This window comes from Centruroides vittatus, unplaced genomic scaffold, assembly GCF_030686945.1.
Source record: "Centruroides vittatus isolate TY-2023 unplaced genomic scaffold, ASM3068694v2 scaffold_373, whole genome shotgun sequence".
Classification (NCBI taxonomy): Eukaryota; Metazoa; Arthropoda; class Arachnida; order Scorpiones; family Buthidae; genus Centruroides; species Centruroides vittatus.
In genome coordinates, this window is record NW_027122704.1 from 23,955 (window position 1) to 499,955 (window position 476,001).

At 31.4% G+C, this 476,001-nt stretch overlaps 18 protein-coding genes and 1 long non-coding RNA gene across 25 annotated transcripts; 10 read left to right on the forward strand and 9 right to left on the reverse strand.

Annotated features, from left to right (window-relative positions):
- Positions 1-2,174: 2,174 nt before the first annotated feature.
- Positions 2,175-3,242, reverse strand: LOC136988628 (very-long-chain 3-oxoacyl-CoA reductase-like). Its single transcript, XM_067286538.1, has one exon. It carries the CDS (start codon positions 3,204-3,206, stop codon positions 2,313-2,315), a length of 894 nt encoding a protein of 297 aa, XP_067142639.1. The 5' UTR covers positions 3,207-3,242; the 3' UTR covers positions 2,175-2,312.
- Positions 3,243-10,917: 7,675 nt separating this feature from the next.
- LOC136988642 (hydroxysteroid dehydrogenase-like protein 1) lies at positions 10,918-11,853 on the forward strand. Its single transcript, XM_067286552.1, has one exon. The coding sequence runs from the start codon at positions 10,918-10,920 to the stop codon at positions 11,851-11,853; it is 936 nt and encodes a 311-aa protein (XP_067142653.1).
- A 9,874-nt stretch (positions 11,854-21,727) lies between these two features.
- LOC136988625 (hydroxysteroid dehydrogenase-like protein 1) lies at positions 21,728-22,843 on the reverse strand. The gene has a single exon (XM_067286533.1). It carries the CDS (start codon positions 22,760-22,762, stop codon positions 21,827-21,829), a length of 936 nt encoding a protein of 311 aa, XP_067142634.1. The 5' UTR covers positions 22,763-22,843; the 3' UTR covers positions 21,728-21,826.
- Positions 22,844-35,299: 12,456 nt separating this feature from the next.
- On the forward strand, positions 35,300-37,496 carry LOC136988670 (forkhead box protein C2-like). The gene has a single exon (XM_067286590.1). The coding sequence runs from the start codon at positions 35,502-35,504 to the stop codon at positions 36,291-36,293; it is 792 nt and encodes a 263-aa protein (XP_067142691.1). The 5' UTR covers positions 35,300-35,501; the 3' UTR covers positions 36,294-37,496.
- Positions 37,497-37,563: 67 nt separating this feature from the next.
- On the reverse strand, positions 37,564-39,289 carry LOC136988671 (uncharacterized). The gene is made up of 2 exons (XR_010882796.1): positions 39,226-39,289; positions 37,564-38,122 (listed from the first exon to the last, which is right to left on the reverse strand). It is a non-coding gene; the product is annotated as an uncharacterized lncRNA (long non-coding RNA).
- Positions 39,290-60,937: 21,648 nt separating this feature from the next.
- On the forward strand, positions 60,938-113,831 carry LOC136988666 (nuclear pore complex protein Nup93-like). Of its 3 annotated transcripts, none has more exons than XM_067286585.1 (24): positions 60,938-61,015; positions 79,296-79,509; positions 85,657-85,774; positions 86,006-86,068; positions 95,357-95,476; positions 97,932-98,006; positions 100,130-100,222; positions 100,341-100,480; positions 101,676-101,808; positions 101,919-102,016; positions 102,123-102,182; positions 104,258-104,335; positions 107,841-108,031; positions 108,103-108,294; positions 108,387-108,513; positions 108,582-108,654; positions 108,765-108,809; positions 112,320-112,436; positions 112,515-112,633; positions 112,720-112,837; positions 112,907-112,990; positions 113,071-113,141; positions 113,223-113,292; positions 113,362-113,831. In XM_067286585.1, the coding sequence occupies exons 2-24, from the start codon at positions 79,331-79,333 to the stop codon at positions 113,479-113,481; spliced, it is 2,484 nt and encodes an 827-aa protein (XP_067142686.1). In that variant the 5' UTR covers positions 60,938-61,015; positions 79,296-79,330; the 3' UTR covers positions 113,482-113,831. The 3 variants fall into 3 exon arrangements, with proteins under 3 accessions (XP_067142686.1, XP_067142685.1, XP_067142687.1); XM_067286584.1 differs by lacking the exon at positions 60,938-61,015 and adding an exon at positions 78,959-79,023; XM_067286586.1 differs by lacking the exon at positions 60,938-61,015 and adding an exon at positions 78,959-79,023 and having other exon boundaries at positions 102,126-102,182.
- On the reverse strand, positions 69,167-70,844 carry LOC136988619 (forkhead box protein C2-like). Its single transcript, XM_067286523.1, has one exon. It carries the CDS (start codon positions 70,358-70,360, stop codon positions 69,458-69,460), a length of 903 nt encoding a protein of 300 aa, XP_067142624.1. The 5' UTR covers positions 70,361-70,844; the 3' UTR covers positions 69,167-69,457.
- A 1,845-nt stretch (positions 113,832-115,676) lies between the features above and the next one.
- Positions 115,677-119,620, reverse strand: LOC136988667 (ADP-ribosylation factor-like protein 2-binding protein). The gene is made up of 7 exons (XM_067286587.1): positions 119,556-119,620; positions 117,261-117,300; positions 117,130-117,191; positions 116,291-116,397; positions 116,139-116,224; positions 115,977-116,073; positions 115,677-115,907 (listed from the first exon to the last, which is right to left on the reverse strand). The coding sequence occupies exons 1-7, from the start codon at positions 119,572-119,574 to the stop codon at positions 115,821-115,823; spliced, it is 498 nt and encodes a 165-aa protein (XP_067142688.1). The 5' UTR covers positions 119,575-119,620; the 3' UTR covers positions 115,677-115,820.
- A 305-nt stretch (positions 119,621-119,925) lies between these two features.
- On the forward strand, positions 119,926-133,831 carry nesd (nessun dorma). The gene is made up of 9 exons (XM_067286593.1): positions 119,926-120,198; positions 124,385-124,608; positions 124,693-124,782; positions 125,077-125,310; positions 130,400-130,511; positions 130,809-130,962; positions 131,041-131,297; positions 131,382-131,629; positions 133,396-133,831. The coding sequence occupies exons 1-9, from the start codon at positions 119,959-119,961 to the stop codon at positions 133,598-133,600; spliced, it is 1,764 nt and encodes a 587-aa protein (XP_067142694.1). The 5' UTR covers positions 119,926-119,958; the 3' UTR covers positions 133,601-133,831.
- A 7,664-nt stretch (positions 133,832-141,495) lies between these two features.
- Positions 141,496-277,607, forward strand: LOC136988621 (uncharacterized). 3 transcript variants are annotated; one of them, XM_067286526.1, is made up of 30 exons: positions 141,496-141,561; positions 153,491-153,943; positions 176,012-177,055; positions 178,764-179,228; positions 201,552-201,905; positions 205,569-205,760; positions 238,377-238,899; positions 246,002-246,118; positions 246,205-246,319; positions 246,399-246,498; positions 246,580-246,666; positions 246,744-246,860; positions 247,348-247,595; positions 248,038-248,176; positions 253,534-253,656; positions 262,152-262,388; positions 262,469-262,672; positions 262,831-263,576; positions 266,014-266,205; positions 273,695-273,770; positions 273,846-274,019; positions 274,095-274,184; positions 274,264-274,407; positions 274,523-274,600; positions 274,673-274,852; positions 274,929-275,106; positions 275,186-275,302; positions 275,419-275,631; positions 275,737-275,915; positions 276,311-277,607. In XM_067286526.1, exons 1-30 carry the CDS (start codon positions 141,511-141,513, stop codon positions 276,329-276,331), a joined length of 6,957 nt encoding a protein of 2,318 aa, XP_067142627.1. In that variant the 5' UTR covers positions 141,496-141,510; the 3' UTR covers positions 276,332-277,607. The 3 variants fall into 3 exon arrangements, with proteins under 3 accessions (XP_067142627.1, XP_067142628.1, XP_067142629.1); XM_067286527.1 differs by lacking the exon at positions 141,496-141,561 and adding an exon at positions 146,554-146,696; XM_067286528.1 differs by lacking the exons at positions 141,496-141,561; positions 153,491-153,943 and adding an exon at positions 163,030-163,346.
- Positions 277,608-279,915: 2,308 nt separating this feature from the next.
- On the reverse strand, positions 279,916-280,518 carry LOC136988644 (uncharacterized). Its single transcript, XM_067286553.1, has 2 exons — positions 280,358-280,518; positions 279,916-280,276 (listed from the first exon to the last, which is right to left on the reverse strand). The coding sequence occupies exons 1-2, from the start codon at positions 280,516-280,518 to the stop codon at positions 279,916-279,918; spliced, it is 522 nt and encodes a 173-aa protein (XP_067142654.1).
- Positions 280,519-287,614: 7,096 nt separating this feature from the next.
- On the forward strand, positions 287,615-336,506 carry LOC136988645 (uncharacterized). The gene is made up of 29 exons (XM_067286554.1): positions 287,615-287,680; positions 294,658-294,874; positions 301,374-301,611; positions 301,707-301,897; positions 301,978-302,182; positions 302,296-302,458; positions 306,662-306,828; positions 306,937-307,015; positions 307,091-307,288; positions 307,363-307,472; positions 311,232-311,667; positions 324,008-324,224; positions 324,299-324,536; positions 325,022-325,212; positions 325,570-325,774; positions 325,871-326,033; positions 327,143-327,309; positions 327,412-327,490; positions 327,567-327,764; positions 327,857-327,961; positions 330,383-330,599; positions 330,674-330,911; positions 333,268-333,458; positions 333,766-333,970; positions 334,067-334,229; positions 335,515-335,681; positions 335,771-335,849; positions 335,926-336,123; positions 336,216-336,506. The coding sequence occupies exons 2-29, from the start codon at positions 294,673-294,675 to the stop codon at positions 336,324-336,326; spliced, it is 5,121 nt and encodes a 1,706-aa protein (XP_067142655.1). The 5' UTR covers positions 287,615-287,680; positions 294,658-294,672; the 3' UTR covers positions 336,327-336,506.
- A 2,183-nt stretch (positions 336,507-338,689) lies between these two features.
- Positions 338,690-350,629, forward strand: LOC136988622 (protein IMPACT-B-like). 3 transcript variants are annotated; one of them, XM_067286529.1, is made up of 10 exons: positions 338,690-338,775; positions 339,264-339,386; positions 339,455-339,504; positions 341,912-341,974; positions 344,527-344,672; positions 345,133-345,233; positions 345,313-345,404; positions 345,952-346,039; positions 350,362-350,496; positions 350,566-350,629. In XM_067286529.1, the coding sequence occupies exons 1-10, from the start codon at positions 338,707-338,709 to the stop codon at positions 350,587-350,589; spliced, it is 891 nt and encodes a 296-aa protein (XP_067142630.1). In that variant the 5' UTR covers positions 338,690-338,706; the 3' UTR covers positions 350,590-350,629. The 3 variants fall into 3 exon arrangements, with proteins under 3 accessions (XP_067142630.1, XP_067142631.1, XP_067142632.1); XM_067286530.1 differs by having other exon boundaries at positions 345,331-345,404; XM_067286531.1 differs by having other exon boundaries at positions 338,728-338,926.
- LOC136988623 (NAD-dependent protein deacylase sirtuin-5, mitochondrial-like) lies at positions 350,587-369,854 on the reverse strand. Its single transcript, XM_067286532.1, has 9 exons — positions 369,740-369,854; positions 366,003-366,247; positions 365,817-365,915; positions 358,837-358,963; positions 356,172-356,259; positions 351,303-351,356; positions 351,102-351,219; positions 350,908-351,023; positions 350,587-350,836 (listed from the first exon to the last, which is right to left on the reverse strand). Exons 2-9 carry the CDS (start codon positions 366,168-366,170, stop codon positions 350,779-350,781), a joined length of 828 nt encoding a protein of 275 aa, XP_067142633.1. The 5' UTR covers positions 366,171-366,247; positions 369,740-369,854; the 3' UTR covers positions 350,587-350,778.
- A 4,005-nt stretch (positions 369,855-373,859) lies between these two features.
- LOC136988646 (gastrula zinc finger protein XlCGF7.1-like) lies at positions 373,860-375,768 on the forward strand. The gene is made up of 2 exons (XM_067286555.1): positions 373,860-374,028; positions 375,482-375,768. Exons 1-2 carry the CDS (start codon positions 373,860-373,862, stop codon positions 375,766-375,768), a joined length of 456 nt encoding a protein of 151 aa, XP_067142656.1.
- A 5,264-nt stretch (positions 375,769-381,032) lies between these two features.
- LOC136988658 (uncharacterized aarF domain-containing protein kinase 5-like) lies at positions 381,033-430,821 on the forward strand. Its single transcript, XM_067286568.1, has 12 exons — positions 381,033-381,415; positions 396,387-396,450; positions 402,543-402,743; positions 403,114-403,254; positions 407,164-407,277; positions 407,808-407,939; positions 413,260-413,343; positions 421,712-421,793; positions 424,285-424,458; positions 424,548-424,725; positions 430,450-430,617; positions 430,685-430,821. Exons 1-12 carry the CDS (start codon positions 381,168-381,170, stop codon positions 430,782-430,784), a joined length of 1,686 nt encoding a protein of 561 aa, XP_067142669.1. The 5' UTR covers positions 381,033-381,167; the 3' UTR covers positions 430,785-430,821.
- A 15,752-nt stretch (positions 430,822-446,573) lies between these two features.
- Positions 446,574-456,196, reverse strand: LOC136988673 (paramyosin, short form-like). The gene is made up of 5 exons (XM_067286591.1): positions 455,171-456,196; positions 452,839-453,034; positions 452,104-452,232; positions 450,764-450,855; positions 446,574-446,765 (listed from the first exon to the last, which is right to left on the reverse strand). Exons 1-4 carry the CDS (start codon positions 455,686-455,688, stop codon positions 450,832-450,834), a joined length of 867 nt encoding a protein of 288 aa, XP_067142692.1. The 5' UTR covers positions 455,689-456,196; the 3' UTR covers positions 446,574-446,765; positions 450,764-450,831.
- A 3,248-nt stretch (positions 456,197-459,444) lies between these two features.
- Positions 459,445-460,687, forward strand: LOC136988616 (cytochrome b5-like). Its single transcript, XM_067286521.1, has 3 exons — positions 459,445-459,701; positions 460,324-460,452; positions 460,523-460,687. Exons 1-3 carry the CDS (start codon positions 459,585-459,587, stop codon positions 460,577-460,579), a joined length of 303 nt encoding a protein of 100 aa, XP_067142622.1. The 5' UTR covers positions 459,445-459,584; the 3' UTR covers positions 460,580-460,687.
- A 2,653-nt stretch (positions 460,688-463,340) lies between these two features.
- On the reverse strand, positions 463,341-464,851 carry LOC136988629 (uncharacterized). Its single transcript, XM_067286539.1, has 3 exons — positions 464,830-464,851; positions 463,693-464,006; positions 463,341-463,620 (listed from the first exon to the last, which is right to left on the reverse strand). Exons 2-3 carry the CDS (start codon positions 463,980-463,982, stop codon positions 463,395-463,397), a joined length of 516 nt encoding a protein of 171 aa, XP_067142640.1. The 5' UTR covers positions 463,983-464,006; positions 464,830-464,851; the 3' UTR covers positions 463,341-463,394.
- Between the last annotated feature and the right edge of the window lie 11,150 nt (positions 464,852-476,001).

Genomic DNA, 476,001 nt, shown 5'->3' on the forward strand with positions numbered 1-476,001 from the left:
ACCGATGATAGACGTTTATTATACGTGAATTTCGTGATACCGTTTGTCAGATCCCGTTTTTTCTTGTTTACTTTAGGATTCCTGTAAGCGGCAATCAAACGTTCAACAGTTCTTGGACCAAATCCCAACACCTTAGCCACTTGCCTGATTCTATCCAGCTCTCGCATCGTATCGAGTATGTTAGAGCAATACTGAAACGCTCTTCTAATTAAAGCTCTAAACGCTGAGAGCTTATAAGTAATAGGATCATTCGATGTTGACGGTATATACAGCGGGTCGTGTGTAGGTTTGATATACACCTTCGTATCTATTGACCCGTTCCTAAATGCAATACTAATGTCCAAAAAATGTAATTCTTCGCTACTAACTTGCTCCAAGTTCAGTCTTTAGGCCATGATCGTTGGAATTCATGGCACTTAAGAATTGGTATTCTGTGCGTGAGTTGTAAGAAAAATGCGAGCGCATCGCACTTAACAGACTTCAAGGAGGACATAATCATGTATAAAAGGTACGTGGACGATGTGCTGGTTATATGGAAGAACCACGCAAGAATACAACAATTCTTAAGTGCCATGAATTCCAACGATCATGGCCTAAAACTGAACTTGGAGCAAGTTAGTAGCGAAGAATTACATTTTTTGGACATTAGTATTGCATTTAGGAACGGGTCGATAGATACGAAGGTGTATATCAAACCTACACACGACCCGCTGTATATACCGTCAACATCGAATGATCCTATTACTTATAAGCTCTCAGCGTTTAGAGCTTTAATTAGAAGAGCGTTTCAGTATTGCTCTAACATACTCGATACGATGCGAGAGCTGGATAGAATCAGGCAAGTGGCTAAGGTGTTGGGATTTGGTCCAAGAACTGTTGAACGTTTGATTGCCGCTTACAGGAATCCTAAAGTAAACAAGAAAAAACGGGATCTGACAAACGGTATCACGAAATTCACGTATAATAAACGTCTATCATCGGTCATGGAAGGTATTGCGGGCCGCATGAACAGCACTATTGTATACAAAAGAGCTCCCTCGATATATAGGCTACTAAGGAACGACAAAGATGCAATTAGACCGAGTGAACAACCAGGTGTGTACTCGATACCGTACAGCAACGACCAGTTAAAGATTGATAAAGAATACATCGGGGTCACGACGAGAAGCCTAAGTAAAAGGATTAAGGAACACAGATATGACGTGGCGAAGGGTAAATGCACAACAACGTTAGCAAAAATGGCGCAGACTGAGGGGTCCGTGGTGAAATGGGATGAAGCCAGGATCTTAACACCGATACATTCGCCGACACTTGCGGCTACAACCGAAAAATGTGAAATTTATAAGTCCGGCTTAACCAAAAAATGCTTAAATTACAAGGATGCGGCGATTTTACCATCAGCTTGGAAGTTTTTAATTAAAAAAGTCACAGGAATACATTAGATACGGCAAAAGGATTGCCTAGAGAACTATAGACTATAGATTTTTACAATGTACACATGTAACATTGACATATTTTATTTTATTATTTTCTATGTTGTTTATATTAGTTTTAGTTTACGTTATCCAGCGTAGCGCGTGAGTTCTTTTTTGTAGTTTATTTCAATTTGAAATTGCTTGTTCGAAATTGTATTCGAATGTAGTTAGCCTGACGATGGCTCATGGAGTGGGCCGAAAACGTTTGTTTTTGATTAAATTTAAACGTTCTCAGCATGAAGGTGTTTTTTGTCTTATGATATTATATTTTTATTATTATGTAGAATGTGTCATATAAATACTTGCTGATGAGGGACGAACAAGTCCGAAACGCAATATTAAAATGTATGTGTCCAGGTAAATTAAATAAAACAATAATTTTATAATCTGTGAAACTCAGTTGCAGTATCCTTACAGCAAGTTTAATAAGTCCTGCTAATAGATTACGTACTAGTGGACGAAATAAGATTATAATAAGGACATTGAGGCATATTAAGTTATAAATGTTTTTTATAAAAATTTTATATAGAAAATATCGCATAAAACTACACTGTTTACTCTAGAAGAAAAGTAACAACAAGCTACAATTCTCACAAATACATTAAAATATTTTGAATATAAAATTTTTAAATAAAATGTACGCTAAATTTACGGTTGTAAATTACGTGGGTTTAATAATTATTATTAACAACAATCAAAAACTTGTAACATTTTATTAAGCATAATTTCAGGTTAATACGTTAATTTTTATACATAAACTAAAAATTCTTAATAATGATATATTGGATTACATGCAATTTCTTTTCTTATTTCTTGATTGCGATGTATTTCTTCGTTTTAACAATAAACATGTTTCTTTGTCATGTAAATGAGAAAAAAGCCCGGACAGAACGATAAAATATAAATCATAATTTCGTGTAACCAATAACCAGCGTAACTCTGATTCTTTCCAATACATTTTATCCAATTTTGACAGAATTTCTCACACGACGGAATTAACATATTCTTTTTCATTCTATTTATCATTCTAGTGCGAACAAAATATGGAAGGAGTGACTGTACCTTAATGCCTTTATCTATTAATTCCGCGTTGACCCCTTTGCTAAATACATCCATGAACCTTTTACAACTACTATAAATAGCAAAATAAGGTAATGGAAATATTGAAGCGGCCGACGAAACATTAATAATAATTATCTTACTTTTCTTCGCGTACAAGTTAGACATTCGATACGTGATATTGACTACAGTTTCTGCGTTTAAAGCTATCTCTACTAGGGTGTTACTTTCGGTTTCGTCCAGAAAATAACACGGTGCTCTACCGGCAATTCCAGCACAATTGACAAAGATTCCAACGTCTTTACCTTCGATTTTACTCCAAAGATAGTCGTATACCTCTTTTCCACCAGTCAAATCAGCCAAGACGTAACAACATTCCAGTCCGAAGTTTGTCTCAATGTCCTTCGCCGTCTCCTGCAGTTGTTCTAATTCGTTACTAATAAGGATAAGCTTCAAACCAAATTTTGCTAGTTCAATAGCTGTATGTTTTCCTATACCCGAGCTTCCACCAGTGATTACAGCCCATTCTCCATATTTTTTAAGGTCTTGTTTAATAAACTTTGGAAGTACATAGAGCTTTATCATCCGAAAAATCTCCTTCAAAATCCATATCGTAGAGAAGGTAACGAAAATAATACCGACAGATATCAGAAGACACTCGCTTGCACACATCGTTCATTTATTATCGTAATATGTTATGTTCTGCCAAGGTAAACTGCTTTGGTTCTGGTCATATTTTTTTACAAAATTCATATAAATTTGATTGGAAAATAAGAACATGACGTGAGAAAAGACGTTACGTTGCTAACACAGCAAATAATTTTTTTTGTAAAATAGATAAATAATTTCTTTGCATATAAATTGTGTTATTTTTCGTCAAGGAAAATCGTTTCACCTACATTATTTAGAAGATTTGTAAAATTCTTTAAAATCAATATAAAGTGTTTCATAAGTGCTTATTCATAATTCGCGACGTGAGACCCAGGCCTAGGTACAGTACCTTACAGTTTAGGGGTACAGAAATAATATAAACAATAAAGTAACGAAAAAGTAACTTTAGAAACAATTAAAAGTATAGGAACAAAATAAGATATAGTTGAGTCGAACTAATATATGAATAATAATATTTTGCACGAATAGAATGGTACCAATGCCTTTTGTCTTTTTGATATTTAAAAATGTGTGTAAAAAGTATTCTTAACGTAGATTTATGAGTATTGTCGAAAAATATGAGATGGATAGAAAACTTCATAAACTTTCAATATGAAAGCAAAAAGTAAGTTTACTATCAAGTGCAATGCTAAGACCCTTGAAATAACTTGAAAAATGTATTTATTTTAAATATACAGAAGCTTATTTTTTGATTTTTTATTCGGATTATTCAGACTGTGAGATGAATGATTACGAATTACTTTCTAAAAAAAACCCCTAATTAACCGTGATTCCGCATTACTCAAGGCGAATTTCCTTACATTGTAATTTATAAAAGAGAAAAGTTTAAAACGATAAAACACTCCGAAATGATTATTATTTAACTTCAATGTGAAAGAAACTATTCCTATTTGAATAAAATGGCGTCTAAGTAAGAACTCTTACAGGTAAGCGAAAAAGTAACAAAAAACTATGTTTAATTAAATGCCGTCGACTTAATTTGCATGCAGTAATAAATGTAGTAAAAAAAATACAAAATTTGTTATCCGAGGCCGTGAAGGATATGAAATACCGGTACAGAAAAGTTCATTTATAATCCACAATTAATACATAATGTTATATATAAATTAACAGTTTATTTACTGTACAGTGTAATATTTACATGCAGCACCTTACCTCGCATACAGTAAGTTTCAGAAATAGAGGCTTGCATACAACAAAATTCAATGCAGTACTAGCAATCAATACAGTAAAATACAATAAGTTTGACAGTTAAAAGAATGACAGATAATAGAGTTTTATTTTACCTGTGAAGGTAATGTATTTACACAAAAAATGCACACAGAGAAATTTTATAAGTCTTGAATTTATTTACATAAAATCTCTTAATATATTTGTAACAACAACTTTTTATAGCAAATATTTTGCTACGTACGACAGTAAAATAAAACTACTTTTGCGAAGGTAAACAGCCGTAATCAAGTGACCGACCGTGACAACATGATGCAGAAATACACCCAGAAATTGTTTATCATTCAATTAATATTATAGTTATGGAAACAAACACTGCATGAATAAAACAAGAACACAAATTGTATTATTAATGTAACTTACAAGTATCAAAACGGTCGTAATTATGAACAAGTGATCATCTATAAGAGAAGTTATTCGTTGAAATCAAAGAGATTTCTAGATTCCTCGTTACTTTTTTATTCATATGTATCACTGTTTCGTAATTTTATGTTGTAAGTTCGCCGAAATGGGGGGAGTTTTTTATTCCAACCGTCGGGATGGCTAAGGGCTATTCGCATGTGGGTGGCGGTTTTGAGGAGGCAGAAAAACAAGCGTTTCACATAGAAACCGTTTATTTTAGTCGAAAATGCTTACATAAATTTAGCAATGGTCCTTGAGTTCAGAGCTTTAGGTTGTTTTCGGTTTCGGTCTGGTCCTACGCTGGAGGGGCCCCGTAGCAACGTCGAGTTAAAAAGTTCGAAATTCTGAAGAGACAGTGCACAAAAGATGAACGGAAACACCACTATTGGAGGTAAATGAACACAACAGGTAGTCTAGAGGAAGCCCTTCTGTCCTTGACATCGGAGGCTTTATAATTTTCTCGGGATCGAATCATCGCTAATTGGCTAACTCTTCTCCTCCTCGCTTCCCAATTGGTATCCCACCTGTCTCCAGGTGTAAATGGAGCTTCGTTAGGTCGCAGGAAAGGTCGACAAGAGAAGGTTTACCCGACACCGTCTTTTAGACTATGATCGCGTTTAATCGTTGACTATGACACCTACGCTCATTTTGATATTTTTTTCTTTCTAGTTTCGTTTTGCTTTCTAAACTGCGTCTTAAATTTTTAATATTTTTCTTTCTAAATTTTCTTTACCTAAAATTTTGTTTTTCCCGTTACTCTTTATGAGCGTCGACATCAAAGTCCGGTGTCGCCGACTCGACACTTATAAAAGTTATAATCTTGCGGTTTGACTTAACAAACTTGTACATATCCCCTTTGGGGGGCTATTTCCGGGCCTCACAATGTATGTTAATTTTTAATAAATAAAATGAATGATAATTGGTCAAGTTTTTAATTCTGCGCTTACGTAAGGAATTGTGAATAAGCATATACGAAACCCTTTATTATAAGAATTTAAAACGTTTTAAAATCAACATAATGTAAACGGAACGATTTTCCTTAAAGCAAAATAACACAATTTATATTTCTATTTTCTATCAGTTTATATACGAAAGAAATTTATCAAATTTATATGATACATATATATTATCATTAATTCTGATTTTATACACTATAAACTATCAAAGCTTCGACCACGATTAAAATTTAAATAATAAAATATTCTATAAAAATTGATTAGGAATAATTTGTTTAATTATTATATTAATTGTTGGACTATGAATCCAAAGTTGAGCTTTAATTAAACACTTGGCTTTATTTCCATCTTTATTTAGTTGATACGTGCCATTTGCATGTTTCGGGCATAGAGCCCCTCATCAGTCAACATTATCATATTTCGAATCTGCCATGCATACAAGCGTTTAAAATTGTCGAACATAGTTCTTATTTGCTATCCAAAATATTCATTTTACAGTCAATATTTATATCTTGGGCTTCTTACCGACCCCGTGGAGCTTCCATATTTTTGACGATGGGGAAACAAAGAGGAAACCGAAAGTGAGGATATCGGAACGTTTGGCTGCAACAAGACTTAAAAATAATACATCTCCTGTGTTTTTACATTGTCACGCGAATAATTGTCAGGTTGACATTAATAATAAAAAGATATTAAATAAGGAAAAAATATAATAAAAAGAAAATTTAAAGAACATTTCGCGATCATTAAGCAAAATAATGTTATAAATTTAAATAATGGCGTGATACCTGTGGAATGCCAAAAAGAGTTGATTATACATAACAGTTGTACTTGTGTTAATAGAGTGTACTTGTCTTCTAATGGATAATCTGTATCGCATTCTGGTTGTAACAAACCCTACCGAAGAGGCCAATAAAGGCGAAATGCATTTGGGGTTAAGTATAATGTAAAATAATAAAATTTATTTTTCTCTTAAAGTTAAGCTGTTGGTCCTTTTGTTTTTATACCAATCTTCTTTCCACTTTGAGTGAATGGATTAAAGATTTGGGATTTTTTAGCCTCCAAAAGTCAGAGAAGAAAGGAGAATTATTTTTCCGTGTATTGGTGAATACAGTAGAGCGTCGTTAATCGGAACGTCGGTAATCGAAATGGCCGGAAATCGGAACGATTTTCAGTCGGACTGTGTCGTGCTGAATCGAACGTTTTTGATACTAGATTTACTTCTAAAGAATAATTTTCATGTTTTTTATATTCTTCGATATATTTATTTTGTTTGTACAAAATGCAGAAATAATTTTTTAACGATACGATAGCCTCGATTATTATTAAAAAATTTTCGTTAGGCTTAAAATCGACGAAAATTCAACACGAAGCGACACGCAACGGAGAAAAATTTGAACATCGGACAGGTTAATATATTTTTTCGTACAAAGTCGGAAATCGGAACAAATGACTAATTGGAACAACCCCAGTCCCCAATTGACTCCAATTTTCGACGCTCTACTGTAGTACAATTGGGTAATGACAGATTATCTGACTCCATTGGTTTTTTAAACATTTTTTATTAATAATAATTATTAACCAATGTGAAATTAATCGGCTCTCTCTCAAATATTCTGGGACTTGGTACTTACATAAGCATCGTTCTATCATATTGTAATCGATGGAAGAAGGATACATTGATGTTATATCCAAACCCAATAATCTATGTTCTGGCCGGATTTTTCCTTTTTCCAATTTAACTATTAATTGATCAGCGTTTTTAATACTGTATTTTGAATTTGGTATTATCTGTAATCAGAGCCGTAACTAGGGTATGGCCAATGTGGCCCCCACCATAGGTGCCGATTTAATAAAGGCGCCAACGAGAAGGTTTCGGAATAATATGTATTCAAAATTAATAACACAAAAAATTTTTTATATTTATCTTATATATAAAATTGTCGTGTCACAATTTTTGTTACCGTACTCCTCCGAAACGGCTTTACTGATTTCTACCAAATTTCATATGCATATTCAGTAGGTCTGAGAATCGGCTACTATTTATTTTTCATACCCCTACACCATTTCCCCCTTTCAAAAATATATTTATATATGGATTAAGGCTTTTATGTCCAACAGATGGCGCTAACTTCCGACGACCTAAGTTTGCTTTTCTGTGAGGCATTATGCTTTTCTGTGAGAATGGACCTAAGCAGATCATTTTCTATCTATCTATTTATATTCTATTCGTATTCTATTCGATTCTATTTATATTTATATCTATTCGTTCGTTTGTTCCTACCGATTCCTTTGAAATTTTGACACAACGTTGCATTCGAATACGCACGTGTTTTTATATAATATACATGTCGAAATTCCCCCCAGTGGGGGGAGATGGACGGGATTAAGGCTTACCGTGAAGAACTCGGCTTCTATTATACTATTTTACATGCGGTTTTTTGCGTTTTTAATTGCGTTTTAATAGGTTACGTCAACAGAATATACACTAAAAAGGGATTTTTCCATATTCCCCAGCGGGAAAAGTGACGGGATTAAGGCTTAATGTGAAGAACTCGGCTTTTATTATACTATTTTAGATGCGTTTTTGATTGCGTTTTAATAGGGTACGTCAAGAGAATGTACACTGAAAAGGGATTTTTTGAAATTCCCCCCGGGGGAAGTGTTATACATTTATAATAGATACATTTTGAGCCACAACAACGTGTGGCCGGGTCAGCTAGTATTTATATAGTATTTTGAATGTCATTAGATAATTTTTTTACAATAGCTTTTTTTAGAATAAAATAATTATATTTTTAATAATAAAAATTAAAAAGGCGCCATTTTTATTCTTGGCCATAGGCGTCCAAAACCCTAGTTACGGCTCTGTCTGTAATGACTTTTTAAGAAATGTTTCTAAATTGTACAGTAATGTATATTTGAAATCGATAATTGGCTTTCATTTATTTTGCTTGTGTGTCTTTATTGTAATATTCATCTTAAGAATTTTTACAAAATTTTTCGGGAAGATTTTTTACTTTGATGCGTTGTGATGTGTTTTTCGTTCACTAATCTTTTCAGTTTTGTAGAAAGCTTTTTGTGTATTTCCATAAACGGATCTCTTCCAATCTCTTCAAAGTTTTCCTGTAATATAATTTCCTGTTTCTTTTGTCCAGATCTTTTAAATTCGTAATTACTACAGAATATGATTTATCAGCTTTAATTAAACAAAGGTTATTTAAGAAATTTTTCAATTCTATTGTATTTACCTATATAATATTTCGCTCTATAATCCATACTAAAATCATTCTTTAAATCTTCATTAATCTTTATTTTAATTTCTTCTTTTTCTTCTTTTGTAAGTTTACTCTGAAACATCTCATATTCTGTATCTGCTATAGTATCTATCTCTGTGTTACAAAAGAGGAAATTCAAACTTACGCCGTAAGACAAACTTCTATGGTAATCTGGTATGTTTCTTCCAGACTGGTTGAGGTTTTCTTGCCATTTACTTTTTTCTTATGCTGACTAGCGATTAAATATTTTTATCAACTTAATATTTTATTCCTTATATATTTCGCATTATTAACAGTTTGTAATTCTAATTTTTTATTTAAATTTTTATTATTTAACCTATTTTTGGATATTTTTAATCTGTTTAGACATAAAACTAATCGCTTTACCTTTTTCCCAACAACAGATTTAATTGTCGATTCTTCTGTTTTTCAAACTTCTTTACGGATATTTCTTGTAATCGATTTTGGTAGCCGAAGTGTTCTCGGAGTTGCCTTCTCTCGAAGATGACTTTTTTGTGGATTAATTTATAACTTTTACAACGTTTTAAAGTTTAAAGAATTTTCTCCTCAACAAGATTGAAATTATTTTTCGTGTATTTTTTACAATACAATTAACTGGGTAAAATATAAACCGACTTTGTTGTTTTCAACAATTTTTTTGTTTTTTTTATTAATTTTCTTAATCTCTGTAAATTAGGTTTTTAATTTTATAAAAATTTTCCTAATGATAAATTTACGTTTAGAACGTCGAAAGAACGGGTATCGAGAAGATTAAAACTTTAAGACCTTGAACTATTGAAATTAGTAATAAATGTACAAACGAATTTGAGAGAAAATTTGATTCTCCTTCGAAATTATTTTAATTTTTGTTTTATGATTATTTAGAATAACGTTAAAGAACTTCTGTTGACTTTTTTCTTCTTTAAATTAGTTTTTAAGTTTTAATGATATTTAATTTAATTGTAATCGTAAAGAATTAGGAAAAAGTCATTAATTGATATACAGTAATTACAATTAACATTAACACTTTGAAAATTACACGTATTTATGGTTCTATTATTTATTTTGGTTGATAATGTTATTGTCTGAAAAATTATTTTTGATCAGAGAATTTTAAAGATAATACTGACGAAAGTTCCAGTTGTTGACAGAACAAGAAAACTGTGCAATTACGAAAAGATATAAGAGTAAAACTTTTGTTTATAACTGACTAACCCATGGGTTTATACGATTTAAAAATAATAATAATTTTATTTCTACAGGTATATTGTCTTACTATTTTAATATTTTTACTGCATTTATTTATTTACTTTTTATTAATATTAATTTTATAACTTTTTTCTGTTTTACTTATTTTATTCAAAGGTTTTAATAAATAGTTATCCTGCTGTCGCTATGATATTTTTTAGATAATTATATTTTTGAGAAAACTTTTGTAAGCGTATGTTAAATGGTTGGACTATGAACCCAAAGTTGAGTTTTAATTAAACACTTGGCTTTATTCCCATCTTTATTTAGTAGATGTTAAATATAATTTAATACATTCTTACATAATTTTTTGCCGACGTATTTAATAAAGTAGGACTGAAGAGCGGCGTTAAGCCCGAAATGCATATTATTTTAAATTATAGAAATTATAGCTTTAAATTGAACTTTAAACTTCCTGTACTCAATATGAGAGCATTAATAAATATTTTTGTTAAAGTTAATAATAATCAAGTCTGCGATCTTTAATATTTATCTTCGACACACGAATAAACTCGATAGAAAATTATATATCACAGATCAGTTACTAAACATGGAAACGGATCAAAGTCTGTTCCGATACATCAGAAAGACTAAACCATGTTCGAAGCCATAGAACAAAGTTGCATTTTGGCTTATTTTGGTATATTCTGTACAATTCTCTTTGTCTCGACGTTAATATGGAAGTTTGTCAACGTGCTAAGGATACATCTCTTCTCTCTATGCACCTCGGATTTGAAGGAATTCGGACCGTGGGCCGTGGTCACGGGAGGAAGTTCGGGAATAGGAAGAGGCTACGCTAACGAACTGGCAGAACGAGGTTTAAACATTGTAATCGTAAGCAACGAATTGCAGGCTCTGAAGGCTGCCGCCGAAGAAATTACAACACAATACGGAGTAGAATGTCGCTATATTCACGCCGATCTCAGCCAGGATAATGCCTTCAAATACGTCTTCAGTAGTCTGAAGGATACGGATGTTGGCATTGTAGTCAACTGTGCCGGTGTTCTGGGTGACGTTCCGTGTCGTTTACTAGACCTGAGTGAAAAGGATGTGAATTTATTGATAGAATTAAACATCAAAGCGGTGGTTCACATGACTCGATTGTTTTTACCTTCGATGTTATCCAGAAAAAGAGCCGCCGTCGTTACTGTTTCGTCAGCGTGCTCCGTAATACCTTTGCCATTTTTAAGCGTGTATTCGGCGTGTAAAGCGTTTTCCGATCGTTTCACTCGAGCATTGTCTTACGAATATAAATGGAAAAATGTGAGTTTTCAATCTGTTACTCCTTTTGGGGTTTGGACTAGAATGACTCAGGAACGGAGTATAGGTTTGAAACATATCGAGTTGTATAAAATATTAATCCTCGATAGAGATAAATACGTCAGAAATGCCGTAAGAACAATCAATCTTACGAATCATACAAGCGGTAATTGGTTTTGTGACATCATTTGGTATGCTGCATTCAATATTCTCAATATTTTCCGGGAACTTCTTATTTTTAAATTTGCACCTTCGTTTAAAAAGTCTTTATAAAATATTAATAGAATAATCAAACAAATTATTCCTAATCAATTTTTATAGAATATTTTATCATTTAAATTTTAATTGTGGTCGAAGCTTTGATAAGTTATAGCGTATAAAGCCATAATTAATGATAATATTGTATAGATTTTTGTAATTGTTATAAAAACATACAAATATCCTAGAATTTTATAATATAATCGAGAAAAGTTGATGGTAATAATAATAATAATAATGAGCGCAGAGCGCAAACCGTCAGGAGTTGAAAATTGAAATTGGATGAACAGAGCACGCCATGAAAATGTAAACTAAGAAGGGTTTCTCGAAATTCTCGATGCTGGAAAGAGAGCGAGTTAAGGATTACCCTGAAAAACTCGGTTTTCACTGTACTATTTTTGTGGCGTATTTTTGCGTTTTTGCGGAAAATAGAACATATTTTTAGACCTCATTTAAAGACTCTCTAATTAGTCTCGGAACATGGAAACTAATTCTTGCATCCGGAGAAATCGGATAAGATCGGCTGTATAACTATAAAGCTTATGTTACGTTAGACTTTATCACATCGAGCGCCCAATCTAACACTTTTTAACATCGTTTTTTCTTCTACCGTATACAATTTAAAGGACTTAAAACGCGTTAGTTTGGGCACTTGATATGATAAATTCTTACGTAAGATAACCTTTGTAAATATAAATGAAAAACAATAATATAATAGAAGGTTTATAAATACAAAATAATTCGATAATCTTAATTTTTGCTGTTGCTATTTCTTGTTCGAGTAACGCCTGTCTCATCTGTTAGTTGTCAATAGAATTGTTACATGAATTGCGATAAATTAAATAAATCAATTAAACTCATTTTTTAAAGTCTTTTATTTTATTGAATAAGAATAATGAAATTTAAACAATTTTTAAATTTTTGTTATAAGTTATTATTACATTATATGCCTATAAATTTGTATGTAGAAAACGAGAAATGTATCGATAACAACACTTATAAACTCAACCGAAACGTTGAAGATATAAACGGGGTATCTGCAATATTTAATGTTCAATATCGTTGAGATTTCCAGGTTTTAAAGGGTGAAAATTTTTCTTTTTCCGTAAGTGACTGAAAATATTGCATAAATTAAAAACAGTTTTCAATTTATTTAGTGTTACCAAATAAACTGAAAGTTGTAAGGCTATTCAATTTTCTTTATTGAACCGCAATCTGAGCGATGTAGAAAAGTTTAGTGTCTGCCTGTGCACCTACTTGTGTGTAAAAAGTTAAAAAAAAAAAAAAAAATTAAAGTAACTGTAATTTAAATAATACTACTTCCATCGTCATTTTCCGCTTTTTATTTTAATAATTTTGATTGTGATACAAAATAATTTCTGATTAAATTCTTTTTGGTTTATTAATAGTTTATAAGATTTATTTTAAAAATTTATACTTTTGTAACGGATTAATTAATTAATGACAAATAAAACATGTTAAAAGAAAATTTATAAATATTTGTAATGATTGACTTAATAACGATAATAAATTTGAGATTCTACAAAGATTTATTTATATTTTACAATCATTTTGGATATTTACGATTTCCATATTATACACGCAATTTTTAAACCTGTTATGGATAACCAGAGATCAGTACTCAGGCCTCGTGTGTCATATCTCGAATAGGATTTAATGACGATTTTATTCGTTATTGGTATTTACGATATTTTTAATAAAATACATCCCTGCCCTCAAAAGTAAAGTTTTTTTCATTTAATAGTAATTAAGTTTGTTAAAACAGTTTTAAAAACTCGTAACAGATGGCGCCAAATTCAGTTTTCATTGTAGCCGGGAAAAAAATGCCATGTGTTGCAACTATCAAAACACTTCGCAATTCACCCAGGCCGTGTGTTGCAGAAATGTAACATACACTATACATTGAAATCTGAGCTGTTTTACTTCGAAGCAATTTCCTATTTATATAAACGTAACTTTTTTTTTTTTTTTTTTTTTTTGATAACTTGAAACCGTGTCGTGTTTCTATTGTTGTTTGTCACACACAGTGCGGTGTAATTTAGCGATCACTTGGCTTCCTTTTATCTTTATTTTAGTTGATACGCATATACATTTCGCGTTGCGGGCCTAATACGCCCCTCTTCAGTCAACTAAAATTGTTAAAAACAAAGATTTTTACATACTATACATTAAAAAAGAGATACAAATTAATCATCTAACAGGCATACCTTTTTTATCACGGATTCTGTAAACTGTATGAGGTTTCACGCATACCTAACACGTATGTAACTTACATTCATACACTTGCATATCTGCTTTAACAATTATATAACATTAACTAATTTTTTTTATTATGACATTATAACTTCTTATATTCACCGTTGACATACCTCGAGTAATCCATTTTGTTGGTTTTCGTTTGAATCATAAAAAATGATGGAAGTATACAGTTAACACTATATTAGCACAGCATATTTCACATCCTGTTAAAATGTTTATAATGTTTCTTTTGAATTATCATTTTTATCGCGTTATAAAGATAAATTCTACATACTTAAGTAATGTCAATGTAGTCATTTAATCTTCAAATTATTGAAAGTATTTCTTCATTTCTTATCTGTTGTATTATTCTCTGTCTGCTACGTTTCTTGCACGGTGATGCTCATTAGCATATTCTTCAGTGGGGGGTCAATATAAAATCATATTCAATTTTCTGAGGTTATTGTCTAATCTATTAAAGGTTATCACTTAAGATGTATTAATTTTCATAATATTTTTAGCCAATTTTCGTTTTTTATTTATATTATAATAAACGTAACATGTATAGTTAAAGCATGTCCTGTGGGAATAGAAATTCCACTTGGTCCAGTAAATTTGGCTTTTCTAATATTTTTCTTGCAAAATGAATTTGAATAAGTACAATATCATAAAAATATAAAACACAAGAACAAATATTCCAGAAACAAACTTCATTTTCTCTCAGTGAACGTAAACCGTAAAAAATAGAAAAAAATATGTATATTATTTTAGTGATTATTCTATTTTCTCTTAGACTTATATCGGACCGTTTAGGCAACCTCGAATTTGGTAGGTTTCGTTGAGTTGAGAAGCTGATAAGTATACAAAATAGCATGAGTAAAATTGAGGGAAAAAATGCCTTCTTAACAATGCAGATAAAACTGTATTAAATAGCGATCATATCTGCGCTATTTTGTTCAAATAAAACGCATGGCCCAGGGTAATATTTTACGATTTATTTTTGTGGCGCTTAATGCGTTGACACGTCAAAAACGTGCATGAAAAAGAAGTAAATATTAGATTATGCCCATTTAGAAGTTTGTTTCGCACCTTATATTATCAGGTAAATAGTGAAAAACTCGTAAAAATTTCGAAAAATATTCATTGTAGAATAAAGTCTACAAATTTTTTTGTTGTAAGCAGATAAAAAGTTTGAGATTCTGACATACGATAATCTAGTTTATATTTCTAGGCGAGACTGTGTAAGTGTAACCAATCGAGATGGATGTTCGATAATTTCAAGGGGCAAACACGATAATTTTTTCTTGGAAGGTTGGCAACCGAAATTGGCAGTTATTTTACTTTCTTTTGGAGGTCCGATTGCCGCTGGTTTCATACTGTCCGAATAAACGGTACGTAGAATCCGTCTACACTTCAGCAATGTATACAATTTACAGTGATTGCAGGGTTTAACATGCTATAATATTGGAAACGCATTAGCAGTATCGTTTCCAATATTATAGCATGTTAAACCTGTTAATTGTAATTTAAACAGATTTCACTGTGATTTTACGTCATTTGAGTGTCACCCACGTATCGAAATTTCATTAATTGTAAATGTGAAATCTATTTACATTAACAAGTTTAACACAGTGGCGTAGCTAGGAGGGAGCGGCAGGGGCGGCCCGCACCGGGTGTCAACCGTTTAGGGATGACACCCGACCGCAAAAAAAATAAACGAGAATCAACAATAGAACGCGAGTCAACACAAAATATAAATTTTGAAGATATGATTTCCGAGTTTGCAGCTGTTAAAGCTAGAAAGAAGAGCTTTTAAGTGTTTGTACATTATATGTATATGAGAGTATATTAATTCTACTCTCATTCTTCTTTTGCCATACTCAACTGTCACTTTCGTACATCAACGTGAAAGAATGTTTAATAAAACTGTACTATTATTATCATAATATTGTAAATTGATAATTAATGACTTATTTGTATTAATTAAATAGAATCATACTTTACGTTTATCGGATTTTTATTAATTTAACAGTTTTCATTCTTGGGTGACACCACGATATCCGCACCGGGTGCCACCCATGCTAGCTACGCCGCTGGTTTAACATGCTATTATTTTTACCCTTAAAGATAGATTTCGTAAGCCCAAGAGAAATAGAATAATTACTGAAATAACATATTTACTTTTTTTTTTCTTTTTTTACGGTTTACGTTCACTGAGAGAAAATGAAATTTGTTTCTTGAATATTTGTCTTTGTGTTTTATATTTTTTACGATATTGTACTTTTTTTTAAACTCTTTCCGCCCTGTGGCCACTAAAAGGGCCTCTTATAGTAGGCCCATTATGGGTTCGGCCAGGCCCACAATGGGCCGACCGGGTGGTGAGGGACGGGGCCCGACATATCCGAACGGACCACCCCCCGAAAAATTTCTGGGGATTTTTCGACCCGTTCGGATTCGATTCCGGGTCCCCAGAGCGGTAGGCTGCCACCTTGACCGCTCGGCCATCCGGCCGCTTACGATATTGTACTTATTCATATTCACTTTGGAAGAAAAATATTAGAAAATCCAAATTTACTGGACCAAGTGGAATTTCTATTACCACAGGACATGCTTTAACTATACATGTTACGTTTATATAAATAGGAAATTGTTTCGAAGTAAAACAGCTCAGATTTCAATGTATAGTGTATGTTACATTTCTGCAACACACGGCCTGGGTGAATTGCTAAGTGGGTGATAGTTGCAACACATAGCATTTCTTTCCCAGTTACGACTTTTAAAACTAAATGTGGCGCCATCTTCTATGACGTTTTTGAAACTTATTTTTATTTAATTAATTATTATATAATGGTAAAAAGTTTAATTTTGAGGGTAGGGATGCGTTTTATAATAAATCGTAAATGATAATAACGAATAAAATCGTGATTAAGTCCGACCCGAATCGAAATACGTCACACGACCCCTTGATCTTCGCACTCCCTCGACCTTTCCTGCATTTTTTAATTGAGAAGAGACAGAATAACATAGAATGATCAAAAATTCACTAATAGTGCGTTATACCTTATGAAAAAAAAAAGAGATAATTTTGATTCCTATGGAGTAAAAGATATGTAGGACCTTTGGTACTCAATTCTAAGGAGCTCGAGTGAATTTGTATGGATTTTCTGCCTTTATAGATACAATTGCAGCTCGTTTCATAATTTAAATACATTTTAAAGTATTTATGTCTTTAGATTTTTATATTTTAAATATAATTTAAAATGTGTGTTTGATTATTATCTAATTTAATATGTTAAAAATATGTATAATTAATTTACGATCATCCCGTAAGTTTTGACTGAAATTTAAAATATACGCTATACATATAATATGTATATTATGTATACAGTATAATTCCTTTATGTGTATAAGTAAATATATATAAAGAGAAAAGAATTAATGATTAGGTAGAGATGGTAAACTTTTTTACGATTACATATTGTATTTCTGCTTATATAAATGCACATTTTCTACATACATATAACATTTAAACAGACCTCCTTACTGGAAAAAAAATCAGAATGTACATTTTACTAATTAAAAATTCATATGAATTAAGCCAATATCATTTTATATTTAATTGGACTATATTTGAATTATCAAAGGCTGCGTGTGATTTGAAGACCACACCTGGCTTAGCCCAAACTATTCAACTGGCGGGCCAAATTGTGCTTAAGTCCAAAATATGCGGACCAAAAACGTTTTATGTATATGTAAAATAGTAGGCCTATTGATATAAGTGATGTGTCAATTACATTTTTCGGCCGCATTTGGACATCGCTGACAATCAAAAGTGAAGGCCATCTATCCATTTTCGAATGCATTAAATATGTATTATATATATATATATATATATAATCAATTTAAACTATCTTTATTCATCAAGAAAAACTTCATTTAATATAATACATATTATTTACATCACTTGCTACAATACTTCATATACTTACTGTGTATATAAACACACACAAGGTTTATAAACCTAAATATCACATAAACTAAATGATTTTTGAATTTAATCCATAATAAAGAAATGCAATTTTTTATAAGGCTAAAACCATTTATTCTACTGGAAAAAAAAGAACAAGCAGGACTGAAAACTGTGTTGAAATTTGAAAGTAGTTGTTAACGACTTTGCCTATCTGAATTGTCATCTACATAGCTTATTGTTAAGAAGGATTGATGATGTATTTAATTTGAACAATCCTAGTATTTCGTGACTTAATTATTTTGTTTTCTAATTCTGAAATTTTGCCAGATATTTCAGTTGTTTAATAGACTTTTAGATTATTTCCAATATTAAAGATTAAAACACACTATTTTAAAAGATAGTGTACATAAAAACAAAATTCTATATTTAGAATTGTCTTTAAAATAAAGCCTGTACCTATTTTAGAACACAGAAGGTGCTAATTCTGTATAAAAAACAGAAAAGTTATGCAGACAATAGACAAAGGAAGACAATAAGTAAGTTATATTTTTGAAAATAAAACAGCTTAACCTTGCCTTATCTACCATTAAACGTCACATTTTATCTTATTTATCAAATAATAATATTGATATTGTAGATTTAAACATATTAAAATAGGCAAAGGCCTTTCGCCAATCAAAAAAGGCCCGTGTTACTTAACTTTCTTCAGGCCTCAAGCATTAAAGAACAGCGTTATGAAATGTATATTATATTTTTTAAAAACGTAAAATTTAACAATAATTGATGAGTTTATTTTTAATATACAATGGAAATTGAAACCCACATAAATATAAGTTCCTAGCCAAGTGGCCTTCCTAAGCCTCTGTTATAGCCTACTGTTTGCAGAAAGTAAAAATGTCCCTACTTTAATAGTAAATTATTTAGTGAATAGTGCATAAATATCATAAGTATTGCCCAATCCATTGTGTCGTGTAAGTAGGAGCACTCACAACATTAGAATGACCTATTTTGAGATCTCAGTGATAACTAATTGAATGTAGGCCTAAATGTTCTCGAAAAAAACACCCTTGACGAGATCGGTAAACGTGTTAAAATCTTCTAAATTTAGAATAAACTATGTATCTGCCCGTTTTCTCTATAAGCAGATTATAGTCTACATCATCAATCAAGCAGTTAATGAGTTAACACATGTTTACATATCTCGCAAACTTCTCTAATTTTAACATTTATGTCTTCTTTATATAGAATATGTAAGCCTACTGTGGATGAAACGGAATCGAATTAGGGCAAACTAAATGAAAATTTAATTTATCAGCTTTCATTTCTCATCTCTCCGCTTATGAATCGTTAAAACTGCAAATTAAGTATGGGATGAACCACTTGAATTTCTTCTTTAAATAATTAACATTAGAGATAATTAATAAATCGAGTTAATTAGAGGTAAATTTGCGTTTTCTTTTTATGATAAAAATTGTCATAGGAATATAGAATTGTCATTTAAAGTACGTTTATTTAGTGGCTCACTCGGGATTTAATCTTGGAGGGAGGTCACATAAGGAGGGAATTTCATTGAATTCTAAGCTTAAACCACCGTTACTTCGTAAGTAGCATAGAAATATAAGACACGTACAATGTTAATTTTAATTAAGAAAAGATTTTTGGAAGATTTTCTAGTGTTTGTTTACGTTTTTCTTTGGAGGATGCCATCAACCCTTTTCCTCTTCTGGCTGCGCCACTGTGTACAGTATATAGTACTACAACATATGTAAATATAACTTGCTTCATTAGATTAATTATTTCAGTAAATTAATATTTTTCTTCATTATCAACTTGTAACAAACTACTTTAAAATGATCACTCAGTTACAGCATTAGTATTAAAATAATTGTCGATTTTCGATACAAAATTTATAAGAATTTTTAAGTCTTTGATGTAATATTTATTGTTAAATAGGCAAAGTTGAAGTATTTCTATCCAGTTTAAATGAAAAATTGAACTTATGCATGCTGTAAGTAACCTAAATTAATATAAAAACATCTGAAAACGAATAAAACTCATTTAATGCATTTTTAAAAATTTTATATAACTTAATCACAATTTTAATTAAAATAAAACTATTTTAATCAGTTAATCCATTTAAATATATTAATTAACAGTATTTATTTCCCTACAATTTACTCTCAGACTCGAATAATTTCTATTTGAACAAAATAATTAAATAAAAATGCCACAAGACTTCACTGAGCCAATATCCAGTGGTATAATCAGTAAGGCCTATAGTCAAAACAGCATTTTTTACAAGCCGATCTCTATCGACACTAAAGAATTTCAAAACTGGAAGATCTTGAACAATTTTTTCCTCCATCTATTGCATACATTCAAAGGAATAACCGACTGAAACTCTACATTCTGGGATTTATACTCGTAAGAAAGGGATCGAATTAAGCGATCCGAAAACGTATTACACGATAAATAGAGGTTCAAAAAAGGACACGGATAAGCCGAAAATATGGATGAGATATTGATAATGATACCTTTTCGTCTAGCCAGCATAAGAGGAACAATCAAGCGCGTCATGTGCATTACAGCTCTCACGTGTAAATCTATGGTCCTGTATACACTTTCGTCAGATTCCTGTAGGAAGTGGCACGGAATTTCGCCTTCTATATTGGCACAATTTATCAAAATACCGATTTCTATACCGTACAAGCTGTTATTTAGAAATTCGAATACGGTAAAATGTAACAGCAACGTACTACGCCATATTTACTCTTGATTTCTTCGACTGTAGCCTTTAGCTCTTCTAATTCTTTGCTGATAATCACAATATCTAATCCGAAACTAGCCAGTTGGTGTGCGTAAACCTTTCCTATTACCTAACTTCCTCCCGTAATTATGGCCCACCGTCTATAGCTTCTTAAATTCCGAGTACTGCAATTAGGAAGATGTATCGCGAGTAAATTAAATAACCGCAGTAATAACAAACAAACGAAGATAAGGGTGGAGAAAACACCAAAATATGCCAAAATTTAACTGACCTGTATAACTTCTAACATCGTTAATCAAAAATTGCTAGAGACTACGATCAATTTTCTATGCATTCCACTGATATCAATTTTTAACATAAACAAACCAAGTACAAAGTTAAAAGAATATAAAATTTTTATTTATAATTTAATGTAGAAATTCCAATTTTAAATATAATTACAATAAATTGATAATTTATACAGAATTTAAATAAATAAAATAAATTTTTTAATGTAATATTAATTATAATTTAATTATAATAAAAATGTATAAATATATATGTCCTACTTTACAATTATTTTTTATTATAGCCTTTAAAATAAATTAAACTTAAACTTGATTTATCTATGTGCTTCATACCTATACAATCTATAGGTGTTGCTAACAATACATTTACATTTCTTAGATAAAAATTTATATATAAAATATAATCGATAATTAATCAGTAACTTGTTCGAATACGACTATTCTTATTTAATAAAGTAAAACACTCGACAAGGACGAGTTTAATTAATAAATAATTTAATTTATAGCAAATCGTGTAACAATTCGATTGGCAATTCTTGAATGTTTTCTACGCCTTTACTTTAATTACAATTGCAAAAATCTATTTAGTATTATCATTAAATAGACTATAAACTATCAAAGTTTGGTCCATCATTAAAATTTGAATTATAAAATATTCTATAAGAGTTAATAAAGAAATGTTTGTTTAATTATTACATTTATATTTTATAAAGACTTTTTAAACAAAGGTGCCACTATAGGTACAACACGTGCCCAGAAAATATCGACAATTTTGAATGCGGCATACCAAACGATGTCAAAAAACCAATTACCGCTGGTATGATCAGTAAGATTTATTGTTCTTACGGCATTTCTGACGAATTTATCTCTATCCAGGTTTAATATTTTAAACAACTCGATATATTTCAAACCTATACTGTGTTCCTGAACCATTCTGGTCCAAATAAAAACGGGAGTAAGAGATTGAAAACTCACATTTTTCCATTTATATTCGTAAGACAATGCTCGAGTGAAACGATCGGAAAACGCTTTACACGCCGAATACACGCTTAAAAATGGCAAAGGTATTACGGAAGCCGCTGACGAAACAGTAACGACGACGGCCCTTTTTCTAGATAACATCGAAGGTAAAAACAATCGCGTCATCTGAACCACCGCTTTGATGTGTAATTCTAACATTAAATTCACATCCCTGTCGCTCTCGTCTAATATACGACACGGAGAGTCACCCAGAACACCGGCACAGTTGATTAAAATGCCAACATCCGTATCCTTGAGTGTGCTGAAGACGTATTCGTAGGCATTATCCTGGCTGAGATCGGCGTGAATGTAACGACATTCTACTCCGTATTGTGTTGTAATTTCTTCGGCGGCAGCCTTCAGAGCCTGCAATTCGTTGCTTACGATTACAACGTGTAAACCTCGTTTGGCCAGTTCGTTAGCGTAGCCTCTTCCTATTCCCGAACTTCCTCCCGTGACCACGGCCCACGGTCCAAATTCCTTCAAATCCGAGGTGCATAGAGAGAAGAGATGTATTCTTAGCACGTTGACAAACTTGCATATTAACGTCGAGACAAAGAGAATTGTACAGAATATACCAAAATAAGCCAAAATGCAACTTTGTTCTATGGCTTCGAACATGATTTCATTCTTATATCTTTCAATACAGTAGAAAGACAAAGCATATTTAGTAATTTATCTGTATTACATAATTTTCTAACGAGTTCAAATATGTATCGAAGATAAAGACTAAATCAAGAACAATTCATTCTTGATTATTGGATTCTTTTAATCTAAAGTATTTATCGAATTTTACGATAATGAATATAAAAAGTTTAAAGTTCTCTTTATTAATTTTTAAATATCTTTAATTGTAGTTTTTAATTTATAATAATAAATTTATGTTTAGAACATCCAAAATACGGTAAAAGTGATGTTAAAAAGTTTTAAAAATCTTGTAATTAATTTCGATGTTTGTGTGTAGGCTAAAAATACAATTCAAAACTAATTATAAAAATGATAAATATATATATATATATATTTTAATTATAAAATTAAATAATTTTATAGTGAATAAGCTTTTGGCAGTAAATAAATTTAATTAAGTTCTCTCAGGTAATGTGATTTAAATATAGAAACAAATTGACACGTTCATTGTTTAATTTTAATGGTAAATAATCCATTAAGATTAAACAAAATTCATTTTTAATAAAATATTTTTAAAAATTCATAATAATTTTTCATAAATAAGGGTTTTAAAAATACTTTTTGGCATTATTAAATGGTGTTTGCTTTCAATTTTACTCTCTAGATGGCACTTTATACTTTAAAAAAAAAATTATTTATATGTTTAAATTTCTTAAATATTTTTTAATTATAATTGAATGCTTTCCTATAATATAAACGCCTTCGTATTTCCTATAGTAATTTTTTTTTTTAAATAAATTTTAAAATTTGCACACGTGTTAGAGGATAGGGAAGGAGCGAGGAGAAAGGGATATTTCGGGTTTTTTCGCTTTGATTTCGAAGGAGTTTGATACGAAATTATAATAGGTCCATTTGACGAAGAGGGGACGTAAAAAGGAAGAAGATGAAGTAAAGTCAGGTGTGGGGATTCGAAATGGATCATGTGTCCACAGACTGGATCCACAGCACAATTCATCACAGTCGTCACGAGCAGAACACAGCCACGTCTGTGGTTCCACGCTGGAATGAACGACTTTCTAGCAAGTTTCGGATGACAAATAGGAAAGGAAGAATTTTTGGACGTCAACGCTGACGCTGTCATCAATCACAGAGCAACAAGGTGACACCACGGCGCTGCCCCCTTGTATCAACTCGGGGAAGCTTCGATAGCCACAGAATGAATGTTTCCTTCTTTAATCCTCCCATCTCTATCTTCCATGGCATCTTTCTTACTTTTTACTAAAGAGACTAATCCTAATTAAGGCTCGTTTTTTATTTTTGGTTTTATTTCCTTCCCCAAACACACATTACTCGTTGCAAAAATGATCGGTAATGCTGTAAATTTTTAAAGCTACACCGGTGTGAATTCTAGTTATATTTCTTAAAGAAATGAGAAGCGAAAAGTAAACATTCCCGAAATAATACCACACCGAAACAAACTGCTTATCTCTAAAGAAATGTTTTGGCTAAGTTTTCCACGAAACAGCCAGGACACAAATACGGTCAATTAGTCTGCTGAAGAATCGTTTTGGATGTGACGTGCTGTTTTCTACAGACAGACAAATGGCTCGACTATTATTGGAAGAGAAGAGCAAGACGAACAATATTCGAACGTGCGGTGCATACGGAGCAAAGTATGGTTCGAGCAAATCAAAGTCCGGATCCATATTTAGGATTAGATATTCGACCGGATGGATGGCATAACTGCACGCTCGAATAAAAACTTCCCGTTGTAAATTAGCAATTTATAACTAGATAAATAAGGGCGATTGTAGCAAAAAAACAACATGGTTTCCAGCCTCGAATCGATCCAAAAATACAGCCAAGAATGGAGTCTGGCAATAATTTTTAAACGCTCGTTAGTTGCTGGGATATTAGAAAACAGTTCTGCATGAGAGTCACGAACTTTGCTCGTTTTAGAATAACGTGTTTAACATCTCAAATAAGTCAACACTATTCCTTAAATGCTAATCCGCTGTATGTGTCAGACTATTGATAGTTGATTAAACGGCACATTTTAACCGCTCTTTCACGCTTGCTGATAACTTGGCAAACGAGAGAGCGTATCAAATTCTCATTATAGTCTGCACTATACTATTAGAAATTCAAATACGGTTAATAAAAGCACGGACAGAATAAATCTCACTTTCGCAGGTTAATGTTATTCATCTTTATTTTTGGCTTGAACTTCTTTCTAAGTCTGGGGTGTGGAAGGTCGTAGAATGTCTTTATTTGTTGAAGAGAACTTGCCCAATTTTTCTCTAGACTCTCGCAACACCTGCATTGCTTCGACTGTTTTACCGAGAACGAGGTGTGGCACTCTTTTGGCTTCGCACGTGCACGGTTTGGTCGTGTCATGTTCTATGCCCACGTGGTCACCTTATGCTTCGGTTTAACGGACCGAGGAATGCGAACAAGTTTATTTCTTCTTCTCGGAAAATTTTTCACATTTCCGTAGTCATTTTGTAAATGATTCCTTCCTATGGTTTTCTAGCAATACAATAATAAAAATACTTCAAGCCAGGACTTTCACCCCACCCTTAGTAATCAAAAATTGGTTAATTTTATCTCTCTGCTGTATACACTCGATCGTTATTAATGACAGAATGTGTCATCGCATTCCACTTTGTGCGAGTGTCTTTTGATAGCAGAATCTTTCTCCGTTTTTTAAGGTCAATTTAGAAGAAAAATCGATATGAGTTATGGCGTCAGCGTATTTTATAGTTCATAGTTTGGCGTTAAGAAGAAAAGTTTCAAATTTTAACTCTCCACGCAGACTTTCCTCGAGGTTTTATGGCTTTCGGGAGAATCTGTTTGATGGGCAACATATCACGAGTGAGATATGAAACAATCCCAACCCTAAACAACCCTCTGGAAGGGTTAAACAACTGCAGGATGACATTCCAAACCATCGGGATCAACATTGTTTATCTGGAATGAACACGTGACTGCAGCACGTGACACGGAACCCAACCGACCCCCAGCAGAGCGAAAGTCTTTCCTTACCCCTCTTCCACTCCAGATGAGATATCTCAATCCCTCCACGGACGAAGAACAGAGAGGAGGGGGATAAGTAAACGTCATGCAGTCTGGCAAACTCATTCCCCCTCCGGGTAGACAGTTGTCAAGGTTAGAGAATTGTTAAACGGGCATTCTACAAACCGTATAACACAGCATCGAATTTCCATATCGTCCTCGGGCGCTTTAGTAGATTGTTAAGGGATTATCAGTCGATAGGGTGAATCATGGCCACGGATAATTTTAATTTGCTTTTCCAAGCTTCCTCTGGCTAGTGGGAAGAGCGCCATATTGGATTTGGATTACCTGCGACTGGTAAATTTTTCCACGCAAAACGAGTTAGAGAAAACAGTCTGGGTGTGGAAGGCACTCGTCATCCTGCTGAGGCATAAGATCCCACATCTGTCTGAGGGATGACCACCCAGCGCGTGGACAAGGCCGTAGACCACCCGGGTCCCACCCTCATCACGTGATTTGTTGGGTATCAGATGATGCTCGTTGTCGTAGCGACTATAAGAGAGTGATATGTAACAGGTGACGCGCAGAACAAACCAGATGTCGTCACACCATGTGATATTTTGGAAATTGTTCTCCATTCTTTTTTTTGTTTTACACACCGAAGATAATGTATCATCTTTGACAAGCCTTTAATCGTCGGTGAGCGAATGGAAGGGGATTGTTTAAGGTGAGGGCACTGGAAAAATTTATTTTAATTATTAAAAACACACGTGGGATGTAGTAATGGAGTAATAAATCAAGAGAAGCAAGAAAAAAACGTGAATGACAGAAGAAATTCGAAGATGTCACAAACTCGCCACGATGACGTCTCGGAGACTGTCCATCCGATGTCACTTGTGATTTGTGAGTAGACACATGTTCATGAATCACCCTGATTTACGGCAAGCGTGGGAGACTGCAGAGTAGAAAGTAGGGGTGGAATAATACCGCCCTGCAGAATTCCTAAGAGATGGGGGAAACACTCACGTGACAACATCGGTGTAAACGTCTTCCTATGATTTACCGTTCACAATAGTAAATAGTTTACACGTCGAGTTCGATCGATCTCGCCGTTAACTAAACCGTGTCCTGTGACAATTATTTAAATCTCGTGGGATGCGTAACCACTCTCGATCAAATAAACGAGAAACACGATCCTGATTTGTTGAAGAACAAACTGTAATTAACTGCTAAGATATCATTCATCTCAGCTCTTTTTATATGCAAAATCGTTAAACTCTGCTACTACTTTAGAGAATTAAAAAAACCTAATTGAATGAATCCGTGTCGTGGGTACATACGCAATTATCGCATGTTATACGAAAAATATTGCGTATTAAATTACTTAAAAATAAATTAAATTAATAGAAGAAATAATAAACTTTTTACCTATTAAATTTAAATCTTTCCATCCAAAAATGCAACCTTGCAACTGTTTCACTCGCTTAAGCTAGCTCTTAATATATATATATATATTTATTTATAACTTATACTTTATCATAATTAATTAAAATTTGTCAACATTTAGAATATTTTTCACGGTTTTTCGAGTAAAAATCTTCACTATTTCGAGAAATTAACGTTTAAAAACTTTAATTTTAACGCATGCAAGTTCGTCTTTCCATCGACATTTGTGCTAAATAACCCTATAAAGTTACATAGGAATGTCGAAAGAAATGTTATTTATATAAAAAAAGAAAGAAGAATTAAGAAAATATTGAAACAAACTAAAAATTGCCCTTCTTCCTAGAATGCTAAATCACCAAAATTTCTTCATCGTGGCTTTAAATTTACTTCGCTAATCCTCCTGTTTACCATCGACTATACTTACGAAAACAGTTTTTATAAATAATCGTGTCTAACAATATCGAGTATAATTCATCTATAATGCTTAATACGAATATTGTCAAGAGATGATGTATGAACAATTGTGATTTTAAAAATATTCGAACGAATAAAACTCGTTGTAATCTAAGTACGTGTCAATCAAAACCGAAACAATGGCTGGTTAGAAGGTGACTTTTATTCGCACCTAATGGAAATTTACCCGTTTATAAATTAATAAAATCGAAGAATATCGTATTAAAGGATTCTTTTTTTTTTAATCCTAAACTTCAATTTACTTTGTACAGAAATTGATTATATCAATTTCTGTACAAAGACTATGTTTGTTTACACACCAGATCTACTAGAAGAGGCCTATTTAACCGGCTTTTAACAATTTTTTAAAATATAATTTTGAATTTATATGAATTCTAAACTGCATAATGAGTATCATAATAGATAAATATTATAATTTTAATTAACTGATAACATCCTCGGTCATATACCAATTCTATGGAGTTTAAATTAGTGTATAAACTTTCTATTGTAAATTTATGTACGTTTGGTAATATATGTTGTGTATAATATATAAAAATGCATGATATATCACGTAACGTTGTCTGTACACACCGCTCAATCCTAAAGTTAGTTGAGTTGTATACAGATTTACGTATTCACCAGAGCTATATGGGTGCACGCATTGAAAATATATAAAATTCTCCTCGAAAGTTTAGTTATAATTCTATTCGTCTATAGATTTAGGCTAGAATAAATATTAATTTATGCTTAAATACGATATATTTTACGTTTATGCTTGGTTTTAAATTACTTTTAAGTGAGAAAAATCGAATTATAATGTCTATAAAGCGTGGTGTAATTTTAAGATAGACAATACGAATGTTATACGTGCCTGATACAGGCCTTCCATGTCAGCCTTTAGTAAGAACAGTTAAATTTTATACAATTCGTCTTGCTACTCAACTGTTTTTAAAGTGTTTCGTAGGCCTATTCTACGTTGACCCTTTACTCATTTATGCCCCATTAATCTGTGTTAGTCGTAATTTACGCTTCAACCTTTTGCCATTTTCTCTCTTTATATATTCTATATTTTAGGGTCTAATTCTAAAAGAGGGCGGAAAAAAGTAACGATACGCACCAGGGCAGTTGAACCGTGTTACTAGATATTTACAAGTTCCATTCACACAACACTGAACCTTGAAGAGAAGTAAGAGCAATTATACAAAAGGAGAAATTCTATCCGTTTCTATCAATTCGCCCACACACACCTTTTTTATACGATAATAAATCCAACATAATGCCATTTCTCTAATAATCAGAGGTGTACAAGAGTTGATAAACGCTCAAACTCCGGGTACACAGTCCATTGTACAGTTTTAATTGTCCGTGCGTGTCCTTATATCCACTTCTGCCATGCAGCAACAGTTGCTCGGTACATGACTAGCAACTTGGTCCATTTGACCTCCGTTAACGATAACATGACCACTTACCTGTTAGTTCGTGACCCGCGCTTCTCTACCTGTGATTTATGCTCCATACATTCGACTGTTTATTCGACCTTTTTTTCGACTGGAGTGGTTAAGGTCAAAGTTGACGTCGTCAGGAAATCTTTACAAAATGAAATTTCACGAAAAGAAAAAAATTAACATGTTTATTCTTACGTAAAAAATATTTATATACACCCTGACTGACGTTTTGGCTTGTCTTTTAGCATTATACAAACATTCCCATCATTGTGTAGAACGTTTACCACCCCCTTAATTTGTTAACAACTCGTCTCCGCGAATTATTCTATATTTTTTTCTCTTATTTAGCAACTTTTGACCTCGGGGGCAAAGGTTAAAAGTCTGTAACTGGTTTATGAATCGATGGAAGAAAGATTTGAATTGCGACCAAATCTAAAAAAGGTAAATTCGATTTGATTAGTTGCCAAAAAATCCCTACCAAACCGTTAGATATAGCAACCATCTTTCTTCTGTCCTGACAGGGTTGGTCTTTTTTTCCCTCTTCACTTGTTAAGACTTAGTCCCGAAACATTCCTAAGTCAGTTTGTTTTCAACACCGTGTCATGCACTCTAGTCAAAAGAGCATTCTGTTTCTGCTTCAATTATCAACGTGACTGAAATTCAATTATTATCAACTTACGAATAAACCCGAATATATAAATATAGCATTTAAAATAAATAAAAAAATACATAGCCCTATATTTTATTATACGCCTAACACTACAGAAACACAACACGACGTTGCTGACTTTTTCGAATCCAATAGGGTCGTAAGTAATGCTAATTTAGCAATTTGATCGTAATTAAAATTTAATTATATATTCCGTAATGTAATTGGATTAAATTCTTCTTTCTTTTTTACTATAATTTTAGGTCGAATACCAAAGTTCATTATTAGTAAATTATTCAAATATTATATGAATTATAATAAATGTGCTGTCTCCTTATTAAAATATCTTCAATTTAATTAAATTTTCTATTTGAAACTTGACGTTTTAACAATATATCATTCGATAACAATGCAATTTTCAGTAATTATAATTAAATGTTTACGCATTAATTGATTCAATTGTTTCATTTTCATTTCAATTAACGTTACGGATGCGAATTGTTTTCGCTTTAACAAACAAATTAAATGATCTCACTTCGAAAATTTACAATTAATTCTTCTTTAATTCGAATTTTTAATATAAAAATCTTGCTTTATTAAGTAAATTATTTAAGAAATAAACCTGTTTATACCTATTTTTTGCTTAACTTTAGTTATTAATATAATTAAACGATGATTAATTTAGTTATTAACTATTTTTAATTAAGAATTATTAAGTCGAGCCTCATCTCACCTCTTCAGAGACCGATTGAAGGGATGAATGAGGCTCGAACTACTCGCAAATGCGAGGCCTCAATCCTGTCAAAAAGCCGTAAAATATGTGAATAAAATCAATAAAACAAATAAAAAGCAGATTTTTTTTATCACTTAACAAAACAAACATTAATTTATCAGTCTTACATCATGTTATTTTTATATAAAATACTAAATTTTGGGGCCTCTTCACCACGTCTGCCACTCGAGCCAAACGGTCCAGCTGACCTTCCTCTATCCGATTTTATACTAATTATTTAATTGAATTGCTAAATTCTGATAGTAAATAGGTCCACTTAACCAGGCACAAGACTCGGAATGAGCCAAAATTTAGTCTTTTATAAGAGTGCTACCAAAATTTAGTTAAATAGTTAGGAAAGGCACGTTAGAGGAAGGTCAGAATTTAGTCACTGTAGGGAAAATATCAGGGATTTTTTATATAAATTTTGGCATTCTCTGTCTCTTGTGCCTGTCTAAAAAACCCTACTGACCTTCCTCTGCTAATTATTTAAATAAATTGGTAAATTTTGAGAGCAAATCTATATAATTGTCACTAGATTCTGATAGAGGATGGATCAATTTTTGATATTTTGCAAGGGAATATATTTAATTAATGCTCTCATAACATATTTTTTTGCTATTGATTCCTATAGAAGATAATATTATTCCTCTGTTAGGCTCAAGAATAAGGTTAAAATAGATTTAAAAAGTTGCAAACTTAATGACAATTAACATAATTCTACTTATGTAAATTAATTGAATTTTAATATAATTAACTGCTTCATTATTAGCAAATGTTTAAAAAGGTATTAATATAATTTTATATTAAAAAATTAAATAAAAATTATCCATAATTTAGAATAGAAAATCAACTTAGTTGCTGCTGTAGGTTGATAGAAGACAATTCAACTAATACTTTAAGTCAATAAAATACCCAAATAAATCAAATTAAAATTAAGTTAAGGTTAATTTAATTATAATATAGGTTTTATTAATTAAATTTATCATCAAGTTTTGAAGATAATTTAATTATTATTCGGTTTAATTTAGCCAAATTAATAAATAAATCTAATGATTTTAGAGTAACAAGCAAAAACTTAACTTGTCATTAAGATTCATTTACTAATTATTAAAATATGTATAAATTAATTTATTTAGAGATATTCTGTATATTTTATTGTACAAACTACAACAGAATTTTATTCAAATTTATTTTCTAGGAGGATGATGATGATGCAACTCTTCTCCATCTCATCATCTTCCTCATCATCATATCTTCATAGAGCATTAACTAAATCTTATTTTAATATGTTCGAACGTCGCACAATTTGACTAAATTACATTTAAAATTAATACATTATCGTCATTTAATTATTAAAGTAAGATTTAAATTTATTTATTTTACGTGTTGTATATAGAATAGCTAAGGAAGGAATTGTAAAAATAAAATAAAATAAAATAAATAATTAAATCGATATTAAATTAAAGAGGAAAAAATTTGTCATTCTGTATGAAAATAATATTAAAATTATAAAATTCAAATTATTCCACACAACATAATTCAATTTGCATTAAAATATATGACGACGTAGGCCTGTTTTTAGCTAAATTACTGTTTTTAATCTTAAATATAACATAGAAATGAATGTAAGCTGGCTAAATTGATATTTATCTACAATATATATTATAATTATTACACATACTTTAAGTATAATTGTTCCTATATCCCATTGAATCTACCAAGGTTTCGAAGAAGAAGCGCGATTTTCATTTATTCTAACTTCTCTTGTATAAATTTAAGATTTACATAAGCATTTCTGTATATTTCTTGACCTTCTTACAGTTTTAAAAATGGAATAATTCGTTAAAAATTTTACCATAACTCCCACTTACTTTGTCTCAGTTTTATTGACATTCTAAACTATAAATCCTCAAGAAAATATATTCTGTTGAACAAATTAAAAACTTAGTTATGTATGGTATAGATGGATAAATATATATTAAGTGTCCGAGATCATTCAAAGATAATCTTACTCAGAATAGAGGTTTTTTTGAAGACGAACGTGCCCGCCATGAAACTTTCGTCCGGAACATAAATAGTAGCCTACGTTCCTTGAACTGGAGGATCTCCTATCTGCTCCAGTGGGACAGGATCTCGGCATTTGACAAATTGAATACTTGGAGATTTTCGTCTCGCACGCCAAAGGTCACGAACTCTATTCGACAAACCGAAATTCTGTCACGTTTTAAGCTACACTCTACATGTCGTATCTCTCCCACATCCCGATTCTGCCCATCTTTCTATAATATCCCACTAAAAGATTTAGATAATGGCACATCACCTACTTTGGCACAGGTTGGAAAAATATACTTTTTTTTCCCCTCTTCCCCCTCTTGAAACTCTTCCAAGCACCAATCAGTGTGATAAATTCTGACTTCTCTGTAACCAACCACGCAATAAAGTGCGAAGAAAAATGGCGCTTGATGGATGACATATCCACCAACGTCGTTTGATATATTCTTTTTTTTTTCCTTCTTTTCTTTTTTGGCTTTTTACTCTCTGTTGTCAGTAGAGAAATACGTAAAACCGAAACTGGATATTCGGTGTTTCCTGTTACAGAATGACATTAGTTTTTTTTTTTCCCCGTTCCTTTCTCACTTTCTTCGCTGTCTTCCAATGGTTAAGATTGGAGGAGATTTAACGCTGGAACATTGTGTAAAATTATATTCTGGATAGTATTTTCTTTAATTTTAGAAACTCTCGTCTAAAATTATAAATGACGTAGTCGAACCCTAATCAAAATAGTCTACTATACAAGCTTTAAAAGTATCAAATTTCTCGTTACATCTTCGCTAAAATTGGTTTTTTATTATCGAGGGAATTTTTGGATAATATTCAAGGATAAAATTAACATAATATACCGAATGCCACGAACAAAGTTTAGCTGTAGAAGTTCATCGGATCGACATCACAACGAGTTAATCATTCGACAATATTTACTTTACTATTTTCTAACTAGAACCTTCACCCTTAATTCTTATTATTGTTACTGGATTGGAAATTTTTGCATAACTCGACAAATTCTTTGCATGTTGACGTGTTTAGTTTACTCAAAAATTCGGTTAGAATTCTATTATGAACGGTTTTTTTATTCGGAGATTAAACGACCGTTCGTCGTGTTTCAAAGAACAATTGTGACTTACTTATTGTTATACGGAAATTAAAATCGATTAGAAACTATGCTTAACGAGTCAGTAAACAAGATTTTAATGGTTAATTTCTAATAAACATTCGCACCTGAATAGAGTTTTTTGCACTAGTACATCATTCAGGACGTACTTGAAACTTTCAGCATCGTCACCACACCCTCCCACTCGTTACAGCCTTGAGGCTGTTCTATAAACAGCGTAGATGTGCCGTAAATCTCTGACGCAACTTGTGTCACATCAGTAAATCAGTATATAAGTCAACCGTTGGAAATTTTTACTGTAGCAAACACTAAAGTCGAAAAGAAAAAAAAATGAAGAGCATCAAAGATTTTTCTTTTAATCTCCGTTTGACGCGGTTCACTTAAGACGAAATGTGCTTTTCTCCAAAACTTGGCTGTCATAGTTCATAGTTTTGACAGCTGAAGGCGTGGACGGACATAAAGGAGTGACAGTGGTTGGATATTCGTGAGAAACACCCTGATACAGAACTTCAAAAGAGCATTTTTTCCACCTCCTTGTTTGCCTCTCATCTTCGTAGAATTTACGTTAGTATACGTATAACTGTTTTATTTTTCGGTTACTTTATACTTTCGGCCATTTAAATTTATGTGGAATTACAGACCAAGCCTTGAATTTTCTCTAAAATAATCTTACGAAAAGCGTTACGAGATCCGCATCAATGTATGATTATTCAGCTGTATATATCCAGCTGCTGTATCCAGCTGTAGCTAAATGACACGTTAAATATACAAAATATGGATATAAGGACAGGTTTAGTATATTTGAAAAGATCTCGCATCCTTTATAATATAAACTTTGTGAAAAATTAATGCGTAGAAATAATTATTCGACGATTCTCGTGGTTAAAGCTGCAACGTGGTTAACGAACGAACTAATTATCATCTAAAATAAGGAAAGTAAATGGTAATTTCCAACTCCACACAATAAAAAAACCAACCGGAGAAGCCATTTATGCACACTTAATAGAATTATCCCACTTTATAATAGGATTTTTGACAAGTTTAATGCATGGTTAACACGGCTATGGTGCCAGGTTTAATTAAAAAAAGAGCTTAAAAGTGGAACAAGTAATAAATTCTAAGCAGCTTTTAACGATGGAACGAACGTTAACGGTTATTTTTAGATATTTCTTTAATAATATATTTATATATCTGTGAAATTTCGGTTAAGATTTTCACGTAAAAATGTAAAAATTGGCATTAAAAAAAATAATAATAAATAAAAAGGATAAGAACTGTTGTTTTCGTTGCAAAAAAGGTATAAATCTACGCACTAACCTAATAATTTAGATTATTATACAAAGGCCTCCGTCACATTTATTATAAAATGATTAAAATAGGATTTATGACGTAAAATATTAAACAATTATTATAAGCAAATAAACATTTTTTTTTTAAATATTAAAATGAGTCAAACAATGCAACGCGCCCTTATTACTCTTTAAATCTTCGCAAATGGTTGGCACAGACATGTCACACTAATTAATTTGTCGCCTGTTAATTCGCTACACTAGGAATACCTTCCGTCTCGGGCAAGAGCTTCTCCCATTGGCTGACTGGAGCCAGTAGGCGGAGAACCAACCCTCCAGAACTCAGCTTGCATCTCACCGGCCGTGGAGAGGTGATTTCGTCCTTAACAAGTAGTCTAACGTCTACAAGTCTGCGACTTTCTAATATGCCAGATACGTCGAGGAAGAGTTAAATAAGTGTGATGGCGATTCGGCACCATTAGACACCCCATGCACCCATTATACGGCGAAGGACACGGTTACTACCGCTACGGCGGATATGGGGGTATGGGTGTGAACAGTATACACGCACCCAACGCGGTGTCGGGCTACAACTCGCCCAGATCTTCGACCGGTAACGGGATGGTTCGGCCCGCACCCTACGGACCTTCGTACGCCACTCAGGCCAGCCAGCAAGTAGCAGGCAAGGAGATGGTCAAGCCGCCATATTCCTACATAGCATTGATAGCCATGGCAATCCAGAATGCGCCGGACAAGAAGATAACCCTGAATGGAATCTATCAATACATTATGGATCGCTTCCCGTATTATCGGGAGAACAAACAGGGATGGCAAAACTCCATACGTCACAACCTGAGCCTGAACGAGTGCTTCGTTAAAATACCACGAGACGATAAGAAACCCGGTAAAGGATCGTTCTGGACTCTAGATCCCGATAGCGATAACATGTTCGATAATGGAAGCTACCTGAGACGAAGGAGGAGATTCAAGAAGAAGGATGCCGGCAAAGATAAAGAAGAGAAGAAAAAACAGGTAGAGAGCGCGAGTCAGAAAGTTAACGAGGACGAACTCGATAGTTTAAGCGAAGCAAGGAATAATGAAGGAGTAGGCCAAGGTTCCGTGCAGTGTACGGTAGCACCCAAAGTGGAGCCTAGAGAAACTTCTGCAATTACGTCTTGTTTAAAACAAGAATATCCTTACACAACAAGACGAGTCCGACAGCTGCATCCCTGGCTCCATCCGTCACATCGCCTGTTCCTTCCACTTCCACCACAATATTGAACGGTGACGCCATAGAGTCGAACGCGTACGCCATCGACTCTTTAATGTCCGGTAGAAGCCAATCGCCTAATCTTTCGACGGTCCTACTCGACGTCACCTCCATGGGACAGTGCGGGGTCAACAACGGTTATAACGCCAGACACTCCATGTACACTTGCCAGCCCACTTGCACCACGACCTGTACCACGTACCCCACTCCACCTTCGCCCGTGGGTTACAGCAACGGGAGGACCGTCACCCTGGACGACGTGTCTTCTTCCTATCTGGGGTGTTCCATCGTGGGGCTGACGTCTTCGTCGGGGCACAATTATGTTACGAATCGGACAGCGCAAAACTCGTCTACCGCCAATACTTGGTACACCCTTCCGGCCGAAACTGTGGGGGGCGAGGCTACCTATAGGGAAATGTACGATCCCCAACGACTTCTCAACTCGTCCCCCGTCGGTACGTCCAACCCGAACTGTCAACTAAACTATGGAGGAACGTATCAGTTCAGGACAACTACAGCATACGGTAGTTACGACTGTGCGAGATACTGATACTTAAAGACATGTTTATGTGAGTGTAAATACATTTTAAACACAGAGTTTTAGAGAAAAAAAATATATAACGTGTCTTTGTGTTCGACGTTACGTCACGAAATCCCGACAGAATTTGGACAACATGGTAAATTACTTTCACTTTTTTTTTTCCTCTTGATTGTATCGAGAATGTCTCATTATCTATTTTCAGTTAAGTGTGACAAACACCAATTTTGCCATTAAACTAAATAATTAGATTGCTTGACTCCAGTAAGAATTGTTTCAAAATCTACATATCACAGTATATTTTAAATACATAGGCCTGTATATTTAAATGGGGAGCAACCCGTGATAGTTCGGCTTTTTGTATAAGCACTAAGTTATTAAGGAGAAACTTTACGTGTTTGCAGGAATTTTAGCAACTAGATAATCTGTCACACAGTCACTGTGTTACTCATCACGTCTTTCGATCGCACTTCTGCTTAGTATATACAGTTTTTACTTCTTGGGGAGTTAGCAATATCAGCAAATGTTAATTTTGAATTGGCATTGGATGGATGCCAAACGAGGTTTGCATTCGATCTAAATTCTGTTCAACAACTATTTATCTATATTAAATCGTTGTTCTAGTTATAATATTAAGCTGTATTTTATATTCGACCATTAAATAATTATCTAGAAATTAGTTTTGTAAGTGGCAAAATTGATTATTAACGTCGCCTTTCGGTAGGCCTGTAGTTATACCCTACTTTTTACAATTAAGCGCTATTAAACCGATCAAATTTTACATTATAATTAAGTAAAAATGCCATTATTATAAGGTACTAAGTCTTAATTTTAGTATATTAAAAAAAAAAGAAAACAAAACCAAGCTGTGATACTAAAATCCATTTTTATTGGGATGAGTGAAGGAGATGGAGACAATCTACATCTTCAATTTTTAAACGTGATTAAATGTACATACGACACTCATTATAACGTTGTATATCCGACTATAAAATGCATTTTAACTCCTAATTTAGTTAAATATCGTAACTTTTTATATTTAGATAGCGATATTCTCTCGGGAGCACACTTCCTGTCTGGGAATTAGACGTGCAGATGTTGGGATTTCTTCCTTTTTTGCCATCTGTGCTAACTCACAGCTTCTGGATATATTGCTACTACGTTTAGAAGGGCAGTTCAAGTGAATTTATACACTTTTTGGAGAGTTTTACTCATTATTTACTTAATTAATCCCATCTTTGGGATGAAGGATGGAGATCATCTTGAGCTTCTCTCTTTAATTAATAAGATAACTCCTTCTTTCTGTAAAGTTTATACGTTATTTTTTTTCAAATAAACAATCATTTATTTTTATTTACAACATCCGAAATTAGTTTTAAATATATTTCATAAGTTTTTATTAATTTTATTAACAGCTCTATTATGGTCGAAAATCCTTTCAGCATCTTCATCGTTAATTACGCTGCAGAATAAACTATAAAGATGAGGCCTATATTGTTTTTAATTATTTAAAGAATGTAGACAAAATAATATTCGTGCTAAGTATATTATATATTTAAAGGATAAATATTTAAAAATCGCATCATTTTAATTATCTTTTTATATTTATTCGCATGCTATAGGCCTGTAGTAAAGAAACTAATAATTAGTAAAATTAGCTTATAAACTGATTTAACCTTATAGAAAAATATTTAAGCTGTTTTATTAATAAATTAGCTTATAAAATAAGGTAAAGACTAAATTAATATGTGGTAAAATCTACTAAATTGTTGCATTCTATAAGCACGATATAAGATTTCATTAAAAAAGAAGGAAAATATATGAAATTTAAATCGCCCGAAAGAAGAAAAATAATTAAAATTTTAAATATTTAATTCGTTTTTTAGTTAAAAAATAATAATTTACGCCTTTAAAAATGATATTATTTATTTCTTTTTTAAGTACAAAAACATTATCACGTAATATTTTTCTTTGTTTTTATTATTGCTTAAAAACTCGCATACCTATTAATAGAAGTAGCAGCTTGAGACTATTTTCTCCTTGAATAGTTCCTATTAATAAATTATCTCAGCTTAAAAATTAGCAAGAAATGGAACAAACCGTTTTGGGGAATGTGCACGGGAGCTCAAATTAATCGTTCTAATTACGTTTTATCTTGAAGTATAATCAACTTTCGTAGGAAATTACGTCTCAAACAACGAAAATCCTATGTTTATACACTCGGAGGATGAGAACTTTGACTTAAAACATCCCAATTACAAAGCGAGAAACGTCGACTTAATAAATGTTTATTCAACGTTCTCGCTATGAAAACATCTTTAAAAATCTTTACTGACTACAAGAAAAAGTCGATAGTAGAGTTGTTATAACGTCGAATATCCCCCCCCGTAACAAGGTAACATTACCATTTCGGGCGATAACATCCGTTGGACATCTTCCTCCTCCTTATCTTCTTCCTCTAACAATCCCTCACATTGGACGATTGTTGTTACTCATAAATTGCTCGTTTGTTAAAAAACAATTAGAGTTACTGAAAGGGAATTTGTCAGAGGAGATGGTTGATAATAAACATGAACCGTTTGCAACAGTTTCGAGTCGAAATTCCTGATCAGAAATTGTAGAGATGTTACGGCATCTGGTTAATGCTTCTCTTGTAACGATTCTAGTTTGTTTAACAAGGTCTCTTCTGTGAAAATTTGTGGTTAATTTAAAGTAAATTGATGTTCCTGAGAGGTAATTTGAATGCTTTTTTTTCTCTTCTTTTTCCCTCCGAGCAATTTTGCATCTTTTTAAAGTTCAAATTTCGAATTTTATGCTCATATTGTGATATTTTTAATTGTTGTTTTATTCCTCAATTTTTGAGCTTAAAAATCTTCCATTTTTCAAAGATAATTGGCAAGAATCTATTAAATTTAGGCCCTATATGTTTCTCAGTGAAAGTTTATCCCGTAGGCAATGATCTGACGGTTCTATTTAAGTGAATTAAACAAATTATCTATTATAATTAAATGTAATTATTTACATGTATACTAATTAAAGTATTAAATGATCATTAGAGTTTAGCTAAAGCCGAAAATTTATGAAATTATAGTAAAAAGTCTGGAAGATGAAGCATACTAAAAGATCCATTTTCTGTACTAGAAATTAATTATTATTATTTAAAAGTTAAAAATATATATAGATGTATATTTGCTTGATTAGGAGCAAATTTAGACATATCAATAGCACTTATAAACAAATTATCATTATTATTTTTTTATTTTCAGCATTCATTTATCGATATTTATTCTCGTTAAACAACTTCCTTGATATTTCAAGTCTAAATTAAGAAAATTCCTGTTTTATTTTTGAATTTTAAATGAATTTCATCGCTTTAAATTCAAATTTAAAACAAGTCTCAAGCCGGTTCTTAGATAAAAATTACTGACAAATTTGATCTTTAGCTCTGTGATAAATGGAAATTTTATAGAAATGTTTGCTAGTAACTATTAAAAAATGTTGATTTATCTTATTTATATTCGAAAATTTATGCGTTTTTCTTCATAAAACTATAAACCCTATCGGTATAAGCCCGTGTAAATACCTGTAAATGCAACTTAACATGCAAATTATGAACGGTTCCGAGCAAGAATTTGCATGCAAATATGGCACTAGACCGAAGATAAAACGATTTTTTTTAAATATTATTCAGGATTTATAACGTGATATGAGATTAATAATGAAAGAAATCGTTGTTAACAAACACATATTCGAAATTTATTACCCATAATAAACATTTGATAAATTTATAGACCGAAATTTATTACGTGAATATATGCAGATAAGTTTCGTAAAAACTGTTGCATAGGATTTATTATTATTATTTTAAATATTGAATAATTATTACGTGGAGACAATAATTTTGTTTTCTGGCTTCGATTCTTAAGTGAATTATAATTAAAAATCTTAATGCTTTATATCACTTCTGGAGACTTAAATTGAGCTTACTTGAAATCGAAATTAGATTAGCCTGGTTCATTAATGTAGGCCCGGTGACGAATTTACACGTAAGTAAGATATAACTTAAGGCCTTTTAAATTTACTATAGTCGAAAGGGTCTCTTATATCCCACAGTGTATATAAATCCGGTCCTGTATAGGCCTGTAACGTGGACTAGTCTTATAGGCCTCTGCTGTTGTTTATTATTCTTTACGTCCGATTTCTTCATTCTTTCATTTGTTTTACTTTTATAATTGACAAGTTTAACTAAAAAGAAGATTTTTACGATAAATCTAGCGCCAGATAATCTTTAAAACAGTAGTCATTAGCAGTTTGTTGATCTTGTATCTTTGCTCTAACCACTGCTCTTAAGATCGCTATCACTAATAGGCCTAGCTTACTGCTAAATAGGATCATCTATCACCAGAATATCTTTAGCTAAATTACTAATTGAGAATAATCATCAATATCTTTGAATTTGATGCTTCAAATTATCAATTTATATAAAAATTCCAATAATACAGCAATGGAGTACTTTCTATACGCTTATAGGATACCTTCTACACGCTCCATCTTTGAACTTAAGGGATATATTTTGATTTTATCCTGTATCCAGTATAGTAACTTATGATTTTAAACTTTATTTTGCGTATTATACTATGATTTTCTCTTTCATCCTGCAAAGTGTTTCGCGATTTGCATCCTATATCCTTCGGAGTAGATTATGATTTTATCCGCATCCTGAGAATTAAATCCCGTATCTTTCTGCTCCAGTTTTCTATATAAGTGTTGACATTAAAGTCTAAATTAAATTCTCTAAACATTCCTGAATATCCTACGACGATTTACAGTCATTTATCTACTGACAATTCAATAATTTGTTTTAAAAAATGGCCGAATTGTTGGTAGATAGATGATTCTAAAAACCACATCTCGTAGCTAGTTCGTGTTGAATTAATGCATCTGTCAAGAGCTATAATTAATAAGCTCATGATGCTAAACTTCAACCACCGAAAAAAAAAAAAACTATACTATTTTGTGGTAGATTGATGGACCAGATACGATTCTATATAGGCCTAAGCAGTAAGTGACGATGATAAATATAAGTCCTGGCAATAAGACGATCCACAAAATCATCTCGAATTATAGGACGTTGGTTAAATCAATTCTGGATCATACAAATCTTAAAATTTTCTCCGAAAAAATACCTAATATAAATACAGAAATCTTTATTATTTTGAGGTATTTTGTGATTAAATAATAATAATAGTTTTGGTGTATTTTTTCAATTATGTACCGTCTAAAGATGGCCTAAGGGGTAATCTAGGTAAACGGTTATAATTCGGCCCTATCTTTACAAAATATAAACTTAGTAAACACAGTTTTTATTTTTAAATTTAAGTCTTAGGCTATATATAAAGTTAAGGTTAGAGAATTACAGGCTTACATTTGTTGTAAGTGGAAGCAAAAACTGTCAAAGCAAAACTGTCTAAATTTTCAGACTTGTGAAGATAATTAGCACCTAGACCTTGAAAGAATGTCAAAAACAAAGACTTCTTTAAAGGCCTTAAAGAACCTGTATTTATGTGCACTCAAGTATCGGTTTGTTCTCGACGAGAGTTAAGTTTTTTTTTTTACAGGTTTTATCTGTATTTTCACTTACTCCAAACAGATTAAACCGGCTGAAAAGGCAGAAAAACTGATTTATTCATCAAAATATTGACTTTTCCCAGTGTTTATAATGCTTTTTTAACGTATAAACTCGATTAAAGTGTGTACATTTTAAGAAAATAGGCAGTAATACGGTTACGTTTTCCCCTTCTTTCTCACAACTCGATTAAAAATTGCTCCATTTCGTGTGTAAATTTTAAGAAAATAGGCAGTAGTAAGGCCGGATAAGCCTACATTTTTCATTCTTGAATATTCATATTTCGATTTGAGGTCATACAAACGAGTGTAGAGATGGTTTCTTTTTTTTTTTTCCCCCTTCCTTCTTTCTCTTTAGTGCCGTGTCAAAAATAACAGTCGCCGCTTTCCTACTCTTGGACGGATCACGGATTTAGACTAGACCTAACCCACATACCAGCACAGCATCCTGTCGCGATTAACTACATCAGTGGACGTGAAGCGATCTGAAAAGTGACATTTAGAGCATCACTACTCTGGTCGAGATGCTCGTCAAAATATAAACTCACTTCCTTCTCTTCTTTATTTACAATATATAAATTTTGTTTTTGCAAAACATTCTGCTTCGGTTTCTCTCTTGGAACTTAAATCACGCTGTAAAATTGGAGATTTACAGAATATTTTTTCTCCTATTTTTTTATTTTTATACATTCGAAACGTGTTTATTTTTCCGTTTTTACGAGACATTTTTACAAGACCGTGTGATTATAAAAGAACTGAAACGGTATAACGAGATTTTTCAAGGAAATATCGTCTTTTAAACTAAGATTTTTAACCGTTTCGGTAGTTTATCGCACGAAAAGTGATTGAAAATTGGTTTAAAATGGATAAATTTAAGTGATTTTTTAATAAAAAATAATATATATATATATATTGGTTCTATTTACAATTTTATTCTACTTTTGAGGGTTTAAAACGGGAAATCCGAGCTGTAGAATGCATCGTAAAGGTTATTTCTACAGGATTCGATTAAATATATTACTTTAAATGTGTTAGAAATTTAAAAATGTTTACATTTTATCATTAATTTAGCAATTTAATTTATAAGCAAAGTCTAGTTTGTTGTTAACTTTAAATAAGTACTGTACATAAGCTATACGATTTGTTTTAATTACAAAGGATGGCAGAAATTTGTACAAAATTAATATAGGCCCTACTATTATCGATTCTACTTAAATTAATTTATTTTATTTCATTTTCTGTCCTTTCTGTAGCTTAATTTTCTGTTAATTCTGATAGAAGCATGGAAAAAGTCTCATGAATTAGCTTTAAAATTAAACTAACTCTTCGGGAATATATTAAAGTTAATAAATTATAAAATATTTGAAAGAATTCAATGGAAATAAAATTAAAATATGGCACATGAAACCTAAATCTACATTGAAACCGAACGAAGAGCATGTCTATTTACCTGATACAGATCAAGATAGAGCATGTTTTAACGCATTCTTACAGAGAATTTTCCTTCATTTTTTCGTAAATAAGATTATTTTCTTACTTAGAAATTAAATAGAGGAAATTTCAAATATATAAAATTAATTATTTCGTCTAAATCTGATAAGATTACAACAACGCACTAGCTCTAATTAGCGATATTTATCAGCGCATAAATCTATATTTAATGCATTTTAAATGATTTTATTAGTGAAATAAACGTGTAAAATTATAATTAAACTATTGTAAATGTAATATTTTAATATATTTTAGTTTTTATCTAAGCAGAAACCTATATAAAATGGGTTCAGAGAAAGGTAAATTTCTACTCCTCTAATTTCTATCACGTTTGTTGGATTCGGAAAAGGTGTCCATTGTAGATAACAAGGCACTTAAATTAGATTTATATAACTTCGACTTTTTCCTTAATTAAAATGCTGGAAATGAATAGGAAATCTTTCGATTGTTTCGCCACTCGCCCGCAAATATTCATTAAAAACCAATCTTATCGTCGCTGAACAGGAACCTCACCAAAAAAATAAAGTAAAAATTCCAAAAACAGATTAAAATATTAACTTTCTGGAAACGTTTCTTGTACTAGATTATAGAATTTTAGAATTTCCGAACACACCTTTCAATTGTTTGCTCGGCACTGTACTGCACTGTACATAGGCCTATACATAAACAAGAATACACTAGGTATATAGCCTACACGTTTACATGTCATCACACATAGAAGTGTGGTGTGTATATATACAATATATACACAAGTTTTTAAAGATATAAAATAATTCTTCCTTCTTATCGGATCGAATTTAGTCGTCTAGTCGATTAAACATTAAGCTTATAGATAGATTATCAGGTAATCTATAAATAACTGTTGGTAAGAGTAAGGATCCAAAAGTGAGATACTTCAGCAGAAAGATCATTAAAACTGCTTAACGACAAAGCAGTGAAACCCTAGCGTTCCTTATCGCCATTGGAAGCAACGATAAGTGAGGGGCGGATGTCAGAGCCCTATGTCATATAAGAGGACAACATTTCTTGGAAAGTACATCGTTCATCACGCCTTTCTCTATCCTCTCTCTCTCTTTATTTTTTCTTTCCTTCTTTTTCCTTTTCCTGATTGATCGATGGTGTTATCAATGACCTATTGTGTCATTTCAGTTTTATACACATCATTAATCATCTTTAATATCTGAACAGACCTTCCCCGGACCAGAATAGATTTTTCTAAAAATGTCCCCCTACCAAATCTTAACAAATTCAATTGTATCGAGAGGGATAAAAATCGACTTAAATAATTGAAATTCTGCACCAAATATTCAATTTCTTTTGCTTTAAAGCTGAAATAATACAATTCTGGTTGTTTCCAACGTCCTTTTGAATTAATTTACGCTTAAAAACGAAGTCACTTTTATATATTATTATTATATGCTAAATTAATGTCATCTGGTGTTGTTTGGGTAAGGGAAACACTAGTCTTTCTTCGTCTGTAGGCTCTTATCTTACAATTTTGCATATATTTATGCCTTAAATAATAATATTCAATAGATTTACAGGAGTTATAACGAATATATTTTGTATATATTAATAATTAAAATGCTGGTGTTTTATGCTCTTCTCCTCTATCTGTCTAGATAATGTTTTTACTCTTACATATTACTGGTGTTTTTTTCTTTGTTCTCTGGTATCAAGTTGTAAAATATGATACCAATTTTATCATTTATTAAGCTCGTCTACCTGTTTGGTAGGCACACACGGAGGATCGGGTCACAGGGGAAAGGAAAATACACCAATTGGAGTATTCGTAACCAGATAAATCGTTGATTGGTGAGTCCGACGACACACTCTTATCTAGACGACGATAAATATTAAGGCCCAGACTCGGTTTATTGTGCTGTTATTGAGAGAAACGTGTTTGTATTTTCGTCAATGTTTATTATTAGCACGAAGAAAGGAGTTGTGCTGATTCATCTTTCAAAGTATCATTCGATTGATATGGAAGATTAAATAGCGGTTATAGATTAAATAAAAACAATGATATCGAGTCAGTATCATCAGTATTATGGGCTCAGTTAACGTCGATACACGCTAGGATCTGGAAAGATTACAAGAAAAACACGAAGGGGGGAAAGAGCAAAAGTGTTTTTGTTTAACTTGTCTTTTTCCTAATTTATAACTGTAAATTTTTAATGTTTAAATGTCGCAATCGTTTAGAAGAATTTAGAGAGTTTAACACGAAACAAAGATCGTTTACGACTCGAAAAATTCTCTTACTCATCTGCATGTAGTCGAAGCTCAAAGTACGTTTACCTCGTGTACAAAATAATAAATGTTATTTTTTTTCTCCCTTGTACAATACAAACTCGTGTATTGATTATATTTAAACTTATGTATATATAACGATATCACCTTTCAACTTTACTGCCTGATATCTGTCATCGTAGCAGAATATGGACATACGTTCACGTCAACGCTCGATTTACTTATCAATCGTTACGCCATTAATTAAAGATGGCGGAAGACAATTTACTTTGGATAAATATTTTACTGCTTATGATACGTTAAAAGCTCTGTTTACATCTAATTTATTATCATTACGTAATTTATAAAATAGATTTTTTTCTTTTTATAAAAAGAGAAGTAACTTGGAGGAGACTATTTTGAGATATCGAGCCACAATATCCAAAGGGGAATTCTATTGTGCATTGTCGAGCGGTTGTCTGTTACGTTGAATGACATTTAGAGTACAGAAAATTTAGATTTCCTTAGTTTACTGCCCAACAAATAACATTGTAAACTCCCACGTGTCAGCATTGACGATTCTTAAATGCCAAAGAACTGGCGTTACGATAGTGGAAGTAAGCCAGAACTTTGCGACTTGCTACAAAATGCCAACCTCCCCGTTCGAAAGCCGAGTTTATTTCTGATGAAAACATTCTTTACATATCCTTAAATATCATTTTTATCGCTAAACACGGCACAGAATTAGGCCTATTTAGGATTATTCAATATTGAGTTACGAGCGAAAAATGTTTGCAGAGGTTACTCCATTTCTTTAAGCTTTTAGATTGAGTACAGATCGATTCTGTACCTCGCTCGATACGTAAAATATAGAAATTTAAAACTGATTTTTAAGAATGGACGGAAGAAACCACTTGTGAGTTCTTCTGCCTCTCGACTTCCACCACTTTCTACAGTAATTAGAGTCTGTACTACAATGTTTCCCTTCATAAAACATCTAATATTATTCACGCCATCATATTGCTTCACAAACTACATCTGTTTGTCATTAATTTTTGCCATTTTACGATGGTTATTTTATTGCTTGTGACTCTTTATCACACTTACGAATATCTCATAAAATTCTTCTTTTTTTTTTTAAATATATATATATATAAACGCCTATCTAAAACTTGTAACCTTTCACCCAAACTGGTCAGAAACAAGGTTCATAATTAGAAAGAAACATTGTAACCGGTTAGAGAAATTTAAAAAGAAGCCACGCTGTATTTATCGACGTAACAAAGTTCAAATTGTAGTATTACACACCTGGAAAAGTTAAAAAAAAAAAATTGTATTGGACTTTGGCCTCCATGGCTTCACCTGATAGGATGTTTAGAGGGAATTTAATGATATAAATTACCCTAACAATCCTTACTTTAAGTGTGGTTAAAATTTTTCTAAAATAACAGGACATGATTGTGAATAGTGCAGCGACTAGACTACATAACTAACCTCTCGAAAACGGTGACATTTCGTCACATTGAAGTGCCTAGGACTGTACAAGATCAAGAGTATTGTCAGTCTCGAGCTACAGAAAGCCTAAGATGTCAAGAACCTCCGAAGGATATCGAACAAATTCATGGTCTAGGGCCAACCCCGAAGCAATAGAGTAGCTATAATTCACACACACACACACACACACACAAAATAATAATAAAAAAATCCAGCTTATTTAACTAAACAAACAGATAATGCACATCACGATCCCTACTAAACAAGCGCAGCAATTTATTACCATTATAAATCTCTAGTTATTATACTAATTTATTGCCACACACCCATTTCGAGAATAACCCGCAAACCTTGTTCCATATGGACCCTATCGTTTTTGCTGGCGGAAGTAAAGATCACTTTTTGACCCGGAAGTCATTCGTCAATGTGACGTCATGCCGGAAGTCTTACGTGAATACAGATCACCGTTCGGTGTATATTAGTTTAAAATTTAGCGAATTTTAATTTAATTTAATTATTATTATTATTTATTTAAAATATACATTTCTAATGAGAAATTTTTATTATTTTATTAGATATAAATCACTTAAGTGCGCTTAATTATACGCTATTCTATAGTAACTAATACTGCCGAACCTCGATATAGCGCCACCCTCATATATCGCCCCGAATATTCACGAATGTTTCTTCCTCTTAGATATTAAACAGAAAATGATTCGTTCCCTGCGATTTTCAATTGCAAATGGCATTGTTGCCACCGAATTATGCGACTTCCAACTCTCAGATCCTTCGATTTATCGCCAAATTCGATTTAGTGCCAATTTCGGAGGCAAATGATGGCGTTATATCGAGGATCGGCCGTGTATGTATAGTTTCAACTAGTGTAATTCTTAAGCATTTTAAGGAATAGGATTTAATTTAGTCATTTTCTCGCTACTATTTAATCTATACTTTCAATATAAGGCCCTTTTATACTTTCATACTAGACGTATTTTTTCAATATCAACTCACTAAACACGCTTAAATAAGAGGAGGCCTGATTATAACCCACCAAATTTGGCCAATTGCTATACTACTTTCCTCAAGAAATGTCTAAAAGTTAACACCGAGTCCAGGTGATATCTTAGTCAACAGTTCAAACTTTGTGGGCCATAATAGGGACCTCCTACCTTATTTAATACTTTAATACTGATTGCACCTTCACAATAAGATATTTTAGCAGATAAATCACGCTATATTTTCAATATAGGAGAGAGGGGAATTTCCTCTCGTCTACTTTTAAATCCCCGCATTAAGATGCGTACAGGCAATTCATTAATTCACAAGATGCTTGTGAAAAAAATAGTACAGATAATTATACAAGAAACCTATCCATTATTTCTATTTTTATACATTTAGAAGCGCTTTTTTTCCGATTATTCTACGATAAAGGAAGGCACTTTTTGATAACAACAGCGCATTGTTTAAGCGAAGAAAAATACCTTTTTTTTATTCTAAATTAATGAGAAAAATTCTCGAAAAATTCCAATTCTAGATCTGCTTCAATTCCTTTATAAGTATTTTAAAAAATCATTTATAAAAGAAGTACAGTTAGGAGCTTTCTCCCCCTCCCTTCAATAATCAATGCGAAGGTCAAAAGTATCTGCGATAACAAATCTCTAAACACAATGTGACTTTTATTCCATTTTAAATTAAGTAAAGTGAATAAAGTTAACATAACTCTGTATCAATTCTATAGAATGATAATGGAAAACGATTGTATTGTATCCTTGAACGATTCAGACAAAATGAATATAGTTTAAGGAGCCATTATACATCTTAATATAACTTTCTCTCTTCTTATTGTTGTAACCCACTCAAAATATGGGTTTACTAGGGTGATGTTTGAATTAAATTTAGCGAAAAATAAGTGAAATTACCCTATAGTAACGCTTCTTTCTCTAGTGTATCGCGTAACCAGATCCGACGTAAAGGGGGGGACCAAGTTGAAATTTAATACGAATCATCACATAATTTAATAAATTTTCGCTTATATAATAGATTATAACGAACATATATAAGTTATTTAATCGTTAGTTAACTGTAAAATTAAATTATTTTCCCTTATATTTAGCATTTTTATTAACTTCTCCACTACCTTCCTGGTTAGGCCAGCTATCTCGAACAATATTTGATACTTACAAATCTCTTTGTATAATATTTAAATTTTATTCTACGCTAATAAATGTTTATAAAATTCTCTCCATTTTAGTATTGTTAAACGAGTCAAAAATTCGTAATTTTATCGGGTCTAGAGGAGCGGTTTAGAAGCGCTCAGCGAGGTAGAAACAACAACATTTAAGAATAAGTTCCATTTTAAGAAACTTTCACGCTTAATAGAAATCGAGGATATTAGTAGAAAAGCGAAAAAGCCGTCAAGAAACAGAAAGCTTTTGCTGTTTTCTTCCTCGTTGGATGTATGAGAAATGTCTCTTCTATATTTAACATCCTCTCGTAACCTAAGCTGTGACTGACTTTCTCTCTGCCTCCGCACAAATGGCTATTGTTATACACGGTAGTTCGCTTTAATGAGAACTTTTCCATTAAGAAAAAAAAAAATATCGGTAAAACTTACCAAAATTACGATACAAACAATATTTTTCCCATCCACAAAGGAATTTTTACGTCTTCTCCCCCCTCTTAACAGTCGCAAAACAAACCCATAACCTCGTCAAGGACGTTTCTACATCAACGAAAAAAATAATAATAATTAATTATATTTTTATCTGTAAAAGAAAATATCTAAGAATTAATAAATAGTATTTTTGTGTGTATATTTATTTTTTCTTGTTTAGTATACGCTTCATACAGGACGTGTTATGTATGAATGAGTAAGAGTAGATTAATTAAAAATTAAAGAATGAATTAAAGTGTTTATTGGAAAGAGGTGCCACACAGTCTCTGTCACAACATGACTCAAAAGAGTATATTTACACTAAGCAATTCACCTGGCTGGTATCCCAACCTGGCTCTAATTCTGTCAAAACAGGAGTGCTTCCTTCACCTACCAGTGTGATGTCACATCACCTGTTCTCATACAAAGGACGATCTTACATCCTCGCTAAATAAATAATAATCTTTCTACCATCAATTTTGATCGCTTCGTTCCTAAATATTCTTAAATTTTTACTGTAATTTTGTATTCAAAATCGATTTTTTTTTAAATTGTTTGTTGGATAATTTACATATTTAATTTAAATTAAAATTTATTAAATTAAATTAAAGAAAATCAATTTTTTTTGTTTAATTTCTTCGTATAAAAATACAAAAAATTAATTAATTATGTATAATTTAATACAGTTAATCAGTCAGAATTGCATATATTACACACATAAAAATTCAGTTTCTTTACGTGATTTACTATTAAAAAAAAAATAATAATAATAAACCCATATTTTACTCATTTCCAACCGAAAATTTACCAATTAATTTTTGCTTTTATTACTTCAAATTTAATTAATTTCGTGTGAAGAATTTTATTTTGTGGCTACATTAACGGTATGTAACGTAAGAGCGGTGCATATTTGCAGAGAGAGTTATCGAAAGAAGAAAGCCATTAGACAGGGATGAAGCGTGGTAACGTGCGTGCAAGCAGAAGGGGGGGAAATCAGAAAAAGGAGCATAAAGAGTATTCATTAATTTCCAACTTTGTACGGCACATTTTCTAAGAGAATTAAGCCTAACAAGAACCTTTAAGTTGTCGAGGAATACGGATTATAAATGAGTTTTCCCGACAAGACGGCGCACGGTCTGTGAGTAACTGCAACGGAATCTGACTCTAAATTTGTGTCTCTTCACCACCCGGGGTAGTTGGCACTATTTTCGGGACGCTTTTCTACAGTCTTTTGGATCCAATAGTGCTCGCGCCTGTATTGTTGCATCATTTTTTTTTTGTTTTTCATCATCTTCTTCTTCTTTCCCCCTCCCTTACATTTTCTACTTTCTATATAACACGGGTGACGGTTCCTGTTAAGTGCGAATTCAAACTACGTTAGATATTTCCATGCAGTTTGTCACAAAAAGACGTTTGTGTGCTACCGTCTTGCGTCACAGCTAGTCGCTGTTAATGTCACCCTCTCTCTCTCTCTCTCTTCCCCCTCTTCTTCTCCTCCACGGTTTCTGCGCCGATCAAAGGGAACATTATCAAGAATAGTTTAAAGTCAAATATGCGGTGAATTTTGTGCAAAAAATATTTTTTTTTTTTTAAATAAAAAGGTGTTTAAAAGAAGCTAGGAAAAATGGCTCTCGCCTGCAATATTTGGAAGATAAATTAAGGTACTTTTGTCCCGTATAATATTTTTAATGTACAGTGTATTTAGAAGCCGAAATCTGTTTTAAAAAATTAAAAAAAAAAGGTTTTTTTGACGAGCACTTAAATAATTCTTAACCTCGGTTATGTCCATCAACACCGAGATGCTTTGCCACTTAAGTTTGCCAAATACATTTTCTCCATATTTTCAACTCGGTTTTGCAGTTTGCCTAATTACATATTATCTGATTTTGGCAAAGTATACTACATGTAAAACATCAGATAAGACGTCCTAAGCGGCCCACATAGTTATGATTCCTATATTAAGAACGTCTACTGAGTTAAAAGGCGCATTAAACATAGAAAGATTTCTCCCAGACAAACCAAGAAAGACTTAAGAAAGTTAATCAGCTTGTGGTTCCAATTTCGAAGAACCTGACAGTTACCAGATGCTAAATTACATAACTGCCTCCCGTTGCCTTTTTGGCACAACGCCTTTTTCTTCAGGAATGCTAAAAGTTAACAGGGCCTAACGGGATTGCAGTTAGATTCGACTCTAAATAGTTTCTAATCAACTGTTACCGCCGGGTAAACATCTGTAATAGATCCTTTGTAAGGTAAAGTAACGAAAGATCTACAAGCTTCTAAACATCTTGAGTCATATTTCTATTTAAAAAAAAAAAAAAAAAGGTAAAACTCTTCCTGTAACTACTATACAAATTGAGGAGTTTACTACGCAAATATCATTATTCTACAAGCAGTGGAAGGTCTACAATCTCCAGCAATGAAGAAAATCCATAGGTAAAACTCCAGTTTTCATATAGTTTATGCTAGAATACCATCAGAAATTTTTAAATTACACTTTATAAAGCTTAAAAAATATGAAAATTAAGTCTTTATCACATTATTCTTCATCTAAATAATCACATTTAAACGGTTTTAATTAGGATAAATTTTACTTCATTTCTTTTTTAATTATTTAAATTATTTTCTCTTTGGAGAATACAAAAATTGGATCCGTATCCGAATAATTAAACGGAAAATGGCGATTATTATTGTAGAAGCGGTCTAGAATCAAAAATAAACGAAGAAAACTGTGGATAAAGTGATAGGAAAATGCCGACAGTAGCATCACAGTCAATTTGTCAGATGTTCCCATGCGTGGCCAGAACGCATCCTCGCTTGTAATGACTAAGCCGAGAGGCATTTTGACTTTAAAGAAGTGTTCCGAGTGCAGGAAGCCCACCCTAAGATAAATGTCCAGTTTTGTAGTGAGTCAGGGAAGACGTTTATCAAGGAAGTAAAAAGAGTCCGGATAACGACTGACACTTGTAGTGGGCGATAAGATAAAAATCCCAATAAGACATTGATAAATAAACATCTGTACTAGTCAAAGTACCTTAATCCGGAGGGGGAGAGAATGCTGATGCCAACTGTAGACTTCTCTGTACAGTACACACGCACGTCTGTACGCGAGATACGCCCGATTCTTTTTTAAAAAATAAGGTACTGTACAGCAGGGCAGATTTAGTAACAGAGAGGAAGAAGTGAATCTTCTATGGACAGAGACAAATTGTCGGGAGTTTGGCGGAAACTATTAAGTTTTTCCCTCCTTTTTGGATGTTTTAATGGGTAACTTATTCTCATTTTAAGCGTTGCTAACGACTTTTCTTCTGGGAATAGTTTTGTGCAAGGATTAGACTTTGAGCTGCCATCTGACGAAAATAGAAAGTGGTGGGTTTTCCTAGGAAAATATATATATGCATTACTCATTGTATTTTCGTTTAATTGATTCGGCATATTTATGTTTTAACCTATATACGTGTTCTTTAATAGATTATACGTAGGAAAATTCCGTAGAAAAGTACGTTCTCCGGCCATACAAATATAAAAAATATCGACTTTTTTCATGGTAAATTAAAGATTTATATTCAGTATCTATCCTGTATTCTTAAGCTGGTAAGTGATTTAAAATCGGTTTCTATAGTCACACGTTACTATAAAAGAATCAAAATAATCGAAGCAAAGCCTTCCTTTATAACCGAATCAACAAGAAATTTTATAAGTTAAAATGACATTAAATTAATCGTTCTTACAAGAAATTAAATTGAAAAATACTTAAAAATTCTAGAGATAAATCGTCTCATTTATTATCACACGAGATGGAGAAAGTGATGATAAAGAGCTCGACTGGAGTCGGTCCTGTATCGAATTGCTTAGGAAGTCAGAAAGATTTTCGACTAATGAGGATCCTTTTTACAAAAAGGATTTTGCAAAACACGTGTTCGGGCGCAACCAAACATTTTCGGACACCCTGTCAGCGATGGTGTTAGTAGCAATTTGTAACTGTCCTTCACTGCAATATTTCTCTTCGCTTCTAGTCTACCTGTCACTCTCTGTCAAACGTTTGTTGACTCTCTTCTCTCTACCGTATGCTGTTACGTTCTAATTATTCGACTTTTTCGCCATCTTCTTCTTAAATCTGTATAATTTAAATACGAATATAAGAGCCAGAATGTTTAAATTTCGTTGCAGAAATTCGATACCGGATCTCTAACATCGAACACACAAACCACGAGATAGACACTAACGAACACGAGTTTTAGATAACCCCTGACACTGGAAAAATTATTTACGTCTTTCTAGATTGAAAATCTGTACAAAATATCACTGTTTTTCTTCGATTATTTCGCTTAAATTATTATATAATCTCACGATTGTTACGTACTCGAGATATATAATTACTCTTTCACGCATATTTAAACATTCTTAAATGAAGGGAAAAAACAGTTTACTATGGAGGTTTAGTCTCAAATTCTGGATGTGGTACAAAACTTTAAGTAGAGAAAGTGATGTGACATTCCAACATCAAGCCAGTGGCTGGGAGGAGACGTCTATTTATACGGCCGAACCCCTAGTCCAACTGTTGTATAGTGTTACAGCCTTACGAGCTTAACTTTGACAGAAACAGGGAAGCGATATGGATCTGAGCAAGCACATAAAACTCTACTTATTGCATTTACGACTTTAGTTTAAAGTCGTAGTTGGAATACCGTTGTTCGAGTCACGTGAACACAGCACGATTTTTCCTTCTCCTTCGCGTAGTTTCTCTTATTCCTAGAACTATACAAAGGCCGTAAAGTTCTAGAATTATCAGGAAATAATCGATTTTTAACAATTAAAAAAATTCATTTACAATCATTTCGTAGAAAAACTAAGGTTTTTAGTGAGTTAATCTCGTCTAAATTGATAAATTTCAACTTATATCAGAGAGTTATTGGCTCGGTAAGAGCCATTCCTATCGCTTATTTACAAACAAAGGAAGTTAATTTTAGTGTGTATTAGTTTTAAAGAAGGATATACAATCCTAGTTTTATTCTAGAATCTGATATTTCAAACTTTTTTTGGCTATTCGTCTCATCAAGAAGATTTTTAAAAAAGACCTTTTTTTCACAGTTGGCGTTGACCCAGTATTCCGCATTTTTACTGTCAAATCTGCTTACACCTAACAACTTAGTGGCGAAACATTAGTTTAAAACCATTGTTGAGAAAGAGATGGAAGAGGAAAATGTGTTGACCTATTAACTTCCATTTCTAACTTTTAACATTTATCAATGCCAAGAAATTTAACATAACTTCATCAATTTTTCCTGTAGTTAACATTAATTAATCATTATAATGTTCGAAAAAAAGTAAAAGTGATGCATCATGACGTCCAATTATGTTTTGTTTTCTATCTAAATTTAGCTCTTAAAATGGTTCCTAAAGGTTTTTAGTTACTCGAAACGTTCTAATTTATCTTCTAAGAACGAAGATTCGAACTCTTAGAGGTGAGAGGGGGGCATAAATCTTTAAAAAAAAAAAATTGAGCACCTCCAGGAGGTTGAACTCTAATAAACCAATTAACGTCATCAACCAACGAGCTCTCGTCTCAATGACAATTCTAATGAGACGATGAGCGACCAACTTAATAAGGTAAACAACACATAAACTATAAGAGGTAACAGACTTTTAGGTTAGTTGCCAGACAGTTTTGAAATTTACGAACCCTTAGGGGATTCCAATTAACTGAAAGTTATCATCCCCTACACTGTATCTAATTCTTTGCCAAAATTTTCTTTAAAAGCGCGGAACCGTACCCCACACACAACTGATAAATTTATTATACGAGAAAATGGGTCTAAGTTTCGATTTATGAGACGAAATGTTCAAAGATTAAATGGGAACAATGAACAATTTCATGCCAACTTTAACTTTTAGGTAGTGTGTGTGAGTGTGCACGATCGAATTGTTCCCATTATTAAGTTATATAAAGGGTTGTATTAATGCGTTAAGGTGACGAAATGCACCTTAATTGAGGGAAAAAATCATTTATAAATCTTCAAATTACACCATTTTTAATGGTAATTAAACAACGGATACGATTAAAATGAGCTAGAAAATTCAGTTTTTTGTGAATTAAATCGTAATATTAATTAAATTAATTATTCTATAATACGTCGTGTTAAAATATAATACAATTAATCATCATTAAAGAGTGTTAAATGTGATATTAAAGGCTTTAAAATGTATAATTTGAGCAGTTTTCAAATAGTATTAAATATTGAATGAGATTAATTTAAAGCCTGTTTTTTAATTGTAATTATATTATTAATTATAATTAATTAATTATGTTATTAAATGTATATTTTGTGTATATCGATTGAATAAATAAAAAAATTATAAATACATATTCTTCTGTTGGTTCTTTATTCAATATATTTTCTAATTTAAAAGCATTCTCTACAATTATTTATCACATAATTATATTTAAAAATTTACAATTAAGAATATTCAAATTGAGTAGGTCTAATTAAATTTAATTAATTATTTTTTTACGAATTAAAATATCTACGAATGTAGAGCCTTACATTTGTGTTAGGTCTGTGCTTCATCTCACTTAACGGGAGGCGATTCACTCAGAAATGTGAGGCCCCCCATTAAGGCCTATGTAAATTAGGCAATTGCCTACGACCTAAATCTGGCAGGCCCTAGAAAGGCCCACAAAATCGATTTGTCAAGTAACAAATAAAGAAATGAAAATCTCGTGTGTGTAAGAACATTCGCAACTTCAATATATATACAGGCTCAGCTGTAGTGAGACAGACAAGGACTCCAACACACGAGGGGCCCTAATTTATTGTTATATATAAAATAAAATGATAAAAAATTGATATAATTCTTTTAAAAATCTATTTTTATTCCTTTTATTTATATATTTTTAAGACTTTCGGAGGGAGTAGGGCCCACAGTTTTACATAATTTAAGCCCCATCTCAACAGTAATCAAAATTTAAAAATTTTATTTAATTTTCTTACTTCTAAATAAATAAATATAGGCCTATATATATTTTTTTCTTTAAAGAAGTTAAAGAACTTTTAATAATCAGATAAAAGAGGAAGTTTTTCGAATAGGAGGTTAAAAAAATAGAAGAAAATATAAGGCCTCAGTGTTAGTATGGAACTCGAAACCGATCGAAATCGCTAGTTTAATGGAGTCGTCATAACTCTGTTGAGTTTGTGCCCTCCTATCAATGATATAAGGCCACGACAGTGATAGGAGGGCACAAACTTAAACGAACAGACACGACATCAAGGCGTTGATCTTAATCTAACTTGTGAACTGCAAGTTTAACCTCCTTAAATCTTATAAATTAAGAAACCTCGCCCTCCTCCTCCCTCGGTTCAAATTTAGATCAAATATTTTTATAAATAGTAAATATATATATAAATATATAATTAGAAATCGAGTTATTCAGTGTAATTTAAGCTTTAAAGAGCATCCTTAGCAACAGAGAAGCGGCAGATAATACGCTCTAAAGGATAAATTAATGAGCCAGCTTGTAAATAAAACCGCTTCCATTGTCGGCATCGTTCACTTAGCCGCAGAGCGTGTTAAAGAAATTAAAAGTAAAAAAGAAAAAATTAACACTCAAAAAATGTAACATTAAGATCCTTTTTCCCAAATCCTTCTCGAGTTTCGTTTGTCGGCCAGACAAACGTACTCATTTAGAAGCGTTGGAAACTGGAATAGATCTTTATAGTTGAGCATTAGTTGAGGTAAAAATCCATCAGTTACTCAACAAATATGGTTAAGACGATGATTAACTCCAGTTATATGAAGTTATATACGCTTTAGAGTCTATTAATGGACGTCACAATAGCTAGAGCGCGTGCAAAACGCCTCATTCTACACCCAGATGGTGTCTTTTGTATGAGACGGTTTTCTTGAAGTTCAAATGAGGTGTAAAGTAGAAGAGGAAAAGAAAAAATTATATGTATGTATGAGAGGTTAAAGTTACCGCTCATTTAATGGTTTTGTATTGTTTTTACTGTTTGTCCATCCTAGTTTTAAAGTTAGGGGGGATGGAAACAAACCGCGTGTTTCTTCTAACAATACGGAGTTACTTATAAAGAGATTGTGTGTGTGTGTTTTTTTTTTCCCTAGATAAGCCTATATGTGACGTGTTAGGAGAAACAATGGTTGCCTGTATACTGTGACGTTTTTGTACCACGGACTAAAAAAGGTATTTTGTTGGACCGGAACACATTAAAAGTGACGAAGTGTCAAAAATGATATTCGCGCGTGTTCCCTTTCAAATATTCACCTCATTTAATATTATAACGACCTCTGACCTTACCGTTTCTAGTTCAAACGTCCGTAGGGCATAAGTAAATACATTAAACGTCCCCACTCGCATTTAAATGAGTTAATATATAAAGTAATTCAAACGGGACTAGACAGGGCGTGTGCTTTATCCGAATTTTCAACAACAAAAAAAAATGGGTTTATTATTAGGGAATTTTCGGGCGAATTTTACGAAAATAAAACGTGGAAAATCTGCAGAGAGGTACGTTTAAAAAAAAAAAAAACAACACACACACACACACAAGTAATTTGAGGGTGAGGAATCTAAACTTGGATCTAACTAAACATTGACACAGAACAAAATACGTGATTTTGTAATTTTAACTATTTTTAAAGATTGTTTATGTTACAATTTAATCTATCACGTTCAAAAAATTGCTAATTTTGCAAAAGTAGGAGCTGTTTTGTCCTGTGGACTTCGAAACCAATTTTCAGGTCGAAAGATTTTTAAAAGTACTTTCACGTTTTCCAACTTTATTTACGAAATATTTATTATTTAAATTAACACATTCTAAATTTGTATTTATTAATTTTTCTTCTCGTTAAATTAAAAAAAAAAAAAGATCAAATAGGAAATTATTTTTTTATATTTACATCGATGACAGCAACAATTCGAATTTCCTCACCTCCTCTATTTTTTTTCTTCTAATTCGCACTCGCAGTCGATGACAAAAGGTCACAAAAAAAAAGGTCGTTTCGGCTCGACCAGACCATAAATAATTTTTTTTATCATATATTATTAATGGGTACGTTATATTACTTATTGGTAAATTATTAAGGAAACTAAAATTTAGTTCTTTATTAAATTATGGTCGACATTATTTCAATTAGTCTCAGATACAGGGAGGTCAAAGGGCTGCTTGGTAAGTGAACCCGGACATAGAGGGACTGTTAAAATTTATTCTTTCGTATAAAATATATGATATGAAGTGATATAAATTAAATTTTCACTTGATAAGGGTTGAAAAATCTATTTTTATTTGTTTTTTTATTTTATTCACACACTTTAATTGCTTTTGTGGGGGAAGAGTCAGCCTCACCCTACCTCCCACAGTCAATTATAATTTATTTCGATATTTTTGACGTTCAATATGGATAATATTGTTTCTATTACATAAAGGTTTGAAGCTAAATACAGTATAGAGTGTGTTATTATAGAATTCTCAATTTATTATATGTAAAAATAATGGAATTATGAGAGATATCGACGTTTGTTGAACAAGTTTATTTAAAATTATTTTAAGTAAGAAAATCAGTTAATTGTAAAACGTTGATAATGTTTAATTGACAGAAATAATCATACAGATTCTGTTTAATTATAAATACAGAAAGAGAAGTAGATAGATCTACATATTTATGAGATAGATGGCTGTATAGTTTATTAAATTAAGGTCTAAGCCTGTATATAAAATAGAAACCAGACCTTAATGTACAATAGGAGTTACGATTCGGGATTTTTATTCTCTCCTCAGCCAACCATACGTACTGTACTTTCCCTCGAGTTATGCGAATCATAAATGCTTTATACGTTGTTCAATACAGTGAATACAATAGTGTCACTAAATGCCTATACGTTTGGTGTCTGTTTTATACACAAGCAAGTATTAAATTCTTTACAAATAAACGAAGAATATCAAGATTTTATTGAGTCTTTATCGATATTTCAAGTACAAAAATACAATTTCTTTTACATACTTTTACAATAGATCGAACTTTGTATACATTTTACAGCCTAAGAAACCATTTAATTCTTATATTAAAGTTTGCATTATTCTATGACAGTAAATAAATGAGTTATAATATATTTAAATTAAATTTAAGGCTGTAATATAAAATTGTTTTAGAATATTATAAAACATAATTATATTTACTTATTAAAAATCATTATTATAAAGGACAATTACCTTTGGTAAGGGTTACAGATTACATCCTTATTATCTTAGACAATATATATAAATTCTGACTACAAATTCAAGGAATATAGCATTTCATATTATTATATTTAACGTATTTAAGAAGAAAATAATAAATCTATAAACTATATTTAATTATTATTATTATATGAATGATACGAATTCACTTATTTGGCTTACAAAGTAATAATTTAATGAAATTATTGTAAGGTCAAGTATCGTAAAAAAGTAAAAACAAATCATGCACATGTAAAGTGCTAGAAATGCTAATTGGTCGGACACAAGTGGTGAAAGTATTTACGAAAAGTAATGTTTGTGTATCGATCATCTGTTATTCCGCAATGGTTTACAACAATATTTCTCTCTTTCCCGAAAACAAATCGTTGCTAAGAGTCGAAGATTAGCATCAGAAGCGATGGAAATATAAATAGGAATGTCCAAAATAGACCCTTCACCAAATATTAGAGGGTAAGATTTCCTAAATTCGTTTCTAGGCTAAACGTTAAGAATAACGTAGACGAGTCGGAACAATTAATATTCGAACGACAAGAGAATGTAAAGTTATGTAAACTAACGGTTGCCATTGTGACTTATGAATCTTCACATCCTGTCACATGACCTGTACGTGAAAGGGTGTCGTATTACGCACGTGCCGACTGAAATCATCCAGAAAATCACGCAACATTTCCTTGGTCCCGTAAATAGACGCTTGATTTACGTACATTATACCGACCTGGGTCCGGTGTGTGTATTCATCGCTTCTATTTTGGTCTTCAGCAAACTATCTGGATCTGGTCTCGGCCCAGATTACAGAAAACGATCGTTATTTATCGCGGAGAATTTGGGTCTGGTAATTTTCTGTTGGTTTCAAAAGGTATTAGGATCCTCTATAGCTTCGTTATTGAAAGATTTAGTAAATATACGTTCGATAATTGCAACTAATTAGCCTATATTAATTGAGGAAGTTTTCGTTTACAAGTCACTACAAGTGGCTTTGTTTCGCGTAGTTTTACCCTTCTATTTTTCACATCTATATAAGGTTAAAAACTCTAAGAAAGAATAGATAAATAGAAATGACCTTATGTCAAGCAATTTGGAAGAGTGGCCTACTTAGATCCTTCTTTTCTTTTTGTTTTTTTTATTTTCCCCTTTGGTCTATAATTAAGAAGTTTAGGAGGAAAATAATAAAACCTTGAAAAGTTGAGTTAAAAGCTAAAAATAAATTTGCGAATTCGGTTTTGTTCTTCTTTTCAAATTTACGAGGACTTTTTAAGCCGTAAAAGTACGGAGCGTGCTGAATGATATTTTAATATACCGTAACGTTAATGTAGAAAGAAATATCCTTGTTTAGATTAGATTGAAATTTTAGAATTAGAGACCGACAACAACTTCCAGACTATGATCTGTACAGTTTGCCATGCCGTTATGCATCCTTGGATAATGATCAAAGTGGATAAATTCGAAAGTCTAATCTGGCCACCGCGTGGGAGTTATCGTTAACAGAGGTTATACTATTGATAGAAAGTCGTAACCGTTCTCGTAGTGTAAATTAATTGAGTTTCAAGCGAGGTTTTCGCTTTACTCGTTCGTATAATTTCGTTTAACGTAGTAAATTTGATATTTACAGGAAGCATCGGCAATGTATCTTGTGTGTCCGTGAAATACAAATAGCTGTGACCTGCGTGCACCCCATTACAAGCTTTCTTCCCCATCCGGAGATGTCGGTGAGCAGCCAGCCAAGGGACAAGCTTTCAGCAGCCACCCGCTGTCCCTGTGATAAATAGATGTCAGACATGTTGACGAAATAATCTTTCCTTTAACCTAGGTTCATTTCCTTCCTTTAGGAAATGCAGCATTCATCTTGTTTTTGCATCACAGTTACTATTCGTTTGTCACTCTCGTGTCCAGAATAGTACGAACTTCTTGATAAATGAAATGACCGTCCTTGTACGTGTAACATTAAAAATGCACCACGAGGAATTAAAGCGCAGAAAATATTCCACACAGGTGGATGAGAACAAAGGTGTGACAACTGACCACATGTAGCGGTTCCTGATTCGAAGCCTTTGTTAATATTTCCTTTTTCTGCCATTCAAACTTCTTTTGTTACAAGTGCACGCTTTTCTCTACCAACTTTATTGTTTTTTTTTTCTTTTCTTTCTTTTCAATTACAATTATTTTCAAATTTAATTATGTAGACATAAAATAGTTAAGTTATGATGCGATATACATTTTTGTTTATAGAAACAAAAGGCTGAATAGGGCCTACGCGATTATATAACTTAGTTTTATCACGTAGAAATTAATTAGATTTTGAAAGCATGTGACACTCTTTAAAAATAAATCAATCTTTCTTTTTTTGAAATTATTTAATTATTCCATTTCAATTCATTTAATCGCATTTAATTGTTCAATTACAAAACTCAATTAGCTGAACAGCTGGAATTAACCGATCAGTTTCAAAGATAATTTTGAAATCGATTTATTTAATTTCAAACTCGATTTAATTAATCGATTTCGAAATGTATTTAAATAATCGATTCGAAAGATCGATTAATCGATTAATTTCAAAAATGAAAACTACTAAAAAATTTCAAATCGGTTTTAACGCTCGGTTTATTCATTTTTTTTCAAAATTTTCATTAAATCTGATTGAATTTGTATGTTGAATTTGTTTCTGATGTTTTTTTATAAACATCAGAAAGCTTTTCTTATAAATCTGTTATGAACATTTATAAATATTTCAACCGATGAAAATGACCATTAAATCCCATTCTCTCTTTTGTATACACGTATTTACAAACTTAGTTTTGACATTTTGACACGTGGTTAATCTTGCCTGCCCTTTTCTTCCAAACAGGAACTTCATCTCACAGTTTCTTCCACTTATATTTATAATATTTTCTTTGACTTAAATTATTATTTCGACAAAAGAAGCTAGAATAAATGAATGAAAATGGAAGATCTACGCCTTTTTTGATGTAGTTGTCAAGCATTTCCGGCGTTACGAAGTCCAAAAGGTTGTTTCTCAATTATTATCTCGGATCTTCTTCAAAACGGATGTGTATGCAGATAACCAATTATTTGTTACAGAAACATCTGTTATAAATAAGACAGACTCGAAATAACCCTTTCTTTTTTTCTTTTTTTCCTTTCCTCCTAACACTCAACCTTATCTTTATTTCCATTCCTCTCTGTTTTTTATCGATAAGCTTGTAACTCCGTCTTCATCTGAATACTAAACAAGTAATATTTTATCTCTTTATACCACTCCAAAACCTTTAAACCCATCAAGTTTAGAACAAAATCCCTTATCCGCCCGGTAAGTACGCCCTACAAATACTTACTAATTTTAAAAATTGCTATATAAATTCTCCAAAATACCGCAGAAATTTTACTGATGTATAAAGCAAATACGGCTATAAAACTGGATCCATTGTAATTTAAGCGGTTATAAATAAACTTATAGAGGAATTTCAACCACCTTTATACACGTGCAATGCAAAAGTTTGCTGGAAGACAAACCTTTCTTTTCATAGCTTCAAACATATCATGTGGAGAATCTAAACAATAAGTTCTTCCTTCTAGCACGATGCTTGTGGGTCATCTACCTACCCCCTAATGCTAGTTCTAAAACTAGAATACGCACAGCTGATGCTGCTGCTTCGCTTCTCGTCTTGTATGTACGCTGCAACCAATCACAGATGTAATCCAGGGGTTAAGCTGGTGACAGAGATGAACCTGTCTGCACACACAATGTTAACAAACTCAGAGTATTGTCTTCTCCTTTCCAGCATCTGGAATGATGGTAAACGTCATTAAACTGTCCTTTGATCCCAAATATATTAATACATGTTATGACTATGACACGCTACGTAAACATAACCTAAAGCGGTTTTTTGACTGCAAGAAGAATGGTTGAAGATGAAGGCTTTTCCCCCCTTCTGTTTAGTCTTTTTTTAAAAAATTTTTGATGGGTTAAGCTGCTTCATTCGCTAATACTTCTTACGGGATGAGTTTGATCGAGTTGACCTTTCACCCCTGTTAGTATTAGCGATATGTACATCGTGTTGTAAATTTCCAGAAGTGTCGGATTACTTCCCTTGTTTACGTAACAAGGACGGAAATAGTAGCATAACTTTCATCCTAAAATATTAAGTGATACGAAATATCTAGTCTCTTTATACTTTTGCAATTAAAACATCAAAAGCTAATTTGAATAGCTTTTTAGGAATATTTAAACAGTTACTTCCAATATTTTACTACTTACTTCTTAAAAATTTCTTAAAATTATAGAAATCTTTTTAAAAATATTAAATTAAAACACCATTCTACAAATACAGTACAGTGTTAATGTAATAAACACGATTCAAACTAGCTCCATCTGTCGACGTGTTTTAAAACTACAACAGTTTTTCGGCGGTTATAAAGGCGATTTTTGGCGTGCCTACACGAAAATATGATTGTAAATCGCTTCGAACAATTTACGGAAAATGTCCAAAGCAACAGTTTTATCACAGACATGTCCAAGTTCCGATTTTTTCTTGGCAAAACTTTCTAGTCTTATGCTACCAAACGGGGTCAACTTACTATGCTAAATAGCGTGCCTATTAACTCCCTCATTTTTTTTTTCATTTTTTGCTAACTTTAGAATGCAACAAAGCGAGTTCCACATACCAATGTCAAGCGAAAACGTCATCCCATACGCAAGAAAGACGTAGATAAAATTTAAAAAAAAAAAACAAATTTAAATAAAATAAATGCATCACCGTAATACTAAAAGAAGGAACGAAAAAAAAGAAAAAAAAGAAAAAAGAAAAGGTTTATTGTCGAGCCTGAAAGTCATTAATCATGTAGTATACAGGAGGTGAGACATGTAAATACGTGCAACATCCCAATACTGCCTTAAGAACAAGGTAGTGTTACACATGTGAAACTGTGGATGTTGTTTTCTGTCTGCAGAAGGTGTTACAACATTTCTGTCTACATTTATAGAATACTTACATCGTTAATTGCTCTTTAAAAATATACGTAAAGATAAATATTATCTTCTACTTGAGAAATTTGTTTACAATTATTTTATTGCTTACTTTGATACCTTTTCAAGTTCTTTAATGTGTTTGACACCGGTTCACTTTCTAGATATTGCTTTCGATCGAAATAAATTCAAGTTTTCAATCGTTTTCTTTCATAATTTTACACGCAATTAAATACGAAATAAAATAAGTTAAAGAATATTTTAAGTTTCGTTAAATATAAATACAACAAAATAGAATGTTTAACTGTATAAAATATACTTTAATTTATGGTCTATTATTTAAAATAAAATAATTAAGAAAGGTTTTATAAGCATTATAACTAGAAAGATTTAAAAAATCATGCGGACAGGCAGCCATACTTATCGCGTGATTTCTGTTATAGTGTAGTATCGATGCTCGTATAACTTCACAAATTTCATTCGTTTTATACGCTAATTTTACGTCATTCTTACAGTTTATTTTACGCGAAAACGTGATAATGACGTCGATTTGATGTAAAAGTGTACATTGTGTAGACAAAACAAATGCTTAATGACAGAAATGACGTAATACAATAATGATTACACAGTATGACGTAAATCACGTGACTGGATAATATGACAGCTATCACGTGATTCCTGTCATTTATTCTAATATTTATTCATCTTTATTTTACTAGTCACGTGACCTTCATTCATAAAACCTTTTTGTAAAACATTCAAAAAATATGAATGAAGCGATCACGTGATTATAGTAAAATATAACGAATCACGTGGTATTAATTCATATAAGTTTTATACCGTAATCGATTATTCATTAATAAAACGATTTTTTAATACATTTGACGTTATTTTTAAAAACATTTTTGTATTATTTATTTTTACGGAATTTTTTAAATTAATAAAAGAATTTTATAATATTAATTAAATAAATTTTACAAAATACAAACTCGTCTCGCCATCTAGTGGTGTTATATAAAAATAAAAATATTTTAGACGAATTATATAAATATCTTAAAATAATTTTATAAGAAAAATATAAAATATTATTATTAAAATATAGGATTATAATTATTAAAATATATAATTAATATTAGAAAACTTAAAATTTTATTCTCTTAACAGAGCAAAAGAGTTTTAATGTAGTGTAGTATATAAAGGATCACAATTAAATCTAATTTGTTTAACTGAGGGAAAATAAAATAAAATAAATATTCATATTATTTACAATATATAGATATAATTTGATCCGGTTGGAAGGTGATTCCTCCTTAAATTATCTTTAAATCAATATTTTTTATGTGATAAACTCTGTTAATTGATATACATGTAAATCAATTTATATTATACATATTCTGTGTTTCTTTTCCCATTTTAAAGTGAATTTTCACTTATAAAAACCTCACTTTTAGAATATTTTCTCATTATATTTTAAAATAGTAGAGATAATTTAAACATTTACAAGTTTATCTTGGAGCGAAGAGGGGGATCTTTTAATGTAATTAGAGGTTGAGGAGTTCTATTGGAAGGAAGATAATATTCAATGACTCACGTCATCCTCAACGCCAATTAATTTACCGGTCTCTTATCACCACCTTCTGGTATCTGAACCAACCTTTGGCAGGAAGTTGATTTTGGGCGTGAAATATCGCACGTGCCTAGGCTTCAAGGACGTCACATCGACAACAACGGCTCCTTTGTCGAAGTTGCGCCCGACCAGATGGAGTTGCTGATCTGGGAAGGTGTTATATAAACATCGAAACATGTGACGGTTTCGGTGGCAGACATTAAAATCAGACAAAATAAACGACAGATGGGGCATTTTGTTAAACAGATTCCTAAATCCTAAACAAATGACGCACTGGAACTTCCGTTATATCATCAGACTTGACAGCATCTCTTGTAATTTGCGGCTTTATGTTTTCATTTGATACTTTTAAAATACGACACCGAACAACAGACGTGTTTTTTATAGCATAATACTTCATTAATTTATAAGATAAATACAATTTTAACCATCCCGAACGACGAGGCTCAGCTTCAAATTCCACCAATTCTCGCAGATTTAACAAGTTTTACCCAGAAAAAAAATGACAAAATATAAATTTACGAGCTGACAAAACTAATTTTTAATTTTACTTAAAAATCTTCGAAACAACTCGATTTTCGTCTAGAACAATTAAGCGTGACGTTATTTCGAAGAAATGCGTTATATAGAAGTAAAAACAGAGATTCTTTGTTTCGGCTCGTTCGAGAAAGATGCAGAGAAACCGAAGTATAAGTGATACCCGCCATAAACAGAGGACGAACAGAGCTGTCACGAAGACCTTCCGGTAAAGCAAGGGTCGTGATTAGACGATACGGATCAGAGTTTCTAACGAGGGAAAGTAATCGAATACGGGTAACGAGAAAAGCAAACATTAAATAGAGAATCTATCGGGTCAAAGGTTGAAGGCGAAAAGTCCGTGGGAATGTTCAATCTCTTTTACTGAAGAGGTTTTGTCCTCTATAATCTCCCACTCCAGATCCAATCGTAAATAATTTTCCATCGTTTTCAAATTAATAAAAGGGTGATAAAACCGCCGTTTGTCTTTAAAATCGTGTTAATATTACACATAACCTTAGGGACCGTCTATTAATTACGTGTGCATTTTTATGCCACTTTTGACCCTCCCCCTTCTCTTGTGTGTACAGTGATGTACTTTTTCCAAACCCCCTCCTCTTTAATTTCATTTTATGCACCCCTGATATTGAATAAATGACAGTAAAAAGTTCTGCAAACATTTTCTGACATAGTTTATTCTCATAGACTTACAAAGTACAAATGCGTATACCAAAAAAAGACGATGCTCCGACCCATCGCTCCCAATCGTGTACAATGACGTACTATACGCAACCCCCTCCTCCCACTCTTAAATCGTACACGTAATTAATGGACACCCCTTAAGGCATAATCTTATATACGTACAGAGTAACGTATTGTTTATTGCCCAAAGAGTGACTGAAAAATGGGTCTAAAAACGGACAAACTAAGATTATTTAAAAAAAAGTAATTTACATATTGATTTATAAATTGGTTATACTGCATTAGAAGATATATAAAATGGTTCTGTTTAAAGTTTTATTCTATTTTTGACGGTTAAAAACAGGAGAAATCCGGGACCGTCCCGTACAAATCCGGACTTACAGTTACCCCTAATATATAACTAAGTTATAATTATAATAATTCGTATATAACTTTAAGACAGTAAACGTATTTTAGTTTAATTAATACATAATTGAGATATTTACCAACTTATTAAATTGTTAAATTAAATTCTTTACGTATGAAAGCGTAAGAACTTACCATAAAATTACGTGTTGTGATCATGATATAAAAGTTTCTTCTGTAATTGTTTTTTAAATTAAATTAATTCTGAAATGAATTTATAGTATTTTAAAGGCACGCAATGAGACATGCAATTAATTCTAAAACTCATTTACTGTACAGTAGCACGAAGGCACGCACAGAGACATGCATTAATTCGCACATCTTTAAGATTTTTAGCTTTAAAAATAAAATCCAAACATAAAACTGATAACGACATAAAAACATACATTTATTTTCACATTCATTCAATAGCATTTTAACATTATCTTCACAAAATTGCACCCAAAATTAACAAAGTGATACAACTAAGCCTGAACGACAATCCGCAACTTCTATAGTAACAAATATGTATGTATATATATATATAACTTGGCACTCTACATCACATTTAATACAACGGTAGCATATATAAGAAACTTGGAATTACTGTATATAAATTTTAAAACTGTTAATGGTGTCAGGAATAGTCTGGTTGACACGTCTTCTTTGGTCCTATGCCTATTTAAAGTTGATGAAATGTTTGTCATCTGGCCGATTCCAACGAAGGGCTGCTATTCGAGGAGCACGGTTTAACACTAGAAAGAAGAGGGTACCAATACGATACCGGTGCCAAATTGGCTTCGTGTGGTGTCCACAAATCATGGACCGAATAACAATAATTAGGTACTAATTGGGGACAAAGTGTAGGCAAGTAGGACTGGAATGGGATGGAGTAGAATACACAACTGTCTTCTGTCGACGATGCGGGTGGAGATAAACGAGAAGATCTACTTTCTCCGATGATGCTGTCGATGCTAAATGATACAGTTCTTTTCTCCTTGGCTTCTTCTCTGGAAATGGGTGGTTTTTCGGTTACAGCCACCTGTTTGAGTTTGGTATAATCCGCGCTCTTTTCGCTCCTTACCGGTTGTTGCGCCTCTAAACTAACTTCAACTTTATTGTCTTGTTTGTAAGGAGTTTTATTCCTTCTTTTTCTCCTTCGAAAGTTTCCGTTTTCGAACATTTCTTCGCTATTCGGGTCTAAAGTCCAATAGTTACCTTTACCCGGCTTACCTTTTTCTCTGGGTACCTTAATGAAGCAATCGTTTAGGCTGAGATTGTGACGGATGGAATTCTGCCAACCTTGTTTGTTGTCGTGGTAATAAGGAAAGCGATCCATGATAAATTTGTAGATGCCGTTCAGCGTGATTTTCTGGTCTGGCACGCTTCTTATGGCCATGGCTATCAGGGCAATGTAAGAATATGGCGGTTTCTGTAGATGATCGGATCTTCTATCTCCGGGTTGTTGCTGCCCGCTGCCCACGCTGACGTCATATTGCGGTATGGGGTCGGCATTTAACGAAACGGCAGTAGGTCGAACAACACCGCAAGGATAGAGCAAACGTTCGGTAAACAGTCCGTAATATCTACCTATGGGCGATGTCATAGATGCGATGCGTTATTTGTCCACTCTACTTGACCAATAACTGCGGGGACGACATGGAAAATGAGAGAAAATTCCTACCTCTCTTATATAGACGGTGTGCCGATAGAGTGCAGCTTGTGATCTGGGATGTATGCGAAAAGACCGCAAACCCGATAGGACGGTGACAGCCCCCGAAGGTGTGTTAGCAAGCTTATTTTGAGATTCAACAGCCACCACAGGCAGAGTAAAACAAACCTAGTTCAATGTTTCCATTCACTGGCCCGGACAGAACCTGGTGTTACAAAAACATTCACTCACACACCACTTTGATTAGATCTCTGGGAAGGGACGCAAACACTTGAAAACACCGCAGGCACAGGAAAACATCCACGGGACAGTTCAGCAGCAAAACAACCTCTCCTTCGATACCGTTGGATGATGTTGAATGTTATTATTACACTGGCGCACGCATACATAGTCGCTACTTAGTTAAGATGAAGCGCCTTTTTTTTCTTTTTTCCTCCTCTTCTTCTTCTAACTTCCACGTCTTCTTCTATCGAGTCGTGGCTCCTCCTCTTGATTTTTCGAAAGAGGGCGGTCCGAGCCCACCCAGATCGGTGTATATTTCTCTGCTTATTTTATACGAGTATCATAGACCCGGCTCGAAGGACAAATATTTACTTCCCCGTCTTGGGAAAAGGACCGTTAGATTTGCACGTGATGACAATACTCTGTGGGAAGATACTCAACCCGATTAACTCCCAAATTATACGAAACCTGTTAATTATTATAACTAAAAATCCACTAAACCACCCACTAAATGCTTATTTGTATAAGTAGTACAACGATAAATAAACACGGGAGAGTAAGTAAAGAAGAGCGAGAACAGAACACAAATCTCCTCTAAATAAACTTAAAAAAGTGTAAAGAAAATTAAAGCTATATTAACTTAGTCTTTGATAAATTACACGTGCCACTTTTTTAAGTTAATTCTGTAGTTTTGGAATGCGTGAAGACAGCTCAGACGGGGAGTTAGAGTGTCTGTTATGTACGTGATGGTGGTCGAACCGTTATATTGACTTAGTAGATAGTGGGAAAATATTTATTTTTTCTAGCAGTTGGGCGAAAAGTATAATAGAAACCGACGTTTCCATAATTAGATAGAATATCCAATGAGTAAAATAATCAAACAAGTTCTTCTGTTTATATTCTTGCCTGCGAACAAACAGACCATTAGTGTTGGAAGTTTTATGCAGATGATTGCCTTCTGTAACGAGATAATAATATATTAAAAGCTACCGCTCTTTACTAATTTTTAAAACAACTATTTCGCTCTTGTTTTTACAATTTTTTTAAATATCTTAATTTCATTTCTGGTTAAAAAAACACAAATTAATTATTTTAAGCATTTAATTCTTTTTAAGCAATTAAAAACATTTTAATTTGATTTTTAATTATCAAATTAATTTAATATATTAAATCATTCATTATTATTATTATATATTTTTTTACTTATTTTTATTATATTTTAAATAAATTTCAACCCGTTACACATCAAATTTTATCACTAATTAATTTTTTTATTGATTAAAATTTATTTAAAAATAAAAATAAATAAATTTCCTATAAAATAAAATTTAAAAGAGTAAAATTATCATTAAAAATCTGGAATTTTTCGGCATTAAAAGCATAAAAGAAGAGGAAGAAGAAGAAGAAGAAGAAGTAGATTTAACAGGTCGAAACAAAATGTAACAGCAGTTATCATACTCTAAAATTGCTCTTTATCCATCTAGCACTTCATCAGTTATGTCTAGATGGAGATAAAAATTAAACAACTAAAGATCATCAAAACCATAATAGGAAACGATTACATCATCTACTACACCTTGGTTATTTTAGCGGCTTGGAAAATAATTTCTATGACAGAGACGGGGATGAGAAATAACCTAAACATTGCGAGTGAAGAAAGTGGTATATCGACTAACACCCTCCCTACCCTCGATAGCCCTCGGGATTGTTATTCTTACGCTACAGACCAGTTAATTGAATGGGAAAGTAATGAAACCCATGTTTGGAGTTTATCCACCAACCTGCATTAGTTCCCATGCCCCGGGACACGCGAGGGAGTGTTTTTTCTTTCCTTCCCCCCTCTCTCCTGGGCTATTTTAGCCATGTGCCTAAGCGCCCTTGTTAGAACTGCTGGATTAACCCACGTGTATTTCATAGCTTAATCTGCATGGATAAGATGCCTTTATGTCTTTTTTTTTAACATTTATATGTATAATTAGAGTTAAATTAGAGTAAAATTTAAGGATAAATGTTTAAATTAAATGAAAAAATCTTTTTTAGTTCTTAAAATTTGAAATAAAAAATTGATTCGATCTTTCTATAGATTTTTCTATCTTTAAGCTATATCAAAGCGTTTACTTTGCATCTTCGAGTTGTAATTTAAGTCTAAAAATTGGATTTAATATTGAATAAATTAATAATTTAAATAATCTAGGTGAAGAATTGTCGCGAGTAAACTACGAGTATATGAAATTTTAACGTGAAAATACTCATAGAAAGTCAGCTTTTACCTTTGACTGCCTCTATAAGCACTTTGTAAGCCTTTGTATAGTCACTTTGTAGGCCTTTATCGATACGAAAATTAATTAATAATGTGAAAATGTGTGTGAGGAGTATATTTCTTGCAATTAAAACCTTTAAAATTTAATTAAATTCTCTCGTATTAAACTACTCCTTAAAAATATATACATATATATTATTTTTTCTATTCACTAAAGTAAACATTCTAAACATTTTCTTTAAATAAATAAATAGAAAAAATAATAATAATATTTTTAATAATGTTTCTTACTTTAAGAAGATATTATAATAATAAATTTTTTACGGTATTTTCTTGAAAAATTATATTTTATTCTTACTTTAATCCCGAGTGTTTCTGGATCAATAAATAGTGGACATCTAATACTTCTCACCCTACAACAACTAATAAAACTGCTGGTATAAAAAAAAAATTAAGTTATTTAATCTACTCTTCCATATTTATTTTGATGCCTTATATACTTTAGACTTGTAAAAACTCAAAAATTTTCTCAGTTTTCTACGTTAAATTACGATTTTTATCACTAGAAAATTAAGGGATATTCCAACACTTTTTTTTTTTTTAAATCTTATTAAAGCAAAACTAGAGAAAATTTACAAGATTTTACTTCTAAATATAACTTAATAAAACATTTTCTTACCGACTAGAAGCGTAAAAACACGTCATAATTTACTTTTTAACATACACTTTCAGCGAATAAATTATTAAAAGCGACCGTATTTATTTATTCAACTCGTAAACCGAGCCACTCCTATATAAATTAACGATGGGTTATTTACATGAACTGTAAAGTTTTTAAATTTTTTTAAAATAAAAATAAATAAAAAAAAACACACACACACAAGAAGAAGAAAATGGACTAAAGAAGTGCAACACGATCCCAGACATCATTGGGGTCGGGTGCTGACCCAAAACCCATTAATTCCAATGGTGTTTATTCAACATTGAGTTGCTGCCTTTCAACACTTGGGATCAGTTTTATCGAAATGCTTGAGAAAAACTTCCCTAAGTCCCCTAGGACGAATTACCACTCTTATGTACTCTGATTGATAAACAGTTATGACAAAAACGCCCACCAAATCTAACCAATAGCGACACGGGGGACGGTTTCAATTTTACGATCTTTCTCTAACGACCTTTCTGATTGATTCATTTTGAAATTTGAATTTATTATATATATATATTAGAAAATTAAATTATTAATTAATATTTTTAAAAAGTGTATTTTATATCTTTAGGGATTAATTTTTTGGTTTTTTTTTTTTTTTATATATAAAGATTTGATGATTCATTAAAGAAAAATATAACAAACTTACAACAGTTTATTTCTTTCTGTGATAAATAAATAGCAGTCCAGTGACGTATTAGAATCAATTAATGCAGCCGTTAAACGCTATAAATTCTTAAAAATTTAATTATTAACTCGTAATTTAAACAAGCTTCAGCCTAGGACCTCACACTTTTACACGTATACGTAAAGGGCCTTTTAAAGCTTACGGCTTTAATATATATTTTAATTATTTAAAATATAAAACAGCTTACTTTTAGATAAAGTATTTTAAAAAAATTGGAGATAAAAACCCATATATTTCAAATTAATTAAAAGTGATGCGAGTAAAAATGTGATGGAGGAGGAGGAGATAAACTCGTCACTCAGCTGATATATCAGTTCAAACTCCTCAATCATGTTGTCACTATGGAAAGTTTCGAGAGAAACTGGAGGAATTAATGTGATTTTTATTTTATTTAGTAGATAAGTTTGCTGACCGTCTTCAAATTATTCGAATGAAAAAGATTTTTATATTATAGAAACGTTTTATAAATTTACCGAAGCGTTAGATCTAATTACATCAACTTAGACAGATTTATTGCACGCGATCGTCTTTATTTCGTATTATATTAATGTTTTTTTACTTATTTATCCATTAAAAAAACAAATAAATTTAGTAAAGGATCCGTTTTACACCCACAAAAAGTAACAAAATATTAAAACGTGCCGCTGCTGCTCCTTTACAAAGTAACTTACTTCGATAGCGTTAAATTGCTTTAAAATATTGTTTTAAGTAAGGACTATTGTTGTTAATTTATTAATTACATTTCTCGATAATAAAATTCAACCGTCAGACTGACTGACGTACGTTATTTTTGTGTTGAAAGAGCGCAAAGATCTCTCAATCTCGTTTTGCACGACTTGGAGACCAGACAAATATGAGGCCTTTGCATGTTATAAAACTCGAATTCTTAATATATTTAACGTTATACTATACGAATATTACTATATATAGGCCCGAGAGACGTGAAATAGGGCCTCACACCATTAAAACAATTTTAAAAAACATATTTTTCACGACATATCAAACAGAACTTTATAACAGTTTCTTATCGTGTTTTATACACAAAAGATTAAATTTTGAAAACCCCCTCCCCCGTCTAGGGCCCGGAACTAATCACCCTGTCTATCTTGGCGTAATTACATACATTTATTATTTAAAAAATATGTATATAATTCGAGTTTTATTTACATATTTCTCACGATTTACGTATATTAACCCGAATTTTTAATTGATGAAATTGACTGATTCCCTTTATTTACACGCTTGTTTTTAAAAAAATTTTGACAGCAAAAAATCGAATAAAACTTTTAAAAGAGGTTAAGTTAACAAACTTCTTAACACCCTTTTCGTCTAGATCATTTTACCATTTTTTATAAGCTTAATTACTATAGCCCACGCGCTTAAATAAATCGATAAAATGCGACAATCAATTCATAATTTCATTTATTTACGCGTAAACAATGGTTAAAAATTCCCAATTAACAAAACGAGCTGGAGCAATTAAACTGTAATTATAATTAATCATGAATGTTTGTCAGGTTTATAAACAGTTGAATCAACTTACGAATTGGTAAAAAAAATGCCTTATTTTTTTGCCTGTAGGAGAATAAGGTCTTTCCTTTCTCGAATATTTAGCATCCTGTTTTTGTTCAAAATAAGTTTTGATAGTTTAAAAAGAGTCTTTTGTCCTCCTCCTCTCCATTCATTCTTATGGAGTTCAGTTGAAAATATGTCACACTCAAAGGCTATTTTCTTCTTCTTCTTCTTCGTCTGAATAATTGTTTGCAAGAGATTTGTTTGTGTAAAAATATAAAGAGAATTAGTGTATTTTCTTGAAAAGAATTTAATTTAATTAGTGTCGAGATCGAAATAAATGTTAAATAAAAAAAAAAAAACCTCAGATAAACGAGGGCCTTCTACTAACCCTCCTTTGACAGCTAGCGAAGGGGCCTCTTGGAGTTTATCTTGGTTAGGAGTACTAAACACAGAAAGGCCCAGTAATATAAATTAAATTTCTTTTTATAATTGCCACAACTATTTATAATTTGCCACATCTCATCCCTCTCAAGTTCGGGAGTAATCTACGATGACGATTGTTTTAATGTAATAAAATTGAAGAGAAAATATATTTTAAACTTACAAAAAAATTGAGAATTTTGATGCCTTTTTAACGGATTTTACTGTGTATAATATAACACCAATGTTATAACTAAATACAATTTACAAACAGGAATTTGACGTAAGATAAAAGCTCATTTATTGTATGATTATCGAAGATTTAATGGTATTTTTCCGTAAATCTGTTTGTCTGTATGTAGAGAAGCTTTTTTATAAGTATAATATATGGCATAATTAATAATAATAACAACAGAAAATATAAGAAGTTTGGAAGTTTAAATATCAATACAGGAAGTGACTAGACTGAAATGATTTTATTTCGAATTTAAATATTATTGTGTCTTAGGTTTGTTTCATTCGATTATACACGACACTTTAACTATAAATAGAAAATAACAAGAGAGAGAGAGAGGTGGCGTCATATTCAGTTGTGCTAACGTGGGTTCCATTCATCTCCAATATGGGATTGATGAGATAAGGCAACGCGATACACAGATCTGCCAAGGGATGGTGCCATTTAGGAGGACTTTTACGGGAAACCGGCTCTTATTTAGATGTTAGATATGTGAAGGAAACCCGGGAAACTCCACGCAGTAGGCCCACCGGTGACCGAGTGGATAAAACCACGAACACTGATAGTTGGCCGTGGGTTCGCGCCTCACCAACGGTTAGACACGTGGAATTTTCCTGGTTTACTTCATTTATCTACTAACTAAATAGGGAGCAATCTTCTATATCTCATAGAAAGTCCTTTTGGGAGGCATCTTCTTGGCATATCGCCCGTGCGTTGTCTTATTCCACTAATTCAATTCTCGTGGCTAGCTCGTTGGTGAGGCGCGAACCCACGACCAACTATAACAGTGTTTTTAATGCTGTTATCCACTGGTGAGCTCCTCTCCAAAAGCTATAAAAATAGATTTTTTGACATTTATCAATAGAAACTTTAATCTCTTTCCCGGCTGTTATATATAACAGAGGAAAAGTATGGCGATCGGTCAAAAAAATGACCACCCAAGATTTTTACATATTTGGACTTAGTAGGACACCTTGAAACTCCGAGAAATGCAAAAAAAAATTGGGGTAATTTCTATATGTATGGATGTTAGTATGTGTGGGGGTGTGGCACGATTTTGTTCACTCTCTTTAAAGCTTAATAACTCCTGTGTCTTTTGTCTGAACTTTCTGAAATTTTGTGTATTGAGGGGATCGATGCTATTAAATTTCGGTGGTTAAAGGTCGAGGGAGAGGAGAGATAGAAAGGATTGTGTGTCATATTTCGAGTGAGGTCTGACTTAGTGACTAGCATTTACTATTTTTTTTTTATTTTTTGTTATAAAACTCATCCCTAATCTCAAAATTAAGCTTTTATAACCATTTTATAACAATTAATTATATAAAAAGTTTTTAAATAAAATATCATAACAACGGCGCCAAACGCAGCTGTAAATATTGTTGCTGGAAAAGTTACGCAACTCGTTGTAGGATTTTACAGAGCATTAATTTCACAGGATCATCTATTATCATTTCGAGCAGTTCCCATCAAATTTCATAAACAATGTGATTTTACTGCACTAATTGATGAATTTTTTTAACTTTATCTGCCCTATAGGCAGGAAAAGAACTTTTTACCAGGTATATTATGAGTTAGGCCAGGCCTACAACGCGATAGCCGGATAGTAAAATAGGGATCTCACATAGTTAAGGCAAATCCGGATTATCCAAAAATGTTTTCAATAAAAAAACGAACGCGTAACGTTGTACAGTACATACCACAAAGTATAACTAATAGAAATCAAACTCTCCATGTAACTGGAAATCATACATCATCTGTCGATTGTAGCGCCTCGAAACCAGGTCATATACGTAACATTACGTTAGATTTTAAATGAATTAATTTACTTCAAATACAGTAAATTACAGTATTTATTGTTTATGGAACTTTAAATGCACAGTGCTTAAAGTACGCCAAACAAGTTTCTGGATTATCCGAAAGATTCCAGGTTTCATCTAGTTCGGATTATTGAGTTTCTATTGTAATTACTTTGGGACATTAATAGAAGCAGATTGTACTTCTGGGATCTAGACAGTCAGCCTACAGCTCTGGGGAACCCGATATCGAATCTGGGCAAACAACGCTCAAGTGGGCGGTCCCAGATACTTATCATAGGGTGTGCCCCTTCCTCATCACTCGGCAATCTCCATTGTAAACATGGTCGATCCCGGATCTCCCAGAACTGTGGATTGACATCCTAACTGCACGGCCACGTGGATTTGTTTCGAGTTTCACCGCTAAGAAGTTTCTTGACTTTAAATGACTTTTCTTAATTATTATCATTCAAAGAAAAATATTACTTTATAACGAAATTAACCGACAAGAATATTACATATCAATATAAATATAATATTAACAACAATTTTAATATTTAGAATTTATCGATAAAAAATTTAATTGATGAATTAATAATACTATTTATTAATATTATAAAATAAATTAATTATAAAATATCAAAATTGTGATCATTTTATTAATTTCAATTTTAAAATGCAACTATCATTTGGCAACACTTTCGGTAGCACAAAGGCGCTCCAGATTCGGTTGGGCATGGATTTACACGTTGTTTGAGGTGAAATTGATTATTTTTACATTAACTCGAAATTTTTCCTCTAATAAGTCGTATAAGCAATATGAACCGATAAATAAGCGATCGAGTAATATAATTCGGATTTTTAGCCCCACTGAATTAAATATTCATTGATTCTGCGAAACGTAAATACGTTAAGGTTTCGTTTTAACAACTGATGTCAATGGAAATAAATTTAATATGAGAATTGCATTTTTCGTATGCTATTTTGTAGATAACTGCTTAAATATTTAAAATTATTTATTTCTTAACAGGTATTTTGATATAGGACATAGTTGAGAGATTAAAAATGGAAAGGGATTCAGGATTCAGTGAGTTGATGCAGCAAGCTGAACAGCTTACTGCTGATATGGATGGTAATGAATTACCTAGAGTTGAGCGCAACTTGAGACAGATTTTGGATGCGGGACAACAGCTTTGGTCCAGGACTACACAGGTAGTGAGCAGAGATACATCTGATGTTAAAGCGTAAGTAAAATTTATTTTTTTAACATAAAATTTAACAAATATTGATGTCGATTAATGTAATTCATTAAATTATTTCAAGAATAAACTGCAGTTTTTAAATATAACATCATAATAGAGGTATTCACATTAAGAGTCTTTTGAAGTTTGTTGCAGATAATAATAATGTAAATTATGTGGATTATGAAAGACTTTTAGTACAGAAAATTGTCTGATATCTGTGCAATAAAGCATTACCTTATTTTTATGACTTTTGATAGGACATTTGAATTTAGTCTCCTTTCCCTTCTCCCTTCAGGCTCAGTTTACAGTGGGCCAATCATTATATGTCTAATACCGTGTTCGCACACAATCTATGATTCGCTTTTATCTCGATTTACCCGCAATCTTGTTTGTAACTGTCGCCAGTCGAATGTTGAGCCGTTCGCATGGCCAGTCCGCTTGAGAAGAACCCAGCTATTACATGTGATGATAAAACTGACATAACTACATGGTAACTCTTTAAACTCTTCACAGACTGCTTTGCATAACAAATAATAAACTACACAAATCACCTTTTTAAGTAAAAAGGTGATTTGTGTAGTTTATTACTACATGGTAAGTCAAGAGCACCAACAAACAAAATGGAAGTTTTGATTAGAAATAAATACTTTTCCTTGCCATATATATAATAATAGCCACATCTTATCATCTCTTCAAATATCTTTTTTATTTGTGTGTCGATAGCTCAACACTTGTTCCACAGCCATCTTGTTTCTTCTCATGCGCATGGGATTGTGGGAACTCTCTTATGACTGGATCTAGTTTCAAAAACTCTCGTGTTGATCACAATCGAACCTCGTTTCAGTCTAGATCGAAACAGTCGAGAGAAGTTGCATCGTGACACAGTTACCAATCTTATCACAATCTAGATTGAAATACTCAGTGCAAATGGGGTATAAGTATCATAGTTGAAACTGATTGTATTGCCCATATTGTACTAGTATTTCATGCTAACAAATCAAATCAGTTTATTTTAGAGAATATAATACTTATTTCCACAAATCTGATCATGAATTAATTTTTTTGGTGTTATTTAAATTATTACTGTACATATTATAATTGTTTTTCATATAATTTACATGCTGTTTCTATTAGTTAAGGAAACTAGTCTGTCAAGTCATATTTAATTCGCATTATTTTGATAAACTTTTTGTTTTAAAATATTTGAAATTCTTATAAATTTGCCTGTTTTCTCTAAGTTTTTCGTTTTGGAAAATTTGATTTAATATTAGAGATTAATGCAAAAGAAATATAATCGTTCAGTGGCGACAAAAGAATATGAAGAAAGAAGACTTTTTAAAAATAAACCGTCTTTTTATTATTAGAATTAAATTAACTATCAAAATCATTTATAGCGAATTGGGTTTTTAGGTATAGCTATCATTATTTTTCAAGCATTGAAATTTTTAAAAAATTTTCAACAATTGAAAACCTTAAAAGAAATTGATTTGTACATGATATTCAATTCTTATCTATTGCTTTGAATTCTTAATTATAAAAAATAAATTTTATGAACATGTCAAATTCTGGTTAATGTTACTTATGGTTGCGAACATGGCGGCTCGTTTCCGAAACAGTGGGGACGCACGTTCTAACCTAACCTAACCTATTCTAATAAATTATCCCTACTCTAATAATTTGGTTGGCAATAATTATTGTAATTAATTAGAATAGGTGCATGAATCTTGTAATAGAATTTTCATAAAATTGAATTTTTATTATTCGTGTTCTATGTTATCTAGAAACTGTATTGGTAATTTTTTAATGCAACATTGAGAGTTTGTGTGTGAATCACTATAACTGATAGAGAAAATTTGGTTTAAAGATATGGAGTTAAGGTATCTACCTTTCTGTCAGATTTTATTATTTAATTCAATAATGAGCTCAAATGCAACATGGAAGTAATATGGAAACTTAGAATTATATTTAGCTATCAATTTAGATTTTGATTATATTTTATGTATATGCAATAGAATCCTCTTATTGAATAATATTAAACAATTAAATCAGTTAGATAGTTAATTCATTACAGTTACACGACTGACGATCAGCTTTATCAGAATTAGCATGTTCTAAAATATATGTTAAAGTACAGTTAGAACAGTTTGCTTAGTGTAATCAGAGTATTGGCTTAAATTATCATTAACTTTAGGTAAATAGGCATTTTAAGCTGTCTTTTTTGTTCTATCAGCTTCAAAATTTAGGTATTATTGTTTTTATGTCTTAAACAATGCTGTAAATGTTAAATGTTTTCTGTTTTAATCATTATTTGTTCTCAGTAACTAATTTACTATTGTACTGACTGATATTTCTATTAAAGATAGAACACAAAAGCATGAATTACTGTTAATAAATAATTATAATTAATGAAATAAAAATTTTCACTAATTATAGTCTTATTTACCTACCCTGTAGTAGGCAAGTCTCAAAATGATTACAATAAGCAGATTCTGTAGTATATACAGTATGTAATTAATAGATTTATTTTCATCAGTATAGCTCATTCAAGATTTAATTTAAGAACTTACTGGAAATAAATATAAACATTTATTTTTAAAAATTGTCAGTTTTAAATCTATATTATGAAAATAATAATGTTATATTCAAAATAAAATTTATAGAAAAAGATACTTTATTAGAAATCTTTCTTTATTCTTTGTAAGCTGTTTTTGTAATGAAAATTCTGTTGTTTTTAGTTTTATTTGATAAGTAATATTAAAAATAAATATATAATTATTTTCTTTTAGCAAATTTCTAGAATTAAATACAGTACGGTCTTGTGTACATGGGGTCGAATGTTAGCAGATGCCATGTCATGAAATTCTAGATAAATTTGTACCCTGTCCCATATAGCCTAGACGAAAGGTTCCCAAATTTTTTGACATTTGAACCCTTCAAGGATTTCGTGACCATTTATCGATCTCTTCATCTTTTCTTTTTTCTAATACAGTTAATAATAATAATAATTATTATTGTAAAAGTTAACAAAATTTGATGTCATTATAAGTTACTAATAATGGTAAACAACTAATTCTGGTTACCAGAAAGATTATTTAAGCAGAAACATTTTTGACTATGTCTTTGGTTATCTTCAGTTTATAGATCAAATGTTTTTCTGTAAGCTGGATTTTAACAGGTTTTTTTTTAAATCATTATTATAGAAATAAATAAATTTGGTGAGCCAATATTAATGCACACAGTTTTTATAGAAAAGATTTACTTAGTGTGCAAATTTACAGCATCCTGAATTGTCATATACATAATTCATTGGTGTATACTATTCAACTACTAAATACACCGGGTTGTATGTAAACTTCTTACTTGAACCCAATTAACCGGAGTATATAAATTGTTATATATCAGGTAACCAAAAAAGTTCTGTCGTTTTTTGTGAAACTACAAAGTTTAAACAATGTTACACGCAATACACAATAGATGGCACTAAAATTCCAGCAATATGTTAATCAAGATTTAATGCTGACTCATCTTATATAAAGAGAAGTGGAAAGGTTATCTCTTAATATTATAAAAATTGACCTGAAGATGAGTACTCCAAACTCTACAATTCATGCTTGTATGTTGTATGAGTTTAAACTTGGAACAAATGCTGTGCAAACGGCTCAAAAAATATGCCAGGCTTTCGGACAAGGTTCTGTCAGCACTCGCACCACCCAAAGGTGGTTTAGAAAATTTTCTTCCGGCGATGAGTTGCTTAAAGATGTGCCACGAGAAGGGCGGCCATATGTCATTAATGATGATGAATTACAGGCTGCAATCGAAGAAGATTCTGCTCAAACTTGTCAGATGTTAGCACAAAGGTTCTCCGTAAATGATGAAACTGTCCGTTTACATTTGCATAGTCTTGGGAAAGTTTACAAGCTCAGCAAATGGATACCTCATCAATTGACACCTGCCAATATTGTGTGTATGGTGGACTGCAAATGGAATTGTTCACTATGAACTTATACCATCTGGCCAGACTATTACTGCTAACGTCTACAGTGACCAACTCTGTCGAGTTCACCAATCACTTTTGAAAAAACAGGCATCTTTAGTGAACCGTAAAGGCATTCTTTTCCTACACGATAATGCTATAGGCCTCAAGTCGTGTGTGTGACCTCTGACACAATTCAGACCCTTGGATGGGAACCTCTTTTGCACCCTCCTTATTCCCCTGACATTAGCCCTTCTGACTATCACCTATTTTTAAGCCTAGATAATCATCTGCGAAATTGACAGTTCAGAAATAGAGAGGCTATGGAAATGGAGTTAGAGAAGTTTTTCAACTCTAAAGATCGTGACTTTTATAAAAATGGAATTTATAAGCTTGTTTCCCGCTGGGAAAAGGTTAAAAACAAGATTTAGCTTTATTTTTTATTCAGGATTGATATACACGGATTTATATTTAGAAGACTTACTGAAATGCAGTTATCTTAGATAGTTTTGAACTTCATAGGCTTTCAATGGACCACACAATTTTTCCTAATGGAATAGCAGGCCTTAAGCGTGATGAGTACTCAAATACACTAGGTATTCTTTTTTATTTGTGGTTTTAGGTTCTTTGCTGCTCAGAGAGCATAAAAAGGACAAGATACACTAGGTACTAAAATAATATATGCTAATGTTACACAAACTAGTGATATATAATATACTAGTCAAGTTTAGTTTGAATGTACTTTATTGTTTATAAGCTTAATTAGGAATGTATAATGGCATGAGGCAGAAAACATAGATAAATATAATATAATAAATATAAAAATTCCAGGGACTGCATATCAGAGTATTGCAGGCTGTGGGGTTATACTGGTTTTAGACATATAGATACAATTCAAATGATATCTAACACTATTAATTCATAACTGATGTTAAAGCATTAGATATGAATTAATGGTGTTATATCATTATTTTTTTAATTTCTGAAGTTGGAAAAGTTCAGATTTTTACATCAGAGCTGGTTATATTTAAACAGGAATAGATTTACATATATTGCAATATACAGATTTTCAATATTCAATACATTATAATGAACTGTCGTCGATAATTATATAATCTTTGAAAACAGTTCAGATTTCTATTTAATAACATTTAAGAGAAAATTGTTAAGCTGTCATAATGGGAGAGTCTATCTAAGATGATTGCATTTTAATCAGTTTAATTGTTATTTGGTATAATTTAACAAATTAGAATCACACATATTTTAAATTTATATGTATATGTTTTCAAATAATCGTAAACTTCACATATGTCTTGCTTACAAAGTTTATTCAATGAATCTTCATTTTGCTTGATGCTTTGATTGCAATGTGAATTTTGAAAACCATTTTCCCTCTTCAGTTGCTGAAGAAGAATTTAGTTTTAATTAGAATTAATTTAGTTTAGTAGAATAAAGTTTATAAATTAAGACATGCATTATTAAAGTATATATAAAGGATTATTTAAATGATCTTAGACAAACTTCAAAAGGTAGGTCAGGAATACAAAAACAAACCTTCTTTATTTAAGAACATATAGTTTCAAATGCCACCCAGAGTTACTAGAAGTACAGGATGAATTATGCACAAAGGAATACATGTAACGTACACAACATATTTATTAGAACACTTGGATGACATTTGTAATTATATGTTCCTAAGTAAAGGTAGTTTGTTTTTGAATTCCTGACCTAACTTTAATGTTTTTCAAAGATGTTTTGAATTATCTTGTGTGTTGTTATAATAATTTCAGTCTTTACTTTATACATTGTTAGTAAAAAGCAAATTTTTATAATGACAGTTTAAAGATATTTTAATTCTTAATATATGAAATGATGAATTAAAATATTCTAAAATAAAGTTATTGCCGTATTTTCCGGCGTATAAGACGACTTTTTAACCCAGGAAAATCTCAAAAGTTGGGGGTCATCTTATATGCCGGAAAATATGGTATTTACAGTTTCTCAGACAAAAAGAAAAAGAATATTTAGCACTTAATATAGGTTTTTCATATTAAAAAGATAGTTCTAGCAATATCAATATAGAATATGCTTGTATTTAAATAATTTGTTTTACTTATTTTTTATTATATACCATTGGCAATTAATTTAAGAATAATGCTATATATTATTTTTAGATCAATTCTTCTAGGAAGCAAAGGTTATGATTTACCAAAAGTAACACAAAAACTAGAAAAATTAAGTGCAACAAAAACTTTCGAACCAATTGAACCCATCAGAATTACAGATATTGAGGTATTTATAAGAAAATTTATGATGTTAAATTGCTTATCTGTTTATATATATATATATATCCATTTAAGTTAGTATATCTATTCTATTAAAGCCAAATTATTGCTCGATTAGATCGAGCTATATTCCTGCTTAATATAGCTCGATCTAATCCAGCAATAATTTGGCTTTAATATAACTATTAGACTTATGGATGTTTATATTTGCATATAACTATTTTTACTAAACATTTAGGGATTTTTGAAAAATGAACGAGAGAATGCAATTCTTTCTGTAATAGAAGAATCAAAGAAGTCTGTAAGTATAGTTTTCATTGTATTCTTATTGGTGCTGTTAATTTAATATTATTTTTCTGTTTTAAGGTTTGAATTGAATATAAAATGGATTACAAGATTTAGAATTGAAATATACAGAGTGATCGTAATTAAAGAGTAGGTGTTCAGGTTCCTCAGTAAAAAGAACTATTAGACAAATCTCAGCCAAATTTGTTATATATACTGCTACTGCTGAGTATGTGACTTCAGTTTTTGAGTAAAAACTTTACTTTAAAATTCAGTCACTGGGATAAAATATTGCACTGCTGTTCCCTAATATATATATATATAACATACATTTTCTAACAATTACAGAAGTTAAGGAACAAAATGTATTAATTTCATTTTAATTACAGATATTGAATGTGGAATATATGATTATATTAAGGATATAGCTTTATGGGCTCTTCATCTTCATTTTCTAAAACCCACATTTATTGCACAACACACTCAATGGCAGAATGCAACTGATCTGAACACAGTTTGTACATGTAAAATTCTGTCTTAAAAGACATCTAGGTTGCGAACATTGCTTTTATAAACAAAATGCTTTAGGTAATCACATAACCCAAAGTCATGGGTTCAGCTTTGGTGATTGCGTGGCCATTACAGAAAGTGATTGGCTAATCTCTTTCTTTTGTGAAAAACGTTTCAGTAAGGCTTGTACATTTAAACTGGTATTTAGGGTGTACCATCTTGCATAAAGACGAAGTGAACATCATGACTTCCTAAGAATTGTGGATAATGTTTTGCAACTCCTTTTATATCTAAAATTCATTAGAAAATATATGCATTATGCACAATAAGGAGACAGCAGTGCCAGTTTGCCCTAGTAACTGAATTTTGAAGTCCTGAAAATCAAGACAGCATACTTAGGACAGTATGTATACTAAATTTAGTTGAGATTTGCCTGATAGTTCTTTCTACAGAGAACTCTGAACAGTTATTCTTTAATTGTGATCACCTTGTATTTGAATTATTATGATTATCATATTTTAATTGTATTAATTAAGATAATCATGGCAATGCAAATACAGGTATACCTCAGGTTATGTCGTTCTTGATTATACGTCGTTTGTCAAAAAAAAATATATGGAAAAATAAAAATCAAGTTTGAGTCATTTTATTCGATTTTATGTCTGTCTGCCACAAGTATTGAAGTCATAATATCACCAGAAAAGCTTTAAATGCACATAAAATCATATTAAAATATGTACATTTGCAGTAAATGTTAATATGATCATCATAAATCCTAGAGAACGAAATTTGAATATTTGTGAAATATAAACAAACAAACAAATGAAATATGAATACAACACAGAGTCACTGTCACATCTGTGACTCTGTGTTGTCGTCTTATTTAGCAGTCTTTAAGAGCTCAAAATTGGCGTTTTCCATGGTAGTTCCAATATCTACCATTTGGCATCATTGTCAGCACCATATTGGTAAATTTAACATAAATTAGTTTATTTTCTACTATTGCAAAATAATTTTGATAACTGTATTTGTTATTTAACCTTAAAAAATCATCTTATTTTACAATGTCTTAGAGCAAACCACATTTACAAATAGAGTCCACAATGTACTGTAAACATCGCCAAATTGTAAACATCACTTACAAGTATGTACTCATATGTACTGTACATGTATTTGTAAATTTAGATTACTTTTTTTCTGTACTATATTAAAAACTAAAATTTATTTGTTTGTAAGCTTAAAATAGATTCTTAACCATATATTATTAAAAATGCATTTATAAATAAAATACAGAACTGGGAATGGTTATTTGTGGTTTAGCCTAGTGGCAAGTAAATTCGACTTAAGTCGAAAAACGACTTAAGTTGCCTCTCCTGGAACCAGTTACTGACATAAGATGAGGTATACCTGTATTATTTTTCAATTTTGAGCATGGTATTTTATATAAGCATTTAAACAAATATATATATAATTAAGAGTTCAAATTGGAATTTTTAATAATAATACAATACAGGTTCTTAGGGGCCGTCCATAAATTACATAAGGTATTTTTGGGTGGGTGGGGTCAAGGATTTCTTAACGATTTCTTATTCGGATAAGGGGGTAATAGATCTTGTCTTATGTAACATTCTTATTTTTATTTTTTGATCTCGTTGAAAGGTGGAGTTTTGAATTTGGCTTCAATTTGACGGTTTCTTCTAAGAACTCTCATTGTACTAACGCCATCTCGTGTGACGTGTTAGAATAATAACGCTAGCAGATTCACACTCTATCATGGGAGAAAGGCCATGTGGTGGTTTCTCTCTCTTTCTTTTTTTTTTTTATTAGAATAAGTGCACCATTCTTATGGGTGTATAACACTAAGAATACATAAACCAAAATACATGATACAAAGTAAACATGAAATTAGTATTTGGCTTTTAGTGAAAACTAAAATGTAAAACTAGAAATTAAAAATTATAAATAGTTTTTTTTTTCATATTTTTTGAACATAATTGTAAAAAGCATCAAACAGTGGCTTCTGAACAAGTTTATTTAGTGGGCATGGCCACCTGAAACCTAGCGTAAAGATTTCTAATTTCAGAATAAGTCTACCTTGATCATAAATTGGGCAATAATAGATCATATGGTCGAGGGTGTCTAGGTTTTCTGTAGAGCAAAAGCAAGAGGCAGTTTCTGCCTGGTTATACATAACCAAATAGCTTCTAAAATTATCACTCTCAGTAAGTAGTTGAGAAATAGCAAACGTTAAATCTCTAAGTGGTGATGAGAATCTGCATTCAACACTAGAAAAATAAAGTCTTGTTATTCTACCAATTTTTCTGCTCAACCATTATTGATTCAACTTTTGCATAATGTTGTTGTGAATATAATTTTTAAGGTTGCTATGTGAGAGAGAGATGTGAGTGTAATTCAAGTCAGTTTCCATTGCAGCTGACATAGCCTCAAAGTCTGCTTTTTCATTTCCTAGTATGCCAGTATGGCCAGGAACGAATATAGAAGTTATCTTGTTAACAAGATTTTTAATATGGTGCTGGATATGTGTGATTTTATTGCTATTTCAATTGGGATTTAATAGAGCTTTTAAGACAGACTGAGAATCATTGTAAATGTTGATAGACAGAGTTTTGTTTCGTAGTGAAGTGGCCCACTGAACAGCTTGGTAGACAGCATCTTCTTCAGCTTGATAGATGAAGGTTTTTGGCGGGTATCTGTACCTTCTAACATATTTTGGGCAAAATATGTCAGTTTGGAAGAATATAGATACTTGGCCAACATGAAGACCCATCTGTGTAGATATTAATGTCTGCATGGTTATTCGTGGAGGAAGTAGATGACACCAAATGTACAAATGTATCTCTGATCACCACCCTGTACCTTGTTTACAGGATGGTGATCAGAGATAGTAGGGTAATTGCAATGTGGTAGTATATGAACAGCCGTAGATAGGAGTAGAGCCCATTGTTGAGCCTTTGATGTTTGTAGTTCTGATGTGGTAGTTTAGAACCTTTTCTACAATACATAGTGGCAAAGGAAGGAGCTCTGATAGAATCAGAGAGGCATTAGTAGAGGTGGTTCTGCAGCACTTTGAAATTCTGATGGCAAAGTGTCTTTTAAGAGAGAGTAATTTACTTGCTACTGAATTTTTACTAGTTACATGATTCCAGCTAGAGGCCATGTAAAGTAGCATTGGTTGTATTGCCCCATTATATAGAGCAGGCATGTCAAACTCATATGATATTGCGGGCCACATGATCTATTTTGTATAAGTCGGGGCCGCATGTTTTCAATGTTCAAAAAATTAATAAAATATGGTTTTTAGAATGATTATATTATGTATTTATTAGACTCAATGTATTGTATATTATACGTACATAGACATTTTATATTTCATATTATTTTTTAAACTTAAACTATAAATATTTTATATTTTTTATAAAAAACAAAAATAAAAGTTATAATAAAAAATAAACAAAATCACAGTTTAATATTACTTTTTAGAAGATATTTGACAACGTTTTTCACAAAGCGAGTCATCAAAATTTGGTTGAATATATTGAGCTGATGCAATTTTTAAAATTGATGATAAATGTTGATCGGTTAACCTTGATATTTCTGAATTTTTGTTATTTTTCATTAAAGAAAATAGTTGCTCGCATAAATAAGTGCTTCCGAACATAGCCAGTATACGGGTAACAAACGATAACATTTTAGGAAACCGATCTACAGATAAATATGTATAAATATCTGGAATTCCAACATCCATATATTTTTGCTTCAGCAAATTATCACATTGGATTTCAATTAATTCCACTTGTAAGTTTTCATCAACAGTTTCAATATCGATAGATAGAGGCAAAGTAAAAAGACAAAATTGTAATTCACAGCTTTTAAAATCAGAAAATCTTCGATCGAATTCCGTTTCTAACAATTTAATTTGGTCAGCGTATTCTGTAAATTTTAATTTAGGTGATTTAAGCAATAGATATTGACAGCTTTCAAAGTGAGACAGGTTTTCTTTTTCTATTTGTTTTTGCCAAAGTGATAATTTTTGTTTGAAAGCATTAATATTATCAAATAGCATTGTAACAACATGATTTTTGCCTCGAAGCTTAAGATTAAGTTGATTAAGATGACTTGTAATATCAACTGAGAAAGCCAGGTTCTTTATCCATTGTCCATCTTTTAATTCAGCACATTCATAATTTTTTGTTTCCAAGAAAATTATGATTTCGTCCAGCAATGTGAAGAATTGTTTTAGCACTTTATGACTCAAAAGCCAACAAACTTCCGTATAATATGGTAGATCGGTGTATTCACATTCTATCTTTCAGAAATGAAGCAAATTGACGATTATTAAGTCCACGTGCTCGAATATAATTTACAATTTTGGTGACTATTTTTAAAACATGTCTGATATTTAAAACTTTGGAGCGCAGTACTTGCTGGTGAATAATACAATGAAAATGTTCAAAATTATTATTACCATGCTGTTTGCATGTTTCTTTTAATCTTGCAACAACTTATTTATTAATATCAGTCATGGTAGGTGCACCATCAGTTGCAAGACAAACCAACTTTTCCAATGGTAACTTATACTACTTTAAAACTTCCATAAGTGCATCAAAAATATCAGCTCCAGTGGTTGTATTATGCATAGGAATGATTTCCAAAAGTCTTCACTTATTTTTAAATTAACATCGCATCCGCGAATAAAAACGGCCAGCTGAGCGATATTTCGAATATCTGTACTTTCATCAATTGCAATAGAGTAGGCTTGAAATGTTGATATTGTTGAATTATGCTGATTTCTCAAATTATCGGCTATTTCATCAACTCTGCTAGCTACAGTATTTCGACTTAAACTTACACTTTAAAATTTTTTTTTTTTTGTGCTGGACATAATACTTCTGCCGCTTTAATTAAGCATTCACTAATAAATTCCCCTTCGGTAAATGGTTTCGATCTGCTTGCGATTAAATGTGATAATATATAACTAACTTTTACAGCAGCTGTATTGTCTTCAACAGATTTAGTGAATACACTTTGTTGTTTTTGAAGGAGTGATTTCAATTCCGACAATTTGTCTTCACTGAAGTTTTGCAACGTATTGGTCATAGTTTCTTTTATGATTTCTGTCATAGTGCCTTTTAAGATTATATTCCTTAGGAACTGAAATAGAGTTTTTACATATCAAGCATAATATTTTATTCTTGTTTTGGACACAAAAATATTGCAATTCCCATTTTTCTTGAAAATTACGATGTTCCTCTTCAATTGACCTTTTCTTACTCATTGTTCTTGAAGTTAGTCAAATTTGAAATACCTCTTTTCAAATTAAACAAAACGTTTATGACAACTATTTGACGTTACATGAACTTACAAGGTTTACGAGATTTACAAATCACAAAAATTACGACGTTTACAAAGTAGATTCACACAAACAGTCAAAGTTCCAAAAGTCACTATTCCTGAACAGATCCGTCGAAAAGACACCTTGCGACGTATACTTCGGATACAGTTACTCGGAACACTCCTCCTGTCACTCGTCACGGCAATAGTAGACGAAACACCTTACAGCAGAGCACACAAACATTCGCCTTGAAGTTCCAGCAAAAACTTGACTTTTGTGCCAAAACCTTTCCTTTTATACAGATTGTAGCAATCACTGATGGACCAATAAGCGCGTAGCAGTCTTCCACGATGTCCGCTCTTGTACGATGTTCGCCAGCCAATCATCATTCGTAGATTCAAAGCCGCGGCTGTTATCCAACCGTCTTTCATAGCGTCAACCAATTTGAATTGGTTGGATGAAATACGGAACAAACAAACACAAAAAGGGTGGGAATCGTACAGTTTAAAAAAGTTCAAACTTTTCAACTTCAAGCGTCAAAGCTTGATATTTAAAAAATTTTAAAAAGTCTCGGCGGGCCGCAACCCATGTGTTGGGCAGGCCGCGCGCTTTTTGACATGCCTGATATAGAGTTTTACAAGCTTTATGATTTAGTCCCCAAGTGCACCTAGCACATTTTAGCAGCATGTAATTTATTTTTTGTCTTTAGCCAAGATGTAATCAATATGGCAACGGAATGTGGTTTCTCTCTATTCTCTCTTTTTTTATTTTGTATGACATTTCTGTTTACACATGCACTACCTAGTCGATCTGTCAAAATTTTTTGTGTCCTTTGTGAAAATTAAAATTAATATAGAAATGAATGTTATGACGTTGATTAATGATGATAATAATAAAAAGATTCAAGTATCGACACAAAAAAGTTTATAATACAGCCTTTTAATTTAAATTTCTAACATTTTTGGCCATTTTGAAAGGTTTTTGTGTCGATGCTTGAATAGTAATTAAGTGCGGTCAAAGAAGAAAATAAAAAGATTGTTGATAATTAAAAAATAAAGTTCTTAAAATAAATTGTTCATTCGAATTCATTAAATTTTTATATTTTTAAATTTGTTCACATAAAGTCTTTAATAAATAATAGAAGATATTAATTAACTAATTAATAATTAAATATTTTGGACCTAAGGTTTTTAGGGTTTCATAAAAAAATTATTTTTGTTAAAATCTTTCTATAAAATTATGCCTAAATATTACGTAAGATAGGGAAGGGGAGGGGAGATCAAAGAAAATATTACGGTTTCTTACACAGGGGTGGGTGGGGTCTAGAATGGCCGAAATCGCCCTTACGTAATTTATGGACGGCCCTTTAAATGTAATTAAAATAAAGATAGAACTTTGAGAAGGCAGACTTAGTTTTAATTTAATAATATAATATTTCTATTTTGATATCTAATAATTTTATATTTTTCAATAAAATATATATGTTTTCGAATATAGTTATAAATGTACAAATTTATGTTGGTCGTGCAAAATCTTATAACCTGCACAACACTGAGATAGATAATAATGCACTTTGTTAATATAAAAGAAAAGTACAATGCAATGAACTTTCATTGTTATTATTTGTTAACATCCTTGTAATAATAACGAGGTTGCAGCTGAAGTTTTCAATGCGAAAACATGTACATCGGACATTCAGTGCTGCCATCCTGCAAGCCTAGGCAGTGAGCATTTGGAGCGTCGTGGAATCATTCTTGACGTTCCAAAAGCCATTGTCAAACTTCTAGGCTTACGAGATAGTGGCGCCGAACGTCCGACATACATGTTTTCTGCATTGAAAATTTCGACCCGAACCTCGTTAATGCAACCAAGACATAAACAATTTAAACCCATCAGTGCTGTTTGTATGCATAATTATAAAATAAAGCAACTCAAATTTCTCATTAAATTGTTTGTAATGAGAAATTTCAGTTTAGTGATGAGTACAGATATCCTTAATATTTGATTATATTGCTGACAAGGCAACTTGTATTTAGAGAACATAAGAATAATATTTTATTTTTTATTTTGAATGGATACATAATTTACATGTAATAGGATTTATAAGTAAAACTCATTTATATTTTTAAAATTTTATTCCTGTTAATTATTTAATTCATAATGTTTGTTTTAATTTTTTTTATTTAAAAAGCAATAATTTTTTAAATCTTTTAAATAAAAATTCAATTTTTATTCAAAATGAATTGATATGAACAATTTTAGGACAATTAGATAGAAAATTTATATTTATATACTCACTTTCCTATCGTGTGTGTCAGCATGACCAGTATCACACTTGCAACGACTTCCCTGATTTGCTACTTCAACATGACCACATCTTGTACATGTGCAACATATACTCTGCCCTTTACACAACCCACAAAAAGAAATCTATAGGGATTATGTCAGGTGAGTGTGGGTCAAGTGGGCAGGACCATCCAGACTTATCTAGCGTTTGGGAAATGTGGTGTCCAGGAAAGTGTGTGCGATTGATGGTGCACTCTCCTGCTGGAAAATGACATCAGATTGCAAGTCTTGAACCTGTGGAGCAAGAAACTGCTCCAGTATATCCAGATAAGTGATGGCTGTCATTGTCAATTCAGCAGAAAAAACCAGTAATACAAGAAGTGAATGGGAGAGAAACTTTAAAAGTCTATCCACGTCGTGGCACGTGTGCTGTCAGTAGCTCTCACTATGTTCATGCAATAAATTTCTAAAACTGAATGTAGACTTTATGGACTCCTGTATTTTTAATATGTAAACACTGTCAGTCAATTTTAATCAAACTATTTGTTTTTTTTTTTTTTTTTAATTTTTAATATCATTGCCAGAGAATGGTTTAGCTGTTTTTGCGTATTTTCATAAAGGTATAGCTTCAAATTAAGGATCATCTCTGTGGTTGAAAATTGTTTTTGTTCCTTCTACTGTATTTGAAAGACAGATTTAAGAAGCCAATTTGTGTTTCTTCAATATATATTTTTAATATATTATGTAAATCTGTATTGAACAAAAGTCTCCTGTTTATGTATTGATTTTTTTTTTCTATGGCTTCTAACATTGTAGGTCAAGGTGTTTCATTAGTATTTAAAGTTAATAAATAATATAGTACATTCAACTCAAAAAACTGGATAAAGTAACACTAATAAAGCCGAACTGCAGTATTTCTTTCTTCGCATATTTTACCGGAGTTTGGTTTTATTAGTGTTTCTTAATAAATAACAAAATCAGTAAAGGATTTTGAGATTTATTATTATTAAAGTGTATTTTTAGCAGGTGTTCAAATTAAACTAATATGAAAAATAAATGTATTAGTTATATATACATATGGTTAAATGATATATATTTTATTCTTATTTCTAATTAATAAAAATAATTTATTGGTATTTTAATGATATTTTTTAGACATCAGAACGTGCAGATAAGCTTTTTTGGAACAATCTTGAATATGAATGGGAAGATGAAAAACAGAGAATACTTAATGCCTTAAGTGGTTCCACTCAGGAAATAATTTTGGATACAAGTGTAAGTTTAATACTTGAGTTTTATTTAAGATAGAAGTTATTTTATAAAAGTTTTAATTGTAACATATTTTTAGTTATTTTAGTTTTGGTAGGTTTCTTTTAAATTTAATTAGTATTATTTTTCATACAGTTTCTAACAAGAACTTTGTTGTTTTCTATCAGATTTTTATTTAAATTCATTTTTCCTACAGAAAATATTAAATTTTGCATTAGCGTAATGTTTTATTGTTATTTTGCCTAAACAATAAAATACCTTTAAATAATGTCTTTAGTTCGACAGTGCTTATCAAATAATACTGTTCAGCACTTTTTATGCCTTCAGGACCAATGCACAACAGAACAATTGCAATTATTAATTTATTCTGATGTAAATTATATTGCTAAATTGAAATAAGCTTATAAGTCAGGAACTAAATTCAAATTTTCTTTTATTCATTTTAATGCAAATTATTGTTTTTTTATTAGTTTGACAATTGGATTTTGTAGGTAATAATAAATATTTATTGACATATATTAAATACTAGTAGATAGACCTGGACTACCCAGGCAAAAGATAAAAACACTAAACAATAATTATCACTGTCCATGGGACCAGTAGCTATTGGAGTATGTTGCTATTTTTACCATCGTTTTCCACCCTCTCTGTCTAAGGCTCAGTGAGCCAGCTCCTGAATACTATTCTTGCATAGTTTTTATATATTTAATGGAGTATATTTATATAACTTTTATATCTAATTCACTACTTAGGGTGAATGTGATAGGAGTGACCACTCTGGTTCTTGAACATTAGTGCATACTTTTGTACATGATAATAAGAAAAGTTTAAACTTTATATCATTTCAAATTATATTATAAATTTGAGATGTTTAATTTTTTTTTCAATGTTATACTAATGACTCTTGACATTAAAGGTTTGATATCTGCATATTGAGAAACAAGTATAAAAACTTTTATTGTCTTATATAGCAAAAAATCTATAAAGAAAATAATCAAATAGCAAAGGATGGTTATTTCATTCAAAATCAATTATACCTGATATACAATTCAAATATATATTAAAAAATTAATAAAATGTATATGGAAAGATTTGACAAATTATAAAAATTGTGTGATGTTTGATTTGATACTAATTTACTTGTCACTAAATGTCTAACTGAAACAACTGAGTAAGATTATTTACTTAACACGTTTTTCCAGCGTAACATTTATTTAACTTATGTTTTTGGCATAGTTTTCAGGTTACAGTTCTAAACTTATAATTATCTTATAACTTACTAGCAAAGTATGCCCAGTGTTGCCCGAGAACTTAGAGAGAGGGTTGAGTCATTCTTGTTACAGGGTAGTGTATGTCTCCCGCAGGCTGGTAGAAAGTATTTATGCAAAATTTGATGCAAATTAGTCAAAGGATATGGCAATTTGTGGAGGATGAAATTGGGAAAGGAGTGAGGATCTGAGTTTTAAAGTAGCATATATTTTTTGAAGGATTGTAGAGACTGACTATGCAAAATTTGACCAGATTGCTCAAAAGGTTTGGTGTTAGGAGGATGAAATTAGAGAGGAGTGAAGGATCCTAGTTTTATAATAGTCCATGTTTCCCGTAGAGTACCAGAGAGTAACTTTGCGGAATTTGGCCAAAATTGGTCAAAGGGTTTCGAAGCTTATAAGGAAGATGAAATCAGTAGGAAGGAGTGACGAGTCTGAGTTTTAAGATAGCTTCAACTTACATACACTGAAAAGTAATAAGCTTTCCAATGATCCCTTGATATGGATATATTTTATGACAATTGCTACTTTCTTTTAGACATTTATCATGAATACGGTTCACTCACACGTGTACACTTTAAAAATAACTGAAAGAATTTAATAATTGTAGGTAGATATCTGTTAACATAAGTCTAATTCTTATTTTTAAACAATGGTACAGTAGGATTAATACTAAAACAACAAACACTTAAAAATATTGTAGGTCTGCTTACAAAAGTTGTTTTATATAAGTGAAGTAAATTCGCTCTTTATAGTTGTAAGTAACTTATAACATAAGACTATTATTATAAGAAACAAACCACCTAGACAATATAAACAAAGCATATATACAACTACCCAAACTGCACAAATCAAAACTGAAAACGAAAATATAAGATAATAAGTTTAAAAAAGCCGATTAGGTGGCGAAGGAGATTGACCTTGAACGGATTAGACTAATGACGGTGAAAGGCAAATACGTGGTAAAAACATCGTTCCCCTGCATTTTCATTTTTTAATATGAAAATAATACATAGCCTATGTTTATCTGGAAGGAATAACAGAAGAACTTTAAAATTCAGTTTGGTAATGTGTTTTAATTTACAATTTGGGCTATAATATTTTAGAAGAGTTTAAATATAAGTTAATTGATTAGAATTTTATTTTATTATAACAAGCTTTTTATGTTAATAAATTAAAATTTATTTTAATAGACAATCATGAGTGAAAATATTAATATGAGAATTCGAACATCAATGTCAGCAAGTGAAATGGCCTATGCAAAACAGGTGAGTCTTATAAATTATTTTTAAAATATTTTAATATTGGTGGAAAGAGAAAAGTAATCACACATTACTCTGAAATTCTTTACATTTTGATGGTTGTTATTTATTTATTACATGCAAGAAATCTTTAGCTGAACAAATATCATTTTTGAAGAAACTGACAAATAAACTGGAATATAGTTGTCCTTTAGTTTGATGCATTCAAACTTGGTAAAACGTGTGAAAAATTTTTTGACTTGTTGTTTCATTTTGTGGCTGCTATTATCTTCTAATTTTGTTTATTTTCTTAATACAATTATTTAAAATACAGTGGTGGAAAATAAAATCCTGACACCAAGAAAGAGTTGTGCTAGATGAACGAAACTTGGTAGGTGTGTTTTCTTATCTGAAAGATGACGTCTATTCAAATTTTGTGCTAGATGAAGAAGAGTAGCATGAGTAGTGCCACTATGAACATGCAAATCATGTTTGCTGTAAATATGCAATGTAAACTTGTTGAGCGTTATTTATCATCCGGATTGAACATTGTGAGTTAAGGTTTGAGTCAAGAATGCCTTTAAGGAGATGAAGAAGGCTGTATCAGCAGCTTACTGAGTTTGAATGAGGCTGTGTAATAGGGTTATGGGAAGGTGGATTTTCTTTCCACGCTATTGCAGAAAGACTTGGCAGGAATGTATCCACTGTGCATGATTGTTGGCAGCTGCGGTCACAGGAAGGTGCTGTCTCGAGAAGACCTGGATCTGGCTGCACATGGGCCACTACTGAGAGGACAGACCACCATGTTTGCCGCATGGCTGTGGCGCATCATATTGCATTTGCAGCAGAAATTAGCTTCTGTTGGCACCAGAATGACCCAGCAAATGGTAACAAATTGATTACTTGAGGGACAGCTCCGAGCCAGACGCCCTGTGGCATTCCACTAACTCCAAATCACTGCCATCTGCGACTTCAGTGGTGTCAAGCAAGAGCTCATTGGAGGGTGGAGTGGAGATCTGTTGTGTTCTCAGATGAGAGTCGTTTCTGTCTTGGTGCCAGTGATGGCCATATGTTGGTTAGAAAAAGGTCAGGTGAGCACTTGGAACCAAGCTGTCTGCAGCGTAGACACACTGGACCTACACCAGGAGTTATGGTCTGGAGAGTGACTTCCTATGACAGCAGGAGCACTCTCATCGTTATCCCAAACACTATGACAGCAAATTTGTATGTCAGACTGGCAATTGAACTGGTTGTACAGCCATTCATGAGCAATATTCAAGGGGGTGTTTTCCAGCAGGATAATGCTCGTCCTCTTACCGCTGCTGTCACCCAATGTGCTCTACAGAGTGTCGACATGTTGTCTTGGTCTGCAAGATCATCAGATCTTCCTCCCATCGATCACGTATGGGACATTATTGGATGACAAATTCAGCATCACTCACAACCAGTATTAACCGTTGCTGATTTGACTGACCAAGTGCAACAGGTATGGAACTCCATCCCACAAAATGACATACAGCACCTGTATGTCAGTTTTGAATGCAAGCATGCACGTTTGCATGCTTGCATTCAAAACTGTGGCAACTACAGCAGTTATTAATGTACCACCATTTCACATTTGAAACAGAACTTCTTGCACATACTTTAGACTGTGACCTTAAAAATTCAATCAAATAAATATGTTACCTAGACAAATGCTTTGCCTAAATTTCATTCCTCTAAACGAATTTTTTTTCTTGGTGTTGGGATTTTATTTTCTGCCAGTATATGTTCATTTTTTTCTTGGATATTCTAGGTATTTTGCATAAACGGTTAGAAGTTACACAAAATGTATGAACATAATGTTTAAAACAGCGGTTGCCAACCTTTCTCAACGGACCACTATTATAAATTTTTTTTTTTAAATGATACATCTATAGAATAATAATTATAAAAGAAATGTATTCATGTCCTTTGTTATGGAAATAAGAGTTCAGCCATTGAAAAGATTATAAAATAAAAAAGAAAAATGTCAACTTTTTTTTAACAATTGTTTTAAATACAGATTTAAACATAAGATGTATACTAATATTAATGAAATTCATGTTTTATATATATCATATGAATTTTATATATATTTGTTTAGAAATATATTTTATTTTTCATTACAGGTGTATTTATATAATGAACAAATAGTACAAGGAGGCTTGAAATTCAATTTAGCAGAAAAATTTTATGAAGTTGCAAAGGAATTAGATGAAAAGGTAAAATATTGCAATAAATCCAATTTGCAAGTATGAAATTGTATTAATTACAAGTTTTGTTTTATGTATAATTTAAGCAAAACAATTTTATTAATATTAAAAAATCTGAACGTTACAGTCAATATTGGACTTGTGGGAAATGGTTAAGATCATGACAGATATACCGTTAAGTACAGACAAGGATATATTAGCATCTCGTTGTTCGGGTCTCATCCAAACTGCCTTTATTAATCAGGCTAGAAAATATTTAGAAAAGAAGTAAGTATTAATTTAATAATGGATGTCTGTTCCAGACACCCATTATTACCCTTTTTACCAGATTCCTTTCTTCCCTGTGGTGGTAATCCATTCTCAAAACATTGGAGAATGCAATATATATTTCGTATTGAAATTTCATCATTTCAAAGTGGTTTATGGTAAACTTTTTTTGATGTTTTATTTAATATGTAAAAGTTGTATAGTGGGTACGTTCGTAAAGTCGAATGAGTTAAACGAGAATGACGTCATCGTTATTCTTATTTCATTAGACTTTTCGAACGATTCGTTTATAATTAAATGGCTGTTTCTAAAATCAAAGATATGAATGTTGCTAGTGCAGCCTTATCCGAAATATTTTTCTTAGATTGCTTCGGGTGGACAGTTATTTCAATCATTTCACCTTTTAATTCACAGTTTAAACACTCGAGTAGATTTAGAAACATTGATATTATCGGGTACCATTTTCTTAATGAAGTAAACTAACTCTTTCTTTCCTGAGCTTTGTTAGAGTTTGTTCGAAATGTCATCATCGCAGAGCATTTGCACTGAGCGAGACTACTACTTTTTGAACGATTCGTTACTAACGTGTTTAATGCATTTCACTTTACGAACGTACCCAGTCTTAGATATAAAATATCATCTTTCATTGTCATTATGAAAGGAGCAGAAAATCAAATGTAGAACAAGATTTTAGAATTTTCTATAGCATTCCACACATTTAAATTATAATACTTGCAGCATAATTAAAAATTATTGGCTGTTAGTAGAACGTGAGATATTTTGTGCAGATCTTTTTCCAGATGCCCTTTAAAATGAAAGTAATTACTGTAATTAAAGTAATATTTAATATTTTTACTAAGTCTATTAAGAATTAAAATATAATTGTTATGACGATATTCAAATTGTTTATTTTTGTTATATGTTGCAAATATAAAGATAAAAAATTTGAATAAAATGGTAGATACTAATTAATAAAAATAACACCCCAATACTGGTTAATAATAATCTGAGGTCCAGCAATAGAAAAGAACTACACAGTATGAGAAGCGAATGTTTTCATTTCTTTTTTTAAACGACATCCTCAGGCTAATGTTCTAAAATTCAAATCACGCGTGTTTGGAACAGGATTAATAATGCTTAGTTAAACGTTTTCAATTTCTTAATGAAAGTATTTCAAAACTTGTAAATTTTTCAGGTATCGTCAATATATAGAAGTAATTGTTTACGGCAATTTACAACAAGCAAATATAGGTGGAGTGCCTGGTACATATTATTTAATTCGTAGTTTTCTAAACATCAAGTTATCTATAATGCCTCCAGGTTTAGAAGTAAGTTTTTATGAATTAAATTTTACGATAGTATAGTATTTACCATATATTTATTTCATAAACATTGAAGAAGTTTTATTTACATACTGAAATGCTTTAAAAACATTTAGGATGGACTAGTAGAAGGACACCCAGTTTGGGCCATGATATATTATTGTATTAGGTGTGGAGATATTGAAGCAGCTGAAAAAGTGGCTATGAGTGCAAGGTTATATTATATAATTTCAAAAAAAAACTTAGAAATCTATTAACTATTTTGTTTTATTAACGTCTGTTTTAAAATTTAATAGTATAAGATTGTTTTTTTTTTCCAGCAGTGTTCTTGCAGAATTTGTGCCTTATTTAAAAGAATATAACCAAAGCGAAGATCATAGGTAAATACAGTCAAACCTGTTTTTTTGCGGTGGATAGGGACCGCATTAAAAAAATCTCACAAAACTTCACGAATGACTGTAAATAATAGTTTTCGCAACACAATTAAAAATATATTTTTTTTTATGCGGTCAAAAGGGCCGCATAAAAAAAGTCTCACATAGAAAATAACTCAAAACCGTACGAAATAGAATTTATTGACAACAGATGTCAGCACTTGACTGCATCGTCTGGTCTATCATCTGTTTTACATATTTTTGTCCAGGTAGTGTTTTGTTGACTTAAAAAGTAAATTATTTCATTTTTCGCATATTCATGCAATAATATTACTATAATAAGTGCATTTATGCTATAATAAGTTTATTTAGCTATAATAAGTCAACGTGAGACATGACGAATCGCGCGAGACTAGTCGCCAACTATACCGCACAAATAAAAAATCGCACAAAAAAACCGCACAAATTAAAAATTCGCATAAAAAATCACACAAATAAAAATCACACATAAAAAGACCGCATAAAAACAGGTTTGACTGTATATTAATCTTAAAATTAATTTGAAAATTTAATTGTAAATGGTAAATTTTACAACAGAGAAACATTTGTCACTTCACATATCCATCTTTTCCAAAGTATTTTTAATATACTTTATGATGAAATTTTAATAATGGGTAAAGCATGTGTGTTTATAATTGCTATTTAAAATAAGTAAAATAATATATGTTTTATGATTTAAATGCTGACAGATCACAAGTCAAATCTTGGTTTGAATTGATGAAATTTATCTTTATCAATCATAATACTTGATTAATTGAAAATAACGATAGTATTTTAATTATTTTTTAGTGTTTTGAAGATATTAAAAACATCAGGGTGTGCCAAAACACCTGATAGTTTTTAAAAATTAATTCTCAAGTCATTTACTAAGTGTCACTGTAACACTAATCACCATTTGCTTTCAACTTGAATTTAGTTGAGAGTCCTGGTATGTGCTATAATGTAGCACAGACTTTATCATTATTGCAGCAGTAGAAACATTATAAAAACAGACTCTATCATAGCTACACAATTCAGTGTATAATGTAATACTCTTAGTTGCAATACTCTGTTACTCTGGATATCAAAATGATATCAAGAAGAAAGTGGAAAAGACAGCAAACCCTCGGGATATGTTTGTTTGATATGTACATCAGTCAACATGAATTCCGTGAGAAATTTTTCCATGCCATCTTGCATAGTCTACATGGGACAACCTGACAGCTGTCATATTTGGTAAGACAGATAAAAGATTTCACAGAGTCTTGATGAATTTTTATTACCATTCATATAAGATTCTAGTTGTCTAGGAGCTTAGTAAACAGGATAAGTGACAGTAACTTCAGTTTTGTAACAAGTTTTTGGAGTTTTAAGTTGTAATAAGTTGGAAGTTGTTTTCATTAACTCTGAGTAGAAAGTTGATAAAAACATTATTAACAGGTTACTGATGCTAGATGAGGTCCACTGGGTTTATGAACAAACAATTACCATTTCTTGACTGAAAACAATTCATATAAATTTCAGCAATAACGACCTCTGTATAGGGCTAAAGTAACAGTGGGTATGCCATTTCATTAGACAGCATTATTGGCAATTTTTTTAAGATTAAAAGAGCTGTGCTATAATAATGATTCCTTGCACCTATGGTTCCAGCAAGATCTCATTACATTAGATAATCTCAGACTGTAGATCAAAAGACAAAATATAGGTTAGTATCGTGAACAATCTTGCATCTGTAACTCATATAGACTACCTCAATACTCGTTCTGATTTAGCATTATGGATTGGCTTATAATTTTTTTATTTTTAGCTGTTGTTATAGAAATTGTAAGCATTTCTTCAGAATCTATACAAAGTTTTAATTCAAAGTAAAATTATTTGTATGTATTAAACAAAATTTCCACACTTTTATTATAATGGTAAATTTATACCAATTGTTTACGAAGTTCTATATCTAAAATATACCACATTTTTTCCCTAAATATTACATATAATATAATGAATCAGTTTTGAATTAAAATAAAATTTTTTAATTATTTTAGATTGAGTCCTGCAAGTGAAAGTCAGTTACGTCTGATGTATCGTAGATCTGTCTATACAGGGAATGATCCATTTAAAAAGTACGTTTAAAATTCTATATTAAATAACTTGATTATATGTAATTTTGTGAGTTGTATGTAATATCAATATAATGATAAATTGATTATTTGGTATATATAGGAAAAATGTACAGTTAACACTGATATGCACAAAATAACATCTTTATTACTTATTCCAGCAGTGTTTATTCTGAATTACAAATATTTTCGGCCACATTTAGAGGCTTTCTTCAAGTAAAAAGCCATTCATAGAAATGGAATGGCTTTTTACTTCACTTGAAGAATGCATATCAGTGTTAATTAAAAAGTTCCTTTTTATTAATTAACTTTAAGAAAATATACAGTTCATAATATTTGATAAATTTGGATGATTTTAGCTAAATTCTAAAGTTTTCTATTTAATTATAAAAGTACAGTAGAGCATCATTTATCCGAAAACTGGTCAACCGAAATGTCGGTTAACCAAAAGCTTTCCAGTCGGACTGTGTCGTGCTGAATCGAACATTTTTGATACTAGATTAACTTCTAAAGTATAATTTTTTTGTTTTTATATTTTTCAATATATTTATTTTGTTTGTACAAAATAATCAAATAATTTTTAACAACACAATAGCCTCGATTATTATTATAAAAATTTTCCTAGGCTTAAAATTGACGAACATTCAACACGAAGCGACACGCAACGGAGAAAAATTTCAACGTCGGATAGGTTAATATATTTTTTTCGTACATAATCGGTCATCCGAACAACCCCAGTCTTCAATTGATTCGGATAAACGATTTTCTACTGTATTGATACTGTCATTTTATTATAGTAGAGAAAACTATTCAGAAATTAATGTAATAAGCGTAGAAGGAAGAAATTATCATTGACAACATTACTGTATTTAATCCTAAATACTTAAATTTATTTATAAGCATAATTTAAAAATGAAGAGAAATATTATGCAGTTAGGTTTAGAATAAAGCTATAAACACAAATTTGTTTAGATACTTTTAAATAATGCAGGTCTGCAAATTTCAACTAATACAAAACTGTTTGGACTTTGAGATGCAATTTTTACTAACAACTATCGATACAACTAAAAACGATCTCTTGAATGTATCCATCACGTAAAGTTTTGTATAAAAGCATATTATATAAATATAAATAATAGTGTTTTAATTTATTTTAATGTGGAAAAAATTACCAATTTCAGTTTATTATTAACTTGTATAGGTACAAAAATACAACATAAGTCACTAATTAGCTTTGGTGCTTATCAGTTTGCCCTAAAACTGCGTTTTGTGGACCTTCTCTAGGTTCCGTGTCTGGAATGTTCCTATGTATCATCCAACAGTAATCTGCCATCATACTGACATTCTACCGTCCCTGCTATCTCCTTTCTGTCTCTAATGTTCTGATGGAATCTTTCGTCTTGTTCTTTACTTACAGATCCTAGATTTTCAGGAAAGTAATCCAAGTGTGAGTTCAGAAAGTGTACCTTTAGGCTCATATTGCAGCCCAGTTTGTGGTACTTAATTAACAAGTTCTCTACTATTTCTTTATAATCGGGATCTTTATTGTTTCCTAGAAACTTTGAAACTATTGCCTTAAATGAAATCCAGACATTCCCATTCGTTGTAGAAGTTCCATGTCTGATATTGATTTCCTTATATCAGGTCTTGTAAATACACCTTCTTTTAGTTTTGCTTCGGACAAGACTGGAAACTTTTTGCATAAATACAAAAAGCAGTCTCCATCCTTTGGCCTTTATGAACTGTTTTATTAATCCCAGCTTAACTATGCAGGGGTGGCAGCAGCTCTTTCTCTGAGTTCACCAAGCTGCTGCTCACTATATTCTTTATGCCAGGTTGTAGTTGTTTTCTAGGTGGCCATTAATTTTTTAACAACATAATTAAATAAATTACAGCTACTGAAATGTGTCACTAATATGGGTGTGAAATATGCGAAGAAAACATCTATTTATCCAATAAAAATGGTTTTGTAGAAAAATCTTACGTGATAGAGAAAAACTAGTAACATTTTTGAATTCAGCATAAAAAAGCATATAAGAATCACACAAAAAAAGTCAGTTTTTCACTGCAGACCTGTGTAATTACTATTGTTTAAAGTATATATTAATTAATAATTGATATACATATTACTTGATGACGATTTCAATAATGTATGTATGTGCACGTGTAATATTTTTGCTGTTAGAACATTCCAAGTGTAACAAATTTTAGTTTGATATAATGGATATTTAATCTAAAAGAAATAATACAAGAACATTTTTGTAATTTATTTAAATTTTCTTCCTCTAAATGCTATCTTTTCTTTTTAATTTCATCAATAAATTTATTTTGTTTATCGGAATTGATATGTTATCAATATTTTAAGTATAAATAAAAATTGTAATTGTCATAAGTGTTTTTAATATTTGAGACATACAAAAATAAGTTTAGATTACGCTCTAAACAACAATAAAATAATAATAATGTAAAGTCTCGTAATGGACACCTCAGTAATGAAAGATTAGTCATGTTCCATGAGATTTCTTTTGATTTTCATTAATGTTTTTTTATCTAACAACAGCAGGCATTCTGAGTAATAAACATAAACATTTTAAATCTTAATATACTGGACAAACTGGAGAAAGGTTTATAATTTGACATTATCTTTTTATTTTACATAGAATAAGTTTAAAACATGGCAATAAAATTATGTTTCTTCTGGATTACATTATGAAATCTCAGAAACATAAATGTTTAACATTAAGGGGAAAAGTTAATACTAGAATACTAGTTATAATAAAATTAATTATACTTGATTTCTCAGCCAAAACGAGCATTGGAAAATCTTTAAATCTTGGATAAAAAATAGAAAATTAATGCATTAAAAATGTATTCCTTAAAACTGAGGTTTTAGTGATAGATATTGCCATAAGTGCGTGAGCATGTAAAAAATGGATGATAAATCTGGATTAGATTTTATGTAAAGTGATTACATGTGTTTATAAAAACTAATCTTCAATATTTTTTAAATTATAAATTTATTTTCTTGTTAAAAATGGACATTTCACAATTTTCCGCAAATCCGTTTTTGAGAAGTTATGCTTATTTGTATTAATGGAATAATAAAATATTTTACCATTCCTGATATTAAATACTGACCTGGTGACATAATATCAAACATTTAATTAATTTATTATAATTAATTATTTAATAAATAATTGTATTCACATAAAATTTTTTATTGAAATGCTTTTTTTCTATTGAAAAATATCTAAAAAGAGCGAAAAATAAGAAAATTCAGTTACTTGTTCTAATCTGTGACCATAATTTTTTTTGATTTTTCAATGAATTTATTTATTTTTGGATGCTTATTCTTTTAATTTGTTTCTTTGATTCCATTAATTTTCTATAGAAAAATTATTTATTTTTACTAGAAACTTTATTTCTGTAAGAATTTCAGTATAAAAAAATGATTTTGAAAGTTAAAAAACTTGATTATTTTGTTGTATATGTAATGTTTATTGTTTAGAGCTGTATATTGTATTCTTGCTTGCTGCAATATGAATGAGGATCACTCGGAAGTTGCCGAAAAGACGGACGACTATTTATGGTTAAAGCTTTGTCAGTTACGGTCAGAAGAAATAGGAGAGAGTTCCATACAAATGCAATTAGACCGAATAACTCTGTCGCAGTTACAGTCCCTTTTATTGGAAGATCACGGTAAACTATTAAATCATTATCCTACATTTTAACATAATCTAGTAAAGTTAAAAATACTAATTTTTTTTTAGGTGAAACTCATTTCAATGCTTATGAACAACCATTTTTATATTTCGAAGTTCTCTTTCTCACTGCCCAGTTCGAAGCTGCAATCGAATTTCTATCTCGCATCGAACATTTAAGGTGTCACGCGGTCCATTTGGCAATAACTTTGTATGAAATGAATTTACTAGCCTTACCCACCAATATTCATGCACCATTACGTAAGAATTCAAAATAAAAATCTTAAAAATTTTCTTAAGATAGCTCTTTCTGCTATAATAGTATACTTATTACAATCGTATTATCGTCATAGTGTCCCAAAATAAAGCCGACAAACCGCCTATGCGTCGACTCAACTTTGCCAGATTAATCATGATGTACACAAAAAAATTTGAAATCACCGATCCCAGAGAAGCCATTCAATATTTTTATTTTCTTAGGTAACTATTTCGGAAATAATAAAATAAAAAAAAGTCTTGATTTCATTTTAAAATCATTTCTATATTAGAAACATTCGAGGTATAAAAGAAGAAAATCTCTTCATATCCTGCGTGAGTGAATTAGCTCAGGAGACAAATGAAGTAAGAATTTATTAATTTGTGCTACAATATAATATTTTTGAGACAAATTGCAACATTTTAGTATTGTTATTATATTAGATTAATACTAAATATATTTTTGTGTTTATCAGTTTGAAATGCTACTTGGAAAGATGGAACCAGATGGGTGCCGAAAGGTAAGAAGTAAATTTAATATTCTTAAACAATCTTTTTATTAATGATCTAACACAAGATTAAATGCAAAAGATCATTATTTGAATACGGTAGACCCCCCTATAACACGGCAAAAAAATTGCGATCGTGTTCATATAACACGCTAAAAGAGACTCGTATAACACGGTAAAACGTCATCGCCGACTCGTGTCGCGACAGGATTGGTCGAATCTGGACCAATAGCGGATATTGTACAAACCATTGAGTTTAAACGAGCAGTGGACCTACTAAAAACCATTTATTATTTAACGGCCATAAAAATTATATTTATATTAACGATGTCTCCAAAGTTCAGCAAATTTTTCGCAGAAAAATAAGTTATCAGGAAACACGCACCCGCCGTTCAATGAGCCACTCTGCCACGAAAACAAGCTTAAGCAATGGCATCGTCGAACGGTGCACACTCGGTAAGTAATCCTACAATTTTTTGTTTATAGCATAGTTTATATGGATTATTCCCAAAAAATTATACGTGATTTGGAAATGTTGAGTCAAATTAGTCTAGAATTGGTTAATTTTATGGAAGAAAACCTTTCAAACAGCCCTGTAGCTCCTAAACTGCACACATGATGGGCTGTGATTGGCTCATGTATTTAAGTGACTCGTACACCACTGAATTCATATAACACGGAACGTATCTACCGTGTTATAGGGGGATCTACTGTACATCTAAATTTTAATCTGAATGAATTGTATAATTTTAATTGATTTTTAAAAAGGTCAAAATTGAATAATCGGTAAACAATAATTATTACCGATTATTCAAATTTAAATCAGTTAAACTTAATGCTATATTTAATAACTGTCAGAATTATTGTTGATAAAATAATAATGTAAAATGCAATGCTAAATGTAATTTCCAAATAAATTTACTTGTTAGAGATACAATTGTTTAGCTTTGAATAATCTCAAGAAATCATTGTTAATTCTTTTTTACCTTTCAATTGTTTATAATTAGAACAAATATTATTAAAATTAATTTTAATTAATAATGTATCCTGCAATATCATACATTAATTATCAATTGCGGAAAAATATATGCTTGATGTACCTTCCTATAAATTTTTATTTTGGAATACATTCTGAGTTAAACCAAAAAATTGATGACTGAAGAGTTCTTTTGCGAATTGATTTCCATATATTCCTTTTTGATGCATTGATTAACAACAGTTACTCTTCACTCATACAAACTATAATAAAATATTTGTAATTGCTTAATCGGCGCTATTCCTATATCAAAGTACTTTTAATTTCTGTTAAAACTTACAATAATTACTCATTAAAATTAGATAAACATATTCTTCGAAAAGAAAAAACAAACTAAAATTCGGCATTCGATTATTAAACAAAATTATCTTTATAGGAAAAATTTTTCAATAATTCACTTGAACTACAGCAAATACTGCTTTCATACTATTAGCAAAATTACCATATTTTACGGACTATAAGACGCACCTTAATTTCTAAGCAATTTTTTCAAAAAATACCTATAAGACGCTACGGACTATAAGACACACCCGAATTTCGAAGGCAATTTTTCGAAGAAAAAAGTACGTCTTATAGTCCGTAAAATACGGTAAATGAAAATTGAATTTTGATTTATCTCAACATATAAAAGTTATAATTATATTACTATAGCTCCTTGCTTCTATTGTAACTATTACAAATTTTGTGTACAACACAATTAAATGTGATAAACCCTAAAAGTTTAATCGCGTTGTACACAAATTTATAATAATATAAAAGTTATCGTTTCCAAAACTCACTAAATTAATGTCTGTCATTTCATCCGGATACATTAACACAGAAGATTGATTGTGAAGCTGATAATACAAATGTAATCAATTATTCTCAAAACTCTAGCAAACTCTTATCAATATATCAATTAAATATTCTAGACCAAAAATTTTTCTGGATTCTGAGAATGTAGAAAGACGATCATCCATTTGGTTATTTATTATCAATGCCATTTATAAAAAAAATCGCTAAGTCTTTCTAAAGCTTTTTATTAAATTAAGCAAGTCGACCTCTTTACTTATGATTGATTCTTTAAGTAATTCTAGAGAAAATAAAGAAAAATTTCTCCTGAACAAACCTGGATTAATAATATAGCATGATCATAAATTCATTTCGGTAGAATTCTAGTTTCATTATTATATATATGTGAAATTAATATATAACATTGCTAGTGTATTTTTAAGACAAGACCATGTGAGCAGGGAGAAAAAAGAAATCTCTTAAATCTCTAATGAAAACTTATAATGATATATTTAAATATATGGTAATAACATATAAATGATAAGATATATATATATATATAAAGGTAGAAGTAAAAAAGAATAAAAGAAGGGAACATTAAAACGACAATTACTAAATTACAAATTATATAAAAATCATTCCCAAATATGCTTATATTGTTTAAAATTATAATGTAGATAGTTTTCTACTGTGGACATATATTCTGCACACCGATTAAAAAAAAGATTTGTGTGATATAAATAGATTAAGGAAAGAAGTGAATAAGCGCTGTGTGTTCCTTGTTTTGGTGGCAACTCTTAATTTTAGCCAGTAATTGTTTATAAGTCCATTAAAAAATTTAAAATAAAGGATTCAATCAAAATATTTAATTCTTTTGTTTAGAGGGGAAGGCCAAGGCAGACTCTAGCAACGTTAAGATTATGAGTAACGGGCAGATTACTAAATTTATTTAATAAAAAGTGAACCGTGTCGATTCCTTTATTAACTCTGTTAAGTAAGGAGGGAGTAGCAATAGATCAGATTGGTAAACAGTAGTCAATTAAAGACTTTGCAAAGAAGATAGCTAATGTATGTCTGAATGATATTTTCTTAAATGGATGGCCGAGCGGTCAAAAGTTAGCAGACTGCCACCCTGGAGGACCCGGGATCGAGTCTGGACGGGTCGAAAAATCCCCAGGAATTTTTCAGGGGGTGGTCCGTCTGGATATGTCAGTCCCCGACCCTCACCACCTGGCCGAACCCATAATGGGCTTGCTGTAAGAGGCCCTCTTAGTACCCACAGGGCGGAAAGAATTACCAAAAAAAAAAAAAAATTAAATTTAACAAATCAAAATTTAATTTTAAAGACGTTTTATTAGTTTGATCAATTTTGTTCTCATTATATTTGTCATTTTACAGTTTGTTGTTTAGAATAAAAATTTGTTTCAATGAAAATTATATAAATACTATTATCATTTCCTCAACATGAATTTTATATATATATTATCCTTTTGAAAAATTCATTTTACAGTTAATTTAATAAATAATTAAAACATTTAGCCTAATATGTAAATAATAAAGAATTTTAATAGTGGTTTATTTGGTGAGTATGTTATGTTTGTTTTTGTGGATTCAGTAAGTCGTAATTGTATGTACGGTATTATAAGTCTATGTTAAATCAAATGTATTTGATAAAACTATTGCAATATTTAATTAATTTTGAGTCTATATATTAGCCAGGTCTCATAGATAAATTTCACAGCGATACTAAGGAAATTATCGAAATGGTTGCCACTAATTGCGAAAACAAAGGTTGTTACGAGGATGCAGTTAATGTTTATGATTTGGCACAGGTTAAGTTTGTTTAACAAAAGAATGTTTCGTTAAAATAAGATCTTGGTTTATCTAAAATATTTTGTAAAATTTTTTAGAAACATGATAAGGTATTGGAATTACTCAACAAACTTCTTAGTCAGGTAGTGGCTCAGTCCAGTACAGATGGATCTACAAGAGAAAGACTAGAGAGGAAAGCTTTAGAGATTGCCGAAAGGTTTGTACATCTCTTACGATATATTGTTTAAACGATTACTAAAACAAGAATGTCAAATTCGGTTTTCGATTTAATTAAACATTTAGGTACAAAACTCACGGTCACACTGCTGGAAAAGGAGTGACACAAACATTTTATCTGCTGTTGGATTTAATGACATTTTTTAATTTATTTCATACCAAACAATTTACTAAAGCATTAGCGGTAAGTTAAGAAATAATTTTGACGTCGTCTTTATCACACCGCAAGTAATTACTTTTTATTCTCCCAAAGACTATTCAACAGTTGGATCTCATACCATTATCTGAAGAGGAAATAAATGATAAAGTTAACACGTTTTCCATGCAAGCAGAAGAGGTATATTTATCAGAAATTTATGTATGCTCGTTTAATAATCGGCTAGTGTATAAGCGGTGAATATTTTTTAATAATTCCAGGTGAAACGAAACTTTCCCGACATTTTACTTGCAACAATGAATATTTTATATTCCCAGTACAAAAATGCAAAGTAAATATAAACACCTTCATAAGTTTTATATTAATGATACGAATGTTAAATATTAATCTTAAAGGTTATATATATTTCTAGAAGTTCAACCTCTCCTCATACATTATCAAGAACAATGGGAAGTCTTGGGGAAGAGAGAGATCAAGAAAAGGTTGGCTTCTTTCTTAATTTAATTACAGATTGGTAGATTACATTTAACATTAAATATTTTCTCTTATAGTTTATAAAATATTTAAGAAACAAAGGACAAGCATTGATTACTTTTGCCGGAATGATTCCATATCGTATGCCCGGAGATACAAATGCCAGACTGGTACAGATGCAGGTGTTAATGAATTAACAAAACAATTGAGAAAAAAAAAAATCAGAACTCTAAAATCACTGCCAGAAAATAAAAGGGAAATATAATTTTTCAAATGATTTTATATGTAAATTATATGGGGGAAAATAAATTTATTTCTTAGTGATTGTATCATTAACTGTTGAATTTTAAACATCGGCCAACTCTGATTTGTTTGTTTTTATTTTTGATAACATTGAATATTTCCAAACAATGCTGCTCTGTACAAATAAGAAAAGAAATATGCATATTTTTTTTGTGTAAAAAGTCTGTCAGGTGTTCTTAAATCAATTTCAGGTACAATATATTGATATATCAATACAAGAATAAAAGTGTTTTCAAACAGATAATATTGTTTCTTGAATTATTTACATTAATAATTTCAATACCGAAAAGATTATTGAAAATGCTTCTTTACTATAAAATATTTACTTAAGTCATATTTAATATTTTAGATTACTTATAACTACAGTAAGTTTATTAATTCAGCAATTACAGGACTGAAGTGGTGTCGGATTACCTGATGTTTTTGTATTTTTGATAGAGATAAGTTATATTCAATCTGAATGTTACAGACATTTGTACCTGCATATGCCAGTATGTCTCTCTCATTTTTGAATGCTTGTTAATTAGTCTGAAGATGCACAACTACACTGTTAAGATTGATTGAAAAACCTACAAAAATATTAATGAACACGTTATTGTACACAATCAACATTCATAATGTTCATTTTATAAATGTACCATATACATACCATTCACAAAGTTACACATGCTCCGAGTATGATAAACCTGTTATTAGTTGCATTATTCTTGTATTTCTCCCCCATGGGCCAATGAATCATTTGTGCATGTTACCGAACATAAAACACAATAGCTCTAACCTAAAGCAATGCTTATTGTTAATGATTCTTTATACAGGTATACTTCGCCTTACGTCGGTAATTGGTTCCAGGAGAGGCGACGTAAGTCGAATTTACTTGTGTAGTTACGACGTAAGTTGAAACTACGGTGGAAAATGCCAATAATGAGCGCTTGAAGACCGCTAAATAAGACGATACAGAAACACAGATGTTTTTGCGTTTCGTTCTCTAGGATTTATGACGATTATATTAACATTTACTGTAAATGTACATATTTTAATATGATTTTATGTGCATTTAATGCTTTTCTAGTGATATTACGACTTCGATATTTGTGGCAGACGGATGTAAAGTCGAATAAAATGACTTAAACTTGATTTTTATTTTTCCATATACTTTTTTGACAAACGATGTATAATCGAGAACGACGTAACTCTAGGTATACCTGTATTATGAACTGATTTTAAAAGTATATATAACTTCTTAACTTTATTTTCATATAACTGTTCTTCCATGGTTATGACTACTAAAAAGTAATAAAACAATGCATAATTAAAAGTTCACTTATTATTTCTAATTGGATATATCTAATAACGGGTGATGACATTTCCACAAACTTGATTCAAATGCATTCTACTCTGTTATTAGTACTAAAATGCTCGGACAGCTTTCATAAATCGCGTCTACGACGACTTGTTAACCTTATCTTTAACAATATTGTCAGTGTATGATGTCATTAGCTACAGCTATTGATAAAATCTTTAGTTTTCTGTTGTTTGCCATTCTAGCTACTTTGGAATAAAAACAGCAAATACCCTGATTAAGAAAGTTTGATTTATCAACATTCTTTTTGCTTGGGGTTTTAGAAATGTATGTAGTTTTGATTGAAAATGTGTAAAAAGAAGTCCGGCAATAGAATTTTATGTTATAAAACTTCTTATATCAATTTCCAGAGAGCTAAAAAAAGTAAAATCATAACTTTGTTACAATTGGAAAGTTTTATTTGTTTTACGGTGAATATGTTACAATGCTTAAAACATTTTCAAAATAATAAAACTATCAACTAAACAGAAAACAAAATAATTAATTTTCACAATTAATCAAAGAATTACATATAAAAGAATAAGTTGTCTGAAAGTCCAGACTGTTCTCGTTTTTACAAGTTAAAAAAAAAGAAAAAAAGATTAAAATAATATCTTGGTCCACTGTGACCAGAAATGACAAGTATTTTTTTTTTTAACTTTTATTAGTAAAAACTGGTTAAGTTTATTCTAGTTTTATGTCGGTACCGAAGCCCGACACAAAAGCATTTTATTACGATTAAATGTCGAATTGTAAATGAAAAATTCAAATTTATTAAACTGTTTTAAAACTGTATAAACATTTCAAAAGGCAGCAAAGTATCAAACATACATTTATTCGTACGATTGTACCGAAAACTTTTGGAAAAATAAAAATTCTAAATTACGACACGCATTAACTATTGTCTTTTGTTTTCAAATTCTCTGTCAAAGAAGTAATTAACAAACTCATGCTGAAATCGGTCGTCGATCCTTGTTTAGCCTTTAAAAAAAAAATACTATCTTAATTTTAAAATATTAATAATTTCCTCTCGGATTAAAAAATACTTACTGCTTTATAATCTAAGACCATTTCCTTGAAGACGAGAAAATCTGTAAAACTGAACAATATATCAAAAACTTCACCGTCTAAATCATTCTTGGAAGCCCTGGAAAAAATATTGTTATCACTTCATATATTTCAATTAAGAAATTTTTGATAAAATAACTTAACTGCATTTGTTTTAAAAATTGTGCCATATTGAAACCCGGAATTCTTTTATTTAATTCTGTTTCGATGTACGATTCTATTAAATCTGTCTGAAATGAAACGTGTTAATAAATAGTGACCGTACGATAAAAATAACGCTAAGGAACGTCGCTTACGTATTCTCGAAATATATCCATATATTCGAGTTTATTTTCTTCTTTGTCTTCGAAACACACGTAGTATTTTTCCAAAAAGTCATTTTGTAATTTCTGAAAATCTGGTTCTAAGAAAAATGATTTAGCATTAATATTTACATCTTTACACGTACAATATCAAAACAAAAATATTAGTATAGGATACACTCTACGTCGTCTTCCCGGTTAATATTTTTCCGACACGAAATCTTAGTTCTTACTACCCGAACCTCGCTAGAATGTACGTATCCCGCAATACGATGCTTTTCGAGCTGATCTTTATAAGGAAAAAATTTATATTTACATCAACTCAATTGATAGAATGCCAAAAAGAATCTGCTTTCTTGCATTCAGACATTTTGAAAAGTGCCTCTTCAACTTTCTTGTCTACAATGAATTACTATTCATTACATTTGTAGTGAATTGTTATCCACCATAGATTTTAAAAAAATAAATTTTTTGACATTGTGATAATTAATTTTCTGAATTTCCTATAAGAACTAATTAGTTCAAAATAACGCTTGCCTTATATATAATTTTAAAATTATGTATAAGAATTAAAAACAAAACTTGTTCTTCCTTAAAATTACTGAATTACATCAAAATCAAGAAATTTTAATATGTTTTTTGTTATGGAGATTATTTATGTATTATTATTAAAATTAGATATATATTTACTGTCTTCTAATACACGGCCTAATAAATTACCTAACGAATATGAGAAATCATTAATATAATACAATAAAAATGCTATTTATTTATTTGTGTGTGTCGTAGAGACGTAGTTTGTCGAAATACTAAATCAATTAAAAAAGATTTACCCATAATAATTTCTTCTATGTGACCAATTGTAGTGTCAAACATCTTACATTTGGAATTGGAACTAAAATTTAAAGAATTTATAAGAAAAACAGATTTGAAATTACACGGTTAATTAAAAATATCGACGAACCTTTTGCATAACCATTCTTCATTAGTATCCTTCTTATCAACTGAAAATTAAAAAAAAGAAATAAAATTTTAACAATATTTCAAAGCTTTTCAGTTTAAACTTCTTGTTTACTATTACATTATTAGCAAAGCAACACTCCATCTAAAACTGTCACGTTATCAAAGTAGAAAAAAATTAATTTTAGCAATTATAAAAATTCTGAAGGATGAGAATAAGTAAATTTAATTCCATATAACAAACCGCGGCTTGCGAGATGCATGCAGCTCTAGATCCTTACCCAAGGCCCCAGGTAAGTTATATACACAGGGTAAGTCTGGACCCGTAAGTTTATTCGGTGAAAATTCACATAATAAAGAATGTACTGTGCAAGTGTGTCAGTAAACGTGATCCATTGTGTGCATGAGGAGAGGAAATTTTCTCTTCATCAGTGAACATTATACAGTGGTGGTCACTTTGAGCAGATCGTGATTGTATGTTTTTTCCTTGGGTGGGTCCAGAGTTATGAGGATGCCCCGGGTTCATTTATAATGTCATCAATTGCATATATCTCCTGAAATATACATTAAATTGAAAAAGTGTCTTATATGAAAATTTATTATTTTGAAGGGGCCTTTTGAACTACATAGAAATTAAACCACCCTTTCCCCTTGTGGATGGGATAGGGTAACTTTAGATTTTCAAATGGGACCATCCAAACTTTTTTGGATTTTTGGATTCTTTGTGGAAAAATGACAAAATTTATTTGCAATATTTACAATTGACATAAATGGACTGCCATGTATAAAATACAGTTTTAATAGAGAATACGGCTCTTATATTTCTGATAGGCAATATATGTCTCCTGTTATGACAAGGTTTGGCTAGCCTTTCTATATAGTAGATTACTAACAAGATATTAACAGATAACTTTTTAAAAGCACATTATAACAATAATATCATTATAAGATATTTCATGTAACGTATATAATGAAAAGTAACAAGGTAATAAAAGATTAAATACTTGTTTAAAAGTATTCTGTTCAGATTTACCAAAATATTACAATAATTATAAATGTTATTTTATGTTGAGATTATACAGAGTGGTCCACACAAAATTTCTCATCTTTTATATTATAAAAATTCTCTTCCCTTTCTTTTAAATTTTTTATAAGCTTTTTCATTTTACAGTCATTTCATTGTATTTACACCTATTATACATTTATCGTACCTCGTCTACTGAACAGATTCTTTCGGCGATTACTGTGACATACAGTATATCAGTGAGATACGATAATTGAACTGTTTAATTTTTTTACATTTCATTATTTTTGAAATTCAATTGTAGAAAATTAACAAATTGCTATTGTATATCATATAAACTGACAAATTTTGTACAGCTATTATATATGTAAATAAATAAGCTTTGATATTTGAAATATTTTATATTATTGTATTTATGACATAAACAGCTGTCAAAATTTTCTGTTTAATTGTTCACAAAACATGTTATTTAGTAATGTTTTACGTAACAGTTTAACGAATAACATGACAACCCGTACGACAAGGTTTCCACGTTTGTGGTTACGTTTTCACGGTGTTATCATAGTAAAAATTTGGCCACAATCGCCCCGAGCGACGGCAGAGCATGCGCATCTTCACTCTCGCAGCATCATCCGAGTAAGGGTGTGACTATACAGACGCGATAGAGCAAGAACACGGACAAGATGAGGCAACGATGTTTTGCGTTCTCGTTTATTATGACCACATGGACGAGAGCATCACCTCTTGCCAAATTTTCTCGCTTGCTCGCATCTGCATAGTCGCATCCTATGATGGCTCGCAATCTTTGCACATGACGTATCCGGCAAATATCCCCGTGCATTCTTTGTCTTTATCTATTCAAAATTTTGATTCGGTATTTTCAGAAACACGTGTTTACAACGTTACTCGTTATCGTCAAACGTAATTATGGCACGGTCTTTTTGTGATTTCTGAGCGGTAAAGGGCCTAAAACCACAAATAAAAAAAAAAGTAATTATTGGCTTTCGAAGACATTCAGGCTTTTTTCTGTCGCTCGTAAGTCATAGAGTAAGTGTTTAAGGATATGTAAAAATCATGTGAGACGGTAAGGCCAAAGTACAGATATTCGCGGGAAATATTGACACGTAACTCCCGCGAATAAGAAAAACTCAGTATTTACACAATGCACAATAGATTATTTATATTTACATTCTGTAATACTACAAATCAGCGTTTATCATTAATAACGTTCAAAATGTATCGATTCGAGTTTAATTGAACACGAAACTTGTTTACCTTCCGCCGTCGGATCCATGTTTTTTGATTACAGCACACTCTACCGACAAAAACTTAAATTTGAAAAGACAAAATAAAAAAAAAAAACCTAAAATTTAAAGAAAAAACAAATCATAATCAAAATCGAATAAAAATTTAAATTTGATATAATCGATGTTTAATTTCAATTAAAAAATAAAATATCGGCTGTAATATAGAATTTTAATCTTAACACGACACTACTAAAATTAATTTAACTTACAGATATTTAAATAACTTTAACGAATTATTTTACGAAGCGATTAATTTTATATTAATTTATACAAATATACTAAAAGTTATTAATTTTTTTATAATTTTATTTTTAAATTTAAGTGTCAATTACATCTTACGTAAGAGGCGCGAGTTACGAATTTGAATTAAGATGGAGACGAGTGTTTCGTCCAAGGTTCCTTCCGTTTACAAAGTTAGATTAGAATATTCGACGTTTGACGAATTATTAACGGTTTACGACGAAGAAATACTGAAAGACGTTTATACGAGCGGCGTGGAAGCTGCTATGATCGATTACATTACTCGAACCATCGAACCGGTCGGATGGTCAGCTGTTTGGAGACCTCAAAAATATTCCGGTCTCTCGCTCGATTATGACTTTATTGTCGAGGTAAGCTCCATATTATCTAATGAATTACAGTTTTGGTAAAGCCTGATCGAGAGGCTTTTACCATAAATATGATTATTGAAGGAATTTGGCTCTTGGGAGAAATATTGACAGAATATTGTACAGTACACATTTATAATAATTTCTTCCTTTGGATTTAAGGCTGGCACACACTAACTGATATATATAAAGCACTGTAACGCTGTTCTATGTGGCAAACTCTGTGCGGCATTATACGAATGAAAACCTGCGTGCTGCAAATGGTTTTAATGTGCTATAAGCTGTGTAGGGCTTTTGTAATGTTATATGTTACAGCTGCTAGTGTATGCAATCTTTTAGTGTTGGTTGCTAAATGGTGCCTTTTTAATAACTGTGTTTTTTTCCTTTTCTTTTCAAAATGTTGTTAACGTTTCTCTGTACCTCGTTTCTTGACCGGAACGTAGCAGAGTTGGACGATTGCCCCACGGGCTTGTCCGTTCGTCGATAAAATGACCCTCGATGAAAGAGACCGTCCTCCGTCGAGTTGTTTTACGTGTTGCTCTAGTCGGCTTTGCAGTATTTGTCGTGGCCGATAGAATGGCCCGGTTTGTTTTGTTCGTTTTTATCGTGCCCGAACGTAGAGAAGTTTTAACTACTCGAGTGCGGGTGCTATATACCATCTATCAATATTTCTTATGCTATCTGATGGTATGGCATACCGGCATGTTCTGGCTGAAAAATAGTCCCAATTATAAATTCTGGTGGCATGCAGTCCATGGAAGCTGTGGAAGTGCCACTTTCCTTGTATTTTCTAAAATATAAATACATATTGTGCAATTATTTTTATAAACAAGTTCTTATATCTTTGTTTCGTGTCGATGTATCTATTTTAAAATTAAAATAAATAAACTGTTTATTTTTGTCATTTCCAGTATTTGTTTATAATTTTTATGGAAACCCAGCTTCTCTATTGTCAAATGTCACCGCACGCTACTGATAGATTCAATTATGGCACACTCTTGCTAATTTGGCTTCTCGGTTATCTTCCGGTATGATCACCCGTGCATCTCTGTTTCCGTGAAAATGTTAGTCGTGTCACATATTCTGTTTTTTTGTTTACTTAGGTCTGAAGGTCTTGTTTGTCCAGTTCAATCCGACCGGACAAACAAGTATAGTTTCGTATGTTTTCAGTTGTCACAGGAATGTCAAAACATCTTACAGTGTAATTAGATATAGTTTGTTTATTTCAGAATCATTTTCTGCATTTTTATGCTATGATTGACATGTCATAGATTTTGAAAGTTTTCATTTGGTAAAGATTCATATCTATATCATGATTTCTTTACAAATGTTTTTGTTCATACAGAGTTAGCCTACATTCTTATGTGCCAATGATTTCTGGCACATATATAGAATTACAGTAATCATTTAATATTCCTGAAATTGTCTTGCTGGATGTCTAATGAGACACTTTAGTGCACCCAGAGTCACGAAATAATAACGAACAGTGCTATCAGGTTTATTATTTAAAACAGTTTTTGATAATAATTAAAATATACCGAAATTTTATTTCTTTTAAAATTTTATGCCACACAAAATGTAGAATATATTTTGTTTGATTAAATTGTTAAATATGTTTACTTTCTAAATATGGTAGAATCTACTTATAATCACTTTACATTGATGATAACAGATTGATAATCCTGGAGCTAGTTAAATGTAATTGCAATTAAACGAAATGATGATTTCATTGACTCTGACATTAAAAGGACATTTTAAAACAATTAAAAAAATGTGTAATGTATAATTTATTAATTATGATTATAATTCAGCCAGAGTATAATTAAAGTAATTAATGTCAACACTTTAAACTACAATAATGTGATGTAAATAACAGTTTTCTGAAACAATTAACATGTGACTTTAAAGTACCGATTAAGAGCGATAATGATAATTGATAATGATTGCACATTCTCAGCCACATATTGAAATTGAGCCATAAAAGATAGCTTAAAATGTCTATTTACCTGAAGAGGATAACTATAACCAAAAGTCTGATTATAATAAGTGAAGTCTTTTGAGCATATTTTATTGTATATGTTTTGGAGGTTGGTAAATGACTGATAATATATATGATAAGCAGATTCTAATGTATTAAAATATGCTAAACTTCGATATCAAAACAAAGTGTATATGTATAACATAACCATTTAAATATTGTACATTTTAAATATTTAAATTTATATTAAATATCTTCAAATTGTGCTTTTATCAAATTTATATTATTCGTGGATAACTGATAATTTTATTTTGTAAACTTAAATAAATTAATGCATTTCAACTATATATATAGAAGTTTAAAACATGCTAAGCAAGACGTTACACTATTTACATAACAATAAACTATACAGTTCTAAAGGTTTTGATAAATGGATTTTAATCTGACAATCTATGTTAATGTACAGTTTAATTTTTTTCTTTATTCAGTTTTTTGAAATAAAATGAGTAGTAAAACTGGTTTGTTTTCTTCTTGTTCATTTTTGATTTATTAGATAAATTTGTTTTAAAATGTTTTAAATTTTTTTTAAACATAACTAATTATAGAAAATGAATAATGTATATAGCATTTAAATATTTATCATTTTAAATAATAAATTTATTAGCTAGTAATTAATTATAATAAAAGTATATCAAGATAAAAATGAACAAATGTAAAAAAGGTATTAATATAAATAGTTTGTCAAATAAATATAGTTCTAACAATAGAAAGTTGCAGATGTCTTTATTTACCGAATTTCCTTAATATGATTTTTATAAAAACTACTTAACAATGTAAACAAATTTTGTACTTTTATTTTAATAAAATAATCTTTCTTTCTCTAAATGATTTGAGAAAGGATTATTCTATTAAACATTGGTCTTTCTCTATGGTAAACTCTCAAGGGACTGAGCTAAATCATTTACTGTATCAAGAGTTCATTACGTATAAATAATAGCAAGAACTAACAAAAATTATTTGCTATTTCAATACAGTTATCTGATGTATCAGATGGTCACTATATAAGAGTCCACTGTAATGCAATTTTTTCTGCGTTAGAAATGTAAAGTTTTTAAGTTAACAATAGAACCAGCTGATGACTGAGGCAGTTAAGGCATCAATATATTGCTCTGGGGATCTGGGATCGAATCTGAGTGGGCAAAGAACCCCAGGAATTTTTCATGGGTGGTCTATACTGGAGGGCATCCAGTATAGACCACCCATGAAAAATTCCTGGGGTTCTTTGCCCATCTCCTTCCTTCACAAACCAGCTGCTCTATTTAGATCCTGGCCAAAACCATAATGGGAATGATAAAAATGCCCGCTTAATGCCCACAGGGTGAATGTTCCCTGTAAGCTGCGTGGCTGCACACTGCTAAAATTGTTGCCGCGCACGAGAATTTATGCACCACGCGGGCGAGCATGCACACGGATTTGAATTGTTGTTTACTTATTTCTCACTCTGTCTGCAACATGATTATTGCCATGTAAATTTTGATTAAATACATTAAATCATTGACAAAAGAATATTTTGTATGTTTTCTAATGTTCTATTAAGTAATGTTAGAAAATGATTAAATGAAAAGATTGTAAAAATTAGGATGAATGTTTGTTTATTTTTTTTTTACAATTAATTTAATAATTTAGTTAGAATTTAACATTTCTATGTTGTTAAATTGTTTTATTTATGTTTTTGTAATGCAGTATAGTCGAATTTTTATTATTCTGTACAAGTTAAGATTAAATTATCTTAACATAAATATTTATCATCATTTCTTATTGTTTAATTTAATCAAAAAATAGCAAATCTATAACAGATATAAATCTGATCATACTAATCCTTGAAGGTTAGAGACATTTTTATTTTAATACATTAAATCTTCGAGTGATTAATATCTTGTATCAGATGACTGGACGCTCGAGGTTAAGGCATCAGTCTACTGCTCTAGGGCATCCAGGATTGAATCAGGTTGAGCAAACTCTCCTGGAATTTCTTGAATGGTTCATCCGAGATATATCGAGTTCTGCTCCCTCTCGTGTGGCCAACCCCATTGTGGGCCTGGCCGAACCCATGATAAAACACGAGAGCCTATTAAAAACTTGTTAGTTCATTAACTGTTGCTTAAAAAGTTTATTTGCTTTATCTAAAATTAATTTTCTTAAACAAAATAGGTAAAAGATGTCAGTTTGCAAAAATTAGAAGCAGAAGTTAAAATTTTGAGTGCTTTGAATAGTTCGAAAGAAGAAGAAATTTCCAATTTAAATTGCATTTCAGAATTAGAAAATTTAATGAAATTAAAAAGCTTTAATGTCCCACTAATAGAACTTTATCCAATAAGCGAAGGAGACGACGACGAATTATACCTTAAAACTGCTGTTGCTATCGAACACGTAAGGTAATTACTTATTTAAACTTTATACTAAATAATATTTAATATAAAACATGGAGATTTTATTAAAATATCTTATTCCTCATTTAGATTTTTTTATAAATATATATGGAGACCTTGGGATGATGATGACGACGATTATAAATTCGTTGAAAAGTATTTAAAAACAAGATTGAAGTTGTAAGTTGTAAAAAGAAATTTATTATTAATAATTTTATGATGATAAACAAATATACATGATCTTTAAGATTAGATTTTTATTATTAGAAAATAAAAACTTCAAAAATATTTTATTTAAACTTTTTAAATATCATAAAAAAAATATTAAACTATTAAATTACTTTCCGTAATAAATATGAGGAAATGAATATTCAGTTAAAATAAATATGTAATAATTTAATATTCTTATAAAAATAATGCAAATTAATATGACTATTTAAAAGTAAAATTTTTTTTCCTCTTTATTTTAATTAGTTTTTTCGATGTAAAAAATAAAGTTGTAACGGAAGATGTTATCGAAAGTGCAAATGAAATTCTAACCGAAGGATTTGAGATTAAACAAGAACTAGAAAGATTAAGAAATAACATGAATGTTAGTGATTCGGAATCCGAACTTAGAGAAGAGGATGTCGTAGAAACTTTACAACTCCAAACAAAATTTGAAGAATTGCAGAAAAAAATGGAAATGCTTGAAAATCCTATAATCAGGTATTTATAATATGATGGAAAAGTTAGTTTTATAAAGCTAATAAATTAATATAAGAATAAAAATTAAAGAAAAAATTCATACCTATATTAATTTTCCAGGTAGATCTGCCAGACTTTAATATCCTAATTTCTCATTTTTGGAAACAACTTTCATATATCAGATAAAAAGTTTATGGTTTAACGTGTGTGTAATCATAAACTTTTTTCTTTAAAGATATAATTGATGATAATAGATTTCAACACAGTAGTAGAATATCTAGTAGCCTTTTTCTGAGGAACAATAAACAATACATAATGACTCCTATCCAAAATCCTCAGTAAAAGGCTACTGAGGATTTTGGATAGGAGTCATTATGTATTGTTTAATTTCGACTCATATTTAACACTTTCGTATTTAGTTTTATTCCCTGATAGATAAATTAAAAACTAGATATCAGTGTTGAAAATGAGTCAAGATTAAGCGATAAATAATGACTTTTATTTTCAATTTTCAATGAAAGGCAATGATAACTTTGGATATTCTAACATTATACAGTACTCTGCTTCTACATATAGCCTATACATATAAATCTAATCCTTGATTTACATAGTAGGTTGATCCCATGTAAATTAAGACTAGCATTTATATGGAAAATGGAGAGAGAGAGAGAGTTTTCATTTTTATTCGAATGTAAAAATTATTTTATTTATCTTCTTTGCTGTTGATAAAAGCTTTTTTTTCTATTTTTAAGTTAATCTTACATTGTGTCATATCCATTACTAACTACTCCAGTCTTAATTTGTTTACCAGAGATGTTGCTGGTTATCAAAGTTTGTTTAATTTCTATTTAATTTTCAAATTCTTTATAAATAAATAATATATGAAGAATTTATAAGGAAGTATCATTAATGTAGATGGTAAAATGTTGTAACATAGTAGTACAAAACACAGAATCCCATCTCGGAACAAGTAAATTGAGAATAATTGAGGTGCAACTGCAATGACATAATAGCATAGAGATAAGCATTTCAATTTTATCAAATACTTAATTTTAAAAGAAAATACAGAAAAATATTTTAAAGTATCGAGTTAAATTGAAATTCTATAGCATAAAAAATAATGACCATATTAAAGAGATAATGCAATTGAAGTACTGTGTAAACCAAGGATTAGATGCATATGTATATATACATATCATGATAATTCATAATATCTAACATGTAATGTAATTTTATAACATTTTAAACTATTATTATAATCTATGTTGTGAAAAAGTGTTATTTTCATATTGAAACAGCATTCGGCAGACTGTAAAATATGTTGTATATTTTTTATACGAATGGGTGAGCATTGCCAATCTAATTTTTTTTTAAATATCTGTAACAAATGTTGAATAATTGATATTCCATGATATCAATATCCAATATTCATTGCAGATACTTTTGATACTGTAGTATCTAATGTCATTTTTCATTAATTTCAGGTTTTACTTAACAATGTAAATGATTTTATTTATTAATTCCTTGGCTATTAAACTTGTTAAATAGCCAAGGAATTAATTGACGATTAACGAAACGATTAACAGTTATATAGTTATTAAACTATATAATTGTTAATCGTTAGTTAAGTAGCTAGCAATTATTTAAAATATTCTCAAAATATTTGTTATTTCTCAATATTTGTGTTTTTAAAAATGGAAACATGCTGTAGAATGGAAGCACTTCAAATTGTAAACAACCTGCCTATGAAAAAAAGAAACCACTTGCACCCATTCTAGTAACATCAGTACAATTCATCTATTTTTATAGATAAACTATACAAACTACATACAAATCTTGATATAGCATCCTGCTAAAAGCACCACCCTTGTAAAGTGCCAATGAATACCTGTGAACAAATCTTCTTTATAAATATTAAACAGAGAACCCTTCAATATCTGTGAATTACTAAATATATAATTTTACATTGCAAATGGCATTAAAAGTTTGAAATTCACTTGATTTGAGATCTACTTTGAGGTTAACAAACCTCAAAGTTGTTTGTAGATCTCATTACTATACATAGTTAATTATTTTATCTTCAGTTTAGTGCCAAATTCAGAGGCAAACATACACTTACACCAAATTGAGATTTGGGTGTATAATAGGTGAATATAATGGAATTTAAAAATGAAATGAAACCGTTTCATTTATAAATAATAAAGTAATAAGCCAATTACAGATTGGAACTGTCTCTCCTATTTTCTTCTGACAGATCGTAGCTCCCGCAGATTCTTTTAATTAAACGTGCCAAATTTATACGAACATGAATTTTAATTAAGGACAAAACAAACAGTTTTGTTTAGATCAGTCTCTTTTAAGTAGGGTCTAAGGAGTGTATCCGTGAATCTTTACTAAATTATAAAATATGTATGGTTTGTATCAGAGTCTATATATTGGATCTTATTTGTTTATTAAAAATTGACTACTACACTAATAGAACTGTTGACAAATATTTACTTTAAAATTTTACAATTAATCAATTTTAGAAATGTTCATTATAAATGAATATCTACTTACTTAATGAATGAGTCCTTTCATAGCTAATGTTACACGGCATCTTCAATTTTCATTTGATGTAAATGATCAAATGTAAATTTCTTTTTGATTTTTAAATTCTTTGATATTCTAAAGTTTAAATGCTACAAAAAATATTTTGATTGTAAATTTAAATTTGACGTTTTGATTGCAAAAAAAAAAAATTAAATTTTCATGTTTTACTGAAAACAGATCAATAAGAGTATAATTATATGTCATATATTTGATTTTAATTATCTCCAAATATTATTTGTATTGCATAATTGAGAAATTGTAGATTTATTATATAATTATTTCTGATGTTTTTCTTACAATATTAAATTTTTCTCTCTAAATTAAAGATATAAATATTTACAAATAATTGGATTTGTCTTTGCTTTTAAATTAGATTGCTATTGATTTTGAACTTTATCAATTCATTGGATGGTCTGTACATACAAATATACTGCTTTATTTTATTTTTTTTCCATTTAATTTAAGCATTTTTATCAACTTCTGTTGTTGTGTTTTTAAACAGAACTTCAAACTCTGATGTAATTAAAGTTATATTTATATATAGTAACTTAATTAAAGGGATTCCAACAATTGAAAAAAACTAGCTATAAAAAATACCACTAAATTTAATTTAGTTTTATTTTTTATTTTCACTGTATCATTTTATTATTTGTTCTTGTTTATTTTGTTCTTATATTTTATAAATTGGCAATATCAATAATTATTTATACAGTAGAATCTACTTAATGTAATCACTTTGAGACTTGTTTGAAGCTTAACAATAACCAAGTAACGTTAATATTAAACACAGGAATAAATAAACTAGACTACAATTAGTAGAAATTCTGGTTTTATTGATTCTTACATTAAAAGCACATGCTAAAATAAAAATATACAGTATAAATTGAAGATTTATATATTATAATTATTATTATTAATTAAATATGTAATTCATCAAGGTATTGTTTATCTATATCGGTGATTCTCAACCACTGTTCCACGGCACTTTAGTGTGCTGCAAGATTTTTGAAGTGTGCCGCCACTGCGAATATCCGTGCATAAGTGACGTCAGACAAGTAGTTCAATCGGTTCTACCTTCCTAAGGAGCATTTGGAAATTGTAACAGGTGTTACCGGTATCTGTCATTAGTTACCAAGGCATTTAGAAAACATGACCTAAATAACCAATGCATTTAAAAATCGGTCATGATGTCACTGGTTGTTCTGTGGTACTTACCGAAGGAACAGTGTGTGCCGCCAAATTTTTAAATTATTAAAAGACTGCCATGACGAAAAAAAGGTTGAGAATCACTGATCTATATAGTCTTTGACAACAGATATGGTATAATTGAAGTAAGGAATGCCAGCAAATGAAACTATTGTGAGAAAATAACAATTAATGTTTAAAGTACTACCATATTTTACGGACTATAAGACGCACCTGAATTTTGGAGGCAATTTTTTGGAGAAAAAAGTGCGTCTTATAGTCCATAAAATACGGTAATTAAGAGTGATAATGATTGTATTTTATCAACTGCATATTGAGCCTGATAATATGAAAAGATGGCTTAACAATACTTATTTATGCAAAGATGATAAGTGAAATTTTTATAGTGCATTTTAGCTCAAACGTTTTAAAATGTTATTAATTTTGATCGCATTAAATGACTGATGATAATATCCATAATTACAATAAGTAGAATTTATTTTAACTTCTTAATATTATAAATATTTTTTCCTTCATGTGGATACGAGTTTTATTGCACAACTTAGTACGACAACTTGATAGTTTTTAATCTACTTAATCATCGTAGTACTTAATTGACACTTTACACTTCGATATCAATGTTTTATTTATAAATTAAATACATTTTATTATCTACGAAACCGAGTTTAGTCATTTTAATGATGATTCATGTAGAAATGATCTCATATTCACAATGAATTAAAAACATAATGAAATGAATAAACTCGAATGAAATAAAAAAATTACCGTGTCCTTATATACCGTAAGACTTCAATGAACTTCAATACTATGCCAAAAAAGTATAAAAGAATATTCAAATATAAATTAAGTAGAGAAATGCATCATGAGTAAGTAAAATGTCTAAAAATTAATAATTTTATATGTATTTATTCATGTCGTATACAGTATAAATTATTCATTCATAATTATGTTACATATAGAATACAATGATAAAACAGTTCTTAAATATAGGAAAATAGAAGTTTATCATTTTATTCATCTTTTCTTTATTTTTTAACTTATTTAGAATATAAATATTATTTGCATTTTAAATAATAAAAATGCAGAACCATTATTTAATATATAATAGTTTCTTTAGTCAACTCTTTCCTAAAATAGAAATAAAAATTATTGTTTGGATAAATTAACAATTGTGTATTTACGAAAGTTTATTTTTTAATTTTTATCTACTTTTCTATTAAATTTATTTTTTTTTTTATTTCTGTTAAATACAATTAAATATTGATATTTATGTAAACGTGTGATTATTAATTAATCATAAATTATTTTTTAGGACATTAGTAATAAAAAAAGATTTATATCAAAAATCGTACATAGAAAATCAAGATCAACTCGATCCTGTTACGCACATAGTTGGCAAAAAATTTGATAAGACGTCACTTCAGGTGATTTTCTTTTTACATTTTAAAATTATACGATTATACAGTAGAGTCCCGTACGACGCGGGGGATTCGTTACGCGTTATAGGAAATCGTGTTATCTAAACCTGCATTATCACATGATTTATGAAAGTTTAAACCTTGGCCTATAAGTTGAAAAGAAAAAATGTATACCTCTGATCGACAAAATTCGAGGGTTGTCGCTTGCTTTATTTGCGCATTGTACGAGACTCGACCGTATTTCATTAGTTTATAAATATATTTATTTTAATTTGAATTATATAAATAATAAATTTTTTCTAGAATTTACCAGTTGATTCTTCTACGATATTAGAATTTCATCATTGCCTTCCTTCTGCAATTGCTAATAGTCATTCTGGAGATCATATTTTAATTTTACCTGGAAATTACAAATGCAAGGGATTAGGTTGGTTTGATGAAAGCATCACAATTGAAGGTAAAAATATATATATATATATTTTTTATTTTAAAAATTGCATTATTTATATTATTAATTTAAACTAATTTATTAAAGGTTTTGGGAAAAAAGAGGACATAGTTTTGGAAGGAGTGGATAATGGGACTATATTTATAAATGTTGCTGCTCCAGTGGTGTCTCTTTCCAATTTGACTATTCTGTCAAGAGAAGAAGTTATGAGCATCGTAGTTGTTCACAGCGGACAGTTGAAGCTATTTGATTGTATAATAGACGGAAGTAAAGCTAAAAATTGTTTAAACGTCTTATCTAAAGCTCAGACTATTGCTACAGATTGCATATTTAAAAATTCTAACGTACGAATAAAATTTCAAGTTTTTTTTTTCCTTTAAAGTGAATATATGCTATGAAAACAAACTATAAACTTTATTTTTTTTTAGGATGATGGCATACAAATTAACTGTAGTACAACTTTAATACTTCAGAAATGTACAGTAAAAGAATGTGGACAGAGTGGAATAAAAATTGATGGGGAAGATGTAACTGATTCAGCAACCAACACTATTTTCTCATTAGAAGAAACAGTTATAAGCAAAAACAGATATGGAATAACTATAAATAACTTGCTCGGAAATGCTCCTCCTAAAAATGAAGAGAATGATGATGATTATTTACCACTGTTGCAAAGGTAAATTTTAACGAGTTAAATTAATTAAATCAAAGTTTTATTCAACTGCTAAATACTGGAAATATATTAATATTTGCTGGATATTGGTTATATGTACAGTATTTACAAATATTTGTTTTGACAAATTGTGATATTTATGAAATTTTAATAAATATTTTATTATAAATGAATTATTATATTTATTAGTGGTCGTCACTCTACGTATACGGTAGTTTCAATTATATATACTAAGTGACATTCTGTCGAAATTAGAGTGAACGGTATTTAATTAAATTACAACAAAGGCAAAGTACTTTATACAAATTTAAAATATTTATTTTGCATTTTAAATAAAATAAAATTTTGCTATTGAATTTTTTAAATAAATATGCCGTAACGAAGAGAATGAAGTATCGGTAAATTTATGACCTGAAACAAATGAGCAATTCAACAAATTATACTTAAAAGGTATTCATTTCTTATTTATAATACAATAAAGGCATATTTTTGAAATGGAAGCGTAGAAAAAATTAAACTGATAGTTAAGAAATTAAATTTTAGTTGGGAGAAATAAGAGACCGAATTAATAAGGATGTATTTAACATCTATATTAAGCTAAACAGAAGATGAAGATTCTGCTTTATTAATAAATTATAATGTATTATCTGTAGCAGGATGTCAATAGATTATCACATAGATTAAATGCTTATTATCGCAATATTTTCGATAAAAATAAACACATTATGAAATGAAAGTATTTTAATGAAACTAATAATGAGGACAGAATGTCTCATAAATTTTTTCCTTTTAAATTTGATTTCTGAAATAAGTTTAATTCTAATATTCTTGTTTATAGTTAAGAAGTTGTTAGACTTTTTAAATGAATATTTCAAAACAAATTGGTCTTTGCAAAGAGCTATAAATTATTTTTTTTGATAAAACATGATCTGATTTATAAATCTAATATTAACAAAATAGGAAAATAAGATTATATAATTAGTCAAAAGCAGTAAAAATATAAATGTTATTATCATTACGCCTAATCTGGCAGACTATATATTATGAACAAGTCGCGAGCATTCCGTGGTCCATGATGCCCGCGTCTTTGCAGTGTAATTTTATTTTCTGTCGTACGCCATTATGCAACCCTAATTAAGCTGCTATTTATGACAAAGAACCTTCGGTTTAAACTTGACCAGTAAAAGAATGAGAATAAACTATGTATTACTAGTTTGCATGGGATTAGCATACATTATTTTAGTACCTAATCTACTAGTGGCTAATGAATATATGTTGGTACTGTACTAACTTGTTAGCAGGCTTAAAGCTTGCAACTCCTTCAGAAAAAATGTGTGTCCTGCATGTAGAAAAGGTTTTGCCTGGCTATTATAAACTATCAATGTTCGTTCCTCCATTATATGAAATATCTTTAAACATTCATAGCAAATCTTTTGGCATTTTTAGGTAAGAAGAAACTATCATCATGTATTATAAATATGATTATATGAAATTATGTATTATCATCAAATACTAGATGCAATACAGGCATTAAGGCCGAATAAAAATATTTTAGTTTTAAAACCATTCACAGCACCAATATATTGTTAACGGCCATGCTTTAAGAATAATGCCATTGTTAATATGTTGTTATATGGTATTCATTTCTGATTGCTAGAAACTATAGTGTTTCTCTTATTTCTTAATACAATATAATTTTATATTATTGATTATACTTTAAATATCTTTAGAATTTTTGAAGAATTGCTATATAATTTATTATTTTTCAGCATTAAATGGTTAACACCGTTAATAGAAAAAAGTGAAATAATAGAAAACAGCTTGGGTACAGTTATACTGTGTAACATGCAACATCCTACTTACGAATTAACACTGAGTGACAGAAGTCCGGGTCCCTCTTCCGACGACATCGTTTCCACTATGGCCTGGCCTCTAGATTCTTCGGGCTCCAGTGAAGAAGTATTCAATTCTTAATTATTTAATTCTTGTTTTAGTACACTTTCATGCTAAATGCTTCAAAACAGCAGAAATATTCTTATGAAATTGTTATCTAACATGTAAAATTGTTACCGGTACGTATTTTACAATTAACAGATTTCTTTATATTTGCAAAATTTACAATTTTATACAGATTATAATTTAAAAACAATATATATGTATATTTTAAACTGTGAATATTAATAAATTTATTTTTTCGTGAAAGAATTTCTGATTTTTTTTTTGTGTGTAAAATTAAACTGTAGTAACATAGTGTAACCTTCACCAACGTCCCTTTCTAAACGGTGGTCATTTTTTCAAGAATGTTTTTAAATGCATACAAAATAACCTGTAAATAACGACCGTTTTTTATGCACCTGTCAGTGGCCGTTGTTCAGAGGTTTGGCTGTATTTACAATAGTTAAAGTACTGGACAACACCAACTTTTAAGATATAAAAAGTAATGAATCCATAACCTTTTTTCTTAAGTATTTACACATCGCGTGACCTAATTAGAACCACAGTTTTCATCAAAAAATACAGCTTACATTATTAATATATGTTCTGAATAACACGGTGTTTACATTCTGTCATAATATTCTGGTTTGGATCAGTAAAGAAAAATTGTTTTCTTCGTACGTTTTTTTCTTCTTCTTTCCCTCTTTGTCGTGTAGTCAAGGTCGCATGATTGATGACAGTAACCGGACAATGACGTCAATTAATGCCATTTGGACAGAATACGGCGTCAATGCCCGTTATATGTTGACAATGTAGCATGTGGTTTCGATTAATGCGATCGCATTACTTCGATTCGCGACAGATACGTATCGAGGACAAATTACTTAATAGATCTTCGACATGAAAGATTCGAAAATGCCGATTAACGTCTGATTATTTATCAACGTCTACGTTACAATTATAATCGTCGGCTATAAAATTTAATGAGAAATTGTCGTAACAAGTTTTGATGATTAAATTGTTAGACGAGACCCCGTAGGGATGCTAAATGCTTATAGACTAGACTAAACACACTCGATTCGAGTGAAAAATCTAGGAAAGAAAGACGAAATTGTTTTCATAAAAACCGCATTTAGTAGCTGGGAGGGGGGAAGAAAGCTGTTATACGTCGAGATAAAACAGGAAATTGTTTGGGTACACCCTCTTATTCAATCCATCTTTCGTCGTTCTTAGATGATATGGAGGGGTGTTCTCCTGTCGCGCCAATTGTGACAAGCTTAGTTTATAAATGTCTTCTACATCCTGGAGTCCCACGCCCTGTACCGTCTTCTGTTGTCATACGGAATGACATTCCACGCGGGAGAATGTTCTTCGGGAGCAACGTGTGTGGTGTTTAAACAAAAGAGTATCTTCCATTGCGACAAATCGTCGATTTATCTATTCTACAAATAATTCTTTTGGGTTATTTTAGATCACCGACACACAAATAACACAATAGTAACTAAATCTGGCATTCGGTTAAGCAAAACAATGGACATAAAATATCTCAAAACGGTGCGAATTTGACACTTCTTAGACACGTTTCCAGAATTAAAATTCAGAGAAAAAATAGCTTAGTCACTAACCTTTTTTTCAGTTCGTTTTATAGTCGTAAATTAACACAAAAAAAAAGTCAAGCCAAACCGCAAACGATTAAAAAAAAATGGCGTGAATTACATCAATTAAATGCATCTCCCTACAGTTACAAAAACCTATAATTATCTCATTTGGATCTCTTTTTTTTTTCTGTTTTGCTTCTTGACAGATCTAACCGCGATACAGACTACCTTAACAATCAATTGGTAAAGTTCTTCCTTAAGCATACAACAAATTAACAAATAATAGGACAAGGTAATTAATAAAAATAAGGAAAAAATTCTACCCCCAGATAATTTAGTTATTTTAATAAATAAACATGATGCATAAATATTAATTTAAAAAAAAAAAATAATAATAATAATAAAACCTCTAAATGCAGAATGATTATTGACCTACTTGAAGATAATTATTAACAGGACAGTTTCATATTTTCCTCTTGAAACGTGAGTAATGATGATAATCAATTCTGTAGGGGTTATCTTCAACTGTTTAGCATGTTTTCGTTACTAAAATTGTGTCCTAGTCCTTGGCCAAACCCAAATTACCCCAAGAAGGAAACGTTACTTAAAACTTTCACGCTTAATTATCTTTTCAGCCTTGTTTTGTGTTTTAAAATCTGTTAATAATAATAATTTTCTTCCTTCATTTTTGTATTGTTATGTATCTGGAGCAAATTTTCATTTCTTATTAGAGTATATATATATATATATATTGTATGTAAATAAATTATTATAATCATAAGGCATTTTTGGAAGAGAACTGTTTGATCAAACTCGAGATCAGTGCGATTTTACAATGCGCCCATTGAATATAGGACGGAAAATTTAAAATTCTAATAATAATTGTTACATGATCTTTCTAGAAATCAAACTGTGGACAAACGTGCAATAAATATTTTAAAAAAGACCAAGAAGAAGATAAAAATTAAAGGGGGGAAATAGTAATAATTTCGCATAGGAGTCATTTATCCGGATTAACACAATTAATAGTCATTTTTCTTTTTAAAAAAAAACGAATTTTATAATATATATTACTTTAAATTAACTCGATAAATCAGCTTTAATCACATCTAATCCACTTAACCGAGATAAATAGAAGAGAAAAAGTCCATTCATTAGCATAAATCAACGTAACATGTGATATATTTTTAAAAACCATTTCTTTCACTTTTAAAAATAAAACTTTAGGATTATTTTCCAACAGGGATTACCAACTTCTTCTGTTCTATTTTCGGAGACAGAGAAGTCGATTCCTTAGCAAGAAATATAATGAGAAGCTATAATTTTATGAGAAAATCGATAAAGGAACGTGTTTTGCCATGTAAGTATTTTTTTTCCTTTTTCTTCCTCCTCCTCCTCTTTTTTGCAGTGGTTTAAGTAGAAAGATGATATTGCACATGCTACTAGACCCTAATAACTTTTCTAATAAAAATCTGAACTTAATGTACAATAAAGCATTATAAACTTTTCTGTTAAACTGTATTTTTTTTACAGCTTATTGATTAGGACATCTGGAGTGTGAGTTTTGTTTGTCCCTGTTTAAATGGCAAACAAAATGCTTGATTTCAATTAATAATATATAAAAAACTATGCTATTTTATTGTGATTTGACTTTATTATTTATTTTCTAAGAAAATTTTCTGTAATTCACAGGTAACTTCGCGGTCTTCAACCGTGGAGAGCCACTTATCTTCTTGAAGACTCCAATATATTAAAAAGAAAAAAAGAGTTAAACAGGTTTTTCTTCACATATAAGAAATGCAACAGAATGAATAATTTTTAACAAATGTTTTTGAGGCCCTCAAATGCGAGGCCCGGGTCATAATCACTCTCGATGATCCCCCTCTGTGTGGTAAGCCTGGCTGACTTATACATTTAGAAAATGCATTTGAAATTGTATGACTTTAATTGTAAAAGAGAAATAACATTTTAAAAATATTTCTGGAATTTATATATTATTAGATTATATATATATATATATAATTGTAGAAAATTTAAGAATTTAATTCCCACTATAAAAAGTAGAAAAGACATTTTATAAAATTCCTAGAAAGAAAAGAAGAAAACTTTCTAGGAATTGCTTCTATAATAATAATATAATTATTATTATTATTACTTTTTGCAATTTTAATTATAATTTTGTTAAAATCAAGCTGTAAAGGTTTGTTTATAAAAGAAAAAACAATTGCTGAAGTTAACAATAGCCTTGTATTGAGAGAATTTATCAATACTCTCAATACAAGGCTAATTTAAATTATATAAATAATTATATGATGTTTATTATAATAAATAAATAAAAATTAAGTCAATTTTATAGAATTTAATTCTATTTAAAATGAAATTTTCTCAGATTTTAATTCCTGTATTTATACTTCAATCATGTCAGACATCTTTCTTGAATTCATCTTAAAACATTCTTCATGAATTCTTTAGAATATTTACTTCAATTTAAATAGAATTCTATGTTTCTAAATCAAATTTAGGATTCCAGAACATGTTTTTTTTCTTTTTTCTATTAATAAATTACCTTATAAGATGAATTGGCCAGATAAAAAGTTTAATGAACATTAATTCTATACATTAAAAAAAAAATGACTTAACAATTATATTACCTTTTAATGAATAAATAGTCTAGACATATTACATTCAACTATGGTATGGTGTTAAATTATGTAAATTTAAGTTATCTATATTCCATCTAGACATCTTAGACAATAAATACAGTAAACCTGTGCAGCATAACAAATAGCCAGTTTATAATAGAGGTTGCATTCTTTAAAATCAATGTCAAAAACATGACATTAATTACTGTGATATTGTATCTAATATGTGTAACCGTTCGTTAAAGGGTTTTCTAACCTCGATTCTCCGATTAGGATTCGTAGTTAAGTATTGTTTTGGGTTACAGAATGAATTATTGTTTATGCTGTCTAGTCAAACATTGTCACACATCGTGATGGATAATGTCGTCCGTCTGTCATGCTCTATAATATATGTTGTATCACGAAACCATCCGTTTATTTTCTTACAAAGAAAGCTGACTTATTACTATATCAGAAACCGATATAACGTCGTTACTTGTCAAGTCTTTCTTTCCTTATTCCTAGGTCGGATTCTCGTTAAATTTAGCTTTAAAATATATTATTTTAAAGATTATAAATAAAAAATTGTGTTATTTTTTTCTCTTTACTATTGAGTGCATTTTTTAATAAAATGTTTTTTACAAGAAATTGCTTTTTGCATGCATAAAAATACTATTTTCGACAAGGTAAAATAAATGAAAAAAGTGAATAAAATATTTATATATAATTCTAAGAGTTTCCAAAGCTTGGATTAAATAATTTAATTTAATTTATTTTTTTTTAATTTTAAATAAAAAGAAAATTCGCGTTTTGATCTTTTAAAATTTCTCCGCATTTTTTTTTTTTTTTTACATTTTATTAAATTTTATCAAAGAATCAACAACTAAGAAGAGGTTTTAGTGTTTATTTAGATTGTTAATAAGCTTCTGAATCATTAAAGTGACGATAAATAAAAATTTTGCAGGTTTTTTGACGTGTAAAACGAAAGAAAATAATAATAATAATAAATATATCTGTACTGTAAACAGCATCTGTAGAATAAATTACATTTCTGTCGGAATGCCACGTCACTGTTGAAAAATCAGCACAACTGGGCGAGATTCTCACATATAAGACATTAAAAACCTTAAATTTTTCATTTGTTTCGGTTAGTAATTGGTTGTAAATAAGGAAGTGGTTGTTGAAATGCCAAGAATGAACCAATGATTACTGGCAGTACCACTCGTGGCGAGCGAGGACATAAGCAGGAAGGAGCACCACTCTTCTGCAATTCTCTCCAATGAGAATTTAATGAAGTAAAACGAGCTTAATACAAAGCTTCGAACATCTTTAATTTATCGCAGGACCGTTTCCCAAAGTGAAATTTGACAGCTAGATTCGTTTCATCTGTTACAAAACACTACTACTACTACTACTACTAGTCGGATACGGTTGAAACGAAAAAGGTAAGTTGAAGCTTGTTTAAAAATATATAAAAATAAGTATAATAAATAAATAAAATAAGATAAAACTCGTATAACTTCTTCTCTTTTAATAATAAATGAATATTAAATTATATATTTAGAAGATATTTCTGTAAGAAAATGTTTTTATTTTCTTGTATTGACATCGTTTATCTTCAGCATCCATTTGTCAAAGATACAATTCTGTAGCTTTGACAGACATGATCGATAAACCCATTTAGCAAAATAGAGTAAAAAAACAAAGCATTTTCACAAATATATCGATCATTTGTTTTTATATATAGCTATATTTTCCAGTCGAATCGTAACTTGAGCTGTATTTAATGCCAAAAAAGGTCTTTTTCTACACGAAAATTCGGCCAAATTTAACTCGTACACGGCCAAAAAATTGTTTTTTTTTTATTTAATTTTAAAGTACACTTCTGTGTAAAATTAGAGCAGTATTTAATAAATAAATAAATAAATGAAATTGGTGGATAAATTTATTTTTATTTATATAATCGAAGTTAATTTAAATAAACTAAAAATAAAGACAAAATATATAAATTTTATTTGTAATAAAAATTACATTAAGTGCATATTTTAATGAAGAATTTAATTATTATAATCAACTTTAAATATTTATGTTTAAATAGGAAAAATAAAAAAAAAATTTTAATTGATATTTGGAACTATATTTAAGCTTTAATGCAGCATTAAAATAGATATTAAATAAAATAACATTTTTATTTAGAAAATAACCAATTAAATTTCTTTTTTCTTTTTTTTATTATGTAGAAGATAATGAGCGGGCATTTAATTTTATTAAAATTTCTTGAATAAATAATAAATTATCGGTTCAAATTTATTCTTTTTTTTATTTATTTATTTAAAGAGAGTGGTGCATAAATTGTTTATTTGGTATGAAAATTATACATAATTTAATTAGGGCTTTTAAATGGAATTTTTAATCAGAGTGCCTGTAATGAAGACTACCTATAGCTACCTGGTTGCTGCGTGGAGAAAACAACCCTAGCAATAACATTATCTTCCTTAAAACCAGAAATCTGATCTTCCGAGATAACGCTTTAATGAGTTATTTGATGGAAGGATATAAGAGAAAATTAAAAGTAAATTCGATTCTTGTTTTTCGTTTAAATTTTATCAAATATTTTTCCACTTGTTATTGTAATTAGATATTATTATCTCTTGTATTTAAAATGATCGCGCTCGAGAAAATTAATTAAAATTTTAAATAAGAAACGTTATGCTTAATTGAAATGCATTCAAAAAACATGCGGTTTGGTTTAATACAACGGAAAATGATTTTTAAATTCATGCCGATGAAAGATATGACTCAAGTCGCGTTCGTTATTGAAGTTAGATTTATAGCAACGATAAGTTTATTATTATTACTATTATTATTAAATTATGTGTTTTTTTGTAATTTTTGAAGATTTAAAATAATTTTATAAATAAAATAATTAAATATTTAAAATTAATAATTGGTTAAAATAAATAAACAACCGATAGGTGGCGAAAATTCGCCACCTATCGGTTGTTAAAATGATGATAACGTACATTTTTTTAATTGGTCAATTTGAATTTGAATGAACTAATCACGGTTAAGCATTACCAATATAATATTTTTGAATCTTGATAACTGACCACGTGTGAAATATAAATAAAGCAAAAACTTTTATTGTTATTATTGTAGTAGAATAAAAATTTAAAGTAATTACAAGCTTTACTGTGTCTTTTTTCGGATAGTAAATCGAACGAGACCACTTCCAAGAACCTGCTTTACTATATTTGGCTCAGAGAAGAGGTTAAGGACTCATAAGTTGAGGGTCTACCACGTGATTGTGATGGATTGAATTTTTTTTTGTTCGCTACATTTTTTTTCCTTCTTTAAACTAAGAATAAAAGGGAGTTTGTTCCCCTGGGTGGAGAAACATCAGCTGTTGATATTGAAGAGGTGAAAAACAAGAAAATATTACTACAGTTACATGGTTTTTGACTTTTATAGGGATAAAAAAACAACTTAATTAAATCTGTTCAAGGTTAAATATGAATCAGCAAATTACACTGTAAATTAAAGATTTTTTTAAATGTATATATATATGTATAATAGGGTACATCACACCTTTAAAGTGTATACAATCTTAGCTTACCTAACACACCTAAGTATTTCAATTACATCATCACAATAATTAACTTATAAACAGATGAGTCATGATATTCATAAACTGTAGAAAGTTTGGCCTATTGGCTCAGATCCAACCTGAATGTCTAGTATAGACATTGTGTCCAGAGGAGTGCCATTTCTAGAAATAAAGGTGGGTTGCAGTCTGCAAATGAATGACACCAGTTTTCTTATCTTTATATATATACAATTATAACCTTTCTTCATTCATTAAATATCCTAGATGTAAGTTTGTTTTGTAACAATATCCTTCTTATCATTGTATCTTCCTGTTTGTATTCTGGAAAGTAGGTTTAGTTTTGTTTATTTTATTGTATAAAAAATGTAATATTTTATTAGTTTTCTTTTTTTAAAAAAAATATGTTTTATTTATGAATTGTTGAACTTTATATACTTTGTATTTTTATAAGACTTAAAGGATTATAAAACATTTTACTAAATATAAACAAGTGAAGATTGTTAAACAAACTTGCTTACTTCGCCATATTTTGCAATATATAGAATAAACATGACTTTTCCTTCTTACATACCAATTAATCTATCAATTTATAATAGGGAAATTGTACATATGTTTAATGCCAGACATAACATTCCTGTTTACATTATTCATGCCTTGGGCAGGACAACTGACACAACTTGGAAAATAAAGAAAAAATTCCGGATAAATATTCACATGCTTAATTCCCTCTATTTTAGCCAGGTGTTATCATTAATAAACATAAAATTATCATTTTGCCATTATATAAGATGAAAAGGTACTTATTCCATTATGAAGAGAAAAGACATTAATTAGTATTCTGATGGATGTAGATAAGATCTGATAATTTTTCATTCGTGTCAACACAATTATGTGGTGTGGGAACACCATTAGAAAAAGAGAAAAATTAAAATAAGCAGGTTTATTAGTTTTTTTTATAATATAAAATAACATCAGTTTTGTTCTTAAGTAGAAACTACATCTGAATATTTATAAATTGAAATGATACATACTAAAAGATTTATATTAAAAAAAATCTTAATACTTAGAACAATGAGTTTTAAAGCACATTATAATTTTCAATTTACTCTATTCATTATTTAGGTATGAATAGAATATAGAATATTATGGCTTATTCTTTGCTGTTTAACAATGATAAAAAAAATATAATAAAAATGAAAGGAGAAGCAATTTTATTTTCTTTATTTCTATATATTTAAGAACTGTAGCGCATGCTTCTTTAGGAGTTTCTAAAGATAGTACATTGTATTTTTCTTGAAAACCAGTGATTAAACATGTGATTCAAGACAGAATCATTCACAAGAAATTTGCTAACAATCAATATGGCATGGTTCATTTTTGCTTTAATATTAAAAAAGTTTTGGAAATTTAATAATAATCAGGTAGGAGAATTATCTTTTGTGCCATAAAAATGTTTAAAATGTTCATCTTTTAAGAAAAATAAATTCTTAAACTGAAAATTTTGCTTGAAAATTAGTCCATTGAACTAAGTACCAGAGAAAAAATTTACTTTGGATATTTGTTAGGATATAAACCAAAAGGAAATAACAATTTATTATACATCAAGAAATATATAAAGATAAAAGATTTATTGCAGATTTTTCTTTTTTTTATAAATAAAATACACCAAGGCATTAAATTATTTTTAATCCCATCTTTCGTTCGGCCGGACCGACTTAACGATATCCCGAGATTAAATTTTAATATGTAAATAAATCCATTTTTTCTTAATTTCTAAAGGATTTTTTAATATAAAATAATAATAATAATAATAAAGATATGTTATAAAAACTAAGTTGATAAATCATTAAAACTTATTATTATAGTTTATAATTGTATAATTTCAGAAATATATTATTTATTTTTAATTTTCTGAATTTTCTCCCTGGAAAAGCCTGTATTTTACAAAGTTGTTTGAAAACTTTGTAAGGAGTGACAGATCTATCCAATTTTCCTGCCTTATCCATTAATAATAATTTCTTTTTTAAAGTTAAGTACTAACTTTCCTAGTTGTGAACCTATCCAATTTATTATAAATCAACCTAAGCCATTTATTACAGCATGGGCAATCAATTCACCTGACCGACCTTGTAGAGTTGAAGGTCAAAGATCAAGTTTAGGATCTTTAACGTTTTTATATAGTCTTATATATTTTAAATTAGATTATTAATTATTGTATTGGTTTAATGATGTGATCTAAAATAGATGAATGGTTGTTGTTCCAAAGATGAATCAACTCAATTTTTGAAAGTTAGTCTAGAATATCTAAAGGCCATCTGAAGTCAACATGATGTAGGGCAAACACTGTACAACAAATTGATGGTTTGTAAAGTGGGTTGTTCTTTGCTATTATATGCTTGCTACACCTTCATTGATGTAGTGAATCAAGTTCTTGTCAACTTTACAGGATAATAATAGTGCAGTACAATAATATAATAACAGGAAGGACTGTTTATGCTGTTTTCTTATAAATTTTATTTTCTATTTTCCAAAAACTGACAAAATGTAAATAGAAAATAAACATAACATTAAATTATAACAATTATTTCCATTAAAATTATTCAGATTTTAATGCCTTTAACATCAGTAAGCTCCATTAAATACATAATTTTAAACTTAAAACTTTTATTATACTTAAATTTAAAGAAAATGATAATAATATACAATATTCTAGAAATTTATATAAATTTTATAGGAAAAAATTCACTGAAATTCCTTCCTGAATTTCTAGAATTCATTGAAAAAAAATATATATATCTGTTAGAAAGCAAGTATGATGCTTTAAATAAACATTCCAAAAATAAATTTTGTCTTCTTAATTTCTATTTTTGACTTTTAAGAAAAATAATTATGATAAATGAGAAATTTTTGCTGGATTTCAAGAAGTTTTCTTAAACATCAATACAAATTAATTAATTAAAATTTTTTAATTAATTAAGTTAATGTAAAAACGTCATTGTTTGCAGAAATTATGAAAAAAGATAGAGAATTATACTACAAACTGGATTATTTACATCATTATCATTATATAAAACTAGCTAGACTGCTTAATATGAGTACAAATAGCCTTAAGTTATCTTGTTAAAACTATCCTACATTCTACTCGTGGGAAATTAGTTATTACCGCAATGAAAAAGATCATTTTAAAGAAGATAAAACTACAGTAACTTTACAATATAGATGTTATCCTATCTTGTATTAAGGCATAACATCTTGTACTAACCTTATTTATTTAAATGTTTTGATATGCTTGAGAATAGTGGATCACTGAACTGCTTTACATTTTAAAAGGCATAAGAATTTGAGTAAAAAACATATAAGAAGTTCTTGCCAAATTTATTATGAGAAAGATTCTAATCAGTGAACATTTTTGCAATATTTTAGAGGGGGGGAAAATACTAAAAAGCTACAAGCAATAAAGATAACTAGACTGGCAGAAGATTCTGGTTTTGTCATAAGTTATAAATACCAATGTTTAATTGTTAAAACCAAAATTAGTTATTGATACATGTTTTTAGATATTTTTCAATAAGCTTAAACAAGAGGACAAATTGGTTACTTTATCTACATCTCTGGTAATAAGCTGAGAAATTTTCTCTATTCTCAAGCATCGTATTTGCTAATGAATATGAATGCAAAACAAAAAAAAAAGATCAATTGGTTTTCAGATTAAGATCACTCTAGTTAAAAACACACACACAAAAAAAAAAAAAAAAAAAAGATGTGGACATATTAAATTCTAAACACGTTAAACTTGTCTTCCTCTTTTTCTACACGAAGTGTGAGATGCTAACGTGTGTTATTATTACTGGATTATCAATACCCGTAGGCCATTATTGATGTCTTAAATATTTGTATCATCGTCTCTTAATATAATATTGACAAAATTAACCGGAAAACTTCAAATATTATTATTTTTTTTTTTTTAAGAATGAAATTTTAGCGGTTTCTCCTCTGCTTTAGTTTATAGAGAGGGAGGAGATACAACGTGATTCTCAGCAGGCGTTGTTGAATGTGTTAGTTTGCCCCAGGCTAACTTCTCCTCATTGCCGCTCCCCGATCTACTCGACCTTTCAACTTTGGGTCAATCACCCTCTTTTTATCTCTAGAGGGCTGGGTTGACGGTTCACATGTCCACGCTACTCGGAACATTCCATTTAGCTGATAGTAATTTAGCATTTCCGTGTTAAATACATCCCGTTAAGAAACATATGCTTAACTACTAAGATTTTCACAGGACGAGAATTAATTTTATTACTTAAATAGCTAAAATTTCTTGTCCAAATTAATACTGTTTATACTATTTTTAAATATATTAATATTTTTAACGTAAAAATTATAATATATGATCGTATCAATGCTTTTTAATTTCTAATATTTATACGTTTTAAAGCATTAACATAAACACTAACTCCTGTAAAACCGTCTTTGCCTCATTACACCAATTCACTTTTTTTATTATTATAACCGCCCTTATTTATTATTTTTATTAATTTTAACGTTAAATGTAACATTTTTATTAATTATATTAATGAATGTATATCATTTAAAGTACAAAAGATACGTAAAAATGAAAAGAGAGCACCATTATACTATGAAGTAGGTCGTAAGCCCTCAACGACTGTCAAATCTGACTTTAAAAATGCTTTAAAGTATGCTACGTCATAGGTATCTGAACCATTAGTGTTCCTTTTTTTCACACTGTTTGGCATATCACCCTCTAACTTTTTAAAAGTTTGTACAATTCGCTGAAGATTAATTGAGTCACCAAGTTCTTTCTAAAGTTGGCACTTTGACAAATTCTAACTGGAAATATCCTTATAAAGTCAATTTAAAAACCTAATAATTAATTAGAATTCCATTGATATTATCTATGGTTTTTTTATTGAAGATAGTATAATAAAATAGTAAACAATTCATGAACGTTTGCTTGTATTTGGTGAAAGTTAAACTAGCAATGTTTTATTTTTTTGTGTGTGTAACTGAATTGAAATAAAAGATTTGTTGATATTTTTCTTTGAAAAACAAAAAAAATTTTGTTCTTATGATTAGTTTTTCCATTTTGGTTGTAGTGAACGTTCTTTTGCGCAAACTCTTTCATCTACTGTCGACATCATCCGCATCTCAGGTTGCCTTGGAAACAGTCGAACTGCATATCTCCAGATAGAAGTGTTGCTACCTTTAGAAAATACCGTTGTGTAATATTCATATTGGATTAACTGGATCATAGGATTTTTCTTCACTTCCTTTGATATTTTTAATATTTCCAGGTATAAATATTGATACTTTAATGAAATATTTATTTTAAAAATATATATATATTCTTTTATTTATAAGTTAACAGAAAACAGGAATTTATTTATTTTCTAACTTTACAATTAGATTTGTTAACAGAATTTTTGTAGTTCTAAGTTAATTAATACAGTAGTAATTTAATTTTTACGTGTAATTTATATTTATAAACTTTTTAATTATAATTTTATAATTTATAAACTTTTAAATTTTGTTTGTGTATATTTTTCAGAAGAAAAATCATTTTTAATGTTGTAAAACAACAAATACTCTTTACATATATATATATATTTAAAATAGTTATTTGTAAGTATAATATATTTATATATCAATAAAAAGATTGTATATAAAAATAAAATAATATTTTATGTAGTTAAATAAATTAGGTTATTGATAGAGTTAACTTTATGAATTATTTATTAATAGAAATCTTGCAATTTTACAAGTAACAACCTGAGTAACTACAAAATAAATAGAAGTTTTCTATTAAACAAGACATAAGTACAGTTCTCTAGTGATACCAATAATTTAAAATTATAATTATAAACAATAGAAAGAAATTACATCATGAATAAGATGGTGTCATCAAGGAATATAAAGCAAACTAAATATTTTCAGGTTAAGAAATGTGAAAAGACTTATTTACTTTCATATTAAAATGATTTATGATCATTTTTAATTTCTTTCTCTATGTATATCTTCATTAGATATTTTGTTTCAGTAAATGGATGTTGTTTAGCACTGTAGAAACTTGATGCTAATATTTAATGATGTAGATGCTCCATCAACTTTAATGTTCTTATAGTTTATGAATACATAGTGTAAGAAATGAGGAAGTTATATACATAAAAGCTAGATTAATTGTGATTTATTGTAATATGTATGTAATAAAATACTTTAGATAGTGTTTTTGTAGAAAGCAATCTAACAGGAAGAAAATTCAAATTTAAGAAAAGTCTGGTTACATATATATATATATATATAAAGCCGAGCATTATTTAATTCTAATAATAATTAATATATTGTTAAAAATATCTATTGAATATCATAATTCTTAAACAATGACTTAAAAGATCTCTTCTACTAAACAACATATCTTGTTATTTTATGATTAGTTAATGTTGTTTAACATAAAACAGATTTAAATATTAAGTTTAACAAGTTAAAATTAAATAATTAATTTGTTAAAAATTATGACAATTATGATAATATTAATATAATTAATAAATATATTGATTTTATCATCACTTATAGTTTTTATAAATATGTTTGTATGAAATATTTATAATAATAATTTTATTTTACACAGTTTTCACTTTATCTTAAGTTTTTAAATTAGATTTTTTTTTTTTTTTTTAGCATTTACAATTCTATGAAAAATTTTGGAAGTTGTAAAAAAAGTTTTGCACTAGAGAAAATATTATTCCTGGAGGAATATTCTTACACAGTGTTAAAGAAAAATATCCATTTCCACATAAATAGTCTGTCAACGTGCTTTTTTCCATAAAATTCCGTGTTTCTGTTCGACTTATTTTAAAAAATACAAAAGAAACAATTCTTCGGCAAGGGCCGAACACGTCCAATATCTGGTAGAATTTTACTTTACGCAATTTTACAAGATTAATTTTCTATTAAATTTACTTATTGACTAATGAACAAATCTTGTAGAATAACAAAAAAATAATAATAAAATAAAATAATAATAATAATAATAATAATAATATTTAACAAAACTTCAAAGTATTTGTATAAATAACAGAATTTCTAAAGAAATTTTCATTTCTAAGCCATTCTCACTTGAATAAGTAATTTTTATTTTCTGAATAAATATTTATTCTTTCAAATATGATATACTTTAAGATAATGAGATTAGAATTTTATAATAGGAAAATATTCTATTAGTTTTTTGTGTTTACTTAAAATAATCTTTTTCATCTCTTATATAAATAAATGTAAGATTTATATTAATTTGAGAGAAAATAATGATACTTAATTTTTTTTTTCTCCCTGTTAAACTAAGAAATAAAATAATTTATTGTCCAACGTAGAAATATATTTTTAAATTGATCTGTGAATATTTTTTCTGAAAATAAATTGGTATTTCTTTTAACATTTTGACATTTGGATTTATCATTTTTACTACATTTTTATTTATTTATCTTTGACAAGAAATATTAAAGCTGTTTAATATCTTAATGGAAGTACTGTCTATTATTTGAATTTTATTGATTTTCTCTTTTATGCTGTTCACTTATATTAAATCAGATTTTTTTTTTGAGGTGTTTATAGAATTTTGATTTATAAATAGTTCTAGAAAATTTTATTTTTATTCAAGAATATTTACAAGATTGAAGAGGTGAATTGTTACATATTTGTAAAATCTATTTGTCTTCGATAGGAACTAAATTTAGGTTTCCCAAATTTGATTTTCAGGCACTGATACACGAATCTGTTTATAAATCACACAGAAATCCATGAAGGTTGTGTGACTTGTTTCGCAATCTTTTACCTATGTCTCTTTATCTACTCTAGAGATTTATAGTTTTGTATTTTAGAATATATAAATGAATTGAATTATGAAGAAAATAAAGTGAACAATATATATATATATTGTTCACTTTATTTTCTTCATAATTCAATTCATTTCAAGGAATTTAAGAATATTTTCTAAAAATACAAGTTTTATTATATTAATACATTTAAAATTTATTTTTTTTTTTATTGATTATGTTGATACAGTTGATACAATTAAAATAATAATTACTTTAACTGTGTTTTCTGTAAGGTTATATTTTTTAAAATACAGAAATATGAGTTATATTTAATATTCCCATCATCAGGTGTAATTTTCATAAAAATGATATTAGTTTTTGTAGGTTTATCAATGGTATCGTCGTACCAATTCACGCAATATAAAATGCATATGGTTAAAATACAATGAATACATTGTTTCTTATGTTATTATTCACAATACTATTACCATATTCATTATACTCAACTTATAATTTATTATAAATATAATATTTAATATATTAAACCAAAATATTCAACTTTGGATTATATTATCTTTACATTTGTCATTAAATATATTGATTGCATTTTCATTTTATTTTGTTGCACACAATACCGTAATATACTTATTATACCTTTCGTCCGTGCAGAATACGTTAAATTTACAACAATTTAAAAATTATTTCTTACATTAAATCATACTTTGAATTGAATTTTCTGTTAAATTTTTAAATGATTCTTCAATCTCTCCAAACAAATTACGTCGTTGCCATTCCAATTCAGAATACAATTTATCCGTCCAGTAAATAATAATTTATAATCTTTCTTTGATACTTACAGCCATTCTGAACAATTAATTAACTTAGTAATTTATAGACCACCCTGGGCTAAATGACTCCTCTGCTGAAAGAATATCCACTTTACTCTGCAGTATATATATATATATATATATATATTGAATAAAGAGAATAGTCAGTCTTCTTCATTAATCTCTTTTAGAAATGAGATCAAAACATCATTTTTTCTCCCCCCTTTTTTTCTAATTTATTTAACATACATGTTAATTTATTAATAAAGAATTTCACTTATTAAATATCTACAAAACTTTGTTTACTTTTCAATTTAATCTTGATGAAGATTTATCATCTTTTTTGTTTGTCTTGGCAAGAATATTTATAAAAAGTTTAATTTTATCTTGTTATAGAAAGAAGTTTTATTTATAAAATTCAATTTCTGGTTTAATTTTTCTCTTTTAAATTGAATCAATTTATTCATTTTTCTTTTTTTTTAATATTTGATTTAATCATTTAAAGTAATAAATATTGATGAAGCTATTAAAAGAAGTAATTACTTAATCTAAAAATATGTTTTAAAAGCTTAATTAATTTATTTATTTAAATTAATTTTTTCAAAATACTTAATTTTCCTACTAATAATTCTTTAGAAATGTTTTATTAAACTTAAACTAAATTAATATAATTAATGTAAAATATTATCATTAATTTTATTGATGTGGTATTAAGTTAATATATGGAAAAAGTTAATTATTTTTTAAATATTAAATCACATTATTTTTGTATTAGGTTAGATATTCGCTATCCAAATTTGTGGATAATATTTTGATTGTACATTTTCACGGCGGCACTAAATTTTCCCTAGTGGATAAATTTTAAAGTAATAGTTTTTCCAAAAATCAAGACAACGTAGGACAGTTTGTATACCAAATTTAGTCACGATTTTTTCTAGATAGAACCCTGAACACTTACTCTTTAATTATGATCACACTTTCTTAATATATAATAAAATTATTTGTGTATTAATTTTAATTTTATATAATTTATTACAGTTTGATTCATATATATCATAATCCAACCTGTTTATTTTCCAAATCTATTAAATATTTTGTAAGAAATGTTAGGATGATTTTGGAGGAATTTCTCTAGATTTAATTCAAAAATTCCCTGTAAAATTAATTTATATCTTACTTGTATTTATTACACATTATAAAAAATAAATGGAACTTGTCATTTGTTTATTGACAGATGAAGAATTCTGTATTGATCATCTAATTTATTGCAACTTGTAGATTTTTTTTTTGTTTGATTACATTTTCTGGTGTATTGAATGGATTGTATCAAAAATAAATGATTGAAAGGTCATTCATATTTTTTTCTCAATTACAAATTATCTCATTTAAAAGTATTATAAAAACAAACTGAGTAGGAAACATAAATCAAAATTGACTTTTTCTTATGAAAAAAATATAAAAAAGAAAAGGATTAAACAGCTCATTTTTCAAAATTATGATGTAGAAATTTTTGTTTTTTTTAGCGATTATTTTCTTGAAAAAAAACAAATTTTACAGGAAAATCTTTCACAAAAATAAGTCGAAAGAGGAAGTAAAAGTGAATAAAAATTTCCAGAAACATAAAATTATCAAGAAAGTAACCGGATATGTTGTTATATCTGCATACAAATCTTTCATTTTTCAATACTTCCTGTTTTAAAATCGAAAAGAAAGCACATTCCACTCAAAGTTACGATTCGAATTACCTCTTTTAGATGGGAGGACACAAAGATATATTAAGCAGAAGCTGTAATTTAAGAATTAAGTATTTCTTCAATTTAATTCTTTATTATCGTTAACGATACCTTGTTCTTTCCATATGAAAACTGAATATTATTATTATTATTTTTTTTTTCGTTGGCATCAGTTAATATATTTATGGTTCTTAACGTTGCATAATCATCATACTTTCTGCATCTCTCAGGAAACCTTGAGATGAATACAAAAGAGCTTTATGTCAACCATTGCGAAAACATAACAAATTTCAATTAAAACAGATTTATTTCTGCAATATCTATAACCACAATGCTATAATTAAATAACCATCAAAGATTTCTGACATATGTTCATTAATGTCGTGTATATGATAATTAAAAAGAATTCTGTCGTTAAAATTATAACGTGTATAATTAATTTTTTGATTATTTAATAATAAGAATTATTTTACTTCAAGAAATGAAAAAAAAATTCCCTAAGAGCTTTCAGTTATGATTAAGTAAACTCTTGCTCTGTTATTTTATTCATAAGTTAATTTAGTGATTTTAACAGTTTTGTTCCTCCAAGGAATTGTAAATTACAGAGAACACTCCCTTATATATATATAATGCTATTAAATTAATTAAAAACTCTTAACTTTGATGGGGAAAATGTTAGTTTTTCAGGATATGAAGTTTAAAAATAAATTGCAGTTTTTCCTCTTTGAACTTCTGAGTACTGAAAAATCTATTTACACAAAGCATTAAGTTTTTTTTTTTTCTTCTTTTCTCTCAACTTATTAATGGATTATTGACTGATGACAGCTTAGAAAAATCTGGGTCATGATCAAGAATTAAGGAAGTAAATGAGTTAAGTACTTGCATTCTATTTTTAGAAAGAAGCAGAACTAAATTTTGTTGTGAATGGGCAATGTGACAGGCCGGCTGAACGGAGCCCACTTCTTGTCCACTGTCACTTAACCGATGACAAATTGACTTTCTCCATTTTTATCTAAAGATTGCATTGCATTTCTCCTCCTCCACTGTGACTTAATGCGGTTGTTTTTCCCTTTACATGCGTGACTAAGATTATTAATTATGTTGTTATATGGTAAAAGTTTATAAGATTATTTAATGAAGAATCTCGATTCGAAAAATTAGTTTTTTTAAAAAAAATATTTATAAATTATATTCTATTTAAAAATGGTCGATTATAATCTTATTCGGAATATTGCTCCGGGCGTTGATAGAGTCGATAAATCAATACAATTTCGTGATACAAAAGCGAACATAATTAATTTTTATAACTAATTATATAAAGGGGTTTTTTTTCTATCGAGTTGCATAATTTAATTTTTAACGAGCTATTTTTTTAAAATTTTTAATTAATTCAGCAATGCTGCTATTAGATTTCAAAACTATCACATTTTAGTGCGGTTAATAAGTAAAATTTGACACTGAAAACGAAGATTACAGCAGTGTGTGCACGGTTTATAAAATGGAAAATGGTTGTCCTTGCTCGTTTTATAGGAAAAAAAAAATGGTAGGCATTACTTAGCTAAGATGGTTTTTTAAGCGTTAATTAACACCTGCTTCATTTTTTTCGGCGTTAAGTAAGTTTAACTATAATGGAGCTTGAACATTATTCTAACCTTACTTACACTTCCTGAACTGATATAATGTATAATATTGCATTGTATTCTTTTTTCTCTAAGTCTAGATGGATGCAGAAAGTGATGTAACAACGGCACAGCTCTCTATAGTTCGTATGAAAATAGAGGAAGAGACAGAAGGCGTGAAGAAATATGAAGGGAAGTCAAGAGAACGATCGGAAGAGAGGTTAGATGATGATCATCAAGGACAGCAAATCAAAAACTCATCACACGAAGAAAGTTCTTATGAAAATTTAAAGGAAAATGTGAGCCTTTCATCCCAGATATTTGAGAAAGCAGACTCTTGTCATCACGTGATTGACGTTTGTAATATGGGTATAGAGAGAGTGCAGTCGGCTATAGAAATGGGAGAGATTCAGTGTCAAGATCACTCTCATTTACAACTCGCTTGTTGTTACACAATGGAACAATCGTCTCCTTTAAATGTTGCCTGTTCAAAATCTGTTAGCTTACACGACGATGCCGTTACTGTAAAATATGCTCAAATTCAAGAAACCCAAGTAAGTGATTTTTTCCCCCTTTTAATCTATAATAATTATAAAAATATGTGTCAGTTTTAATTACACAAACACTTAACTTTAATCTCTATAACTTTAACTGGCTTTTATAAGTTTAAGTGTGGTACATGAGATAGGAATGCCGCAAATGTTGACAGGTTTTTGTTTCTTGTTGGCTTCTGTCTGTTCATCCTTCTTAAACCTCTTAAGACGTGTTTTATCAACCTCTGTTCTTAATCAACTGTCCGCCCACTCGGTTTGTTTCTCCAAGAATTAGAGAATAAATATCTGGAAGTGAAAAAAAAAAAAAAAAATAAATGGCGTACCTAAATGCGGGAATTCAACTTTGTCAAACTTTCCTCCCTCTTTACTCGTGTCTTCAGCTGTATAATTCTTCTGTGTTATTGTTTAAAGCATTATATTATTTTCCATTAATTAAATTTTAATCCTCTTAGGTTATGTTACACAAATTTTGCTTTTGTTTGCAGATTTATTTGAAGACATTTTTTTTTTTTTTTAATGGAGCATGCATTGTCCTTGACTCTTTCCCATTGTATTCAATAATTGCAGTAAAGATTAATTACCGATTTTAATAACTCGAACATAATGATACCGAATAAAATAAGGATATCATTTATTAGATAATATGCTTTTCTTTTCTTTTTTTTAAAAATATTTTAGGAGTAACAGCCCTTTATTCATAAAGTATTATTTGAATAATGTACGAGTGAGAGATATATTTTTTATTTCCAAGGTTTGTCTGAATTAAAAGAGCAGGAAGTCAGCACTTCTTATCGACCCTGACATCATTTTGTTGAAAGAAGTTCTTCACTCTAAAGTTTTGACTGTTTCTAATTAATTTTTGAAATATTTTATTACCGTCATAAAGTATTTATTCCTCTGGTTTCGGCGTGTGTCTCCACGCTCGCTGTTCTTTAAATTATTTCTAATCAGATAAGCTTAAGCACTTTTTGCTGTCACTAGTTTATAAAATAAAAATTTTGATGTTTTATTTAAATTTTTCTAAAATATAATTCATCTTAGTACACGAAAAATGTATTTTTCATTCGTGTACTCGAAGAGACACTTGAGAGAATAATAATAATAATAATACACTCCAACCTTTTATTATTATTCAAATTTATGATTTAGTATCCTTATAACTTAATTTTTGTAATTATTTCTCGGAATTCCGTTGTAATTTATTAAATTTCGAGAACTTAACTACGTTTGAATTATCAAAATCACGATTTTGATAAGACCTGTAAAACACAATTCTTTAAGTTTTTTTTATTTATTTATTTATAATTCTATCAAATCTTGTTTGGCATCGTTTATATAATCTAGTTGATCTACTTTTACTATGAAAAATATTCGTATTGAATGCCGTTATTCATTCCTAATTTATATTACAATGTTCTGCTCTGAAATTTCAACATGCAAATTGTCTGTAAATCATTAGAAACCTAAATATTTCGGTCCGGATTTTTTTTTTTTTTCCATTTAAGTTGATCTGATCTTAGTTTAGATCAGAATAAAACTCGTTGATCCAATTTTCAACACTCTTAATGAGAGATTTCAGCACTCCCACTGTGGAATTCTAACGTTTCCATTAACACTCCCCTTTTCGTTCTCCGAACATTAACTGGAATCTGGAGCTTCTAGTTTAAACTCGCTTAAACTCGTTTAAATCTAGAAGCTCCAGATTCCAGTTAGTTAAACTGCTGGAACCTAAATAATCTTGCCCCCCCCCCTTTTTTTCCTATTTCATCTTCACTATTTGAATTTCTGCTCCGAATAAATTTTAATTTTCATAAATTGGATTGGATTAGCTTGACGGAATGAGGCAACACGCGCGATCAAACGAAAGAAAGCCCTTATTTAGGTTGTTAGACTGGCGAAGAAAACACGGAAATCTCCACCTGACCAACCCGCGATGAGGCTCGAACCCGGGACCAACTTCCATTAGTGGCACATTATTATAACTTCGCGGGGTTTGGGCAATGTAGGATCTTCAGACGTGGTGCCAAATTTAAATTTCCTTATTCTTACTACAGTAATGAGTTTATAAAAGATTGGTTGCCATTATTACCCATAGGATAACGCGCCACTGTCTTCTATTGTTCGGTATTTCCACTGTGGCCTCCATAAATTGCATTAATATAAGGAATATCATAAAGAATTGATTGACTTTGCATGAAATTTAAGCCTCACTTTTTTGATAATTGGATGAAGATTTAGTATTGCAACTCGCATATCTTCAGATAAGAAATTTATATAAAGTAAACGTGTTCATCACTGATTTAAGACCTAACAACTTGCCTTACTATGCGCTCTACCTGTTATACTTTTAAAGATTTATCCGGAAATTGCTCTATCCGATAACAAAAAAGAAGAAGAAGAAAAAAAATGTCTCCATCTTTAAGGCAATTTGTTCTACTCCATTGGCCAGTAAACGCTTTAATTGGATTATTTGTACAATTACGGCGTGACAAACAGTAAATCTACTTCTCCTGTACAACATACAATTCGCACGTCGTTAGATCAAAGAGAAAATAATAGTTTTAAGGGTGAAAAAATGATGCTGTGTTGCTCCACGATAGAATGTGTACATGATAAATTAATAAAAATTAAAGAGTGCTTTTTATTTTTTATTTTTTTCTTGTTTTTCCTCTTCTCCCCGGTGTCTAAATTTAGAAAATGGATCTAACACTGCCTGGAATTGTTATTGTTTGAATCTAATTGAGAGCGATTTTCTTCACTTACAAGGACATCGGCAATTGTCGAAATTATCCAGACAGACACACGGAAAGACATCAATGATGAACAGTCTTGCGAAGGGCAATGTCCTTTATTACCTAAGAAAAAGAAATGAATAAAATAAAATAACTTGGTTGCACAAGTTAAACTTATTAAGGGGTTTGTTATACGATTTTTGTTACGTTGTCATTTATTATTATTACTTTTTTTAAAGGATAATTGCTTAGTTAAACTTTATCTTTTAGGAACAACTTATGGTGGATTGGATTATTTACAAAAATAAACTGTAGATGGCGGCACTTTAATAATGGTGTGGGTTTGACATTTTTATTCTCGATACCCATTAATTAATGAAATTGAACGTCGATTTTCAGTAAAACGTTAGAAAATCTCGTATTATATTACGCGGCGGTGAAGTTTTAGTAAAATATAAATTCCTTTTTTAAAAATTCGAATCTTTAATAACGGCCATTTTTTTTTCTCGTCAGTGGCCGTTTGCAAGGAGCAATATCATTAAATTTATCCACTAAAATGTGTGAAAATGGTTGTTTGCAGCGAGATTCTTTAATTAAAAAGAATTGTAAACAAAAATATTAACACGAAATTCGAATTTACAACGAAAATATTGCATAAATTACAACGTATGCTCGAGCGATTAAATTAACCATTCTCTTAACACATGAAAATTTATGAATGACCTCTGTTAACAAGTAAAGATTCTCTTAAATTAGAAAGGGTTGCTTAATATTTAACTTCCTTAATTTGTTAAATCTCATTAACCGGAAGAGTCTTCTTAATTAAAAGTAAGTATTCGTGAAATTCTCGATCATTATTAGATCAAGAATTTCACGAATATCGAGAAATCTTTTAATACGGAAGATTTAAGACGAGTTAAACGAGAGATTTCTGAAGATTCTCTTGTTAGATTTACTGGAAAATTCTTAGAAAGACTTTTATTTTTTAAGGATTTTATTGACCAGAAATTCTGTTGGGGAGTTTCCGTGTTAGGACCATTGTAATCCGAGATTTTCTGTGGGTACTTTCGGAATCTTTAAATAAATATTGGGATTAAATTTTCCGAATTAAGGTTTTAGATATCTTAAAGAAATTCTAGAAGCCTTCTGAGAAGAATTGTTATTAAAAATATTCAAGAAAATCCTAGTTGCAAAGGGCAAATTCTCAGAGCCGGCTCTCTCTCACACAATATTTTTATTTCTGGTTGGACTAGACGGAGGGGAATTTCGAATGCACTTGTAACAATTGTACAGAGATGTACAACGAAGTGGGTCAGAACGTGAAATCCGGCATTTATCAGACGTAGAGAAGACAGATAAATATTTTCTGTCGGCGGCGTGACTGGTGTGCGGGGGTTTTTGACTCTCCCACATCATCTACTCGCTACCGCTTTATCAGTAGTATTAAAAACATCAAGCAAAAGTAATCCTCCTGTTTTACAACAGCAAACTAAACCGAAATTCATAATGGGACAATAATGATGCGGAAAAAAATGGCCCGGAATGATATTTTTCCGGGTTTCGTTTGCATAATAACTAACAAGGCTAACTGTACTGTACATAAGGTGATTATCTCGGTGTAACGATAAACAATAACAATAATGCACCTAGTTGCTAAGTTCGTTGTACCAATGCCAGTGTGGGTTTTTTTTTTCTTTAACTAAAATTCAGCTCGTGTTTGAGTCTCTTACTACTTTAAAGATAGTCTGGGTCAAGTTGGATGTGTGTAAGAGGGGGCTTGGCATCTGTTTGAAGTCTTGTGTGTCCCAGAAGTATTAACAGGGCCATTTCCTTGTCAAATATACAAGACTTAGGGGAAAATTTTACAGTTTACTTAAGAGTCAAATCCACTATATTTGTCTACCAATACACAGATGTTGCCTTTGTTTATACACAGAAAAAAAAAAATTCTTTTTTAAGGAGTAGAACGTCTCCATTTTTATCCTCTTATTTTTTTTTTCTCTGCAAATAATTTTTGTAGAACGGATCCTAATGTAAATTCCCCGTCTTGTGTGGAAAAATAATAACGTTATCTTGCCAAAAATTACCGGTTAAAGTCGAAATTTTGTGTTATTCTATCGCCTGATATTATCGATCTTCTTCAATATCGAGTCTTTGTTCTGTAAACGGTTCCTATTTATTTATTTTTTATTATTATTTGTTTGTCCTAATTGTAACACTGTGAATCACCGAGGGGTATTAAACTGTTAAACAAACTTATAGCCTAGAATTGTAAAACTGCTTCGATCATCAGAACCAGTTTATAAGCAATGACAATATAAAAATTAAATTTAAAAAAAAAGAAAAAAAAAATGAATATAAGGACTAACGTGGCTACTAATATTATTAATTCCTGGAAAATTTAAGGTAAAAATTAACGTGTTTATTCGTCTAGACTACGAATTACTATATTTAATTTAACGTACTAGAATTATTATTTATTTAAATTGGAAATATTTTTCCCGAATAGAAACGATATTAGGAATTTATTATCTTGTATTTTCTATAATCTTTGTTCTTTGAGCTTAGAAAAATATGAAAGAAATGGCACGTTTACATAAATTAGAACGGGTGTCGGATGTTAAATGATTGATTTTGTAGTCGGGCAGCCATAAAACGAGCAAAAAAAAAAAGGAAGAAAATATAATGGTTAGAGCAATATGGATTTGTAAAATTGAATGGAATTTTTGATTTATTCTCGTAGAAGAAAGGGCGACCGTTTGAAAAATGATGCTATTTTCTTTCACGTTTCTTTAATGTCTGGTTATAGAGGTTGAACTTTAAATCTCATTTCCCTTATAATTTAAAGAGGGTCGGTAAGCAAGAAAATGCAAATGATCCGCGAAACACGGAGATACCGAAGATTGAATAGCGCTTTCTTTCCTTCCTCTATATATATATATATCTTTCCTTCCTCTATATATATATATATTTTATTTTTTTTAATACTTTTTATGGTAAACACAAACATAAAATGCAAATTTATTACTAGATTAGGAGATTTATTTTGCTAGATTAAAATTTATTCGTCCGCCAACGTGTAATTCGAATGATATAAGTGGTGTTAATCGCTTATCGACGTTCGTTTCGCCACTTTGCACCGAGTTAAACTTGATTTTAATCATGTATATATATATATAATATATATATATGGGGACATTATGCCTTATGAATGATAGATTCGGTCTAAAATTGGAAGAGGTTTGCCGATTCGCATGGGAGCCATAAATCTCGTAAAGTCTTCCAATTAGAGAGGAGAGACGGACAAAGGAAACTCGTAAATAAAATGGCAAGAAAAGTCAGGGGGGAAAAAATTACTGTAGGCCTACACGAGAAATTGGAAACGTTAAGAAGTAAACGTACAATTTTGTAATTTCCAATTGTGGAATTTTAATAGGTTAATAGCGTGCTAAAGTTAATATAACACGCGTAGTATATATTTATTAAATTATTTATTTTACTAGGAAAATCGTACGGTCGAAAGGAAATTACGAAGCTACATTCACGTATACAAAAGATAGGTTAACGTGGCAGCCGGAGGATAGGCGTATCGATCTTATTGTTTTCCTACAAGATAAGGGAGTAGATAGGGGGGTTCGAGGAAGTATAGATGACAGAATAGGCAAGAAATTGTCAGGAAAAACTTATATCCGAGAAAGCATTAGATCAACGGTTTTAATGATTGATAAAACGTTGTATTGGGTCAACAATACGCCTACTTAATAACCACACTCCATTGTAGAAAATTATCTTTGTACATCTTTAACTTCGTGAGTTTGTAGTTGTAAACTCTATAAATAATCATTTTTTTTATTTTTATTTTATCCCTCTCTTTCTATATTCTTTTCTTTTCTGTGAAAGTTCATTTGAGTTGAAATGTCTTTCTGATTGTTATGTATACGTTAATAACATATAGATTAATGATTTCGTATGTGTTTTTGTCTATATTTTTAGGTTTACTCGTTAAGATAAATCTTGGTGGAGTTGCTATTTATTCTCCAATGATTAACTATAGAATGAAGTTATTTATGGTTATTTTTGTTTTTGTACTAGAAAACTTTGTTTATATCTTCGTGGGATAATTATACATCGATCGAAATTCTCAAACTGATAATTTTCTGTAGATATGTGTAAGGGTGGAGGTATCTCGTTCAGTAAATAGAAGGCTTATTTATTTTTAATAGTTTTGTAGTAAGCATTAGGAGAGACATTCTTGACATTAAAGTTTGATTGAACAATTATGTATCTGTCGCTTAGGTTAGACAGAGAAAACGGTTGTAAATTATTCACCATATTTATAATGTATAGAGAGATAACAGTAGTAAGCATCGTTGTTTTCTGGAGAAACAAAATTCCAATTCATCTCGGTGTTCCTTAGATTTTAACCTTGAAATCAGTACATATTTTTTATCTAGAAATCTTCGAAAAGCTCTGTAATGCTTAGAGAATTTAAAAATTTTAGAAAAATCTTTCATTTATACTTTAACGAGAACTTATTGTTGTTAAAGATGCAAGACTATATTCAATTAAATATCATTTCCACGATTGTAAAACGAGATATAAGATGAAATCAATTGTTTATCGACTTCCTTTCGATGATAATCTGAATGCCATTCACCTTCATTCTCGACTTTCTTTAATATATTGATACGATAATTGATAGTTGGAAAAAAATTCTGACATCTCACACGACCGGTCATTCTCGATTTTGATTAATAAACAGCGCTACATATTAATTAAAAATATCCTTTTTGTCATTCTGTAACTCGATCGAGGAAGTTCTTTTTCTACTCCTCTCGCTTCTGTCACAATATTTTTTTAAATCGATCAATCACCATTCGTGTTACAGAAAAAATCTCGTGTTTATTGACAGTATGGGTGACGTTCGTTTACAACAAACTTTCCTTTGTTTTTGGCTTAAAATTTTAGAGAAAAAAAATTTAAAATTTAGGTCGTTATAATCTCGTAGTGATAATGAATGGATATATATTTTTTTCTTTTTTAAATAAAAATAATGGTGTATTTTTATGATATTTTGTGTATTAGGCCTATGATCTGACCTCGATAGATAATGCTATCGCGTACTATTCTTATTGGGAAAAGTATATTTTAAATGTAATATTTATAGATATTTTTCGATCGTTGATATAATTTTATTTGTTTTTCGCTGGATTACAAAAGTTTGTATACGTTCTTGATAGTGACGAGTGTCTATTAAGGGGTAAGAAATTCAACAGGAAAATTTACGATCCATTATAACTCGAATTCACTTATTAAACTGTCGTTGATATTAATAACTTTAATGGAAATCAGAGGAGGGAGTGTCGAGTTTTTATGGTATTCCACCATAAAAAATTTGGTGCAAATCGGTTTATAAGTGAATTACAGACAGACAGACAGATTATATTGTATATATTGATTACGACTCTCTTATTTTATAACATTTTAAACTAGAAATTTCTTTTTGAATGATTTATAAAGTACGTATTGAAACATTTATACGTAAAATTGATAAGCTCTGATGCATCAGAGCTTATCAGTTCTATATGTGAATATTTGAGTGTGTTTAATCTATACAGCGCGTTATAAATCATACAAAAAAGTAATTTTTTTAAATCTATAATTTATCTAATTTCTATTAATAATTAATTTTAGTTATACTTTAATGTTTTAACGCATAAATAAGAGAATTTTTCAAGCCTCGATCGATACATATCTGGCATTCTTATCTCGAAATTTCACAGAATCTTTAATCGCTTTTCCTTTTACAGATGAAAGAAGATGAATAAATGATAAATTTAAAAATTATTAACAGATTATTATTATATTATTTATTCATTTCGTCGTATCTTTGCAATTAAAGAATGCACTTTTAAGTTTATTAAATTAATTTTTTTTTTGTATAAAAATTAGAAAAATAAAATGTTTAATTTTAAAATTTAAAAAAAATATATATATATATTAAATTTCGTTGAATATTCCTTTAGAATATTATTTTATCGATCTTAAGTTGCGCTAAAAATATCGCAAAAATTCGATTTATGGATTACAACTTGTATTCTGTCTTCAGGAATAATGTGTATTAAGCATTATATATAATATACGTAGTATTTTCTATCAAATTTCTTTTAATTGTCATTATCGACACGTTATAAATGGACATCTCTTTAAAAAAAAAAGAAATTCCCGTCTGTAGACACCATTAAACAATACTCATTCATAATACAGACGAGTGGAGTAATTTAACATAAATCACAAGAACAGAATTTTAAGATAATAAATAAAAATCCCCCCGTTTGAATTACGACATTTGTTCGTCTTTCGATTGTAAAAAAGGAAATGCCAGACGTGACGAGCTTGAATTTGCGAAAATATGCCATTCTGTCTGAGTAGAAGGGCCTCGGACCTCTCTAGACGACGGCCATATTGGTTAGAACTGCCGACTTGTACCACTACAAAAAATCAATACAGACAGAGAAGGTGGAGGAAGACAAGCAACGCTTTCTGACCATCTGAGCCTTACTGCAAGCATGGTAGTGACATCAGATATCATACGATTCTTTTTAGCTATGTTTACTTTTATGTGGCATGCCTTTATCAAGATGATGTACGGACATGTGACCAACCAAAAGGTGAGACCTTTCTTTGCTCGTTGTAATTCGCTTAGAGCTTTTTAGTCTTGTCCCGCTTTCTAGATATACACTCTACTTAAATCGTCTTGACAGGATATATAACGAGTAAACTGGGTAGTTTTAGATTGAATTAAGGAGAGGATATCTTCCTCAAATCCCTACTTGACAGGTAATTGCTTGTTAAGCAGCAATAAAACAATATTCTCGGTGTTTGCTAGTTTAGATCTTTGTCTCGAATTCTACACTTAATACAGCAAAGAGAATGTTATTTTTTTTCTTATACTCGAAGTTTTATTCTCGTTTTTCTTTTAATTCTGAATTTTACGTGATGTAAGAGAATAAAGTATGGAAGGAATAAATCCTATCACGTGTCGATGAGTTCACCCAACGTGTTTTTTTATCTAGTTTCTGGTGAAAATAAATCTTAGAGAATTCTCTAGCCGATACAAACTCAATTTTTACGTTAAAGTTTCTACTCTATCCGAATTACTTTAGTGTCAGTGCCAGTTGTGTGCTGTATTAGGGGTTAGTAGGTTGCTGTGCAACCGCCATCGACCCATCGTTTCCACTTTGTACATGATACCGTTGCCAAGGTAACGCTCCTTTACTCTATCGTAAATCAGTCTGGAGTAAATAATGGAAATTACCATAAAATGCTATAGTTCTGGGTGTGTCGCTATGCCGACCTTCATTAACGTTCCAAAAAAACAAAGACCCTGCAGCTTAACGTCATTCGAGTATCTTTAAAAATAGCTTAAAAATTCGATAACCCCTACAGGGTGGCTTTTCCTGCAGACGAAAATGCTTTCCAGCAAAATCGACAGTTCTTTTACGTAAAAATGAATTTTTCATGACGTACGAAATTATTTTAAGTATTATCGATACATTTCTTATAACCATTATTTTATTCATTAATCAAAATTTAATAGAAGAGCCATAAATTATAATGTTAATAAGCAGGTAACTATGACCCGTATCCTCCCATTCTGCTTCAGTTTATTAGTTCAATATAACAGTTATGTATATAAAAACTGCCGAAATGTATGACATTAATTGCTTATCTAATTTGCTTTAATATGGATCCGATAATCATCAATTAATCGGATAACCTCCATTGTTCATTGCACGTAAATCTCAATTTAAACATTCCGAAAACATTCTAAATTTTACTTAAATACAAGAAATTTATAACAAATTCCTTTTGTCGTTTTATATAATTGATTATAAGCTTAGACTTGACAACCAGCCGGATAATTATTTAGAAATAGGATTGATTTCTATAACATGTACTGACTCCATGACTGCATCAATGTTACAAAGAAGGATTCGAGATGTTCTAGATGACATATAACCATGTCAACATACAAAAAAAAAGCTATAAAAAATGACCCTCCTCGATAAATATAAGCTCTAAACTTATATATTACACAATACGTACACAGAATTTCACGCAACGAGCATGCAGACAATTAATCTCTTAGTTTATATGCTTAATAACATTACAAGATGGCGTACTTGCGTATGTATATATTTATATTCATGTATTAAGTTAAATAATTTATCTGTTGTAACGTAAATTTAATATATAATTCAGTTTAAAATATTAATTGAGCCGAAAATAGCCGAACTTCATATATTTTACTGTATTATAATAATAATTTAAACATAAAAATTACATATTTTGCATATTATTTTTGGATATTGCTTTACAAATTTCTTCTTATCTATAATCTCTCCTCATAAATCATCACAGGATATTTTAAAGAACTTCCTTCATGTCAAGCATTAACTAAATTTAAACTCGTCCCAGTACAATAAAGAAGAAAAAACAGCAAAGGAACCTTCATCGATTTAAAATAAATGTATGCAAAATATTTCTTAATCAGAACGGAACTAATCCATGCTAACTAATGTAATTTATCAAAAGGGTTTAATTATCATAGCGCTTGTTTTCATGTCTAGAACGTCTTGTTAATTAACTATGATTAGATAGTGCGAACTAGATTTGAGAAAGTAAAAAAGGATCTTTCCTGTGTGAACATCTATAAAAATTATCAGCATCTTCATCTTCCTTGCGTGTCTTGTATCAGTCGATAATGACTGAGAGATACGACTTGGGGTGATGCAACATGCCACCGTTACATACCAAGTGTGCAATGTCACAGCATTTATTAATTAAACGGCTAGCTTCTCGGTTGTATATCATCTTTAGAGTTATATATACACGTGAATACGTTTTGGTGTCTTTATTTGTACGGATGAAACTGTCCGATTCATCTGACAAATATACGCTTCAAAGGCTTTATAGTGTATAATCGGCTGAACATCTGTTCGTGACACACGAGTGCCATTATTCCAGATCGCTCTTCTGTACTGTTGCAATATGGTTGAAGCTCTTCTGTTCTGGATTTTATTGTTCGTCCTGCGGCACGTATGTATTACGTTAACCCATAAGTTTGACTTCTAATCTTTTATAGTTTACTTATTCCATTGTTATTCTTATCGCTCTACGACTGGGCTGGTTGATTAAGGGTCGTTGCTGCAGCTACCTGAAGGCAAGGTGGATCCATTGTGTATTCGGGGGTGATTTATAGCACATTTAGGGGAAACGAGGAGAAGAAATGTTGAACTTAAAGCTAATTCCTAATTAATGAAGAATGTCATCATTAGCAAGTTCTAAAAACCTATTTGCTTATATACCAAGAGGTCTTAATGAGAAGGGAACAGCTACAGGTACTATAATGTTGTGTGTGTGCTTTCCCTAAAGTGGGACTCTACAGATGAAAATTTACACCTTTTCTACATTAAACAACTTAGTAGTGTAGTTTGTTAATGAACAATCATCGAGTGTAAATTATTCTAAGCACGTTGCTTTTAATATTATCTGAAGAATTACATTAAAAGCATTGAAGTGAATCGTGACCTTAAAAGCTGGGTGTGAACCTATTTTTTTCTTCACACTAGGTCAGTTATTGCACACTACGTGAATGGAATGTATACTCTTCTATCGATATCTGATAAAGTCCTATATTAAAAGGTTTAAAATGAATGATTTTTAAGTCAACAAAGTATGGCTTTGTTGAAAATCTATATCTTACTTTTTGCTAAATTGATAATCGACTGCAAAAAAATGGCTATGTTTGTTTTCAAAGACTAAAAATGTATTTATATTCTATGGAGATAAGATTTAGATTAAAAAGCAATTGGCCAAGTCTACTACATCATCAAGAACATCCATCAAGTAGATTTGGGTGAAACAACAGACATTATCTAAATGTTGAAATATTAGAGGAAAAAATAACCGAATGCACTTGCTTAATAGGACATTTTATCTAAGGGACTGCAGATAGGAAGCGTGGAATTATATATAATTCGGCGGATTTCATCTTTTTTTTCTTACTCCAAACAAGAAAATTCAATTATGACTTTTGGGGATATTTCCTGAATTTATACAAATTTAAAATATCCTTCGGCCGGGACCGTTAAAAGGTGTTCGAGGTTAATTTGTAAGTCATGTAGCATCCTAAATGCAACTTTACCGACTTTCTCAGACTTCATACTCGCATCTAACGCGATATTAAAACCTAGAAAAAGGTTTATTAGCAACACGAAGTGGCACAAAATGTGAGAAAAGGTCATTCTCGTTAATTTTATCACAGCTTACATTATCTATTCGGGCGAAAGCTTAGCTCTTAAGCATTAACCAAACCGTTATAGAGGCACCCCTTAGATAAGGAGTCGGCTGGCTTTAATGCGATTTCTTTCAAACTAAATTAACCATTGCAAAGGGTAGAAAGACCAGTTTCCTATCGTGTCGCTCCGAATCTATGTTCTACGAGGGGCAGTGAACCGTGTTGAAGGCCCTCTAACCTCTCCCATTTTCTCAACATCACCTTTCACGACACATCGACTAAATAAACACATCTGAACTCTCGTAGAACACAAAGCATACACCGAACTTAGTGTCAACTCGTGTCGTGCTCTATTCCTCTGCATTGTTTCAGTCACACCTCGTATTAAGGATACTTAATATGTATCGGGTATCGCCATAGATTATCATATACAATATGTAATTGACAATGTTTATAGTTATAAACCTATAATAATGTATTGAGTAGAGACACTCGAGACTTAAAAATCATCGTATTTTATGCCGAAGTGGATCTATGAGCTTCCTTCCTGCTTTCGAAGGTAAACCGGATATTTTACCACTACTATATGATTATTATTTTCTTTATCTGGAATACCAAGTAGATAGGTGCTGAGAAATAGAATCACAGGTTTATCTTCAGATGTTGAAACGCTGTTTTTTGTGTATTTTCTTCTATAATTGCTATACAGCAACACTATTGTTAGCTTTGGGAATTATCCGAAACGTTTGTTTTTCTAGGTTATCAATTCACTGCCATGAATTTTATCACGTTTGGGCCCCTCGTTAACCGAGAGGCATTTAGAATATAAATTGAAATTCTCACACGAGATAATCTGAAGGACAATTCATCTTTGGCAAAGCTAATTAATGCGGATTTGAAAAATTTCCCATTTAAAACATTACGATAGTATAATTACCTTATCAACGACTCTCGTTCTTTTATTTATTACCGACATTACTTCAATAAAAGCATATTAAATTATAGTTATTATTCGGGTGGGTTTAACTGTAATTCATGGTCAGGAAAGTAAATGTCATCGAAAACAATCCTAATCACGTGACTGCTCCACCCTCAAATGGGCAGACAGTAAGAGAAACAAGATCGGCAGACCCACAATTGTTATATGTGATGTGCCAGTTCCACTTTCATTGACGTGAACGTGTGTACGCGACTATCTGCTCCGGCTGTGTGATCCGCTGTTGACAACTAGACTCCACCCCTTTAAAGAAGTTTGGCCTAATTTTAGTAAATAGGGTGTCGAGTTGCAATCTGTATCATTGTTTTGTCAGAGGTACGAAAGCCTAACCTTGGAATTAATAGATTTAAATGCATTCAGACGTGCGCTGGTGTTTTAAGAGAAGACCGAGGAAACGAACGATTTATATTCGAAGGCTGCGCAATGTAGAATGTATTAAAGTATAAATAAAATGCCCCTCTCTCTCTCTCTCTAAGGAATCGTATGGCCAAGAGATGGAGACAAGTGCGACTTTCCCATAGACCTTGGGGAGTGCCAGACCATTACCCTCCTCCATCTTTGCTGGCGGTTCGTTGACCCGGCAAGCCACACGGATCTGGGAGTGGTGCGACACCGGTGGCTCCCCCTTCCTGCTCTTGTTGACACTATACACACAACCTTACCTCAAACTATTCACATTATTCGTAAAATTACTATAATTTACCCCTTACATTAATTAGTAAGCGCTGCTTCAATTTACTTAAGCCATTCGTTAACAATGCGGCGAAACCTTTGAAATTCGTGTGTGGAATATTATTATAGAATTAATGGAAGAGTTCATCTTTCTTGCAGAAGGACAAAGAGGAGGTCGGTAAAGGGTATAGGAGACAAAAACGGTTTTTCCCCCTCTCCCCTCTCTCTCTTAAATATAAATAAAGCGCGTATTTAATTCGTGCATTTAAATGAACCGTGTAAAATGTAACAAATTCAGTTGGGGATTGAATATCTGTTTTGTAATCTACCAAAGTGTTAAAGGGATACTTTACTACACTGCCAAGTTGATTGATGTTGCATTCTGTAGTGGAATTCATTTCTTCAATCGTCTAACTTCTTGACAGCTTCATCAGATGGTTCACAATACAATTGAGATGCAAGAGTCCTCAATCTGTAAACTCATATCCCAAAGTTTTAGTTTCGGGTGTTACCAGAAGATATTAAAGATTTTTCTCAATAAAATTCCTCTAATGTGCTCATTTTATCCAGTTTAAACTTCATAAAATATGAAAATATTGACCGGTTTTAAGTCTACTGTAATGAATTTTTTTTTTCAATTTGTAAACATTGTAATTTATATAAACCGGTATTTACACTAAATAAAACACTTTAAAATTAATTTATTGGGTGTAATATTAGTTCACATCGCTTACAATTAATAATAATAATAATAATAATAATAATTTGTTTTTGATACGTGATGTAGTTATACAGTTACATTGTATCTTAGTTTACACCTTGCTTATTTGAGTTGTTTAGACTTTTTGTACGTTAAAAAGGGAGGAAATAGACTAACTTTACAGTTATTCAGAGCACGAAAATTTATATTATTTAATTTACTAAAGTTATAGAAAGTTTTATAATGTTTAACACATTATAAGATTGCTGACAGCGCATACTATATAAGTAAAACACTCGATATTGCAGATGGATAAGCTTAATGTTAGCATCTGTGTTTGACTTCTGAAAGCCTTGCATTGGCTTCAATGGCCACAATAGCTTCTGTACAGTAAATTTCTATGGGCATTCCAGAAAGGGTAGTGGAGTAAACCGGTGGAACTATAAGTAATAGCGAGGTTGAGGCCGAAGTTTTAAACGCGAAAACGTGTACGTCGGACGTTCGGCGCCGCTTTCCTGTAAGCCTAGAAGTTTGACAATGGCGTTTGGAACGTCGAGCACGATTCCACTGACTTTCCAAACGCCATAAGTCGATAAGACCCACTTTATTACATTTATTTAGTTATATAAGCATTATTGTTTCTTTCTTTTCAAAAAATTACTAAGAAACATTTATTGTTCCCTAGAAAATTTTATCTTTACTCAATTTATTACTTTATTTGATCGATTTTAAATGATTTTTTATAACTTTTTCTATTATATAAATTTAATTTTAAAGGTTTCTTTTTGTTGTTAAATTCCTCTTGTTCATTGTTAATTCCGTAAAATTTTAGAATTATTGCTTGTTTTTTTTTGTTTAATTATAATTAAATTAAACGTATAAAAACTCTAATTAAACGATACAACGAATTGAACTTTAAGCCACGTGAAACATGCTCCAGAAACTTATTACTAATCTTATAATTGTAAGCAATGTTAACTAAAAAGATGTAAACTGATATTAAAATCGAACAAAATTAAATGAAATTTAAATTAATTCTTCAAATTTAATTATGTATATATATTTATTCATTTTTCTCAAGCACAATCAAACCTCTAAACAACTGCCACTGTAATTAATATCGATTGTTTTAAGAAAGAAAAAGCAAAATATTTTGTAAAAAAACGAAGCAATTTTAGTATTTATAGGATTTAAAATATATATACTGTATATAGAAGATTGTTAATTTATTCTAGCGATAGTCGAATAGAGAAAAATAGGATTTATTGTACTTTACATCAATTTACTTGCATCGAACGGTCGATTCATTTACATCAGTTAAATGTGTAGATAGTGGCTTTTTCCCCCTACTAATTTGTCATTACCGTTTACAAAATTTTCGATAGTATACCGACAAATGTAATTTGCATATGAAAGAAATTCCAGTTGTATCCACATAAAATCTCCTCATGCAAATAAGGGATTCTTCCTCTTTGATCCATGCAATCTTTCTATATATATATATAAATATTTCTTCATCAATTTCCCATTTAAATTTACATTTTCTAAATTTGTCGACATTATAAAAATACATTTATCTTTCATATTTCGTAACTGTAACAATGTAGAGAAATCTGTACAACTTAGAGATTTAGCAACAGATTTTTCCTTTGATAAGAGAGTTTAGGCTTATACGTAAGACATTTATAGTGAGAAATTAAAGGAAAAATTCTGCGCTTAGATGTTTTATAATAATTATAATAATAATACTTTTTATAGATTTGTATGTATATGCCCTAATTTTATATCAAATTTAAATCTTAATAGTATATTGTATATTGTCGAGAAGGAATTGCCAGTGTTGTGGTTTCACTATTAAGCGAAAGAAGAAACTTAGGTAATAAAGGATGGTTTCTTTTACTATAAATTGAACAATTTTTGTAATTTTTACGCTTTTAACTTCGCAAATTATCGTAATGTTTGAATGTTTTAAGCATATCCACACGTTAAGATGCTTCAACCGTGAGAATTTTCAAGCTTGCAACGTTATAAAAGCGTTAGTAAGGATGGTTTCATCACCGTCTGAGCATCATTATAAATCATTTTAAGATTGATTCAAATTGCTCTTACCTTATTTTAAATGCATATTTTATAGAAATTTCATAAATTATCTCGTAGATTTTCACATAATTTCATTTTCGTTTTTTCCAGTTACTCCGAATTCCCAATTTAGTTTCCAATTTTATCCCAGTTACGTATTTCTTTCCTTCTTTTACTCAGAAAATTATGAAGGAAAATCAATATACTGAAGACACGAAACTGTTTCTTCCCTCCCCCCTCTGAAGATTATTTTACAGAAAAAAATATTAAAAATTTCAAGAGATTTTTCAAGAAAAGTAATAAACTTTTGATGATAATCTCCGCTGAAAAATTTTTTAAGAAACGTTAAAGTAGTGCCTAAAATCTGAAGTGTTTTCAGATTAAACATTTCGAGAACGAAATTTTTTATTAAAATAAAACAATAACAACAATAAAAAGTGAGAAAGCATTAAGGAAAAGTCTTGTTATCTGTCATATATTCAGGTTAATTTTCCTTAATAAAATATCCTAATGATAATAACAGAGTAACACTCTTTTGCAGATAATTTCGTGATAATGCAATTTATTACTCTAAAATTTATTATATTAATCTCTCTTTTTTTTCATATATATAATTACATTTTATACTCGTTTCTTCTATGACATTTCATGATCTTACTTGAAGTTTTTTGTTGTTTATAGTTATGAATTCTAAATGAGTTGAACAGAGAACACGATTAAAGAAATAAATAAATAAAAAGTTATTATAAATATTAAAATTTTCAACGTTCTATTATGAAAAAAAAAGAATGAATATAGAAAAAATATATAGAAAACTCATCAAAATATCATTAAGATTGAAAGAGAAACGTAACGTATCGGTTCCATTTTGTGTATTAGTAATGGATTTTTTGTGAAAAAATCTTCTATTTTCTATGAGTTTTTTCATAAAAGAATTGCCAGACTATTTTTTAAATAAATACAACCATTAATACATAATTTCTGTGTTTAATATCTCAAAATTATTGTGAACTTCGAAGCTTTCTCCTCTTACAATAAACGGAATTTCTCTTATAAATCTGCAAAATTTGACACATTTTACAATATTTTTTTGGGAGGGAGGTAAAAAAGATTATTTTAAGCACAACCCAATGCAGATTTTAATATAATTATGAGTTGTAAATTGGAATTTATGATTGGAGGCAAGAATTTTAACTTTAATTTCATAATCAAGAATTACGATCAAATAATTAAATAAAGTCATCATCGTTATAAAGTTTCTAACTTTATAATTACTCCTTTACGAAACAATAATTGAGTAGTAGAAAATTATGGTAGAAATGCTCAAAAATTCTTACTGTCACACACACAACACACACAAGTCTTCATTTTCTGGTAGTCTACCTTCCTGGGTGATCTTGGAGGAAAATAAAAAAATAAAATTTGGAAGGTTCCCTTTCGCATGATGGTTACAGACCTATTTTTATCGGGCATGAGTCATCTTTTCAAGTCACGATCTTTACACGGGAGAGTAAGTTAAAGTCACGCGGGTAAGGATTACACGAAGCGTGACTGAGAGACACAAGAGAAGCCATTTAGCAGGAAATATATATATATTTGTCATTTTTTTTTCATGTTTTCTACACCATAGAACTTTAAAAATATTTTTTATTTAAAGTTTTTCTCGTAAATTACGCATTAACAATATGTAAATTCACGTTTTTAAACACGTTTCGTAGTGTTTGACGTAACAGTAGTTGAGGATATTATACAAGTGTTAAAAGACGTCACGAGTGTAAAATAGTGTCACGTTTATTAAAATCGATGGTATGAACGAATGATTTAGAAAACCTAACATTGTAAAAAGCAGTTAATCTGGTTATAGTTTATCTTCGAACACGTTAATTATTATTTTTTTTTAAAAAAAAAAAAAAGAATTGCTCTTGTAAACCTGATTGATTAACTCGTACATTACGTAATTAGTTTGGTTTAATGTTCCGTGTCGTGAACAGTTCTATAATTAAAGTAAAAAGTAAAGGCTTGGAGACAAAGAAACAGTTTCTACAAACAAAGAATAGAAACACATAATTTTCCTACCCTTTAGAAAAAGGTTAAATATGGCATTTAAACGTGGTAATGATTGATAAAAATCAAAATAAATAAACTAATTATAAAAATAAATCAAGAAAATTATCAAAAGTAATCTTTTTAATCCGGTTTTTACACATAAATCTGCGAGCGTAAGATTATGCAAAGTAGTGTTAATACAAAGATGTGTTAATACAGAGTAGTGTTAATACAAAGATGTGTTAATACAGAGTAGTGTTAATACAAAGATGTGTTAATACAGAGTAGTATTAATACAAAGATGTTAATACAAAGTAGTGTAAATACAAAGATTTTTTTAAATTACATAAAAAAATATTAATTAACACCGTAAACGTACAATTTAACATTATGATTTACTTAGAAAACGAAGCGATGCATTCTTGCATGAACATTAAGCGTACGTTTAGCATGCAAAGTGAGGCATTAAAGCCGTTAAAGTAAATATATAACCGTGCAACGTGGAATGCAACCTTCACAATAAATATGTACAGTACAGTAAGGTATTAATTTTTCATGTACATTGTGTAGAATTAATGCCCTAGTTTTGCTAGCTTATACGGCAAACCAGTATCGTATCCTGCGTGCTCACTCGGATTTAAGTTAGCGAGCAGGCGAAGTACCGTATTAACATTAAAAAATGGGCACAAATAAAATCGTAAGTTATCAACTTACACACGGAGACCGATGAGTAAGATATTATTTTACATGGTAAGAATGTGAAGTAATTGTTAACTTACATAATTGAGCATAAGTAGGTTGTAAGTTTGAGCAGGAAAAGTTCATGGTGTGCGTGAAACAATATACTCTGCAATGCCTTATGAATTCATAATAAAGCGAGGAAAATCTTACGTAAAAATATGTAATTTTTGATACGAGAATTTACGAATTTAATTCTATATTTAGAATGATTAAATTGCGTAAAAACTGTACATAAAACAGCAGACGTTATAATGAGTGTGCGAAATGTATAATGATTAACGTTAAAATACAACTACGTTAATTAAAATCTTAAAAAAATATATATATATCGAATTAAATGTATATATTTTATTTTATTTCTTTTTATATATAATTATTAAATTTACAGTATTTTTACGCTCACTTTCTCGGTCGGAATTCCGGAAATGTCGAACAATCCGCAAGGAAAAACGGAAAGAAAAAAACTATAATATATTGGCTTACCATTATTTGTTCATATTACTATTTTTAAGTTACCTCTCTACTCGATTGATTGCACAACCGTATATAGCAAAAATTTTGTACCGGTTAAACTGTATACTTCACTCCTGTACTGAGGTTGTGCATGCGAGAAATTATTCCAAATATTCCCTTCCTGGTTCAAAATTTCTTTTTTTTTTTTCCAATTTTTCCAATTGATTTTAAAATCAAAATTAGATGATATTTAATCTATATATATAACATATTTAACCTTTTTTTTTTTATGTGTGTATTATATACTACGTAACGTCTGCAGAATCAGCGTAAAACGTCGAAGAATCAGCAAATCATTGTGTACGAGTGTTTTCACAAGTCTGTACTGTGCCTGTACTGGTTTGTAATTTGCTGTGTGTGTTTTTTTGCTTTTGAGTTTTCGTCACCTTCCATTCTCGCATCTCGTCACCGGAAAAACGCGATATCGCCTTACGTGCACCCGATACGAAGAGGGAACATGGCCTAGTTTTTCTGTTACACTCACGTATCTCAGATCACACACATACACACACACAGTGCAAGGTTGCAAGACGGTGCTTAATCAGCAAGGGAGACGGGACGGTTCATTGTTTACCCCCTCGACTAGCTCTATGTGGGTCCTGTCTCGTAATTCCTGCACGTGAATGGGCATCAAATTCGATATATCCTTCGACGTGGATGTTGTAAAGATGCTTACTCGACAAAACGAGTCTCGAGCTGCTTCTTGTAAGTAGGAAAAATCACTTGGTTGACGTATATTTACTTTACTTAAAACGTTTCTAAATGGCTGTAAGTAGTACGAGGTGATCAATTAAAGTCGCATTAAGACGAAAATCTAATTATGATCCTCGTTAGATGTGCATTAATTCTTTCTCGTGTTATGCCTAATTGATTCTTTACAGGAAAGTTTCGGATTTCTGCCGAATTTTCTTTATTTTTTTTAAAGATTTTTAACGTATAATTTGTTACTTGAATAATTTATATATTTAAAAATTTGTTAACTCGTTAAATAAGTAGGTTTTATTAAAGTTTTCTGGACACACTCGATCAGTTTCGAAAATTTAGGCCGATTACGAAATTCATTTTCCAATTAATAATCATTGTAGGTTATAATTAATTGCATATTTCTTACGAATCTTACAGAGATTAATGTTTTATAAAGAATAAATTAAGTTATGTAACTGTTCTATAGTTTAAAATATTATATATATTTTTCCATAGAAATGTAACATTTGTATTTTAACTGTCAGTTAATAAGAACATCTGCTAGTAATTAACAGATGTTTTTTTATTATTATTATTGCAGAGAACAATGCAGAGGGAACCGACTTCTAAAGGTGAACTCATACACGATGATCGAAGCACATGTCCTAAAATCGAAGGGGAGTTGGAATCAGTAAAGATAACAGAACGGGAGATTTACAACCAGGCTCCTATCGTTCTCTACGTAGACGAAAAGTCAATCACTAAAAGTAACTCTTCGGGGAGCCTACAAGAATCTCCAACCTTGGATGAATCATCGAAAAGTATAGAACAGACTAAAATGATTGAGCATAAAGTTAATGATCAATCTAAACTCGATATCGATTCGATCTTTAGCACCGACGATGACGAATCCGATAAGAGTTTAAGTATTTTTCCTGAAAAACTTTACTGTGACTCGCCTACGTCGTGCCATAATTATTCTTGCGCTTCCGATGATTTAGAAGAAGACGTTTTCTTATCCATTCCTTGTGATGATGATGGCAAGAGTAACGATCGATCCGAATCACCATCGTCAATTAATTTAAACGCATTCATGTCCAATCATTCCGTTAGTGATGTCCAAGATGATTATATGTCGGAACCACATAAGAATCCTTCACTTATTCCAGAAGATAAATCTGTAAGACAAGAAATAACCAAGTTTAGTGTTAAAGTAGAAAATTTAGTTACAGAACAATCGGAAATTGGCTCCAGGTCTTATAAATGTGACAGTATCCAGACCGGTACGGATGAAGAGGAAGATGATTTATCTTCAAACCAAGATATTTCTACCGAAAATGATGCAATAATTAACAAAAAAGTACACTTAGACGATTCTTTTTTGTATACATCTAATGATAAGTGCTCTTTAGACATATCAACAAAGGAGAACCGTCCAATGATAGAATCAATTCTTAGGAGTGACGATGACTGTGATATGTCGAAAGAAATATTGGTCAAACAAACAAATAACCGTACTAATTCGAATAATTCTGTTCACAATTTGACAAGAATTGTGGAATTAAAAAACAGAGTTGAAGCAGAGGAAGAGACGACATCTTCATTATCATCGTGCAAAAATTCAGAACACCGAGTTGAAATTCAGGTACGTTCGATCGTAGTATCGATTAGAGATTTGTTTTGCTAATTTGTACTAATTTTTCTATAATTAAATAAAAATAAATTATGTCACGTCTCCATCTGTTTTTAATTTAAATATTTCTGTTGGAAATTAATTGTCTATGATGAAAATTTTAATCGCTTTCGATCGAATATTAATTTAAATTGAAATTTAAAGACGTTTAGACAAATACGGATGCAAACAATTGGATAATCGAAAGTGAAAATTAAACTTGTCGCCTACACAAATTCGTGTTGGGTTCTTTTCTTTTTTTATGTTAAAGAACCCTCAACCCCAATAGATCTTGGGATAAAATAAACAAGATATCCAATAGCAGGTTTGACACATTGGCTTGAATAGGGTCACAGTTATAATTCTCTTATTATTATTTTACGATAATTCTTTCTTATTCGATTTTGAAAATGTTATATACAATTTCTATCATGTTTTTTAAAATTTATTCTTCTAAAATCATATATAGTTTTTAAATTTAATATTTAAAAGACTTCTTCTGTGTTCCTATATAAGGCTAAGATAGTCTGACCTTGCTGGTGTCTCCTTTACTGAATTAATTAGTCTAATGGGTTATGCATATGTTCGAGATGTTAGTACTGGCTCACCAGATTCATTTCATTTATTTAATTAACTATATTATTTTTAAAAAAAAGGGGGTGGATAGAAGGTAGGGGAACTCGTAACAGCCGAAAAAACTGAGGACTCTTGGAGTATATACCATAATATATTGTAATGGAGATAGTTTCCTATTGTTATAATATATTGTATTAATTTCTATGGTGTCAAAAAGACTTTTTCTATATTTATATAATTTTCATGACAGAGTAGTTCCAAATAATTACATTATATTATCTTCTTTAGTATGAGAAGTATTATAAAAGTATCACTTATTGACATTTTTTAGGTGTTGAAGAGTTTCTTAAATATTCAACAGGTATTGTTTGAGTACTAAAACATATTCTTGAATATTCAGTAAGAGAGAACTTATATATAAAATAATAACATAAAAGAATTCTGAAGTATCATGTTTATTGGGTGGAGTCGAGAAATTTTTATTACAATAGATTTCTGTTTATTCATAATAGTCATTTATGTAACGTGTTTGTGTAATTAAAGGGGTTTTTTTGTGTGTGTAAAGAAACACTTCCGTTGATTTTTTATAGTGTTAAAAATATGTTTAAATATTAGATTTTTAAAAAATGTTTTGCGTGTTATAATTAAGATATTTAAAGGTGTAAAATAACGAGAAAACAACGACTGAAAAAAGGAAAAATAGAAAATCAAAACACCTGTTCCGGATCGTGACACTTAGACTTGTGTCTTGTTCTTTTTTTATTTCTACATTTGATCATTTTCCTTTATTTTTTTTTTTCCTGTTTTTTCCATCCTATCACCTGCTAGCGGTGACAATCTTTACTCCGTTACGTCTTAATTGCAAACAGACAAGCAAAGGTGGCCCATTATTTCCGCCATCGTTATATTACCTGTCATTTGGAAGGGGGCCCATCACTCGATAATGTATACAATCGAAAAGTAGAAAGGAAGAAAGTATCACAAAGTTGGAACTATAAAAGAGTTAACGATCGTTACGTCTACCATTTTAACTTCGTAATGCTACTTTATAGTTAATTTTAACCACGATAACTTTTTTTTTTGTTTGTTTTCCTCCTCCTTATAGAGTGAGTTAGAGAGAGAATGTTCTGAAGATGATAAAGATCGTGATGCTGTGAAGAACAACGAAGAGAGCTGGCAGAATTCTTATAATCAAATATTGGAGTCAAAAATAGATAAGAAGATAAATCAAATGGACGAAGTAACGAATTCGGGTGATGATAATCAAAAATCAAAACACTTCACTCTACCTGTCGAGTGTTTAGATGAAGACTCGTTTGATGTTGAAATTGGCAATATAAATCGGTCGAAATTGGGAGAAGATGAAGAGTCATCGCCAGACTCGTCGCCGGAGCCAAAATCAAATCTACTCTTAGATTGCTTTGCTGATTCCGATGGAAAATCAGACGATGACGTCAGCACGTGTACGGAAGTAGACAGTGATGTCACACCGTCCAGAGAGAGCATCCCGGAAGAGGTTTCTGATATAATTCCAGAGTTAAGCTTCTATCATACTTGCAAGTCTGGAAAGGTGAGAAAGTTTTAATATTCTTTTTCTTTTTTTACGTAGATGCAACTTAGTTCTTTTTTGGGGGGGTTTGTGTAAACAGGTTAAAAGTAAATTTTTTTTTAACAAAAGATAAGCGATTTTAAGTATTCGGTGGCTTAAAAAACACACTATCGGAGAAACCTTGACATTAACCATGTTGTGTCGAGCGATGATTCAGTGTGGGCGGTCATACAAGAACATGCTTTTCATATTGTTCTTCTTCATTACATGCGTCATTTGATGGAAGCGTCTATGTTTACTCTTCTTCCCTATTGCTCTCCACCACCTGTCTATAACTTGGCCTAGCAGCAGCAGCTGGCCTTTCAGCTCCTCCTTTGTTCCTTTGTTTCATTCACGTGTACCTTTACTTGACCGCCAAAACACAATCCTTAAAGTGTAAAAACTAAAAAGCCGAATAGTTCCCGTTGTGCGGTGTATAACAAAGCCAAGTTACAATGACTAATGCAAGTAATCTTTATGTGTATATATATATATATGTGTGTGTGTGTTTTTTTTTCTTTTTAACTCACACTTTTGCTATCCCCGAAACCCATTTCTAACATTTTCTCTCTTGAGTTGTAAAACTGGTAATACTTGACCCATAGCTAACGTGTCAAGTTAGAGCAGGAAGTGTTTGCCTCATTCGCAGCCTTTTTATCATAGTGTGACAACGTTATATGTATGATTAGGTTATTTAGATCTCGATTCGTGACATTTTGACTCCTATCGTGATGTCGAATTGAGACCGACGTGACGAGTGAAAGGACAAACGTTTCACTACCAGTTTTGACTTTTCTCGCTTGACTTACAATGAAAGCATTTATAGCGATGTCCGATGAGATTATCTCTTGTACTTTTATTATTTATAAATATTGTATTTTAAGAAACGGCATTCTAGATGCGCATCTTAAGTATTGTGTAAGTGAAGTGTCTAACCCTTCATTTACAAAATGTTTTTATGGTAATTTGCATCTTCTATATACTCCTTCTCCCATATTATAATATTTTCTTGTAAATTTAGGAATTTTGTGCATGTATTTTATCATATTCTTTACGTATCGAGGTGTAGTTACAGTGTTTATACATAGTTACATAGTTTTTCTCGATTTTCTTGTATAATTTAATAATAATGCTTGAAAACGCGGCTGGTGTTAGACTTGTTACTTTAATCTATAACATGTAACTGGCCTTTTCCCTTTACCAAATAATGATACGTATAGAAATATGAGGCTCTAAGCTATAGACTCATAACTGGAGGCTCTAAGCTGCAGGTTTGTTAGCTTATTTGTAAATACGGTCTTGATTGAAGAGTAACACTTGTCTTCTATTTCCCTGTTTTATGTTAGATACTGTATAAGAAAGTTGATAATTTTTTTCTACAGTATTTTAAAACGAAAAATGTATTTATAAATGTTTCATTCGGACATTATGCTTGCATAAATTGTTATAAAGCGAATATAAATAAAACAGGCCAGAAGCGCATAAATAAGTTCTAAAAGTCGAGTTAAATCTTCGATTTGCCCAGTTGGTGAGTCTAACACAACAGCAAATTGAATTCGTGACTTAGCCTCACGTAGTTCACAGCTGATCACGTTTTACTGTAGTATTAATTCGAATGTTTTTCCTCTCTACGGTATCCCACGAAGCGATACAGGCTGGGAAAAGACAGAGAGAAAGAAGAAAAAAAAAAAGAAAAAGAAAAGGATTTCCTTTTAGTTCATTCAAGGTACCCATTAATGACGAAAGCGCATCTAGTAATCACTATACCTCATATTTGAACAAAGTATTCATATTTAAAACTGAAGTCAGTGATCCCACAGGCTATATCTTAAATTGAGGACCCGTTTTTCCTGGAAAATCTTCCTCGCAACGAAGGAGTCAATCCTCTTGACCTTTCAGGTTGTAAATAAATCCAACATCGAATACAAAACGTCGTTGGTATAATTGCCTTTGAATTATCTTTTTGTAAGTATATTTATCTTCTAAAGTCACTTTTTTTTAAATGTTTCTTTCAAAATTTTAAAGACATTTTAGGAATATATATATATAAACACACTCTGGTCTTCTCGATTTGCATGACAATACTCGGTCACCTGTGAAAAATCAATAGGTGGAAGTTTCTCGGAAATATTCCCAGCTGTTTTTGGATAGCTCGAAGCACAAAAATCCCATGTCCTGAAGTTCCGGTATATTGTCCTTGTTCCCGATATTATTCATTTAGCGAGGAATAAGAATTAAACCAAAAAATATACAAGGTTGCTTATCGCTTTGAATTTTGAAATTTCTCCTAAAAAATTTTCCCTCCAGACTATATTTACTAAGCGTATCAAGGACTGTTATAACCTTTCTCCAGTCTGCACGTCTCAATAATAAAATTAGAAACAATAATCATCATCCGAGATTGTGGTCAACCTTGAGATTGTTACTCTATACAATCTTGGCAGATTTATTAAGGAGTCAAATTCCGATCTCCGTTGGAAGCCCTCCAACAAAACTTTCTCAAATATATAATCACTCATCAGTCTATTGTTTTAATACAGTTACTCCCATTATCGTGACTGAAAACATAAATTCTTAAGCTTATCTACAAATTGCATCTCTATCGTTGCTTAATTACTCTTTGGTTAATCCTCTAGGATCCTATATTATTTGATTTTTAAGCATGCCCCACTTTGTAGAATAGGAAAAAAAAAAAAAAAAAACTAGACAAAAGCGGGTTTTGTTTCTTGGAGGAATTTCTAGATTAATATTAAATGTAATCACGTAATCAAAATGCACCAGGAACTAGCATGTGTCACAAGAGGGTGTGGATAAATGCCCAAAAGAATAGAAAGTGAACTGAATCTAGCCTTGACCAGATAAGCAAAGATTTAAATAAATATCTATATAATTTTTTGAATAAAACATTTTATTATAGTCTATATAATTTTAATATTTAGTACAACTCGTGGGAAATTAGACTGATCTAGTTTACATAAAAGATACGGTTCTGTAAAAGCAAGGTTAAAGAAATTACACTCTGTTTCGCATAAGTTCTTCGTATTTAATTCCGTAGAAGAGATTAAAATCCTTTTCCTTTCCAGAGATATTTATAGCTCTTTAGTATTCATTTATATTATTTTACATAATTTAGAATGACATTAATGGGTCGTATTCAGTGTCAAGTGCAAAACACTCCAGGAATCGTTTGTTTACGAAGAGAAAGGAATTTGAGGTCGTTGAAATTTCAGGTCATATATACGATTTTCCTTTCTAGTATGTAATATATTATTTAAAAAAAAAAAAGAAAAAAAGGGACTAAATTGACAATTTCCATCGAAAATTTCCGCATCTGGCTTTTGTCACTTAACCTTTTCGACTATACTTTTGCGGTCAATGACCAAATCTTCCTGGAGAATGGATACGTATTGAAACCCTTCAACGATACGTAACCATCGACGTGTCTTAAAAATAAACAATCATAATGTAAATTTTAATTACTCGACCCTTCGTTTCAGGAAGTGTAGACAAGAAGTTTTATAATTCTAAACTCATTTTTAAGTCTAGAATTACTGGTTGGTGTTGGGTGTGAAGAGTTTTATGTAATATATGATTATACACAACAGATATCAGTGCAATCTCGACATCTATCTGTTATGCCGTTCTCATTAATTATGATTTATAAAAGTTTAGATCCATCATTTGTATCGCTTCGGAAACAAGTGCTGTTTAACTAGTTTTAGATGTCGGGGAACAAAACGGCGCGACTATAAGTCCAGAAGGTCAAAAACACTTAAAATGTAGGCAAGGCACCGCTCTGATAAATTTGGAGACCTTCAACAGATCACAGACGTGGATCCTGCTATTTAACTTTTTGAGTATAGGGTGCGGATTAATTTTCGGCCTTCTTTTATATCTTGTCAGATAGTAAATTAAGCTACGCGCTTGTCTTCCTACCTTCCTTCCTTCCTTTTTTTTTTCTTTTTGGTATTTTTTTTCTGTTGTTCTATCTTATTCGGTCGTGAATGGTCAACTCGGTTCCGGGTGCGTTGAATAGATCACGAACTTCTACCTGTTCTTAGCTTAAAACCATCTGTTTATTTCTACGAAAAACCTGTAAATTGATTTTATTGTTTTATGATTATTTTATCTTTTAACAATCTTCAATTACAGTAAAGAATTTTTGTATTGTTTTTCACATCTGTAAAGATTCCCTATCATCATCATCATCATCACCATCATCTCTAAAGCAGCAGCGAGATTTTGAAGACGTTTAAACAAATATTTTCTCTCCTTTTATATACCCGAAAATGTTTTAATTGTTATTATATTATAATTTTATACGAGAAAAAGAATATAAGAACAGGAAAAGAAAAGTTGTAAAAGTTTTGTGTGAAACTCGAAGACTTTGAAAAATAAACAGGAAAAAAAAAAAACACACACAAGTCGGAGTTTTGTAAGACGTACGAGATGAAAAGAAGTGAAAAAATAAACTAAAAAATAAGAAAGAAAATTTTGTGTAATGCGAGAAGTACACGGGGAGTCCTCCGAAAATACTCCGGATCGATGAAATTTCAATAGGGTCTTCGGAGCGTAAAACGGGATAGGTCTATCTCGAAATATATTAAGAATGCAGAATGGAAATATCTAGAGAATATACATTAAAAAAAAAAAAAAAAAAAAAAATATGAAGAAAATACACATTTTTCTGAAAGATAAAAACATTACAGAGATTTACATTTTAAACAATACTTGGAAAGTTAAAACGTGGCGGTGCTTTGATTTCGAAAATGGCTTCCATCCGATGGTCTATAAAAAAGAAAAATCATCACCTAGCGTGGGTAAAAGTGAATTATTTTGCAATTAATATATTTCACAGTACAGAAATGATTATAACGTTTACATTCTACCACTTGTAAAGTCGTCGAGGCGTCAAACAAGCGTGAAAATTGATTAAGAGTTATGTAATTGTCTTTATGACAAAATTGAACCGTCGCGCGTTACGGCCGGGTCATCGAACTGAGAGAAAAAAAAAAAAGAAAAAAGACAACTGTTCTGCATTTTGACCACCCAAGTGGTCACATTTACAATTATTATTAATAACTGTACCGTTGCTTACGTTGTTAACATCGTTTCAGTCACACAACGGGAGTTCCAGCTGACATAACACGAAATATCTAGCACCTGAGTTGGGATTATTGTCTTCCCTCCGCGACTTACTCGAGGTTTTTCTTATGTTTTTTGCTAATTTGAACATTTTTAATGTAAAAAATGTGTGCATCCGTCATAAAAAAATGTATTAAAGCGATTAAAAGAGTATTTACGCTCAAGGTATGTTAAATTTTAATTATTTTCTCCATTTAAAGTTAAGAAACGAAGCGTTACACCTGCGCTTGTCTTTGTTGCTTACGGTTGAAAATTTTAATTAAAATTCTTCGATAGTCGATAATTCTATTGATTAACAGTTTTTTTTATTTTAGTCGTCTCGGATATTTTGAAAAATGGAGTTTAAAATTCGTTAAACACGACCCGCGAACTTAGCTATAAAGTACAAATACTCATATATTGAAGAACAGGTTTTGATGATGTCGAGAGAAGAAGCAACTATCAGAATACCATCACGAAGTCAAAGAGGTGTACTGTTCCATTGTTTACACTGTACCTTGACCTTTAAGATTGAGAAAAGTGTCCTTGTCTTCTTGTTTATAAATAAACTCGTCAACTTCCTGTGCAGTGAACGTGATCGCCCGAAACGGCTTTCGAACCTGGTGGCTTCCGATTCCGTTTTTTTTTTTTTTTTTTGTATAACGATTTAAATCGCTCTTGTTAAACAATTATTATTATTATTATTATTATTATTTCTACTGTTATCGCCCAATCTCTCGATATTTATATTTATAAACGAAAGAGAAAATTTATATTATTATTATCGATTTTGCGTGAGAGAATAATTTACTCGCCATTCGAGAGATGGCGCTACTTTCGTTTCGTTTGCCGTCTACAATTTTGCACGTTTTATGGGTATAAATCGTACTTTTACCATAAAAATAAGAATTATACGCGTAAAAAATCGATAAAATTCTACGTAAATTAGCGTATTTTACACGGGTATTTCATAATAATTTAGTTTTTCAATTAGTTTAGGAGTTAATATTTAGTTTTTCCTTAGAGGAAATTTTTAAAATATTATTAATAGAACGTCGTATAGATGTACACTTACTTATAATAACTATACAGCGTTAAGATAATGAAGTTTTGTTCTTAAAGTCGATCGCTATCTAAAGATTTGGATAAGTTAAACATTATTAATTCTCGAGTGTAGTATTGAATGTACTTACTTGTTAGTATAAAAAGACAATACAGTCTCTTTACACAGTTCCCTGAACGATTACTCATTCGACACTCTATTTATCGACTCTCGAAATCGTTAATTTTATAAAAAAAAGAAGGTTTTTTATGTACTACAAAGCGCCATTTTTTCCTCTAGTGTCGGTTGCATTTCTTAACCGTAGACAAGTTAACTCGTAATTCATTGTTGATAATAAGCATGAGTGCATTTATACATAACTCAGTTATAAATATATGCATAATTTTTACGATAATGATAAGTTAAATCGCTATCTTAATGAGTATGGGTGGTTTTTAAGTGCCTAAAAGTAAACTAATTCTTCGGTATTAAGGTTAGAAATGCATTATTTATAACCATAAGGAAAATGAGTTTTAAAATCGTTAACGTTAATTGTAATTAAGGCGAAAATGTAAACCATAAGTAATGATTTAGTAAAGCTTAATGATGTCGTTCTGTTAAATTATCATTATAATCTATGGGGACACTTTGGTTAAGGGGGTTGATTTGACCGAAATTCTACACAATTAAAGACATAAATACCCATTGCTATCAGTGACATTTTAAAGAAAGTAATTAAGTATAGGTCATGATAACACTGGTGTGTCATGGCTTCAATTCAGGAGAATTTGAATTAGGGGCCCCATGTACAGTGCTGACTTCGGACAGTTTTCTTCTAGGGGTTTTTATGGGGAAAATATTATGTTATAAAAGATTGGTTTGGGGTCCGAAGTCCCTAAGCAATTGCTATTTTTGCCCATAGGATAACTGGATGATAACCGTTATTAATGGTGGAAATGTTTAAATTGAATCATAAAGTGTCAGTATTTTAAGTACAGAATCGTAGACGAAAATAATATATTTTTTAATAAAAATTATTATAAACTTACATCTGTGATGAAAATACAAGGAAAACGGTAGAAAGGAGTGACAAAAATGCGAGGGAAAGACGAGAGAATCGGGTGTAGGATAACAATTTGACAAGAAGTAATGAAAGTATCACCACCTATTTATGGTATATAAGAAGATTTTATAAAATTAAAGTTGATTGACCCGTAAATTAGGCCCGAAGGATCAGTCATTAAAAGGCCGTAGACCCTATAGGAATCTTGTTAATATGTTAAGAAGTAACAAATGATTCGAATTGGTATAACCTATAACATTTCCTATCGGTTATGATAATAGAATATAGGTCGGTGTTTAGTATTTTCCTCCCCCAGTGTTTGACCCTCTCCTATAGGATTCACATATAATTATTAATGCCTCCGGGTAAAGCTGTTTCTGTCGTTGGAGAAACTATAAATTGTTTATTGTCGTCGAATTTCGTGTATTAAGATACGAAATAAAAGTGGGGCTTTCCTCGTTTATTTTCCTCCTTGGTCATTCTTGGGACGGATTCAAGGGCAGTCTCGTGTTTTTTTTTTCTTTTGTTCTGACAAATTATTTCTGATATCATTTTTATAGTTTTTTAATGACGTCGAAGTAGGAAGACATCTCTCGTCTCTTGTTCCTTTCTATTTTCTGATTACTTCGGAAATTTACTTTTTATAAAATCGAAAATTCGCGTGAGAGAAAGTCGAAACGTTTCTGGTAAGTTTTCTTAGATAAAGCGATTAAATTTCTTTATTTTTTTTTCTATATTTATAACTTTTAATCGTTAGCTCGATTGTTGTTTTACTTACGTTTCATAGTTTCCTCGTGTACGTTGAAACTTATTTAGACTTTTAAATATGACTTTTCGCTTCTTAACTCTGCATTTTTATTTAATTTTTTCATAAATTTCTGCTCTGTTTACGTTTGTTTCTTTCTGAAAATTTATGTTTATCGACTTCAACAAATTTCTTATACGTCTTCATCTTGGGCTTCTTTATGATGCATGCCATCATCATTCTTCAGCGTGTTAGCTCTCTTGATACGTTACAATATGTTTATTGCTGGTAATTTTTGTTTTTTTTTTTTAAATATTTGCGTTTAAATGTAATGAGTTTTTCTTATTAAATTTATATTAAAATGCTTTTAAATATCGTCTATCAACTTTATTGGAGTTTGCTTTTAATTCTGTACTCGTCTTAAATATCCAATTCTGTTCAAATAACCTAACTTCTCTTCTCTGTTTACATTTACTTCTCGTGTTTAGAGTCTCTTCGTTCTATTCAGCATTGCTTTAATCCTTATTCGTTGTTACTCAACTGTACATTCTGTCGAATTTTTTAAAGTTTTATATTCAACTAATGAAATTCTACTCATAAAACGTCGTTCCAACTATTCAAGGATTTCACTTTTGAACTTTACACTCGTTCTTCTCAACTTTTCATTTAATCTCCATTCAATTTTACTTATTAACTCTACATTTTTAAAAAAATTTCTTTCTGAAATTCTAACAAACTCCATTATAAAGTTTGTTTCTTAACTGTGTAATCATGAATACAAAGTTTAACTTTGGAAAGTTTCAGTCTTCTACTCTGCCTGCCCCTGCTATTGAATTTTTATTGTTAAGTTTTTTATGGACTTTCTAATGCATGAATTTTATTTCCACATACTTTTTCCGGGCAAAATTTAAGAATTGGGAATAAGAATGGGTGCACCAAATTCCATTTACATTATTTTATCATATAGAAGAACCGATGTTAGAATGCACTGCACTTATCCCAGATTAGAACTTTTCGTAAGCAGCTTCGACATAAAAGGAAAATTCGGTGTAGGGTCGTAACGGATTTCCTCTTCCCTCCTACAAATTGATGGATTGCCTGTCGTTAGCCTGGTAATAATCGAGAAGTGCATGCAACCGTGCATGATATGGTTTTACCATGGCTTAAGCGGCACATCTTATCCCCCCTCCCAAAAAAAATCGAACGTCAGATATTTCAAAATATTTATGTATAAACTTTATATTAAGATCTACTCGTAATAAAAACTCGTCTTTATAAAGTGGATAGTGAGCTTAGACGACGAGATTTTTGTGTTGTGAAAGTCCTGTTGGCTCCGTCCTGTGAGAGAGCGTGGGAATCATCACCTATCATATCTGTGTACCGGTGACGATGTGCAGACCTGCTGCATTCTTATCTAAGTTACCAATTCCTCACACGCTTCTGTTTTGCACTCGCAGCTAAATTACAGCTTAGTTATATAATGTGGTCTATACGTATAAATTTAAAATTATAATCATGCAATTTAGTATAGATTTTCTCAGCTTATATATATATATATATATACAGTATATGTTTTTTACACTGTGAAGCACTTGTTTAGCCCATTAATTCGGCTTTCTACCCCACGCTGTCTGCTTCTCCAGATGGATGCATTCCCAGCATCCGTCTGATTGAATGTAATTTTCCAGCCAAGCTTCGTCCGTCTGTCCGAGTAACTGGATCTACGGCTTTGCCATCTGGTCACCACATCTGACATTTTGCACCTCCTCTCCTAGATTTATAGTGTAAGCCATTGTGTACAGGGTATTGCCTTTATTGTACTTTATCGACTTTGTTTCACCTTCCATATCGAATACTTCTCCCCTTTTCATTACGGTAGCTTTAAACTTTCCGACTTTTGCACATTTGGTATTATTTTCACGGTGTTTTTTTTTAAAACATTACGGACCTTCAAACGAACGAAATATTTTCATCTGCGAATCATAATCCGTTTAGAGAATTACGTAATCTTCTTTCTTCGAATTGCATATTGGGTCGTAGCCTATAAGCGGCTTATAAACAGCTTGACAAGAAGATGTATAAATAATTTATCTAAAAAAGAGACGTGCTGAACACGTGTTACACACGACTGAGCTTCTTTGGACGTTTGCAGCATTTTTTTGCTTAGTCTAGACTTGTATGTCTGCCCTCCTATATCCTGGTAGCATACTTACTTAAATAAATTTCGTAAATATCACTTAATTGACTACATTTTTAAAATATTTCTCTTACATAAAATGAGTAAACAATGTAATTATCTCATTGTTCATTAAACATTGTGCAAACATAAATATAAGAAAGAATATATTGTATTTTTGATATTATATATTTGTCAATGGAAGATATTCTCGAATGGGAAAAAAATGTTTCCATCAATGTTTGAAGCCCCCGAAGACACAAAGCATCTCCTGAAATATCGATTTTCCATTTAGGAACCGAATGCTTGGAAGAGCGATGCAGATCTTTGAATAAATCAGCTTTATTCTTATATCGCGTGGCTTAATATTAAAAGACAAAACCAATAGAAAGTATTGGATGAATTCGGTTTACTTTTGCGGTTCCTTACGAGTGCCACGAAGGAATTTTCGACCGTCTCCGTACTAAATTCGTCTGATATAACATTTCATATATATATATAAATATAGACTTTTATCGAAAATAAACGTTGAGTTTTTCATCTTGCTAGTGATTTCCCATGAGGGGTTGTTGGGTTTTTCGTTTTTTATTATAGTAAATATTTGCTCTTTGCCTGAAGTTTTATATTCTAGAATTTGTTTAGAACAAAAGTTTAAGATGTAATACGTATTGTATCTTATATTAAATAATCAATGCAATGCGTAAGAACGTCGAAACGATTAACGTAGCTCGAATCTATCTTAAGTAATTGTTAAGTAGGGCGCGGTTGTTTAAATGAGCGTTAGCACGTTGCTCTTCTGTTTTACGAGTGTATAAATTGCTTCTCGCACTCGTAAATTAGTAAAAGAACGTTGAAATTCGTGTTCATTTTGTACATTTGTTTGGAGAATGTTCACGTTATTGTCGACACGATTGCATTCAAAGACGATTTTCATCCTCCGCATTGACCGGACAGGACAATAGAAAGGCGGCTTAAAAAGGGTCATTACAACTAGGTCCTGCTTACAGGGGTGCACCTGAAGTCAAACAATTACAGATAAACACAATTTTTTTTCCTTGCCTCGTGTGAATAGAGCAAATTTCTTTAATATCGTATAATTTTTATAGTTACGTATACGCGCTTACAAGCCTGAAATTCGTACGATATTTATCTTAAATAAAATTATTTCTACGCTAAATAACACGAAAAATTCGTAATTAAGACATATTCGTGCGTGCTAGCAAAGAAACAAAAGCAAAAAAAAAAAAGTTTCCCTAAACCAGTGTATTTTTTAAAAGTAGGACACATTACTAAACTAAAAAAATGCTAATTATTTACGCAATGTACTCCAAACCCTACGGAATTATGCACGGATGATGCCGCCGCTTTCATTATCTTTTAACAATTACTACCACCCTCCTGTGTTTCTAGAACTTAATGGGAGAAGGAAAACTCTGATTAAAACATAATAATCGTACATTGATCGTAAGTCATATCAAGATTGCTCTCTTAAAACACGCGGAATAGGCATAATTCCAGTTAGCTTTAACGCTATTTTGGAGAGATTATTATCCTATATAAATTCCTTTACTCTTGGAGTAATGGTTTGTTTTCGCACGAGTCGAGGGCGTAAAAGCGTTAACATTAAACAGAACATTGTATCGATGCAAACATAGGAAACGTCTGAATGTCACTGCGAAATTTCTTTCATACGGATATTACAAATTCCGTGATTATAGATAACATTTATAACATTACTCGGGGCTGTTAAAAGCTATAATTTATCGGGGAGGCGTTTGTTGATATAGGTAATTCATTAAACATTGTTTTTTAAATCAGTTCCGTGTTTATTTTTCAATCTAATTTATTATTATATATATATGTTTTTTCTTTACTACTCCAGCTATTCAATCATCATACAACACCTGTTCTTCCCAATCGTGTTTTTTATTCCTCTTGTCAAATAGATCGCAATTGTCCTCGATTAAAAATTTATAATCGATTCTTCTAATCACAGTGTTTGTTATAATTTATTTTTAGATGATTCTATATAATATTAAATAATTTTTTTTTCATTTTTGCGTGAAGAAGTCATCGTCCTGTAAAGATAAACCTTATCTTCGGGGGTGAGTACTGGTCGCGTGCTGTCATGCGACAGTTAACAGTTGTGACAATTAAAAATCGAACCGTGGGTCATCATTTGTTTATAAAATAATAATATAAACTATTACAAATACTATATAAACAAGAGATTTATGAATCACTTAGTAATTTTCACAGGCGTATATCCGAATGTGTAATACTGTTCTAAAGCAATATTAGTTTGCATTTTGTATAAAAATTCAATTTAATAAATAGCGATTAATTAGTAATCTTAAATCTGAACTTTGAAACGGGCGGAAATAATAAGAAAATTACAGATTTATAACGTTTCGCAATGAGAATTTGTTCGGTGCATTGGTTAAATAGATAAATTATACATGTTACAACATTGTTCTTTTTAACATTAATACTGATAAGATGCCGATATAAGTATAGAATTTCGTTATAATATATAGTAACTACGGAGTTGGTATTACAGTACATCAAAGTTTATTTTAAGCCAAGTTTACTTTAAACAGTTATCGATAACTGATGGGAGAATGAATTACTTCTATAGCCAAGTATAGATCTAATATCCATTCTATTCGAGAGTAATTATACTTCGGTTATTGTGTGCAATGTGTTGCCTTGACCCCAATCACTCACCAAACGAAATGGGTCCATAGTTAAGGTAGTGTCGTGTTACTCCCTCTCCAATTTCTCGGTCTACTTTTCCAAATCTTAATGGATTTTCTCTAAGAGAAATTTACTTTTGATAGATTTACGTCATTTGATATTTTTAATACTTTTCCATTAGCGTTTACGATTTTTTATTATTATAATAGTAGTAGTAGTTCCCGCTCGGAATTTCTTTTACGGGGGGCGATGCCAACTACTTAATTGATACTCAATTACTGGTAAACTATGTAGGTGCTACGTGCCGGGACTCACATCTGAGGTATTGTTGTATCCTTGGGGTAGGAGAAGAATGAAAGTGCCGCAAATAGGGGAGGCCATTCCTAGAATACGATCCCATCTTCCCACCACCTGTGTGCTGATCTCTATTCATCGCTACGGCTCACCTATACACGTAAATAACCTCCGTTTCTACTCGGACATTTTTAAAGTAATTAATTAATTAACGACTATTTAATGTTCTATAAATAAATCAGTACAAACTATTACGTGTTCTTGACCTAATTTTTATCTTAGTATTGATTAGTCTGGTAAAAACGCTGAACTAGCAAACTCGATATAATAATCATTTATTTATATATTTAATCGGTTTAGGTTTTAGTATATTGTAAACATTTTTACACTAGACTCAGCCCGTAACATCTAGCACAGCCATACATACGTGTTAAGCGCAAGGAAAACCTCAAATCATCTCCGACCCCTCCAACCGAATTGTCTTCTATCAGAATATATAGTTGGATAATGTGATCGATGGTCGCAGTTCTCCGAAATATAATTGTAAATCGGGGCCCTCGGACGACGATCGATGGGTTTTTTTTTCTTCTTCTTCAAGGGACCAACAATAGCGCGAGGGAGTTGAAAGAGTTTTTACACAGAAAAATCACTCGATATTCAATTTATCTGGCGAAATTTTCGATATAAAAGAAGCTTTTACCGACTAACCGACATATTCCACCTGTCCTCGATCGATAGCAAGCTTCAAAAAGCACGAAAACTACGAGTGCGCCAGTTGCAGGAAGGATTTCCAAACTCGTTTTGTATACACGACAAGTAAAAAAGGAAATTCCTATTAAATTCGAATTTATAGCCAAGATCGAGCCGTTCCGATAAAACTTCTTCGCATGGATGTAATACCAGAACGAAATCCAGTAATTAACTGACTCAACGGAGCGCTTCGGCTCGTCTATAACTCACGCAGTCGTTCTCCCTCTCGTAGAGTGGACTTGCCTAACCGGCATCTCTCGTTGGTTCCCGAGAAAATTTGTTAGAATCTACTACCAACTGTCTAGTTCGGTCGGTTGTTTTTAGTTTGTGTTGTGATTTACCATTGGATTACTCTAACTGTAGCCAAAAAAAAAAACAAAAACATTACACAATTGGGACTTAGTGGTAAGTAAAACTACTAAAAAGTATGTTTAGTCGAGTATACGATTCGAAGCGGATATTTGCTACGATTTTATAAAGTACTTGGCCCCATTACCCGAATGACAACAGCTCCAAAGGGCGCTTAACCTTGCTATGGTGGATTAACCTTGCACCACCCGCGTGTCCAGTAACGACTGGATGCTTTTTCCTATTATTTTCACCTTGTTAACTTTCGCTTTTTTTGAATATAAGCGGGTTAATAGAATCCTAGAAGAGATTATCAGTTAAGTTTTATAAATGGAATTAAATTAATGAAGAAGGGGGAGGGTTAGATCTCGACACGTGCGAAGTTTACCGATTCTTCTTCTTTTATTCCCAGAATGCTTAGCGGAGGCAAAATTTGAAAAGTGGTCTTGATATAACGTGATCTACGGACGTAAAAAGCTTCGTATATCAGCATTTGTTTATATTATCGTATCATAGAATCGTTTTATTTATAAATTATTAATACAGCGACAATCATCCGAAAATGTTCTTATTTAGATCAAAATGGTGGTTCTCGTTCACTATAAAAGTATTTCAAACCAGTTGCAAAATATATTTAGCAACTAATTGTTATATTGTTTCTTTTCTCTCTCTCACTGTTTATTATAGTAAACAGATGTGTTCGCTTGAATTAAAATTTTTCTTTTTCTAACCGCACGAAGTTCTGGTTTAAAAAATTGAAATTGTTTAAATCTGTACAATGTGTTTATTTCGAGAATTCTACAAACTTGTTCCAGATTTTGTAATATATCTGGTACAAAAATCACAATAAACTCTTTAACTAATGATAATTAAATCTCAACGTATTAAAAGTTAGCGTAAATATAATTAAATACTGTATGACTTTCGTAAGATCAAATTTGATTAGCCAGAACATTAGTTTCGGTTAAGTAAATTTGAAATTAAAGAGTCAAAAATTGTACTTTAGAATTTAACACGAGAGATTTAATTATTTAAAAACGAGAAATTTTCTGCTTTCAAATTGAATCGACTCGATTATTAAGTGGCTGGAGTGGAAAATACTGTTATTGACCCGGTTATGTATGTGGAAAACAATAAATTGCTATACCTGGAAATTCTTTACGTTACACGCGAGTTGCCGTTCTTTCTAATTAAACAGTTTATATCTTATTATCAACTTAGCTACATTAAATGCTATTAGGAAAATATAGAAGAGGTTGCCGAAATCTGGTTTGCAATGTTAAACGAGTGTGCTCTTTACTATAATTAAGGAAATAAACGTTACCGAGCACGTAGATACACTTATTTACCTTTTTAAGTCCGATAAAAGTCTTCTAGGAGTGGCTAAACGGAAGAAAATCTGATGTATCTGTGTAATACAATCCGGCATCTTTTGTTCTTTTAACAAGAAAGTCACCCACGCATCGTCCCTTCCAAAATATTATCTTTGTTTTGAAGATTTTTTTTACCATCTTCGTTTGGTGCAAAGATGCTCCTCATGAAGTTCCGTGAGGGTTGGAGTTTTGCTCTTCTCAAATTATGTTTTAAACAGGTTTACACGACAGAAGTGTAGATTTAGCGGCATCAAATGTATGTAAATGCTTGAGATTGCTATCTAAAAAGAAACAGGACACGAGATTTTCCAAAATATAAAAAGGTGTTGTGGTCAAATGGTTGAACTCTGCACATTTTGATATTCTTGATTACGCATCGTGCATTAAAACCCCAACTTATGTATAGTACAATACACAGGCAAAGTTCTTCATTCAATTATTTTATAGGAAACGTTACAAGAATGTTAAGAGAAATGAATTAATTAAATTCAAATATAAAGCATGAATAAATCATTACTCAATCAGTGGTTCTCAATGGGTGTGCCACAGATTTGCCACAAAATGATTAGAAATACTGTATTAACTTTTGTCTACTTTTTAATATAATTTGTACACTTTTTATATAAAAACTGTACATTTTTCCTGTATTTATATTAAAGAGACACTGGTTTGTCGGTGTTGTGCCAAAAATTGCTCCCGGCCAGTAGTTCAATGAGGTTGAGAACCACTGCTTCAAATAGTCATATTTATCTGGAAACAACGGAAATCGAATATTTTATGATTTTTGTGGATTTTTTTTTCAAATAAATTCTACGTATTAAAAAATATACAGAAGTACAGATCATTAGAAAGTATGAGACTTGACTGCATCAAAAGAAATCGTTACGTTCTTCTATTGTTGTCTGGTCCAATTTTGCTATCTTTTTATTAGTTCTTTCTTTTAGCTTTCGAGGCAGTTAACATTAGTTTCTTCAGCGGCACTTGTGATGTAAGAGATCGATTGATTTTAGTCCGGTCGGTGAACAATACACCATGGTCGTAAGCACTCCTAAGCTAGGCAAACCGCTATGCTTCAGTATCTTTACATTGCTTTTCTTCTTTACCGCTTTAAAACCATATCTGATGGTTCCTGTAACACGCGCAAACCATTATTTGGTCGAGATTTTCAGCCATCTTTTTTTTCCTTCCCTTAGAAACTAGATATAAGTATAACAAGCCGGAAATTTCGTTTCGTTAACACAGCAGGATGCAATATTTTTCAATAAAATGCATTATGCAATTTAAGTAATTATATGATGAAATGTTTATATATGATATTACTTAAATTTATGTTCATTATATAGCTTTTTATATAGAGTAATTAAGTTTTTAGTTTATTAAAAATGATGCTCAGAACAGGAATTTACATAAGTAGGTCTTAGATGATGAATGGTAGACCCATAAAATTAGCATAATTATTTTGTTTTCATGGAATCTTTTAAAGCTGTACTTTCAACAACAAAAAATTGATTATATTTTAGACTTTTAAGTTAAAGAATTTCACAAAATTTTGAGATTTTTCTCGTAAAAGTACCCACGAAGTTTGATTTCAAACCGCATCAAATTCAACAACAAATTAACTATCAAAAGTGTAATAGAGGTCAAATAATCTTTATTTATGTTAGCTTCTAACCTTAAAAAATCATTCTAACACACTCAATAATAAATAAATGTGATGGAATTTTCGATAGAAACTTGTTACCCTTAACTGAATGAGATCTTAAAGAAAGAAATTCTATTGGTCCTTATATAATATAAAAACGATTTTTAGTGTAATGTAGAATATCAAGTTCAGAGAGCGAATAGAATTGATATTCTGTGTGTGCAGTTTCATAGAGGCATTGAATTTCTGCTTCTCTTCTGAGTTGCCATCAGAATGGAAACTAGGGACAATGACCTAAACTTTTCTAACAGCGACTAACTAGAAGATTTCTTCTCATATTGCATTTCTCTAACTTTCTATTTCGAGGAAATACGGTTGAACAATTACATTGTTTTTATTGCCGAAAAAAGCTGATGTAGTCCATTTACTGTGTGTGCTCTAGTTGTGCCGATCATTGATTTGTCTTCTCCTATTTAATTTTACAAATCTTTGAAGTGTTTTTTTTTATAAATTAGTTAACAAACAAAATCAAGTGACTGGGACGGTTTCTGCAAATAATTAATATAAATCGAAGTAGTTTACGTGTGAAGTTAACTGAAGTGTTACAAAGTATTCGGCTTTTGTAACAAACTGTGATTATATATATATATGGGATGAGGAAGATATAAATCTTTATCCTCATCTGGAGAAATGGAGATACAAACGTTGGTTTGAACTATTTCGGAGGCCCATTTCTCTAGGATTGCCTGCAGGATAAAGCACCTCGCGTACCAAAGACCGGTCCGTGTGGAACTTCTTCCTACCCTCCTCCCGAGGGTGGTGTTTACTTACACTAAAGCGCTCTCCAATCTTTTGTATGTACTGTACGTGTTAAGAAATAAAAATATAGAACCTGTTGGTTGGTCACATTGACAAAAATATATATTTGTTTACTAATCAGCTTAGATTCCCATCTGGTTTTAAGCTTTGTAAGAGAAATGTGCGTGCATCTGCGTGAAATTTGCACCTGAAATATTTATTTGTAATGAAATACGACGAATCTAAGAGGGAAGTTTGTGTGTTTTACTCTATACACTGTATACCTTCAGCCTTGTTCTCCCTATTCTTTTTTTCTTTCCTCGTTTCTTTTCCCTCTCCCCCTGTAGATGAAAGTAGCGATGCCACTCGAGTGGTTAAAGTAAAAGTAGATGAGTCATTTCCTGTGCACAGTGTTTGTTTATGGAATATCTATTGTCTTCCTCCGTCGCGCCAATTAACCGACAAAACAGGAACATTTCACGAACTTCCCCATAAAGTTTTGAAGACATTCAACTATAGCATTTACTTTCTAAAACTTAATTTACTTTGTTCTATTTTTAGTTATAAACAATTTAACATTTCGTTTATCGGAACCGTAATTACTTTCTTCTTTATAAATAAGAGAATTCAATCCGGATGTTATTAAAATAGCTTGCCATATCTTATGTGTGAGTGAGTATAACAAATGGGTGTGAAAGTACACCCATATAAAATCGTATCGTCTTTCTATTATTATTGTCTAGAAATAAACCTATCATCCATTCAAACACAGATTCTTTATTACATTCTAATATTTGAATTAGTGTATTTTAATACGTATATTGATTACGTATAGATCGTTTTCAACTTAGAAAACTTCCCCTCGATGATGTAATAACTAGTTTTAGAAGGTTTCAACAGTCGTCACTCCCTCATCTGAATCACACTTAATCGGTCTTTCGTGCTCATTGCCACCTTAAGCACTATCTAGAATTTAAATCACGAATATAATCGATGGAAATTTCGCATTTAACTCTCTTTAAACTACACACTATATTAATTACGACCGGATCTTAGATTACACCTAAGTGCATTAGTCCGGCCCAAGTTCACTTTTAAGCTTTGATGTTATAATTAGTGTCGCGAGAGTCGCATTCCATCAAATTGGTGGTTACGACGATGAAAACCGGAACTTCCTTTTAAAGTTTACCTTGGAATTTGCAATTTTACTTGTTCTGTCCAATCGGATTATATTGCTTTAATAGTGAAAGAATCGAATTTCCAGTTTGGAATGTGCTTTGAATATCAATTTTTGTAGCATGCAGTCGAAGTGCAGTCGAGCTGAGATCCTGCATTCACGATCCACTTTGTCTTTTTTTTTAAAAAAAAAGCAAGACTTTTGTAAAAAGAATACATACGAAAATCCATTCATTGTAAACTTTACTATGAATATATTCTTTTGTAATTTTTTAAAATATTTTTTCAAATTTAATGAATGAACTCTTTTTACACCAGCCATTATACAACTTACACTTATACACAACTCAATTTTTTTAGTTCATCTTTATATATATATATATATATATATGACACTTTAAAATGATAAAATGTAGGTCCTAAGATTATGTACACACGATAACATCCGTCCATTTTTGATTATATAATGCGTATGTGTTATGCCACACCATTAAGGTTAGGTTGCAGTTAACGAGATCTCTTTAAGTTGTTAGTTAAAAGATGAGGCTGGTAACAACAAACAGAACGTACTCATTGTTAAAGACATTTAATGGAGAAAGTGTATTTTAGAAACATGTCCATAATTCGGTCACCTGCTGTCTAGTCAAGCTAGTGAAAATAGGCCGGAAATATGAGTCATGACATATTGTAGGCACAGCTGTTGGTTGCATTCCTTATCATCTCGACAGACCAGGTGCAGAAGATCGCGCTGGGATGCTATCGTTTGCCATGATTGTCGCTGGAAGATCTTACAGAGATGCTATCATCATTTATTGTGGTGAAATTACTAATCTCTTAACTCAACGTTCGTTATTAAAGATGATAAATGTTGCCCTAGATGAAGAGATATAACATTTTTTCTTTTCTTTTTTTTTAATTAAACGAAATGACTCCTCTAATTAAGATAAACAGTTACAGCTAGGAGATTAGGCAGTGCTTTTTCTTAATTATATAAGGTTTATTGCTTACGAACATGCAAAGATTCGAGCTTTAATCAGAATTTCTTATGAAGTAGGGAAGAAAAAAGAGATTCGACTTACTCAACAGGTACTTATCTGGCTGGAAGTAATGACACCACCACAATAACCTATCATGTCCAGTACATATATTTAAATTCAGAATGTAAACTAAACAACAAAAGTATGGAAGTAATAAAATGTAGAATAAGTAAATTTTTTTAAACGAATATATTTACATTATTATTATTATTATTATTATTGTGGGAATTCGATAAAAACACGAATACTATTGTTCGTATAGAAGGTGAATAACCTTTATATCAAATTACTATAAAAGTTGTGACTGTGGAATTTCTTACACACAACTCTATTATGACTCATCCCCACACCTGCAAGAGGAGAGAGAGAGAGTGCTGAATGGAAGTTGAGTGGCCTTGAGAAGAGGTCACTGTCTATGACGAGTTTATAGATCCCGTTAAAAATACAGCACAAATGAATCGTTCACATTGCACAGATTTTTCATCGTTTACACGGATAATCTTAATTTTCTAACCCGTTCTACTTTACTAGGAAGTGTAAATTATCGAATAATTATAGGTTAAACGTCGAGAGTTAATGGGAAAATTATGGTTTTTCCATTAACTTTTCTGTTTATGTAGTGTAGTAGGTGTAACGCCATGTTAGTATACGTGTGTTGCTAGCATAATGGACTTTTTGTTCCCGGTTAGATGGAAATGGTTACGTTCTGCTCTACTTCAACAGCGAATAATTCACGACTAGTTGAAATTTTGATAATTGCTCAAATGTACGTATATATATATGTGCCAATTATTGTTTTAAAAATAAATTATATAAAGAGAGAGAGGAAAGAAAAGGTTAGTTTCTTACGTCTTGATAGAGTAATATTTTATAATTACTATGGCGGAATTTTTAAGGTGGCACACCTAAACTTGGCCCCTACACAAAAAATAATAATAAATAAAAAAGGAAATGCGACATCGCCCATTGAGCTTTCCTTTGTGGCACACCTCAATGTCTGTCTGCATATTAAAATTATCTCACATTAACTTTAAAATATCATAATCGTGTTCAGTTATTACATAAAGTTACATTTCTTTTATACGTTACAATGAAATTAAGAATATTAAATAAGTCTAATCTTTAGAAAATCTCGCAAACAACTTTTCAAAAGAACTAGATTCCTGTAGTAAGATAACTTAAAGAATGATGTATAATTTGCTGTAGTAGAGTAAATTTAATAGTAAATTACCTGGATAATTCTTAGAAATCAACGTATACATATTGAATGGGGAGTTTAGTTAAAGTTCGATGGTTGAAAAGATTGTAGCGGAAGTAATCGTTGGACAAGAGCCATAACTGCTAGACACGGCAATGACCTACTTTTGGTTGGATTGTGGAAAACGTCTGCTGCTACTTTACACTGTAATATGATGTAAGAAGCGTATCTACTTCATCTTGTGTATATAAAGTAATATATAGATGATTTTCCAAGTCAAATTTTCCATTTACGTAATAACCACTGTGGTTATATTATTATAGTGTCAGTTAAGCAATTACAGCCATGATATGACAGCTTAAATGCAAATTGTGACAGGTTAATGTTCGGATGACAAATTTGTTCTAGGAATAGTGTTGAATGTAATCTAAATTTGGATAGACTTATAAAGTTAAACATTTTATAATTCTTCTTTAAATTAAATATTTTGCAATGTGTTTTTCTCCAGCCAAACCTTATGCAAATAAGGTTAACGAGATGACAATTTTTACAATTATCTGCTAAAAGTTGTATTAGGATTTTCGGTGTTCGGTTTTAATATTGTTTTCATCACCTTAACCTAACCTTCCACATAAATTGTGATGTCTCGAGCTTGAAGGATGACGGCTGGTAGTTGATAAACGGTTTTCTTCGTATATCTCGAGCAAATTTAGGGAAGTAGTGAAAATAAGGAGCCCGAAATTCCTATCCTCTTTAACCTTTGAGGGCATTAAACTCTCTCGAGGGCTATCTTTGACCATAATTGTGAGATATCTAACTCGACCTCTTTATTTATCTTTCAGATAATGGAGGAAGACACGATACCGGATGGGACCGTCGATATAAAGGAAACGAGAGCCTCTAGCCAAGATTTTTCCAAATGTAGCACCGCGGAGGATTTTTGGCCCCCGACGTCTTTCGATGGCGAAAAACCCAATCAATCTCGCATCCGTCGAAATAATTCCTCACCAGAAACCTGTCCACAACCAGCTGCAGGCTCAAATCTTACTCGATCTCATTCCTTCATTCGTCGGAATGTATCTTCTCCTTCTCTCAGGAGCTTCGATACCAATGATGGAACAGTGAAATCTAAATTGCTGAAAGCCTCGAGGTTATCTTCTAGCAGGAGTGCCATTCATCTGTGGAAATTAACAGAGGTGAGTCGCTATCTTTAGGTGATGTCCCCCATAATGACCGTTTTTTTTTATTTCTTTCTCTGTAATTATTTACCAGTTGACTTACATATTTAAGCATAAATTCATTAATGTTGTGTAACGGAAATTTAAAATTCTGATAAGTTGAATTTCGTAATATATTTTGTGGGTGTAAAAGCGAAAAGACGTTAATTAAAATTCATTCTGTGTATATTTATATGACAGATCCTTAACGTGATGTGGGAGAAGAATGCATACATTTCTTTGTATCGTGGGAAATTCCCATTTACTTTTGAATTTTTAAATAAATTTTCCTTCCCTTTCATATAGTAATATTATAATTATGAAAAATTATTTATCTGAAAAATACTGAATGATTTATATAAATAAAAGAGGGTACTTGAAAAGTCTTCAGTTAAAATGTGATACTTGGTGAGCTTCATACTATATTCTGATCGTTTATCGAAGAAAAGAAATTAAGATAATTAATAAAATCTTTGTTGGTTTTAATGAATTTTACGCTAATGCGCTACATTTAACCATTATCGATTAGCATACCAGAAAGGAAATTGATTTTGGTCCACTGCAGCTGTTATAACGGAAGACGTTAATTTACATTACCAAAAAAAGAACATTGCTTCCAGTGCAGATTTAAATTTCGTCATTACCGGTTCTGAAAAACTACTTGTTTATGTTCTAAAAGACTACTTCTTCGCTCTTTTTTTAATTCCGTTCGAGTCCAGGAACTACACATGATTTAAATCTCCCATGCCACACCGTCTGACGTAATTTCCTGTCAAAATCTATGCTGCGAGGAACCCGTCACGCAACGTACATCCCTCTCCATCTGTGCATGATTCATTGCAGTTTATCATCGGATGCAGCGACTAATTGATGAAGAATTAATGTGTTGAATGGATATTAACTGATCGTCGCAAATCACGTGCTGGAATTTGAATTTTTGCAGAAAGGTATCGATTTGCTTGACGTCACTGCAAATCTACACCTGCATTCTTATAAGGCAGGTGGCATACGTATAAATGACCGCACACACTGACATTCTTTTTTATTATTATTATTATTTTTTTTGGCTGCAGGGATCTCTTTATGCATACTTTAGATGTATTTGCATACAATGGTTTTGCTATTCGTGGCAGGGTGCACCTGTCCTGTAATGCGTGACGGATACTATAAACAATGTATAACGGGTTCCGAGCATTTATCAGCCTGAAAAAAAATACACGCAAGTTATATACTAACCGAAAGAAAAGATTACAATTAAATTCGTTCAATTATAAAATAAAATTGAAGTGCAAGTTGAGCAGAAAGTCGTTTTTCGAAGCGAAAATTTCATTTCACGCTTGTGATTTTTGCAGAATCATTCTTTTTCGAAAAAGACCAATTACTTATTTAAATATTGACTTATATATCCGGTTAAGGATCTTAATTTTCGGACCAAGATATTACAGTTGCAATGCACCCGCTTTCAAGTTTAACAACAACAAATTCCAGCTTAAAGGAGATGAATGTCGACCTATGAACCCATCTAACAGCTGTCGGCTTTTCTGTCCTTATATTATAATGATATTCTACACTCTGATGCCTGTACTTAATCTGAAAAGCATATCATGAGATAGAATAACTTAGAAAAATTCCAGAGGTTGCATACTTACCTCTGTTATATTGTTAATTTTACACGAAGTTTTTCCCAACGAATAAATTAGTTCCATTGAGAATTACCGAACACTACATAATTAATACATTCTGTAATTATATAACTCCGATAGATTTAACATAATTCTACCTTATATTTACATTATTAGACCGATATAGAATCGTGAATTCCCAAATGAAAGGAGGAAAGTGGTAGACAAGAAAATCTTCTGTAATGATTTCAAATGATAGAGAATTACGGTTTGTAATGTATTGTAGTGACTAAGCCGGGCATCGACCTTGGCCTCCCATTCTGTCAAGGCCGAGTCTAATTTTAGTTGGTCTAAACCACATGCACAAGGTCGTTTGTAGCGAAGAAAATCGAAGTGATGGACCTCCTATACACGTAAATACTATATTTCCTTCATAGTTTTCAATCAAATTTTACACTTTACCAATTGCAACACGAAGGCCCCGAAGATCCTAACACGGGATCTTCGCTTGCATTGCTGCTTTTTGGTAATGAAATATTCATACCAAGGTGAGAAAGTTAATAATTTAATGTATAAATTGAGAAACCTTATTGTACAATCCGAGATAAATCGTGTTTAATGAGGCACGCGTACTTCACACAGTTCGATTTGTACAAGGTTGGAAAGGTACATTTAGAAGAAAATTGTTGGTTTAATTTAGATAAGGATCATTTATCTTAAATTAAGAATGCTAATTGAATTGATAATCTTTATTTTTAAATAAGGACATTAAATGAATGGTAATCTACTCGATTAATTTTGCTGTTAAACAAAGCTCTATACTTAATGGTTCTACTTTTATAATTTTCTACAGTCTTAAAAAACGTTAGAACCGTGTTATTTCTATAATTTATTTTAAATTTTATCGACGATTATTTTCGTAAATATGAAATATTCAATAATTACTAAAATTTTTCTACAAGATTTGAATATAACTGAAGACAATAAATTTACAATATTCTAAATTAGTTTCTTTTTACAATTAAATTAGTCAATTTATATCCAAGTAGTGATAGAGTCAACCCTGTGAACAAAGGCCACTGTTTAAAAATGGCCGTTGTTTTGTATTCATTTCGAAAAGAAATCCGGAAAAAAAAAATGGCCGCCGTTTAGAGGTGACCGTTATTGGAAGTTCGACTGTAACAGGAAAATTTCATAAAGGAAAAGTTAACAGGAATTGATTGCCAGAAGGAATCTTTTTAGACCTAATTTAATATTAGAAAGTTCTAAACAGGAATTAAATTTAAAAAAATAATAAAAAATATAATCTACAACATTTCTTCTATATGTTTGTGTCGTTTAATTGCACGATATGTTTATTATTCTACCGTTACTCGTGTCGTAATTACGCCATTGTTACTAATTTGTAGGAGATAAAAGATAACGGAGTGTTTTTCATTCATTACAGTCAAGGACGACCTGTATCATATTTTGTATAACGGAAATAGAAAATATTCGAAAAGTTAAGATAGTAAATAGAGCGACATATAGCCTACATAATGTATATTAACCTCTGAACAACTTTTTCTTCCTTTCACTATGCTTTTATCCTGAAATATTTGACAACAAAAATTATATTATCTCATCAAATATTTTTCATTGCATTCGTAGAAAAACGAATAAAATCTTTTAATTATCTTTCTCTAGTCTATTGTACTGAGAAATAATTTTTCCAATTTGTTTCTCGTGTTCTTGTAGATCGTCTTTCCATTAATCGGTATGCATTACAATAGCCGAGTTATAAATAGAAGAAAAATGATATATTCCTATATAAGTAAATATTATAAAATAGTGATAATATTTAACACTTATTCTTAGAAGTAACTTAAAACAGGTAAGAAGAAGTTTAAGGAAAGTATCTTCAGCTTAATTTATTTCTATTATTAACAATCGATGCTCTCTCTCTCTTGTGATATTTCCTTAACTAACTCTCGTTAATTATCTACGTGTAATTAATATTAATGGTGTCGTATGCTTTCAGAGACCTAGCGAAGTAGCCATCCGTACAGAATCCGCCATTGGTTCTCTTTACGAACCATTCGAAGACGTCAAGATCCAATTAGTGAGACAAGCTAGAGAAGTATTGTTATGTCGATATCAAGGAGATTATTGGAAATTCTGTCAAAGGTTCTTGCAACCCGTTTCTCTTCTACTTAATGAATTGAAGTCCAAAGTAAGTTCCTCTCTTTGTTTTAGCGATAATTAGCCATTCTTTTTATATTCCAGTTTCCGAAAGAATCTTGTTCTAGTAACGGATTTTCAGCCATTTTTTTTTTGTTTTCGTGTAAAAAAATTCAATTAATTATTTTTAATTCATCTAAATATACCAATTTAAAATAGATTAGAAGTATATTTTTATGATTATTTTTAAAAAATTCCATTAATTCTTTAATAAAATATATAGAGTTTTTGTTTTTTTTTTCTGGAGCTGTTTGCTCAGCTTCAATTGTGGTGACTCATGCAATACATCTGTTTAACTACAGAAAAGAAACGTGGAGGGGGGTATAAATGTGGCTCCATCTATAGATAACATTCTGTACAATTTCAAAATCGGTAAATCGGGGTGTAATACATTAAAATAGCTTTTTTTTTCGTACGCGCTCTCCTTTATGTCGCACTTCTCCCGCCGCATCGTAGATTCCGATTGTATATGGCGACCGTATTCTACAGCTGTTTGCGATGTAAATAGCCCGCAGCAACGATATCGCATGTGTCTCTGTTAGATAATTACACCCAATCTGTGTAGCCCTTCGGATGGACTGACTAACCGACTATCCTGACCTACCCGAGTGCCTTACTGGTCTGGGTCTGGTCCACCTTGGGGTCAAAACGTGGCTCTTTTAAACTTAGCGCTCTCATTTGGGTGGAATCTAGCTATTCGAGATAATAAAACAGTTCAGAATCTGGTTTACAATCGAGCCTTTTAGTCCTACTCTCGAGTTATTATCTAAAAAGCTCGTTGATAAAATGCTCCAACTTTTGACATCCTGCTGCATATTTGTGTTAAAACCGTATCGAGTCATTTGCTGAGAACGATATGTTACGTTTGCAAATGTCATCCGACGTTCAAATGCAAGAATTTTACAATACAGTACGAATTAAAACGGTAAGTTCATTTATGTCTCTTATGTCCGCCATTTTGTCGCGTTGATTTATCGAAAGTTAATTAATAATGATTTTATTTAATTAGATAATTAAAAATTAATACGTTTTATTTAAAAACAATCAAAAGATTTAAACAATTAAAAAAAAAAACAAAATAAACCCAGTACTGAAGGATAAATATTCAAAGTACTGTATATACTGTACTATAATTATATAAGCTGACATGTCACGCCATCTCGTGACACGACTATGAATCATTTTTCAATTATATTTAATGTAAACAATTGGTTAATAGTAATCCATTTTTAACGGCAATAGAACTTTGTTAAACATATTTTTACGAACGAGTTGTATGTAATTTAATGTAAATTAGTACGGGTATCATTTTTTACCGGAGCAAATCTCGATTACAAATTGAATTATTCGAGTTTGAATGCAAAAGATGTCGAGTCGGGGAAGGAAGAGAGTATGGGAAAGATGACTAAGGTCCAGAACCTGGTATTGTTAACATTAACCTTACGATAGTACCTGCACCTCACGTAGTCTATTCAGATGTGTTTTTTTTCTGTTTAGACGGAAGGGCACGACTCACTTAACCTAAAGCACATTTTTATATCATAAGTGTCCATTCTTCCTGGTATTGTTGTAGTTTTAAAATATTCAAAATTTCTCTCCATAGTTAGACGTAAGGAGTCCGTTTTTTATTTATTTACTTAATTATTATTTCCTTCCACATCCCGCATAATTAATTAATTAATTTTGTCTCGATATTGAACTTGCCCTCGTGTGCTCGTGTTTTTGACCCGGATTGTTCTCCGCGCATTACACCATCACGAAGAACGTTATCTGATATAACTCGATCTTCGTGTTCGACTAATAAAACTTGACACTCGTGACGTCACTTTATATTATTTGCACCGTTGTTAATTTTTAATCTTTATTACACCCCGTATATTTTGTCAGGGATTATAAAGGATTATCGGGTTTGAACGTGGCCTAGTCGGTGGTAAGTTTGGGTTTTTAATGTGTTTCGGCATGGTTTTAAGGAGGATTATTGTGATTTATGAATGTTGCAACGAGGATCTTGCTGCGAAGAGTAGCTTCAGAATGTGCAGAAGTTCTTTACAAGGGGGTTTTGTCTTGTAAATTTAATTAAATCCGCTTTATTTTTTAAGGATTTTATAAAGGATAATTGATTTGTTGGATCGGATTCTTTACGTACTGTAAACGAATTGCTGTAAAGTTGCAAATTACTGATGATCTATTTAAATTTTAAATCTGAGTATAACAAAAAAGAAATCCCAGTTTTATAGACGGAATTTATTATTTTTTATAACTAAATTTTGTTAAAGATGCCACGGATTTTAGGTATTTTGTAATTTAAAACTGATGCCAACACACGATTTAGTTTTGTTCTGAAGCTATCGTTGCATATCGTAACGTTTGTGTAGATTATAAAAGCCATTTAAGCAGGTGTAAATTAATAAATACTCTCGGTTGTATCTTTCTAAACGTTTATCTACACCTAAATAACAGTTTTATTATAAGTTCATCCACCCCTCTTACAGTTCACGTCCCAAATTGGATTGAGTCTTTGACTCCCTATTAAATTCTTAATTACTACAAATTCTTCGCGGTATGTGCATATAAACATGTTTATAAATAACCTTTCAGTGATTTTTTTTCTCTCCATCGTCTTCTCATTAATGCAGAATTATTCTATTGTGAAAATGTATGAAAGTTGATCCTTAACGCCGTTAATGACAATACACCCAAAAAATATTTCGATTTTTTTTTCATTTTTCTTACTAATTGATGAACAAAGTGTAATTAAACAATAGAACTACTATTAACTTTACAATTAAATTTTGTCTCTTGGAGGGTCGAACCTTGGCTTAAGTTCATTAATTTAAGGCTTTTCAATAGCCATTTTCTTGCCAGATTTAATTAGTCCGTTAAATGGCATTATGCAAATATACGCTTTACAGACATGAACTCGACAAAATGGGCTTTTGGGAAATAAATTTCGTAAAGGTCTTCGTACCGGATGAACTTAACACTCGGGGCATTCGATGCCATTCTTAAATGATTATTTTTATGTAAATTTCTCGTATAAAACTTGTGCAAATTTAGGACATTTAACAATGTCTGGGCCGTGAGAAGATTATTTTGAATATAAATGTCTCTAAGGACGGTTAAAATTTTAAAAATGGCTTGTGTCTTCGTTCCAACCGTTAAGTTCGATTGTGTTTTCCGAAATAGTAGTGTATTACAGGCAATTTTTTAAATGTTATTTACGTCAGTTTACTCGACTAGCATCGCTTTCACGTATCTATACGTCTAGTTGTTCCGAATAGCAGAAGTAAATTACGATAGACGTGAAAGCGATAACAATACCGATAACATCTTGGTGTGAATACCCTTAATATAACTCGATAAGCTCATTTCTAGTTCGAATGCCCTGAGCTCTTTTACATTACCTTTCAACGTTGAAGATAGGAAATCATCTTTAATAAATATTTAACAGCGAAAGAGGATATTTTGAGGGTTATTTAAGGGCGTTTTTAATACAATAAAAGGTGTAGGAATTGAAAATTTTGGCATCTCGGCATAACGAGATCCTCGTTGCTGTCAGCGGTGGGTTTTGATATTTGTTAAACAAACTAAGATTATCACCTGACGTGTTTCCCTCCCAAAATTTCTCGCTTCATTTGATCTGGCTGGACCTTTTTCCGATTTCTCAATTTTTTTCGAACTCCTCCCTCCTTTCAAGGCCATTGGAGATCTTTGGGTGGAGTTGACTGTTGACTTTTCTCGACTGTTGAGGGATTTTTTTCCTTCGCCTCGGGACATTAATCTAAGTTAAAAGATGACAAATGACTGTTAAAGCTTACAAAAAAAAAGAATAAAATAATAGTCAAAATACAAAACTATTATGTAAATATGCACGCTTAATGCTTCTTTATTCGTCTTTTTAGGTTACCTGAATTTAATTGAGCCCGTAGGATGATTAAGTATCTAAATCATATATTGATAAATTTTTGGATGATAAATAGATACTTAACTTATTTAAACGATTGTTTAAGGTTAAATTATTTTATATACCTCTTCTTCTAACGTTGCGTTGTAGGAAAGTACGGTCAGAGAGTTTTTCCTAGAGTTTATTTAAGAGAAGGATTTAAGAATTCTGTTTATATCTTAACAGAGCGCTACGTTATAGAGTAACATTAGAACCTTATTAAATACTTCCGGCGAAGAAGTAAACAGCCAAGTTCCTCATTAAAATTAATTAATATAGGCTAGACATAGAGACGAACTTAAAGATTAGGTCAGGAACCTTCTTATTAAAAAATAAAGTAGATTGTAAGAGTACTTTAGTAGCGACGTAAAAAAAAGAGCGAATGGATGAATCTCTTATGGAGTTGTAAAACGACACAAGTAATAGTTGGCTTAATATATCACTCGATGTTAGTAATTAGTTTTGACTTCTAAGTAGATCAAGGTGAATGAATGGTAGTGGGAGGAACGGACATCGCCAAAGAGGGAGTGCCTTTTGATCGAAGGACGTCCACCCACCAGAACTGTCATGAATTATTGACGATAGAAGTGAGGGTGTCACTATACCAAAGCCTATTGTCCATCACTCTGCAGACAAAAACTGACAAAGGCAAGGTAATAAAAACAAACATCTGATTATATAGGTCGAACCGATGATATTACACCACTGTCGAGTTTTCTCTAAGCAGTATTTGATTTAATAATCGTGAGTTGTGTTACGCAATGGTAAAAGTGAATGGCTGCCATCCTCATGTCTTCCTTCCAGCGAAACGGGGTTTTAAGCGACCGACCTTCACGATTCAGTTCTATATTTGTTTACTAATGTCTTTATTCTTGCCAATTGTGCAGAATATTATTAAAATAATCAGAGGAGGAGGACGAGAGAAAAAAAAAAGTCATGCAAATTGTATGATAATAGCTACGCCGGCCGTAATTCATTACCGTGCGGTAATAAATTTTATTCTTCTTTTTTTTTTTCGTTTAACGTGATTTAAATTAGACTTATTCGAAACATAATTAAAACGTAACAATGGCCACGCTTACGTGACTTGATGGCAGAATTAAAATACCAGCATTTTTAGTGGGGGTAATAGGTCACCACAGACAACACCCTGCATTATAAAAGGATGTATCACACCCTTCGCTCCTGATATCATGCAGCTACTGTTGTCTTGTACAACTGTACGGTATCGGGATAAGATTTTCCTATCCTTTAAATTCCTCGGTACTTTTTTTTTCACGACGAAGAATTAATATATCGACTCCATCTATCTCTCTTTATCTGACAATGCTGCCGAATGGCCTCAGAATTGCAGAAGATAAGAAATTCTGCTATAAATTAATAGTATACCCGGAGAGGAGAAGAGGATTTAAAAAAAACATCAAAATTTGCGGGTTTATCGTGACACTTTATCAAGATATACGCAATCATCACTCAAAGAGGTATCGAGACAGAATGCTATTTCGTGGAAGTTACAACTCCTGACACCTTGATAACACATGCCAGCTCAATTAGCCCTTTATTGATAACTAAAACTGTTTATTAATTTCTTTTATCTGCTAATTCGATTCGTTTTTTTACACCCGAAAACTGTCGTATCCTCTTTTAAACGTGTTAATAATGGATTTAGCACGTCGATATCTTACAGTGTTTAAAGATTAATTAGTTCGTTTAAGAACCAAACTCCGATACCTTCCGTGATCATTTTGATAAAATTTCAACCCAATTAGCGTGTTATTGATGAGTAACCTCTTTTATACGTTATTACATTCGATATAACGTTGTTTTTATTACGATTCTTCATTGTAACGAAGACATATAACGTGATCTATCGTATGAAAGATACATCACTAGATCTACTATCATTGTATGGATTGGCTACGAAATATCAACGATTTGTCTTGTAAATGGTATGTTTTTGAAAATAATTTAATTAAATTCGAGTAATTTAATGACATTATAAATTATCTATGATAATTTAGTTTAATTTAGAAGGTGATTAATAAAAATTTTAATGCTAATTTTAAACAAGATAAGCTCTGTCATCTACCTTTGTAATCTCGACGATGACATGCCAGTTAAGCTACTTCATTATTAATTAATAAAGTATTTTTCTTTCCTAGTTCTCTCGTGTTATACCTTCTTTTTTTTCTCTCTCTCTCTCTCTTTCTCTCTATAATACGTGCAGTTCTTCCTGAATATCATATTTATTCTTTATTCGTCGAACGTACCGATGATGTATTGTGGTATTAAGCTGCAGTTTTTAATATATTTTTAATAGTAAAAAAATATATAGTTATAACTTAAATTTGATATTCAATATCTTAATAAAACGTTAGAAATTCTTAGTTAAAAGATTTATTTTCGGGACCCTTATTAGTTTTTCGGTAAATTTCGGCTTTGTTTGAAGATTTTGACACGGTAATAAATCAAAGTTGATGAGAAACGAGATAGACAAAAACTTCGGAACTATTATCGAGGCTAAAATGATAAATAGGTTCAGTTTTTCCTGGATTTTTAAACCAAGTTTTCATGTTCGACCTGTTCAGTCAGCTTATATACGATTTTCAACATTGCTTATGATCAAACGAGGTGCTGCAACCCTTTTTAACCAAGTGTATACTCCAAGACAATATAATTGAACCAGTTACGAGTAAAAGAATGATCCTGACACAACGTGCAACTTATCCAGTCATGTTTAATTAAATATAAAAATGGTCGTTTACATCAAATCAAATTATTACTTAGATGAATACATCAAACTCTTTGACAAGGCTGGATTAAAAAATAAAGTCCAGAAAGTTAACTACCCCTCCGGGTAATTATCTATATTGAAGCTATAATCGAATATATATATATGACGTCCCTGTCATGCTAGCATGGCATGGAATTTCCTTTATAAATTTTTGTACAGTCGATCGTTTTATCTTCAGGCAAATCTCTGTGGACCAGTACTATATAATTTTCTGAACGTCTCGAATTTTGACACGATTCTAATTCATGTTCCAATTAGAAAAGAATAATATCCACAAATCTACAATGTTTATAACTTATTTGCCCTTTAAACAACTCGTAAAGATTGAATATTATTGTGTAAATCGTAAGAAATTTATAAGTTTATCCAACATATAAGATCAGCCGCTATATTTCACTCGTTATCTTTAACAAATCTTAGATTAGATGTTAAAAACGATAATAGAGAATATCTAAAAATTCCAAGTAAGATGTAAAATGAAGATAGGAAGCCATTCATCACTCCAGAATCAATCATTAAGTATCATTAAGTTCTACCCCAAATAAATGTCATTGATAACGTATTTTACTATCTGTAAATATAAGAAAACGGTGTCACTGTTATATTGTTTTAAAACTGAGAAAAATAAGTTAATAAACCGCTTCGTACAGTGGAAAAAAAACGGGAGTACTACAAGTAAAAGATAATGATAACGTGCTTCAATTGAAGATTTAGGATGCACGATTGCATTAATGCTTCTTTATTTCTTCAGCTTAGTAAACAACACGTAATTAGCTTAATGTTTATAATATCTATAATTATCATAACGTGCCATTAGCTATTTTTAAAATAACTGAGACAAACCGATCAGAAAGAAAAACCATTTGTTTCCTAGCGAAAAAAAAATGTATACAGTATATATATATATATATATATTCTTAGCTTAATTTAGACCATCGGTAATGATTACATTCAATATTTGTTCTTAATTTTTCTATAAAATTTGGAAAAATATTATTGTAATTATGGCATCTTTTTGTGACCTTTACAACTAGACATGTTATACTTTTGCACCTGTTAACACAGGGAAGCTTATGTAACAGGTGTTGTTCTGTAAAACATGAACTGTATTAAACTTCGAGTATTATTTATAGTTAATTGTATTTTATTCAATTATTAACTTATAAAAAATTCTATAAACGTTTCCTCTTTTCTAATAGAATTATATAGAAACAATTTTTTTTTCCCCGTCTTAAATAAGGTTTAGAACAAAGGAAAAGTTGAGCATTGAAGAAAGCGCATAAAAAGTTTCTATAGGCAATGCTAAACAATATGAAATTTATAATCTGGTCGAAGAACATTTTAAACAAATTGTTCCGGTTTATTATTTAATTTTTCCTGCAATAATCCCATTAAAATTTTCCTCGTTGCGATGATCTCAATAAAAGCTCGAAAATTTGCAAAATTGTATCAAGTATTCAATAAAACTTTTATACTTTTTCCAGATATATAATTAGGTCTATACAGTAGCCTAATTTTTTACATATATATTACTATTATCATTATTAAAGGAAAGATAAACTTAAGAATTAAACACATAACAACACTCTTGTTGCGAAACGTTTACTTATATCTTTGACATTTCTTAACGTTTCATCCTTCAGAAAAAGTGAATTGTTGCATCATATAGGTCAATGGCTGCATATTTATAAGTTTAAATATGTTAAAATTATGAAAATAAGTTTAGTAACTACTTATTTTCATTAAGACCTTGATGAGCTGGTAATGTGTTCATTCCCCTCTTTATCTTGTTGCATCACCAGTTTTACTAGATTTTTCACCAATTGTACCAAAGGGACGAAGCTTGATTTATAATCAAACGTGATCTGTATGTGTGAAAAATTTCTAACTATTCGAAATTTATCATGCGAACCCTTTACAAAGGTAGAAATGAAAATTTTCTATGGTCATTATTAGTCTATCCCGAGAGCAAATTTCCTCCTCTTTCTCTCGGGTTTACAAATTGCTGGGTGCAAAACTGGATTGAAATTGCAGCTTTTTTTTATTTATTTAAAAAAGAGGTGAGTTTTTCGTATAAATAGTGATTAAATAAATCTTTCTAGCTGTTTTCCTGTGAAGTAATAACGCTATGAACTATTTCTTTTTTTATACGTTGTGTATAGAAATGCGACATCTTTATTCAGGTATTGATTCGGCCTGTGGCATTTTCCACTTTTATACATAGATTTCAATTCCTTACAGGTTGACATTCCATTCAAACTTTACTTTTCTTGCTATTTATCCACAAAAATATCGAATAAAAATAAAAATCTTTTATATAATTCAGTAAAAGAATTTATTCTAATTTAATACATACTTCGTAATTACAAATTTTCAATGCCGTAAAATGATTCAATTAACATCTTGTGTTATTCAAGCATAACCATGTATAATTCATGAACTGTAATTCTATATTTAATTGTATAATTCTAACCCTTTTTAGTGGGTTAATTATTGTAATTGTCGGTTAGACCTCATCGAGCTTGATGTAGGCCTATACATCTCATTCATACTCATTTCCTGTAAAATCTTCTGTATTTACTAATTACAAATTACTTCTGTAGGCGACGAGTTCTATTTTTACGAAAAATAAATTTTCAAGAACAAAAAAAAAAAGAGAAGATTTCATAATTAAAAATGATCCAAATAGGAGACAATTTGCCTACAACACAATAGCACCGACTTCTGATGGATGGGTTTTTTCTTTTCTTTTTGTGAGCAACTCGCGCCATTATAGCTCATCAAATCGATCTTTTCTATTCATCTATAGTTAACCTATTAGACTAGTGACCTCGATACAGATTTTTCGATCGATAAATTTAACTATCGTCGATACGTTTAAGCGTAAACATTACGTAGAAGAGAACCATTAATTTTGAAGCCATTCTTACTTTTCTCTCCATTTAATCCCCTAATTTCGTAATGAGTATAAAAATTGGCATAAAAACCGATCATTTGAATTCATTTATTATTATTTAATTAAGTGATAAATTACGAAAAAAAAACATAAGAAGTGTTAAGTAACGTTTCGACTTTCATCCTAACCCCCTTGAGCTAATTCACTCACGTGTTAATATTGTCACGTTCCAGTTGTCGTATAATGTTTATTTATATACACTCATTAAAAAAAAGAAGAAGTCTCTTCTTTTATAGTTTAGAAAATTTTATCACGTTGTGTTATAGCCGTTTCAACATTAATCAACGTTCCTTTATGAAGCTTAGTTTTATATGCCGATTTAGCAATCGATATTTTAATTAAGGAAAAATATTAAACGACGTTTTTACTGCTCCTAATCGCTACAGGTGTTCAAACGCCCACTTTAGATGATTACGTGACTCATTCGCTTCTTCATCCAATTATCAGCTCGTCACCTCGGGTGCTGACGTATCACGAAACTTAAATTTGATGCAGGGGAAGAAAAATCTGTCGGGGAGGAAAAAGATAATAATTCGATAATGTTTTTTCTTTACTGGATGTGAAAGTCGATTTATTCTTTTCTTCTTACTCTTTCTATTCATTTATATGTATTAAGGGAGGAAGACGAGTAAACAGTTATGATTAAGTGTTCGCAATTGTTTACGTAGGAACTTCATTGAAACTAAACCGACACCTGACTAATTCTGTTTTGCTTCTTTTTGATTGTTTGTAAACGAAATAGTTTGCATTTCTCTTTCGAAATTTACAAAGGAAATCACCATTAGTAGTATCAGAAAAGATTAAAGTTACAATAAGCACTCCTGTGTTGTGTTGTTAAGCTTTAATTGAGTAATCTAAACGAATTTAATTAAGTTTTAAAGCCGGAACGATTGCTAAATTTAGTAAATTTAACGTAAATTGTATTATTATTGCCCATATTTAAACATTAAAAAATCAAATTTTAATCAGTTTTTAGATAAATGTTAAACAGAAAATCGCATCTCGAGCCTTTACCTACATTCTGAAGGTTGTAAATAAAAAGAAAAGAAATATATATTTTATCTCGTAATAATTTTGACATGACAGCACACCTGTCGTAATGTTTACGATATAAGAACACTAAATACGGTAATGTTCTTCGTCCAGCCTATAGGCTGATTGTTAAATCTATGTAATTGCTACTCTAGCTACGAACAAAGCAATCAAGTGGGGATGGGCACATTTTGCTCTAGGCACGTTGTTATGCCTTTTGACAATCTTTATATATATATATATATTTTTTCTCCTTTTGTAGCCGCCTCCAATAATTGACTTACAATTGCAATCGAGTGGAAAGATGTAAGAGATAGATAGTCCTTCACATCTGTGGTCGTCCTACCGTTAAAATATCTTTAATTGCCAACTTTTTAACGTAAGTTTCCTTCTCGACGAATTTCTCCGTGGAAAAATTCACTAATTCTACATAAATTCTTGCATATTAAACTCGAAACACTCCAATAAAGAACTGTGTAATCGTACGGTTCGGCTTTCTTTAATGGTAAATGGATGAGGCCTTCTTGGGTTTATCTTGGTTATCAAAATTTCCCCTAAGCTCGGATGAGCCTTCAGTTCGGGAGGATCTGTTATTATTATAAGTTAAAATTTTCTTCTAAGCTACTTTTCTATCTCGTTTTTTAATCAATAGAGGCATCCCGTCGGCTCGATAGACTGTATGCAAGTTATTATAAGGCAACAATAATACGAGAGGTGCCGTTACGATGTTGTTGAAATCACATGCAATTTGGCAATTTATTAAAATGGAATATACATACATACACATATATATATATATATATATACATGTATAGAATTAGAAGATAAGGGAGAAATCTGTTAATATTATCACGTAGTGTACCAGTAGCGTTTTGAGAGGAACCCCTCCCGATAAACGTGCGGTCATTCTTTGGTATCATCGTGACCGGGTAAAGCGTTGTAATACATAGCCCGTAGCAATCCTAATAATACGTTATACTTACCTTGTAATGGTCGACCGGATTTTGCCACTGATTGCACACAAATATTTAGCTCTGGGCCACTGTCACGTGATCATTCCTCCCCCTATACATACACATTCAGACGGACCACACTTGAACGAATATCGAACGATAGAATTGCTTTTTTTTTTATTCTCCTTCCTCTAGTGTTCTTCTTGTCATTACTAAATGGGCACGATATATACATACATATATATATAACTAGAATGAGAATATAGGATAAGTTTTTCATAAAAATAATTAGTACGTTTTAAGACTTATTTTAAACTAAGAAAAATTTTCTAGACTTGCTATTCTGGTTTTTATTATTAGATGTTTATCTCTTGTGTGTGTATGTCTCTCTCTCTCTCTCTCTCTTCTCATCTTCTCTGTTACTTCAGTTGCAACGATGTATCTGCATCTGATATTTTTAATTTGTACCTACCCTAAGGTTATTGCATTCAACTTAAACGTTGAATATTCATCTAGATACATTTTATTATTTTTTTAAAATAAAATTTAAACATCAATAATATTTTCTCTTGTGTTTTTTTTTTTGTTTTTAAAAGAGTTTACTTCATATCTTTCCAGCTATAAAGTTCAAACGCCTTTAAATTATTCCCTTATCAGTCAAGAATTTTTATCCGTTAAAAACCACTGCCAATGTACGGTAAACGGCTATAAAATAGCCATTAAAACGTTAAAATATAAAAAAAAGTTATCTGGAATAGAAGTAAATCATAAAGAGTCCACGGTTTTAAAGTTGTAGCTTGTTAATATTTATGCATTTAAATGTAAATTTGATGAAGTCCTCTTTGCAGATTTCACATATTTTTAGTTAAAGCTATTCTAGATTATAATCTTACGTTTTTATTTGTTTATAATACATATACGTTTCTACTCTTAAACTAATTTATTTTTTATTTTAAATACGTGCAAGACCGTGGAACATTTTCGCACTTAGTATACTACAGCTTCCCAATTAGGTGCCTCATTCGGCTGTCTTCGGGGTGCAAACCACCACCACGCACTTTACTATCTTTAATTACTGTTAGAACCTCATTTTTATCAAAGAAAATTCGTCATTTGATAGACAAAAAATCACTCCGCACCTTAGAAATTTATCCACCGATAGATCTAATCGTGTCACGTGTGTGTCTCATTACAAAATATAGAACAATAAATTAAAATGAGTTAACCGGTCTCCGTGTCTGGGTCAAAATTGTGTCCTCACATGCGTCAAATAAATGTGTGGCACAGTACAATGCCCCAGGTGGAGTAATTTCGGGGCTTACTAATGACAAGAAAATCTGTTTTATAGTTTTTAATGCTGGAACCGTATCGATTTATGTTATAAAATACTACTCGAGTAACATTCTCTCGAGTCTTATTACCGAATACTACTCTCCGCCATCTGCACAGCTGGATAATTACTCTGTTTCTATTTATACAGCGCTGTCGGCTGGCCAGTTTTCTAATGGTTTATTTCGTGATTGTCATACGAAGTAGATGACCCTCATCAGCATGATTCATATAAGTAGAACTCATCGCCCTCAAATGACAGACTAATGATGTCATGCGGTCCTCTCTCATCAGACAAACCGAGTGCGGAATTATTAGTTAAGATGGCGGAAATTATCATCAGAGGTCGAGGTCACTGGGCTTCTGATGTGGCGAGCAAGTAACCACCGAAAAGCACGATACTGATATTTCATTCATCGGGGTGACCCAACCGGTACTATGTCGAGTAAAGCGAGACACCAATGAGTGCAGTCCGAGGAGGCGGTTCGACAAGATTCTTCCTGCTTCCGAAAACCCGTTCACCATAATGGCTTTACTTCTATCAATTGAAAGACTAAACCACAATTATAAAGGAATCTTCCACTTTCTACACCTTAAAACGGGACCGGCAAACCATTTAAAAACGACAGCTGCCAAATGTCATTTTTATGACTCGTAAAAAACCATAAGCGAGGCCACCAAGGCCTCCAGGTGGCAGTTGTCTTTTATCTTTTTCAAACTCTTAATCTTGATACGGTTCCATCTGATATTGCATTAGAGCATATTAATAATGAAGGAAAGAAGGAAAAAAAAAGAATTGGCTCGCCCTCCGGGGTGCTATAAAAGTTACAGATCTTTGACCATAGCGAATATTAAATGAATGTGTATGTGTTAACCATACAGGAGATCGCTTTGTCTTACACGTTCATCATACATTTGTGCTTAATTTAACTTCTGTACGTTCGAATCAGGTGGAAGAATAGTTTTACTCCAGTTCCGCCCATGTAACACTTATTGGTGTAATCATCAGTAGCTCCGCCTAAAGAAGTAGCACAACAAACAATTGTAAATTCGTAACAGTCCTAGATTTTTTTTATTTTATTTTATTTCTTTTTTAAATAATAAAACCACCAATTAATTAAGAAAATTAACAAGTAGAATTTAGAATGTATATACATATATATATATTTTTTTTTAAGTGAATAATTCTTTAACTATGGATCGAAAATTTACAAATTCTCATTAAGCATTTCTTTATCGTTATTTAATTATTTATTATGCCTGGAAGTAAAAATAATACACGTAGGGCGAGATAGCAAATTGATCCCCGCAGACCCGTTTTAATTATTCTTGTTCTTAATATAAGCTCTATCATTATTTACTAGTAATTAATAGGCTATAATTTGAATATACTGCTTCATTCAAATAGGACAAACGGAATTACTGTCGGTAAAAATGAATGTATTTGTTATCGATATAACGAATTTACAATGTAATCCAGTAATATATAGCCTCGTTATATTCTAGGTTGTGTTTATCGATAAAGGAGAAACGTTTATTTTCTCTTCAATTACTCAAAGGAATCATTGTACTCTTGGCTGTCCACTCGATTTTCTTGTTTATAAAATTAATTCTAGAGTTATATAAAGAAAGAAAGGGTTAAAAATTAATTAAAAAGTATTCCTTACTAAATCTTCGTCTTAATTTACTCTTACGGGAAAGTTCCTGGAATGGGGATGCTCGTTAATGGAGAAATGCAATGTCGAAGGACTTCATACGCATAAATTTGTTAAATGAACGTTTACGTAGAATTAAAAATTAATTTTCATTTTCACACGAAGATTTATTGTCCGGATAGATCTATTCTGTTCTTTCTTCTCTAACTAAATTGTTAATTATGAGAATTTTCTGTTGACTTCCTCTGCAATTAGTTTAGCTAGATGACTCTTAATTGATTCAGAAGATCGGATAATCATACTTAACATTAATTTTGTAAGTGGATATTGAAAATTTAACCTTATTCCTAAGGTTACAATTATATAAGAGCTGATTACGGTATTTCTGTAATTGTTTCTACGTAGAAATAATAGAAGTGAGAAATTTCGATGGATTATCTTAAAATTTTCGAGTATTTAAAAGAGTTAAAGAAATTATTATAGTGGAATTTAGAGCATGAAAATTGGAATAAATTGTTTTAAACTAATTCCACTGGCTGGAAATAAATTAGACGGAACAAAACTGAAATTATATAAAATTAAAAGGCGGTACGAAGAAACTTAATATTTACTGAATATTTCTGAATTGTCGGTTTGTTTAGTCTATATTATGCTAAAAAATATGTTCGAAGGACGTTTAAGATAAGAGGAAAAATATGCGCAAATGATAAAGTTCATGGAGAAAAATCGATCAATCTATCAATAGAGAAGAGGCACCTTCAAGACCCGGATACGAAAGAGTTAACACCACACACTTGTAGTTCATTCAGGGACTGGTTTGTTCCCATTCTTCAATATTTAGTTATTAGTCTTTTATAGGTTGATTATTAATTGGATAAGTTTCCTTTGATAACGTTTTCCGTTGCACTTTAACTGTCATCTGTATTTTGCACTCCACTTCTGGTGTCGACTGGCACGAAAATGTTTTCGACCTTCCTCATCCATACCCATAATTACACGGTCTTTGTAAAATCATAAACGACACCTTCAATACGAGAAGTTGTAAAAACTTCAAAATCTGCATGATAGATGGGATCAAGTGTAAATCTGTCATAATATCAAGTAGAATAATCATACCAGATTCTATTATATCGAAACTTCCAGTTTTCCTCTCCCTCCGTTTGCCCATCCCACCTCAAACCCATCTGGCAGTGGATCAGTCCAAACATCCAACTGCCTTCGGCTCAGGAAGCCGCTCCAGTCTGTTCCGTACTCTGCTGTGATTTGTAGATAGCATATTCCTCAAAACTTTGACTATTGTTTCACACTTGTATTACACCCTATACCATAGTGGATACTTCCCTACTGGCAATCTGGATATTGTGTATGATCCCAGCCTCACTTCTCCATACTCCCATTCGGGTGAATGATCCCAACGTGCAAGGTTACTCGCTCCCCGATGCACCTGTAGCCAAAATATCCATTTTTCTTCGATATTAATAGAAAAATTACCCCGTTTAAACTCTCAAATACCGTCAATTCGATCCGGTAAGTATTATTTTAACATTCACATAATGTTATTTCCTGTATGTGCGGCTTGAAACTTTATAAAGTAAGGGCGTAGTCTTATTTTATTTATTTATTATTATTTTTTTTAAACTGATAACAGCTTGCATTTTTTTGACTTCAAATATATTCTTCAATGTTTAATTTTCATTCAAATCGGGTTTAGAAGTAAAGAATCGTCCCGAAATATATCGTTTCCTGTTGATATACGCGTATAAGATTATATTTATAGCTTATATCATAAATCCTTCCATTTTTGCACACAATAGAGCAGTAAATAAACAATACAGCTCGATCGAGTTTACAGGCATCTTACCTATGGTTACACCAGCACATAAAATATTTTATATGTTATTATCATAGACCAGACTATAGCTACAGGTAAATCATTACAACCGGGCCAAGGTCAAGAACGGGGATGTGTTTTGCTTCACACACACAACATTGCATTTTATTTATACCGATATTGCCCTTTTTTTTCTATCCCCTTTTAGTCTATATTCTATCATACATTGTGTGCACTTGCCTGCTTATCTTCACCCTGTTAAAGTGTGACACATGCTTCCTTTCTGTTATACGTCATTCATTATTCATAACGGATAACGTTACTAAACATGGTACTGATTGGTTTAATTTTTGACCACAGTTCACGTATAATAGGAAATCTGACATAAAACAAGGCAATTTTTTCAGTTAATTACGTAAAAAAAACACTCCATTTTCTTACTCTATGACTAAAAATTTTATAGCTTCATACAATTGATTGTGGTGTTAGGCTACGTATCATCCTATATAAGTAAGGATTATTATATTAAATATTTTAGTTATTTTCCCCCTATTTTGACTGACTGTTGGGAAGATTATCTTAAATGATTATCTCTACATTATCCCATTCTTAAGTCCAAACTGATATATGCCGTCTAAAGGGCATTGTTATCAGCAGTATTATTCTAAAACGATACTGATATAATTCTGTTTTATTTAATATTACTAGATACAATTTTTCCTTTGATATTATCGATTTGGAAATATTTTAAGCGATTTTTCTGTTAGTTTTTTATTCTAAGAAAACAGGAAACTTATATAACAATTGGGGGAGTTTAAGGATGAAGTTGCTTAATATATATACATATATTTCTCAATATTTATTACTTGTAAGCATTTCTTTTAAATTTCTATAATATTCTGGTAGAGAAATCATTAATCTAGAATTTTAAATCGATTTTTTTTTTCTTGTATGGATACGCTCGAGATGCTACTTAATCGTTTTCGACTTGACAAATTCCTTAAACAAGTGACAATAAATGAATGCGGGGTAGTAAGTGAATATTTCCGAAACAATGGCCTCGAAAAGGATGTATTTTTAATGAAAGAAACAATGGTCTTCCTATTATGCCCACTTGACAGTTTATTAATAGCGTTAAACGTCCTTCACTATGGTCTGATAGAAGCCACCTTACTAGACATTTTTTTAAAGCTTTTTTTTCTTTTTTTCTCTCGTTTAAAATTACAAATTAAATAGCGTAATGTAAAAATATTTAATTCTTTAATTTATCAAAGATGGGTATTTCGAAATCTGTCCTTTCCATCCGTAGGCCTATACCCTATAGGGGTAAAGAACCTGATTCAGGACGAACACGTAAATCTAGAGTCAGGCAAGGTCGAATGTAGGTGTGTTCCCTGAAAATCTTAGCAATTTTCATCTTCTATAAGCTCTTGAGTGGGTTTAGTAGGTCTATAAAAGGTCTAGATAATAAACCAGACAAAATTTTCCTATAAAAGGTGGTTAACTTTAACTTATATCGTGTACCGTTCGCACACACACACATATATATATATATACAGGACTTGTGTATTTTATAATAGAGCTTAACTAGAGATGACAAAAATGTGCTAAATTTAATATGTTCTTTGTGATAAAGTAAATAATCTTATTTGCCATTCTGCAAAACTGGAAAAACAGCAGATAGGGAGCTCTAAATTCATAAAAAAACCGAGATAATGGAAGGAGGAGGGGCGGAAAAATAAACATTAAATAAAACAATTACACGTCAATTTATTTATATGTAAATAAGTCGGATTTTATACGAGAGAATCGATATAAATCTTGCTCTATTTTTTTCCCCTGAGCGATGCTCTCGAGAGATTTTTAGATTTTAGCAATTAGTGCACCTGCACGGATAGAAAACCGAAGAACGGGGTCTAAAACAACACCATTATAACCCGAGGCCAACTGTTGTGGTGTAAAAACAGGGGGCAGCACCATCTGATGTCCAACTAAAGTAAAGCCACCCAGCTAGTCTGCATGTCAGGTTTCGCAGTTGTTTGGCAGTTGCCACGATAAACGGATAAATGCAAGTGGAATAGGCGCCGTTACGGGTGAGTTGTATCTGTTCCGAGTTCAAAAGGAGGAGGGGAGGGGGAAAAAAAGAATCCTTTCTCTCCGCGAGATTTAGCATACACTCAGGATAAGCTTTATAATAGTTACTCCTACGTCACACATCTGTTACACTAACCATAAGGGGGCTTTCTCCATACTTTTCATCCACCAGCGAATTACGCGATAAGTTGGCCTACATCTGCCTCTTTTTCTCCATCCTTGCTGGTCCATTGTACCATTGGTTCATTGTGTTTTCTATAAAATGCATTGCTGTCACGCTTCTCGCTGGGTTCTCTCTTTATCAACGGCTTTAACCGAACGGTTTTCCATTTATTCCCGTGTTTTTTTTTACTCGATAAATTTGCATTTCCTCGTGCATGCTGGTACTCCGGTAATCAGAATTTGCAACTCCCGAAAAAAAAAATTTTATGCAGGTTTGTCACGCGAAATTTCGCGCCGTTTGCTTAGAACAGACACACTGCCCACCGCTTAATAGTTAAGCTACGTTTAAACAATGACGTTTTATTAACATTTGCACGTTTTACTTATTTTTATTTTTATTTTTTTAAAAAAAAGAGGCCAGTGTAAAAATGTACTGGTTGAAAGGTCGTAAAAGGTCCTTACCTTCTGGCTATCACGTGGATCTCATGTGGTCGTCGTTAGCAGAGTCGACGAAATTCGTCCCCTCTCTTCGGCTTCAATTTTTATGTATTATAATAATGTCCGGTTTCATCTTCCACTTTCAAGAGTATAATTTGTATATATATATATATAATAGCAGGGAAGTGTTACGAAGGTAAGAAAAAAACGATAAGATTTTTGCTTCTTAACTTAAAAAAGGAGGCTCTTTATTAAATTTAGGTCCTTTAACCGTGTATTGTGTGACTTCTTTCCTTTAACTTTCATTACTGAATTACATGCACTGATGTGGTTTTTTAATGTTATAAAAGTAGGCTATTTTCCGAATAATGCATTAAGATATTTTTTGAGGTTATTTAATGATCTTTCTTTGATTAATATCAGAAGGAAGTAGTACACCTTATGCATGTTAATCTGCAGTTTTCTTCTTTTTTTTTCTGTAACTAAAACGTTTATCCTCGTTAAAATTACGGCTACATCGTAAACATCAAAGGAACCATGTTTAAACTAAAAATTACACCTTTATATCGATGTTATAGGACCACTATTTTGTCTAATCCAATTCAATGGTTTATGACCTGTTCAAGTTTTATCAGTAAGAGACGATTAAAGGTTAAACTTTCTACATCCTTTACGATAAAGGAAACAAAACTAGGCCCACTGTCCATTTTTAATGTATTTTATCAGCCATAAGAGCTGTCATTTCCACTGTTTATAAGTGCCCATATAAGAAAACTATCGATCTAACACTACCCCTTTGAGCCTTCTGTGTATAGACTCGTGACACTTGCCCATCCTTCTTTGGTACTCTAAGGAGTACGCATACATACTTAATTGTATATATTTTTTCTACTCTTTTACTATTGAAATACCTCCCAAATTATTACATTAACATGTAGTATATTTTGTATACGAGTCACACACGTATACGACTAAAATAACAAGTGGGTTAGACTAGTATTATAGATTCATTCAGAAGTATAATGAATCCTGTTAGTGATGGCCACAAAGAAAGAATCTTTACAATAGACTAATCCTCCTATTGTGTTTCCTGCCGATCTTTGGGTTAATCGTTGCTCAAAAATGCTCAACCGGCTTTCTTTCGTACATCATAGATTACTTTTTAAAAACGAATTTTAAGAACATTTTATCATTATTCTACACTTAAAAATTATAATATTAAGCTCGAAAATATATAAGGATATATAAAAGGAAAATTATTATTATTATTTTTTTTTAAATCTGTGACAAAGTTCCTTTTATATTTTAGTAGAAAAATCTTCAATTTTTATCTATTAGAAACTATTTTACAGTTTAAAAAATATATATAATATATATATTTCGTTTCTTAAAATATCCTGATTTATCTTTTTGTTTACATTTGCCAAAGCATTCATTCGATTCAAGAAAAATATTCTATTTTTAAACTAAATTTCTTAATTTCAATATGAATTTTTCGCCTTAAAACTTTTATATTTTCGAAAATTATCCCGTTTCTACGTATACTTTTCCATATTTAATAGTTTTTATATTGAAAATATAAGCTTGTAAACTTTAAAAATTTCAATTTTTCTAGGAATTTTATCTGTTTACTTCAGATAAAAACACACAATTCACGTGAAAAATAAAGATTTATCTGAAGAAAAAATAACTGATTTATAGATAAACACACACACACACATATATATATAGCCTATATAATATATAAAGAGAAGATTCTTCATTAATATTTAATTAAAAATTAAATTGAAGTAGCAATTTCTTCATTCTAATCTCTGCTGCTGCTGCTACTGCAATAATTATAAGACGAAAAGTTAATTTTTTATTATAATTTTATTCATATAGTAGCGTAAGATAATAATTAGAATATTTATATTCCTCACGGCTGATTTTATTAAATATATTGTCCTGAATACATTTGATATATCGATAATTTTCTGCTTCCTAAAACGATAATCAATCACTATCTTTTGAAGTACGGTTGCTTTTTATTATATAAATTATTATCGATGAAAGATGCTAAGATAACGTAGAATTACGTAAAATTAATGGAATTAAAAGTAAAATAAGGCGATAAAACACGTAAAATACGTCTGTTAAAATGTATCGAACGAAATAGATACATGTGCAATAAGTGGGTTACTTTTATAATTATAATAAAAAGTATTGCACAGACGTATAACATTAGTTTAAATAGGTTATATTAATATATTGGGATACAGTCCCACACACAAACTTCGGTTCAGCACCCTTAAAAGACTCGTTTTTATACTTCTCAGTGGGATCCCATATACGAAAATTTACTGGAGAAATCTAGTTTAAAACTTATTTTCTGTATTAAATATCCTTTAATTGAGTTGTTTAGCATTAAAGTAGAGGTTGCGAGTTACCTCGTGTTTATGAATTTTTATCCTTTAACACATTATGTCACCCTTAAAATGGGACATTTAAGTCGACTGATGTATATCATTTCAATGATTTTTTAACGTTCGAATGGTCGGGACTACTGGAAAGTGTTTATTAATTCAAGAAAATAAGAATAAAAATAGGACGATAAAAGTAACCAGTTTCTTGAGGGCGTGAATGGAATGTTACTAGAGGTATGACAATTAATAAATAAATAATTATACAATTCTTATAATAATCATATATTTATGAGATGTATTTATTAATTGACACGATGCTACTCGTTTATTTTTTTTTATACACGCTGATTTAATACATAAAACTGAATAATTATTCTTAATAACGTGTACGAAGGATTGGTAGAATCTGTTCTTATTAAGTTACAGTTCACTTATGCTATTAAATTCAATTAAGTCTAGGTAATGCTTCAGGTTGGGCAGTGCTACCGCAGCAATAAGATTCAAGATTGTGTGACTACAGGTGTTAAACTTACCGAACCATTATACAACTGTGCGCTGTAAATGAAGATAGGAGAAAACCGGATCTTCTATCTTTCAATGAGTTATAATTCTTTATTATGAAATTCAATAGGGTTGAATGCTACGACGTCTGGAATGATGGAAAAATCTTCCATCTCGGTTTTAATTCTCTACGTTGTTGAAGAGAGGAAAAAAAATAATCAAGTCTTTGTGTAGACCATAATTCTCCTTTATTAAATTCACTAAATCAGATACTGGATAGTACAAGTACTGTTAATGTCTTAGACGAGTTTAGATTGGACGGAAAGATACAGAAATCGCCCCCCTTTTTTTTATATATATAAACCATCTCGTAAAAGGGGAAAAAATTCCCTTTCGTAACACCGCAAAATTCCCCATCTAAAAGCGATCTAAAACACGAAAAATTGGAAAATTTAATTTAGTTTATAATCATATTTTTCCTCAAAAATAACTTCAATATTATTCAGATATATTTTCTGCTCCAGTTTCCATTGTCACGACTGATGTTATCTCCTTAAAATCTCCTCTTTTCTTTTTTTTTTTTTAAAAAAAAGGCAGCAAAGGGGTGTATTTTTACATATATCTACTCTTTACTATTATTTGTCAGTAAGATATTTTACGAATGATTGATTTTCTTCGTTGTCAGGGTCACTGTTCTCTTAGAATCTCTTCGTGTACCTGATTTTCTTTTAAAAATCCTTATAAAATATATATATATACATTTTAAACCGATGAAGGAAGTAGATTAACTCTATAATTTACAAACATAGCATCGTTTTAAGTAGGTCTTTTACTACAATTTGACAAGTAGTCGGGTCAAAATAATGATGTTATATTTAGGTAAAAAATTATAAATATTTATATTTATTCATCTGATATTTAGTTCCTGCACTTTCTGGACGAAAAAAATAATGTCTGGGTGTCGTGTAACTTAAATTGTGTAGGCAGCTGTCTGACTTGTTCTTGATATCTTGTATTTTTTCGCGATTAATATTCGTAACCATCTCTTTAAATATTTAAATTAACCTATTGTAACTAAGGAATATTTAATTACTAAGATTTTAAATTTAATTTAATGTAAAAATATATATACCCTTTTTTCCCACAAAACGGAATTATTTAGCAATCATTTTCCTCATTGATTTTGTTGACGTAAATGTCTAATTTTGAGGAAATATTTAATATAATTTTTTGAGGAAAAATTTCCAATTTTATCCTATAGTTAAATATTTGATTGTATTTTTCTTATCGTCTTAATTATGGGGTTAAATTTTTCTTTTTCTTTTTTAAAAAAAATAATAATTTTATTATAGATAAAAATTATTTAGAAATCTCTTTTAAAAAATATTAAAGAAAATTTTTAGGTGGAACATTTATTTTTCGCCATTTTTATCTCCTTCCTTCATCTGCATACAAATGAAGAATAAGATGTCTTCATCGATTACGAGTATAAGATTTATTAAAAGTTTAGAGGAAAGTTAATCTCCGAATTTGTCTAGAAAATTTCCTAATTCTTCTCACGTTACCTATAGTTTTACATTTCAAGGTTATTAACGATCTATAGTTCATCTGTAAATTAATAACAAGGAGGAAAGTCTAAAGGATAGACGTAGAAATCTATGGAAAAAAATAATAATAATACACACATATATATATATATACATCTTCTAACGGTAAATTGGCTTTTGGAAACGATCCAGATAGCAATCATTTGAGAAAAAATTGACTTTAAATCATAGAGTAAGATACAATTCTTTAACTAAAGTTAGAATTCCCGATTAAGATCAGGATTCAGTCAATTCGTGATTCTATATTTTAGACATGGTGATCTGCCATGATGGATGATGATGACGTGATTGGCTTCTTCTTCTTCTTCTTTTTTTTCTCTTCCACGTCTTAAATTGTGATATCTATCAGCAAAGATAGCATCTTTGATTTAAATCTGACGAGTGTCTATTTATCCCCCCTCGTATCGTAAGGTCTTTTTTAACATTACACCATAGGAACAGATGCTGGAACTTGTATGGAATTCTGTCAAAATCCAACTTTCGGTTTGAAATTCCTGTAAGTTGTCGACTTCGTTAGATAAATACGTGATCTGTAATTTAACTCCGATATAATTTAATTTATTAGTTTTTTTCTTCTTCTTCTTCCAACAACTTGGGTGCAGTTCGTAACGTGTACTAAATTTCTACGCTTCTCTACGTATTTATCTTTAGAATTCTGATGAGTTTTGTCGTTGCCACGAGTGAATTTATAATGTAATAAATTTCCTCTATTCAAAATAAATAAAAAAAAAATCTTTCCCGTTTCACCTTTTCTAAAAGTGATAAACGTATGCAAGAAGGGCGGACGAAATTCGCCACTGGATGGAACTTTATTATAATTTGAACGTGGGCTTAAAGAAACGAGAGATGGCGCCGCTTAAATACAATTAAAACTTAATTAAAATTAAACCCAATCCGAATTAATAACAGTTAATTAACATTAGAAGACGGCAGTGTAAGTAAGATTGATTTTAAACACGGTAAATGTGTGATTATCTTCTATTAATCAGTTGAAGCTGAGCACCTGTGCCCGTTTCATCTGTCCAGTTTTGAATAAATTTGGCCTTGAAAGTTGCATAAACAGTTACGGGTCAGCCACCGATGAACATTCCTATCATTGTGTCGCATGTTCTGTTGATTTTCCTTCAAGAAAGATACCAAACTCCTTAACATTGAGCCATTCTTCTTACCTTTAACCACTAAAAAAAAAATGCGTTATTAATTATTAAAAAAACGTGACTTTTAGCCCAATTTTCCCCTTTATATTTTAAGGTTTAATGGTAATTAATAATTAATTACAAGCCCAATTTATAATCCGAAATTCGTGAAAATTGTGGAAGCATTGCTTATTGCAATGAAGGGGTGCTTCATGAATATTGATTTTATTATCGTGTGTGGTCCTATTTTCGATTTAGGACCACACGCGGGAGAATAATCGATATTTGGATCACAGCTGCATAGTCAACACTTGTGTCATTTTTTAGCATTTTATTATCACGAGTGTATTTTTTTTAAACAATCAATTAGTCTATTGAAGTGCAACTGGATTGTCTTAAAGGATTTTTCCTGCTTCTTTCCATTGAAATAACTAAAATCTGATAAAAAGGAGAGATAAAATACATCTTCCGAATTCCAATTATTAAATTAAATTATTTTAATAAAATAATTGACAATTTAAGTAAGGCTGAGATAATATCAATAGCATACTTCCTTTATGGACGTCAACACTGAATCAATAGAAAGAAACAAAGCTTTATATCCTGTTTATGCTTATGTAAACTAAATATATTTTTCTATTTTCGGGTATAATTTAAATATTACGAATCGTTAACCTTAAAAATATAAGATAAACTTAATTAATCGACTATTAATTTAGCTTCACTAATGATGAATTCATCTTAAATTTCTATTAGTTTAATGGTTGTTTTCTTTTGAAAATTAGAAAAATTCAAATTTGGGAATATTCGAGGACCTTTTTTTAAAATACATTTTGAATCCAGGAAAGATAAACGTAAAGGATTGTGGGTGGTCCACGTTTATTTTGCTGTAAAACCAGTCAGACATTAAAAAACATTTGTTTCATTGTCTATTTTACAACCTTCCTTTTATGTGTTTTATAATGTAATCTTTATAGTTTATATATATACATGTATACAGTATATTGTAAATATGTTAACGTAAACTACGAAATTCGTTATCCGTATACAATGTCTTATTATACAGAAAAGAAACGTTATATCTATCTTTAGATACCCGTCTCGTTTGATATATTGACTGTTCATTATATATAATTAGCTTTTTGTTAAGTGTGAACGACATTATTAACGTTATTGTATGCATATTAGTTACGACGATCATCTCAATTACGATCTATGCAAATCAATGGTGTAATTAAGTAGCGATAACGTTTCATAATTTACGCGTTATCCTTAAATTATATTTAAAACTGTAGAGATCAAGCTCATATAAATGTTAATTTTCTTCCATAAACTCGAGGATTATGCATTAGAATTTTCACCGTGTGACCGAAGGTGGTGATGATGACTCTACTACACAGCTGGAGTCAAAGTTTGTTTAAGCACTTAAGACAAGGAAGACATGTTAATCCTAGATAAATGATTGTGAACTGCCTGAGATGTGACTAATTTATGAAGACCAAGCTTAACGTTCTACTATACAAGCCATGTTTTCCATTATATAGTAAGAGTTTTAGGTGAAGCAGATTAGGTGAAGTACAATAAAAGACAAGGAACAAGATTTTAAAAGAAAATACTAGACAAAAGACAATGTTGAAGCTGTCAATTTGTAGGTGACATATCCTAAAAGAACTTGGCAATTGTTTCTTACAAGATAAAAATAAAATAAAATCTATGAATACCCAATGATTTATGCAAGTTCAACTTGCAATTATAGCGGGTTAACTAGGACTACTACTGTCTTTCGAGCTACAATATATATATATATATAAAAGTGCAAGACAAATGGATCCAAGAAGATAAAAATAATGAAACCGAATTCAATTATATCGCATCCATAAGTTACAGTAGAATCTTCTGCGAGGATCAAAGTACCTGAAGTAGATCGTGGAAGAGGCGACGCCCGTTCAGAGTTGAAAAAAAGACAGATGATGGATTCTAACGAGGAGGAACAAAAGAAGTCACACATTCAACACCTTTCTGTAAGATCTTAGTTTAGTACGTGTGTAGAAAACTCGATGTATGTTGAAGACACGTATCACAGGAGGAGATTTCAAATCGAGTACTCTCACGACTTACAACAAGGATTAGTAGTGTGTTTGTTAAATAAAAACGCCATACAAAATATCTTTTATATTGTAAGAGAGAATATTCTTTAAATAAATTGACAGTTGTCTAGTAATAATATACCACAACCTGTGATCTTCCTAGCTGAAGCACTCCTTCTTCATGATTATTGATTCTTCGACCATGATTCTAATACAGTTCTTCATAGTTTTATATAACAACGAATAATGATTATAATTATAAATTTTTAATATAAATTCCGATAAAAATCGAATAAAATATTGTGTAATTTAGTTTAAAACGTGGTCAATGTCCTCGCTGCTTTTGTTGTCTTTCTTTAATGAAATGATATTCTATGCTTATTTTTTAAATAACAAATTAGATATTGTTAAAAAATTCTGATATATAATTATTTTAATTTAATATTTTGACAGTTTCGCACGCTCCATATTGAATTAACTTTTTATAGAATTAAAATTTTGATTATATATTTTGCCATCCAATTATCATTGCAAATACAACTCGATGACAGCTTACGCTTCATTCGATTATCGTTACTAAAGGAGGTTATGCTTAAAAGATACATTCCTTTGTGGTGTTGAAGTGAAGTTAGCTGCTTTAATCAAACAATAAGCAATTAATTTAACAATTAATCAGATTTTTTTGAGTGTTATTCGGTTGACAGAATGAGGCTGACATTTTTAAACATCAAATCTAATATATATAAAAAAAGAAATAATTTCTATGAAATTCGTCACGTAATTCGATTAAAAAAAAAAAAACACCACAAAATTCTCACGATTTTTTCGCTTTTGTGTGTGCATTAAGTTAATTAATACATTTGCAGAATTACTGTTTTATCTTATTTTAAGCTCATTGTTATCACTTCCAATTCTATTATTAATACGTCGGCACGATTGTGCTGTTGATTAGATAAATTTCCTAGAAAGTAATGAAAATAAAAGTTTCTAATTAAAGAATAAGTTTTCTATAAAGTAAAATTAGTTTTAGTGTTAATTTTATGCTGAAATTAAGAACAATAGATAATACTACTGTGTACTTCCTACAGCATTCGATGTTTAAATCCGCTTATCTTAAGGCAAATCTGCTTTAATTTTAAGCTTTTTTTTTATAATAAAATAGCTACTTTATATGGATTATTTTCGTATTACCGGATGCTCTTATCATCAGAGAGAAGTTTACTTTCTGAAGAGTAATTTCATATAAAATTTTCTACACGCTTTTACCAGTTATAATCCAGGAAATGCAATTTATGGAGTTTATTTGTGCCTAATTCTTTGAGATAATAAAAATTATTTAAGCATCTCTTAATCAATTTGTAATATATTCGTCGTAGCTTTGAATGAAAAGCGTATAATAATGATTTTACGCGATTTAGTAAGAGTTTAAGTAGGCGACGAACAATGGATGCGATCCGAAAATGAAAATTCCATTAGGAAAGGCATAGAAGACCAAAGAAGAAAAGTAAAAATAAAACTTTTCCACCCACAAATTAGGTTACATAGCAATAAAGGAACCGTATTGAGGTGTACTGCAACACTTAATGACTGGCATATTCCTAATAGACTTAGCCTTATTATCGTGCTTCTTGTGTGCGAAGAGTACACCGTATCTCCGACCTTATTTCTAAGCCAAAACGGGTTTATTTGTTCATTTGGCTGTTTTTTCCCTTTGGAAGGGTTAAAGCTGAAGGCAACGTTCGGTCTCTTGTGAATAACGAAACAATGCGAGTCTTTTACGTGCTCTTCTGAAGGGGGTAAGACCCGAAAGTCGTACACAAGACTAATTGCTGGTTGTCCTTCCCTCTTCTGGCTGTGCAGATCACTTTATTCACCCATCCGTGTTTGTACTCGTGTAATTACGCTGTGAAGGTTGGATAAATAATGTTGGGTCGGTATCGTGGGAATTGCGAAGCGTTAAACATGCGCTTAACACCATTATATGCGCCGATTATCGCAAAAACATGTGGCTTTTCTATAACACATTTTCATTCGAATCGAATTTAAGCTGGCTTCTAATCTTTGGCTACGAGTTGCTGTTTTTTTGTGCAATATCCTCATCGTAGTTCAATGTTTCGTGTAATTTATTTACATTAATGTTGTGGGAATTATGCTGCAAGAGATATAAATATGACTGATTTTTATTCTGCATTAAGAAGAGGAAGATTCACATTAACAAGAATCTTCTTTGTTTATGCTCATCTTAAATTCGATCGTGTTTTTATTTTAGTAGATCTTGAAGGAAGAGACGATAATAATGCTTTTTACTTAGCATCGTTTTTTTAATTTATTCTTTCCAGATTTAGTTTTCATGTTCTTTTAGCCTAAATATTTCAATATTGCAGGCAACCTGCGGGCGAAAACGTTTTGCAAAGAGTAAAAAAAAAAAAAAAATTATCAAATGGTGTGATAAAGATTTTTCTTAATATTTTCTTCGACTTTCTGTAGAAAAAAGAGGGAAATTTTGGCATTTTACGACGTGGGAAACTCGATACAGGCCAGGAAAGAAGAAGAAGAAATTAAAATGAAAAATTAGAAGGAGAAAATGAAATGTTCGCACATACATTACCCGTTTGTTTGACTTAATTGCTCGAAATTCATCTTCCTTATGGCATTAGAAAATATACAAGAGGTGACAAAACAAAAGAGCTTCATCACCTCGTTTTTCATCCTTAATTGTTTCGAATCTTCCAAAATAGAATGTTCCACTTTGTCCCGGATTCGCGTACTAACAATAGACGATAACAATTTATAAAGTTCGTGCTCACGTAGACGAGAGAAACATTCCTCCAGTTATGAGTCGTTTAGTGATTAATGCTTAAGTACGCGACTAAAATTCTAATGAATCTTCCGTCTGGGGTATTCTTCGTGACGTCAAGGGTGCGACAACGCGTTTAAAATACGCAATGGGTGGTCCTAAACGCATACTTACTTGCTGCATCTCCTCCCTTCTGTTACGTTACAAGATTTCAAAACAATTTACGTAATGCCACTTTTTGCTGGGATAATGCATTATCTGCATGACTCAACCTATGACTAAAATGTTTTTCTTTTTAAAAAAAAAAGTAGCTCCCACCTGGTACATCTTTAAGGGCATTCTTTACTGTTAACGACTAACTTTTACAGCTCCATATCCCATAAATTTCAATAGTTTTAACTGCAATTATAAGCCAGTTAAGTCTATGAGACATAAAATATCTTAAGTAACCCAATCTTCTCGTATTTGTTCGACTAAAGAGTATAGTAAACCCTATAATCAATTAGCCTCATTCCACGCCTCTTTTTTATCCTATTTGATAGAATCAAGGTTTTAAGTGTCATTAATGATGACGGATGGACAATTGTTGTGTTGTCAACAGTCGTCTTACACCGCAGAAAATACCGATTTACGCTTGACCCATACGACTGTTAAGTATAACCGCCACTCAAGTATCAATTTCCTTAAATATCTTCGATATTTTACTAGAATATATTTAACTAAATCAGAAGAATTAATAACTTATTAATCTGTAAATCTATCAATTCGTGAAGATAAATCGATTAAGAGCGTGGACGTTGACTGATGAGAAACGTCTAATATACAGTGATTTAATACGTTTAAATTAGCTTTTAGTTGCGTAATTTTCTTTTTTAATATTAGAAAATCCCATCATATTTTCGAATGTTGTAGATTTTCATATATTTCATTTATTATAGCTTTAAAAAAAAAGGTTGGAGGAGCGATTGTGTCTCGCATTCAAACGTCTTATTAATACTTTTATCGTTTCTTTTGTCGTATGGAACACTCGAATAAAGTGACTTTGGAATGCTGAGAATGGTAATGATATTGAATTATTTAAGATAACAGAAAGCTTTAATGAATTGTTCAGATTTTGCACCGTTTTCTAAAAAGAAGGTTTTGCAGTGGAGTTAATGACTTCTTGACTTCTTTTTTTTTGAATTTCAATGAATTTCTTTCAATACTTTCTGTAATTGAATCGAGTTTAATGGATCCTTTTCTTTCTTTTGTTAACATTGTTTCTTTTAAAACATCCTCTTTTATTTTTATTTTTATTTTTTCTTCCTTCCCTTTACGCTCTTTCTTGCGAACTTGCCATTCTAAATCCGCAGGATTGATTATCCTCGAACTGATTTACAGCAGCATCCTTAACATGTTTTTAAAATAAGATTTTTACAGCTTTCAATTTCGTTAGAGAATATTGAAAACTTTAGTAATAAATTGGTAAAAATGTTACGTGCAGAAACGTCATCTTTCACTAAAAAACAGTTATTTTTCACTTAAAAGTTTATTGACCCTCTTTAACATTCCTTCAACTTATTCGCCCATGGCTGAAGAGGTTCCGCAATCAAGATAGTTGTTCTAACTTCGTGGGATACCACATTGCTATTTTCCACATCAATAACTTTCAATTCCTTCATAATGTCTAGTTATTGATAATACATTCGTTCATAAAATCAATGCCGTTAAACTTTATCATTATACTTAAAATAATTAGCGTGTTATTAACGTAACAACACTTGAAGACTTCCTAGTTTACTATGTAACAATTCGAATTTCTCTTTAAAGATTTTATCGGGTTCAGAAAAAACTTAAATGTTAAAAGAAACTAATGGAAGGGATACATACTTTGTAGTGTTTATTCTATTTTTGTAATATTTCCTGATATAAAAAAAAAATGACCGGAGGAAAGGAGTCGATACACCTTTTTCTTTTTTTCGGTTTTCTGCTAAACTGCACAGTGCAAAACTAACCTCATACGTTAAGAGAGAGAGTCAAATGGCCGCCGGCTTCAATGCTAATGATGTTTATGACGCTTCATGTGCACATTCTCACTTAGACTAGTCTTCTTCGGCTTTCAAGATTACAAGATGCGAAAACAGAGGGGGGAAATATATATATATATATATATTTGCAGAGGCTATAAACTATTAAAGGTGGTAGTTTTGGGCGTGTAAGGATAATAGCGAAGAATTAACACCAATAGGAAATTGTTAGTATACTTATCACACCTCGAACTATACCTGATTTTTAGGAATGTTTAATTGGTAAGAAGTCCGTGTATCACACTCTTGCATATCGGCTAAGGCTCTACACGACACGCTTTCACTTTTTTATTATAGACCACCCCTAGGGCATAAATGTCAGCTCTTTCTATTCTTAATGTAGAATGCAATTAATCGGAAATTGCATCCGGGAAATTTGGCAGATGAGTATATATAAGACCTCCAGGTTGAGTGTTCGTGGCATTGTGAAGGTCGTTTTATTCTCTTCTAATCACAGGTCAGAGCTGCATTTTTTTTTTCTGTAAGACAGTACTATTCTGTACTTTATTCTTGTCAGAAATAATTCTGTTTGTTTCTAAAGACTCTTGTCTCGTTTGAATTTCTTAAAAATTGAAAAAAAAAAAAATTTCCAATTCTTTTCTCTTCTCTTATCCATTCAAGAAGTATGTTTTAAGTGTCTTTCCCTTCATTTGTTCTTTGTAGTGTAATATCCTGTTATACGGAGTGCTTTTTAAGGAAAATATTTAAATAAAATACCGTCATACTGACCTATTGCAACATTCTAACGTAAAACTGGAACTTTAATGGTAGGGATTTTTTTTTAAATGGCAAAAGTAATTCTGTTGTTTTGTTTATTTGCAGGTACAATGTCGCTCAAACTGTATTCAAAAATCAAAAGGTTGGCCTCTGCACTTTAATCGCCGAGTACTCATTCACTTGGGAGAACTCGATGAAGCCATTCTAAAGTGTGGTGATTTCTACTTCTGTTTACAAGAAACTGATAGTGGTGTAGCCCTATTGATTAAATATTGGACAGAAAATAGAATTGACCAACGTGTCATCCATGCACCACAATACAGTTTCCTCTTCAGTATGGACTGGTTAGAGGGATATACGGCACAAGATACCAGCGATGAGAAACTGAGCACGTTTCTTCAGCATCTTCTTGTATCCGTGGAAAGAGGAATCGAAAGACTGGAGTGGAAAAGTGTTGTGAGACCGTGGACATGCGACCATATTTATTCATCCTGCTGCCCTGTCGGACAGGTCGATGTCAAAGATAATTCCATACAGGCTGCTACAGATGGGGAAACAACCAAAAAGCATTCGTGTCAGCAGCACCCGGAGGAGGAAGTCGAAGGGAAAATATCCGAAACAGGTAAAGGTAAAAATTGAATTGAACTTTATCTCTCATCAATCAAATTTTGCAATTTTTAAATGAATTCGCAACTGAATTTTGATTTAATTATTATTTTCTAAGCGTAAAGGTCCTATATATATATCCGCTTAAAATAGGTTATTTCAATGTCGTGAACCTTATAATTATTTGTGTTTTCACGATCAGAACAAGTTTTCAGTGGAAAATTAATGTTATTGCTTGAAATCCCAGTTTGAAAATTAAAAATGTTAATTTTTAGTTCAAATTTTAGTCATTTTTGGCTGATTAAAATAGAAATTTTTCTTGGAATTTTAAGATTTCCAACCGATATCACTCGACGAAGATGACTAATCAAAAGAAAGAAGAATCGGCCTTGAGAAAATAATTATTGTAGTCATTGCGAATGGCCCCAAGTGATGAAAAACGATGCTCCGTTTTCGTCAGAGCGGAACGACTAGCCTATATTTAGTATGTTAATGGCAGTTATGGATTTATAAATGTTGTAATATGCTTTAATATTGTTTTATCGTATACTCGGTCAATGCTTACTATCTACACGATCCAGCCCCTCTTTAATTTCGCGTAGTTCGTAGGAGAAATGCAAAAAGATACGTAAACATACTATTTATTATTGGAGTTTATGAACTTAATTGCACCTCGAAAACCACAAGTTATGAATATCTTACACGGACCTTTACTACGAGCCTTATAAATCACTTACGATTTATAAATAGGTTGACAGTAATCGTGCCAACATCACAAGAACCGACCTAAGTTGAGGCACAGACAGAAGTAATCCTGACAGCAACTTTTGTAATGACGTCACGAATTCGTGTATCCAACCTGTCGATAACACTGATCATTGCCTGCCCTAAAAAAGAAAAAGAAAACCCTCCCAAATTTATGCGAACGATCGGGGATTTTTACTTCTGTACCACGCCAGACACTACGAGAAATCGTGAAGACACCTTTCCTGTTAAAGAAAATTGAATTTTTCGTACAAGAACTGTTAATCTTAATTGAGGTTGTACATCTCTACATAATACTACCTTTTCACATTTAACAATAGACAATAACCTTATTTTAACGATAAAGATCTATCGAAACTTTACAGAAACGATAGAAGATGCAAAGCTGAAAATACAAACCGTATAGCCCGAGGATAGACTTATCTGTATGAACTAAAAACTTAATGCAAGGAGGATAATTTATGTCAGGATGAAGGAATTCGGTAATGGTGTTCTTATCTGGGAAAGAGTTGAAGATAATTCGTGATTTTTAAGACTTTACAATGCGTTGAACTTAACCTTGCTAATGAATTGGAGAACGTTACTAAATATTCTCGAATTACCACGGCTCTTAGCATTGCAAAGAATCGTTTTCTGTAATTAATAAAATAATAATAATAATAATTTAAAAAAAAAATGACGACACAAATTGCCGTGTACCACTCCCATCCTAACAGAAAATTAGAGCTCGTTAGTATCGATAATATTTATTTTTTTATTTTCGACTTTGTTATGAATTTATCTCTCGACATAATCTTGGTAGCTAATCCTTTAACAGGTTGAATTTAATTTATTTCAACGGCTTAAGTTTAACATTACAACATGCGCATCGAATTACAACGGTTTTATGGCTGCGAATGCCAAGTTGATCATTTGTTTTTGGCACGTTGTAATTTCTAATTTATTGGATCGATTATCTGTCTGTAATATAAGATGCTATCGTTAAATCTCGGAGCGATGAGTGATCGGTAGCGAAGAAAAATATATTAAAATTAAAAAAGAAATTCGAATTATTTTTCCTCGAAGAATCTCTAGAGGTGTTTATATTCTTTATTTTCAAGCGACTCGGTAAGAGCACCACCACCGCTAATGTTGTCATCTTAACAATGTTGACGGTTACCTGGTATCATTGGAAACCCTTCAGGAGGTCTCGACCCGAGGTTGTTTTCCCTTTTTTTAATTTTCTCTCGCATCGGGTGGCCTTTTCTTCCAAAATATCTGAAAAAATTAATATTCTTCTAACTTTCTATCCCGATTAACATGCTGTTAAATATTTTTGAATAACAACGCTCATTTTTGAGAAAAAAAATACTTTGGGTCTGTCAGACCCATGCGACTCATGATGGGGGTAAAAAAAAACCGTTTAATTTGTCGCCGTTGCCGATAGCGAGTGTCGCAATAACTTTATCGCATTTAAGTTGTCGCGCGGTGTTTATTAAATCCTATCATATCGTTATTTATTTGTATATTTAAATTTTTGTTTTTTTTGTTATAATATTGTTTTTAAAAGTAATGTCTAATTACTTTTTAATTAATTTAATTATTTTTTATTCTTATCATATAATTTTTATTTATCACTTTTATAATTAATTTATGATTATTCCTCGTATATTGGGCGATGCAAGTTGGCTTTTTTCACTTTTACTAAGTAATCAGAAACTTGTGAAAACAGTCTAGCTATAAAATTCCAAAAAATGTCCTGCCCCCTCGGAAATGATCTTGGTAATCGAATTTACACAATCGCTATAAATTCTTTTGTTTTAATCGCGTTATAAGCTATAAATTGCTAATTAAATGTTCGACAGTGTTCAGATGAGTAAACATGTTTTTAAAATTGTTTAGCAATGAATATTTCCTGGAAACTCCATTTTCCTATAGTAAGTCTATGGAATATCTAGTTGTGAATTTTAGTATTATTTTAAATTTGTATTAAAAAAAAATTAAACACCGTAAACTGTAATATATTTACTGTACTGTAGTAATAAACCGGCTTTTATATCTGAATCGGTATCAATTTTCTTTTTTGATTATTTTTCACAATACAGTGTAATCTAAATAACACATGATTTGTTTACATTTGTTTATTCCTTTTTTTTTTATTTGTCGGGACGCTTTTCAGTACTTTGCCCTTCTTCTGTCAAGTTTATTTTGTTTAATGTATATTCTCATATACTTTAAACAAAATAAAGCCGTCAGAAGAGATCGGTGTGTCATTAAATCACTTTTATGGCGTTTTTAGTTCATTTCTGCTTCTGAGTTAGACTAGTACATTCAAGAAGACCTGTCGAGTAGTGAGAGGAGAATTCTGGTTTTAGTCGTTAGAACTCGTTTTCTGAAAATATCGGATAGCCTCAGTTCTAGACATGTTGAGACAGATATGCCAACTGAAACAGATTTGCAGGAGAGCAACCGAGTTAGCTCCTGATTGGTCGGCCAACAGATCTAAAAACTGTATATAAGGCAATGCCACCGTTGAAACTAGGAGAAACAAGCCTGGCCTAATAGACTATATTTGAGTGCCTTGTCTATAGTAAAGTAAAAATGTACGGAGATTTTATGATCGATTCAGAGATCGAGAATATAGTATATGAAGATGCTTCTTCGGAAGAAGAATGTGATTTTGTAGAAGTTAGATCTGAGAATACAGACACCGAGCAAGAGGAAAACGAAGATATATCAGAAGTAGGCTCACCTGCAGTTGCCTCATCATCACAAGTAGCAGCCTCGTCATCACAAACAGGTGAGCATTGTTTTTTCCTAGCTCGCGATGGAACCAGATGGAGTATGTGGGAATATCCTGCAACGAAGACAAGAAGAGAGAACTTGATTTATCTTATACCTGGTCCCATTGGAGAGGCTACAAACGCAAGGTCTATTTTTGAATGTTGGAATCTGTTCGTAACAGATGATATTTTAGATATCATAGTCATACACACAAATCAACAAATACAAAAAGTACAACCGCATTACGAAAGAGAACGTGATGCAAATACAACAGATCTGCAGGAAATAAAAGCACTAATCGGATTATTTTACCTTGCTGCGTATAAAAAGGTAAATCGCTGTCACGTTAACGAAATGTGGACAACGGACGGTACAGGATTCGAAATCGCAAGAACGGCCATGTCGGAGAGACGTTTTCGTTTTTTGTTAGCAAATCTCCGATTTGATGATAAACAGACGCGAGGTGAAAGACTAAAGTTTGATAAATTAGCAGCAGTCCGAACTTTTTTAGATGTATTTACGAATAATTGTATAAAGAATTACAATGTATCGGAATACTGTACCGTAGATGAGAAACTGGAAGGATTCAGAGGGCGGTGCGGATTCCGCCAGTATATACCAAGTAAACCAAATAAATACGGTATAAAAATATTCTTGCTAGTAGACAGTAAAACATTTTATACGCACAATTTAGAGGTTTACTGCGGAAAACAGCCCGATGGACCCTTCTCAGTATCGAATTCTGCGGACAGTGTAGTGAAAAGATTAACTAGGCCTATTGTTAACAGCGGCCGTAATATAACTACCGATAACTGGTTCACCAGTTTCAGTTTGGCTACAGATTTATTGCAAGACAGGTTAACGCTAGTTGGTACCATCAGAAAAAATAGAAAAGAAATTCCTGCAGAATTTTTAAATATAAAAAATAGAAAAGTAAACAGTAGTAAGTTTGCATTTACTAAAGCGATCACTTTGGTCTCCTATGTGCCGAAAAAAAGTAAAAATGTATTGCTTTTGTCGTCATTACATCATAGTGAAGAAATTGATCGGGAAAATTTTCTAAAGAAAATCGATTTTCTTTAAAAATTAGACTGAAATCGATTTGTTTTGAGATTTTATCAGAAACATATTACAGTTTACGACTGGTCAATTTAAATTAAAATACAAATTTAAAATAAAAATTAAATTTTAATTCGGCGATTGCAGTGGCGTAGCGTAGTGAGAGCGGCAAAATTTCACAATAAATAATAATATCTTGTAAAAATACCTAAATAAGAGGGCGGGGAAATTTTCCTCCGCCCCAGGCGGCTGACACCCACGCTACGTCACTGGGCGATTGTCTAACGTTTGTTTACATTATAACCTTGATTTACGTGGAGGGTAGTTCTAATCTCAGTCAATTCCCACCAGACAATTTTGAAACGATGCTTACACGTTCATACGAAATATAACAACTAGAAGTTAGCTAATTAGACCCTAAACATTAAGGAATTAGATATAAGAAAAATAATTACAACTACGCGACAATCATATCGCATAGCTATAATTATTCTATAATCTAATAATTCAGATTAATCTGATAAAAATACTTTTAATTATAATCTGCTTTTATTATTTATTCATTTTTCATCGCGGCACAACAAAACAAACCTGAAAAGTTAGCCCGATCTACATAAGTAATTATGAATGAAATCGCTGCGTTTGATCGCGTTGCGACTGTTTTGTCGCGCGATACACAAAGCGCGACAAAAAACTTTAAAACTAAATTAAGATAATACAAATTGTGAAAATTATAAAATTTTTGATAATTGCATTTTGATAACATTCAGATATTGATATGCATGCCTTTTTACAGTTTTATTGTGTGAATATTTTATATTATAAAAAAAACAAATTACAGAATCGACAACATGTCATTAATTGCCGAATTTTTGATGGGCCCCTCATTATTTTTTCGATCGATTCATTTCGTGCAGAGAAAACATTTATATCTAAACTATCAACAAAGAATTTTGATAAATTGAATAATATTTTGACCGATGTCAATTTTTGAATTAGGTGATCGAGTTAAGCCTAACACACGACTATATCACATTAAAAATTAAAAATAAAATTCATGTGTGAAAATCTAACAAAACTATCTGTTAAATCTTAAAGATGACATTCTAATGAGTAAAACAAAATAAAACAGTTGTCAATTAGTCGATTTTAAACCCAAAAATAAGCATTTTTTAATAGAGCCATAAAACAATTAACGTTTATTGACTCTCGCGAAAGGGGGTAACGCGAAATCTATTTAAAAAATTTTTAGCAGTAGTACTGAATTTCTACTGACTTCACACGAATGAGTGAACTTTCTTCCCCATTTGAAAACAAACCCGATGATTATCGGTGAAACGTCAGATAACTTACAGCGAGTTGAAATTTGATATGTTTATTATTTTGTGATTTTTTCATCAAATTACGTAAAAATAAATATTGAAAAGACAATTTCGTCAATACAGAAGTAATTTATACTACTAGATAGAAAACAAAGCGTAGAATTTAACGAAAAAATTGTAGTTCCTCTACGCGATAAAAAAGAAATTCGAATTATTTTTCCTCGAAGAATCTCTAGAGGTGTTTATATTCTTTATTTTCAAGCGACTCGGTAAGAGCACCACCACCGCTAATGTTGTCATCTTAACAATGTTGACGGTTACCTGGTATCATTGGAAACCCTTCAGGAGGTCTCGACCCGAGGTTGTTTTCCCTTTTTTTAATTTTCTCTCGCATCGGGTGGCCTTTTCTTCCATTCAAATATTTGCTATAAATCTTCCCTCTCAAACTGTTTACTTTCAGAAAAATCGTTCCCAATTTTCTTCCATTGTTCGGTTTAATGCGTATATTCCCCTTTTTGCAACCAAAAAATAATAATAATAAAAAGAGCTTGAGTTTGATCTCCACTTAATCGTTTCGGGGATTCGAAAACAAGCTTAAAAAGTGTGACGTATCGATTTCTAGAAGAGTAGAAATGATGTGTATCGAGACCTATTATCAAGGTTATAGTCGTGACTAACATTACACATACTACCCATTTAGTAAAATTTGACCTATTTTATGTAGTACCAAAAATCGATACGAAGTGAAAAAGTTGACCGATTTGCATGGTTTAGGCTGAACTATAGTTGAAAGAGAACAAAAAGTTTATATATATTTAAAAATTGAATGAGAATAGAATCGAATAATTTAACCCACATATACACCTAATTGGTTAATTCAAATATATGAATTAACCAATAGGAAAAACGGAAAATCAACAACTGCAAGGACCTATGTAAATTTTATTATTGTTCGGTCGAGGAAGGATCTTTTTATGAGGTAACCTAACTCACCTGATTTTCTTTCTTTATATCCTCATTATGTAAATATTATCCTGTAAATAAACATTCTTACGTAAATATATTACAGAGTTGTCACTACGGTATCACTGAAAATTGTTATACGAGAACTTTTAACGTTTCCACGTGCTAAATTAACACCCTAAATTAAAAAGATGATTTAGAAATATCCTCATTTTCTTTTCCTTTTTTTTTTTTTTTTTTTTTTTTAACTAGATAATGAAAACAGGATAAGTTCAGATGGATGCCAAAACGACCAGACAACCTTACGTTCAAACTCCATAGGCCAAGTCAATCAAGACATTCTTCATTCCGGAGTCGCGTATTTACCAGGTAGAACAATTAATTTATTAATTATTATTATTATTATTTAAAATTTAATTTTAATTTTCATCTGTTCTCGTATAAATCCACAAAAGGATCACGCGACATGAAAGGTCGAAGTATGGTCGTGATATTTGGCACTCTTCTGCAACAGAAAATAGCACCATCCGAACTGTGTCAATTATTAGCTTATTACCACGCTGTGCCCACGTAAGAATAATATTAATTTTCATTAATATTTTTCGATTAATATTCCTTCTTTTGTTTTAATTGTTTTATTATTCTACAGGCGAGAAGTCATTCGTCGAGGGTTTTTAGTATTGGTAGACGGAAGAGGAGCTCCTAAAGATGTCTGGACTATTTTAGACGACACATTTCGACTTCTTCAGGTATATTTTTTTAAAAATTAATGTTAATTTTATATGAATTAATGTTCTTTAATTATAATAATAAAATGTTTTATGCCGTAGAACATCATTCCTAATTGCATAAGTTTAGTGTTACTGTGGAAGGTGGATAATGATTATAAAGTAACCTTTCCTAGTAGCGAAATGAAAGTGAGTGATTTTATTTATTTATTTTTTTAAAATTTAGTTTATATTCTGTAAATTTTAATTCAAAAATTTATTTATAGTTTGAAACTGTAAATGATCGAGAGAAACTTTTAACTTACGTCAAAGAGGAGCAGCTACTGAGTGAATTCGGTGGTAAATACGTTTACGATCACCAAGAATGGATTAGTTTCCGTAAAGTATGCAGCATTTAATCTATATAATTTAAACAATTTCATTTTAATTATGTAAACAACAAATATTTAAACAGTTAACAACGAAACCGTTTACTTTAGAGCTGTGTAAACGCATTAATTAATTGAAATTCCTGCTTTCGTTTCATCGATTTTTAATTCAAACTCCATCTTGATAATGAAAATTCTTAGAAATTCTAGAAAAAGAAAGTAACGTCTGCAATATATATATATATATAGAAAGCCAAAGAATGTTTTGTCATAATTTAAAGCCAGTTCTGTCGACATCAGATAGCCTCAGAAGCGTAACAAAACACACGCAAGATGTTTTATTATTAAGCATTTTCTTCCTAAAAACGTTAACAAGTAATAATAATCAATGCAACTTCTTATTTTCACGCGAAAAAAGAGCCATAAAAAAAACACTAAGTGATCAAAACAGTAGATAAATGATGCTATAACCGAGATTTCTTTTTTGTTCGTTCTCTTAAAGTTCTTGGAGCCTTTCGTCAGTAACTGCAGAATATCCGGTCGCCATCTGGTTCGAGTTATGCAGACATTGAAGGCCAACCAGCTTCCTTCCTCCAGTACAGTAACGCACAATCTGATAGAAGAACAGAAATCACACATCAATAAGACCTTCCACGACGACCAGTTGCGCCATCTGGAGGAAGAAGGAGACGCTATTCTGAAAGAATTGGAATCTTACGGTACCCAATCACCCCATAATACCGATTACAGGTGAATATATACACTTTAATATCAATTTTAAAAAAAAGTATTTATCCAACTTGTAAACGTTTTCTTATTGTTAAATCAGATCGATATGTAATTGTTCTTAAATCGTTAACACCTGACGCCTGTGTTAAATATACGATTAAAAATAGGTTATAAATATAAACTTTTAACAGTATTATTCGTAGATATTTTGTCATCGTAACGTCGGTTATCATATAATTGTTTATCCGTGTGTTATCGCTATGGCGCCGCAGCTGTATCTGAATTAACATAATGATAATGAAGTCCATCGTGTAAAGTTATAAAAATCCTTTTATTGATAAATTCGTCTTTTGAAAACCATCCATCTACGAATGTTTTAAACGTTTACGTATTTAAATATTTAAGAAATTCTATACAATACAATGCGTTGAAATCGAAATTTTACGTAATTGTTTGAATTAAGGGAGTGTCTGGAGAAGACGAGTAACTTGTATGGAGAATTGAGAAAATCGATGGGTAAACTAGCCAAATTAGCGGATAAAAGGCTTACAAGGTTGGAAGAATGTCTTCAAGTTAAGATGCTGGAAGAAGAATCTAGTCAGGTAAACTTCTGGAATTTATATTTTTTTAATAAGAATTAAGGGGTGGTCGCGTGTTTTTGCCGTGTGAAACCGAAGCCAAGTGCGATCGCAATCGCTTTAAATTTACTTTTTATGATAAAAATTGCTAGAATAATTCGAAATAATTTTGTTTTTTGTTTTGAATCTAATTATATTTAAACATTAAAGGACATTAAAGTCAGTTTTTGAATTCTCGTTGGAGACAACTTAATGGACAGAGAAGCCTTCACGGTTATTACACGCAGATGCAGAAAATTATATTGTCGTTAAATTATAATTTTATTAAATGATCTTTAATAATTTATTCAATTTTTTTTTAAGATTTAATTAAGAAATTTTTCCATTTCGATGTATTTGCATTTTGCTGTTTTTTTTTAATCTTTATCAATTGAGAACTCGATAGAAAATTCATCTGAAAGTTCAATTGGAGATTACTGATCTTATCAGTAGATTGGATTTGAAGATATATTCTTATTTTATTCTCAGATATGATTACTTGTTAGATGGACGACAGAAAAGGAAATTTGAAAGTTTTATTGAGGGCCTTCTGGTTGTTGAGATGTGTATTTTTTTTACGGTTGCAGATAAATAAATGGTCGTGTAAGCAGACAGTGTATAGGAAAAATTATAGAAGACGTGATGTATGGGCGTGACACCCGTTTCGCTGCCTCCACTTTTAATTAAGCAAGGGTGTACTGCGGACTTCTTACGCAGTCCTACTTATTACCTGCGATGGAATCGGTTATATCTAGCCCTATATTTTATCGTCACGATGTAGTTATTGTTTCGTGTTGGCGCGTCTTGCCGTGTGTCACTCAATTACGTCACGCTTCTGTTTAGTATATTCGTGAATGTTTTTTTAGAATATTTATTTCCCTTATTTTTAAAGCTCTTCGATTGACACGCCGAGTTTTAATTAGAATTCGTATCAAAAGAAGGAAACATCGAGCAACCAGATTCTCCTAAATTCGGATTGAACTCTTTTCATATTTCATGTAGTAACCCTTGCTTAAAGTGACAGGTGATATTTTACTTTTGACGTTCAAACCCCTACTTTCTCTGGTTTTGTGTAACACGAAATGCGCAAGTAGATATTAACCCGGTAATCATCAGATAGACAAATGAAGAGTGCTCTAGTCTCAACATCATCTCGACCTTGTCGACCCCGCTCCGGATCATCCGTGAGCTTTTCGAACAACACTCCGTTGTTCGGACCGATGACCAGGTATTAACCCAGGTATAATCACGGCCAATTTCTCACACTCCTTCCGCCCGATGAAATGGGTCAGTTAGATAGCGATCTCTGATTGTCGGAGCCTTTATCATCCTGGCAAGACCTTTGCCGCCATCCTTTAAGGTCGCTAACCGAAATGGCAGTTAGATCGCATGTTTCTTTGTAAGAAACACCAGTGAGTAATGTGCATTGCGCTAATTCACTCATTTCCGCCGTAAAAATAACGAAGAAAGTAACCAGACTCCGAACACTTCCCGAAACGTTCGTGGATCTCTTCGACATTGAGAATTTCAGAGCAATTAAATCACTAGGGTATTAAATTCTTCAACAATTACGCTAATTTAACTAAAATCTATCGGTCAAAAAACTCATTTAATTATACCAGCATAAAATTTCTCATATTTGAAAGTAGGTCTACACGGAAACCGTGATTAACAATGAAATGGCGTTTTGTGCAAGAAACATTTAACTGCATTTCATATTCAGGATATATTCAAACCGCTTTGTTTTGTCTTGACCTAAAAGATATTTGTCAAAAAGTAATCTCGCTTCGTGCCAACTTCTTCGTAACTCGTCAAAAAATTTCAAAATCATGACTCTACACTCCACTCAATACAGTGGATTATTTTTAGCGATATCCAGGTTGCTGAATTGTTTGCTCCATAATGGTTTAATTAAGGAAGAATGATATTATCCAGAATAAAAATAATAAAAAAAAACCCTTCCTATTTATTTGCATAACTCTATCTTTTTATTTATAATTGATGGCATAACTGGTCTAGCTAACTTGACCCATTAGGCAACACATAAACAATGGGGTATCATTCTTTATGTTTATATATAATCTACGTTGACAGGTACTTGATGTAGCACTCTTGTTAGCACTGTTAACTGGTATAATAACCTCTCCACTCTTACATTCGAGATCGATTTAGTATTGACCCGACACGTTGTACTAGTTATTAATTAATTTTGAATGCGGATTTTGATATTCCATTTGCATTTCTCCATAAAGATGATCTTTGTGTTTTCTTTTTTTTTATCTTTAAAACAATCTAGAAAATCTATTTATAAATATAACAATGACGATCTGAAGAATCCTGGTGGAAGAGAGCCATTACTGGTAATCTGTTAGCACCTTAAAACTAGGGCTCTAAACTTACTTCACTTTGCAAAATTTTGTCGTAATTCATCATCATTTACGTCATTTTATGAAAGAGATGATGATGTATCAGAAGAGCAGTATTTTGCCCCGGATAAACAATGTTCATTAAATGGTGGCCCGCCTACTTGTAAATTTATTACCTTCTTTTTATGTATAACCGAATTTTTAACAATTTCACCCGTGGTAGTCCTAGTTTAACAGGGTGTAAAGCTATTCCACCTTTCCTGTATCCTGTTAAAAATAGGTGTCTTGTTAAAAAGTGTACTAATCATTTTAAAACCACACACTTTGTAGTTCCACACATTAATCATTCAGTAAATATCTTCTAAGAAAATATTTACCTTCTTTGCCACTATTTTCGCTTTTTTACCCCCCTATTCAATGTTTACGCTGTCATTCCTCATAGTTTTCTTTGGCAGTTATCAACCAATTAGGTTCTACACTTATTATAGTTAAAAAAAAACCTTTTTAAAAGTGGATCAAGTTATCCTTTAAGCATATTTAAAATATTCAAATGCCTACGTGATGGACTGCACGAAGGAAGTTTCACATGGAGTCATAAAAATTCTAAATTTTAATGAGATTATGAAGTAATCATTTGGGAAATTCGTCTTGGATAATTATAAATTCCGATGAGTGTATTAAAGATCATAATCTACACGTTGTTACTAGTATAAAAGGTGTTTTTTGCTCGGTAAGTCGACTTAAGATGATATTTAAATTTGCTTAGTTTAATACGCTGACACAATATCTTGCTAATTTAGGTTACTTCATTCCAATTCCTACTTTTTAAATAATAATTTCTTCCTATTCTTAACAAACACTACACTTACACACACACCCTTTTTAAAATCAATGTTTAAAAAAATGTAGAAGATAAAACTCAAAGCTTCTTCCATTAAGTTAGTGAAACATAGAACATACATTACACACTGCTGCTTTAGTGTTTATATAAATCAATTTACAGAATTGAAATGAGAATTAACAATAAGCCACATTTGTAGTTATTGCAGAATAGCTTCTGTAAATGCCAAAATATTTAAACATACTCAAGTAATATATAATACAAATCTTATTATTATATAAATATTCACGTATTTATGTCAAATTTTTATATCCAACGAATTTAAAAATAAAATAAATTGCAAACCATCCTCGTGTAATTCCAGACGAGTGCAATTTACTGGAGTTTACGAGAATGGTTCACTGACTATAAACGTGCAGTTAAGTTTAAAATATTTATTTTTCTACCACTTTTATTACTCTTATAATATTACATTTACTTGTTTTTTTTGCATGAAAATTTGCTTTATTCGTTGAAGTAACCTCTTAAGAGGTTATTTCAACGAGAGAGAGAGGGAGGGAGGAATTCTGTTTTCCAAACTTTATTTCTTGCTTTTTTTTTAAATATTTACTTGTAAACCTGTTCACAATTTAGGCTACATTTATACCGAAATGGGCTCGGGTGTAAATTTATGATATTGTTATATTCGAAGGTGAGCATTAGTCATTTAATAAATGCTTTCTCGTCACGTTTTACAAGAAAACGAGTGTTTTCTACGCTTAAAAATATTTTATAAATCGCTCGATCAGCCTAGATTGTATCCTGAACTTAAAACCCTTGTTGTTAATTTATCTCTCAGTTGGAAATGTGAAGGTAGACTTGTTCTAATGACCACTAAACAATTGTTAAATGCTTTTATTTATTACTAATTAGGTCAGTTTGACCTATTCGTGATCTCGCTTATACTAAATTAAAATATTTTCAAAAGTTTCATAATACAGACGATATAAAAAAAAAAACATAACAGAGAAGGAATTTCGTTCCAAGAAAGACTATAACTCAAACTCCCCCCTTTTTATGATCTTGAAGTATGAAGAATTTAACAAAACATATGCCCAACCCTGTATCGAATATTTTTAATATGGAGAATATTCGATCCTTTTAACTCGAATAACGTAATTCTATCGCTATAATTCTTCTAATAAAAACATGTAATTCCTTTTTTGACTAACGCATTATTTTAATGAGTTGTAAACCGATCATCTTTAAATCATAATTATAGAATTCGGCGCTTAAGTGTGGCTTATTTGTAATGGAATATCGGTGTGTATAATGATCTTTTCATAAGGGTTGAACTGAAACTAGACTTACTTATGTTTAATTTTATGGAAATGTAGTTTTTTTTCCCTATATCACAGTTCATTGTGCAAGCACGAAATCTCACTTGGTTGCATCTATACGATGCAGCGGTATACCTTTTGGAGTGGTGAAGGTAAGCCATACACTTTTCGATATGTGGAGAATGGTATGCAGTAGGGTATGACTCATCTCTGTGGTCATGTGATTTCTCAATTAAAGTACCGACTTCAGAATGATTCATGTCTAACACGGAACAACTTCCCTGTCCAATTATTAATCTCGAAGGTCAATGCTTTCTTAACAGTCAAAGGAGTGAAGCTCGCTTCCTAATTACTTACAAAGCGCTCATTATCTCCTCGATAAAAGCTTTCTTGGAATTTTATTCTCCTATAATGCCAGAAATTATTCATTTTAAAATATACTTTTGGATCGTTGTATAATTGATATAGCAGAATTTTTTTCTCTTCTCGGTAAAGTAAGATTATATTTCAAAGTGATTTTAAATTCGTTTGGTCTTAGCAGCTCGCCTTTCTATGCATAAAAATTAAATGCAGGTAAATTATTTTTCGACTCCAAAATGTCTGAATGTTTTTAGTAACAATGGAAATTATTTCTACTTTTCATTAGCAAAGTGAGCTTCTGACACAGCGTGGCTAGGACACTTGCAACACGCCTTTAAAAACATTTACTGGCGACTGACAGTTTGGAAACATTGTTTCTTAATCTTCTTCTTTATATGGTTACTGTTTTTATCTTTAGAAAAATACCAAGTTATCGGCATTCTTTATATTGTTTAGGTGCTAACGTGGCTATGCAGAAAAGGAGAGGAGATGCTGAGTAAACACCAAGCTGTTGCTGATTCTCTGGGTGGAATCAAAGATCAGGAAGAGGAATTCGAAAAGTTCTATTTTGTTGCAATGGTAAGTAGCTCTTAAATTATCTTTTCTTTACTTTTTTTTTTAAAAAAACCTATCTTAGAAGGTGGAGAGAGAATTTTTTCTTTCACTTAGTAGGTTAATTGTTCTAGGTCTCTCGAGTTCTAGCTCGGCAGATTGTTTTCTAATGTTATTAGTTTATATGTAAATGAATTTAAACAATAGAAGTTCGTTTTGAAGATTTGGCATTGTTTGCGATGATTATTTTCAAAATGTAACCAGCTAATTTAATCTGTAAATAGTTTTGTCATAATACAAACTTCATAAATTAATTTTCGTGTTACATATGTTTATTAAAGCGATAACATCGTATCTTATCTATAAAACAATATACAGATGGATACAGTAAAAGAAAACAATTACAGTAATCAATCATAAGCGACTTTTTTTTCGTTAGTTGCTAGTTTTTCTACGCCTGTATTTCTCAACATTGTTTCTTACATTTTTAATATTGACAATACGGCGAGACGTGAAATTAACATTTGCAATTTTACGACGCCACATTGTCGTTATCCTTATAACAATATCGAACTGTACAACAGAAAAAGAAGAAGAAAAAAATGCGATTAAATCTATTTTACGTAATAATTTACTCGGGATACAGTAGCGGGGTTGCACTAACCATTTTTTTTTTTGCACCCATCGAGGGCAACTGCGAAAAAAAGAAGAGGGGGAGAGATCGAGCCGTTTCATTGTTTACACATTTGTAGAAATGCAGGTAAAGTCAACTTCCAAAAACAGCTTGAAATAAGAAACGTGATCGAGTCGACCTTGGAAACTAGATTCTATCTGGCTGTTTCCCTGCTGAGTTCACACCTGCAGTAGTGCGGCGAGAGTGATTTCTCTACACATGACGTCATCTAGAAGAAGAAAACCAGATTTAAACACCGATTACCTTTATATATATATATATGTACTAAGTGCACTTTTTTCGACATTTCTACCGTCCGCCAAAGGCCTTCCATGCGGCAATCCCTTATAAGGATGCTCGTTTAAGCTCACTCGAAGGATAATGGAGTTTATGCAAATTTAATTGCCGATTTAAAAAAAAAGAGAGAGAGAGAGAGAGAGAGCGAAGAAACACTTTGTTTCACTCGGATACTAAAATAAACTGCCTTTAATTTCTCTCTAAATTTAGAAGTCGTCGCTACAGTTTTTGTAGAGATTAAAAGGGACGTAAAAAAAAAAAAGTTGGTCGGCGCACGTTTTCCGGTGATGCGCAACATTCGTGACGTGAGATCTTGTTAATTTTGGATGAAGGAGCATCGTTCGGAGTTTTAGGATGCAGCTGCACCCGTGCACTAACGATTTACTTGCAGTTTCTTCTCCATCTGGTGTCACTCCGTCGAAACTCGCTCCCAGCTAAATAGCCCCGGGAATAAACGGGAATATGTGTTGCGTGGGTTCTGACTGCGCTTAGTCGCAACGGATACTTGTATGAATGTAGTACAATGATGAAAGCTTGTGTAGCTGCATGCGATTCTGTCAGTTGGTGAGTATTTTGCTCTACTTTCTAACTCGACTTGCCCTCATCATCTAGGGAGGATCATTAATTTATATATATATATTTTTTTTATTTAAAAAAAGCTTTAATATTCATCAAACGATATAAGCTTTTAATGTATTTTTTTGGGGGGGGGCGAGCTCGCGTGAGGAAACATTAATGCCGTTAGATCATTTAGCATTCTCGCGCTATCGCTACCGAAAACTTGGCACTAATTCCTATTAATTTAAACAGAACAAGGCCCCTTCCGGTTTAATATAATGATTATTGACAATAAAATAAGGAAATTTTATATGGAAACAAGTTTTTGCTAAAACCTGCAGCCCTTCAAACTTCCTATAATTGAATAATGATAAATATTTCCAGCTCTATATCTTAAAACTCGATCGTTTCTATCGCATTATCGATCGAACTTCGAGCTTTCGACTCATCCAATAAGCGTTAATAAGCACATTTCAATACATCTGTTCCTCGTTAGTGTGTTGCTGCTACGTATGCTAATTAATAAACTCGTTCAAACTGTCTTAATTAATGTTAATTTCGTAAACGATAAAAATTGTTTAACTGCGTTAATATAAGGAAGAGAGATTAACGACGTTGACCTTCTGCACGATTTACAAACAGTCTTTAAAATCTTAATGGGCATAATGATTGTTTTTAGGTCATGAATCAAACTGAGCAATTTGTGCAAACATTTGTCGAGTTTCGCTTAACTTTACGTATTAAAAAATGACCATTTTTTGGCAAATATCGTTCCGATTAATTGTAAAAAGTCTAAAGTTCACTCTCGATAGTCTCTCCTCCTACTAAATTTCTATATTTAAGTTGACCTGAACTTAATATAATCCAACCTATTTAGCATAGTTTCGTTCCATTTATACGTTTCATTCCAGGAGAAATTTTTTTCCTATCGATGCTTAATAAACTAGGCTACAATTTTATGAAGTTTTATTATTGTACTTCTTAAAAATTTCGATTTTTTTTTTAACCTCTTCTCCATTCGATTTTATAAGTGTTACACAATAGCGCATTTTGTTCGTTTCGCACGAATTACAAATTATTTAATTTCTACTGTTAAAATTAATTAAAGGAATTCAATTATTGTGTTATTCTCCCTATATATGGATAAATTGTTAACTGTTTTCGAGGTCGGTTCAAGGTGAAAATTACCTTGACGTTGGATGAAAACAGTACGTGGGTTGCCATTTTGATACGATCCTTTTGATGCATTTTAATGCGGTCCTTGTCTGATAAGAAAAGAAAAACATGCTTAAAAAACTAACATAAATTATTGTAAACGTACTTCGTTTGGTGTTGAGATAGAAAACAAAGAGAATATAAAGCTATAAAAATCGTATTTAATTCGTTACTGGTATAGGTTACATTCATTGTATACAAACAACTACTGTAGTTTACGTAGGCAATATATTGATAAGCAGATAATTAACTAAAATATACCTCATTAGAAATTGTAAATTGGACGTTTAACTTAATTGGAACGAATTCATGAATTAATATTTGTTAATCATTAAACGACGATATGTATAGTACATCATCATTATCGTTCTGTACTTAATTAATTTCAATAATAAGAAGGCGGATGATTCATTATGTAGGTTGAAAATAGCTTAAATTTTGTTTTTTTTTTTATTCCACCAATAAACTACACGATTTAACTTTAAATTGGAAAGAAGTGAAATTAATTTCACTTCTTTCCATCTTTTTTTTTTTTTAAAGTATTGAAAATTGTATTTTTAAAGACTGTAATTATCTCAAAAGATTTATTGAAGAAGGAATCAATTTTCTATAATTTTCTAGTGGATAGATTCATCCATTATAAAATTATTCTGTCTATTGTATATCATCATCACATAAATTCTTATCCTACTTAACCACTATATGAAAGTTTAAGAGTTTTATCATTATTTTTAATGGAAAAAATAGAAAAGATAATTTAATAAAAATTTAACATTGAATTATATCAAATGACTTAATTTACACAAATTATTATTATTTATTCAAGCATTCTTTAACTTAAAAAAGATGTGGATAATAATTTATTTTTCTTTAAATAGTTCTGTGTAATTTCAGTGAAATTTTCATAATAATAATAACAATAATAATAATGTATTATTATTCTTACAACATTTTCTCCATAATTTTAATGTGTATTTCATAATATAATCATAGAAATTTTTTACATATAACATATTGGATGGGAAAAAAGATTTTATATTAAACACTTTATTCAAAAAATAAATTGTAATATTATAATTATTTTTGTTAATTATAGATTAAAATTTGTAATTAATTAATTAAAAAATAAGGAATTTAAAGCATTTTTTGTATCACCTCAATTTAAATTTGGCATAGAACAGGTTCCAAAAATGTTCTCTTCTGAGAATTTTAAATATAATTTTACAAATTTTGCTTCTGAACAAGGTTATAAATCTAAAGTATTTTTTTTATAATTTTTGAAAAGTTGCTGTAAAACCTAAAATATATATATTATAATTATAATGATATCTTGGGACTAAAACAAAATTGTTGATCTTATCTTTAAAGTTTTTAATATTAAAATTCCTAAATTTATAAATAATTAATTTTCTATAAGACATTATCTATAGTTAATATCGCATTAATATATAGATTTGTGGAAGAGATAAACTGCTAGAATTTAATTTACGATGCCATTTTCTAGTATTTTACATCCCTAAAGAGCAATAAATATATATCAAAGTATTGTTTTGTAGAGAATAAAAATGATTTAATTTGTGTTCTTTCTTAAAACAGATTTTCAAAAATGAAAGGATATAAATTACAAATCATAAACTACAATTTTTTTTTTTTAATGGCAAAATGTCACTAACTGACCTCTAATAAGGATGAAGTATGATGTTATCTGGACAGATGCATTGGCCTTGGAAATAGAGAGCAGCAGGAAGATGATTAGTCTGCCCCATTAAGTCATATAAAACATTCTTTGTTTATGTTGAATAGAATAGTTCCAGACCTTGTTTAGCTCTGCGACCCTTCCGAATTCCGTTTTTGTCTCTTACTTAACAGACATTAACTTTATAACAGTTTTTTTCTTTACCATTTTCTTTATCTATACAATCTCCTATTGACAAGAGTCAAAGAGTCACAATGTTTTTTCATCAGCAGCTTCCAATCTGAGGAGAGAGAGAATCCTTTACTTCAGCATACTTAACAGTATTAAAATTCTCTTGTCTTAAAAGAATTATGCATATGGATTTTAATGGATAATAAATATGTAGATAATATATATATATATAAAAAAATTAATTAAAAAATTCCATTTAACATTAGAATTTGATTAAAAGTAATTAGAGGCAATAAAAATAGGGTGGATTAGAATTTAAAACAATGAAAAAATTCAAGAAAAAGAAACATTTATTTGAAATAAATTATGAAGGTCAAAATTTAAAATTATATTTAACTTTGTAAGTAGTTAGCATATTTATTGTTTAACTTAAAAATAAACTTTCTACTATTTATCTTGGTATTTTTAACCTTTTAAAGATAAAAATATATAAAAATAAAGTAAAAAAGTAATTGAATTTCATTTAAAATAAAACAAAAGAAGTTCAAAAGAATAACTTCTTGTCATTATAAAGTACAAAATTCATGTTTTTTGACCCTTCTACTGTCTGATGTTGAGCAAATCTTATTTATTGCTAAGCTATAGAATCTGATTTATTGGATAAACAATAAAAATTCTGTTTTATGATTAAGAAATACACGTCGTATAGCTAAATATACGGCTGAAAATAAAATAAAATATAACTTTCTTTTTTCCTATTTATCATCGTTATCGGAGTCAATATACAGCGAAACAATAAGTCGTATTATGAAATTCGGAGTCATTTTCTTTTCTTAATAACCCGTAGGAATAATCCAATTAGTTTAAATTTAAAGTAATACTATTAAGTTCTTTATAAAATGGTCGACTAAATTAAACTGTTGGTCGTTAAAGTTTGTAAGATTGCTGTTTTCCTTATGGAAACGACCTTTAAGAGTAACAAACTTAAGTAAAATACATCCATTTGTTTAAATTGTTCCAATTAATTACCAAATTACGTTATCTTTGTAAAGGTCGTTTCACAATATTTAGATTGAAGTTAATACTTGTTCGTAATACCAAAAAATTAATTCCTATATAATAAAATTTCAACCGAGTACGAATGTAAAAATGTTAGGAATGGAGCAATTTCACATATTTCTTAAGAGGAATTACTGTTTAAATGGAAGTCCAAGCACGTCTGTAAGCTAGCGAATAAATAAAAACCCATCTAAAATATCTTGTAGAAGAAAAATCGCCATTTTTTAAGTCACCACATGCTTGCAAACGTTTAAAGATTAAAGTATAAATGACAGTCGAGGAGAAAGTGGGACACGTTGACCTAATTTAGCATTTTTTCTAAGACAAATTGAGAATAGAAAACATCAGTCATCCATCACAACGATTAGGAAGTTATACAAATATTTCACTTTAACATTAAACCTCAAATCCGATGCACGTCTAAGAAAATTCGATTGGTAGATTGCATTGCCGAGAAGCCAACATTCCGGCGATGCGTATTCATTCCTGTCTAACTCGAAGAAAGGGGGAGGAGAGGGGAAAAAAAAGACAAGGAGGCGAGTCAAAAACTTAAATAAGACCTGTCAGAGAAGAGAAATTTAATGCAAAACTATTTTTGAATGCGAATACATAAAATACTGTAAGCCGAAACACGATTTTCTCTCTCGATTTAAGGAAAATTTCATTTATTCTTATTTTTAAAATAAATATTTCATTGTTAATACTTTCGGAAAAAAAATTATATATAAAACTAAAATAGATTTTAAAAGTTTTCTTTGTTTGCTACACTCGTAAATGCGCATCATCTATATTTAACTATTCGTAATTAGATAGGAAATGGCTTCGCGATGACTGTAAAGTTTACTGGAAGTTACATTTGTATGTACTGTATAGTATATACATATCATCCTTATGAATTATTTCTGATTATATCCTATTTATATTTCGTTTACAAACACGTACGCATTCGATTTTATTGGATTTTCTTACAATAAACCCGCGCGTAGGTCGGATTTGTATGGAGAAAAAGAAGAAAAAAACGAAAATATTGCGGCAAAATATCACAAAGTGATTCTTTCACGGTTGAGTAGAGGGGTAATGGAACAAGGAGTTCTTCCAACTTGTATAAAAAGCGATAGAAAATGTGATAAACTCGCTTATACCATGGAGTAAAACCTACTATTTTAGTCAGATGAGTGAATTCGATAATGCCAGGTCTGGAGTTTCATTTTTTTTTTCCTTTTTTCCTTTTTTAATCCAGTTTTTCTGATATTATCCGGTTTTATTCAATTGAATATTATATTTAAAGATTTGTGTTGAAACCATTTTTACCGTTTATAATGGGCGAAAATATAATTAAAGTTCCGTTAACGCTTTGGTACCCTTTGGCAAATCGTACTAACGATTTATTGGAGAGAATCGATAGATTCTTAATCTTCCGTTACGGATAAACCCACGCCATTTCTTTTATAATGGCCTTTAGAAATTAATTAACGTGAAAAACCTTCGACAGATGCCCGCAACACTTCTTTCTTCTGAAGCAACCGATTTATTTTATTTTAATTATTTCTACTCCCACGTTTATTGATTTATTACAAAATTCGATTTTATACCCGATTTTTGAACATTAACTATCGCCCGGAGATGTAGAATTTGATAAATTATCCTTTCTATCGCACATTATCGCCCGATGGAAATGTTCTTTTATGCAATTCCACATTAATTGACCCACATAACATTTTAGAATCTCGGGTTTCGTTTTATCTACTTAAATTCTCGGTATTGTCGCACATAAAACGCACTGGTGAATAAAATATTGTGTAAAGAAACACGATAGAGCCAGACAGAAGAGGGCAACGTGCAGTCGATAAGTTATGAATATCAAACAGGACCCGGAGGCAAGGTAATCTTCTATATACAGGTTCGTTTCTTCTCTCGACCCACACCGATTTTTGACGGATTTCGTTCCTCGGCATTTGCTCCCAAACCGCTGTTACTTATTACCTAAATAATTTTAATTAAAAAATTTGTAGGACAGTTTAAACTAGTTTAATTAACTCGTTTCCAGTGTAGACTCCATAAGTTTTACTTTCGATAGAAGAGGAAATCATTTCTGCAGGAAGGAAGATGGTGTGTATTCCGTTCTACTCCGACTTTTCTTTTTTTTCTATGATTAAACGCATCTGGAATCGATACAGATAACTTGGTAAAATTCGTGCTTCGTCACTTCTGCAGTCCTTAGGTTTCGTCGTCTTATTGGATTTTATCCGACCCTTTTTTTTTCCTAAGAAGATTTCGCGTTTAATACCAAACACCGCTACAATTACTTTGAGATATCTCTTATCCTGGCTTATGTAAGGATGATTCGACAATATATTGCTGGAATTTTTTCGAAATTGTCCGATTTGTGGAAGGTAATGTACTCCATAATGTAATATAAACTAAATAACCATTGGATTATTTATTTTTTTTCCATCACTGAGAGCAGAGATAACTTAAATACCTATCTACTAAGCATTGTTTTTTTTTCTTTATCTATAAATGATTATTATAAGAGTTATTTCCTTTTCAGTTTTACATAATTCTCTTGTTTTAGTTTTCATATTGGTTTTTTAACTTCTTTTTTTTTTAAAAAGAAGTAAATCTCTCTATATTTTTCATAAACCAATAGCATCTTATCTTATTTTTTAATCTATTAAACAATATTTATTATATATATAATGATTTATAGTGTTAACAGGTTTAAAATTTTAATTTTTTAAAAATAAATCTATATTATTTTTGGTTTCTATTTCAAAATACAGTTTATATCTTGTGAGAATTTTTTAAATATTTATGGTTTCTATTTTAATTCTGAGTTTGATTCTTTACTAGACACAAATTGAAAAAGGAAATGATCTGTTAGAAGAGGCAGCGATGATGGGTATTGAAGCGTTAGCAGAGGCACCGAATGTTTCGCCAGAAACTCCAAATGAATCTAAGAACGGTAATATAGGGGTCCATGAACTCACAACTTCTCTAAAGAATCATCTAAACAGTTTTACAGATCGTTTAGAAGATACTAGAGAAAGACTGGAGGATACTGCAAAGTGCTATCATCTTCTAGACAAGGTGGGTTATTTATAAATAATATTGTATTATTTTATTTAAATTTATGAAAACAGATAAATATCATTATCATTATCTCTTAGACGTACGAATGGGCTTTAGAAACAATGAGATTTGTTTCGCATATGACAATGGACAATCTGACAAATCCCGAGGTGCTTAACGAACTTATAAAGCATCTTCAAGATTATATGGACGATCATCCAGTTATTCCAGAAGAAACATTCCAGGAAATGACAGACATTGCCTTGAAATTAGAAAATGAAAGGCTTGTAGATCAATGTAAAGTAAGTTCATAATGAAAGAAACCATAGATTAATGTGATTTTTAATTTTTAGAAGTTCTTTTTCACTAAAAAGTAAAAAAAAAATATAGTAATTGATTAATTTTTAAAATTAATTTGCAACCATAGAATTTAGTAAGTTTATTTTAAAAAAATTTTTAGACTGCTCACACAAGATGCCAAGAAACAGTTGAATTGATTCAAACTAGATTGACTACTTTACAAAAAGTAAAACATCAACTAGAATCTGAATCTTGTCAACAATTATGGGACGAAGACGAAGCTCCCACTCCACGTACTTCTCGTTCCAAATCGCATCCGGGAACTTTATGGGTGCCGCACCTGAGCAGCACGCCGTTCCATCCGAACAGTTTAGTTCAACCGTTTTGTCAAAGAAGATCGTCACTTGCCACAATGGTATCGCAGTCATATAGCTCTTCAATAGGTTCTTACACTTCTTTTCCCAGCAACTATTATTTGATCGTTGATCATAAAGATAATCATCAAATAGACTATTATTTACCGGATAAGGAACAACAAATTTTTAGTCATGGACTCATTACCGACGATTTGACGACTCAGGGTCCCGTTGCATCTATACCTCGAACTCTGTTAGAAGCGAGAAGTATACGTACGGGCGCTTCTTCTACATTATCTAGTAATACAAAGAGCAATATTAGCAACAGTTGCAGCTCAAAGACTAATAGTTTAGATTCAGAAACTTGTAGCCATATAAGCATTCCTTACTTGCAACCAGTTAAAAAATATCTGAAAAGGGGACACACTTGGCAAATGTGTGAAGAAGCACTGGAGAGAGCAAAGAAGGAAGTAAAACAACAGAATGAGAGGTTAAAAATAAAAAAAGTTTTACCTGGAACAAGTGGGAGTAGTAATGAAAGTATTACAAGGTATTTGATTAAATTTTTTTTCCCTAAATTTTTAAATTAATTGTAACAAAGTTTTAGTTTCCTGTAATTATAACAGATAAAAAGAAATTTTTTAAAATTGCATAATTATATTTAGTTTGAACATGCATGAAATGTTTATTAGGTTATCTACTTAATGAATATTTTAGTTATGTGTAAAGCTATTAAAGTAATTATCAATCATTACTAAAACATACCAGTTTATAATCATATTAATCAGCAAATTTCCTTGTTTATACATCATTCAAGCCTTTGATATAAGTCATATTTTAGTTATTATATTGTATAACAATTTATCTGTCATGTTTCAGCTATTACTAGTTTATTTTAATACAATGACTTTTAATTTATGTAAGAACACTTAAAATTGAATAAAGGAAATTTTTCATAAAGCACATATATTTAGGTTTCAATTATGAAAGGACATGCAGACATAAAGACCCTTGTTGTAATTAACTAGGGGTAGAATCAATCTATTTTTAAGATATAACAATATCCTGAAGACAGATAGCATTAGACAGATAGGCCTAACATATACCTCTAGTGTCTAATTATTAAATATAGCATAATAACCTGATTATTAACAGCAATCATTTGGCTTATTTTTAAAAATTGAGTTCTTGAGATGTAACAAATGCAATCCACTGAAAACAATGAAAATAAGACTTCCAGTTTGCCTTGCATAGAGAAGTTAGTAGCCAACCATTACTGTGTATTCGAGAACAAGTTGATTAACACATAAGTTGGTAATTAAAGGGACTGAATCATTGATTAATTAGAGTACTAAAATTCCTTGAGAAGTCAGATCACAGAATAGCTTTGTCTCTGTATTACTGTAATGCAATTAAAAAATCTTGCTCTCTCATTGGAGATTTTAAAATGTTTCCATCCTGTGGATACTAAAAGGGCCTGTTTCCATGCCCATCATAGGAGCAACAAGGTGGTAAGGGATAGATTGTCCATAAACAATTTCTGGGTAATTACTTATCTGGATTTGATCCCAGGACTCTAATGCAATAGTCTGATCAACCATCCAGCAGTCTTAAATGAGATTCTATAACAGTTTTTAGTTCTTGACTTGTTTGCCATTGTGTAAACTTCATAAGGTCATCTGAGAAGTCTTAGTTTCTGAGAAATTATGTTAGGTATTCAAATACTATGAGACTTTTTAGAAGCAGATAGTTCTAGAATTTTGTATTCAAATACTCCCATCTTTAGCTAAAAGTACTTTGAATAACTTTGGATAAAACCTAATAATAAAATGTTCCTTACATGTGCAATAAAAGTGATTTCACTATAACTGAGATTATGAAAAATTAAAATTATTTATAACTTCTAAATAAGGTGAATTATAAAGTATATCAATTTAAAAGAATAAGAACAGGGAGAAAAATAATTTATGAACCTTGAATTATAATTTATTTAATAAATAAATATGAATACTGTTAAAAATAAAAACAAAATTCTTCTTTCATATAAAAACTATCTATCTATATACACAGTGCATCTACTGTTTTAGAACATATATGAAAGAAATAACTTGTTCACTATTGATTCTTAAGATACATTCTCCTAAGTTTATGCATTGCTTAGTATGGACATATAATTTTGTATTCTACTGTAGAACTCAGCAACTGGAATAGATTTGGTCTCTTGCCATATTATTTATCTGGATGTCAGAAATTGAGTAGAAATGTTGTTCCTTTAATTAGTATCAAGTTTCGGTTCAATCTTTTTAAAGAAATCAGGATCACTCTCTGCTGTTCACAGTGTGTGGAATCAATTGTGCACAAAGCTTCCTTTTCTTCAAATCTTCTGTAGCAATATTCTGTACAGTGTCCTTTCTGATACCCACTTCTGCTGTCATTCTTAATGACAAATGACAATTTACAATCAGTAGTTGATGAATCCTGTCGATCACATCTTCATTTCGACACTCGTCGGGGCAACCACTCTTAGACAAAAAGATGTCGAAGATGATCCTGTCACAAAATTGTTCATATCAGTGGAAAATGTCGGATTGCAATGGGCTGCCGTAGGCTGCAATCGTCGGTTCAGCCGTTTATGTCGCAGTTTTACAGCAGAACTTTATTGCCAATTGTTGCTCCATACATGCATTCATGAGCAGAGCTCTTCATATAGTCACATTCAACTATGCATGGCAAAAAAACAACTTTACTGATCTTTGCAAAACTGCACATATAACAAAATCTGTTGGCAGCTAAGAGAGGGTGTACCTCTATAAAAAAAATGAGTTAAAAAATTAGTAGACGCATTGTATAAAATTAATATTGATTGCAAAATATTTAAATTAAAGTTAAAAATTCACGTTATAGGTTTAGAAAAATTTCATTAAAACTTTATGGAATATTTAATATATAAAATTGTTATTATTAAATGAAAGTTATTTTTTTTTTAGCATCCCTGAAAATGATGATTCTAGAATCAGTGAAAATTGTTCTAGGATGCCACTGACACATACACAGTCTGATCCTCTAAAGGGACCAGTTCCTGTTAATAGTCACTTACTTACACGAGCATCTAGTTTGGAACTACAAGATGCAAGTGTTACGGATGGACAGATCAATGAAGATCAGATAAAAACTAAGAAGTATGTTTTTATATATGTTTTTTTCTTGTGACTAGAACTTTTTAATATTTTATTAAAAATAACAATTAACATTTTATAATGTTTTTCCTCTTCTAAATAATTTATTACATGTGAAAAATGTTTTATTATAATAGTTTTAAGTAATAAATATAATATTTAGCACTTATTTAAATCAATTTTTAAGAATTTAATAAAAAATACTTTTGTTGTTTTTAAAATATAGTGTGGAGACAAATATAAAAAGTACAAAACAGTTTTCATTCATACAAAATTCATTTTAATTAAAAATGTGCACTACATCATTTATCAACTTATTTTTAAATGAGATCATCATCATGAAATCTGTGGTTTTGAAGAGTAAGGACCAATGCCAAGTGCATTGGCCCTTATTCTTTCAAGCTATAGATATTATTTTACACATAAATTTATTGGTAAAATAACTATTTTTTTGTAATTAATGAGAAATTAATGGTAATTCATCTGTGTGGTAAGTGGAAGTTGTGGGTTCGAGTCCCATTCCAGGCTGATTCTTTTCTTCCAGAATATTCTAAATTATTTAATAAATATTAATTTAATAAGAGATGGTACCTAACACCTCTAGTACCAAATTACATAGAATTTAATTAATAGTAGCTGAAAAACAGCCCGATTCATTACAATGATCATTTATCATTTCTCATTAATACATATATAAACTCAAAGTCTGATTAATATGTATTAATGAGAAATTTAAAATAATGCAACAGTTAATGAATATTATTTATAAATTGTTCATTTGTATTCTTATACACATTTATAAAATTTATTATTCTATTTATTTTTCTTTAATAACTGTACATTCACTTATATGTAAATGAATCAGACAAGTATTAAAGAGAAGATTGAAAGAAAACTTAACGGATGTCTCAAATTTTATCAGGTGGATTTGTTCATATATATTGAATGCTGTTTTGCTATTCAGCTCATTGCAAATCTTATCAAAGTCATGATGACAAGAAAAAGCTTTCTTTAAACCCACAGAGTGGAAAGAATTTAAAAGTTTAAAAAAATAACCCTTTTACAAAACACTAAAGTAAAATTTTCATATTTTACATATGCTGTATTTCTTTATTATTGTTAATATCATAGAAATTGCATATACAATTCACTATAAAAGCTATAATAAAAATAAAAGTAAGTACTTTCTTATTCAAAATCTATTATTATATGTATTATTTCAAACTTATGTAAGATATAAAGAAGAGAAGAACTGGTAAAAGAATTGTGAATGTTTCCTGAACCATGCAACTAAACAATTTAATAACTTATTTTTCCATTTTATTTTATGTTTTCGAGCAGTTTTTCCTGAATCTGATTATATAAATGAATCAGACAAAATAAATTACATAATCACTTTTGAACAGATGAGACCCCTGGAAGAAGGTTTATTTGCAATTATTTTTTTAATACAAGAAAAGATATCACTTATATAATAGTTTCTAATAAAAATACACTAGAAAGGAAAAAAATTATTAAATAATGGAATCTCAGAACTTTAATGAAAGATTTGAGTGTAAGGAAATCAGAAAAGTCTAATATTTGTTTAAAAAGAATCATTTGTATAAGTATTTCAGGTACTAAAATCAAGTTTTAGACTATTCATTTATCATTAAACAATGAACTTTGTGTAGATGAAATGTGTCAGTAAAATAAGGACAAATAAATGGCAAAAAGGGTACAGAAAAGTTTTCAACAAAGAAAGAAAAACAAGCACTTACAGGAATTATAGTTTAAGAATGTAATTTATCAAACCTAACTACTTGTTATTCTCATATAAGGATTTTTTCAATAGTTTATTATAAACTATAATTTTTGTCAATAAAAAATGAATTTTAAAAATCGTAAGTATTAGAAATGGTAAAAGTTCTGTCTTGAATTGTAAACTAAAATTTTATATTTTTCTTTATACGGAAAAATTATTTTATATTATTATTTATAATATCTATTTTTGAAATAATGGCCAGATAAAAGTAAATCATCATTTAAATATTTTTATAGTTAAATAAAATACAAAAATACATGATAAACTAAACTGGAATTAAAAAATTAAAAACTTCGTTATTATTGAAGTGTGATTATTTTATCAAAATATCCTGTAATAAATGTATAAATTTGATTTTTACTATTTTACATTTCAATGATATAGATTCATTTACATTTAGAATAACATTTTATTTATTGCTAGTTTAAATATTTAAAATTTTCTTATGAAATCCATTCAACATACAATATTGTTTGGTATATATGTTGTAGGCAAATTGGAAAATCCGGCTCATTGTAAAGATTGCTGTCATTTTACAATGAGCCTGGCAAATTGCAAAATCATCTTCTATTTGCTATTCAGCCTGACATTTTTTTAGGCATTTTGCAATTAACCCAAAGAGCTTTAGGCAGTTAAGAAAGTGAACTTTAATTAGCCTGATCGATTCTAGGCATATTATAATATGCCGAAGACACGGTCCCAGTCTGTACTGCCAGTATCATCATCTACACAAGTAACATCCCAATTGCTTTGCTATATGCTCCCCTGGGATTGTGGATGTCGCAGTCTTCTGTGCACTACTTTACATTTAGGCCATATAACTGACAGTTACTCAGTGACATTAGCTGTGAACTCTCTTCCGCAAAATATAAGGTGCACCAAAGTCTAAAAATATTTTCAGCAGTTCCACTGCACCTTTTGTTTTCAAAGGACAAAGAACACAAAATATTGTTTCATGATCTTGATAGTTCATCAACCATTTGTCATCTCTACAGGGAGTGGATTGAAAATCAATCAAATCAACTTAGTTGTACGATGATGTTTGTGATGTTGGGACTTCACTGAATTGCACATTTTACATAGTGATACAAATACCTGCATAGCTGGTCTTGGGATATAAAACTTATTTTTCAAAAATGACATTTTTTCATGACCTGTTGGGTGATGATATTGAAGTAATATCAAAATACAGTATTTCTCAATAGGAAGAATTATCACAATAGGATCATCAATGCTTTTTCTTTTCTTAATTAAAACTCACTTTTTCCTAACCTCCATTCTAGCATATTTCCTAATTAGTCCATACTGCTTACTACTATTCTTCTTGTTGGGATTTTTTGATTCTAAAATTTCACAGACCGCTTCATTTACACTTAAAGTCGTTGAAGGTTTTTTAATTATGCTGTCATTCTTACTACTGTGTTCTTTCATTTTTTCATCAACTTCAATCTTTGGAGGTATTTATAGTATCATTGTCCCACATATTTTCTTCTCCAAGAAATGCAGTTCCTATATCCATCTCCATTTCTAAGGTCACTCTAAATACAAACATGACACACACATAAAATAAGATGTAAATATTTAAATTCTACTAAATGTTAACTCAAAAAAGCAATTGCAACCATTACACACACATTAACAACTTGGGCAAAGCCTTGTTTTCAAGTGGTGTTTAAATACATGACCGATTGTACTAATGCAAAAAGGGGAAAGGGACATTATGCACTCTAGCACTACAGAGAAGTCATATTACAACAGTGGCATGCAGTGACATTTGATGATAGAGAAGCTATGTTTCCATAAAAATGATAAATTGTTTATTTTTGTCATTTCCAATATTTCTTTATTTATTTTAATTTTAAAATAGATACATTGACATTAAACAAAGATATAAGAACTTGTTTATGAAAATAATTGCACAATATGTATTTATATTTTAGAAAATACAAGGGAAGCGACGCTTCCGCAGTTTTCATGGACGGCATGCCACTGCATTACAATAAGCTTAGAATCGATCAGGCTAATTGAACAAACTGAAGTTTGCTTTCTTAATTGCTTAATGTTCTGTGGGCTGATTGCAAAATGCCTAAAAAATGTCAGGCTGAATAGCAAATAGAAAATAGATTTTCCAATTTACCAAGCTCATTGTAAAATGATGGTACTCTTTACGATGAGTCAGATTTTCCAATTCACCTACGGCATATATAATCGCATAGACACAGCTACAAGGCTGATTGTGTGTAGTATCCTGTATGGTTATTGGAGTCACCAAAAGATGAAAGGACTATTCTTTTCTCAATATTGCTCCAAAACTATTTAAATTTTTAATTGTTTGTTTTCCACTTTGTTTAATAATGCTGCCTTTTTATTTCACATGTTTTATATGTAATTATGACTCTTTCCAACAATGCATTATTGTTATATTAGTTTAAGCTATTTGAAATTAAATGTTTTATTGGTGAAAAATGAAGTTTCACACATTCAATATTAGTCCAGTGTACATTTCCTTTTATACAACACTGACTCATCTGTAATTCTAATTGTCAATAGTTGTTATAATTTACACGTTATATCCTGTTCATATTTCTGAGAAATGAATCATTCATTTCTCCTGATAAAGTCATGATATACAAAATTGTAAAGAAAACAGTTACTAATTGTAAAGAATTACAATTATTGCTTTGGTTTTGTGTATACAGTATATATCAAAGGAAAAGAAAAAATGTTTACTTGTATAATTACAAACAAAACTAAACTAATTATATTTTTTGAATTAAGATGTTAACTGTTAAGATGTTTAGTTTTGTTTGTGTAGGCTTACATATAAAAAAACGTATTTAATTTTAACAAATTCAATTAAAAAGAAATTTCTCTTTCAAAGCTCTTAACTATTTTCGAATGATTAATTAAGAGTTTTTCTTTTACTATAGGCTTAATATAAAAACAAAAATTTGATTATAAATAAAAAAGGAAATATGAATTAATGTAATAGGCATACTAAAGTAAACCAGATTAAGGTGATTTTTTTTCCCATTTTACTGTTTTGAAGGCCCATGATCATATTCAAAATATTTTGTTATAATTTTTTCTGAATTAATAGTTTAAAAGATTTAATAAACGTAAAACTTTGTGCTGTGATACGTCACTCAAATTAAAAAAATTTATAAATAGCTCCGAGTTAATTTAGGAAAATATTTCCGAAATTTCTTAAAAAATGAGATTATTTTCTTTTCATTGTTATAGAGAGAGTATTACAACAAGAGCTTTAACATAGTAACCCAATTTCCCAAAAATTTGTAATTGTTCTTTATGAAAAATGAGATATTATTGTATTTTTTTAACAACTATAATTTTTATAAGTGGTTTTTGGAAAAAGAGTTTTCATACATTTGTATAATTGCAGAAAACTAGAGATGAATCAATTGATGACATTATTTGAGATATGATTAATGATGTAATTGATTATAATTTAAATTATATTATCAAATAAATAATGCTAGAACAAAAAAGAAGAAAAATTTGACATGTCTAAAGCAAAATCTTCAAGAACATAAATATTTTTAATAATAATAATAAAGTTTTTTAAATATATATATAATATTATCATCATTAAAAATAGTTAACTAATCTTGAAGCCACCAATTTTCTAGGAAATACAGATTTAATTTTCATTTAAAAATAAAAACCTATAAATATTAATAAACATGTATAAATATTACTTTTAATTATTTAAATTCTATTAAACTTTTATCAGTAATGCTTAGAGATGTTACAATGGTTGTAATTAAAAAAATGATTTAAATAAAGTTGATAATAGAGCTGAATCACAAAAAATAATTTTTTTATATTATACAACAAGATAGAAAAAAATTCTAGATTAATGAGATAAATTTGTCACATGAATAATTAATTCTTTGATAACATAATCATCATTTATTACAAAAGAGATTTGTTTTAAATCATAAAAACACCTGAAAAATGTTGAAAGCTAGTTAACTTTATTGTTATCTGATTCTTCACCATAGGATATGTCCATATAAAAATTAGCACTGGAAGCGATACTGTGCAATAAAATAATTCTTGCTAATTACTTCCTTTTTTCACTATTTATTTTTGGCGTTTAATTCCATAAACAAAATTTCTAGTCTTTACGATATTCTTTTTATTTAACTTTGACATAAATATACGTAATACAGTTCATACAAAAAATGAAGAGAAGCATTTTATTTAGTTTGTTTCAAATTATTAAACACTTTTTATGTAATTTAAACAACAGCAATAAATTTATGAAATAATAATGAATTCTATTGACAAAAATTTCTAATTTTTTATACCGTAGATCAAATTACATTGCATTAAGTATTTTTCAGTATGAATGAATTAATAATTTAAATCAGTGGCATATCAGGATTTTGACAGATTTGGGATACTAAGGCCTGTGTTGTCTTTCAGAGAATGTTACACAGTTCTTATTTCCTAACTTTTTAACATCATTCTTTTCATTAGTTTTTTAAAAGTGTTAAATGGAAGACAAAAATGGATAATTGATAATTTTGAATTGATAGAATGATTCAAATTATGCAAACTATAATATGATTTATATTTATGATGATTCTAAAAGGAGGAATAGAAAATGTATAAAATCATTACATTAATTGTTTTGATTTAATTAAATAAATTATAGAAATTATTGAAATTTTATCTTTAGCCTGTGCTCCACACTTTTCGACATGTGTTTCCGAGAAATATAGGTTTAAATTTTTCTGCTTGTTGTTGTTTGTATAAGATAGATATCTTATGACCTCAACGGCAGAAAGTAATGTGTTGTTATATTTATTTTTATTTTAAAGTAACAAAACTGATTAATTTGGCATCAAGGGGATGCTACAACACCATAAACACCCTTCTGGATACACCCCTGATTTAAATATAGCTTATGTTTACAAGTTTTTCATTTTATGCTCAGATTTACCTGAAAAGTAATCTTTGATTCAATTTATCATCAACAACATACTCTTGTTATTGAGATAATTATTAATTTAAATTTATAAATTGTGCAATGCATTTTATCTCGAAAGCATGCATCATTAAATACTTTAGTTTTTTCATTTATTCGTTAATTATTTTAAACATCTAACAAATAATATATTACAGTGGACCTTCGTTATAGCACTGCTCACTATACCGCGCACTCGGTTATAGCACGGGCGATGTTTGCGACGCGATAAGCTGAAACACGTTTATACAGGTCTGTGCGGCGTTAGTGAGTAGCACATTTTATTGTTACTGTGTATTGAGTAATTGTATATGTATTGAGTTCCTGAATATATTTTGAATAGTGTTTAATTATTGTATGAATGATGAGTAAAAGAAAAGCTTGACATTATTGCTAGAGGTAAACCGCGTTACACTGCGCCACTCAGTATAACGCGATTCACCTTATAACATGGGTGTTGTTTCCCACCCAACATGTGCATTATATTGGGGTCCACTGTATTTGTTAATTAATTTTTATTATTATTTGTTTTTTGTTTTATTTACATCCTTAATTGATTTTTGTGAACATTTTTATTTCTTCAAAATATTTGATATAATATATTTGATTTGTCTTGTATTAATTTTATTTTATAATACAGCATAAAATGGATTTTCAAAGTTTCTTAAATTCTCTCTTTCTATTTTTTGTAGAACCTTGATGTTAATTATGAGGGAAATGATTCAGACGGAAAGAGATTATGTAAAATCTTTGGAGTATATAATAGAGGTTTGTTAATATTACATAAATTATATTTATCATTATTATGTAAGTAACTAAGTAAAGCATATTATTATTAAATAGAATTACATCCCCGAACTTTCCCGAGAAGATATTCCTCAAGCACTTCGAGGACACAGAAACACCATATTCAGCAATATAGAAAAAATATATGAATTTCACAATCAGTATTTCCTTCAAGAACTTACACAGAGTGAAAATATACCATTCAGTGTGGGACAGTGTTTTCTACGTTATGTAGGTTATGCGTGTTATAGATTTTAAACTCTCATACAATAAAAATATTTCAAATAATTTTTTGATTTATTTCAGGAACCAAAACTCAATCTTTATGCTTTATATAATAAAAACAAACCAAAATCTGATGCCTTAATGTCTGAATATGGAACACAGTTTTTTAGGGTAAGTTGTGAATTTTAAAATGTTAAAATATGTATTTTAAAGAGATTAATGTTGTTGTTGTTGTTGTTTATGTTGTTAGAAAAAGCAACTGGAACTGGGTGATAAAATGGATTTAGCCAGTTATTTATTAAAACCAGTTCAAAGAATGGGAAAGTATGCTTTATTATTAAAACAATTATTAAAAGAATGTCCGGAACGAGATGCAGAATATCAAGACTTGAAGGTAAAATTTGCATATTGCTTCAAAAATGTTTTGTATAATTGCTTGTAGAATGAATTATAAAATTTATAAATATTATACTTTAGCAAGAACTACGGTGATATATTTTCTATTTCAGGCTGCAGAAGAATTAGTACGTTTCCAGTTAAGACATGGAAATGATCTTCTTGCAATGGATGCACTTCGAGACTGCGATGTTAGTTTTCATCAATTGTTCAATAATTATTTTACAACGATTATATTTTTTAATGAATAATATTTTAAACAGGTTAATGTAAAAGAACAAGGACAATTATTAAGACAAGACGAATTTCTAGTTTGGCAAGGAAGATCGAGGAAATCGTTGCGGCGTGTATTTTTGTTCGAGGATTTAATCCTCTTCAGTAAAACTCGTCGTGACCCCGAGAGGAAAGGTCACGAAATATATCAATACAAACATAGTATCAAGGTAGGAGACAAAATAATCGGTAAATGTTTTATTAAAATTTTTGAAATTATAAAATTCAATAAATTCGTTTTTCTAGACGACAGATATTGGCTTAACAGAACAAATTGGTGATAGTCCTACTAAATTTGAAATATGGTTTAGAAAGAGAAAATTGAATGATGTATATATTCTTCAAGCACCAACAGCAGAAATAAAGATAGCATGGTCCCAAGAGATATCAAAACTACTTTGGAAACAGGCCTTACGAAACAGAGGTATATCATAGAACTTTGAAGAATTATCAGCAAAATTCAAAATATAACTATTATTAAATGTAATTCATTTAAAATATAGAATTGCGCCTAGCCGAGATGTCATCTATGGGAATAGGAAATAAACCATGTCTAGATATAAAACCTAGTGAAGATCAAATTAATGATAGATCTGTTAATATTCAACAACTAGTGAAAAGTGAGTAATTGTGGAATTATTAGTAGATAAATTTCAAACAACAAACCCTACTTGGAATTCTAAAAGACTTGAATATAATATACCAATTCGTAAATTAACGAATTTTTATATTTCAGACCATCGATTCAGAAATTCAATAGCAGTATCATCATTTGATCAACTGCGAAATAAAAGACCACATTCAATTATATCTGTCAGTAGTTCCTCCTCTTCTGGAAGTAGTCAGTCATCTCTACCTTTTTATGGTGCACTTAATTTAGGATTTGAACCGGGAGATAGTCCTCGTCCACTTCATAGGTCTTTGACCCAACAGTCTCAATGTTCTACAGGTTAGTAATCAATATATTAAATTTTATCGTTCGATTTAGTTATTTTATTAATGGCTTATTTTAAAAAGTTTACATAATAATTAACAAATTTAAATTTTTTTCTAGAAAGTGGATTTTGCACCGACGTTAGTTTAGCAGGAGATAGCCCTCCTGACACAGAACATATAAAACACCATAAAAAAGCTGAAAGAAGTGATAGTTTACTTTCTAGTGATTCCTTATTATTAGAAGTTGGTGAAGCAGAATTCATTTCTTCCACAGATAGTGAACAAGCATTATCACAAGTATGTATATTCATTTCACGATTTTTAATATATACAAATAAGCAGATCAGAATATTTTCTGCCAGTTCAATTAATAATTATCTGCATATGCTTGAAATTGGTAACTTTGGATGTGTTATAAATTTGAATTTAATGATTTCTTAAAAATTATTGAGAAAAATATATTTTTTCCCCCCAATATCTAGTGAACAGTTGAATTCTATAATGAATCCAGCTGTTTGTTAGGTATTATCAGGTTAGTTGTATTTATTATATTTTTTTCCATTCAGATTATATCTTAATACTTATAAAAATGCAATGAAAAAAGATTTTTGATATTTCCAGTTAATTCAAATGCTTAAATAATCCATTATTATTATTCTGAATGTTAAAACTAAGAAATTTTTTTTTTTTAGAATGTAACAGCATCTATGTAATACAATTATATGTGGAAGGTATCTATTTATCAAGCTGCTATATCTTATTTATTCATTCAAGTAGAGTGAAGCAGAACTGGCAGCAAGACTGGTAGCTTGACAACTATCAGTTTCTCAGAATCTAGCCACAGCAATGTGCCATATATTTTCCATTGGCAGAGCAGAACTACGTTAAATTCTCGACAGCAATGCCGAACACTTCGAACAAGTTTTTAAGTTTTTGCCTCATCTTGTCTGGCAAAACTGAAAGCAAATATATAAAAACAAAAAACTGGCAGTTAATTCTTTGGAAAAATTTCAGTGAAAGTTAAAGCACTGATACCATTTTTGTGCCTTTCTTAAATTTTATTATATAAAAGAAAAAAAAAAGCAAAGACATTTTATCTGCATCTGCATGATATAATCAAAACTTTTGAAAACTGAAATATTAATTGCAGCCAAGGAGTTTTTATACAACTTTTTTTAATAAATGTATACACGACAGACAAAATTTGGAAGCCAGAAATTTTTCTACCAAACATAATTTGTCATTTCTTAATTTGTTTATGTAAAATTTGTATCAACACCTTGTACTGTATAGCTAACAGTAATGTAGGAACAAAAAAATAAATCCCAAACCTTTTATGGTGTGTGACTAATATATAAAACTGTTTAAGACCAATTCGTAATAGAAAAAAATATTTCCACCTATTTATTAGTCAAGGATGCATTAATAAATAAAAATAATTAAATTAAATTTTAAGTACAGCAAAGTTATCTCTTGTGATTTTTAGAGTTTTAAACTAAAAAAAATATATTATATATAAATAAATAAATATATATATATATATTAATTTCAGTTTAGTCTTCCATCTCATGTAAACTGATTTTATTGAAGAAATAAAAAGGGGGGGAAGAAACTCAAAATAAAAATATGTATATTAATATGTTATTTACTGAGCTACCTCAAAGAATATTTTGTTAAAAATGGTTAAAAACTTATCAAAAATCACTAATTAAAATATTCAATATAAAAATTTAACTTATAAAATACCACTATAAATATATAAAATGCAAAGTATTTAAATAACAAATCAATGTAGACTTTTTATTTTAACTTTGCTTTTTTCTGCTGATTTTTAAATTTCGGAACTGATGTTTATTTCTAGTGCCATGTTTGTTTAGTCAGCCAGTATATAAAAAAATTCATGTAACTGAAAGCCTTCAAATGTGAAAATTATTTGTAAATCTATTTCTGTAATGATTGTCCTTGAATAAATTTAAAAAGTTTATCAAAGTTGTCTTCATTTATTTTCTAATGATTTTTATACTTAACACCTGTACACACCAAATTTTCAGTTAAACACTTAAAAATTTCTGTGTCGCTTTCCTTATCGTACCAATTGCCAAGCTATAGAAAACATTTCATTGTTAATTGCTCTCGAGTTAAGATTTTATTATTTTTCAATTACCTGTACTTGGAGTTAATATGTACCGTATTAAAAGGACGTACCAAATATTTAAAAGTACGCTCGAGTACATATGGCATTTAATATTGTCAAAGAACATCTTTTACAATATTAAATACCATATGTACTCAAATGGACCCACCATGTTATTTAAATTTATTTGTAGTGTGTGTGTTTATTCAAGCCTGTGAGTCAATTTGAATCTGTAGGTTTATTTTTTCAAAATTAATTTTTGTAAGTGTTGATGCCAGTGGCTGAAGGAGTCATTAAATGAAAACCAAAAAATAATTCTAAAAAAGCAAAGACGACAAGAAATGCGATGCAATAATTTACACAATTACAATTTTGAATAGGTTGTTCGCAGTATCTGTTGTTTGAATAAACCTACATTTGGGTTTTTCCAACCTTTGGGTCTAATAGAGTGCATATGGTATTCAGCTAAAATATTATACTCATTCTTTAACTAGTTAAATTGAGAGTTACACAAGTTTTAAGAATAAAAAGTTTTTACAGAGGAAAGACAAACATTTCATTCAAAATTATTTAACTTGACATGATATTCTAGTCTTGATCATTTTTCATAGCAGAATTTTTACATAAATTACTTAGTAGAAAATTGTTCATGAGAAATTTTAGAATTAGAAGAAATATATTTAATCAAATTTTTGCATTTCTAGTGCATATTTTATAGATGTTACATGCCATATGGCTACGTAAGTTACAGAGGAAGTGAGTGGCAAGATGACATTTAAAAAAAGTCTTTGAAGATTATTTGAGAACATATTTTCTGATTTCTCCAATAATAATAATAATTATTGCTATTAACATATTTCGATTCAGAATTTTTCTTCTACTTTAATGGCATTTGGTCCCAGTTCAGGGGTAAGGCCTGCTGGATCTTATTTACTTCTGTCCTCTGCATCCTCTGTCTTTAATTCAGTCTTTCTCATAGAATCTCAACTCACTGTCTCTCTACCTCCTTTGTTGTCTGCCTCTTTCTTTTTCCCTCCACACCTAAATCCTATGTCCTTCATATTATATCTTGCCATCCTTTCCTTAGGACATGTCCAAACCATCTCAATCTCAGTTTTGCTATTTTGTCTAAGACACCTACAACTCCCAGCTCTCTTCTAATATCCTCAATTCTCCTTTTCTCCGTAAGTGAGATTCCAGCCAACCACCTTAACATTCTCATCTCTGTTATCATCATCATCATCATCTCATTCTTTCTTAAGGTTCATATCTCTGTCCCATACAGGAGAACTGGCCTAATCATAGTCTCATAAATTTTTATTTTTAGTTTCATGGGGAATTTATGATTACATATCACACCTGTTTGCTCTTTCCATTTCAGCCATGCCTTATCGTGCTTTTAATCTCAAAATGGTATCTTCGCTTTGCATCTATTATAGCTCCTAGGTACTTAGAAATTAAACAAGTAACAATGCAAAGTCATTTCTGTCTCTCACTATAAGACATCTTTCTTCTCCTTTACTATGACTTCAGTCTTGCCTACATTCATTTTGATTCCAATTTTCTGTAGGCAATTTTTCCACTCTAACAAATGTTCTTGTCAGTCTTCCTCACTCTGTTATTAACATAAGGTTATCTGAACACAACAGTTCTCGTAACTACTTCCTTCTTAAGTGACAAGTCAGTTCATCCATCACTATTATAAACAGTAGTAGACTGAGTGTTGATCCCAGATGTCATCCTACCTTCACTCCAAATTCCTTTGATCTGCCCCTTAGAGTCTTGATTGTAGTCTTTGTGTCTTCGTACATTTCCTTGATTATCTCCTGACTAGCTTCTTTGAAACTCTTAGACACCATTATCCCACCTCCTTGGATACTCTATCATATGCTTTCTCCAAATCTACAAAGACAAAATATACTTCCTTATTTCCTTCTAGCCATTTCTCCTGAATTTGCCTTGTCACAAAAAGTGCATCAATTGTTCCTCTGCCTTTCACAAAGCCAAACTACTGTTCATCAATTTCTATCATCTTCCTCAATCTACTTCTACAATATTTTCAAAAATCTTAAATGAATGTTTCAGGAGTTTTATCACTCTGTAATTACCATACATTAATAGGTCTTCTTTCTGTTTAAAGATTGATACAATATCATTTCTTTTTCATTCATCTGGAATTTTTTCTTCTGTCCATGATCTTTTTAGTATGTCAAAAATCCACTTCCTCCCACCTGGACCTATGGCTTTAAACATCTCTATTACAACTCCTGAGGGTCCTCCAGCCTTTCCACTTTTCATAGCTCTAACAGCATTTTCTACTTCCTCTCTTGTTAGATCCTCTTCTTGCATTAGGTTTTTTTCTGTGTCTTCCAATGTTCCTCGCTCATTTTCTTCATTTAGAAGTTTATTGAAACATTCTCTCCATCTTATTATCTGTTCTTGTGTCAACACAATTCCTTCTTCATTCCTCAGTACATTACTTTCCAGAATGTCTCTCCTTGCTTTTGGTCTGTCCCTTGCTATTCTATAAATTGATTTTTCCCCCTTTTTTAGTTTCCAGTTTTTGGTACCAATTCTCCCATTATCTGTCTTTGGCCATCCTTACTGCTTTTTGAACTGCCTTGTTACACTCCTTGTATCCTTATCAGCTTGACTCACTTCTCTTCCAAAGTTTAAGAGCTTTTTTCTCTGCTTTACTGCATCTTGTAACTCCATTCCACCATCAAGTCTCTCTCCACAGATTTCTTCCTTTCCTTGTCTTGCCATGTACCTCTTTTGTAGTTTTCCTCATGATATTTGCCATCTCATTGCACTCTTCACTAATATCACTCCATTCCTTTCTCAGTACTTCCTCCATTTCCCCTTCAAGATCTACTGGAATTTGCCAGCCAACAAGGACATAGTTAAATAACACAGACTTCTTGGTTATGAACTTTACATGGAGAGAGAAAGATATTTTCACCTTTCAGTTTTCAGATCTTGAGTCTTGGCTGGTATTCTAAATTCTCTTTTTTATCTCTCTCTCTCTCCATGTAAAGTTCATAACCAAGAAGTCTGTGTTGTTTAACTATGCCCTCTCCAACAATCACCTTAGTGTTTGACTCTGCTGCTATCTTAGATTATTTCTTAACATCAATTAATCTGACTAGACCTTCCTCTACAAGTTCTTCTCTCTTGGTAAACTATGTGTTCACAATTTTTAAGTCATGTGCCTCTGATATTTCTATTATTCTTTCTCCTTATTTCTCTTTCCATATCCCATGCCTACATGTACTCTCTCTGCACCTTAAGCTCTTTCCCCTACATGGCCATTTAAATCTCCTCCAACTTTGATGATTTTCCTCTCTTTCCATTTTCTACAGCATCTCAGAATTTATTGATGCCCAAGCAAAATTGAAAGTTGGTTCAGAATTAATATAAATAATTTACAATCTATATTTTTAAAACATTTCTTATTCATATCTACCAATCAAAAATGCATAGGTTTACATTCTTGGATAAGGAATATCTTTTGGGACCAAAATACAAGTGAAAATGAATATTGATATATACTGTATATAGTATTTATTGATTTTCTACCCAAACGACAAGTCCAATAGAACATGGTATATTTTTATACCTGATTATAATATTCAACAGTAGGAATTCTATCAGGAAACATCAATTTCACAAGAGAAAAAGCTACCAAATTATAAGTCCTTAGTTTGAAATTCTGATCATGAAAAATAGAAATATGTATTTTATTTTATTTACATTACATAAAATGGGGCGTTATCCTATGGGCAAAAACGGCAATTGCCTGGGGTTCCAAACCAATCTTCTATAAGAAAAATTTTCTCCCAAAAAATTCCTTCAAAGAAAAATGTCTGAAGTCAACACTATAGTATATGGGGCACCATGAAGTTATAACACACCACTGATTACATATTAAGCCTACATTGGAATCACTATTACTTTATAATAATTTTTTAAAATCTAATTACATAAACATTTTTCAATATCTAAAATACATGGTGTATTAAAAGTCTCCGTGATTTAAAAAAAAAGTTTGTTGCATTGAATGGGTCGCATTGTCAAGATTTTATCGTTATTTACTTTTGAAACAATAGAAGGTGCTGCAAGTAATTGCAGCAGCTTCTATTGTTTCAACGTCATGTTACACATCAATTGAAAGAGCTTCAGCTATGGGTAATTTTCCAGCAGGATGGTGCATCTCACCCATCACTTCTCATATGAAGAATTCTTTAACAGATGGATTAGCAGAGATGGTCTCATACCCTGGCCACCAAGGATACATTAAGGATAAAGTATATGTGAAACCAATTACAGATATTAACACTGAAGGGAAGAATAATTGAAACTTTTGTGACCAACATCATTTTGAATGGAAATTATATAAGATTTTCTATTTATATACTGTGTTCTGTATTTAAAGAAAACAATCATATTTATCATTGGTTATTTGGCATATTTTCTGTTTAAAAATGTATATACATATTACAGTCACAAATATGATTAATATATTTAATTATTATGAACGTTTAAATGCTATCAAACTCTAATAAATGGAACCAACATGACTATTGGTTGTGGATTGCACAAGTCAAACACAGAGGGGCCCAAAATTTATTCTTTTATATACATATATGAAATCAGGAGCGGATTCCACGGTGCTGCCGGGATCTCATTGACAAAACATATACAATTAAATCAATTTTCCCAATTAAAAATAATGAAAAGTGAATTAATCCGTTCCCAAACCCTAAACAATAGCCATTTCGATAAACTTAGACATCAATACCTATAATGTAAGATAAAAATTACACAATTAAATGCCCAAAACAAAATACAGTGGTGCCTCGAATAACGGCGCTGCGAATAACGGACTTTCTGGCATAATTGGTGACTGCTCCATGGGGTGCGTTCTTTAATAGCGGTCGCTCTGCGTCTCCGCTACTACGGGAGTGCGCTGCTGTTTGTAGGCATTTAGGAACGACGGTGAAAGAAAGATGGCGGCACCCGCACTATCGATAGTATCGTGATGGAGGAATCTAATTCTAAAATATGAGCTTTAAAAGGCAAAAGAAGGGACCCAATTGTAAAATTTAACCATAAAATGGATTATTTGTTGAAAGAGTATTCAAAATAGCCACGAAAAAAATTAGAATGCCGGCTACCATCCGAAAAAAATTCGTAAAGACACTTACATCACCGCGTGCACTAACTCGCGCTTTCACAATTTCTAAATTTTCATTCATAAAACCATATAATGGACCCGGAAACGAAACTATCTGAGCCATGGAGGACGCCATGTTGCTTTCCATCGTAAACTACTGCTACGAGCGGCCGTTTTTGCCGTTCGACGGCGCGCACTCCCACCGGAATTTAGGAACGCGTTCCGCAGGAATTTTTAAACGGATGTCGCTCGCGCAGAGTTACACGGAGGAATAAAAGAACGCACCCAATGTTTATTTTTTTTTAATGATACAGTACGGTTATTTTATTCTGCGGAACGAATTAGATGTTTTAACATGTATTTCTATGGGAAAAAGCGATTCGTATAACGGACGTGCACCTGGAACGGATTAAGTACATTATATGAGGCATCACTGTACGAAAATGATAAAATACACAAATACTATATAATAAAATGAAAATTGCCTTCTTGAAGATGGTGATGTCCCGTTTCTTAAGGCCAATATGGAGTTGCTTGGCTTTCTCACAGATTTCTTTCTGAGATTATATCAATTGCTTTTCATTTATCCCCGCTATGAAAAGTTTTCCCATCTCCTCTGTAATATGCGACAACCCGAAGGCTAATGCTGTCAGAACTTTAGGCATATTTTTTGCTTTTATTGCTTCCTTGTTCTTAAGAATAGTGAACACTGAACACCGTTGACTTTGGTATCTTGAACGTGGCTGCCAAATTCGTTACACGTGTACCGCTTACGTGCTTCGCGATAAGTCCATTTTTCGTCTCAATCCACTCTCTTCTTTCGTGCCATGGTTAATAGGTAGGGGTTATATATAAAACTAAACACGATAAAAATTAAGCGACAAAAGCAATGAAAACACACGAGCAAAACGCAAGACATGCTTTCACAGGCAGAAAGAGAGAGAACTTGTGCACACAACAGATGAGTTTACGCAGCGATGTCATTTTTTCTGGACCTTTGGGAAGATATAATAAAACAGGTGAAATTTAAGGATTTTTTATATTCTTGCTGTAATAATAGTAATAAACAAATACTGTATTTAATTAGATATTTTAATACATACAGTACTTAAAGTGAAAGAAAAGACTGTGATAATTGTACTAGAATTTTAAAATGAAGTAATATAAATTGAAAATACAATTCTAGGGTATATCTTTCCTTCTTCCAACTAGTTTGAAAATATCTAAGATACCTAATATTGTATAATGTATGAAATAAAACAAATCATTATATGTAAAATCAATAAATAACTCTTCGAATAAACAGTTACGAGTATTGAAATTATGAATATTGCACTGTACTTGTAATATTGATATTATTGTGGAGAATTTTTTGATGAAATTCCGAATTTGGAGAAATTTTACACACACTTTGGGGCTAATCGGTTCTGGCAACCTCGACGAAAGAGGCGCTGTCCATACACATGGCGTTATATTAAAGATATTCATACTACAGTTATCCTTTATCAACGCAACTAACTAATCCCTCGATGCTACCGCGTATATCAAAATCGAGTTCATCAAATATAGTGGTACAGTACTTCGGTACTCGACGATCCTCTAGTTCAAAATTTTCCGAATGAAGCTTTCAAAATCACATTTCACACGTCTAACGTTTAAGAGCATCTTTCCCATACACACTACGAGTATTTTTTACTGTTTGTATACTGTTATATCCTTTACGAAACTTAAAAAGCCTACTTAATATGCCCGATATGCATTTTATCTGCGAACACTACGCAAACAAAATGCGACGTTTAAAAATAAGCGCTTCTAAACAAAGAATACAATATCACATCAGCTGTAATGTGTTAAATATCACAACTGTAGTAATAAAACTACTATTTATATTCTCATTATAGTAACTTATCTTGTTTTGAATCTTACGTATTTAAACGGAACGTATCTCGGAACGTAATCCGAAAAAAGATAACCAACCACTCGATTATGTTAGAATTACATCTAACGTGGACACTGTATCATCCTCATTTCTGATAGGAATTAACAGGTTAGTGGTAATAATGAAATTATTTGACATACAAAAAATTTTAACAATCGAAAATAGATGTTCAATAAGATTGGGTGGTTTGATAAAACGGAGTACTCGTTGTGCAGCTCAATACGTGTTTCTACTTACCATTGTTGCATAGTATAGCATAGTGTCAAATTAAGTATTGTTTAACTAAATTTTCACATCCAATTGCTCCTAATTTTTTGTGTTGCAAGAATTAGGCTAAAATTAGATTCAGATGCGGGCACACTCAGAGTTGATAAGTTGATTCAGTCTTAAAAGCGAAGATGAAACCTACACTTGTGACATTTGCATCCAGAACTTATTACTGCAATAACAATTCCTTGCTGTTTAGCCAGTGTTTCGACTATTAATAAAACTTTAAAGTTGCATTAAAATGGAAGCTTTCTAGTTGGTTTTTCTGGGTGCTCCGTTTTATCATACCCGTTTGTTAAAATAAGATATTTTACAACCTTTAAATCATCAATTACGTAACAGCCGTTTACATGTGAATCTATGGAAACACACTGTAATAAATCGGACAACAGAAGTAGAAGTAAATGAAATGAGGTTGTAGATCTTTTATACTGTAGTTATTATCTTATTTCTTATTTTTATTGAAAAGAGTCTTTGGTAAACGAAAATTCACTTATTACGTGATATGTTTTACAAGCATCAACATACCTCCATATTGTCTATGGTTACGTTTCATAATCGAAGATTATAACTGCTTATAAGGAATTGCCATCAATCAACCTCGTGATTCTAAGTTTAGAAATAATATGAACATCAATTTTTAGATTGTCTAACAATATCAGAAGCAACAAATATTATTCTTGTGCGTTAACGTAAAACATGGATACGTTTGTTTATGAAAAAAGAAAATGAAGTTCAGTTTTGTATCCGGCCCCTCCAAATGCCGAAAACCGGCATCACGACACGTACAGTACATTAGTGTATCTCACACTAGAGACAAATTTTTATCACTTCATCAGAAGTGATAAAAAAGTGGACATATTTATTTTTCTATATATAGTAACTGTGGTTCGAATTTAATTTATTGATAAACCTATACATTTTTAAATATTCGCTGATGTAAATTTTTATAACCGTGTGGCGATTTTTGGCAGAAGTCTTGACATAGAAATACAATAAGACCCCGCTTAACGCCGATTCGATATAACGCGGTCTGCTTGAAGCCTAAAATTTACGCCGATCTAAATTATCGCGGTATTTCATTCTTTGTTATATAATACTATTATTTACGAACACGAACCAATCAGCAAAAGGTGGCAAAAAGGTGTACTTTCTTTAAATCTATGTTTGTTTGGTGCACTTTTGGAAAAAATATAACGTCTTGGATGCCATAGGAAATATCATATATTTATGTGTTATATAATATATATTATTATACAAATTAATATAAAAATAACTTAAAATTAAAATAAAATTTGTTTATTTTTGGCCGCGTGTTCCTCTTTCCCTATTTACTCAATGTTAAAATGATCTCGTTTAGCGCTTTGTCGTCTAGGAACGCATCCCCCGCGTTAAGCGAGGTCTTACTGGATTACAGTCACAATGGGATTTTTGTTAATATTCAGTTTAAATTTTGACTTTGTACTAATACACTGACTTTGCACTTATGAAATTTTGACTTTGCACTGATAAATACAACACATTTTATGTATTTTTATCCAGTTAGATAAATTGCATAACACGTGTTGGGATATTATTCAGCTTTTTTATTACTGATGACAATTACTATTTTTAACAAGATCAATGAAAAATGTACTGTATTTTATTTTTATCGAGTTTGTATTTCGATTGTTCCATTCAAACCGATTTCACCAATAAAAAGACTAAATATTTCCCCCCTTTTTTTTATAGACAATTAATTTGTTTTTAGATATTTCATGAACTTCTGTGTTAATTTCCAAAATTCTGGTTTAGTTAAAATTTATAAAATGATAATTATTTAATATTTGAATTAAATTAGCAAAAATAACAGCACAGGTTTTCATACTCGTATCTCCAGTAGGATCGGTCTTAATGATCATTTTACTCGTTATTACCATTTAAATTGGTATTTTTTATATAAAACAATCCCTACTTTCAAAATTATTTTCTTTTTTGTTGCCATTTTGTAATAATTAAAAATATATAAAAAAAAATTTAATAATAAAATATCATAACAGATGGTGCCATATACGCAGTATTAAATGTTGCCGGGAAAGTTAAGCAACTCTGATAGGATTTTCTAATTTCAAATTACACGGCTTTTCGAACTTAGACTTGTTGAAAGTTTATCTCGTTATTCTAATCCATCGTTTTGTAAATAATATAAATAAAAATATTAAATAAGTTGAAAGGGGGGTTTTATATCGTAGCGTATTTGAAATTATGGAACTTTCTTCTTGGTCCAATTCTGTTCGAGGCCCGGGAAAGTCGTATAAGAACTATTGCCAGCTTTTTTTATTTTGTATTTATTATATAAAATATAATTTCGTATCTTTTGAATGTTTTGATAAAGGTTTTGATAAGAAAAATTTTTAACAAAGATATTTTCAAAAGTTCTCAGTACGTCACTACCAGTATTATCGCCTATTTTAAAAGATAAATAGATAAAAACAGACTATAAAACAAAAATAAATTAAAATTCTAATCAAAACTAGTTGAAATTCGAGTATTTTTCTAGCAATAAGGTAAGTAATAATAATTGTTTATTTTAGTTTCAAAATATGAAATGAATACAGTATTAATCATTAATTTACTTAAAAATATATATATAAATTGTATGTTTTAAATACTCATACACATATTCGTAACAATTTAAAATGTTAAAGTACAGTTACAAGAAAAAGAAACAAATATTAATTTAAAATAAAATATCAGAAAATTTTTCAATTTATTTACTATTTTTTTATTTATATTATGTACTAAACGATAAATTAGAATAATGGGATAAAATTTCAAGTTCGAAAAGCCGATTAATTTGGATAAAAAAAAAAAAAAAAAAAAAAGTCTAGCAACGAGTTGCTTAACTTTCCTGGCAGCATTTAAAACTGCGTTTGTGGCACCATCTGTTATGATATTTTATTATAAAATTTTTAAAATATTTTTAATCATTATAAAATGGAAAAAAAACTTAATTTTGAGGTTAGGGGTGGGTTTTATAAATGCTAATATCGAGTAGAATCGTCATTAAGTCCGATCGTCCTGAAGATACACACAATCCCCTTTATCTCCCCACCGCCTCGACTTTTAACCACCAAAATTTAATAGTCTCAATCCCCTTAATTAATAAACCTCCCTGCAAAATTTCAGAAATTTTTGACAAAAAGCACAGGCGTTATTAAGCCTCAAAGAGAGTGAACAAAATTGTGCTCCCCACATATACATATACACTAAGGCCGCGACTCCACTAGCATAAAAACGGCCGTAAAACCCCTCGCCGTAAAAGCTTTTAATCGCGTGACCATGATATTTTACGCCTGAGCAGGTCGTAAAACCAACGTAAAAGCGAGTTGAGCAGCGTTCAACTTTCGAAGCGAATACGGCCGTAAAACGGTACCATCCACCGATCAGAAGTCAGTGAAATCTAGGTCATTGTGACACGGTGCGAAAATGGCGGAAAACGAGCTTTTGTGCACGTTCTCTCGTGGCTACTAGGAAAAGAACTGGAATAGATCCGGAAAGATTTATCGAAAACATCCGAAAGTATTCATATATCTACGACAAGAGGTATCCCGATTATAATAATGAATGCCTAAAACACGAGATATGGACGACCAAACGAAAATCCTTCATTTAGCGGAGCATATAATAAAAAGTTAAGCTTATAAGTGCTGTATATCAGTGGTGGCCAACTTTTGTGTACATAAGATCTACTTTTTATCGTAAAAATGTGTCGCGATCGACTTGTTGTCATAGGCATAGTCTAAGTGGGGAGGGGGAAGTGTGAAATACATATATGTTTATACACTGTTTCAGTACGAAGAGCACTCACTGCTTATGAGTCGAGTCATAACTGCATGCATACAGTTGCGTTCGGTTACAAATATAATACATTAAGTCAAGACAACGCTAGCGATCGACCAAAATTGGCTTGGCGATCGACTTGTTGGCCACCCCTGCTGTATATTATCTTAATAACACAATAGTAAAAGTTAATACATGAAAGTAAAGATATTATTTTTACTACATTTGTAATTATACAGAAAAAAACTCGTAGAATATAATCATTGTCTTTATATCGATATATCACGTATACAACCGTAATAGTACCGTCGCCGTAAAAAGCTTCGCTAGCAGAACCTCCCCCGCAATCCGAGCGCAAACGCAAATAGGTCAGGTCACGTGATTAAAAGCTTTTACGGCACTTTTTACGCTGGTGGAGTCGCGGCCATACATACATACAGAAAAATCCCCCTGAATCTTGCATTTCACGACGTTTCAAGGTCCCCCTAGTCCAAAATTGTAAAAATCTTGGGGATCATTTTTTGACCGATCGCCATACTTTCCTTCTGTTAAGCTTAGTTCACACTGAGCGAATAGCGAAACCGAATGCGAAAAGCGATTGCGAATTTTAAGGAGCCAATCATTTGCAAGCGAGAGAAAACGTCATTTCGAAAAACAAAATGGCCGCTTCCGACATTCCGTCGTTAACCACGTTTGTTTATTTATTGAGAAAGAATGATACGTCAAAAAGAAAACGATGCTGGGTGAGAGGAATATTAAACATCCGTAATTACAACATTTACTCTATTGCGTAGGAAGTTTCTGCAGCCATCTTGAAAACAACAAGAACCACGTGACAACTAGCGGGAATACGATTGGTGGCGAAATTTTTTCGCTAGCGAAAAAACTCGACGGTTCCGAACTTCGAAGCGATTCGCGAAATGGTAAAATTCGCCGGAAACGACGTCATGTCTGACGTGTTATTCGCTCTGTTTTTCGCTTTCGCCAGCGAATCGCGTTCAGTGTGAACTAAGCTTTATATGTAACAGCCGGAAAAGTAAAAATCAGTAGTTCCGAATTCTCAAAAAAGATTATTTCACTTCATTGTTTGTATATATCTATGCATACAAAAGTCAAAATACGTATGTACTGTACGTTTGTTACGTAAAGGCTTCTACACCGTTCAAGGTATCCGCACTTAACTTGGCAGGGGTATTCTTCGACGTCCTAGAAAAAATGCTGTAGGGATCCCCACCACTAAATACTGTAAAGCCGATTCCCACTTAACTTTAGACCGAGAACTTTTTACGTTTTGCAATTTCATTATTCTAAATACTCGCGTCAATAAATATACACTTTACTAAAACAATTACTTTTATCACCCTTTTTTAAGTGAACCTCGCCGATCTTCCACTCCCTCAAAAGCGCGAGAAATGCCGGCCACATGCAGCTAGTTACCGATGAAAGTCAAAATACAGTAGAAAGTAAATTTAAATGTCTGCTTCTAAACCAATATGTGAATTTTTAGAAATTTCCAACAAAGATTTTAGAAATTTACAATCTACTTAGAAGGAATAATTACAATATTTTAGCCATCATTTCGATTTACGAATTTGCAAAACGATATCGTAATAACAATTTACGACAACCATTTGGTACGAAAATATTAATAGATGGATTAATAATCAAAAGATTGAGTAAATTTTATTTAATATTATATCTTTTTAGTATAAAGACTTTTTGGCCAGATGGCCAAGCGGTCAAAGTGGCAGTTTATCACTCTGGGGGACCCCGGTTCGAATCCGGAAGGGTCGATAAGGCCCCAGGAATTTTCCGGGGAGTTGGTCCGTTCGGATATGTCGGGCCCCGTCCTTCATCACCCGGCCGCCCCAAAGTGGGCCTGGCCGAACACATAACGGGCTTGCTAAAAAGAGGTCCTCTTAGGTGCCTACAGGGCGGAAAGAGTTCAAAAAAGTACGAAGACGTAAACAAGGAAATAAAATTACAGCAAAAATGAACAATGTAGAGAAAAAAAAACCTTGAAGTACACGAACTATCGTATTTTGCGAAATGATAAATTATCCTTTTTATTTCTTATCTCAATCTTATCTTAGATATCATTAAAACCCAATGAAGCGGTTCTGTTTGTTTATTTGAATTGAAAAATGATTATTTCCCTTTCAAAATTGACAGTAAAGTAATAAAAATTCTTAATCACTTGAAAAATTTTTCCCTGTTTAGAAAGTCACTTTCCTCGCTGACGGAGAAGCATTCGAATATAAAGTAAATATATTTTAGCATATTTAGAGGATTCTCAAACTTTTCTAATCTTAGTTTTAGAGACACATTCCTATTAACTAGTTTATTATTTAATTCAATATAGTTAATATCATTATCATGCAGATATTTAGAATAGTTTTTACACTTTCGTATGACTTCTCGACCGGAGTAAGTTATTATTTTACGAATAATTCGGTCATTTCTTTGAATGAAATGAATATGATACGTTTGTAAAGCGCTCGGACCATTTTGAACGTGATTAGCCGGATATCGTACGAGAAAAATTGACTTTAGGCAAACGGAATCGGCTATGACTGTTAAGAATAGCATAATCAAAGATTTAGTATCAAAACAAATGTCTCTACTGTCAAACGTGTATCATACGAGGCTGCTTTATGTGTAGTTATAGTAAAAGGCAAAATTCAAGACTGTACTTAAAGAATATTACAGCTCGTCTAGCATTTGAGACGGCTCATGATAGGCAATGTAGCCTACTACTAAAGACTGGAGAAGAGTTATTCGATTTTAATCTGATGGATTCAGTTCTGTTCAGGATTAGAGTTAATTTCGTACCGTCCAGTGGTACGAAATATACTTGCTGGTATATTGCACTCCCAATAGGATTTTCTAGCTGACAAATGATACTGTGAGGGAAAAGCAAATGGAAAGTCACGTCAGAATGTGAAACATAGAAGAGGTTAATATGAAACATCTAGTGAGATGGATTAATCGAATAGAATCCAGGATATCTAGAAGGAACTGTTTTGTATTGTGTCCCTGACATCCTGCATGGAGTTCCAGATGTACTGTACTGTACTGGGAAGCTAAATAATATCTAGATTTGATCGACAGTACGACGAAAACAATTGAAGCTGTGATTCCATCAAACAGACAAAATATTTACTTTAAAGAAAGTAATCGATAAACTTATATCTCCCAATGTAATGTAATATTTAAATTTAATTTTTTTCTTTATAAATATTAATCAATCACTAAGGGGCCGTCCATAAATTACGTGAGAGTGATTTCGGCCATTCTAGACCCCCACCCACCCGTGTAAGAAACCGTAATATTTTCTTTGATCTCCCCTCCCCTTCCCTATCTTACGAAATATTTAGGTATGATTTTATAGAAAGATTTTTTAAAAAAATTTTATGAAACCCTAAAAATCTTAGGTCCAAAATATATAATTATTAATTAATTAATATGTACTATTATTTATAAAGACTTTAAGTGAACAAATTTAAAAATATAAAAGTTTAATGAATTCGAATGAACAATTTATTTTAAGAACTTTATTTTTTAATTATTAACAATCTTTTCATTATTATTATCATTAATCAACGTCATAATATTCATTTTTATATTAATTTTAATTTTCACAAAACGACGCATAAAACTTTGACAGATCGACTAGCTACTACACGTGTAAACAGAAACGTCATACAAAACAAAACAAGAGAAAGAAACCACCAGACTGCCTTTTTCCCATGATAAAAAATGTGTAGAGCGTGAATCTGCTAGCGTTATTATTCTATCACGTCACACGAGATGGCATTGGTACAACGAGCGTTCTTAATAGAAACTGCCGAATTGAAGCCAAATTCAAAACTCCACCACTCAACGAGATCAAACAATAAAAATAAGAATATTACGTAAGACAAGATCCATTAACCCCCTACTCCTGAGTAAGAAATCATAAGAAATCCTTGATCCCACCCATCCCAAAATACCTTACGTAATTTATGGACGGCCCCTAACCACCTTACGACTGTTGAGAAACATTTATTTAAAAACACACCAACCTTTTCAGCCTAATTTATAGGCAGGCCATCATATGATGATATAGCGTATTTACAATTAACACTTTTTAATGTTTGAAAGAACAATGTTCCACACGGAATTTTTAAAATAATTCTTATTGCCATGTCAGTACTAAGATAGCCTTTTTAGCAGGCTAAACTATGGGTTTGTCCAGGAACACAATGGGGAACCGGTTGGTTCAACATATCCAGACGGACCACCCCCGAAAAATTCCAGTTCTCAAAATGTCAGTTCTCCTGGATCCTGGATTCCCTCGAAAAATTCCTGGAGATTTTGAACCCGACAGGATTCGTTCCCGGGTCCCAGAGCGGTAAGCTGCCTCCATAAAGTACAGAATGGCTGGATGGTTAAGTAAAATGTATATAAATAAATATGTGGTACGATCCAAAAGTTCGGGGAATGCAGTAATCTACGACAACAAAAGCATGTATTGAAGTTACAGCGTATGAAATGGATTCTACCAAAGCACGTCTACGTGTTCAGGTTAATTTCACCCATGTCATGTGATTAAACCGCGAGAGCTGCTGTTTTTTTTCCGGAGACAGTTACCTTTGTTCTGCGACGTAATCAAAGTGGAGTTTCAAGAACAACCTCCAACATTAAATTTTGTCAGCGTTTAGGTAAAACACCTACGGAGATTTTAAAATTGCTAAGAAAGGTGTACGGTGATTCTACGGTGAAAGGTCACGGTGAAGTCGAAATGTTGGAGGTTGTTCTTGAAACTCCACTTTGATTACGTCGCAGAACAAAGGTAACTATCTCCGGAAAAAAACAGCAGCGCTCGCGGTTTAATCACATGACATGGGTGAAATTAACCTGAACACGTAGAGGTGGTTTGGTAGAATCCATTTCATACGCTGTAACTTCAAATGCATGCTTTTGTTGTCATAGATTTACTGCATTCCCCGAACTTTTGGATCGTACCACGTATATTGTTTAATCTTAAATAAAATACAAAACTTATTTGACTTTCCCCAATGTTTATGAGAACTACACCACTGCTTATACATCTGGTATTGTTTTTGTATTTTTATTGTTTTCCTTGTTTTTGAAGTATTTACCAGTATATTGATTTCATCTTTAAAATTCAGTTTTATGACTAAATGTCCTTGTCAGTTTTGTATGTAATTATCTCGAAAACTTTGGAACTAAGCTAGAAGTTTGTCCTTGGAAAACTACCTGGACACGTAGCACATATTTCATATTCTTATCTCTGATTTCAAATTTATATTTCGTAACCGTATTTAAAAACTGGTTACAACTTGCTTCACACGCTTAATTACCGAATATAAAGAGAACTGACAATTCAGATGATCATGTACTGAATTCTAGAAATATTACTCAAGAGACTACTTATTTATTCTATAGTATTATTATATAGGGCCACAGGCTATAATTGAAAACATTTATATTATTATTATTTTAATATAAAATTAAACGTTTATTCAACTGAAATAATATCTTGTTTTTTACATTTTTTCTGCGGGTAATCATGTAACTCAAGATAAATATGAGATTGACGATTATACAATCATTGTTGTACATAAAGCTTATTATAGGCTATATACAGTATATATATGTATAAGTTTTTAAGATATAATTTTCCATTCTTTTTCAGTTCTTTGTTTAAAATATGACTCTACAAGCATCTAGATACGTAATTAGAAGTTTGTCCGGTTTAGAAAAATGCCTATCGAATGTTAGATATCAAACCACGGAAGTTTTTGTCCAGGATACGGAAGAAGATATAATTAACGCTAAACCGTTTGAAGAAATACCAGGAGACAAGAGAATACCGATTATTGGCACCGCGTGGACATTTCTACCTTTTATTGGTATGTATGAAGTTTAACTAAAAGGCCTATGTGTGAATTACTTTTGAAAGCAGTGCATATTCTAACGTGCAACAGCACGCAAAATGTGTAATGGGAATTGTAGATTATGCATTGGGTAAAACACATTTGTGCAATAATTAACTGTCCGATTTTGAGTTTCATAAGTATTTCTTTCTTCTGGTTACTTTAAAGTTAAAATACTTACATAAATTACGCAGTGTATGATAAAACCTATTCAAAATGGTACCCGAATAAAATGGAAACCAGCCTAAACAGAAGAAATTATTCGGAACGGAGCGATTTTCTATGTTAAAAAAAAAAAAGAATCTGTTCAAAATGGAAACCTGCGAAGTAGGAAAAATATTCGGTACCGTGCGATTTCAGTTCACACAGGTTTCACTGTATATTTTATTTGGCACACGAAAAAGAGAGTTAATTAAAAGAATTTGTGCAGTATGGGGAAAAAACCTTAGATTAAGGCCTGTTAGAAAGCATTCTTATTTAGATATATCTGAATTATTTTTTCAAATAATAAGCTAATATATTAGAAGAATGAAATATCTTACTTCATAATTTTTTCGATAATTTGAAATTATGGTTATACTAGGCTAAAAACTCTTTCTGAAACAAGTTGCACATAGCTTATAGAGGGTGTCCCAAACTAAACTTGACGTTTCCCAGCTGGTTACAGCAAAAACTATTCATTAGAAAGTCATGAAAGTTTGGGAATGCCTTAATGAGATAGGAATTTTTCTAGAGCAAAAAATGTTAGTTTCAAAAACCAGTAATTGTTAATGTTAGCAATTACTTATTTTATTAAATAATTAGCAGATATGTCCAGCATTGCCTATTCAAACAGTTAAATGGCTGAACGTTAAATGAAAATCATATTAAAAATTTGGTTATTTTAGCTCACAATTGTTATGTTTATCGCAAAGTGTCGAGGAGATCAAATCAGGGGTGTCCGAATTGAGCAAAATGTAGACTTACACGAAGAGTCCCAGAGAGTAAGCACGAAAAACTAGATGCAGATCGGACAAAGAATTTAGGAATTAATAAAGGGGATGAAATTAGGGGTGGGGTAAGGTGTCCATTTTTGTGATAAATTATAATGTATTATAATTAAAGATTTTCGTATAAAAATACTGATTCAAACACGATAGAAGACACAAATCGTATTAAGCAATTAATATAAATAATTGTAATTTCTGATAATGTAGTGATAAATGATAATGTTATAAGTAAATAGATTCTTGACTGAATCACTTTGCGTCATGACAAGACAGATTAGATATAAATAATAATATTTGATATTGTTACTTAAAGTTCAGTTATTAAAACTTTTAATAAAAAAATGAAACGTAAATGTAGCAAAATACTTTTCTGAAAATGAAAAATTATTAACTTTTTTCAATGGTGGATTGGCGTGACAAAGTTTAACCAATAGCATTGCGAGCTGACGGTGCTTTTGTTTATCCGGGTTGTATAAAAAAATCGCTTCCGAGAGAGCAAATCTACGGGAATATTTCATGGGCAGTCTTTCATTGATATGTCTGTCTTCGTCCCTAATCATTCAACTGGCCTATTGTTGGTTGGGCAAACCCACGATGGGTATGAAAAACGTTCACAGGACGGAGAAAGTTTTAAAAAAGCCGAATCACCAATTAGAGAATAGAGTATGCTTTTACGTCCGTCTTTCCTGCACAATGACGAACGTAGAAAAAGGATTGTATTGGAATCGTGTCAAATTTGACTTTTGAGACATTCTGAATCCAAAGACGTAAAAAAAAGACAAAAAAAATTCCATGGATGTGTATATATGTGTGTTTGTGTTGGCGTGTATTTCGCTTAATATCTCAGGATGTGGTAAGGATTAATCAATTTATCATTTATCATACATATATCAGGGGTATTAATGCTATTAAATTTTGGTGGTTAAAAGTCGAGGAAGTGGAGAGATAGCAGCTGGCCATATTTCGAGAGGGGTAAAACTTAATGAAGATTTTATTCGTTATTAATATTTACACTTTTTTATGAACTTATTTCCACCATCAAAATGAAACTTTTTGTCATCTTATAGTAATTAAAAATATAAAACGATTTTATAATAAAATCTTATAACGGATGGCACCACACAATTTTACTTATTTTGATTAATAATATAAAAGCTATTTTTAAAAATAAAAACTCATAACAGCCGGGAAGTTAGGCAACTCGTTGCTGGATTCATTTAATTTCTTTGTCAACAGATTAATTTCCATTTTTGCTCTAATCACGATATCTCTTAAACGTACACTTTGTTTAATTTTAGAATATAAAATCCTTCTTTAAATAAATTAAGGCTTTTGCACAATTAGATAGTATATACTTTAACCTACAATGTCTTAGGAGTGCCGGAATTTTCTTTTTACTATTCGCAAAAAACCTGAGTTGTTATATTAATCAGTGCTGTAACTAGCTTTTTGCGTGTCCTATGAAAGATTTTAGTTTGGCTCCTCTTTTTTTTTGGAGAAAAACATAAAAACAAATACTATAGAAATGACTAGTTATTTTAAAACTTGAACTAAGAGCGGTACGGAATCTGTCCACATGGTAGAAAATTTAAAATTAAAATATAATACTGGTCATTTTTTGATACCCAATTTCAAAGTCTTCTCTTCGTCCTGGACCCTGAGCTTGTGCACACGTTGCACAAGCACAGGATCCGTTGCATCTACCTAGTTACAACGGCAGTGATATCAATATCAGTAAAGAATAAAAGAACAATTCATATGTTCAGATAATAATCATTTGAAAAACTGCGATACGAAGTACCTTGTATAACAACTTCCACTATTAACGCTCTTATCGTGAACAACAACAAGAGAAACATCACCAGAGAATAAAAAAGTCTATTATTTTATCGCTGACGTTATTATCGTATGAATTCTGATATAGATTTTGTGTCGTAACAATGTCTTTCAGGTGTAAACAAATCTGTTGCAATATATATAAACCATTAGACAAACAAAGAATTTCATATTTGTACACTATCGACATTATCAGACTTCAAAAGTTCAGTGGCTTGCTGTCATTGGAAGCGATGGAAGCGTTGCTTCTACCTTCCAATGACATTCCCTTGTATTTTATAAAATATAAATTTTCATATTTTAACGTACTTTGCATTAATTAAAATTAATATTTTATTATAATTGCATTATGTATCTTTTACAAATTTCTATACTACATATGAAAAAAACGATAAGACTGCTATTATATATTCGAATAATTCGGTGGCGGAAGGAATGTCGAAACCGGCTCAGTTTCCAATCAGCCAGATTATATAGGCATTAGCACATGCGGTTTAAAGTGCACCAACCTCACCCTGTTTAGCCGGTAGAAGCGACACATGCGTAAAGCGTCCAATTTTATATCCCGGACCGGTTCTGGGCTGTTAGCCGCCTGCTAGATATTCGGTCACCCTCGCCCCGATTATGTGAATCATGGGCAGACTAGATCAACGGTGGGAAACCCCCGGCCCGCGGGCCAGCTACGGTTCGCGAAAAGTTTCTATCCGGCCCGCGAGATCTTTAATAGATTATTAAATTGGAAAAATAACTATTAATTAGTTATTTTTCCAATTCTTTGTAATTTTCGAAAACGATAAGAGAAATAAATGTAGTAATTAACTTTTTATTTATTTATTTCATATTTGCAGACTAAAAAATTACAAGTCACAAGAAGGCGTCAATTAACTACTACGGCCCGCGGAAATAACGTAAAATTTATTCTGGCCCATGTTATAAAAACGGTTGCCCACCCTAGACTAGATTTATAACTTAACCCAACTAATAGGAGTTTACTGGCATGTTTTTATGATAGTTCTGTATAGTTGACAGGAGTTTAAAAAAAACTCCATTAAAATATTTGATATATTTACTCCGCGTTTATTCCGCTCTCTCATCTTATATTACTTACGGATTTCAATGTTAAACCGGTGATATTACGATTTAGTGTGTCCCATCTGTAAGGGGATGGAGAAAAAACGTGTACAATTCTAGTACAATGTTAAAAAATTAACCGTTACTTTGGCAGCATCATTTACAACCAAATTTAATGAATGAGACATATAATGGTACAAAAAAAAAAAAAAAAAAAAAACTCTAGAATTTATTTGCCTTAAATTTACGATTTATATATCCGTTGTCATAAAAATTTGTCTTCCCAAGACTACAGATATTCAGGTACAAAGTAACTGGTTTCGACTTATTTCTACTAAGTAGTAGTTAAATAATTAAGAGATTAGGGAATGGGGACATAAATAAAACCCTGCTGAAAGAGCCAGAATTTTACTTAAACAAAAGCTTAACCGAACCAATTACTAGCTCAGTACAGTGGGGAACTGATTTCCGTGTACAGTACACCTGGTACTAAAACGAATTACAGTAGTTAGAAAACAAATGACTATTAAGTTTAACATATTTACATCTATGGTGAGAAACGTTTAAAATCTACAACAGCCCTGTGATGTCCTTTGAGATATACTAGTGACGCGACAAAAGAGGCATTTGACATTGACCGGTATCGGCACCCTCGGGATTTGGCAGCCTGTGCATGCACGCGCCGCACTCCTACCAGGACGTCTCTGATTCCATTCATTAGCCAGTCGTAGGGAGCTATTTCACTAAGTGGATTGTTTTAAGATTTAAAAAGTAAAGAATATTTTGTTATTTTTATGTACGTTTCTTCACAAAGTTATATTTAATTATAAGTTTCTTTAAAAGTATATTCATACAATTGAAGAATAGTTTTTTACTAAGCATGTATATTCATCACACATTTTGTTTTACTAAGTAAGTTTTTTTTATAATTTTAATTTTAGCCCTTATATCGTGGCTAGTGATTCAAAAATTTATTTTAAAAAAGTTTTGGTTCAAGACCAATGCCTAAATTAAATATAAATAAGTCAACAAAAAATTTCGACATTTTGACGATAAAATTTATGACGAATGACGATTCTTTCGTAAAATTCAAGCAATTTGGAAATCAAAATACAATAGAATTTAACATTGGTAGACAATATAAAATAAATATTGAAAATTATTACGAGATAATTACGATTAATAGATATATCTAAATTAATAGATGTTATACGTTTTTTCTCAAAGCGAGAATTGGCATTTAGAGGGCGTAGGAAATTTATTGAATCTAATAAGAAAGTTCAATATAATTACCTCTGTTATTTATTAAGTACGTCGGATAATCTATTAAAAATACATATAAAGAAGTATACGGTTTTTACTGGCTTATCGAACAAACGAATACGAACGGGCCCCGACGCGCAATTAATTGATTGCCCGTGTAAGTCGGCTTCTAAAGAAGTATACGGTTCTTACTGGCTTATCGAACAAACGAATCACGAACCAATTACTGCAAAAGATTATTATTGAAATCACGATTAAATATCAAATTTTTAAATAAATGTAGTTTGATGTATAATCCGACATACTATACGGTATATACACCAAATAAAATTACTGTATTTAAATATTTTAAATACAGTACTTTATAAATATTTTTTTTTCTGTAAACTTTATACTGTAAGTATTTACACTTTGCTGAAAAGAGACACCGAAAACGTTTATAATAACAGAACACAAAGAAGGGAATTCCAAATCAGTTTCAAGATTTTGTTGTCGCAATATCAAATTCAATGAGCGATTATTTATTGTGATATTGTCACAATGCCGGGCTGCAATTTTGAATCATATTTTTAATTTATTTAATTTAAAATATATGCTTTCTGTAGTGTCTTGCCCCTGTACATCATACTTTTCCGTATACAAAGGAGTCAGTCATACCGGTCATCTAACTCCTTTCAGGTGAAAATTATTGAATTGAAATAACTTCTAGTTAATCGGGGCCTTCTATCACTGGGATATCTACATCTGGTCTTGACTTCCATCTATCTAACTAGGTTATCGAGAGCAAGAAAAGACAGTCGGACGGACGATCCTTAAGATAACCTAACCCACTAACTCTTACATAAGATAACCTTTGTTGTTATACAGTATAAATCAAGTACTATAATATAATTAATATAACAGAAGGGTTAGAAATATGAAATAATCTAATAAACTTGATGTTTGTTGTTATTTTTTGAGATTATCCTCTGTTATTTATAATTATTGTTTTAGAATTTTTTTATAAACAGTAAAATTGATTCTATGCGATAGAAATTAAATGCGGGAGGTTGAAAACCGATCCAATTAATATAATAATAACCGGATTATATCTTGTTTATATTAATTATTCTTTGGTAAAATTCATTTTCGCGTGATGTCGTACTTTCCGACAAAGTTGTGTGATAATTTACTGCATATAAGTTTATTAAAAAAACTATAATTTATTATGATAAAACTCATGTAAAAAGATTAAATTAACAATTACAAATAATATATTTTTAATAAAATTAAAATATCGTAAAACAGTTTTTTTTATTGTGTTTCTTTTAATGTAGGAAAGTATAATCATAAAAAATTTCACGAGGCAAGTTTGAGGAAATACGAACAATATGGCCCTATCGTTAGGGAACAACTCGGTGGTTCTTATAATGCAGTTCTACTGTACGATCCTAAAGATATGGAAAAAGTATTTCGACACGACGGTAAATACCCTTCCAGACCGGGTATCGAATTTTTAGCAACTTACAGAAATCTTAGGCCACAATGGTATAAATCTGGAGGTTTAGCAGTATTGTAAGTACAGATATTAAATTAAATTGCTAATTTTAAAAAAACTATCGATAAATATTAATTAAAATACCTATGATGACAACAAATTTAATTTATAGAGAAGGTAAAGAATGGGGCGAATTTCGTGTAAATGTGCAACAGACATTATTACGTCCAAAGTCAGTTCTCAATTATCTAAATCCTATGGATGAGGTAGCTAACGACATGATAAATAGAATTAAAAAGTTAAGAAACGAGTCGAATGAAGTCCCGGAACTCTTAAACGAGTTATACAAATGGGCCATGGAATGTAAGTCAATCTTTTAAGAGTCTTACAGTCACTGTTCGACGATTATTCTATATTGTACGATTTATTTATTTGAAATTTAGCTTTAGCTTCGATGGCTCTTGACAAAAGATTGGGATGTTTGGAAGATGAATTAAAAGAGGATTCGGAAGCGATGAGAATGATCAGATCAGCACACGGGACATTCCAAGGGATGAGTGATCTGATATTTGTACCAATGCGTCTTTGGAAGTACATTCCAACAAAAGCTTGGAAGAGATTTGTTGAAGCTCAGGACGATTTTGCGAAGTAAATTGTTTATTGTTTTACTTTTAGATTATCTCAAAATAATGTTAAATGTTATCTGAAACAAATTTCTAATATATATATATATATATATTTTTTTTTTCTGTTTTCAATAGAATCGCATTTAAATATGTAAGAGAAGCGATGGAAAGAATCAAAAATAGTAAAGATGAAGACAGAGAAATGACTTTTATAGAAAACTTATTAATGACCAAAAATATCGATCACAGAGATGCAATTACCATGTTACTAGACATGTTACTAGCGGGAGTTGATACGGTAAGAAATGTACAGTATGAAAGTTCTGTTAAAGTCCCAACCGCGTCATTCGGACCTAGAATTGTGCCATTTTGATATTGGAAAATTGCCAATTATGGGAATTTTATAATTTGGGAATAGGCTATGATATAAATTAGAAAAAGATATTGGACTCGTATAAGTTGAGCAATAATTAATTAGCACAAATCTTCGTAACGAAATAAATGATCCATTGCTCAACAGTAATATTTTGTGTTAATTAAACTTACAAAAAATATCAGTGAAATGCTCCTCTCCAATGACGATGACCGTTACATAAGTCAGTTGCTACAAACGTGTGTAGAGTAACTCTGTGATTCCCAAAGTGTGCGCCGCGGCTCCCCGGGGCGCCGAGATGCCGTCATAAGAGCGCCGCGAAATATTCAATTAAACAATTCGGCAATTTTCTTGGAATTTCCAATTCTCGAATTTTTGCGCCAACAATCGTGTATGCTGACAAAATTCCAAGAATTTAGCAACTTTCGAGTCTTTCATTGTTTTCTTTCCCCACCCATGCTTTAGTGGTTTAGTCACTAAAGCTTGGGTGTGGAGCTAGCCGCTAAGCGTGGGTAGCGCAGTAACAAGTTGGATTTCTGTTCATTCGTTGTCACCATCTTAGTGTTCGCATTAGTTTTTGTTTGTTGGACTAACGACTAACTTAATAGTGTGGTGGTTAAGTTAATTTTCAAAAGTTATTTTTCTGATCACCCTAAAAATGGACAAATTCTTATTAAACTCGAATAACAAAGATAGTGCTGAATCTAGAGAGGATGTTCCAGAAACAAGTGGCAAGAGTTTCGAGAGGCGAAAACGTGGTAAATATGACTACAGTTATTTGGATTTTGGCTTTACATCAATAAACGAAAATGATAGGGAGAGACCGCAATGTGTGTTGTGTATGAAAGTTTTGGCACCAGAATGTATGCTTCCAAGTAAGTTAAAACGACATTTAGAAACCAACCATTCTAACTTTGTTGGTAGACCTCGCGACTTTTTTACCAAAAAGTTAATTGAATTAAAACAACAAAAAGGCAGCATTTTTAAACATACCTCAATACCAAATAATGCTTTGCTAGCATCATACAAAGTTGCATATAGAGTTGCTAAGTGTAAAAAGACCCATACCATCGCTGAGAGCAACTCATTCTACCGGCTGCTGTAGATTTAGTGAACATTATGATTGGCGAGTCGGCGGGAAAACTGCTTTCAAAAGTCCCTTTGTCTAACAATACCATTAGTCGCAGAATTCAGCACATGGGGAGGATCTCAATATACAATTAATTGAAAAATTAAAAGGAAGTGAATTTGGATTGCAACTCGATGAGGCCACGGATAATAATAAGGACGCACACTTGATTTGTTACGTACGGTTCTTAGATGGTAATTCAATCGTTGAGGACCTTCTCTTTTGTAAAAGTATTACTGGAAGTACAAAGGCTCAGGATTTGTTCGAGATCCTGAATATATTTATGGTTGAAAATAATTTAGAATGGACAAAGTGCGTTGGTGTTTGTACTGACGGTGGTCGTTCAATGTCCGGCTCTTATGGAGGATTGCAGGCGCTTATTCGAAACAAAGCTCCAGATTCAGTTTGGACCCATTGCATCATTCACAGAGAAGCACTTGCATCAAAGTATATGAGTCCTCCACTAAATATAGTTTTAGAACGTGTAGTAAATATAGTAAACTATATAAAAATTCGGCCACTGAAAGCAAGATTTTTTAAAAAAATGTGTGAAGATATGGGAGCCGAATACACATCTTTGTTGTACTACTGCCACTCACGATGGCTCTCTCGCGGGGGTGTATTGTCTCGTACGTTCCAATTACGGCAAGAAATATACGCTTTCCTTGAAGAAGAAAAACATGAGTATGCCAAACACTTTGTGGAAACAGACTTTTTGATTAAACTCGCATACCTATGTGATATTTTTGAAAAGTTGAATTCGTTGAATCTCTCCTTACAAGGACGCAATATGCACATTTTAAAGCAAACAGAAAAGATTTCAGCTTTCAGAAAAAAATTACAGCTATGGAAAATAAAAATTAATAAAGAGTGTATCAGTGATTGTTTTCCCTTGTTGCACCAGTTTGTAACCTCCAATGAAATTAATTTGTCTTGCAATATAAAATCCATTTTTGTTGATCACCTATCAGAGCTTATAAAAAAGTTCGAAAAATACTTTGAAGCAGATATTGATAAATTTACATGGATTCAAGACCCATTTAGAGCCAAGACTCCATCTGAATTTACTTCTTTAGAAGAAGAATCTCTTATTGACTTGTCTTGCGATAATACTTTAAAGTTAAAATTTGGTAGCATGGAACTTTCTGATTTTTGGATATCAGTAAAAGAGGAATATCCACTGCTTAGTGGTAAAGCTCTACGAATATTAATTCCGTTTGCAACATCCTATTTGTGCGAAGCTGGGTTTTCGGCAGTCGCAGTAATAAAAAGTAAATATCGCTCGAAAATTAACGTTGAACAAGAAATGAGGGTCGCCATATCCAATTTTATTCCGAGATTTGAGAAGTTGTGTAGTGAACATCAAGCCCATCCATCCCATTAATAATTTTAATAATGTTAATCAACAATGAACGTTCAATAAATTGTTTGTGAATTTAAAATTCGTGTTTAATTTATTTTTCAACTAACCTAACCATATGGTGGTTGTCCAGTCTCAATATAGATATTACCGAAACAGTTAAAATTAGATATTTTATATTATCCCAAGGAAAATAGTAAGTATCTGTTTTTAATTTTTCGCTGTTAAATGGATAATCGCTTTTGAAAAGGAAAGTTTTCCGATTTTTCAAGAAAGTCAAAAATTTAGAAAAAAATCTGATGTATTAAGGGCGCCGCGAAAAAATCCGATTATTTAGGGAGCCGCAAACCGAAAAAGATTGGGAACCTCTGGTCTACAACATATATTATTTAAAATATGAATGAATTGAGTGAATGAATTCAAAAATTTGTTAACTTCTAATAATAATACAGAGTTTGCGCGCATGTTCTAAGTTATATTTACCGGGCGTTATAATTAGAAACACTTAACGTTAAATGGAGTTTGCGCATTCAAGCCGGTTATGTTGTAAGAAGATAACAAACATGGACGCCACCGAAGCTCTCGTTTTGTTTTTTTCTGGAGATATAGAAGATAGTGTGGTGTCATTAACAATTAAATAATTAAGGGTAAAATTGCACTTATGTAGTCCCTATGGCGGCACTTCCGGTCGCCATCTTATTTCTGGACGCGACGTCCACAAACAAGACGACGACCGGCGCAGCCACTTACTACACCGGCATTTAAAGAAAAAAATCTTTCACTTACCGTTGACGTATTTCTAATTCCTTTTCTCTGATTTATTCGATAAAAACACGGTTCGGATGACTCTTTTGTAACTCCATCCTTTTCTATCGTAGAAACTTTTTCCGCATTCTTAACACACGCGTTTACATTCTTCCTTTTACGATTTCCGGATTTATTGGTACTTACTTTCGGGGTTGAAGATACAATATCTGGTTCTTTCCAAAGTAAAACACTCCTGCATAAAACTTACTCGTACGCCGAACAAACAGGTCGAACCATTCTCCTAGTTTTTTCATTTTGCTCACAACAATATCGTCGATTTCGACAACGTTTCCAGGTCCATCCAATTTTCATTCCGGTGAAATTAGACTACGAAACCATGATAATGTGTAGCATGAAATTCGCCCAATCGACAACCGTTCGACTACTCACGTCCACAGCCAAACAGGTGACTGTACTATACATTCTATGCAAATTACATGCCAAATAAACGAAAAAATAGTTCCCCAAGAAATTATCCCAAATTTAAAAATTACTTTAAATGACGAATTTATGACATCGAAAAGAAACAAAATCACGATCTTTTCGATAATTTCACTTACGATGGTCATCACATTTCGAACAATCTGTATCGTACCAAACTTTGTGGCAAACATACCAACTGATGAAATTCTTTTGTCAAAGTTAAATTCGGAATATTCCGATACTAAAAAATGAAAAAAAAAAACTCCCTTGAAGTACACTTTTGCCAAGAAAATTGTTGATGTTTCCAAACTCCGCCATTACGACGATAATCGACAATTTTTTTCTAATTATTCAGTGAAAATTGTATTGCAGATTTATCTTACCAATTCTTATTTATTTATTTTTACAGACGTCTCACACGACATCGTTTGCTCTATATTTTCTCGCAAAAAATCCTCATGTCCAAGAAAAGGCATATTCTGAAATTAAACGTCTTCTTTTCAAAGACGAACCTTTGACACCAAAAATAATGAACGACCTCCATTATGTCAAGGCTTGTATTAAAGAAAGCATGAGGTAACTTCGTGTGTTTTAGATTCTTTCAAAAAAATCTATTTTAATAGACTTTAACGATTTAAACAGATTATTAAATGCAATAAAAGTATAATTGCCATTCTTTTATAGACTCTTCCCAATAGTTCAAGGCACTGTAAGGTGTTTAGATCACGATATCGTACTCTCCGGATATAGAATTCCAGCAGGGGTATGTTTAAATTGATTATTCTGCAATACTGTATATATTTCAATATAAATTTAACAAAGCTTTCCTCCGTTTTAGGTAGTTTTTATGTTTCAGAATTTAGTAGCTTGTCGTCAAGAACAATACTTTTACCAAGCTGATAAGTTTAGTCCCGAGAGATGGTTGGAAGATGATAAACAACATCACCCTTTTCTGTTTTTACCCTTTGGATTTGGAAGAAGAATGTGCATCGGACGAAGAATTGCCGAACAGGAAATGCTTCTTTTAATTACAAAGGTTTGTATACTATTATTTCCATCATTTATCAATAAAACTTTTAAAATATGATACACAGTACATGTTCCTTTCAGATCATACAAAATTTTCATCTGGAATATCACCATGAAGATATCGACTGTTATTTCAGATTAGTAAATGTACCGGATAAACCATTGAGATACAGATTCATTAACCGCGAATGAGTGACAGTATATTAAAATAATTGTAAATCAGTAAGATCGGTAACATTAGTGTTCAGGAAGATTAAATGTGTATTATCGCTAGCCAATTAAACTAGCAATTCTTTTTGTATAATTTGCGATTCATAAGGGCCACTACGAATCGGTTCGATCATAGAAGCAGTAGACCGTGAAGGATTTTTCTATTTCAAGCCTTCGTAGAGACAGGATTACAGGACAGAATTTAATATTTTCAGCACATAAAAAACTGTAATTAAAAATAAAAAAATAAAAATAAAAATATAATTATGAAAGATAAATCGAGTGGTTATACAACCATGTAGAGAAGCATTTTTCTTGTACTGTAAGCTGTGCGCATCACTGGGAGTATGCAAATAATCTGTAATGACTATCAAATGTCATCTAAATCAGCTAATTTTTAACATTTATAACTAGAGGTTTATAAATAGGCAATTCAAAGTGGAAGAACTCAGTCTGTAATAATTCTTCCTATCTTCTATTAGTTACTATCTTTTTTTGATCGATCGCCGTACTTTCCTCATATATAACAGAAATGGGAAAGTAAAAAAATAAGTAGATAAACACTGCAATTTTAATTGTAATTACTACTAATTTTGTACTATTGCTTAAAATCTACCCATTCCTTTATTTTTCTCTTTCTTACCGAAACTACTGACCATTAAGTCGACTAGAAGGTTACATAACTTTAAAGAATTGGGGAAGAGGATAGATGATTTTGTAATCACAAGTTCTAGATTTTGTACTGAGAATAGCTCTTTTTTTAAGTGATATTGACTCACGGAATTTCATAAAAACGCAGTGAATTCAGTACTAAATCGATAACACTGCTGATAGGATTGATAGTATACGCTGTGTCGCACGTCGCCTGGACTACAGAACTGGTGTGAGGTGCAGGTCCGTGAATAGTTTCGTTACATTTTGGTGGCCATCGGGGTTAGCTTTGAGTGAAAATATCTCACGGTAGAAATACACGCTTTATATAAAGGGATATGTATTGTGCATATATCACCATCTTACCGGTTTTTCTCCCGCTCGTTATAATCGAAATTTTTTTCTCCATGCGTACTTCCCAATTTCATCACACGCCGCTAGCCTATATAGAGAGAACACCTAAAACTGGGCCCAAAATTTTTTTAAAAAATTTGGCTCCAGCGAAAAGATGGGAGCTCCGACTGGCTACGGCTCCAAAGCAGTCTGGTGCAACTGGTTAAACATATTGTTACCGTTTAGTTGATGTTCCCTCATCCGAATACAGGTACCTTGTTTACTTGCTTCAACATAAAATCTAATAGCGAATTAATATTTTTAAAGTATTTAAAAATCTTATTATTTTCCACGTACTTTCTGAGTTTCATTAAAATATAATTATTGTCTCTTCGAATATACAACTTTAAATTGTTTTGTAACAGACTGCATATAAAAGTGGTTTTCTTCATCATTTGAGGAAACTGTTTAAATCTTCGCCAATATCTCTGTAAAATTAAATAAATAAATAAATAGGTTCTATTGAAAGAAAATCAGAATTAAAACGTCAAAATTAGTTGATACCACGAAGAAGCAGTTATTTAATGTAATTTGCATAGTCACCAAATAAAACCATATGTAATTTCCGAAGCCGTTCTATTGGTGAATTCGCATTTTTCTTAACATGTATCAGTATTATTTAATTTACATAACGGCCGTAGGACAAAAGCATTTGTTATCGTATTAGAAGTAAGAATATTACACCACGTCCATGTTTTTTCACGCGTTCAATAAACCGCGAAAACATTAAACTTATTAATGAAATTTTCTTAACTAACTCAAGAAATTATATTTTTTTAAATTTACTGCCACAAACATGTAAATAAAACGCTAATAAAATTACAACTGTCTCGTTTCAAAGAAGAAAAACAAACGTTTAAATTCGAATTTAAATATTCGATTGACGTAGAGCAGGATAGTTTCTTTAAAACGTCGTTCGAAACATCGAATTCCGTTATTCTGCTTTCGTTCCAAAGAAGAAGTAAATCATGGACGACCGTGGAAAAGCGCAAAAGAGAAAACGCGATCTCACCCCCTCCGTGTTAGAGGAAGATTCCACTCGAGTGAAAAAACTGACTCCCATCGATCGAAATTTGCTTCGGTCTTTAAACGACGTCTTCAACGACTACGGCAGAAAAGTAAGAAACGACATTCGAAGAAAACGTACGGGAAGCAAGAGAACAGCTAGAAAGAGATCGAAGGCAAGGAAGGTGGGAAGAAGACGATCAAACTCGAAAAGGATGGCAGGGAGAAAAGAAAGAGGACGATCTAAGAGCAGAAAGGGACGAAGCGGAAGAAGATCTCGTAAAAGGGGCAGTCGAGGCAGAAAGAAGATAGGGAGTCCGTAGAACGGTAATCTTCACCAATATCCCCGAGAACCGGAAACGGAATAGCTAGATTACCGTAATCTAGTGACCAAACGGCTCTTTTCAGAGCCACGTTTTTATTGGCAAAGAGTAGCCAAATCCATTTTAATATACAGCAATTAATGCTTTATTATATGGCATAATTAATATATGTCATGCATTCAATTTTACTTTAAATTTTGAATCATTCGGAACGTTTCGAATGTACAAATTCGAAACTGTTTAGCGTGTAGTGAAAATTATTTTCGGTTATTTAATACTTTAATTTTTATATAAATCTCAAATGACCTTTCTACTAAAGTTGTCTCGTGGATATATTGATATACTGTATAAGGGACAAAACTCCACACTAGTTATTGTCGTATGTATGTTCAACGGATCTTGTGATTGACGATAATTATCACTGTTTGTATTTCATGGTTTCTTTATCATTAATTTTGTATTGTTTGTATGTTATTTTAGTTATTTGTCATCGATCCACATTTAGAACATTGTGAAGTACGTTAAAATTTAAATTTTAAAAGAATTCTATTACATGTTCGATCCCGATGATGGCTACTTAGTCGAGAACGTTTGATAAATAAAAAGTTGTTGCTGGACTCTTTAACTTATATATATATATTCAAGAGACGTCCTGTGCCATGGTTGTCTGATAGACTCGCCGAACTACGTAGAATTAATAATAGGCTCAGGAAAAATTACCAGAATTGGAGAATTGCATCAAATCGCAATCACCTCAAACAACAGTACCTTGAACACCAGTCAATATATAAAAAATAAATTAAAAATGCCAAATTAAAATTCTGGAATGGATAAAAATGGAACAAGCAGCTCTTCGCCTGCCGTTCGTCATTACCAGACGAACGACAACCCAGAACTCGCCACGTGGAGGTGGCTGCTTCAGAGTTCCACCAAGAGTTGGAAAGAATCCAACTCCACAAGTGACCAGCATCACTTGTCGAGTCGAATTCTTCTAACTTGCACGATGAAAATATTCATAATTACCGCTGAATACTCCAAATTCAGTAATAATACGGTGAGTTTCGAATAGCTATCTAAACTAAGGGATGCAATATTACAACAACTAATAATAAAGAAAGACGAAAATCTATAAATATACTTGGTTGTACTAAAATGTACGTTACGACCACAAAATTTAGTTCAATTTCATACCGAACTTCATTAATAAAAAACAAAAGCAAAGAAAAAAACTCGGCCTGCACGGGATTTAACAAAGCGGGACACAGAAAGCCCTCTCCATCTCCGATCGGCCTCTTCACTCGAGCGGGCCTTAAAAATACGAAACACAGAGAGCCCTCTAAGCCTCACCGTCTTTTGTCTTCACTCCAGCGAGCCTTATAGATGCGGGACACTGGAAACCATTTCCGCCTCTCCTGTCTTCGTCCGAGCGGGCCTTAAAGCCCCGTGTCTCCCATCTTTAAGATTCGATCGGACGAAGACAAGAGATTTGAACGGAGGCGAAGAAGTCTCCCTGTGTCGCGCATATTTAAGGCCCGCTCGGACAACTGTTCTCGTCCGAGCAGGCGTTAAGGATGCAGGACACAAAAAGCGTTCTCAGCTTCTGGTCAAATCTCCTGTGTTCGTCCGAGCGAACCTTAAAGATGGGAGACACAAAGAGCCTTCTACGCCTTCGGTCAAATCTCCTGTCTTCGTTTCAGCGGGCCTTAAAGATGAGGGACACAGGGAGCCTTCTCCACCTCCGGTCATATCTCCTGTCTTCGTCCGAGCGGGCCTTAAAGATGCAGGACACAAAGAGTTAGTTTGGGTAAAAATTAACTCGAGTAAAAAGGCCGACGGGAGATTCCACCTCATTACTCGAGCGGGCCTAAGATCAAGGTGAGACAGAGAGCCCTTTCTGCGTCCCGTACATTACCGAAATTTACTTAATCGCAAGTTTTTCGCGAAATCTCAAAGAAACGCGGAACTTTCGAACAAATTTCCGCCTAACAATAACTACCTACAATAGAAAAAGCCTACAATACATTCTAACAATTCGTTACGTATTGTTAGAATGTATTGTTTAGAACGCGTGACGTATTACGATCCCGTCATATTTTTACGTCACGTGTTACGAAAAAACATTAATCGGTTTAAATATTTTAGAAAAGATCATTTTATTAAAATAATATTCATTAGAAACAGGATCACTTTCAGTTTTTTAATTTAAAATATTTTTTTTTCTAGTACTGTAAATAAAATTATAGAAATGTCGAATCATTCATTTACTCTAAAGTAATGTTCTCTGTATTTTTGAAAATCCAAAGAGGAATTTGTAATGATTGTCGCCCTTTGCACCCCAGGTAATGCTACCAGAATGTCGTAATTCACAAATTTCAGAAATTTTCGACAGAAGGTGCTTAAGCTTCAAAGTGGATGAACAAAATTTCTGAAATTTTGCAGGGTGGTTTGATTATTGGGTAATCGATGATATTAAATTTTAGCGGTTAAAGCTCGAGGGAGTGGAAAGATAATGAGGGTCGTGTGAATGTCCGGTTGGGTCAGACTTAGTGACGATTTTACTCGTTATTAGCATTTACAATTTTTTTTTCTTTATAAAACTTGACTGTATCTTCAAAATTAATCATTCTGCCAATTTATAATATTTAATAATACAGTAGAGAGTCGTTAATCGGAATCAGTTGGGGACTGGAATTGTTGAGATTACTGATTTGTTCCGATTACCGATTATGTACGAAAAAATACATTAACCTGTCCGATGTTTTTTTTTCGTTGCGTGTCGCTTCGTGTTGAATTTTCATCGATTTATAGCCTAACGAACATTTTTATAATAATAATCGAGACTATCGTATTATTAAAAATTATTTCTTCATTTTGTACAAACAAAATAAATATATTGAAAAATATAAAAACAGAAAAATTATACTTTAGAAGTAAATCTAGTATCAAAAACGTTCGATTCAGCACGACACAGTCCGACTTAAAATCAGTTCCAATTACCGGCGATCCCGATTGACGACTCTCTACTGTATTTTAAATTAAAGATTTCTTTTGTTAAAATTTTAATACTTTATATTTCATTAACTTTCTTTATTAAAAATAAACCATCAAAAAGTCGGTCAATTTCTCAACTACATGAACAAGTTTGGTGGCGTCATCTATTATTATATTTTATTAAAATATTTGTTATATTTTTAAATATTATAAATTGGCAGAATGATTAATTTTGAAGATACAGTCAAGTTTTATAAAGAAAAAAAAATTGTAAATGCTAATAACGAGTAAAATCGTCACTAAGTCTGACCCAACCGGACATTCACACGACCCTCATTATCTTTCCACTCCCTCGAGCTTTAACCGCTAAAATTTAATATCATCGATTACCCAATAATCAAACCACCCTGCAAAATTTCAGAAATTTTGTTCATCCACTTTGAAGCTTAAGCACCTTCTGTCGAAAATTTCTGAAATTTGTGAATTACGACATTCTGGTAGCATTACCTGGGGTGCAAAGGGCGACAATCATTACAAATTCCTCTTTGGATTTTCAAAAATACAGAGAACATTACTTTAGAGTAAATGAATGATTCGACATTTCTATAATTTTATTTACAGTACTAGAAAAAAAAATATTTTAAATTAAAAAACTGAAAGTGATCCTGTTTCTAATGAATATTATTTTAATAAAATGATCTTTTCTAAAATATTTAAACCGATTAATGTTTTTTCGTAACACGTGACGTAAAAATATGACGGGATCGTAATACGTCACGCGTTCTAAACAATACATTCTAACAATACGTAACGAATTGTTAGAATGTATTGTAGGCTTTTTCTATTGTAGGTAGTTATTGTTAGGCGGAAATTTGTTCGAAAGTTCCGCGTTTCTTTGAGATTTCGCGAAAAACTTGCGATTAAGTAAATTTCGGTAATGTACGGGACGCAGAAAGGGCTCTCTGTCTCACCTTGATCTTAGGCCCGCTCGAGTAATGAGGTGGAATCTCCCGTCGGCCTTTTTACTCGAGTTAATTTTTACCCAAACTAACTCTTTGTGTCCTGCATCTTTAAGGCCCGCTCGGACGAAGACAGGAGATATGACCGGAGGTGGAGAAGGCTCCCTGTGTCCCTCATCTTTAAGGCCCGCTGAAACGAAGACAGGAGATTTGACCGAAGGCGAAGAAGGCTCCCTGTGTCTCCATCTATAAGGCCCGCTCGGACGATGTTAGATTTACCAGAGGTGGAGAAGGCTCCCTGTGTTTCTCATCTTTACGGCCCGCTGAAACGAAGACAGGAGATTTGACCGAAGGCGTAGAAGGCTCTCTGTGTCTCCCATCTTTAAGGTTCGCTCGGACGAACACAGGAGATTTGACCAGAAGCTGAGAACGCTTTTTGTGTCCTGCATCCTTAACGCCTGCTCGGACGAGAACAGTTGTCCGAGCGGGCCTTAAATATGCGCGACACAGGGAGACTTCTTCGCCTCCGTTCAAATCTCTTGTCTTCGTCCGATCGAATCTTAAAGATGGGAGACACGGGGCTTTAAGGCCCACTCGGACGAAGACAGGAGAGGCGGAAATGGTTTCCAGTGTTCCGCATCTATAAGGCTCGCTGGAGTGAAGACAAAAGACGGTGAGGCTTAGAGGGCTCTCTGTGTTTCGTATTTTTAAGGCCCGCTCGAGTGAAGAGGCCGATCGGAGATGGAGAGGGCTTTCTGTGTCCCGCTTTGTTAAATCCCGTGCAGGGCGAGTTTTTTTCTTTGCTTTTGTTTTTTATTAATGAAGTTCGGTATGAGATTGAACTAAATTTTGTGGTCGTAACGTGCATTTTAGTACGACCAGGTATATTTATAGATTTTCGTCTTTCTTTATTATTAGTTGTTGTAATATTGCATCCCTTAGTTTAGATAGTAATAATACGGTGAGTTTCGAATTGCTGAATTTGGAGTATTCAGCGGTAATTATGAATATTTTCATCGTGCGAGTTCGGAAGAATTCGACTCGACAAGTGATGTTGGTCACTTGTGGAGTTGGATTCTTTCCAACTCTTGGTGGAACTCTGAAGCAGCCACCTCCACGTGGTGAGTTCTGGGTTGTCGTTCGTCTGGTAATGACGAACGGCAGGCGAAGAGCTGCTTGTTCCATTTTTATCCATTCCAGAATTGTCATTTGGCATTTTCAATTTATTTTTTATACATTGACTGGTGTTCAAGGTACTGTTGTTTGAGGTTATTACGATTTGATGCAATTATACAGTTTTGGTAATTTTTCCTGAGCCTATTATTAATTCTACGTAGTTCGGTGAGTCTATCAGACAACCATGGCACAGACGTCTTTTGAAGGTAGTTTTTGGGGTTAGTTGATCATAGGCATTTTGAATTTCAATGATGTTACGATCGAGCGCTATCATTGTGCTATCCCTGTGTTTAAGACAGCAGTCAATCAGGTTCAATTCTAGGAAAACTTTGATCTCATCCCAGTCTGCTAAAGCCAGGTTATAATTGATCTTAAAATGGCAGGAATATTTATAGTACAGAAGTTGAAAATAAATATATTCATGATCTCTAAGGCTGCAATGCACTCTCCAGTTGTCAAAATCAGCAATACAGTCCATACTGCTTACAGTAACATCAAACCAAGTTTCGCCATGAGTAGAGACGTAAGTAGGCGGGGATAAGGGATTATTCAGTAATTGTAATCCATTGTGAGCAAAGAACTCTTCGAAGACTTCTCCACGTCTATCCTGTTGGTCACCGCCTCATGTTGGCGAGTGAGCATTGATGTCGCCTGTTGTTATAATTTTAACATTGTTAAAATTGTCAATGATTTTCTGAATATTCTGTATGGTTTGTTCTATATCATCGCCACGAGGACAATAGATGTTAATAAAAAGTTACCTGTTATCGTTATAAATAAGTTCATTACAAACGATATATTCATTAGAAAGATTTTTTATGGTGTAAAATGGAGAGGTTATGATTTGTGACTATAGTAATAGCCCATGGATACGCTTCTGTGACTCTAAGGACAGAGCAATACGTAGGCATACATGCATTATTGTACTGTACAAACAATAGGGCTCCTGAGCAAAGATTATATGATACTTATAGCACTTAGCAGTAAGAAGGGAAGTGGCAGAAATACCCCCCCCTAAATTGATTTGCAGTAAACTAATATTATTATTTTCACTGTAATCCATAGTCCGTTCTTTCAATAAAGTCTCTTTTATTTCTAAGAAGTGAGGAAATTGTAGGGTTTTTCTAATATTTTACAATTTTCTCATTCCTTAGAATTTTGTGCTTACTACATCGGGCTATTTTCTTATAGATAGAACAGAGGGTCTTGTGGTATGTGACTACCATGCTGTGTGATAGAACTGCCTGGGCTAAAACATTCGGAAAGAATAGATATCTATAAATTGTTGGGGATAATGACGGCATGAATATAGATAGTCCATTTATATGTTACTTTAGGCCTATAATCATACAATTTAGCAAAATTGCTGTAGTCAGTCAGTGACGTCTTCACTTCCCGGAGAGTCACCACCGTGACTTCTGATCTAAGACATTAGATTATTGGATCAAATTTCATTTGTTGTTATTAAATACAGAACGTCCTCAATACATGTCATACTTAAATCATCCTAGAAAATAAATTGGATTAGTGGTAGAACAGCCTTAATGCGATTGTCGGCTGAAAGTCAACACAACGCAAAACCGACTATCAAAATTGTATTGTAATCTTCCGTTTCTGTGGATTTGTATTGAATCAAAATATTGGATTAAATACACTAGCCTGTACTTTAAAAATACTTTCCAAAATTATATACAATTGTGATCAGAAGGTCGGCACCAGACCGATGATGCCTACGTCAGGACTGACACCACTGTATCCTTTAAGACTGATACAGAAACCGTCGGCCGCTATTCCGATTGTGCGCGTGTGGTCGCGTATGGAAATACTAGGAGTCCGGGATGAGACAGACCGAGAGACAACGCGCCCGAAAGAAGTGAACACTTCAACTTATTTATAAAGGAAAAATACCCGTTTATTTATATAAATTATTTCACGTATACATAAAACAACAGAGAGTTCTCGTAGAGCGGCTTAAATCGAACAAAACTATATAACGTAACATGATTGCGTATTTAAGTTAACGAGTTCCTAGCCAAGAGAGAGAGCTTACAATATTACGCGCGGTGCGAAATACCTTGATTGGAGCGTTGATTTTCGAGGTTGTAGATCGAAGATGGTAGAAGAACGAAATCGTCCTAGATCGTGGAGAGAATTCGAGTTATGTCGGCTTGTCAGGTTCGGAGAACGGCAGAAACGGCGAGGGTTGGTGGAAGGGCGGACGAAAGGATCAGCGATGGAGCACTCACATAAAAAAAAAGGAGGTAGATCGGCGAATTCTCGGACTCTCGACGATCTTCTTGTCCTCGATTCGAACCTTTTATATCGAGGGTCCTAATTTCGACGTTACTAATTTCGACCGATTGTGAATATTTGTTGTTAATTCCTGGTGACTCATTCGATGAGTCCCCTGGGAAAGGAAGTGACTCCGGGGAGAGAGATGCGATCATCCTCCAGTAATTAAATTGAAAAAAATGCCGTTTTCGCTGAGTTTTGAACTAATTTAACACTCGAAAGACGAAAAATTTTCTCTCAAAAATTTCGTCAAGTCCGCTGAAGCGTTGTACGATGGCATGTGATAGCAACCCCCTAAAACAACATAAAACTAATTAGCAGTAATGTAGGCCTACACGAGTCTTTTGCACAATTTATATTAGTGATAATTGAAATAACTGTCAACTTGACTTTTCATGTTCAACTTCATGTTTAATGTCTGCCAAAAAAGGAGCGAATGCATGTAGATAGCCGCATAAGCAAAATATAGCGATACTCCGTTTATCCGGCTCAACCGGAAACGGGCCCAATCCGTATGACCGAAAATCCGGAAAATCGTTCACGACATATAATGTACTTTTAAACTGTGTCATTTATTGCACATAATATTGTTGTAAAGGTACACGTATATAAACAGTATAAAGCAAAAGACATATCTACGTACAGTATCAATTCGTTGTTTTCTATCACAGTTAGTGCAGTACACGTAAATAAGTTTCTTGACCATTTGCATGGGTAGGACTTCTCTTTATGACCTTTTGCAAGATCAACCGGTAATTAGATTTAGAGCTCCGCAGGGAAAATTAAAAGACTTATTTAAACCGAAGTAATTGTACTGTACTATATCTTTTTTTGTCAGATCCTCGGTTCAAGCCAAGGGAAAACAATAGCCTATTCTTAAAGCTCCGGTAAGAATTTACTACTTAAAATTTAGTTCTTTGATTTTTTCGCGTATATAGGTTTTTTGTATGCCTTTCTTTCTTATTTCGGAGATTCGGATTAACGTGGTTCCACTCTATACCGTAAATACAACTTTAATTTCGACGAGTATACGGATTAACATGCACAGATATAAAACAGGGTTGTCTTAATTAATTAAAGCTTTTAAATGCGAAAAGTTGATCAAAATAATAGTCTTTTTTGCGATTGTGGTAGTCCTAATCTATTTCTGGCTTCTTCAGCAAGAACAGTATCTCCACAAGATACCATGACGAACAGCCAGGTCTTTTGCGACTTTGTCCATATGACGCGCAAATGTCAATATTTGGTCGAAAATAATACCTATAAGTCAGTAATCTAGTCGACATACGTCAAATAATCATTGCTTACCTTAAAACCGTATTCGTAGGTGGATCAAAAGGAAGTAACAGATAACTGATAATTTGTTAATACAGTAAAACCTGCATTAAACAGACCAATCACAGAAAAGTTTTCAAGAGCAATAAAGAACCGTTATACTCCGAAACTGTGTAACATATCTTATTAACGTCTCCGGCTGCCAACTGAACTGTTACGGCCAGATGGTCAATCAGTTTAAGTGACAACCCTCCTTTATGGGGGCGGAATTGAATCCGGATAGGTCTAAAAACTCCATGAGTTTTCGGGAACTGGTCTGTCCCGAATATGTCCAGTCCCATTATTCGCCACCCGGGTGCCCAGTTGTAAGCCGGGCCGAATCCACAACGGGCTTGATAAAAAGGTTCTCTTAGTATCCACAGAGCGGATAGTAAACATAAGATTTCTCCTTCGCTGTTTACCCCCAATACCTTAGGAAAAATTAAATGGAAATCTACCATTCTGGAAATTCTAACTCTCAATGCAATATTGCAATAAATGTTCAATAAATATGTATATACAATAAATGTGTATTTTTACACTGTTAGCGATAGAAATACACATGAAAGACGGAAAAAAGATACTCCTTGTAGGAATAGTTTTTAGAATAAGAGAGTCCTCTTGTCACTAGAAGGCAGTCGGTAAAAACCGGAAAAATCTGGAAATCCTGTACGTAATTAAATCAAATAGCATTTTAAATTCCCGGGTAAAATGTCGTCCTTGGAAATTACATACGTAACTTAGAAGTTTTAGTATCATTTACATCATACAGCAATCGTGACTCACTTGTATTTTTGTACTTCACTGCATTTTTAATGTTGGTAATTCGCTAAATTATCAACATAAATATCATTGACTGTACAAAATATATTTTGAATCTATTCCTGGTCAAATATATCAGTATTTAATAACATAATGATATTTAAAAAAATCCTATCCAAGTAAACAATGTATAACAGGCAAAAACAACCTTGAAATAATAATCTGGAATGATTTCACTACAAATAAATTTAATACAATAATATTCAATGAATTCCATTAATAAACTAAGTGAATAATATAGTAATATAATAAATTTAGGTTAGAATGATACACCTTTATAATTATACAATATAAGTATTAAGGTGTATGTATACAGTGGCGTGTTATCCTATGGGCAAAAAGGGGAATTTCTTGGGTCCCCATCAACAGGGAGTCTCAAACCAATCTTTTATAAACTCATTGCTGTGATAAGAATATCAAATTTTAAATTTGGGTTATATCTGGGGACCCTAGATTGCTGGTTTGGTTTAAGTTTAGGGTGCACTAGCAAAGTGCAAAGGTCGCGTTAATGATAGGTACTGTACATAAAAGTATCATAAATAATAATAAAAAAGACGGTATAAAATGAGTTAAATTTCCTTCTATATTCGTGACAAGTGACGCATTTTTGCTGTTTAACATGTGTTCAAATACAAGAAATGTATAAGAATGCTATTATAGACCATGAATGACCTAGACTATGAATAAAAGAATCGGACTATGTAAAAAAAAATTTAGGATTTTTAAACATAGAGCATTACATGAAGTCGCGGAATGAACGTTTTGAAATTAGTATAACGAAAGATTTGTTAGTTACTTAACAGTGATATGTATTAATACAAGAAAGACGACACTAACGATTTTACACATACAGATAGTGATAATTAAAAAAAGTTGTTTATAATAGCAACAATTGCTACATCAAATACAAATCAAATCTGTGTTCGTATAGTTGTATCGAGTTCGTAGTATCTGCCTACCCTTAGACAAAGAATGCCTTTGTTTTGTTTGTTTGTATACATTACTCAAACAATTTTTTTGTGAATAATAAATATTTCTTTACAGTATTGAATATATAGATTTTTATTACTTTTTGTCTTAAAATTTTCGTCATACAGGCACTTTATACTGTTTTCTGCTTCATATAAATGCAGAAAAATAGCAAATAGAAAGTAAAAACAAATCGAATTGGAGAAGAACAGTCGGGAAAGGAAAACGACTATCTACTGAATTTTCAGGAACGATCTACTGATTTTTCCAAATTTCTTCTTCAAGCGCTTCTTTATAAGCACATTCAAGATGGATGCTTTTTCTTGTTTCCTATCTGAATAGGACCCGCGGTATATTATCATTGAGTGAGAAAATCACGAGGATTATGACATATTCTTTAAGTAAAATATTTTAAATTTAACTTGACTCATTGTTACGGTAAAATAACAAATCTTATATCACATAGTAAATTTTAAACTAGTCATTTTGTTTTATTCATAATCACTTTTATTTTGTTTTACATCTGACTATTTAGTGTTTCTTACAAAACAATCGAAAACTTTCTGTGTATATATACTGTCTACTTGGACCTTGTTTATTAATAGGACTTATTATACTGATGTAGATTTTGATTAAGAAATAGAGGAGGCGAAACTCCTCCTCTATTTGCTAATCAAAAACTACACCAGTAATAAATTGTACGGAATCCTATAGTATTAAATTCTATAAAAGTTCGAAAATGTAATTTATCCACAATGGCGTCATAATTCTCGTGATTTTCTCACAACCAATTACAGCATACTGCGGGTCCTGCTCAGATAGAAAAGAAAACCTGCTGCGGGTTTCATAGGCACAGCATTTACTTTTGTCACTGTTCTGGTAAGTATTCACTTCGAGACTTGATTTAAAATATTAGGGCTCATATTTTCACGTGAAACTGATATATTTCAGTAATTTAAAACACGGGAAATGACTTGAAACGGACTTATTTGGTTAATTTAATGTTTTACGTTATCACATTAGCATTGATTAGCTCTAACTAGGGATGTTCGATACCACAAATACCACGTCCCTAGCCCTATATATGTGCGCGATTTTTGACTTAACCGGATAATTAAATCTATGATACTGCTAAAAAGAGGCTCTCTTATTGCCCACCGGGTGGAGAATCAAAAAAATAAAAATAATTCTTGTACCAACAAGTTTCAATTTTCATAATTAATACAATCTGAACATCAGTAATCATTTAAATACAGCCAGGCTGTTGTAATTTTATATTGTTTAATTTTCTGTTATTTCCCTATGTCTCACTTTTTTGAACCACTGGTATAGTGCCTATTAGAGTAAAAAGCGGGCGTGTAGAATAGTGAAAATATTCAGAGGGCGGTCTCAAAATTGAATTGCGCCTGGCGCCTCTCCAGTCCTAAATATGTCACAACATTAAGAATGGTTCCAACCGGTTACCATCGATCTATTCCGTTCGTCTTCAAATTATTTCGCTGTTGGCCGCTAGAGGTCAGCTTTAGGACTTAATTTATTGAGTCTGAATTCATCAAAGTTAAGAAATGTTTCTTTAATTTTCTTTTAAAGTTCTATTTTTCCAGTTAAAATCTATACATTAATTTGGCTTAAATTTATTAAAAAGTAAATTAAGCATATTTGATAAATATTTTAGCTCAACATGCAATTTCTAAATAAATCATTCAGTACTATAAAAGTCATAGATTCTCTTCTCTTACATATGTTTATTTTTTTTCCAAATAAAAACAAAATTTATTCTTTAATAATTCAATTTATTTTTAGTGTTTATTAAGTGATCATTAAGTTTAGTGTTGTAACCGCTCGACAAAGTTTCTTGCGTTATTACTGGATTGCATAGAAGCGTTACAACATGCATTTACACCATTCGCCATTATGTAGCCAAAACAGAATTTTATCTAATTACAGAATCATCATTGTACTATCCGGCAATGCCGAGTGCTTTGGTTACTTTATACATTAAGATATATAATTTAAAAAAAATTAGTTTATAAAAATGCAATAATCGAACTATTTGGATTTTATATTAGTTTTAATCTAATACTTATCTGCACTTTTTTTCATTCTCCGCCTCGTGGACACTGAAAAGGTCTTTCTTCAAGTCCATTGTAGGTTTGTCCAGGAACCATATGAGCCAGCCGGGTGTTGGGAGACAGATTCCGATGAATTCCGCACAGATCACAAAAAAAAATTTCTGGGTATTTTTTGACCTTCCTGGATGTTATTCCGGTCACACAGAGAGGTAGACTGATCTCTTAACCGCCTCGTCAACCGCTGAATGAACGCGGCCCAACATAAAATTTAAAAAATTCTCCTCAAAACATTGAGATCTTTATGTACTTATTTTTTAATGTTTTGAAATTCGCTGGGCGTTGTAATACTTTTTATTAAAAGTTGTAACATGATGCCACTTATCATCTTTAAAAATATACTTTGGGCACATTTCCTAGTAAAGCTACTTTGTTCAAAGACAGTTAAGCTATTTCCGCTTTAAGTTAGCCTCTATAGCTCTAATGCAGCGAGGTTCACAAGCGCTGAAGATAGAAGTTAAGATTATAAGCATACTATGTATTGTACTGTACCTCAAATGAAAAGATTTGGCTACTTTCCGCCAAAATGGATTACTCTTTAGTTTCGCACACAAAGTACATTTGGCGAATTGGCTACTTTTTCGGCTAAAAAAATTTAGCTATAATTTTAGCTACATAAATTATTTTATCGTTTGTTTCGGCTTAGAACGGAAAATCTACTCGTGTCTTTTTTTACATGTAGTTTTATATTGTTTATGTGCGGTCCGAGACATTTTCTTGTCTTCAAATGTGGCCAAGAAGCCACATTTGAAGTGTACAGTACACTCCTGGTGTATTGTGATGACTAGCAAGAACTTATTCTATAATATTATACTTAATATTTTTCTCTAGTTTTCCTATATTTTCTATATTTTTCTCTAGTTTTATGATATATACTGTATTTATTTTATATATTTACTTTTCAGATTTTTAAATGACGTTATAATATTTTTAATTATATCGAGCAAAGTGTTTGAATAATTCAAAGATATTACTTAATGAGGAAGTTACTAAAGAACGAAAATGCTGTTTTTCAAATTCTGTACGCAATGATTTAACTGTTTTCTCAATTCACAACAAAGTAATTTAACAAAATGTAATTTTTTTTTTTTAAATATAAAATTTCAAAATATTCTCAAAACTTTGAAACTATACTAACTTCTATCTGTGTTGCTATTTTTGGAAAGCTATTGTAAGGATGAAATTTAATTTATAATTAGTAATTCATACTTTTAAATATACAATATAAGAACCAACTAGGCTGTATGAAGCTAGATAACAATAGATGATAAGGTAGTTTATAACAACAGATAAGATTTTCAATTCTCAGATTCATCGTGCAATCATTGACGATGAATCAATCATTACTTACATTTACCTATAGACTAACTTTTGCTTAGAAGTAAGAGCACTAAAGATTATTTAATAATTGCATATTCATTCATATATATGCAGTATGTGTCCAGGAGTATGTTACATATGTTAACTGTATTTAAATTATTTATTCTTCCAGTTATTTATCAAAAACATGACTCTACGAGCATCTGTATATACTATTAGAAATGCCATCAGTTTAGAGAGATCATTATATAATTTTCGACTTCAGACTACAATAGCATTTGAGCAAGAAACGACGGAAGATGTAATTAATGCTAAACCATTCGAAGAAATACCAGGAGACGTAAAAATTCCATTTCTAGGAACGACCTGGACGTATTTACCTTTTATAGGTGCGTATAGTATATTGTATAAACCAATGTACATAGAATTAGTGACATATCTTTAATGTAATACTTTATTTTAGGTAAATACAACCACAAAAAATTACACGAGGCAAGTTTCAAGAAATATAAAATGTATGGTTCTATAGTAAGAGAGTCTATAGGCGGTTTCTACGATGCAGTTTCATTATTTGATCCGAAAGACATAGAAAAGGTTTTAAGGAACGAAGGAAACTTTCCAAGTAGACCAGGGAATGAATTTTTAGCATTGTACAGAAAACTTAGACCACAATGGTATAAATCTGGGGGTTTAGCGGTGCTGTAAGTATAATATGTAAATTTTTTACTATGATAAAATATTAATCCCTCATTATATATTTAAATATCATGTTAAAAGTTTTATTTACTCGTTAAATTTATGTTATGGTTTTAATATTTTAAGATTTTAATGCCATCAAACATGTAAATTACGCGACTAATTAGTTTAATTTTCAAAAATTTAATTAACCTCTTTCACTTTTAAACATTATAAAATCTCATTATTTATTTCAAAAGTGGAATCGTAAATGTATAATTGCAAAAAGTAATTTAAAAATATTCTTAAGAATCGGAAGAATCTGAAGATAAAATTAAAATAAACTCTGATAAATTGATATAAATATGATATAAATGAAAAAAAAACAGAGATTATTATGGATTGAATTGGATTTATGGTAGGAGGTAACGCAACAGATTATATCTATACTTTATTAGATAATATATTAAACAAGTAATACTGTAATAAATGAAATAATTTTAATCTTTAGAGAAGGTAAAGAATGGGAAGAATTTCGAGTGAACGTTCAGCAGTGTCTACTGCGACCGAAATCTGTTCAAAATTATCTAAATCCTATGGATCAGGTGGCTGATGATATGATAAACAGAATGAAAGGATTAAGAAACGGTTTAAAGGAAATTCCCGAATTCTTAAATGAGTTATACAGGTGGTCCCTGGAATGTAAGTGTAACTTAAATTTAAATCTAAAAAAATTATATATATATATCTTTTAACCTCATAGCTATTACTGAGACCAATCCACCAGAAAGCCAACCTGACTGGTGAAGCAGCAAGGGTGGCAATCCACCGCTCTGGTGGCTCGGAATCGAATCGGGGCGGGTAGAAAATTCCCAGGAATATTTCGGGGTTACTGTCTGAATGTGTCAGGTTCCGTCCCTCGTACTTTGCCCATCTCCATTGATGTCGTGTACAAACTTGGGACGAATGATTTAAAAATACTTTCTTAGTGGCTCAGATGGAAAGAGTCGAAAATAAGTTATTACTCTGTATTGAATGATTTATTTATTTGAAATTTAGCTTTAGCTTCGATGGCTCTTGACAAAAAATTGGGATGTTTGGAAGATGAATTAAAAGAGGATTCGGAAGCGATGAGAATGATCAGAGCAGCACACGGGACATTCCAAGGGATGAGTGATCTGTTATTTACACCGATGCGTATTTGGAAGTACATTCCAACGAGAGCTTGGAAGAGATTCGTTGAAGCTCAGGACGATTTTGCAAAGTAAATTGTTTATTGTTTTACTTTTAGATTATCTTAAAATAATGTTAAATGTTACCCGAAACGAATTTTTAATAATTTTTTTTCTGCTTTCTATAGAATCGCATTTAAATATGTAAAAGAAGCGATAGACAGAATCGAAAATAGTAAAGATGAAGACAGAGAAATGACTTTTATCGAAAACTTATTAACTACCAAAAATATCGATCACAGAGATGCAATTACCATGTTACTAGACATGTTATTAGCGGGAGTTGATACGGTAAGAAGTGTTTTAATTTCTCATGCGTGTCAATTATATATTGCTTTTTCTTATTCTATTTATTTTTCCTTACTTTCTTTTTTCTATTGTTTACCATAATAAATATATAAATAAAATTTAAAAGATCGAGTTCGTTAACAAAACGAACGGAAAGAAAATCTGAATCGTTCTAACAGAAACCAGGTTTCTCCACACTTGCATGGATACCATATATAAATAGATGTAAAACATTGTATTGTAGAAGCCATTTAATCTCAACTTTGAAACAAAATAATAATAGCAATAGAACAAGATGATTCTTCCTCTATAAGAATCAAAATTTGAATCTGATCACCTCTATTTTTCCCCTTAACTTTTAACCATAAAAACTTATTTGTTCATGAAGTAGTCTATTATATTAAGAGTAAAATTTGCATTTTTCTTCTATTTTATTCCAAATAATGCATCAAATATTTAAATTATCTACGCTCAATCGAACTTGGTCTTGCCTGCAGTGTCATGCAAGCAGTGTCATGCTGTATATACAACGTGTCCTCTATAAACCACATTTTTAAAATGTCCTCACAAATAAAAATCATAGGAATTAAAATTTAAAGCGCCAAAACTGCCTTAGTGGTAAGCTTTGGTAATTATTTACAGAAATGTCTTTCGCATGTTCTAAAAATGTCAACAATACTAAATTTACTTACATTTATACTGTTAAATATCTCCATAAACAACGCTAAATCGGGGTATGTTGTTATATTCACTTCGAATAAAATATATATTTAGCTTAAGTTTTCTTTTAAACATTTATTTCCAGTTAAAATAATTCGGTAAGAACTTGAAATATTATTTTCAAATCTAAAGTAAATATTTTAATATGGCATAATAAGATACCAGATTGATTTATTGCCACATTCGACACAAAAAATTCCTACAATTTCAGTTTTTGGCCATTCTATTTACTATCTTAAAGATAATTTCTGATATTTTTCGAGAAAAAAATTTAAAATAAGAATATTAAACGTCTTGGGTTCGATTATTTTAATTTTATCGTTATTTTATTAAAAATATGTGAAAATATTCATTTTTCTAAGTCCTAAATTCAATTTACATTAATTCTACAGACATCACACTCGACTTCATTTGCCTTTTATTTTCTCGCAAAAAATCCCCAAGCTCAAGAAAAAGCTTATTCCGAAATTAGAAATCTTCTCACAAAAGGACAACCCTTAACACAAAAAATAATGAACGAACTTCATTATGTCAAGGCTTGTATTAAAGAAAGCATGAGGTAATTAAAGCTGTTTTAATAGTTTCTCTCGATATTGTAGTAAACTTTAACGTTTAAACACAATTTCATTACAATTGCAATACAATATTTATATTTTTATAGGCTCTTCCCAATAGTTACAGGCACTGTAAGGCGTTTAGATCACGATATCGTACTCTCCGGATATAGAATTCCAGCAGGGGTGTGTTTAAATTGATTATTTTGAAATATTTGTATCAATATAACACGTAAATTAATAAAAGTTTTCTTTGTTTCAGGTAGTTTTTATGTTTCAGAATTTAGTAGCTTGTCGTCAGGAGCAATACTTTTACCAAGCTGACAAGTTTATTCCCGGGAGATGGTTGGAAGAAGATAAACAACATCACCCTTTTCTGTTTTTACCCTTTGGATTTGGAAAAAGAATGTGCATTGGACGAAGAATTGCCGAACAAGAGATGCTTCTTTTAATTACAAAAGTTAATGTCTAATTATACTCGTATTTACTATTTATTTACAATTTTTAAAGTTACTTTTATATATAATACAGTTTTTATTCTTTGCTTTGCAGATAATACAAAATTTCCACATTGAATATAATTACGAAGATATCGATTGTTATTTTAGAATGGTCAATGTTCCGGATAAGCCTTTGAGATTCAGATTCGTCGATCGAGAATAAATCAATTATGTAGAAATGATTAATTATAATTCTTTAAATAATAATACAACAAAATCTTTAAATTTGTTTTCTTTTAATATTGTATAATAATGTTTTAAGTAATGTTTATATGTATCAATCGTCATTGATCTTTCCAAAATGTTTACTTTGTAAAAACCATTATTTATTTGAAATATTCTTTCAAACGAAGAAATTCTTATTGGCTAAAGCGTGGTGCCTGAACTACGGCAGCCGGGCAAAATCCATCTTGCGAACACATTTAACACATCATTTATAATAGTAATTGGCCTGTTTTTAGTATAGGCTACGTGGAATTTACCAACCTCTCTAATTTAGCCCATCCACCAATCAAAAAGTTTTTGGGATGGCGGCCCGAATTTAATCTTGGATTTCGCAAAACATTAGCCACAAATTTTGAAATTGAACACTTTGTGAACTTGTATTCCTCTGGAACATTTTTGTTATTGTTATTGTATTGTCTACTGATTATTCCCTTTTAAAACACCGTCGCGGGACGCCCATGGATTCCAACCCTTTTTTCATCCCCTTTCCTTTCTCACCTCACCCCTTCTTCCCCACTCCCCATTTCATAACACAGGTTATACCAGAGTGATACCTGTCTTACTACTACTTTGTTTCCGACTCGCTTATAAAAGTATGTGTTGGTTTTGAAAAGGAAGAATCCTCTCGTATAATTTGAATAAAAAGAAGCAAAAAGATTTTGATTGATTGTTATTTACCTTTTTTGTTTTTTGTTAAGTACCGAAATGTATTGAAAAAGACTCTGTAAAAGTTAATAGCGTACAATAAAAACATATTTCGTAACAAAAAGAAATTTTCAGATGTGTCGTATCAAAATGTAACATTTTTCTCGGTAGTCCAAATAAATTGCTACATTGTTGAATCATCGAGTCGAGTCAAAAAGTACCACCTCCATTATTTCTAGTATAATTTCAGCGTTAGTTCGGGAGAAATACTATAAAAAAAAAAAAAAAAAAAACCCGAAACTCGGTTCTTCCTCAATCCAAACGGGCGATAAATCCGTGATTATCTCGTCGCATCCGACATATCGAGCACACCGAATAATTCGAGGATATTACTTAACGAGGAAATTACTTAACAAGGTAAATGTTGTCTACGTCAGAGTAATGATTTAAGTATTATCTATAACCAGAGTGTAATAGTTTAACAAAGTGTAAAATGATTTTCGTTCGGTAAATATCAAACTATTTGCAAAACTCGAAAACTATACTAACTTGTGAGTATTTATATTCATACTTTTGGAAAGGCACCGTAAGTGTGAAATTTAAGTTCGGAGCAAGAACACGTTAACTCATTCTTTTCCAGTTCCTGAGATTATCCTAAAATTTCGAATTTACTCTGTATTTTAGAACAGATAACAGGTAATTAATGCTATGAAAAGTTAATGGGCCAGTCTATGAGATGTTGTCTGTACATTATATCTGCCAATGTTGTCTTATTCATTAATTAGTCGCTTATTAACTATAATTAAAGGTTAATTATTTTTATTTGAAAGTTTAGCTCAATACCTCTGACCAGTTTGATAGTTATTTCTGCTTTCGAACAAAAATAACACAATGATAACCTATATATTACAATTATTATATCATTAGGCTACAGGCAAGGACACTGGAAGTAGCTTTTTTTTTGTTTATTATTAGAATCGGCGATAAAAATAATTAGAATATTATAAAAATGTATACGTTGTCGAGCATTTCCTGCATAAATATAGAAGCTAAATAATCATTTCCCAGATATGCCTAAAAGCACTAAAATCCATTATGTAGAGGAGCATAATAACAATAAAAATTATATTGACAATAAAAATTTAAGGTTACAATTTCTGAAATTTTACAGAGAATTTTGAGTATTAGAGGTATTAATGTTATTAAAGTTTGGTAGTGAAAGATCGAGGAGGAGTAATGTGTCATATCTGAGAAGGATGATTTAATCATTAGCATTTACAATTTTTGTTATAAAACTCATCTCTACTCTAAAAATTAACCATTTCGCCATTTTATATTAATTAATAACATTAAAAAAAATTGTAAATAAAATATTATAAAAGATGACGCTACACACAAATAATTTTTTTGCCGGAAATGTTACTCAACTCGTTGCTGGATTTTTTTTACACTAATTATCGTCTTGTAATGAAGATATGACGAACTTAATTTTTCGTTTTGTAAATTTAATTATTTAAATTTATAATTACTTCTGCTTTTAAATATCACTAAACTAAATTTACTATAGTCGTGGTATATAACTTATCATTAAACTAGAACTAAGAAAGGTAGAAATCACTTAATAATTGCGTATTCATTTACTGTATGTTTATATATATTATTTGGCACATATATATGTTAACTGTATTTAAATTATTTACTGTTCTAGTTACTTATTAAAATGATGACTCTACGAGCGTCTGTATATACTATTAGAAATGCCATCAGTTTAGAGAGATCATTATATAATTTTCGACTTCAGACTACAATAGCATTTGAGCAAGAAACGACGGAAGATGTAATTAATGCTAAACCATTCGAAGAAATACCAGGAGACGTAAAAATTCCATTTCTAGGAACGACCTGGACGTATTTACCTTTTATAGGTGCGTATAGTATATTGTATAAACCAATGTACATAGAATTAGTGACATATCTTTAATGTAATACTTTATTTCAGGTAAATACAACCACAAAAAATTACACGAGGCAAGTTTCAAGAAATATAAAATGTATGGTTCCATAGTAAGAGAGTCTATAGGCGGTTTCTACGATGCAGTTTCATTATTCGATCCGAAAGATATAGAAAAGGTTTTCAGGCACGAAGGAAAGTTTCCAAAAAGACCAGGGATCGAATTTTTAGCAACATACAGAGAGCTTAGACCACAATGGTATAAATCTGGAGGTCTATCGGTCTTGTAAGTATAATGCCATGTAATTTTTTGTATTATGATAAAATATTTACCTTTTATTGTATATATAGGCCTATTACTTTATTTAAAGCATATTCTTCTCGTGCGCCACACACGAGGTTTACGGCAATAAGTTAACAAACATGAACACATATAGATATGCGAAGCAACATATAAATAAATACGAAAATCAAATACGTAGCGTCAATTAATAACGTATGAGAACATTATGGAAATGAATAAGAATTAGCAAAGTTCGCAAAAGGGCTATGGGAAATCTTCCACGCTTTCCACAAGCTCTCAACTTTCTGGCGAAAATGTTCTCTTTCTTTTTGCTTGAGTTAACAAAGTCATTGTTCCACAAGTCCAACAACATCCTTTGCTCAGAAACGGTTTTCCAACGGCATTTCGGGATACATACATTTAAAGATATACGGAGGTGAGTGAGTCCTTTGCAAAGAAATCGGCTCTCTCATTTCCAAAAATTCCGCTGTGTCCACGTATATAAGCAAAATGGTTGTCAATATCTTTAGTTTTTAGAGATTTAATTGTTAATAATGGTTTCAATTATCAGCTTTTCTGAATTTGACGTGTTCTCTAATAAAAAAAAGGATGAGAGCGAGTTTGAACATACCAGATATTTTGAGAATGGTTGGCCATGTATTTAAAACCATTTAACAGCCAAGTTTAAAAAGAATTCAGATTGAAGAATGGTGCTTTTATTATGTATTCGATTTTTGTGAAATTCAATTTCGGATTCTTCCTCGTAAGCTAGGCCAACCGTTTTTCCATTTTGCTACATTTGTAAAACAAATTCTATTGTAAAAGTTCACTACGTCTTTGTCACAATTTACAACTTTAATTGGATGTAGATCGGACGGATGAGGAAAATTATATATTTAAAAGAGGAAACAAAACAAAGTGCCCACTACGAAGTTTGAAAGAGGACGTGTCATGGGAATAAAGAAGGGTGGATGAACAAATCAACGTATCGCCCAACATTTGGGGAGTGGGAGTGGCAATTAGACGATGCTGGCTTGAATGGTTCCTGAATGGCAAAGTCCAGAGAAAAGCAAACCGTGGACGGCCTAGAGTGACGACAGAACGGGAAGACAGCAATTGTTCGAGCAACTGTAATGGCACTAGAGTCGTCATTACCAACAGTCCAATGTGTGACCAATGTCGAAGTGACCAGCAGGATCTTTGCTAGACGACTACAAAGGCGGAATCTACGCTTACGACGCTCATTACGTTGGCTGCCACTTATCCGTAGGTATCGTTATAAATGATTGCATTGGTTTTAGGCTCCATTACGTAGAAATATTCTGATTGGAGACGAATCGTCTACGGTGACGAGTTCCATTTTGAACTGAGTCCCGATGACCAGCGCAGACGTGTATGGAGAGATTTTGGCCATCGCCGGAATTCCGATTTTACTGTGGAACGTCAAACAGTCCGACAACAGGGAGTTATGGTTTGGGGCAACGTTCATTTTAATATCTGGATCCCATTTGTAGTAGTCCATGGCACCCTTGCAGCGTAGCAATAAGTTGATGACATTCTGTGACCTGTTGGGATGCCGTTCCTTTCGCAACACCCAGGGCATACGAGTACTTTCCAAGAAGACAATGCCCGGCATCTCACGTGAATGTTCTCTTGGTTGCGAAATCCTTTCCTGGCCAGCCAGATCACCAGATGTCTCGCCAATTCAATAAATTTGGAGCCTTATGGAGCGTGACGTAGAACTATCTGGAAATGTTCACGACTTAGCTCGCTAATTGAACACTGTTTGGCAAGAAATCCCTCAGGACACCGTTTTTATGAATCAATGTCAAGCCAGATAACAGCATGTATTCAAGCAAGAGGCGAACCAATGTCTTATTTACTTCCTCACTTTGTGTAGCTTGTGTTTAATTCTCAAACATGTACTGTACTTATAATTTTTAAGTGAAAAAACTAATTCACAAAAGAATTTTTAGAAAAACTATAAATCTGATTACTCATCTAAAAATCGGAATTATGAATGCATAATCATACAAATTAATTTAAAATATTCTGAAGAATCTTGTTAATAAAACATGTAATAGAAAAACAGAATCGGAACACAAGCAAATATTCTGATTCTTTACTATTAATTAATAAAGAAAGCATTAAAAGATTACCAAATCTGTAACCATATAAAATTATAATTTTCTATTTATCTGAAGTAAAATATTCATTCGCAAGTCTACGCAATGTATTTTTTAAAATAAAAACAATGCCAGTAACTACGTTACTATTTTTATAGCATTTTAACAATCTGTCGTAAGTAATAAACTTATATTAAATAATTATTAACAAATTAAAACATTTTAATTTTTAGAGAAGGTAAAGAGTGGGGAGAATTTCGTGTAAATGTTCAGCAATCTCTATTGAGACCGAAATCGATTCTCAATTATCTAAATCCCATGAATCGAGTAGCTGATGATATGATAAACAGAATGAAAAGATTAAGAAACGGTTTAATGGAAATTCCCGAATTCTTAAATGAGTTATACAAGTGGTCCCTGGAATGTAAGTGTATCTTTTTTAATTTAATATTATTTTTTAGCTTCGTAGCTAATACTACGAATGTCCGAATGGAAGAATTGGTTAAAGGACATTCCACCACTCTGGGATAAGGGAGTGAATCCAGGCCAACAAGCCCAGAAATTTTTCATAACCGATATCTTTATTGTGGGACCAACCGAATTCACAAGGGATATTTACAGTATTTAAAAAAAGGCCTTATTTGAAGGCTCTTTCCACGCCTGCAGGATAGAGAGTCAAAAATGAAAAAGTTATTACTTCATATTAAACGATTTATTTATATAAAATTTAGCTTTAGCTTCGATGGCTCTTGACAAAAGATTGGGATGTTTGGAAGATGATTTAAAAGAGGATTCGGAAGCGATGAGAATGATCAGAGCGACACACGGGACATTCCAAGGAATGAATGATCTGTTATTTACACCGATGCGTATTTGGAAGTACATTCCAACGAGAGCTTGGAAGAGATTCGTTGAAGCTCAGGACGATTTTGCTAAGTAAATTGTTTATTGTTTTACTTTTAAATTATATTAAAATAATGTTAAATGTTACCCGAAACGAATTTTTAATAATTTTTTTTCTGCTTTCTATAGAATCGCATTTAAATATGTAAAAGAAGCGATGGACAGAATCGAAAATAGTAAAGATGAAGACAGAGAAATGACTTTTATCGAAAACTTATTAACCACCAAAAATATCGATCACAGAGATGCAATTACCATGTTACTAGACATGTTATTAGCGGGAGTTGATACGGTAAGAAGTGTTTTAATTTCTCATGCGTGTCAATTATATACAGTTAAACTTTCCAATCTCAAACACGTTTATCTCAAAATTTATTTCCTCTCTGCATTTTCAGACTGAATTCAATATAATTTTTTCATATTTATCTCAAATAATTTTCTCTGAAAACCTCTATATCTTAAATTACGAACTGAAGTGTGAAATGCAGTTTCAAAGACGAGCGACCTGTTTGATAGCATAAACTGTAGTTGAGAAATATCCTTTTCCATAAAGTACTGTATCTCGAAACTTATCTATCTGGAATTTTTTTCTCGTTCCTGTGAGATTCGACATAAATAGGTTCAACTGCATTACTATCCATATTTTAATTTTTGAACTTATTTTCCATTTTCTAAGAAATGCCACGTGGAATTAGGAAGATCGAGTCCGTTATCAGAACGAACTCGAAGAAATTTTGGATCATTTTGATACAAGTCTGGTTTTCTCGGCAGTATTTTCTCATTTTCGTGGATTCCACGTATAATTAGATTTTAAAACGTCATATGCCTTATATCGAAAACTTGTGAAATTTTGCAGGAAAATTTGTGTATTAAGGTAAATGCTTCTAGAAATTTTCAAGAAAATCGGATTATAATTAATAATATAAAAGTTATTTTTTAAATACAATCTCATAAGTACGAGGTACCAATGTAATTAAATATATATTTTTAACTTTTTATTTAAATTATAATCTCGCAAAACTGTTTTAACTGATGACCGTATTGTTTAAGTATTTTTGCCTATTCATTTCATAACAATTGACTTCGTTGCTTCGTTCCACTTGCACTTAGACTGTTGACTGTCTTTTTAGACGGCGTTGAATAGCGGTTTTTAATTACGATTATTCGGTATTTTAGGATGTTGTTATATTTATTTTAAATATAAAATATTTTCGGCAATAAAAATTTAGCTCCGCTTCCTTTTGCGACTTTCATTTTCTGTTTAGATTAATTCAATGACATCTTGATATATTATCATCAAAACTAAAATATATATTTAATTGGATTAATCAGACGTTCAGTTATGATAATTCGTACAGTTATAGGTTATTCCCGTTTCATATATTTTTAAAGATAATGACAATTTCTGATATTTCTCGAGAAAATATTTGGAATAAAAGTATCAAGCGTCTTGGACTCAATTATTTAATTTTATCAGTTATAATTTTATTAGTTGTTTTATGAAAACTGTACGGCAAATATTCATTTTTCTAAGTCTTTTTCTAAGTTTGTAAATTCAATTTACATTAATTCTACAGACGTCACACTCGACTTCATTTGCCCTTTATTTTCTCGCAAAAAATCCCCAAGCTCAAGAAAAAGCTTATTCCGAAATTAAAAATTTTTTTTCAAGAGGACAACCCTTAACACCGAAAATAATGAACGAGCTTCATTATGTCAAGGCTTGTATTAAAGAAAGCATGAGGTAATTAAAGCTGTTTCTCTCGATACTGTAGTAAACTTTAACATTTAAACATTATTACAATTACAACACAATTTCTTATTTTTTTACAGGCTCTTCCCAATAGTTCAAGGCACTGTAAGGCGTTTAGATCACGATATCGTACTCTCCGGATATAGAATTCCAGCAGGGGTGTGTTTAAATTGATTATTTTGAAATATTAGTATCAATATAACACGAAAATTAATAAAAGTTTTCTTTGTTTCAGGTAGTTTTTATGTTTCAGAATTTAGTAGCTTGTCGTCAGGAGCAATACTTTTACCAAGCTGACAAGTTTATTCCCGAGAGATGGTTGGAAGAAGATAAACAACATCACCCTTTTCTGTTTTTACCCTTTGGATTTGGAAAAAGAATGTGCATTGGACGAAGAATTGCCGAACAAGAGATGCTTCTTCTAATTACAAAAGTTAATATCTAATTATAGTCGTATTTACTATTTATTTACAATTTTTAAAGTTACTTTTATATATAATACAGTTTTTATTCTTTGCTTTGCAGATAATACAAAATTTCCACATTGAATATAATTACGAAGATATCGATTGTTATTATAGACTGGTCAATGTTCCGGATAAGCCTTTGAGATTCAAATTCATTGATCGACAATAAATCAATATTATACAGAGTGTTCCAAAAGTCTGGATACACGCAATGTAATGTCTGTAATGATGATGGCGGGCTAAAATAAACAATAGGAGTATATGTCGTGATGCGTGCCGAATCCATTGAGGGCCATAAAATTGATCTCGAAGGGCATTTTCAAGACCATTTAAAAATATCTTTAAAAACGGGCATTTCAGATCGAAAGAAAGTTTTATGTCATGCAAAATTAGAATCCGTTTTTGACCGGCACACAAACGTGAAAATAAAACGAAAAAAACAAATCGAAAAAACTCGAGCAAAAATTTTGTGAATGTCATTCAGTAAAGCACTGGCATTAATGTTCCAAATCAGACAAAACAACCAAAGGTCTATAACAACCAACTTCTTGGCTTCATCTCTTGCCATGGCAATAGAGATATTATAAAATGCTTTTTTGACGAAATTGTTGAAAATTTCACTGATACCCTGCCATTGGCAAAACTTCGGTAAATACGGTTCTTACAAGATGATGCTCCACTACTCTTTGTGCAAATTACACGGAATCGTTCGGATACATTATTTGCAAACATTGGTCGATCAAGACCAATTTGTTGACCAGTAAGACTGCCCGATATCACACTATCGGATATTTTTCCCTTTTTCTTCGGTCTTGTGAAACAGGAAGTATATGGCATAGCCAATTACCGAAGGTGACCTCCAAAATAGAATTCCTTTACCCTGTGCCAGCATCCAGCCACTAACGTTAGCACGTGTGCAAGGTGGCATCAAACATCGAGCAGAACTTTATCTAGCTGCCGATGATCATCGTATTGAACATTTCCTAAATTATTCATATTTCATCTTATGTTCATCATCATCTTTATTACCTACAGATATCACTCGCTTCGCAAAATAAAAAACATTATCGTATTAAATTTTACACAGCTTGTGCATTTTATTATATTTATTTCAAAGTTTCTTGTATGTTTCGTTTCTACTTATGGTATCTATTACTAATTAAATTAATGGCAAAAAGCTAACTCTTTATCTGGATTTGAACATTAAAACTAATTGACAATGCTCCACGACTTTTATCCTACCTTTGTTATGGTTATCACAAAGTGTCAAGGAGATCGAATTGAGAGGAGAGCGCGGCTTTCAGATTTTATGAAAGTCTATATTTTCCCCCGAGTCCCAGAGAATGAGTAGAAAAAAATTTGATGCTGAAGATCGATTAAAAAGCTAAGAACAGAAACCGTCTAGTCCAACAGCCTAACAATTCCGAGAAACCTTTCTGTCGGAAAAGTTTTGCACTCGAATTACTCGTAATTTCAACAATTCCAGTTCTATTGAAGCAGAACTGGATTTTTCCTACTTCTAATCAGAGTTCGTACATTAAATTAATATAGACTAGTATACTTTAAATAACTTCAATATTCTGTTATTTAAAATTTTAAATTTCTATCTTAATCAACGTCATCGAGATAATCTATTTGTTTGTTTATTCGCTATACACTCCTAGGCCGTTCGACCAATTGCTACGAAACTCGGCAGTTACGTTTATATATCCCTAACTTAAATAATGGCGTACATCCCACTCCAAAATATCTATTGGATCTCTTTAAATCAATTAATTTATATCTACATTCAATTTGCTGATTTACACGTAGCGCCTCTATTGGTAACACTTTAACAATAAACTAAATATAATTCTCATAAAAAAAGATATCGTTTAAAAAAATATATATATATTATATTTGCTTAATAACTGCTACAATGATATAGCGCGAAATAGGCGCGCTATATTATTACACATAGCACTTGCCTGCATGCAATAGAAAGTGTTACTCTGAGCGGCCGGATGGCCGAGCGGTAAAGGTGGCAGCCTACCGCTCTGGGGGACCCGGGATCGAATCCGAACGGGTCGAATAATCCCCAGGAATCTTTCGGGGGGTGGTCCGTTCGGATATGTCGGGCCCCGTCCCTCACCACCCGGTCGCCCCATTGTGGGCCTGGCCGAACCCATAATGGGCCTACTAAAAGAGGCCCTCTTAGTGCCCACAGGGCGGAAAGAGTTACAGAAAAAAAAGAAAAAAAAAAAAAAAAAAAAAAGGGTTTATCACACCGAAAAACCAATCTAACGTATTTTAAAAATTCTTTATTCCTGTACTGTACACAATTTAACGTCAATTACCTTGAAATTTATATGTTACGGTAATAATGCATATTAAAAATGTAATATTTAATTTTTTGAGAAATATTAAAAATTTTAATTTGCTTTCTTTGTAAACAATCAAGCCTTAAATTTTGTTTTTGTTTAAAAAAATTAATCCTTTATAAATGTAAGAATTTGATTTTTGACTTTGAAAATCGAAAAACTTTTCATTCAATCCGAAATGGAAGGAATATGGCGAAAGTATCTAGCCTTATTCATCCGATTGAAGCGCCTCTAGTATTGAATTACAGAACTTTACATGTAAACAACGTGTTCGTTTGATAAGAACGTATGGTTTATTTTTAAAATTGAAATACATCTCTATTTTGACATTATTTAGGATAATTTAATCGTTTCGACAAAAATAATGGCCAGTGGAGATGATGTCGATGTCGATAATAGCATATTACAGGTATTCGAAGACTTTAATCATTTTTACCCACGTGTCACTCCATAATGGGTTAATGTTACCCTAGGTATACAAAATGGCGGCTCGTCTCTGACTCCAGCATACAGAAGCGAGGAAACAGTGGGACGCACGTTTTCTAAACCTAACCTATTCTAATAAATTACCATAATTATTAGCAACTGAATTATTAGAATATGTTAGGTTTAGAAAACGTGCGTCCCCACTGTTTCCTCGCTTCTGTATGCTGGCATCAGAGACGAGCCGCCATTTTGTATACCTAAGATAACGTTAACCTACCAAAGAATGTTTTTAATAATTTTTGTCTATTTTTTAAATAAAGGAATATGAAATAGAAGCATTAACTGCCATATATGAAAAAGACTTAATAATTGATGAAGACTTGAAGAATCAATTTAGCATTGTTATAAGAAGTTCGCAGCAAGATAAAGATGTCACTCTACAGGTAATATTTGCATTTTTTATTTTTTTACTTTAAATTTCATTGTAAATATAATTTCTAATTTTTTTCAGGTAACATTTCCTCCAGATTATCCCAAAACTTCTCCATATTATCAGTTGAGGTAAGTGAAATACTGTATATATGTATTTTTTAAAATTGTTCAGAGTAAACGTAATAGTGATGTATAGTATCCGGTTTTGTTATAGGACTGCATCCAGACCGATTGTGGGTACTATCTGGTCAAATTACTCTCGTGACCAGAAGTAGATTAGCCCAGTGGTCTGTTCTCTAATGATTTTAAATAATTTAGTTAATTCTGGACATTTTAGCCCAAAAAACACAATACAAAGTCCAAAAATAAATACTATTTCTTAGAAACTTTTCAATTATTTTTTAATTATAAACTAAAAAGAGCTTATTTAGAGTTTGTAATAAAACACTATTCTAATACAAATGTTGTAGCATAACAGACAATAACCTGAACATTAGACATTAATGTTTACGTTAAGAGTAATGGTCAAATTCCTGTTGTTGTACTACCCCATAAACGACCTTGGAAGTCAGGAAAACTTCCAATTGACAGTGTCTTCTTCTGAATGAGGACAGTAAGATTGAATGGCATTGCCAAGACACAGCAGGAGGTTCCAATAAAATTCTTGTCTTCTTTGGGTGATTCTCAGACTTGACAATTTAGGTGTGGCAGCTGGACTACAGCTAGATACCCAGGATGGGAACGGGCAGATCTTTTTGATTTTTCTCTGTCCATCTGTCTCCCTCTTTGTTTACAGGACTTTTTACAAATGATGCAGTTCTGCTGCTATTTCATATTTGGCAATTTATAAGTGAGTAAAATGATACAAACTTTCTCTATTGTCTTATATGCATATGGAGTGGTTCTTTTAGTCTTCTCATCTAATTTTAGTTCAACTTTCCATCAGAGGTGTACTGCTTTTACTCCTAGCTGTTTTGTTTACCAATTTCCATTTTGGAATATATCTTAAATGAAGTTTGTAGACTATGATAATGCTTTATGGTCTCCTTCATGACAGTAAAACATTTATATTCCAACATTAAACGTAAAACATTAACTAAACATACATTTTATTCAAATAATAGCCACGGCTACTATTTCAAACAGCATAATTTCTCTGCAGTTACTATTTGAAAATGGCTATTATTCAAATAAAACTAGTAATTATATAATTCCTTTGGTGAAAATTTTGAAATATTTTCTACAAAACTATTACTCATTTTATAGCTTTTCAGGAAAAATTAATTTGTGGAATTTTAGTCAATGTGATTAAAATTTCTGAAATAATTCTGAAATGTTTGCATGCAATTATAATTGTTTAACATAATCCAAAGCGCTAATGGTTATAATGGCACAATGACGTCAGGATTTCTGATATGGCATGCAGAGAGAGAGAGAGATGGAAGGTTACAATTTCACATATAAGGTGTAGAACTTTTTTCTTTTTCTTTGTGGACAAAAGTTGCATCTTATATGCTGTAAAATATGGTAATACTAATTACTGCAGAAAGCAAGAAAACAGCACTGTCATCTTTATCAAAAATTAGCATATAAGTGAAGTAAAAAAGCCAGTAATATAAACTACTGTATTGCAAGAAAATAATGATTACAATGATAAACATTTAGAGCACTGGTTAAGACTGATAGCTGATGTTAACTACCACATATTAATAGTATGAAAAGAGCTTAAAAATGCTTACTTGCCTAAAAAGATTAGTTACTGTAGTTACAATCAAGTCTTTTACAATAAATGAAGTTTTTGGGACAAGCTTATTCTGATACTATTAAACAGCATCCAAGATTACAGTAAGTGGATTCTACTGTTGAAATTTATTTTATTTTATTGTGTTAAATCAATTTTTACAAATTATTGATGCATGTATGTTAATTTAAAAAACAAACTAAACTAAATATATAACAAAGTTCGGCTTATAAAGTTAAATCTAAAATTGTGGTATTTAAAAAATAAAATGTTCATTTTATCATCTTTCAGAATGGTTAGATTAAAAAAAAATTAATCTCTCTATAAATATTTTAATATATAATTGGTGGTATATCATTTTGGTTAATGTTACCTATGGTTCCAAAATGGCGGCTCATTTCTGATTCCAGCAAATAGAAGAAAGGAGACAGCGGAAACGCACGTTCTAACCTAACCTAACCTAACCTATTTTAATAGTTTTGTTGGTAATAATTATGGTAATTTATTAGAATAGGTTAAGTTAAGTTAGAATGTGCGTCCCCACTGTTTCCTTTCTTCTGTTTGCTGGAATCAGAGACGAGCTGCCATTTTGGAACCATAGGTGACATTAACCATTATTTTTAAAAGTTGGCAGAAGATATAAAAACTCGTTTTTCCTCAAATAAAAAAAAAATTATTATTTTTTAATCAATATTTATCATTTTAAATATTTATAAAATGCTAATAAACATATTATTATTGCATAAAATCCTAAAAAAACGATGTTGTATATTAAAATTAATAAAATAAATTTAGTGCTCCTTGGATGAAAAGAGAAGATAAAATAGATTTGTATAATAAATTGGAGAATATTTATTGGTAAGTATTAATATTTGAAGTTTTTAGTGTTAAAATTTTAAATTATTAATTAAATCTAATGGTATTTCTAAATTTTATATGGATTGTTTCTCAAATCATGAATTGAATGATTTTTAATTTTGATATTATTCAAAATAGTTAATTTTTAAGTTTAATCTTCTGTATTAAATAATTATCATTTAAAGAGCATAAGAAGAAAAAATATTCTGAAATTCTTGTATTATTCTCTGTTGTTCATACAGTAGTGTTTAGATATTAGAGTAATATCTGTGAAAAAAAGTTTATTACACAGTTAATGGTATTTTAAGTTAAAAGAATAATTATTTAAATCTAAGATTCATTTTTTTGTATATATTAAATGAAAGAAAGTTTGGCAATTTCTTTCTTTCAAAGTGGAATGCTAAGTTCCTAAATTTCATACTGCCATAAAGAAAATATATTCATCAATATATGTAAGCATGCCGATTTGGGGGAGTTTATTCCCTTTCGTCGGAATGGTCTATGGCCCTCGCGTATGTGGTTGGTGGTTTGCGGAGGCAGAAAAAGACAAGTGTTTACAAAAAAAGCGTTTATTTTGTCGATATATGCTTACATCTGCGGGACTGTCCAAAGATATCGAAGTTCGGATCCTTGAGATTCCTTTCTTCTCGGTAGTTGGTAGCAGCAGTGTTTAAATGGTCAGAGTCTGTACTTATGTGAAGAGTAGCAGTAAGTCGGACTCCTCGTTGGTGACGGAGTAAGATCTCTTAGTTCGTACGGGAGGATCGAACAGGCAGATTGCACAGGAGGAGTCTAATGGAACGAATGAACTAACGAACAGTTCGAACCCTCATCCTTGGACACTCGCACTTATATAGCTTTTTCTTCTCAATTTCTTTTCCAATTGGTTGGGCTTTCCCTTCCTCATTCCCCGATTGGTCTCTTACCTGTCTTGAGGTAGAATTTAAGACCAAGTTAGGTCACGAGAAAGGTCTGCTCAGAGTGGTTTATTTGACACCATCCTCTCGACTCTGATCAAAATTCATCGACGGCGATTTATGATGATTAAGACACCCACGCTCATATTGCGTCTCATCACTTCCTTTTTCTTATTGCGTTTTAAGTTTTAAACAATTCCCTCCTTTTATTTATTTTTTATTCTAAATATTGTTTTCCCTCTATTCTTTACGAGCGACGACGTCAAAGTCCAGCGTCGCCGTCCCAACATACGTATATTACTTGTTTTCTTGATGATTTAATTTAATAAAATATACATTTCTTTTTTAATTATGGACTATTTCTGGGACCTCACATATATTAAACTAGAATGGAATAAATTATACAAATCATAACATTTAAGCAATTGTATAAAAATATACTACTTTACACTTTAACTTGCTACTTTTATATTTTCATGTAATAATTCTGTTTATATCTTTTAATAGTACATATTACTTTTAATTTAAATGGTAATTCTTCTGATTATAATGCAGTTCTTTTTAATAGTAATCTAAATATTTCAATCAGTCAAATATGTGGTAAGTGATTTCATTCACTTATATTTAAATTTAAATATCTTTATGGGTTGTTCAGGTCACATTGCTCAGATGAATCTCTTTACTGAATCACAGTGTTCATGGTGGACTGAATTGAGGCAAACCATGCTGTTATTTTATATCAATAAATATAATTTAAATTCTGCTATTTCATGTCTTAACTAAATTTAGATTATTTTACTGAACTGTATAATGTAATCAAGTACAGTAGACCCCCTATAACACGGTAGATACGTTCCGTGTTATATGAATCCGTGTTGTACGAGTCACTTAAATACACAAGCCAATCACAGCCTGGCACGCGTGCAGTTTAGGGGCTACGGCTGTTTGAAAGGTTTTCTTCCATAAAATTAATCGATTCTAGACTAATTTGACTCAACATTTCCAAATCACGTATAATTTTTTGGGAATAATCCATATAAACTATGCTATAAACAGAAAATTGTAGGATTACTTACAGAGTGTGCACTGTTCGACAATGCCATTGCTTAAGCTTGTTTTCGTGGCGGAGCAGCTCGTTGAATGGTGGACGCGTGTTTCCTTATCAGCAAATTTTTCGCAGAAAAATAACTTAACTTTGGAGACATCGTTAATAAAAATATAATTTTTATGGCCGTTGAATAATAAATGTTTTTTAGTAGGTCCAGTGCTCGTTTAAACTCAACGGTTTGTACAATATCCGCTGTTGGTCCAGATTCGACCAATCCTGTCGCGACACGAGTCAACAATGATGTTTTACCATGTTATACGAGTCTCTCTTAGCGTGTTATACGAACCCGATCGCAATTTTTTAGCCATGTTATACAAATCCGTGTTATAGGGGAGTCTACTGTATGACAATACTAACAATGCTTAAAAATGTATTATTAAAAACATATAAATGTAAACTTTGCATTAATTTAATCTATGCAATTATCAAATTTTATAATAAAATTCTTAACTTTATGTAGGAAAAATAAGTTTTTAAAATATCTCATTTCCTTAGTTTCAAATATATCAAACAATTTAATTTTTTAGTGAAAATATTGGAGAAAACATTATCCATCAATGGATAGATAAAATTTCTGAAGAAGTGGAAATGATAATTAGCAATGAAGAAAAAACTGAAAGTAAAAAACAGTTAAATAAAAGTAAACTACAACTTCATTCACCACCGAAACCAAGTATGTATTTAATATCTTTTCAACTTTATATTATCTAGCAGATAATTGCTTAAATCATTGTTTGTTTGCTTAAAAAGTAATAATAAATGTTGTTATTTCTAATTAATGCCACGATAAAGATGCAAAGTCAAAGCCAAATTCTATAGCCTTTGTAGTATCGTAATACTCATTTATTAGATATTATTATGAAGAGATATTTTTAAGATATCAACTAAATAATTATCAAAATAAATAGAATAATTTTTACTTCAGTTGAAATCAATGTAGCGAATTTTAATATAATAAGATCTTGCACAAGTGATGTTTTACTGATGTTTAATAAGACAAGATCAACTGCCATCATCATCATCATCTATAATATCTATGTATATATCACCATCATCATCTATAAACAAAGTATTCATCAAACTTTCTCTCTTTTTTAAACATGAAATGAAATTAATTATATTTCTTTTAATAGCCATACATATTAAAGAGCCTAATATATACCATGGTGAACCAATAACAGAAAGAAAAAGCACCTTTCAAGCACACTTATCTAGAGTTTCTAATGTAGAAGAGGTAAATTTTAAAATATTATTATAAATTTAATACATATTGGAAAATGTATTTAAATTAATCCATATTGCTAGTTTGAAAGATCTTTTATTTTTTTAAGGCAAAATTTACGATATTGAAATTAAAAGAAAATCGCAAAATTGCATCGGCCACGCATAATATTTATGCATACAGGTAACGTAAAAGAACACGTTTCGTTAAAATGTTTTTAAAGTTCTTTATTCAAATTATTACTATAAAAGAGACATATTCATAAAATATCAGTTGATTTTGTTATTAAAAAATCTTGTTTAAAGGTTAATACGTTTTTCATAAATGCCTTGTTTTTAGATTAAGAAAATACATTACAATGATTATATATTTTGAAAGTTTAAAGAAACCCTTTACATAACATCAAAATTTAAAAAGAAAAGTCATTTAAAATTTTATTTATCAGATTTTAGCAAGAAATATAGAGAAATTGTGACATTTGCATGTAAAATATTTTGCAATATTGATATATATTGAAAAATTTTATTAAAGTGCCAAATTATCGCACAGGAGGAGTCTAATGGAACAAATGAACTAACGAACTGTTTGAACCCTTGTCCTCGGATACTCGGACTTATATATAATTTTTCGTTTTCGATTTCTTTTCCGATTGGTTGGGCTTTCGGTGTTAACATAAAAAATAAATATAAAATTGTTACATAATGCTAATTTTGGTAATTCTTTTTTTCAGAATACAAAATACCGAAAATACTTTGATACAAGATTGTGACGACGACGGAGAAACACATGCAGGATCGCGTTTACTTCATCTATTGCAGGTTATAAATTTCGTGCTTTAACAATAGTTGAATTGTCACAAAATATAGTATGTAGTGTTGAAAACTTTAGATTACCCAAAGCCCTTTAATTACAATATTCAAATCATTCTGAATTTTGATGGATTTTTTATTACAGAAATTTCACAATTCCTTTGCTTTTGAACAGCTTTCTTAGAATAGTCAAATCTTTCAATTATAGTATTCATCAACACGTGTATTTTAATTAAAAAAATAAGATTTATTAAGGGTACTTTTCATCTTTACATAAATGTCTTAAATTTAAGGTTCTCTCTATTCAAATTAAATTAAATTCAAAAAGTTTTGTAGATGAATTTTTCTTTTTAAAAAGTATATGTATTTTATTTGCAGAAGTGAAATTTATCTTTCTGATCATATATAGTATGACATAATTCCATACATCAGATAATTGTAAAGATAGTATATTCTAATGGTTTTGTAGTCAGATTGTTCTTAGTAATAGCTGAATCAATTTTAATCTAATGTAACTTTATTATTATTATATTATTTTCAATATAATATGCTAATATTTCTTTTATAGAGCATCAAAGTCATGTCGATTTAACATATTATACATCTTTGCAGATTTTTCCTTAAAGAAACAAAATTTAGACTGGATTCTTGTCATTACTTGCATTGCACAGGTTATGCATTAATAAATTTAGACAGTTTAACTGAAAACAAACAGTTATTTATTGTGACGTTAAAAATTGCAGCCTGGCATTATGACAATCATTTTTTAAAATTTATTTCATTTAAATTATATGCTCTCCACCTCAAATTAATACTGTAGTGTTTTGACCCCGTACATCGTATTTTTCCATTAATAGATGACGGCACAACGCCATTGCTAACTGTTTTCGGGGAAAAGGTTTCGAATTGAAATAACTTGACTTCTGGTTTGCATCAGAAGTTTGCATATAGTTAATCGAGGCTTCTTGCCCCTAAGGTTTCCATATCTGGTCTCGTCTTTCATCTAACTAACTCCGTTTTCGAGATCAAGGAAAGACGGACAGATGGACAACATTGGGAATTTGTCTATAATTTTTTCAAGTTACAGTGGCATAATCAGTACAATCTGGAATTACTATTAACTTTTCAAAACTTTAGATATTAGAATATTGTGTAAATATAGTGATTATTTATTTGAATCAACCTTTATTTCAGTATGATAAATTTATTTCAAAGTGAAACATCACCACATGCAAAATGTTAAATATTTTTCAGCAGATCCAAATACTTGGGCTCCTACTTTAAATTAATTCTGATTGTAAAAATGATGCCACTACTTTAAGCTCATTAATAATGAGTGAAAAAGAAAAAATTTTAGTTCCTACAAACATATCTTGTTCTAGTTGTAAAAGCCTTACTGTCCTTAAATTCTAATATTATTGTTAATCGTCTACTTAAACTTTACTTATTAATAGGACTTTATACTGGTGTTTAAAGATTGGCACAGTAATAGAGAAATATCAATTTATACTTGGGATTGGAATATGTATTTACATGTTTGGTAGTAATACTGCTGATGAGGGGCATGCTAGCCTGAAACATGTATAATATGTGTACAGAAATTATTACTATATGTGATATAATAAAGAAATTTTGTTCTTTCCTGAACTAACTCTCATTACTGTGCCAATCTTTAAACACCAGTATAAAGTCCTATTAATAAGTAAAGTCCAAGTAGACGATTAACAATAATATCTTGTTCTAATTTGGTTCCCATAAAAAATAAGTAATAAGATTTTGTCTTTGCAGAGTTATTATCTTATATTGTTAATTGTTCAAAAACTTATTTCTTACTGCTAAAAATAATGTTAATTGCATAACTCATTTATAGATATTTTTTCCTATTTAAGCAGTAACAAAGTTGATATTGCATTGTCAGCAATATCAAATGAAAATTTTTTGTTTCATTTTAGAACCTTGATAGTTTATAAAGTCATTCATTCCTGAGAAACTCTAAAGTGTTTAACAATTACCTACACCATTATACAGTAGAGAGTCGAAAATCGGAATCAATTGGGGACTGGGGTTGTTCCGATTACCCATTATGTACGAAAAAATACATTAACCTGTCCGATGTTCAAATTTTTCTCCATTGTGTGTCGCTTCGTGTTGAATTTTTCTCCGTTGCGTGTCACTTCGTGTTGAATTTTCGTCGATTTTAAGCCTAACGAAAATTTTTATAATAATCATCGAGGCTATCGTATCGTTAAAAATTATTTCTGCATTTTGTACAAACAAAATAAATATATTAAAAAATATAAAAACAAAAAAAATTATACTTTAGAAATAAATTTAGTATAAAAAACGTTCGATTCAGCACAACACAGTCCGACTGAAAATTGTTCCGATTAACGACTCTACTGTAAATATATAAATTTGCAAAGAGATTTGAGCAATTCGTCATGAGCTAATATATGATATCATATATTTGCTCATTTAAGTGTACATATATTGTAACATCAGTATATCCAATACTGTGACTTTTTAACAAGGAAATTGGAAGATGACATTTGCAGTCGGTGTCCAAGCAGCTCCACGATGAAAATAAACATAAAATTGCATTGATTGAGTTCCTCAATGTTAGCATTGAAGCACATTACATTATCCAACACCTAAAGGAAGAGTTATACAATAAGTACTATCAGATGTGTGCAAAAGGGATTCCATTGCCTTTGAATATTTTCTGAAATAGTAAGGTGTAGAATATTTCTACAGTGGAACCTTGGTATATGATGTTTGGACTTATACTGAATAGGACTTATACCAAACCAACCTTTCCCGTAAGAAGTAATGTAAAAATGATTAATCCGTTCTAATGTAAAAAAAAAACCCGTCTTGATATGGTATATTAATGGGGTTGTAAAATAATTGAAACACTGTTTGAGCACATTAATAAAAGAATAAATTTTATTATAGATTTTTAAAGTTATTACAGTAATAATCGCAATTATTTGCGATTATTACTGTAATAACTGTATACTGTAATTCTGATACGCTGTCACCTCTGTTTCACTGATCTCTGTTTAGAAATTGATTTAACCCCTTTTGCAACGTTAGCGGATTTAATAATGTCTTTATTTTTCACGATTGTCGATATCGTCGTTCTCGGAATACGGTACACAACAGTTAAATCTCGAACACTCGTGCCACCTTCATATTTCTCAACAATCTCTTTTTTCAGTTCCATTGTGATTCTAGTCATATTTTTAGTTTTCTATTGCTTTTCATTTGCCTTTTTGCAATTCACAATTAATAAAAATAATAAAGTTTTACTTACAAATTAAAATCAGAAGAAATTTAACAAAGTTATAGACCGTGGCACCGCAAATGTCTAGTCTGGTCTAGTACACCGATAGTGCTACTTGTTCATAGATGGTGCGTATAATTGAATTAAGTCGTATACCGAGCAAAATTTGTTTCGTCCAAACAGGACATATTCCGAATTGGATGTATTCTAAAGCAGACATATACTGAGGTACCACTGTAATTTAATTCTTAAATCAATCTTTATTGATTGTGTACATTAAATAATCTTGAAATTAAGCTCTCACTACAATCATTTCATATAATTTATTAATTTTAACACAAATTCTGATGTTTTATACCATATATAATCTGACATCTTGCAAGAAATTATGCAAATATATTCAGATCATCAATGATATATATATATATATATATATATGTGGTAAGATTTTATGCTTGAAGAATTAAATTACTAAACTTCAAATTATCACTAGAAAAAGAAAAAATATAATGTATATATTCAATTCAGTATGTTTTTAAGTAAATTTTCTAGAAGATAAATACAATAAGCAACTTGAATGTGAAAAAATTTAATTACAGAAGAATAATGTTTGCATAACTGAGACTTATACTAAATTTTGTTGATAAACTATTCAGAAATATTTTTCAATTTTTGTTTTTATTTGGAATTTAAACAGAGAAATGACTAAATGCAAATTTATATTTTTGGAAAGTCATTCATAAACATTGCATGTAGTAATGTGAATAAATTGAAAAATCTGATGACAAAGCAAAAATCAGTGTAATCAAATTAAAAAATTTTTCAGAATTCAGTTGTCATTTGTTCCTGATAATTTAAAAAACATGTTACATTTTCTAAGATAAATCTATATTCTAACATAGATGCGAGCATATCTTGTCTAGTTTAAATTATTATATGAACAAGAATTCCCTTCATAAGTGTTTAGTCTTTTAATATATTTTGTTAGGTCTTATATTAATGCAGAATATAATACTTCCATTCATTTAATTTTTCATATTTGTAGATTTTGGATGTTAAAAATGTGATAGTTGTAGTATCAAGATGGTATGGTGGTATACATCTGGGACCTGAGAGATTTAAGCATATCAATAATGTTGCCAGAGATCTTCTACAACAACAAAATTTTATACTGCAACAGGTAATTTATAGATATTCCAAAATTTCAATATATTATTAATTTAATAAACAAATTTTATTTTTCCTTCAGAAAAAAGAGAAACAAGAGAAATGAGTTTTGTAAAAATTTTAATAAAAGCCAAACTAATTTAAAATTTTTATCTTTACCTTTGTTTAGAAATGAATCTACGCAGCTTAAAAATACACAAATTATACTTTGTTCAGAGTATATAAAACATACACACAGCTGAAAATTTTTACTCTGATCATCTTATTTATCGCACATGGTTCCTAAATTAAACATTTAATCAAAAACTAAAGCAGTAGGCAAAGTTGTACCACATGGTCCTTCAAAATGAAAACTGCAAAAATTATTTTTAACGTTAAAATAAATTATAATTTTTCCCTACTTTATGTTTAAAAAATACCTTACCCAAAGTTACTTGTCTCTAGGGTTGTTTCTAGATTGAATTCAGCAACAGGTATTCCTCTTTTGGCTACTGTAGGAGCAAACATTGCAGCAGGATAGACAACAGAGGATGTTCCAATCTACAAATTTTACAGTATTAAAAAAAAATCAAACAAAATACAATTCAATTGATTTAAAGTGTGTATAATTATAATTACCACAAGACATAAATCACATTCTTCTAATTCTCTCTGAGCAGCAGCAAGAACATCTGGTTCCAGAGATTCACCAAACCAAACAACGTGTGGTCGCATCAATCCATCACATTTCGAACATCTAATCATTTTTCCATTAAATTTGAGTTTAATACCTATGTTAATTAAATAAACTCAGAATGTTTCTATTAAAAGTTACCTAACCTTGGAAGAAGTTCTTCTGGTATTCGGGCATCTTTAGTGTCTGGATCTGGAGCTCTGATAAAATAGATATATTTATAAATGAAATATTAAATTTGTTTTAGATATTAAGTGGAAAATCACATTCAGAAAAAGAGAATTTAGCTATTTTAAATAATGAAATAAAGCATAATATATTAAATATACATTTCACTGTTATCAAAAATTAGGAAGGTCCTGACTGCAGAAAGAAGGTATTTAGATTCAAATCTCATCTTTTGCTGACATATAATGATTAAATTTTAACAAGCGTGGGACACCGAAAGGGAGCAAATGAATGTCAAAGACGTATAGACTTTAACAGGTAGAGGAAAAATAGTAAAAGTTGGTATTCTCTTCCACAAAGTGTTAAGCAGACCTTCCAAATATAATGCAGTCATCTAATACAATCAGTCACATGTTGATGGATCAGATCCTCTTTGTCACAGTAACTATCAAGCCTGGAAGAAATAAGGAACTGGTCGTCTCCTCTGCCAGAAGGAAGATGAAAATTAAAAGAAAAATTGTGTTTTCACTCTGTATTGCGACAAGATAGAATACTTTATTACCCGTGATAAAAATAAATTCTAATCTCACAATGCATGATGAGGGGCATTATTTAAAATGATAAACTTCTCTAACATGTACTATAATTTCTTCCTTTCCATCCAGATAAAAATGGCAGAAGGGCAAGTGAATGAATTTCTGACTCCACAAAGAATATGAGATTGGAGCTGATGGGTGGGGCACCTCCACATCTCCTAAAGAACAATTGTAAGGACCTGAATTGACAGGAATGCAATCAAACACACCATGAAAAGGAAATGGGAAGGTAAGGAAGAAACTCCCAAAGGTTTGAAATAATACTCCTACCAAAGTAACCATTGCAAAGGACTTACAGGCAGGGGCATGCTGAAAGTTATAAGTATAATAGGCCTATCTCTAGCATTAAACAATAGGCAGAAATGCTATTTGGTGTTATTAAAAAGTATGGACTATTATAAAGCCCATTATATCTACACATAAAATATTAATATATTATAATGGAAAAGTATTAAAAATTTATGATGATAATTCAAATTTTGTGGGCCGTTGACGCTGGGGCCCAGGGCTTAAAATCTCTATGTAGATCTGCCCCTGTACACAATACATCTATGCTGACCGGGTACCGCAAGCTTTTGATACAATCTGATCATGTTAAATGCTTCAAATGACATCATGCGCATGCACTTGTTTGCTGCGGCAAACCTCCACATGAGCAGGCGATCGAGTTCCCGCAAGCATCACATTGACTTAAAACAGCTAGGCGCTAGCTGCCAATGTAAATACCAACACAAATGATAAAAGAGTTTATTTGTTAGAATAAATTATTATTGGCATATTTGTTCTCATATAAAAAGTATATTGACGGTCAAAACTTTCTCTTAAGCATGCGGCACATGTTAAGAATTTGCCCGTTTACAGGAGGAGGTGGAGGCCACAAACCAAGTAACCAAACTTCTGATGGAAAAATTTGAATGATGCCAAATAGGCAAAGGAATGGCAGGTCCCACATGGGTGGAATCAAAGGATAGCCACAAAATATGGAAGGGATGGAATGGAGTTGGGGGAAAGGACAGACCTTGGTCCACTGAACAGCCTACAATTATTATTACATTGGTTCCGACCGAACTCATTCCATTATCCCCTCATTTAGCCTGGAATTATTGGACCAGGTCAATTGAAAGAAAAAAGAATTTTTTAATGTACTCCATAAGCTTTATATGTTTAAGTAGAATATCTATGAATAGAATAGCTTTTTTGTATGCAAACCAATTATTTTAGTATTTAAATTCATTAAGTAGAATAAATGTCAAATTTTCTGTTCTGAATACAGTCTTAGTGAGCTTCTCCATTATTTTTATACTAAGATATGACAGGAGTAGATAACAAACATATAGATAAAGCTGGAGGAGCAACCATAACACCATAGAGTAAGGCATAACTGAAGATGTGCACATGCAAATTTTAAAAAATCCTAATCGCAATACCAGATACTTTATTACGACCAAATGGGTCAAATTGTAATGCCTGTAAGGTCTCGACCAGAGTCTGAAACCACAACCAAAATTTGTTTTAAAGGAGAAAATTTATATATATATAAATGTTCTTGGTAAAACATCACAAAAGGTTGTTTTGTTTTGTGAGAGAGTAAAATGAGAATTTGACCTTTTCTTCCATGATTGCAAAAATAGAAAAATAACATGTTTAATGAAACAAAATGTCACATGAGTGCAACTGGTAATATTTATAACTATGGTAAAAATGCTTAACTCTGAATTATGGGCAGAAATCATGAAAATTCAATAAACATCTCTGACCAGTGTCCAATCTCTGAATTTGATCCTGCAATAAACTAGGGGTCAATTGAAAAAAAAGGGGAAGGAGGAGATCATGACCAACTAGAACATCCAATTGCAGATGTGAAACCTTTAAAATGCCTGAAACTCAAGGATGAGAGCTTTTTTCCACCAAGACAGTCTAACTTTTAATCAAGTGATACACGTGAGAGACAAACAGTGGACTAGTTCCTTCTACTCTTATATTAGTTCAGAACACTGATCTGCCAATAAGGAGCAATGAATCCTGGGAACATCCTTGTATTACCATACCATACCAGGACATTGTATCCCCAGTCCATCACTGTCATCAGAACTCACTGTGTATCCCTGTCACATTAGTTTTTAAGAAAACGGTATCTCCTAAACTTTTGTAAGATGTCTTTTGCATTCTAATAAACAGGTGCTAATTATAAACAGAGTTCTTGTCTAGGCGTCTAACACCACCACCCACATATACAGTTCACACTGTCTCATCATCCTGAATGACACCACCTCCTTATATACGGGTGTGTGGACCACAAAACAATATCGGGTCAGTGATAAGATGTCATAGGGTCCTCATACAAGTAAAAATTTATATGAAGTTTACAACAAACATTGTAAAACATTTCACTTTAAAGCAATTTAAATACAGTAGAGACTCGTTAATCGGAATGATTTTCAGTCGGACTGTGTCGTGCTGAATCGAACGTTTTTGATACTAAATTTACTTCTAAAGTATAATTTTCATGTTTTTATATTCTTCAATTTATTTATTTTGTTTGTACAAAATGCAGAAATAATTTTTAACGATATGGTAGCCTCGATTATTATTATAAAAATTTTCGTTAGGCTTAAAATCGACGAAAATTCAACACGAAGTGACATGCGACGGAGAAAAATTTGAACATCGGACAGGTTAATATATTTTTTCGTACATAATCAGTAATCGGAACAAATCACTAATCTGAACAACCCCAGTCCCCAATTGATTCCGATTTTCAGTTCTCTACTGTATATACAAATATACTTAATAACAGGTCTTTCAACAATAGGTGTCATTTTAAATTTTGTGCCATTTTTCAACTGTCAACATACAACTGCCATTGCAGTGACATTTGACAAGTAAAAACTAGGAGGTTTTCAGATATGGATCGATATATGCTCACACAATGCATGAAATAGTGAAAATTCACTACAAAAATGGTGAAAATATTACGGAGACAGTTCGTAAAGTTCGTACTGCTTTTGGTCTTCATCAATAGTGAATTTAATCAATAAATTTGAACGTCTTGGACAAGTAAGTGATATGAAGACTTCCAACTCATGCCCGTCCAGCCAGGTCAGCTGCAAATATTGCTGCTGTGGCTGAAAACCGAGGTTTGTCCATTTTGAAACGATGACAGGAATTGGGGATATCACAAGCCAGTTTGCACCGCATTTTGCATAAAGATCTTGGCCTACATGTTTATAAGTTGCAGTTGACACAAGAACTGAAGCCAGCAGATCACGCACAATGCCGTACATTTGCTGATTGGGTGCTGGAAATGCATGAACAAGATCATGATTTTTTAAACAAAATCATTCTGAGTATAGAGGCTCATTTTCATCTGTCTGGGTATGTAAACAAGCAAAACTGTCGCATATGGGGCTCCGAAAACCCAAGGGAAATAGTCAAACAACATCTCCAATCACAATGAGTGACAGTTTCATGTAGTTTTTGGGCTGGCGGTGTAATTGGGCCATACTTTTTCGAAAATGATGCTGGTTTGACTGTTACAGTGAATGGATTGCGTTACCAAACGATGTTGACTGACTTTTTTTTGGCCTAAAATTGATGCTTTGGATGTGGACAACGTTTATCTTCAGCACGACGGCACCACCTGCCACACAGCTTGTGAAACAATGGCTCTATTGCATGAAAAATTTTCTGAATGTGTGATTTCTCGAAATGGAGACTTCAATTGGCTGCCGAGATCATGCGATTTAACACCATTAGACTTATTCTTTGCAGCTATGTTAACGATTCAAACACTCAAAGACAATATTACAGCTGCTATTGGCGAAATACAGCCGCTATTATGCAAAGGTGTGATGAAAAATTCTATCAAAAGAATGACGGTTTGTAAGAAGAGCCGAGGCAGACATTTGGCAGATATTGTGTTCCATTACTAACCTCAGAGTGTGTACTTTGGATTAAAATAAAAATATCACCACTTTTCACGAAAATATTGCATTTTTCTGTTGATTTAAAATGACACCACTTGTTGAAAGACCCTATATTTACTAAAAAGGGACAGTGAATTACAGTGAATACTGTATATACTTATAATTTTTCAGTAATAACTTACTCAACTTTTAAGTGAATATTAAATGTAAATTAATGGCCATAGCATTAATTTCCAATGAACAGTATACTCTGATTTTACCAAAGCATATTCTATTCAAATCAAATCAAAAATATTAAAGTGAACAAGACCAGATTATTTCTCACCCTTTGCCTTCAAGAGCTGGACAAATAGGGCTGTCTTTGTTTTCTGTAACGTCACCACATTTGGTGCATCGAATTTTAAAGAGTGTACCTGTTGAAAGAAAATCAAGATTAGTTTTTGATCAGCAATTGCATGCTAATGTAAATTAAAATCTAAATAAAAATTTGTTTCAACTGAATGCTTCTTTCTTATTTTAAAATTTTGTTTTATATAAATAAAATAATCTTTTAATTAAAAATTTACTTAAAAATAATCCAAAATTAAATATTCAAATAATACTGTATAAGCAATAATATAAGAATATAAGCATTGTCTTCGTTTGCATTCATTAATAAATTATTTATCATTACTTTTCTGAAAAAAAAAATGTTCATACTTATTAAATTTACTTCCATATCTATTTAATAAAAATACAATACAATTTTTTTTCTTTTAATCATAAAATGCTTGCATCTTTTGAAATCTGATTAATAAATTAACATTGCAAGAGTAAATCAACCAAAATAAATAATTTTTTGTTTTTAAAATTTAATGTATAATTGATTGATAATGCAGTTTCTGGTGTAAATTTACAAAGTTAATTTATCTAATGAGAAAATTTTACAATTATATAGATTGTTATCTGAGTGAGATGTGGAACATTTTGCTTCCGATTAGTTGAACATTTTATTCCCACTTAACTATTTAACTCTTGGAGAAAGTTAAGAGAAATAAATGATTATTTATATAGATTATTAGTATAGTGAATCCAGAAATCATTAATTTAATAGAAGGCACAGAAAGGAAACAATATGCCTTACAAAATTTTTTACTTAGTAACCTGACTTTATTTTATTTGTTTTATTTAGTTTTCTCCAAGTAAAGCTAATAATACACATTACAGAAGTTATTAATTTTTTAACTTTAAGATATTTAATAGAACTTATTCCAACCAGTATTAGATTGGCTACAAATTTTGACCTGGAAAAAAATATATATATGAAACTACATTTGGTATATATGTATATGTATTTATATATGGGCTTATATTATGGGAATGGTTGTCAAGCAAATGGCCACCAAAAAATATGGAATTTCCCAGTGGGCCAGTCCACTATTGTTTCAGAGTTATATAAAACTATGCATAGTAAAAATACATTAAAAAATTATTTGAAAACTTAATAATACCAATATCATCATTATTGAGTAGTTGTTTTTATTATATTAATTAACAAAATAATTAATTTTTAAAGATATAATTTCAATCTACACTAGAGTTGATCAAACAGTCAATCACTAAGTACATAAAATTGAATGAATACTTAGTATTTTGTAATGACAAAGCAACGCACATACGCTGATTTATTCACATATGATTATAGCTTGCAAAGATTAATAGTTATTGATAATGATTAATATTAGCCATTTATTTTGAAAGTGGCCTAAGTCCATTTATGTTAAAATTGAGATATTTAAGGGTTTGTGTTTTAATAAATTTAAAAATATTGGTAACTAATAAAATGGTAGTATAATGTTTTTGTGTTTCTAAAGCTGTATAATTTATCCCTAGGCCACTTTCGAAATAAACGGCTCATATATGTTGTACATGAATACAAGCATATTATGTGAATTTGACTTATTTACAGTGAATACTGTATAGTGTAAAATTATAGGATAGTTTTATACATAAATATGTATATTTATGTACTGTACATGAGAATCTAAATTTAATGAGATACGAGTGTAGGCAGTATTTTAAATATTTATATGCTAAGAAAACGATGAAGATTTAAAATACTGTCTGCACTTACGCCTAACTAACAATGAACTTATTGCAAGACATCATATTAAAAAATTAACTTTGTAATAAAAAAATTAAATGAAAAATTACTTGTGATGTGTAATTTGTTATAATTTGAACAGATTAATTTTTAAATGAAAGAATTTGCAATTAAAATTTTATTAAAATTTATTAAAATTTTATTTATTAAAATATTAAAATTAATATTGCAATTAAAATTTTTCTAAAAATAAGCCGATTCATAAAATCTTACAAATTTCCTATATCTTCTTCCTTTGTTTAGTTGCCTAGTTATTACATTATGTATTATTGTAGATCATGAAATGAGATATTTGAGGGGAGCATGTGATATGGAGGGACTGAATGAGAAATGAAATATCAGAAAAAATTGTTGTGAAAAAGAGAATGTCATATAAAAGATGAGCAAGTATACTTCATGATCATTTGGCCACTGAGGGAATGAATGAAGAGGAATTATTGAACAAAGTATACTAAGGAAAAGAGGAAGAGAAGCAAAACAGGGACAACCAAGGAAATCATAGCTGAAGCAAGTAGATGAGCATTTGAAGGAATGAAAGATTATGAGAATGAGAAATGTGAGAAAGTGTTCTAGAAGAAAGATGAAAGTGATAGAAGCAAAAGAAGTATGCCAAGACAAGTGTGTCTGGAGGAATCTGGTATATGGATGAATCTATTTATGTGTTTACTTGCTGCCCACTTCAACAAATTAGTGCAACAATGTATTTAGATCATGAAAAAATTTTCTGTATCTGGAGTAGCTTACAAAGTCTTGATCTACACTATTGGCATAAAAATTATTAAAATGTGTACACATCTTAGAAATTTTATTTCAGAAAAAATATATTTATGAGTAAAATTCTACTTACCATGTAATTCTATCAAATTTTTTGTTCCTGCAGCCTTATGCAATTCATCTATGTTCTGAGTGATTACAACTAGTTTTTTTCCTTCAGAAGCTAATTTCTTTTCAGCTTCAGCTAATGCCTTATGTGCCTATTTAAATTCATAATATTGCAATTAAAATTTTTCTAAAAATAAGCCGATTCATAAAATCTTACAATTGTATCCAAATCATTAACTAAGAGACAAATTACAGAAAATCACAAAATCATTATTGTATTTAGTACTGTAATAAAAGTCCTTGATAACAAGTATTCAACATTACTAGTTTTAAAATTATTCACAATTTCCATACAAAAAAACAAAATTTATAATTCAATTTAATCATTAAACAAACAGATAATTGCAGTACAAAATGATTATCTACATATTTCTGAATAACTTTTTTTATTATGATTAAATTTCTTAATAAAACTAAAAGTCTAAACAAAAATCAGATTAAAATTAAAGCTGCTTGCTTTAGGAAACAAAACATTTATTTGAAATGTTTTCAGACTATCTTCAGCAACATACAAATCAAGTGTGAAACTGATTATTATGAATATTTGAAAACAAATTGTTTTGGTTTCCAATGCAAACAATTTTGTTTTTCAATTTATTATTATTATTGTGGCATTAAATTAAAATCATACGTTTTAAAATTTTTTCTCAGCAGTTCTTTTAATTTTGATTTAATAATAATGCTGTTTCAGGAATGTTTCAATAAATATAATATATATATATTTTTTAGCTCTTAAATTATGCAGTATAAAAGAAAAATAATAAATTTGCAAAACTGTATAAGGCTTTCTCTATTTTTTAATTACTTCAGTGAAGAATGACAACACATTTGACTCGTTTTATCAATTTTCTATGTTAAAAAGTTATACAAAAATATATATAAACAGAAACTGCAGCACAGAAATGTCTTAAATACTATATAGTCTATAATATTAACTAATATAATTCATGCAATATTTCATCAGAATCATTCTTGTAAATGTTCTTGAGGTATTTATAATTATAAATTTTAAAGTAACTTTCTGAACTCTTGCTAAAACAGACTTTTACTTCAGTACAAATTATAACATTTTTCTAACTACATTAACTAAATTAAATTTTTCAATGTAATTCAAGATTTTATTTCATTTCTAAATTAATAAACAATCTCAAATCTGGTTGACAATGAATGAATAAATTTACTGCTAAATGTTAACTCAACATCTGTTAAGAATAGATTTTATCAGTGCTGGGGAGTTTGAATTTTTTTTTTTTTTTTTGCCATCTTCAACTTGCCAACTCCAACTCTAGTATTTATATATATTATCCAGCATTTCAATTTCAATTTAATTTTCAAGGCTAATTTACTAATTAGTAATGCACTGATGGTATAATGATAATTAGAGGATTGTAGCCATTAATTTTACTTTATTCAAAAGGCAAACAAATTACAAAAGTTTGCAATGTTCCATATATAGAAATAACTTGCCTAGTTTCAAAATTTTAGGTTTATCTACTCCCAAGATACAAAGTAAAATAGATACCAATAGTCACACACATACAGAATTTTGTATAGGTATTTTTTTACATTTTTGGGCTCACAGTGTCAAAATGTCAAAAATGCAAAAATCCACGGGGGTCAAAATTTGACAAATAACCAAATTTTCGCTATGTTATATTCTATAACAGCAAGGAAAGTAAAAATAATTTTAAAATAGTCAGTTAAGGAGTCGGAATTGGCAAATATTTATGTTAACACTGACTGACATACACACTCTTAAACAGCCCAACACGAACTCCCTAGCTTTGGATTTTATTTAATATTTTTTGTACTTTTAAAAACAAATTATTTTCCAATGAAATAAATGCTTAAACTTTATATACTTCAAATTCAGATTTCAGATAGTTTATTTTATTAAACTTTATAATGATAAAGTTAAAGAACTATAATTAATGTAGCAACACGTGTGTTAATATCTACAGAGCATAGGTTAAATACATTTATGAGAAATTAAACCATTACAGCTATAAACAAAGATTATAACACAAAGTATGCAACATTTCCAAGGACATTTCTAAATAGTTCTGAGACAAACATTACAATTCAGATTATTGCTCCTTACAAAAAACAACCAGCTTTCTGATTCTCAGATGAATTCCAGTGTGTGATTAATTTAGAAAGAAAATGCAGCATCTTTTCTTTTGCTGAAAATAAATCATACTGTAAAAGAATAATGATAATGTTTCTGAATTGAAAAACTTAAAGCAATAATGCTATGCCTTAGGCTGTAACTTTTGTAAACATTCTTAAGAGAAATATTCTAATACATACTTTTTTTTATGCTCGTTAATGCATTATTAATTCAAAAAAAATGCCCAGAGATACAACAAACAATTATACAGAAATAGAGCAAAACATCAGTTAATTGAAAATAATCCAACATATTATCAACTAATACTTGAAAATTATCAATATAGCATAATTAAATATAAGTTAATAAAAGAACAGATTCTGCATTATTTTTTTAATATTTGTAACATTTAATAAATTTTGTTTTAAATTCATTTCAAATAAATATGACTCATTACATCAATAATTTTGTGTTTAATGATCCTTTTCCATTTCTAATCTCAAAAATTCAACAGTGTACATAATTTGTCATCATCATCGGATTAATTTAATTAATATAACTGATGTGTTAAAGCCGAATGAGTACCGAATTGATAATTGATGTGTATTATAACGTTCTTTAATGAAATTATAAATTTATCCAAACAGACAGTAATGGCATAGCATACTGATGCCTTGAATTTTTCAATTATTTAATTTCTAAAACATTAAAATTGGAAATAGCTTTTCAATTTTGGTATTTCAAACAAAATATTACAAACCTTTTTATTTATTAACTGCCATAATGAAAAGTAATTTATCTTTAAACTATATTTATTATTTTTAAAATTATTGAAAACATACTGAAAGATTCTCATAATTTTAAAATTGTTATAGTAATTAACAATGTACAACTTATCGCACACAATGTGATACACAATTAATATATATTTATCTCTGCATCACAGATAAGATTGAGTTATTACCTGAAATCATTTCAGTTTATTTTCTGTAAATATTTTTATTTATTGTGATAGTATGGGAACAGTTATCTATAATAAAATAAACCCATTGTATAAACTTTAAATTTTGTTTCTTTGAATTTTATGTAATTTTAATTTGTTTTGAATATAACTTATATCCAATTCTTTCTAAAGATTGATGAACCATACATTATTAAATCTAATTTTACTGTTTAGTTACAGTTTTATTTAATATTCTCATATGGAGGTTAAATCCCAAAAATCTAACCATGCATAATCTTTCTTTTGTATGGCCTTATAATATTCCTCGTAATCATCAGCTATTGTATGAGCTACTCTAACCCTGTTTGTTTCTATATATAGAATGCAGCATGGTGATCATAGAACTCGATTCTTCCATTTACAATCTCTACTTCCCACCTCCACTGCACTCTATCAATCACTTTCCACTGCTTACCCACTCTTTTTCACTCTCTTCCAACTTCTTTCCTTACCAGTGAGTGCAGCCATTAGAGTGCAGCCATTAACCCTTTCTCTAAATAAATAAATAAACCCCAAAAACCCATGTGCGCACAGTCTTGCTATGTATACTTCAAAACAATAATTGATTTTGCACCAAATCTACACTACTTAAAGAATAATTTTAGCAATTGCTTTACACATGCAGTCCAAGTCAATCAGGACTTCAGCAGATTACAAAAAAAAAAAAATACAATATTTCAGACTCCTATGGAAAGAAATTGAGAAGAGTTAGATATAGAAATCATGGAGATTAGTAAAAGGATCTGCTTCAGCAATCAAATGATTAGGTTATTACTATTTTAGAATTTCATTTTATTATGATATCAGAAATGACCTATTATTTGAAAAATAACATCAGGTTTGTAAAGTGCAACCTTGAAGCACAGGATTTCTATCCTTTTGGCTAATTTGGGTCAGAAAATTCTAGCCAAATTAATAAAGTGATCAGACTCTGTGCAACTACTTCCCATGTAAATTGCCAACATTCTAATTTAATTTCTATGAAGAGTTGCAAGATGAAGATTCCCTTAAAAACAGTTATATCTGAAAAAGCTTTTTGCTCAAATTTCAGCAGTATCTGAAGGAAAACATCTAGTCAGAAGAATAATGAGGATTTCAGTTCAAAAATGAAAATGATGAAAAATTATCAAAGGGGAAAACATGAATGTTAGGAAATTCCTGAAGTGCAACTGACAGCTTAAAATAGAATTAATATCCACTAAATAAATTTATTGTCAGACTTGCAGCCACTGAAAATACAAGTACATTATTTACTTTTATATGTATTGGGTTGTTCAGAAAGTTCGTAGCGATTTTTAAGAGAAATAAAAGAAATTGTTTTAATACTAAAAATATACTTTTATTCCATTATGTATGCGCCATTGTTTTTAATGACGTGTTGCCATCTATGGGGCAGCTTCATGATACCCTCTTCGTAGAACATTCCAGTTTTTCCCTCGAAAAACTGATCCATGTGGTTTTTGCAAGCTTCCAAAGGTATCAAAGTGTCATTTTCATTTCGTCTTTCAAGAGAATCACAAATGGAAATGCGATCCAGTAAGTTTTTTTCCGTTAAGTCGTGAGGTATCCAAACGTCGTAACGATTCACGTATCCGAGCTTCTTTAGATGTTGAAATACAGTACTGTTTGATGACTTCACTATGTCTGCAATCTCTCGAGTTGTGTAATGAGGGTTTTCATCCAATAATGCTTTGATCTGGTCCTCTTCAATAACAGGAGGTCTTCCTGAGCGAGGAGCATCTTCAAGGCTGAAATTACCCGTTTTAAATTTTGCAAACCACTTTCGAACAGTTGATTCTGATACAGCACTCCACCATAAACATCACATATCTTTTTTGCTGTTTGTACAGCATTTTTGCCTTTACGAAAAAAGAAAAGAAACAAGTGTCGATAATGCACGTTGTTCGCATCCATTTTTGCAATGAGACAAATTAAACGCTATTTGAATAATCTTAACGGTTTTTTTGTAACAGACGCGTCTCAAGGTCATTTATCGTAATATTCACTGGTTTGTACAATTCTAATCATTTTTGCGTCAATCGGTGTCTCAACTGTCGGCTATCAAAAATCGCTACGAACTTTCCGAACAACCCAATAAAATGTATATTGAAAACTAAATTATACAACTTCAGATCAAAATTATAGATTATGGCAAATAAATTTATTCTATTTATTCTATTCAATATCATTTAAAATTATGTTAAAATCTGACAATTATGATGCTAGTATTAAGCATGAATTATTATTTTGTTGCCACATTGGATCTATGATTTAAACTGATGTATTAAATATCTTTATGTTTAGGCTTGTGTTGTATTCTATGATTAAAAAATGGAAATTATTTTAAATACATGACTGGAATAAGTTTGTGAATTATTCCTTACAATAGGACAGATTTAATGTGTCCACATATTTTAATTTTTTTAGAAATTTTTATTACTTACTTACACTGAAGTGCCAAAAGTCATAGGATACCACCTAATATCTTGTCATACCTCCTTTTGCCCAGCGAAGTGCAGCAACTCGGCATGGCATGAACTGAATAAGTTGTTGAAACTCCCCTGGAGAAATATTGAGCCATGCTGCCTCTATAGCCATCCATAATTGGGCAGGTTATTGCCGGTGCAGGAGTTTGTGCACGAATGGACCTCTTGATTATGTCCCATACATGTTCAATGGGGTTCATGTCAGGCAATCTAGGTGGCCAAATCATTCGCTGGAATTGTCCAGAATGTTCCTCAAACCATTTGCAAACAGTTATGGCCCAGTGACATGGCACATTGTCATCCATAAAGATGCCATCCTTGTTTGGGTACATGAAGTCCATGAATGGCTGCACATGGTCTCCAAGTAGCTGAACATACCATTTCCTGTCATTGTTTGGTTCAGTTGGACCAGAGGACCCAGTCCATGCCATGTAAACACACCCCACACCATTATGGAGTCACCACCAGCTTGCACAGTGCCTTGTTGACAACTTGGATCCATGGCTTTGTGGGGTGTGCGCCATACCCGAACTCTACCATCAGCTCTTACCAACTGAAATCGTGACTCATTGGACCACGCCATGGTTTTCCAGTCATCTAGGGTCCAACCAATATGGTCACGAGCCCAGGTGAGGTGCTGCATGCGATGTCATGCTGTTAGTAAAGGCACTTGAGTTGGTCTTTTGCTGCCATAGCCCATTAATGCCAAATTTTGCTGCAGTGTCCTAATGGATTTGTCCCTCGTACATCCCACATTGATTCCTATGGTTATTTCATGGAGTGTCTGTTCACACTAACAATTCTATGCACACGTTGCCGGTCTCTGTCATTCAGTGCAGACCACTGCGTTGTCCATGGTGGGAGGTTATGCCTGCAATTAGGTATTCTCAGCACACTCTTGACACTGGATCTTGGAACGTTGAATTCTCTAACGATTTCCAAAATGGAATGTCCCATTCATCTAGCTCCAACTACCATTCCGCGTTCAAAGTCTGTTAATTCTTGTCGTGCGGCCATACCCGAGTCAGAAACCTGTTCACATGAATCACTGGCAGACAAATGACAGCCCAGCCAATGCACTGCCCATTTATACGTTTGGTATGCAATACTACTGCCATCTGTATATTTGCATATTGCTAATCCCATGACTTTTGGCACTTCAGTGCATTTGCATTTATAAATTGCAAAACTTTCTGTATTGCTTCCTTACTTTCTTTTGTTTTCTTTAATAGTTATTAATGAACAATAAAAGTTTGTATAAAAAGAATTGACACTCGAATACTTTGTAGCAAATTATTATTGTTTAAAATCATTCTTGGTATCAAAGAAAGAAAAAATTATCTTACTGGATTTGGCTGTTTACTTAACACAAGATCTCGTCTATAACTGTAGAATTCCCAAACAAGAGATGGGTTTGATAAAAATGCTGTTGGTGTTGCTAAATTCTAAATTAAATAAAAATTGATAACACATTTTTAAAAAAAAATAGAAATAAAAGTACATAATATAATAATAGTAAAAAAATCACTTACTTGGGCATTGTATTTTCTCCAATATCCACCAACACCTCGAAATGTTGGAACACCACTCTCTGCACTGATACCTGCTCCTGTCAGTGCTACAATATGAGAGGATTTCTTTAAAACTTCTCGGAATGCAGCAACATCCGAAGAAGGTTGTTTCCTAATAGATTTTGACATGTTTAAACATCTTAAAGCGTTTCGTCTAAATAATACTCAAAGCCATTGAAATTTATGCAATGAAACTCTTCATAATTCTGAAAACGTTTAAAAAATACAATTATTATTATAAATTCAAATATCTAATAAGATTCAGAATTATAAATTACATTATCAATCACCTAAGATAGTAAAAGGTCATTATCAAACATAAATCATAATTTCTTTGGAATTCCATTCCAAAATTTTACTAATTCAATTAATTAATTGATCCATGTTTTGCTGATAACTTTTAATATATTTATACAATGAAAACAGTGAAAGAATAAGTTTTCGTTTCTATACTACCTCAGAAGAAACTGATATAGTTTAATAGCAATAAACTTTTCAATTTTGGACAATAGCTTACAAAAACATAGTAGTATTCAAAATAAGAATAAAACTTCAAAACTCCTGTAAAGATTCTGTTGGTGAGACCTTATTCTATAACTGTAGGATCACCATCTCACATAGGTCTCCTGACATTGAGCTATCCATTGGGATCCCTCTTTCTTGACAGTACACTATCTCATTAAATTGAAGATTGAATTGTAACAAATCAAGTGTGCCAATTCTAAAAGATGCTGATGTAGAGTGCCATCACTGATGAGATGAAAAAAACATATCACAGAGCATACAAAAACAAGGTGGAAGTTTCATGGAGGGATAAAGAGAATTAAAGTTTAGAATAGTGATGTACTGAGGAGGAAAAACTCCTTTTGGTTGAGTTCCATTAAGCTTGTAACCTCAAAATGATACCCCTCTAATTGAGCTGTGAGGATATGGGTGGCCTTTTCTAGTAAGCAGGTGAGTGCTCTGGCTTTGTCCACTACAGGACAGAGTTCTTGCCCATTTGTACATCTTGTGACAAATGCAAACAACTTTGAGACATCTGGGCAGTCGAAAACAAAGAATCCTCACAACACCGCACACGGAGCATCTCAGATGGTTGGAGGCCATAGAAATTTTAAACCTAACTTTGAGTCATCCTGTATAAATTTTGAGAAGGAAATGGTATTGTTGAAAGCATGGCAAGTCCTATTAGACAAAACTTTATAGTCATTAATTGAATGATCGTTATGCACATGATTACACTTACACAGCATTAAATTTATATTTTTGAATGGTCATTTGAATTACGTTGTTTTAAAAATTTTTACAAATAGGCATTAGTTCCGATAACATTCCTTCGGGTAACCATTCAATTGCACCTGAAGAACTTTGAAGGAGTTGGAAACGTTTGTGCTGTGGCCGTCAGCCATATTTTAGTTTTATATAGTTCGTAAGTTCTTTATTTCTTTTCTATTTTCTTCTTTCGTTTCTACTTTCTTACTTCCTTTCCATTGTCTCCAAGCAAATTACATGTAAACCGTTACTGCTTGAGGGGGGATTACCCTTTCTAAGAACCGAGGGTTGAACAAAGAAGGAGGAGATTAAGACTTCCCCGAATTTGGGGAAATAGAGAAAGGAAGGAAGAGCCCAAGGTAATGTGAGAGATGAGTAGTAGTCACTTTTTGGCTGGACCTCGGAGGGAACAGACGTCGTAAGCAGTGCTCCAGATTCGAGAGAGAGTGGAAGAAAGGGGACTGCGGCCGAGAGAGAACCTGCCAAGACCAGAGAAAAAAAGAGGTACGAGGGTCTATAGGACACTGGGAGAATTGGAGAACCTAGACATCAAACTGCTGGTTCAGTAGAAACAGAGAGGAGATCATGATTGTGAGAACACAAATCATTAAGGATATCAACTAAACCACTTGGACCCCGGGTACTTTCTATCTGCCTTTCTATCTTTTCTTTACTTTCCTAGGTTTATCTGTTTCCTTTCCTTATTAGTTTTAAGATAGCTATAAGATTAGTTTTAAATTAGTCATTAAGTTTTTTTTTTCGGTCTTGTGTTACACGCACATGTATTATATACTTGTAAAATAATAAGAGGCTACCCACTTCTCTGTGTAGATATTAAAGTGAAAATCTGTCAAGTTGGGATCTGTGTAACAAAAGAACCATGTTTGGAGAGAATTAAAGGAATACTTATCGTGTGCAATTTTGTTTCTGTGTTGTTATTTGTAATGTTACTCGCGGACTTACAAATATCTCTTTCTGAACAACCACAGTGCAGTGTTTAATTTTTGTATTATATGCACCAGAAGTTGGTTTTGTGTCTGTTGTAGAAAAAGGTAATTTGATCTGAAAGTCGTCCATCCTAATTCTACACAAAAATATCTAATTGAGAGTCATCAGACAATTTAATGAAGGAGTCACTCAAAGTTTGTGTTCTTTAATAGTTATTAATGAACAATAAAAGTTTGTATGAAAAGAATGGACACTCAAATACTTTGTAGGAAATTATTACTGTTTAAAATCATTCTTGGTATCAAAGAAAAAAAAATTATCTTACTGGATTTGGCTGTTTACTTAACACAAGATCCAGAATTGGATTTAGTATTCCATAATTGGTGATTTAGTTCCATATGATGGGATTGTTAATACACAATGCTACCAGGCAATTTAGCATTAGCGTTATTATGAGATAAATTAACACTGAGAACAATGTCTTTTCAATGTTATCTGTGTTTAATGATGAAAAGAAATGTTTTCATCATTAAACACAGGTATATATAGGTTCACATATAGGGGCCACAACAAGAAAGTTGATTAGCTGCATATTGAAACATCAGGGAGGTGTAGGTAACAACAGGCATACTGGCATGATCGGGAGTCGTGTCGCTCTCTCCACTAAGACTATCGCATGTTTAACAGGCAGTCTGGCAAGTCAGCCATATATACCTTCAAGAGAGGCAGATCTTGATCCACGAGCACACTGATCGTCTGCAGTTGGAGTTAGTCCTTTTCACACATCCTCATGTTCCTCTACCTCGGGACCTACAGCCCTCAGCTGCCAACACGCTCGCTATTGCTCTTGGTCAGCTAGTACTACATGCCACTATCACAGCTTGTCCAGCAAACCTAACCTATCCGTCTGAGAGATGACCGTCACCGCTAGGCGGTAAAAAAATCTGAAATGGCATGAAATGCACTGTGAAAGGCAAGAAATTGTAAATATTATAACTTTCTTATTTTTGGTCACTGGTTCAAAAGTAGGGTGTTGTTGAACTCATCTTGGTCCCGAGTTCAAATACATACTCCCAAAATTCCATAGGTGGTAATCTATAGTACAGCCCATAGTTATATTGACTTTTTTAAGTAGTATTAGTGGTAAATGAATTTGTTCTTATAATCATACTTATTAATCACGTAAATAAATTATCACAAAATATTTGCAGAACTTTTAAAGTCATTTCTTAATGTCAATTCAAGCTATAAAAGTTCTTAAATATAAAAACTGGAAGATTTTATCATAAAGGAGTTTTTCATTGTACATTTCATTATAATTTAATAATATGAAATGACTGGAAACATTGTATACAATGAGAGATGCTGAACAACAACTGTTATTCATTTGAAAAAATGTTTCCTGGTTAAGATATGAGGTTATACAAGGGCAAACGTGTCACATGTTTGATCTTAGAATAATTAAAAACATATCTTACTTTTAAAGTACTAGTTTAAATAATTTGTTAAGTTAAACGATACAAATATAAGTGGTTTCTTATATTCTTAATACTGCAAGATTCACACAACGAAAACAAATGACGGCCTTTTAAAATGAATAGTCGACATTAAACGCCACCTACTTTTTTTTTAATTAAATAAAATAAACTCGAAAATTTTTTATGTTATATTTTAAATATTTTTCATAAAATTTTACTTTTTATGTTGATAAAATTCTAATAGTTACATGTAAAATTTTATTTAATGTCGGAAAGTAGGGACTTTCAATTCAATTTTAGGCTTTTTTTTTTCTCTTTCCGCTCTGTGGGCACTAAGAGGGCCTCTTAAACCATGCCTATTATAAGTTCGGCCATGCCCACAATTAGGCAGTCGAGAGGTCAGGGACATATCCGAACGGACCACCCCCGAAAAATTCTTGGAATTTTTCGATCCAAGTCCGCAGAGCGGTAGGCTGCCACCTTGACCGCTCGGCTATCCGGCCGTCCGAATTTTACGCTTATCAAACGACATTTAAAAAAAAAAATTCCGTTTTTGGGTACTAATGGATGCCTTTTTCCGTAATGAGCAAGATAAAAAGTACCCAGTGGCGTGCCGTAACATTTGATGATAGGGAAGCTGTGTTTCTGTAAGAAGCCGACGTACAGGGGCAATCAATTAATTGCGCGTCAGGGCCCGTTCGTATTCGTTTGTTCGATAAGCCAGTAAAAACCGTATACGTCTTCAAATGTATTTTTAATAGATTATCTGACGTACTTAATAAATAACAGAGATAATTATATTGAACTTTTTTATTAGATTCAATTAATTCCCTATGCCCTCTAAATGCCAATTCTTGCTTTGAGAAAAAACATATAACATCTATTAATTTAGATATATCTATTAATCGTAATTATCTTGTTATAATTTTCAATATTTATTTTATGTTGTCTACAAATGTTAAATTCTATTCCGCTTTGATTTCCAAATTGCTTCAATTTTACGAAAGAATCGTCATTCGTCATAAATTTTATCGTCAAAATGTCGAAAATTTTCCATCCTAGTATCCTTCAACTTGGAAGGGTGTGTATATGCTCTTCTAACTAAAGCTCGGAAAGCTGCGATTTTATATGTGTAAGGGTCGGCTGATTTTGCTGGAATAAACCATGGGATGTAGCCAGGTTTATACTATATACCCGTTTCAATCCTTCCTCCATTTAGTCTGATGTTGATATCCAAGAAGTGGGCATTGGTGGTAGACATTTGGTCTATTTTGAGAACATATACACACCCTTCCAAGTTGGAGGATACTAGACTACAGAAGATAGAACGCATCGCGATGGCACATGGGTACAAAAAAGAACTAATAAGAAAGCTAGCACAAGCCTATTCCAGACCACAGGATACGCAAGGTACAACCATTACGCATGGGGATCGGATTCAGGAACCAGCCAGCCGATACGAGGTGGTAGAATACAATCGGCGATTACAGACCTTATATAAGGAAATTGCAACCAAAACTGGTACCAGAGTGGCATACAAAAGGTCCCAAGATATATATATATAAATTGTTGCGCAACTCCAAGGACAAAATGAACCCACTTCGAGCTCCAGGTGTATATAGTATTCCAGTGAGAGATGACAGATTTGAGCGTGAATTGGTATACATTGGCTCCACTAAACGTTCCATCCAACAGAGGGTCAAGGAGCACAGATACGATATAAACCATACTCGTTGCACCACCGCTTTATCCACCTACGCCACCGATCCAGAAGTTCACGCGGACCTATCCAACGCCAAATTGATAAATAGAACCTTTCAGACGGATGACATCAGGGCCCTCGAAGCCCTGGAAATATACAGGGCAGGCCGAGTAGGGAAATGCATAAACTTTAAGGACGGCAACGCCCTTTCATACGCATGGCGTTACGTATGCGAAGAATACGAAAACGGCAACGCTACATAGCGCACGCGTATATTCAAAATTAGGTTCGAATATATTTTAAAACTAAAAGTTCCTCGAGGATTAATTCAAATAATTTGGAAGCCAGTTCTCGTTTGTTCTTCTGTTCGATTAACCTGAAGCAGACCTCGAGTGAGGCCGAAAACGTTTGTTTTTGGACAGTAAAGGAAGTACCAGATACAAAGGTTAGAGAAGAGTTTTGGTATAATACAGTATTTTCTTATTCTTTAGATAACTTTCAGAGTCATTTTATAAAATTTAATCCTTAATCTTTCCGTAATATCAACAGTCACTTCGACTTTTCTACTTTTACAGCATAATATCGTATTATACTCGTACACACAAGCATCCATTTTGCTTTGGACGTAAAAGCTGCTTTATCTTTGCTGCAGCGACTTCTTGCAGTAAACGTTTAGAAACGGTTCGTTACATTGCAGCGCTGCATAAAGAAACGCGGTCGCAGCTAAAAGCTTGTAAAATCTTGACGCGATTTACGGTTGGGCCGACAATTCTGGCGGCACATGATCTTGGTCTACGTAACTAAGCGATAAAGTAATAAAATAAAATAAGATTATACACTTATACAGTTAGTCCAAGAAGAAATTCATTTGTGAATTTTTTTAAAGTTTGTAACTAAGCGATCATCGAAAACTACCTCGAAAAGCTTAACTCTCATTGGACGGATCATCAGAATAACATGGTCCGGATTTCATAACACAAATATTTAAAATATAAAATTTGAATTATTTTATTATTTCATTGAATACAATTACGAGAATTATTTATTAATTTAAGTGTTAATGAAACGACAATAAATAAATTAATATAAATGGCGAGAGAAGACGTAAAGACGGCGCTAGGAAGCCGCGAAGTGCAAAACCAAAAGAGAGAACGCGGATATTTTCTTATATTTATAAAATAATGGCGACGATTCGTAAGAAATTTGCATTGAGAGCTATCGTGCGAACAAAATGCGAAAACTTTTTGTAAGTATCGACGAATAAACGTAGATGTTCAGTGCGCTATTATCAATAAACGGTGGCGTCCACCATTACTTTGGAAGGCTTCGGTTAGTCTTCCCGCCTTTTTCCCCCAATTACTCCCTAACGGCGATGCCCTCGAGCCGGTTTGAAACATTGCAATTACTCGTATGGTTTATCTTGATCGAAGAATTATGATTTTTTAAATATTTTAAGTCGATAATGCCAAGAGGTGGGTAACTTGATGAGTCCAGAGGAAGACCTGTTTCTACTCTTTTGGCTCAGTTGCAATCGTGTTGAAGTGCTCGAAGGTTAACTTGGAAAAAATCCCTTTGGTTGACGTAATATGATAAGTTTTCGTGAAATATTTCTTGTAGTACTTTTCTGCTTTTATTATATTATTTTAAAGAAATGGGGGATACTATAGATTACCCCCTATGGAATTTCGGGACTTTGAGTATATATCTGAACTGAGGGGACCGAGACGAGTTCAACGATACCCTACTTTTGGACCGGAGACGAAAAATAAAAAAGTTATCATACTTTTTTCGGCGATCACGCGATGATAGGGAGTCGCATCGCTCTCCGCTAAGTCGGCCTCGCTATCGCGATCGGGAGTCCCGTCGCTTACCATTAAAATTGCCTTTAGTAGACGTTTTCCCCCTTTTTTTGCTTTGTTCAAGAACTACCGTGAATCGATCACTAGTTTAGCACATGGCGGCGTGTGGTGGCGCCCATACGAGAGGTCAGTCGGGCCGCCATGTTCGCTGCCACAAGTAACATTAACCGAAATGGCGATCGCGCGATGATTGGAAATCGCGTTGCTCTCTCCGCTCTCGTATCGCATGTTTAACCCTACTGGAGATGACCGTAGTCCAATGTCATGGTTTGCAGACTGCAGACTTTACCGCAAGATGGCAGTACTAGCAACTATGGTGCCGTCTTTATGAGAGCATTAAAAAGTATGGTAAGTGAAAAAGTATGATAACTTGTTTATTTTTCGTCTCCTGTCCAAAAATAGGGTACAGTTGAACTCGCCTCGGTCCCCTGAGTTCCAATATATAATCAAAGTCCTGAAATTTCATAGGGGGTAATCTATAGTACACCCAAGAAATGTAATTTATTGTCCTTATTTTTGTTGAGTTTTTAAATACAGAACTTACGATTCGGTTGAACTGATGCCGGGTTCCGGGCTGAATTTCATCGTTGGACCAAATGGCACGGGGAAAGTGTACTATCGTCTGTCTGATATGTCTTGGACTGGGAGGAAGACCGAATATCATGGTCGTGCCAGTCGGGTATCGGACTATATCAACGTAAGTCTTTTAAAGGAAACGAGTTATGAAGGTAGTATTCTTAACATAAGTCTTTTAAAAATGCAGTATTCTTTTTATCTGAATTCAACATTATACAATTCTACATCTATATATATAATCGAGACGAGTTGATAATAATAATAATCAGCGCAGAGCCCAAACGGTAAGGAGTTGAAAGTTGAAATTTGGTACACGGTTAGGGTACGTCACGAGAACGCACACTAAGAAGGGATTTTTCGAAACTCTTCCCCACGGGGGAGAGGGACAGCATTAAGGCTTAACACTTCCATCAACAATGGAAGTGTCACGTAACAATGAATGTGCTACATAACAATGGAAGTGTAAAGAGAAAGCGACGTGCAAGACGCAGATGCAGTTTTTTTCGTTTTTGCATTCTTGCATTCTCCCAATTCTTGCATTCTGTGAAAACGGGTAAGGTTGACTGTAACGTAATAATCTTAATTTTCGCTAAAACGGTTAGGAGTTGAAAGATGAAATTTGGTACACAGGGTACCAAATTTAAGTACCAAAGTGTTAAGTAACAATGGAGAACAAGAGAAAGCAACGTGCAAGATTTACGGGCTCTGGAAAAAAAGAAAAAAGAAAAAGAGTAATATGTTAGAACACATTCGATTTTCAAATTTAAACAGATTAGTTCGATTTTTCTCGACCTTTCTTCTTTAGATATTGGATGAAAATCGAAGGATATAATCAGAACACGTCGTGAAAATCGAACAATATTAGAACATTCGATTTTCAAATTTGACCTTTGTTTAGAAATACTTAGTTCGTTGATGAAATTATTCTTTTTCTTTTGTGACTATAACGTAATATCTTAATCTTCGCTATCGTTACTTTTGCTCGAGCAACGCCGGGCCTACCTGCTAGTTTAACAACACAAATGAATATATGAATAATACATTCCAATGTTAAAAAATCATATTAAATTAAATTTTTTAGAATTTATCTCATGTATACTGTTTTTATTTTCAGTTGTTCTTTGAATGAAACAAAGTTTTGAAGAAAATATTTTCCAAGTTTATAGAAAAATTTGATATTACATACTGCTTCACTTACATCAATACTCTTCGTTTAAAAATATAGATGAAGAAACAGGAAATTATTCCAAGGATATATAAAAAAATCATGAAGATGTAAATACATCTTTAAGATGTTTTTCAGAAATTGTTTATTTTAATATGTCTTCCCTAATTAGCTATGGTTAAATATATTAGTGGCATAAAACATATACACTGGAACTTTTTTATTTCTAAAATTAGTTTTTGTGTGTTGATACAGAAATGCTTTTAGATATAAAAATTATTATTTAATTAAATATTTTTATTGACTTAATTATTGTTCTTATTTAAGAAACTTTTTATTATTATTTGATAAAACAATTTTTTTAATATTAAGTTTCAGACATCTTTCTCTCTTTTCTAGCAATTTCTTTAATTAATTTAATTTAATTTTTTTAATTGTAGAGAGAATGAGATGTTCAGATAAATATTGTAATAAAAGATTTACAACGAAGCAAAATTTGGAAATCCATCGAAGGACCCACAGAGGAGAAAGACCATTTCGTTGTTCTCTATGCGACAAATGTTTCACCACCAAACAGAATTTACAAGTTCACGAAAGAAGCCATAGAGGAGAAAAACCATTTAGTTGTCCTGTATGCGACAAGTGTTTCACCACTAAACAGAATCTACAAGTTCACGAAAGAAGCCATACAGAGGAAAAACCATTTATTTGCGACTATAAAATCTAAATTTTACTATATTATATTATATTATATAATTAGAACTCACTTGTGTCTGTGACCGGTGTGAAAGTAATTAATTCAAGTTAACGAACGTTTTCTGGACGCCTTCGGTGTCCTTCTTCAGGTTAAACTGCTGGATTCTACTTTTTTTAAAAACGCTGTTCCGATCTTTTAAGAACGAATTCGAATGATGACAGATATAGCGCATGCGCGATGGTCATCGCGCTTTCGAACTATCATCATTCGAATTCGTTCTTAAAAGATTGGAACAGCGTTTTTAAAAAAAGTAGAATCCAGCAGTTTAACCTGAAGAAGGACACGGAAGGCGTCCAGAAAATGTTCGTTAACTTGAATTAATTACTTTCACACCGGTCACAGGCACAAGTGAGTTCTAATTATATAATATACACCCCGGTGTGTATGAGGAAGATATATATTATATTAATTATATTCGTTTATTATATTATATTAATGTAAGTTTATTATATGTTTATTATATTATATTATACCTTTTGTATTATTACCTATATTACTCGTGTATAGTTTTATTATTAATATATTCTAATACAATATTTCGCGACTTGTGTGCAGTTAGCATATTTGATGTAAAAAAAAGCAGTAAAACAAATGAATTTCGAATCGCTACTATTTTTAATGTAAAGTTGGATCTCACACAAATAAATTTCTCAAGGTTAAACATTTATATGTACTGTAAATCTCCCTTAACAATTTTTAAAATGTCATTAAAATTTTATTTTATAAAAATATATTTATACAGATATATTGTTATAAAAATGTGTGTTTTGTTTTAAAAATAAAAATTTTAAATCAAAAATTTTAAAAATCTCTTTAATGTTCATTGCAAAAGAAAAAAATACATGCGAGATTTGTTGTCATCAACATAAGACAGGAAAAACTCATAAAAGAATCAACAAAACATGTTAATTTAATGGCAGTATATTATTGTTTTAGTTTAATAACCAATTGAAAATGATTAATGCCGTTAAAGGAATACAAACAAGCAACAAGGCTCAGCCACATTTTTGGAATAAGAACAAGATATGGAAAAACAAACCAACATATATTCCTAGCTGATCTAAATATACTGATTGGAAAATTTTCAGATATCTGCTCAATGAAAAGTGCATTAGCAGTTGAACATTCAGTTTGCACTCCAGAACAGGAATGATTATTTTAACACTAAAGCTTAGTTCACATTGAGCGAATAGCGAAAGCGAAAAGTGATTTTTATTCGCTTAGCGAAATTGACCTATACAACCAAAAGCGAAAAGCGATTGCAAATTTTAAGGAGCCAATCATTTTCAAGCAAGAGAAAACATCTCGAAAAACAAAATGGCCGTTTTCGATCTTCCGTCGTTAACTACGTTTGTTTATTTATTCAGAAAGAAAGATACGTCAAAAAGAAAACGATGGTGAGTGCGTGAAATATTAAAAGTCCGTAATTACAACATTTACTATATTGCGTGAGAAAGTGTCTATAGCCATTTTGAAAACAACAAGAACCACGTGACAACTAATGGGAATACGATTAGTGGCGAAATTTTTTCGCTAGCGAAAAAGCTGGACTGTTCCGAACTTCGAAGCGATTCACAAAATGATAAAATTCGCCAGAAACGACGTCATGTCTGACGTGTTATTCGCTCTGTTTTTCGCTTTTGCCAGCGAATCGCGCTCAGTGTGAACTAAGCTTAACTATTACATCCGAACGGCCGGATGGCCGAGCGGTAAAGGTGGCAGCCTACCGCTCTGGGGGACCCGGGATCGAATCCGAACGGGTCGAATAATCCCCAGGAATTTTTCGGGGGGTGGTCCGTTCGGATATGTCGGGCCCCGTCCCTCACCACCCGGTCGCCCCATTGTGGGCCTGGCCGAACCCATAATGGGCCTACTAAAAGAGGCCCTCTTAGTGCCCACAGGGCGGAAAGAGTTAAAAAAAAAAAAAAAAATGCCAATTCTCGCTTTGAGAAAAAACATATAACATCTATTAATTTAGATATATCTATTAATCGTAATTATCTTGTTATAATTTTCAATATTTATTTTATGTTGTCTACCAATGTTAAATTCTATTCCGCTTTGATTTCCAAATTGCTTCAATTTTACGAAAGAATCGTCATTCGTCATAAATTTTATCGTCAAAATGTCGAAATTTTTTTGTCGACGTATTTATATTTAATTTAGGCATCGGTCTTTCTCTTTTAATAATGTTTTCTTTTTCATTATACGGTCTTGAACCAAAACTTTTTTAAAATAAATTTTTGAATCACTAGCCACGATATAAGGGCTAAAATTAAAATTATAAAAAAAACTTACTTAGTAAAACAAAATGTGTGATGAATATACATGCTTAGTAAAAGAAAATTCTTCAATTATACGAATATACTTTTAAAGAAACTTATAATTAAATATAACTTTGTGAAGAAACGTACATAAAAATAACAAAATATTCTTTACTTTTTAAATCTTAAAACAATCCACTTACAAGTTAGTGAAATAGCGCCCTACGAGTGGCTAATGAATGAAATCGGAGACGGTCCAGGTAGGCGTGTGCGTGCCAAATCCCGAGGGTGCCGATACCGGTCAATGTCAAATGCCTCTTTTGTCGCATCACTAGTATATCTCAAAGGACGCCACAGGGTTGTTGTAGATTTGAAACGTTTCTCACCATAGCTGTAAAAATCTAAATATGTTAAACTTAACAGATTGTCCGTCGTTCGTTTTCTAACTAATTCGTTTTAGAACAGAGTGTTCACGGAAATTTCCAAAATTTACAACTTTTCGGTCACTCTCATTGAACTGGAAAAATTTCTGTCTTTATTACATCTAATATTACGAAGAGATCAGACCCCACTGTACTCGGCAAGAGATTGGTTCGGTTAAGCTTCTGTTTAAGTAAAATTTTGGCTCTTTCATCAGGGTTTTATTTATGTTTCTAATTCCCTAATCGCTTAATTATTTAACTACTACTTAAGTACAAATAAGTTGAAACCGGTTACTTTGTACCTGAATATCTGTAGTCTTGGGAAACAGTGGAAAGACAAATTTTTATGACAATGGATATATAAATCGTAAATTTAAGGAAAATAAATTCTAGAGCTTTTTTTGTACCATTGTACGTCTCATTCATTAAATTTGGTTGTAAATGATGCAGCCAAAGTAACAGTTAATTTTTTACCACTGTACTAGAATTGTACACGTTTTTTCTGCATCCCCTTACAGATGGGACATACTAAATCGAAATATCACCGATTTAACATTGAAATCCGTAAGTAATATAAGATGGGAGAGCGGAATAAACGCGGAATAAATATATCAAATATTTTAATGGATTTTTTTAAAACTCCTGTCAACTATACAGAACTATCATAAAAACATGCCAGTAAATTCCTATCGGTTGGGTTAAGTTATAAATCTAGTCTAGGGTGGGCAACCTTTTTTATAACACGGGCCAGAATAAATTTTACGTTTTTTCCGCGGGCCGTAGTAGTCAATTGACGCCTTCTTGTGGCTCGTAATTTTTTTAGTCTGCAAATATGAAATAAATAAATAAAAAGTTAATTACTACATTTATTTCTCTTATAGTTTTCGAAAATTACGAAGAATTGGAAAAATAACTATTAATTAGTTATTTTTCCAATTTAATAATCTAATAAAGATCTCGCGGGCCGGATAGAAACTTTTCACGAGCCGTAGCTGGCCCGCGGGCCGGGGGTTGCCCGCCGTTGATCTAGTCTGCTCGTGATTCACATAATCGGGCGAGGGTGGCCGAATATCTAGCAGGCGGCTAACAGTCCACAACCGCTCCGGGATATAAAATGCTTTATGCGTGTGTTGCTTCTACCAGCTAAACCGTGACGTTGGTGCTCTGTAAAGCGCATGCGCCAATGCCTATAATCTGGCTGCTTGGAAATTGACGGGCAGGCGGCTAACAGCCCACAACCGCTCCGGGATATAAAGTCGGACTCTTTATGCGTGTGTCGCTTCTACCAGCTAAACCAGGTGAGGTTGGTGCTCTGTAAACCGCATGTGCTAATGCCTATATAATCTGGCTGATTGGAGACTGACCCGGTTTCGACATTCCTTCCGCCACCGAATTATTCGAATATACAATAGCAATCTTATCGTTTTTTTTTTTTTTTTTCACATGTAGTATAGAAATTTGTAAAAGATACAGTTATAATATGCAGTTATAATAAAATATTAATTTTAATTAATTCAAAGTACGTTAAAATATGAAAATTTATATTTTATAAAATACAAGGGAAGGTCATTGGAAGGTGGAAGCGGCGCTTCCATCGCTTCCAATGACGGCACGCCACTGAAAGTACCACAATACTGAGGCCGGACGATGAGAGATCGGGTCTAATTATGGGCATCGATCTGTATAGCACAAAAGAGACATATCCGACAATATTTTTGTATCAGCAAATTATCCCCCTCCCAACGTATTTTTATTTTACGCCATACTTCAAAATTTAAAAGTAGAAATGAGTACTTGTGCACAACAAATACGCCTTATCGACCTTGACGGATCCAACATATCCAGGACAGAGCATACCCAAAAAACTGGGGTTTTTCGACCGATCGAATTCGCTCCAGGATTTCTCAGAGTAGTAGACCGATGACTAAATTAATCGCTTTGGCCATCTGGTTATAAATAGGGGTGAGCGGGTATCAAGAGATGTTTCAATGTTTCAAAATCAAGCTGCTTATAAAAAAAATGTTTGAAGTTCAGACCCGAACACGAATTTGTGTCTTTCAAATGAAAAAATGAATGCTTTTAACGTCCGTTTTTTTTTCTTCTGAAAGACACAAATTCCCTCCAATTCATCACTCGATAATATTTTGTATATATACATTATAATCGGCCGGATGGCCGAGCGGTCAAGGTTAGCAGCCTGCCGCCCTGAGGGACCCGGGATCGAATCCGGACGGGCCGAAAAATCCCCAGGAATTTTTCGGGGGTGGTGCATCCGGATATGTCGGTCCCCGTCCCTCACCAACCGGCGCTCCCATTGTGGACCTGGCCGAACCCATAATGGGCTTGCTATAAGAGCCCCTCTTAGTGCCCACAGGGCGGAAAGAGTTACAAAATATATATATATATATATATATATATATACATACATTATATTTATGTTGGTATTGTTAATGGACTCAATAAACTAATGCCAACCTGCAGTTAGCATGGTTAACGGTATCAGCACGGATTACGTTTTATATAATATAGAAATTGACAATTTTAACTTGTAAAAAGACAGATTATAGAAAAATCCGTATTAGGTTCAATTCGATTAAATTTTTATTTTCCAGAGGGCAGCACGTGACATGTTTTCGTTGAAGTTATCACATGTTTTACACGAGTGAAAGTCACATTCACATCCATGTATCTACACAGTAATAAATTTGCAAGAATTCAATTTTTTAAGAATTCATTTCGTATTTACTTCGAAAACTTTACTCGGCGGAATTTTACCAAAACTCATTTAAAAAGTAGTTCAAGATGGAAGTCAAAATATATAATAACAGGAGGATTGGTATCAATACCTTTACTCTATTATCACTTTCTGTTAACTTCCGTACAAAAACGTAATGTTCGTACTTCGATTGAAGGATTTACAAGATTTTGCAGGTATTTAAAACTGTTTTAAATTAAGAAATAAAATGCTCGTTTATTATATGCTTTCTCACAATTAGGATGGTAAATAAAGTAAGGTTAATGTTACCCTTGGTGCCAAGATGGCGGCTCGTCTCTTATTCCAGCAAGGAAACAGTGGGACACACGTTCTAACCTAACCTAACCTATTCTAATAAATTACCATAATTATTAGCAACCAAATTATTAGAATAGGTTAGGTTAGGTTAGAACGTGTCCCACTTTCCTTGCTGGAATCAGAGACGAGCCGCCATCTTGGCACCAAGGGTAACATTAACCAAAAACAAAATTTATATATGAAACTAAAGTTTGTTCTATACTTGTCGCAAAAAAGAAAACATGGGTGTACTATAGATTACCACCTATGGAATTTCAGGACTTTGACTATATATTTGAACTCGGGACCGAGACGAGTTCAACGGTACCCTATTTTTGGACCGGAGACGAAAAATAAAAAAGTTACCATACTTTTTTAATGCTCTCATGAAGACGGCACCATAGTTGCTAGTACTGCCATCTTGCGGTAAAGTCTGCAGTCTGCAAACCATGACATTGTACTACGGTCATCTCCAGTAGGGTTAAACATGCGATACGAGAGCGGAGAGAGCAACGCGATTTCCAATCATCGCGCGATCGCCATTTCGGTTAATGTTACTTATGGCAGCGAACATGGCGGCCGTTCCTACTGTTTGTGCTTCCGACTGACCTCCCGGAGGGGAGCCGCCAGCAGGCCGCCATGTGCTAAACGTCACTAGTTATTGATTCACGGTAGTTCTTGAATAAAGTAAAAAAGGGGGGGAAATGTCTACTAAAGGCAATTTTAACAGCAAGCAACGTGACTCCCGATTGCAATAGCGAGGCCGGCTTAGCGGAGAGAGCAACACGACTCTCTATCATCGCGCGATCGCTGGAAAAAAGTATGATAACTTTATTATTTTTCGTCTCTGGTCCAAAAGTAGGGTATTGTTGAACTCGTCTCGGTCTTTTGAGTTCAGATATATACTCAAAGACCCGAAATTCCATAAGTGGTAATCTATAGTATCCCCAAAAACATTTTTTATTAGACCTCTGTTTATGTTATGAAAATAAAATAATTTAATCTTGGCCCGTTCACCTAGTAATCAATTGACAGGTTGCACAATCATTTACGGCAATCAATAACTGGGTTTTTCATCATTGAGAACTTCACATATGTGGCAACTGTGAAACAGTGCCGGTTCTAGGGTTTTGAGCGCCCGGGCAAAACAAAATTTGGCGCCCTTTCATACAAGAATATACAAATTTACTGCAAATTTAAAAAAAAAGTAAAAAAAGGCAAAAAATCAAAATTACACAATAAAGAACTGTATAAAAAATTTATTTATTTAAAGCACAGCGAGTGTTGTTAATGCAAAGTTTACAGAAAGACAAAGTTATTTAACCATTAAGGCGTATGACAGGCGCCAGTATCACTTTGACTATTCATAATTTTGTTGATATTTGTAATTTATAAATTTGATCTCGTCCATTTTTTGAGTAGATTGTTGTGATACGTGATACTGATTATAAATTATCTTTTCAAAATAAAAATAAACTTTTTAGAGATTTAAAAGCATTTGTCTGCATCAATGTGTGATAAAAGCCATAAAAATTCTTAGGTTTCATTATTTTAATTAGTAAATTTTTGTTTTTGTCTATTAATCTTTTTTTGAGTTATTATGAATTCTGACTATACAAATAGTTTTCTTTGAATAATTGTAATATTATTTATGTCTGTTGACAATAATAAAATAATTAGCGTTGTGACCTTTATTTGGTATTATTAAAGAAAAAACAATTTATTGCTTGCTAAAAAAAATCGATGTCTCATGAAAAATGATCAGTTTTAATTTATAAAATCTAAAAAAATAATGAATGTAAAAACATATTTTATTTTTATATCGGTGCCCCTCAAAATTTGGCGCCCTGGGCAGTCGCCCGGCTTGCCCGCCCCTTTATCCGGCGCTGCTGTGAAAGGATAAACTCAATAATAGAAAATATGCACCAGAAATGCAGAGCCCTCATTATTTTCTAAAAACCCAACAATGTCTCACTATGTGGTTGACTACCAGTAGAGGCATTGTGCACTAATTTTTTCCATCAATGTGAGGTAACCTGTTGTTATTATATGTTATTCATTCATTCATTTTAAGTTTATTAGATACCAATTTTAGTACATAGCCCGGTTCCACTTTGGGCACTACCAGGAATAAAGACAGATAAATTTACAGGTATACAGATATATATATTTTTACATACATAAATGAAAGAATTGAGAGTGAAGTAACAGTTAACCGCGACAAACTTTGCGCTTGTCGGTAAAACCGTATCAACAAACAGGAGAAGGAACCCAGCTGGCTGTACGAGCTTGCCTTCGCTCTTACAGTGCCAGCACATAGGGACAGCACAAAAGACAGAACACTTGCAGTACCCCTAGAGGAAAGTGAGGTTATGTGTGATTTGGCTAATCTTTCTAGTCAGGTTGTCGAAAGCCTGGAAAATTTCCCGTGTCCTCCAGAAGTCAGCCGAGTCGCAGGGCCACCCCACCCCCTGCTCCCGAAGTAAGAGTTGTAACTTGAGTCTATGCTGATCCAATATCATGCAGTCATTTATATAGTGTAGAGCATCATTCCCAACGTTGCAAGTCGGGCACAGTGGTGATGTGCCGTGGGCAAACCTGACCAGATAAGCAGCATACCTGTCCAGATAAGCAGCATACCTTCTGTGATTTGTGAATACTTGAGAATTATAGTAGTTGGGGGTGTACCAACTATTTTGCAGGAACGTCTCGAGGTTAGGAATAAAGGTGTGAGTTATATGATCTTCATGTTGGTCCCAGCTTTGCTGCCAGAGAGTAAGAGTGTTATTATATGTCATTGATAAAGGGGTAGTTTTATGGTGCTTCCTGTGAAGGGTTAGGCCAAGACTCCACTAGCATAAAAACAGGCGTAAAATCCCTCACCGCAAAAGCCTTTAATCACGTGACTGCGATATTTTACACTTGAGCAGGTCGTAAAACTAGCGTAAAAGTGAGTTGAGCAGTGTTCAACTTTTGACACAAATATGGTCATAAAACGGTACCATACACCAATCAGAAGTCAGTGAAATCTAGGTCATTGTGGCACTGTGTGAAAATACGGAAAATGAGCTTTTGTGTATGTTTTCTCGTGGCTACTCTAGAATCTGGAAAGATTTATTGAAAACATCTGAAAGTATTCATGTATCTATGACAGGCATGTCAAACACGCGGCCCACCAACACCTGGGTTGCGGCCTGCCGAGACTTTAAAAAATTTTTTAAATATCAAGCTTTGACGCTCGAAGTTGGAAAGTTTGAACTTTTTCGAACTGTACGATTCTCGCCCTTTTTGTGTTTGTTCGTTCCGTATTTCATCCAACCAATTCAAATTGGTCGACGCTAGGAAAGACGGTTGGATAACGGCCGCGGCTTTATATCTACGAACGATGATTGGCCGGCGAACATCGCGGAAGACTGCTACGTGCCGATTTGTCTATTGGCGATTGCTACAATCCGTATAAAAGGAAAGGTTTTGGCGCAAAAGGCAAGTGTTTGATGGAATGTCAAGGCAGACGTTTGTGTGCTCTGCCGTAAGGTGTTTCGTCTACTATTGCCGTGACGAGTGACTGTATCCAAAGTATACGTCGCGAGGTGTCTTTTTGACGGATCTGTTCAGGAATAGTGACTTTCGGAACTTTCGGAACTTGTTTGTGTGAATCTACTTTGTAAACGTCGTAATTTTTGTCATTTGTAAATTATATTCGAGCAGGTAGACTTAATAATCTCAATTCGCTTCATTTCTGGAATGTGAATACACCGATCTACCATATTATACGGAAGTTCGTTGGCTTTCGAGTCATAAAGTGCTAAAACGATTCTTCAAATTGCTGGACGAAATCATAATTATCTTGGAAACAAAAAATTACGAATGCGCTGAATTAAAAGTTAAACAAAGGATAAAGGTCCTGGCTTTCTCAGTTGATATTACGAGTCATCTTAATCAACTTAATCTTAAGCTTCGAGGCAAAAATCGTGTTGCGACAACGCTATTTGATAATATTAACGCTTTCAAACAAAAATAATTACTTTGGCGAAAACAAATAAGAAAAGAAAGCTTTGAAAGCTGCCAATATCTATTGCTTAAATCACCTAAATTAAAATTTACAGAATTCGATCGAAGATTTTCTAATTTTAAAAGCTGTGAATTACAATTTTGTCTTTTTACTTCACCTCTATCTATCGATATTGAAACCGTTGATGAAAACTTACAAATGGAATTAATTAAAATCCAATGTGATAATTTGCTGAAGCAAAAATATATGCAAGTTGGAATTCCAGATTTTTATACATATTTATCTGTAGATCGGTTTCCTAAAATGTTATCGTTTGTTACCCGTATACCGGCTATGTTCGGAAGCACTTATTTATGCGAGCAACTGTTTTCTTTAATAAAAAATAAAAATTCAGAAAGGTCGAGGTTAACCGATCGACATTTATCATCAATTTTAAAAATTGCATCAGCTGAATATATTCAACCAAATTTTGATGACTCGCTTTGTGAAACACGTTGTCAAATATCTTCTAAAAAGTAATATTAAACTGTGATTTTGGTTATTTCTTATTACAACTTTTGTTTTTTATAAAAAATATAAAATGTTTTTAAGTTTAAAAAATAATATGAAATATAAAATGTCTATGTACGTATAATATACAATATATTGAGTCTAATAAATACATAATATAATCATTCTAAAAATCGTATTTTATTAATTTTTTGAACAACGTGCGGCCCCCGACTTATACAAAATAGATCATGTGGCCCGTAATATCGTATGAGTTTGACATGCCTGATCTATGACAAGAGATATCCCAATTATAATAATGGATGCCTAAAACACCTGATATGGTCAGCCAAAGGAAAATCCTTCAATCCTTTTAAAATCATAATTGAGAAGTATATTTTATAAATGTAAGTTATATTTTTATGATTAATCAAATACAGCAGTGGAACAAGTCAGGCAGGGCAGTCAACAATTATACCATAATAAGTTGCAGATTTGATTTCTTCAATTATTTCTGCTTTTACTTGATTACCAATAAGACCTACAAATTTGTCACAAATATTTTGAGATAAATAGTTTATATTTCCTCATCCTTGGTTGGCATATTTTTGTAGATGTAACTTCAAGAACTCATTGTATTTGCTTAGGTATTGATTCAAGAGAAGATTCACATAAAAAGGCATTAAAGAACATTTTAAGAAACATTTTATTTTCCTGCAAGCACTTTTGACGCAGTAATGAACGTTGTCCTCAAGCAGAAACGGAATCAAACTGATTTTGAATGGATTTTTAAATTGGAACAAAAAAGGCATTAGCCGTTTAGAACATAACAAGTTTAAAAATAAAAAAACATAATGTCGTTGTGCAATCACCTTACTGTGCCGAGAAGGCAGGGTATAGGAACAAAGCTAATGTTGGTATTTTAATCATTTATATAGATTGATCCAAACCCCGGGCAAGTTGAGGGTGGGAGAGTTGCAAGGAGACAGCAGCGTGTGAAGAGGGGCCTCCCCAATGTACACCAAATTCCTTTCTTCACAGTGCCTGAGCATCACCACATGCTCCCAAAGCGGTGTGTGGTGGTTCGCTGTACAACCATCTTGGACAGCTTGGTGTCACAGTTGCCCACTGCGACAGAATGTTGGTGCTCTGATATGTGGCTAGACAGCATCCTGATGGTTGCCCCTATACAGTGGGTGTGTGCCCCCAACATTGGGTTTTCCAATGTCGGAAGTACGCTCCCAATGTTTACACTTGTATAAGCAGTGGCTTATGCAAGTGTAAACATTGTACTTATTCAAAATCTCAGCATCAATCCAGTGAGATGCTGCCAGAACTGACACCTCTGGCATTTTTGAGTGAACACAAATGCTGACTGCTGGGGATCGGAAAAGAAAAACAAGAAAAATGGTGAATGAATGGACTTAAATTTATTTTTGAACTCATTTAATGAGAACAGCTTAATGAAAAATGAATATTTTGAAAAGAGAAAGAGGGATGAAGATTTGTTGAGGGATTGTTATAAAATCATAAAGAGAAAAAGATTTGTTTTACTAAAAATCTGATTACTCCTGGATATAAAATCAAAAATGTAATTAATGCTTCTGGTCCTTTATATATTATTTTATTAATATTGGTCTATTGTGACTATAATCTGTTAATAGAACTTATTACATTAACTTAACTTGTGGATAAAATTAGAAATATTGAATCAGTTTCTGTGTTCAAAAGTATAAACTGTTCTTTGCACCTGTATTTTCTTGTATTTCCAACCTTAAGTAAGTAAGAAATTAAAAAAAAGTTATAATTAATTAATTAACTAAAATATAAAATATTTTAACCAGGAAAAAAAGTAAAAAATTTAATATAAAGCTATAAATAGCAATAAAAAAGAAACAAGCAACATGTATTTGGACTTTTATCTTGCAGGAAAGGGAAGGAAACTTTGAAGACTTATGAATAGGTTAGGAATTAGTTATCTAAAGTTACTAAAATTTAAAGTGCAGTAGAATCTTGTTTTCATGGATTGCTTGTGATATAATAGATTCCAAGAATCCATTATATCACAAACAACAGATTTCCCAAATGCCCAAGAAAACATTGATTATTTGAAAAAATTTCCATTTTTTTTAATCTCCAACATATAAGAAATATTAGTACTTGAAATTATTCAGTCTCTTGAGATCTCTATTTTTCATTTATAGAAACACCTACGTTACAAGATTGTACGAGGGTGGATCAAATATAAATGGGATTTATTTTATATTTTAAAATTATTTATTAAAAAATAAAAAAAAACATTATGATTTATTGATTTGTTTTATAAAACCGTGTCTTGTTCTATAATTTAGACTTGATAAACACTAATGTTGTGTGTTTTTTTCCCTTAAAGACACTTGGCAAGTTTTCTATCAGATATTATTCGTTCTCGTTGATACGGTACTCTGTCTGTACACGTTTCGGGCCTTGCCCCTCCTCAGTCAACTGTTGATTATCTTTTTTAAAAAATGTAAAATTTTTGTTAACTGTATACATTATGTTGTAAGAAGTTCATCGACTATAAAAGGTGTATTATAACTTTAAAAGTTCTCTGCAAAACATAAAAATATATTACAAATATGAAAGATTTTTAAAACTGTTTCCGCCCCCTTTTTCTCTTCCACCCCCTCCTTGACTTTACACTGGTACGGCCAGTGTTGCCATGCATGGCGTTCGCCGCCTTGTGGTCATTTACCAAAACTTTTTTGCAGGCTCATTTTTTCAAAAGAAATTGTTTTTCCCCAAAATATTTTAATTTATAATATATTAAGCCAGTTGTCGTTTATTTTAAGGCTTAGGTTTTTATTTATATTGTCTTTACTTTTTATAATTTCTATGGTTTCCTTAAACTTCCGGTTGTACGTTAATTTTTCTTTATGCAGTATTTTGACGTTATCTTTGTCTATGTTGCAGTTATTTAGAGTACAATGTTCGTAAAATGCAGAATTAATTTATTGTATTTTAAATCTGCTATATGTTCTTTCAGTCTGGTTTTTACTTTTCTTTTTGTTTCTCCTATGTAATATTTTTTATTTTTGCAGGTACACGGAATTTTATATACTGCACTTTGAACTTCGGTCGGTATTTGTTGGTTTTTTAACGGGTTCAAGGTTAACAGCTTGCTCTCTATTTTTTGATATGTTGGTGCTAATTTGTAGTTTATTCTTTTTATTTCTGTATTGATTTGTTCATATAAGCCTTTGATATAAGGAAATTTAATATATTTTGTTTTAGTTACTTGTTTATTTTGGTTAAGCGTTTGTGGGTTTTTAAGTTTGGTTTCCCATCTGTTTAACAGTCTTTGCGGGTATCCAGCTAGGAGAAATTTCGTTCTTAATTCCATGAGGTCTTCATGTACGTGTACTTCTTGGCTTGTCCGGTTTTTTATTTTGTCATATTCCATTTTATATATATTGTACTTGACGTATAAAGGCATTTTTGAGTGGTATCTGATTGTTTCTTGGTTAGAACTTGGCTTTTTGTATATTCTATATTCTAGATGTTGTTTTAGTCTTGTTATTGTAATATCTAGGTAATTTATTGTTTGCTTTGTTATATCTTCGTTTTCTATTTTAAATTTTATTGCGTTGTGTATATCATTTACTTGCTTATTAATTTCTTCTATATTAATTTCTGTTTCGTCGTATATTATTAAAATGTCGTCAACGTATCTTTTGTAAAATTTTATGGCTGGTATATTATATATTATGTTATCTATATCTATCATAATCAGTTCGGCTAGTTTTGGGCCAATCACCGATCCCATGCTTATTCCTTCTGTTTGGGTATAGTATTCTCCATTGGTTTCGAAGTGGTTACTTCTATACGTAAATTCTATTAAATCTATTATTTCTTTGTTGACGTTTAAATTATTAAGTTTTTCTTCTATTATGTCCCAAGTTATTGATGGATACATATCAACTATGTCCAGGCTAGCCATTCTGTATTTGTCTTTTATATCGATTTTATTTAGTTCTTGTATAAGTTCGTCTGCGTTTTTAATTGCAAGTTGTGAGTTATCGTATTTTTTAAGCTTTTGTTTTAAAAATTTTTCTAGGTTGTATAAGGTTGAATATTTAAAATCTATTATTGGTCTTACTTTTTCGCCTATCTTATGCGTTTTAAGTTTTATATTTAGTTTTGGTATACGGTTATTTTCTTCATTTAGTATAAACCATTTTTCTGTTTTAGTAATTTCTTTAAGTTTTTCTAGTTTATTAATTCTTTTTTTAAGCTCTGAATATATTACTTCTATAGGATTTATAGGTAGCTTTTTAAATTTATGATTTGTTACAATTTCTTGTTTTTTATTTTTTATCCATTCTTGAGTAACTATTACTATTTGTTTTGATTTATCAGCTTTAATAATTCCTAATGTATTGTCTTTTAGGAAGTTGTTCAAATTCTGAATTTGGGTTTTATATTGAAAGTAACTAGGATCTTTTATTATTGTTTTGTTTCCTTCTCTAGTTATATATGTTCTGATTTTATTACTTAGTTTAGTTTTCATTATAGTTGATTCTGCTTCAGGTAGATCGTTACACATTTTATCTAGATTCGGTATTATGTTTAGAACGTCCCATTTGTTGGGGCCGTTGAAGTCTAATCCTTTATGTAATATCTCTTTGATGTTTATTGGAAGGTTTATTCCAGTTTTATTTAATATAAGTGTTTCTTTCCAACTTGCGAGTTGTATTTTAGTTGGGTATTGAAATTTTTTGATTAATTTTTTATATTTATTGTCTTCGTATTGTTGGTTATATTTTGCTAGTTCTTTAGTATCTTGTGGCGATCTTATCTTAGTTTTTTTCCCATATTTTTTAAGGGTTCTTTTTAATCTTCTAATTTTTATATATTTGTATTTTATCGCTGCTCTAAGAATTTTAAAGTTGATATAATTTCTTTCTCTTGTAGGTATAGCTTCTGCTATTGATTTTGGTAAAGATAATGTTCTAAGGGGTGTCCGTTCATTTAGGTGCGCTTTTAGGTACTTTAAGTCTATAGAAAGTTTTTCTATCTCACCTTGTATTTTTTCTTCTTGTTTATAATCCTGATGTTGACTTCTTTGCATTTTATTTGATGAATCTTGCCGTTTCTAGTTTCCTTTGATTTGTTGATTTGTTTTATAAAACCGTGTCTTGTTCTATAATTTAGAATTATAGAACAAGACACGGTTTTATAAAACAAATCAACAAATCAAAGGAAACTAGAAACGGCAAGATTCATCAAATAAAATGCAAAGAAGTCAACATCAGGATTATAAACAAGAAGAAAAAATACAAGGTGAGATAGAAAAACTTTCTATAGACTTAAAGTACCTAAAAGCGCACCTAAATGAACGGACACCCCTTAGAACATTATCTTTACCAAAATCAATAGCAGAAGCTATACCTACAAGAGAAAGAAATTATATCAACTTTAAAATTCTTAGAGCAGCGATAAAATACAAATATATAAAAATTAGAAGATTAAAAAGAACCCTTAAAAAATATGGGAAAAAAACTAAGATAAGATCGCCACAAGATACTAAAGAACTAGCAAAATATAACCAACAATACGAAGACAATAAATATAAAAAATTAATCAAAAAATTTCAATACCCAACTAAAATACAACTCGCAAGTTGGAAAGAAACACTTATATTAAATAAAACTGGAATAAACCTTCCAATAAACATCAAAGAGATATTACATAAAGGATTAGACTTCAACGGCCCCAACAAATGGGACGTTCTAAACATAATACCGAATCTAGATAAAATGTGTAACGATCTACCTGAAGCAGAATCAACTATAATGAAAACTAAACTAAGTAATAAAATCAGAACATATATAACTAGAGAAGGAAACAAAACAATAATAAAAGATCCTAGTTACTTTCAATATAAAACCCAAATTCAGAATTTGAACAACTTCCTAAAAGACAATACATTAGGAATTATTAAAGCTGATAAATCAAAACAAATAGTAATAGTTACTCAAGAATGGATAAAAAATAAAAAACAAGAAATTGTAACAAATCATAAATTTAAAAAGCTACCTATAAATCCTATAGAAGTAATATATTCAGAGCTTAAAAAAAGAATTAATAAACTAGAAAAACTTAAAGAAATTACTAAAACAGAAAAATGGTTTATACTAAATGAAGAAAATAACCGTATACCAAAACTAAATATAAAACTTAAAACGCATAAGATAGGCGAAAAAGTAAGACCAATAATAGATTTTAAATATTCAACCTTATACAACCTAGAAAAATTTTTAAAACAAAAGCTTAAAAAATACGATAACTCACAACTTGCAATTAAAAACGCAGACGAACTTATACAAGAACTAAATAAAATCGATATAAAAGACAAATACAGAATGGCTAGCCTGGACATAGTTGATATGTATCCATCAATAACTTGGGACATAATAGAAGAAAAACTTAATAATTTAAACGTCAACAAAGAAATAATAGATTTAATAGAATTTACGTATAGAAGTAACCACTTCGAAACCAATGGAGAATACTATACCCAAACAGAAGGAATAAGCATGGGATCGGTGATTGGCCCAAAACTAGCCGAACTGATTATGATAGATATAGATAACATAATATATAATATACCAGCCATAAAATTTTACAAAAGATACGTTGACGACATTTTAATAATATACGACGAAACAGAAATTAATATAGAAGAAATTAATAAGCAAGTAAATGATATACACAACGCAATAAAATTTAAAATAGAAAACGAAGATATAACAAAGCAAACAATAAATTACCTAGATATTACAATAACAAGACTAAAACAACATCTAGAATATAGAATATACAAAAAGCCAAGTTCTAACCAAGAAACAATCAGATACCACTCAAAAATGCCTTTATACGTCAAGTACAATATATATAAAATGGAATATGACAAAATAAAAAACCGGACAAGCCAAGAAGTACACGTACATGAAGACCTCATGGAATTAAGAACGAAATTTCTCCTAGCTGGATACCCGCAAAGACTGTTAAACAGATGGGAAACCAAACTTAAAAACCCACAAACGCTTAACCAAAATAAACAAGTAACTAAAACAAAATATATTAAATTTCCTTATATCAAAGGCTTATATGAACAAATCAATACAGAAATAAAAAGAATAAACTACAAATTAGCACCAACATATCAAAAAATAGAGAGCAAGCTGTTAACCTTGAACCCGTTAAAAAACCAACAAATACCGACCGAAGTTCAAAGTGCAGTATATAAAATTCCGTGTACCTGCAAAAATAAAAAATATTACATAGGAGAAACAAAAAGAAAAGTAAAAACCAGACTGAAAGAACATATAGCAGATTTAAAATACAATAAATTAATTCTGCATTTTACGAACATTGTACTCTAAATAACTGCAACATAGACAAAGATAACGTCAAAATACTGCATAAAGAAAAATTAACGTACAACCGGAAGTTTAAGGAAACCATAGAAATTATAAAAAGTAAAGACAATATAAATAAAAACCTAAGCCTTAAAATAAACGACAACTGGCTTAATATATTATAAATTAAAATATTTTGGGGAAAAACAATTTCTTTTGAAAAAATGAGCCTGCAAAAAAGTTTTGGTAAATGACCACAAGGCGGCGAACGCCATGCATGGCAACACTGGCCGTACCAGTGTAAAGTCAAGGAGGGGGTGGAAGAGAAAAAGGGGGCGGAAACAGTTTTAAAAATCTTTCATATTTGTAATATATTTTTATGTTTTGCAGAGAACTTTTAAAGTTATAATACACCTTTTATAGTCGATGAACTTCTTACAACATAATGTATACAGTTAACAAAAATTTTACATTTTTTAAAAAAGATAATCAACAGTTGACTGAGGAGGGGCAAGGCCCGAAACGTGTACAGACAGAGTACCGTATCAACGAGAACGAATAATATCTGATAGAAAACTTGCCAAGTGTCTTTAAATGGGATTTATTTTATGTTTTAAAATTATTTATTAAAAAATAAAAAAAAACATTATGATTTATTTTTCTACATAGCTTCCTGCTATAGAAATACATTTTTCCCAGCGAGAAAAAAGGTTTCTTATTCCAATATCGTAGAATGAAGTTGATTGCATCAGGAGCCAATTCCGCACGAATTCCTCCACTACTGCATCATCTCGAATCGCTGCTCTCCTATAGCTTCTTTAAGTGGCCCAAACAAATGAAAATCGCAGGGCGATAGGTCCAGGCTGTAGGGAGGATGATCAAGTGCAGTCCAGTGCATTTCGTTAAGTTTTGAGACTGTTAGAGCTGCAGTATGGGGCCTGGCGTTGTCATGGAGGAGAATGACATCTCGATTGCTTGACAGCTTCCATAACTTATTCTGACCTTCTCTGCAATTTCACAAACTCTGATTCATCTCTCCTCTTCAATAATGTCTCGAACTGCTCGAATGTTTTCACTTGTGATGCTGGTCCGAGGACGATGATCGTGTTTCTGATTTTCAACTTGTGTTCGTCCTTCCTTGAACTTTTTATGCCAGGCAAACAGAAGAGTTCTTGACAGTGTTTGATCCCCAAACTGTGCAGTCATCTGCAAAAAATTTGTCGCATTGATTCCTTCACGAGCAAGAAATTGTATGATTATGCATTGCACAACAGAGGGGTGTACCTGTTACTCTGACATCATGAGCACTACTGACGAATTGGTTGAAAGTATGAAACGGCCAGCATTTCCCACTCCTAATGACCCTACCCAATCAGACTAGATGCGCGGGCCCTGTACTGCCAATCTTAGTTGCTCAGGAATAAAAATCCCATTTATATTTGCTTCACCCTCGTAATATTATGCCATACATGTATACAACAAAGCTGGCAGAAACTGTATATACCAGCGGTTCCCAAAGTGTGCGGTGCAGCTTCCTCACAGGGGTGCCACAAAATGTTATAAAATTTTTATAATAGAATTTAATGTACTTTTTAGAATTTGTATAATGTACTTGTTGGAATTTGACATAGGGCGTCTTGGGAAAATCTGCATTTATCAAGAGCGCCTAGAATCAAAAAAGTTCAAGAACCACTGGTATGTACTGTAAGCATAAAAAGAGGCAACTTTAGTTGACTTTGTGATCTGCTAAAAAACACATCCATCTTGGTTTGTTTTGATGAAGCTTTTCTGCCTATTGATTAACAATATCATGTACCGTACAACCTGTTAATTTATCCTGAAACTCATCAGGATGGTCTTTAAAACGTTGTAAGACTTGATGGTCTTGCTAAATTTCATCACTACACTTGGACCAGAGTCAGAATGTTCACTGGATGGCTCAATCATATCAGACTGCTGACTCTTTTTGTACAATTGAAGAATTGTACATATCCCAGATATTCATCATTGATCTCTACAAATTCTTTGAAACAGCCAAATATTAACTAAACATTGAAAAAAAACATGAAGTTTACAATACATGAGGCTAGAAAAAATCTGTTATTCTGAGTTACAGATCCACTAAAAGGAAGTAAAATTACATTCATTTGGCAACATCTGGAAAAAAAATCTACTATTCCAAGATATTCGTTGTTCCACGAGTCATTAAAATGAAATTCTACTGTAATTATGGTTTAAGATTTTATAATTTAAAAAAAATCATTTTATTATATAATTAAAAAGAATTTATTGTATTTTAGAAATATAACTAATAAAATATCTGTTAGGAGTGATAAAAAGGTCCAAAATACAAGAAAATGTTATATACAGATGCAAATACAGTATAAGTTTATAGTTTTGAATCAAGAGACTGATTCAATCTCTCTAATTTCATTCACAAGTTAAATCAGTGTAAGTCCTATTAATAGATTATGGTCACAATAGACTAATATTAGTAAAACTAGAGCTTATTGTAACACTGTACAATAAGCTGTGTCGTGTGAACTCATTTTTCAGGGGGGAGTCAACTTATCAGAATTCTAAAAAGTGTGAAACAGAAAAAGTATGTTGATTTATCCAGTGGTGACGAGTTAAACGATGTCGAGTAAACCGAGTTTTTTAACATTAATAACATTAATGCCTACGTAAGTCGGCTGGGACCACAAAAACTGACTACGTAACCGACAAGTGTCGAGTTATCCGGGTGACGACTTATGCGGACTCGACTGTATATATATATATACAGTACTTTATATGTGCTTCAAATATTAAAAATTAAAATATGGTTCTTAGAGCTATTATTATGATATCATTTTTACTAAAACTTCTGTAATCTTTTAAATAACTATTACAATAAAATGTAAATTAAAATATTTATTTTATAGTTTTAATTAAATATTTTTGTAGGTCATTAAAGATAGGAATGATGATTTCCTTGGACTACAAATGGTCTCTTTTTGGATTAGTTAAGGTAAGCAATTGTAGTAAAGTAAAAATAAATAAATATTTGCCATTTAATAGGAAAATTTTAATTTAACTTTTTTTTTTTTATTTTATAAATATTGCTTTGGAGATAATATTTAGAATTTATAAAATGAATAAGTTTTATCTCAGATTATTACATTGTAATCAAAGTTTATTATTAAGTATATAAAAATAGATTTAATATCTCAAAATTTAATACAAAAAACATCTACATTTAATGATTTTAGATTAATAATTGTAAGTAAAAAAATAATTCTAATCAATTTTCTGCAGTTAATGTTGTTTTAGCAGCTATCATAATTCTTTTTCTCTAAATTATATGATTTAAAATATTTAATGTCTTATTTATCAAAATAATTTACAAGGTCTGACCAAAAAGTATCAACCTTATTTTTTTTCTTTGTAAGTATTTGCAAGACGAGGAGGAGACAAAGTTGTTATGTGACCTTGGACCCTAATACATATGTGTGAATTTTAGTGAGCCTGTCCTATCCAGCAATCACTATCAGTTAGCCATGATAGTTGCATATTTATACTGTTGTCACATTAGTGACTAAATAAAAATGGTGGAATATCATGGGTCCTGACTTCATGGAGATTATAATCAAAGATGAGACCTGGGTCTACAGGTATAATCTTGAAACAAAGACAATCTTTCCAATGGAAAATGTCATGTCCTCTATGGCCTTCACATTGCTGCATGGTACACCAATCATGCAGCAATGTGAAGGTCATTTTGACCATTTTTTTCAACCACCAAGGTGTAGTTTGTCATGAGTACACTCTTCATAGACAAACTGTGACAAAGGAGTAATACCTGATTGTTTTATGTCACCTATGAGATGTGTTAGGTTCAAGAGACCACAGCTCTTGCAACTGGTTCATTCATCATGATAATGATGTGGCCTATGGATAATATCTCATTCAGACACACCTTGCAAAACACAGTATTGCACAGGTTCAACAGCCTTCTTACTCCCCAGACATGGCTTTGGCTGACTTTTTGGCTCTTTCTCAAACTCAAGAAGCCACTCAAAGGAAAGAGAATTCAGGACAGAAGAGATCAAGACTAATGTGACAAAGACTTCCAACATTAGAAGCATCACTGGAAAAAGTGTGTAAACTCAGAAGGACACTACTGTTTGAATCTAATAGATACATAGGTGTTTTTTTCCTGACCTCAGGTTGGATACTTTTTGATCAGACATATATATAATTGTATACACTTTAATATAAAGTATTGTTAAAAGTGTAATAAAAAAAACGATAAGAAAAGATATATATAGACAGAGATGCCATTTTCAATTTCTACATAAATATGGAATACTTAAATGGAATTTTACATATGTTTCATTAATAACTTACAGTTTAAATAAAAAAAAACAAATTATCAGCTTTTTAATGAAAAAATTTCAAACATTAGTGAAAATCAAACAAGATAAAGGAAAACAACCCAATGATCTCACCAGAAGCTAGTATATGTCAGCTTTCTGAGGGATGTCAACTTATACTTATTTTTAGTTGATAGTGTGACACCTCATGATGCCTTTCCCTTGACTTTTAGTTACCTCTGAGGAATTTGCACCTTTGAATACGATGGAGAATGTCCAATTTTAGTCAGCTGTCACCCGTTCTTCCAGCTATTAGGATTAGTGTGTGCGCATTTTCATCCAATCAGGATTTGTATTTGTGCGCTCCATTTGCATTTTTTCTTGGGTGCTATCCACCGTGAGATATATCATCTGAATTCAAAGCTCTACCTCATTGAGAAATGTTTCCCTATGTTTTCCAATGTGAGAAATATTTGTTGGGATTTGTAAGGTACTGAAATTTGTAAACTCTCTCTCTCCACATTGATAACACACTTAACTGCAAATACTGTCTTACTTAGATGTGTAATGTACTGTATGAACTTTTGTGCCATCTAATAAATATTTAAATGTAGTTAATTGTATTAAGTGATCCTTCCAACTGAATCATTTCCTACTCCATAATCTTACTGCTAGACTCGTACAAGACTGTATTATTGCATCTAGAAAGATGCTCAAAAGATTGAGTAGTAGGCGTAACCTGCTTGGTGTCAGAAATTTCTGATTGTAATCACTTACTTTCAGCAATAAGAAGGTTCAAAGACTGCAGAAATACCACAACTGGATGCAATTAGGCTATCCAGGTTGCCACATGTGCAAAGACTATTGAAGTGAAAAAAGAAATTAATACAGTTTCCTTAGTACTTTCAGAAAGTCTAGCATCAAGTGATAAAATTCACAAATAGCATAACTTAAAAATTCAAAAACAACTACAGTAAACGTTTTTCAGCATATTTAACATAAAAGTAGTTGATATATTGTATTTTGACTTGAACACTCACTAAAAATATTATTCAGTCAAAAAAAAAATTGTTTAAAACAAATTCAATATCTTGAAAATATCAAGAAGTTATAAATAACCTACATAAATCATTACAACAGTAAAAGAAGAAAATAATTAATGTGAGCATTATTAAAACATAAATTTGGCTTCTTCACAATTTAAGTAAAAGAATCAGAAAAACAGCGTAAAAATACATTGCTTTAATAACAAAATAGTTCCAAACAATAATGTAAACAAATACAGTAATACCCCAAACTTACGCGATAGGTGGGACCGAGCGATAACAGCATAAGTCAGGGTATAATTTCGCATATAAATACATACAAATTATTTTTAATTGGGGCTGGAGACTGAAGAAAACAATAATTTAGAAAAAAATGTTTAATAAAATCTTAGATAATACATATGTATAACAAATTATGTTATTAAAATCGTAAACCAAAGTTATTTTGATGTAGTAAGCTTCACAAAATTGGCGATTCTCGATCAATCTCAGTCGACCAATCGGCAATTCCCGATGGTCGTAGCTTTATCAGAGGTCCACAGGTGGTGTGACGGTCTGATGACCAATCAGCGGATACGCATTCAAACTCCAACAGTCGCTTCCTCAACTGTCTTTTTGTAACGGTGACTGTTACCAGTTTAAAAAATGGCGGGAATCATGTTCCTGCGTGATTCTACCCCGACAAACAAAAAATAAATTGTAGCTATGCGTCGATTCCACGCAACATATCCGAACATGTAAGCTGAACAATAATGTGGAGGAAGTGAGTAATCAAGAGTTGCATGGCACTCAAACAAAAGATAAATTGACGAGATTTGAAAATTGCGTAACTCTGAGTTTGCATAAGTCAAGGTATTACTGTACTTACATCAGATCTTTCTTTGTAGGTATTGGCAGAGTTAGTTTTTATTTTTCCTTTCACTTTGTCAGAACTGCTACAGTGAAATTTACAAATCATAAAATTCAAATCTGATGAAGCTGAATTTGTGTACTAAACAATTCTTAATTTATTTCAATGGAACGTTAGAGACATGAAGAATAAAAATTTCAGTTCCTCCAAGTGCCTGTAGAGAAAGAATTGATGAGTTTGTTTTTTTGTCATTTGGAATTATTTTGCTATTGCAGAAGTTTTATTTTTTTGTTAATTAAGATGCAAAGCCAAATTTGTGTTTTATGAATATGTAAAGTCTGTTATTTTTTATACACAATCTCTTTTTTTATTTCTTGCTCAACGTTTTAGTAAATGCAAGGAAATGTTTTTCCCCCTTCATTTTTCTTTTTGTCTCTTGTCTTCTGTCTTTCATTTGTTATTTGTTTAACATTCTTCACCAGCATCTCTCTTTCGAAGAAAATGTTTCTTCTTGTTTTATATCCCAAAACCAATTTACAGAAAATTTAATTCACCACTCAATTCTAGACATGAAATAAATAGTCATATCTAGTGAGATTTGCAAAAACTTGCAGATCTTTTATTTTTTCTGTATACATTATTGCAGGGGTCCCCAACCTTTTTGTACCTAAGAGCACATTCTAGAATACCGGCCGGACGGCGGGCACCATTTATTTTTTCAAGGTGAATTTATACTTGGACATAGTTAATAATACATACACATAATGTACAGAAAACATTTAATTCCAAAAATGTAATAAAACATACACAAGACTATTAACAATAATTTTTACAAAACAAGTAATTACTAAACAATGCATACAAAATCTACAGAGTATAAAAATTCTTTATAAAAAATATAAATCTGAAAGTAAATGTGATTTTTGGCATTGCATTTCATTGGCCATTGCTTCGTAATTAGGAGAGTATGATGATATTCCTGCTCGTAAGCAGTTGTCAAGGTGTTCTTCTGTAAGTCGTGATCTGTACTTTGATTTTATGATATTCAGAACGGACCGGTTTATTTCATTTCAGGTATGGGAAATTTGGTTGGTGAAGATTTGACGGAGGGGAAAAAGAGATCGGTCGCATTTCGCTTTGTGCTTTTATCTGTGTTGGACGCCATTTCTACTTTTGAGTGGTTAATCATTAAAAACGAAAAAATTTTTACGTAGCATTTTATTGAAAACCGAAATATTTTTATTTTTATCGTGGTCGCACAGCGGCAGGCACACGTAAAACGATCGGCGGGCGCTATGGTGCCCGCGGGCATAGGGTTGGGGACCACTGCATTATTGTAATAAGCAATACCATTTAGTGTATCTTCATATTCTCTGCTGTAACTTCTGTTTTGTTATCATATATATTGTATTATAATCCATATATTCACAATAAATACTTGTGTATATGCTCATTGCCATAAAAATTAGTGCACCAAGGAGTTGTTGGAACTGAATGAAATTGTAATGGTGTAGAAGTAAGTGGTTACAAAATTAAAGCAAAAGGATCATTTATTGCAGGAAAAATTACAAATGAAAGAATGTTCTAGTACCCTATTGGGCTACCTCTAGTGTGAATACATGATGTGATATGGGTCGCATGGAGGCATACAGGTGCCGTATGGTGTCTTGTGGCATCTCAGTTCACTGTTGCTGCAAGCGATCCTCTAGTTTGGTCAAACTCCTAGGCTGTCCCACTTGGTGTCCCTGCCATGAGAGGCAATACATGTGGCTGCAGATGTCACTAACATACTGCTAGGCTGTCATGGCCCCTTGGATCACTAGTAGAGATGACTGGCTATTGTACTGTACATGATGGCACCCAGATCATCATATCAACTCTGGGGATGATGTGTCACTCCAAATCATAGGCAGGATTGAAGTGTTCACCACAGAGCCTCCAGACATGAACACAACAGTCATCAGTGCCCAAAATGAATCTGGATTCATAACTGTAGATGACCCTGTTCCATTCTATTGCAGTCTAATCTCATTGGGAGTGACATCACTCCAAATGGAGGCTGCATGTGGCTGCCTCCAATGGTGGGTGGTGTCAATAGCAGCACACTTAATGGCCATTGCATTGCCAAAGGTTTCTCACCCATGCACCTTGAAATGGTACAGAAAGACACAGGGACCTGTAATGATGGCACCTCCTGTGTCTAAACGGTAGACAATGATATGGTCAGCTGTGTGCATGCTTGTCGGAGGACCAGGCAGTCCTCTCAGCTAGTGGTCTGTTGAGGGCATTCTGAGCCTAGGTGCTCCTGGCAGAGTATGTGCGAGCTCTCTCTTAACCACTGGTCTCAACACCACATAACAGTGTTGTCAGAACAGCCACCTAGGTGGCGGGTTACTCAAGATGACCATTTAGCATCTCAACTCAGTCAGTTGTTCATATGGTCTTCGATTTAATGTAAAGGCATCTCAAGTGATACAGTGTCCCTCTGCAAGAGATAAACTACAGATAGGATGCCTTTGCATGCTTTTTTTTATAGGTCAAGGTGGATGCACTTTAATGCTCTCTGCTGGCATTATGCAATGAGCCATTAGGCTATAACTCTAACCATTTTTAATCTACTTGAGACTTATCTGCATGCCAAGTTTTGATTATCAAGATTTTTAGAAAAATATAGCAGAATATTCAGATTAGGAATTTTGTTATATTAATTATTAATTTTAAGTTTTTATTAGAAATATTCTGTTTTAAATATTAATATAATTTAAACCATTGATAATCTGTGAAAAACAATGATTAGATTAGATTATTGATTAAATTAAATAATAATATTTTCTCTAATGTATACTTACAGGAATCTGAAGAATATATTAAAACTATAAAACTATGTCATAAAAGAGGAGCTGAAAATATTCTGGTTGGTTGCTTAAAAAATGGAGGTTTATATATAAAATTAGGACAAAGTTTAGTGACTCTTAATCATATTTTGCCTATTGAATATACTGAAACGTTATCGGTTTTACATAATAAAGCTTTAGAAAGAAAACCTGATGAGGTATTACGTTTTTGTTTAATAAAAATAATAGTTACATTAAAAAATTAATTATAATTTAGAATTAAAATTTTATTGGTTTTTTTTTTTATAATTGACTGAAAGTTTAGAAATTAGATTGATATTAGGCATTGAATAACCTTATTTTGTAACTTAAAATGATTTATGTAAAAATATTAATGAATAGCAGTAGTCTGTGAATTGAAATCTCTTCATGCTCCGAAAATTTGTTCTTTTTTATGTTCTTGGACACAAAAATGTTTTTACTTCGCAGGCTACAATGGAGACTTTTCTTTTGGCCGATTTTATCTCAAATAGATTAAGCCCAATTTTGGCCGATTTCATGTTTAAAGAGTTATATTAAATTTTTCAGTTGCAAGAGTTATTTATTGAAGAGTTTGGAAAACCACCCGAAGAAATATTTTCTGAATTTGATATACATCCTATTGCCGCTGCAAGTTTGGCTCAAGTTTATAGAGCAATTACTTTTAATGGAGAGGAAGTAGCTGTTAAAGTATGTTTGTGATAAATTCCATGTATGAGGAATGTCACTCCAAACTGTGTCTTATTGACTTTTCAAAATTTTTGAATCATCCATGTTATCTAATTATTAATATAAAGAACTATCATAATAAAATATTCTTATTGTTTAAAAATAATATTATAGCATTCTGCATTTTGGTTTATAAATTAATGTTAGCATCGTCGTGTTTAAATATGTAAAAGACTTTACTAAATACCGAAAATTATGCAGAAGTGAATAAGATATGCTTTGGAATGACACACACCATATATATTTGATTTATTAATAGTTTAGCTTTACTTTAAAAAAATTTACAATGCAATTTTAAAATATATAGTGAGCAATTATTTATTATGAACTTGTCACAATGCCAAGTTGCAATTTTTAATCATTATTTAATTTTCAAAAATTACACGACTTCCAGTCAACCAGAAATTTACATATAGTTAACCCGGGTGAGGTCGCAAAGGTCAACAGCTGATAGAGGTTGCTGCGGGTCACCTCGACCCGCATTTTAGATATTAATTTTTTTCTTAACAGTTAAACTTTTTTCACTTTTTTCTTTTAAATGTTATTTTTCATTCTGTTTAGTAATTTAATAAATATATATGTTTACTTTGTAAGCCTTAGTTAATTATTTATTAACATTCGAATTTACATATTAAATTTTGGGGAAAATTTTTATAAGTATCTGAAAAATGTTAACTATTTAAAAAAAAACATGAAATAATTAGTGATGATAGAAGTTATTTTAATCATAGAAAAGGTATGCCACTTTATGATTTTAAAAAATTATATTTATTTTATTTACATTACATTAATAATACAAATTTACGCAGACGTCAAGGGTCGCTGCGGGTCACTATGACCCCAAAGAGCAATTATCTCTTAAAGCGTTCTGAAAAACTGAGTAACGGCGATATGTTCCGATAATAACAATAAATTTAGGAAGCTACTGTGAGTCACATCGGTAAAACTTAATTATTAACGATTCAGTCGATCATGAAATAGGGGGTGCGGGTCAGAATGGGTCATGCGACCCCTCCCGGGTTAATTGGGTTCTCCACCCTCAAGCTTTTCATATCTGGTCTGGATTTTAGTGGTATCTTTCCCCTGTAAATCAAGTCATTCTGATTGTATGTCTAACTCCATTCTCAAGAAAATTTTGGATTGAAATAACATGACTTCCAGTCCAGACCAGAAATTTATCTATAGTTATTTGGGGCCCTTGGCCCCTAAGCTTTCTGCATCTGGTCTCAATTTTAATCTATTTAATCCCGTTTTTGAGATTAATGAAGGGTGGACAGACTGACTGATGGATGGACAATGGGAATGTATAGGTCTGCAATTTGAAAATTGCAGCCCAATCACATCTAACAACAATATAATATTATTAACCAGATTTCAAAACAGTAATAGGACTTGTTACACTGGTGTAGTTTCCATTTAGCAAATAGAGGAAATCTTATTCAGAAAAATCAAAACAAAATATCTTTATTTTCATCTGATTTTTTATTTTGATTTTTCTGAATAAGATCTCCTCTATTCATTAAACAGAAACTACACCACTGTAATAAGTCCTATTAATAGATAAAGTGCAACGTAGACAAAGATACAAAAAATAAATCAATAAAATATGGACATAGAGGCAAAAAGAATTAATATTCAAAACAGTAATTTTACAATATTTTTAGTGATTATCTGTTAAGAAAATTTATTATCTTTTATTTGTTCTGTAAATACAGTAAAGTATTGATTATCTGACTCAGTTGGGGACGGGGTTGGTTGGATAACTGAAAAAACAAATAATCGAAAAGTATGAAAAATACATTATTAGTATAGTGTAATTAGTATATTAGTATATCCATTATTAACCTATTTCGTGTTGAATTTTCGTCGATGTTAAGCCTAACAAAATTTTTTTCTAAATAATAATCGTCGATATTGTATCGTTAAAAATTATTTCTTTATTTTGCACAAAATAAATACAGTACTGTACTGTATATTGAAAAATATAAAACAAAAAAATATATATATTCGGGTTACATATTTTACATAAAGTAGGCCTATACATTAGAAAAAGAAGTCAAACATTTTCTTTTGCTTCACAGCTGACACTCATTTTTTACCGCTAAATCTTGCACACGTTTTAAAAACAGCAATTGGATAGTGTCATTAAATAAGCCTCATTTAAATACTGGCCTCCCTTTCATGGTCGAGCCAGTGTTGCCAGCTAAAACATGCAAAAATAATATTAAAGTAGCCAAGACATAGCCAAATATTGTAGCACCACATCACTAGCAAGGAACTTCTTAATTCATTATGAGAAGCTTTTCATAACAAAAGAAATATTTGATTACTCAAAGCATCTAATGATAAATCAAGAAACTTCTGAAATTTTATTTACATTTTAACACAAATAAAAATAATATCTACATATAAATGTCTTTATGTAAAAAGATGATGATTTACTACATACAGTATATCCCACTAACTCAGATTAATAGGAGATGAAGATTGTCTGAATTTATAAAAGTCCAAGGTAAGCAGGGTGTTTTCTCAGATGATGTGAAAAATGAGAAGGTGGATATATTGTACAGTAATATGTTAAGATTAGCTGTATACAGAGTTGTACTGATTTAGTAGATTATACTGCTGAATTTATTTTTACAGGAAATGAGCTAAAAATATTTGAAATCTCTTTACGCTCTAAAATAACAATGTACCAATGTACAGTCTTTAGTAACTTACAGACTACAGTAATATAATGCATGGTATTGCAAAGACTTCTGGTTAATTAAAACTTTTCTATTATCAAGACATTTTAAGTTTTTGAAAATTTATCTGAGTTATGCAAAGTCCAAGTTAGCAGTATTTACTGTAATTATTTTCTTACCTTCTGTTATTAGAAAACAGATTTTCGTATGTTCCATAGCCTTCTGTTAAAGCCTAAGTTAAAAATAATTATTTTAAAAATGATATATTAATATTCATTGAAAATCATAAATTTTTTACAAGAAATAAATTAAATACAGATAATTTTCATATACAGGCAAATTAATTACTGCCTATACATGAAAATTAATACAGGCAAATTAATTGTATTGATTATATTAATTACAATAAGCATAATTACAGCGAACTCCTGATTCGGATCATCTACCAAAATTTGTTTTCGAAACACATTTACAATGTGTTTCAAAAACAAATCTTAGCTTAATGATTGAGCATAAATATAGTAAACCTCATTAAGTCAAAGTTTTTAAGAAGTAAAAACAAATTCCAACTTCAAGTTAACGAGTTTATTACTTAATTATCTCAAATTTTTCTGTGTCCAGAAATTTCTTATCAAGTCATATCTCAAGAATCTGTTCACAGAATGATTGTATACAGTTTATGGTGCTTTTTGAGGGTGTCGTCAAAGCCGCCCCTTGTGTTCCAGTCGGAATGCCAGTAACATAATGTATAAGCAAAAGAATGTCAATGCAAGGTTATAATGACATAGTGAAGTTTTTGGCATAGAGCCATCATGTTTGTTTATCTTAATAGTCTGTACTTATACAGAAAATAGGTTTTGAGTTGAAATTATCTATAGTTTTGAGTTAATGATACTGTATTATCTGGAAAGTCCTATATACTGTACTCAGGACCTGTGGACAGCTTTAAGTTAATGTAATTCAACTTAGTGACATTTTTCTGTTTCCTTTTTGAACTTTTGCCACCTTTATTAATAATTTGAGAATATCTCTTATTATCTTTGCATTTATTGTATCACAAAAGTATGCAGATATATTAAACGATATGTTTATTGTTAACTACTGAGAATTGGTAATACTGCTTTGTTATAGAAAACAACAAACTAGATATTTCTGTAAATTATTATTTTTTGTTTGTTTTTAGGCACAATATATAGATTTACATAAACGCTTTGATGGCGATTGTAATACTATCAATATTCTTTTGAAAATAATTGGAGTAATTCATCCCGATTTTGATTTTACTTGGGCTTTCAATGTAAGTATACATATTTTTAATACTTTTTAGTATTTTAATTTATGTTAACATTAAACTTATTTTGATGGATGATAAATATATTTTTGCATTTTAAATAAAAAGATTACAAATTTTACATTTACATATATTAATTGTGTTTTGTCATTTCTTTTATTCTCTCTAACCAAGTTAGGTAATTGGACTGTTTGGAATTAAATCTAACATTTTGATTTTAATAATTTGATTTATATATTAATTTAGTTTTATTTTTTATACAAACTACTAACATTTTTATGTATTGTTTATACAGAAACATTATGGATTATTGTTTACTTCAAAAATAACATTTTGATTTTAATAATACCTTTCGTTGTTGAAATATAATAAATAATTGATAAAATATTTCTGCTGGAAGAGGCTGTAACTTTTTTATTGTTGTTGTATTCTGAGTTTGTAACTAAACTTATTTATGTTATTTGATATTTTTAAAATGATATCTTTTATAGTAGCAATAAACATTTCAGATTTGAACTTTGTGTGTATTTCTTTAGTTATTAAATGAAAATCTGAGACAAGAATTGGACTTCATAAATGAAGGTAAAAATATGGAACGATGTGCATTGGAATTATCACATTTGCCATTTGTTCATGTTCCGAAAGTTTATTGGAATTTATCAACTAAGGTAAGTTATAGAAAAGAGTAAATTTTCTTGCCAAAATTGATGCATGATGATTTAATTTTTTTCTGAAATTATCGTAAAAATAATTTGATTACATTAACTGTACTTAATATTCAAATTACTACTTTTTTAATTTCTTTCCCTGAAGGAATAAGATTTATATTAGTACTTTAAGAGTGAATAAAGAATTGATACATAATAAAACAATTAAGGACAGAACAATATTAGATTGTTTTATGACTATACCTATTGCACAAGAAATTTGAATATTATTATAATGTATTATATCAATATATAATTATTAATAATAATATAAGATGTTATAATAAGCTTATGTTATTTATTATCATTATCTTCAGAAAATATTGTAATAAAGACAATTTATAATATAGAGACCAAATATTATTTATTATTATTTTATTATATGAAAACATTTTTACTATTTGAACAAATACATTAGACTTTTGCTAGTCCTACTTCTCAATTGTTTGGCTTCCAGCTGTGATATAAATGGAGTGTGTTACATGGATGATTGTACAGTGTGATACCACTTATCAAAACTGAAAGTTCACACACAGGTGTGAGGCTTCAGTTTTGATTTAGAAGTGTGGAAAGTGATCAACTTCGCATGGTGATCTTCAGCTATGGTTTCAAAAAGAAAACAAGTTACATTAGAAGTCATGCAGAAATTGAAAATATTAGAGAAGCTAAATCATGATTGTTCCCAAAAATCCATTGCTACGTAATACAACGTCAAACATTCATCTTTACGTCATAAAAAGTGGTAAGAGTAAAACTTACGACTCACCAACCGATTAACTGGCGTGAATAATGTTTAAGTGGCAAACATTTTCATTACCCCTTCTGGTGAATTCTTATGTCAACTAGGCTGGCCGTTGACATTCGAAAATAAATCGAATGGTTGTACAGTGTGATACCACTTATCAAAACTTTCAGTTTTGATAAGTGGTATCACACTGTACAACCATTCGATTTGGATTAGTGGTATCACACTGTACAACCATGGATTTCAAATTCTGCATGTGCTTGCGTTCTCTGTAAGATGTTTAAAAGAATGGTCGAACATTAAATTGAGTTGGAATAGAGAGAAATACTGCACATGCATTCGGTTCAAAATATGATTGAAAATTAAATGTCTTTGTCAAGTATAGCCTGCCATGCCATCAACAGACACATTTCCTCCTCAAAATTAACACATGTGGTTCTTTTGCAGACTTTAAAGATTTCGATGGCCTCTAGCCATTTGAGGTGTTTTGGGTGTGCAGTGATAAGGATAATTCTGGTTTTGGAGAAGTCCGCTAAAATATGCGGGTCTGTCACGTAAGTAGAGAGAGTGGTCGTACTCCTACTATGCTGTATGCCACATTTATGTTCTTGTAATCTGTGGTTCCATGATAAAGTGGTAAGAGAATCAACATTGACAGTACACCAGCCAAGTGGACAGGAAGTTGGGAAAATGAAAAGTTATGCAAAAAGGTGAGAACAATAAAATTGATAATGGTGTTTACAAATGGTTCATACAACAATACAGTAAAGAACTACCTGTCAGTGGCCTGGTAATCAAAGAAAAATTAGTGGCATTTAACAAAAAATTTGATGGCAGTAAGTGGTAGCTGGCTATCAAACTGGAAGAAGAGACATGGTATGCTGCAGCTAACGGTTGCTGGGAAAAGTTGGTCAGAAAATGAAAAAGATGTGGAAGAGTTTAAAAGAAGCTGGAGGACATTATAAAGGAAAAACTAACTCTTGCTATGGTGTACAAAGATGATGAGACTGGTTTCTTTTCCAAAATGCTTCATTGCTGCCATGAACAAAAAGGAAGCTCACAGGTATAAAACAACAAAAACATATCAACTGATGGTGTATGTAATGCTGATGGGAGTCATAAACTTCCCTGCTGGTAATTAGAAAAGCCAACAGTCACGTTGTTTTCAGCACAACAAGATAAGTACACTACCAGTAGATTATTGTGCTTAAAAAAGTGTGGATGGACTCAGAAATTCTTTTTGTGGTTCCATGATAAATTTATATCAGCTGTGAAGAAGATTTGAAGAAAAAACTTTTGTTAAGAACCATCCTCCTAATTGATAATACTCCTGGTCATCCCTGTGACTTGTTTCTGAAATCTGGTGATATACAACCTGTCTTTCTCCCACCAAATATGATAGCTTTTATTCAACCTATGGACCAAAGAATTTTGGAATCAATTAAATGTCACTATCAACATGCAATTCTTATCTCCCTATTGGATGAATATGAAATTTAGTCTACCAAAGCTATGCTGAAAGTGTAGAAAGCAATCAACTTGTGTGATGATATTTTCCAAACAACAGACGCATGGAATGTTGTGGAGAGTATTACAAAGTCAAATGTTGGGAAAAAGTATGGCCTTTGATTGACAGAGTTGGAGTCTGCATCAAGTGATAGTGAATCAGTCAATTCAGAATAATTTCCATATGCTGTGTTTGTTGATATGTTTCACAAGCTTCCAGAAGAAGAAGTTGATGAAGAGGCCATTACTAATTGGTTGAATGAGGAATATTGTATAGTAGACCAGACTTTAACAGATGAAGAGATCTTCAAAAGTGTGTAGGATGAAAGTGATGAAGAAGAGGATGTCACAGAGACAAAGAGAATGAAGATTTCTCATACTGTTGATATCAAAGCTGCTGATATTTTCCTGCAGTACATAGTGCAACATCCAGACATATGCAGTATTGATGTAATACTCATAAAACAATTGTATGACAAAGCATGCCATCAACAAGCATCTTCATTAAAGCAAATAAAAATTTGTGACATTTTTCAAAGTGACTACACTGAGTAGAAGATGCAATATTTTAATTGTGCTGTTACATTTTAAATTTCTTTTACTGTATGCAAATACAGTTGTACTTTGAATGACTCTAGCTTTGAATGCTTCAGAGTTCAAATGCAAAATTTGACAAAAATTCACCTTGGAGTTTGAACAATGCTTTATAGTTTGAACTGCATGCACAGTGAAACAATCTCAAAGCATAAATGCAATCTGCTGTGTGTCCAATTTTTGAATTTTGCCCAGGTGAGGTATAGTAGTCTATTCTTAACAAAATAAAATGCCCTAAAATAAATAGAATAAATGAACTAAAAATAATCCCAAAACAAAATAGAACAGGTTGGAATCGACTTCTTACAGATTTATTATTAAATATAATTTTTTAATTTTTTTCTCATTAATACACAATTGGTGTTTGACATTATGTTTAACAGTATTAATTGAACTTTTTTCAAAAAAGACAGTTTCAGAGTTACTATCTCCTACAGCAGAAAAACACATCACTCCATACAATGAGAACCTGTAAGTCCCAGTACACTATAATGTATACACAATTATATTGTAAGCTCTCTCTCTCTTAATCGCGTTGTTAGTTCCCTTTTCCCTTGATGTTGTACATAAATCATGCTCCAAATAAATATACGTTATGTTTTAGTTAAAGTGGCCTCTATTATTTCCGGGGCATTGTTCCGTCCTCCATCCCGAATCCGATTGCCCTAAACGCGACCGCTGACGCGTTTGTTCGTGGAACTGCTGCAGCTTCCGTGTCAGTCCTAACGTGACACCAAAGAGGTGCTGACCCCCTGGTCACACAATAATATAAAAAATTTCAAAGAAAGTGGGACTAAAAAGTTCCGTCAGTCAATAAAGGATTAAACACAAGAGCTTTCAATGAACATTTTTTAGAAAGGTAAGGAATACAACTTAAAAGGTAAAAAAAGTGCTTTATTTTGGAGGTTGGGAATGGATTAATTTAGTTTGTATTGTTTTGATTTTAGAACAACTTTTAGGAATGAATTATATTTGAAAACCAAGGTTTGAGTGTAGTATGTACAAAAGAAAAAATGCTTAGCATAAGTTATTGTAATTACCACAAGTAATTTTTTATACCAGATTTCAGAATAGTTATTACTTTGTTAAAAGTTTAAAAAGTAATCCTTTGTGTAAATTTTAATAACAATTAATTTTAATTTAATGATTAAAAATATGTTTTTGTGATTTATAATATATTTTACAAAGATTAATGTAAAATTTCTGAAATTCTGAATTATTGGGTTGTTCGGAAAGTAATTTCGTTTTTTCCATAGAAAAATAAATGCAATATTCTTATAATAAATAAATATTTTATTGAATTATATATTGACCATTTTGGTCAAATACCTGTTGTCATTGTTTCTGGTAGTAGCATGATTTCACATTCATAAAAATTTTGATCGTTGTTTACAAAAAACTGATTCAAGTGATTTTTGACATCGTCATTTCAAGTAAATGTCTTACAGTTAAAAAAATTTGTATAGACCAGAACAAGTAATAATCTGAGTGTGCCCGATCTGGCAAATATGGTTGGCGTGATAACACATCCCATCTAAGCTATAAAGGTTTCTGACGAGTTACCAAACTTGTGTGAAATTTGGCATTATCATGGTAAAACATTACACTTTGTTTGTTGATCAATTCTGGCCTTTTCTGTTTGATGATATTACTCAATTTGTTTACTCCATGGCAGTACACTTTCGAATCAATTGTTAAATTGTCTGGTAAAAGCTCAAAAACAAATTTCTTTAAAATCCAACCATAGAGAGCATCTCTCGTTAATAACATGGGGAACCCATATATCGAAATTTGAAACGAAACCAATTCATTTCAAGTCATAATAAATGGTTCAATTTAACAGATTTAATCTCTTAGTGATTTCACGTGTTGTTATACAGCAGATTGCTTCAATCAGTACCTTTATTTTGTTTTCAATGGTTTCAAATGGCCATCCAGAATGTGGTGTATTTTCAATATTAAAATTGCCAGAATGCAATTTTGTAAACCAGTTTTGGCACTGTCTTTCTCTCAACACATCCTCTCCAAACATGTAGCACAATTTTTCTCTTGTTTGAACAGCATTTTGATTTTTTAGTTATAAAAAAGCAAAATATGCCGAAAATGATGCTTTTGATTTTCCATATTTGATGGGTCACCGAAAAAAAACAATTGTACAGAATCAAACAAAATTTTTTACAAATAAGCCTTAAAATGTCAGCTGTCGAAATGTGGTTTAAAATAAAATTGGCTGGTAAAAATACATCTAATTCCTCTAGTAATAAAAAAACGAAATTACATTCCGAACAACCCAATAAAAATTGTAATTAAGTTAGAATTTGGAAATAATTTTGGATATTAAATATTATAGAAAAATTCAGATTAATAAAAACTTAATACATTTGATTTTAAAGTCTGTGAGTATATAAGCAAATTTTAATTAATTTATAATTACAGCGTATATTGACAGCTGAATATATAAATGGCGTAAAACTAGACAATCAGAAGGCAATTAAAAATCTTGGACTTCAACTTGCTGATGTAAGAAATCTTTCTAAATTTCTTAAATTAATGTAAATTGAAATATCATATAATGAGTCAAAAGATAAACTAACAGTTTTTTTATATATCTAAAAGCATAATCATCAAAATCTATGTATTGAATCTATATGAATTAAATTAATTGAATGGACTTACTTAAAATACCCAAACTCCAGCAGTAACATGCGATATTAGCATCAGAACCAACATTTTCAGAGAGTTCTTATGCCTCCATATTCTGGTTCTGCAGTCATTTGAATGTAGAACAAATTTTTTGTTTGAGGTATGATGATTTTATCAAATGTTTTTTTTAAAAAGACAAATTTATGTGCTGTTTAAATTTTAACGCTTATAAGTTGCTATTACTTGGTTAGTGCTAATTATAATTATTTACATCGAAGGTATAAATTAATGTATGATTATTAGATAGGGATTATGCAAAAGTTCGCAAAATTTATTCAAACGGCGTAAGTAAAAGAATACTGAAAATTTTTAAGATGTTTATTAAAAAATTATGTTAAATAAAAGTGTGTATAAATTATATACATTTATATTTAAATTCACATTCGAATTACATTAGGAAATTTAAGTGTTGTAATAATTTGATAATCGAGATGATAAAATCAGAATATTTTATAAAATGTCACATTTACGCTAAATCAGAATGATAGTACATTTCTCGTTTTATTGCAGAAGTTGTTTTCCTTTATAAGGTATTATAATTTCGGAATAATGCATGACACGAGTATAATATATATTACTAGCTGACCCGGCAAACGTTGTTTTGCCATATAAATTATTTCTAGGTAATTTCTAGCTGACCCGGCCACGCGTTGTTGTGGCTCAAAATGTATCTATCATAAATGTATAACACTTCCCCCGTGAGGGGAATTTCATAAAATCCCTTCTTAGTCTACATTCTCTTGACGTACCCTATTAAAACGCAATAAAAAACGCATCTAAAATAGTATAATAAAAGCTGAGTTCTTCACAGTAAGCCTTAATCCCGTCACTTTTCCCGCTGGGAAATATCGAAAAATCCCTTTTTAGTGTATATTCTGTTGACGTAACCTATTAAAACGCAATTAAAAACGCAAAAAACCGCATGTAAAATAGTATAATAGAAGCCGAGTTCTTCACGGTAATCCCGTCCATCTCCCCCCACTGGGGGGAATTTCGACATGTATATTATATAAAAACACGTGCGTATTCGAATGCAACGTTGTGTCAAAATTTCAAAGGAATCGGTAGGAACAAACGAACGTTATATTTTATTTATATAGATAGATAGAAAATGATCTGCTTAGGTCCATTCTCACAGAAAAGCATAATGCCTCACAGAAAAGCAAACTTAGGTCGTCGGAAGTTAGCGCCATCTGTTGGACATAAAAGCCTTAATCCATATATAAATATATTTTTGAAAGGGGGAAATGGTGTAGGGGTATGAAAAATAGATAGTAGCCGATTCTCAGACCTACTGAATATGCATATAAAATTTGGTAAAAATTGGTAAAGCCGTTTCGGAGGAGTAAGGTAACTACTCCTCCGAACAAATCTTGGTTCTGGTAAAGTTTAGTCGATTTCACAGTCTCTTTCTGTACTTTCTTCATCCCCATCTTCATCTTGCTCTAATGTACCATCTGAAAATTATAATCCCTTTCCCCTTAACTCATCAGAAAACATTTCAAGACCACCGAAAAAAAGAAAGCAAGACAGATCTGCACAGGCACCAGCTTGGTTTGTTGAAGAAATGAAAAAAAGAAATGAATTTGATCAAAAGATGTGGGCTGAAGTGAAGATGCTAGAGGAAAGAAGAGTACAAGCATTGGAAAATTTAACAGAAGCAATAAAAGAGCTTGTAAAAAGAAAATAACAATAAAGATTTGTTTTAAAATTTATATATTTACTAGCTGACCCGGCCACACGTTGTTGTGGCTCAAAATGTATCTATTATAAATGTATAACACTTCCCCCGTGGGGAGAATTTCAAAAAATCCCTTCTTAGTGTACATTCTCTTGACATACCCTATTAAAACGCAATCAAAAACGCATCTAAAATAGTATTTCAATTACTCGTAATGGAATTACTAGTAATGGAAAATTATTTGGTGGAAGAAAAATGCAACTAAGATTGATTTAAATTAAAAACTTCCAGTTCAATTTAAACATAATCACATATTTTTATATTACCTTAAATATCTATTTAATACTCAACTAATAATTAAATATAAGTAATCTTATTTGAAAATCAATACTTTTAGTTATGATTAAATGAAAGGTTTTTTCCCTTCTCTATTGCAATTTTTAATTTTTTCTTTTCAAATTTTAATAGTTTTAACAATTTGCATTATTAAATCTTATCATAAAGTTGTTATTAAATATGTTTAATAGTAAAATTTAGAATATTATTACATATATTTTATAAAAATTTAAAAAAAAATTGTTTTAGCCTATGTTTCAAGGTACTGTGAATGATCTGAAAACTAAAATCAAATGTTTTCTGGATGAACAACAAATTAACAGATGTGTTCGATGGGCCGGATGGTCGAGCGGTCAAGATTAGCAGCCTGCCGCCCTGGGGGACCCGGGATCGAATCCGGACGGATCGAAGAATCCCCAAGAATTTTTCGGAGATTTATCTGTCCGGATATGTCGGTCCCCCTCCCTCACCACCGGCCGCCCCATTGTGGGCTTGGCCGAACACATAATAGACTTGCTATAAGAGGCCCTCTTAGTGCCCACAGGGCGGAAAGAGTTAATATATATTTGATTTGCTCGGAGGAGTATAGCATAATTGTGAAAATAGTATTAATTCTTTATTCTTGCTCAACCAATCATTTCACTTATTCATATATTCTGGTTAATCAGAATTAATAAAGTTTCCAACTGTTTTAGAAATTACTTTAATACCTAATATTCTCAAATATAGTTTAAAACTTCCAAGAAATAAATGTATGACATCTATTTTGATAAATATTTAAATTAGCTGATCACCACATTTAAATAAAATTTTTTTTAAAAATTAAAATAAAAGATTAACAACTAATCATTATAAATTATTCAAGTAGTCATTGCTTAATTATTTATTTATTGTTTTAAACAAATTATGTAAATATAGTAAATTGTGATTATTTAAAAGTTGAATTTTTTTTATTGATTTTAATGATGATCTCTTAATAAATTTAAGGAAAAGTAATATGGATAAGTACACAAATGTGAATGACAGTTTCATGTTAAACTGAACTTTCAATTTAACAAACTACAAAGTCACTTAAATAAATCAATGAACTGCAATTTACTTATAATTACAGATCATTATGCCAACTCCATTACAAGAAATTTAGTCAGATTCTAGTAATCTGACTAAATTTATGATTAGATTCTCGTGTCACAATGTTAGTTACCTTACTCCTCCGAAATGGCTTTACCGATTTTTACCAAATTTCATATGCATATTCAGTAGGTCTGAGAATCGGCTACTATCTATTTTTCATACCCCTACACCATTTCCCCCCTTTCAAAAATATATTTATATATGGATTAAGGCTTTTATGTCCAACAGATGGCACTACCTTCCGACGACCTAAGTTTGCTTTTCTGTCAGGCATGCTTTTCTGTGAGAATGGACTGAAGCAGATCATTTTCTATCTATCTATATAAATAAAATATAACGTTCGTTTGTTCCTACCGATTCCTTTGAAATTTTGACACAACGTTGCATTCGAATACGCACGTGTTTTTATATAATATACATGTCGAAATTCCCCCCAGTGGGGGGAGATGGACGGGATTAAGGCTTACCGTGAATAACTCGGCTTCTATTATACTATTTTACATGCGGTTTTTTTGCGTTTTTAATTGCGTCAACAGAATATACACTAAAAAGGGATTTTTCGATATTCCCCACGGGGAGAGGGACAGGATTAAGGCTTACTGTGAAGAACTCGGCTTTTATTATACTATTTTAGATGCGTTTTTGATCGCGTTTTAATAGGGTACGTCAAGAGAATGTACACTAAGAAGGGATTTTTTGAAATTCTCCCCACGGGGGAAGTGTTATACATTTATAATAGATACATTTTGAGTCACAACAACGTGTGGCCGGGTCAGCTAGTATCTTGTATAAGGTTTTCCATGCCTGGGCCAATGGATTGCTGTCTTTATAATTGATGTCCGTCTTCCCTTGCCGCCTTATAAATTTTGATTTTTTTTTTTTTTTTGAGATGCCATATTTGCATTTTTTTTATCTGTGCAGTGTAACAGTTTGGTTTGATCTACATTTGTGTGCATGTCTTCTTCCAAGGCTATAGTGGATAAAGCAGTGTTGTCTCGTCCCTTTTTTATCGATGTTATATGCTCTTGGAGGCATTGATGTAAGGGTCTTGTAGTGGCCCCTATATATTGTAAATGCTTTCCTGTTCTGTTATCCTGATAAGAGGAACATTGAAGGCCTGATTAAGCAATATTAAAATAACACCGATAAGAAACCTGCAACTCCTCAACAGTACAGAAGCATAATGTACAACAAGCGGCTAGCATATAACTATATGGAAATTGTAAAAACCAATAAAATTGCATTAGCTTACAAAAGAAGCCTAACAATATATAGTATACTCCACAACAATAAAGATAATATCAACAGGTCCAACCTTCTAGGGGTGTATGCAGTGCCAATAATGGATAACAGAACAGAAAAGCATTTGCAATATATAGGGGCCATACAAGACCCTTACATCAATGCCTCCAAGAGCACATAACATCAATAAAAAAAGGATGAGACAACACCGCTTTATCCACTATAGCCTTGGAGGAAGACATGCACACATATGTATATTAAACCAAACTGTTACACTTCACAGATAAAAAAAACACAAATATGGCATCTCAAAAAAAATAAATAAATAAAAATTTTCAAGGGAAGACTGCCATTCACTATAAAAACAGCAACTCGTTAGCACTAACCAAGCAATAGTAACTTATAAGTGCTAAAATTTAAACAGTACATAAAGTTTGTTTTTTTAAAAAAAACGTTTCATACAAATGTCATCATATGTTCAACAAAAAAATTTGTTTTACATTCAAATGACTGCAGAACCTGAATATGGAGGCATAAGAACTCTGAAAATGTTAGTTCTGATGCTAATATTGCATGTTACTGCTGGAGTTTGGGTATTTTAAGTAAGTCTATTGTTTCTCCAGTTAACAGAGGTTACTTATATAAATTAATTAAATCTGTGCTTTTGATTTTCTCAAATTATACCATGTTAAAAGTTTAAGGCTGAATTTATTCTTTTCATTTATGTAAATAACTCATAAAACATGATAAGTAAAGTAAAGATAACTTTGTATTTGCATATAAATTTATTTTTAATTCATGTGTTATGAAGGCAAATGAACTAGAATTATTCTAACTTTTTTAATTGTATTATATTTTATTGATAAATGATTATCTTAGATTTTATTCTTTATACCAGGGGTGGCGAACAAGTTGATTGCGATTGACCAGTCGATCTCCAAGCCAATTTTGGTCGATCGCTAGCGATGTCTTGACTTAATGTATTATATTTGTAACCGAACGCAATTGTATGCATGCAGTTATGACTCGACTCATAAGCAGTGAGTGCACTTTGTACTGAAACAGTGTATAAACATAGTATGTATTTCACACTTCCCCCTCCCCACTTAGACTATGCCTATGACAACAAGTCGATCGCCACCCCTACTTTATACAGTTGGCCACCCCTACTTTATACAATATGTGAGGTTATAAAAAGTAAATTTTTTTCACACTTTTAATGTTCTATGTTAGTCTAGCAGTATAGTACTGGACAGGTGAGATAAGATTGAATCCCAATGCCAGCTAGCTTCTGCCATTCAGTCCCTGCAGATATGAGGTCCGCCAAACTTCTGTTTCACTGTATTCAGGAATGCAGTGAAACAGAAGCTTGAACGGAATCATCCTCAGGATGATCTCAGCATCAGATTGGAGCTGGCCATTCTATTTGCTTCTCTAGTCAAGCTAAGAATAGAAGGCTGTACATCCTCTTTACTAACACGTATTTAAAGGAATGTTTTTCATTTAACATTCCATTTAATTTATTTTTTGACTCATTTTTTAGAATTCATTGTAAACATTTCACTTATTCAATAGTTTTTAATGACAGTTTCTGCCTGCACTTTCTTAGAGATCAGAATTTTAAAAACATCTCAGTTAAACCCTAGTATTTTCAAGTCTCTTAGTGCATCTTCAGCGAGTACTAAAACAGATTATAACACAACATACAGAGTATGTTGTATTATAGAATCTGGGCTGTATTTCTGTCATCCCCTGAGGATAGGCTAAAAGACTAGAGTTTAATGTGCAACACTTTATAGATTTAGCTCATATATGTTGACCTATCTAAAAATTTTTGATTTTATGATTAAATATTACTACTATTAGAACATTGTTATACTTACCTTTCAAATATTTTTAATTTGTTAAGCATTGAGAATGTTTTGTATTAAATAACTTTGTAAATTTTTCAAAAAATTGTACTTTTGTTTTAAATATAATATAAAAATTATACTTGTTTTTATTGTCAAGTTATAACAAGACAGTGAAAAGTTTAATATATCATAATTGATATATTTGTTTGACTATTATTTAAAAAATTATAAAAGCTCATAGCTAAATCCAATTCTGCAAAACTTAAATTTGTTTAATAAAGCACAGTAAATTAATTTGATGTTTTAATTTATTAACTAAATAATACTGATTATAAGATTGTGGACAGACAGAGAGTGTAAACCAGTGGCGTAGCATAGGTGTCAGCTGCCCAGGGCTAAGGAAAATTTCTCTGCTCCCTTATTTAGGTATCTCAATTTAAAAGACTAAAATATACAGTAATTCTAAAGAACTTTTAGGCAAGAACAATCATCATTATTGTGTATTGTACAGGTGTATTGTATTTTATTATTTATTGTGAAATTGTGCCGCCCGGGGCGGGCTGCCCCTGCCGCCCCCACTATGCTACACCACTGCTGTAAACTTTCATTTAAACTTGGAAGTAGATAAGATGTTTTTACATCAAAATACTACATTTTACATGATTAATTAATGAACTAAAATCATTTTCACCAACACTCCGAAAATTCAAGTAAAACGATGCAATATTTTTATATTAGATTAACTAATATAATATAAAACAATTGTAGTGTTTCTAGACTTAGATCTATCCAGGATGAAAACAAAATTCAAATGAGTAACTTTTATATAATTTACATTTGAATTTTGTGTGTTTAAATGTTATGTTTAAGGCCGCGACTCCACTAGCCGTAAAACCTCTCACCGTAAAAGCTTTTAATCACGTGACCTATTTGCGTTTGCGCTCAGATTGCGGTGGAGGTCCGGCTAGCGAAGCTTTTTACGGCGACAGTACTATTACGGTGTATATGTGATATATCGATATAAAGACAATAATTATATTCTACGAGTTTTCTCTATACTATAATTACAAATATAGTAAAAGTAATATCTTTACTTTCTTATATTGACTTTTATTATTATATTATTAAGATAATATACAGCATTTATAAGCTTAGCTTTTTTATTATATACTCCTCTAAATTGAAGGATTTTCCTTTGGCCGTTCATATCGTGTGTTTTAGACATCCATTATTATAATCGGGATACCTCTTGTCGTAGGTACATGAATACTTTCGGATGTTTTCGATAGATCTTTCCAGATCTTCTAGAGTAGCCACGAGAGAACGTACACAAAAGCTCGTTTTTCGCTATTTTCACTCCGTGTCATGATGACCTAGATTTAACTGACTTCTGATTGGTGGATGGTACCGGTTTACGGTCGTATTCACTTCAAAAGTTGAACACTGCTCAACTCGCTTTTATGTTGGTTTTACGACTTGCTCAGGCGTAAAATATCATGGTCACATGATTAAAAGCTTTTACGGCGAGGAGTTTTACGGCTGTTTTACGGCTAGTGGAGTCGCGGCCTAACTTATTTGCCCTCTACTAAGATTGTAATATGAAGTGGAAATTTGTGACTGACTAAACAAATAATAAGACATATTTTTAAAAAAATATCAAGATCTTCATTAATTATGAAATATTGAAAAAATATTTCTCATTCTAAAAGACATAACAGGTAGTTAAGACAATAATGGTTCTAGTAAAACTTAAAACACCAGTTGTAATTTATTACATCTTTTTAAACAGATTTTAATTTCTTTGAATTAGATTTAGCTATGAAGTTCTATAATTTTCTACACACGCAAATGCAAATATTAAATAATGATATTTTAATGTGTTTAGTTTATATAATAAATATGTAAAAGTATTAACTGCCATTGTATGATTTAATTTCAGGTTGATGAAAAATTAGTTTTAACATTTGCCGAACAGATTTTTCATACAGGTTTTGTACATGCAGATCCTCATCCAGGGAACAGTAAGTAAAGTTATTAGAATGATAAAAATAATCAGCAAAAAATGTTTAATTAGAGTTTATAGACTTTTTTTCTTAATTCCATAGTTTTTATCCATTATAAAAATTCAATTTAGCTGTAGTATAAATGATTTTAAAATTGTAAAATCTATGGTTTTTAACAAAACATTTATAGTAAATTGAGTTTTTTCTGATAACAGAACTAAAAAAGTTGAATTTTCAAAATAGCTGTTGCAGTTACTTTAGAAAAACAAGAATCATTTACCATAGGTTTTTATGGGAAATTAATTAATTCATTCTGGAGATCCCAAAAAATAAAAAATATATACTTTTTCACTACGTTTATTTATATGTAATAATAAAAATACATTAATAAAAATGCAAGACTGAGTATATGTTATGTTTTTTCTGTTTGTGGGGGTTAAAGAATCTTTCTGATGTCGATTGCTTTTCTCTCTTCTTCAGGATTTTTTTGTGTGATTTATTGTGTGCGGTATATGAATTTCAATCAAATTGGTATACTGCACAAAAATAATTGCACAAAACACATTGCACGTATAAAAAATCGCACAAAAAAAGACCGCACAAAAACAGGTTTGAGTGTATGTTATGTTTTTTCTGTTTGTGGGGGTTAAAGAATCTGTCTAATGTCGATTGCTTTTCTCTCTTCTTCAGGATTTTTCAGAAGTAATTAATAGCATTCTAATTGTAGAGATCCCTAAGCCTATTAACCTCAACCTGGTTTGGATGCCATTCTAAGACAGTTGTTCTGACATCCTCCCACTTCTTCAAAAGATCTTTAATAGCAGATATCGGCATTAATCCTCTTTTTCAGAAGAAAACATATCTCACCGAGTTTCTTGGTGTTCTTCATTCAAGAGTTCTTGGCATTCTTCTGTCGTGAGATCAGTTTCAAGTTTCATTACTAGCTCTTCAATGTTCTTTATTTTTCGGATGAGATTTTTGTTACTCCTTTAGCTGCTTGAGTCTTCTTGATTATACTGTACCTTTCTTTGATAAGATTGAACTGCAGCCTACTGTAGACCTGTTCAAGCCATACTGCCTAACAACATCAGACATCTTCTGCCCACTCTCACTTTTCAAAAATAAAAACTGATACAAAACTTAACAAATGCCCACCTGACAGTCTTGCGATTATTATAAAAAAATTGTTTCTGTGAGAAAAATAAAAGGCTGGAATTACAAGGGAGAGATTCAAAGTTTGGAGGAATACTATCCGATAAGTATATACTGGGTTGAGCGTTGATGTCGATGTCCCCCGTGCTCCAAAAAGTTTCAAATTGTTGCTTGAAGACAAGGGAAGACCAATCGGTATTCATTATTTTACGTTGCTTCTTCTTGTGTTTGTTCTGTGAGGTGTTCATTATCCGAACATAAAAGTCTTTTGTTCATTAACCGATCACCTACTGTATGTTATATAGTTAAGTGTTGGCTTGAAGTATACATCACTTTTATAGTTACTTTTATTTATTTTAACTAAATAACTGATCCCATTGAATAATTTACTATTAAATTAAAAAAAAAAATTTATTTTGCAGGTAGGGTGGAAAGTAACTAGGCATTGAGAAATTGCTATAATTTATACATTTCTAATGCAAAAATAATGAAAATTGTTTGACATGAACCTTATTAAATTTAAATATGGGTGCATATCTCAAAATTCAATGTAGGCACAAGTGCCATCCACCAATGACATGTTTTCCTCAGATTGTGACTTAGATAAAGGGCCATTTCTGTGTATCCATAACCAAATTTGTGGTCATTCATTAGCTTCACATGACAATTCTTGATTGTTTCTGGACTGATTGTGGCATGATGTCTCTCAATCAAATGCCACCATCTCTGCACAGCAACCACTGATTTCCATTCTTCATATCACAGCAATCTTTGCTTGCTCCTGAAAAGATAAGTGGTCAGCCATATTTTTTGCCACTGCACTTGTGGCCTTTCTTGATCAATGTCCACACTACCAATGTGAGAATTACAAAATTCCATTGATTGATGTACAGTACATGCATGCACAAATTTTATTATGATGCATTATTATTTAAAAAGTTAGCAATTTCTCAATGTCTAGCTATTTTCCAATCTACTCTACAGTATTAATAACTTAAAGATCAATACATAATTTTCACTAGGAATAATTCTGTTATTCCTAGTGACTTTATTAGAAACAGTTTTTACTCCAATTTTCCTAGTTTTTTTTTATCTAAATAATAATCTAGAGTTCAATTTGAACCTTCACTTCTTATTTATTATGCCAACATGTTGCTTGCTTTGTTAAATTTAAATTTTGTTATTGATGTTTTCTTATAAATTCTAAACTTTCTACTCTTTTTTTTTAAATTTTATTTTTATATATTAGTTTAGCCAGACATGAAATTTTTTCTTTTTTAATAATAATATTTTAAAATAAAATAATATGAATATTTTCTTTCATTATATCTATATTTGAATTTTCTTAAATATTTAGTTTATATTAGAAAAGATAAAAAAACTGGAAAAGCTGAAATTGTTTTGCTTGACCATGGATTATATGAATATTTGCCTGAAGAAATTCGTCTCTCTCTATGCAAATTATGGAAATCAATTATATTAAATGATCATGTTGGAATGAAAAAACATTGTGAAGAATTAGGTGTTAAAGGTTAGAAACAATCGTTTTAATGATACTGTATTAAAAATCTGCTGTATTTATAAATATGATACTATTTAATTTATGTAATTGTATTACAGATTATTATCTTTTCTGTGAAATATTGATGCAGCGTCCATTGGATAGATCAGGTTTCCACATTCCAAATAATTTATCCAGTGAAGATATGCAATATATGAAGAAAATGGCGAAAGAAAAATTTGATAAAATAATGTGTGCTATTAGATCTTTACCATCTTCAATGCTTCTTGTTTTCAGGTATATTATACTTTATTTACTAATATTAATAAAATTATTTATACAGATTAAAAATAAAATATATTTTGCTAATTAATATTCACTTATTAGTTTAATGAATTCATTTTTATTTAAATTTAATTAATAACAACAAATAACAAGAACTAATAGAATTATATCTGTTTCAATAGACTGAATATACCATTATTATTTATGTGAATTTTTAATTATAAGAATAGGCCAAAGATAAGAAATATAAAATATTGGACAGCTGGATTGCTGAGATAGTTAAGGAGTTAGCTTAACTGATCTGTGGAACACAAGATTAAATCTGGATAATCAACTCTTGGGTGACAAACTACCCATGCAGTCAAGATGGCAGCCTACTGTTCTGGGAGACTCACGATCGAATCTGAACGGGTCAAAAAATCCCCAGAAATTTTTTGGGGATGGTCCATCTGAATATGTTGGACCCTGTCCCACTTTTATATTTTTTTTTACTTTACTACCAAATCAAAATTCCAATATTCTAGAACTATATTTACCTCAAAGTGTTATATCATTTATTATGATTTAGTTGAAATCATTCTCACAATGTTATGAAAAAAATCCTTATGAAGCAACGTTCTTTACATAATCATTGGAAGAACCCAATGATGTACTATTAGATATAAAAAAAATTTAACTTAGCATGTACAAAAACTGAATTTTTCATTAATATTTCTAATTATTAAAAAAATACTCTTGTATAATAATAATAATAATAACTCTCCCGTGGTCACCACCTGGTCGTGGTGGGAGAGCCCAGTAATTTTACTGATCCATAGGGCAATGCAGGCTGGAGCATAAGCTCCTGGTAGGGACACCCATGCCAGTAAGGTCTATGGGGAGAAATGAAGCTAAGAGTGACCACACCCACATTCTGTGGAGATATTCATAATGGTAATAACTAGATCAAAGTGTGATACCGGCTCAGACGTCGCCCGGGTTAACAAGGTCCGCGTTCGTGGGTTAGGCAGAGGCTCACGTTCGAAAAATAGGTCACAGTCTCCCTTGGTTACCGGTGGCGAAAGCAGCACCGGCCCAAGCATGGCTACTGCAATGCCCTCAACAGATGTGAGGAACCAACCCAGCCTTGGTGTTGCTGTGGCAATGCATCCACAGACCACAAAGGCTGAAAAATCACGCCAACGGATGAAATGGACAGTAGAAATGAACGAGTTTATCATCCGTACTTATTACACTATCACAAAACTCGAAACAAACATGACAGCATACAGACAACAACTACACCATAGATTCACACAACAGTATCCTCATCTCACTGTCACCGAACAAAGGGTTGTTGTTCAAAAAAGAACAATTATACACAACAACCTTATTCCACAAACAACACTTGAACTTATCAAACAACAGGTTGCTGATCAGATACATCAACAGACAGAAACATCTAACATTAATGAAGATCATGTAACCTGTCAGGATAATCCAGCAACAAGCATTGATAATAACACACATACAACAATTACCACTAATGATACTACAGACACTTCCTCATCCATCACTGATAACATAGACTTGGATTTAGTTAATACGCTCTCACTTATATTTCAGGAAACACTCACTAAATATACAGGTACAGATCCCACACAACGACCACGAATACCAAAAATCAACACGTCAAAGAAAGTAGGAAAAACACTAAATTATGTAAACACTCACTTATTACCACACTACATTCATTCAATTTCTACACTCGCAGACATTCATACATTAGTTTATGCTGGGGCAGTCACAGTAGTGACACACCATGGACTGAAAGTACAATCACAGACAAATACACAGAAAACACAATTCTATCACAAGCCTGCCTGGCAGAGAAGAATAGAAACACAAATAAATGACATTAGACAGCAATTAGGCAGGCTAACACAATACACTAAAAACAACATAACACCCAAATTAAGGAAACAGCTCAAAAACATTTTCAAGAAAATAAAAACACACACAAAACATGAACATCACAACACACGCATTACAGAATACATTGATACACTAAAACAAAAACTTGCTGCCAAAGCACGTAGACTCAAACGATACAAAACATGTACACTACGAAAACAACAAAATAAATTATTTACAAACAATGAAAAACTCTTTTACAGACAAATTAATAACAAAGCAAACACTGATACACAGCACAGTGGCACACCAACAGAAGAAGAACTCACAACATATTGGTCTTCTCTTTGGTCCAGTGATGTCACGCACAATGCTGATGCAGGCTGGATCGAGGAGGAGAACAGAAACTTGCACAACATACCAACTATGCCCTGTGTTGAAATAAACATACATGATTTCCAATATACTGTTAACAGAACACACAACTGGAAGACATCTGGTGTAGACAACATTCACAATTTCTGGTACAAAAAGTTTACATCACTGCACCAGGAACTAGCTAAACATCTAACACACATCATCATCAATCCACAAGACATGCCAAATTTTCTTACTCAGGGCATCACCTACATGAAACCTAAAAACAACAATACCACAGACCCCACACAATACAGACCAATTACATGTCTTCCAACACTCTACAAATTATTGACATCCTGTATCGCAAACAAAATATACAAACATGTTGAAGAACACGACATTCTAACAGAACAACAAAAAGGTTGTCGTAGAAACCACAGGGGATGCAAAGAACAGTTACTCATAGATTCAGTCATTCTACGGCAAGCACACAGACAACACAGAAACATACACATGGCATATATAGACTACAGAAAAGCATTCGATAGTGTTCCACACAGTTGGCTGCTACATATCCTACACATGTACAAAATACATCCATCACTCATTGCATTCTTTCAAAACACTATGCAGCACTGGAGAACAACACTACATCTCAGGGTTAGTAACACTTCCATACAAACAAAGCAAATTTTTATTAGGCGAGGAATTTTTCAAGGAGATTCCTTGAGTCCTCTCTGGTTCTGCTTAGCCCTGAACCCATTATCCAACATGTTAAACAACACGCAATATGGTTACAATATCAGACACAAAAAAACAACACAGTTTACACTGTCACATCTCATGTACATGGATGACATAAAACTTTATGCATCCACACAAAAACAACTTCATCAACTCCTACAAATCACACATTCATACACCAAGGACATACAAATGGAATTTGGCCTAGATAAATGCAAAACAGTTCACATAGAAAAAGGAATCCTGAAGAAAGAAGATTTTGCACTTGGAAATGGAGACATTATTGAATCCATGGAAGAGGGCGAGTTCTACAAGTATTTAGGATTCCAACAGGCCAAACTAACAGAACATACACAAATAAAGCAAAGATTAATTAAAGAATACCAAAGTAGGTTAAATGCTATTCTCAGAACACAATTAAATGCAAAACACACAGTTAAAGCAATAAACACATATGTCATTGCAGTACTCACATATTCTTTTGGAGTTATACATTGGACTCACACTGATCTTGAGCAACTCCAAAGGAAAACAAGAACAACACTTACTAAGCATAAACAACATCATCCTAAATCTGCCACAGAAAGATTAACCCTTCCACGTAAAGATGGCGGACGTGGCCTGATTGACATAGTTAACCTTCACTACAAACAAATACAGTCACTGCGAGAGTTTTTCTACAAAAAACAAGAAACATCACAATTACATAAAGCAGTAACTCTAGCAGACTCGAATAACACACCATTAAACTTACACTCACATCATATGGACACAACACAACATATAAAAAGCATAGACACCATTAAGCAATCGTGGGCTCGAAAGGCACTCCATGGCAGGCATCCTTACGATCTGGCCCAGGATTTTGTTGACAAAACTGCGTCAAACAGCTGGTTAGCTCGGGGATGCCTCTTTGGGGAGACGGAAGGATTCATGATTGCCATACAGGATCAGGTCATAAATACTAAAAACTACAGAAAACACATACTCAAAGATGCAACACTCGCAAATGACACATGCAGAAAATGTCACATTATGCCAGAAACTATACAACACATCACCTCTGGTTGCAAGCTCTTGGCACAGACAGATTATTTACACAGACATAATCAAGTAGCAAATATAATACACCAAGAGCTTGCAAAGAAACACAAATTAGTAGACATCCACAAACCATACTACAAATACATTCCACAGACAGTATTGGAAAACAACACGCACAAAATGTACTACGACAGAGCCATAATCACAGATAAAACAATTTACCACAACAGACCAGACATCACATTCATTGACAAACACAATAAAATCACATACATTATAGACATATCCATTCCAAACAGTCACAATATACAAAACGCATGCACTGAAAAAATTAGCAAGTACACAGAACTCGCCCAGGAAATGAGGCATCTGTGGAGGATGGATAGGGTGCTTATTGTACCTGTTGTTCTCTCCTCTACAGGTGTGATACCACACACACTACACAAAAGCCTGGGCACATTACAATTGAATAGAAACACACTACACACTACAGAAGACACACATCACACTACAGAAGGCCACTATATTGAATACGTGTCATATTATGAGAAAATTCCTGAATACAGACACACACACTGATGCACTTCTTTAATTTCTGTTTTGGTTACTATGCCTTGACTTTGGTCCGGCATAGTACACAGCCACCGGTGTTAACCGAGTATATCTCACTTAACCCAACATAATAATAGTAATATATTTAAAACTTAAAAAATTCTTTCAGATAGTAGTGGTAGAAAATATTTTGAAGACTTATAAACAACATTATAACATATATTTAAAATAATGTGTTAGTTTACAGGCTGCCCACAAGTAAATGTGTCAGATGCTTGTAGAGTCTGTTATGGGACCAAAATTTGTCAAGGGACCCATAATTCTTGTGTCCAGTCATGTTACTTTATAGAAGAAAATATATTCAGACACACAAAATTAATGTTTGTAAAAATTTTAAAGTTTAAAATTTATTTCATGCTTTTAAATAACATTAAAAATAGGTAAATGGTTCACTTTTGAACATATTGCACAATGCACAAAAGCTCTTAAACTATACCCTATTCAAAATAAAATGTACTCCTATTACATAGGATGTCTTCTTCAACTAACTTTAGTTCTTCCAGCATACAGAGCATTTGTTATAGTAGTCTTGGAAACCACTTTTTGTAATGGCTTTAAGGGCTTTCATTGCTATGACTTACATCTCTGCTTCTGATTGAAAGAGAAATTGAAGAATGCAGGTTCCATTTTGTGGAAAAGATAAAAGCCTGGTTGGGGAAGCATTATGCTTTCTTGATTACATAAGTAAGACTAAGAACATTCATTACACAGGGGGTACCATCATGATAAAGGATCCAGTTCTGTCTCATAAATCAATCTGCTTTCATCATACAGCTTAACACAGCTGAAAATTTCAACATAACTTTCTTTATAGGCTGATATCCAAGAAGCTTTTTGCTTCAGATGGATTATTTCTCATTCAAGTTTTGTTTTATACTGGCCTGGCTGAATTTTGTTGTAGGATTATTTGTTTAGGCAGATTTCCTATGGGAAATGCATATGGTCCTTTCTAAATATAGATATTTATGTAATGTAATATTTATCAAATAAAAAACTTCATCTACATTGTATAACACAGCTTCATAATGTAATTATTGGTTTGTTGTTAATTATATTTTATTAATGTATTTGTATAAATTTTAGAAACATCAATACTATTCGATCCATAAACAAGCTTCATGGCCATCCAATTGATCGTTATACATTAATGGCTCGAAAAGCTACTAGTGGAGTATTTAAAAGTTCTAAATCTGGTTTAACAAAGGAGTTTGCAAAGTGGTGGGAACAATTAAGATTTAATTTCAAGCTAAGGTAATTGATGATTATATTTAAATTTACAATTTAAATTTTTTTTAATAAATTGAAATTGATTTTACAGGTGTGAAAGCATAAAGATGAATTTTTTCATTTTATATCTTCGCATTCTTGCATTTATAAATAATTCAGATGCAAATGAAGTAATTGGTTTATTACTTTAAAAGGGATATGTTATTGAGAATTAATTAACTGATTTATTTAAAATAATTAGTCACAGTTAATTTGTTTGTATGACTAGAATACAGTATGACTGTTTATGTGCATTAGATCTTTATTTGTATTTCTTTATCTTATTTTATAAACATTAGATAAATTTATCTATGATTCTTCAATTTTAAATATAAATAATTGAAAAGTTATTAATAGATTAACTTTTTCAAACACTAAATTATATAGTGCATATAAATCTATAAGATTTTCAATGCTTCCAAGCTATTAGGTCTTCTTTTGAGTGTCATGTATGTAATCATAATTCATACATATTTTATAATGTTTGTCTAGTCATGTAATATAAATTTATTTTTAATATACAAGGATTAAATTTTTATTTATTTTCAAACATAGCCTAAAATATTTTTATATAGATTTATGAGAGACTTTTGATTCAAGAATTTTGCAAAATATAGTTCTAGAAAGTTTCATATGGTATAATAAATTTATTATAAATTTATGTGAGCTTATGTTATAATATTTTTATAAATTCAATATTATGTTTACAATAAAAGAAATTATAGAAACACATTGTAATAATGTATTCTTACATTTAAAAAATTTTTATTTGAAGAATTTGAAGCAGTCTTCAGATTGTTTAGGGGATGTTCGATAAAAACAGAACTCCTGAACTAATTTGACACTGATGCCCAGTGCTGGATACCTCACTTGTTAAGAATGGACTATGCCATTCATTGAAGCAAGTACCATACCACAAATATCTAAGATGGGTGGCCAACATACAGCCCGTGTAATGGGTTTATGTGGCCTGCGATTAATTTTTCAATATTAGCTACTTAACTTCCAATAATTGGTCAAATGGATGATTCGCGATACTTCTTCATTTAAAAAAAAATTCCATTGTAGAGATTTACAACTTTTTGGGATACTATAGCTTACCACCTATGGAATTTCGGGACTTTGAGTATATATCTGAACTGAGGGGACGGAGACGAGTTCAACAATTCCCTACTTTTAGACTAGAGACGAAAAATAAGAAAGTTATCATACTTTTTCTGGCGATCGCGTGATGATCGGGAGTCTCGTCACTCTCTCCGCTAAGCCTATTGCGTGTTTAACAGGCAGTCCGACAAGTCAGCCATATATACCTTCAACAAAGGCAGATGTTGATCCACGAGCACACTGATCATCTGCAGTCAGAGTTAAGTCCTTTTTGCACACCCTCGCGCTCCTCGACCTCTGGGCCTACGGCCCCTCAGCCGCCGACACACTCGCTGTCACTCGTGGTCGGCTAGTACTACATACGCTTTTGTGGCTTGTCTAACAAACCTAACCTATCTCGCTGGCAGATGACCATAGTCCGACGTCATGGTTTGCAGACTTTACCGCAAGATGGCAGTACTAGCAACTACAGTGCCGTCTGCATGATAGAATTAAAAAAGTATGACGACTTTCTTATTTTTTGTCTCCAGTTCAAAAGTAGGGTACTGTTGAACTCATCTCGCTCCCGAGTTCAAATATATATTCAAAGTCCCAAAATTCCATAGGTGGTAATCTATAGTACAGCACAACTTTTGTATTAGTCTGTTACAAATTTACACTATTTGAAGAATGAAAGACCCCACACTCACTGAAACTCATCTGCCATGTCACACTGTTTATGCTCACATGTGACACACAGCGCCACCTGTCTGTCGACTTTTTTTTTTGCTTGTACGTTTCTTTACATTGTAAAGTGACATTGTGCATGCGTCAGGAACTTCTGTTCGAACAAACCTGACCTGCCGCACGGGTCAGCATATTTGTATTTCACATGATTTAATTTTAATATTTCGGCCCCCGAAAAAATTTTTCTTTTCAATTAGGCCCGGAGGCAAAAACTGTTGACCACCCCTGGTCTAGGATGTCACGTGAGCAAGACCATATAATCGTCTGCATTGCATTTGTGGTACTGTCAGTCTATATCTGAAATATAGTATGGAAATGAGTAAAGAAAAGCAGTGAGTTATGCACTTACTCATGGCTGAAGGTGTTGGTGTTTGGAAATCTCACCAAAGAATGGTTGTCACATACGGAGATAATTTCATGTGCATGAATGAAGTAAATGGGTTTGTGAATGATGATGCTTGGTTCAGTCAACCACACTATAGATGTGACTATAGATGATATTGGTCAACATGTACATGGAATGATCTATTGATATAAAATCAATACATCACTATAAGAGAGATTGCATCAAAGCTGAATATCAGTTATGGTTCTGATCACATAGTTATCAATCCAGTACCATCAAACTTTCATATAACACTACAGATGACAACTGACGCAGCCTTGAACCATGTGACAACCAAGATATTTGAGCTACTTGATTCAATGAATCGCAAAGTACATTCTTAACAGCACACCCAGTATCCATCCTGGCACATGGGGGTCAAATTATATTTGTATAAGTGTTCCATTTTTAATTGAGCACCATTTATATAAATAAAATTTAAAATATTTTCATAAATATTGTTTTAAGTGAAATAGATTTAATATAAAATATTAAACAAACCTGAAAAATTAGTTTAGTTAAATTTAAAATTTTGTCATTGTAACAACAAAATTTTTCAACAAAATGTGTATTGCAATCAAATGCAATAAAAACTATTTTATATTGCAACATATTTGTAAATAATAATTGAAATTTTATATTTAAATAATTAGAGAAAGAAAATATAATTGTGATAGGAATTAAATAGGAATACATAATTTATCTGTCAAAATTCCTATCTACATTCATTGAATATAGATAGGAATTTTGTTTTTATAATATTGAAGAGTTCTCACAATGATAATTAGAATTGTAAATAGAATGAAAAGTTAATCGTTTGCAGAAGAAAATATGAGTAATTTATGATAATTTAGATCTGTCTTTCAGATTCATATAAATTTTTTAGTAGTATATGAGCTTATGACTGCTTCAGTTGTATGATTTTAATATATCTCAATAGACTAAATTATCATTAAAATATCTATAATTTATACAAAAGCTTCAGACTTGGTTGTATATTATAAATTATTGTGTCTTGCATTTGGTTACTTTATAGTAATCAGGTTCTTTTGAAATAAAAGAATTTATAAATGGCCAAATTAAACTAGCGTCAAATAAATTAACATTAGTATTTTTTCAATTGAAAATTATATTATACACAAAATAATTCAATTTTTTAAAATAAATATTTTTCTTCCATGAATAGAAAAAGAATTTTTTCTTTCTAATTTTAACAAATGCTGTAATTGTTTTGTATAATGTTGAAATTGTTCATTTTATGTAAAGACAACTTTTCGAAGAGAAATTACTGTTAAGATTTTACAAAAATTTTTAAAATAAAATAATAAATTCTTAATAATTTTGTTGTTGTAATTATTGATTTTGTCTCATTAATATATGCAGTTTAAGAATATAAGATGTATGTACGTGTACTGTTTTAATATATTAATACACTCTTTAAAGTGTATTGATTATGTAATGTTAATTGTATTATATACATTTTTAATTAATATGACTTTAAAATATTAAGATCAAAATCAGAAACCATTAAGGCTTTCTACAGAACAGTTTGTAATCAACAGTAAAATATTTATGCCCAAAGAGAAATTTAAAATGTGATCTGAAGAATAGCTAAGGAGAAACATATTTAAAAAGGCTTGATTTTTGAATATTTCTACTTTAATTTTCAAAATACTTTATTATATTTTTTCTCATTTATAATTTTATAACATTTGTATAATAATTAATTAATATATTAAAAACTAGTTTAAAATTAACAGCTTATAATTGTGTGTGTGTATATATAAAACCAGATTATATATTTATATTGATCGAATTTTTATCTAGTAGCTCTGATGTTTAGTTATCAGTTCTCTGGTTTTGAGAGTATGTTCTGGAATACATATTTTACTAATAAAGTACGAAATTCAGGCATCATATAGAATACATAAAATCAGTTAGTAAAGTATGAAATAAATACAATTATACATTTGCCTAGGCATTCTGTATAATGCTGGATACTCTGCTGGCAAAGTATAAGATGAACGGTACACATACACATTCTCCCATCTTGTAATCAATTTATAAATACTATTTTTATAAATGTTCCATAAGCATGAATTTCACACTTTGCTGGTAACTTATCTAGAGGGTGTAATTACTCACATAAAGTATTACAAGTCAATAACTTAGAATATTTTTATGGTATTTATATTTCCAAAAAGTCTCATACATCCTTCTCTCCTGGGACTGGGGCAACTTTTGAAATTTAAAATGGGACATCCCAATTCTTTTATTATATTCTAACTGTTATATATAACAGAGGGAAAGTATGGCAATAGGTCAAAGAATGACCCTTTTTGCATTTTTGGACTCAGGAAATGTCAAAAACTACAAAAAAGTTTGGAGGTTTTTTCTGTGTGTATGGATGTTAGAATGGGTGAGTGGTGACATGATTTTGTTTATCCACTTTGAAGCTTAATGTGCCTTTTGTCAAAAATTTCTGAAATTTCAGAGGGAGATCTGTATATTAGAGGAATTGATGCTATTAAATTTTGGTGGTTAAAGGTCATGCTGAAAAGATAGAGGGGGGTTGTGTCATATATCAAGTGGGGTTAAATTTAATGAAGATTTTACTCATTATTAACATTTACAATTTTTTATAAAATTTGTTTCTACCCTCAAAAGTAAGCTTTTTGCCATTTTATAATAATTAATAGTATAAAAAGTTTATTTAATAAAATATCATAACAGATGATTCCACACAAAATTTTAATATTTTTTGCCAAGAAAGTTTTGCAACTCGCTGCTGGATTTTTTAAAATAGAGAATCTAAAGATATAAACTTTTATTCAAAATTCCTATAATAATAGTTTAATAAGAATTCAAATTTTATGGGGTTTCATAAAGGGTCAAGTTTTGTTTTAACACCAACTGCAATTCAAGATATGAAGCAAAGAATAAGCAATGCATGTGATAAAATAATACACATGATTAACACCGTAAAATTGGAAGATCATCAGACAGGACAGACACACACACACACACACACACAGATGAGATGGTAGTGGGAATTTATAGGTCTACAATTTTTTCAAATTGCAGCCCAATAATTTTTCTATAAATGCAATATTTACAAGAACATACTTTCTACATAGTTTATTAAATTTGTTGCCAAAAATTTAAACACTTTATCATCACATAAAAATGACAGAATAATGCTTTTATAAGATATTTTAAACAAGTCATGCAAAGTCTTTTGGAAATTAAGATTAGCAACTTTGATCACGTGCGGGCCATCACAACCTATTCAGGCTGAAATAACCAAACTCCTTTTACGGTTTTTGTTCTAATGTTTGTTATATTATAGTATTTAATTTATATAACTACAAAGGTTATCTTACGTAAGGGTTTATCATGCTGAGTAATCAATCTAACACATTTTGAAAATTCTTTATTCCTTTATTGTACACAATTTAAAGAATTTTTAAAATGTATTATATTGGGCACTTGGAGTGATAAACTCTTACGTAAGATAACCTTTGTAAATATAAATCAAATACTATAATAGAAGGGTTAGAAGTATGAAATAATCTAATAATCTTAACGTTTGCTGTTGTTATTTTTTGTCCGTGCAATGCCTGGCTAGTATAATATAAATGTAAAAGTATGAAACAAGTAAATGAATTTTACACAAAACTATGAAAACTGTTAACCAGGATAGTGCACAGAAAAACTGAAATGTTGAAACATACATACAAAGGAGTACCAGACAGATTTTTTTTTTTTAAACTGAAACTCAATCTCATATGCTATAGTTGAGTTAGTAGCATAAATAAATGATTTATCTGGTCAGTGGGAATGAATATTATCAATGAAAGATTAAGGAATTAGATTGTGTGTGTGAAATGTGCATCAAAGCTAAGCAAATACAATTTCCTTTTAACAAAGGAAGATAAGATCTAAAAAGATCATTCTGCCCTTTATGTACTGATAGTCTGTGATCCTATAGAACAGAGGTGGGCAAGCAAGAGTGGGAGCCGAAATGTAGGTTTTGCAAAATGCATGGGAGCCGCAGTTCTGTACTGTCATGGTGGATGGTATGGTAAGGCTGGGAAGGATAACACTTTCAGCAAGAGCCGCATGTAACTCAAAAAGAGCCACATCAGCTCTCGGAGCCACATTTGCCCATGCCTGCTATAGAACATGAAACGTGGGATGGAAAGAAAGTGTTTTTAAACAATTATGGATGACTATATGCACTACTATGTAGGATATCTACTGAAAAACAAATATAAAACTTCTTCAATGCATTAAAGAATTAGTACTTGAGGCTGAAACACAAACAGAACCCTTGAAAAGCAGATTATCTGCATGTCTGCCTTTTTTGCCGACGATTCCAATTTCTGTTTTCTTACAACTGTTGCTTTTTTGATAAATTCTTTTTTCATATATACAAATCCAATAATCCTTCTTTTCTTGTTAGTGTTGTTGATTGTCAATATTTTTCAATTGAGTGTTGTATATACTTTTCTTTCGCTGTCAAAGAAACCAAAAGAAAAAATTTTTTAAAAAATCTTCAAAAAGTGTTGTGTATATGTAGAGGAATAATGTTTATGAAAAAGTGTTTATGCAACCACTTAAGAAGAATTGGTAATCCCATTTGGGAGTCTCAATTCTATATTTAGGGAAATCACTTCTACACTACACTATGTTAATGTAAGGACCGAATTGAGCCGGTCCGAGTTTAAATTTTAATTATTTCGAAGTCCTCTTGGGAGATAACGATCGAGATCCGCGATAACGATCAAGTTTCGAAGGATGTACAATCTTCCGCTGTCAAACTCACTTCCCTCCTTCTCAGGATCCGACCTGAGTCACGGAATTCAAGTCATCATCCTCTATCGCGATTGGTGATCGTGGCGGAAGGGACTTAGAGTATAAATAGGGGGGAGATCTCTAAGAACGGGGTAGCTGACGTCCGAAGAAGACGAACTGCCCGGCGACACCGTATCCGATTCGAAAGCCAAGTCGAGACGCCAAGCCTCCGCCGACAAGCCAATCCTGCCGCCCACCTGTCGCTCCGCCAGGAAAACGCCCGAGTCCGACGAACATCCTCGATCAAAATCGATCACTGAGAGGTATGAATCCCCTAACCATTGTGAGCTCTCTCTCTCCCGCGATTAGGGACGGGATGCGTAGCGTTTCTGTAGTAGTTCCTATGTTCCAATAAACCATTATCTGTGTTGTCCTGTTATACGGATATTGCCTTTCTTTATCGACGACCCCACACACACTCCTCCACTCGACCTGACAAGTAACTGACCGATCCCGACAAGTCGGGATATCGCGCAAAATTAGCCATCCTTGACAGTGGGGCGGGTCTTGCCGACCTATTCGCCGAGAACAAGGAGGTCCGACTTCCGTCCTACCTCCCGGCGTTTCCCACATTAATATAACAAATGTAAAATGATGAAAAGTACAAAATGGATGTGATAAACTAATGTTATAACATATTTAACAATTTATTTTACCATTTCTGTACACCTTGAAACTAAAGAATTCTATCAAAGTTGTCAAAACCACTATACTTTTTTTGGCTATAATATCAGCCCTCTTAAAATTGCAATCTAGACTTCTGCAATCTAATTCTCAGTGTTAAAACTAAGATGTGATAATTGTGGTGAATATTAGAAATGTTTGTGTAAAAACAAAGGAATTGTTTTTGATTATAGTATTCCTAGTATTTCCTGTTTACCTCAGTTGAATGGAAAGCCTGAAAAACAATTATTCAATTATGGAAAAGATAGGACATTGTTGTATAAATCGGGAATTGAAGAGGAAATTTAGGAGAAGCAGTGGGAAGTTCAGTTTATCTCCTAATCACTACCATTCTGATACAGTTGAAGTAATATCTATTGAAAAATGGTATAAAAGAAGACCAGATATATCAAAATATAAAATTATTTGGTTGTAATCTTATGCTGCAATGTTTGAGCACATCAAAAAATGGTTTAACCTGGGTGTGATATATTGGTATTTATGAGATATGTTCCAAATGGGTGTCTGTTTTCAGATCCTGTAGATGACAAGTCATTATTGCAAGAGATGTTTCTTTTACAACTGGACAACTGGATTACAACAAGCATTACAACTGGAGAAAAAATAGTAGTAGTATACATAAAATTAGAGAAAGAAGAAAATAAAAGAGGACAAGATACAGCTGTACGACAATTTCAAGAAATAGAGAATAGCAATGATGAAGTTAAAGAACAAACAGAAGTTGAAATAGCTAAAACCAAAACATAATCATACTTGCTGGGAATTTTTTTAATGTTTTGATTATAAAAGAAGAAGCAATTACTGGAGCTGGAAAAAATGATGATGATGATAAATTAAATAAATGGATTAAAGAGATTAAACAAAAACAATATTTGCTTACTGATTAATAACACTAAAGTCAAAAGAAAGTGACTTAACAAATAAGTGTATTCTTAAACAAAAAGATGGAAGATGGAAGATATAAGGCAAGGATAGTGAGTTGAATGTGAGCAAAAGAACATGCTGAATCTTGAAATATCTAGTTCTGTAGTGAATACCAGCTATCTTAGAGTTATTTTCCACTAGCAGCCTAGAAGAATTATTCGTTAATCAACTTTTATGTAAAGAGTAAAGACTGCTTTCTATATTAGGCCCACTGGTGGCCAAGCAGTTCTGTTCCCTGAACACTGGGAGTTTGATTGTGGGTTTATGCCATGCCCGCTATAGGCTGGCCACGTGGAGTTTTCTGGGTTTTCTCCATGTCTGTAATGCCTGAATAGGGGCCAGTTACCCTTGGAAAGACCTCTCCCCCTAGGCAGATTGCCCAAGGGTTGCATTGTCATAACTTAATAAAACAAACTAACTTTCTATATGGTGAAATTTGTGAGGAAGAATTACATGAAAATTATTATACACAAATTTTTCTTGGTTTATAGCCTGAGGCTATAGTGCACAAGGCTAATTTGATCTGAAATAGCCACTTGCAACATTTACAAGTTACAAGAAAATTTCCATAGTAATACCAGAAGGGAATGCTAATAAATTAATAATCTGTATATAAATGCATGTTAAAACTTTTGCCATCTTAATATAATTGATGAAAGATAAGAACCATAGGAAGATTTAGTAGAGAAATTTATAATAACTATTTGTAAATAAAAAATTATATAACAAAATAGTAAGTTATGCATATAAATTTATATTTCCTATTTTTACATATTTTTTATAAAGTAACTTATGTTGTTTCTGAATATAAGTGTTTCTAATTGTTAAATTCAGTCAAAAACTCCATCTAAACAAAATTTATTCTTTCATCTCTCAAAGCAAAAGGACAATTTTTGCAGTTCATAAGTGAAATTTCAGCAATTAAAAAAACAAATATCTTATTCTTATACAAACAAATATTTACACTTAACAAATATTTTATTATTTATAAAGACTTTAAAAAAATCTTTGAAATTATTAAACTTATAACAACCTGTATAATATAATAATATTTTAATAGATAAACATCTTGTAAATTCTTATTTATGTGAAAATTACTAAAATTATTGATATCATAAGTTTCATATATATTATGACCGGTCATATACCTAGAGCAGTGTTCCGCAACTTTTTCTACTTGCGGCACACCCATGACTCAACACGGCACACCAAAATGTTATTACCCTAAAATACGTATGATATGATACTACAGTATTAATAGAATTACATAATGCCATTAACCTATTATTATTATTATGTTGGGTTTAGTGGGTTATACTTGGTTGACACCGGTGGCTATGTACTATGCCGGACCAGAGTCAAGGCACAGTAACCAAAACAAAACTAAAATTAAATAAGTGTGACAGTGTCTATATTCAGGAATTTCCTAACAATATGGCATGTATTCAATATTGTGGCCTTCTGTAGTGTGATGTATGTATTTCTATTCAATTGTAATGTTCCCAGGCTTTTGTGTAGTGTGTGTGGAATAACACCTGTACAGGAGAGAACGACAGGTACAATAAGCACTCTAGCCACAGATGCCTTATTTCCTGGGCGAGTTCTGTGTACTTGCTAATCTTTCCAGTGAATGTGTTTTGTACTTTGTGAGTGTTTGGAATGGCTATGTCTATAATGTATGTAATTTTATTGTGTTTGTCAATGAGTGTGATGTCTGGTCTGTTGTGGTAAATTGTTTTATCTGTGATTATGGCTCTGTCGTAGTACATTTTGTGTGTGTTGTTTTCCAATACTGTCTGTGGAATATACTTGTAGTATGTTTATTTAAAATTTATTTTGTATACTAGTACTTTCTATATATTAACAGGACTTATTATACTGGAAATTATGGATGCAGATATTTAGTCTTACAGATCAAAAATAATGTTCTTTATTTAGTTCACCTGAACACACACACTTTAAACATGTGTTTCGGACTTGTTCGTCCCTCCTCAGCAGGCCTTTAAACGACACTTTCTACAATTAACAATAAAAACATTTCTTGGTACAATTATAAGTAAAATTAGTTAAAAACACAAACATTTCCCGACAATAAATTTAAAAATTCTTACAATTTCTGTGTTTCCGATCTTCTCTACATTTCCACTTAACAAGACGGACTACTCTAAAAGGGATTAAGGACTGTAAAGTGATACCAGGAGAAGACTTGACTAGTCAGCATAGATTTTTAGTAATGGATTTAAAGATTGATCTTAATAGGATTAAGTATAAAGATAAACTGATACCTAAAATTAAATGGTGGTCGTTAAAAGGGGAGAGGGCAATAGAGTTTAAAGAAAAAGTAATAAGTGTTATTAATCAGAACACGAAGTGCAATGACTCGGTAGATGAATGGTGGACACAGGTGGCCAGGGAAATACGAAGGATTGCAAAGGAACTTCTGGGAGAAACTAAGCCAGTTAGAAAAATAGAGGAGGAGGTATGGTGGTGGAATGAAGAAGTTAAGAAAGCTATAAGAGAGAAAAAAAGATGCTTTTAAAAGTTGGCAGAATGAGAATGGAGATAATAAGGTAAGGGAAGAGAAAAGAGTGGTCTATGTGCAGATGAAAAAGAAGGCGAAGACAGTGGTTGCCATAGCTAAGGCGCAAGCCCAGGACAAAATGTATAGATCACTCACGGGAAAAGAGGGTAGAAAAGCCATTTATAGACTTGCGAAAATGAGAGGCAGAGGGAGTAAAGATATGTCCTATATCAAGTGTATAAAGGACACAAATGGCAGTGTTAACTAAAAATGAAGAAATTAAGGCCCGGTGGAAAACATACTTTAAAGACCTTATGAACATGGAGAATGACAGACAAACAGTGGCGTGCCGTGACATTTGATGATAGGGAAGCTGTGTTTCTGCAAGAAGCCGACTTCCAGGGGCAATCAGTTAATTGCGCGTCAGTGATGACCTAGGGTCCATTCGTATGTGCGTGGTGGCAGAAGAGACGTATCTGACAAAAACCGACAAAAAAGAAACATAAAATAAACAAATACTATGTACAAAATAGTTTGCTTTAGGACAATCAGCCGTTCGGACATCTTGAGCGTCGATGTGGTTCTTTGATGATCGATCGACGGTGGTCCCGGGACAGCGGCGTTGACAAGTCTGTAGGGCACGGGGAGACCTACCTCTGTTGGCGTCGGGGACACGGTCTAAGACCGAAGTGGCACGGGTTACAGGTTGGCACAATAGACGAGAAACTGTTTTTTTTCTGCGCGTTGACACACGGCGTTTTGGTTATTCGGAACATTAACCGAGTGCCAGCTGTCTTCGATTGTCTCTTTCTTTCATTCATTTTGATTGGTCGTTCTCCCTCAATCACGCATCCCAAGTGGTTGGTCCCTGGTTACTAAATGTAACGAGACTCTTACCTGGAGCCGGAGAAAAGTCAAAATAGAAAATGAATTCGATTTTCCACCGATCATAGGACGACTTCCTTCCGCGATTTATGATTTCTGCCTGAAGTTTAATATAAACAATGGGTGTCCGACTACAAACGACTTTTACCTATGTTTTTTTTAAACTAATAAATTTTTCTCTAAATTAATTACTTCATCATAAAGTCGCTGGTCGTCAACTCCATCAACGTATTCGAAAGCTTTTTTTCTATCGAAAGCAATGCTAGCGACCACGATTTTTCCTCCGACCGAGTGTTTCTGGCCAATGTATGAATTTGCTCTGTGGTCGAAAAACTGCGCTCAACAGACCAACCGGTAGATGGTACCGTATATATTAATGATATTAAATCATATAATTCTTTTAGTACGTCTTTGTTCGGATCGACATTAATTATAATATGTTTTATGTCTAAGAGTTACTTGTCAATATAATCGGGACACGAATATAAATATTGCGATTCGCTGCGTAATTTAGATAAATCAAAAAATTTCCCATAAAATTTACTTAATTTAAAGAATTAAAACACTCTTAGAAAAATCGTTTTTCGTAATATTAAAATTACTAACATCTAAAAGTGATAAAAATTCTAAAGATTTTATGTCAATATAATTACAGTATAATTAAAAGAAAATTATAATCAAATATAACTTTGCAAAAAAAGTACATAAAAATAACATTGAATACTCTTTACTTTTTAAATCTTAAACAATTCACTTAGCCACTGGCAGGGAGCTATCTGACTAAGGGATAGAATCGTTGGAAGCGTTACACGTGTGTAGCTTCCACCAGCTAAACCGGCTGAGGTTGGTGCTCTGTAAAGCGCACGCGCCAATGCCCTCTGGCTGCTTTACACCATTCAGTTATTCTCGCCGTGGAAGCTGTCTCGTAAGCGCTTCTATTCCGCCACTGATATTCGAATATACAATGGTAATCTTATCGTTTTTTTCACATGTAGTATATAAGTTTGTAATAAGATACATAATGCAGTTATAATAAAATATTAATTTTAATTAATTCAAAGTACGTTAAAATAAGAAACTTTATATTTTAGAAACTACAAGGGAAGGTGGAAGCGGCGCTTCCACCGCTTCCAATGACGGGACGCCACTGCAGACAAACTAACACTGAAAATGTAGTGCCAAATATTGGCCTTTTTTTTTTTAACTCTTTCTGCCCTGTGGGCACTAAGAGGGCCTCTTTGAGAAGGCCCATTATGGGTTCGGCCAGGCCCACAATGGGGCGACCGGGTGGTGAGGGACGGGGCCCGACATATCCGAACGGACCACCCCCCGAAAAATTCCTGGGGATTTTCGACCCGTTCGGATTCGATCCCGGGTCCCCCAGAGCGGTAGGCTGCCACCTTCACCGCTCGGCCATCCGGCCGTCGCCAAATATTGGCCTAGTAGGCATGGTAGAGAAAGGGGAGGTAAAGCTGGCATTGTATAAATAAAACTTGACAGTTAGTAGAATATGTAAAAGTTCACGTCACACCTTTCACCTTGTGACGCACACCGGTTGCGGAACACTGACCTAGAGTATTTTAAGAATACGATGATAAATTTTTTGTATAATTACGCAAATTTATTATTACATTGATTTGATATACTGTTCAACATACTAATAAATGCTGAACCATTGGTTTGTAAATACTAATTATTTGAATAAAAGTACTTAATATTAAACTAAAAAAGAAAAATCTTGTATTAAAAGAGTACTTTATTTAATTAAATAAGCCTCTAATGTGGATTAATAAAATTAATGTAAGTACACTTATCTTTACACAGTTTAAAAACTAATATATTAATACTGTAATATGGACCAAAAGACATTAGATTATTATTTAAAATGGCAATGTCTTTTCTAGACTTCCTTTTGTACTACCACATATAATTTTTATTTTAATTACATCAATAGCCTTTTAATTTGCTAAATACATAAATGTATTAGTAGTATTTCTTTTTAATTTGTCAGCAGGTACAGTTTTTATTTCTGTTATCGAATTAACGAAATCAAAAAATTTTTAAATAGATTGTTATTTCTATTTTGTTTTTATGTATATTATTTATTAAGGTGTTAGACTCAATGTTAAGTTTATTAAGAACATTAATAATTTAAATCAGTAATCAATAATAATTGGAAAAATGTCAAAGTGAATTCAAAGTTAACCGAATCTTATTTAGTATTCTTTATACGAATTATACAATTTCCTGGTGTATCAAGGTTCTCTCTTAAAAAATATTTGACATGATTTTTAATGAAACTGTTTATGAAAATTTAAATGTATCTGATGATAACTATTTGGCTCTTTGCCATGACGATGATTATAATGTATCTAAGGCCTACCTAAAACTGGTATTAAAGTATATATTTTTCATATATTTATGAAATTGATGAATTAGTTTTTGATACTGTCTTTAGTTGAATCCTTTTCAAAATGAAAGTGAAGCATAGACTTATTTTATTTTGATTTTCAATGACAAATTTTTTTAGTTTTTATAAGACAAAATCCTAATTTAACTAATTGAAATGAAGAACTAATTGCAAATATTCATAATATATATATATATATATATATATATATTTTTCTGTGAATTCAAAAACAATTATTTGAAACCTAATAATGTATTACATTCATACTTTGTTGAAATTATATAACAGGAATTTTATTGAAAGTAAGTTACCAATATTTAAACTTTCAAGAATTGCTCATTGACTAGTTTGAAAATGTCAATTGTTAAAAAATTGAAGATATAACTATATCTGTTCTACTAAAATTTGAAGTCTTTTGATAAAACATAATATTTCATTTGTAATTTCATTATGAGTTGATTATTCTAATAGTAACTGTTAAAATTAATAACTATTTTACTTTATTGAGATACAAGTATACTGGACAGATCATAACTTTTATTCAAATTTTTCGACCTTGTAGCATCCTGTATATTTAAAAATACTAAACCTTGTTTATTAGTAAAAAAATTGTTTGCATAGTAAATAATTTATTTTACATTTTATATTTAGCTTCTGGTTAATGTTTTTTTTTTGGTAAATAAATTGTTAATAAAGGTTAAAACCTTTAACTGCCATCGTGGAGAGGTTTCCATTCAAGAAATATAAGCAGAACGGTATAATAATCACAATCTATTATGCACACGTATCTAGTAGTATCGTAAGAATATTTAGCCGAAAATATTCTTTGTTATATAGCTCAATAATAAAAATTAATAGTAATTTTTATTATTATTATATTTATATAAATATTTTATTATATAATTCATATATTTTTATAAAATTGCGTGTAGGATTAAGTTTATATAAGAGGCCTGCTTAGAAACCTGATCTGTTTTGTATAATTAATAGCCAGAGGCTATTCTGTTCGTTTTAAAAACTCGGGCTTCTCTTCACCAGTTGCTCAGTTCAGGTAAGATCTTTTTAAAATTTTTCTAAAGATAAGTTACATCATCATTAATTACGGTAAGAATATAAAATAATTCGTGATTTTATTATAAATTTCTAATATAATTTAACGTTTGTAGCATTTAACAGCAATAGTTTTAATATTTGTAGCATTTTCTGTACACGTTTCTTCACTGAAAATGTCAGAAATACGATCAGGATGCTAATTTTGTACACTTTCAGTTTAAAGTAGTTAAGTCTAAATTTAATTTTATCGCAAGTTAGAGATCAAATTAACTAGTTGACATTCTTATCAGTAGGTTCAACTTGAAATCTAATTTTAGTTAATTCACGTTAAATCTTTTGTTAGTTTAACTTAAGCTTATGTTCTTGATTGGTGATAAAAATAATAAACTAAATGAACATCTGATGATCTTTTATTCAGACGCCAGAGTCTCTACATTTAACAAACATACCAAAAGGTAAAGCACAATCTCCGTATTTATTTTTTTTATTCAACTAATGCACTCTTTTAGGTCTATTATTGTTTTAAAACGGAAAAAAAACTAAAGTTTTGGATAATCTCAGGTACGGTTGATCTCCTCAGACATCTACAAAGAAAAAAAAAACAAGATTTATTATTTAGTTTGACTTAAAAAATCATCTAATTAATGATCTGTAATGAGAATTAAGTATTTATAGTAAACTATTTATTTTTATAGAATATTATTGTAGTATTGTTAATAAGATGACGATCAAAGTCCTTAATATATATCCATTATAATAATAACCTTAATTATATATTTGCTACTATTTAATCTAAACTTTTTTATGTTTTTTTTATAATATTTTGTTTTAGTTTTGTTTTAAATTTAATTAAATTATTATAAGCTATAAGAGGGGGATTGAGTTAGATAGGGTGGTGTTTTTCAGTCCATTATTTTAAATGTTTTAAATTCATTTTTAAATAGATTTTTAATTGTACAAATTATTTTCATTTTTTTTTTAGCTTGATGCCTGAATACTTTTTATTTTATATTCAAGAAAATATTAGTATTCGTAGTCATAAACACACAGAAACAATGTATTTAATTATATAAAACATATAGTACATCGTCAGTATTCTCGCTACTTTATATGGACTAGCTTGTCTCATAATTCCTTCCCCCCTACTAAATAGAAGATTTATGGTTTAAAACACTCAGTGACAGTTTAACGATATTCAACACAAATATAATCAGTTATAGTCATAAATGTTAAGAGGTTTTGAAGTAAATGATCTTGCTTGAGATAATTTGTTACAAATGATAGTAACATCTTGCTTGAGATGCTATCATTCAGTTTTCAGCTGAAAGATTTTTTTCTTTAGATTTAATATTGTACAGTGAATAGATTTTAAAATGAATACCTTATAAGTACTGAAATTTATCTTTGTATACTAGTACATTTATCAATTAACAGGACTTATTATACTGGAATATTATGGATGCAGATACATAGTCATACTGATCAGAAATAATATTTTTTATTTAGTTAACCTGTACACACACACTTTAAGCTTGTGTTTCGGACCCGTTTGTCCCTCCTCAGCAGGCATCTAAATAGCACTTTCTACAAAATCAACAATTAAAAAGGTTTTTTGTTACAATCTATATATATAAAAACGAATGTATGTCTGTGTGTGTGTGTGTGTGTGTGTGTGTTTGTCCTTCATGCATTACCACACAATTTATCCGATTGCCATGAAACTTTGGGAAGTTGTTTAATACATTCCCGCGAAGGTTTGTGGCATATGTGAAAATCATCATTTCCCCCCTTTCAATAATATATTTATATATGGATTAAGGCTTTTATGTCCAACAGATGGCGCTAACTTCAGACGACCTAAGTTTGCTTTTCTGTGAGAATGGACCTAAGCAGATCATTTTCTACCTATCTATATAAATAAAATACAACGTTTGTTTGTTCCTACAGATTCCTTTGAAATTTTGACACAACGTTGCATTCGAATACGCACGTGTTTTTATATAATATACATGTCGAAATTCTCCCTACGGGGGGAGATGGACGGGATTAAGGCTTACCGTGAAGAACTCGGCTTCTATTTATACTATTTTACATGCGGTTTTTTGCGTTTTTAATTGCGTTTTAATAGGTGACGTCAACAGAATATACACTAAAAAGAGATTTTTTGAAATTCCCCCCACGGGGGAAGTGTTACACATTTATAATAGATACATTTTGAGCCACAACAACGCGTGGCCGGGTCAGCTAGTTATGAATAAAAATTAAAAGTATACACATTATTTCCCCGACAATAAAATAATAAAATTCTTACAGTTTCTGTATTTCCAAACTTCTTTAACGATACAAATATTCCTTTAATCCACATCCAATTAAATCGATACCTATACCTATTTTTTTTTTTGGTGATTAATAGTAATGTTTAAAAAAAATAAGTATAGGTATCGATTTAATTGGATGTGGATTAAAGGAATATTTGTATCGTTAAAGAAGTTTGGAAATACAGAAACTGTAAGAATTTTATTATTTTATTGTCGGGGAAATAATGTGTATACTTTTAATTTTTATTCATAACTAGCTGACCCGGCCACGCGTTGTTGTGGCTCAAAATGTATCTATTATAAATGTGTAACACTTCCCCCGTGGGGGGAATTTCAAAAAATCTCTTTTTAGTGTATATTCTGTTGACGTCACCTATTAAAACGCAATTAAAAACGCAAAAAACCGCATGTAAAATAGTATAAATAGAAGCCGAGTTCTTCACGGTAAGCCTTAATCCCGTCCATCTCCCCCCGTAGGGAGAATTTCGACATGTATATTATATAAAAACACGTGCGTATTCGAATGCAACGTTGTGTCAAAATTTCAAAGGAATCTGTAGGAACAAACAAACGTTGTATTTTATTTATATAGATAGGTAGAAAATGATCTGCTTTAGGTCCATTCTCACAGAAAGAAGCAAAGCTTAGGTCGTCTGAAGTTAGCGCCATCTGTTGGACATAAAAGCCTTAATCCATATATAAATATATTTTTGAAAGGGGGGAAATGGTGATCTTCACATATGCCACAAACCTTCGCGGGAATGTATTAAACAACTTCCCAAAGTTTCATGGCAATCGGATAAATTGATTGTTGGTAATTGCATGAAGGACAAACACACACACACACACCACACACACACAGACATACATTCGTTTTTATATCTATAGATTGTAACAAAAAACCTTTTTAATTGTTGATTTTGTAGAAAGTGCTATTTAGATGCCTGCTGAGGAGGGACAAACGGGTCCGAAACACAAGCTTAAAGTGTGTGTGTACAGGTTAACTAAATAAAAAATATTATTTCTGATCAGTATGACTATGTATCTGCATCCATAATATTCCAGTATAATAAGTCCTGTTAATTGATAAATGTACTAGTACTATCCCAAGATAAATTTCAGTAACTCTTATAAGGTATTCATTTTGATTTTTTTTTTTTTTTAAATCTATTCACTGTACAATATTAAATCTAAAGAAAAAAATCTTTCAGCTGAAAACTGAATGATAGCATCTCAAGCAAGATGTTACTATCATTTGTAACAAATTATCTCAAGCAAGATCATTTACTTCAAAACCTCTTAACATTTATGACTATAACTGATTATATTTGTGTTGAATATCGTTAAACTGTCACTGAGTGTTTTAAACCATAAAATTCTTACAGTTTCTGTATTTCCAAACTTCTTTAACGATACAAATATTCCTTTAATCCACATCCAATTAAATCGATACCTATACCTATTTTTTTTTTTGGTGATTAATAGTAATGTTTAAAAAAAATAAGTATAGGTATCGATTTAATTGGATGTGGATTAAAGGAATATTTGTATCGTTAAAGAAGTTTGGAAATACAGAAACTGTAAGAATTTTATTATTTTATTGTCGGGGAAATAATGTGTATACTTTTAATTTTTATTCATAATTGTAACAAAAAACCTTTTTAATTGTTGATTTTGTAGAAAGTGCTATTTAGATGCCTGCTGAGGAGGGACAAACGGGTCCGAAACACAAGCTTAAAGTGTGTGTGTACAGGTTAACTAAATAAAAAATATTATTTCTGATCAGTATGACTATGTATCTGCATCCATAATATTCCAGTATAATAAGTCCTGTTAATTGATAAATGTACTAGTATACAAAGATAAATTTCAGCTATTATAAAGGACACAAAGGCATAATAATTGGACCTTATAAGTACTTCCAAGAGTATTACAATATATTTATATATAATTAAATTTACATAAATTTTATGTTTAAAAAGTCCTTGAGAAATATCGATAAAAAAAAGTCCTTGAAAAATATCGATAAAAAAAAAGTCCTTGAAAAATATCGATAAAAAAAAAGTCCTTGAAAAATGTCGATTAAAAAAAAGTCCTGGTTACATTCTTATTTTATATAAATATAATATAATAATTTTACTTATAATTAATAGAAATTAACTCAATAAGATAAATATAATGACAGATATTAATCTAGATAAGAATTGCAAATAGTTTCGTAAGTGAAATTATATTTTAATATATTAAAATTTGAAAATTCTTACCTTCTGGAAAGGCTTTAAGAGCGACGGACTGTATAGATGTGGTTATAAATCTTCAAAATAAATCACATTCACAATCGTTTGCTTCTTATTGGCTGCATGAAAAAATAACCATCTAAAACATCATCTAAAAATACAGTGTTTTATAAAATTTAGCATAATTTCGTTAATTTTGTAATGTTAAATTCATGTTAAGAAGATTGTTTAAGGCTGAACAGAGAGAACATTTCCCCCTCCCCCCTCTCTCTCTTATAGAACTTTTTAGCTATCGAAAGACGTCCCAGAACGAAATTTGATCTAAGCAAATAACAGGTCTTCGGGTCAAAGCTGTCAAGTTAAAACAGAAGACATGTCAAGTGTATATATAAATTTGAAACTCCATCTCTGAAACTTATCTATATCAGATAATTGAAAAGAATGAGAGATAAAAGTTTAGCGCGATTATGTTACTAATAACTGCATAATTTAAGTTTCTATTGTTTTAAAAACACGTAAAAATATAAAGTTTATACCTTTTTATATAAGTTATAGTTTTTAAAAATGTTAAGTGAATCTAAATTTCAACTGTTCAGATTGAACAGTGTTAAGTCTTCTATACGATGATAAAACTTTATTAAATAATTAGATTTTCTAATAATTATTTCTATTTTACTAACGTTAAAGATCAACGTTTAAAATTTAGTTTAAACGTCAATCTCTACCGTTTACAATGCGAACTGACAATCAACGGAGATGTTTACGCCCAACTGCCCCTCCCACACACATCTTGTACAATAAACGATAGGTTAACAACTTTAATTGCAATCAATTACAATATCGAGGAAGCGAATTGGTTGAAATTTGAATTATATATTAGGATCGTTCTCGTCTTAATAATTATTATTTCCTATTTTAATTGAGAGCGATTAGATTTAGAAATGTCGAATTTAGTATTTGCCCACAGAAAATTACGAATTAAAAAAGTCTTAACTCGAAATGATAGCAAAGAAAGCAATCATTAAAAGGGGAGTTTTCTCGACATAAAAGTTGATCGATAGCTTTTGATTATTACTCCGAGAGTCCCGAAAACTTCATGAAATCAAATCGTATAAATACTTTCTGATATTAGTAATTTAGATTTAAGAAATTAGGTTTTTCCGTGATAAATTTCTAAAATATATTCTATAGAAAGAAAATATATTCAATTTTATACACGAGAAGTGTATTTTCGGAATGCAAAATTATAGACCGCATAATTACGTATATAATTAACGAATGTACACTGTACATATTCAAATGAAATAGTTTATATTCTTGAAGCGGGAATTTTCTCATTGGTTATTACAAAGTAATAAGTACCGTACCTGTTCCACACACGACCGGAGATTATCAATTTCGGATTTTAAAATCTGGCACCGACGCTGAGAGGACTCCAATTGCTCCATCGTCCCCTGGAGGTGACGTTGTACGTCTTCGTAATTGGACTGGAGCTCCTGAACAACAATTAAAAACACATGCATATTCTTTTGTCTTTTAACTCTTTTAATAAATGATTACTACAATAATATTTTTGATTGGTTAGTTTTGTTAATAAGATGACGATCAAAGTCCTTAATATATATCCATTATAATAATAACCTTAATTATATATTTGCTACTATTTAATCTAAACTTTTTTATGTTTTTTTTATAATATTTTGTTTTAGTTTTGTTTTAAATTTAATTAAATTATTATAAGCTATAAGAGGGGGATTGAGTTAGATAGGGTGGTGTTTTTCAGTCCATTATTTTAAATGTTTTAAATTCATTTTTAAATAGATTTTTAATTGTACAAATTATTTTCATTTTATTAGCTTGATGCGTGAATACTTTCTATTTTATATTCAAGAAAATATTAGTATTCGTAGTCATAATTTGCGCGCGCGTGGTGAGAACATTAATTCTAACGTGAATTTTGGCATGTATGGCACCTACACTGTGTTAGATATATCTATCTTCTTGAAATATTTTAAATCAGTTGTTTAATAGCAAATTAATTTCGTGCTTTAACAGTTTCTTAATATCGAATCTGCGAACATTATCAACAGAATCGAACTTACGATGACTTGCTTCGCCTGTTTCTTGATCACTTTCTGCAGCTCTAAATTTTGCTGGTTGCTGGCATCTAAAGCCATAGCTAACTCAGTCAATTCGTTCTGGATCTTCCCCTTGGTTCCAATAACTTCACTTTTAATACGACTCTCAGCTTCGACCAAAGATTGAGATACTTGCTCCAGTTCGTGCTGCAAGTCGCGGCTAACGCACAGAAAATATAATCATTACGCGTTTATTTAGTTCTTTTAATTATTTTCAGTTGTTTTTTTTAAAAAAATCATTATTAAATATATTTATTTAAAACCTATTCTCTGCCTTTAAAGCTAAGGAAAACCAATCATATCAAGTTTCTACGATCCGTTTTTTTTTTCTACAGTAGACTAGCATCCTTCATACAATGGATAGTTTTTCGGGGAATCCGTGGCCCAGTAATGCAGGTTTTTTTTCCATCGTTTATAGCCATCAAACTTAGTTCTATTGTTTGTCGAATTTGTGAAGTGAACTTTCTAGCACTTTAACCTTGCCGTTCCAATAACCGACATTCTGTCACTTGCTATTAATGGATGTTGGACTAAGTTTACGGTTTTTGGAGCCAGAAATATCTGGACTTCATCCAATTTGTATAAAATGTAATCGTTTTTATCGAGGACGTCATTTTATCTTCTAATTAGCCCTTTCTGACGATAGAAATGCATTAAAATTACTTAATAAAACTCACTTTTGAACTCGGTATTACGTTTTAAAACATTGTAATTAAATGGAAATAATTTGGTTTTTTTAAAGAAATAAACAAAGTTAGAATTATGTTAAATGAAATTAATTTTTTAAATAATTAGAATCGAGTTTAATTCATTTGTTTTTGAAACTAAAATCTTTTTTTAAAGTATACATTTTAAGGATCGTAAATTTAAATACAATTAGTGCGCTCTTTAAACAATGATTAACTTTATACGTTAATCAGATACAATTAAGTTTTCAAATATATTTGAAAATATTTATTAATAGCTTTATTTTTTTTTTCTTTTAGAATTGAAATATTTATTCACAAAATTATGTTAAAAACTCGAATTAATTCTTTCCACAGAACCGAAATTAGTCGAGAAACATTATTACTTTAATTAGAATTAATTGATTTCTGTAATTGATTTATTCAAAATGTATACGTTTAGTCTTTTCTTAAGATAATATTAAGCAATTAATTTAATTACTGAATAAATTACATTCCTTCTTAGGTAATTATACGCGGAAACACCGTGTTAATGGACATACAAGTAGCTAACCACAATTTACGGAGAGCTTAACTGAAAAAAATGTATTGTTTAAATGAATATTGACTATGTAACTGGTATTTTACATAATAATCGAATTAACTGTAGAACAAGTAACAGCTTTTATATAATAATATAAAAATAATACAAGGTAGAGCTCAAGTTTAAACTATAATTTATGTTAGTGAAATAATATTTTTTTCGGGTTTTAATGATTATTATTTTACCTTTTTCTTGTTTTTATGACCGGGAATTGTATATATATTATTTCAATCACGAAACAGAATCATAAAACAAGTTACAAAATTCTTGTACCGTTTTAATAGCCCTTGGATGGAATAGCTGTATCTTGAATTTTAAACGAGTTCTCTTGTGTTTTAATAGCTGATATTATGATTTATTTCAGCTTTAACACGAAGGGTTCTCAAAATAAATCATATTAATACGTAGTACTATTAAATAAGACTTTTATAACTTTCTCGAAAATCACAGTAATTGATTCGTCAAATTATAAGTCTCTGGTTTAAATCGAAAACCACTGTAATTAATTCAAAAACTATATACCTTGAAATGACTTTCTTGCAAGTTTTCAGTCTATAATTAATTTGTAAGTACTAATAAATGGAATTTGCTTCTATTAAAATCTTATTTTTCTCATTCCAGTTTCTATTATTGTGTATTTAAATCGTGTAATGAATCACGTGTAAGAACCTCAATTAGATGAAAATAGAATGGGATTGTACTTATTCATTTCGTTTAATTAGATACTACAAGGGGATTAATCGGGATTAAATTGTTGGTTTTCTTGATTACAAGGGGTTAATTAATTAGGATTTAAATCACTTTGACATGATTGGTTTTTGAAGAAATTAAGAAACAATTAAAGTGTATTAATCTGGTTTCACTATGAAAAAGAGCTATAAATAGAAATTAGGTCAAATTGCACTATTGTTCTTTCTGATTACGACAATAGAAAGTGCAAGGACTTAATGATGTTTAACTATCTTAAATATTTGGATATTCCTAAATATATATTTAGTTGGTCTTTTTATATAATATAGATACTCACCATTTATCTGCCCAATACGAAGAATCTTGCGATTGCGTTATTTCTTCTGCAAATTGATCCATCATATCTGCTCTTTCGATCCTTTTCTTCCTCTTCCTGCGTGCCTTTCTATCTTCAATTTCTGCAAAGAATTCGTCGTCGGCCAGCGCAGATCTAGTAGTGGGCAGTGTTATCTCGAAATCTAACGGTCTGATTCTTGGACCAAGGAAATCGCTTTCGGTTAATGATGGGGGCATTTCGGGTCTTACTCTTGGTCTTGGACTGGATGGCGAGCCTCCTCCTCTTAATCGTGGAACAACGGGATCGGAGGTCGTAGGCAATGGTCCCGATGTCACGATCGATCCAGCAAAGCTGGTCATGGCGAGATCTGGTCGATCCGAACGGACATGGGTTTGTCTCAAAGTTTCGTGGTATTTCTTCTCGATACTATCGAGGGTACCCGAGTACAAACTATTTCCGAATTTGTAATTATCGTCGTAAATTGCCGTGTACGGTCTTCTCCAGGTTCTTGGTGCCATGTCGAGAATATTTCTTATCGAAGAAGTTACAACTAAAAGGATATATCTAACACACTTAGGGGGACAGAGTACAGAATGAAGTAATCTGGATGGTGCTGAATTCGATTCTATTTTTCTACGGTACCATCAGATATTCGGGTTCGTAAAGTATAGAAGTGGCTCCACCTGCTTCCGTTACTATTTTCTGCAACTAATCTCCTTTTCTATTTTAGTGTTTTTCTGGGGAACAAATTGTCCTTGACAGATTTATTCTTTAACCCGAATTAAAAACTGCGCTTATGAATTTTCTGCATCGGTTTTTCTAAGTAAAATAATTCGCAGTGCCACAACGACCAGGAGTGCATTTCATCTATCATTTCAATCTCTAAAAAAACGGCCATCTTCTTGTCTATTTTTGTTATTGTCATTCCATCGAGAAAATGCTGACAGCTGCTGAAAGTAAAATAGAAGTATCAAACTGGATGAACGCCATATTTGCTGAGAACTATTCGCCTGTGTCCTTTGATAGGGCCTAGTTTAATGTTTGACACTTATCATTTCTTCATTCTACAGATAATTTCCTCTTTGAGTATGATTCCTGTAGGTATACGAGACCTACTTATACACAACTCTTACATCTAAGGAAAAAAAAAAAAAGCATATTTAACATTACGTAAAAGATTTCTGCAGGGTTATGCTATTTTGTAACATACTTACGTAGAATTTTTGTTTATTTAAATAATAAATTGTAAGTGATACTGATTTTCTGCAACATCTGTTCTTAGTTCACAATGACCACATTTACACGTTTCTATTTTTAAATATGTCATGGTTAAATAACGACGAGAATCTTTTTTATATATATTTATATATTTGGATCCATTCTCACGCGCTGTTCTTAAAACAAATCAATTTTTTTTTGGAATTTTTCTAATATCCCACGAATTAAATAACATTTACTCAAGATTAAATTTACGTGAATTAAATCTTTTTTTTTTCGTAATGTTTATCTTGTCAAATCTACAAAATCCTTCACTGTTTATCTCTTAGAGTCATTCAGATTTTTCAGCAGTGAAAAGTCTTTCTGCCAAGAATTTCTCGCCAACCGAGTAAAAACATTAGATTAATTAAATTAACCTCAATTAGTATATAAAGTTTTTTTAAACGACTTAATTAAGACATCAATTTCCTACTTTTTCTTCTATTTTGTAAAAAACCCCCCTCCCCACACACTATGAATAATATTAGTTTACAGCACCATACTTTCAATTTATTCCACCCCGAATTAATAATTAGGTATAGTTAATTACTATGCAGCACCTAAGAAAAAGAAAATTGGATTCAGGAAATAGTGTTGAACGTTTCAAGGTTAATCGTGATTCAAGTCACGCTTTGATAAAGCGACGTAATAAAAATAAGTGATACTGATGATAGAAAAATAGGAATTCATTCCCGAGGAAAAATAAATTCCTATTTTCTTTTTAAAATCTTTTTTAACGATAATTTTAGCATACAAATTTTTCAAGAAAGTTGAAACTTTAGCTATATATAAAGTAAATATATTCAAAACTAACTAAATTTAGTTAGTTTTGAAGGGAATTTTGATATTTATCTACTCAAAAAGATATGTTTTTTTCTTTTTATTTCAACAAGTTTTTTTGTATTTTAAAAATTCGGTTTATTAGTTTTTAATTAATTAATACACAAGTCTTCGTTTTAATGTTTAAATCTTAAAAAAAAAGTCTGTTGTAGATATAAATTTATTTTAAGTTTTATATGACATTTTAATTACGATGTTTATACCGATTTTAACGATAAAATATCAAGTTGAACTGCTTTTTAATATCAGAATATATTTTATTTTATATATAAAAAAATTAATTTGTCAAATTATTTTTAAAAAAAATCAAATTTGTGATTTTAATAACAGGAATGGTTAATTTATTTTAAATTTAGGGAGGAAAATTCAATATAATTGTTTTATATATATATATTTATTTATTAAAGAATTATATAATTGCTGAAACTCTTATTTTAATTATATATGCATGCATGCTTTATATTCTTTGAATGTAGAACTTAGCAGATAACGTTATCTTTTTCTGGTCATATTTTTAAAAAGAAGATAAGCAAATAAGACGAGTAATTAAAAGCGGTATTTAAAAAATTACTTTTACAAAAAGCGGCAATTATTATTGTACACGAAATTAGGGCTTTTTGAATTCTTTGAACGAATGACAATTGAAGCAAGTGACCTTGTTAGTTCGGATATAAGCAAGAAAAAGATCGTTTTGACTACATTTCCAACAGAGACGTGAATATTCGAATGAGATAAAGGTGCTGTTACTATTCGTCTGTACCGTAATTTCTCTTAGTTTATCTAAAAGAAAAAAAAAAAAAATAAGCTGGTGTTTGTTGTGAAATCTATTTTGGCAAGTTTCCTTATTATTTCTCGCTTCGTGCGAACTACTTTGGTGATTTATAATTTCTTCATAATTCATATACACGGTATGCATTTTATATTGCTTAAAATTCGAATTATTTATTTATTTATGAAAGATTTCTAGTAGTGTAAGTATTACTCTAGTATTTCATTCAATGATTTTTGCCTTCTCTCGAACTTTTTTGGGCAGATTTATGATGTTTGTTTTGGAAGAGAAGGTATAAAGTGATTAAAACGTGCTTACCTACTTCCACATTAAAAAGAAGGTTTTGTTTATTAAGATGTTAAACAGAAAAATGGGACATTTGTAAACAAACACGTTAGTATTTTTGTTAAGGTGTTAACAGATTATTTAATCTCGAATCATTTAATGCCTTTTAGGTGTGATAGACAAGAGGAATTTTAATTTTGAATTATGACTTTTATAAATATTTATAAAGGGGAAAAAATCGATCGAATTACTAAAGATTATGGAAATAGATAAATATGATACTGTATGTATAATATAACATAATTTGAAAATAAAAAGACGACAAAGTACTCTGTAGATCGAAATTTTTTATGAAGTGCAGAAACACATGCGATAGTTTACGTTTTATTGTCAGTCACACATCGTTAACGTGTTTACTGCGATAGACATACGGACGGATTCTTGTCGTTTATCCCTCGCCATCGAAACAATTTCTCTTTCTAGTGACTTAAAAAGGTGGGCCACCGAAACTAAATTTAATATTCCGCTATAATTTATCGAATGTAGCAATGCACACCACCAAAAATTGGCGTCAAACACTCATTTTTCGCACCTACTCGCTCCCTTTCAAATGCCGAATGACTTTTCGCTATTATCAGCCAGCTAAGCTTTCTGAGGAAGTTTTAACAGTATTTGCTTTAAACTAAAATAAAATTTTGGCTTTTGAAGAGGAAGACGACGTCATAGATGTGCTGATGCGGCACACACTCCTACTTCAATCGTCAAAAATATCCTCATTTATATATAAGCTCCCATCTTTAATACATTCTTAAAAATAACCCGACGACAATAAAATATAAGTTTTTTTTCATATTTATTTTTAAAATGTTGGTAAAATTAATGCTTTATTCGCATTTTATACATCTTCGGCTATCGGAACACGAAATTAAATCTTGTAAAAAATAAATAAGACACATCTTGCATATTTGCAATATCCTATAACTTAGCTTAATATATGCAAAATATACAGATACATGTACATATTTCATAGTAAAATAAGCTGTAAGATATAATATATACACGAGAATCTCGTGTTTTTTTTAGTAAATTTATCCAAGTTTTCATCACAGATTATAAATCACGTTAAGTCAACCGTTAAGAATAATCACAAACGTCAAGTTAAAGCAGTTACTTCGCTCGTATCTTTCGCCGGTGTTTCAATTACAAGTAGAAAGCTCATTTATTCCTTATTTTCTGGATAGGAACTAAAGAAAATTGTGCTGAATGAGAAAATCTGTTTCATATTACACATTAGCAGAAGTTCGTCAACACTGCGAGGCACATGACTGCTGGATAATTATTCACGATAAGATCTACGATGTGACTCATTTTTTATCTCAGGTAAATAGTTTCTATAATATGAACCTATAAAAAAATAGAGTACTTAGAAGATTATTATTTGTGCGTATGTGTGTGTTTTTCTATGAGAAAATTGCGAGAAGTTCGTTGACTTGTATTCTAAAATAGCAACCGCGTGTAACAATATGAGTAGATCTCCAGACACAATAGAATTATTGTGTGTCTTCCAAGCATCCAGAACCATCTTGTATCATTTTTGTTTCTTTTTATTTATTGTTATAAAGTAGTAAAAAATGCTTTGGTGTCAACTAAACCAAGAATAAAAATATAAAATGGCTGAAAGAAGTGAAAAGCTGACGGTCTTCTTTTTTTCTTTGTATAATTCTGATGTAAAGATTGTATGCTGTCACCTTAACTAACGAGTGATAGGATAAGAAAGAAAATTATGACATGTTAATTTACTTGTTAATAAATTCATAAATATAGACTGTGTGTTAATAATTAATGTATAATATATTCATGTGTTACGAAGGTTACTCGCAAGAAAAATGAAATATACGTGATAAGTAATTCAATCTGTATTTGAATCCCTACGTTATTTTAAGGCATTTATTTATTTAATTAAAGCTTCCAATATTATAAAACAATATATATTATTTTCTAGCATCCAGGAGGAGAACACATTCTCTTAGAAAATGCTGGAAGGGATGCGACTTTATCTTTTCTCGGTGCATATCACAGTAATCAGATACTTATAGAAGCTGAAAAGTACTGCATTGGACATTTAGTACAGGTAAAAATGATATAATTAATTGGTTAATTATGCTTATTTTGTATTTACGATCTCTTATTTAATTTTCTAGCACGAAAGATTGAATTTCTTACAATCTGGATATGATACCATTCAATCTACTTCATGACCATAGAAGAATTTATAAAAAAAAAAAAAAAGAAAATTATTTTATAAATTACTTTATTTTTATATTGTTTTATGAGAAAATTTTCTTTTTGTTTACCAATTCTCTTAAAATGATTTATTAAATTTAATATATAATAGTTTTTTTCTAACATTTTTAGATAAGACTTTCCTTTAGAGCACTAAAAGAAGTCGTTATTCAGGAATTCGATTTGCAAACCTTTGGATATGTTAGGAAAATCTTTCAAATTAATCGTCTTATCTTCAATTTAATAAAGACGTAAATTAATCTTGATTATAACCGATTAATTAAACACAATTACCATATATAATTTAATGAAACTTTACTTTAAACAGTTAAATCCGTTCTTTTTCAACATAACCGCACGAACTGGTTAATTAAGTACAGTTTAATTAAGAACTTTTTAAAAATGAAAACACCATCTCTTAGTCAGTCACAGCTTTATTGAATTAGACGTCACTGGCGCAACGGGTGATCATTCTTATTCGACCCTTTCTAGAGAGATTTAGCAATCCAAATGCCACCAAATCTGGTGGCATTTCGGGAATGAGGAAGACATTTACATGAAGTAAAATTTGTATCAAAACTCGCCACTATAGAGCTTTCGGCGCTGCAAGCAACGAAAAACCAGTTTCGTGTGCGAGGACACTTAAAGTGTGGTTTATCGAGAACACGTTGCAAATTTGAAGGCCTTGAAAGATAGCATCACAGAGGATCGATTACGATCGGTCGTTAAACATACTTTAGGACTACATCTTCAGTTTTTACACCTTCAGAACGGCGATCGTATCTTCGGCATCACTAAGACATCTTCATAGATGTCTTGCAGCATTGCCAATTTCGAAGTCTCCCCTAGAAGAAAAAATACTTATTACCTCCTTAAAAATCCCCGACAAGTATTTTCTTTTTACTCTCCTACAATTTTCCCAGGTTTAGCACTGATTGATAAGGCAACGCAACACATGGGCGATCTACCAAGAGAGTGTGGTTCCCGAGAGAAGACTTTCTACGGGAAACTGGTCCCTATTTAGGAAAAAACTCCGGAAAACTCCATGCGGCCAGCCTATTGGTGAAGTTCGAATCCGTGCCCAAATACCGACGTTCAGTGGCTTTTTTTCCACTCGATCTCTGGTGGACACACTCAGTAAACTCAATTACGATTTATTGTTACAAAATACCGTGTTACAGTTTATGCGCTAGTGTTTAAAACTGATCATTAATTTAAAAAATCTAACAGTACAGAAGCGATCACAATTGGCATCAAGAAACAAAGGCCAGACATTGCATAACAGAAAAACAAAATGCAATGTTATTTTATCTGTTGTACTTTAAAGTTTTTAAATGTTCGATCTTTGACATTTCATTTCAAGGTTTTGAATCACAATCGAAAGAAAATAATCCCAGGAGAGAAAAAAAAAATCCTAATTCTTAATTTCGAAGCTATTTAATAAGTACAGTATTGGGTATATCAATTACAAATTCGCTTTAGATTAAAATTAACAACTGGACAAAAACTGAATAATTTGTTACCGTATCTTTTAAAATAAAATAAAAAGAACCTTAATATCAGTTCTATACAACCAGTTTTAATTAGCATTTTATAGTAATTTCGTCATCTGGCTTAAAATATGATGTAAGAGGACAATAACTCGAGAGAAAGACGAAATCACTTAACTGTGCCAGCACTGAGATGTGCTGAAAACTAAAACGGAGCTGCACAATTCCACTTCCAGCCACTTTCCAGGCAACTACTAGGAAGCAAGCCAACGATTAGCCCAATTCCTCCGTTCAATATCGAAATAGAATACAGTATAGGATGTATAGCAATTTTTTAATATTGAAGCTAGCTATTTTGGAATCGACTTTACACGTTTAACACCCCAAAGAAACTCTTCCCTCAAGATTTTCCATTAGGCAATTAACCATCCTCAATCTATGGCATTTCCCCCAACTTGACGAGTGTCTTATACAAATAAAACGTTCGTTGCTTGTAGCGCCAAAAACGCCATAGTGGCGAGTTTTAACTCATGTCCTGAAATATCACCATAGATTGCTAAATTTCTCTGTAGATAGGGTTGAATAGGGCTGTTTTATTAACATCACCCGGTATTTTGTTATTTACAATAATTGTTCAGTTTATTGTAGCACTATTATGATTTTAATATTAAAATTGAACATTGTTAGATTATTTTCATAAATGATAGCGCCGTAGATATCCTCAGAAATTCAGAGATATTGAAGCATTGTTAATATAAAATTATAATAAAAATTTAATAAATATACTATAAATATAAATACTTTTAAAAATTTAAATAGATTTATTTAACTAATTTTTTTCATTGTGAATAAGCCTATATATAAATGCAATTTATTATTTTATATAATATATTATTGTTATATATGTAAAAGTTCACTAGCAATTCATCCTTATTTTTTCAAATTATATATATATTTTAATAAATTTGTAATTATAAATTAATTAATTTAGCAATTTAATGTGTCAATTGTTATATCCAAATGTTATTTTATTAATTGAAAGAGTTACATTGTGATTTTAAACGAATTTGTATGAAAGTTTTTAAATAAAATGTAATTAGAAGTTCTCAAATTTTTGATACGTTGAATCGTTCGTTACGTACGTTATTACTTATCAACCGGGAGATCGCGATCCCAAAAAAATTTAGGAGCCCTTTAATTAAATAGAAAACATAGTGATATTTTTTTTATAAATAAAAAGAATTGATTTAATTAATTTTCAAGTATAATAATTTATTAATAAAAACTCATCTTAGAAAAATCATTTTGATTTCTTTTTCGGTTGTAGATGTTGACCGTCATCAATCTGATCTTCCACGTCGTCGTATTGATCCTCCTCTTCGTCCTCGAGACACTCCCTGCTATAACTCCTATAAGAAACCTCCGAAATTTCTAAAACACCTTCTTCTAAATCGTCTTCCATCCTTTTCTTCCTTCTCATTTCTACAGCTTTTGTAAAAAGGCGAAATTTTTCCAACTCGACGAGTCTGAAAGATTTCGTATTCGATCCTAAGACATTTTTTTCTCCCCTGTTGTAAACGTTAATTTTATAAATATACCTGCTAAAAAATCTTTCGTCCTTCTCCGTCGAAGGTCTTTCGTCGGTTATCATCCTCCAATCTGTATCTCTCCAGTACAGTTTCTCCAAGTTGATATAACGAAGAACGGACGGTGTAGGATCTTCGTACGGGTATTCGTTACTCTGATTTCGCTCCGTTTCTTCCCATTCTTCGCTTCTAAGCTCTTGTCGAGGTACACTATCCAAAATCAATTGTAATTGCTCTTCCGAAACGATATTTAAAGTGCTAAAATCTTTATACACTATCGGGTACTTCTTCCACTCTGACATGAGCTAAATCTTTCACTTTGTATTCTACATAATATTAATAATAATAATAACGTTTGAATAATAAACCTCTTGCGGGAGAGAGGAAAAAAAAAAAAAAACATTTAAAAAGTCCACTAAACCTAATGAAAAATTAATAAGTAATGATTGATTTAAATTTAAAAACTAAACCACGTGCCAAAAAAATAGCGAATTTATTTTAGTGCGATTGGATTTTTTAGGGCTTTTATACGTCTATCAATGAATATTTAATTAGAAAAATTTAGTCCACAGAATATAAACTTTTCGTTACATCATTTATATTTCATCAATAAAAAATTAAGTTTGATTTTTTATATCGGAAAAACTCATAGAAATGTTCATTAATTTAATCGATTTTAGATTTAAAAAATCTATAAATTTTTATTAGTCTCATCAACTTTATGTAGTCTATAAAATTTCTTTTAACTATTTTAAAAATTAGACATTAATAATACAGTAGAGCATCGATTATCCGACTTAACTGGGGGCTGGGGTTGGTCGGATAACCGAAAAGTATGAAAAAATGCATTATTAGTGTAGTGTAATAGGCCTGCTTTAAATACTAGCCTCCCTTTCATGGTCGAGCCAGTGCTGCCAGCTAAAACATGCAAAAATTTAACAAAAATAATATTAAAGTAGCCAAGACATAACCAAATATTTGTAGCGCCACATCACTAGCGGACATTTGAATTTGCCGACCGGTTAATCGGGGGTCGGATAATCGATGCTCTACTGTAATAGTTTCATATATAAAACTATAAAAGTGCATTCAGAATTTTAATGGCGAATGCACTTTTAATGATTGTAATTAAGTGAAAAAATTAATTACCAAAGTTTTTTTTAAAAAAGGAAAAAATTTCATTTAAAAGGAAGTAACTTAGCTGGAAACTGTTGCCATAACAAAGTAACGAGCGATTTTCTTCCGTTAGAAACCAACTCCAGAATAATTTATAGAAGAATAAAATTAATTTTTATAGCTACATAAATACTTTGATGTCCCATTTTTACAACTACCTCAATCATTATCTAACTAAAAAAAAATATATATATATATACTATAAAGTACTTAATAACTAGAAAATTCCGCAAAGTTTATAACTTAATATAAATATGGATACGTAACAAAATTAATGGCTCGATTAATTCGTCTGAAAATCGTTTTATAGCGAGGGATTTTAGCGAGAAACATTTAATGGTCATTTTCTGCTTTGGTAACTAAACTAAGAATGTTACTGGATCCATATTAACCACACCGTGTCTAATTTAATAGGTATAATTATTATAAAGTTCGGCTATTATTCAAATTTTCTATGCAACTTGCGCTCTTTGAATATACTTGTCGATCGTGCAATTAAAGTAACACTACACCGACACGAAAATATTAAACAATTGTAAAGTTTAAACTGTATTGAGGCGCATTTAAGATTAAAAAAATAAATAAATAAATAAATTTATGATAAATATTTGAAATTTTTTTCGTATAAATTTCTAAATTATTTACTATATTTATTCATTTGTTCACCCCTTCCACGAAAGGGCGAACGAATGAATAATTCAAAATACAATAGAAAGTGCGTGCAAGAAATGATTTAAAGGACAATTTTGGTGGGTCAACATTTAAATATCGACTTATAAATATTTTTATTTTAAAGTTAACAACTTAATTGTCTAAGCATGCATCGTGTTTAATTTGGGTTTCTATTTTTTTTTTTTTACGTAAAATTATTGAGAAATATTCTTACGGTAAAGTAACTTAAATATTTTTAATCGTAGCTCTTAAATGTGAGATAAGTTAAGAGATAAGATAGAGACGATAATATACGAAAAGTAATAAAATTCTAGAGTTGATGCGATTAATATTCATGTAGTGTCATCAGTTAAGTTGAGAGATTAATATTACGAATGGATTGTAACACTCACCTGTCTAAGTGATTCCTCACTAACACTTTACTGAATTATCGATTTTTTCCAACGTGACTAAGTACTACTACACGTTTCGAAAATAAGACTTTTAATTATATTATTATTATTATATTAAGCATTTTTGAGACTTTTCAATGATTTATTCGTATTATACTGCTATTAAAATACTTTGCAGTGTTTCCTTATTCAGTTTAAACACTTTTAATCCCTAAACAATTATTAACTAAGCGTAAACCTCAGGCTTTATTGATTTACAAGAATTTAATCTTTATAATGTATAAAGTACACAAATGATATTGAAATTTTCCGACAATTAAGTGTATTTTTTGGATTCATTATTGAAAAGTTTAAAAGTAATTCGAGAGATGGCATCACACGCGCTGTATTGTGTTAAAAAGTATTTTCGGATTATTCTTCAAAACTCTGAAAATTATTATAAAACTATTCTTAATTATTATGTACTGTTTGTATTATTTATTATAGTAATATATAGGTGTGAATGCTTTGATACAAACAAAACATACGTTAATAATAGTATAGTATTAATATAAAATTGTATCGATTGTATTCTCGAAATTATGCAGATTTTTACACATATTAAGTCAATATTTTACAATTGAAAACTGTATAGAAAATAAAATTATTTACATACTGTACACAATTTATTGTATATAATTAATAAAAAAAACAAGACTATTAACTTGCAATTAATTTATTTAATATCCGGGAAAGACGTATCTAGCGACATTTGCCCCCTTTTTGCGGATGATGGATAGGGTTGAAAGCGAGCTTATTGCTCTCAAAGTTGAAAGGGTCAAAAAATGTATGCAAACTTACGATAATTATACTCGTATTTATGCAATTATGTAAATCAGTCAGGATTTTGTTTTTTCCTTACGTTGCTTAAGCTCAGGTGTATAATCATTTTTGCTGGGTGGTCTCCGATGTTTCATTTGGCAATAATCAGAAGCGTAACCAGAGAGTGGGCTGGACCCCTTTTTGGTTACGATATTGCTACCTTCCCTTTAAAAATAAATTAAACGAAGAAAAAATATGAAATAAGTAGGCTACAGGAAAAAGATTTCGAACGTGAGACACACACACACATAATAGCAGATCAGAAATCTTTAGAGATCCCGAGTACACTCTAAATAAGCCCTAGTAGATATTTATATACGAATATAGCCTAATATGTAGAGTCCACAACTAGTGGCTACATCCACAATGGTGAAGAATTGAACGAAGGTGTGCACGCTGTAATATCGGTTCTAGTTATGCTACTGTCAGTAACATACGATCAGAGAAGCAGAAAGTTTAATGGACTGTTAAATCAAATACTGTATTATTAACACGGGTAATTATACACAAATAAAATCTAATTGGACGATAGGTTATTATGGGTTACGAGATGCTGATTTCTTTTAAAGTAATATAACAAATCAGTTTTAACAATAGGTCATTTCTGGCAGTTACTTTCCCGGCTGTTACGTATACATAACAAGGGAAAGTGTTGGAATGGTGTCAGTTTTGACTCAGAGTTTTTTGCAAATCTTCACGTTTTGAAACCTCCTGAATCCCCCCAAAAAATAAAAAATAAAGACAAAAACTTTCGCGTGTGTGTGTATGTTGACATCTATTTCATTTAATATCTCAGGATGGGGTAATGATGAAGAAACAAAATTTGGCATAGTAGCTTGTGTATAAGAGGCATTGATGCTATTAAATTTTAGTGGTTAATGGTCGAAGGGTGGTGACAGAGGGAAAGTTGAATTGCAATCCCCTACACACATCAGTGTTTTGAATCTAGCTGGATTTTTGCTGGATTGAAATCATTCAGCTGGATCCAGCGTGGATGTATTTTTGGTGCAATAAAGTGTTATCTGTCTATCTATCTATCCTGCAATTTATGTTTTTTTTTTAATGAAATAAAACATTTTTAAAAAATACTTAAGGAACTTTTATTATTTAGACTGGTCACTATAAATCAGTAAAACTTACACATTTAGGTAGTAAACTTAACTTTGGTTCGGTTTAACACTTGAGATAGAGATAATTAACTTTAAATGTTTAGTTAGATTATAATTATAATGTAATCTTTAAGTTAAATAATAGCAAAGGCAAATCTACTGATTAATTTATATTAATATATTATAATAATGTAAGGACGGATAATCAGTGGCTAAGTGGCTATCAGTCTTACCAGTTTTCATATATATAGGCTCTACATATTAGTCTGTAGTTATTTATAAGTATATAAAACTATGTACTGGAAGTAGAATAAGTTAAATAAACTACACCTTTATCAATCCAGCAAAATTTAATAAAATAATAACGTTTTCAATCGTTTTTAACGATCTTCCTCGGTTACAAAAAAATAGATTATTAAATATAGAACATAAAATGTGTTCGGAATAAATATAAAAATTAACGGAAAACGCCCAAACGGACAAAATATATATAAATAAACAAAATAAATAGCGGAAAAAATATATACAGGGTGTTTTTTTTAAACTGACGGTACTCAGAAACATCTGTATAGCAATCTAACAGCCGGACTGTCGCCAAATTTGGGAGAGTGACTAAGGATGACATGGAAAAGAGATAGAATTTAGGTACTACTTTTTTCTTCGCGGAAGATGCCGCGAAGAAAAAAGTAGTACTTAAATTCGCCGGTAGAGGAGGATTTGGCGCTGTTGTAGCGAAAAAGCTACCAGCACTTCACTGAAGAAAGGGTCATCAGTCGCTTTTTTCCACTTGCATGGCCGCCTCGCTCCCCGGATCTAACCCCATGTTACTTTTTCCTGTGGAGTTACTTAAAGTCCAAGGTCTATCTTGGTAGTGTCCCAAACTTGATGACTTTGAAGGACAACATTTCTCGAACTGTGATGAACATTCCTGCGGACATGTTACGTTCGGCCATAGAGAACACGGTGTTCAGGATGCAATGAGTTGTCCAGCAGGACGGTGATCACATTGAAGAAGGGAGAAGGTTATTTGCTGAGTAATTAAACTTTCGTTATTACACTGAAACCGCTGTCTGATTATTCATTCGTGTGTTTGTTAATTGCAGCTGGATTTTATGCAGATTCTTAGCTGTTTCGCTACAACAGCGCCAAATCCATCCTACCGGCAAATTTGGGTACTACTTTTTTCTTCGCGGAATCTCTTTCCCATGTCGTCCTTAGTCACTCTCCCAAATTTGGCGACAGTCCGGCTGTTAGATTGCTCTACAGATGTCTCTGAGTACCGTCAGTTTAAAAAAAAAAACACCCTGTATATAAGATCCAACGAAACCAGCATTGTCCGTTAATAACATTAATTAATGTAAAAGGATCTCCACACGGTGGACAATGAGTCCGCATCTCTATGGTTTATACAACCAGTTGTCACGTGCGCCTTGCAGATTTCCAATCTCTCAAGATGTTTGACTGCCTATTCGTCGTCGTTTTTATAATTGCCGCTCGATCCCATTGGACGTTAACATCCTTCTGTCTTTCGTATGATGCCAGCGCCGTGTTGTCAAGGTTCTTACTGATTGTATATTTGTGATCTTGAGCCTTTGTTTTAAACTGCGTTGCACCCACATAAACAAGCTTGGAATTGAAACGTTGGTCGCGTAAAGGCACCGAATATATACCCGTTGTTGAATTCCGATCCTCTTTCTTGTTATCGTTTCTTAAAAGTTTGAAAACAGTAGTTTATTTATAAGTAATTTAATTATTAGTGTTAGTAAAGTAGTGAGTAAGTAATTAGTAGGTCTAGTAGTTAGCAAAGCAGCAACGCGACGACGTAGACTTTTGCGCAATTATTTAGAAAGTTAATTGAGTATTTGCGGATCCAGCAGGCCGAAGAATGCACTGGATCCAGCTGGATTGCTGGATGAGGAATCCAGCAATTGCAATCCCTAGTTGTGCGTCATATCTGGAGAGGGGTCGGATTTAATGAAGTTGTTATTCGTTATTAGCGTTTACAATTATTTATAAAACTCATCCCTACTCTCAAAATTAAGGCTGCCATTCGATGATAATAATAAAAAAAATAAATAATATAACGGATGACGCCACACACAAATTTATTAATAATATATGTTATTTTTAAATAAAATCTTATAACAGCCAGGAAAATTACGCAACTCATTTCTAGAGTTTTTTTTTTTTTTTTTAGTTTAGTCTTAAAGCATTGTAAAAATAGAAGAAAAATAAATAATCGCGATGGCTAGCACTTAAATTGTTTTTAAATTATAAATGCTTTAAATATATTTCTACAGAAATATTTTCTAGTTAAATCTTTCTCAAATATTTCATTTAACGTTACATTTAAGTAATTTTATTTTAAAAAAAAGTGTAATTAATAAAACAATTGAACTGAAACAATGCTTCAAAAAATTGTGTGAAATAACAATAAATTCTATTTGTTGTGAAAAATCCACATTCAAGTTTAATGTTTGCTAAGATATTTTCTTTTTACGTGTGTTTCCTGCTTTAAATATTTTAACTTTGAGATACGCGATGCCTTCATAACTAAAAGATAAGTGTAAATTCAATTGTTATTAATGTGAAATAATTTCGTTTTCAGGTTTCAAGTAGTCCAAAAGGAAAGTATCTGTCTATAATTAGCGTATTGTTGATTGATTACTTACGATTTTACTTTTATTTCAGGTACAAATTTCAGTAGTAGGTTTCTCGTTCGAAGCATAATTCCAGTGTTTAATAATAATTTTAGACAAAGTTTCGAATTCAATATTAACACTACGTAATGTGGATGCTGCCTAGACACTACGGGGTTTCTGGACAAACAAAAAACGCACGGGAAGGCTGAGACTTTCACGATGGTTCGGTGGCTTGAAAGGGAATTTCTTTTTTGTCACTAACTTCACCCGGCAGAAGGAATCAGAAATATTTTTAAAATGTATTTCTTTTAAACACTTATTCAACAGTTGCCAGTGAATAAAACAACGAAACGCAGTTATTTGGTCGTGGGCCAACGGGTTGGCCACGTGCGTTTTTCGGGATTTCTTAACATTAGTAAAAACTGAATAGGAAACCATTTCCTATGATTTGTTTGTAATGCGGATTAACTGTATTAGTAAGGTTATGGCCATCTTCTTCGCGAGGAAGTTATTTTGTTTTTTTATTTTCATCTGTAATTAATACTTATTGTGTGTGTATGACGTAACTTTTATAAATAGACCAAAACCGTTTGTGATATTATAATTTCGATGATCTGTCCGTTGGTTGGTATTGTATTTTGAATAAAAATTAAAATTTTTAAACTAATTTTAAAATAAAGAAATTAAAATCTTCACTAATGTATAAGACAGAGAGACAAATTATTTATTAATCGATTACATTATAAAGACTGAACATCTCGATTAATATATAAACAATTGAAGTGTATACATTTTTTAAGCTTGATGAATATTTGATCCCTCAAGAAAATTGAAAAAAAAAAAACAAAATTAATTTTACATTTTACTCAATATGCAATAAAGATAAAGAACGAAGTAAGTAGTTGATTTAAAATGGCATTATAATCTATACGTTCTGAGGTATCTCGGTGTCAAAAATATGACAGATAAACGGTTATTCTGGTTATATTTTTGAAATTGTTGTGGAGAATAGTGAAATGATTTCATCCTCACCAAACACATCGTTACAGTGTATTTACGTGCACACAAATCATGATTAAACTCTACATTTTGTTACGTTAATAGGATTCGAGTGGGGCAATCGCTTAGACAACTCATATTTTTCGACACTATAGAATTATTTTTACTTTCCGGTTGGTTATATATAACAGAGAGAAAGTTTGCCGATCGGTTGATCAAACAATGTGATTTCATTTTACTGTTTCACTTTTCCGTTTACGTGTATTATCCAATATTAATTAGTGTTTCTCCCTACTCGAGGAGCAGTTTTATTTTTACCGTTTTCTCACTTACACGATATTTTCTTCATTTCCTCGAAAAACCTATAAACGGGGTACGATTATATGTACATCGTTGAACTAAATAATATACAGTATATTACATACAATGATATATGTATATACGTTTTAAGCGTTGAAAACAGGAGACAAATATATTAAAAGTACAGAAATATAGAATTGGGCTGCAATTTGAAAAGTTTGTACGCCTATAAATTCCTACTATCGTCTGTCTGATCCTGGCCAGTGCAAGGATCGTGTCTCCCGTGGCCTACAGGTACGACGATAGCATCTTGTGGAGGCGAGTGCAAAGTTGTTCAAACACTTAACTGAATCGTCTGTTCTGTGCCTAACAGGCGCAGGGATGGCTCCGCTTTAATTCTCTCGCGACGTCCTAGTATTTTGTTCTAGATGAGAACCTGTTTAATGATTTATCCTCTCGGCCACTGTTGGGTCCTATAAAATTTATAAGTATTGTAGTTCGGTACGCTGATCGTGCGATTTCTGAGACAGACCCAATCACACTCTACTTGTCTTTTTATTTATATGTTTTTAAATGTAAAATCTGTGCTATACTCATTAACTGTTAATCATATTTTAAGAGCGAATACATAAAATTAGACTAATTTCGTGTAACGGAAAAACGAACAATCAGGCCTTCCACTTGCGAATAGACGAGCGTCGTCTAACGATTTTAGTATTTTCAGAAAGGCCAACATTAAAACGTTTTTCAAAATTAATTCACACGTTTGGGAAATCTTTCGATGATTTTATTCAAATAATCTCTCGATACAATTTTAAAAAGTCCAGGAGGAAATATATTTAAAACATTATAAATTGAAGACAATATACAAATAAAAATTTCGTGTCTGCCCACATTTTTCCCAATCACAAGAACACGGTTTACACGAAAAGAGTCGACCATTCCTTTTGTGGCTCTTCTCCGCTCACGAATATGTAAATTGATTAATCGATTATTCGAATCTCTTTTGCTACAATCTTTCCACTCGTTCGGACATTAATTTTAACAAATTTTATTTATTGTTTTGAAGTGTTTTTGAGTTAACACTAAAACAACGAACGGACCAGTAATCCTACACGGACGATCCGATTTATGCCGGATTACGGAGACTCTGCTGTATTTTATTTTTACACCTACGTTTGTCACGTGTCATAAAAACCATGGGACATACCTATATTATATATTAAAATGAGGTTAATGTGAGCTTAGGTATAACAAAATGGCGGCACTTCCGGCCGCCATCTTGATTACGACTATCGGCGAAAATATTTATGCAAATTAGGCCTCGCGGATTATTAGACACTAAATCCCTATTTTAAATCTATTTTATGTAAAAAGGTAATTATTAAATTGAAAAAACAGATTTACTTACATTAAGATGCTTCTTTTCCCTTTTTCCTACGCTTGTTTTCTACAACAGTTGATTCTGACGAACCGGTCTGATTTCGTTTCTTCTTGTGGTTTTTTCGCTCTTTTTTGTAACGTCACATTTCTTGCATGTTTCCTTTTTCACTTTTTTCTTATTAGTACAAACAGGAGCGGCAGGAACAGTCTCCAGTTCTTTCCATTCCGGAAATCTGCCAGATCCCGGAAAGATCTTTCTTAAATGTTGTAAGAATATATAAAACCTTTCGCCGGGTTTCTTACATGGCCAATCTAAAAACTTCTTGTACATAAATGCATACATGTACGAATCGGATAGATCGTCGGTATAATGTTTCGGCAGATTTTTTTTATTTTTTAAATACCCCCAGAGTCTTTCAATATTTTGGGTATGATCACCAGTAGTTGGATTAACGAAATTTTCTGAATGGTTGACTGTTCTATGTTCAATATCGATTCCGTGCAGATCGTCTATATGCATATAGCCTTTCCACTCGTTGGTCAGGACTGTACTCCCTGAGTTAACAAATTTAGAAATTATCCAGTTTAAAGTGATTTCGGAGCGATCGTTCACTTGACAAATAAAGCAGTTCCTGTCTTCTCTGTATATTCCACCGACAACCCATTTCGTACTTTTCAACTTCCGTCATTTTTCATATTTGCGTTTGCATATGACTGTTTCGTCTATTTCTACAGTTTTGTTTGGCCCGCCAATTTTAAATGTAGTTAAATTATGCATAGCAACCATCATTATAAAACGGATGTGGTTTGACCAGTCTATTCCAGCTCGATTAGAAATACCTGAGGCTAAGGCAGCAGCAGTTGTAGTAGAACAGTCTAATCCAATGTAATGCCACATAAACGAAAAAATTCGATTCCATGAGATTTTGCCGCATTTTCCTTTAAACGTTCCCTCAAAAGCTGAAGAATTGCTTCTACATGTTCGGCATCGCATAACACGATTCTCAATTCGATAGATTATTTTACATAAATTAGAACACTTTTTGCACACATCCTGTACGTGCTGTATTCCTAACGTTACTGCTAATTTAAAACCTTTAACAATTCGGGTATAAATACCCAATTCGGAAAAGTCAGATTCGAACAATTGAAAAAACGATTGAGAGGTGCATTCAGCCCAAAATGCTTCGGAATCAATATTAAACGATCCCATTTTTAACAAATTACTATTAATAAATAAATAAATTGAAAAATTAGGAGTTTTAAAAAACTCAAATTTAGTATTAACACAAAATGTACAATTCTCTTACCGTGTCTCCTCACAAGGGGCGTTTCAAAAATTAATTTGCATAACACGACACAATCGTCATCAGCTCCCTCTACTTCGTAAGTCATTTAGTCATTGCATTCGAGATTATCGGAAGTGCCGCCATTTTGTATACCTAAGCTCACATTAACCTAAAATGACAACACCAAAAAAGTAACTGTTTTTCGCAATTCTTGCAAATACGACAGTACTTTTCAGATTTTCCGGATATAATTCTATAACATTTAAATTTCCTTTAGATTAAAATCACATTAACATTGTTCTTTCGAGACACCGTAGTTTTTCTTTCGTAACTTGGCGCCGGCCTGGACCAAATTTTTTTACACGTGAATTTGAATCTTTTCTGCCTGTCTACGATGTAGTGTATGAGCACGTGCATTCTGAAACGCAAAAACAATGTAATATTTTGAAAAATAAATTCATATTTTAATATTTTCAATTATATTTGTTTTAATTTATTCATGTTTACGTTACATTTAAGTAATTTTAGTTTCAAAACCGCGTAATTAGAAAAACAATCGAATTGAAACAATGCCCGAGAAAGGATTACGAAGTAACAATGATTTACGTTTGTTAAAATATCTTTATTGTGAAAAATTCGTTTTTAGATTTAACGTCCACCACGAACTTTTCCCGCGTCTCGCTTTAACTATTTAAAGTTTCAGATACGCGATGCTTTCACAAGTAAAAGATAAGTGTAAATCCAATTTTTGATAATTGGAAGAGTTATTATTAATGCGAAATCTTTTCATTTTCGGGTATCGAGTCGCGCAAAAGGGAAGGATCTGTCCATAATTAGCGTATTGTTGATTGATTACTTACGATTTTACTGTTATTTAAGATACGGACTTTCGTGTCCGTATCTTATTGTGTAATAATAGTTTTAGACAAAGTTTCGAATCCATTATCGACATTTGTGTTATGGAAATGGCGCGATTCAAGTTTTCCCGTAATGTAAATGCTGCCCCTAGACATTACGGGGTTTTTGGAAAAACAAAAAACCCGCGGAGAAGAGTGAGACCTTAACGATGGTTCCGAAGAGTGAGACCTTGAAATGGAATTTATTTTCGGCCACTAACTTTACCCGGCAGAAGGAATGAGAAATATATTAAAATTTCTCATTCTTTTACACATTTCTTCTTTCGGTCGAGTGAATAAAACAACTTAAATCTGTTATTTAATCGTGGATTCGCGCCGAGACAACGGGCAGGCTACCGAATTTTGATCGCGTTTACTATATTTAAATTTCAAACTCGTCAAAATTATACGTTTGTTTTTGTGTAAGCTGTAAAATAGAATTAAAAAATTATAAAGATTTTCTTTTAAGCGTGTATAAAACTGTATATTGTTCGTGTAATCGACAGGTAGAAAAGATTGGCGCGATAAAGCCCCAATTTAGAAATAAGACACTCGTGTCACGAACGTACCTTTTAAAGGATAATGCGATTCGATGTAAGGAA

Bases quoted from the DNA above. Each gene is read 5' to 3' on its own strand.
- LOC136988628 (XM_067286538.1), bottom strand. From the start codon at position 3,206: ATGTGTGCAAGCGAGTGTCTTCTGATATCTGTCGGTATTATTTTCGTT.
- LOC136988642 (XM_067286552.1), top strand. From the start codon at position 10,918: ATGTTCGAAGCCATAGAACAAAGTTGCATTTTGGCTTATTTTGGTATA.
- LOC136988625 (XM_067286533.1), bottom strand. From the start codon at position 22,762: ATGTTCGAAGCCATAGAACAAAGTTGCATTTTGGCTTATTTTGGTATA.
- LOC136988670 (XM_067286590.1), top strand. From the start codon at position 35,502: ATGCACCCATTATACGGCGAAGGACACGGTTACTACCGCTACGGCGGA.
- LOC136988619 (XM_067286523.1), bottom strand. From the start codon at position 70,360: ATGACATCGCCCATAGGTAGATATTACGGACTGTTTACCGAACGTTTG.
- LOC136988666 (XM_067286585.1), top strand. From the start codon at position 79,331: ATGGAAAGGGATTCAGGATTCAGTGAGTTGATGCAGCAAGCTGAACAG. The intron at 79,510-85,656 runs GTAAGTAAAATT...TATTATTTTTAG, and splicing joins GATACATCTGATGTTAAAGC to ATCAATTCTTCTAGGAAGCA. The intron at 100,481-101,675 runs GTAAGTATTAAT...TAAATTTTTCAG, and splicing joins AGAAAATATTTAGAAAAGAA to GTATCGTCAATATATAGAAG.
- LOC136988667 (XM_067286587.1), bottom strand. The intron at 117,192-117,260 runs GTTCGTCGATAT...TTTAAATTTTAG, and splicing joins GAAGAATGGTTATGCAAAAG to TTCCAATTCCAAATGTAAGA. The intron at 116,398-117,129 runs GTAAATCTTTTT...CATTTTTCTTAG, and splicing joins CATAGAAGAAATTATTATGG to AACCAGATTTTCAGAAATTA.
- nesd (XM_067286593.1), top strand. From the start codon at position 119,959: ATGGAGACGAGTGTTTCGTCCAAGGTTCCTTCCGTTTACAAAGTTAGA. The intron at 120,199-124,384 runs GTAAGCTCCATA...TAAACAAAATAG, and splicing joins ATTATGACTTTATTGTCGAG to GTAAAAGATGTCAGTTTGCA. The intron at 131,298-131,381 runs GTACGAATAAAA...ATTTTTTTTTAG, and splicing joins GCATATTTAAAAATTCTAAC to GATGATGGCATACAAATTAA.
- LOC136988621 (XM_067286526.1), top strand. From the start codon at position 141,511: ATGTCTAGTATAGACATTGTGTCCAGAGGAGTGCCATTTCTAGAAATA. The intron at 153,944-176,011 runs GTAAGTGATTTT...TTATTATTGCAG, and splicing joins CTCAAATTCAAGAAACCCAA to AGAACAATGCAGAGGGAACC. The intron at 274,020-274,094 runs GTAGGTTATGCG...GATTTATTTCAG, and splicing joins GACAGTGTTTTCTACGTTAT to GAACCAAAACTCAATCTTTA.
- LOC136988644 (XM_067286553.1), bottom strand. From the start codon at position 280,518: ATGGCAAGACAAGGAAAGGAAGAAATCTGTGGAGAGAGACTTGATGGT. The intron at 280,277-280,357 runs GTAAGGATGGCC...ATCAATTTATAG, and splicing joins ACAAGGCAGTTCAAAAAGCA to AATAGCAAGGGACAGACCAA.
- LOC136988645 (XM_067286554.1), top strand. From the start codon at position 294,673: ATGACTCTACAAGCATCTAGATACGTAATTAGAAGTTTGTCCGGTTTA. The intron at 324,537-325,021 runs GTAAGTATAATA...TTTAATCTTTAG, and splicing joins TCTGGGGGTTTAGCGGTGCT to AGAAGGTAAAGAATGGGAAG. The intron at 335,682-335,770 runs GTAATTAAAGCT...ATTTTTTTACAG, and splicing joins TGTATTAAAGAAAGCATGAG to GCTCTTCCCAATAGTTCAAG.
- LOC136988622 (XM_067286529.1), top strand. From the start codon at position 338,707: ATGGCGAAAGTATCTAGCCTTATTCATCCGATTGAAGCGCCTCTAGTA. The intron at 344,673-345,132 runs GTATGTATTTAA...TTCTTTTAATAG, and splicing joins TCATTCACCACCGAAACCAA to CCATACATATTAAAGAGCCT. The intron at 350,497-350,565 runs GTAATTTATAGA...TTTTTCCTTCAG, and splicing joins AAAATTTTATACTGCAACAG to AAAAAAGAGAAACAAGAGAA.
- LOC136988623 (XM_067286532.1), bottom strand. From the start codon at position 366,170: ATGTCAAAATCTATTAGGAAACAACCTTCTTCGGATGTTGCTGCATTC. The intron at 365,916-366,002 runs GTAAGTGATTTT...TATTTAATTTAG, and splicing joins GGAGAAAATACAATGCCCAA to AATTTAGCAACACCAACAGC. The intron at 350,837-350,907 runs GTAAGGTATTTT...TAATTTTTGCAG, and splicing joins CTAGAGACAAGTAACTTTGG to TTTTCATTTTGAAGGACCAT.
- LOC136988646 (XM_067286555.1), top strand. From the start codon at position 373,860: ATGCCGGGTTCCGGGCTGAATTTCATCGTTGGACCAAATGGCACGGGG. The intron at 374,029-375,481 runs GTAGTATTCTTA...TTTTAATTGTAG, and splicing joins AAAGGAAACGAGTTATGAAG to AGAGAATGAGATGTTCAGAT.
- LOC136988658 (XM_067286568.1), top strand. From the start codon at position 381,168: ATGTATCTACACAGTAATAAATTTGCAAGAATTCAATTTTTTAAGAAT. The intron at 407,278-407,807 runs GTAAGTATACAT...GTATTTCTTTAG, and splicing joins ATTTTACTTGGGCTTTCAAT to TTATTAAATGAAAATCTGAG. The intron at 424,459-424,547 runs GTTAGAAACAAT...ATTGTATTACAG, and splicing joins TGAAGAATTAGGTGTTAAAG to ATTATTATCTTTTCTGTGAA.
- LOC136988673 (XM_067286591.1), bottom strand. From the start codon at position 455,688: ATGGCACCAAGAACCTGGAGAAGACCGTACACGGCAATTTACGACGAT. The intron at 453,035-455,170 runs GTGAGTATCTAT...TCTGTGCGTTAG, and splicing joins TCGTATTGGGCAGATAAATG to CCGCGACTTGCAGCACGAAC. The intron at 450,856-452,103 runs GTACGGTACTTA...TTTTTCATGCAG, and splicing joins TCCGGTCGTGTGTGGAACAG to CCAATAAGAAGCAAACGATT.
- LOC136988616 (XM_067286521.1), top strand. From the start codon at position 459,585: ATGAGAAAATCTGTTTCATATTACACATTAGCAGAAGTTCGTCAACAC. The intron at 459,702-460,323 runs GTAAATAGTTTC...ATTATTTTCTAG, and splicing joins TGACTCATTTTTTATCTCAG to CATCCAGGAGGAGAACACAT. The intron at 460,453-460,522 runs GTAAAAATGATA...TTAATTTTCTAG, and splicing joins GCATTGGACATTTAGTACAG to CACGAAAGATTGAATTTCTT.
- LOC136988629 (XM_067286539.1), bottom strand. From the start codon at position 463,982: ATGTCAGAGTGGAAGAAGTACCCGATAGTGTATAAAGATTTTAGCACT. The intron at 463,621-463,692 runs GTATATTTATAA...GAAATCTTTCAG, and splicing joins GACGAAAGATTTTTTAGCAG to ACTCGTCGAGTTGGAAAAAT.